At 37.7% G+C, this 562751-nt stretch overlaps 3 protein-coding genes across 24 annotated transcripts; 1 reads left to right on the forward strand and 2 right to left on the reverse strand.

Moving 5' to 3' along the window:
- Window positions 1-562: 562 nt before the first annotated feature.
- LOC5580270 (glutamate-gated chloride channel) lies at window positions 563-305796 on the forward strand. 16 transcript variants are annotated; one of them, XM_021848579.1, is made up of 13 exons: window positions 565-808; window positions 1098-1503; window positions 144626-144709; window positions 144772-144884; window positions 224445-224515; window positions 248267-248336; window positions 260404-260640; window positions 279142-279276; window positions 279340-279657; window positions 280300-280418; window positions 280475-280599; window positions 281053-281085; window positions 304887-305796. In XM_021848579.1, the coding sequence occupies exons 3-13, from the start codon at window positions 144648-144650 to the stop codon at window positions 305005-305007; spliced, it is 1404 nt and encodes a 467-aa protein (XP_021704271.1). In that variant the 5' UTR covers window positions 565-808; window positions 1098-1503; window positions 144626-144647; the 3' UTR covers window positions 305008-305796. The 16 variants fall into 16 exon arrangements, with proteins under 16 accessions (XP_021704265.1, XP_021704271.1, XP_021704266.1 ...); XM_021848576.1 differs by having other exon boundaries at window positions 566-808; window positions 280297-280418; XM_021848582.1 differs by having other exon boundaries at window positions 566-808; window positions 280297-280418; window positions 280520-280599.
- Window positions 305797-323441: 17645 nt separating this feature from the next.
- On the reverse strand, window positions 323442-436413 carry LOC5580271 (serine proteinase stubble). The gene is made up of 5 exons (XM_021852042.1): window positions 435527-436413; window positions 346819-346962; window positions 324713-325444; window positions 323862-324653; window positions 323442-323800 (listed from the first exon to the last, which is right to left on the reverse strand). Exons 1-5 carry the CDS (start codon window positions 435558-435560, stop codon window positions 323460-323462), a joined length of 2043 nt encoding a protein of 680 aa, XP_021707734.1. The 5' UTR covers window positions 435561-436413; the 3' UTR covers window positions 323442-323459.
- Window positions 436414-471315: 34902 nt separating this feature from the next.
- LOC5580272 lies at window positions 471316-548248 on the reverse strand. 7 transcript variants are annotated; one of them, XM_021849193.1, is made up of 4 exons: window positions 548111-548248; window positions 534189-534409; window positions 523080-523871; window positions 471316-472903 (listed from the first exon to the last, which is right to left on the reverse strand). In XM_021849193.1, the coding sequence occupies exons 3-4, from the start codon at window positions 523858-523860 to the stop codon at window positions 471729-471731; spliced, it is 1956 nt and encodes a 651-aa protein (XP_021704885.1). In that variant the 5' UTR covers window positions 523861-523871; window positions 534189-534409; window positions 548111-548248; the 3' UTR covers window positions 471316-471728. The 7 variants fall into 7 exon arrangements, with proteins under 7 accessions (XP_021704885.1, XP_001662899.2, XP_021704886.1 ...); XM_001662849.2 differs by having other exon boundaries at window positions 534189-534414; window positions 548111-548227; XM_021849194.1 differs by having other exon boundaries at window positions 534189-534439; window positions 548111-548227.
- Window positions 548249-562751: the final 14503 nt, after the last annotated feature.

The raw sequence follows: 562751 nt of genomic DNA on the forward strand, positions 1-562751 counted from the left end.
TGAAGATCCTCGACCGGTGGGATTCGAACCCACGACCCTCAGCTTGGTCTGCTGAATAGTTGCACGTTTATCCCAATGGCTATTTGGGCTCCTAAGGCCCCACCGTCTGTAACTACGCTCGTCGAATACAAAAAAAAAATCTACTTATGTTTACTTATTACAATCTAGGTACAAAGAAACACGTTTTCCACCACGCCGCATAACCTAGCGGAGAAAATTAGAGATCGGTTTTTCCTTCTCACAATCTCCACTGCATTTCTACTCGGAGAAAGAACGAATTTTCCAAAACAAAGAGAAAACCCTACCTGCTCTCTCCCGAAATGAAACACTCTCTCGTTCATCTCACGCAACCGAAAGGGGGACCAAGCATTAAACAACAAACCGTTTGGCATAGGTTAGGCATAAGTGCGGGTGGATTTTACCGAAAATTGTAGACCCCCCCATCGCATCAGAGTGCGAGAGAAATGTGGAGAGTGAGAGCGGGAGTATTCGTTCGGTAAAATCAAGCAGCATCCCAGGCCCCCAGAGCAGCAAGCAGCAGAAGAACAAACGGCGGACCCATCCGAAAGGAGATCCAAATCGATTTTGCCAGCCCAGGACTGCTGCTCCAAGTGCTGGTCTCGCCGTTCAGTTAGTCAGGTGTAGGCAGTGGTTCAAAGTGGAAGTCCTTGGGAAAAGTGGCCGTTTCGCGATTTAGGGTGTTCCGCAGTACTGAAAGAAAGAAAATTGCTTTGTGGAAAAAGATGGGAGGAAAATGTTACAAGGCCTAGATATTTGATTGAAGTGTGTGGTTTCCATGAAGAAATAGGTGATTATTTTCCTAGGTTTCAATTATGGTGCAGTGTGTGTGATTTGAATGGAGATCAAAAGAGTTGCTGGGAATGGGCGCGGATCTGGATTTTCACGATGCTGCAAATGTGTGATGAGTGGCAGATCTGTGCCATTTTGCCTCTCATCTGGTGGAGTGGAAGAAAATGATCTGTGAAAACCGTTTTCGATGCCCAGTTTTTGCATGACTGGCTAACACCCATTTCTGAGAAAAACTCATATGAAGTGATCAATGTGAAAAAGTGGAAATTAATGAGTTTCGATTTCAGGAAGCTGGTTGCAGATCAAAATTTTCGGAAAATGCGTTGACCAAATTTTAAAGCTATTGAAAATGTGAGAAAATCAGCAGTGCAAGATATCAAATTAAAAAAAAAATAACAGCAAAAATACGAAATAAGTGTAAAAACCCCGAATGGGAAAGTGCAAAATTTTCCACCGTATAATTTGAACCACTCGAGAAGAAGCTGAGCTGAACGCAGAAGGAAGAAAGGAAGGACCTCATCGTCGTTGTCGTCATTGGACGGCCGTCGGAGGTGCAGGATTTTCCACACCTTTTGTCAGGGTGGAAACTGAGCAAAGTGCGGGAGCAAGAAGCAGCAGCAGCAGCACGCAGAAGAGTGAAAAAAAAAAACAGCCACCAGCCCAGAGAGGAAAATCGGGAAAAATTACCTCCAGGTAAGATTTATCTCCGTCGGGTCGGTCGATCGAATACGGCATAACGGTGTGTCTAGAAACGTTATTATTGGAAAAATGTACGACGATTCTTCACCCACCTTTAAGTTCATATTCTAAGGCTAGTAGTAACTAAGTGGAAAGTGGAATAGGAATAGATCTCTATATCTAAAAAGAGACCAACCAGAAGCAAAAAAAAAAACAGATCAAAAAGAGACTGAAATGAGACTGAAAAGGGATCAACCAGGAATCAGAAAAAAACAGATACCAAACGGAGATAAAAAATTTCCATTAAGATTTATCTGAGAATTGTATCAAGCATTTCAATATCCTAAGAGTTTTATTTTGAATTACTTGTAACATTTCGATAAGAACTACTACTCGCATTACTATGTATATTTTTTTTAATTCTACCGCAAATTTCATCAGGAATTAATTCAAGTGTATGTCCGAAGTGTTCTTCGGATATTATTCCGAAAATTTCTTCGGGATTTCGTCTAGTATTTCATTCAAAGACTGCCTACGGAATTTTTCAAATTTTAACCCCAGAGAAAATTCAAGAGTTTTCTTCAAGAGCTTCTTTAAATATTTATCCGAAAATTTTTCCAGAAAGTACTGAGTCCTTCAGGAATTCATCCAGAGATTCTCTCGAAGAATACCTTCAAGATATTTGTTTTGGTCTTCTCAATGAGGTTCAAGTTGTCGATAGACAAAACATCGAAAGATCAAAACGTCCAAAGGACAAAATGTCGAAGCAGTTAATTTTTAACAATGAATTAGGATTGTTTTTCAGATCTTTTCACATCGTGTTCGATTCAATATGCTTAGAATGACGTTTGACTCATTCTGGATTATTAATTCTTTCGGAAGAAAACCGTTCTTCCAAGAAATATTCTTTTTCTTCCCTATTCTCACCTTTCGACATCAACTCGGAAATCAACATTTTGACTTTTGGCGTTTTGGCATTCGATGTTTTGTCTTTCTTCATTTTATCACCCAACCTTCTAAGATCCAGATATGCTTAAATGATCGAAGCTTGCCTTAACCATCCAATCGTCGTGTGGTTGACCACGGTCAAAACCACCACGCAGCTGTTGTGTACGAAAAGCGAGGTTTTTACACCAGCGTTGTACAAAATACAACAGCACGACAACTGAAGTGTTAAGATCCAAACCAGAATTTTCACCTTTTGTGTTATGCGATGCTTATAAGTACAATGTTTCCGTATATGATGTCGTGAAAAGAATGTCTGGCCATTTGACCGAATGCCGTTTGGCCGAACGGGTCGTTTGACCGATTGCCGCCGTTTGGTTGAATAAGGAACAAAAAATAATCTGGTTGCAACAACGCTGATGAATAAGATTCAGAAGAGCGGCCCAATAACGGTGATAGAATGGAACGTAATGTTGATTAAGAATGATAAAATCGACTTGTTCATTTAGGACAAAATTGTGATTTGGAGTTCACACGTCACGTCAAGACTCCAAGCTGATTAGTTAGTCACTGGGTTACCAGCGATATTTTTCCTTCTTTTGAATATCGGCTACTTTTCCGAGTTCTACTGGTTTCATTACTATTGGCAATAATTTCTCTTATATTCAAATTGGAAATTTTACCTTCTTTGAATCATCGGCAATTCTTTGTTGTTATACTGATATGAAGATTATTTGCATTACACTTGCTTATATCTTCATAAGAGATTTTCCCTTCTTTTGACCAAAGGGTGTTCTTTCAAGAACAAGAAATATATCTCACAGTTATTGGAATTAAGGTTTATATTACGTTCACAAAGAGTCATATTCAAAAGAGCACAAGGATTGATGAGGATGAGATTCTCATCCAAAACTAAGATAGCAACGTGCACACTGAACTCTGCACAATTGCTTGCGCAATGCAGTAAACTGAAAGATTCGGTGTACACTCATGTTGAAGAAGCTCACTACTTCTCCGTTGTGAAAAGAAAAATCCAAAATTTCGTGTTAGCAAAAGCTGCAAGGTAATGAGCTTGCTAGAACTATGAAATAATTTACTAAGTAAGGGTTCTTGATGGATCGAAGCAAACCGATCTTGCAGGAGGACGAATAAGCCGTAAAATGCTTCAGTCACTGTCAAAAGCAGTGATGGAAAGTGGCGAACATTTCTGCTGAACTAGAACAAAAACAAAACCAAAAGCTCCCGAGCGTTAGAGCGCTGGTTTACTCGCATCTGTCGTGCTCCCGAGTAACCGAAGCTTAAAGTGATTCGCGAACGTGTTCGGAGCTGTTCAGAGTCAAATTGTGTTTTTGGGGAAAAAAAACTGCTTCCCCTCCAAGATTTATGGTTTCCAAGGGTTTTTGACCACAATTTAGTAGTTTACTGTCGACTTGATGGTTATGCAATTCATTTGTCTGTCAGAACCATAATAAATCACAACTTGCTTGGTTGCTCGCGATTAAACGTTCCCGAGCTTGTTGCTACTTCTTTTGACATGTTCTCCCGAGTAGACGGGTGCGGACTTACTCACACCTAGCCAGTTCGCGAGTCTGTGATGTTTGTTATGCGTTGGTATATACTCGTGAGCTGCTTCGTGATGCGAACTTTTCCACCACTGGTCAAAGTTGACTACAAACACAATGTGAAAATCTCCTAATGACAGCTATTGCTGTTAGTAGAGAAGTGTCGTTTACCCTTAGGATGTTCCTCTTTTCGCTCTGAAAAAGAAACAGTTTCTTGAACTGGTACTGAAGAGCTAATTATTTGTACATCAATGATGATATATTCTTCTTTGAAAAAAGCTGTTCTTCAAAATTCAACTTTGAAATTCATTACAAATGCATGCTAAACGTAGTTCACTAGTGATTTCATTTTCGGCCAAACGGCATTCGGCCTAATTACCCGAAATCGTGAATAGGCCTCAAACCTACAGAAGTAGAGGCGATATTTGTAATAAGTTATATGATGAAATTTGGCATGCAATGCAAATGTACTCTTATGCGACCTAATTCATATGCGTATTTGGAATGAAACAAAAAGCACTGAACAATTTAGAAAATAGCGTTTTATACGGGGAAACTCGTAATACAAACGATTTCATGCACCGTGTTGTGCAGCTGTTGTGAGATTTGCACTGGTGTATATTTTTATGCGACTTTGGGTTGTCTGGACTGACACATTGATAACTCAAATTCCTAGATAACATCTTGCAGCTTTTTAGATTACGTTCCTTTAAAAACACAGGACATAATTCCTTAAGAAATCAGAAAAGAAGTAATCTCCGGTAACTGGAATAATTATTGCAATATCTGTTGGTTTGAAACCTTGAAAGAACTTTTGAAGAATCCATGGTGATTTTAATTGATAAATTATTCGAGAAATGTTTGGAAGATCTTCCAGAGTAACCCCTGGGTGAAACATTGGTATATCTGTGGACATTTCTGAAGGTACTTCATGCGTAATACTTGGTCGACTTTGTTGATGAATTCTTGGATCTTGTTTTAAAAAATCCGCTTAGGAACACGTGAATTTGTTATAGGGTTTCCTGGGAAAAGCTCCTGTAAGAATCTTTGGAACAGCTAGAGAAATCAGGAGAATGCTTACTTTGGAATCTTTAGAGTAAAACCTGGGATAGTCTTTGGTCAAATATCCAGAGTAGACCTATTCATATTTTCAAAAATGTCTGGAAACTCCCCAGTCAACCAATACTTTGATTTTTCGTTGCGAAATGAACTTCTGGCCAAAATTTCACTCAATTTAGAGTAAATTTAGTTGTGCTTCAAATCAATTATGTGTTTTTGGGCTATTTTCAAGCTTTAAAAAACCATAACTACCGAACGAAACATCAAAATTTATCGGAAATACTTCTACATAGTAGTTTATCCAATTCTACGAACTTTTGCCGAACACAATTTTATGATTGGAGCAAGTTTTAACATAGTTTGGTTGAGGTTTGTATCTCGAGGTTCTTGAAAATCTCATTTTTTCGGGAATTGTTTTCACTGAATACCATGCCTGCATGAAAATTTCGGATTTTTAATTTCCAGGCATGATGACAATGCATATCTAAAAGTCAATCCCGTTCAAAGTAACCATTTATATTACGAAAATATATTGTAAAAAATAGGTAATTATGAAGCACATTTGTAAATCCACTGTGGGTGAGCCAGGAGCATCACCGTGAGCTTCAATGAATACAAAAAAATGAACACGTTAGCACTGCCTTTTCTCAGTCGACGATGATGATTGTTTTCAAATCGTTCTAAATGATCAGTGAAATGCGATCAAAACAATCATCACTCGGAAAGAAAAAGCAATGCTAACTTGTTCAATTCATTCGTTTCCGGTACATGTGTCATGCATGATTTAACCTGAGACGAGACTCGCGAAAACGGTCTTCTTTTTCTGTGATTGCTGAGTTTTTTCTTATTCCACTTTGTGTTTATACCAGGGACGAAAAAAATCATGCTCACTATACTCAATTCACTGAATTTAGGCCACCATCAAAGTAACCGCACCACCACCAATATGATTGTACTAAAGAAACTATATATATAATTTAGACTCTTTAGATTGTACCAATGAAGATGGCACAAAAGTAGATGGGCAAAACAAACAACGATGCCCGTATGTCGTTGGTGTTTTTGATTATCAGAAGCAGAAGAGTGTCAGTTTTAGCAAATTGATTATCAATGAGGTTCAAATTAATTAAAAAATATGCTGCTGTACGGGTAATGAAGCATCCGATGCACGGAATGGATTATATTGACGCGTCTTTAGTGTGTCTCGTGCAAAAATTACAACTTCCCGAAGCGGAATGTAAAAAGTCAAGCTGGATAGAATGAATATCATTTTTTGTTTCCGATTATCAAAAAGCGGTTGAGTAGCAGCAGGGTAAAAGGAAACTGACAATCTTGCGCAAGCGCTTTGCCAATCTTTGTTGTGTTGTCAAAGTGAGGATAAAAACAAACAAAAATCAACGAAGATTCTACCCAGCAAGTATCAATGTAGGCGAGGGTAGATTGAGTATTTTCGTCCCTGGTTTATACCAATTGTGCGCTAGCCGTTCAAATCCTCACATGAACCTCTCAGCAAAAAAAGATTGAGTTTGCATCACATCGAATCATAAATAGCCGTTTGAGTGAAATTTCGGGCCAGCAAACGTAGCATACATTAGAAATAATTAATCTTCTGCTTAGATTTCTCAGGAAAAAACTGCTCCGCTGACTGAGATTTTCAATAACAATTTACTTTGAACACAATACTTTTCACTTTTTCAGCCATAAATACGGTGGGCTGCATTTGACGTTTCGTGAGAGGGGAAACTGGGCTGCATATGGCGTTGATATTTTTCCTCTTCGCGAGTCTCTCTCAGGATTTAACTATCATCAGGTTGCGATGCGGTGCTCGATCTGTGGGCATTTATTGTAATTTATTGCCTTTAGCAACATGTAATCTGTTGATGGTCAATGAATTCATAAATGTATTATGTTTGATTCTCGTTGACTAGGGCCTGAAAAAATAATACCAATGCATGTATATAATACCATGTATATTGCGAAAACTGTAATTTCTGGGTACAGCGGAGTACAAATTTGGATCAAACAATGTTAAAACTCAATTTTATCTTATTAGCGTGTTCGACAAACTTTAACAGAATAGAATTGGCTTTCAAATAGTGGTAATAGCAAGTGGTTTTGATTTTCCACATGCTAGTTTTGATTTTCAAACCTTGAAATAAGCCCAAAAACACATTTTCAACTTGAAGCATACTTAAATCTTTATCAAATGAGCTGAAAATTTGACCAGACATTGTTCTTGGCATGAGAATTCCGAATACTGCTTGAACGGTAGATTTCAAGACATTTTTTTTTTAATATGAGCAGGTCTAATCCAGAGTAATCCCTATAGAAATTATTGGAAGTAGCGTTTGAGTGCTTCAGAATCAAATTATGAAGAAATCCATCTAAAAACCCCTTGAAAAATTGTTGGAGAAAATTCTGGACGAATTCCTGAGAGAGTTTGTAAAGGATTCTATGTAGAATTTTCTCTAATGACCTCTGGAGGAAGCGATAATGGCTACTTTAAGGACTGTATTGAAAAGTAATCGCAAAAAGTGAAAATCGGGTATCTCAGAGCACAGTTGATCTTTATCAATTTTTTTTCTAGCAAATCTTTATCATGTCACCAAGTATTGAAGAAACCAAAAAGTTGTTGAAAAATATGCAGTCTTAATATAAATACAAAAGGATTTATCTAGCATTGACAACAAAATCTTGTACAAAATGGGATTTTCAATGTAATGTTATGCCAAATACAGGCGACTCTCGACATCTCGATGTTCTATATCTCGGTATCTCTCTCTATGTCGATGATTTTTACGGTCTCTTCATTCTGCATACTTTTTCACTCTCCATATCTCGATATCTCCATATCTCGATGTGATTTTCATTCCCGATTTCACCTCCGTATGTCGATATGTCCGTTATCAAAGGTACCTAGACTAGATTTTAGGGGTTCAAAGAATTTGCGTCGATGAAATGACGTCTGTTTATTTTTGTTTTTTTTTGTAACAAAGTGATTTTCAATCTAGTATTCATTAAAAATTTGTTCTTTGTCTCGATCTCTCCAATGATCCCTTCGATATCGAGATGTCGACTGTACTATTGTGAACATTGGTACTACCAATAGAAATTCAGATAACAAAACAACCAATCGCGTTGAAAATTTTATCGATTAGTAACTGGTCTGATGCGACTGAGTTTTGTTCTCTTGAAAATTCAGAGGTGGTTTTGATTCATCTTCACCTTGTGATATTTTCGACGTTATGGTGGATGATATTCCCAATTTTTTTCTGAGTTTTATACAAACGGTGTCAAAATCTCGATCATTATTGAACTTTCATGTACCTACTTTGGATATTTTTATGTAGAAGTTGAGCATTTGAGCTAGATTTTGTTATTGGAAGAGTGAAAATGTTCTGTTGGTTAAAATTTTCCCATCAAATTTTGTATGGGACAGTTTTAGCTGCAAAATAGGATCTTCTTGAGTTTTGTATGGAAAGCAATCCTGTAAGTCAGAAATCTAATTTTTCTGGCAAAATATTTTGAAATTATCAGGTGGTAAAAGCAGGGTTGCGATGGATCTTCTTCGTGAACAATGATCGACGCATCTTCGCGATCCAACATTCGCCAAAATTCATTTTTCATTTTTGCGTCACGAAGAGCATCGCAAAAAGCGAACGGATGCAACGCCGAAGAAGCAAAATGAACACACCGATAAGTGGTTCGCGAAGCCTTTCCACTCGTAGGATTCATTTATCCACGCGCTGTTCATTCTCGTTATTCATTGCAAGGTTGCTTCTTCTCGTAAAGTCAAGCAAACACTCCACGCTAAGCCAGCTCCACGCAGCGCATGTGTTAAAGCTACACAGAATGAGGCAACCAATAGGCCAGGAGAAGTGGATGAACTTGTCATTCATTTTTCTGTCAATTCTCATACAAAATCTACTTTTTCTCTGACAGAAATTCACTCTAGGTGAACCACTTCCCCTGGCCTATGCAGAACTGGCTGACTGAGTGAAAATTCTGAGTAGGTCGCACTCATTCTGTGAGTTGCCGACGTTTTGGCCTTCGGCTGTCCGGGATCGATGGAAACGGAACTGTCAATGATATCCCGCGTGGCAGCAAACAGTTGGCCGTTGGTAAGATGGGGAGTTATCTGAGATGTTTTCTAGCGAAAAGCCGGAAGATGATCGCAAATGCGAAAGTTTTTTCCCCATTTGCTTCCGCTTCGGTCATTCAAATGAAAAAAAATCTGAAAATCTTTAAAATTGGAATGTTTTTTTTATGTTTTCAGAAGCATAACAAAAATGGAAACGAATTCCGCATTCCAAGTGTTCCTCCTCTGTGCGCAATTCACTAATTCAGTTTTGTTTACCACCGTTTGCACAAAACTGTGAACAGCCCCTTTGCACAGAATCTGTGCTGCACGAAAAGAGGCCAATTTTGTGCGCTTGGCACTCATTTTTGAGCGGAGCAAGTTTAGCGTGATTGTTGCAAGCCCACATGAAGATGATCGAAATGAATATTTTCCTGTTCTTCGCGAAGAGTAGGCAGTGTGGATCGTACCGTTCACATTATCGAGCGATGGAAAATCACCCGATGATAGCGTCGGGAGAAACAGCGATCCGAAAATGAAACACGAACGAATGAAGCGCCCGAACGGTTGTTTGTGTTTATTCGCAGATTCTGTTTTGATGCCTACGAAAATTCATCGTGCCTCGCGTTTCCGATCGTTGTTCAGCAACATTGGGTAAAAGTTAAGTCGGAATAAGTATTCTTGTCGAAAAATATCTGATCAACATGCAAATTTGATAATAATCACAATGTAGACACCGTATTACAAAATAAGAATAGTCAAGTGGAGATTAATCATAATTATGAAATATCTTTAAGTGCTGCACTTGTGGATATCCCATTCAAACACATTGATAAAGTCTTAAGGTAAAGATGCATCTAAGCCAAACCTTGAATTTTCAAGAGCTCAAATCTAGAGACCCAGACAACCATTTGTGCTGAAAATTTATCTCACTGGTCATTCGCTGGTGTACACCAATCAACCAAATTTTCAGCGCGAACGGATGTCTGGTTCTCTAGATTTATGGTCTTGAAAATTCGAGGTTTGGTTTCACTGCATCTTCGCGCCAAAAAAAACTTTAAAAAGAAATATTTTGCCTAAGGAACTCGCTAAGTAGGGAGCAGAACCACTTGGGTACTTCCATGATTCACTTTTTCAGTATGACGCATATTGGGGCCAAATATGAGCTATGTAGCTTTCAAAAAACTGCCGAAGTGAATCAAATATGCCAAGAATAGGATCCGGCTTCCTAACTGTTGTTCGAACCAAAAGCAAGTTTGTTAGCATTTTTCACTTCAGACCGGTTGAGAACGATGAAATCTTGCGTCTTAAGGTGAAAAAATGCGGAAGAATTTGCATCTTGTCACCTTTATTCACAGTAAAGAGGATCGATGAACAGAAATCGATCATGTGACTTACGCCCTTATTCCAGCACACGCTTGAGCAAGTGACCATTCGATTATGTTTTCAGCTTAAACGAATGGTTGGTTCTCCTGATTTTTGTTGAAGAAAATGTAATGCTTGGCTTCAATTTATCTTCACCTCAATGAAAGATTGATCAACGTAAATCACACTTCACGATGTTCTTTGGAAAAGGGCCGAATTAAGCGTGTAAAATATTCCAAATTTCAAACGGAATGGTGATGACAAACAGATGCTCCGCGCAACCATCTTGTTTCAAAAAGTGCCCAGCGAGATAAAAAGGCTGAAAACCCCTCTTAGCAGTTTTTAACAAATTGTGTTATTTTTGAGCGACTTTAGTTTACTCAGTTTGTGCTAGATCTGAAAATACATACTATGAAAATTAAAAAAATAATATTGCTCGATTACTTTTTCCGATCGATTTAAGTAACTTTCACAATGTATGGAGAAAAATAATAGAGCAGAATTAAAACTTCATTTCTAATTCTATTTTAATCATTTTGCCATTTTTACTACATGTGTATCCTCAAAACTTAACATGCAAGTAGCACGCATCAAAAAATCCGGTTTTCTATCATTTTTCCACAAAAGCTTAATCACAAAATACAACATCAATTACCGTAATCCGGGGGCAAATTGATCACTGGGGTGAATTTGATCAGTTCGGTACCGAATAGCATTTCCTTTCAAGGATGCTTAATGCTTCGTTGCCATTACAGACGTTCCATGTTTTATAGTTTATAGATGTCTAATGATGATTTTAAGCTATTTCATTTTTATTAAGGTCAGTTTTGCTTAGAAATATTTACAGTTTTTGAAGGTGTTAGCAATACTGTTGGAAATGTCGGCACTAAACAATCCGTTGGTGCTAAGCCAGCATGTAAACTTTGAGTGTTAAAAATGTTGTGTAAGCTCTAGTGTGAACTGCTGAACTCATTTTTGAAATCGTACAACATTACAAACAAAGTTTTTTGCTCATAAAACCGTTTATTGTCGACTAACGTGCTTATTTCAAGGGAAATTGCATACATTTAGGCGTTTTATGCAGATTTACAAAGTTTTATTTTGCAATAAAATGATGATATACACGAGTTGTAAGAATTTTGACATCATTTTCAGATTCAGGAGACCTAAATTTAGTAGACAGGAAAATTTTACATTCCAAAATATGCTTTATTATATAGTGATCAATTTCGCCCCAATGTGTCATTTTAAATTTTTGATATTAAAACTAATTTTATGAAATGTTAAATTTTATTTCATAAAAATTGAAGTACTGATTTTACCGAAATAAATTTGACAACTTTTGGATTCCAAAGGAAAACATGACAAAAAAATGTGAAATAGTGATCAATTTGCCCCCGGATTACGGTACTTACGACGTTTTCGTACCATCGACTAGTGTTTTGTTTTGATTTATGGTTAAGTAACTTTGTCTTTCCATATGACAGAGCGGTGAAGGAAGCGGTTAGGTTGCGAAAGTTCAAAATCTTACCTACGTCGTTTTGTAATACAGAAAATTAAACGTTATAAAAGTGAAAAGCGAGTTGGTTAAGAACGTTGGGTCGCGTAGAATTTCATCTGTGTAACACGTACAGTGCTGTTCTGAATAATAGCAGCGCATGTCGATTTTCATACAAAATGCTCAACTTTGACATGCTGTAGTTTTGTTCCCTTTCAAGCAATCGAGCTGAAATTTTCTCCACAGAACTACAAATATGATCAATTTTGTAACTACAAAATTTCAGTTTTTTCTGAGTCCCTGCCGAAAAGTGAGACACTAGGTGAAATTTTTCGAAAAAATAGCAGTTTTTCATTTAAAAATTTTCTTCTACAAATATTTTAAACATTTTCGGTTTAGGTGTAGGTTTGATAAGTAGGAGGAGATTGTTCCAATGGTAAGTGATATACAATTTAAAACTATAATGTCAAGCCGAAATTCAAATTTTAAAAACTGCTATTTTTTCGAACAATTTCACCTAGTATCTCACTTTCCGGCAGGGGCTTAGAAAATTTTGAAATTTTGTGTTTACAAAATTGGGCATATTTGTAGTTCTGTGGAGAAAATTTCAACTCGATTGCTTGAAAGGGAACAAAACTACAGCATGTCAAAGTTGAGCATTTTGTATGAAAATCGACATGCGCTGCTATTATTCAGAACAGCACTGTAGGATCGATAAACTGAGTTTATTTACTCTTCTGGCCTATTGTTGATTGAAGATGTTTTCGACATTTATTGTTGCTGATAATATTATTGACCAGATTATCATATATTTTAATGGATTTTTTAACTCAAGTATATGAAATTTAAGTGAAACCAGAAATTTGATTCCAGCTGTGGTCGATTCTGAATCGGGTGAAAACATTCCCTCAAATTTAAGTTAAAAATGTTTATTTTTGCTTATCGAAAAGAATAGGAATTTGACTTGAATTAATCTGAAATTTATTACTTTTATTTCTTTTGGAAAAATCTGAAAAATAATAATTTTGTAACAAGATATGTGGATGGAAAAACGAGTGATTATCAAAAAAATTATAATTTTGTCAGATGTTGTCAAAAAAAGTGTTTTTATTTTGTTAGATATATACAGTTACAGTCAACTCTCCATAACTCGATATTGAAGGGACCATTGAGTTAGAAAGGTATCGAGTTACAGAATATAAAACCGGTGCACAGTATTTTGATAGGCCGAAATCGTGAACTCAATTCAGTAGCACTCTTGAACGTGGTTTTTCTGGAATGGTGTCTACGGACGAAAATTTTCTAAAAATGTAGCGCATATATTAGTGGTAACTGTTAGTTTGTAACTTTGCCGTAGGCGGCGCTGTAAAATTAAATTTTCTGAAATGACGATCTTTAAATATGGTGTCTTCGGCAAAGTTGTAGATAATTTAAATACAAACATCTTTGCCAAAAACACCTTGTTTGTATCTAGTCACATTTCCAAAATATGGAGCTATTTTATGAAACCCATTGGGATTGAAAATATATCATAAGTAGTTTTCAATGTCGATAGTGCCATGATTATCCACGAGTATCCCTTTCAGTTAACGGGATTTGTATTAGAGTCTATTTAGGCAAGTTTTGACAGCGCGTTGGAGAAATATACTTGCTCTGACTATCTTCATGAGAGTCATACACTTGTTTTCACTCTCCCCTTCTCTCAACACGCTTTTTTGATTTTTATGCTTCTGCACTCTAAACTAAACAAACAGATTTAATACGTGAAATTTAAACAGCGACGGAAAAATTCCTTTGTCTGTTTACACATCTTGCTTAAAATGTGAACTACTCTTTTAGTCAAGAACTGATAAGTGATTCATAATTTTTCCAGGCGTATCACGAAAACATCATGCTAACATCATGGATTCCAAAAGTAGGAAAAAACATCCTATTGTTATCATCAGATCCTGATGCAATGGAGAAGGAGACTGATAAAATTGAGAACAACGGAATGAATGAGCACAGTTCTTCTGAAGCCAGCACATCTCGATCCAAAAGGACTCCAAAAAGTGATTCGAAACGATCGGTAACTAAAACGCCGATGAAAGCGAAGGTTGTTCGACGATTACTTGAAGGTTGACTGTCTAGTACATCATTTGCATATATTCCAACTTTTAGGATAAGATTCTGAAGGACATGAAGAAACCTCGGGTGGTGTTATTATACAACCAATACAAGGCTGGAGTGGACCTAACTGACCGGCATACTGGAGAGTATACCTGTCAGCGAAAGACGAGGAGGTGGACCTTGGCGCTGATGGAAAATTGTGTCGATTTATGTGTGCATAATGCATGTATACTATTCACATCAGCGAAACCAAGCTGGCAAAAGGGTTGCCCATCCCGAAAACGGAAATTTTTGGAGTGGCTGGCTAAGGATTTAGCCATTGAGCACGTCAGGAAGCGGACGGACACCATTGGCCATGACAAAGAGCTGAGAAAGAACATAAAAACTTTTATTGAAAATTACGAAGGTTTATATGGGGAATGTTCGAAACCAACCGCAAAATGTGGGGTGTGCGGACAACAGGGAGAGATGGCAAGCTGCTCAAAATGCAGAATTACGACTTGCAACGTCCATACAAAACTAAAGCAGGTTTACAAATGTGCAGACTGCAAAAATGGAACTCCATCAAAGATCTCCAAAACCTCTGGAAAAAAGCGATGTCAGCTTTGCCATCGCTCAAAAGATCGAAAAACCAGCGTATACTGCTGTGTATGCACAAAATATGTGTGTGTTCTTCATGAGCACGAAGAACAGACCATGAAATTTTGTTCTAATTGTTTGTAATTGTAAGTGACAAGAAAGAGAAAATATATACAATTTGAAATTATCAAAAATATCTCGTTTTCTGTATCGATGCAAAACAGTTGTTTGTTTGGTCCAACGATTGTAGAGAACAATATAGAAGTTCTTAAATCTTACAATAATTTAAAAATTGCATTCAAAAAATAATAAAAGGGATATCTCACGTTATGTCTACAAGCAGAAACGACTCTTTTTTTACAAAGGAAATCCTGGTAATAAAAGGTAACAGAAATTATACAGATATTGCTGGAAAACTGCATTTTAGAGCAAAACCGGGATTGTCCCCTACTACAGGTTCCGCCGGGGTACCCCAGGGGTTGCAGAACAGGCCAAAGTGGCCAATGACTGTTTTTATACCGATGGATAGCCTATGCAAGAGAAATCATGAAAAATGAGCAGTCGCATGATGCACTTTAGAGCAAAACCGGGATTGTCCCCCAGGTTCCGCCGGGGTACCCCAGGGGTTCCAGAAGAGGCCAAAGTGGCCAATAACTGTTTTTATGCCGATTGATAGCCTATGCAAGAGAAATCATGAAAAATGAGCAGTCGCATGATGCACTTTTGAGCAAAACCGGGATTGTCCCCTACTACAGGTTCCGCCGGGGTACCCCAGGGGTTCCAGAAGCGGCCAAAGTGGCCAATGACCATTTTACAGCAGCAGGGCATTTGGTTTTGAGAAATCATAAAGAATGAGCTGTCACACGATGTGTTTTGGAATAAAATTGACAATGTCTTCTACTACGGGTTCCGCTAGGGCACCCCGGATGTTCCGGAAGTGGCCAAACTGGTCCAAGACCCTTTTAGCAGTAACGGGACATCTAGTTATGAGAAATCATGAAGAATGAGCTGTCGCAAGGCATGTTTCTAGGTAAAAATGCAAGTGTCCATATTTCTGGTTCCCCCGGGGCACTCCAGAGGTCCTCGGAATATCCGGAGGTTCTCTAGAAATTCAGAATATTCTCTGTTAGAATCACCATTGATAACGCTTCGATTTATAATAATGGTTCCATGTGATTCCATAGAGAAAAAAATAGTTTTGATTGAAATACCCCAAATGGATTAAGCTAGGTACCGCAAGGGAATCTAGAATAAATCCGGAACCATCCGCATTTCGGTCCATACCATCCGTTTGATCAAAATTAGAATAAAAAACTGGACCTTGTCTCCAATTTTCATAAAGATCGGTTGAAATTCACCTGAGTTATGAATTTTTCAATTTGAAAATTTGGTACCGAAATTACCTTGGCATTTTGGGTGTTAATATTTGTCTTAATTAGTTTAGAATGTGTTTATGTTTTATGTATGCTGTCAAATGTGCGCTTATTTTTCATCACAGGACTGAAACGGCTCTCATCCACGAACAACTGGAGTGAATCCAAAAATTTGGTGCTGAAGAAGATGCTGGTTTGACAGCTCGTCCAAAAATACCGTTTTAGGCATGATACACAGTAGTTTTGGAATGCGACATTCATATTTTACTTATCATTCTGGTAAAAAGTGCGTAGTACTTTATCGTATTTTCTGTATCTGCTTGATAATTTGACCCCATTTTAATAGGCACAATGATAAACGATTATCAATAGTATATTTTTTTTTTCTCATACGACATTTGTCGCTTCCGTGCGAGGTGTGATGAGGGCAAAGCCTAAAATTTGATTACTCCACACTGGTGGCGGCTTCAAGAACTACCGCATCTTTCAGGGGGTTGATTTTCATAGCCAGCGGTTGTTTTCAAGTGTTATTTCAATTAGTTAAAATGGTTGACGAAGAAGGTAAGTTTAAAATCGTTTTAACAAACCAAGCAAAAAAAGAATAGCCATACATAGCCATGCGTACCTTAGCTGGAATCTGTACAAATACTTCAGAAAAATGCGATTCAGAGTGACCCTTCGGCTGATTTCAATACTTTTAAACAAAAAATATTCTATTCTGCAGTAAAATAGACCACGACTATTTTTAAGCCAATGCGTTAGATAAAAAAAAATCCTCCATGCATCAGTATTAAATATTGACTCTTGTCTTAAAAACCCTTATTACTAAAAACAATAAAAAGAAACTTAAAAAGGGATATACACAATGAACGTAATAAAAACATACATACCTTCTCCGGCGCATGATCGAAACTTGCCTAAATAGACTCTGATACAAATCCTGTTAACTGGAAGGGATACTCGTGGATAATCATGGCACTATCGACATTGAAAACTACTTATGATATATTTTCAATCCCAATGGGTTTCATCTGCCACCACTTGCCACCCGAAAAAATAAACGACCCCGAAAAGTGACTGATATTAGCACTTAAATTACTATAACTCCTTTCCCTTACATTTTAGAACCTTAGTGTCTTCATTCATACATTTTAACTGTTTACACAATTTTTTCAGAACATTGTTGCTACCGAAAACATCACATTTTCAAAATATTCAAGAAAAACTGTTTTTTGGGGGTCTTTCATAAAATAGCTCCATATTTTGGAAATGTGACTAGATACAGACTAGGTGTCTTTGGCAAAGTTGTTTGTATTTAAATTATCTACAACTTTGCCAAAGACACCATATTTAAAGATCGTCATTTCAGAAAATTTAATTTTGCAGCGCCGCCTACGGCAAAGTTGCGAACTTACTGTTACCACCAACATATGCGCTACATTTTTAGAAAATTTTCGTCCGAAGACACCATTCCAGAAAAATCACGTTTAAGAGTGCTACTGAATTAAGTTCACGATTTCGGCCTTTCGAAATACTGTGCGGTGCAAGCGCGATCCGAGGGACCATCGAGTTAGCCATGAAAACCAACTTTTACTATGGTTCTCTAACTCGATATCAAGATACAGAATATCGAGTAAGGGAGAGTTAATTGTATATAAAATGAACCAAAGCCATTTTCCTATAAAAAAGGGACTACTTCAGAGAGCAGTTTCTCCGCCCTATTTTCACTGAATTTTTTATAACAAACTACAAATTACCTGAATTTTTCATAAATCAATATGTGTTAAAACTATTGATTTAAAAGTTATAAATAGATTGAATTTTAGTAAAAATAAAACAAAAATGCAAAAAGTGATGTAATAGACAAATTACACGTCGAATCCTCTTAGTTTCTTCAACGCATATGTTTTTTGAGTGATAAGGACTTTTCACAAAACTTTTTCAATAGTTATCAAAAATTGAGCTAATTTATAGTTCGTTACAATTTGAGGCAATTTGAGTTATGGTAATACAATACTTTCAACCCTCTAATACCCAACCCCGCCTTTAGACGGGGTACACTTTGGAATTTTGTGTTTTTTTTCATAGCTCAGAAATTAAAATGATGTTATTTTTGGCTTAAACCTTAACTCATAACACGCATATTAGAAAAGTTTTTTATGATTTTTGAAACTTATTTGTATTATTAAAAATTGTTTGAAAAATTGTATTCTTATATAACCTACAAATGCCTGGGATTCATTTAACGTGTATTATAAAAAATCGTACCTTTTATATTTTTCTACGATCAACCTATCACAGGAGAAGAGCCTGATGGTATTGAAATGATTTCAAATCTGTTTTTCCGTTAGTTACACGGAAAATAAAAAATGTTCCAGAAAAAAATAAAAAAAATCATATTTTCAAAAGTATAGTAAAAACTCAAATTTTTATTATTGTCAAAAATCAGTATCCAGAAGAGGCTTCAAGAAAAAAATTAAAAGGATAGGGATGTTCAAAAATAAAAATAATAAAAATCAAAAATTAAAATTCATAAATTTGCGAAGAAAAATAAATCATTGCCCAAACCGTGTTTAGAATGATTTTAGATAACGAAAAATAATATTTAGATCGAAAACAAAAATTTGGGTATAAGAGGGTTAACATATGCCTAAAAATGAGTCCTAAAAATCACGTGGAAATGATGATAAATACTCAAACCACAGTAATTTGTGATTTCTTCTACAAACACCTTAAAATGTATATGATAGATGCTTAGATATCACGTCTTTTGAATGGTGAATGTAGATATTTGTTTCGTTCATGGATAGTGCAAAAACATAAATATATACTTTGAAAATTGCTCTAAATCTTCGAATTGTTGTTACTGCCTGATGAAACATGTTCAAACTCACGGAGAGAATGCTTGGAATTTACTAGCGGTTTCAGACACACCGTGGCATACGAGGGGCACTACATGCCTAGTAGGTGTACGACGTGCCGGAGGTGGCCCATCATAATCTCACCTTATAGTGGAAGATTTTTTCCCTTTCTCCTCCGTTCCGATTCATTTCGGGTTGGATATCTGGGGAGTTTCCATTTGGCCGAACGGAGAAAAAGTAATGGATGCCAATACCAGAATTATCGTGATGCGTTACTTATCGTAGGATTTTTATATTTTATTTGGTCAAACGTACGATAATGGCGTCCTCATGGCCTCAGGGTTAAAAGTCCCTCTCACAGCGATAATGGCGGTTTAAATTTTAAATGTGTGCGTGTGTTTGTTTGTGTGAAGAGAGGTAAGACTGAAAGGGGTGGAAAGGCGAGAATTCGATGTGATAAGACGTCATTTGTGGAATTTGATTTCCTGGAAGTGGATGATAGAAGGAAAGTTTATTGGCGAAGGAAATCTGTTTCTTATTGTCGTCAATGGCAGCGGAAGACTCAACTCAACTCCATTATGCTTGGCAACAGACAACAAAGTGAGACTATTCTCGTCGTTTTTGCTTGGGCAAGGTTGGGAAAGTTGGGCAGATTTCGGCACAAAGGCAGCACCGGTGAAGTGAACTTAATGTCGAACGCAGCTTTCCGTTTAGTTGTGGAAGAATGATGAAAGTGATAAAAGAATGGCTAGCAGTTGATGTCGTTGAGCTGCTAATACCATTCTGAATTTGCTTGTTGTTTAGTCATTTCAGTACGAAACCATATCATAGTTTCCCAATCTGTGGGTCGTAAATCACAAAGGGGTCATGAGCCCAGGGCGTTCAATTTGGCATCGAACAAGATTTTTTTTACCCAGGACTGGTGTAGCAGGCTGGAATTTTACTATAATATTCAAAATTTTAGTCAATATAGGCTTGTGTCATCAACATACTCACATTTTTGACATCCCTGAGGTAACTCAGGTCAGTCAGATGAGAAAATATTGTATCACATTGGTCCCAAAATACTGCCTTGAGGAACACCAGTTCTTATAGACTTGGAGGTCTGATAATTGACCTGAAGTATACGATTTGACAGATTACTTTGGATTATTCTAACAATGTATGTTTCTGGAAATGTTTCCATATCACACGGACATCGAAGTCTAGCATTTTCTTAAGCATTAATATCATTTAGCTAACTTTTGTTAAAGTGAACTAAATAATATTCTTGAGAAAGCCTTTCCGACGAATGCCAGATTGCGTTCTCTTTTTCATAATGATTACTTGGACTGGAAACAATCCAAGTTAATCATATATTTAATTTTTTAACTTTTCAGATGACCTCACCTTTCAAGACGACCTTGAACAAACGTTCAGTTTTGTCGTCATAAATAAATAATTAATGCTTCTTCTCTTCAAGATATTTGAGAAGAAGTTCGCGATTTTTAATAGTTTCCGGCAAAACGCGACAGCCTCCTTTTTTGCGATTTGGAAGTAAACCTTGATTCCCCTAATGGAGTTCAAGATCTCCTGCCTCCCCCAAATTCGAAACAACTGACCACGATAGGCGGGTCTCTTTGCTTCCTCATTTGAATAAAAGAGCCTTCGATTTGATGTTCGGAAAATTTGTCTGGGGCATCGAACTGATTACTCAATTGCAATGCAATTATCAACATTATCAATTTCACCTTTGGAAGAAAGTTCGCATTCCGGAGAAACGTCCTTTCTCCCATTCTTGCCACGTTTAGTGACAGTTTTAAATCCCACTTTTTTGGAAGGAAGTTGTGAATTCAGAGATCCACCCCTCCTTTTGTTTGTAGTTGCAACCATGTTTAGTGAATAATCGAAAGAAGAGGAGACCTTCTAAGATGTTATTTCCCTAGACAGTGTCCAAGGAGCATTACCGCCGCTTGCTTTCACTATCGCGTCCAACGAAAAATCGAAGGCATTGGATCATAACTAGGATCGCAAAGCTATCAATAGTAGAAAAATAGTGCTGAAAAGTACTGTTTTTGTAACATTGAGAAGTATTGTTTTATTACCCTAAGTAGTTCCAAACTTGAAAGGACGTTAATATGTTTGATTGATTTGTATCGTTACCAAACAGCCCAACAATCTTCCAATGATTGTCTGCGTAAAAAGTTGAACAAATATATGCCAAAGATTTCTGAAAGAGCCACAGGAGGAATGTGCCATGGACCTTACTAGAAGATTTACTGTTACAAGGAACTCAGAAGACATCTGTTGAAATAACCAAAAGTTCTCAAAAAACGTGAAAATTCTCAAATTCAGTATTATTAAACGAATAAATGACAGACAACAACATGAATGAAAAGTAATCTTTCTCCTAAATCATTTCCAGAAAACATTGCCTTTTATTTCATTTATCTTGTTTTACAATTCATCACTCGCTGCTGTGCTCTTCCCGGCGCAGATCCTGCCATCCAACCAGCAACCGAGCGAAATCGTTTCCAACCATGGCGCAGTAAAATTGATTTTTAATTACTTCAATATCGTTGTCCTCGGCGAGATACTTTCGCAATCATTGGCCCCAACACCACACCACTGTCGTCGTGTTGGGCAATATTAGGCACCATCCGGCTGCTAGTATGATGATAACGCTTTGTGGAAAAAGGGTTGATGGTGCCAGCAGAGCAGCATCCATCCATTTGCGTGGCTTTGTCTCACTACTGGGAGCTAGCCCAAGTCCTCACACTCCTATTCATATATTAAGGGTATGCGATACGCATATTTTCATATCGAAACGAAAAAAGGTGCACGAAATTTTATATGATGATAATGGCGGAACGCAACGAAATATGGAAAAGTTTCGTGTAACTCGATACCAAATCTGACATAGCCTGAAACAGATTATTCCACGAAACATTGTTTTATCTGTTTTTTTTTTTTTTTATTTTCTTGATTGTCTATTTATCAAAAGACGATAGTAATTTCTGTTGCATGGAGAACAAGAGAAGTTTTCGTAATACAGTCGACTTTTCATATCTCGAAATCTCTCCATATGTCGATGATTTTTTCGATCCCTTCATTCTGCATATATTGCTGTTTGCATTTGAGCTGCAAAGCTTGACTAAACATCCTCAAAATGCGGTAACACAAAACAATCAAAGGACACCTAGCAACGATATTCTAAATCACCGCCGACCTAGCAAGAAAAACGTATCTTTGACATCGCATTTCTTTTGGAAAATCTTACCGCGTTTGGTGTTCCCGCATTTGGTATTTGCATTTCAAACGCACACAGCAATATTTTCACTCTCCAACAATAGGCCAGGGGAAGTGGTTCACCTAGAGTGAATTTCTGTCAGAGAAAAAGTAGATTTTGTATGAGAATTGACAGAAAAATGAATGACAAGTTCATCCACTTCTCCTGGCCTATGTTGCTGAACAACAATCGGAAACGCGAGGCACGATGAATTTTCGTAGGCATCAAAACAGAATCTGCGAATAAACACAAACGCCCGTTCGGGCGCTTCATTCGTTCGTGTTTCATTTTCGGATCGCAGTTTCTCCCGACGCTATCATCGGTTGATTTTCCATCGCTCGGTAATGTGAACGGTATGATCCACGCTGCCTGTTCTTCGCGAAGAGCAGGAAAATATTCATTTCGATCATCTTCATGCGGGCTCGCAACAATCACACTAAACTTGCTCCGCTCAAAAATGAATGCCGAGCGCACAAAATTGGCCTCTTTTCGTGCAACACAGATTCTGTGCAAAAGGGGCTGTACACAGTTTTGTGCAAACGGTGGTAAACAAAACTGAATGAGTAAAATGCACACAGAGGAGAAACGCTTGGAATGCGGAATTCACTTCCATTTTTGTTTTGCTTCTGAAAATATAAAATACATTCTAACTTTAAAGTTTTTCAGACATTTTTTCATTTGAATAGCCAAAGCGGAAGCAAATGCGGAAAAAACTTTCGAATTTGCGACCATCTTCCGGCTTTTCGCTAGAAAACATCTCAGAAAACTTCCCATCTTACCAACGGCCAACTGTTTGCTGCCGCGCGGGAGATCATTGACAGTTCCGTTTTCATCGATCCCCGCACTGTCGAAGACAACACGTCGGCAACTCACAGAATGAGTGCGACCTACACAGAATTTTAACTCAGTCAGCCAGTTCTGCATTGGTTGCCTCATTATGTGTAGTTTTAACACATACGCTGCGTGGAGCAGGCTTAGCGTTGAGTGTTTGCTTGACTTTACGAGAAGAAGCAACCTTGCAAAGAATCACGAGAATGAACAGCGCGTGGATAAATGAATCCTACGAGTGGAAAGGCTTCGCGAACCACTTATCGGTGTGTTCATTTTGCTTCTTCGGTGTTGCATCCGTTCGCTTTTTGCGATTCTCTTCGTGACGCAAAAATGAAAAATGAATTTTGGCGAATGTTGGATCGCGAAGATGCGTCGATCATTGTTCACGAAGAAGATCCATCGCAACATCCATCTCCACATCTCGAAATCCTCCTATGATTTTGATTTTCGGTATGTCCGTATGTCGTTTTGTCCATTATCGAAGATTACCAGACTAGATTTTACAGATTCGAAACAATTTGCAAAAATGAAATGACGTCTGTTTGTTTTTAATATTCCTGGTAACGTGTAAGTGTTTTTCAATCTAGTATTCATTAAAGATTTATTCTATGTCTCAAACTTTTCCTATCTCGATGGTCCCTTCGATAGCGAGGTGTAGAGAGTCGACTGCACTTTTTCCGGTCAACTTAACTTTATTTGTAAGTTTGTTTTCAAGATAACTATAAATATTCTTGATTTGACGTTATACCCTAGTTTTAAGCAATATTTATATAATAAATCAAACGTCAAAGCGTGCGCTGTGGAAAGCCCAAGCAAGCGATTTCGTTTTTTGCCTCGCGGAGTGAATAATTTTTAGGGTTTTCACATTTTTTCCGGGCGGCTGCTTGTTGCGCAGTCAAAAGATGGAACATCAACTGGTGAGTTCGTTTCATGCTTCTTTTTCAAATGACTTAAATATGAAGGTTTTATTATCGAGACAGATGAAACACTGAACAATCGATTACTGTTGCAAAATGTTCAAATAGGGTGTAGCATCATGCAAAAACTATGACAGATGTCGGCATATTGTGGGTTCAATCATTTCTCTTTCAGGCTCTAGCCCATGCTCTTTGATTGAGGCTGCGTTATGGGAACTGTGTAACCAATAAGTGCAATCAAGCGTTTTTTTCGGGCTCTTACAATAAATCTTATCATTTAACAAACCGAAACCTTTAATTTTACCCTTTCCCATTTTCCAAAATAATTGTACCCCGTTTGGCATAAAGTCGCATAAAGTTGTTTGACATAATGACTGTTTAGCATGATAAGTGACTTAAAATGGGCAGATTCAAACACAATATATTTCAAATAAAATTTGCGATTTCTTCTACACCTTCAAACAATTACAAACCGATTTATTTTTCTTGAATATCGGCATTTATCAAAGCTTCTTAGCGAGATTGGCGCCATTGAAATCATAGCAAAAATACCTGACCTGAGCAAATTTCGTTCGTCACTTGTAGTCATTGCTTTGTGCTTACCTAATCAAACTGAAAAAAAAAATCTTTCTTTTTGCCAGATCAGCCAATTAACAACAAATTCTGAGTAGAGCTTCATTTAAATTATCAACAGCGGTTTTCAAAAATTATTGCAACATCACATTTTGACAGAAAACAATTTTATTGAAAGCAGGTTTATGTATGAGGAATATATTAACAAACAGGTTTAAGGTGATTATTAAAAAAAACTTTGTCATACTCATAAGGGAAAACTTACATGCAAAATATTGAAAGCTCAAATTTGAGTATTTGTAGAAAATGTTAAAAGCTTTAATGCCAAAAATTATTTACATTGCATAACTTGAACGTACAACGCATTTTTGAAAGGATAATTTTTCAACAATCCAATATGAATTATAATTTTGGAAGTGTTGCCTATTTTTGAGGAAGGGAATATTAATAATTGAAGTAATAAGTATTCGAGCAAATCACGAAGCAAGTATTTGAAAATATTAAATATTTGTTGAAATATTAGCAGGAATCAAAGCAATGATTATTTAATAGTAGAGCTTGAAAGAGTTAATCATACAGCAAAATATGAAAATATATTGGATTAGGGTTTACAAAATAATATCTTATAACAATACAACTCTAAACTACAGTCTAAGTTGAAAAGATGACAAAATTAGAAGGTTGGAGACAAATAATAGAAGGTTGGAGGCCAAAAACAATTGCAACCGAAGGAATATCGTAAAACGGGGTAACTTTGATAGTTTTTACAAAGAAAACTTGAATATTTATGCATGCTGTTTCAAAGAATTATAATTTATATTTTTAAAACAAGTACTGGCATCCTAGCTATCGATAGATTGCCAAAAGATTTATTCTGAATGGATATATAATTTTTCATATAATCGAAACTAGGTTTTCTGTTCTGGGGTTACTTTGATAATGGAGTATGAATCGAACAAAATTGAATGAATAATGTACATTTGTAGGGCATTACATACCTCTAGGCGTTTAACGTAATATGGAAATTTCTGAATTAGATTACAAAAATGGTCCCAGTTTGTGAAAATGCTTTTCGCTAACAGATTTGAGACCGTATTCAAGCTCTATGATAACTAGGCTATCAAAGATAAGTGACGAACTCATTATGACTTCATCAAATAGTGATCGTAGAACAGATTGTTTGTAAGCGTTTCGAAAATGCAAAAATTGTGTAAATTTTTAATATTCGTATAAAAAGCCTCAAACGTTCTTGATTCAAATGAAAACCGCTCTTACATGAAGTGTCATACTTATATTCTTTAGTTTTGCATTCGTTTTGCTTACCTGATTAACAGAAATTATGATATTTCGTTTAGTATGTGGTGGGTTACCCGAGCAAAGCTTGAGATCAAAATGAAAACTAATTTTGATGTTGTGCTGTCGCGGATTTTGATAACTCAGTTTGTTGTCATTTTGGTCGTTTTAACGGTTAAAATATCAAAACTGAGAGCAGAAAAATGTTCCCATGAAATCAAATTGAAAACTCTTTTTGCTGTCAGTGAAAGCAAATTGAAAACAGTTTCTGCTGTCATTGAAAGCAAATTGAGAACTCGCTGAGATATACATATTTTCGATTGATATTGAAACATGGCTGCGACTAGATAAATGCTTTATTATTATATTCTCGTAGTATTTAAACATGTAGCACGAATAAATTTATAATTAAATGAAAAGAAAATATAAGTAAAAATTTAAAATGATAGCAGAAAGAAAACAAAATATGATATCGAATATTTCATTGATAAATTGATATCAAATTATGATATCAACTTGATGCTGAAAACAATATATGTGTTCAACTTGTTTTCATTTTGATGTTGGACTTTGCTCGGGTACGCACTATCAAAGATACCCCGTTTTACGGTAGTAAAAATTGCGTTCAGTACCATCGGAGTAATTACAGTAATCGATTCCTTTCTATTGATTAATCTTTCTGCTGATGACTTGGGCAGATTATCACCTTTATTTCAGTTGGAAGTTCAATAAAGGGCGAACACGAAATTATTGCGACAAATTCAACAGGGCATAACTTTTCTACCATTGGGTAAATATCAACCAAATTTTACACACTTTCTGATTGATGTGTATTGTTTACATGCTGTCAAACTCAAAGTCGTCTTTTTCGATTCAACGAAAATGGAGGTGAACCAACGCTAGTAGAGAGAACAAATTCTTTCCAAACATCTGGAATTTCCTGACCTGTCGCACTGGCAGTTAGGAAAATTGTTGAAAATTCACCATTTAACCGTCTCCAGAGCGTTGAAGCGGTTCCAGGAGCGGTTGACGTTGGACCACGGCAAAGCAGCTGGAAGAAAACCCGGACCGGAGAAGAAAAAGACGGAAGGAAAGGTGAAGCGGATGTTCAAAGCAAATCCCAACGTCTCAAGCCGTGATTTGGCTAAAAAGATCGGCATGTCGCAGAGCTACGTCCAGAATGCAAAGAAGAGAGCTGGACTACATACAAGGTACAGAACTTCCCAAACCCGCGATGAGCGGCAACAATCGACGGCTAAAACTTGGGCACGGAAGCTCTACGAGAACGTGCTGAAAAAATATGGCTGCTGTGTGATGGACGACGACCGATTTTAAGCAAATTCCGGGGTTGAAGTTTTTCACCGGCAAGAGCAAGTTCGATTTGGACGACAAATTTAAGAAGAAGAAAATGTCGAAGTTCTCCTCCAAATATCTCATTTGGTAGGTTATCTGCTCTTGCGGACTGAGGAGTGAGCCTTTCGTGACTAAGGGCACAGTAAATGGCGAGATCTACAAATCTGAGTGCCTCGAGAAGCGCCTTTTGCCGTTCTTACAGTAGCACGACGAAGCTCCGCTATTTTGGCCAGATTTGGCATCATGCCACTATTCTTAAAGTGTCCTGGAGTGGTATGAGGCCAATTCTGTCCATTTTGTTCCAAAGGACATGAATCCGCTAAACTGTCCGGAGCTGCGCCCGGTGGAACAGTACTGGACAATAATTAAGCGGGAACTTCGGAAGACCAAGAAGACAGCCAAAGACGAGATGGACATGTTAAGAAAATGGAAAAAAATGAGAAACTGGTACCGGATGACACTGTAAAGACTTTGATGGTAGGCATCGAGCGAAAATGCCTTCAATTTGACACTCAAGGCTACATTGATTAACTTTTCTTTTGTTTTTTTAAGTAAACATATGTATTTGCTTAAAATCGGTCGTCGTCCATCACACAGCAGCCATATTTTGTCAGCACGTTCTCGTAGAGCTTCCGTGCCCAAGTTTTAGCCGTCGATTGTTTTTTTTTTTTTTTTACCAATTCATTTATTTAAGGCTCTATCGCGTTTAACGCTTTACGGAGCCGAGATTCATTTTTGTACTTTTTTTTACAATTGTTTAACTTCTTAAGTACCAAGTTTAGTCCGGGTTGGAGCCAGGGTACTCGTGGCAACTCGAGGTTAGTGGTCACAAATATTTTTAGGAAGGGCTAGGTTGGGATTGGGTTACAGGGTTCTTTGCAGCTCATCCGGGTGGTATTTCATGGTTGCTCGTTTGTCGTATCATGGCGTATACCAACTTCATGTGGGTTTTCGATTGCCGGATGGCCAGGAACATCAATCCAACACAAATGGACCATAACACAGAGAGAAAAAAAAAACTGGGGAAGAGAACACAAGAGAATTAAACTTTTATACAACACAAGCGAAGGTAATCGTAAATCGACAACATGTAGACGAGATCGCGGGAGCCCAACACATCTCTAACTGAAACATAGGGTTGTCTACCTCGGGCCACAAGGGTATCCATAAGTTGTGCTCTGGAGGCGTCCATATCCGGGCACTGCCAAACTACGTGATCGATGTCATCATAACCGGAACCACACCTATTACATATATTGCTCAGCGCGAGGTTGATCCTGTGCAAATGTGCGTCTAGCGAGTAATGGTTGGACATAAGTCTTGACATCACGCGAATGAAATCTCGACTTACATCCCAACCTTTCCACCACGCTCGCAAGGAAACTCTAGGGATTATGGAATGTAACCACCGTCCCAGTTGGTCATTTAGCCAGTCGCTTTGCCAACCGTGAAGAGAACTTTGACGTACTAAATGAAACAATTCATCGTGTGAAATTCTTCTATCATATATCTCACCTTCCTCAGCGCCCACCTTTGCGAGAGAGTCCGCCTTCTCATTGCCATAAATTAAGCAATGTGAGGGGACCCATACAAAGGTAATCTTATATGATCTTTCGACCAGTGCACACATCTGCTCTCTTATTTTTGTAAGAAAGTAAGATGCATGCTTTACAGGTTTCATCGATCGGAGTGCCTCAATAGAACTGAGACTATCCGAGAAGATGAAGAAGTGGTCTGCGGGCATGTTAGAGATCATCCCCAAAGCGAAGTTGATTGCTGCCAGCTCAGCAACATAAACCGTGCAAGGTTCCTGAAGTTTTCGGAAGGCGGAAGAGTTTTCATTGAAGACACCGAAGCCAGTGGATCCATTTATACGTGACCCGTCAGTGAAATATCTCCTGTAGGAATCGACATTCTGGAACTTTGCGTTGAAAATACGTGGAATAGTTATACATCGAAGTTGATCTGGAATTCCATGAATAGCTTGTTTCATGGACAGATCATATTCAACAGAGGAACTGTCATTGGTGAAGCGTACACGTGGAGGGTTATAACATGGAAGGCTAATGTCAGATGACATGTAGTAGAGATAAACTCTCATGAATTTTGACTGAGTGTTCAGTTTGAGCAATTCTTCGAAGTTTTCGATGACGAGTGTGTTGCTCACTCCACACTTAATAAGTATTCTTAGCGAGAGCTCCCAGAATCGGTTTTGTAGCGGTAAAACCCCTGCCAGAACCTCTAGGCTCGCATTATGTGTCGAGTGCATACACCCTAAGGCGATACGCAAACAACGATATTGAATTCGTTCCAATTTAATCAAGTGGCAGTTTGCTGCTGAGAGAAAACAGAAAGAGCCATACTCTAGAACAGAGAGAATGGTTGTTTTATAGAGTTTTATGAGGTCTTCCGGGTGAGCACCCCACCATGTTCCGGTAATTGTTCGTAGAAAATTGATCCTTTGTTGGCATTTTTCCGTTAAATACCTAATATGAGTTCGCCAAGTGCCTTTTGAATCAAACCAGACCCCAAGGTATTTTGAAGTCAAAGACTGGTCGATGTCTGTTCCCAAAAGCTTAAGCTTTAGTTGGGCAGGATTCCGCTTCCTAGAAAATACAACCAGTTGAGTTTTTTGCGGAGCAAACTCGATCCCTAAATTTCTAGCCCAAGTGGATAGATTATCAAGGGAATTTTGCAATGGTCTTTGCAAGATTTCCGCTCGTGGGCCCTTCATAGAAACCACAGCATCATCTGCAAGTTGTCTTAGCGTGCATGGTTCTTCCAAACAGTTGTCAATATCTTTAACATAAAAATTATAAAGCAAGGGACTCAGACATGAGCCTTGGGGAAGGCCCATATAACTAATTCTGGAAGTTGTCAGTTGACCGAGAGTGAAGCTCATGTGTTTTTCTGACAACAGATTGTACAAGAAATTATTCAATATTCCAGGTAATCCACTATTGTGCAGGCTTTCTGACAATATTTCTATGGAAACTGAATCAAAAGCGCCCTTAATATCCAAGAAAACCGAAGCCAATTGCTCCTTGTCCGCAAAGGCTAGTTGAATATCTGATGAAAGCAACGCTAGACAATCGTTTGTTCCTTTGCCCTTGCGAAAGCCAAATTGAGTACTGGAAAGCATGTTGTTTGATTCGACCCAGTGATCGAGTCGGGATAGGATCATTTTTTCTAACAATTTCCTTAAACATGATAACATAGCAATCGGGCGGTACGAATTATGATCAGACGCTGGTTTCCCAGGCTTTTGAATAGCTATTACTTTGACCTGTCTCCATTCAGGTGGAACAATGTTGTGCTCCATGAATAAGTTGAACAGGTCAAGCAACCGTCTTTTAGCGATATCAGGGAGATTTTTAAGAAGATTGAACTTAATCATATCGCGTCCCGGAGAGGAGTTGTTTGATGAAAGAAGAGCCATAGAAAATTCCAGCATAGTGAATGGTCTGTCCAACGCATCGTCTCTCTGGGTTTCCCAGAATGGCGGTTGAGCTGGAACTGAGTCTGGACAGACCTTTTTTGCGAAGTTGAATATCCAACGATTGGAGTATTCGTCACTCTCATTTGAGGATGAGCGGTTTCGCATGTTGCGAGCCACTCTCCAAAGCGTCGTCATTGAAGTTTCTCGTGAGAGGCCATCGATGAAACGTCGCCAATAGCTACGCTTCTTCGCTTTAATAAGATTCTTCAGTCTTTTTTCGAGCTTCGAGTACTCTAAATAAAGTTCTGAGGTACCATATCTACGAAAAGCTTTAAAGGCATTAGATTTTTCTCGATACAACTGAGTGCATTCATCATCCCAACCAGGTGTGGCTGGTCGTCTTTTGAAGGATGCACTTGGAACTCGTTGCTTTTGGGATTCTAATGCACTTTTATAAATCAATTCTGTTAGGAGTCGATACTCATCCAACGGTGGGAGAGTGTTGAATGATTCGATACCAAAGGTTACCGCTGATGCAAATTTTTGCCAATCGATATTCCTAGTGAGGTCAAAAGGAACCTGAATTGACTGTTCTGACCTTTCAAAATTATTTCTGATAGAAGTTATTATGGGCAAGTGATCACTACCATGGGGGTCATCGATCACCTTCCACATGCAATCGAATGATAGTGAACTTGATCCCAAAGACAGGTCAAGGCGGCTTTCTTTGCCGTCGGATGAAATACGTGTCACTTCACCTGTGTTCAAAATGTTCAAGTTGAAATCGTCGCATAAGTCATAGAAAATAGCCGCTCTATAATCGTCATAAGACTCGCCCCATCCAGTACCATGTGAGTTCATATCACCCAGTATTAAAACTGGAGATGAGAGCATGGAGACTGCATTCCAGAGATGACGGCGGTTTATTGAAACTCTTGGAGGAATATAAACAGAAGCTACGCAAAGGTCTTTACCCTTTACGCTTATTTGGCAAGCAACGATTTCTATGCCTGGATGAGTCGGGATGGGGATTCTGTAGAATGAGTGGCACTTTTTGATCCCTAAAAGCACACCCCCGTAATTATCATCTCGATCCTGGCGTATAATGTTAAAATCGTAGAAGTTAAGATCATCTTCAGAAGAAAGCCATGTTTCACAGAGTGCAAATATATCACAATCGGAATTGTGAAGCAAAAACTTAAATGTGTCTAATTTAGGTTTTAGACTATGACAGTTCCACTGTAGCACAGTGATCATATCTTGTACCTCACTCGATGAATTATCCATCGAAAGATATGATCGAAGCAAGGAGGGGCCACGAAATAGTCAATTCCCTGAGATACTCTTCTATTGCGGGGAGAAAAAGGTCGAGTATGCCTCTGAATGAGTCTGAAACTCCGAGAGCATTACATATGCGATCCACCAGGGCCCTAAAAGTTATCAGTCCTCGCTTAGCCCGGGGCGTTTTCGAGGAAGAGCGAGGGACTTCAGTAGCATTTCTTTTGCTTTCTTGTCTAGAGCTTCTTTTCGAAGTGTATTTTATCTGTGGAGGCGGGGGCGGCAGATCTTTACTGCAACACGGAACGGAAGCATCAAAGACCTGTTTCTTCGGGTTTTTCAAATTTGCCCCACCTCCTTTGGAATTAGGCAAACTTCTGAGGGAAGATTTCAATACCTTACGGCGCAGTCCCGGAGAAGATGGAGACTTTCTTTTACCGGGTGCGTGTACCTCCGAAGAATCTCCCCCATCGGTTTCGTCGTCGTTCGCTTCATCGGAAGACAACTCTTGAAAAGAGTTACCAACTGGGATGGCTGATGAAGACTCTTTTGCGGACGGATTTAAAGATTTTACCATTTCCGCGTATGTCTTCTTGGAGCGCTTCACAATTGAGCGACTCTCATTTCGAATGCGTCTTTTATAAGCCGGGCATTTCTGCAGGTCATGAAGTTCCTCGCGACAGTAGCTACATTTTTCGGCTTCCTGTGTGCAAGCATCTTCCAAGTGAGCTTGGTTGCATTTGCCACAACGGGGCTTGTTGTCGCAATAGCTAGCACTGTGGCCAAGCTGCTTGCAGTTGGTACAATTGAATACCTTCGGCACGTAAAGACGCACTGGGTAAAAAGCACTGTCAATACAAACAAATTTCGGGAGGACGGAACCGGGGAAAGTCACTCGAAACGAGGCTGACGGCGAAAACACTTTCTTATTTCCTTCCATGGAAACTGATTGTAATTGTTTACAATCCAGTATAGCCACATCAGGAATGGACCGGTTATCAAAAACACCTTTGCCAGTCTTAATGTCTTCGCATGTTAGACTCGCGTCGATAATTTTCCCTTCCACCTCGACTTCTCGTGCCGGCACATAGACGCAATATTCCACAGTAAAAGCCTCATGCTGAGCAATTTCATTCGCTGCTTTGTAACTAGGTGCAGTTACACGCAGCTTGGATTCTTTCACTTGGTGAATAACGGTCCCAGGATATTTACGCGTCAGCTCCCGAGAAATCGAGAGCACGTTCAAAATCTTCTTTTTGCGCCGGAAATAGACAACCCAAGGCCCAGCCGAAGACGGTTGATAGAACCGCGTTCGAGCAACGAGATCTCTAGGAGGCGTATCGCCTCCATCCGATTCATCCATGCGGAAAAAAGCTTAACCGCAACCAAATGAAGAAAAAAAAAAATAATAATAAAAAAAAACAAAAACAAAAAAAAAATATGTGTAAAAAAATTATTAATCAGTGGACTATTTTGTACACACCTCCCCTAAATGGGTAAATCAAATTCACAAAAAAAAAAGAAAAAAAAATTAACCAGTTAGTGGGCTATTTTGTACCCAACTCCCCTATACAGGCAAAATTGCACCGGGAGAGAGACAGAGGAGAAGCGAAAAACAACCTTGAACTCAACACTGTTGTTCGGAGATGCGAAAGCAATTCAATAGATAATGTATACTTATCCGTTCTACAGCAGGAGAACGTCCACGCGCCGTAGGTAGTAGACCGACCGGGTCGGCCTTCTGCCTTGTTGTTGTTCTCGGTGCGGGAGAAAATCAATCACCGATAATTGATGATGGGCGATGATTTTATTGCGGTGGAACGATACTAGTTTCACTAGTTCGCTTCCTTCGCAAAGCGCAATCGTCTAAGCACTCACTTTGCACAAAACTGAAACTTGTTTAACTCACTAATTAAACCAAAAACCCACGCGGGCGGTGGGGAAAAAGGCCTAAATGAACTCTGCAAAAAGTGCCGTACGATGAGACCGGGATCCTGTCGACCGACTCGTTCAAGCGCTAAGCAAGGAATGACCGTCGATTGTTGCCGCTACCCTAAACTACCCTGAAATTTTGGTTTGATTCTAAACATTATAAGAAAATTGGCATGACATTTTCGGTGTCTCAATTATTTCATGTTCGCCCTTTACCAGCTTCAAAACCAGGGCCGGATTTACAAATGTTGCCTCAAGTTATCCAACGTTAATTTTTAATTTCAAAAAATTTTAGATTTTTGTAAAAGAGTACCAAACAAAACTCTAAGAAACAAACAAAAATGAAGCTCTCAGATCCAAAACAATAGGTCGAATATACTGTACATTATAGAAAAGCCTAAAAGTCTTTTAGATTTGAAGCCAAACGATTATACACTAATTCAAATTGAAAACCTTAAATTTTCAATTCATTCCAACGGTTTCTAATAATTCTTAAATACTCAATAATAATTATTAAGTCCTCTTTTGTAGGGGCCTCCCGTAGATACGGCCCTCTTCAAAACTAATATTCATCGGAACAATATTGCTCCAAAGAACAGAAGGTCAAGTTTCTTTAAAGTTAAATCAACAGTTGAAATAACTATAACTATGGAGGTTATAAGCAAAGGGGTGTAAGTGACAAATATCTGATATTAAGTAAAACAAGTTTATTCGCCGCCGATTTTTCAGAAATTTTTCACTCCATAAAAATTGTATGGGGAACAGAACAGCGGCCAATCTTCTACGAATTGTATTATTTTTTCTGTTGAACGGAAAATCACCTTAAAACATCGTTGGACAGCTTGGAAAAAGTAATTTTTTCAATGTTTTCAACCCAAACCCGGCCAAAGTGTCACTTATACCCCTATGAGTTTTAGGCCCCTCAATTGTTGTTACACAATAAATTGAAAGTACAGTCTTTCAGCTTAAGTGCCAAAATTTGTTCCGATAACGCAACTCAAAAGAGTTACTTATATTTGAGAGAAGGGCAATTTCTGGATTAATAATAATCCACTATTACCAATATATTCTCCACTACTGGTAATCAGTGAGTAGTTTTATATCTTAGTTTATTCAAGAGCATGGGATTATTTAATTAAGTATAATTCTGTTTGGTACCAACTAATTCCAAAATTTAGACGTAAGAAACGAATGTCACCTTAAGAAATCTTTGGTTTCAGATTCATTATGCCAAAAGACTATTATGTCAAATAACCATTATGCCAAACGAGCGTTATGCCTAACGATTTTTTTCCGAATGACCTTCATGCCTATCGAATGCATGTCAAACGACTTTATGCCAAATGATTACTTTAAATTTTATGCCAAATGGCCTACCACCTATCGAACTCCAAGTGTTTTCTCGTGGAAGTGCAGAGGACTCAACGGCTTCCTTAGAGCATGTAACGCGTCAACATTTCCTCCCCATCTCTTTGAATTAAACTGCAACTGTGAGAACTCCAACTGTTGTACACTGAGGGTACAATTAATCCCAAATTGTATTTGTTGGTACCTTGTACAAGCACAGTTGTTCGTACAATAACGGAGTAGCAACTGCGGGTAGTCAATCATGCTCAGTTTGCAAAACTCAAACATCAAATTTCTACATGCGTGTGTACTTAAAGGTCAAATGGACATCACCTGGCAGATAAACCTCCTAAAATTAAAACAAGTTACTGAAAACTCCAGAAAGAAATTGCAAATGGTTTCAGACCGTAAAACTTCTATGAGCACAAATTTCCATTGATATTTAAAAAACAAATTACAAGCGCGAGGACATCATTTGTGATCAAGACTGTGTAACTAATAATCTTACTTTACTAAAGCATTTGATGCTTTCATTATACTTGCGTTTACTGTTCATTACCATCCTATTCCATTATTTTATGAATCCTATTAAACTATTTAGCAATAAATTTAAAGTAGACTAACTTTACGATTTGTACTACAGATAACAGATGTTTATGATAGAACAAAAATCTTCTGAAAACCTGTGCCCTCTAATACCCAAATTTTTGTATTCATTCTAGATATCATTTTTCGCTATCTTAAATCAATTCAAACACGTTTTGGACAATGGTTTATTTTTGTTCGCAAATTTATGAAATTTGTTTTTTGATTTTTCTAGTTTTTGTTTTTGACCATCTCTATTCTGTTTCATTTTTTTCTTGAAGCCTCTTCTGGGTACTAATTTTTGACAATAACACAAATTTGAGCTTTTGCAGTGCTTTTAAAAATATAAAATTTCTTATTTTTTTTTCTTTAGCTTATTTTATTTAACGTGTAACTATTGTAAACAGCGATTTGAAATTATTTTAATTCAACTAGGCTCTTCTTCTGTTATATGTTGGTTGTATAAAAATATAACATGTATAAATGTTTGTATAACACGTTAAATTGGACCCATTGTTACTTATAATTAGTATTATCAGTTGTTACCAATTTACTTTGTTTTATAGGATTTCATCATCAATTCGTTTATTGATTTCTAGGTCACGTTTGACCCAGTTATGCAAATCTAGATGTCGCAGATTATATCATAGACTTAAAAAGAAGATGGTAGTATTGTGTATTTCTTTCACGAAAATGTGAATAAAAGTGTGGGATTGCTACGAATCATATTGGTGCCTTTAGAGCACTTATTGTTTGGATTGCGAAGAATAAACCCGCTGAAGACACCGACTCGATTTGATGCAATCGCGCACTTTTATTAGCGTTTCCGCACTTGTAAAAACTTCTGCGATAGTCCAGTGGTGAAAGAAATGTGCAATATCTTAACATGAACAGGGGAAGCTGATTAAGCTAATAAATATAATCAAACGTAAGAATTGTAAACGCGGCGTCTACTTTTCTTTTGTAAAATTACATAGAATGAAAAAGCGATGAGTTTCCAAATTTACTGTCCAAATTTGATGACTTTATTGGCATCGATCTCAGTGCAGTAGAGCAGGGTTTCACTATGTTAAAGAGAGACAACTACGATAAGCTTGTAATTCTTTCCAAACATATATGGTTGCATATAGAGAATGCAGCAAAGAAAAACAACATTTCTACACTGTTGCTTGGTAAAGGCTTAGCTGACGTCATAGATCCATTATTTCGTTAATAACTTCGCCAAAACACCTTGCGATCATCGATCATAAAGTACTGAATAGTGTTTTCAATAATAATGCAAATTGCTCTCTTTGATGAATGATGAATGCAAGGATGCTCAAATAAATCACCCAGTATAAAACGCTGATTCTTGTCTATCTAACCACATTTATTCAAGAACAGGAGCAGTCAGTCTTCGCTTAAACGAATAATATAAGGCAAACTTTAGTGAGCTGGTCTTTGTGTGCGAATGCCGTAATACGTTACGTTACAACTCGTTTACGTATACTAATTACATCAAACCCGCAGAACACCGTGGATAAACTCGTCAGATTGATGAGTTTTCTCGCATAAAACACTTCTTTTCTGAGTTCATTTGTACATATTGTTTCGTCTCGTACACTTGTACAAAGTAAGTCGAATCAATTCGTAGCAGCTGTCAAATCAACATTTGTTATCATAAGTTAAGTCGCATAAGATCACAGAATAGTTCGGTATAAAATTTATTCACTCGCATTATATACTATTATTCATCACATAATATATGCACGTATATCGCCTCCACTTTTGTACGTAGAAGGCCTTTTCGCGACATCTCATAAGTGAAATTTTGCACATATAAAGCCTCCTGGTGATTTCGTTATGCGTACATTTTGGTTGTCTGGGATTATTATGCTATACATTTTCGAAGATGCTTTTTTCCGAAATAACAGCATTGATAATTATAAATTCATTTGTTTTACCTTCCAATTGGTTTAACGTAGGAAACAACAATAAATTAAACAAACAACTCAGTGCAAAAAAAATCTACCCAGCGTTAGCCTTCGAAGTCTCCGTGATGGGTTAAAACAACTTAACGTTAGGTAAACTCGAAAGAACCCAAATTTGGCTTATTCCATTGAACTTCGACGTTGGGTCGGTGCGTCTCTCTCTGTTTTTGACAACATTGCTGTTGCGAGAGAAGCAAAACAACCCAACCGTGGGTAAAAACTAAATGCAGTTTACCCAAATTTGAGTAAAAAGAACATATTTTTTGAGTATTCTGATTTCTCCGCCCTATGGAATTATCTTCACCCACGGTTGGAAGAAACCATTGGTGGGAGGATAAGTTTCAACGAACTTCGGCTACCAGAGCTAGAGAATGTAGCCAGAAACAGAAAATATCAGGCATTGAAGCTATTTATTGTTTATGTAAATTTTGTTTCAGATACCAACAACGACCTATCTGTTGATGCCTTAGATTTTGTTTTAAATTGTTAGTAAAAGTAAAATGTGTATACGTCTAGTTCAATAAAGTTTCAATACATGTGTTTAAAAAACTGTCTTACACAGTTTTACAATCGGACTTAAACGTCTGTTTTATATGCTTCTCCTATGCGTTGAGCAATAGCTTTGAAATATGTGAGTTCCACTCGTAAGTACGTTCCATATTACCTTTCTTTGCCTGCAATGTTCACGACCATTTTATTTTGGTTTATTTTGCATTATCTCGAAATGCTAGGTTTCAGTACTTAATAATCAATTGAAAATATTTTTTAATTTGTTGCCAAAATAGCTGTGTTTGGATTTTGATCCGAATAAGCCGATCGAACCATATCCGGAGAGTGTAACAGTTCGTGAACCACGACAGTTCGTGGCACATCGCAATCGGAGATCCCTATGAATGTAAACATTTACTCTCTCGTTTGGTACGTGGCACGAGAGCGTTCAAGAGCAGTAACTCTCACAGACTGCAACAGTATCGAACCATTCGGGTGATTTATGTCTTGCATAAAATTAGTAATAACTTTCATATTTTCTGGTCTGTTTCGTGATCAGAATGAGAGTGGGTCAGCGAATGTTACAAGTGTTGACACACAGTGATCGGCGCCAAACAGTGGGTGGTGTGAGTCTTCTTGTTTTGGCTCGTGTGTCAATAATCTTTAGATTTTCCAAAGCCTGCAAAATAGCAATTTTTCTTAATGGGATTCCATGGTGTTTCGCGAAATTTTGTTTAGTTGTTTTAGTATTTTGTTTAATATTTTACGGAATCATTCAAAATATCGCATACCCTTAATACACTGACGCACAGACACATCCCGTATCGACGAGGGTGGCTCCTACCGGGAGCGACTACAAACTACCAACCACCTCCATCGTCGACATCCGAAACAGGCGGGCGAGAGTGCTTTCGCAGAAAAGGACGCACCGTGAGCCTCCCCCTTTCAAGTCGTTGAGCGAGAAAAATCTCACCAACAACAGTGAGAAAATTCTCTCCCCCAAATCAGCTGGGAGATAGCTCACAAATTGCGAGGGACGAAAATCCAAGAGCAGTTCCATTTTTGAGGCTGTAAAAAATTATGCTTTCCTCCTCCGACCGCCGAAAAGGAAGGCTGCTTCCTGTTTTCTTTTTCGGTGGCTCTAACGGTCGGCGACTGCCATTAAAACTCGACATTTGGCGGAGAAAGTAGGCAGTCGTAAAAAAAGAATCACGAATCGCTGTGGAGGAGCGCCTGTTTGCAAGCAAATAAAAATCCAAGCAGGGATATTATTCATCTTGATTTGTGGCCCGCGTAAATTGTTGCCGTTCGCTTTTGATGTGCGGTGCAGGAGAAAATGCGAATTTTGTTTGGGTGACACTTTGAAAGTCGTAATCTTGCGTAGGATATAATGTCGGGATCTGAGAGGTGTGGGCTATGGGGAAACGGGAGACGATAACGATTTCCGACGGTTTGGTGATCTTGTTGAATAAACCTTTATTTGAGTTGAACAAGACGTTCTTATAGAATGGAAGCAGACACTTTCGACTCTTCTTAAAGTCGCTTACCAACAATAATTTAAAATTTCATAACAATTTTTAAAATTTTTGGCTTCATACTTTTTTGTTCCCACATCTACCACCCAAATCATCGCTCAATTTATGTATGTTATCGAAATCAATCAGTCTTAATAAAACTTGTTTGCATAGTTAAATGGTTTTGGCAAGACAGCGATCGAGCCATCATATTGTTTTTCTTTTATGAAATCCATTAGCAATCTGCTTAGAAAACTTCCACCCGTACGTACGTGGGAAGCTATTGTTTATTAGCTGCCAATCAATCTTTATTATTATTGTACACATCCTGGGGAAATTCCGCGCATTATCGTAACCAATCAGTTCGGTATGCTCACAAGAAAATGGGTATATAATCAATCCTAATGAATTGTAAACAATTTTAAGGTTGGAAAGGTAAAAGCTCCACCTGTGCAGCCTCTGTGAGGTGTGGTGCTTCTCAGAACATATATATTAATACACTGAGCGGTGAAAATTTTCTTCGGTAAATATTTTACGAACTCTTTAAATCAAGGCATGACAGTGCAAATTCCCAGTTAGCAGCAATACATTGCATTGCGAACTATGGACTAGAGCGTATAGATATAATGTGATTTTTTTTTTGATAATTTTCATGCTTGTTATATTGTAGGTTCTAGAGCGGTTCAAAATTTAAAAATGTTTGAAAATCCAATCTCTCATATCATTTTTACCATCCGTACCTTAAAAATAGTGATCTGTGCAATTTAGTTTATATAAAAAATAGTTTTATATGGAAACTACTATATAACCCATATAAACCTACATCGTATTTGGGGCACCTTTAAATCACCAGCGAACAAGTTGAAAATTTCACAGATCACTATTTTTATGATAAGGATAGTGAGAAATTCATGGTAGATTGGGCATTTTCTAATTTTGAATCGCCCTAGTATGATTCCTATTATTGATCATTAGTATAACAAAAAATGAAACTATTCAACAACCTTTAGATTCATGGCATAATTTCAATATAAACTGCTTCATATAAAATAGCTGAGATAATATGAAAGAATTAGGATTGTACAGTCAAGCTTTTTATAACGATATTGAAAAAAACGATGGTTGTTAGGCAATTTATTCAATTTTCTATGGTTGAGTATTGTAAATTGAATCTTTTTAAAACTGAGTACGTATACTACTAGCGGTATAATTGCTTTGCCAATAACGTGTTTTCAAGATTCTGAATTGATAAGCTACGAAAACTAGACGCACGATGAATAAAACGAAGTACGAATGAATACAACATTTGAGAACATAACTCTTGACATAATTTGAAAATATTTCACTATTCTAGTAGTTTTTCTGTTATGATATGTATGCACATAACAGAAAAACTACAAAAAAGTGAAACATTTTCAAAAATAATTCAATAGGGTAGATCAGATAAAACGTGACAGGCCTTAAATTAGTTTTTTGAAATCTCATACACAGAAAGTGACAAGTAGGGAGGGGGTTTCGAAAAGTCTCAATTTAGCATGAAGCAATTTGAGAACCATTCCTATTATAAAAAATATGCGTTATTGTGATTATTTCTTTTGAAATTGTCAGTTTGTGAAAAATAGGTAAATTTTCGAAGCGTATATATCCTCAAATGCCCGGTATGCTAGCTTGACGGTTTGTAATCACATATATCAACCTAAAGTTATAGATTTCCAAACTTGAGTTTCGCGACGCTTACCGTCTCGTCTGCTCACTTCCATATTCTGCATCCGAGTGATCGCTGCATCGTCGTTTCATCTGTCGCGTTGCATGAATGGAGTGCGACTCAAATTTATTTGGGTGCAGAGGCGCTGCTGCTGGACAGCCCCCCAGCAGTGCTAACTCGCAATGTGCAATGAACTGCGTGGTATCAAAAATCCAGTCTGGTTTAATGAGAAAATTATTAATTTGAGGAATCGCAAACAAAAAGCACATATAACCTACAAAACACATAATATTCAAGAAAATCTAGAAAGGTATCTGAGTATTTGTGATCAACTAAATTTAACTACGTCTAATGCACTTACAGATTATAACATAACAACGGACAATGAAGTCATGTCTCGTCTAAAGCATTTCTTCAACTATGTCAAATCTAAGATAATTTGAAACGATTTCTCATCAAAAATGACATTAGACGACAAAAAAGGAAGTAACTCAGAAGATATTTGTAAACTTGATGCAACTTTTTTTCAAAGCAGTTAATTTTCAAACTGGGTAAAATAGGTATCGATAAAAAGCTTCTCAAATGGATTGAATCATATTTAAATGACCTTCGGTAATTAGTAAGATTCAATGACAATAAAATATAAACCAATTCAATTTTTTTTAACGAGATTTTTAGCCCTAGCTCATCTCGGGACCAACAGCTTTACTTACCTTCCGAAAGGAAGTCGTCACTGAATTTTTTAGTAACTATCTCCGGGATGGGATTCGATCCCAGGTCCTCGGCGTCAGAGGCGTGTGTTCTAACCACTACACCGTCCCCTGGACCACTCCTTTTTATTTTATATGCTACCAACGTATCTTTTATTCTTAAAAAAAACTATGGACATCTGTAGCTGCATGCTGTTGTGAGTCGCTCCTAACATGGTGTACATACGTTCCAGATTTTCAAAAACAAACCCCCCATTCCCTGTCAGCATACGACCAGAGTTCCCACCGGGGTTGGTTACTCGATCTTCCCTAAGGTACACTGGCCAGTACCACGAGGATGTAGGGATAGGAGTTGCTGGGCAGGACAAAATAATCCCTTTTATCTAGAAGAAAAAATAAATAAAAAAAAGCATTTAGTATAGAATGAGGTTTACTTTTGAATACTTACTTACTTATTTGGCTTTACATCAATTATCTTGATAAAGCCTCGCCAACAATATTTCACCAATTCACTCGATTCATGGCCGCTTCTCTCTATCCTCGACTGTGACCCACGCTTCCACGTCCTGGTGCACCTGGTCAATCCACCTAGCTCACTGCGCCCCACGCCTTCTTGTTCCGACCAGATTCGTAGCGAACACCATCTTCATAGGGCTGTTGTCCAGCATTCTTGCAGCATGCCCTGCCCAGCGTATCCTTCCAGCTTTAGCTAGCTTCACGGTACTGGGTTCGCCGTAAAGCCTAGCGAACTCGTGGTTCATCCTTCGCCGCCACACGCCGTTCTCCTGCACGCCGCCGAAAATCGTCCTTAGCACTCGGCGTTCGAAAACTTCAAGAGCTTGCAAGTCCTCTTCGAGCATCGTCCACGGCTCATGTCCATAGAGGACTACCGGTCTTATGAGCGTTTTGTACGTCGTGCATTTGGTGCGGAGGTGAATCTTTCTTGACCGCAGTTTCTTCTGGAGCCCATAGTAGGCACGACTTTCACTGATGATGCGCTTTCGTATTTCCCGACTAACATTGTTGTCAACCGTCAACAAGGATCCGAGGTAGACGAACTCGTCCACCACCTCGAAGGTATCCCCGTCTATCGTAACACGTTAACACTGCTTCCTAGGCGGGTCCTGTCGCGCTCAGTTCCGCCAACCAGCATGTACTTTGTTTTCGACGCATTCACCATTAGCCCGACTCTGGTTGCTTCGCGTTTTAGGCGGGTGAACAACTCTGCCAACGTTTCAAATTTTCTCCCAATAATATCCATCTCGTCCGCTAAGCAAACAAATTGTCCGGATCTCGTGAAAATCGTGCCTCGACTGTTAAGTCCGGCTCTCCGCATGACACCTTCAAGAGCAATATTGAACAACAGGCACGAAAGTCCGTCGCCCTGTCGTAGTCCCCGCCGAGAATCGAACAAACTGGAGTGTTCGCCCGTGATCTTCACGCAGTTTTGCACACGGTCCATCGTTGCTCTGACCAATCTTGTGAGCTTCCCGGGAAAGCTGTTCTCGTCCATGATTTTCCATAGCTCTACGCGGTCGATACTATCGTATGTCACCTTGAAATCGATGAACAAATGGTGCGTCCCTGGTACTCACGGCATTTCTGGAGGGTTTGCCGCACGGAAAAGATCTGGTCCGTTGTCGAGCGGCCGTCGATGAAACCTGCTTGATAACTTCCCATGAACTCGTTTGCTATAGGTTATAGACGCTAAGCTGAGAAGCAGGCTCTGTCCTTGTGAGGACGTATGCCAAGAAGAAGAAGAAGCAGAAGATGGTTTCAATGAGAAATAATCTTTCCCTGCGGACACTCTGTATTCATATACTGTTTGCAGATTCGTAGAAAAAGTAGAATCAAAATTTATCATTATTTTCTCGGCTGATGGTGCATCGCCGACCCAGTTTTGAGAAACGCTTCAAATTGTGACCTTCCACAGTTCTGGGCACTTTCATTGGCATGATAACGACGGCACCAAGCGTGCTCGCCGGTTGCCGAAGTTTTGCTTGCCATTTATAATGGTATTTCCCTCCGTATTCACTTTAGCAGTGCCCGATTCTAGCAAGCGGAAGCACCTCGACGATGGCCCCAGCCAGCCAGAGCAGCCAGCGCAATAACGAACTCCTTCGGGCGGGCAGATTCAATTTGCTTTCTCCATTAGGATAACTTCCGGTTGCTGTATTTTTTTTATTCGCTTCCGCGTTTCGTTTCACGCCTTCGCTTCGGTTGTCTTCCTGGTTCTACGAGGAGAGCATGAAAAAGCTGTGAACTCGTGCTTCATCGGTCGCATCTCGTCAGCTATATTGGAGACTTTTGCCATTTTACAGTAATGGAATACGGTTTCGCTTTGCGTTATTGGAAAGAATAATATTGAACGATGTGAGCAGCAGGATGTTTTTGCAACAGTATTTGACCTAGAGTATGGAAGGAAGCGCTTCGAGGCGTTATAATGACTATCGGAGACTCGAACGATGGGAGCAAAATTGCTGATGGCTGATTGTGTTGATGACGTTCAAGGTATGACTTAATGTTACGAAAACAATGTTTCTGCTTAGATTTTCGAGTATTTAGTAGCACATGTTTTGAAAAAGTGAATGTCTTGTTATACACCAGAAGAAGAGCAAAGTTGGGCAAAAGTTCAACCTTAGTGGAATTATCAATATTTCCAGAGAAACAACAGTTGAAACAAAAAAAAAACCACACAGTGAACCTTCAACATTATGACTATAATTTTACTGTACAAACTTGTATCAAAATATTTAACCATTTTTAAGTTAATAAAAAACTAAATTTAGTACTATACCATTTAATTCTACTAGAGTGTGTATCTTTTGGCAGATAGAGTAAGGTGGGGCAAAAGTTCGACCTTAGTGGTATAATCAAATTTTCCAGGAAATCAATAGCATATTAAACAAAACAAATACCATACAGCGCATCTTCAACATATTGGCTATAGATTTGCTGAATAAACTTGTGTCAAAATATTTACCCATTTTAGTTATAAAAGTTTCAAAATTGACCGTCGTAAACGAACTTTTACCCAATCGGTGGGGAAAAAGTTCGAATCTAGTGTGGGGCAAAAGTTCGTTGGCTAAAACGAAAAATATTAATACTTTTATGACAAGCATACTTTATACCAGTCGTAAACTTATGTTTGCCGAAAAATAAACATTAAATTTTCATCAAAAAAATGCTTAAAACAGGGTTAACTATAATACACCCAAAAATAGAAGTTTTTCGCAAAACTGAGTGAAATGTAAGATTTATGTGACATTTTTCGCACGATTAGGCAAATTTTGCTAAATTTGGAGATAATATGTGGATTTCAGGCAATTTGCAATGTTTTCCGTGGGTTTATACATGGGTCGAAGTTCTGCCCCGCAGATTCGAACTTTTGCCCCGCAATGGGCCAAAAATTGTTTCCAAGCATTTATGCAAAATCTAATACACCTCAAAGCATCCTTATGATTGGCGTAGAAACGCCCTTACATAAAATATTGAAAAATATTTTATCTTAATTTGGTTCCATGCATCGAAAGTTTGACCAAATATTACGGTTCTTCTGAAAATTTTCCGTTCTGCGGTAGCCGCCAAGTTCTACCGCAGCTGTCAAAGTTCTACCGCAGGCGTGAAAATCATTGTATCATTGAACGAAACCATCTAATCAAGGCATGCTAGTAGAGCCGAAGGCTTTGGAAAACAGAAACACAACAGTCATTAGCGTGGTTTCCATGGTATCATCGCTGCCGATTGATGATGCTTTGAGAAAATCATCAATGTGACTGCTGCGGTAGCTTTCTGTTCAACCGTAGAACGGAAAGTTATCTCTAAAATTGCCATATTACAATATTTAAGTCGAAATACAACAAATAGCCATAACGTATCCAAATCTCAATGGATATTCATGATATTTGGAGTGAAAGTCTCTTACTTGAATAGCATTCGAACCACCATGACATTTATAAGTTTTGTTTTGAATTGAGCTAGAAATTTCAAAATCATTTCCATTTGAATTGCATGCAAAACAGAGTCACGGTGCTCCCCTGACCGTTATTATCAGAAAAAAAATCTCCATCAAATCTGTGCTCACCAGTCGTTTTCTATAGCTAAGCTGCATATCTGGGAAAAATTTCAAAAAAAAAAATCGTAGGGCCCGTTTTCCAGTTACGCCCTTTTAATTGTATAAGTCTGCTAATTCAAAGGAAATCTGAGATATTTGAACGGATTTTCATTGACCGTAATTATCAGACGAAATATACCATAAAATTTGGTTCAAAGTTGGTTTGTTTAGTTATTTGTTACCTCTTGGTGGAGGTTTAAATGAAAAAAAAAGGCGAAATTTGAAGCTATGCCCTTTTTGAGGCGTAACCATTGAAAACACTAATTTCAAATAGATTAATTAGGTAATCTAATACCGATAAGCATGTTCAAATCATTTCAATAACATATTGCAACTACATGTCACCAAAGTATTTCACAATTGATCAATTTTTCAAAGGCTCAAGCGCTGTAAGGCATTACGGAGCCATTTTTGTGACATTATTATTATTCAAAAAATATTGTTATAGCCCAACTAGCCACCTCTTCGGCTGTTCCAGCTAACATTGTACTGCGCTAGAACCTGAACTTCAATCGCTTAGTAATGGACTATTGGCTAAACTATGGAACTCAAGACCACTGTCAATACTTTTGTGATCATTTGCAGCATACATTAGGGATGGTACACAAATTATGTCACGCTAAAGTCCAACTTTTTCGAACCCCCCCCCCTTTTGTCACACTTTTTGTATGAGTCCTCTTAAAATTTTGTAAGGCCTGTCATGCTTGGCTTGACCCTCCTTCCTTTGGAGCGTGACATAATTTGTGCATGACCCCTCACTACATTCAGATTTTGCACAAATCTACAATATTTCCTTTGTGTTTCCCGGTCTTTTCGATTACACAAACCCATAAGAGCCCTGGATAAATGCAATAGTGAAAGAAATGTATACATCAATTTACTCATTCTTAGGCTAACTCGCGAAGAGAAAGCATCAGTACTTGAAAAACGCATAAGAGAAATAAGAAACATGCGTTATTATTTGTTTTTCATTGATTTTAAAATCGTAACACTTGCAGAGCTTAATGTTACATGTCTTCCTTATGTATCAAAACTCTCTTGAGAAGATTCTAAACCGTAACCTCGAATTTCATTTTCCGGAATTTCTTTATCCCGAGTTTCATTACACCCAACGCACTGTTACGGTGAATGCTATTGTCCCGAATATATTATTACCTTGATTACCTTATTACCTTGAACGATATTTACCCGTAATAATGGAATTCGAAATAATACTATTCTTGGTACTGGAACTCACGGTGATGGTCTTCAGGTATTCGAGCTAAAGGATCTCAAAGTTAAGGGGCATATTTTTAAAAAGATATATTAAATATGATAAACATATAGTTGTTCATGGATTCTACGTAAAAGTCCAGTTTTGGTTACCGAAAAATTGTAAATTGTTCTGTGGCCCTGTTGATTACCTGCTGGTCTACCTACCATAATATGGTTTGAATCCTACACAAACTGAAGATATATATGTAAACTTTATTTTTTTGATCGCGAGCTGTGCTTTTAAAGTAAAGACACACCAGCTGCTATGACCCTTTACAAATGAAAAAAAAATCTTGCTTTTAAAGCTACACAAAGTTTTTCAAACTGACAAAGGCAAACATTTAATATTAAGCTCTGTAAATGCTATGATTTTTTTTTTCAACGACACTACATGTTAATGCTTTCAGTGGGCTATTTGCCCTTTGAAGGAAGCACCACACTAGACAACGGACTAGCATGCAACGCCCAGTGGCACAGTTGGAAAACATTCCTCTCGAAAAGTTTTACGGCCTGAGACGGGAATCGAACCCACACTCCTTAGCACGATGCGGCTAAATGCCTTGGTGACACTAACCGCACGGCTATGGAGCCCACAACTTCTTGACGTATGCTTCGAGTTTGATATACAACTGGTAGCAATCAGTAGCATTTAAAATAATCTGAATCGTGAGTACATTGGTTCACCAACCTATCCAGAATATTGTGCGACAAGAACTAATTTGGTTACATGATGAAATTAGCTCCGTAATGCCTTAAAGCACTTGAGCCTATGGAAAATCAGTTGATAGTGAAAGACTTTTGTGGCATGTGAGCGCAATGTGTCATTGAAAGCATTTGAACATGCTCAACAGTAATAAAATGCCTAATTGTTCTTTTTAAAATTAGTATTTTCAATGGTTACACCTCAAAAAGGGCGTAACATCAAATTTCGCCTATTTTCTCATTCTCATTTCTCAAAACACCACCAAGAGGTTACAAATAACAAAACAAACCAGATTTGAATTAAATTTTGATGGTATATTTCTTCTGATAAACACGGCCATTGAAAATCCGTTCAAATATCTTCGATTTCCTTTAAATTATTAGACTTATACAATCAGAAGGGCGTAACTGCAAAACGGGCCCTACGATTTTTTTAAAAATTTGCCCAGACATGCAACTTAGTCATAGAAAACGACTGGTGAGCACAGATTTGATGGAGATGTTTTTCTGATAATAACGGTCAGGGGAGCACCGTGAGAGTGACTAACCCGACGATGGCGATCGCTAACGGTTCAAAACGAATCTATATCGATCGCTATCGAAAATCACTGACTGGTTGACCGGGAATAATCGTAACAAGGTGACCCATAATAGTGTGACCACTGTATAATCATCTTCACTCACACGGAATTGAGAAGTTACAAATCAACTTGTTGGTTGCGCTGCAAACAGTGGCGACCGATTTTTGGTCAAGTTCCCAGTCTTCTTGTTACCGTGGGCTTCGCTCAAATGCCGCATTTCAAAATAACAATCTCAGGAGAAACGAAAGGTACAGCTATATTCCGAAGCATTTTAACGATTATCGTAAATTTCATTCATAAATTTTCAAACTAGTAGTTCAACGCATTCCCTCATTTCGCATAGTTTCACGAAACGGCCGTAAAATTTCTTGTGCCAACTTGGCCATGGCTCGTTAGAGCGGTTTCCCTATAGTTTCAATATTGCTTGTTTTCCACACAATGTTGGTATCGGGTCGTTTTGTAGTTTTCAGCACTGCACCAGAAAGAACTGACCATTCACAACTGCTTAGGAAAGTCAAGGAAATTTTCAATACGAAAAGAACCTGAACAGACCGGGAATCGAACCCAGACACCTTCAGCATGGCTTTGCTTTGTAGCCGCGGACTCTAACCAATCGGCTAAGGACGGCCCAACAGTTTATGAGTACTACTTATTCTCAATTTAAATTTTGTTCCTCAAATAGCAAAAACTAAACTAAACATCTGTCTCCCACATACAAATCCACGACAGAAAATGACATTTGCACATATTCCAAAGAAACACAAATTTGCCAACTCGCAATCACCACCGGCTGCCTGTCAATCAAATCGCGGTGTGTTTACCCGGTCGTAAAACATTCACCGAATAAGATCACGCACTTCGAAACAACCCAAACAGGTTCTCATCTCCCGACGGCCGACGTGGTTCTCATCCACCAGCCACCGTTATTAGTCTAGTCTTCAATTCATATCGCGTACCCAGTCGGGGTGATTATTTGACAGGTGTCGTGTCTCAGCCGTTGTTTCGTGAAATGGATTTACCCGCCACAACCAACAGCGCTCCCGAAACCGTATAGTTCTAGCACAGACAAACAAAAGTAACTCTGACGAAATTTCCGTCAACCATTCATTCAACGATCATTTCCAATTAATTTTGCTATATATAAATCTCACAACCAGAGACACGTACATTGTTTTTCTTTGTGTTTGACGTTTCACACTAGCGCCTTCTAGTGGTCTCGTTGCACATAACTGTATTTCAACATGCTCACCAGATGATAGCAAATTTAAAATAAAGATTGTTAAATGAGTGGTCGATGGGAATTCAGCCAGTGTTACCTCTGTGGGTCTGTGTTTGTATTGTACAATGCATCTACATGATTATTTCTCGAAATTGTGCATAATTATGGTTACTATCACGTCTACCAAATAATCAACCGATGATCAAATGTGGACATGAACAAAGCAGGCAATCTATCGGGCAATGGATTTCAATGAAATTTGTTCTAAGCGTTACGTCTGTTTGTCTGTGATTCTAGGCTCTGTCTGGCCGGAATGGACGGACGGCGGATGGAAATTGCGGTCACCGTCGTCGGTCTGGACTTGGTTGAACGGAAAACTCGACTTTCTGTCGACATAGTGACGTCATTAGAGCAAAGCCAGACCGAAACGTGACGAAGGGACGCGACCGAAAACTAAATATCTGCGACGCGGCGCATTCCGTTTCGGAATAAGTATGTGCCTATCTGCGGAGTGGTTGGCCCGTCGCCAAAGAGTCTCCCGCGTTTTGCCGCGGTTGCTGATTCAATTTATTTTAATTTTGGTGTTCGCTTCTAGTATGATGATGATGAAGGGCGGAAGTTGGATGATGAGTTTAAATAGAGCATGCCGATTCATATGGTAGGAAAAAAAACGTAGGGAGGAATAACAACTTGGTTTCCAAAGTGCATTTATAATTTCAATAGGAAATTTCATAGTTTGCATACTCCATTCAGACTCAACGAGTAGAACGATATTTGGGAATTAATTTTCTGCACTGATACAAAATATGCCTCGATATTGGGACTAACTTTAAGTTTTCCAGTTGAAGCTAGAATTTATTTTAAGATAATTGTGGGTTTGGAGTAAGTCAGACAAATGCCTGTTGGTCAAAAAATGACACTAATGGGAAACTATAAAAAGCATGCCAGAAATATGATATCAAGCTCATATCTTGTCCATATTGATATGAGCCATAGTAAAGTGGGGCAAAAGTTCGAGTGGGGTAAGAGTTTCTTTTAAAGATTTCTAGCTCAATTCAAAACAAATCTTATAAATGTCATGGTGGTTCGAATGCTATTAAAGTAAGAGACTTTTAATCCCAATATCATAAAAATCGATTGAGATTTGGAAAAGTTATGACGGGGCAAAAGTTCGACCCATGTATAAAATCACGGAAAAATTTGCAAATTGCCTAAAATCCACATATTATTTTCTAATTTTATATAAATTTGTCTGATCGTGTGAAAATTGTCACCAAAATTTTACATTTCCACTTAGTTTCGTGAAAAACTGCTATTTTTGAGTATATTACAATTAACCTGCTTTTGGGCAATTTTTTTGATAGAAATTTAGTGTGTATTTTTCGTCAAACTTAAGTTTACGGCTGGTGTAAAGTATGCCTATCATAAAAGGATCGAAATTTTGTGTTTTAGCCAGCGAACTTTTGCCCCACATTAGATTCGAACTCTTGCCCTGTTATAACTCTTGAAACTGTTATAACTAAAAATGAGTAAATATTTTGACACAAGTTTGTTCAGCAAAATTATTTGTTACTAATAGAGCACTTGTAGCAATCAAAACTGTTACACAGTGAAACACGTTTTATTTTCAAGCACCAAAATATGCTATAGCCAAAAATTGTGACGCTCAAGAAAATTTCTGAGAACGGCATGAGGTTCAGCGACCCCAAATCTACTAGAGACACATAATTTGATCCTTGAGACACGCAAAAATGTCATTTTTGTTACACTGTGTTATAGATGAACGTTGTTTACCTTAACTATTGTCGAATTATGTGATATGATTTTTTTTGTGTCAACGGTTGTTTATTTCTTTGATAATAATGTAAAATTCCTAAATCATGATCGTTTTGCTCTTGACAAATATCCACATACTTCTAGTTCTAAAGAAGGATTTGGACATATTATTAGCCTGAAATTTTGTAGGAATGCCTAATATATATCCCTAAAACAGATTGTTTTACCAATAATCGTACAAATTTGCTCATATCGTTGAATATATTTATTTTCTGTTAGATATGAGTAAATTCCATTGAAGTTGTCCATATTTAGGTGTTATCCGCAGTTGTGAATTAAAAGAATTAAACAAGTATAATCGTACCATCGTAATCGTAACAAGTATAATCGTACCATGAAAGGACCATCGACTTATGGAAATATCGAGTCGTGGAAACAAATGCCTTGGAAAGCTGTTTGAGGGGGCCATCATAGTAACCATGAAAATTTGTTTTATATGGTTCTATTAGTCGATATCGAGTCATGGAACATCGACTCATGGAGGTTTCACTGTATGTAGAGTTGCTTTCAAACCTAATAATCGCATTGACTAGTGGTCCATTTCACCCCAAAGTGAGATCACCAGATTTTTTTTTATTTTGGACATAATTTTGAGCACTGCAATCACATTTATGAAAAAATTTGCTTCCATGTCAACAATTATTGTCACATTTGTAATCGTAACAAAAGCCTATGATTAAAAGACGGAAACATGTCTAATTGACTGCACAGTTAACACTTCAGTCGTCGCGCTGTTGTATTTTGTACAACACTGGTAAAAAACCTCGCTTTTCGATCACAACAGCAGCGTGATGGTTCTGACGATGGTCAACCACGCGACGACTGGAAGGTTTATTAATGATCATGTAGGCCAGAGAATTTGTTTGTACCGTGCTCTCACGCTAATTTGAACGGTACCTCATGCAAACCATCGGGGTTCATTTTTAATTTGAACATCTGCTCATTAACCCTAGAAACGTATTTCTGGTTACAAAATGAACAAAATGAACAAATTGATACGAATATTGATAATAAAATTCGTTTTGGGGATATATTTCAAGTATCCTTACAAATTTTCAGGTTGACACCATGTCCAAATCCTTGTTAAAAACTATAAGTTTATTGATGTATGCTAATACCACACAGAACACGATTATGGAATTTTCTATTATTTTCATAGAAATAAACATTCCTTAACACAAAAAGCTTCACAACATGCAATTCGACAAAAGTTAAGATAAACAACGTTCATTTACATAGGTTGCATTGATTTCTGTGCTCTATTAGAGGGAAATAAAATCGTGTGACACAGTGATCAATTTCACCCGAATTTACGGTACCTCTTTCACTGTTTTGTTTTGATTCTGCGTTCCGTTCCACAGCGTTCCATCTCACTTCACTCCGTTCCATGAGCTAAATGACGTTTGAACCATTTTTAATCTGAACGATGTGCAAATTAGCGGGGTACAGATTAAAAAGTGTTCAGATTAAATGTGGTCATACCAACGGGGGTATCCGGTATAGAGAAGCGCGAATTCTGAACCGTCAAACGTGGTTCCAATCGAGCAAAATCAATGAAACTTAAAGAGATGTTATACAAAAAAGACGATGGATGTGTGTTATTGAAAAGCGATGCGTAAGTGACGTCAGTGATAGGCTTGGTTTCTTATGGCGACTGAGAGGACGACACGCACACTAAAGTATTGTTTGAATGATCTCAATTATTGGTATTCATTGAAAAGAAAAGTAGGGGGGTCCGTAGCATTGAGGTTACGCTTTCGCTTCATAAGCGGAAGGTCATGGATTCAATTCCCAGCCCCTCCAAAAAAAAATAACCCGTCCAGCCACCAGAAGACGCCGTACGGAGGACCGTGCATAGGGGAGCACATCCATCCTCCGTCAGTGTCAGATGGTGACTGAGACAAACTGACCTACTTCGCAGGCAGCTAGTCTCAAACGACTCAGGAACACGGCAAAACGAACCACCGCAAGAGCAATGGACTATGGCTTATGAAAATCGATTGGACCAACAGCAGAGCACTCTCCTACCTGCTCGGTGTGAGAGCAAAAGAACAGAAGAGAGTGAAAGCAGATGTAAATTTAGATTAGCTAAAAATAGAACTGTATCGGTAAGGAAGATACAGATGAACTGATTCCGGCACAGTAGTGGCCACGAGCACGGAGTGCCTTTAAAAAAAAAAAAAAAAAAAAAAAAAAAAAAAAAAAAAAAAAAAAAAAAAAAAAAACGAAAAGAAAAGTATACGTATACTTTTTTTAAAATTGGTCACTAAATTCGACATGCTGAGTGCTATCAAGGTGACAAATTCATTCTTCTACTTAAAATCAAAATGGCGTTAAAATCCAAGATGGCCGCCAGATGTTTTCACTTCAAATAATATTCTTATTCTTTCTTCTTCTTCTTTCTGGCGTAACGGGACAAAGCCTGCTTCTCAGGTTAGTGTTCTTATGAGCACTTCCACAGTTATTAACTGAGAGCTTTCTTTGCCGATTGACCATTTTTGCATGTGTATATCGTGTGGCAGGTACGATGATACTCTATGCCCTGGGAATCGAGAAAATTTCCTTCACGATAAGATCCTCGACCAGTGGGATTCGAACCCACGACCCTCAGCATGGTCATGCTGAATAGCTGCGCGTTTACCGCTACGGCTATCTGGGCCCCTTATTCTTATTCTTTACTCGACTTGAATAAAACAACAAAGGTTGAAAACTTGTTTCTTTGTAGTACAAAAAAGGTTTTTGTATTGATTGCACTCGTCATATGCGTCAAAATCGTAGAACATGATTTAGAAAATCGTTCTTTAGATAGGGTAAATACCATTGCTCACCTAGTTTCTGTAGCCTAACTTACGCAATTTTTCCTCAGCTTTCTGATGGTGATCTCAGAATTCAAAACTAGCGGTGCGCTAATGGTGAAAAATCGATTTTTCTCACAAAATTCAAGATGGCGGCCAAATTCAAAATGGCCGCCAAATTTTTTTTGATTTCAAATGAAAGCTATATCCTTTCTCTATACGATGCCACTAAGTTTGCTTTGTGTTCCAAGCGAAATATGAGACATATCACGTGACAAAATACCCAAGATTTATCAAAAAATGGGCTTTTTCGCAAACTGTTCAGCTAGCTGGCGTACGAGGGGTCCACCAATTTGAGAAAACAGAAAGGACCACCCTTAAGTTTTATCAAAAACTAGCGATCAGTGACATAAAATTGGAATTTTAACGATGGGTGCCGATGGCGGCCTGGTTTCAGCGAGAATTGCTCAAGTTCATGTCATTATTGCCGTGAATATTCCGAACGTATATTTTCCCTTCATTGAATCATATGCTATTCATAGATTTGCAAAATCACCTTCTTGCCATCATATGCTATTCTTTGGATTCTAATTGTTCTTTGGATTCTAACGACTAGCTCCTTAATGATTATGTGGAGCATTCATTCAGATAAGTTGTAGGAGATATATTCAATATATTTCCCTACGCTTCAGTTTTTCCATCAGAATAGTCCGCCTTTCTTTACAACTGATATATGGCAGTCTGCTAACCAAAACCGAATTGCTGCCATAAGGCTCAAGAATCCATCATTGAATCATCAGCAATCATCGAAAAATAAAAACGTTCAAATTTGAAGAAGTTCTTATGGTTTTGAAAATTTATTAAACGATGATGGTTATTTTCCTCATAAAATAACATTACCCTGATACTAGATTTGGGCAACACGTCTCATTTTAGTAAACGGATCCGGTACGAATCATTCATGTTAGTGAACCGGATCTTTTGAACTATTCAGTTGATCAGTGGCTCGCAAAGAAAGAGCGAACCAAACGAACGAAAAAAGAGCGGATTACTCCCTGTTACGCTACATGTTTCGTATCTTCCGTATCTTTCGATCTCTCTCGTACGTTCTTCTCCAGAAACTCACGATACATTAGGTCTATTTCCCCTACCCGAACCAAAAAGAAGAAGCAATATAAGTGCTTTGCCACACTTTTTCTCTCTCTTTCACCTGCCTGAGGGCGGGGCAAATTTGTCTGTCTAAGGTGAGAGCGCTAAGAGCACGGAGCAGCAGATAACTGTGCGTGTTTGCATGTGTGGCGTGGCGCGCAATGCAAGGCTTGTGTCAAGCGCTGAGAAACGAACGAAGGAGAACAGAATAGGTTACGTTATTTTTCCGGGTTACTTTTCGTCTAATTCGTGATGATCAAATGGACTGACTCTCACCAAAAAAGAGCCATGGATCACTCGTTCTTTTGAGTGATCCGGATCGTTTGAACGGCTCTGATTCTTTTTGCCCATCTCTACCTGATACCTTCCCGCATGAAGTAAAAAAAATGAATAACGCAGGAGTATATCCGGTCTACTGACGGCAAGTCTCTCGTATTCTAGAAAATAATTCACGAATCAATTAAGCATACTCACTTTCCTCTTTATGTTTTCCTTCTGATGTTTACTCACCAATTGACAGCCTTTGGCATTACCTGTCATCTCGCCGTAAATAGGCCTTTTCATGTGACAGGTCCGTCTATGCATTTGTTTACATCGGTGGAGGACCGGTGCATACACGAGGCTGTCATTTTCATAGAAGAACTGTCAAAGAGCTTCCCGATCAGCTGTTTTGAAACGTCATTTGAATAGGCCTATAGGTGTGTGGTTCAGGGTTGCTCTATATAAGGTGCGCGCTGGCAACAAGGGATTTGCCAACAAGCACACTGAAAACATTCTACAAGCTCGCTCAACGTGTTTCACACGTGAATTTTCACTAACTGTAAAACACATTATTCGATTATGTAAAACCAGTCGCTATCGACAATCGAAATTCAAAAGTAAAACACGTTAATTCACAATTTTTCGAAAGCTTTGGTATACTGCTCGTTAGCGATTCCTTGATTTTCTGATACCAGGCACCCGTTACGAGCGCCTGGTTTATCCAAAAATAACATGTTGTTAACATGTCACGCGTGAATGACAAATGTGAGTCTTTGTCATGCTAGGCAAACTAGTTCTACTAGTGATGGTTATCGCCATTGTAAAACACGTTCAAATCATGTGAAAAAGTCTTCGCTATCGAGCCCAAGACAATCTTTAGCAGATTCATAGATTTCACACGCTATTTCACTTGCCTAACGACTCGACAGATTCACATTAAAAAGAATTTGTATCGAACGTGTGGATTATTTTCAGTGCACTTATACACTGAAGATGCCTGTTAGTTCCATGCTGTCGTCTGTTTGGTATAAGTGCTGCTGATTTAGCAATACTGAAGAAGCAACCATGGGTAAGTTGGGTCATTCAAGAACTTAGAGATATGCAGTCAGTGACAAAAGCTAGTATTCAAATGGGGCTCTGCATAAAAATGTAGCTTTCTCTTTCACTCTTTTATGAACTTTGTTAACAGTAAAAGCCAGTAAAAGTCAAAATCCAGTACAAAATCAAAACAGTGCAGAGGCCTATGCTAGATTTATTAAAAAAAGGTAAGTTTTGGGTCGTTGGTTTATTTGACAAAGTTACGCAAGTTTGCTGTACACATAAACCACCCACAACTCACCGTTTTTCAATTAATTTAAATAGACTCTTGATTACTTACTTGTGTCTTTGAACAACCCTCTGAAACTCTTTGAAAAATAACTGCAATTTTATGAATTCATCACAGATAAAATTTCAAGTTATTGGTAGTTTGTTCCAAATCGGACTACCAGAAGCTACAAAGCCCAAAACATGAGCATTTTGTATGGAAAACTGCATTTGGTTCCTAACTTTTGTCACTAACTGTAGGCCTTAAAATTTTATCATTTGTTTGTTAACTATTGAATAAATTTCAAGCCGGTACATGCTGAGACTTTTTTTTATTTTGTCTTTATATTTTGATGAATACAACAGAAGTTCTAAGTCGTTTAAGAGCTTCCAGAAACATTGGTCCTTCCTAATGTACTGATGTAATACAGGTATGTTCCGTTTTATCAACACGATTGACAATTTTCAGTTGACAGGAACAAATAATTTTCTGTGACAAAAACGGAATAATTTTCTTAGACAAAATATTTAACAAATTTGAAAATTAAATTGCAGTTTCGTCAGTATAATACACATATTCATCATATAAATGCACAGTATTAATGTTTAGCTTAGAGGAGCATTTAGATTGTTCATTCGTATAGGTTCGAAATGAAAGTTGATTGTAAACTCCAATCAATCAAAATGATTCTGTGGTAAATCATTAATTGTTTTAATTTTCTTGATTAGAATTTATTCTGCATTTTCTTCTCTTTATCTTAATCCTTCTTCTTTCTTATGACATTACACCCCAACTGAGAAAGAGCCTTCTTCTCAGCTTAGTGGTCTTACAAACACTTCCGTTGTTATCAACTGAGTGCATTTTTGCCAGGTATTTTTTTTTTGCATCTTTGCCACACCCGATTGGCGATTAAATGTGGGTTTCTGTTGTGAAAGTTTTGCAAACTCAAATTAATATTTACGGTTTCCCGTGCATTTAAAACCAATCAGTGAATTGATTGTGGGTATTTTCTTTTTAAAGATATCACTACCATCTGCGACTGGGATTGCACCAAACGCCGTTCTAGAACAGTGCCACCTTCGCCTTTTTGCTCTGCGTTAGATCACGAACAGGCTGACAACTAAAATTCTAGATTTTTGTTAAGTAACACTAATATTAAATAAGTTAATCAAAATAATAAAAGTGTATGTGGGAACGTCCAGTATCAAAAGTTTCTCGAATTGTCAACTCTTCTATCTTTCCAAAATTTTGCTCCCCTACCTCTTGGACCAGGACCTAATCAATAGCCGTTTGCTATAATCTGTATAATGCTATTCTTGTTTACGTTCGAATAAGCTTTGGATCGAAAACCGTTATGTATTCCTGTTTACGCAAAATCATATGAGATGATGGATTCGAACAAATAGGATTCGATCGAAAGTTGGATCCACCGTAAACAAAAATGAGGGTGAATGTCCAAAATATTATGGGGTCGACATTCTTACCGTTGCTCAAATATTCTTGAGTTCATTCCGTATAACAAAGAACTTAACATATATGTCTATCACATTCGATGATGTCATGTGATATAAGAAAAAGGAGAGGTCTCTGCAACGCTCTTAAGTACGTCACATATTCCAGTTGTTGCTAGGACGTGGCCAGAGCAACTCTCAACTGTTTAAGCAAACTAGGGTTTGTCCAACAGTCAATGATAAGTTTCTTCTTCTTCTTCTTATTGGCATGACGTCCTCACTGGGACAAAGCATTCTTCTCAGCTTAGTGTTCTTATGAGCACTTCCACAGTTATTCACTGAGAGCTTTCTATGCCAATGACCATTTTTGCATGTGTATATCGTGTGGCAGGTACGATGATACTCTATGCCCAGGGAAGTCAAGGAAATTTCCACTACGAAAAGATCCTGGATCGACCGGAAATCGACCCAGACACCTTCCGCATGGCTTTGCTTTGTAGCCGCGGACTCTAACCGCTCGGCTAAGGAAGGCCCCATGATAAGTTTGAAAACTCTAATTGTGGTAAGCTCCATCAAAGTTACGACGCCAATCGCGTATTATCCTCGATTTTTCTATAGTAAAATCGAGGATAATACGCGATTGGCGTATTAACTTCGATGGAGCTTACCACTATAAATGATTAGCGGCTAGGAAGGTGTCAAACCAGAGACAAATAGAGACGTAGCACTCGGGCTCACAACGGGTACCTCTTCTAGTACTACATTTCGTCCCCGGTACCCAAGTTTGACATTTGGCCCTAACACCTAATTTTATATCAGCCTTGCGATGTTACTGCCCATGATAACAGGAGGGTCGTTTCTATGGTGACATTTCCTTGTGAAAATTTAACCTTCCGGTCGTCGAGCGGTTGACCATCACCAGATGCACTGCGTTAATGTTGTGTGCAAAAAATGAGATTTCAAACACCCTGCCGAACTGAAAAAGGATTCGACCTGCCATCGCATTGTTACTAGATGTTCATTGTTCCCGACCCTCCAATGTGATTTATCCAGTTTTAAAAATCCATTGAAACTACAGTAATTAATGTTTCATTGTTTTGGTGTACTTCTTATGTATCGATGAATATTTATAATAGTTATACAAAAAAAAAACATACAATGATTATCATGGCATAAACTAGGTATTAATATTAATAGAACAATGACAAAATTTTCATTATAATTATGGAAAAAAGGTGTTTTTCGATTTTCAGAATACAATTTTTGATTAAATTCAGTTAGGTGTAAATGAATCTTAACTTAAAGGCAATTCCTTTATTTTTCTGCAGTTCTTCTTACTATTTATGCTTCTGTACCTGAAAATACAAATCATTACCATGAAATGTTCAATCAATCTCGTAAATGATATGAATACCATGACTTTTCGCTTTTTAGAGCCCATGGAATGCTTCTGACCAGTACCTCTTGTATCTTCAGATTTTCTTTTTGAAGTCTTTCTATTTACTTTTCTCATTTTCACGGTTTTGTTATTGTTACGTTTTCCTGTTGCTCTTGGTTTAATGTTTAGCCTACGCTCGAGCCTACGCGCCTTTCCATTCCTTCAACATTTCCTTCCATATTTCTCTTGCATTTTCTTGACATCCGCATCTATAAACGTGTTCAAAAGACAATCGCAAAATTTATTAACGCATTGAAAGCAAACAGTTTCATGATACGTCTGACGATCAACAAATTTTTGTAATCGCTTTTTGACTCCACAACGATGTTGTTTGAAATAGATGTAAAATTTTTGCTTGAATGATATTAGTAAAGTTAATCCAATGTCTAGAGCAACTTCATTTGGAAAATTAAAGTTAATGGCGTCCAGAAAATGTTTCAGCCTTGTAAAAACAAAACTTTCATCATCCATGTGTCTACCAGATGATGATGAACGTAGGTGTCTTCTGCACGCTTCATGGGGTAATTTAGATATTACAAAACCAATGACATATACTAATGCATTCATTTCGGGTTTGTCTTGTACTTCTAGATTTTCATAATCCAAATTATCATCAGGTAAATCAACTAGGCTATTTTTATCAATAACGCTCAAAGGGTCTCCAGATTTCGCTTCTTCATCATTGCTATCAATCAGGGTGACCGTTTCATCCGGCATACAGTTTGTATTGTCTTGCTGGTCTAATGTTCTTTCCATCCCATTATATTTGATTGCCGTGCTAAACTGCAAAACATTAGGCGTATCATTACAGCCACAGCAACGTCTCACTAGCAAATTCATTCTCCAGTGGGTCTTGACAGATACAATTAGTACACAGATAGAGGAAATTGAATTTTGTTTTTAAAATGTCCCACAGCAGTCGAATCGCATTTATGTTCTGAAGGAATCCTTTCATAAATGGAGGGAATCTCTGTTTAGCTGTGAACAGATTTTGAGCTTCATCCAATGCCTAGAAAAGTAATATTCATTAGTGGTTCGAAAAATATATTTTTTGTAAACAACCGTTGAGGTATCGAAGCACGATTTCGGGATAATCTTGGCTTTCTCAAGAATATTTTTTGTTTTAACGAGAAATTCCCAATGTTCGCTATTATCGCATATAGCAGATCGTAGAGGCTGCATGTAGAAAATTAAAATTTAATAAAATCGTTCAATATATTATCTCATATTATAATTTTTTCTTAATAAGTTCAGCATTGGGCGCACATTTTCTCGCGAGTATAATTTGAAACCAAAAGAAAACATTATTTAAAGATACATAAAATATGAAATACATACCTTTAGCTTATCATGTTCAAAACGAGAGTTAAAAGTATCGAACAAGTTGTCCATCAGGTCTATGAACTCTATCGTGGGAATTACTTTGCTGCTCATGCTACCCATTTCAACATATAACAAATTTTCCCCATGGTGAATCAACGATTGTTTATTTTTTATCACATGGCAACGCGGATTTGAATTTCACGGGTAGCGAGATGAATTAGATTTCAGCTTTGCAAAGCAGATACAAATGTAGGTATTGTGTTTGCTATTCTAGTACTTTATGATCCCAAAAAATAAGTCATTTTATAAGGAAGTCATACGTCTTTATTTCGTCTTTGGTCAAACCTTATCCAGCTTTTTACGCTGGCTATAAAACTGCGAGGGGTGATTCGATTTTGACTTGTCTTACCCACACATTTTATAACATAATCTAGGTAGGCAATATTTTAAATTGTTGATCGAGATGTCAATAATTTTCACTGCATTTGTTTTGGAATTCAACTTTTTGTATTTCGAAGAAACAATTAATCAAAAATTAATCATTGATTTTATTCTTGTGGAGTTTGTTAACTGTATTGCTTGACAACTTGGCAGATAATAATCTTCTACATAGCAAGGGTTACTGCGATTATGATAAATCACCACATCTCTTTTTCTTTCAGAATAGCATTAGATTGTATTGATGCCTAAGAAACTTCTGTTGAGCAGAACTGAAACGAACCCAATTCGCAAAGTTCCCTCCATGTTTGGCCAAACCAATAGTTTGAATATCTTTTGTTCGTATTTTTCAAGGAAAATACCATTGTAACATCTTTATTTTGATGTTTTCTAGTTTCGCAGTTATAAACTTTAATACTGCCACTATGTCAGTAGATCAAAGATCACCGAACTGTCCGCAGAATGTTCTGAGACCATTGGAGTGGTCCACATAACAAGTTACAATGAGGACCACTGCAGTAGACCTTACATTTTCACTACTACCACATTCGATAGTCTGCTAACTCGGCTGCTTCCTACAAAGATGACCATCCATCTCCAGCAATCCTGACAGATCGAATCTGTCACTTTCATTGGACCATCTTGACCAAACCTTCGCTTTAGCAGCTCCCTTCTAAGGCGAGCATATTTTCAACTTCCGCCGGACCCAACAGATCGAATCTGCCGCTTCGGCAACTCGTTTTGAAACAAGTTTTTGAACTTCCGCCGGACTTAACGGATCGTATCCGTTGCTACGGCAGCTCCCTTCTAAGGCGAGCATTTATTTTTCCACCGGACCCGACAGTTCGAAACTGTCGCTGCGGTTGCTCCTCTCTAAGGCGAGCATTTGAATTTCCTCATGTTCCTATTATAGGTGAACTTTTCTACTTGAACAGCCTGACCCGACGGATCGAATCCGCCGCTAAGGCAACTTTCCTTCTAAGGCGAAGTTTTTATTAATTGCGTACCTACAGTATGGCCCATAAAAAAATGCGAAAATTGTTTGAACGTGAATTTAGCATCCACAATCGTCATTTTCATTGTTTTTGATAGTGAATGTAGTTTATGATTACTGTAGTATATTCTGACACAACTACGCAATCCAGGACAATTTTTGTCATATTTTTCTAACTGTCGTAAATAATGTAATAAAGCAAATAAGTTCAAAGGTTTTCAAAGCTAGAAACAGCGTCTGATTGTCGTATACTCTGGTGATAAACTTTCCACCTTCAAAAATCACACTTTATTGTTGAAAATTTTAGTTTGTTTGGTATCAGAGGATGGGAGAGTTCTTAGAGAAAGTGTTTTTCATGATCACAACAAAATATTTTGCCAGGGTCATAGTTTTGAGGGCATTTGCGCCTTATAGGTTTGATATGCCGTTATTTTTTGTTAAGGTTCAATAAAAAAATAAATACGGAGGCCTATTACAGATTTTTGAGGATGAAATTTGTTCCTTCGGTTAGAGACTACTTACATCAATACTAGCTCATAGGTTTTGAGCAAAACGGAGCTGCTTATCACACTTATATGAAGGTTTAATCAAAGCTCTTCAAAATGAGCCGTTTTTTCGAAAATATGTTTAAGTCTCTAATTACCCAGGTATTAACCAATTCTTTCATTTTATATGAGCGTATGCTGGAGACAAGGTCTGAGAAGAATCTCACGCCATCGTTGATATTTTCGAAGCTTTCATCATGCAGATATTGAACTCGACGTCCACATGATAAAATTTGAAGGTATGCTTCCAATTCCTCTCTGGTAAGGTGAAAGTAACAGATAAAAATCATGTTCAAAGCGAAAAACTGAGTCTAAATAGATTAAACAATACACGTATTGAGTAATATTTATGTTTTATTCACATTTTCTATGTAAAAACTACTATAAAACATGATATGACGGTTTTCGCATTTTTTATGCGCCATACTGTACATATTGTTCTTCTGTTAAACTTAACGCAAAAGTGGTCTTCAGCACATAATCGACATCCAATAAATAATGTTCCTTTTTTTGTCTTTGAAGTTCCCGGTTCTTGTGCTTTATTCGCCATCTCGATCGTTGCGTTTTATTAGTGTAGTATATAGGTAATAATAAAATAGCAATAATTTTTAATTTTCTCGCAAATCAAACTAACAACAACATGAAAAATTTTGATGTTACCTTGTCAACATAAAATTAATGATTACTCGTAAAGCTAACTATGACTCAGCCATAAAAATTATAGTGTTGTCAAGACATGTCAGAAGGGGGTGAATCATAGCTTATAGCAAGCAAGCGTAAAAAGCTGGATTGAATCGTATATGACTTGACACCTACCATGTATCGTAGGTGCTCAACACTGACATAATGTCAAAAATTCAACCCTGAGGCTATTGAAATATATTTGAATTTCATCGGAATAATTTTTAAGTTTATAATCTAAGCTTTTTAAAATATAAAAAAAAATTTTTTTGTTTGTTGATAAAAACGGAATAATTTGTTGACGAAATCGGAAAGTGATAAAACCGGAGCGTGACAAAATCGGAACGTGATAAAAACGGAATATACCTGTAACTGATATTGTAGAAAGCAGTATTCGTCTAGCAAGTCAATTGTGAATTTCAACAAGCGTTTTTCTTTTCGTACAATAATTTTCTGGAATATAGTTTTTTGTACCTAACTTAATGTGCATTGCGCACACTATGAAACAATGTTGTGTACATTAGACTGATGCAAATTTTGAAGTTTTTGCTCCCCTATGCCTAAACGGTGTCAATTATGATGAAAATGATCCTCCCAAAATTTGAAGTGATTCGGAAGAAATTTGGTTGTGCACACGCCATTTGAAGTTTATATGGAAATTACTATGGAAAAGGCAAACCTTTTGTGTTCACTGCTCGTCATAATAATCTTTGGAAAAGTGAACACACTCATCTCATGTGAAAACTTCCCAGCTACAACTTTGCCGAAGACCACATTTTGATGGGACGTAAGGATAAATTGTTATTATTGCTAACAAAGTCTAAATCATGCTGAGATGATCATTCAAATACTTTCAGAGCAACACTGCTTTTTTGCTGTAGAACGGTTCTCCGACATTACCCGGGAAACCATTACCCGGAATGCAATTTACCGGAAGACCATTACCCGGAAAACCATTTACCGGAAAACCATTACCCGGAAGGACCATTTACCGGAAAATTATATCTCCATTTCTCGACTTTAAATCGTTTTATGGTCATTCATGTCAGTATGTTGACTTAAACCTATTTGAAATGACCACCAAGGATAGGGTTCTTAGTTCAAAATACATAAGCACCAGATAGGAGTCTAAGATATCTTTATACTTGATCATGTCAATACATACCATCTTCATATATATGCATTTCATAAATGATTCACCCTTCTTTTAAAAATAAGCTGCTCTTTCAACTTATCTTGGCTGACCTGGCTTAATTTGGCTACAACTATGTAACTTTACGTTTAATATTCGACCGTCGATTCACCGTGTGTCCAAATGTTAATAAATAAGCAATGATTAGAATTTTTAATACTTTTTGCCGAGTGGCAATTCGTCGAATGTCGTTTTCGCAAACGTCAATCAACCGATTGTAAATCCCCAGTATATTCCTTCTTCTAGAATGACCCATTTCAGGTCATCTAATATTCACCCTTCTTTATTTGGTTGGCGGTTCTTTCGAGTTCCACCGATCTCGGTATTTTTGGCAAAATGTGTTTAGTCGAAAATGACCAAATATCTTATTATTTTGGTTACTTATTGTTCTTTTTGTTTATTACACTGGCATTGAATTCGGGGTACAGACATTCAGAGTAATGACATTTGGAGAAAAATTGCACAATCAATCAAATTCAAAGGAAAAGTAGATCTATTGAGGTTCCAAAGATGGACGTTACAATGGCGAATAGTGTCCCTACTCTCAATCACCAAGGTACTCTTAGTTTTTTTTAGCTCTTCCTAAACCATAAAGCTGACATGAGAATTGAACTGTTGTATGTTGCTTCTCTCGCAAGATAAGTGTTTTTTTATATTTTGATACAATATTGAAATTTGATTCAGATCTGTTTTAACGTAAAGGAACCATCATAACTCCAAACATTTTTAAATGCTGAGATGTTCCATTTACTCAAATGCAACCTACCTTATTTGTTAGGCTTTTTTCGATTTCGATATATAATGATGATACCTTTTAAGTGTTCTTGGACATAAAAGAAAATTAATAATTCTTTTCATTCTTTTTATTCTTGCCTGTAATATTTAGTTTTATAGCCCAAATTTGAAGACATACCCAGGTAACCAATAAGCATTTGAATAAGCCGCCTAGTAGAATGCTTATAGCACTTTATCTGCTTTATGTTTTATTTGAGCAGTTTGATTGCTTAGCTGTCTTAAATCAGCAGAAGCATTGCTATCTAAAATCACTCTGTTGAAAATCAGCTTTTTCACTGCAAGATGTGTTTTCATTCCTGAGCACCTGAAATGCTAGTTTGTTGCTGTACGAGTGTCAGAAAGAAGAGTACAGATTATATGTTACTGATTATATAAGCATTCTGTCTCTCTCATGCCTATGCCTAGTGTGTGGGATGGCTCTGCCATCTGAAGAAATAGGAGAAGGAATATTGAAAATAAGCAATATTGCTATTGGAAAAAGCAGCGCGTAAATACTTTTCGTTTTCTCACGCACGCGGGTTCTGCAACAAAATAATTTCGCCTGATTTAAGAGCCCTACAATGAAATAAAATGATTTCTTACTATGAATTGTACATCAAATTCAATTTCATTAATATGCGTCGGCATCAAGCTCACTGAAGCAAATTCTGCATCAAACTCCTAAATCTGCTCTGGAACAAATCAATGAGTGTAGCTTAAGTAGGGTATTAAATCAACGCTGAGCTATAAATCGTCTGTGGGTTAATCTGTAGAGCGGAGCATCATCATCAGTTCACCAGTTCGTGATTTCGAATCGCAATCTAGGAAAATTCAACAAAAAACTGCACCACAACAACAATACAAATCAAAGAGAGCAACGGTGACAGAAAAATAGAGGAGAAAGAGAAGGAGATCTACAGTATTTTTGTTTTGTTTTGCTCTTCACGGGTGGCGTTACTCTTTTTTGACAGCAATATGCAACGTTTCTGAAGGAGTAGCATCAAAGCAGCCCGTTATTTCGCCAAAACCTGCATTGGCGAAGCATTAAAGGCAGCTATAAGTTCATAGAGCATTTAATGCATTGCCGTGCTGACGCATATAATGCTGGATGAATGCTAGTTGAAATGCTTATTAGTTACTTGGGTAGTTTTCCAATCTATATCAGGCGATTCTTTTCTAATTAGGTCGCCAATAAAATTACATGTTCAATCAAATTTTGGTATTGTGATATTCGTTCATAGTTTAAGGCTTACGTTGCGTCAAAGTGAATTTATTCAGAAAGATCAAGTTGAGGTTGGTAGAATTGAATACCGCCGGTTCAAAATTATTTCTGGATGACAAATTTGGCAACGTTTCAGAGCTAGAGTACTTACATACTTGTCATACTATGAACGAATGCAATAATGTTCGGTTGATATAGGCTCTCAGCTATTAACTGTAAAAATGCTCCTAGAACAGCTGAGAAGCATGTTTTGTCCCAGGTGAGTCGTTACGCCGGCTGAAGAACAACATATTTGGTCCACAGCTGTTTGGAGATGTCTTTTTAACCTTCCGCGGATGTTAAGAAAAACAACTTAATAAGATACTGGGGTCATTATGACCCAGAAATGTATACCCCTATAAATCAACGAAATATCAACCGAATAATGAAATTTATGCCGCATTCGAAATATATACTCCTCAAGATTCTGATCAGTACCTGGAATACCGGTTCCGGTTCCAGTGGCCACCGGGAATCGGCTACGAAGGGGACCATGTTGGCCACGTGGAATTTCAGTACACCCAGTCCAGAAATCTGCAGTCATCACCAAATTGTATGAGATGCAGGCCATATAGGAACGTCTGCCTTCAGCAAACTTGCTTCAGGGACCAAGAACTTCCACATGGGATACAATTTAGTTCAGAACTCGACCACCGCGTGGCGCTAGCGTCGATATGAACTTCCGGTAGGGGCTACTTATGCGATAACTCGAGATTGCGAGCACATAGAAGGTTGCTGTCTTCGGCAAAGTTGCTCAGGAGGATAAGGACTTTCACATAGGATACAATTCAGTTCAGAACTCGACCACCGAGTGGCGCTAGCGTCGACATGAACTTCCGGTAGGGGCTAATTATGCGATAACTCGAGATTGGGAGCACATTGAAGGTTGCTGTCTTCGGCAAAGTTGCTCAGGAGGACAAGAGCTTCCACATAGGAAGCAATTCAGTTCAGAACTCGACCACCGCGTGGCGCTAGCGTCGATATGAACTTCCGGTATGGACTAATTATGCGATAACTCGAGATTGGGAGCATATAGAACAATGCTGTCTTCGGCAAAGTTGCTCAGAAGGACAAGGACTTCCACCTAGGATGCAATTTAGTTCAGAGCTCGACCACCGCGTGGCGCTAGCGTCGATATGAACTGCCGGTATGGACTATTTATGCGATAACTCGAGATTGGGAGCATATAGAAGAATGCTGTCTTCGGCAAAGTTGCTCAGAAGGACAAGGGCTTCCACATAAGGTAAAATTTAGTTCAGAACTCGACCACCGCGTGGCGCTAGCGTCGACATGAACTTCCGGTAGGGGCTAATTATGCGATAACTCGAGATTGCGAGCACATAGGAGGTTGCTGTCTTCGGCAAAGTTGCTCAGGAGGACAAGGGCTTCCACATAAGGAACAATTTAGTTCAGAACTCGACCACCGCGTGGCGCTAGCGTCGACATGAACTTCCGGTAGGGGCTAATTATGCGATAACTCGAGATTGCGAGCACATAGGAGGTTGCTGGCTTCGGCAAAGTTGCTCAGGAGGATAAGGGCTTCCACATAGGATACAATTCAGTTCAGAACTCGACCACCGCGTGGCGCTAGCGTCGATACGAACTTCCGGTATGGACTAATTATGCGATAACTCGAGATTGGGAGCATATAGAAGAATGCTGTCTTCGGCAAAGTTGCTCAGAAGGACAAGGGCTTCCACATAAGGTACAATTTAGTTCAGAACTCGACCACCGCGTGGCGCTAGCGTCGACATGAACTTCCGGTAGGGGCTAATTATGCGATAACTCGAGATTGCGAGCACATAGGAGGTTGCTGTCTTCGGCAAAGTTGCTCAGGAGGACAAGGGCTTCCACATAAGGAACAATTTAGTTCAGAACTCGACCACCGCGTGGCGCTAGCGTCGACATGAACTTCCGGTAGGGGCTACTTATGCGATAACTCGAGATTGCGAGCACATTGAAGGTTGCTGTCTTCGGCAAAGTTGCTCAGGAGGACAAGGGCTTCCACATAGGAAGCAATTCAGTTCAGAACTCGACCACCGCGTGGCGCTAGCGTCGATACGAACTTCCGGTATGGACTAATTATGCGATAACTCGAGATTGGGAGCATATAGAACAATGCTGTCTTCGGCAAAGTTGCTCAGAAGGACAAGGACTTCCACCTAGGATGCAATTTAGTTCAGAGCTCGACCACCGCGTGGCGCTAGCGTCGATATGAACTGCCGGTATGGACTATTTATGCGATAACTCGAGATTGGGAGCATATAGAAGAATGCTGTCTTCGGCAAAGTTGCTCAGAAGGACAAGGGCTTCCACATAGGAAGCAATTCAGTTCAGAACTCGACCACCGCGTGGCGCTAGCGTCGATACGAACTTCCGGTATGGACTAATTATGCGATAACTCGAGATTGGGAGCATATAGAACAATGCTGTCTTCGGCAAAGTTGCTCAGAAGGACAAGGACTTCAACCTAGGATGCAATTTAGTTCAGAGCTCGACCACCGCGTGGCGCTAGCGTCGATATGAACTGCCGGTATGGACTATTTATGCGATAACTCGAGATTGGGAGCATATAGAAGAATGCTGTCTTCGGCAAAGTTGCTCAGAAGGACAAGGGCTTCCACATAAGGTAAAATTTAGTTCAGAACTCGACCACCGCGTGGCGCTAGCGTCGACATGAACTTCCGGTAGGGGCTAATTATGCGATAACTCGAGATTGCGAGCACATAGGAGGTTGCTGGCTTCGGCAAAGTTGCTCAGGAGGATAAGGGCTTCCACATAGGATACAATTCAGTTCAGAACTCGACCACCGCGTGGCGCTAGCGTCGATACGAACTTCCGGTATGGACTAATTATGCGATAACTCGAGATTGGGAGCATATAGAAGAATGCTGTCTTCGGCAAAGTTGCTCAGAAGGACAAGGGCTTCCACATAAGGTACAATTTAGTTCAGAACTCGACCCCCGCGTGGCGCTAGCGTCGACATGAACTTCCGGTAGGGGCTAATTATGCGATAACTCGAGATTGCGAGCGCATAGAAGGTTGCTGTCTTCGGCAAAGTTGCTCAGGAGGACAAGGGCTTCCACATAGGAAGCAATTCAGTTCAGAACTCGACCACCGCGTGGCGCTAGCGTCGATATGAACTTCCGGTATGGACTAATTATGCGATAACTCGAGATTGGGAGCATATAGAAGAATGCTGTCTTCGGCAAAGTTGCTCAGAAGGACAAGGGCTTCCACATAAGGTACAATTTAGTTCAGAACTCGACCCCCGCGTGGCGCTAGCGTCGATATGAACTTCCGGTAGGGGCTAATTATGCGATAACTCGAGATTGCGAGCGCATAGAAGGTTGCTGTCTTCGGCAAAGTTGCTCAGGAGGACAAGGGCTTCCACATAGGAAGCAATTCAGTTCAGAACTCGACCACCGCGTGGCGCTAGCGTCGATATGAACTTCCGGTATGGACTAATTATGCGATAACTCGAGATTGGGAGCATATAGAAGAATGCTGTCTTCGGCAAAGTTGCTCAGAAGGACAAGGGCTTCCACATAAGGTACAATTTAGTTCAGAACTCGACCCCCGCGTGGCGCTAGCGTCGACATGAACTTCCGGTAGGGGCTAATTATTCGATAACTCGAGATTGCGAGCACATAGGAGGTTGCTGTCTTCGGCAAAGTTGCTCAGGAGGACAAGGGCTTCCACACAAGGTTCAATTCAGTTCAGTATGGACTAATTATGCGATAACTCGAGATTGGGAGCATATAGAAGAATGCTGTCTTCGGCAAAGTTGCTCAGAAGGACAAGGGCTTCCACATAAGGTACAATTTAGATCAGAACTCGACCCCCGCGTGGCGCTAGCGTCGACATGAACTTCCGGTAGGGGCTAATTATGCGATAACTCGAGATTGCGAGCGCATAGAAGGTTGCTGTCTTCGGCAAAGTTGCTCAGGAGGACAAGGGCTTCCACATAGGAAGCAATTCAGTTCAGAACTCGACCACCGCGTGGCGCTAGCGTCGATATGAACTTCCGGTATGGACTAATTATGCGATAACTCGAGATTGGGAGCATATAGAAGAATGCTGTCTTCGGCAAAGTTGCTCAGAAGGACAAGGGCTTCCACATAAGGTACAATTTAGTTCAGAACTCGACCCCCGCGTGGCGCTAGCGTCGACATGAACTTCCGGTAGGGGCTAATTATGCGATAACTCGAGATTGCGAGCGCATAGAAGGTTGCTGTCTTCGGCAAAGTTGCTCAGGAGGACAAGGGCTTCCACATAGGAAGCAATTCAGTTCAGAACTCGACCACCGCGTGGCGCTAGCGTCGATATGAACTTCCGGTATGGACTAATTATGCGATAACTCGAGATTGGGAGCATATAGAAGAATGCTGTCTTCGGCAAAGTTGCTCAGAAGGACAAGGGCTTCCACATAAGGTACAATTTAGTTCAGAACTCGACCCCCGCGTGGCGCTAGCGTCGATATGAACTTCCGGTAGGGGCTAATTATGCGATAACTCGAGATTGCGAGCGCATAGAAGGTTGCTGTCTTCGGCAAAGTTGCTCAGGAGGACAAGGGCTTCCACATAGGAAGCAATTCAGTTCAGAACTCGACCACCGCGTGGCGCTAGCGTCGATATGAACTTCCGGTATGGACTAATTATGCGATAACTCGAGATTGGGAGCATATAGAAGAATGCTGTCTTCGGCAAAGTTGCTCAGAAGGACAAGGGCTTCCACATAAGGTACAATTTAGTTCAGAACTCGACCCCCGCGTGGCGCTAGCGTCGATATGAACTTCCGGTAGGGGCTAATTATGCGATAACTCGAGATTGCGAGCGCATAGAAGGTTGCTGTCTTCGGCAAAGTTGCTCAGGAGGACAAGGGCTTCCACATAGGAAGCAATTCAGTTCAGAACTCGACCACCGCGTGGCGCTAGCGTCGATATGAACTTCCGGTATGGACTAATTATGCGATAACTCGAGATTGGGAGCATATAGAAGAATGCTGTCTTCGGCAAAGTTGCTCAGAAGGACAAGGGCTTCCACATAAGGTACAATTTAGTTCAGAACTCGACCCCCGCGTGGCGCTAGCGTCGACATGAACTTCCGGTAGGGGCTAATTATTCGATAACTCGAGATTGCGAGCACATAGGAGGTTGCTGTCTTCGGCAAAGTTGCTCAGGAGGACAAGGGCTTCCACACAAGGTTCAATTCAGTTCAGTATGGACTAATTATGCGATAACTCGAGATTGGGAGCATATAGAAGAATGCTGTCTTCGGCAAAGTTGCTCAGAAGGACAAGGGCTTCCACATAAGGTACAATTTAGATCAGAACTCGACCCCCGCGTGGCGCTAGCGTCGACATGAACTTCCGGTAGGGGCTAATTATGCGATAACTCGAGATTGCGAGCGCATAGAAGGTTGCTGTCTTCGGCAAAGTTGCTCAGGAGGACAAGGGCTTCCACATAAAGTACAATTTAGTTCAGAACTCGACCACCGCGTGGCGCTAGCGTCGACATGAACTTCCGGTAGGGGCTAATTATGCGATAACTCGAGATTGCGAGCACATAGGAGGTTGCTGTCTTCGGCAAAGTTGCTCAGGAGGACAAGGGCTTCCACACAAGGTACAATTCAGTTCAGAACTCGACCACCGCGTGGCGCTAGCGTCGATATGAACTTCCGGTATGGACTAATTATGCGATAACTCGAGATTGGGAGCATATAGAAGAATGCTGTCTTCGGCAAAGTTGCTCAGAAGGACAAGGGCTTCCACATAAGGTACAATTTAGTTCAGAACTCGACCCCCGCGTGGCGCTAGCGTCGACATGAACTTCCGGTAGGGGCTAATTATGCGATAACTCGAGATTGCGAGCGCATAGAAGGTTGCTGTCTTCGGCAAAGTTGCTCAGGAGGACAAGGGCTTCCACATAAAGTACAATTTAGTTCAGAACTCGACCACCGCGTGGCGCTAGCGTCGATATGAACTTCCGGTATGGACTATTTATGCGATAACTAGAGATTGCGAGCACATAGAAGGTTGCTGTCTTCGGCAAAGTTGCTCAGGAGGATAAGGACTTCCTTATAGGATGCAATTTAGTTCAGAACTCGACCACCGCGTGGCGCTAGCGTCGATATGGACTTTCGGTAGGAGATAATTATGCGATTACTTGAGATTGCGACCATATAGAAGGATTTTTTTTTCTGTCTGGAACATAACCACTGCGACCAACAATTGATCTATTGTAGTGTATCTCGTGTGTTTTGTTTAGTTCATATCGTTTTACTTTGTCACTATTGAGAAGAGATAAAGTATTCGGTTTTCTTACAGTTGTAATTCGTAACTCGATCGCTGGAAAGGATTCTAATTGGAAGGTTTCGCTTTTTATTCCCTTCGAAGAGTGTGGTGAGTGCACCTTTGTCAGTCAAAATCGGATCCTTTGATAAAGCTAAGAAATTACACAGATGTTGTCCATGCATCAGAATTCTTGTCCTTACTTTTTCAAACTAGAGAACTAAATGAATAAAGGATTAGAAAACAAATTGTTGAATTAGACTCCATTTTTTTCCGTGTCTCGATCATTGTCAGATCTTTCTCGGCAACTGGGAAAACCGAGACTTGTCACTTTTAACAAGGTTTCGAATGTTACAAGGACTAATAAGTGTTCCTTTCATTACTAGAACATCCTGTTCTCTTTGTTTGAAGCAGTCAGAACTAGGGTTCACTAGTATATCTTTTCCCTATAACGCACCACGAAAAGTTGATGTACCCGCGTTATGGGTCATTTAGAAGGATGCTGTCTTCCGCAAAACTGCTCAGGAGGATAAAGACTTCCACATTGGTTACAATTTAGATCAGAACTTGGCTACCGCGTAGCGCTTGCGTCGGTATCAACTTCCGGTAAGGGCTAGTTATGCGATAACTCAAGATTATGTGCATATAGAAGGATGTATTTGGTAAAGTTGCCCAAGAGGATATTTTTTTGTCTATTATAATGAGATTTTTAACCCATAGCAAGTTTATCTCGAGACCAACGGCTCCAAAGTGACCATCAGGGTATGTGATTTGATCCCAGGTCTTCAGCGTGAGGGGTTTGTGGACCAACCACAATATTAGAGTCAGTCTCACAAAAGAATAAGGTATTCCACATGGGCTACAGTTCAGTTTAGAACTCGACCACCCGGTGGATTTGACGTCGTTTTCTATTTCCGGTAGAGGTTAATTATTAGAGGGGGGTTTCACATTTTTCGAGCCCAAACCCAACCCGTACTCTACTTACTTTATTTCTTCAAACCCGGAACCGACCCGAACCTGAAAAAATCCTCTGTTCAAATCCGTACTCGACTCGAAACCCAAGAAATTTTTGTAAGAAAAAAAAGAGTTTTAAAAATAGATAAATTTATCGTTTCTGATGCATAAACAAGCTTTCTGGTTGTTAATCTTTCCATAACTTTTACTAAACTTTACCTAAACCCGATTTTTACAAGCCCGATTCCGACTTAATCGAAAAAAAATTTCTAGCCTACAAATCCGACCCGAACCGGTCGAGTTCGGGTTTGAAAACCCGAGACCCGACCATCTCTACTGATTATGCGATATATCGAGATTGTGAACTTATAGAAGGATGCTTTCTGCGGCAAAATTGTTCGAGAGAATAAGGAATTCGGCATGAACATACGTTCAAAATTTGACCGACATTTGGTGCTGGCGTCTATATGCATTTCCCGAAGGAGCTCTCTTTTGAAGGTTTTATCTTCGGCAAACTTGTTAAGTTTTTTTTATTCTGCGTAGTAAATTCCGCGTTACGCTCGTCATTATAGTGCTCCTATATGTTATGAACTACACGATCTGAAATGAAGTATATGGTACGATATAAACTATATAATATGAAATGAGCTCTATGATATGATATGAGCTATATTGTAGTCACTTCTAAAATTCCAACAAGAGTTAGATACAGATAATGTCATAAAGTTGCGGAAAAAAATACTTCTAAATTTCTTTAGAAGTTTTTGCACTACCTGTGCACTTTAGTTTTTAATTGGATCCGGAGGAATCTTATGACTTTACACCAGTATTTCCTTCTGGAATTCCTTAAAAAAATCATCTGGATCTCAAGACGTAGTTCACATCAGAGTTATTCAAAGAAGATAGTCCAGTAACCTTAAATGATTTGTATGATGAATTCTACAGTTTTTTACCGAGAGCTCATCCGATGGTATACAAACTCAAGCCCTTCTGCTCATCATCTTCTACAAATATCTTCAAAGATTTCTCCAGGAAATCTTTCGAAGATTCGTTCTGGGATTTTACCAGAAAATAATCCAAGCTGATCTTTACCTTAATCCCTACAGTGATTTCTCCTGGAGATTCACTAGGACTTTTGCCAGAGATTCTACCAGGAAGAACTTGTGTTCGCCATGCATGAAATTGTAGTTATTTGAAGACGTTTTCCTCAAAGCAGTTTTTCGAGCTAAGATTATAACTAACTGACAGTATATTTGATTCTTGGTTTCCATACTCATATTTCTCCAGGCCAGGGAGTTGACAAGAAATTTTCACAAGGATTCTTACAAGAAAATATGTACTTTAGCGATTTCGCAAAGATTTCCAGCAGAAATGTCTTTAGTGATTCCTCCATTGATTCCTCCAGAAAAATCTTTACTGGGATTATTTCAGAATTTCCCCAATGATTCCTCCAGGATTCGTTTCAGGAATGCTTCGAAATTTCTCCGAAAAATCCATGGATTTTTTAAGCAATTTCTTCTGGCATTCCTTTACAAAACTTTCCACAGACTTTTGCAAGGATTGCTCCAAAAAATGTGTCTACAAGGATTCTTGCACAGATATCTTCAAGGCTTTCTCCAGGAGTTACACTAAAACAATCTCTTCAAGGATTACTAAAGATGTTTCTCTAGTGATACATACAAAGATATCCCCAAGCAGTTCTCTCGAGATTCGTCCAGAAATTATACCGGAGATTTTTTCCAGGATTCCTCCACGAATCGCTCCAGGGATGATTCTACGAGGAAATTCTACAAGGATTTCACAAGGAATTTCTGCAGCCGTTCTAAAACTCACAAATTCCTCAAGGAAATTACATGAATTGCCTCAAGGATTTCCAAGATAATCTTTCAGAATTCCCCAAGAATTTCTTCAGGGATTCGTTCCGGGTCCAATAATACTCCATGAATTCCCCCAAGACTTCTTCTTGAAATTTCTTCAGAGATTCTCCCATAAATTCCTGCTGGAATATTATCAGAACTTATGCTAAATATTTCTCTATGGATTACATTAAGAAAATCTCTACATATAATCCTCCAGTTAAATCTCTACATTTTTTTTAAATCTCTTCATAGATTCCTTCGAATATTTCTCCTTAGATTTTTCCAGAATGTTTTTCCATTTAAATATTTCTATAAAGATTCTTCCAGAGATTTTTCCAAAAAAAAATCTACAGGGGATTTTTCAGGGATTTCTCTAACGATTCCACCATCAAAATCTCTATAACGATTCTTCCTGGGATACCTCCAAGGATTCTCCAGTGGTTCCTCCAGATATATCTCCAAGAGTCCTTCAGTAATTGACTTATAGAATCCTTCATGGATTCTTACAGGAGTTTATTCTATGGCTCCTCCAGGGATTTCTCTAAGCAAATCTTTACAGTTTACTGTAGATATCGTTTCAGGAATGAACTGGTAGAGATTTGACTGTTTATATAAATGAAATATGAGTTTCGTCTACGTAGTCTTTATTATAAATAGAATGTTGAAAAAAATAAAGACTGCGTAACTGAAAAGCATATTTGATGTTCCGGGAATTTTTGTAAGGAATTCCTCCAGAGTTTTCCTCGAGAATCCCTTCTTAGGCTCCTGCAAGAATTTCTTCAGCGATCCCTATAAGAACTCATAAAATAATTTCTTGTAAAATCCCCAATTGAATGGTGGAATCTCTGGAATAATTCGTAATAGAATTCCTGGAGGCAATTTTAGGACTAATTCCTAGAAGAATCTTGAGAGGACTACCAGCGCAATGTCTGGAGAAATATCTTAAGTAATCTTCTTGGAGGAATCCTTAGGGGAATCTGTAATTTTTATTGGAGGAATGTCAGGAGAGATAGCTTGAAGAATCTTTGGAATAATCGCTGTAGAAGTCCTTGAAGTAATCTCTGCAATAATGCCTGGAAAAGTTCCATGAGGATGGATTAATTCCCGGAGAAATCTTATAAATCTATAAACTCCCTCAAAAGAGTACCTTTTGAAATTTTCCAAAATTTTTATCTGGAGTGAATACGATCTGATTTTAAATTGTTTTCGGTATTTCTCAAGTTATTATTTTTCGATTTGACGATTTGAATTTCCTCAAGAGGGTTTTCTTGAAAACACTTCCGGGTACAGTTTAATAATGCGTCCCATTGAAGCTATTTCTGGAATTCCTCCTGCTGCTTTTTCTAGTATTAGTCCAAAAGATGTTTGCAACATTCGTTCAAGTTGATGTATGAATTCCTCCACGGTCTGTAAGTCTACTGAAAGTCTCGTTGAAGTTCTACATGAGTTGAATTTGATTCTTCTAATGATTTATTATGGAATTTTACGAGAAAATTGATTTTTTGTACAAATCTTCTTTCAAGATAATGTGATGAAATTTCTCTAAGTTCTTCATGGTAATATTGTTATAATACAAAATGTTTACACTAAATCTTGTACGCAATATATGTTGAAATTTGCAGAAGTTTACGAAGAAGAATTTTTTTATGTTGACATTAGGATAGTAAAAATACGCAAAAATAATTTATTCTGAAACAAATCAACTACTTCAGCACTAAATTTAACGTTAGATCAAATTCACGCACCTTTTCATTTTACTATAAACTTGTATTTATCTCAATACAGGTCGGACTCGATAATCCGGAGTATCGATTTTTATTTCATCCTCCGGATTATCGAATCGCTAAAAGAAAAATTTAAATTTGCGATAAAATTACTTAAATATTATCGTTTTTCGTTGTTTTATTTATATGATGCAGTGGCGTAGCCATAAATTATTTCTAGGTACATTGGGGCTTGAGAAGAAAAGAAATTTGACTAGTATACACAAGAAAAAAAACTTTTCTCAAACTCCCGTTTTCTTACCTACGCCCAAAACTGCTTAACCATTTATATTGTATGTAACAATACTAAACTATCTCAAATTTATGCATAAGAACTGAAAACAAGAATATCAAAAACAAACTCCGGATAATCGAGTCCGACCTGTAATAACATTGATGATTATCACTATCCGAAAACATTCACATCTTTGTACTTCAAGTCATGCTAGCAAATCTACTTACTTCTAACTTGCGAAGAATAGTTTAGGTGATAAGATAATCACCATTCACGCAGAGGAATACGTTCAAATTAAACTTTACGACGTGCACTTTTTTAAGTAAAGGTAAGAAAAGGTAAGAAATTTCTTAAGAAAAAAAAACAAGCTCAAGAGTTTCTTTCGGAATTCTATCTTTAACTTCTTCTAGGGATACGCCCCAGAATATTTTTTGAGGACATCCTTATAAATTATCTCCTAGGAGAGACGCCCCTAATACTCCTCAAGGCGTAAGTTTATCTATTCTATCAATCTATTTATTTTTTCAATGATTTTAAAAATTACTCCTTACTGTTTAGGTCATTTTGGAGTTTCTCACGGATTTCTTTCAGCAATTTGTTTTTCTGTTTTCATAGATAATTGTTTGAAAGTTCCTTGCACAAATTATCTACCTATGCATTTCCTTCCACAATCTGTCCAGAAATTGTTTCTTCACTTTTGCAAGAAATAGTTTGCAACTATTGCTATTTTTTTAATAAGAGGTTTCGTTGGATGTAGTTAATGGGTCCCGCTTTTTGTGATACTTTCATGATTTTCTCTTGATATTTTTCCAGTAATTTTTTCAAGTTCCTCTAGGAGGGTTAAGAAAATCTCGCTTTTGTTAAATATTAGAACACTAAAATGTTCGTACTTGGTAAAATATTTCTTCCTCAAAAATGCATGGTAAGTCTGAAAATTGTCTGAAAAACGAGCATCCTTCTATGTGTATGCTTTTTCTAAATATCGCATGACTAGCTCCTATTGTAAGTTCATAAAACGCCAGCACACTGCGGTGGTCAAATTCCGGGCTAAATTGTATCTCATGTGACTTATCATGTAACTTATCCTCCTGAGCAATTTTGCCGAACACATCATCCTTCTATATGCTCACAATCTTGAATTATCGCATAATTAGCCGAAAGTCCAAACCGACGCCAACGCCACGCGGTGGTCGAGTTCTGAACTGAATTGTATCCTATGTGGAAGTCTTTATCCTCCTGAGCAACTTTGCCGAAGACAGCATCCTTCTATGTGTTCGCAATCTCGAGTTATCGCATAATTAGTCCCTACCGGAAGTTCATATCGACGCTAGCGCCACGCGGTGGTCGAGTTCCGAACTGAATTGTATCCTATGTGGAAGTCCTTATCCTTCTGAGCAACTTTGCCGAAGACAGCAACCTCCTATGTGCTCGCAATCTCGAGTTATCGCATAATTAGCCCCTACCGGAAGTTCATGTCGACGCTAGCGCCACGAGGTGGTCGAGTTCTGAACTGAATTGTACCTTATGTGGAAGCCCTTGTCCTCCTGACCAACTTTGCCGAAGACAGCAACCTTCTATGTGATCGCAATCTCGAGTTATCGCATAATTAGTCCCTACCGGAAGTTCATATCGACGCTAGCGCCACGCGGTGGTCGAGTTCTGAACTGAATTGTATCCTATATGGAAGTCCTTATCCTCCTGAGCAACTTTGCCGAAGACAGCATCCTTCTATGTGTTCGCAATCTCGAGTTATCGCATAATTAGTCCCTACCGGAAGTTCATATCGACGCTAGCGCCACGCGGTGGTCGGGTTCTGAACTGAATTGTATCCTATGTGGAAGTTCTTATCCTCCTGAGCAACTTTGCCGAAGACAGCAACCTTCTATGTGCTCGCAATCTCGAGTTATCGCATAATTAGCCCCTACCGGAAGTTCATATCGACGCTAGCGCCACGCGGTGTTCGAGTTCTGAACTGAATTGTATCCTATGTGGAAGTCCTAATCCTCCTGAGCAACTTTGCCGAAGACAGCAACCTCCTATGTGCTCGCAATCTCGAGTTATCGCATAAGTAGCCCCTACCGGAAGTTCATATCGACGCTAGCGCCACGCGGTGGTCGAGTTCTGAACTGAATTGTACCTTATGTGGAAGCCCTTGTCCTTCTGAGCAACTTTGCCGAAGATAGCATTCTTCTATATGCTCCCAATCTCGAGTTATCGCATAATTAGCCCCTACCGGAAGTTCATATCGACGCTAGCGCCACGCGGTGGTCGAGTTCTGAACTGAATTGTATCCTATGTGGAAGTCCTAATCCTCCTGAGCAACTTTGCCGAAGACAGCAACCTCCTATGTGCTCGCAATCTCGAGTTATCGCATAAGTAGCCCCTACCGGAAGTTCATATCGACGCTAGCGCCACGCGGTGGTCGAGTTCTGAACTGAATTGTATCCTTTGTGGAAGTCCTAATCCTCCTGAGCAACTTTGCCGAAGACAGCAACCTCCTATGTGCTCGCAATCTCGAGTTATCGCATAAGTAGCCCCTACCGGAAGTTCATATCGACGCTAGCGCCACGCGGTGGTCGAGTTCTGAACTAAATTGTACCTTATGTGGAAGCCCTTGTCCTTCTGAGCAACTTTGCCGAAGATAGCATTCTTCTATATGCTCCCAATCTCGAGTTATCGCATAATTAGTCCATACCGGAAGTTCATATCGACGCTAGCGCCACGCGGTGGTCGGGTTCTGAACTGAATTGTATCCTTTGTGGAAGTCCTAATCCTCCTGAGCAACTTTGCCGAAGACAGCAACCTCCTATGTGCTCGCAATCCCGAGTTATCGCATAAGTAGCCCCTACCGGAAGTTCATATCGACGCTAGCGCCACGCGGTGGTCGAGTTCTGAACTAAATTGTACCTTATGTGGAAGCCCTTGTCCTTCTGAGCAACTTTGCCGAAGATAGCATTCTTCTATATGCTCCCAATCTCGAGTTATCGCATAATTAGCCCCTACCGGAAGTTCATATCGACGCTAGCGCCACGCGGTGGTCGAGTTCTGAACTGAATTGTATCCTATGTGGAAGTCCTAATCCTCCTGAGCAACTTTGCCGAAGACAGCAACCTCCTATGTGCTCGCAATCTCGAGTTATCGCATAAGTAGCCCCTACCGGAAGTTCATATCGACGCTAGCGCCACGCGGTGGTCGAGTTCTGAACTAAATTGTACCTTATGTGGAAGCCCTTGTCCTTCTGAGCAACTTTGCCGAAGATAGCATTCTTCTATATGCTCCCAATCTCGAGTTATCGCATAATTAGTCCATACCGGAAGTTCATATCGACGCTAGCGCCACGCGGTGGTCGAGTTCTGAACTAAATTGTACCTTATGTGGAAGCCCTTGTCCTTCTGAGCAACTTTGCCGAAGATAGCATTCTTCTATATGCTCCCAATCTCGAGTTATCGCATAATTAGTCCATACCGGAAGTTCATATCGACGCTAGCGCCACGAGGTGGTCGAGTTCTGAACTAAATTGTACCTTATGTGGAAGCCCTTGTCCTCCTGACCAACTTTGCCGAAGACAGCAACCTTCTATGTGATCGCAATCTCGAGTTATCGCATAATTAGTCCCTACCGGAAGTTCATATCGACGCTAGCGCCACGCGGTGGTCGAGTTCTGAACTGAATAGAATCCTTTGTGGAAGTCCTTATCCTCCTGAGCAACTTTGCCGAAGACAGCAACCTTCTATGTGCTCGCAATCTCGAGTTATCGCATAATTAGCCCCTACCGGAAGTTCATATCGACGCTAGCGCCACGCGGTGGTCGAGTTCTGAACTGAATTGTATCCTATGTGGAAGTCCTAATCCTCCTGAGCAACTTTGCCGAAGACAGCAACCTCCTATGTGCTCGCAATTTCGAGTTATCGCATAAGTAGCCCCTATCGGAAGTTCATATCGACGCTAGCGCCACGCGGTGGTCGAGTACTGAACTAAATTGTACCTTATGTGGAAGCCCTTGTCCTTCTGAGCAACTTTGCCGAAGATAGCAACCTTCTATGTGCTCGCAATCTCGAGTTATCGCATAAATAGTCCATACCGGAAGTTCATATCGACGCTAGCGCCACGCGGTGGTCGAGTTCTGAACTAAATTGTATCCCATGTGGAAGTTCTTGGTCCCTGAAGCAAGTTTGCTGAAGGCAGTACGTTCCTATATGGCCTGCATCTCATACAATTTGGTGATGACTGCAGATTTCTGGACTAGGTGTACTGAAATTCCACGTGGCCAACATGGTCCCCTTCGTAGCCGATTCCCGGTGGCCACTGGAACCGGAACCGTTATTCCAGGTACTGATCAGAATCTTGAGGAGTATATCTTTCGAATGCGGCATAATTTTCATTATTCGGTTGATATTTCGTTGATTTATAGGGGTATACATTTCTGGGTCATAATGACCCCAGTATCTTATTAAGTTGTTTTTTTGTGGCGCCATCTTAGAATCACCTTAAGAAAAAATTTTTTTGGTCTTGCGCTTCGTTTCCACAAAATATTAAAAGTCAGGAAATTTCAGAAAGATCCGTTTGATAACAACAGAGATATTGCAGGTTGAAATCCGATTTTGGGTCATAATGACCCCAGTATCAAACTAAGGTTAAATAGTGTTTATGGAAACCGAGGGAGTCGAGAATGTCCATGGTTAGCGTGAAATAATTTGTGCTGCGCATCAATGGAAGGACGTTGAAAATGGAAGATTTGGCTTTCCGGGTAATGGTGCATTCCGGTAAATGGTTTTTCCGGGTAATGGTACATTCCGGTAAATGGTCTTCCGGTAAATTGTATTCCGGGTAATGGTATTCCGGGCAATGGTATAGAATCCGAATCGGTTCTCCGACATTACCCGGAAAGCCATTACCCGGAATGCCATTTACCGGAAGACCATTAACCGGAAAACCATTACCCGGAAGGACCATTTACCGGAAAATTATAGCTCTATTTCTCGCCTTTTTCATCAACGTCCTTTTAACCATTTTAGGTCCTTCAGGTCAGTATTTTGACGATAATGGATAGGGAATGTTCTTCCTTCAAAATACGTAAGCATCGAAAAGGAGTCTAAGATATCTTCGTACTTGATCATGTCAATATGAACTATCTTCATATATTTGCATTTCATAGATGATTCACCCTTCTTCTAAGAATAAGCTGTTCTTTCAACTTATCTTTGCAGCTTGTTTTGGCTGAACTGGCTAAATTTGGCTACAACTATGTAACTTTACTTTTGATATTCGACCGTCGGTTCTCGGAGTGTCCAAATGTCAATAAGCAATGGTTAGAATTTTTAACACGATTGGTTGTGCTACTTTTCGCTGAGTGTCAATTCACCGAAAGTCGTTGTAAACGTCAATCAACCGAATGCAAATCCTCCGTATATCCCTTTTTCTAGAATGACCCATTTAGGGTCATCTGATATTCATCCTTCTTTACTTGGTTGGCGGTTCTTTCGAGTTCCCCCGATCTCGGATTTTTTGGCAAAATGTGTTTAGTCGAAAATGACCAAATATCTTGTTCTTATGATTGCTTACTATTCTTTCTAGTATATTATCCTGAATTCGGGGTACAGACATTCATATTTATGATATTCGTAGAAAAATAGCACAATCAAGGAATATTCTATTTTGTTATGGCTATATCGGTTATGCGACTCAAAGCTAAAGGGAGTCTGAAGAATATTTTTTCAAATGATAGAAATGAATAGGTGGATAGGCGTCGCAAGGGAGCGACAAGATTTAAATTATATTAGGTGGTGAAAATTGAGCAAGCCAAAGCTCAAAGCTTTGAGCTAACCCTTTCCAGTAGAGAAGCTTAGCAAAATACAGGACGATTCGATGCTCACTGACTTTAAAATGGCTTGCTCAATTTTCACCACCTAATATAATTTAAATCTTGTCGCTCCCTTGCGATGCCTATCCACCAATTCATTTCTATCATTTGAAAAAATCTTCTACCGACTCCCTTTAGCTTTGAGTCACATAACCGATATAGCCATAACAAAATAGAATATAAAACAATCACGGCCGATACCTTTTCCTATGTATACAATCGAGGAAATTCAAAGGAAAAGTAGATCTATGGAGGTTTAATATTTCAGAATCCAGAGGTGGACGTCACAGTGTCCCTACTCTCGATCACCAAGGCACTCTTAGTTTTGTCTTGATTTTTTAGATTTTTTTCAAACCATAAAGGCTCGCAAGATTAGTGTTTTGTTTTTTTGATACAATATTTAAATTGGATTCATAACTGTTTTTAGTTAAGGGAATAAGAAAACCATAATAAATCCAAACATTTTCAAATATTCCATTTACTCCAATGCACACTACCTTAATTGATAGGCGATTTTTTCGATTTATATTGACCTCGTTAATATTTAACATCAAATATATATATATAACAAAAATAATTCTTTTCATTCTTATTATCCTTGCCTGCAATGTTTAGTTTTATAGTCTAAATTTGAAGACATAGTTTTTCGATCAATATGGGGCCGGATCCTATTCTTGACACTTGTGATTCACTTTGGCAGTGGAGTTTTTCGAGAATTACTTAGTTAATATTTGTCGTACTGTAGTGCCTCTTATTGCAAAATTTCAGATAATTCGGTCGAGAATAACCTCCCATGCCAAAGTAAATCATGGAAGTGACCAAGTAGCTCTGCACCCTATCAGACGATTCTTTTCTAATTAAATCGTAAATATGACATGTGCAATTAAATTTTGGTATCGTAATATTCGTTGCGGCAAAGTTGAGCTAAGTTATTAAAGTTTATTCAGAAACATCAAGCTGAGGTTGGTAGAATTGAATACCGCCGGTTCAAAATTATTTCTGGTAGGCAAATTTGACAACGTTTCAGAGCTAGTGTACTTACATACTTGTCAAACTATGAACGAATGCAAAAGTGGTCGATTGACATAGGCTCTCAATTATTAACTGTAGAGATGTTACTAGAATAGCTTTGTCCCAGTTGAGTCGTAACGCCGGCAAGAAGAACAACATATTTGGTCCATAGCTGTTTGAAGATGTCTTTTGAAAAAGTGTTTACGGAAACCGAGGGAGCTAAGAATGTCCATGATTAGGGTGACATAATTTGTACTGAGCATCAATGAAAGAGAATAAATATTGTATACAAATGTACTGAAAAAGGTCGTCGAAAATGGAAGATTTGGCTTTCCGGGTAATGGTGCATTCCGGTAAATGGTACATTCCGGTAAATGGGTTTTCCGGGTAATGGTACATTCCGGTAAGTGGTATTCCGGTAAATTGCATTCCGGGTAATGGTATAGAATCTTCCGAATCACTTCAAACTTTGGGAGGATGCTATTTACCATAATTTAAATCGTTTAAGCATAGGGGAGCCAAAATTTCAAAATTTGCATCACTCTAGTGTACATATCACATTCGTTAACAGTATGTATAGTAGGGGGATTAGGGGCATAATGAACATACGGGGCGAAATGGACACCCCCTCAATATCTGAGAATATGCATATTTCATCAAAAATTCATATACTGCATGAAATCTGTATTGCATTTGAAATGTTTGACGGTATAAAAGTTTATTTTTTGCTTCAATTGTCCTTCCAAATTTGACTTAAAGTTTTTTTCAGTTTCAAATTGCCATATAAGCAAGGTTGTGGAAGAATCAAATTTTTGAGCAAAGTAACGAACCCAGAAAGATTATTTTTAGCTATTATGATTGGGGGAGAGTGTTTTTACATATCGTAACGATTGGCTGTCATTAAATATATTGGAATCGTTAAATTTCATGCAAGTGTTCATTTTGCCCCGATACCTTTTTACCAGCCTTGTTTTCGACCCATTTTTCTATCTCGCTTTTCTGACATATGATATGATTTTTATCATCATGAATGAATGTAGCACGTCGTACTAACATCAAACTTGAAAACTAGCCGGTAGTAAATTGAAAACATTGCTATTTTATGGTCGCAAAACGAACATTTGCTTAACGTGTCCATTATGCCCCTAATTCCCCTACAGAAGCGTGCTTAAGGCTTTGCGCCAAAAATCGATAACTTATTACTGAGATGTCTAATTGGAAAACGATTTTTGATAGATTTACAGGTGATAAACTTATTTAACGGTATCATTAGGAGAACATAGGCAAAAACCAGTGAAATAAAATGCATGCTTGGTTTTTCCACAGTAATTCTCATATGTACAAAATTTGGGAGGCTTGTGCATTGAAACTTTTTCAAGGCTAGTTTATTGGGCAGGACAATTGTTATACAAATGGGTGGCGTTGAGCAAAATTACTTTTCAAATCACTTCAATATTTAGTACACACTAACTGAATTTTCAATCTCAAATTTTAATGTCTATACAATTCATTCTTTGTGGCATAAGAATCAATTCCATCTGATGCAACTGATTACACAAACGAATTGATGATTATGACGGTGGTCATCATAATCGTAGCTCATCAGAGTTGCATGAATAGCGTGGTCTGCTCATCAGTCAAGCACGAAGCACCAGCCTGAATGCTCTAGGTACAGACAAACAGACGTAACAGTTAGAACAAATTTCTTTAGAATTCATCTTCTAGTTCACACCATCCTCATCTATTAAACATGTTGCACGAAATATTGTTTCGTGTAACAAGACCTGCAGAAAACGTGGGCTTCGTAGCCGCGCGGTTAGTGTTACCACCGCATCGTTCCAAGGAGTATGGGTTCGATTCCCACTTCAGTCCGAAAAACTTCGACAGGAACGTATTTCGACTGTACCACTGGGCGTTGCATGCTAGTCCATCGTCTAGTGTAATGCTTCCTTCAAAGCACATAACCGTCCACTGAAAGCATTATCTAGTAATTGTCTTAAAAAAAAGAAACGATGTGCGCGTCTCTGGTTGTGAAGCAGTCGATGGAAATTTCATCTGTGTTACGTCTGTTTGTCTGTGCACCAGGTCTACACACAGGCCAGCTAGCATTGCATGAAAGCACCCATGGCCAGCAAAAGCAGCAGCTGACGAATGAGAGGAGATTTTCTTTCTGTTGCGTCATCGTTATCAGCGGGGAGTGCTCCATTATCATTATTTTCCTTCCAGGATTGTGAAGGTGATTTATCTCGTGAGCAGACCAAGAAATGAGGTGGTTTAAACCGAGGGGGGTGGCCTCTCGGTTCCGTAATGATGATTTCAAATGGTCGTTAGATCAGTGGGACGTCTGGAACGCTGTAGAGATCTGTATGATATATGCAAACAAATGTAACACGGTTATTAACTCTAGCCTCTGACTTGCGATCCTACAGTTGACCAACCTATAATTGATTTGCATCAAATTGATGGAGATCCAGAGCACATAGGCATTCAGTTAGAGAACATTTTTATTGTCTTAGTTTCATAACAAGAACATCAAATTAGTACGTTACGCAAAATCAGGAAATTTGTTTGCCACCCTGCTCCCTTTGTACGAATTTTCTCAAAACTCAATCCGTGCCTCTTTGCGTAACTAAACACACTAATATATTTCAACTATACCGCACTCAATGCACACTATCACACCAAAGTTATGATGCTTTAAACTATTGTATTTTATAGTTGAAAATCGAATTCACGTCCCACGTTCTGACACAGAAGTGCAATTGCAAGTCAACTAACATCCAACGGAACCTGAACATTTCAACCACTAACAAGCTCGCAAAACACGATCGTTTCCGATAGTGTAAAACTGTCGCCAATAAACAACCGTTCAACGACGACGAGCAAAAATCAATGCTCCAATAGACATACCGCCCAACTTGGTATCGGCAGCTGGTATCCATCGTAAAATTCGATCCACGACTTGTGATTTTTGTTCCCTTTCCTGAACCGCTGAAGACATCTGCTCCAGAAAGTCGGGCTCACCACACATCCAGACTTTTCTACGCGACCTGCAGTAGCAACAGCAGTGGCAGCAATAAACTTACTAGTTTTACGACCTCTGAACTCGTAGTGCTTGCCTCGTTATCGTTGCTAGTTCAAATCCAACCGAAAAAAAAATCCCAACTCTCACAACTCAGTTAAACATCTGGCGCATAAGCGAATAATGGTAGAACTGTCTCAATAACAACAGTGAAACACGAGTAAACATACAACTGACTGCGAGACTGCCGAGTGTCGAGTCCCAGTTGGTCATCGATTTGCCTTTTGGGTGGTGGCGGTACAGTATTTTTTCCCTCGCCAAAATCGCTGTCGAACGTGGTGTTAGGGGAACATGGCTCAATGCGTACAGATGGGTTTAATCATTCCTATGAAGATTCAATTTGTATTACTGCATAGGAACCTGCCTTAACTGAGTGGTTAGAGTCCACAGCTTCAAAGCAAAGCCATGTTGAAGGTGTCTGGGTTCGATTCCCGGTCGGTCCGGGATCTTTTCGTAATGGAAATATCCTTGATTTCCCTCATCGTACCTGCTGCCACACGATAAGGCCATTCTCATTGCGCCATGCCGGGCCGGGACCGGGATTCATCCGGGGCCCGACCGGGTTATGTTTTGAATAACTTTCATGTGTTTTATATGTGAGCGTTCACAACAAAACTACCGTGCCGTGCACGGGCTCAAACCGGGGCTGTCAAAAAATATCGTCGGCAACGATATTTGGTGGCTGCTCGGCTGGCAGCATATTCTCTGTCATGTACAGTGAATCAATTGTCTTCCAACACGCAGCAACAAAGACATTGCCATGTCCTATTCTTGTTGCAACAATTTTATTCCGCAACATCAGTTTATCATCACTTGAACAGAATATGACAATGATCGATCACCACATGCGCAGCGATTTTCTGGGCTTCGTATTGCAACTTTCGAAAACTTTCTCCGTGTTGGTAAACATTGTCATATTATCAAACCGCATCCATAAAACAAATGTGGTTTTGTGTTTAAAACAACTGAATAATCGCAAGTTGAAATGGTTACAACAATGTTGCGTCCTGTGATTGTCATGACAATTTTGCTTTTGATTGTATCGCTATCTGCAAAAGTTGGGACACACGGTTGTGAGCGAGCTTGCTTTGTTGTTTGTTCTTCGTCTGTTTTGATGACAATTTGATTCACTGGTCATGTATACATGTAGTTGTGAGTTCTCTGTGCATTACCAATATGAAGGGAGGCAACTGTTTTGTTTTTATTTATAGAGCGGTTCCACAGAAAATGACGACTTTTTGTCCCAAATTTCATTTTTATATATTTTGATTTGGATGAAATTTTGCACATGCTTTCTTTATGCCCAAAAATGCCTTTTTGCATCATCGGCTCGCCATTTTGACTCTAGCCTTACTTTTAAGAAGGGCCTAAGAAAAAAATCCTCAATAATTTTCAAAAAATTATAACTTAGAAACGGTTTGCCCGATCAGTTTGGTGCCTTCAGCAAAGTTTCAGGTTATTGTTGGGACTATCTGGAAAAAAATATACACTGTAAAAAAAATGTTGTATTTTTTATATATCGAAAATAAAGCTTAAAAATCAATTTTCTTAAAAATTTTATTTTTGAGTTTTTTTTTATTTTTTTATATGTTAAAGTAGACAAAAAATGAAGTCTTTTGCTCAGTGGGTCAAGATGGAGAAATCATGGACAAAAAAGTTATGATTTTTTGAAAAAAGGTGAATTTTTGAAAATGGTCATAATAAACTTTTAAATATTTTTCAACTCGATCTTATGAAAGTACGCAAAATTTACAGTAAAAAAGGTATACAGAAAAATCAGGCTAACTTTTACCGTTTTAAAGACACAGCGATTTTAATACAAAATTATGATATAATTTTCAATTTTCGGTCATTATAATATAACTTAGAAACGGTTTGTCCGATCAGTTTGGAGTCTTCCGCAAAGTTTTAGGTTATTGTTGGGACTATCTGGAAAAACATATACACTGTAAAAAAAATGTTTTAGTTTTTTATATATCGAAAATAAAGCTTAAAAATCAATTTTCTCAAAAATCGTATTTTTGATTTTTTTTTAATTTTTTTATATGTTAAAGTAGACAAAAAATGAAGTCTTTTGCACAGTAGGTCAAGATGGAGAAATCATGGACAAAAAAGTTATGATTTTTTAAAAAAAGGTTGATTTTTCAATATGGTCTAAATAAACTTTTTGAATGCTTTTCGACCCGATTTTATGAAAGTACGCAAAATTTTCAACAAAAAAGGTATATGAGAAAATTTTGCTTATTGCTACCGAAACATTTAAAAAGTTTATTATGACCAACAAATTCACCTTTATTTTAAAAAATCATAACTTTTTTATCCATGATTTCTCCATCTTGACCCACTGTGCAAAAGACTTCATTTTTTGTCTATTTCAACATAAAAAAAATTAAAAAAAAATCAAAAATACGATTTTTGAGAAAATTGATTTTTAAGCTTTATTTTCGATACATAAAATATTACAACATTTTTTTTACAGTGTATATTTTTTTCCAGATAGTCCCAACAATAACCTAAAACTTTGCGGAAGACACCAAACTGATCTGACAAACCGTTTCTAAGTTATATTATAATGACCGAAAATTGAAAATTATATCATAATTTTGTATTAAAATCGCTGTATCTTTAAAACGGTACAAGTTAGCCTGATTTTTTCGTATACCTTTTTTGTTGTAAATTTTGCGTACTTTCATAAAATCGAGTTGAAAAATATTTAAAAAGTTTATTATGACCATTTTCAAAAATTCACCTTTTTTCAAAAAATCATAACTTTTTTGTCCATGATTTCTCCATCTTGACCCACTGTGCAAAAGACTCCATTTTTTGTGTACTTTAAAATATAAAAAAATAAAAAAAATCAAGAAAACGATTTTTGTGAAAATGGATTTTTAAGCTTTATTTTCCAAATAAAAAAAATACAATTTTTTTTACAGTGTATATTTTTTCCAGATAGTTCCAACAATAACCTAAAACTTTGCGGAAGACACCAAACCGATCAGACAAATAGTATCTGAGTTTTAATTTTTTGAAAATTGTTAAGGCTTTTTTTCTTAGGCCCTTCTCAAAAGTAACGCTAGGGTAAAAATGGCGAACCGATGATGCAAATAGGCATTTTTGGGTATAAAGAAAGCATATGCCAAATTTCAGCCAAATCAAAAAATACAAAAGTAAACCGACATTCGAATTCAAATGGAATCGCTCTATATTATCAACGTTCGTAAAACAAGTGAATCGCAATTGAGAGAGGTTTTGCTTTTTAGCGATAACTTTTTTTACTTTACTGGGACAGAGCCTGCTGCAAGTTTAGTTTTCATGGTTCCGTAAGCACTAGTGCGTAAATGTGATTAAATTCAACCATATCTAGGTTATTTCAGTTACATTTGGGATCACAAACAAAAGTGCAAAATTTGTGCGCAATCGATCTTATCTACGATGTGAGCATCTTAGTTGAAATCTGTATGCAAACAATTTGGATCAATTTTTTGAATCAAGTTCCCTGCGATATGCGACCACCGTATTAGGATATATCACATTTCTTCAATAATTCCGCAAAGGAATGTTTCTAGAATAACTAAAAAAAAGCCCAAAGATTCTCCCGGTGTTCCCAGAGTGTTTTTTTCCGGAAGATTCATCCAAGAAAACCTTCAGTATTCCATTAGCAAATTTACTTGAGATCTCTGTATTAATAAATATTAATTCATAAATTCTTCTAGTTGTTCCCGTGGAATCTCCTATCGGAATTACTTAAGGTTTTCCTTATTGTCCAAGGAACATTCCCAAAGCTCCCGTCATAAAAAAGTATTCTCCACAAAATTTTCAAAAACACTTCCAAGTACTTATAAAATAAATCACCTCTATGAATATTTCTAGATGTCCTTCCAAAAAGATTCTTGAAGGATGTGGTTTAATTTTGGGAATATACCATGCTAATTCCCGGAACTAAATTCTTGGCAAATTAGTAGTTTTTCTATTTAATTATTGACTACTAGCTGTCCCGGCAAACGTTGTTCTGCCTTTATTTTAAATCAGTATGCATTGAATGTGCTGTAGTATTTGTTACATTTGCTATTGTTATAATAAAAACTAAATGAAGCTCTGGGAAATTACATTTTAAACAGATTTTATTCTAGCTCATTGAGTTAACTTTTTTAACTCATTCCAATGCTTTCTTATACACTACGTTTTTAGTTTTTCCGTCAGGAGCAAAAACATATAATGCCGATCGTTTGCCAACACGTGAGCATGCGACGTATAACTGTCCATGTGAGAAGCATGGAAATTCAATATTGAGGCCACAAACGTCCAAAGATTGTCCTTGCGATTTATTTATTGTCATCGCAAATGCAAGGCGCACAGGAAACTGCAAACGCTTAAACTCAAACGGTAAATCGGTTGGTACCATTGGGATTCTTGGAATCAACACGTCCTCGCCTTCATATTTTACCTTAATAATAGTCGCTTCAATGATATTGTTCACTGCTAATCTAGTGCCATTACAAAGTCGTGGTTGGTTGATGTTCCGTAACATTATGATTACCTGTAAAATTGATACGGATTATTTTTAATATCAGTAAGTTTTTCATTAAAGTATTATAGGATTCTTCCATGAAAAATTTTAGCTATTGAGGATTTCAAAAGTGAAAATAAGAAATTTTTCAAGGAAATACTGGTAATGACTAAAATTTAAAAAAAAATACCGATCCTACTTTCAACTGCAGGTTATGGGGTAGTAATCCCGGCAGTTCCAACAAATTTAAAAACTCTGTTGGATAGTTGACGACATCTTCTTGACTTGTCACGGAATCAACAGATTTGTAAGATCGTATCTGACCATCTATTTCATTTTGAATTATTTTGTTCAGTTCGTCAACATCTTTATTTTTTGCTGCCAATATTGCTCGCTGGCTTAACCAATGATGATTTTTATAGTTCCCTGCAACGTCTGGAAATACCTTACTGATGAGTTCCGTCTTCGAAGTGGTGAATTGACAAAAATCTTGGGGAAAAGATATCAGGCCAGTGGTTATTTCAACAGGAATTCGTCCATTACCAATATCGATCAATTGCTGTGAAAACAGTTTAGCGGATGGTTCGTTCAACAATGCAACACGCATATTTGTTGTCAATTTAAGTGTTTTCACGTGTCTCCATAAGTTTGACGATTTCAAACACGCATTGATTTCGTCTGCTGCGGTTGATCGTGGAATGACAGGCAACGTTTGTCGAAAATCTCCGGCTAAAAGAATCAACACACCTCCGAACAGACTTGGGTTGTTTCGCAAATCCTGCAATGTTCGATTTAATGCTTCTAAAGCCTTTTTGTGTGCCATTGTGCACTCATCCCACACTATCAATTGGCACCTCTGTAAAACCTTCGCCATTGCACAATTTTTTGGTATGTTACATGTAGCATTTTCGCTGATGTGGAGATTCAATGGTAGTTTGAGTGCCGAATGGGCAGTTCGACCGCCTTCCAATAGAGTCGCTGCAATGTCTGATGATGCGAGTGCTAGTGCAATTTGGCTTTCTGATCGAATTGATGCTAGGATCACCGAAATCAAAAACGTTTTTCCAGTTCCTGCCGGTGCGTCTAAGAAATATATTCCTCCTGTTCCATTATTAACGGCTTCCATCAAAGTATTGTATGCATGTTTTTGCTGCTGATTAAGTAGAGGGGCATTCAATCGAACAGTTTGGCACAAAGTTTCTCGATCATATATTTGTTCTCTTTCTAGCTCTTGATTGAAATCATTGTGTAATTTTCGATTCAGTGCGGTCAAACCTAACTGAACCAACATTTTATTCGACATCATCAAGCACATGTCCTCTATTAATATCAGAGCTTCATTGTGAATACCTTCGTTCATTTCCAAGTCTGGATTGGACGTTCTGATACGCATTCGATATAAGATGTCCTCAGACATTTGGTCTTTGTATTTCGTCCATAAATTGATTGGCTTGGATGGGAAGCATGTTGCAAAGATTATCGAAAACAATGTCCGGATTTGATGTGGATAAGCTGATATAATTGCCTCGCTGAGGGTATAATCACAATGGATGTCGTCTTCAAGCAATTGCAAGCGCTGACATGCTTCACGGTATGTTGTGCATAACACTCCATCAACAGTTCGTATATTTTCGAATGAGGTCGGGCCTCGAACATTGATTAATAGCAAACGCAAATAATAGCATTCAGCGTTGCTTGGGTGAACTGTGTAAATGCGTCCCAATGCATCCGTTGAGTATACATCCTCGTATCCAACAATTGGCGTTCCTCGCTTCCGACGTTGAAACTGTTTAGATGATTGATTCCACGTGTAATACTTCGGCATTTCGGCGTACATCAGCGTTTTGGCGAAATTATCCTTCTGGCACATTTCAAAAAAACTGGTCAACGTCGTAGATGGCGGTCGATCGGCACGTTGTAATGCATTATCTGTCGTGAAATACACTCTTTGACCATTTTCCAAATGCACAGCCAAATGTACAACGGTGGGATGCCTTTCATGTATGGCGAATGAGAAAATCCGCCAAATCGCTTCGTTACTACTCACATAACGACCCATTTGATATCGTGAAATTTCATCATTGGAGTTTTCTGCACCAACTCCAAATACTGCCATGTCGCTTCCTTTGTTAACATATTTGCAAATGTATTTGATAGACTTAACTGAATTGCAATATTCAATGTTGACGTGCGCTTTGAATGTCTTCAATAGTAATGGCGAGTATGGAACTACCCAACGATTATCAATCTCTAGCTCTTGTTGATTTACTTTTACGACAGTGGTCCTTCCATTCTGTCCAGTAGACCGCCGACGGTACAGTGGATATCCATCATTTCCAGTAATAGTTTCGGCTAATAACGCTCTCGGATAACGCTTGGAACACTTGCCGTCAACCATACACGGCGAACTCCTGTTCAAATCACCACATGGACCATGGATCATGTTTTTTGTAACTACTTCGTGCAGATCAGGATCAATGTTTGGATCTGGAATCTCCGCGCAGATGACGGCATCGATTTCATCTGGTCTTATCTTTTCGATCAACCAAACCAGGATGTGTGCGTGCGGTAATCCTCTCTTTTGCCATTAAACTACTAACCTTTTTAAATTAACTACTAACCTGTCAATGGATTTATCATTTTGATCATAAAGTGATAACCATCTTCTCCTCGCCAAAATATGAGCGGATATTGTAGAGCATCATATGAGCGATGAGTCTCATATACGCGCAGCAATTGATCATTACGTTTGTGTAGCACAATATCGCGAGAGGTTAAATTTTCTCCCACAACGACTACAGCGACGTCGTCAATTGTCGGCGCATTGAAACGTCTAGCATGTTGTCCTGCTGGGGTTTTATCGGCTCTGATTATAATTTTGTGATTATCGGTTGGCATGTGATCCAATGCGGTTTTGAACAATCTAATCAACTCATTATTATGGTGTAGAACGTTTTGAAGTCTCTCAATGATCTCTCTTCTCACCGAAGGATTATGCGCACAACGCTGATCTACTTGCCCATGAAATAGATTTGCAGAAACTTGTGATCCTGGTCAGATAGCGGTAATAACGATCCTGCTCGATGATAAATTTGACCTTGTATCTATTCAAAAAAGGTATTTATTCACCCAACGGTTAACATTCTGAACAACAAATAAATTACCTTGAACGCAGGCATGAAGTTTTCCGTTACAATATTGGTTGCACCGAACGATGTCATTTGGAAGCCATTATTATATTGCTGTATATTTTTAAGAAAATGCTTCGATTCATTCCCTGCTCCGCTCATCAATGTGTTGAAGGGTTCTGGGGGTAATTTGATTCTTTCCGCCCGCGCAACACAGTCCCTTAGATTCATTGGGAAACTTCAAGGCTCTACAATATCGACAAACTATTGTTATTGACCCAATGGTTATCGATATTTCTTCAGTATAATTTATTGTTGGATTATAATGGAACGCCAAGCGTTCATGAACATTCAACAAATTTGATCTGTGTCGGTCTACATTAATCTGCTCACTGTACTCAACTGATCGATCCATTGCTGCTCGTGCTCGCTGGGTTCTCAATCGGGCCTCTTCATTTTGTAATGCGCGATCCTCCTGGGATTGCAATGATCGCACTGTAGCGTTACGGCTTCGTGTGGCCATATTCATCTTGTCCCGTTGGTCTTCATTTTGGCTTGCACGAATGGTTCTTTGAATCACTCCATTACGTGTACGGCGACCAATACTGACACGTTTCGCTCTCGGCATTGTTTATTTTTTGAAAACTGGATGTAGTTGTGAAAAATAATTGAAGTAGTTATGTCGTAAATTAAAGGATACAAACCAACCTGCTGATGCTTTTTTACGTTCAATGTCAATATTTGATCTTGAGCACCACCATGATAATGGCAACGCACTCTAGATCACTGCCAGTTAGTTTTTTGGTAATTACCACTGAAAAGTGTAAAATTTTGGTTTTAAACTATTTCTAACCATTAGCAGTGGATTTTGATAACTTTCTTTCCCCACGAACACGTCGGAGTCCTAAACGAATACACCTGTGGAAGAATTATGTGAATCCGTTGCCCCGTTCGTGAGCCATTTCGTGACATACAAACACCATTCCATTTTTATTTATATAGATGTATCACCCGTACTGAAAATAAAGATTGTTCGAGGATTCCATGGATAAACAGAGACATGCTTGGCTGCATGTTGTAAATTCCTTGAGAATGAAGACGATACGGGTAGTTTTGGGATTAACTGCGGGGTTATCGATTCTGGTATTCCTATGGCCTTTGTTCGACCGTCTTGATCTCAAGTAATGCTTTCAAAAAATTATGACTGCGACTAAAAGAGTTTTAAATTCCTACACTAGTTTTTCTAGGTGTTCCTTTAGGTATTCCTTTAATATTTTCTTCTGGGATTCCTCCAAAAGTTACCTTAGCGGTGTTTTTTGTGGGATTCCTCCAGGAGTTAGTCAAGGATACTTCATGAAAACTTTCTCAGGAGTTCCTTTAGGGATTTCTCCAGGAGCTCCTGAAAATTCTTCAGGAATTGCTCCAGAAGTTCCTATAGGAATTCCTCCTAAAGTTATTTCAGGAAATCCTCCAGGAGCTCCTTTAGGAATTCCTCCAGCAGTTTTTCTGGGATTCCTCTAGGAATTATGTGTGAATTCCCCCAGAAGTTCGTTCCGGAATTCTACCAGGAGTAACTTCATGAATTACATCAAGAATTCCTCTAGGAGTTTATTCAGGAATTCCTCTGAGAGTTCCTTCGCCGATTTTTCCTGGAGTTCATTCAAGAATTCCCCCCAGGAGTTCCTTTAGGAATTCCTAGAGAGGAGTTCCTTGAGGAATTCCAGCGATTCCTCTGACAGTTTCTTTAGGATTTTTTCTAGGTATACTTTTAGCAATTCCTCGAGGAGTTCCTTTAGGAATTCCTCCAGGAGTTCCCTCAGGAATCCCTCCACTAGTTCCATCAGGAATTTCTCCAGAAGTTCTTTCAAGAATTCCTCCAAAAGTTCCTACAGGAGTGCCATCAGCGATTCTTCCAGGAGTTCCTTTGGAAATTCTTTCAAGAGTACCTTCTAGAATTCCTTCAAGAGTTTCTTCAGGAATTCCTCCATGAGCTCCTTTTGGAATTCCTCCAAGAGTTCCTTCAAGAGTTCATCCTAGCGTTTTTCCACGAGTGCCTCCCGGAGTTCCTCCAGGGGTTCCTTCAGGAATTATTCCAGGTATTTCTTCAGAAATACATTCAGAAGTTCTTACAGATGTTCGTCTTAACATTCTCCCAAAAACTTCTTCAGAGATTCCTCCAGAAGATCCTTCAGAGATTTCACCAAAATTTCCCTCTGGGATTCCATGAGTTCTTTCAGAGATTAATACAAAGCTTCTTACAGGGATTCCATCAAAAGTTCCACTAGGATTTTCTTCGAAATCTTCTTTAAGAATTCCTTCAAAAATTCTTCCGAAAAATCCTGTAGGAATCGTTTAAGAAACTCTCGTTGGAATTCTTGAAGGAATCCTTTCATTAACTCAAACAGAGATTCATCCAGTTATGCCGCAGGCTCATAGAACTTCCCCAGAAATTAGGAATTCCTCCTTTAAGAATTTATGCATGTTATCTTGGATGATTTTCTGATGATATGAGTAGAGGAAATCCTGAAGAAATCCATGGAGATAACTCTAGCATTTTAGAAAAGAAAAATCTGTAGGCATTGCTAGAAAAAAATTTCGGAAGAATCCCTGCAGTAATTATCAGAGGCGTTCCTGAAGGAATAAATGGAAAATTTACAGACAAATTTCTGAAAATCCCTAAGTGGAGAGTATCATGAAAGAATTCATGGAGGAATTCATACGGAAAATGAAAGCTTCAATGAACCCATTGAGCAATCGAAGAATATCCTGGAGAAATCCCTGGAGGAGGAAATCTCTAGAGAATATGCCGTAAGAGCTCCACTAGGTATTCCATCAGGAACCTCGTAATGAATCCCTTCAATTTGTTTCCGGAAAATCCATGAGAAATCCTTAAAGTAAGCCTCGAGGAATACTCAAAGAACTTCCCGTATGAGAATTCTCGAATATTTTTTTGTAGAAATCAATTTTAGATTTAAACCCACAATAAATTTCCGAAAGAATTTTTCAAGAAATTTCGCCATAGTTCGTAGGAAATTATTTAAACTATTAATATTTTCTTTGTTCAAGAAATTTTGTTTAAAATCATTGTCTAAAAATTCCCTTATGTACACTTATACAATTGTACAAGTATTTCACCAAGTGTTCTATTTGAATTGCGACCCGGATTACCACAAGAAATCACTTTGCGATTTTGTTGAGAGTTTATCGATCAGTTTCACCTGATATTTTTCAAGGCATGCATCTTAAATTCTTACGAAGATTCTTCTAAAAACCTTTCTTTTTTTTCTATTCAGGATGTATCCTTATAAAAATTACACCTATAAATTTTATAAAATATTCCAGGTATTCCTACACTTTTTCATCCATTACATGCTTCATACCAAAAATGACTGTATAGTACTCATAATTATTTGTTTTTTTCTAAATATTACTGCAAGGATTTATTTCAAAAACATTTTTGTAACAATTTTTCTATAAATTATTATAGAGTTCTCAAAATGTCTACAGAAATTTTTCTATGGTTCCTTGCAAAACTCAGGCATCAATAATGCATATGGCATCTTCATGAATACTTCATGAAAGTTCATCATAAATCGCTTAGAATATTTTCCTGTCAGGAAGTTGCAACACTTCAAAGTTTAGAAAAAAATAAGCCATAGTGAAAAAATAAAATTCATATAGAAAACCTTACTAGTCTAATGCCATTTTCAAAAATTATCTTAAAATCATATTGTTATGGAAATTTAAAAAATTTAAATTTTCAAGGTGCTGAAATGTAATAATGATAACAATGGTATAAGCGTTGCAATATGCTATTCTATACATACGATGGGCGAAATTCATCCAGTTATTTCTTATTGCATTTTTACAAGAATTGTTTTAAAATTCCTTAAGTAGTTCATTCCAAAAAATATCTAGAAACAATCCAATGATAACTCTACGCATACTATAAGAATATTTGAATATAAGGATTCTAGTTTTGGAACTCATACACTCGAAGTGTACGAGAAAAGCTTTAAACTATGTTTTTTAAGAGTTGTCCCCCAATGTTCATTTATGGTGACTATGCACCTGAAAAGAATAATAATCACAAATCAAGATGCGTGGGAAATATACTTCGAGAAATGTAATTCCAAAGGGAGCTCCCTGTAGAAAATTTTATGACCATTTCTTTCGAAGAAATTTTTACTTTTCTTGAGCGGATCAGTATGATTAGCTTTAACCTGGAATTTTTAAGATAATTACTTCAAAAATTTCCTTATGGAGTCCTCATGTTTTTTTAATATTTCTTCGAAAAAATCTCAAAAAACTAGTGAGAAATTAATTAAAATTGCAGGATGATTTTTTGAAGGATTGAAGGATCTTAACGCATGAGAGATTCCTTGAAGTAGAAATGCTGAGTAATCCCTGGAGTATATCTTGAAACAATTCTGAAGAAACTCTGAGATCTAAGATTCTATCTGGATACATTTTTTTTAAGGAAATCTTCAACATATTCTATCTAGAATCCTTATATCATTTGAAAAAATCTTCTACAGACTCCCTTTAGCTTTGAGTCACATGACCGATATAGCCATAACAAAATAGAATATAAAACAATCACTGTCGATACTTTCTCCTATGTATAATATTTTTCTATACATTTCTTGCGGCATTCTTAGAAGAAAAGTACCTGCACTGGTACGTTAAGAAAAAAAATTGGGAAAACATGGTTTCTTTGAACAATTCCTCTAAATACTTTTTCAGGAATGCCTACTCAGTGAACCACGTATCGTATAAGAATGTGCATCCAAAATCACATATTCATGCGTCCAAAATCAGAATTGCACAAGATGCCATATTAAGCGTTATCAATGTCAATACAAGTTGTATACGAATCCCCAATACGATTCTTAAACGACAATCTGTGTTGACAACAAAACATGTCGTAAATAGTGCAACATAGAATCACGTTATGTTATATAAACTGACAGATCATATATCAATCCAGTAAGCATCGTATGAAATCGCAATAACTTAGCAAAAATTGCCACCCAAACTTTGTCTATCTGCTGACGATGGGCCTCAAAGAACAACAAAGTATCTGTCGCTGTACATGAAACATGTATTTATATTGGCAAATAATCACCCATCGGATAAGTAACCCTTGGTGGTACACTGGTAAGGTGCCTGATTCCTGATCCAGAGGTCCCGTGTTCGAGACTAGCTGGAAACTTTTTTTTATTTTCATCCAAATTTTGTGGCATCGTATATCTGATCGCAGACAGTCCGAAAAAGTCGTGCCAAGTACGCATATAGCCTCCACTTTGGTAGGTATATAGCCTTTTCGTGCATTCTATACGATTGAATTGATTCATATAGAATGATGTATAACAAAAGTTATACCAACCAAAATGTTGACTGGGTAATGATTTCTTCAAAGAAACGCTGGTAGTTTTTGGAAAAAAAATCTCAATGTTTCGCTAGAAGAATCTCGTAGAAGTTGTATGCCATCCTTGTAAATGGCCGTGTCTATTTATAACGCGATACTATACATTTTTGACCCCCTTCGCCACGTTCGTGACGTTTTTTGTATGAAAAATATCTATTTGAGCCGTAACACTTTAGTATACTCCCTCCCTCCTCCTAGAGTGTTACATACTTTGTGGACGGCGCCCAATCCAATAGTTACTTCCATAAGAGAATTCAGATCGACCCAGGAACTCCTAATAACCTAAGCATAAATCGCTACCAAGTTGTGGTTTTCGTAAGAAATTTTTCATCCACTTGCGATGTCATTCGAACTCCACAACCAGCTCCTTGTTTCTCTGACCGAAAAACTAGGTATGCTTTGCCACATTGCAGACCATTTCTATAAATCTAATAAAAAATAGTGTTCCAGATGAAAAATCAGAGGGGGTTATGAACTAGACATATATTGCCGTAAGATGTAGTTAACATCAAAAGAAGAATAAGGGAAGAAGCAGAAATTGGTCTCCTTTTGTAGTGCGCTTCCCAACCAACGTGTTTGAACGTGTTTGGTTGCGTAAGAAAAGGGTCGACATTTTCTCAATTTTCGACAGTCTACCGTCAAAAATCAAAAGTTTTCTTCATTTGAGTAAAATGTGAGAAAATATTGAAAATCCACCGATAAATGGCTGAGTTATCAGTATTCAAAATCTTACATAATTTCGTGACGGTCGCAACATTTTAGATTTTCAATTGACACCCAGTATATTGCCGTAAGACGTAGTTAACGTCAAAAACGCACTGAAAATATGATATCATTATATCAAATTTCTACATTAACATTCATACTATCAGAATCATTCTTATTAATTTCAATCTGCAGTCAATCTCTTACCGCAATAACAGAACCATTTGACAGTTTCGTCATAGTGTGTGTGTGCAAACTCGCATAATGAAAACACGGGCACGCCCGGTAAGCACGGTCGCAGTGTGAACTGTACGAAAAAGCTCCGTCGCGAAATGCAAACTACCCGGACCCGGCCCGTGCCCGGCTCGGCGCAATGAGAATAGCCCTTATGAATGCGAAAATGGCCACTTTGGCAAAGAAAACTCTCAGTGGAAATGCTTATTGAACACTAAGCTGGGAAGCAGGCTCTGTCCCAGTGAGGACGTAATACCAAGAATTATTACGAGAAAACGACACAAATCCTCAAAGTAGCATTTTGTACCACTTTCCCCTACATAGAGGTGGTGGCACGAGGATTCATTTTTCATCACCTTCTCGTTCCTCACGATTTGCCGCCGCCTATTGCTAAGGCCCCGATGGATGGCGGCGGCACCGATTGAGGCCAGGCGCTTGGTTGTTTACTTTCAATGGGGACGCGTGGTAAACTGTCTGAAATATGATCAAACTGGACGGTGGTGGTGCCTCCACTCAATTCCGTGTGATGTGAGCTCATTGGTTTTTTAAAACATTGTTCGGATTTGATGGATGCCAAAGGGAGTGGGGGAGCCAATGGGGGCTGGCCTCCGGATAGAGGAAAACATAAATATTTATACAACTTGTTTGTCGCTTGTCCGGCCGGTTCTGATCCCATAACCTGAGTGCCTCGATGAAAAGTCCTACGCCAGAGAACGGTTGCCGACATCCGTTTTCCGAGAACAGATTGACAGTTGAAGAGGGTTTTGTTTGTTTAACGTTTCCTCCAAAGTTTACGAAGTTGATGAAGGTTACGCAGTGTGTTTGCCCGCGCAAATTCATTTTCGGATTACTCACATAACTATAAGTTATTTTTACTGCTTCCACGTACTGACTCTCGTTTCTTTGTTCTTTCTTTCTAGGTAAATTTGCTGATCTAAGCTGAAATCCTATATTGAGAATTCGTAAGTTAATGCACTGGGAAGAAACTTATGAATTTTAGTCATACCGTCTGTACAGCGAAAAAAATTGTCGCTTAGCGCACATGTGTACAATAACGACACATTAGACTCTCCATAACTCGATATCAAAAACCTTAATGAAAGTTGGTTTTTATGACTCCTTGAATCGTGAATCCTCGATTTACCTCGATGGTCCTTTCAATATTAAGTTTTGAATAGTTGACTGTATTTGGAAAAAAGATGGTAGAAAACCTGGTGATCCTCTTTACTCCTGAAGTTCCCCTCTAGTTCCAATCATGATAATCACAATTAAACACACACAAGTTGAATAAACCCTTGTTGGACCCTTGAGGGTTAAGTTCCCTGGACGCCGAATTCTATATTCACTTCATCATCGTCCTTTGAAGTTCTTGTTCACACAACCCCTCCGGCCACATCGTCTTTAAGAAACGCATCGATTTCCTCGTAAAAATGTTCCTTCCGAAACAAAAGAAACATAGGAGGAGAGTATCAACAAAGCAATAAAACTGTTCCCACCATTCATGCCGACAGAAATTTACGAGTTTTCGATTGTTTTCCCGACGTCTGCCAGTCGGCAAAGCACGCCGACGGTGGAACTTTCAAAAACAAAAAGAACAAAGCAATGCAAATAGGCCAACTGAAATTCCATCAACTTAGAAGCCATTCATCAATTGATTCAGTATGGTAGTAAGTTTTTCCTCAGAATATGAAATCACAGACAATCCGATGTGCCATTATACTTTTGAGCTCATCATTTCAAATGTGCGAGAAAAAGCTAAGGCTGCAGCCCATTTTCAGTAAACGTAAATGTAAATGTAAATGCAAATACGATATCAAAAATTGAATCGATTTTATATATGTTATTGGTCTTCTTTAGATTACAACACTTCTTGCAGTACCGTCGGACGGGGCTACTTTGGACACTCACCTTTTGTATTTATTAGCAGCGTAAATATCAATCTGAGCAATTTGTGTCTTGAGCACTTTTATTAACCAATATATGCTCTACCACTAGGCACGATTTTTTCTTGGAACAACATCAACAATAACAGAATAAACAAGAAAACATTTCAAAAAAGCCCGAACAAATATTCACAAGGTATAAAACATTGGCTATACAAACATTGTTTGAATTTTACCCATGTCGTGGAAACTTATTGGGAGCATCACAAAACTATCGAATCGTCATGTTTCATGAAAATCTTGTGATTTGTTTTGCTTGAAATTGTTGTTTTATTAAAATAATTGATCAAAGGTCTTATTTTTGCGACTTTTATTTTATTATAATGTTTTGATTTGTGTATTTTACAACATAAAAAAATAAAATCAATGTTTGTAAAAGTTAATAAACATAAAACACACATATCTCAATACGTACCAATGTCAAATTCACAACATAATCTCTAAAAAAAATATTTTTCGTCATATTTTACATGAATTTGTAGTACAGAACAGTTGCATCCTTCAAATGCTTAAATTAAACTTCTTTTAAGCCAGCTCTAAATTGCTAAGAAGCTAAAAGCATATTACAAAAGCAAACTTACTTCTTTACGGTCTTGCTAAACTTTACTTCATAGATTGCGTTTTTAATGAAAATTACTTACTGGTATTAAATTAGTTACCGGTATTAATGTGATCCTTCAAAATATCGTTCATATAACTGTAGGAATAGAAAAAAAAAAGAGTTTTTGTACATAACTCATTTATCATCGCAGTACCTAGTAATTACGTCGTTTGTTTATGTCAACTTGAAAATCGAGCATTTGTAACTGATAGTTCCATTTAAGAGGAAGTTGAAAATTTAAGTTTCATACTGCAAACTGAGAATAGTTAATGGCATGTTTCGTTGAAATTTGTTATATATGCGTAATTGATTCTAGCTTTGCAATATTCTACATTAAGTTTATCAATGAAAAACGTTCCATAACATCACAGTGGACGACAATCTATTGAATCAGTTTGAAATCTATAAGGAAAAATCATTTCATTAGCAAATTGTGAAAATGTCCAAAGTAGCCCCTTTTTTGTCTTGAAGGACACACTTTTTTCGCTATTCATGCATTTTTGTTATTTCTTGATGGATTTGCCTCATATTTTGCACATTTGTTACGTACATATACAACTTAAATATAGGCAAGAATTATCAACATCTGTCCATAATTCTAAGAGTTACAAATCCTCAAAGTTAGAGAGTGTGGAAATAATGTCAAAAGAAGCCCCGTTTGACGGTATATGAACATTTTCCTCAAAATGCCTGAAAAGCTAACATTATTAGAATATTAAACAGTCTCATATGAAAAATATGAAGGTACCTTTGAAGGGGACGGACCTGGTGTAGTGGTTAGAACACACGCCTCTCACGCCGAGGACCTGGGATCGAATCCCATCCCCGAGATAGTCACTAAAAGATTCAGTGACGACTTCCTTCGGAAGGGAAGTAAAGCCGTGGTGATGAACTAGCCCAGGGCTAAAAATCTCGTTAATAAAGATAGAAAAAAAAGGTACCTTTGAGCAATTCTCGCTGGAAACCAGATCGCCATCGGCACCCATTGTTAGAATTCCAATTTTATGCCACTGATCGCTAGTTTTTTATTAAACTTAAGGCTGGCCATTTCGGTTTTCTCAAATTGGTGGACCCCTCGTACTAGCTAAACAATTTGCAAAAAACCCTATTTTTTGATAAATATTAGGTGTTTCTTGGCGTGATATATCTCATATTTCCCTTGGAACACATAGCAAACTTAGTGGCATCGTATAGCTTTCATTTGAAGCTAACCAAATTTTGGCGGCCATTATGAATTTCGTAAGAAAAATCGTTTTTTCAGCATTTGCGCACCGCTCGTTTTGAATTCTGATATCACCATCAGAAAGCTAAGAAAAAACTGAGTAAGAGCTGAGAAAAAACTAGGTGAGCAATGGCATTTACCCTATGAAATGAACGATTTTCTAAATCATAGCTAGCTGGCGTACGAGGGGTCCACCAATTTGAGAAAATCGAAAGGACCACTCTTAAGTTTTATCAAAAACTAGCGATCAGTGACATAAAATTGGAATTCTAACGATGGGTGCCGATGGCGACCTGGTTTCAGCGAGAATTGCTCGTTTTGAGTTTGCCGCAATGCTGAAGCCATTGCATTGCATCTTGCCCCATTGTACCTTAGTAAATACTTCTAATGAGATTTTTAGTGGAATACAAGAGCAAACTCTAATGTAGTTTTGTATTATCAGAGATAGAATTTGAAAGAAAAAAGCTAATTAAAAGTGTTTATTTATTATAAGTAAACTAATAAAGTTTAAGCGAAAAGCTATAGAAGAAAAATAAATAAATTTTAAAAATGGAACACTGGGTAGATTTGATCCTTGGGGAGATTTTATCCCGCCCTTCTTCTTCTTCTTTCTGGCGTTACGTCCCCACTGCTTCTCAGCACTTCCACAGTTATTAACTGAGAGCTTACTATGCCAATGACCATTTTTGCATGTGTATATCGTGTATCAGGTACGAAGATACTCTATGCCCTGGGAAGTCGAGAAAATTTCCAACCCGAAAAGATCCTCGACCGGTGGGATTCGAACCCATGACCCTCAGCTTGGTCTTGCTGAATTGCTGCGCGTTTACCGCTACGGCTATCTAGGTCCCCCTATTTTATCGGAATCTAAAATAGTTTTATTCTTAGTGAATTCATGCAATATTTCGTCTACATGAAAGACAATATCTGACAAGGGAAGGTCACGATGGTGTTACACGGGGTTTTCAACCGGACTATTTTTGTTAGATTCTACATGTCGAAATATGAAAAACCCAAAAGCCTTTCGGGTGATGGACCAGTGGTGTAGCCAGGAGGGGCTCTGAAAGGGGCAATTTTGTATGTATATTATACTATTGAGCTAATTGGAAATTTGACAAAATATTTTTTTAGTATCTATTGTGATGGTAGAGAACAGAATTGACATTAAAGTATGTTTAAAATGTATTTTCCATGCCATTGGCGTAACCATCATGGAATATGGACACCAAAACAAATTTGGTGTTATTAGAATAGTATACCAATACTAAACCCATCCCGATTGCGCCTATGGCATGGAAAATACATTTTAAACATAAATTAATGTCAATTCTGTTCTCTACCATCACAATAGATATATTTTTTTTTTGTCGGTAGCGATAGGGGTAGTACTGGCACTCTTAATCTGCCCTAAGCTCCTTCCCAGCATTTGCTTTTATAAGCCTCTATTGCGTTCATCACACAGACGTTCCTAAGCAATGTTGCTCAAATGGTCACTGTGTACCCTAGCAGCAATCAGCCCTTACCGTAGTTTTGCAGTCTAATACTTTAGACTACTATCAAACTATGATAAGGCCTGAAATGCTACTAGAGTGGTTAAAGTGAAGAACGAAATAGTTTTATTAAAAGGTCCTCATTCCCCATTTCATTTCATCACTCACTATCGCCACTTTTATTTTCGACACTATCACGTATTTCACCGATTATCACTCATCAACTTTCGTAATACACTTCAGAAATACTTTCCATTATATCACTTTGCACATCATTAGATGGTTATTAGCATTTACCATCTGTTAGCATTACTAAGTAATTAAAAGATATTAAATTTAAATGTTTCATCATTTTTGTTGCTGTAGAGTCATTACTATTCAAACTACAATTTAGCACTATCAACAAAGTTACAGTAAAACAAAATCACTTCGATCCATTTTTTTGCACTCGCTGTCATTATTAACACTTTTATCATGCATGTTTGAAGAACTAGGCAATAATGTTTATATTCAGAGAAATGATTGCAAAATGTAATATGGCCTTTATTAAATTAGTGGAGTTCACATCATTATACATCATCATTATTATATTTCTAACAAAACTATCAGAATCACTTCCAATTTCATTTTCAAATTTTCATCACCATAGATTTTATTATAAACACACCATTAGCACCAACACAATCACTAAATTTAATAACAACAAGTGTTACGCGCAGTTCCACCAAACACCCATTCTTATGTTGCTTTATAAAACGATTGATCACACGTTAGCTTCGAAACTTAACAACCATTACTGATTAGTACAAGGGATGCTACAGCTCGTGGTAAACGAACTGAACCATCAACAACCAGCACTAGTTTGTAAGTAACTAATGATCCCTGGCGGTCCCTCCGTTCGAAGAGGACCTGATAATATGCCGAAACATATTAACAGATCCTCCGCCTGAATGCAGCCGTTTCATGATAAATCATGAACCGTTAGAGGTGTGCCAAAGTATTGGGAAGGTGATATGTTTCACAGACGGGTATTATTATGGTGCACCTTCTACTTTGGCACCGTCAAACCCTGTGATCGTGGCCAGGGTCTCTACCATCACAATAGATATTGGAAAAATATTTTTGTCAAATTTCCAATTAGCCTAATAATATAATATACGTACAAAATTGCCCCTTTCAGAGCCCCTCCTGGCTACACCACTGTTCCATCACCCGAAAGGCTTTGGGGTTTTTCATATTTCGACATGTAGAATCTAACAAAAATAGTCCGGTTGAAAACCCCGTGTAACACCATCGTGACCTTCCCTTGTGAGTTGAAAATACATCACATGGTATATACAACAGTGCAAAATAGCCCGAAGCGACAATTTAGTAGGGGAAAATTTTATCTCTGTTCTTGTTGATTTTTGACGCACGATATCTTCATAAAAGTTGTTCGCAATAGAAATTTGCTTTTTATTAGAAGAAAGTTGAATAAAGTGGTTCTTGTTTGAGTTTCAATATATAATCATTTTTTTTTGTATTATGAATATATTTTAGAAAATGTTGTTATGAACAACTTCGTCGAAGACGTTTTTATTTAACTCATAATGTGTGTGGTCAATAAGAAGATTTGACTTATTTAACTGAATACTAATAAAATAATAATCAAATCAAAAGTCATACAAAGTTTACGACAAAAAGTATACAGAACCTTATTTGAATAAGTACAAGATAACCTACATCTGAATCGCATTGTATCATCATTTTTACATTCTTTTATTTCACATTTATCGAAAAAAAAGTTGTAGATCTAGTCAAAACCTACAGCTTTGCTAAAATTTGCAGAGCATATCATATAAATAAGTTAAATCAAACAAAATACTTAAATCTCCCTTATTCCAGTTGTGCTTCTCTCTTCTCATGATTTTATTTAAAACATATAGGTTGGGAACTCATGTTCTCTCTAATTTACAAACATAACATTCGTGATGCAACAAAATTCTCTTTGGAAGCTTCCATTTTCTTAGAATGGTGATAAATCTGGCGATAAAATTTAGTACATAAAATTACTTCGCTTTGTAACACTGAATAGAAAAGGGAGGGATCAGGTGTCCCCAAATTCGATAATTAGTATGTACTTTTAAATTTCAGCTACCCTTACATTAGTACATGTGCTCAATAAGGGATCCAGTGTCACTTAACTTTTTTAAACGCCTCGTGAGATAAATCGTTGCAACGCGTTGGATAAACAGAATTTTGAATACGTTTAACGCAATTAAGAACCGTATCGTAATGTGTGACACGCAAAATATTAACTCATTACGCGAGGTAAACTAACTAAGCTACCGAGCCACTTGGTGATCCAAAAACTCAGAAGGTTACAAGTTTCAAATTTAAATGATTAAATCCCCTTAGATCACGCAGACCCTTCCCATCAACTGACTCGGTAGCTTAGTTGGTAAAGCGCTCGTCTAGCATACAAGAGTCCTAGGTTCAAATCCCAGCCGAGCCCGTGGATTTTGTTTTTCATAATTTCATAAACTTTTGTCCATAAGCCCAAATGTGGTTCTTATGACGCATTGATTTAAAATTTTAGTCGATCCAATGCTGAGACATCTTATCATGGTTTTCAGTGTGTGTTTTTCATTGAGAAATATCACAACTTTAATTAAAATGAGCATGAGCATGAGCATAAAATGAGCATCGATTGTTCTGGTCAATCACGGAGTAGCAACTGTGTATTGTACGGTCATCTATGCTCGTTCTCAAGAGTTCCAAATAGATTTTCAATAATAATCCCTGGAATGATGTTGGAGCAACTCCTGCGATTCATTTGCGGCTTGAATTCAAGAAGGAAATCATATGAAAATGGCTGAAGTAAAAACTGAAAAATTCACCGTAAGAATCCGTTGAAAAATTCTTGCTAAAATCTTTAACTAATTTCTTCAAAATCTGTGGAATAAACCCATTGGTGATTTGCTTGAAAGAGCTGCAGTAGTTACACAGTAGTTTCGAGTAGAAGTATATAGTGACTCTAGGGACCATTTTGACTAAAAAAGAGACCTCGAAGACCTTTCATTAAAAATCGAGACTTTTAGGAGACTTGCATTGAAATATAGATCAAGAATAATAAGACACCTGCTCCTAGCCCTGGAATCCCGCCGGTCAAGGATCTTTTCGGAGTAGAAATTTTCTTGATTCCTCAGGACATAGAGTACGGAACCGGATCCTATTTTGGGCCCTGTCGATTCATTTCGGGTTGAAATGGGTGGTAAAAGCTGATCTCATATTGGGCCACAATATACGTCATAATGAAGAGCTTTTTGCAGGCTTTGAAAAATTTAACGATCATTGACACACGGGCCATAATTTCAGCCCATTTATTTGCCTGCATTCATACAACACACATGACATTTAACGTTCATTGAAGATAACGATTAATGAACGAAAACTAGACAGACACACACCACCCTCTGTTTGGCCCCGATTACTGTGTGTCAACGCTTGTAACATTCGCTGATCCATATTGATTCTGATCATTTTTTTTATTTTCTGTGCTATGTTTGCAACCAAATAGATTATAATTAGGTTGTTGAAGGCTGCATTATCGGTAGATATGAAAGTTTTTACCAATTTTATGCAAAACATAAATTACCCGAACGACTTGGTACTGTTGCAGACTGTAAGAGTTGTTGCTCTCGAACGCTCTCGTGCCACGTACCAAACGAGAGAGTGTATGTTTACATTCATAGGGCTCTCCGAATGCAATGTGCCACGAACTGTTATGGTTCGCGAACTGTTACACTCTCCGAATATGGTTCGATCGGCTCATTCTGATCGAAATCCAAACACCGGCTGTTTGTTACTAAGTTTCAGGCAATTCGTAAATTTTAGCGTAAAATCATGCACATTAAGAGAATGCCAGATTTGTCGCAAATTTACGTAACACGACATGTAAAATTACATCAACATCATGTAAATTTATGCGAATTGTCGCGTAATCGGTTAGAGTCAATTCTAGATTCCAGGATATATAGTGGAAACTTACATGATGTTAATGTAATTTAACACTATTTAACGTGTAAATTTACGACAAATATGGCGTTCCCTTCACGTGCATGATTTTACGCTGTTTTTTTTCTGTGTAAAAATTAACTATGATAGTGCCCAGGTGGACTACTATAATCATATTTTTGTGTTTGCCACACGATATAAAAATGCTCAAATGGTCCCTGGCTGGTGTATCGAGAAATCGTATTATCGAAAAAAAAACTTGAGATTTGACAGATTTAAAAAACACACGAGAATGGACCACGAGTTCACTAAAATAAATTTATAGCGGTGTCGCATTCACTTTTTGCCATGGTTACATAAATAACACGGCTCCGCTTAAACACTGGGTAAAACCAATTTTTTTTCCAATCCTTTAACCCAATCTTCGATGCACTTGTCTATCAGAGGAAAGAAATCCATATAGTCATGCCGCATTACTCGCCACACTTCCAAGCAAAATTCTTCAATAAGTTCGCAGACCGTCGGATTTGCGCTACCTGGTGCTACGGATTTGTTTCGAAACCTCATGTAGCTCAAATATTGCTGTCGTTTGCGTCTGTACCTTAACATTTTCGCAGACAGCAAGCGGAACATATCGTATGTAACGGCAAGGTTTTTCTCGATTCGCGTAATAGTTGCGAACAATTGTTCGGAACCACAATAGTTTTCCATTTTCCACCGGCATTTTTTTTTTTTTCATAAATTAACATTTTTTTTCGAAATCTGACGCTTGATAATTTGGCGAATTTCTGGCGGAAACTTCAATCCAAAACGTCAAAAGATATCATCTCAGTGTAGTGTGAACATGATATTATTACGGACGCTTCCTTACTCTTGCCTTTTATTCCGGACACTTCGATTCGACTGGCGTATCTAAGAATGATAATGCACAACTCATGTATTTGCTCTCCTTTCCTTGGGATGGGACACAGGTATTTCAGGCTCATAAACCTTGGCTTATGCGCCTTTTCTCGCTCTCTGGAAAGACATGCAGACCCACGCATAACGCAAGTTTTAAATAAACAACGACATATCAATCGACTCCAGCTCTCGATTAAAGAAAAACGCCTTTAAAAATAGAAACTGTGGAGTTCAGAATCGTTGTTGGCAAGCGGGAGCCCCACGAAGAACCTTTCATTCCATTCTGACGTTACTATAGGAGTTGTGCCATGCCTATTAGATCGTTTGATGTCCGATTCGATGCTACATTCTCGGAGTTCTTTCAACAGTCTTTTGATTATCAGCGATCTTAACAGGGTTGGAAGACAAGATCTATGACAATGTTCATTCAGAACCACACATCCTCCCTCTTCTCAGGAAAAAGAAATGAAGTGATTAGTTTTCACATCGTTTTTGTTATCACGAAAGCTTCTAAGAATTCAGGGAATATCTTCTACATATCGCTAAGAACTTCACTGATGTATACTGCTTCATATCTCTACTGTTCACTTGCACATGCGACTTTGAAACATGTTTCCACTGTAGGATACCCACACAATCAGAACGGCGTTGAAATTATTGATTGGTTGAATGTCATTCGATTCATTAGAAACGGCAAGCTAATCCTATGCAAAGACATTTCTAAGACGAACTGATTTTGGACAAAATATTGCTATTAATGGACTGCCATATACGTGTTCTACAGAGTAGCATCACGTTTGACTTTCATCGTGTTATAAATTCAAATATACGACCACCAGTCGCGCTAACAACATCAATAGCACTTGCTAGGAACAAATATGCGACCACCAGTCGAGCTAACAATATCAATAGCACTTGCTAGGAACAAATATGCGACCACCAGTCGAGCTAACAACATCAATAGCACTTGCTAGGAACAAATATGCGACCACCAGTCGCAGTAGCAAGTGTACACCACCATTGCTTAGAACAAATATGCGACCACCAATCGCGGTAAGGTATTTTTTTTTTCATTGCACCCACTAGTCGCGTTATTAACATGTTTTTTTTTTATTGCAACCATCAGTCGCTTAGCGTTTCTTATTATTTCAACTACCAGTCTCATCGAGAACTTCTTTTTTTTTCATGGCATCCACCAGTCGCATTAAGGGCATATTTTTTTTTCATTACGCCCACCAGTCGCGTGAAGGATATTTTTGTGATTGTGTTCTATTCTTTTTCGTATGTATGGATTAATACATTCTAACTGCCACTGTGCAGTAGTAGTATTATTATTAACAGCCTTTTTTTTATTTTTCTCAAAGCAATAGTCACATGATACACGATACTTGAGAGGCAAAAAAGTACATTAAGCAATAATCAGTACGATCTCACCGATTATTAATGCAACTTTCATAAAAATCCAATCAATCAGTCAGTTTTACATTCAAGCTTTTAGGTAAAAATAGCTGGATACGTAATGTACTGAAGCAAATATGAAAGACAATAGTCATTCACGCTCACCAACATTCAATTATCAATCGATTTGTTTCATTTTATGGAAATATAGCCACAATAAATCGATTTTTTTTTTTTGAAAATTGGTAAATAGAAATACATATATTAAGACAAGCAACGATAAAATCGACACACACAATTTAGGCGAAGTTTCATTATCACTTGTATATACAATTAGCAGAATTTTCAATGCCACCAAAATTTTCGAACGGGTTAAATTACTAACTTATCAAATTGATTTTACTAATTTTGCACGGAAATATCTAATCGACTCATGTGGAAAATATAGTTAGCTCTAAAATGTTCATCCCGTTAAACTCAATATTGTTTTCTATAATCTAATGCAGTAAAATATGTTCCGTTATTAGCAGGATGTTAACTTCATAGCTGAGAAGAATTTGGAATTTTCAAAATAAGCATAATTTTGAATTGATGTAATTATTCCGATTCTGCTGAGCTGATGACCTTTGTCATTCGTGTGTACATCCGACTTTTTACAATCAAAGCAATCTGTTTGAGTATTCTTCAAGCAACACTGCTTAACTTCCTTCGGAAGGGAAGTGAAGCCGTTGGGCCCGAAATGAACTAGCCTAAAATTCTCGAAATAATGAAAAAAAAAAATCAAACGGAACAAAATATGCTTTTCGAATGTACTCTTGCTCAACTCAAACTGTTAAGGAGATGCTGGTTTGTATTGTTTTCAACAAGAGCAAGCAATGTTGCTTCAACGTTTAGTGCAGCGGCTAACTATCTTACCTTGTCTCCTCAGTCAGCCATAGTTTTTAACTGTTCTCAGAAAACATGAAAAAAAATCTTACAGATGTTTTCGTTTTTTTTTTCAATCTACCTATTCCAGAGAGAAAATTCACTCCACAATCACTTTTCAAACACTGACTTTCACCCGCGGTGTCGGAAGACCAAACGATACAAACACATTTTCTTGTGGAAACTCCCGCTTGCTAACAAATCCAGGCTCTCGAGGAACACGAAAATAAGTTTTAAATTCTGGTAGGATCGCCAAATGTGGAGTTCAGAATCGTTGTTGGCAAGCGGGAGCCCCACGAAGAACCTTTCATTCCATTCTGACGTTACTATAGGAGTGAGGCGTCGAAGTTGTGCCATGCCTACTAGATCGTTTGATGTCCGATCCGATGCTACATTCTCGGAGTTCTTTCAACAGGCTTTTGATTATCAGCGATCATAACAGGGTTGGAAGACAAGATCTATGACAATGTTCATTCAGAACCACACAGAAACAAACTCATCAAATTATCCAAGTCGATTTTGCTATCCAAAGGGGTGACTTCCAGTTTCCTTCACCAGTGGCACCATTTGAATAGCAATTAGGAATAGAAATATAACATACCTTTTTGTTTCTTCCACTTTTAAAGCAATTATGATTTGAATTCTTTCCGGGCAGCACTAAACAGTTTTTCCACATATGAAAATAAGTACAAATTAGGATTTTCACTTCCACCAGCCGAAACGATATATCGACGCACAGTTTGTTTTTTTTTTTTTCACGAAACATGAATTGATCAGTTATAAAACTGGTGCAGCGTTAGTTAAAATTGCCCGAACTCATAAATAAATTCAAAATTCCTTACCGATATCTCAAAATTCTTTCGATATATCAGAGTTTCTACGGAAATCTCAAAATACCTTTCAAAATATCAAAGCTGACATCGTTTTCCCATATTTACTCAAATTTTAATTATTACATTCATTTCAACTATCTCAAAGCACGGGTAGCAACCTCTGAAGCTAACTACCAGTAGCTTCGTAGTTAATGCTATAATTATCCATATCAACGCGTTGTTTGTATGTAGTATGTTCGAAAAGTTTAGAAAGGAAAATGACCCAAACATGTTCCACTCGTGTTCCACATGTAGCTTTTACTACCGAGAATGTAGAAAACTCAACTTGACTACATTTTATTCATACCGCCCAGCATACCAGTTTTATTGCTGGTACTTCAATAGAAAACAATACTAATATCCGACCTACAAGAGTTCTTTGCCAAAATTGGTAATAGTTTGAAAATTAGTGATCTTATCCCAATGGCTTCAAAAATTTCACAAAACATCGACTAGGATTTGCTCAATACATACCTCATTCGTATAGGACTGATATGATGTTCCAGGTAGTTGAGTATGAGTAGTTCTCAGTTTGCATCTGTTAATAATATGCGGGTGATGTCAACTCATGGAAGACGCTTTTAAGCTTCAGAAAAAGTTATGGTTTAAAATTAAAATCATCCCAAAACTTTGCTTAGATGGAAATTTAATGAACCACAGCCACCAAAGTTTTTGCCAATAAATTCCCTCTCATCCTCGCTGGGGACGTCGAAATGCAAATCAGCAACACTTCCCATCCACTGATTACAGAGTTCGTAAAACTTGTTCGGTCGCTTGTTCTAATATGAGATCTTATCGATTTAATGAGGAAATTTCCTTTCCACTCCACTGAACGCACTTGGGAAGAATTGACACTTTTTGAGCTTGGAAGGAAAAACTCACCCATGGACCCAGGGATTTTTACGAGCCCGATTGCTCCCTCGCGATAAGCACTCTGGCAGTAGGGGGAGGGCGAAACTTTACGACCCTGTGTACTTCAGCTTCTGAGGACGGCCTAATACTATCCAAACAGTAGTGCGTCTGTTTGTTCGCTGTGGCTCGCCCTGAGATTAACTTACTTCTTCGTGTTTTTTGGACATGGAGAGCTCCTCAATCATCCTCATTTTTATGGGTTAATCCCACTGAATGCATTGAACTTTCAAGTTTTCCCTTCGGACGAAAAGCGGACATGGCGTAATCCACTTGACGTCCAAAAGTACATCCGGCGAATTCGAGGCAGGTCCGGAAGACGAAGAGGACGACGTATGTGAGAAAGGGGTGTTCGCACAGAAAAGGTCTATAAAAGTGGTTCCGGACAATGGAAGCCAAGCTCGGCGTCGTGTCGAGTGTTTTCCTTCCATGGTGGATTGGTGGATGTGTGTTTTATTATGGCCGGAACAAATAGATGATCAGATTCAGATTATGGTGCTATATAAGTTTGTGCTGCCGGTGCTTGGCAGAAGTGCCGTCTTGTTTATCTTTTTCGAGGGAGGTTATCCTCATCAAGAAAACATTCTGTCGGCATCAATCGGTTGGATTTATACACGCTTTGGTTGGTTGAGAGTGTAAAATTGCTGAACCGCGTCTGTAGCAAAACATCTCCCCAATAAACAAACAACTCATTAATGACTCGGCAACTCGGTTTGTAGCTTCCGAGCTCCAGCTGCAAAATCTCATCTCCGAATGCTACTTTCGACCCAGTACCGCGGTGCAGAAATAGAGAGACACATCGTTCTCACGCCCCAATTACCAGACCCGTCAACAGCTCGTAGTATAGAGATAGAGGAACGATGCCGAGTTCTCAAAATACACCGCGTACCGAATCATCTGCTCTAGTAGACTGCTGGGTAGGATCTAACTACCATTCACATGCGCTGCCATTCTCTGCCGGCCGGCGACGGATTTGGAAACGGTGCAGTACAGAGATGTGCAATCTATCTTCCGCTGCGGCTGTTGGGTATACAGCTATCCCCCGATGTAGGACGCACTATATCTACGCGGTTTTCGTTAAGGACGTGCTCGACAATTTCCATGTAGGACAAAAACCGCATGAATATGAACTAATTGATCTCTTTGTCGAAATATGAGCTACCATGCGTCCACATCATATTAATTTCGGTAAATGGTGAACTGTCGTTCTATATAGGAGGATAGCTGTATTCACAGCGACAGTCAGTGGTGAGAATGCCGATGTCATATTTTGGCTCTGGTCCATTTTTGAATATTGAATTCAGAATGAAACGTGCCGCTCATTGTCGTTCGTTCCTTCTTCGCTGTGTAACGAATTCATGGCGTCTGCTAATCTGCATCTAGACATTCTTCGTTCAAGCTTCTGATTATTATTTTCGATTATACGTCTCAGCTGATAAAGAGATATCGTATTTGGGTTAATCTTGAGCATTCCGTTTAGGTTATGGCTTCCAGTCTGTTATGCTCAAACACGGATTTTACGTTTTCATCCCACGTTTTTGACACATATACTGTTCTTTTATCGTGGAATTAACTGTGTTCCATGTTTTCCTTAACATGTCCACAACAGCATAAGTCAACATACGATTTTTTCCCGTTCTGGTACGTCACACGGGCGGTGTGCCAGTATATGTGTATGTGTGCCAGTATACTGACAAAACATCATTTGAATCCATTAAGAATTCGCTGAGCGGTGAGGGTTTTAGAATTTTTGCCTTCACTCAGGCCTATACGGGTTAACGTTAGCGCTCAGCGTTAACGACTTCGTTGTTTTTCACGTTAGTCATCGGTGGATAGGATGAACTGAATTCACTCAATCCAAGAATTTTACACTAGAATGGGACCAGAATACGTCAGGAACATTCGGAAGCGTGCCCCGCTCAAGTTTACGAATTCAGTTCGCCTTCGGATAATTCAATAATTGGGCCTTAATTTTATCTTCCTTCATCCGATTCAATGGACTAATGCACGAGTTTACTAATTTGACGTTTGAGCAGTGCCAAATTCATTCGTTGCTATGGTCACGTAAATAACACGGCACCGCTCAACTGTCAAAGAATGAACGCGTGCATTGGTCTATAGGGGAAGGGATGGTAAAATGAACACCTTAAGGAAATAATCTTGTTTCTGATAGAAAAACGAGAAATTTGTATAGTTCTATCGCACAACATCAACAATAGAGATGTAATCTGTAACAGCGATATGGATTCAGACTACCTGCACTATGTGGGTAAAATGAACAGCGGTTCGTGGTAAAACGAACACCATAGAAAAAACGTGAGCAAATCAAATGCTTCTGAAAATTTTCAGTGCCCCATTGACAATACATCGATTAATGATTGTAACCTGAGAGGGAGAAACCGATACGAAATGTCACGATAACACCTTTTATTATGATTGAATACAAAGTATTGAAATACGCATCATTTCACATTTTCAAATAAAAATGGATATTGAATGCATAGAATACTGTGGCCCGTTTTCCATGTTAGTCCGGAAAGATCGAAGGTACACAATAAAAGAAAACTAGCGATTTTCATCAAGTCTGCTTTGATTGTCGTTGGCAAACTGGAGTTATCTTGCGGATCGAGAAAAAATTTGTTTAATATTTCGTGTGTAGTATCTGTGCCTCCCTCCCAGATTGTAACCCATTCCCCATATTTACCTCACTGGAAAACCTCAAGTCTTCCGAGCTAAAAGTTATGGCTATTCTAATTTTCAAACGTGGTTTTCTAAAATCTTAGTTTTCGTTGATATTTTCACTTCAATTGACCTACGTATCAACTCAAACACTCAGATTTATGCTCTAAATCGTTCGTGCGTGATAAAAATTCATAGAAATTTGTTTTTTCTCGGTAAAAGGCACGGTGTTCATTTTACCACCCCTGTTCATTTTACCACCACTTCCCCTAGTAATTTTGAACGTGCTTATAAATTACAATTGCACAAAACAGAAAATAAAATATTTACACAACATAATTAGCAAATTTATTATCATCTAGTGGTCCTGGCAAACTTCGCCTTGCCATCAAGTAGGCTGTTGAAAAATGCCCTGCAGTACCCCATACAATATGAAAGTTTAGTTTCATCCAGTTTCTCCGACTTTTACGGCGTTTTTCCTAAACTTTTCTTACGCACGAACACGTCGCATCCCCTGTCGAATCCAACAGTAAAAGTATCAGGTGAGTCCGTAGACGCGTTCTTTCGCCATTTTGTGACATACAAACCACATTTCATTTTTATTTATATATATATAGATAGATAGATGAAACACAGTACAAATAGGGGCGAGATTATTAAGATAAATGTCGTTTTAAAGAAGGTGTTTTTTTTTGTTCAAAGCTCCTGGGAGAATCAACGCAATGGTTAGCGGTATACGTTGACGTTTATTCAACGCAACCCGTTGACGTTAACGCTAACAACCACGAAAATTAACGCAACGGCGTTGCCGTTGATCTGTAACAAAGTTAACGTTATCGGCGTTAATCGTTGATTAACGTTACCCAAGTAACACAACTTGTTATATAATAGTTTAAAACTCACAGTTTATACATGTTCGATTGTATTTTTCTAGCATTTCAGACTAAAAATCAAAAACTTCTAGAGCTTAAAAAGCGCAAAACATGGCGGCTTATATAACATCTTATAGATGTCTCGTAATACAAAATGAAGAACTAAGATTTTGTTTAATCAACGATCTATAAACGTACTCTCAACATAATAAAAATATCAATTAAGTATAAAACAGTAACAAGCTATAATGAGGTTTTTTGACAGCAATAAACACTAACAAAATACATGCATATTCCAACTACTTGCATATGTTGTAATCAAGTATAATGCAAGTAATATAACTCTCAAAATACATTTATATAATAGCATGATGTATTAGTTGTAATGTAGCTATTTTCAAGTGATTTAACCTGAAAAAAAAAACATTTGTATACCAAACTATTCACAACCAATTCTTATCACGTTGTTTTGCACGTGATTGGAGAAAAAAATGTTTGGATTTGTTATGGCTAGGTTCAAGACTCCAAAAAATAATTCCATTAATGGAGACTCTTAATTATGCCAAATCATCAAATAATGAAAATCAAGTCATTAAATGATGAAATAAAGCATCATATTTAACAATGGTCGTCATGTTTCCAATGCGGTTTAAGATCTATGGTGCAACTTTTAGTTGTACTCTCCAATAATTCATGCGCCAGTTAAATAATTGGAAACCGAAATAAAAAAATGCCAAAGTATTTTTTTTTTGGTTAGATTTGTTTTGATCCACAATAAAAACAATATGGCACGAAGCTTACAGTGACGTTAGAAAATATTTAGAACGGTTAATATGTATTAGTTATATATCCAAATTAATAATATATTCCTTTAACTTAAAATTGTACTCGGCGCTTCTTGATTAAAATTAATCAACATCCAAACCGCATAACCAATCCCTTTTCTAAAATTTATGGCATTTCTAACTCGCTAGCATTGTTTCAAATTTTTGGCCGGTGCTGTCGTATGTATCAAGTCTAACCAATAAAAACTTGCTTGGATTTAGATGTTCACAGCTTAATAACAGGTATATATAATATAAAAATACTTATAATATACGTCAATAACACATCATTAGAGCATGTTCACAAACTACTCTCGAATGAGTTATTGTTTTGTACCACGATAGTAATTATAACACCTTTATAACTTAATAACAGCATCTTCTCAAATTCCCAAATCAAAATAAATCAAACGTCAAAACTTAATTTGTTTGTAAATATTACAGCAATAATGACGAATTCAACTCATACAACGGCTCGAATTTTATCAAATAAATTTGCATCAAGCGCGTGAAAAGATTATCTACGTCTCCTAAACAAATTTTGAAGATGTGAAGAGTTGAGAAATTTTGAAGTTTGCAGTAAACAGACATTCAATGAATTGGAACATAGTCAATTGTTCCCAAGGATGGAACACAGTAATACACAGGAAAGTTATTCATATTATATCTGTTAGCTCGAGAGAAAGCTGCCGTTTCCAGAAAACAGGCCAGAACGCTTGCCTTTCGATTAAATGCCGCCGATTCTGAAGTGTAGTTTTGTGTTTGTTGTGTAGTTTCTGTTTTCAGCATGATTCACATAGTCAGTATGCCAGCATCCATCATCCGATCTTACAGTTAAACTCTGGCAGGTTGTAGCATGCTTTTAAAAGATACGAAACAACATTGTGGTATGTTGTTTTACTACCATCTGAAGATAATCTTCGATTGCCATCGCGAGGTAGAGCCATCAGAATTTTGGAATAAGCATCGCAAACGGGAGTGGGTAAATGGTGCAGGTTATAGTGTACGTACTAGGTCACGTTGTAAAAATTTGACTCTTGTAAAATGCATCTGGAAAACTGATTATGGATTGGAGGTGAAAAGTGCATCGTATGTCCTATATAAGTTATATTGACGTTCAACGAGCTTTAATTTCACCTAGGCAATTTGACTTCCTCGATTTAAAGTTTGGGCAAAATATGTTATTTGTAAACTATTTTATAACTTTAATATGACCAACGCTGTCATGGATTTCACCTATAAAACTCCTATATAACAATTTCTTGTATCTTCTGCCAAGAAAGATGTTTTCGGTGTTACTTGGGTTAACAACCCTGCTACCAACACTGAAGAAAACTGCAAGCGGTGATTGAAATACTCGTATTTGTTAACAGATTAGCAATTAGGGCAGAATTAAAAGTTACAATACACAAATCTACTTTTATAATTCTCTACATTAAGATTCATCACAGAGAGCTCAAAACGTAAAAGAGTAGTACCTAATAGCTTTGACCACTATTGGCATCTAAATATCATTTAATAGTGAAAGTTTCAACTTTTCAATGTGTCAAATAATAAATGAGATACAGAACAAAAATTAGTGGAAATGTTCAAGTTTCATAACTTAAAACCCAATAACTTTTATCCTTTCTACATAACATTTGTTATAATTTTACGCACTAGCAATTCTGTTTAACCATCAATATTTTGCTATAAAAAAAAATTTCAGTCAGAAATTTCAGCAAAAAATGGCAGATACAAGTAAAAATAAATTTAAGCTTTTTTAATTGAGTTAATTGAATGAATCTTCGATATTTTAAGCTTGACGAAATTAACATACAAAAACACGACATAATGAATTTTGTTTAGGGTAGGTGCACCGGCTTTGGCCATACGCATACACAGCCAATCAGCATAAAACATTTTGTGTTCAGTACAGCTTATTCTTACTTTATAATTTAAACTCCCATACGTCTTGTCTGGTCAGCGTACATCTAATTTCCCAAGTAACACAGCTTGCTATATAAAAGTTAAAAAATCACGTTCTAAACATATTCGATTGTATTTTTCTTGTATTATTGACTTAATATCAAGCACTTGTATAGCTAAAAAAGCGCAAAACATGGCGGCTTATATAACATCTTGCATATAGATACACAAACTCATAGAACTAAAATAAATGTGCAATGCACAATTTATTAACGTACTCCCAACATAATTGAAGCAACGGTTGAAAGGAGAAAATTTATTAGTTATAATATAGTTTTTTGTTAGTAATAAATACTCACAAAAGACAAGCATATTTCAACCACTTGTTTTTGTTGGTATCGAGGTCATTTCAAGTTATATGACTTGGAAAATACAATTCTATAACAGCAAGCTATATTAGTTGAAATATATTATTTGCAAGTTATTGAACTTACAGAAAACATTTGTATTTCAAACTTTGTATGTTCTCAAGTTAGAACGAACCCAACAACATTCCTAGCGTAGTGAACTCTAGAAAATTGACAAACAAAATGTTTGGAATTTATATGGCTACTGAAACCCAAACGAAAATTCCAAGTGATGAAATCGGTGATCCCCATAAATATGTCAAATCACAGAAACATTGGGCAAATGCGTTATAATCAGCATTGAGAGTCATATTTTCAATGCGGCTCAAGATATATGGTGCAATTTTTCGTTTCACCCTCACAAAATTCATGCGCCAGTGAAGTAATTAAAAAAGAAAATACTAAATCGTCAGAATTGTAGTTTTTTTTTCGAAATATTTGTTTTGGTTTACAAAGAAAACAATATGGCACGAGCTTACAGTGCCGTTGAAAAATGTTTACACAGCTTATATTACCAGCACAAATTTATTATTCAATGAATAGATACTGGTTCATCGTACGATATAAATCCGAAGTAATAAAAAAACAAATAACTGAAAATTGCCCTGTTACATTATTATTATTATAATGTCTCTTATCAAGATCACCGAGTTCGCATCCATTACTTCAAGTCTTTGCTGCCATAGGTTAATATATTTAGCCAGTAGTGTAGTATGTATTTTCTAACTCTACTAGTCCAGCTTTAATTTGTATATGTGTTATCATAACGCTCTATTTATGTCCTGACAACAATCAAATTCGACGTTTATAAAAGAGCTTATAATATACATCAATAATACACCTTATGAGCATGTTTGAAATTTTCTCTCAAATAGGCTATTATTATGTATTGTGATTGTTGTTATAACACGAAAATAACTAAATTAGAGCATACTTTACAACGAACCGAAATCAATCATTACAACAAAATAATATTTGTTTGTAAATATTGCAGTTTAAGGACGCAATCATTGCAGTAACTCGTATTTTTTAATGCATTGAGAGCGAGAATAATCAAGCAAGACATAGATGGATTTGCGGCTTCCAGAAAAATAAATGAAACCAAACACTTAACAAGGCTGCTGGCGGACTGTTGGGAATAAATGGACCATAGTGATTCGGTTGCAGAAAAACATGAATGAAGCTAAGTTCTATCTTTGAATGTGAGACAAACTGAGAAAGTGCGGCTAAAACAAAACACCTGTATATCAATTAAAGGTCGGGGTTTCTGGAAAAATGTTCACGCTAGCCGTCAAGCAACAGTCACTAGAATATCCATTCACACTCAGCCTGGTTCAATATGTCAGCATCCAGCAGTTCTGGCCAAACGTTAAAACTCCAGCAGGTCATTATTCATTAGAATGCTTCAAAAAGATGCAGTGTTCTATTAACTGTGGAGTTTTTACCAGCTGATAGTAAGCTTTAATTGTGACCGCAAGATCGTTTATGAAGTGAACATTGGTAGACGGGAGTAAACAACAATTGCGAAGGTCGAAAAGAAAAAATCGGTCATGACAATGTAGCTTCAAGATGATGTTTGAATTTTGTTGACGATCATTTTAAAATACATCTCTAGAGCTTATTGTGATTAATATTTAGAAGAAAGAATACAAAACAAATGAAGTTATATAAACGTTCAAGGAGCTATAATTTTACGTAGATAGCTTGTCAATCTTTGATTCAATGTTTGGACATGTTATGTTTTGAGAATACTAATTTAAGACTTAAACATCACACAAGCTGTCATGGTATTCGCATATAATACACTTATACAACATCATTTACTGTCTGTTGAAAAGAAAGATGTTTTCGGTGTTACTTGGGTTGGCCACTCTCATATGAAATCAATGTGATTGAATCCGAAGCTAAATCTCTGGCCGAAGCTTGTTCTGGTGACCTAAAAGGACTGCTTATTTTAAAAAGTGAACACCCTGGTTAAGCTGTTTTTTTTATTAATTATAAAAATAGTAATCGGTTTTGTGTGCATCGTTTTACTACTATTTAACGATGTAATGAAAAAAATGCTTTTGGTTAAATAACTGAATCAATTTTCCAATAAAGCTATTCTTCAAAGTTAATTTTACAAATTTTAGTTTAACAAATTGTATGTTGGTATCCTTTAGTATTCTACTGAACGTACACTCTTAAAAATAATGAAAATTACTGTCGATGTAATTGTGGTTTTGACCGAATGACACCCGATGTCCGTGTGATATGGGATCATTTCCAAAAACCTGAAGGAAATTTCCAGAACCCATTCAGGCAGAATTTTATTTGATGAATGCTCTTCAGGATATTTCTCAATTTAATATTCGGATTTTTTCCAGGTTCTGTTTCAGAAATTCTTCCAGGAATTCCCCGGAATTTCTACGAAGGTTTCTACAAAGATTTTCAAGCGATTTCTTCTGGTATTCCATCAGAGATTCTTCTGAAAATTATCCAGAGCTATCTCCAAGGATTACTCCAGGAAAAACTCTACAAGCATTCTATCAGATATATTTTCAAGGCTTTATCCAGAAAATCCTCCAGGATTTTCACTAGGACAATCTCTTCAAGGGTTACTCAAAATATTTATCTAGTGAATTCTCCAGAATTTCCTCCGAAGATTCCTTCACGGATACATACAAGCAAGTCCCCAAGTGGTCCGGAGATTTCTTCCGGAATTCCTCCACTCACAAACTCCTCAAGGTATTCATCAAGAATTTCTTCCAGGAATTCTCCCAGAGTTACATCTTACACTAAGGATTCCATCATATAATCCTCCAGCGATTCCCCAGCGATTTCTCCAAGGATTCGTTCTAGGCCTCCAAAAAATCCTCCGGGGATTCCTCTTGAAATTCCTCCAGAGATTATCCCATGAATTCCTGCAGGAGTTTCATCAGAAATTATCCTGGAAATTATATTATGGATTTCTCCAGAGGTTTCATCTGGGATTTCTCCAAGGATTAAGCCAGTGATTTCTCTTGAAAAATCTCTTGAGGGATTTCTCTACGGGATTTACCATCAAAATCTTTATAGTAATTCTTTAACCGGGAATTCCTCTAGGGATTTCTCTAGATTTTTTTCCCCTAAAGGTTCCTCCATGTATTGTTCTACAAATCCCTTCAGAAACTTATCAAGGGATTTCTCATAAACCTTTTTTAGGACAAGAGTTCCAAGAGGAATCGCTAGAACAATCGCGAAGGAAATCCTGGAAGAATTCTTGTTCTCTTTGATGAAATTCTGGAGGGATTCATTGGCGAATCTTTATAGGAATTTCTTGAGGATTTCTTGGAGGAATCTTTTATTGTACCCTGTTTGGCATAAGGCCGTTTGGCATAAGGTTATTAGGCTTAAAGTCGTTTGGCATAATTAGTGATTTAAAATGAGCGGATGAGAAACACAATTCGGCGGCCATATTGGATTTTATCGGGAAAATTGAATTTTCATGGTGTTCGCAACCACCTATTCTAAAATTCTAAAATTTGCACCACTGAAAAGCTGAGCTAGTTTTACACGAAATATGAAAAAATCAGAGGTGTATGTTTTTTAATCAAAAGTTATGTGCGATTTTGTAGACCATTTCTTATCACGTTGGTGTAATTTTCGGTCATATAATGTATTTGAAATGTGAAAAATTATCTCTACAATGCTTAACATGAGATATTATATGTATTGGTCTTTAGGTCTTATCCTTATCCCTTTAGGAGTTCATGCAGTTAGTTCTTGTAGAATCCTTGATGAATTTCTGGTGGAATCCTCGAAAGAATTCCTGGAGTGATCTCAGCAGGAAATTTTGAATAAAATTCTCTAAGGAATCTCGAGAAGATAACCTGAGGAAATTCTGGAGAAATATCTGAAATAAACATTGAAGAAAACGACGTAGTTTAATCTGAAAAAATCTTGAATCTCTGAAATAGTCCTTGAAGTTATCTCTGCAAGAATTCCTGAAAAATTTCTCTGAAGAATCCTTGGAGAAATTCCTGTAGATTTCCCAGTATAGATTTTACTGGAGGAATCACTGAAGGCATCCCGGCGGAAACTCAGGGGTGAAAACGCTAGAGAAATCTCTGTAGAAATATCCCTGCAAACATTCTTGAAATAATCCTTGGATCCTGACAAAATTTCTGAACAAATATCTGAAGGTATTTCTGGGATCCTGTCGGAACCGCTCTAGAAAATCTGGTAGCGGACTAAATTCCTGGAGGAATCTCTGGCAAACCTTCTTTCCTTTTGAATCAGGTTTCAGTTGCCCTTGTGCCCAGAGTTCGTTCACAAAAGAACTTGTCAGTAAGTAAGAAGAACATGTCAAATGGTCAAGTGATTATTGTGGTTCAAAAACTATCCACATGGCATCGCTAGACTTCATACATTCTATATTCATATACGTTCACATAAATACATTCGAAATATAATGAAATTTTACCAAGAACCACTCGTGGAATAGGAGGTGTACACTACATTTCCTGCCATGTATCCAAATTGGCCACCGGTATCCAAATTCTTGTGGATGCATATGAAAGTGCAACTAATCCCCTTTATAAAACCGTTAAAAATTTGAGAATTGGTCTATTGAGTCAAAAGATATGATCAAAAACGTAGAAAAAGTCGTCCACGCCTTTCAAGAGCTAAAAGATAAGTTATGTAAATTGGAGTGTAAATTTGTAACAAAGTGGAAGAAAGCTTATCGTATTAAAAACCGGTTTGAGAAAATAAATCAAAGCTGGTTGCAAAGTGAAAGTGATTTAGAAGAGTTCAGTATTATGTCATATTCATCATCGCATGCGCCCGGTAAAATCCTCTGATTTTTGAAAAATAGTTGTATTGCTTCTATGATAAATAGAGAAAGGAAAAAAAACAATGGTGTTCTCATGTGAATTGGAATAAAACAATTTAATGTGTCCAGGTTTCTAAAGATGGCCTTCATTTCGCTTTTTATTCATTTAATTATCGGTTTTCAAAAATTCGTAAAAAAAAAATCCTCCCTTATAATCACCACACCGCCTTCTCCACCCTGTTCTCAAACATGCCGAAAACTCCACATGAATTGAATAGAAACACACCCATTTTGTATAAGACGTTGAAATTTTGCAAGGGGAGGAGGAGTAGTGGGGGTGTCCCGTGATACACAAATTTTACAAATTTTACCTTGCTAAAAAAAACAAATGAAAACGACACGATGAGAAACTAAAAAAATATTTTTGACAAATAGTAAGGAAATGTGTACAAGCTCAAAGTTCAGAAATGCTCCAGATTTATGGAGGCTTACAAACTTGGGTAGAGTTCATTGAAAATCCAATCTGAGACTACTTAAATACCTACAACAGGGCCACGTTTGGCTCTACCCCATTTGGTATAATGCCATTTGGCATAATGCCGTTTGGCATAAGTCAATTTGGCATAATGGTCATTTGGCATAATGGCCGTTTGGCATAATTTGAAAAATCACGTCCGAGTACCGACTCGCGCTTTCCAAGTAGCTATGGGTATTATTCCCTTTGGGGACACCTCACTCGAGTGCAGTATTGTCTCCTCGCTATACGAGATCAATAATTCTCACCTCACGCCACTCGTAGAGTAAGCCCAACTCATTCGTATCGCTTCAACAAAGAGAGTAATATGAAAAGTATAGAATTTAACGCCAGGGAGAAAGCTCGCTTGGAAAAATCAATGTTAAAGCCAAAATTTTATTCATTAATTTTTTTTCCATCCTTGAGGGAACAAAAATTAGGTATGAAGAACAGCCAATGCTCGAAAGAAGGAAAAATTCAAGAGAGGTCCCAGTAAACACAAACTCGTATACGATAGCGCATAAAAGTACAAATGTGGAGGCAATATACGCACATGCGCCATAAGGCTGCATGCAAGATGTACGTATATCGCCTCCACATTTGTACTCTTATATCCCATCATATACGATGGTGTGTTTACTGGGGTGATTTAATTGCTACAAAAATTAGTTGCTACACGATTAATAATCCAGCATTAGAAATTTTACCTTCTTTCAAACATAAGCTGTTCTTTTGAGCTTGCAGCGGAGTGATTTATAGGCACGCCAAGATCGATGATCATTTACATCGATTTGCCTTTGGTTCTGATTCAAATTCTCCAGACAGCTGCAAGCTCCAGACTTAGTAAAAGAAACATTTCGCACTAAATGATCAATCGATTCCATTTTTGAGGCTCTTTTTATTAAGCATCTCTCAAAGATATCTATGAAAGCTTAGTGGTTGTGTGATTTCAATTGAGGGTTTGACATTTTTTATTATGATTTATATGAGCTGTCCGTAGTAAGAATAATAAGAATTTCATACATTTCTATATATTTTAAATTATTCATGTTGCAGAATCAAAATCTATACTCGATAACGCTTGGAAATCATACAGATATATTTATTTTATGTGCTTCTTGATAAGTTATACTTCACTGAGCGCTTAATTGTTCTTATTATGTATCAAAACGATATAAAAGTTATGATATGCTAAACTGCAAACCAAAAAGAACAACTCATGTGATAAAGAAGGTGAAATAAACTAATCTGAATGAATCACTGTGCACCAATATTACGCATTTTTAAACAAATTTTAATTCCTGAAAATTCAAAAATAATCTCCTTGTTGAAGTGCAAAGACAGGAGACTAAGATCTGCCACTTAAACTTCTTGTTTAAAAATATAACGAAAACAGTAGTCTTAAAAGAGTCTTATTATGTTGAAAATTGAACGACGCACATGGGATTGAGGACAATTCTTTCTTTTAGTCAAATTGTACGCAACTATTTGCTGACCATTCTTGAACAGAAATACATGCTCATGATGCTGTATTGGAATCATTTATCTTACAGACAACGGATCTCCATCTACACGAATAATAAACCTCCCACATAAAAGGACTGCAGTATTAACACCAATCGTTGAAAGACTCTGACGGCAAATCTCCAACGATATTCTCAAAATAAGATGTTACTCGTCATATACTTAAAAAAGCCACATGTACCTCTTAAAGTTGTTCCTTGTGCTTTACATACTTTTTTTTTGAGTGAAAAATCATGATCAATGTTTATCCCTGTTATCAGTAAACTTTACTAGTCTTAGACGAACATTATTTTAATTTCAAGCACTAACATATGGCTGAACATTTTTAAGTGTCAGAAAAAAAAATTTGCTTTCTTTTATGAATTATGCCAAATGGCCGTTATGCCAAATGGCTATTATGACAAATGGCCATTATGCCAAATGGCATTATACCAAACGGCATTATGCCAATTGGCTTTATGCCAAATGGGGTAGAGCCGGTGTACATTAGGGCGATTCAAATTTTAAAAATGTTTGAAAATCCAATCTCCCATATGCTCCTTACCATTCTTACCATAAAAATAGTGTTCTGTGAAATTTTCAGCTTTCTAGGTAGCCCAAAGATAAGGTAGGTTTATATGGAAATTACCATGAAGAAATTTTAAGAAATGTTCCAAACACGCTAGTACTGCAATGTAGTAAAATTTATCACCCCATACTGAAAACTCATTCTTAAAACCTAAATGAAGGGTGTTGCTGAAGAAACAAATACCTTTTGAGCTAATTTTGTTTGGGAGTTTTGTACATGTTTGCAGGGCTATAATCCTATATTAAGCAAACCAACTCATTAATATGTTTTCTGCTGTTTGTACTTACATTTCAGTACTATCGTGTTTGGAACATTTCTTAAAATTTCACCATGGATGGTAATTTCTATATAAACCTACATTGTCTTTGGGCCACCTTTAAATCACCACCTAGAAAGCTGAAAATTTCGTAGAACACTATTTTTATGGTAAGGATGGCAAAAAACATATGGGAGAGTGGATTCTCAAATAATTTTAAATTTTTGACTACTCAAGTTTTTTATCTTCATCAAAACCTGCGTAATTTTAGTTTTCAGCAAAAGTTTTTCTAATTTTACCCAGATTTAACTTTACCGGATGCCAATATATTTGTGTCTGTCGTTAAGCCTATTAAACAGCAATATTTGTTGGTACGTAAAATAATCAGAGGACAGGTTCTACATATTATACAAGACGCACCCCGCCTCTCCCCGCAGAGATATCCTGCTCAAATACTCTTCTAGGCCGAAGGAATCAATTAGAGACGAATGTTCTTGCCTAAGTTTTCCTGAACATTCGTTTTGTGCAAAAGTTGAGAAATGTATAGAAAATCGCTAAACAGGGTCTTCAAGCCCGAAACATGTTCCCCAACATTTATCATCATCAAAACTTGTCAAATGTTGAGAATGCATAATGCTTGCCATGAATTTATTATAAATAAGAGATAATCATGGGGCCATGTACACCGCTGATCCAATTCTCCTCCAAAACTTATGCTTGCCAAGTTATGTCAAACGTTTAATACTTTGAGAATTGGGATTTTGGGGCCCCTGGGAGTTCGGGGCCTGGTGCGGATTGCACCCACCGTGCCCCCTAGCTACGCCACTGAGTACAAATGTCATCACGATGAGAGGGAATCCAACAAAATGATAAGATACAGTAAATATCTATGACGTATGCTAAAACATATTAACTTAAATCACATTGAGGGCATTCAAGCCAAATGTAACAAAGGTGATTCTGAAGTTCCTTTCTTGGTATAGTACAAAATAGGAATTAAAACACATCTTTATCGGAATTTTGTAATTTTTCGAGATTAATTAAACCTTGTTTGCTAAAAGGTACTCATTTAAAAGCGTTATTTTTCATTTAAAGTTGTGTTAATGAAAGCAATTCACGTTCCAGTGGGAATAAGGAATCACGAAAAAAAGAAAATGTGAGATGTGGGCCACCGGGCTCTATAACTTCCCAACGTAGAACCGATAAATCACGTTTAATTTTACCCGCGAGAGACATTCACAATGTGTCACTCCGCTGAAATTGTTCATTTCGGGCACGTGTGAGTTGCGTAATTTATCACGACGTGGGAAAACAGCTTCACTGCGATAAATGAATTAGGGTTCAACAAATGGCGCCTTGCAAATCTGTGCGAGATGCTTTTAAATTTTTTAATAAAACAGAAGTTCTACTTTGATCTTGTTTTAGGTATGAGCACATTTTATGCGTTCCCAGAGACGCATTAAAATTCGTTTGATACCTTCAACGCCCAGCATCATTATCGGAGACTCGTTTCCACATCGATTATGCGGTGCTGGGACGCGTAATTGAAGCCGTAATTAAATTTTTATTATTTTGGTACTGAGTGTTGTCGTCCTCCGCCCGCTGAAAAATTGAATCAAATTCCTATTCGACATAGAGAGGGCGCGCCTTTGGTTGTGGTTTGATGCGCGCGGAGGCAGCAAACTGTGACCCCGAGTCGGTTGGTCGGTCTGGGGGGATGCGAACATTTTATTATTTAATTAAATTGTTCTTTCTGCACTTTTTAAATTGCCAGTCCCCTTCTACAAATGTATGCCGAGCCAGCTGGGCAGAGCTTTGCACAGTTGTTTGAAGTGAAAAAATACGATCATCAGCTTTTCATAGTGTCAAAAAGAGAAATTATTGCTAAACTATATTCAGAAAAGTTGTTGCACACCATGGGCGTAACTACAGGGAAAAAGCCACTATCAAATGAAAAAAATCTTAATCAATTGTTTTCCTACAAAAATTAACTGTCTACCTTGATGGCTACAGCGTAGCGTCAAGCCATTGCCAGTTCCAACTTCGACGATCTTGGACGAGCTAGCGTATTTGTGGTCTTCCACGAAGTCGCCGACTTCTACCTTGTTCCCTGTTGACTATTATTTTCGCAATTCTTTCTTCCGATATTCATACTGAATGATCAGCCCAAAAGTCCTGCCTATTTTAATAGCCTAATAATATTCGCATATTTATACTTATACATCGAACACTTGATTTCAAATCGTCCAGCACATGCTGAGCATAGTTTACTAATGTTTTCAGTATTTCACACCTAAACAGCAGCTGATGATCTATTTTTATACGATTCAAACCACTGTGCTTTGGTCCATTATGATTACTACAGTTGACAACGACGATGATGACGATGAGCTAGCTGATGCTGCACAGTTGGCCACGGCTTCTGCTCTCTAGGCGATGCACAGCACACTGAGATTGATTGTTATATGCTGGTGCACTACGCCCTACTTCATTAAGTTTAATGTTTATTATCATTTTAATTTCATTAGGTAGATTAGTGGCAGTGGGATTATGCAGATTGCGAGAAACGAAACGAGTTCCGTGATTCCACGCTCAATTCAGTGGTTAATTAATGAAGACATTCCAAGATTACTCTCTGATTTAGAATACAAATCGCTCTCTTCGTAGACATCATGTATACATCTAAGAATATCCGTTTCTTAAAAATATCTCAGTTTTGTCTTCTAACTTTCTATTTTGTGCAGTTTGTTTTCGCACGTTTTGCGAGACGTAAATTATCCCGATGGCAAGTTCACACTCGCGGTTGCGGCTGTCATTTTCACTTTCACCTCCCACTAGAAAAATTTTGGCCGCGGTTGTAGCGTTGAGGAAATGAAAATTTCGTAAATATTTTTGAATATTTTGTCGAATGAAAGTGCTGCCGCCACAAAGAAGCGCCAGCATATATATATTTGCTTCAGGGCTACGTGACTTTTACCGTCGAAAATATTTATGGTGCAGTACTGCTGTAATCTGACGAAGTGACGTAAGCGCCATTTCACTATTCAGCACATTTTTTACTTCCAAATACAAACCATTGAGTAGTTGTAGTTGTGGTAAATTACCTTCCATTCCAGAATAATTGTTGAGCATTATTTATTCTAATTCCATGTTGCATATACACCGCATATTTATCATTGATGGCGAAACAAATCAAAAATATGATATGACACTTACGTCACTCCGTCAGAATACAGCAGAGTTGAATGGTGGCGAAGCGAAACTTCAAAACGGCGCTAAAATTGATTTTAAATTGGTCTTTTTCCGCCTCGTTGGTAATAAGTTACATCCACGAGCGCGAGCATGCGGAAAAATCACTACAAATGTAGGCAGCATTATACATGTATACGAGCTGTACAGCAATAACGTTGTCGTTCTTAATTCATAACATATGTGGTGGATGAAACACGAAGAGAGTCTTCAATGCGGATGAGACATCGTCATAGTAGAATGGTAATGTTACCAATGTGGCTTACTTTATCGGTAAGAACATATGCAATTTCTTCTAAATTTATCATATATGAAAAGTAATATCTTACTTAAATATGAAACGATTATGATGAAAACTTTACAGGATTTTAGTCACAACTGCAAATTTGACTAACATTCGTTGCAATTTTTTAATAACTAATTTTTAATAGTTGGTATAGCTTGATTGTACTAAGCTTGCTACATGGAATTCACAAATGTTTATTAAAATAAAAATAAGGGCAAAACATTTTTGTTTGGAAACTTTAATATTTTTGACAATATCTAAATCATTGCAGAAGACATCGACTCAAAACATACTCAATTTCAAGAAATATCTTAAATAAAAAAAAAAACTTTATATTTTTAGAAATTTACCTATGCAAGATTATGAATTGCAGAGTATTAAGTTAATCATGATTAAAAAATTGATGATTAGTACCACGCAAAAGGTAGATAGATTTGGGCTTATTTTCTATTATAATGAGTAAAGCCAATTATTTTAAAGTGTGTGTACATTCGTTGTATGCAAGGACGTTTAGGGCATCTTCAGTAATGTAATCATTGTTTTCTATGATTAATAATTCATTCGCATGCGAATGAACGCCTGAAAGTATGAACTAAACCGGAACTGTGAACAGTGTTGTGAAAAACTCGATTTCTCATAACTCACGCTTGAGATTTTTCATGCGTGAGTCCTCAATCACGCAACTCAGCAGTCACAAAATCATGGATGAGTAGGCTCACTTTTTTGACTCATTGTCTCGTTTTTTCACAGTTTACTCAAACACGGCAATAATTTCTTGTTAATCTGGTAAAATTATAGTAATCCTTTCTAACGTAAACATCAACAATCGGGTTTCACGATTTTTTGGCGAATTTTGCGACTGATTCATGTTTTACGGTTTGAGTTGATTGAGTGATTTTGCACAAAACCTCAAGCGTGAGATTTGCGAAGCAGATCTCTAATGAGTTTGCTCTCACGGGAGAGCGTATTGATTGAGATTTGAGTGTGAGTCTATCAACACTGGCTGTAAAGCCCTCTAAATCGCAGAAGAAATCAACAGATATACTTGGCATTCGCAATAACAATTTATGTTTATAATTCACCACATATGACATTAGAATATTGTTACGACCCTTGGTGGGTAAATAACTACTTGTGCACTTTCATGATTCACTTTGGCTTCGAGGGGGTTTCATCGCTAAATTGGCCAACTGAGCTTTAAAAAAATACCAAAGTGAATAAGAAGTACTAAGAATAGAGTCCAGCTACCTTACTTTAGGATTTCAGCCAGGAATCTACCAAAAAAAGGATCTTAACCAAATCCAACAAAAAAAAACAATATGCATTTAAGATGACGATGCATCGAAGCCAAACCTCAAATTTTCTTGAGAATTAAAAAGCGGTTTGAGCTGAAAACTTAATCGATTCAGTCAGAGTGGACCAAGTACACATAGTCCATCAAAAATCGTTCTATCACAGGTTTGGATTATTCATGATTATCACTTCACATTATATTACTTGAAAGTAACACAAAGATGTGTAAAAATATTGAACCAAAATTTCAACGAGTTCAAAAATTACAGAGCGTTTAACTTTAAACCCATTTTTCTCAAAATATGAAAAATGTCGCTTGGTCTACTCTGACTTAACGCCGACCAATTCATGCTTGTAATTCACCACAGATGACGTAAGAATTCTGTTACGATCCTTGTTAGAATAGGGTAATAGTAGTTTACGGAACAAGTTGCAGAATTATGATTTTTACAGCACGAGTCGTAAATGTATCCTACGAGGCTTGCCGAGTAGGATAACTACGACAAGGGCTGTAAAAATCGAGTTCTGCAACGAGTTACGTACAACATTTTTTGCAATTTCGTAGAAGACCACTTGAGAAATAATATCGGAATGCATTCATCATCATTTTACAATTTCTGAAAAATGGTTGTGTAATGATTCATTACACAATTTAAAACAGTTGCGTAATGAGAAAGCGTTGCGTAATGAATCATTACAGCACTGGTTTCAGTTGTGTTATAACTATTCGCACACTGCATACTTCAGTGCAGGAAAGTAAGCCGTTTCATGACAGATTGACGTGATGAAAATTAGCCAATTACGATGAGAAATTGTAAAAATAACTATTTGTTAACAACTACCGAAAAGTTAAACATTACATATAATTTGCAATTGGATTAGATGGACAAATTGATGTGAAGATTTGCGAAAAAGTTACACGTCTTCTCACTGAGAAGACGTGTAACTTTTTCGCAAATCTTCACATCAATTTGTCCATCTAATCCAATTGCAAATTATATGTAATGTTTAGCTTTTCGGTAGTTGTTAAACTTCCACTCGGCTGGTTGGCCGTAAAACCACGATTCATAATTAAAAACAAGTAACTATTTGTTCACATTCATGATTCGCTTTGGCCTTTGGGGGATCTTTCTCTGCAAAATTGTCTGCAATTTTTTAATAAGAATATAATTCATTGTGACAATGGCGATTGAATGTGTCTGAAACTCGATAGTAAGATGCACTTATTACGAGACATATTGTTGCAAAATATGAACTCATAAGAAATCACCTGCCGATGTAAATCAAATGTACCGTAATCCGGGGGCAAATTGATCACTATTTTACAACTTTTTGTTGTTGAAATTCAAATATTGTCAAATAAATTTCCATAACATCAGTACTCCATTGGTCTTTATCAGTTTATGTAATCGACTTTATGTAAAATAACAGTTAACATATCACAAAAATAGTTTAAATATCAAAAAATTGAAATGACACACTGGGGCGAAATTGATCACCAAATAACAAAGCAGGTTTAAGAATAGAAAATTTCTTCTTCTGAATCTGAAAATGATGTCAAAATTCTTACAGCTCGAGTATTTGATCATTTTATTGCAAAATTTAACTTTGAAAATCTGCCTAATACGCCTAAATGTAGACAATTTCCCTTGAACATAAGCACATTATTTGAGAATAAACGGTTTTAAGAGAAAAAAACTATACTTGTTATACTGTCTGATATCAAAAATGAGTTCAGTAATTCATACTTAAGCTTACACAACATTTTTAACACTGAAAGTTGACATGTAGGCTTAGCACCAGTGGATTGTATATCACCGACATTTCCAACTATATTGCTTACACCTTCAATAGTGTGAATATTTCTATGTAAAACTGACCCCAATAAAAATGAAATAGTTTAAAATCATCATTAGACATCTATAAACTAGAAAACATGGAATGTCTGTGGTACCAACGTTCAGCATCCTTGGAAGGAGTTGTTTTTTGGTATCGACCTGATCAAATTCGCCCAGTGATCAATTTGCCCCCGGATTACGGTACCGGGAAAAAGCTACGTCCCCCAAATTAGGAAAACTTCAACAGAAAATCCGTCCAGAAATTCGTCTAATATGTTCTCACAAGATCATTGAATAATTTCACTAGATTTGAAAGATGTGCTCAACTATCCCTCAAGGAGTTTATCAGAAATCATAAACGACCTAGAAAAATAAACTCCCAGAAGTATTCTTATGTATCCATCAAACAACACTTCTGGGACTTACTAATGAGCTTCTTAGGAATCAGCAATCGGCCGTATGACAAATTTGCTAAAACGAATGTCAGGAGCACTTTGAAAATGATAGGTTCTTGAAGAGTTTTTTGAGGATCTCGTAAAGAAAGCTAGCGAAATCATAGCTGTCATATTTAAGTCGTAATTTTCCTAGGATTTTTTATGGAACGATCTTGTTTTCATTCTTAAGGTGAAAAGGCATCGAAGCCAAAACTCGAATTTTCAAAAGCACAAATCTAGAGAACCTGACAATTGTTCGCGCTGAATATTTTATCGATTGGTCACCACCAGCGACTGGCCAGTGAGTTAATTATCAGCCCAATCGGTTTTCTGGATCTCTAAATTTGTGCTCTTAAGCTCACACTTGAGGCAGCTACAGAGAGGTGATTGCTAATAAATTACCTCTTACCGAAATAATGACATCAAAAATATATTATTAGTGTTTGCGAGTTAGTAGTAGAGGCTCAAAATTTTAGGAGTTTTTAAAACTGAGATAATCATGCAAAACATTCATTTCAGAATTGAGTTTCATGTTGTTGCTGACAAATACTTAGGACTCGTCGATGCCATAATCGGAAGAGATGTGTTCATGCGTACAGAGATTAAAACGATCATTCAAATTGGAATCAAAATGTATGATGTCAATAAAAGGTATTTACAGTTTGAAAATCATTCTTACGTTCAGGATAAAAATCAAAAAATATGTAATATCAGTTCCGAAATTAACGAAACTTTGTTATCAAATATTGGAAAAATATCTGATGACGAGATGGCAAAATTTTTAGAATGTTTCAAGAGTAAATATTATTTCAACAAAACGCCACATAAGCCAGTTAAAGAATATGAAATGACTATATCGTTAAAAAAAGAAGAATATTTTTATTTCAAACCTAGAAGGTTGTCGTATGATCAAAAGAATAAAATTGACGGGAAAATTAAAAAATTATTGAAAGAAGGAATTATTAAAGAAAGTAATGCACCGTATGTCAGCCCTATTGTATTAATCCCTAAAAAAGATAATGATTTTAGGTTATGCGTAGACTATAGAAAACTGAATAAAAATTCTGTAAGAGATAACTACCACTTGCCAGTTATAGATGATTTGATTGATTCTTTGAGAGATAAAGCTGTATTTTCAATTATTGATTTGAAATCTGGGTTTCATCAGATCAGAATTGCACCCGAATTTACCAAATATACTTCTTTTGTAACTCCAAAGGATCAACATGAATATTTACGTGTCCCTTTTGGATTATGTAATGCTCCTGCGGTTTTCCAGAGATTTATAAATAGAATTTTTAAAAAATTGATAGATGATGAAGAAATTATTGTTTATATTGATGATATTTTGATAGCTAGTGAAAGTTATGAAAACACATAGAGACTTTAGGAAAAGTTTTTCAAATTTTGAATTATAATTTATTAGAAATTAATTTGAGCAAATGTCGTTTTATGTTTGAAGAAATAGATTATGTGGGATATTCTATAAATAAATTTGGAAAGAAATTGAACAAATCGCATATTGAAAATATTTCTAATTTTCCAACACCTAAAAACTGTAAGGATGTTCAAAGGTTCTTGGGCCTTACTAGTTATTTTAGAAAATTTGTACTAAATTTTGCAACCATTGCGAGACCTTTATATAGCCTTTTGAAAAAAGATGCGAAATTTATATTTGGAGAGGAAGAATTGAAAGCTTTAAATTTTTTGAAAAACAGATTGATTTCATCGCCAATTTTGGCAACATTTAATCCTCATGCAGAAACACAACTTCACTGTCATGCTAGCTCCTATGGATTCGGAGCCATTCTGCTTCAAAAAAATAAAAATGATAATAAATTTCATCCTGTTAGTTATTTTTGTAGGAAAACAGATGATTTAGAATCAAAACTGCATAGCCTTGAACTTGAAACACTGGCAGTAGTATATGCTATTAAAAGATTCCACATTTATTTGGCAGGAATTCATTTTAAAAATTTTACAGATTGTAATGCTTTAGTTCAAACTTTGTCAAAAAAAGATGGTAAACCAAAAATTTGCAGGTGAGCATTGTTTTTGGAATGTTATAATTTTGAATTAGAATATAGAGATTGTTCAAAAATGAAACATGTTGATGCTTTAAGACGTCAAGACATGGTAGTTAAAAAAAATGTAGACAGTTCTAAATTAGACCATCAAAAATTAATTGATGAAAACATGGCTGAATGTATCAATGTTCTTAATGAAAATAATATAGAGCAAAACATAATAGTTGCACAAGAGCAGGATGAGAAAATTATTAGAATTAAAGAGCTTCTGGAGAGATCTCCTTTGTCTGATTTTGAGCTTTTAAATGGTGTACTTTTCAAAAAAGATGGTAACAAACGTTTATTAGTTGTTCCGAAATTGATGATTGACAATGTTATTAAATTGAGTCATGACAATTGTGATCATATTAGATTAGAAAAAACTATGCATGAAATAAGAAAGCAATTTTGGTTCAGTAGAATGAATAAGTTTGTTAAAAATTATATAAACAATTGCTTGACTTGTATTTTTATAGCCCTAGTGGAAAGAAAGAAGGGTTTTTAAAAATTGTTGATAAAAAAGATAAACCTTTTACCACTATTCACTTGGATTACTATGGACCTATCCAGCTACCTTCTACAAACAGAGCAAAGTATATTAGTCATGGTAGATGCATTTACAAAATTTACTAAATTTTTTCCAACAAAAAGTATTAGCTCAGAAGAAACTATTGTTCATTTGGCGAATTACATAAATTTCTATAGTAAAGCGAATAGAATGGTTACAGATAGAGTATCCTGTTTCACGTCGAGAAAATTTAATGATTTTATTTCAAATAATCAAATTGAACATATAAAAACTGCAACTTACACACCTGAAGCTAACGGTCAAGTTAAACGTACGAATAAATCACTTACCCCAATGCTTGCTAAATTATGTCATGAATCGTGTAAAAAATGGGATAAATTATTACCAAAAGTTGAATTCATTTTTAACACTTCAGTCGTCGCGCTGTTGTATTTTGTACAACACCGCTGAAAAAACCTCGCTTTTCGTTCCAAACTGCAGCGCGGTGGTTCTAACGGTGGCCAACCGCGCGACGACTGAAAGGTTAATAATACATATAACAGGTCAATAGGTAATTATCCTAGTGTGTTATTGTTCGGATTTCAGCAAAATAATTTAGATAGTGAAAATTGAAACATTGCAAATTATGTTGCTAACAGACAACCAGATCTAGAAACATTAAATTTAACAAATATTCGCGAAAATGTCCGACAACAAAATTTGGTTAATCAAAATTATAATAAAAGACAAATTGATAAGAAAAGTAAAAAACGTACAAATTATAAAGAAGGTGATTTCATTGTTTTGAAAACTGGTGAAACTCATAAATTGGCTCCGAAATATAAAGGTCCATATAAAATTCAAAAAAAATTGCCTAATGATAGATACGTGGTGACTGATATAGAAGGATTTCAAATTGCAAATACTCCATTTAATTCGGTTTGTTCGCCCCAAAACATGATAAAATGGATGAGTGATCACATGTCTGAAGGTAGTGATATTGATGAGGTCATCGATAATGTCAGGATGCCCGAGATGAAGTGAGATCATAGTAGGCTGACATAGGGTACAGTAGTAGTTGTTTGACGTTAGGGATGATGATTCTATAATAAACCCCTGAACCATCAAGACGTGTTTTATTACTACAGCCATGCAAGCTTTCTTGACCCTAAATCCATTATAAGGTTACAACATATATTCAATCTAGAATAACTTCCACATATTTTACCTACTCAATCACCTAGTTCAGCCGACCACAGAGCCTTCTAGTAAGCCTTGCGAGCCGTTGCGAACGATTCTTATTAAGTTGAACGTTGTCTATTCCAACTTCTTCTACATTGTTTCCTGTGTCTAATCAGATCGGAATTCCACCATGAAGTAGCTTTTGTAGTCTTCATAGACCGTAGAGGAAAAGCTTCTTCAAAAACCTCCATGATTTAGGACGTAAGAGTATTAACCCGTATAGGCCTGAGTGAAAGCAAAAATACTGAAACCCTCACCGCTCAGAGAATTCTTAACGGATTCAAATGATTTTTTGTCAGTTCACTGGCCCACATATCTTGTTTCTAAAAGTGGCCAGAGGAATTTGGAAATATTCCTGTGGCCGGAGTTATTCCGGTGGGTCACTGGGTCAAATCGGGTAAAAAAAGGGCTATTTCTTGGGACATGCCAAGTTACCTTTATTTATTTGCAATGATAATCATTTTAATTTGCATAAATCATTAAGATCTGATATTCAACATTATAAATGAAGAGTTTTGCACCGTTTAAAGTACCGTTAAGTCACCAGTCACCGTGCGGCCTCCATTCACCAAATTCCTACAGAATATTCATACAATTTTCACAAATTATTCTTAAGATAAAACTGGAAAAATGAAGTAGTTTTTGTCACAAAGCATTCTGAAAAAACTAGTTCATGTAATCAAAATCATGTGAATTCTGAACCAAAATGAGATTTTTCAACACTCTTAGTAGAAACGCCAAAAAATCACAATTTTCATTTTAACATTAGAGTATGAAATTTTTAAAATTTCAACAAGTTTTCACTGTGGATACTATTAGCAAGACGCATTTCATCGTATGAGCAATGAGATTTTATGTAAATTTGAATTTTTTTTATTGTGTATCAGTCGAAACCCAAATGCACGGTGAATGGACCCTTTTCAATATATATGGTTCCTATTACCGTGCATTAGTTTAAACGGCATGACATTATTCGGAAATATTAGATTTATTGTTATGTCGTGATTAAACAAATTCTTATTTAGATTTTGAGTGAAAATGGAATGGTTTGGACAATACAGTCAAACCTTCTATAACGATTTTAATAAAAAAATAATGATTAAACCAATTTTTAAACTTTTTATGTTTCTTATTGTAAATGAAGATTTGAATATACTTAAAAATGAGTTGCTCCATCAACAACGTTTCTTCAAGATATGAAATAAAATCATGCGGAAAACTATACGCACGGTAAATGGTGCACTAGTGTGCACGGTAAATGGTAACATAGAACGGTACGAGGCGACCTTATCATGACATTTTCAAACATATATTTTGAGTAATTTTTTGTTATGAATCATTAGTTTTAGATTTTTTCCTGAATTATGATATAATTGCATGCTACGTAGTGGTATTCTAGGACGCTTCAAATTATTTGGAAAAGTTATATAAGTTTTTGAAGTGCAGATTTTTCTTAAATGCACGGTGAATGGTAGCTTGACGGTATACCGGATGTGGCCATTCTGACGTAATGCCTGGAAGAACCGGCTATATATTTGTTGGATACTAAACCGTTTCCATGCTCGAAAAGTAGAAATCAAACGTAATTGTGCACTAAAATGCGTTCCCATAAGCTTGGCACAGATGTTCAGATACAAATTGGCCACTTTATCAAAAGTTTGAGGCGTTCCGGGACCCGAAAATGGTTATTTGTACGATTAATCAAATGCAAAACACATATTTATCAAATTCAATCGTTTGTCAAAATGTTTACACTGATGCAATTTTCTTAAAATTCCGTCATATAATGGCCACATTATAACCGATTCCGGAAATTATCTGTGTCTTGAAATTTACCTACCTCCAAGGAAACAAACGAACAGTACCCTTCTCACCAGACCTGACCCAGTAATCCACCAGAATAACTCTGACCACAGGAATATTTCCGCGCTCCTCCGTCCACTTCTAGAAACTAGATAGGGTAGGTGTATCAGTTATGGCCATAGTGGTTCCCTTTTTCGCCATACGTGATATCTTGAATTCCTTCACATTTTAAGAAATCTTTTGTGTTTTAGCTGTAAAATAAAGGATAAATCTTGATGTTAAAACATTCAAAAATATTAAAAAGGTAAAAGTTATCCAAATTTTGCATATGGCCAAATAGGGAACCATTATGGCCATAACTGGTACACTTTCCCTATGTATGCCAATATACTGACAAAAAATCATTTGAATCCATTAAGAATTCGCTGAGCGGTGAGGATTTTAGAATTTTTGCTTTCACTCAGGCCTATATGGGTTAACCGTAAAATCATTCACCGAAGTTACGCCGTTGTATGAAAACCCAAGTAACATTGGTAGCTGAATACCAGCTTATTTGGCTAAAATGCTGTTTATACTGCCTCATCTCAGCTAAATGAACTGTTTTTCAGCTATGTTGTTACCTGGGAAGCTTTTTATTATGAATATTAACGACATTTTCAGTGCTAAAGAGGCTCTGGATTTTCACTGTATTTAATCTTAGTATTCAATCAGAAGCAAGGTACAAAAATAGAGATCAAACAATAGCATCAATGTAACAGCTAATGATAAGCTTCTTAACAACATCTTTCTCCTTCTTACTTTCTTTCCAGAATCAAGCGTAATATCTTCAGAATGGCCCCAGGCCATTACTTCTGGGCAATATTCTATTTTGCCTGTCTGTGCAGTGCGTCACTGTAAGTACCATTAGTTAGTCAGCTCAATAAACTCTAGTCAACTCTGTGCCTCTGATCCACAGAGCCAACAACGCCAAGGTAAACTTCCGCGAGAAGGAGAAGAAAATCCTCGATCAGATCCTAGGCGCTGGTAAATATGACGCCCGAATCCGTCCCTCGGGCATCAACGGCACAGGTAAGACCCGGTCCAATTTGCTGTTTTTAACCATTGCCAATCCGTACTTGTACAATTCACACACCATACGTATCTTTGCGTAACATCTTCGTTCACTTGCATCACTTTTCATAATTTCATTACATTCGAATCGATATTTAAGGATGAAAATAATTACCAATTTTCGTTTACACAAAAATGTGTAGATAAGGTTATTACACGTATGATTTAGGTTCTGATTAAGTTCCAAACGATTTTCCGATTTCATTCCGCTTTATTTTGTTCCATTGATTGGATTCTGTATGGTTTCAAACTCTTTGGTTTCAAAATTCACGATTTTCTCGCGCCGGACACGATTTTTACTACACGTCGTCGATGAATGAAATGCCACGAAACTGCGATTAAGTCGTAGGACGACAACACTCTCAATCTACGACATTTTTTTCCCGATTTCCTTTGTACATAAAAGTGTCGAAAGAAGATTCTTTGCATAGAAAACACACCCATTTTTGTCGACTTGTTCCCCTCAAATAGCTACTAAAACGGCAGCCCACCAAGTTGGATGGTAGACCCACAGACAATCAGACGTAACTCTGAGAAAATTCTTATCGACCACGCTTTGAAAATCGTTTAAAATTTCATTAGTTTCATACTTCACCAGAAGCGTGCACAACGTTTTATTTCGAGTTTGACGTTATACACTAGCGCCTTATGCAGGCATTTCTTCAAAATCCATCACCCAATTCACACCATGATCATCTGGTGAGCGTAATGCACGCAATACTGTTTTGTGCAACAAGACCAACAGAAGGCACTAGTGCTCAACGTCAAACACGAAGAAAAACGTTACGCGCGCCTCTGGTTGTGAGATTTGTAGCATAACGAATCAGAACGAACAAATAGCGGTCGACTAGAATTTCTTTAGCGTCACGTCTGTTTGCCTGTTCAAGAGTGTTTTACGAGAGAGAGAACTTTTCGCTGAATGACAACCCCCCTGTCTTAATCCATACAAATTAGAAAATTAGGAAAATTTATGCCAACAATCTCCCTCGACGCTTGGGAAATCACCATCACCAACATTGTGGGCTGCATTTTGGAAGCACTTGGGAGAGTGATTCTAGATCTAGAGCTAACTTTAGTGAAATTTGGCGGGCGACGATGACGAACTGAGCGGACAATAACCATGGAACAATGACGGAGTGGGCTATCACAAGACAAAAAAACGGTACAACTTCAAGGCTAGCTCTAACGACACAGAACCAGCATAAAAAAGGACGACACTGAGGCTGAAGCTGATCCGCATTGTTATGGTTATTGCGCTGATGCGTTTCGTCTCGTTTTTTGTCAGAGATTTGGATTTTCTTCGTTAATGAATGGGAACTTTGTCGTTCTCGGAATTTGGAAACCAGAAACTAGAACACCGAATTATGCAAAATGGAATATGAATTACAGAAAGTTTAGAATGCAGATTAAAATGTTTTACTTCAAGGACTGGCTGACTCAAGGACTTTGGGCGACGACTTCGTAAGGATTATGATGATTGACATTTCTGATATGCTTTTTAAACGCTGTCTTTAGAAAAATTCAGAGGTTTATCTTTTCAGGCCTTAAGGCTCATAAAATGGCCTTGTAAAACACACTGAATAGAGATAAATACTATCATCAGCGCAGATATTCTAAATCAACACCTTAATTTAAGAAAAAATACAAAATACGTTTATTTAAGGCCGCGTTGTCTAACTAGAACATCCTGAACAACCTTCTGGAAGCTCAATATATGGCACTAAACATGCCATAGGTCAGTCATCCATGGTAGCCTGAGATCTAAAGCAGAACCAGAAGTTTTATCCGGAATGCAAACATAGAATGTACGATTAGGTATATACATTGAACTTTACGGAAGCTCTGTAAATATGATGGAATAGTTTCAAGATGTCCTAGTCCATGTAAACCGGCATAAAATTGAAAACATAAGATCCACAGCCGAAACAAGTGATATCTTCGCTACAGTTATGAAAAGTATCCAATGATATCCTATATGTATGTTGGAGTTTTAGCGGCATTCTTGAATACTCTGATGTGTCGTAGGATATCCAAACTGTTTAAGAGTCAATTTGACTCGTATTAGTAGCTTTTTTGCGCTGTACACAGCTAATATATAAAGTCAAACGTGGCCATAGAACGTACCGTCAAACGGGGTAACTTGCAACAATTTTCTACTTTAAAGGTATATGGATGAAAAATTTGGAGATTCAGATGAGACAAAAACCATCTAGTATCCTAATCACCACATGAAGAATACCACGTGGTATTAATTTTATCAGTGTGGAGTTTCTTGTTTATCTGACATGACCAGGGTTAGGAAAAAATCTGAAATTCACTCTACAGTAGTCAAACAAAGCCAATCACAGTCAGCGAAGCCAGTGAAACTCACGCCCATTGCTGCCGTAGGCAAAAAGCCTTCAAAACACCCGTTGCTAAGGGCAACCCAAAATTACTGTAGAAAAATGTTCTATTTCCCGCTGCATTTCCCGCATTTAGAGCCTTCAATGACACTACTGATTTAGAGAAATTCATATACCCAATATAGGCTACTTGATGAGATTCACGATTTCAAACTACTGTAGTGAGAGAGCCACGTGATTTTCGCGAAATTCAAGCCTACTACTATTACCATTCCCAGCACTGGATATGACAACTTGAATGTAATGATCTTAGAGTAGTCATGGCATACTGTGAATGATAAATCACCACATCTCTCATTCTTCCAAGAGTTTTTTTTTGCATCAATGCCATCATATGACAGTTCTAATTGGGTTCTATTTGAACTCTATTGTTTTAGAGGTGGAACCTGTGGCAAAAGATGAATATGAAATTTCAATAAAAGCTGTCGCTCAAAGCTGCCCATGACTTTTCAATAAAAGTTGCGGGTCGCTCAATTTCATACTGTCCTGACTTAATCATAGTCATATTGGTTTCCTATCTTCTCTTTTTCCTGGACGTTTCACAGAAAAATATCTATGCAAATTTGTACACTCAGATATTGTATTGAAATCTTTGAAATCTTCGCACTTCCACTGTCAGCATACCATACATTTTCGTCTTTTACGGCACTCGACAATCTGTCGCATTTTTTCTAAGGTGAGCATTTTACACCAAACACAACATATCAAATCTGTCAATTTTCCTGGTCCCATCTGAGGGGAACATTTCTATACTTCCGCTGAGCCCAACGGATCGAATCCGTGGCTGCTCCCTTCTAAGGCGAGCATTACGAAACTTCCACCGGACCCGATAGATCAAATCTATCGCTTCGGTACTCGTTTTGAAACGAGTTTGTGTGCTTCCGCTGGACCGAACGGATTTGCTGTTGTTTTGACGAAACTTTTGCCTTTGAGACAGACGGAACGATTTCTGATAAAGGATTATTATAACGCAAATTTTTTAACGAAATTTGAATGAGAACATGGAAACGAAGAATAATGAATGCATGAATCTAAGGAAGATTGAAAATGCAAAGTAGGGTGACCAACAATGAGTAGGACAATCAATTTATTTAGCTATTGTAGGAAAAACAAACATATGATTGATTCATAAGTTAACCATTGTTTTCCGTTGTGAGCCATAAGCTATTACTTAAATTCAGTGTAATAATAGTTAACCGATTTACTCTCTGGCATATATCAGAAGAAAAATTGTTATGCAGCTTATGATGTTATTTTAGAAGTTTATCACGGAAAATGTACTTTAACAATTGAAAAATTTCAAATTTAGAAGAACAGTTACTCACTAGCTCATGAATTGACAAAGTACCCACATTGGGCTGAGAGATGCGCGTTACTAAAATATTGATCAATAGTTTGGTCACTCTAATGCAGAGTTCTTAAAACTGAAAAGCATTTCCGTAATATTTCAAGATCTTAATATTGTACTATTTGGGAAAATACACTTAAACAGTTTTAGATAGTCTTGCATTTAACGATGTAACGGATCCAAGTGAGAAAGTTATTAATTGTCACATAAAATGCGTTATTGATAAATTCATGTTTATAACCTTGATAATTAAAGGTTTATCATTCACCACCGCTGCCACTGAATACTGCCATTACCGAATGGTCATGTTCTGGATAGTTTGGTTTCGTACAACAATACTAGAAGCAGACGCTATCTGATGTTGTACGCCAAGGAAAATTTCACGCTCCGCTGGTTGGGAGAATTGGCACATAAACGAAGTTATCGTTTGAAGAACGATAAAATTTCGTGAATCTTACGTTTATTTGTCTATGTATTGGTGATGGAAAATTTTGCTAGATTTCCTAGCTGGTATTTCCATTGGGCCATCGAACTTCAGTACAGAAGAATGAACAATCGACAAATTTTTGATGAAGTTTAATGGTACTCATCCAAAATGTTCATCTTGGCGAAACTTACCAACATATTTTTAATTTCAAATAAAAAATGTGTTAACAACTATATACTGTGCATTTAAATATGAAGCTATACTGTCACTGGAACGGCGACATCGTTTAGATGAAGACCATCAAAAACTATTCAATTTAGCTATCTGTAAAATACTCAAGTTTTGTGTAAATATTGCCATACCAAATCATCAGCTATCATCAAATTGTACCTGTAACAAAACTAGATATTGTACATCTAAGTAACCAACTACTACGCCGTAAAAGACCCACCTCAAAAGGCTTTCGGTTCACAATCTGTAAATAGAAGACACACATTCGCTAGCCTCTCGGACACAGCTTGTACTGGTCAGAAACAAGCTTATTATACCTCAAAAACCGTTCACAAATACAGACTGCTCACTCGTACCACCGAGGAAACATCTCTTTGACAGAACAAGAACCTCAACCAACGCTATTCTCGTTCTTACACGTATATATTTATTCAACAAACTAGTAGTTAAAAAGCCGAAAACAAATACCTTAAGTTCGATCACAATACTGCTTTTTATCGTCGCCACTTGAACCAAAATCCATTCATCACCGATCGATGCCAACTAGATGATTCAGGTGCACCAAGTAGAGCCAAACTAAAAACGTCATAATTCTTCAGTTGCTTTTCATCAAAGTAAAACACGCTGGCAACCCTAGATGCAAACCAAACCGACAAATGCTCTCAATGACTACTAGATTTAAGAACATTCTTTTCCCTCCCATTTAGCAGAACCAAACCAGGCAGTTTAATAAACCGTTCTTTTTCTCGTTTGTAATATTTTCTGCATCCCTTATTCTTATTGCAAATTTGCCGCGAATTTGCCCCATCCAACTGTCCCAAAATCAAATCGAACAATCGATCAAATAAAATCGAAACTTTCGCACAAATTAAACAAACCAAAAACCTCCAAAATGACTCCAAACTCCTCCCAGACGGTCCGGCCATAGTTCGGATCAATCTTTTCGTACGAAGCATTATGACCATTAGTGACATTAAGATGGTAAGTCCTAGTTCGATCCTTCACCGTACCGCCCTTTTCTCTCCTCCTGCTACTACGCGTTTTGTTCGTTCGATGCAGTTTAGTGCAAATACTTAATCGCTAATAACAAACAACAATAACTTCAACGGTTGACGAAACCGATCCCAGCCGGGAGTTTTTCTTTTCTGCTCGTTTCTTGCTCATTCCGTTTTCAGATTAGTTTTCTTCCAATTGTTATAAACGACACACCCAAAATACATTCCACTTCCACACGCACACGCTCAGTCGATTTCGTTGGATAGGTCTTTTCATTTGACAGCTGTCACTGTCAATTCGACCTGTCAATGGATGTACCCCCACAGAGAAGATGATTCGAAGCGTCGCGTGAACAGGCCTATCACAATTTGTATTGCAATTTACTGTCAAACAGCAGATGTAGGAAGTTTAAATTTTTGTGTCGTTTTAATTTTATTTTCACAATTTTAAATGCTTGGTTTAGATCAAAGTTAAAAACGTCGAAACCCCTAGTTGGACTTTTAATTAACAGAGTTCCTTTCTTTTATTACTTCACCGGGTTTTCACCGGGGAGTAATCGCTGTTTTTTTCTCGCCTACTTAGTTGATCAGCTATCGCCTCCTTTCCTTTATAGTTTTTCGATGATTCTCGCTGTCGTTATTTCATTTTCCGAATTGATTAAGTTATCTTTTGGTTTTGATTTTTGTTTTTGTCAGTTTTTTTTGAGACAAAGCTAGCAACTCCGTTTCTTATTTTCGTCTCTTTTATTAATTCAGAACTTTTATTGCCGAGCCATTAGTAATTTTATCGCCTACTAACCTAGACTTAACTCTCGTTGTATCAGTATTTTCAAAAAAGTTTCGTACGTAGCCTTCTTAAACTTGAGTTTATTCCAATTGTATATACAACCCAGCAATAATCAAACATGAAAAAATAGAATCATGGTCTACGGTTTGCAGTGTTAATCAACAATGGTATTCTGCGACGGGGATTAATACAAATCCACTGGCAATTATTCCCTACCACTACACTCAGGTGGGAGGTAACGCAAATTAATGAAATTTCATAGAGTGGGGAAGGTGTCCTTTGTACGAGCAAAACTCGACTGGCTGGTTGGCTGAGTCCCGACAGCGATATCATTTGACCTTTTGGAGTTTATGTCACAAGCACCGGTGCACTTCAAAAGCGGTTTGCGGCTCTTTTGAGCTGGCAGCTGCAGGGAATGGATTAACGTGGAGAGTATAATGGGACTAATGAGGAAAAATGTGGACATTGTGGTACGTAATTGGGTTTTGGAAAACTGTTTATAATTTAGAGGGGACTATTTACATATTTTCAAAAGCACCAAAGAGCGTATTATTTTTTTTGTTCCCAAAAATAATGTAATGGAACAAGGATGTGAATTGTAAATTTAAGTTATAGTGTTATAAGTAAAAATTTTAGTAGTACCTTTTGTAAAAAAGATGCATTCATTCTCAACATAACTTCAGAAATAAAACAGAAAAAAGTTTTCCATTAGGATATAATCATTATGGTGTCCAATGTTTTGATGATGCTTATAACCAGAGACGAATAGAGAAAAAGTAGTCGGGTTTAGTTTGGGTACCACTTCTAGTACTGCATTTGGTCCCTTGGTACAGCACAAGGTACCCAAGTTTGGCAGATCGCAGTACACTTTTCACGGCATTCTAGATTTTGCTTTATTACCTTATGTGCATCTATTACCTTACCTTAGTTTACGGAACAAGTTGCAGAATGATGATTTTTACAGCACGAGTCGTAAATTTATCGTACGAGGCTTGCCGAGTAGGATAATTACGACGAGTGCTGTAAAAATTGACTTCTGCAACGAGTTACGTACCACATTTATTGCAATTTCATAGAAGACTACTTGAAGGTATCAGAAATTATATCGGACAGTGGTTCTCAACCTTTTTGGAGCCACGACCCCCTTTAAAGCTTTACAAACGTCTCACGGACCCCTAAAGATAGATGCTCTTAAAATTTATGTTAATGGAAATATCGAATCTCTCCAATGATTTATCGTTCCGGTCGTCACGCGGTTGGTAATCGCCAGAAGTACCACGCTGTGGCTGTGAACGAAAAGCGAGGTTTTCTCAACAATGTTGTACAACATTCTATCTTATAAGTTAATCTGATGTACTGGACAGGCACTCCTACAAATCATGTCTGTAATCAACAACAAATCTTAATGGAGACATCGTCAATCCAAGAATCCTGCTCTTATCTTTTGGAGGAGTTGACTATGAATTGAGTCAGGCAACTACCTTGTATTTTCTAATACACTATAACCTCAATTTACGAACTAGATCGGGGGTGCGTAAATTGAGTTGGTGCGTAAATTGAATCAGTGCGTAAAACGAGGGAGCCCAGTTCGTAAAACGAGGTTTTGTCGTTTGAAGTCTACTTGTATGAAATTAATATATATTATTTCGAAAAAATATGCTCTTTTAGCACCATTAACATATTATTAATACATTGGGCTCTAAATCAGGCTAGAATGTATGCAGTTAAGGTCTTCCAAGAACTCTTTGAAGTTTGGGCATATGATTCTACATGAGTTAACGGAGATCAATTTATCATTTCTATGTAGGAGAATTTCTCACAATACTGGACCCTAGAAGATTGTTATATTTTCAAGAAGCGTTTGTATTGTCAGATCCAAGTATTGGTAATTAAGTGAGTACAACAGGTTTTCTAGTTCATCCAAAAACTTCCTGGAATATATACCTACAATGTACTGGCATATTCAGCGATCCTTTGATGTTTTTGGCACAGGCCCTTATCTATTCATAGAAGTAAAATGAGTATTTTTATAATTTGTGCCTATGTCCTAGGTCCTCCAAGGACTCCATTGAATATAGGCCTTGGGATCTACGACCGTAATACGAGATAAGTGGTTACTTTTCAAATACTCCACAGGCCCCTAACCATTCATGTGAGTAAACGGTGTATTGTAATAATATGTGTGGATGTCCTAGGTCCTCCAAGGACCCTATTGAATATAGGCCTTAGGATCTACCGCTGTAATAAGAGTCTAGAGGTTAGTTATCAATTACTCCACAGGTCCAAAACCATTCATGTGAGTAAACGGTGTAATGTAATAATTTGTGCCGATGTCCTAAGTCCTCCAAGATCTATATCGAATATAGGCCTTAGGATCTACAAGCGTAACCAATTATCAATAGATGCTTTTTTGATATGGCACAGGCCGTGATCTATATGTAGCAGTAAAATGAGTATTGTTATAATTCGTACCGAAATCCTAGGTCATCCAAGGACTTCATTGAATATAGGCCTTTGAATCTACAATCGTCATCAATGGTCTATAGGTAGTTTTAAAATATGGCACAGTTTCTTAACCATTCATTCAAGTCAACGGAATATTTTTTTGATTTATACGGATGTTTTTGGTGCTCCAAGGACTCCACTGAATGAAAGCCTTTGGATCTACGACCATAATAAGTGATTATAAGATAATTTTCAAATATTCCAAAGGCCCCTTACCATTCATGTGGGTAAACGGTGTATTGTATGAATTTGTGCGGATGTCCTTGGTCCTCTAAGATCTCTATCGAATATGGGCATTAGGATATACAAGCGTAACCAATCATCAATAGATAGTTCTTCAATATTGCAAAGGCCTCTTACTGTCCATATTTGCAAACAAAGTGTTGTATTGAGTTGTGTCGATGTTTTTGTACTTCCGAGGACCACGATATATGGGCCTGAGTATCTACAAACTTAAGTAGTTGTACATTGATGATACTTATTTATAGCATAAAATCTAAACTCTTAAGGCTAAGTAGCCCGTCATTCGTTTTGATTCAATTCCAAATTGGCGTCGAACATCGATTTTCGTCATCCTTTCGTCGTTCCCGTTCCAAAAATACCCATATTGTATGGGTTTCCAACGGTTTTTTTCCAACCAGATGTCGCCATCTTGGATTCCAAAATGGTTTTCTCTTGGATTCCAAAATGGCGTCGGACATCGATTTTTGTCATCCCGGCATCGTGCCCTCTCCGAAAATACCCATATTGTATGGGTTTCCAACGGTTTTCTCCAACTAGAGGTCGCCATCTTGGATTCCAAAATGGTTTTCCCCAACCAGAGGTTGCCATCTTGGATTCCAAAATGGCGTCGGACATCGATTTTTGTCATCCCGTCATCGTGCCCGTTCCGAAAATACCCATATTGTATGGGTTTCCAACGGTTTTCCCCAACCGGAGGTCAATAATTTCCCACAGAATTATCAAAACTCAATTTACGCACTGCGTAAAAAAAGTGACGTAAATTGAGTTTATTGCGTAAAAAAAGTGACTTAAATTGAGGTAGCGTAAAAAAAGACTTCGTAAATTGAGGTTTTAGTGTAATACGACACAGAACTTTCATAAGGCATCTTGACCTGCATTTATGTACGGTTCATAATTAATAAAAGAACTTTGGCTCTTCCAGTATCCACTTTGACAGGAAGAATTATCTAGACTGAATTGTCTGAAACATGGCAATGAGAAGCGCTTAGAAACAACGCATATAGTGATGTGTCGAAGTGAATCAGTGAATTCCGCTAATAAATCGCCAAACATATTCCCAGGAGTTAATTGCAGAATTCATGTGTTCCTTACAAGCCGTAAGGAGAATTATCAAAAAATCGTCAGGAAATCTCCGAAAACCTTGGATATTGTCAGCAATCTCGCAAAATCTACTAAGGATTAATCTGCAAATATTCCAGATGTTTCTTATAGATACCTCCAGAAACTATCTTAGTTTTCAATTTTCAAGATCACACAGGAAAGAATTTGCAGTGTTGAGTAACTATAGCTGACTTGCAATCCTTAACTGACAGAATCATATTGATAATATTTTTCAATTTTTTCACAGTTGTAAGGAACAGAATACCAAACTAGATTAGAGATTCATCACATTTCTTGCGTTACAATTCTAAAGGGCCAATGATCAAATTCGCAACACACAAACTATGCAAACATTGTCAACAAAATCATAAATCTCGTTATAAAACGATATAAACTTGATTTTTGAAACGACCAATACTCGCTTTTTTCCAAATCATTCATTGGTCCACTGCTCAAAACGGCCGATGATCGGATCTTTCTCCATCAAGAGGGCCTACAATCGGAAAATTTCGCAAACTGTCATTGGCCTTAGTAGGGTGAGAGGCCAATGACTCTCTCTTGCTCATTCGCTGGCAACCAAAAGGGCCTAGCCTTGGGCCTCAGCACGCTGACAAAACTCAAAAATAGGCCAATGCCTGCTTAAAAATAAAAAAATGGGCCAAGCACTTAATCTCCTTATTTTTTCCAATTTTTTGCAGTTTTCAGATTAAAATCCATTATTGAGGATTCTGCCCTCCAATAGACTCACACCTGAAAATATTGTCCCTCCAAAATATTCTCACATCGTGTTTGTCAGATACGAGATGGCGTCGTAGCTAACAAAACCATCATGTAACGCACATGTAACACACTCTGCTGCATTGTGCATTGAATGCAAGGTGTGTGCTTCTGCTGAACTGTTATATAAACCGAGGTTTCCCCACGTTGGAAATTTGCAAGACAATCTATTCGTCAACAAAACGAACTACTCACATAGAGTGAATAGAATACAGAGAAAATGAATTAAAAACGTAGTGAACAATATACACATCGAATTTTATCCAAATCAACGATTGGCCCTTTTGAATTGTTACGTGAGACTTATTCATCAATGGATTAACTGCTATGGCCTTGCCCACAGTTGATCAGCAGGAGTTTTCTCATTTTATTTTGTGTGGGGAAAAGCATATAACTTGAAATATCTTATTGATGGAAGATTTAATCGAAAAAATATTTGGTAGGCATGATAGCCATCATTATTATGCACAACTGGTACCAAATATTTTTTCGAAAATAGTTCTCAATTTTGAGAAATATTTCGTTGAATGCATTTCACCATACAAATATTTTTCGCGTCACCTGTTAGCGATTTTTCGTGCATAGACACTAGCGCATGTACGTTACTATGTGGTGAGTAGCGAATCTGGCCATGCATGTAACCCATTAGGAGAAACGACATTTGCTCTCAATGGCTTCGCGGACCCCCTGAGAACGCTTCACGTGGACCTCCGGTTGAGAAACTCTGTTACAGTAGTTCTTGCAAACACGACTTTATATGTTCATCAAAGTATTCCACTTAAGTTTTCTAGGGCCTACATTTTAGAGAAATTCAGGAAATTTCTTCAAAAATTCCTTCAGGATTAAAAAAAAAACTCCATTTGTGGTGTCCGTTACTATTCTTTATTGAAATTTATTTAAAATTATGCCAGGGACTATTCCAGGTTTTATTTTTCATGTACATTACAATAGAATTCGTTGGATAAATATCACCAAATAAACTTGAGCGATTCTACCAAAAAAAACCGACAAAGAAGTTTCCTAAGAAATTTTGCCAGGAATTCCAAGAATTTCTTTAAAATTCTTTATTTTGTCTCTTCAAAGTTAAATAAACCCCTCAACCGGCCGGTTAATTTTTGCCGCAATAAAAATATACAAACCTCGATAACTTTTTTGTTTCTAGATATTTTTCCAATAGTTCCCAAAAAATCGAATGATTTGAGTAATTACCACAAAATTTCCTGATAGGTTAAGGAGGCCCTCAGGAATGACCTACAAGTCAAAGGAACCTTGGAGCATTTGAAAATAAAATTCTCTAGAAGGATTCTAAGTATTTCTTATAAACAACTGAACCGTTGTAGAAGCATTCTGTTTTGCACTTGAAATCAATTCAAAAATAATTCCATGGATTTGTTCAGATATATCTTAGAAAATAAATACACGGAGGAATCTCTGCAAGAACTTCAAGAAGTATCTTTCAAGAATATCTGAAATTCTAAAATTTATGACATTTGGTCGAATGACGAATCTGCCTACATTCCTCGTCGAACCAATCGTTCCATCGACTCCGTCCCACGTACCGTTTTGACTCATATTCCGAGCACTTAAGGCCAACAGTGACTTTAAATGCATCTGCTAGGCACAAATTAGCTGATATTTGTGAAAATTTTAATTTCTTCACAAAGTCTTACTGTTAGCTGTTAGGTTTGCTGATGAAATTGTATATTTAAATTTGTTTAGTATTGTTTTTGCGTAAAAGTAGAGAGCAACATTATGATTCAAATGCCGAACACTGTGTTCATTCTGTCTCATATTCCGAACACATTGATTCAAATTCCGAACAGCACAAATAAATAATATTCAAATGGATAATTCCGCAAATAAATTCATCTAAGCTAGTTCTACTGGTCTCGAACTAGAGAATCATTACTACTCCCGAGGTATAAAATAGATTGAAAGACGTTTAAATTGAATCGCAATTGACTGCCATTTCCTGGTAATTTGATGACATATTTCAGCGAAACATTTCAACCAAATCGTCATACAAAAACCGAGTGTTCGGAATATGAGTCTGTTCGGAATTTGAGACAAAACGGTACCTGACGTTGCTCTCAGCTGCACTATGGCTCTAGTAAAAGTTGATATTCATGGCTACCTCGATGGTCCCTTGAATTGCATTTGGTCTGGTTATATGTTCTATAGCTCGATACCTGAGACGATACTCGCGAATGCGGTCTTCTTTCTCTGTGATTGCTGAGTTTTTTCATTATTCCACTCTGTGTTTACATGACATCAATCTTGCGCAAGCCGTTCAAACCGTCACATGAACAACTCAGCAAATAACTAATTTAATTTACATCATACCATAGCATAAATAGCGTTAAGAGTGAAATTTTGGCTTAATCCCATTACCCCGAACGCCACTACCTCGAATGGGTCACTACCCCGAAAGACATTACCCCGAATAGTTTTATATACAGTGCAGTATCTAGTTTTAAAGGCAAAACTACGTCTCTAATGAAAACTGGTGAATAATGGCGGTGAATAATCCGTCGGTAAAATGTTCATCATATATTTTCCCTTCTTTTATGTGTCAGCTATTTTTTCGAAAAATCTTGTATGGCTTCAATTTTTTATTATTTTTTTTTCGGGATGAACCGGCCAATGGCCGAAAATCTCGTTAATAAAGGAAAAGAAAAACCTTCAATTTTTTTTCTGAGACAGTGCCTGTTTATCAGCTCAGTGGGCACTTTCGCAGTTCAAGGGTTCATTCACAAATTTCATAACGCCAAAAATTGCAATTTTTGACTCCTATACACCCCCGCACCATATTTTGTATGGAAATTCTACATATTGTGTATGGGCTGTAACATTTTGAGGATAACCTGTGGGTGGTTTTGCCCCTTCAGCGTTACAAAATTTGTGATTAGGCTTTGAATAAAATAAGCCTTTCATAGACTGAGAGCATTCCTTGTCAATTTACCATTCTTGTACATGTGCCTTTATGCCCAGGGACGCCAAGGAAATGTTCAATTTGTTGTTTTCATATTTCAATTTTGTTTTTAAAAAAAATATTTTCTTTTCTTATGAGTATAGGTTGTGCTATACCACCACGATTTTGCAATGAATATTCACGTCATAGCTGCAAACATTTCACCAAAAATTTGCCCTTCTTTCTTAAATAGGCTGTTCTTTCAAGTTTTCGTTGGTAAAGATAGTCATTAATATTTCGATACATAACAGCTGTTTAAAGGAATATATCCTGAAGGCATTCACCAAAGTGAATCATGCTGTAACTCTCATCAAACATTTCTTTTTCGTTTATCTTCTTGTATTAAAACAGACAGGTTTCTAATGGATTTGCCTACCACTTTTCTGCCATCATCATTTCTTCATTATCTTGAATAAAAAAAATATTATTTTTATGGTTATCTCATTGGAATTCAAATTAATGATCCCACAAACCAACGAAAGTTTTTACTGTAGCTGCAATCAGAGGCCGCCGTTTTTTTAACATGTAGGGTAGGTGTACCAGTTATGGACATAGTGGTTCCTTATTTCACCATACGGGATTACTTGAATGTTTTCACATTTTGAAAGATTTTTTTTGTATTGTAGTAGTAAGATTTAAGATATATCTTCTTATTTAAACATTGAAAAAGATTTAAAATGTGAAAGTTATCGAAATTTCTCGAATGGCCAAATAGGGAATCACTATGACCATAACTGGTATCCTTTCCCTACTAGTGTATTAACGTTTCCTTGCTATAACGGAACGGTTATCTATCAGGTTTGTCTCTAAGCGAATTCCATAGAGCAACACTTGCAGCGACTATCTCAGAGTGATCTTCCATTACCATCGTTTACGAAACAAAATCTTTTAGAAGATCTCAGTGCTAATAGCCCGACACCTACAAAAATGAGTAAAGAAAGTGGGTACCGACGTCCAATAAGAGACTTTACTACATCCCAATTTTGTGCGCATTATAGCTATCCTTTTCATAATAAATTCACCCTTCTTTTCGAAAAAGGCTGTTCTTCAGAGCATTGCATTGTGGCTCTGTGAATCTCACCAAAATTAGAGGACAAATCCAAACAAAAATTAGTATTTAAAAATTACTTACTGAAAAACTAGCTCCTTTTTATATTTGAAAAAAAAAAATGTTGAGCCAAACTCGTTAAATACTCATAAGGAATCTTTCTATTATCTCCCCACTCTCTAACTAGAATAAGTCTGAAAATGTTATGCATTCGGGGTAATGGCGTTCGGGGTAGTGTCATAGAGTCGAAATTTTATGCCAGCAAACGTAGCAGACACTAGAAATAACTAGTCTTGTGTTTAGATTTACAGCATCTTTGGTAAAACTGCTCCACTGACTGAGGTTTTTTATTAACAGTTCATTTTGAATGCAATACTTGACGGATTTCACGCCAACTCGACACGCGATTGGCAGCACCCCTTCAGAATTCAATGAAACTTTTTGGATGTCAAAAGTATGTGAAACTAAGATGCTTTGCATATTTTGTTTTTTTTTTTCAAAATCGATCTAGACTAACAATTGGAAAGGGTCAAAGTTTTTTTTACATTATTTTTATAAACCCGTATAACTCAAAAACGGTAAGACCTAAAAAAAGTGTTGTATGGGGGACTGTCGTGAAATTTCCTGACGTTTTAGAAAAAAAATTGAAAAAATAAAAAACATTTTCTACACTATAAACAAAAAATGATTCAAAACTTTAAAGTCGATTTAAAAAAACGGGCACTTCAGATTTTGATCATCCTTGAGCAAAGTTTCGTAATTAAATTTACTAAAAGTCGTCCATACATTGCAAATTGGGCATATTGTAGAGAAAAAAGTTTTTCTAACATCGATTTTTTTAAGTCTAAAATGATTTTTTTATTTTATTTTTATTTCGCTTTAAATAGTCTAGTATGATCAAATTTTCAAGTGATAAATGAGTTTCAATCACAAAATAGATCTTATTTGTTTTTTTGGTTGTAGTTAAAAGAAATAAAACGGAATTATGCAGAGTTTTTTTTTTAATTAAATTCAATTGATCTCGCACCAAACCGCATATGAGAAAATCAACTCCGTCTAACGATCCGATGGGTTTTTTATGGTTGGAAAGATATCACAATAATATATAATTTCTTATTTGGTCAAAGCCAATCTTAACAGGTGTCTGAAAAGGGTCAATATTATGCTTATGAAAAAAGTCGTGGTTTGTTTTTATTTTTATTATTGCTATATATCCTAAAACGTTGTCGTATCTGCACATGAATATTTACATTATTTTTGGGCTTTAAGTACTGAATAAATTGAATATTTTTGGTTCATTCTCTGAATTGGTATACCGTTTGGCTGCAATTTGTGTATCACTAATAGGCATAAAACAATGATATTTTTGGATACCAGAAACAGTTTTAACCTTATCAAAAAATTCCACCAATTCATCTGACATTTTAACATATTGTTCATTAGATATATAACAGAAATTTAATTTGGTGATACATGTATCAGTTTGTTTCACTGCCCAGTCGAATAGTTCTCGCGGAGTGGCGATTGTGTTTCCATAGTAAGCTAAAAAGGTGTAATACGCCCCCCTTAAGGAAATACTGCTCTATCACAGTAGCAAATGCATCACTACTAAACTTTTTTTTGTCAAGGTGTTCCTTATTTAGTTGGTCATGCTCTGCACGCAACTTTCTCTTTCCAGGTTGCTTCAAAAAAGCGTTTAAGATGTTTTTTTTTGTAAACGGTCGCAATGTTTACGTTTCAAAACAACCCGGGCAATATGCCCCTCCCTTAGGATAAAGGTCCACAGCGTTGTAGAAATGTTTCCAAAGAAAATTCTACCACATGCTAAGCTTAAAGAGGTCCATTAGCAGTATTCTTCCGGTAAAAGTTTTTGCAATAAGTACAATAGTAAAGAATGGGCTTCATTTTCGGTGAGGCTTGCTTATCGGATGCATAATTTTACGCCAAAAACCTGATTTTTGATATTTTTAGAATTTCTAATGATTGTTTATGCTTCTCAAAGAACATATATGCACAACATCATTTTTTCGCGAATATTCAAGATATGTGATCATATTTACGTGTAAAAGTAGCCTCAATCCCGTTAAAATAAAGAGGGGCGTATTGACCCGATTACACCGAGTTACCCTATTTTGCAAGACTTGCTCTTTTTGCCATTCGCTTGAGAGTGCCACCAATAGCGTCACAGGGGCCTTTGCCGTGGGATGTGGCAAAAAAGTGCCACTCTGCTTTCAATCCATGTATTTTCTTGAAATTACATAAGCTGACAATTTTTTTTTTTAATTTTTATAATGAACTGCTACTGTGTCATGGGTCTGATATTAAAATAAAACTAACATTTTCCAATATATTATCTTTTTGGTTTAGGGACAAAATGTCGAAAGACAAAACGTCGAATCCCAAAACGTCGAAAGGGACGAAAGGTCGAAAGCAGTATTTTTTCAAACGAAATCACATTGCTAACGAAAAATGGTTGCGATGCGGATGGCGTTGGAAACCGCAAAATTTTCAATGTATATCACAGTAAGCATGGATCAAATTTTCAAAAAATGTCACTCTCACATCTATTTCAGACGAGGGAAGAAACACTTTGTGAAGCAAAACGAAATTGAAGTCTTGGATATGCAAAAGTGATCAAACCAGTCAACAAGTCATAGTTGGGGGATGTAGGTTCGTGAGCTTAGTCATTCCTTCAGTAACGCATTCCGCAGATCTTCCCGTTGTGTGAAAAATCTTTCCTTTCCCAACTACAATCCTTTTTCAGTTCTTCCGATATTAATGCTCAACGGTTACATCCTATTGAACCACTTTATTTTAGTGAAACAACTCGCGCGACCTATCGACTGAATTGTTACTGACTAATCTATTACTGTATAACTAACTGATCAGTTTCGTTTTTCTTCGAGTTCCGTTAGTGTGATATTATGCGATTGCTCTATCGTATTTGCAGATCATGTTATTTAGTTTATAAATTAAGGTTTAAAAGTTTGTATAAGGTGGGAGGATATAACTAAACATGACAATTTAAATAACTTAATTTAATTTGCAGGTTTAACTAATTCAATGTGATGTGAACAAATTACTAAAAACTAAAACATGATTTTGGACATCTAGTGAATTAATTATTCTTTGAAAATTTACTCATTCTTTTGTCAAATAAGTACAATAGAATCTTTTCCGAAATCGATTGTTCGTTTTATTTGATTAAGGTGAAACAGTTCGGAATCAATTTTTAATATTGCACTAAAACTTCAAAGGCACAAATCTCGCGAAGGAAGTATCCAATAACAGTGAACTTTTTATTTTAGCTTTGTGCACTAGCAGAAAGCTTAGAATAAGAAGATCATAAATGTTTGACAACTATTTCTCCAGTTTAGTGCCTTTGAAATCGTGAGTAAGGGCACAAGTCTGCCATTGTGACGGCCATCTTTGTACTCCAAGATGTTTCACCTTAACTTGATTATCTTTTCAGAAACTCCAGGATCACGTATATAGAAGTAAGGATCTCCAGCAAGTTTCCTATATTAACTACTGAATTGAGTTTAGACATTTTTTTGTGATATTTTTATTTCAAAACACGTCTTTCGCATCTTCCTTTCAATGTTTGACTAAAATAACCACTTCTATGAAAGACCCCAATTATTGTTTTGTAACCTGAGAATTAAACCAAAATATTAAACAATTTAGACAAGTTTTGACAATTTTCAATTTGACTTTTTGATATCCCTTCCAAGACCAACTAAGAATTATGGTATCACGGTAATAACAGTGGAAAAAAATATTTTTCACTGCCTTAACTGTTCGAAACGTTAATCAATATTACATATTTATCGATTTTCTTCATATTCCTCAGATTCCAATTATTATTCAGATTTACATCGAATAGATCAACGTTTTGTCAGATATTCGCATTGTTTTTCATTTCCATGTTTTGTCCCTCCGATTTTTTTTTCTATTCGACGTTTTGTTCTTTCGACGTTTTGTCCTTTCGACGTTTTGTCCCTTCGACGTTTTGTCCTTTCGACGTTCTGGCATTCGACGTTTTGGCATTCGACATTTTGTCTTTCGACGTTTTGTCACCCAACCTATCTTTTTTATGGTAAATCTAGAATTGGTGTATCGTTGCTTGAGAATTATTCCAGTGATATCCTTGAGCAGCGTTATAATTTTCAGAAAAGTCGCTAATTACCAGTATTTAACCTTGTTTTAAGGAGTTTTTTTTTTGTTTCGTAGAAAAGCAGACTGTTATTTGCAAATAAAATCATGAGTTGTGAGCTTATCAACTTTTTTTAGGTAGATAACAATACAAACATATTCATTATTTCTTATTCATCTGGCGTTTAACGCAGGTACGTTTAGTAATTTTTTTTTTCACAAAACTTTTTCTAGAAGAGAATTTAATGAGGTATGGATAAGGTTGTTAATTTTCAATGTTTGCAATACTGTTGTGATACCATAGGCAGAGGCGAAGTCCATTGATTGCCTACATTTAAAAAACATAATTACTGTATAATTCCATTTTTTAACTATTCTCAATAAAAAATACAATCTATTTTCTGATTCAAACTCATTTATCACTTGAAAACACAATCATATTTGACGGTTTAAAACAAAATCTTTGAAAAAATAAATTTTAGTTCGGGACTTAAAAAATTTGAAGTTAGAAAAACTTTTTTCCCTAAAATATGCCCAATTTGCAATGTATGGCCTACTTTTAGTAAATTTAATTACGAAACTTTTTGCTGATCAAAATTTTAAATGGCCGTTTTTTTTTAAATCGACTTTAAAGTTTTGATTTTTTTTTTTCAGTGTAGAAAATGTGTTTTTATTTTTCATTTTTTTTCTCTAAAACGTCAGGAACTTTCACGACAGTCCCCCATACTACACTTTTTTGTAGGTCTTATAGTTTTCGAGTTATACGGGTTTATAAAAAAAGTAAAAAAAAACTTCGACCCTTTCCAAATGTTAGTCTAGATCGATTTTGAAAAATCAAAGTATGTAAAGTATCTTAGTTTCACATAGTCTTCACACCCAGAAAGTTTCATTGAATTCTGAAGGGGTACTGCCAATCCCTTTATCGAGTTGGCGTGAAATCCGTCACTTTTCACTTTTTCAGCCATAAAACGGCGGGCTGCATTTGACGTTTTGTGACAGCGGAATCAGGGCTGCATATGAAGTTGATGTATACATCAAACATATATATTTCTTCGCAAGTCTCTCTAGCTCGATACCATTCTAACACAATGATTCCTCGAATATCCAGTTATGGAGAGATGACTGCTTTTCCTTTCAGCGAGTAATGAATCCTTGTTCAAAATTCTAATCCAAACGACATTGTATCAGAAATAGAATCATTAAAAATTTAATGTTTGAAATGCCGGTTGATTTAGGTTTCTGTTTCTGGATACCCGATGGCAAGAATAATTCATGCTCCTGGTTGTACGGTTGGTCTCGTGAGAGCAATCCCCTTTGTGTGTCTCATTATTCTTTGGTATAACACAACATTACCAGCTGTCTGTCTACCGCAAAGGTAGCTCAACAACGCCGTTCATGGAGCAGATGAGTAACAAATCATCCCTATCTTGTATACATATATTTGTCTCTACTTTAATTTAGGGTAAGTCGACAACAAAACACTCATAGTCCCCCGGATTAGTGACACGGGTAGCACACGATGTTGTTTTATACATTAGGCAATCCGTGAAATCCGGAGCCTTTGCACACTAATTCATCAGCACCAGGAGGCTTGCACACTCTGAAGCTTCATAACCACAGCAAACTTAGCTCCCGACCGGCATCGGGTTCGCCATGCTAAACTACTATGTGCCACATATATTCCCATGACCAAAAGCTTATTCAGGGCCAGCTTTTAAGCCTCTACAAGGCCGATCCAAGCGAATCGCCCGGTTAAGTGCGACGCAGGTGCTGAAAGTATGAGACTACTCCTCATGAATAAGTAAATGTAATCAAGTGTGGTTTTACGGCTTAAGTCCGGCCCATTTCCGCAAACCGGCCGTGCATTCCGTGCCATGTGCAATGTCCCGCTGGCCCCGGTGCCACGGATGCCAGGAGTGTTTCGCAGTGATTGCAGTTGCAGTCACACGTGCACTGCTAATCATGGCATGCGGTTTAACCAGGGGTCAAACTATGGCGTGTGCATGAAGCACGGAGTTCATTGGAATTGTTTTCGATGCCTCGCATTGGGAGAATTAGATTGTAGAATGAGTTTTAGCTTTAGAAATACAGATTATGTGGACTATTGTTAGGTATGTTGATAAACTAAAGATCATCTTTAAGAAATACTCTATAGTCTCAGGAACAACCATTCTGTATCGTGTTAGATCTTCAAGCAGCAAATTGAATGTTTTCGAGTAAACTATTCTCGATTTCAAATCAAATTCATTTTTCTTACATTGTCATGGAAGATATTTCTTCTTCGTATTGGCAGAATTGATATACTCCAATGAACAAAATTTAATGATAAAATACATTTGAATAAAACTGACTAAAATGGTATGTGTGTCATAATAAATAGCAATAGACCAATTCAGCGAAGGGCAGATTGTTATAAAAGGGCATAAATAATAAATCATTATGATGTTCTATAAATCTACGAAGGGAGATTATATAACCTGTTAAACCATAAACCATGATTCGTCACTGAAAAGGAAAATTTGATGACCAAAGTATTGAAATTGGATTCAAGAGCACATATCCTGTAATTTATCGAGAGGATATCCATTAAGTACGTCACTCTATTTAAAAAAGGAGATTAAGAAAACCATGATAAGCAATAATGAGAATTGAAAAAAGCCTAACAAAGAGAAGAGCAATTTTAAAGTTCTTAACTTTTTTGTGACGTACTAAACGGATGACCCTTCAGTTACCACCAAGTTCTTAAACCGTATTTTTGCTTTCCACTCTTGATATGCTCGGAAAATCGCTTACTAACAATGCTTTAGTTTCACCTGTTTGCGTGTGAAAAACACGTCTACTTCAACCCAAAAACCTCAGAATCAGAGCAAAAGAAATCCTCCAACAAGTGAACGCCATAATTGGTTCTCGATCTCAGAATTTTCTCCCAGAAGTTCAATTCGTGTTTTTCCCTCCCACCGTTTCGGAATCGTGTGTGTGTTTTCCTTTTGATGCGCCCTTAATTGACTAGAAACGCTAGAGCAGCTCTTTTCCATCGTTTTTTTTTTATTTTTCCGTTACTGTTATAGACCAGTTCCGACTAACAAACAACCTTCTCAATCTAAATGTGATTCATTGATTGCCTCTTTCTAACTGTCTTCCACTTTCCTTGTGCCACAGTTTTCCGACCTTGAATTATGCTTTTCTTATCGGCATCGTTTCCTACTTCATCCCTTAGATCAGAGTTAACATTAAAGACATGATTTTATGCATAGAAATGCGCTAGAACAGTTTTTGGCCCCAAATCACCGAAAGCCGTTGCATTTGTTACCCATTCCCTATTTTGATTCCAGTGAAATACCCCGAAAATTTCCCTAACATCTCTCGATGATAAAAACGTTTCTTTTGCTGTGATTCGTTTTCCTTAGAACCGTAGTCAATAATTTATCCACGTTTTCCAGTTCAATTAATTTATCTCTTAGTCACACGAAAGGCAATTAGAATGATTCTTCGAATGAGCTTATATTTAAGTTGCGTTGGCACCCCTTCCCTCTCATGCTCTACTCCGGTCCTGGTTCAAGCCCATCTTCAGAGAGGAAAGTACCCACTGAGTTGATTCGTTTGCGAACTTTATGGTTTTCGATTTAGTGTAGAATTCTCGTCAGGAACTGATTCACCCGTAGCATTGAAGGTAATTTTATTTTTATTTAGTTTTTTTCTATAGTTTAGAGTCTTTAAATAGTTTTATAAGATCCGGTCAGTTATGGTTCGTTTTCCATATTGTTTTTAAATGGGAAATCACTGTATTAAATTCAGGATCATTCCTTTCAGAAGCAAAAGGTATCACAGCTGTCAAGGTAAAGACTATTTTTACTATTTTACAAATCGCATGATTTCAGATTTTTATTATTTTTTAGTTAATGAAGTTCAGATTGTTTAGACATTGAAAATATAAATGATTCAGTCGCTTTAATCATATCTCGAGAATCTGTTTATTTTAAACATATCTATACGGAGCACACAAGAAGATTCAAGTACTATCAGTGCACCAATTTATGCTTATATTTCAGGAAGTAATCGTTTAAGGAGTCCAAACAAATATTTTGTTTAACACGTATAGGCCTGAGTGAAAGAAAAATGACTAAAACTCTCACCACTCAGCGAATACTTGACGGATTTCAACTGTTTTTTTTTTGCAGTATACTCATACACATATCTAGTTTCTAAAAGTGGTAAAAGGATCTCGGGAATGTTCATGCGTCCGGAGTTATTGCGATGGATCACTAAAACTCTCATCACTCGAATACTTAACGGATTTCTATATCTTTGATAAGTATACTTGTACATGTAACTAGTTTTTAAAAATGGGACGAAGCAAACTCGGGAATGTTCCTGAGTTCGGAGTTGATCCGGCGGGTTACTGGGTCAGGTTAGTTGATAAGGGTTCTGTGCTGTTTGTGCTCCTGAAGGTAGGCAATTTTCAAGTTATAGAAAGTTTTTGGAATCGGCTATATTAAAGAATTTTAGGAAAAACTCGTCCATGTGAACATTTTGAGACACGACACGATTAAATAGGATAATCATGGTTCTTGCATTTGATTGTTCCTACAAATGCCCATTTTCGGGGTCCCCGGGACACCTCAAATTTACTATGAATTGCCAATTTATACCTAAACATCTGTGTCAAAGTTTTGGGAACGCATTTTTGCAGAATATTTTGTTTGGTATCTAATTTTTGGGAATTGAAACGGTTTAGTATCCAACAAATCTATAGCCGGTTCTTCCAGGCATTTAAGGTAAAACAGTTAAGAATTCAACTTCAAAGATTGCACTAAAACTTTAAAGACATCAATCACGTGAAGGAAGTATCCAACATTCACTTCACTTTTTATTTCGGCTTTGTGCACTAGCAGAAAGCGTAATATAAGAAGATGAGGAAAGTTTGCCTACTATTTTACTATTTCTACAGTTAAGAGCCTTTGAAAAAGCAAGTATTCAGAGATGTTTCACCTTAATCCAAGTGGCCACATCCGGCACATTCTAAACGGTCCAAAATTCTTTATTTATATTGTTGAGTACAATATCTTAATGATTTATGAAAATTTGCTGTTTTTTACCCGATCAGACCCCGTGACCCACTGGAATGATTCCTGCCACAGGAACATTCCCTTGTTTCTCTGGCCAAAAAATATTGGAATCCGTTTGGCGATTACTGAGCAAAGAGAGTTTTAGTATTTTCTATATGGGTTAAATACAGTGTTGCCAAAAACTTTTTTAAATTTTAAAACTTATAATAGATTGAGACGTTGAATGAGTACTTATATAGTTAAAAAAAATGATATTGTGTTTAACAGACATTTTATTATTGATAACACTCAACTTTCCGATGTTTTAAGAATTTCAAACATAAAACCCCTAACAAATTTGCATCTTGACGAACAATTTAATTTGTCTCGAAATATGTCTATTGAACTGAAAGAATATAAAATACTATTTGCACGGAACATAGTACCTTCAAAACGCATTACAAATATTACAAGGCAAATGCGATCCGAGCAAAAGTTGACATTGAGTAAACGACAAGTTTACGGAATCCAAATTGTTTATGGTGGCTCTTTTTACACTCATCAACTTTCCCTGGCCACGGAACATCAGGAAAAAAATCTTGGCACAAGGTATTCTGGGCTGATTTATAACTAATCAAATATCAGAGAATAAACAAATTCATAACAGTGTTGTCAGATTATAGTTTTAAATGAAATTGTGTAAAAACAATATCAAAATAATTATGCGTGGAATATATTAGGAGCAATAAAAATTTTGAACTATATTGGAATGTATCAAGCGAAGTATTCAGTTGTAGTGTTGCTAAATTTACTGAAATTCTTAATTTTTTTATTTTAATCTTAATTAACCAACGGCTTTTCTTCACTTCCGACTATCCCGGGATGGGATTCGATCCCAGATCATCGGCGTGAGAGGCGTGTTTTCTAACCACTACGCCAGGCTCGTCTCCGACCTAACATGTCTTAAAAATCGATATATTATTGTAATTTAAATATCTATTACAAATCTCGCTCAATTTATGATCTCACCCTAAAAGAAGTTGTTACTAAAAAACAAATGGATTTACACGTTATTTAAGAGTGCTACGATGAAAATCCTTCTCAACCTCCCGGTGGTAAAAGATTTTTTTTCTGTTCATTCAATTGCTTAGCTTTCACAGTACTGAATGCCGTTTTAAAACTTCGCAACCGTTCTATTTATTTTGATGAAATTTGCAGGAAAAATATCAAATGAATTACTTTTTTGATCAATACATTTAAAATAGCAAATTCGATGACGATTTTGGACTTAGATCCAGATTTGTTGGGGTATTTAGGGCATAGTTTCCCAAACTGTGGGTCGCGACACTCAGGGGGGTCGTGAGTTAAACTCTGGTGGGTCACGAAAAAAATCTCAGTTTAGAAAGTTTTATTAAAAAACTAGTTTATCAACATTTTTCACCTGGTGGGTAGGGATGAAGCGATACCATAATGTAATGATACTTTGACTTAAAAGTAGTTTTGGAAGAAAGTATCGATACCAAAAATATATCGAATTGAAAGTATCGATACTTATTTGGATCAAATAAGTACTTTCTTACAGAGAAAACATGAAACAAAAAAGATTTCGATTATCATTTATTTATGAATACACTGTTGATTTAAAATAAAATTTCATATAAACAAGAATTTCCAATAAATGTTCGTGCATGGAACTGAACTTTTCAACGTTTTTCCGTAACGATTGCTCCAGCGTTTATAAAAATGTACATGAGCAAATACTCATTCGATTAAAGTAGTTTCATTCGATACCTACTTGGTATCGCACTCTGAAAAGTATCGGTTCCAATAGGGTAAAAGAACCGGTTTTGGCAATACGCCAGTAGTAGCGATAGTGAGTTATACACCATTTTACATAGCCAATCAGCATGAAACCTTGTCCGAATGGATCATTGTAATAACCAAAACGGCCGCTGTGGAAGGCATAGATAGCGCTACCGTAGCCTTGTGTGTTTGACAGAACAGCAATGCTGTCACAATGTTAAATCCCATATACAGTGGCGCCTTTGTTTTGATGCGGTGAGCACTGACAAAAACTGCTTTCAATGATTCATTGATTTTAAACATCAGAAAAATAATTAATTTTCCTTTTGATTGTAACTCCTACACACCTAATGGCCAGGGTACTCTCAATTTGGCCAAATGGTTTCAGCTCAGTTCCGACATTTTTCATACAAAATAAACATTGAAAGCTTGCGTTCAACATATTTGTAGTATAAATAGGTCTTCCCATATAGTTTTTCAAAACATTTTCTCTTAGGATGGCCAAAACTGGTGCTTCTACCCTATTACTTGGTATCGAATCAAAAGTATTGAATATTTAAGGCCTAAACGCAATGATACTGGAACGGCAACGGAAAGCGGAACCGGTTCGCCAGCATGAATCACACCATCTCGACTGAGCTGTCAACGAATGGAAGTGAACCAACACTGAGTCGACAAGCATGTTATAATTCTTGCTGGCGAACAGGCTTCGATTTATCCCTTCTGGTGGGTCGCGAGGAATATATCAGACGGCTAGGTGTGTCGCGCACTCGAAAAGTTTGGGAACCTATGATCTAGGGTATTTCGAAATGGAAATAATGTGGAAATTCAGGAAACCTAAACAATACCTTAATAAAATTGGGGTAAAATTAGAGTGTCCATCTTGGGACATCCAGTAACAAAAAATCCCGAGATTTAAGGAATAAAATAAAACTGCCACAACTCGAAAAGTAGTAGAACAATCAATTTGATAAAAATATGTATTAAATTGCGGTTAGTTGGTCTTACAATCCTTGGATGATCAGGGGAGATGTATTCCCCCCTTTTCTTGGTAACGGAAAAGCGTAAACTCATGAAGTCCTTTCTCTTCGAGATTCAGAAGATTGAGGGCTATCTGCAGGTAAAAAATCTAATAGAAAATTTATCCGCTAGGTGGCGTGTGTAACAAATTTTATTCATATGTCTGCATCTCTAGATCTTTGTAATATAAAAAAGTTGGTGTCTTCGGTCTTGCAGATATGGAGGCCTATCTGGCGGTAAAAAGTCTGTTTTGAAATTCATCCGCTAGGTGACCCTAGTAAAAAGAAATCTTTTACAAATACAAAATTTCAATTAAATTTTTCACCTCCAAATGGCCCTCAATCTGCTAAATATACCACCAATATTCTAGTTGACAAGGATCTTGAAGTAATAAAAATTGAACATTTCTTTTTACTAGCGCCACCTAGCGGATGAATTTCAAATCAGACTCTTAACCACCACATAGCTCTTGATCTGCTGAATAAATTTGTCGAAGACACCTACCTTCTAACTGATAGGGCAGCGTCTATTTATTACGTTACGCTAAAATTAAAAAACATTTAACTATCTTCTACCCCCTAGCGTTACGGTGGCACTTTTTGTATGAAAAATTTCAAATTTTTGTATGTGCCGTAACGCTTAAGCCTACTCTGCCCTCCCCCTAAAGCGTGAAGTAATTTATGGACGGCGCCTAAGGATCTTAGGGGCCTTCCTTAGCCGAGTGGTTAGAGTCCGCGGCTACAAAGCAAAGCCATGCTGAAGGTGTCCGGGTTCGAATCCCGGTCGGTCCAGGATCTTTTCGTAAAGAAAATTTCCTTGACTTCCCTGGGCATAGAGTATAATCGTACCTGCCACACGATATACGAATGCGCAAATGGCAACTTTGGCAAAGAAAGCTCTCAGTTAATAACTGTGGAAGTGCTCATAAGAACACTAAGCTGAGAAGCAGGCTCTGTCCCAGTGAGGACGTTAATGCCAAGAAGAAGAAGAAGAAGAAGCCTAAGGATCTTGAAATACAAAAGAATTAAATAGAATACGTCAATATCACCACCTAGCGGATGAATTATCAACCAGATATTTTATCACTAGATACAGGGTGTACGTAAATTATCCGTACAAACTTTGAAGACCTGGCTCTATACAATCGAGCATAATAAATTCAATATTCTTGCATGGTTTTAAACATCGGCTTATTATATTCTTAAGAAATAAGTTTGACATATTTCCGATTTCAAATAATTGTAAAACCAACCCAAATGTATTGAGGTGTCTTGAAGGAAGCTGTTTTTCGAGCTTTATGACGGAAGAGCAATGTCCATAGAACTCACTGGATTTGAACCGTACAATTTTCTATTTCCAGTGTATCTTGAAGCCACTAACCTGTAGATTACCTCAAATAATAATAGGACATTTGGATTAATCTCTTTTAGGTTTTAGGGATAACACATCCACAGTATGACTAGCGGCCCTCAGTAAAAACGTCTCCGAAAAATTTAAATTTGCCTATTTCAGTAACAAGCAATCATTTCGAAATTTTTTAAAGTTGTATTTTGTGTTAACATATAGATGTATTATAAAAGGTACATGGACATTGATTTTTCATTGTTTTCAATGTGAGATCATCTTTCCAATATTTTGCTGTTCGGATAATTTGCGGACACCCTGTAGTCCTTAATCTGCTTAATCTGAACAATTTTGCAGAAGACGCCAACCTTCTAGCTCATTTGGATGTTGAGATATCCGTTTTAGGCCTATTTTGGACTCCTCGTGTCCACGCTTGTTCCATTACCTTGAAAAGGGAGAGGGGTCAGGGGAGATGCCTCACCCAAGGATTGTAATACAAACTAACCGCATTTACTTAAAAAAATATTTAAAATTAGTTGATCTACTGCTCTCCGAATTGTGGCCATTTAAAAATTCAAGGTTCGTCTGTGGCTTTTAAGGGTTAAAAAACAACGAGCTACTTATCCGCATACAAATGGATTTTAGGGCGAGATCATGAGTAATGCGAGCATTATTGACCAAAGAGATTGAACGCCTTTTTAATTTTAAAATAAACATTTCTGGCAACACTACCATCTCATGTTCGATGTGAGTAGAACTTTTGCTTTTAAATATAACGAGTAAATTGAAAATATATATAAATACAAACAATTGTAAATATTTATAATCTGGTCCCTTCCTCAGGGACGCTATTGTTACAGTTCTCTTGTAACAATTGAGTCCCTGAAGAAGGTACCAAACGGACCGAAACGTTGGACAAAATAAAAAAAAACAGTTTTTAATTTTGTCAAGACTGAAAAGCCAATCCATTATCAACAAGAAACTGCGGTCAACAATATAACTTTTTTTGAATGCCAATTGTTTTTTTTTTAATTTTAAATTTTCTCAAAATACATTAACTTTGCTTTGAGCAATAAATTCATCGCCAAAACCCAAGATTGGTATTGATTTGATATGGAAAATTTAAACTTTTAACTAAAATACGCAATTTGTCAAGATTGGCTCAAAACACCTCGAAATGTCTGTTTAAAACGATGGAATTATGTAAATAAAAAACAAAAGATCTACTTGTACCAAACACGAGGTAGTAATGTAGCTAGATAAGCTAGTTTTTAAATAATAAACAAGCGTCTTATCTCTTTGACTTAATAATATACTCAAATGATAATGAAAATAGGATTTATCAATAAATATCTAGCATAACTTGCAACACTGTCGATCACTCGAATTGCCAGTTCCCCGAATGATCTGGTTCCCCGAAAAGTGATGTATGTAGTTCTAAAAGATGCAAGAAAGGTCTTTAGTGACAGGGTGCTGAACTAGAAAGAACGATAAGCAATTAAAAAATGCAGATATTTGATTATTCTCGGCTAAATATATATTTCCAAAATGCTGAATACGGAAAAACTCAAAAGAAACTCCAATGAAATAAAGAATGGTGCATACTCTATGACCGGTTTATTCACAACCTTTAAATGCAAAAACTAATGGCAATTATAAGTGCTAAAAACTTTTCAGGGGACTGGGTTATTCGGAAAACGAGATACTCGGGGAACTGGCGTTCGGAAAAAAGTAGCATATGTTCTATAAATAATATTGGTCAATGCTATACTTCTAGGAATCGTGAAAGTATTGTCATACTTTCTGATTGAACTTTTAGGAAAATAATTGCAGAAATCCAAGGAATATAACTTGACTAAACTACTGTAAAAGTTCTTGGATAAATACCAATAATACTCGGGATGATTTCTGAAAGAGCATCCTGTAGAAATACAAGGTTTCCTCGATAAATACTCTGAAAAGCCATGAAAAAGTACTACGAAGCTCCTGTTGAAATGTTTGAAGATTTTTTGCCCAATCCTTCGATCTACTCTTGCATAAAACTCTGGACAATTTCTCAATTCACACTTTTTAAAAACCCTTCAGCAAATACTTTAAATTGTATAAAAGTGTTCTGATCGAAATCAAACCGGTATGTGGTATATGCCAAATTGTGAAAAAAAAAATACTGAAGAAACATCGAAGAAATTTTATGAAACATCTGTAACAGAAATAAAATAGAAATCTTAGGAGGATTAATAAAAAAATCCAGTTGTAATATTGAGAGAACTTTCAAGGAGAATACTAGGTGGAATTCAGTGTAAACGTTTTATGGAAACACTCTATCAAGTACAGGGAAGAATTCTTGAACGCACCTCAAGAGAGATTCTTTGAAAAAAAATTTCGTGAAATCTTAGGAGGTACACACAGTAAAAAAATCTTAAAAATTCTTCTTGGGAAATATCTTTATGTACCTCAAGGAGTTTCAAGAAACATTTTTAAGGAATGTAAGCAGCTATTACCTGAAGGAAGAACCTCTAGAGAGATTTGAAGAGGTTCTGAGAGAAATCTTTGATCGAGATAGAACTCTCGTCAATAAAACTGGTAATAATAATAATCCTTGATATAGTATTTCTGGTAAAGACCAGCTGAACAATTTTTTGTTTACATTCTTGTTCGTATCTTTAAGGAATTTATCAATCCATTAACGCCTGAGTTCTTTCACATTTAACCACTTTATTCTTCCTGGAGTATCGCAATTTGATGAGATAATGGCAAAATAGTTATTTAAATGGAAATTTGCAATCATTGTTACAGTACACAGTGGGACTTTCCATAGCCGAGTGGTTAGAGTCCGCGGCTACAAAGCAAAGCCATGCTGAAGGATTCTGGATTCGATTCCCGGTCGGTCCAGAATCTTTTCGTAATGGAAATTTCCTTGACTTCCCTGGGCACAGAGTAGTATCATTGTGCTTGCCACATGATATACGAATGCAAAAATGGAAATTTTGGCAAAGGACGCTCTCAAAATCTTGATTAATTCTTCTTCTTCTTGGCGTTACTTCCTCACTGGGACAGAGCCTACTTCTCAGCTTAGTGTTCTTATGAGCACTTCCACAGTTATTAACCGGAAGCTTACTATGCCAATGACCATTTTTGCATGCGTATATCGTGTGGCAGGTACGATGATACTCTATGCCCTGGGAAGTCGAGAAAATTTCCAACCCGAAAAGATCCTAGACCGGTGGGATTCGAACCCACGATCCTCAGCTTGGTCTTGCTGAATAGCCACGCGTTTACCGCTACGGCTATCTGGGCCCCTCTTGATTAATTATAGACCCTTGAAAATCTTGATTAATTATAGACCCAACTGACACAGCAGTTAAGGGCAACTCCAGGAATTTAACTAAGATCATTTTGCCAGGACATAAGAGATATTTTCGAAAACTTCTCCGGGTAATCCAGTAATTCCTTCAAGGCTTTATTCGAAGAATTCACCACATTATAATTAAGACAAAACCCACCCGAAATTCCTTGAGATTCCACTCCTGAAATTCTACCAAAGATTCAACTAGAAATTCTTCCGAAAATTCTCACGGAGATTCCTTGAGGGATTCACCAAGGTTTCCTCCAGGAATTCTTCATGCAAACGTCTCCAGGGATACCTCCGCAGTATTCTTCAAGAAAATCCTTTATATATTTCTCAAAGAATTTTTCTAGGGAAATTTCACCACGAAATAATTTTGGGATCGTTTCGAAAACTCCTCCAAGAATTTCAATAATTCTTTCAAAGATTTCACCTAAGCATAATTCGGATATTCTCCAGAAATTTCTCAACGTGTTTTTCCAGAGACTTCTCCAGAAGTTCATTCAAGAATTCCTCCAGAGTTTCTTCAAAGATTGCTCCTAGAATTCCATCTGCAATTTTTCTATTTTGCAATTCCTCTAAAGAATTGCTCAATATGATTTCTCAAGGAATTTGTGCAAGAATTCCCTTAGGAATTTCTATAATAACTACTTCAGAGATTTCTAAACGGATTTCTCTAGTAACATTTCCTTATGAAATAATTGAGGGATTTTTTCGAAAACTTCTTCAGGGATTACAATACTTTCTCAAAGAAATAGATCAGATATTCTCCAGGAATTCCTCTAAAGAAACCTCCAGTTATTCTTTCTAAAATGTTTTCGAATAATCTCAAATGCATTCTTCCACAGATTTCCTTGAGAAACTCCTGCAGACCACCTGGACAGTTATCTGGATTCAATTTTTAGATATTTCTTCAAGGATTACTTCAAGAATTCTCCATGGGATTTCTTCAGAGTTCCACGAGGGATTGCTCCAGAAATTCCATCTGCATTTTTTAAAGATTCGTCAAAGAATTCTTTTAGGAATTTATTCTAAGATTTGCTCCAGAAGCTCCTTCAGGAAGTTCTCAACAAATTTCTTTAAGAACACTTCAACAGATCCCAAAGGGATGCTCTGGCGTTTCAGCATTTTTTATCAGGGATTCCTGCATAAAATTCCTGTATCTCCTTAAGAAATTTTTGCATGGAGTTGTTCTAGGGAAATTTCACCGCTAAATAATAGCCACATTTTTTTCGAAAACGCCTGCAGATATTTTATGTAACTCCTCCATAGATTTCACCTTGACATTTTCCAGAAATTTCTTCAAGGATTCCACCAGGGGTTCCTCCGAGAATTCTCTGGAATTTTCCAAGGATTCCCTCAGAATTATTTCCATAAGCTACTTATAGTATTTCGCATAAAATTTCTCTAAGATCATTTCGATAAGGCATAAGAGATATTTTCGAGAACTTCTACATGGATTCCAGTATTTCTTTGAAGGTTTACTTCCAAGACATCACCAAGAAAGAAATTCAGATATTTTCCAGAAATCCCTTCGGTGACTCCTCCGAAAATTACCCCTGGATTTTCTCACAGAAATTGATCAGTAATTCCATTTGTAAACACTTCAAAATTTCTCCTTCAATGATTCCTCAGAGTTTCTCAATAGATTTGTATCAGGAATTCTAGGGCTTTCTTCAAAAATTTCTCCAATGGTTTTACCAGATATTATTTTCAGAATTCCACTTAAATTTCATCATAGAATTCCGCTGCCAAACCCACCAGTGACAACTTCAGTAATTCTACCAATAACCTCAGGAACTCCAACAGGAATTTTCCAAGCAATTTCATCATGGATGCATCAAGAAATTACACATGGGATTCTTTCAGAAACTTCACAAGCAATTCCTCCGTTATTTTTGCCAGTAATTCCTTCAGGAATTTTGCCAGTAATTTCTCCAGGAATTTTGCCAAAAAACCCTTCAGAAATTCCAATAAGGATTCACATTCCACTTCCAATTGTACCAGGTATCCCTCCAGAAATACCACTAGATATTCCTGCAGAAATTCTGTCAGGAATTCCTCTAAAAATTTCGCCAAGGATTCCATAAGATATTTTCCAGAAAATTCGTCATGATTTCCTTCAGTGATTTTGTCAAGGATTAATTTCCGTTACACCCTATAACATCCAATTCTACCAAATAAAAGACATAAATATAAAATACTAAACTAATTTAAAATAACTTTTTTCATACTTTGGCCTGTTATATACCGTTTGCACATTTAAATTGCCTAGTTCTAGGCTATTCCAGTTCTAGAAAACATAATGTTGCAAGGTTTTGACGTTTACTTGGTTTCTTCGTGTCGTCAAAATCTTACAACACTGTTATATAACGCTTTATTGTTAATCGTTTTGGGATTTAACACAATGTACTCAGGGCATAAGAGGTACTCTTCCTGCTCGCATGGGAAACATAATTTACGGAAGTTTTTTAAGCAGAATATGAATTCAACACCTTAAAAATTTAACCGCCTCAAACAGATTCTCGAGAATTAAACACGGCTGTTTTTCAATATTTTGCTTCTTTTTTTCCGTTTCATTTTGATTCGTAGAAAACTTACTTGAACCAAAATTTACTTTGATCGCTGCCTTCAGAAATGAGTAAAAACCAAAGCAAATGCATGTAACGTTTTTTAAACAATCTTTCCCAGTCAGTTCTCACCGTTTCACTTATCCAGGTTGAGCTTTAGTTCGTTTGAACAAAACCGTCCCATCCCTCGTCGTATAAAATAGAATCATCTATTGCCACAAATCCGAACACACTGAAACACTCACTCACACACACACACACCCATCCCTATCTCATCTCGTCAACCAAAAACCGTCCCACACACTCGCTTTCCACCTGGCTTGTGTTTTATTTCCCCTATAGACTAGGATCGTATAATGGATAAAACCATCTTTAGACGCTCTGCTCCCACACGTAGCGATGTACCACTAGGTAGTAGTCTATGGGAGATTTGAAAGAAATCCGTTCCATGGCTCTGAAACCATCCGAAACAAGGTCTGCAAAGGTGGTAGGTGTGCGTGACGACGACGGTGCCGACTGTCGGGAACAAGGTGAGACACATAATACCAACTCCGAACAAGCGATAATGAATGGTTCTTTCCTGTGGTGAATAAATCCTCCTTACTGTAGGGGAACGATGCAACCAAATGCAATCCACTTTTCAACGACCCAACCATGTTAGGGACGCGTGAATATGAGCATCTCATCATCATCGGTTTATGGGGCTGACACCAGCTGCCGAAAATAGTCATTACGTGCCACGGCAGGCTCCAAAAATAGCTCGTTTGTATAGCCATCCTCCTTGCGGATCCCGCACTACGAGGTACAATGTTACAGTCTTGTGGTTTGGGCTCCGGAATGTTACTGCCATGGGCGTAGCTAGGTTTTAATTCAGAAATTATTATTGGCATTTCAGAAAACTTTCATATAAATCCTTAAATTCCTATCAAAAACTCTCAGGGAATATTAATGCTTCTTCTTCTTTTTGGCATTACGTCCTCGCTGGGGCAGAGCCTGCTTCTCAGCTTAGAGTTCTTATGAGCACTTCCAAGGTATCTAGAAGGGAGGTAGTCCAATGTGTCAGATTTCTCATTCCGCCATTTTGAAATGACAAGTGACAGCTGGCAAGTTTTGGTTGTTTGGATATCAAGTGCATGGCGTGACAACGTAGGTGTAGAATGTTTCTTTCACACACATATATGGGTGGAATACGCGGCAAAGTATCTGAATTTCGTTTACTAGGTAATGCAATAATAGTAGAATTACTATAAACTTACGAGTTACAGTTACAAGAACACAACCATCACCGTCAGACGGGAACACCGTGGCATATCCTCTCTTTCATCGGTGGACCGTCGTTGATGGACGGCTCTCACCCACAGAACTATTCAAACCACCTACTTTTCAAGTAATCTACTTTTCTTCAACTCAAACACCGGAATACTACATTAACGACGAAGATTTGATTCACGACGAAACAGCTCATCAATGCTGGAGAAAATTTTCACTTCACTGTGTTTATGTTTGTTGGAGTAAATATTTCCTAACAACCCCATAGAAAGGGTAGAGTGGAAAACAGTGTACAAAAACCCACCAGCTAGCCAACACGCCAGCTGTCACTTCCACCTTCCCCGCAGCCAACCACACCACGCACCCACTGACTGCTTAGATCGGTACCTGTCACTATAGAAACCTTGAGAACTTCCACAGTTATTAACTGAGAGCTTTCTTTGCCAAAGTTGACATTTTTCGCATTCGCATATCGTGTGGCAAGTACGATGATACTCTATGCCCAGGGAAGTCAAGGAAATTCCCATTACGAAAAGATCCTGGACCGACCGGGAATCGAACCCAGACACCTTCAGCATGGCTTTGCTTTGTAGCCGCGGACTCTAACCGCTCGGCTAAGGAAGGCCCCTGATGCTACAAATATGTATGTCTATCTACAAATCTCCCAGTAATCTTTTGAACGATTATGAACATGGTTAATACCCATACGGAACCATTTAACTAAATTATCCCAAAAGTTTAGATCAATGACTGTTAAAAGGTTATCCAAGACGAGCTACTTGGAATACGAGACCTGATGGATCTACAAAAATAACAAGTGATTTTCAAGATATTTGCTAACAAGGATAATACCCATACAGGCTCATATAGTTAGGTTCTACCAAAAACCATGGAACTCAACACTGGGTTTAATGTTAATAATTCTTCGAACTGTTTAGTGAAAACCGAATTTAGTGCTATACCATTTAATTCCACTAGAGCTTGTATCCTTTGACAGATATACGAGTCTAGTACACGACACGACACTAAAGAAGGGTTTTTAAGGTGAAAGTTCATTGAGCACGTAAACGTAATGTTGAAATTGATTCCTGGGCTAACAAAATGTATAATATACATTGATATTACCAATTGCTTTGGAGAATCAATGCAAAGCCTGCGAATGTGGGGTTTGGAGCATAAGGATGCCACTGACCTTTGGTTATGCGACAAGTAGTTCAACGCGCTCTGCAAGATAAATCCATGTAATGCGATTATCTGGAATTGTCGATACACCGTCGCAGTGATAATATAAATCACCAAATGTTTCCGATTTTGCAAGTTTGAAACATTTGCGTCCATGAAGAACGAAAAAAATCAATCCTACTTGAATTTTGACGTTGCGTTTGAATTGCACGCATATCTTCTGCGCGTTACCGCAGCCGCTGGATGTGGATTTAAAATGAGCGCCGCAATATGTCGATCATCAAATAAAGTTCTAGTCAGCATTTATCGCGATCTCTATCGATTACGATTACACGATTTAGCAATTTCGTATAGGAAACAGGACAATTACATTGTGTTTCAATTCGTTTGAAGTAAGTATTTCCGATATTTTTGTACATGTTACTCAATGTCTTGCTACCTAAAATAGTTACAGGGTAAGTGACAAAACCTTACGAGAAAAAGCATCCATAATTGATTTATGGCTTGGTTTTGTGTAGAAATGCTATCAATTCTATAAAAACCAAAATTGACGTCCATCATTTTTCGGGATTGTCTAAAGCGGGGGTGAAGAAATCGGCCCTAAGACACTCCCCTGTTACTCTTTTCCCTTCCCCCAAATAATGGACAATTTTTTTCAATGTCCTCAATGGCGTGACGTAGTTTATGGTCATTTCTTACCAGATTTAATAGAAGCTTGCGAAACAAAACTCTGTCGCGAGCAACACGGCAGACCAACTCAATGTCGGACGCGTGTAGCTCGCTAAATTTCTTCGCCGTGGTAAGGTCGTGGACATTAATAACTGTGGACGCATAGTTGTCTAGACCGGCTCTGGACAGCATAGCCTCCAACTCCAGGTCCAGAGCCTCAGGGTCCAAAAGATGATTGTACGCTCGCTGTTCCTCGGATATCTGGACTGCAAGCACTGGCAGCACCCCGTCCACAGTTATATATTGTATTGTTTCCTCCATTATTCTGCAATTATATGAGTTCTAACCTTACTTTTTCACAATATTTTTCAATTCCGGAATAAAATCGGAAAATAAATAAAAAATTTTAAAATTTGTCGCGCGAAAAAAACTCTGGCAAATTTTAATTTCTTGAAATTGAACTTAAACAATCACTTACATCCTTGCTTTAGATAGCTAATCAATTTTTTTTTTTCACCGAATACTTTTTTCACACGGAAACCCCGCCGATCGCGAAAGACGCTCTGACTTAAATGAGAAAAATGGCTGACAGATTTGCGTAACGTGAAGTGCGCCCAAATCTGGTTTTTTTGATTCATGATTATGAATATTTAGGTCATGAATTCATAAAAAGAAATCATGGTTTCATGACTCATCGTCATGATTCTATGACGCAGCGTCACTTTTGACCGCGGAAATATCTTTGGCATAACGCTTTGGACGATTATGACTTATGTTAATGAAATCAGTGTTTATTATTCATGATAATCGTCGTTCGCCTCATGATATCATGACTCTTGGTCATGATGTCATGAATCATAAAATTTCTTGATTTCATGACTTTTTGTTCATGATTCGGGGAACGGATTTTTTCCCGTGTATCGCATCAGTGAGTAGAAATACCATTAAAAGTGAGTTTAAGAACGGACACCGAAAAGCCAGCAAACAATATATCGGTGCGTGAAGAAGAAGTGATTCGGTAGTTTAGCCTTACAATGCAACTGCACAGTGATTTTTTTTGCCGATTTTGTGATCGTAATAGAATAGCGTCTAAACCGTTGGTTTTAGCGAAAAAGTTTGTTCAGGGAAGTTTCTTGATTTGTAAAAGCGCTTCTTTTTAGCTATGTCGCGTGTCGCGAGATTTTGAAAGGAACAAGGACATTACATGGTAGCAACAAAAATAAAAATTGCGTGATAAACAAATGGCATCGTTCACAAATTACGTAACGCTCTATGAAGAGTTAAAAGTTGGGTGAAATGTCATGACTCAAACAAAAATAAAAAAGAAAAACATTTCCATACTGAATGAAGTCTGTAGGTGAGGGAGTAAATAAAAAAAATATTGAATATGACCATAACGTATCAAATGCAGCATGTGTCATATAAAATAACGCAATGAAAATGAGAAAAAAAAAGTCGTGAAACCGCAATTAAATGCCTTTTTATGGTATAAATAATTAAAACATAACAATCAATAGACCGCTTCTGGCCAAAAATTCTAAGTGTCAATTGAATGTCATAAAATAGCCCTTTCAAAATCGCAAATCACCAAGTGCGTCAATCTGCGTCCAAACTAATGCTATTAGTCCAAAAAAGCCCCATAAAAATCGATTATTTAAAAATAACTATTTTTCCATAAGAGATAGCAAGTTACAATGTTCAGCAAAAACATGTAGTTTTGATAGTTGAACAACAACTTTGTAGAAGGCACAAAAAATTTCAAAAATGTTAGAAAATAGTAATACAAAAATTTCTCAAAAATCTCACTTTTAGGTGATTTAATCACCTGGCCGCTAGTATCAAAAGAAGCGCCTTTACAAATCAAGAAACTTCCCTGAACAAACTTTTTCGCTAAAACCAACGGTTTAGACGCTATTCTATTACGATCACAAAATCGGCAAAAAGAATCACTGTGAACTGCAGGCAAATCTCTTCGGCAGCTCCAAATCTGTCGCATTTTAAGGCGTGTTCATTTGACATCTCTGGTGAAATTGTACGTTCAGTCTCGGAAATCTCGTCAGCGGGAAGCTGACAGAACATAGAACCATCTGAATGTTCTCATTGGTGTGTTATGCTAGAAAAATACTGTGTATTTGGCGTTTGAAATTTGGTTGCCGATAATAGACGAACGATGCCGAAGCCGTAAATTACCCTATGTAGGTTTTAGGAAGTTTCGTTTATTATTTTCCAGAGTTAATACAGGGCTCAAACTTTTGCCCCACTGTGTGCCTAAATTGGTTTATACGAAAGCTAAAGTAAACAACCTTACTATAAGCTTAACTAGAATTATATCTAATGAATCCAGTGAATCAAATTGTCATCAAAACTGACGAAAACAAACAACAAAGCAAGCTCGCTCACAACCGTTTATCTCAACTGTTGCGGATTAGTATAAAATCAAAAGCAAAATTGTCATGACAATCACAGAGCGCAACATTGTTGCAACCTTTTCAACTTGCATTTAATCAGATATTTTAAACATAAAACCTAATTTATTTTATGGGTGCTGTTCGATAATGTGCCAATGTTTACCAACACGGATAAAGTTCTCGAAAATTGCAGTGCGAAGCCATAAAATCACTGCGCATGTGGTGATCGATCATTGTCATATTCTGTTCAAGTGGTGATAAACTGATGTTGCGGTTTAAAATTGTTGCAACAAGAATGAGAGATGACAATGTCTTTGTTGCTGCGAGTTGGATGACAATTCACTCACTGAATGAATCTATGAAAAAGGTTAATAAGGACAAAAGGCCGACAAACAAAACGTCTCAAAAACAAAAAGTCAAAATGATTATCTTGGTGGGATATTTTTTTTATCTTCTTCTCTTTCGACCTTCTGTCCTTTTGACCTTTTGTAATAGTTTCGCCTTACTAAGTCCTTGTGGTGAAAATGTTTGCCCCACTCTACCCTATACCCATATAGACTCATAACAATTTTATCAAATTTTGAGTTCAAGAACTCCTTTATAAGCCTTTCTTCAAAAGAGCTTGATAACAACATTGAAGTGTAGTCAAAACCAAAACATGGTCCAACATAATTGTAAATTCACACAAGATTGTGAACCTTTGTTAATTTATCTTCAAGAGAATCCTGGTTCCGTTTATTTATTCGAAATCTTATACTCGACAGATAGATTCCTTGATAGCTCCGTTGGGCTCCAAACTTGATGGATTATGTTTGTCAGAGTCTGTATGAATATAAAGTATATTTGTAAACTTCCGAAAGATCTCTGGTTAGGCCTGTAGATTCAAAGTCCTTCACCACAAGTAGATTTTATATGACCATAAATAATTGCTGAACACAAACCTTGATAGGACATACATTATTGAGCATGTTTCGGTGAAAACCATATTTATCAACAACAGGAAGTTGTAGAAAAGTTCCTATTGTGATTCATAAAAAGAATTCAGATGAATTTCTGCAACAAGAGCGTTAGATATACGAAGCAGTACCTTTAGCAGTTTCTACATTCAGTTTTTATGGATCTTTAAAGATGTTCTTGAATTTATGTAGTAAGATTTGGAATAGTTCAAAAAAATTTGCATAGAGTAATTCCTAGTAAGGCTCATTGAAAAATAGTAAAAAATTTAGAAGCCACTATAGAAACCGTTTTTTTTTTGTGAAATCACTAGACGAATTTCCGAAGCCCATTATAGCAAATTCTGGTTAAATCAAAAAAAAATTAAAAAATCGGTGTAGTATTTGATGTAATTCCAGCAGGACATGAAGATAAAATGCGTAATGTTATATAGGCAACATTCAAGATGTTACTTTCTAAGCTTAATTCATCTTTTTGTATCGACATTCTGACATTCCCCTAATGTTATATATATAGTTTAAGATAGGGCAATAAGCTTCTTGAAAAGATTTGTTGTATTAGAAATAGATTAAGATTTGCCCACTCTCTCCATTTTAGATTTGAACAAAATGTGATATTTTAAACTTTTTTTGGGCAGTTGATTAATGACAACCAGAGCTTATACAAAAAAAATTGGAAACATGTATATTATTTTAGAAATTATGTTTACTTAATCAGCTACTGCAAAAAAATATAAAAAAATCCAACAGAACATGAGCATTGATGATCGTACAATTCGTAGTTGCTACTCTGTGATGGACCAGATTCATCGAAATTGTACTGGTAACCAACAGCTGTAGCTTGGAAGTAGCATACAATCTTCAATGTATATTATCGAGGACTCTGAAATAAGTAATGTCAATAACGGCGCCGGCCACGTCTTACGGTCATCGGGGAAGGGAAGGAATGTTAATGTGACATCCATTGTCACTAAAGACCAAGTATACCTCTGCATCTTCATGGTACCCACAGGAAGGAGTTTTGTTAGTGGGAGGGCTTAAATGCTACATGATCAGGATTCACCTTGGTAAGTGATGCGATTCATGTAACCTCTGTTTAAAAAGTTATCCATAAATGCGTCGACATCTTAAACATATAATTTAAAGCATGAAACGAGCTGAAGTGCTAACTGAAAGAAAAAAACGCTACGGGCGCGTGAAAAATGAATCGGACAGCATGAGCCTTTGCAAAGCTCTACCCAAGCGAACGAAGCCATCGAGAAACTTTCCGAACGTGCGAAAAATGAATCGGACAAATTTAATGTTTTGGAGCAGGATCGCGGTTCCTAGCAGGGATTGAGTTCACACACGGTACTGGGCACCAAAAGAATCACTACTCAAACAACTTTTAACTTTTAACTGGCACTTCAACTAACTTTATTTCGCGTTTAGCTAGGATAACTTTATTTCTCGAATGATCGATTTCAACTGACTTATTCTTCCACATCGTCTTTTAACCCTACGTTGTGTGAAGTAGTTCTATTTGAATATACCATAAAACTACCATAAATTCAAATATTTCAGGCTGCTGTTAGTCTCACTGACAGCATGGCATACCTGCTTTTAGCAGCTTTCAGTTTTGAGAACTGTCAGAATGTTTTAATTTGGTTTTCGCGTTTTGCTGGTCAGTGCGCTTCGGAGAGCCCAAGAATAGTTTGTGGTTTTTTGATTCCGTTACATGCTCCTGTGAGGCGAGGATCAAGATCAATCTTATCTAGTTAAGATTGTTCGAGTGCAAACATAAGTTCGTGTTCAGTCGAGGATGAATTGCCAACTAGTGAGCTCGTTTCATGCTAATAATAAAATGAAATTTTCAAACAAAAAATATGACTAATTCGTCACTACAAGCGTCGACATAAATCCTCATCATATAATTTGATTATACACTTACCTTTTTTTAACGTCACTGAATAGTTCGACATATTCGGACGTCGACATATTTTTTGAGTCTACTACCAAAATCCTTTCATAACGAAACAAAAATGCAAAACTAGTTTTGAGCAAGACTCGTACTTTTCCTCTTTAACTAAAGATCGCACCACCGAATAAATGAGACTCTCAGATATTTTTCCCCCCTTAAGCCAGATTTGCCACTGAAAAGGAATCACTAAAGAAATTTCTCGCCGATTCCTTGCAGAAATTTTCTACAGCGATACGTTTGAATTGACATTTCGTTTCAACTGAATACTGCGATAAGAAACAAAGGCTTTCTTGGTCGATTCCTTGCAGGAATTTCCCATGCATCAAGGTAGGCCAAGAAATTCCTTGTCAACAGCGAATCAGGCTTTACCCTGATCTATATGGGTCTTGAAGTGGAAGAAAAGTGTTGAAAGAGGCCATTTTCAAATGATTTGCAGCACCCTCGGATTATTTTTAAACAAAGTTTGAAAATTTTACATTTTAATCACAAAAAAGTGTTTTAAGCAAAATAACGCAAAATAACAAAATCTTTTTATATTCAATTGTTCAACCATTGAATTCGTCTAATCAATATTTTTTTACACTGGATAGCTTCAGGGAAACGTGCACAAGTTCAGAAGAAAATTGGCATCAATTTTGTATATGAATTTGGAATGTTAACGATCATTAAACAAGCATGTGAAGATGTGCACCATATAAATACTACTTTTTTCTATTTCAATTATCTGCCTCATTATATATATTTTTATTTTGCTTATTTTACTTATTGTGATTTAAAATTCAAAATGTTCAAACTTTGTTAAAAAATAATCCGAGGGTGCTGCAAATCATTTGAAAACGACCTCTTTCTACACCTTTCTTGCACTTCAAGACCCATATAAACGCGTCCAGATCCATAAAAAATTTAATTTGTCGAACAGTGTTATCCTAGGATGGAAAAATGGATGATTGTATAGTTCGATTCGGTAGATCTCCTCTCGTAATCCACTTTTTGATATAGAGGATATAGGAGATATACACAGTATTTAGAACCACAAAAAGTGGGTAGATTGAACCATCTCAGTTCGTTCTGTGAAATATGCTACTGATGACTTTTTGATACGTTCCTTAGTTAGAAACACTCCTGAACGAATTTCTTTTGGTGTTTTTGGACTAAATTCCTTGTGTTTCACTCTGGATGTCGTCTTCTACATTCACAATTCATAGATGCTGACAGAATAATATTTTTAGTCGGTTACCGGGTTTTGAAGTGTCCAAGCAATTCGAAACACTTATTTATATAGTATTGCACCGCTGGTGGCTTCAAAGTATTATGACAAGGATTGAAAAAAAAAAACATCTTGGTATTTTATACAGAGGATAAACACAGCACTTAGAATCATAAAAAGTTCGTAAATTTGACTCATCTTTTCTGGAACAGTTGAATATGCTCTTATTACTTATCGATACAGTACTTACTTGGAAACATCTCTGAAATTGTAAAAATCCCTTGAGGGTGTTTTTTTTTAAATTTTCTTCAAAGAAGCACTGGTATAAGATTTCTTGAATAGTTGCTTGTGTAGGTTCTGCAACAATAACAATATATTTCTCGAAGAATCCCCAAAACAGTTATTGAAGATGTTTTCACAAATCATTCATCCTTATCGATTCTTAAAAAAATAATATCTTGTTGAGTTAGTGCACTCAGATCAACAATAAATAAATTTGGCTGACAGTATTCCTGAAATAAACCCTGAACGAATTTCCTATCACAGGAACTTCTTGGCAAATATCTTGGAAAGCTTCTAGAGGAAATTCAAGGAAAAATCAATGACACTCATTTGTGAAACCCGTAAAAAATCTACAAAATAAAAGAATCATAGAAGACAGTTAGAAGGACTACCTGGAGTTATCTCCGAAGGACCCCCCTCCGGCCACGCCCCTGCTTACTGCTGCTGCTGCTGTCGAACAGAGGAAGGAAGCGCCCTCTTTTGTTTATTTGCAACATATTTGTGTGCCCTTTTTTGCGTTGAATGCCTGACTGTGCCTTAGCGACCGTCTCTACGTCGTTGTCGTCATCGAAGAAGAACAGCCGGATATGGATGGGAAGGATATTATGTAGGTATGGGGAGGGAAATCGTAGAAAGGGACCTCCATTCCGGGGGCGTTCGGCGAATGTGTGTCACGGCCCTTTTCCTGGCATCAGTTATGTGACAGTTGGGGGGATGGGATGACAGGGTTTTGTGTATTCGGCACTTTTGCATTCCCGTCCGGGTGACGATGGAGTGCAAATGTTTACCGAGAAGATTATTTCGAATTTGGCAGGAAGAAATTGCAGAGCGAGGTTTTCGAATGGAATGGTGGGTAAATAGTGTCATAAGTACTCATTGTCGGGTTCAGAGAATGTGGTGATTATTGGTTCTAAGCAGGTTTAAGGTTTCTTTTGGTTTTTGCATTCGACTGTTGGATATATTTTCGAGAAGTTTCTGGTGTTTCAGTCGGATTTTTTAAATAAAAACTGTAGTCTTATTTCATCTACAACGTTTCAATCCGTATTGGATCTTCTTCAGAGATTCAAAACTATTGTGATTATATCTTCAAACGTTTGTTTTTCCTAGGAATCCTATAAAGGAATTTCTAAAAGTATTCTGAACAAACTTTATAGCGAATCTATGGCTGAATTGTTTGAAGAAATGCTGACAAAATTGAATTTTTGTAGACATACATAACGAGTTACCAAGATGATTCTTTTTCTTGGTTATCACTTAAAGAATAAACTGACAAACAATCACTAAATCAGTTTTTGAATAACTTGTTCAAACGTCTTGGGAAATCCCTGGGAAAATTCTTGGAGCACATTTGGAGGAATATCTATTATAACACAAGATATTTATCTTGAAAAATAATGAGTAAATACTTAGAAAACTATATTGTTGAGTTTAAAAATGATGCAAAGATTCAGAAAAAAAATACTAAAAATCATTTGATACCAAATTTTTTGTAGAAGAAGAAGTAGAATAGGAGTGAAAGTGAAACGGAAATTTCTTCAATACTTAAGCAGAAAAAAATAAACAACCAAGTTATCAGCGTTCAGTTGCGACTAATGAACCAATTAATCTTGCCCACGAGTTTCGATTATGAGAACCTGGCACAATTTCGGCAAAAAAAAGAATGGTCCCACTCCCCTCCAACTCCAAGCGGCCTCGTCCGTAATTTCCATCCATTTGCGATTTGCTACACGCTCAGTGAGCAGCACTTCGTTGGTTATCCACACGCTTACCTACCGTTTTGACAGTCGTCGTCGTGGCTGAGTGGTGTCGTTTAATGGTTTCACGAATCCCCACAAACAGGACGCGTTCTTGGGTGCAAAAGCGTACGGAAGATGGGGACTGTATCGGAAAAGTAATTAGCAAAGTAAGGTTAGGGCTAGTCTCAATCTAGTTTTAATACAACAAATTGTTCAAGAAACTTATAAGTGCTTTTTGAAGGCCCAAGCAAGCGAGTTCGATTGAAGAGTTGCCGAAGTGAATGGTGATAAAGTAGCTTAAGGCTGTTCAGTCACGGATGGACGATCAATTTGGTGAGCTCGTTTCATGCTTTCATTTTTGCCACTATAAGTGTCGACAAAAACTCTTGTTCATGTTTAGCATAACCTTCGAAAACACATATCTTTCCTTTTCCTTTTTTTTGTCATTGCAGAAATATCTTTGTAGGGTTCGATACTAAAAGTGTCGGTTTGCTATAGGTTCACGCAGTCTTTAGGTTTTATGTGTGATTATTGAACTGAAAAACTTATTGCCCTATCTAAAACTACATAAAACTTTGATGGTTTGCTAGAAATGTTGGTACAAGCATCTTTAATGTTGCTTTTTTTTTTTTTGATACAGTCCTTAATGGAGGAGCAGGACGACGAAAAAATGTAATAATAAATCCACTTGAACATTCGGTGTGTCGTCTGCGGTGGTGGTTGACACAGGACCACCAAAAAGCGGTACAAAGCGAAATGACAGAATCTACATAAATTATATACATACATCCTTTATGTTTGCCCTGTCGTAGGCTTTGAGCCGTTCAGGAGACAGTTTGGTTCGGGTCTCATTTCCGGTGGTGGTTTGACAAGGACGCGCGGAAAAAAACGACGTCGTCGTGTCAGATTTAGCTCCATTCCGTGAATGGTTGAAGGATGTTAAAGTACATTATGGTTTACACAACGTGACTTGTTTGCTCCGATGATGACGAAGAATGGTTACAACATTCAGTTTGGGGGCGATAATCCGAGATGAAGCATAATTGTTATGCAAAAACATCTTTTTATGCCGAATTTTGCTCACCTCGATAAAGAGATTAAAATGTTGTAAATTATTGGCATATAATTTAATACTATAACCACATATTTTGCATCTATAGCAAAACTACAATAAATTATATTTTTTATATACTAGCACAATATGTTAGGCGTTCAAAATATTGAGGCTATACAATAACAATAATTATCTAAAGTCACTCAAGATTTCAGAACTACATATTCTTCAACTAGTATAGTTTGTATAGTTTTGACCCGTTTGACTATGCGAACGAAACAAAGGAGCAACCTTTCGTGACCACCAATCGTTTCAATCTATCACGGAAATAGAGTGTTTCAAAAGCACAACCTCTATTAGCAGTTGTTTGTAGTGAAAGGCACAACACAACCAGTACTATAGTTGGATTTTTTCGTCTATTCGGTACCCATTGCGTTTGTGCCGTCAGTGTCACAGTGAGGATGCTATTTAGAGATAGTGTTTCTGACAAACATAATCAGTTAATTCAAAGTTATTAAGATGCCTTCTACGACGGCTTAAATTACGAGCAATTTCAACTCCTACCTTCTGATTCCATTCTATTTAATCCAAGAGATAAACGCTTAATTTTGTTACGGTTTTCTATAAAATTCAACGATTTTGATCTCAAAATTGGTTGTATATTAGTAGCTAAGCATCTAAAACTATGACAGCCATGACAGTCTGCCGAATATGAGCAATAATACGCTAATATCCATCGTATTAAGCTTTGATCAGTGAGAACCTGCATTTTTTTCAGTATTGCAGTAAATGTTATTGATACAAACCGATATCAAACAATTCCATCACAAGACAGCTTTCAAATTGTGCAATAAGGTTTAGATAAATGTCGCAATCAGTTTTGATTCGTCTCACATCTAACAGCTTACTGTTATATATCGAGTGGTCAAAATACAACACTTCAACGTAATAATGAAATGTTCAAAATCAGGCCTAAACCTATAATCACAATTCTTTTTTACCGAACAATCATGATTGCTGTTCACAGTGCGGCGAAAAGACCACAATCAAAGGAACCGTTTTCTACGCCGTACATCACGCATACATTGATGCGCATAAGTTTTTATTTTCTCAGTTCGGACAAATGGAAAACTTTGTTTACGTTCTCAATTATATGCCGCCATGTAGAGAATTTCTTAACATTTCGTAAATTACAGAAGTTCACAGCGTGCGATTGAAATGGAATCCTTCAGTGAAGATGTACGGAGGTTTTCCATAATGTAAAAAAGTGCCCGATTGAAGTAAGTCACACAGAGCGTCGGAAATAAATTTCAAACTTAATGTAGCGTTGCCCAGTCGATCGCTAATCAGATTTTACTCGGTACGTCTATGTCGATGCGATTTCGATGAAAAAGTTATTTATCGAAATACAGTATTTCATTGCATTTTTTTTTTGGTGTACAAGTGGACGCACTGTAACAGTTTAATCTACACTACCCGTCATAAATACGGACTCACTAAAATAAGTATTGCAACACTCAGCTGAATATTGAATCACCCCCAAAAAGTTTAGCATCACTTTAAAACAGGTAAATTCACATTGCTATATCTCGAGATCCTTACGTCTTGCAATGAAGCGATCTTCAGCAAAAATGTTCAGGATATCAAAGACATCCGGAAGGCAAACAGTTTGGTTCGCGATTTTGCCGCTATGTGGCGCTAGTGAGCAAGTAAAATTGAGAATTTTAAACTAGTTCTAGCTTGTGATTCACAAGAGATAGAAAGTTCGGGTCTTCGACAAAGTTGTTCAGAGGACCAAGGACATCCGGAAGACAAATAGTTAAGTTTACGATTTTTCCGCTAGGTGGCGCTAGTGAGCATGTAAAATTGAGCATTTTAAACTAGTTCTAGCTCGTGATTTACAAAAAGTTCGGGTCTTCGGCAAAGTTGTTCAGAAGGTCAAGGACATCCGGAAGACATACCATTTGGTTCGCAATTTTGCCGCTAGGTGACGCTAGTGAGCATGTAAATATGAGCATTTTAAACTACAGTGATCCCTCCATGAGTCGATGTTCCATGACTCGATATCGACTCATGGAACCATACTGGAAACAAAATTTCATGGTTACTATGATGGTCCCTTCAAACAGCTTTCCAAAGGATTGCTGTTCCATGACTCGATATTTCCATGAGTCGATGGTCCCTTCAATATCGACTCATGGAGGTTTCACTGTAGTTCTAGCTTGTGATTCACAAGAGATAGGAAGTTCGGGTCTTCGGCAAAGTTGTTCAGAGAACCAAGGACACCGGGAAGACAAACAGTTTGGTTCGCAATTTTGCCGCTAGGTGGCGCTAGTGAGCATGTAAAATTAAGTATTTCAAACTACTTCTATCTTTTAATCCACAAGCGAAAGAAAGTTCGAGTCTTTTAGTTCAATCCAGATTAGATCGAAATTTTGAGTATTCAGAAAAGTTGTTCAGAAGGTCAAGGGCATGAAGTGAATCTCACCTGAAAAACTTGAATATGAATTGAATTGGACATGAGTCACTTGGATATGGAGCTAATCAAATATAAAACACTTGAACATGGGGCAGGACACTAGATTAAAATATTATTATTTATTAATGATATTAATATTGATATTGAGAAGATTATCAAGTATGCATGGAAATTTGCTGTTTGCCCTGTTGCCGGAGTGACTAAGGCAAATTGATTATTTATATGAAAAAACAAATTGTGTTTATTGTCAGTTTGTCTCAGATCCATATGGTCATGATATCATGATGAATGAATGGATCAGAATTATCTTTTAGCCAAAATATGTTCAATATGTTATGGGAGTTTCATGATTCCTAAATCTAGGTACCGCCGTGAGAAGCCCGCATAGATTTTCTCCACTCAAATAAATGTCGTATTCATTGAAATCATACATAACCAAATGGTAGCTTTGTGTTCTTAGTAAAAATAGCCTAAACGGATGCACATTGACCCAAGTGCACTAATTATAGCGATAGGAATAGCTTAATTCATAAGAATAAGTGTTCAGCGAAAGTCAACACAGATATTCCCCATACTACCACTAATAAATTCAGTGAAGAACATCCTCACCTCCATTCTCTATATTGATCAAAATATATGAGAAATGCAACACATACCACACTGTTTGTCTGCTTTGAAAAGCTTTGAATTCTACTTTTCAACAACCAGTAATATAAAAGCTCTTAAACATAGTTGTAGGTACATCGTTGTTCAAAATTTGTAGAAGTGTGGTAGTAACTATTATTACCGACTAAGATTAAAATTCTCAATCACAAGTATTGTTCAACTTCCCAAGAAACAATTACTTCCTTGAGAAAAGTTTCTGAGAGCTGTTTTATTGGTTGTTTTATAATTGTCTTGATAAAAAGAAAACTATTATTCAATCTTTATTCGCCCAGAAATGGAGAATCTGTTCAATAATAAACCATTTGATTAACGTAATACAGTACTTGCTTATTCAATTACTTTACCTTGGCTGTTAAACACTTATAACATTATAAATAGACTCTACAATGTGAACTCAACAAGTATACCACCAGTTATCCATCGATCATTCAGAAATGCTTGTTCAGCGTTTGTCTAACAGGGACTTATAACGAGTAATAACTAAATTGTGGAAGAAAAGTTGAAGAAGTCCTTATTGCTTATGATCACCGTCATTCCAAAAATAGCCGTTGTACAGTGTTAATTCAACAGCATGTTTTGACAAGGTGATTATTCATCTGTTATTAAACTATAATAAAACTGATAGCTTGAATAAGTCTTACGTTTGAGACCATTTACAAACAATGTTCAACATTGATGTTTACATACACTGCAGGCAAGCAAAATACTTAGACAATGTTTAAACAACATATGTACGATAAGTTGTTCGATTATCTTATTATATCTTTAAATACTGCTCTTTATCTGCTGTTCTACATAACCTTGGTTAGAGCAGTGGAGAAGCATGCGCCTGTAAATCGGCATGTAATGTAAAAGGTCCTGAGTTCGAACCTCGACATCCCAACAATGTTTGATTATTCGAAATTTAATAATGAAGTGCCAAATTCCTGGGCATCCAGATATGAGTATTGGATAACGTGCGCAAATAACTACCAATGTTTTTGCTGTTTCCGTTATAAAATAAATGTTGAAGAAACATCGAACAAACCTTTTTTGTCCCTTTAAACAATTAATTCTATAAATAAATTTGATGTCTAATTCAGTTGAACAAAACACTTAAAAAGACTGTGTTCAGCATGTGTTGTTGTTGAACTAATGCTGAACAAAGTCTACTATTTTGTACACTTGTTACCATGAGTAATAATGGCATTTACAAATTTTCTTCGACAATTTATAAATAACACGTCATGAAATCCTGTCAAACAAACGCCTAATAAGCATCTCTGGATGTTCGCTGTATACCTGGTGGATTAAATGTTGAATAAACATTATAAAGTCTACTTATAATGTTACTACTGTTTAACAGCCGAGGTAAGGTCATTGAATAAACATGTACTAAAATACGTTAATAAAATGGTTGTTGTTGAATAGATTCTCCATTTCTGAGCGAATAAGGCTTGAATAATAGTTTAATGTTAACTAAGTCAATCATTAAGCAACTAACAGCTTAATAAAACAGTTCCGAGAAACTTTTCTTAAAGCAAAAATTGTTTCTTGGGATGAAGAGATTCTGACTTAAATAATTTGAATATGATGAATATGGCTCCGGACTGAATCCCTCGCACATGGAGTAAGTCATACCAGAATTACTAGAATATGAATCAGATCCGATACACTTGAATATAGTATTGATCAGACCTGAATCACTTTAATTTAATATGATTTTGTCCCTAATCACTTCAACTTCCAAATGCCAAAGGGCTTTCTGAACAGCATTCTGGAGATTCAATCTTATCAAATTCATAAGGTTTAGGTACAGTCATCCCTCCAGAACCAGAGTAAAAGTTGATATTCATGACTAATTCGGACCGTAGTAAAATCAAGAGATAGAGCTGATATAAAGTAATCATTTGAAAATGATCAACAGCGCAAGATGATGGAAAAATTATAATTCGAACTGTTTCCTGGATGCCCTTGACTTTCCGAATAACTTTGCCGAAGACACAAACTTTCTATCTCATCTGGCTCAAAAGATAGAATTTGTTTTATATTTTAATTAAATATGCGTACTAGAGCAATCTAGTGGCAAAATTATGAACCAAACGATTTGCTATTCGGATGTCCTTTACTTTCTGAACAACTTTGCCGAAGACTCGAACTTTCTATCTCTTGTGGATCACAAGCAAGAATTAGTTTAAAATGCTCAATTTTACATGCTCACAAGAGATACCAAACTTCACAAGCTAGAACTAGTTTAAAATGCCCAATTTTACATGCTCACTAGCGCCACCTAACCGCAAAATCGCGATCCAAACTGCTTGTCTTCCGGATGTCCTTGACCTTCTGAGCAACTTTGCCGAAGACTCGAACTTTCTATCTTTTGTGGATCACGAGCTAGAACTAGTTTAAAATGCTCAATTTTACATGTTCAGTAGCGCCACAAAGCGGCAAAATCGCGAAATAAACTATTTGCTTTCCGGATGTCCTTGATCCTCTGAACAATTTTGCTGAAGATCGCTTCTTTGCAAGTCGTAAGGATCTCGAGATATAGCAATTAGAATTTACCTGTTTTGAGGTGATGCTAAACTTTTTGGGGGTGATTCAATATTCAGCTGAGTGTTGCAATACTTATTTTAGTGAGGCCGTATTTATGACGGGTAGTGTATGTTGCAAATATGTATTAATATCTGCCGTAGTGGAGCATTTTTAATTTGATACGACGAATAATAGCGCTTATGACGAAGTAGATTGTGTGGTTAGAGTCCACGGCTACAAAGCAAAGCCATGCTGAAGATGTCGGGGTTTGGTTCCCAGTCGATCCAGGATCTTTTCGTAATGGAAATTTCCTTGACTTCCCTGGTCATAGAGTATCATCGTACCTGCCACATGATATACGAATGCGTAAATGGTAACTTTGACAAAGAAAGCTCCTAGGTAATAACTGTGGAAGCGATCATAAGTTGAGAAATAGGCTCTGTCCCAGTGCGAACGTAATGTCAAGAAGAAGAAGAAGAAGAAGAAGAAGAAGAAGATGTATGTAAACATTATGGGCGCACCGTACCGGCAGTGGCAGACTGACCCAGACGTGCCGAATTGAGGTTAAATTGTCTCAATAACGACCTCAGACAAGCAGGCAGCTCACTGTCGGTAACAAACCGATGACAGCTTGTGACAGTTGTTTTTTATTGTGTCTTCTCTGCTGCTTCCAAAGTGCAAAGGAAATGAGCAGGCGAAGAATCGGCAAAAGCACAACACGCACATCCGTAATAGGCAGCGGAAGCGATTCGATTTTCCTCGCTTTCCACGATTTAATATTTAATATACCTATCACTCGGAACGAAACTGGAGACGGATTTCGATCAAAACCGGACCGGAATTTGTTTGCCTTGGTTTTAATGGATGATGGAAATATTCATTTTTTTTCAGCACCTGACGATGCATAACCAATCCCCTCTAGGCCTACTTGATTTTCCACCGCCGCCGTCGTATTTCCATATAAATTGGCAATATACTCCTGTCTGTGCTTCGCATCAACAGAGTATGCAAAAAGCTTCTTGTCTCGTCCACGAAAGCCCGAGGCTTTGCGTTTCTACTGTTTTTGAGTATGACGTTATTCGAAAATTGACTCCTATCTCATGTATGGGAAAAGGCGAGACAATCGATCAATTCGAAAGAATCGATTCCATCAGACTCCGGGATACATTTTTTTTTCCGAATTTGATTCTCCTTCTGCTAGGATGAAAAGCTTTTCGTTGGTTGGTCGTATCGGCTTCAAATTGTATGAAATATTGTAGGATTGGGATCCTAAAATTTTCAAAGAATTCCCGTTAGCATGCCTACTCAATGCTCAATTATGGTCCAGACCTGTAACATTTAACGGCTCAATTTCTTGTATCGGTGTATAAATACTCCAATCTGAATTTATCAGCATAGCCTAACACAAGAGGCCATGTGGGACTTATGTGTACCTTTGTATCGTTGACATTTTAATTACATGTCTTCATCCTACGATCTGAGGCAACCATAGCAGTTTTGCCAGCAACCGATGATGATGATGATGATGAAGCGGTAGGTTTTTAGAGCAGTATCAAAAGGGTTAAAGGTCAAATGAATCGATTGAAAGTGCAGATCGTCCCTCGGCCCACTATCGCTACTACAGAGACTCAAATTCTTGCACGTATGGGCGCTTTTTACGCATCAAGTTAATTAAAGAATCTTTAAAATGATATATTGAATTCCAGATTTTTTTTCATCAAATTTTGATTCCACATGGGAACGGGCCTGGTTTAGTGGTTAGAAATCACGCCGAGAACCTGGGATCGAATCCCATGCTCGTGATAGTCACTTATAACGTATAAGTCTATAGTGACGACTTCCTTCGGAAGGGAAGCAAAGCAGTTAGTCGCGAGATGAACTAGCCCAGGGTTAAAAAATTTCTTAATAAAGATAAAAAAATATTCTTCAGATTTTTGCATTTCTAAATCTTGAGAAATACATAAAAATCACAAAAGCAAAACTTCGCTCATTAACAGACGGATAACCTAATGACAGCTCGCATTTTATCCACAATTAAAGGGTTTTGGTTTATCGTGCACTGTTTGTTCACAAATCGCAAAAGAGGCCATGCTGCGGGAATAAAGATAGGTTGTCTAAACTAAAGTGTTTATTAACAAGAGTTACATCATGTTTTAATTTTGACAAGTTTCCTACTCAATTGGAACGCAGATTTGTATGGAAATGACTGTTCGCTGCTGTTCGAATTTCAACATTGATTCCACTATCATTGAAGTTCACTCTAATCCTTGAAGGGAGGTTCATCAATCTAAGCAGTCAGAGGGTGCGGGGTGAAGTATTCTGTGAAGGAGATAGAGGTGACAGCTGGCGAGCTGGTGGGTTTGTGTACAGGGAGGATTCAAATACGACGTCCATCGTTTTTAGAGATTTTTAGAACCTTCCTCCCCCATCTGTCACACTTCCATAAAATTAGTGAACAACAAGGCCAATAAACGTCAAAATGCTATACTAAATCAAAACAGTGTAGAGCCCTATTGCCTGTAATGTATACCCCGTGCAAGAAACTACTACTATCTATGATAATAAATCTTCGAGCTGTTTAGTGGAATACCTTTAAGTAAATGTATTTTTACTTTACAACTATCTACTATCATTTATTTACTGCTTCCTACTTGATATCCCTGAAACAATAAGCAATGAGTAAAATTAAATAAAACACAAGTCAAAATATGTGCTCGATAAGCGAACTTTGTCAAAGAAAGCTTTTTTGTGAGACGTTGTTTCTATGTAGTGTTATATAAAATACACAACAAACTTGCCAGCTGTCACTCGGTGATTCAAAATGACGGAAGAATTAATTTGACACATTGGACTACCTCCTTTATCAAAACCTTGTTCTGGTCTAAATGAAGATGGATGAACTTTTCACTCGAATTTGCAGTTGCTCAATGTGGTTGTCCGGATTAAAAACGAAATTAAAAATTAGCTGTGGGAGTCAGTTTTTAACGAAGAATCTGAAATCTGAAAAACGATGAAAATTTCGAAGGAGCTCTTGGGAACGAAATCCTCTGAAACTCTTGGAGGATCGCCTAAAGGAATCTATGGAATCTAGGAATTCCTAAAGGAATTTTTGGATGAACTCCCGGTGGGGGTTCCTGTAGAATTCCCGAGAGCATTCTAGCAGGAACACCCAGTTAGATTCCTGGAGGAACTCCGATAGATTTCCTGGTGGAACTGCCAGCGGGATTCTCGGAGCAACTCGCGGAGAAATTTCTTAAGAAACTATGGTGGAAGTTCTGAAGGAACTTCGGAAGGAATGTCTGAAGAATTTCCGGTGGAGCTCCTATGGATTTCTCGAAGGAGTACCAAGATGAACTTCAAAGGAATTCCGAAGGCATTCGTGGCAGAGCTTCGAAGAAATTCCTGGAGACTTTTCTAGAAGAACTGTTGAAAAATTGCCGATGAAGCTTCTGAAAAATTTCGGATGCTGGAGGAACTGCGAAGGAATGTATAGAGAAACTTCGAAGGCATTCCTGGGGAAGTGCGTAAGAATTTCTAGAGGAACTCCGGAGGGATTTCCTGATCATCTCTGGAGGAATTCCCAAAGTAACTCTGGAGGATTTCCCGGAGGAAGTCTGAAAAAACACTCCTGAGGAATTCCTGGTGTAACTCCGGAAGAATTTATGGAGGAACTCCGAAGGAATACCTGGAAGAACTACGAAGGAATTCCTGAAAGAACTACTGAAGGAATTCCTGGGGGTGCTCCGAAGGAATCACTGTAGGATCTCCGGAGGAATTGCTGGAGGAATCATGGAGAAAATCTGAGGGAATTATCGGTGGAGCTCCAAAGGACTTCCCGAAGAAACTCTGAAGGGATTCCTGGAGGATATCTGAAAAATCAACAATCATAGAGGAATTCCGGAAATTTCGGTGGAGGAATTCCGGAGCGATTCCTAGAAGAACTCCTGAAGCGTTCCTATAAGAACTTTAAGGAAATTGCTTGAGGAACTCCGAAGAAATTCCTGGAGCATTTATTAAAGAAATCTGAAGGGAAAATTCCTAGTGGAGCTCCAAAGGAACTACTGAGGAACTGCTGAATCAAGTCCAGAATTTCTTAATGAAATCCCCGAAGTAATTCTTGGACGAAATCCGCGAAAGATTTTCTGCGATCCCCGAATTAATTTATAGAGCAAATCGCCAGAGGAAAGAGACCTCTAGAGAAGTTCCTGTGAGAAATCCTCGGAATTATTCCTGGAGATAGTCCCCGGAATAATTCCTGAAGGAAATCCCCAGAGAGATTTGTGGATGAAATCTCCGGAGAAGATCCTAGTGCAAATTGCCAAAGAAATTCCTATAGGAAATCTCCCGATAAATTATCTGAACAAAATCCTAGAAGCAATTTCTGGAGAAAATCCTCTGAGGATTTTCATAATGGAATGCCCGGATGAAATTCCCTGGAAAAAATTCTGGACGAAATCCCAAGAGCAAATCCTCGACGAAATCCCCGAAAATATTGCTATTGGAAATCCCCTGCGGAATTCCTGGAGGAATTCCCCGGAGGAGTTCTTGGGAGAAATCTTCGGAGGAGTTCTTGAAAAAAATCTCCAGAAGAATTTCTGGAGAAACCCCCGGAGAAATTCCTTGGAGAAATCCCCGGAATAATTCCCGGAGCAAATTGCCAGAATAAAAAAGACCTCTAAAGGAGTTCATGTAAGAAATCCCTGGAGAAAATCCCCAGAACAATTTCTGAAGAAAATCCCCAGTGAAATTCCTGGGTCAAATCTCCAGAAAAATTCCTGGAGGAAATCTACAGATAAGTTCTCTGGAAAAAAAATCCTCGAAGGAATTTTTTGAGAAAATTCCTAGAGCAATTTCTCCTTGAAATCTCCAGAGGACGAATTCTCCGGAGGAATTGCTGTTGGAATTCCCCTGAGGAAGAAATCTATGGAGTTACTCCTGAAGGATTTTTTGGAGAAACTCTCGGGGGAATTTCTAAATAACTGCTGGGGGATTCCTGGAGAATTTCTGGGAGCATCCCTGGAAACACCTGCTGGGATTCTTGTAATAACTCCGATAGAATTCCTGGTGGAACTGCCAACGGTATTCTTGGAGCAACTTGCGGGAAATATTCTGAAGGTGAACTACGGTGGAATTCCTAAGAACTACGGATGAATTCTGAGAGAAACTTATTTCGGAAGAAAGTGCTGAGGAATTTCCAGTAGAGCTGCTAAAGAATTTCCGAAGGAACTTCAAAGGAGTACTTGGATAAACTGCAAAAGAATGCCCGGAGGCATTCCGATGGCATTCACGGCAGAGTTCCGAAGGAATTCTCGGAAGAGCCCTGGAGACTTTTCCGAAAGAACTGCTGATAAATTTCAAAGGAATTTCGAATGAATAGCTCCAGGAACTCCGAAGAAATGTATAGGGGTGTGCCGGAATTCCTGAAGGAACTCTGAAGGGATTTCCAGATCAACTCTAGAGGAATTCCCGTAAGAACTCTGGAGAAATTATCCGAAGGAACTGTGGAGTATTACCCGGAGGAAGTCTGAACAAATTCTCATAGAAAATCCAGATGAATTACTGGAGGAACTCCGGAAGAATTACTGTAGGATCTCCCAAGGAATTGCTAGAGGAGAAGGAAGTAAATCTGAGGGAATTGTGGGTGAAGCTCCTAAGGGCTTATCGGAGGTAAGTCAAAAAATCATTGGGGAACGGATGTTTCGTTGGAGAAAATCCGGAGCACTTCTTAGAGGAAATCCTAAAGCGTTGCTGTAGGAAAACCAAGGTATTTGCTTGAGGAACTGTGAAGACATTTCTGGAGAAACTATAAATAAAATTCGAAGGAATTCTTAGTGAAGCTCCAAATGAACTACTGAGTAATCGCTTAATCAAATTCAGAATTTCCTTATGGAGTCCCCGGACGAATTCCTGGATGAATTCTCCGATAAAAATTCTTGGAGAAATACGCGGATTAATCCTAGAACAAATCGTCAGAGCGAAAATACCTCTAGAAACCTCCCGTGAGAAATTTTCGGAGAAAATCCCTGGAGAAATTTCTGGCAGATATTACCAAAGAAATTGCTGGAGAATTCCCTCGTTGAAAATATTGGTTAAAACCTCCAGAAAAAAATTTCTGGAGGAAATCTACAGAAAAATTCTCTGGAAAAATCTTCGAAGGCTTTTCTGCAGACGATATCTGATGCAATTTCTTAATGGAAAGCCCGGGTGAAATCCCCAGAGAAATTTCTGGACGAATTTCCCGAAAGTATAGCTTTGGAAATCCCCTGCGGAATTCCTAAAGAAATTCTCCGGAGGAGTTCTTGAGGGAAATCCCCAAAAGAATCCTTGAAAAAGAATTCCGGGAAAATCTCCTGGAGATTTCTGTAAAAGGACTTTGTTGAGGAATCTTCAGATGTATTTCCGTAGAAATTCGTGGTGGAAGGTTTCACCGGAGAAATAACTTGATAATTCCTGGAGTTGTCATTGTATAAATTCCTGGAGATTCGGGGAATCCGAAGGAATTGCCATCCCTTTGGCAAGAAAGAGGAATGAATATTATTTAAATTTAAAATCGAAAAAAAAAACTTCCAATTTTTAACATGGTCCAACAATTTGGACCACCGGTGAATCTGCCCTTGTAATAGAGTTTAATAGTTGTTTAATGTTATTGCCATAATCGCATATACGGTCAGCCCTGTCGTCGTAAAATTTGAGCTTCTTAGTCGTCCCTTTTTTAGGGGGCGTTACTATAACCCTAAGAGTGAGGAGACAGCTGGCTTAGATTGCGAGCTAACTGTCACTGGAAAACCAACACATTCGGAGGGCAAAATGTGAAAAAGCGTCAAAATTCAAGTAAACGTAATTAAAGTTTCTAGGTGGTTTTCGATGATTTCACATTTTAAAGAGTAGAATTACTAAATATAGTTGTGTGTTGACGAACTGCTATTGATATTTTTTTGTATACATATCCCTTTTCATAGTGAACAACATGAAGTAAATATGATTTTGAACAAAATAAGTTCATCTGACCGTTGTGCACTACTCAAGAATTGAAAAAAGAAGCCAAAGAAGGATAGAAAACATGCCGGCTGTCAATGAGCTGTATCCTCTCTCTCAGCTATAACCCAGAAGTTGCTTCCAAGGATTAGGGACGAATGACCTTCGGGTTAAAGTCCCTCTCAAACAACAACAACAACTTCCAAGGGGTGGGACAGCTTACTGATCTCGAGCTAGATCACGAGTTGTTTTTAAGCAACTCTGAGTAACTCGATTTGCACGACTGCATGCAACCATAAGCGTGGGCTTGTTTGTTTTGTAGTGAAAAAATCTCGCGTCTTGTTATATGCAATTGGCAATCTTTATCAAAAGTTTAACTTTGATTAGCTGAATTTCTTCCAGAATAGTTAAAAAAAAAACATCTGAACTAGTACTAGAAAATGTATTTGGGCTAGTGCAAGCAGAGCTTATGAACTTCAACTAAATTCAATTATTCACTGAGACCAACTTTGCCACGATTCTGTTCAAATGACGTAACGATTTCGCCATTGATCCATCTATTGAAGCACATCCTAGAGTTGTCACGTTGATCTCAAAGTATTAATTGAAAAGATAATGCCATGCAGTAGATAAGTTTATATAATGGGAAAAAATTGGGGAAAATATACAAGTCGGTTTGATAATTATAATTGATTATTCGATTTGAGAAAAGTGTTAAGTGCTACTGACAATATATAGCGGATTTTCGTTTACGAACACAACTTTTTGTTCAAAACCTTTGATACATCTAAAATTAAACAAAAATACCTACTTCCAGGCGTTAATGAGGTCGTCCTATAAGAAAATTTTCATTAAAACTTTAACACATATGCATTTGCACGAATTCAGTTAATATTCTAATTAAATTAAAATGGGAACAAAGTGTTCAAGTACCTAGGATTGTTCAGTTCAAATATTTGTTCTAAAAGTATAACACAACTTGTACTATAATTCGGCTTGTAGTCGATCAGTTTGGAGAAGTAACTCGTACCCTTATGTATAAAGTGTCAAGAAAGTCAAAATTCAGTTTGAATGATCAACATTTCTATGATGTCACATTATCTGATACCCGAGGAGGAACAAATAACTCCCCAATAACTTATGCATACCATATTTTGGTATCATACCAAAATTAGGTATTGTTCAGTTGTCAATACCTCAATTTGGTATTATAATGGTATTGAAAAAAATCTTTAAAACAATTAAAAATACTTCATTGAGGTATTGAGCAGCTATTGAGGTCTGCTGGAGGTATTGAACTACTATTGAAAAATTTCACTTTTATAGGAAAACCCATCAAGTATTATTGAGGTATTACAATACCTGATCCAATTATCAGTTTGGTGTTCGTAGAATATGCTTGAGATATTATTTGAGGCATTTTACCTCTTATGCAGGTCTCATTCATACCTCATTCAGGTTGTAAGTATTGGAAATTATCTGGTATGGAATACCTTAGTTTGGTATTCAGAAGTTATTTCTTCTTTCTTCTGCTCGGGTAGCTACACTTGATTTTTTCAAATTTGGTTTGACATTCAAGAGATAACACCATTAAAAATATTTTAAGGGAATATTTGATAAACTGTTACGCTACAAAAAAACTTGTTCTTTTTGTTACTGGTTGCCATTTTCCAAGAAAATTAACAATATTTAGGCTTTAGTGTGGTTCAGTATAAAACATTTCGAAAATTGATTGATTTTTTAACAAGTTGTATGATTTTCGAAAGTTTATTCAGATTCAATGAATCCAAATTTAGCGAGTAGCATATCTCTTTATTTCTGAAAACCTATCTCAGTAATTGATCAACTTCACCCCAGAATCCGAAAAACACCATTTGATTAAAAAAAATGTTTTCTTTCAATATTTAGACAAAATTTCGATTACCTTATTCGATAAACATTCAACCATTACAGGTTCAAAATAAATTTGAATGATACATCCCATTCTTGATATTATTCAACTGAATCGCTTAAAAGTTATCAACTCCACCCAATTTTACAGTACTAACAGGAGTACGAAATCTTCATATGTCAACGTTATATGAGAGGTGCTCAAATTCAGAAGAAATATTTAAGTTTATAATGAACTGAAATTTCGTACAAATAAATTATCAAATTGATCCTCAGGTAAAATGTTCAATAAATAACATGGAACTGATACATAGAACAAAATACAACAATATTTGTATCATCTGTTTCGTACTGATGTAATGTTTCAACAGAGCAACTATGTAGTAACAATATTAAAACGCTAATCAAAAATTTAAACTATTAAACGCGTTGTATATTTTATAAAGCTTCTGGTTCAAAACAAAATAATTCAATAAATTTCAGAAGGCTGCTACATTAATTTGTAAATTTGAAAAACATAATTTGAACTGATTAAAGCATCATTATGTACTTTTTTACTTTCTCTGAAAATCAGAAACTGATTTGTATGAAAAAAATCTCCCAACGTTTTAATAAATGACAATTGAAAAATGAATAAAGAAATACTTGGTTAGCTCACATCTTTGAACATTTTTTTCCTAATTTTAAGTATCATTACGATATCTTACCATTTGAGGTTTCATGACTTCATAATTCACAAGCATGATTAGTGACTCAAGAAAATTTTAAATGGGAGACTGTAAAGGGATTTCTCTTGAACATTTTGCAGGATTTTTTAGAAATTGGTTAAAAACAGATTTAATTAACCCCCCTATTTTCAGCGTAGTTTTTGCAAAAAAAAAAATGTGATTGAACGGCGATAACCTTTTTTTGTTTAACGTTATTTTTGCACCATTTATATTGCGTTGTTGGATACTTAGCTAATTTGGAGAAACTTATATTACTTTTTCAAAGAAAAGAATGAACCCAAAATTAATCTCCTGAAACAATTTTTGAGATTTTAGTAAGCAGGATAACTAGAAGGCTTCATGGTTTTTGGTCCTTAAAATGCAGGTCTGCAGCCAAATATAGCGCCTGATTAAAATGTATGTCGAGCTTAAAGAAATTTCAAAGTAAATAATAGTTGACGATTGCTGTATATTTCGTTACATTTGCGTTAGATGTATCATTGGATCTAACAATTTCCAAACATTCATGACTATCTTTTAAAATTGTCAAACTAATTTTAGCGAACGAATGAAAATATTACTTCCTATAAAAAGTTGATAAAGAATTGTTGTTGCTATCATATGTATGCAATGTGTATGCTATGCTAAAATTGGCCCAATATGAGCAAAAAAATGACTGTGTTAAGAACATATGGGTTGAAGATTTTTTCAGCTTCAAACTTTCACTTATTTCATCAAATCTAATGAGGTTCCTGAGATTATTCGGTTGATATTTTTTCACTTATGCTAAAGTGTATGTCAAAATTTTAAAATAGTTACGAAACAGGTGATGTTTATACCAAGGGGCGATTTCAGAATTGATGTGACACCAAAGGCCAAAGTTCGAAAAAGTTAAGAAAACACTGGTCTATTGCGTTCTCTTGCAAATTTGGGTAACGTTCAATTTTATGAAATTCACCTGCGTGGGTTTTTCGAAATAACATTGATAGCTGAATAACAACCTACCCAGGCTGTTTATGAAAAAACACTTTTCAGCTGAATAAACTATTATTCAGCTAACAGTATAACCTGAATTTTCTAGTATTAGTATTTTTCATTAATTGTCCTTGTATTTTTCATTAATTGTCCTTGAATTGAAAATTTTGCAATTGCTTCCAAGATTACTTTTTTCTTGCAATAACTTGTTCGTTGACTTGCAAGTCAAAGAATTAAGAGCTATCTACCCGAGGAGGAACAAATAACTCCCCAATAACTTATGCATAGCATTTTTTGGTATCATACCAAAATTAGGTATTGTTCAGTTGTCAATACCTCAAATGGTATTATAATGGTATTGAAAAAAATCTTTCAAACAATTAAAAATACTTCATTGAGGTATTAAACAGCTATTGAGGTCTGCTGGAGGTATTGAACTACAATTGAAAAATTTCATTTTTATATGAAAATCCATCAAGTATTATTGAGGTATTACAATACCTGATCTAGTTATCAGTTTGGTGTTTGTAGAATATGCTTGAGGTATTATTTGTGGTATTTTACCTCTTATGCACAGTTGTTGTTGTGCACTCATCTACGTCGGACGTGCTGACTTACCAGTGGATACTGAATAGCGAGAAATTTGGAAGTGCCATCGCAGGTAGTCTTTTCTGCTGTTGGTTCACTTTGTTCGGTGAGACCATCGTACATTTTTTGCCATAGCAGAAAGCGAAATGAGCGGAGTAATGATTTCGAACACGGTCAAATTCGGATTCCCGCCCGGTTCACCCCGGCCGTCTTGGGTCGAAATCGCTGATTTCCTCAAGCATCTAAACTCGGATCCATCTAACATGGAGACCGTTTACAAAATGGGAACGGATAGGAGCCTGTATATCAAGTACAGGTCAGAAGCTGCTATGCAAGACGCATTGCAACGGAACAAAGATAGTGTTAAATTTCACTACTCCAATGGTAAATCGGTGGAGCTACGTATGTTGACCGCAGGAGTCGACGTGCAATATGTTCGTGTGTTCGATGTCGCACCGGAGATTGATGACAAAGACTTGTCTGCAGTATTTGGAAAGTACGGAGACATTCATCGGACAGTGCGGGAGAAATTTCCAGTTGGACTTGGTCTTGACCACCTCTATACCGGTGTGCGAGGGATTTACATGGAAATCAAGAATGAAATTCCTTCTGCTTTGGATGTCGGCCAATGGAAAGCCAAAATATATTATGAAGGATTCAAAGAAAAATGTTTCTTGTGCCGATCGGAGGGGCACTTTAGGAAATCATGCCCAAAATTGAAAACAACGGAGAAGAGAGGACAAAAAATCAAGACCCAATCGGTAACCTACGCCGGGGTAGTTCAAGCGGGAGCAACAGCGCCGCCGAACGACACGGACACGCTTGACGAGGACATAATCGAAATCGTGGGGGAAGAAATTTTGGAATCCCAAATGCAGACGGAAGCAGAGCAACTGATGGAATCAACACCAAAGGTAACAGAAATAAAAATCGATGAAATGGAAGAGGAAATTGATCAAGTTGCTGAACAACTTGGTCTGGAGAACTTCAGAGAAAACATTGCTAAATTGTCGGACATGATCGATGCACTTCCTAACAACAACAACAAGGATCAGGCGAGTCAACGGCGTGCACAATTTGCATCATCTGGTTCTACTGAATTGCGACCAAAAAAATCCGCGCGTAAAAGCAACAAGTAAAGTTTATAACTATGTATAGTTTAAAGATTTCGGCTCTGTTATGCCTAAAGGCGGCTCGAGCCTTCCAAATAAATGAATAAAAAAAAAAAAACCTCTTATGCAGGGCTAATTCATACCTCATTCAGGTATGTAGTATTGGAAATTATCTGGTATGGAATACCTCAATTTGGTATTCAGTAGTTATTTTCTTCTGCTCGGGTACATATAAAGCACGTTATTTAATGTCTATGTTAAATTGCACCATCCCTCCAAATGGTAGTTTCTTGTCCATACTTTTTTTTAACTTATATGATTCGTAACCCCGTTAAAGTCCACGTGGTTCTATCTGTAGATCTCTCTAAGTGTCAAAAAACTAGAACCAGAAATTTCTTAAATACTAACGAGTAATTATTAATCAGTTGACGAGTTGCGGCGAACAAATTTCAGGGAAAGAAAATTTTCTTCCATTACTGCATAACCCCTCAATCCACACAAGCTGAGAAAAGGAGAAGAATGTCTAGGAAGCCTGAATTTTTATCACATGATAAATGTAATAACTTATTGTATAAGATACAAAATTTTAAAAAATTAAATTACCTTGCTTTTACTGAAAGCAAAAACATCAAAACCTTTACTGCTCTGCGAATACTTAACAGATTTCAATTCATTTTTTGTCAGTATACCTACTCGTACATATATCTAATTTCTGGAACTGACCAAGGGAATTCTGGAATGTACCTAGGTTCAGAGTGGGTCACTGGGTCATTTCGGGTTAAAAGGGCTATTACTTGGGACACGTCAAATTGCCTGGTGCACTGATCTAATTAGAAGAACAAAAAATAATACTCCAGGGCGTTCATACAGCTTGGAATTTCAATATGCAGCTGATCTACATAGGACAAGGTAAAATTGCCTCAGGGAGTTGATACAGCGTGAAACTTTCAGGGCGTTAAGATGCAATTGATCTACATGAGACGAGATCGATTAACTCCAGGGCTTTGATACATCTTGACCATTTCTATTGATGTAAAACAAGGCGTTAAGATTCACCTGAACTGAATAGGATAAAAAAAATCTTCAGGGCGTTTATACAGCTTGTAATTTCCAATTGATATCCTTAAGGACGCTTAAATGACCTGATCTACGTGGGACAAGGTCAGATTACACAAGGGCGTTGATATATCTTTACAATTTTATTGGTGTCATTCAGGGCGTGAGGATGTAGCTGATGTAAATAGGACAAGGTCAATTTTTTTAGGGCGCTGGTACAGCTTGGAGAATTGATGTTCTAAAGGGCGTTAAGATGATCTGATGTATGTAAGATAAGGTCAAAGTACTCCAGAAAATTGATATATCATTACATTATCTATTGATTTCAAACAGGGCGTTAAGATGACATGGTCAACGTGAGACAAGGTCAAATTACACCTGGACAATGATATATCTTGACAATTCGTGTCATACAGGGCGTTGATACAGCTGGGAATGTTTTATTGATAAAAAAGAGCCAAACTACTTCAGGGCGTGGAAATTTTTTATTGATGTCATACAGGGCGTTGATATGTACCTGATCCCGCAAAATTCTTTGATAAGGTTTTGGAAATTTTGATTGATGCCTTTTAGGGTGTTGGACTAAAGCTGAATTCAGGAACCTTTTTTTTGAAAAAAAAAAAAAAAAGCTTCTTAGTCGTCGACAAAGTGCGACTAAGCAGGACGACAGGGCTGCATATACGTTACATATGACGGTTAAAAATAGGATATACCGTAATCCGGGGTATCATTGATCAGCGGGGTAACATTGATCGGAATGACTCCACTATGGGCGGTTTCCATACAGACTGGCGGCCAAAAATATTTTTTCTATCTCATGTCGTATTTATGAGTTTTATGATACAAATTTTATGTTTTATTTTCAAAAACAAGTTTTCGAGACTAACTTTTGAATAGGGCCTATAGTGAAATACTAAACTTTGTTACTTATAATGCATATAAGCCATTTATGCGATTAACGTTGTGCAAACCATTATACATATTAAAACTTACATAGGAATGATGATATGAATGATTTAGCAAAATTCAGTTATTTTCTGAATTAGTTTTTAGCTGTTTTCAATAGAAAATGGTTAAAAATATTGGAAAAATTCAAAAAGCCTTAAATTAAAAAAGTGCAAATTTGTGCAGGTAAATTCTTCACGATACTTTAGTTTACATCTCAAAGTACCCTTGGAACTGAATTTAAGCCTGGGACAACTTGGGACAAAAAAGTACTCGATGTGTTAACTATAAGCTTATTCGATTTTTTTAGCCGCCTTATAAAAAATGTCATAAAAGTCTCTATTTTGAAGCTTTTTTTTATTTTTTTATAGTTCCTAGGAAACCTTTTTTGTATGCTTTCAAATGGTGTAAAAACATTTTTCGTAAGTATTACAGAAAAAAAGTTATATTCATTTGAGAATACCATAGTTTTTGTTAATAAAAACAAGTTTTTCTCCATAGGCTCAACTTTGGCACCTCATATCCGAGTGTGCAATGCAAATCATGCCCTAATATTTTGGGGATTTCTTAGCAGACATGTTTACAATGAAATGGTGAACAAGAATTGAAATTTGGGGCACATCACTTTTTTGATTATTGGCCACCCGATAAGCCATTGTGGACTCATCTCGTAAAAAGTTGGTATCATCATTTATTGATGAAACATTTCCAAAGCATGAATGTTGCTTCTCTTTCTTATATTCATGAGCTATTAAAAATTAAGATTTTTGCAAAAATTGCGTTAACTTTATGCGTAAATTTGTCAAGTTTGCGAAACAATGATTTTAATGGTTAAGGATGACACTACCGAAGATTCATGTCTCACATAGGTTCTGCAAGCGATATGAGCAAGGAAAATGCGGTTCTCACTAAAAATGGCATCGCCCAAAACGATTCCGCTGTCAAAACTTTTATAAGTATGTTCAATTAGGCAACATTAACGAATTACTGTTAAGAATGTAAAATTCCCTTAAGAAATTGCCTACCTTCAGGCGAATTTCGCAGTTTGAGGTGTTTTTAATTTTAAATTAACTCAAAAAGTAAATGAGATGTAAGCGTTTGGACATCATATTCGGCTTCAGGGGCCATGATTTAAGTAAGTAACGACATTTTCAATATTACCGAACGTTGTTTACATGGATGATCAATGTTACCCCATATCAGCTAAATGAAAAAATCACATAAAACATTTTTGTAAACATGCTTAAATCTTTCAAAAAACAAAATACAGTATCTAGTCACGAGCTATGGGTGCCAGTACTTGTTTTAAAAATATAAAACTCAGAACATTTGCATTTTTGAATTCAATATTTAAGAAATATCCTAAAAACTGATCAATGTTACCCCGTATTACGGTACTCCAAAGTATATACAGTATATTATTGCGCTCTACTTTTTTAAGCAAAGTTGCATATTCGTTATGAAATAGAGAAACTGTAAAATGGAGTAACATTGTGTATATAATTAGAATATTATTTCAAAGTAATTTGAATATTGCGATAACATCGTGTATTGACAGCATGTTTAAGAGAAACTTGGAAGACTTGAATCTCGTTTAAATGCAACTGTAGCTTTGTAGGGGTACATAAATTTTAATTAGATTTCTGTAGACAAGTTAGATTATCTGTGCAGACATGTATTACACTACTCTTTCGTATTGTATAGAACATTGATTTGGTTTACATTGGTTAACAATGACTGAGAAAAAATTGAAATTATCTTGAAATACTTTTCTGAATTTGAAGATGATAAGTATAGTTGTGATTTCATTTCAATTGAGACCCTTTCAAATATTACTTCAACAACAAATCCATAAAGAAAAATGGAAAATATTTTTAGACTTTTTTTAATTTTATTTTAGAACTGTGATGTTTTTCATGAACTTTTCTAGTATAAAATATATCCGCCTATAAATTGTCAAAGCGTGCTCTTATATTCCTGATCAACAGTATGAAGGACTTGAGCAACCATTAGAGCGAACACAAAACACCTCAAATTTTGGACATTTTACAATACTTTATTCTTAAGATTTAATTCAACGTAACAGTTTATGATTATCGAATACTATGACTTTCATTACTGATAAAGAATTTTTAACTTGATCTATCATTTGAAATTATTTCACCAACTTTTCATAAAAATAGTTCCCTGAACGAATACAAACTTGAGTCACTGTATACCAGAATCCGATGTTGCGTACCAACATGGTGCACAAATTAAACTTCCAACGATGACATCGGGCACGCAGTCCTACACAGCCTTCGGACCCTAAGGGAAAAGGTCAGCCAACAAAATGTAATTCCGGAGAACAAGTTCTGTATATGCTGTGATTAATTTGTGCAAAAACCATTCATTATCGCTTGAGTCGTCGTTCCCCCTCTTTTGGTTGCCATGGAAACCCCTCCCCCCAGGAACAGAACACGAGTCCATTTCCAAAGACCAGAGAAATGTCAAAAGGCCACTTCAGTCAAACCACGGCTTTGCCAGCCCCGGAGCGATATGCCCTTTGTTCTTTCGCCTTTCTTGTACACGGGGAGCGGAAGTGGTTTAGGTGGTTACTAATCCACAATGGAATGCGAGAAAGAAAGAAAAAATGGCACCCCTCTCAAGGACGTCAAAATGCGAACGCAAGAACAATCGCCCCTGAATGTATGCTATGTGTTCCGAAAGAAAAAGAAGAAATAAGTGAATAGAAAGCAGTAAATCCACGGTTTTAATTAGCCAAGTACCTTCAACGCCATCTGGATCGGCACAAAACCGGCTCATAAAGTCAGCCGAAATGCAAATGTTATCACATTTCACTTGCTTACAATCGGACTCCGAACGGACTTTTATGGCGTCTCCAGTCTCCATTTATAGTTAGTTTTTATTTTCATTTCTGGTAGTGCAGAAATTAGTATGCAGAAGGCAATCGAAGCAACCCATGGGGGTTGGCTCGGTTATACATTTGAAGTAGAGTGGCTTTAAATAAGAGTAATGTCAATGTCAATATTGGAATATCGGTAAAATGTCACTTTGATACAAATCCGCGTTCCAAACGAGCAGATGGACTGTCAAAACTGGAACATGACATCACTCTTATTTGAAGGAACTCTAATATAAAATTACTTAGCCATATTTGCTGAACACGTACACCAACACACAAACAACCTAATGTACACTGAATAAAATTGTTTAGAGAATATCCGTTGATGGCAAACGTGACGCATTGTTTGAGCGAAGCCAGGCTTCGCGTATGGAATCCCTCCACACATTCGACAAGCATGCAGCACACCGAAACAAAATCGACACTATTTTTTGTTAGTTCTCAAGCACAACAATATCACACTCATTATTGGAAATATACACACTTTTACCATTCATGAAGCGTTTCTAAATGATATGCCAACTTCTTGTCAATCAAAGTTCGATATAACTGTGATTATAGTTTCGGTGTTAATCATGTCTTCTTTTTCGTTCAGTGTTGAACTTGAAGCGAGCGACGATTTTTACTTGGTGCAATAATAAGATGTAAGAATAGTACTGGACAAACATTTCAAAGGGCACAACGACATTGGTAAACATTGGCTTTGCAAGACGCTGTTTTGAGCCCAATTCAACTCGATCAGTAGAAGCATTAACCTAAGAATGCTAATGTCGCTGCTGTTCGTGTTACTAACATCTAGTTTGCCACGAGCTGACAGCGTGAGTACCGGGCCTCAAAGTGTCAGATTGATTATAAGAACCAAAACAACGTCATGGTATTGAACAAACAATGAAAAACCACAATTTAAGGTAATAAAAATTAAAATCAGTTTTGTGACAACTACGCCATTAGCGTTCTACTACTAATATTTCTATTACTCGATCACGCTTACCAATACCACTATCAAGAAGAGTTAACACCAATCTTTCTGATAGTTGTGTTAGTTTGCGTGGGTGGGCAAAAAAGAGCTCAACAGCAACGTTTCTGAAAAAGGCTCCAGACCTCTTGGGCCCTTTTCAAATGTTTGTCCAGAGTAGAGTGGCCCATAATGATCTAACTAGAAACCCCTCACATTTGATCATTGGGAACCCCAAAAGTTAAAGTGAAAGTTTGAGTAGAATCTATCAAATGTAAAGCACGGTTCGACGAGCTTGCAATTTGTGTACTAGCTTTTAAGGGTCCAAATAAACAATCTTGGAATTTTTGGGGGAGTAACTTCAGATTTTTATGATTAGAATAAGCCTTAACCTTTGCGTCACTAATCTATTTTTACAACCAAATTTTCGTGATCTGCTGGCTCTAACTTTAACAGTTTTCAGCCAATTTAATTAAAATTTTGACAAAACACCTTAACACTATTCAAGTTTTAAGACCTGTACTGGGACCCCAGGTCGGATCGGATCAAACAAAACAACAGTGTTTGTAACTGAATCATTGTAACTGAATGTGGAATTATTCTGGCCGGTTCCTTGGGTATCAATTGGTACAAACCATTTCATGCGACACATCAATCTTCAATTTTTTTAACCAGAAGTACAATACAAGTAATACGAGGTCATTTAAAAGTATTTCCGGGATGTTCTAGAGCCAATTCCGGGACCCCAGAAAAGGACGTCAATCCGATGATTGGAAATCCTATACATCAATCTTCAAGATTTTTCGTTAGGAGTATAATATGATGTATTCTGAAGGTTCTATAATATGATGGGATATAATATGATGTAATTCTGAGTTCTTGCATTGCAGCATAAGGTCATCTGCCAGAACTTCCGGGATGTTTTGGAGTTGATTCCGCTACCCTGGAAAAGGACGTCAACCTAAAGATTGGGAGTTCTATCCTACGACTCATCAATTTTTAAGATTTTTCGTCAGGATTACAATATGATTCATAACATTGGGTCATTTACCAGTACTTCCGGAATATTCTGGAGCCGATTTTAGGTTCCTGACTGCAATGACTGAAAACCCTATCAAGTTACACTCCAATCCTTATGAATTTTCCTCAGTAGTCTAATATGATGCAAACTGAATAATTTCTCGCAATATAGGGTCATTAAAAAATACTTCCGGGATTTTCTGCAGTCGATTCCGAGTTTTTCGGTGAGTTCATGGCTCTAGGATATTCCGGAAGTACATTTCTTGATAGAATTATCGCACTCAGCTAGCTGGGAAGCTCATGGGGTTTAGGCTCTGTGTTTCTCACTCATCAGTCTATTACGGTCTATTATTCAACAATACAAGTCTCGAATGTGGTAACAGAGAAAAAAATAGGGGAAAACAACTCTGAACCACACCACCTTTATTTGGCTTGGGCTACATGTCCGTCACTCACATTTTAAGGCCGGCCTGTATCCGATTGGATACAGAGTTCGGTCTTGCGATTCCGATTGAGGAATGACTTCCGGTTCACAAGCGCCCCAACGGCCCAAATCCGGCGGTTTGTCTTGATTGATACTACTCTGCGTAGTTCCTGACGGTGAAGCTAGCCTACTCCGATGGAGAGTTTCCCGACGGAGGAATATCTCCCGAAACCGGTAACGTTACGCGTTGTTCATACTCCGTTGTTGGCCGGTAGTGTGCCGAAGTCGGGTCAGCGATTCCGGTTGCAAGATGGCTTCCGATTTACTGGTGCTCCGACGACTTAAGCTGGTGATACGCTCGTACTACTCAGAATAGCCCCCGACGGTGGATCTATCCTACTCCGACGAAGATTTCCCTGGATGCTATCCGGGCAGATGCCGAAGTCGGTCCTGCGATGCCGGTGGAAGGAAACGTCCGGTTTACAGGCGCCCCGACGACCATTTACCGGTGCTGTTTCGCGATCTACTCAACTGAACCCCGGCGGAGAATTTAGCCTACTCCAACTCGATGGTGGTCGGCCAAGTGTCAGGGTCGGTTCTGCAATTCCGGCTGGAGGACGGCTTCCAATTTGCAGACTCCTCAACGCCTTATTACCGATACTACGTTACGCTCGTTCTACTCGGTCCAGTTTCCGATGGAGATTCTAGCCTACTCCGATCGCGCCCGATGATTTCCTCTCTTCGACAGACTGACTTGTTGAGTGCTGAGGTCGATTCGACGACTTCGGTGGGAAGATGGCTTCCAATTCACTGGCGCCTCGACGACCCGACATCATACGCTACTGTTTGGGTCTCGTTTCGCAGCTCTGCCCACCAGTTGCGCTGTAACCCAGACATTATTTGCACTACCATGTTGGTCATCATATTCCAAAGAACGGGATTGCTCATCGTTTCGTGTACCACTCCTTCTACGCTGAAGTACTCATTAAAAGTAGCCGCCACCGTGTTTCGTACTCTGTTAAACCTCGGGCAGTCGAAGACAACACGTTCTGGCGTTTCTTCGATCTCCGTATACTCAGGACAAAATGGTGAAAACGCATACAACAGATACTGCTTGAAGCAGCCGTGACCTGACTGCTTTCTGTTCACTCAGGCCGATAGATTGCCGATAGAACCTGTTGGTCCACCTTCCTTTCTCGGAGGCATTCCATACACTGCTGCCACTTAGCCAGCGAACAAATTTTTGCCAACTTCCTCGCTTGCCAGGTTTCTCTTCGCGTTGGGATTATCTCAGCGATTACGCATGCCGCCTCGGATGATATAGTCCTGTACGCGCTCACTACTCGCATGGTCTACTCACCACCAACGCTCTGTTTAACTTCTCCCGATTCCGCTAGGTCTGTAGCGCCACGCCTCAGGTTGGTGCACCATATCTTAGCAGCGATGTTGATACGTCAGCCAGAAGACGCCTCTTACTACTTATAGCACCACCAATGTTGGGCATAATTCTTGTGAGAGCATTGTTCACCTTCGCCGCCTTCGCGCATGCATAATCGACGTGACTGTTGAAGATCAGCCGATCATCTAGCATTGCGCCCAGGTGTTTCAGCTTCCGCTGTGATGCTATGGCATGCCTTCCAACAGTGATCTCGCCTTGACTCCCTCCATCCAAACTTCTACCAGACCAATTGCCACAGTTGGAGATCTAGCTTTGTCGGGGCCTCCAGCAGGCTGTAACCTCTGGCATTGGTTAACCTGCTACCCCAGTCCAAGGCCCATGCATCGAAGCTTCCGACCGAAACTCATCGATCAATTCCTCTAACATCCGCCTGAATTCGTCGAGCGTCCGCCGACCGCTGCCTACGTAGACATAATTAACTTTCGTGATCACAAATCCTTCTTTTACCACTGGTAGCCGAATCATCGCTAACTGTGCCATCGTACGACTTTGAAAATCGCATTGTCATGGCCGCATCTCCAATACCAAACTATGTAGCAGATCATCATTGGATGTGATCTCGTCCAGATATCTTCACTCATCAACTGCACCCAGAGTTAAAGTTTTTACGCTTGCCTTGTTTGCTTGCTTGTTTGCCAACGACTCAGCTATCAATTCCGGATGTACTTGTAGATGACCCTATGTTGCATATCAATCTTGAAGATGTCGCATGACCTGGTTTGTGCTGATCAAATTTTAGTCCCCAATTAATGCCCCAGGCAACGGTTCCAGGGAATCCGGAACCGGCGCCAGAATAGTTCGAAATGAGTTGAAAGAGTTGGAATACTCAACTCTTTACGAGCGCCAACGGCGGCCGCAAACAAGCTCGATTTCTGGTAGGGATTAGTCGATTTGACGTTTGGCTTTGGTCGTTTTATATAGGTCTATTCACAAGACGTTTCAAATCAGCTAATCGAGAAGCTCCCTAACAGTTCTTCTATGGGTATGACAGTCCCGTGTTAGCACCCGTTCTCCACCGATGTAAAAAAATGCATGGACGAACCTGTCAAATGAAAAGTTCTATTGAACGGACCCAAGCCAACCGTCATATCGACTAATCCCTACTAGAAAGTGAATCCGTTTGCGGCAGCAATTAACGCTCGTTAAAAACTGGATACTAATGGATTACTAGTTTTGTTTGATCCGTTCAAAATAATTTTGATAATGTCTAAGGGCCCATTCACAAATTTCATAACGCTGAAGGGGGTGGGTGGGTGTCCTCGTACTGTTACGGCTCATAAAAAATTTGTAAAATGTTCATGCAAAAAGCGTTACAAGGGGGTGGGTGGGTGTCGAAAATGGCTATTTTTGGCGTTATGAAATTTGTGAATAAACCTTAAAATGAACTTAGGACAGACCCCCACGTGACATCCGCAAAAAATCCAGAACCGGCCGTTCAATTTGGGTTACCAGTACAGGTCATGAAACTAGAACAGTGTTGTGGTTTGAACTTATCTCCATGATTCCACACCCGATCTAGAAAATATTGACATAATATTAGGACACAGCGCCCAATAGAGTTCTAAACCCTGTCCCAATTAAAATGACACTCATTTACTTAGTATTTAAATAATTTTCGTTTATTGAATCCCAAAAAAACAATGTTTTCCGATTTTCGAGACTTCGTCACATCCCTTGGTTTGAACTCATGTTTGGGTGTATTTTGTTTTTCGTGTCCCTTCCGAAATGTCAAATAGGAACAACCCCAGTGGCAAAAAGTCAGGTAGGAACAAACCTTGTGGCGTTTTTGTCAACGAAGTGAACGTCAAACATGATGAAAATGACAATGTTCAAATTTGGACCCATTTTTAAAATTAAAGTTCAAATATGGTGTAGCCGATAGTTGGGCAGGAAAGTTTTCTAAAGCAGTAGCAAAAACACGCTCTATCGTTTTATTGAATATAAAATATGATTTTAACAACGATTTAAAGGCCCTGTTATGTCGTTAGCAAGGACTGTATTAAAAAACAGTGGTAATCATTTTAATAAAATAACAAGTCCAGATATATTGCATTAAACCCACCGACAATCTGATGAATAGAAATACCACCGATGATTTTTTACATTGAAATGCCTTGAAACGGGTCTATTCATACATAAATTATTTGATAGATTCGTCAGGGACCTTTCCAGGGATACATCAATAGATTTTATAGCAACTCCAAAGATATACTACAATATTTTGAAGGATTTCTTCAAGTATTTGTCTCCGAACTCCACCTATGTCAACTCGAAAGGTTCCTCTAAAAACATTAGGTGATTTTAGAAATTAACTCACGAATCACAAAACCATTGTTCTCGTGGATTATTCGCGAAATGTATCCAGTTTTTCTGAAATATTCTCAACAATTCCTCGGTATATCGCTTCACATATGTTTGGAAAACTTCTGGAACTCTTACACGATAACAACATGAATCAGAAGAAGTTTTGGATATTTGTTTTAAAATTCCACCCAGAATTCTTTCAAAGATTCTCGATTTAATCTTATAGGCACTATTCCAAAAAAAATTTATTGGATGTTTTTGCAAAAACTTCACCCAAAATTATTTCGTAATTTTTCCATCGACTCCTCAAAAACTCGTGCTAGAAATGATTGAAGAATTCTCATTTATATTCAACCCAAGATTTCCCAATGAACTTTTTTGTTGAATTTGAAGTTAATTTCCAACGAAATTATTTGATGCATCCCTAACGATTTATCAAATAATTCATCTAGAGATTCAAACACAATTCAATACAGGAATTTTTCAAAATAAAATTCAAAGTTTTTCTTTGAATTTCTTTTGAAAAAATTGTGTGGAACTGCTGCAAAGATTCCTAAACGAGGTCTTCTTATAATATCTCTATAAACATTCTCAAAACTTTCTCAAACTCATCCAGGAACAGTTCCTGAAAGTTTGTCCTGGAAATGTATTCCTCATTAGTAGGACTTTCATGTAGACCACAAGGGTTCAAAAGATATAATTATTGCACTAAGTTAAAATTACTCGCCGTAATATTCATGAATCATCATAAATAATCAAATGTTGTATCGTTATTATTTTTATTACATAATTTCATTTAACACATCTCTCCATAGCGCCAAAACAAAAATTATACACAAAGAAATCCAATTCACAATTCAATCAAATTGACTCAACGAATGTCTTCTTCTTTCTTTTTTCATCGATCTCGCCCGAAATCTTAATCTGATAAAACAATAAAACCAAAAAAATACTGCACGCACACAAACCCGCTTACCGCTTCGGGTTGCAACCATGTGAATCTGTGTCTGTTGAAATACGCGACCTTGTACAAAAAAAACCTGTAAATGTTGCACATATGCGCAAATATTTGCCAAACCATCCGAACTGTACAAACGCTCCAAAAACTGATAAATGCAAAACCAAAAACAAAATTTTAGATGGCCCCGCCGTTGTTCGCGTCAACATTTTTGTAAGAAGTATCTCAAAAATCGATGACGTGACTATGGTAAGTTTGAGACAGTTACCACCACAAACTCAAATTCACTTCCCACACCGAATCGAAACAGCCATACAACAGTTTTAGCGAGTTTGAAATTGATCCAAGTCAGCCAAACCTTTCCCCGAACAAAAATAAAACCGAACACCAAGAGTGAGCAAGCAGTAGGCGAGAAGCAAGCATTAGAGATGTGAAACCAACACCGCTATACATACTAAAAACGAAAACCCTTTGTAAACAAATCACGTTTAGTTTCCGTTTGACAGCGCTTCGTTGAACACTCCCTTTTCTTCACAGTCTCTCATCTTTTACCTTCCATCGAAGATTAAAAAAACCCCTAGTCCCACACTTAGTTTTTGTACATTTGTTTCTATTTGATTTTTTCTAGCACTCGGATGAAAATATATGAACTATTGTTTTGGCAGTTCGAGCGGGTTTGTCGCCCCCGCATTCAGTCAACGATTAGTTTCTGAACTGTCAGGCTTGAAGAAGAAAACCAATCGAATGCATCACTGCGGATCGTTCAGTTTACAGTTTTATTGCGTTTTTTGGCGGAATTGTAATGCGACGCTTCATTGGTTTATATGTCAATGGATTTTATTGTCAATTTTTGAGGTTATGTTCTCCGATCACTTCTCTACCACTTCCTTGTTTTAACTGCAACATTCAGTGAACTAATCGTTGGCTGTCCACCATATTACAATTCTTCAAAATTGCACTCATATATTTTTTTTTCGGTGTCACAGAAAAACAAAATCTTTTAATCAACTAAATCTGTAGAGTTTTAGTTTGCATATAATTTCTCTGACAACTATTTCACTGATCCCGTCAGTCATTTCATTTCCCTAGCGCGAAGCTTCATCTTTTCCGAACGATTTTGTCCAAACATTTACTTACCTGTCTTTCTCCCCTCTCATGTGTCCGTGTTTGTCGTAATGGCATTTTGATTCTGACAATTTCTAGCATATTTTTCTTTTGAACTTTTGCCTTAACTCTTTTCGTCATGGGTTTCATTATTCCTAATACTTCTGCAATCGTTGAATGTGTTAGAATTTGATTTTTCTCTTTCTATAAGTACATAAATGCCACAAAAATGCCTCACCGTGGTTGGAAGCAACCTTTCGTGCTGATAGTTTTCATTCTTCAAATGAGATTTCCAGCGGTATGGTAAAATAAACAGAGATGGAATTGACAGCTTACCATCAGAAAGTAATAGCAAAAGAAAGAGAGTATGCTGGTGAACAATTCAGATCCAACCGTTGCAATCGTAGCAATCCAGTTAGGTCACTTGTTGTTATTGTTTTGTATTTTTATTCTTATCGGTCGAAGCCATTTCAAGATAGACAATCTAAGTAAGCGCTGCTTTCGATGTAAATAAACATGTCATTGAAGAGAGAGAGAGAGAGAGAAAGAGTGTGACACTACAACACACCAACACTAAATGAATGTGTCGCCATTTTGAAAAGTAAGTTGGATCAGTTCGATAGCAGCGAATGGAATTGGCCTCAGTCCTAGTAGTAGCTGTTTAGTCATCTGTCAAGCGCGCTGTCATTGTTCATTCTAAACTGTAGAGCTGTCATTGAATTATGTTTGTATTTACTCACACATATTCGTAACCTATGTGAATTTTAAGTTTAACAACTAGTTACCGATCACTTTTGGTTCACTGAATGTTCAAGTAGAGAAGTGATAATCATCTCATTGTTTACATCTGTATTTCTTTCCATTTCTTCGCTTTCATAGTTCAATATTTCTCCATAAGTGTATGTGAACGATCCATTTTTGGTAATTGTTTCAGTTGTCTTGGATTTTTGCCTCATGGCCTTCTATCTCTTTGGTCAGTACTTTAAGTCTCTCTATTTCAGATGAGAAACAAAACTCTCTCTCACACAAATGCTCTTCTTGCGTAGAAGTCGTTCTAGGAGTTGTTCCGAAAACACTGTTGTACTTTTCTCAGTAACCAAGCTATTGTACTCCGATGCCTTTGTACTGCATTTCAACAGACACTGAACTCTGTATATTCTGTATCCTACTAGTAGACGGTGAAGCCTCTGCCACCATTTGAAAGAAACCACTATTATATCACAGCTATCCGAAAGTTTATATAACCTAATCACGCCCTATTGGAAATTCTATGCAGACAACTTGTAGCCATCATTATACCATCGGTTTCATTCATCAACCATCATCGACTAGCGAATCCAAGCAAGCGAAATTTTGCAGCCCTGTCATGATCACGAGTTTTAGTGAATTTTTATCTTAGATTTAGTTTATTTTGTATGAGTTTTCGTTGTTTAGATTGCTTTGGTTCCATTTCTTCACTAGTTCTCTTCGATACAAATTTACAAATAAAGAATGCAAGTCGTACTTTTCCAATTAATCAACACATCTAATCCGTTCTCTATTTGTATACGTTATTTTATGATTATCGAACATTTACTCCTACCTCCATAATTGCTGTTGTGTATGTGATGCCCACACACTTACCAAAACTGTGAAAAATACTAGATGATAAGGCTACACAAGTGTTCGTCAACATGTTCCTTAGATCGATATCGAAAATCGACGATTACAAAATGGTGAGTCTGTGTGATAAGCTACCAAAACAATCAGATAAAATTGATAATAAACCAAATCTTCGAGGAACTCTTCCAACAAAAAACCACTAACGGTCCTACGTGTAAAAACTAGAAGGGATAAACACCCTCTATGCGAATATTAAATCACAGTAAACGAAGGCAACGATAAAGACTGTTCTTCTCAAACGCCTCCCTCATCTCTTCCGTCAAATATGATCGTTTCTGTCGCAGATCACGTTTCTCATAATCCGTTTCAGCGCGATTCTTTCATTTCCTTCTTCTTTTTAACTCTAACCTCACTGCCTACTATGTCCGTACGTGTGAAAGAGTGTGCTTCACTACAACAAAAAAAAAAAAACTCAAACAAACAAAAGCAAAGTCGCGAACGTAAACAATGCATCCCACAGCGACGATTATTGTCGGACTGCTGCCAACCTCGCAGTAGGCCACTGCCGGAAAATGCCCGAAGACTGCACGAGCGTGACCCGCTGCGAGCTCACCAATATCACCTAAAATTAGGCGCTTTGATCACTCAAACCACTGCCGTCGATTATCGAAAAGAGAAACCACAATCGAGTAAAAACCAAAATCACACTCCGTCACTACAGTTCCCAACCAGACTTTTCTCCAAATCTTGACATCTCTCTTTATTTTTACGTTTTAAATCCCTTCTACACTTAAGAAAAACTCACAACAAATGTGACTTACATCTTTCTCTTTTATTGATCTTTTTGTTTACACTTTCTCGATCCGTTAAAACTTTTTTCAAATAATACTTCAAAACAAAACTTTTTTTTACACGTTTTGACTAATTTTCTTAACTAGAAACGCCCTAACTTATTAACCAAGAAAAAAACTAGCCCCATTCATACTCGCCTACTACGGTTCCCCGCACTGACACACCGCTCCTCTCGTCGCGTACACCCCTAAACGTTTGTTTTCTGTTCTGACATTTCCCACACCCACAATCGAAGCTCACCCATCTGTCACCTGTCTAATCATGATTGTTTGCCATTGTTCTTCCCGCCATTGTTCATCATTTACGTACGTATTTTCTTTTCTGTTCTTTGTTTTCAAAAATTGTGGCCTACGTATACGTATTTGAGAGTATTAAAAACACAAATATTGTAAAACTTTTTGTGAAAAAAAACCTACATCGATGTCGAGTTGATTGTCCAAGTATATAACCCAAAAACAAAAGGTTGTTACCTCTAAAATACATTTGTCTGTAACTGTATTTTGTACTATGAGTGCGACAACTTTCCTCATTCTTTGCGAACGCGGAATGCATTTATTGGATTTTACATGAGTTTATTTGGAACGCAACAAAAACTGAAATTCAAAATTCTCGTTTTTTCGTAAAACATGCTCGTGGAGTGAAATTTGATGGAACTATTGCACAGCGACAACTGTCCGTCGGCCTCTCAGTCCATGTGTTGATCTGTCGTGGTTGTCTGTAATAGTGTATAATACCCGGCATTATTGCTAGCGTTTGAGTTGATTTTCTATAACTGTCCTGATCACATTTTTTAATATGCTCAGTAACATCCACGTCTACTCTTAATACATACTCGATGTAAATGCAGTGTGACTGGTGGCGATTTGCGGACTTGTAATCGGTCATTCTACTTCTTATTCTTTCACTGAGTTTTCTACTTTCAACGTTTCCGCTGTGGAACAATCTTTTGTAAGATAAAGTTTCGATTGTTCTGTTTTTTTGTTTTGAGTTGTATGGTTTTATTGATTGTTGTGACATATTGTGTAATATATTTCTTTTTCGCCTTATGTTTTTATGGAATCGTCCACGTCTGTAGTGTAAAGATGCAAAAAAGATTATTTAATTCAGAAATCAATTGAATAATTCAATTATTGTTTAAGGGTATCTTGTCTTTTAACGTATTCTAAACCTACGTAAAAATTGACCGGAACCTTTTTTTCTTATTTTTGGAATGAAAGAATGGATTTTTCTATTTTAGATAAAATGATCTATTTCGCATAATGCCATTTGGCATAATTGATGTTTGACATATTTTTTTAATTTAACATGATGCCATTTGGGAAAACATCACATTTGATCTTTTTTTGTACTTGATATTGTACCAAACGTCATCATGCAAAATGGCCTTTATACTGAACGGCATTATGCCAAATGGAGTCTTCTATTGAAAATGTTTGCTCTGTACAGTGATAGCTTACTCTTTCTATTAAAATCCGAGCTCATGCCATGATTTCAGTGCTCCTATCGGAATAATCGTGAATAGGTAAAAAAATGCAGTGCAATTTTCTGCACATTTCCTGATTTTGTTCTCTTGATTCTGTTGGATTATTTTGTTTTCATTACGAAGTAACTGTCTTCTTAAAACCGATTTTTGTATACAGCTAATGGTTTTCAAGATCCTGCACTAATCCATGAATCTCGAATGTTAGTTAACACTTCAGTCGACGCGCTGTTGTATTTTGTACAACACTAGGAAAAAAGCTCGCTTTTCGTTCACAACAGCAGCGTGATGGTTTGAAGGTGGCAAACCGCGTGACGACTGGAAGGTTAAAGTTCATGTTTAAGGATCTCGAGATATTGAAGATTGACAAAAAATTGTTACTAGCGGCACCTAGCGGATAAACTCCCAATCAGGTTCATCACAGACAGATTGCAATTGATAAGCCGAGTTATTCGTTCATTCTCGGTTAGATAAACCTAATTCTAAAACAAAAAAATCTACATCATGACCGTGTGCTGTTCGACACTTCCTTGAAAAAATATCTGTCAATTAGAATCTGTTCCTTTCACGCCGTATTCACCTTTCTGTACCACTCAAAACACGCACTTTTCAGAAGTTCATTCAGTACAAATGTAACAACGTCCTCCGCTTGTTAAACTCAGCAATTATACCTGAACCACAGAGAAACAGACGTAACACTTAGAACAAATCTCGATCAAAATCATAGTCGCGAAATCATGTACGCCCAATGCTAAAAACACTGTAGTTGGCTGATGGACCAACAGGTGGCGGTACTGTGTAAACGTCAAACACGAACAAAAACGACGCGAGCGCTGCGGGTGGTCGATTGACCACCTTCCCAATATTTGAATCAATCGTTAAAAAGTTGGTCGATGGACAGCGATGAGAGTGTGACGTCTGTTTGTCTGTGCCTGAACCATTTCAGTTTTCGCCAACCGTGGGTGTACTTTCCCCTCCTGTGAGGATACAAACACGCCAAAAACGGCTAAACTTTTCCAATTAACATCCGTTACGCTGTGCTCTATCGTTCCGTGTTTCTTTTCCGGACGTTTCTCAAGGGATGCTGTTTGGAGACTTCCCTGCCCCTCGAGTTGATGTGGATTCTTTTCCAGAACCAACCCATCACGGTTAAGGTTAAAGGTTTCCTCTAATTAGCTAATTTCGCAAATGGTTTCGTTTTGCCTGGCTGAACAAGCAAGTTTGGGGCACACTTTGGCGTTATGATTTTTAATTGCGCCAAAATTTCTCGTCGTGCTATTTCAGTGATATAGAGAAAAATTGATTTGCCTCACACTCCCGGGCAAAATGTAAACTTGTTTCTGTCAAATTTATCCCCTGTATGAGAGTAGCGGGAAATTAAATCGACCGCAGGACGACTGGCAGTAACAGTAACTGGATTACAGCCATCTAGTCCGGCAGTAAATGTCCACGTCAGCCGGTGACAGGCATGATTCAATCAAATCCGGATGCAGACACGTGTTGCGGTTGTCCAGCTCTGTCTATCTCGCTAGCCTAATGAATCAATAGTCCGTTGTAATCCGTTTGTGGATGGCTTTTTCGAAACCAGTCAATCCGATTCGGATGCATTAGCGTCAGAGTTAGAAAGCTAGATTCGAACGCCTATCATAAAAAAACGTCATACCTACACTGCCGTGCAAAAGTTTGCGGTCACCCCCTAAAAACATTTCTATTTTTAATGCGTTTCGTTGTGATCAATATGCAGAAAACTTAAGGTTCACAGTAACAGTGCATATTTGTATCATTTTGCAAAATTATACTATTGAGCTATTGCTATTGAGTGTGTTCATAAAAATAATGTTTTATCATGTTTCTTGTTATTTTGATTCAAAAGACCCTATGAAGCAACATTTTGTTTTAAATTTCCAAACACTGTTTTCATTCTGCCTTATATTCCAAATACAAATTCCGAACAGAATAAATAATGGCCCGAGACGAACCATGAATTTTTAAATGACCACAATTTGGAGACCAGTAGATCAATTAATTTGAAATAAAGTTTGAAGTAAATGCGGTTAGCTGTTCTTACAATCCTTGGGTGAGAAAGCTTGGACACGAGGGGTCCAGCGTGGGCCTTAAACGGATATCTCAATATCCAAATGAGCTAAAATGTTGGTGTCTTAGGCAAAGTTATTCAGCAGACCAAGGGCTATCTAGCGATACAAAATCTGATTGAGAACTCATCCGCTAGGTGGCGCTAGTGACAAATTTGTTTCAATCATCTGTATATCAAGATCCTTATCAGCTAGAAGGCAAAGCTGTTCAGCAGATCAAGGGTTATCTGGCGACAGAGCGTTAATGATTAACGGATCGCAATGATTGATTAAGTGATTAATGATTAAATACAATTTTATCATGATCAATGATTATGATGAATGATTAAAATTTTTGAAGTCATGATTAATGATTGTGATTCATGATTAAGCCAAAGTATGATTAATGATTATGATTAATGATTAAATTTTTATTTGAAATGATTAATGATTATGATTAATGATTAAACTCAGTATGATAAGTGATTATGATTAATGATTATGATTAACCCTTACGTGCCTGATGTCAAATTTTATCAAAATTTGAAATTTCAAAATAATGTTTTTCAGTCGTTTTTTAACGAAATTCCGTAGATTCAGAATTGCTGCTTGATTTAAGTATTGTGGTTATCGATTTAAAAACAACGATATTTCCAAATTTAATTGCGAGGAGTGCTGGAGTAGCCTCCCTAAGATTTATTAGCTACTTTCATATCAAGTCTTAAACGTTATTACCTAATCATTTATTAAGTTTCATTGTTTTGCAGACCGAGGCTAGAGAAGGATGGTTCAAGACCGGAGCGTTAAGTTAATTGATTAAAAAATGATGACTAAACGAAAAATCATGCTTAGAGCTATTTGATTTGGACTTTTTTCAATTATAAGGAAACCGATAAATAAATCATTTGATTATTGTTTTTATGATTAATCTTTGTTCAATGATTAATCATTCATTAACTAATGATCTAATGCCCAATATATGCACTAAATAGCTTGAAGTATGCCACCAATAGATTATACACTAAGACAAGATAATGATGAATAATACTCATTTTCAACAAATAATCCTATGTACCGTAAAATGGGGTGAAGTTGATCACTTTTGAGCGATGCTGTTCTATAATTCCTAGTAGGTTGGATGTTTATCGAATTATACAAACGAAATTTTTACGAATTGTTATCATAATAACAAAAACATTTTTTATAAATCAAAAAAAATAATGTTTGATTCCGGGGTGAAGTTGATCAATTACTGTGACACGTTTCCTAAAATAAAGAGATATGCTATTCACTAAATTTGGGATCACTCATCCCGAATCAAGTCTCAAAAATCTTACAACTTGTTGAAAAATTGGTCAATTTTAGAATTGAATGTTGTGAAATCCAGAATACACCAAATAAAACGCCTAAAGGTATGCAATTTTCTTTAAAATTAGCAACTCGCTCACAAAAAGAACATTTTTATCTCTGTAAATGATTTTTTATCCTCAATACAAATATAAAATATAACTGGGTTCACATATGGAATGTACGGAACAGTTTATTTAAATGGTGTCTTTATATAGCGTTGGCAATAGTAGAATGTTTGGGGTAGAACCCTTCAACAATTCATCGAACATTTCCTTAAAAATCTGTTTTTCCATAGTATAACAATTTTGAACAACGAATCGAATTTAGAAACATCAAGAGGAGCTATCAGGTAATACGATATGGCATAACTTGTGATAATTGAAAACGGATAATAGCTCTCCTGGCAGTTTATACATGTGGGTACGAGAATGATCAACTTCTCCCCACTGATCAACTACACCCCGAATTATGGTGTATAGAATTTTTTTTTTGAACTTCGTAATGGAAAATTGATCACTGTTTTAATCACAAATCTAGATTAATTCTTCTGGTTCAAGAACCAGTTTCCTGGAATTAGTGGCCAATATATTGGCTTTGCGAAACGTACTTGCGACATATCAAAATCATAAACTCGTTTATAATTTTAAACGGATGTATCAAGCGATATTGAATAGTATGCTGTGTTGTTAAGGCTTTTCAATTTCCAGAGAAAAGTAGTCAACATATTAGTAAAAAAAAAACTAGTTGATTTTCTACACTTCACTTTATAAATGAAATAAGAGTATATTAAGAATCATTAGTATGGCAAGCAAATCCCGGTAAATTGTATATTAAAGTTCAATGGTATATGCTTGCCTTACTAGTGATTCTAAGTATTTTTTTATGTAAAGTGAAGTGTTAATTTCAATTAGTTGTTTATTCATACTCTAATAATTCCTCCAAAGGGAAAATGAAGCACTATATTTGTTCTGAAATAAAGCTTTCGACATACCGTGATGCATCAATACCCGGACGCCTAAGACGACCGGAATGCTCAAACTTAGATTTAGCAATATTTTGTTAGAATATTCTGGTAGTATTATTATTTAACATATTTCTACAGATCTTCATGGAAGTGATGAAAATTTTGGTAAAATTTATTATTTTTACAAATAACTCAATGAAATACTGGAGCATGTCTTGTCTTTAAATCCGGACACCTGATACATTGGCGTTTTTAAATCCGAACACTTTTGGATCGAAATCCGGACACCTGTGTAATAATATGAAATATTCGTTCAACTTTCCAAGAAAACCATACAAACTCGTTCAACTAGCATTATTCAATCTATCGATGTACATATTTTTCGTTAAAAACCACAGAGAACAAAACGTAATTACCATATTTATTTTATTTACCTGAACTGAAGCGCATGTAACTCGAATTCATTCACGAGTGGCTTGAATCTTAATTACCAAAGAAATGCACAATTTATCTTATATGAAACCATCTTATGGTAGCTCACAATAAATTTCATATTTATTTTTCAAGCCTTCTTTCATGTTTTCTTTACAAAAAGTAATTGAGACTAAAGAAAACTGGATTTCTGTATGATGTCCGGATTCAAAATCACTGAACCATAATCCCGGACAGTATCTTTACACAGCGCTTTATGCATATTTGCAACATAATACACAATAGTGGTGCTACTGAACATTGCGAATACCTCTCTGTAGTCAATTGCGATCAAAACACTCCACAAAATATATGGTTCACACACTTTTTCTTTAACCAAACGTTTTTCTTATCTTGGTTTGTGTCGTCAAAGATCGTTAAACTTGAATTTTCACGAACCACGATAAAATGACGTCCCTCAGTAACAATCAACTTGTTGTTATTTTGATTAATAATTTGGCAGTGTTAACTAGATTTAAAATGATGGTACAATATTCTTCAATCTTTAAATTAAAAAGTATGAAAAAAACTAAACATAGGGTATGTGTACCAGTTATGGCCATAGTGGTTCCCCATTTCGCCATACGTGTTAACTTGAGTTCATTCACATTTTGAAAAGTTTTGTTTGTTTAAGAAGTAAGATAAAGAATGTATCTTGATGTTGAAACATTAAAAAATACTAAAAATCTGAAACCTATCGAAATTTTAAATATGGCCAAATAGGGAACCACTATGGCCATAACTGGTACACCTACCCTATAACATTTAAATTGAACTGAAATTAATTAATGTTATCAGAGTGTCCGGATATTGGTACCGTCCGGATTTTGATTCACCACGGTATTGAGCTACATGAATTTTGCAAACCAATAATTAAATTCATTCTCGATGTTATTATATATTAAATTTTTCGAAATAATTCTTGGGGAAATTTTGGGCGAAATCAGTTTTAACATTTGGTAGGAACTTCCTAATGAGATCTTTATGAAATAATAAAAATGGTAACATATGGTGTTCGAACAATGTTTTCAAGAAATGTTTGCCCTTCTCGATTTCAGTAAAAATGGTTTGTAGTTGAAAATTGTGAATAATTTGCTGTAACGAAGTTCAAAAGATTTCTATATAAAAGTTATCTCTAATCAAGAATTAAATTCAATTGCTAATAATTCGCTTGTGTTTTCAACTAATTGAAATCTATTTAGCGCTAACAGCAAGAGCACAATCATTCCGTTTCGATACATATAAACAAGTTCAATTTCATGCTGCCTTTATCCAGCAAAAATGCAAAACCCCGAAAACCAGAAAAATCGTGTCACCACTGTGCTCGAGTCATTTCGCATTCGGGTTTGAAAAAACGTTGAGAAGAAGAAGATTACAATTTTTGGAGAGCCGTGACATTTTTTTGTTTTAAACGGTCATGGTTTGCCTTGGATTTTGATGGTCGTGTAGAAACATGTAAATGTAGAGGTGGTAAATGTTTGCTACAGTACTTTTCCCATCCCTGAAGAAAACAATTCAAACTGAATTGTTAATAATCCTCAAACGTTTAATCAAGATTAACTTAACCGCTTTGGTACAATCAATGGATATCTGCAGGCGATGTTAGATAGCAAACATCGAACATGAACAAAAACAGCAAGATAGCTGTTAAGAGAATTACCTGCTAGGGGAAAAGAACTAATTTTAGATCTCGAAAATGTTGTGCTAATTATCGGATATTCATACAAAATATGCTAAAATCTTATGAACGATTAAAAAAATAGTGCTAGCTCAAAATTTGGTGCTACAACTGAAAAAAGGCACCACCCTACACGCAGGAAACACTTAAGGGTCTTTCATAGGCGTATAGTAATGCCCACGGATACAAAGCAAAGCCATGCTGTACTAGATTTTTGACCTTCTTAGGCATAAACTACCACACGATATAAGAAATACAAAATTCATTTAAACATTAGAAGGCAATGTTGTAAAATTTGTTGAATTTTGTTCAGTGATTGATTGATGATTGATTATATGTTTAACTTATGATTAAGATTATGATTACTGAATAAAATTAGCGATCTCTATGATTATGATTAATGATTATTGATTAAAACATAATATTGCAATGATTATGATTAGTGATTTATGATAAATCATAATCATTAATCATTAATCATGATTAAATTTACGATTAATCATTAACGCTCTGTCTGGCGATTAATAGTCTGAATGGGAATCTTTTCGCTACGTGGCGCTAGTAAAACATTTTCTTCAATTGTTTTTATCTCAAGATCCTGATTAGCTAGAAGATTGGTGTCTTCGGCAGAGCTGTTAAGCAGATCAATAGCTATTTGTCGGTGAAAAGATTAATAGGAAATTCATCCACTAGGTGGCACTAGTAAAAAAAATCATCAATCTACTTCACGATCCTTATCAGCTAGAAGGTTGGTGTTTTCGGTAAAGATTGAGAGCACCTCCATGAACAGTCTGATTCATCCGCTAGGTGGCTCTAGTAACAATTTTTCTTCAAAATCTGAAGCGGGAATGGGTTAGATGTATGGCCTGATTCGCTACTCACCACATTGTAATGCACTTGCGCTAGTGTCTATGCACGAAAAATCGTAACGCGAAAAATATTTGTATGGCGAAATGCATCTAACGAATTATTTCTCAAAATTGGAAAATATTTTCAAAAATAAATTTGGTACCGATTTTACATAATGATAATGACTATCACGCCTACCAAATATTTTTTGATTAATGCTGTCATTTACGAGAAAATTGAAGTTAAATGCCTTTCCCCACACAAAATGAAACGAGAAAACTTCTGCTGATCAACTGTGGGCAAGAGCAAAACAGACAATCCATTGAAACGATGTGCTTTAGTGTCAGATGAAACTAATAGCTCGGCCATGAAATCCTCAAATTGTACAACCAGCATTTTGAATCAGATTATATTTCCAGTACATTGAAGACAATTTGTTACTAACGTCACCTAGCGTTGAATTCCTCCATCAGATTTTTCACGGCCAGATAGCACTCAATCAGTAAAGAAGGATCTTGAGATACAAAAGATTGAAGAAAAACTGTTACTAGTGGTTGTATTTCCAATCAGATTTTCCAACACAAGTTATCCCTTAACTCTCAAACCCCCAACGTCTGACTTTTCATTAAAAATGAACTTAAAAATAATCATAACTTGGCCAATTATTAATCAATTTTGGATCTTTTGGTCTCAAACAAACCGCATACTCCTCAAGATTCCTTCAAGATGTGTTCCGGAAGAAATGGGATTGGCCACTTGGTTCCGGAGTTATTCCGGATTCAAATGGGGTATATTCGTTCCGGAAGTGATAATTCCCTTAGATTTTTCAAGATTAGCGGTAAGAAAATTATTCATTGTGTACTTTCTATAAGTAAAAAGCTGCCAGAAGGTCTAATGACATTGGTTCTCATTGATTCTGGCCATTTCGGATACCCGGTCACCTGGCACCGATACCTAAATGTACCCAGAGAGGACATTTTCAGAAACTCAAAGAATACTACCGTGCGACGGCTCAAAATTCCTGATTTTTTATCCGGAACATCAAAGATATACTGCCAAAGACCAATATGAGGTTCTGGCCACATCCGGATACCCCGGAATCGGTTCCGGTGGGGCCTCAGTGGGACACTTTTGTAATCTTACTCACTCATACCGTGCGACGGCTCAAAATTCCTGATTTTTTATCCGGAACATCAAAGATATACTGCCAAAGACCAATATGAGGTTCTGGCCACATCCGGATACCCCGGAATCGGTTCCGGTGGGGCCTCAGTGGGACACTTTTGTAATCTTACTCACTCATACCGTGCGACGGCTCAAAATTCCTGATTTTTTATCCGGAACATCAAAGATATACTGCCAAAGACCAATATGAGGTTCTGGCCACATCCGGATACCCCGGAATCGGTTCCGCGAGGGCCTCAGTAGGACACTCTCGTAATCCTACTCACTCGTATCGTGCGACGGCTTAAAGTTCATGATTTTTTATCCAGAACATCATAGATATACCGTAATCCGGGGTAACATTGATCATTTTTTTGAGTTTTTCTCATTTTTTTCATTTCACAATACAAATGTTACAAGTTTCATATTTTTAAAACAAGTACTGGCACCCACCGCTCCTAGCTATGTACTCTATTTTGTTTTTCGAAAGATTTAAACATGTTTAAATAAATGTTTTAAGTGATTTTTTGATTCAGCTGGTATGGGGTAACATTGATCACCCAAGTAAACAACGTTCGCTAATATTGGAAATGTCGTTACTTACTAAAATCAGGGCCCCTGAAGCCGAAAATGAAGACCAAACTCTTACAAGTCATTTACTTTTTGAGTTATTTCAATATTAAAAACACCTTGAACCGCGTAATACGCCTAAAAGTAGGCAATTTCCTCAGGAAATGCTACATTCGTAATAGTATTTAGTTAATGTTGCCTATATGAATAAACTTATGAAAGATTTGACAACGGAATCGTTTTCGGCGATGCCATTTTTAGTAACACCCGCATTTTCCTTGATCACATCGTCTGCAGAACTCATGTGAGACATGAATTTTCGGTAGTGTCAGTGAAAATGATAGAAATCATTGTTTCAAAAAGTTGACAAATTTGCGCATGAACTAAGCGCAATTTTGGCAAAAACCTTAATTATCATTAGCTTATGAATATACGAAAGAGAGGCACCATTCATGGTTCGAAAATGCTTCATCTTTATTTGAACGTTTAACAAAATGAGTCATCCCGATCAATGTTACCCCGCTGATCAATGTTACCCCGGATTACGGTAATGCCAAAGAGCAATATGAGGTTCTGGCCACATCCGGATACGCCCGAATCGGTTCCGGGAGGGCCTCAGTAGGACACTCTCGTAATCCTACTCACTCGTATCGTGCGACGGCTTAAAATTCATGATTTTTTATCCAGAACATCATAGATATAATGCCAAAGAGCAATATGAGGTTCTGGCCACATCCGGATACGCCCGAATCGGTTCCGCGAGGGCCTCAGTAGGACACTTTTGTAATCCTACTGACTCATACCGTGCGACGGCTCAAAATTCCTGATTTTTTATCCGGAACATCATAGATATAATGCCAAAGACCAATATGAGGTTCTGGCCACATCCGGATACGCCGGAATCGGTTATGGCGGGGCCTCACAAGCGTCACGATGAATTCATAATCAAACTCTTCCCCGTCAAATAGCGCTTCATCTGAACAGCTTTGCGAAAGACAAAATGCTTTTAGCTAATCAGGATCTTGAGTTACGGACAATTGAATAAAATTTGTTACTAGCGCTAGCTTCTCAATCAAACTCTTCACCGCCAGATAGCGCTTGGTCTGCTGAATAACTTTGCTGAATACACCTTATTTGGATGTTGATATGTCCGTTTGAGGTCAATTTTGGACCCCTCGTGTCCATGCTTTTTCCGTTATCTAGAAAATGGGGAGAGGTCAGGGGGATGACTCACTCAAAGATTGTGAGACCAACTAACTCAAATTTCATTTCTAATTAATTGATCCAGTGGTCTCCGAATAGTGGTCATTTGAAAATTCAAGCTTCATTCCAGGATTTTGAGGGGTTAATATCGCAAATGGATTCATTTTTTAGAACTCCTAAAGTTGGAATTAGCTTTAGAAGCACTAAACTCAAGATGCAAATGATTGTCTTTTGTTGGAAATTTGTTGACAAATTTTAATGAAATTTTTCAACGAAGTCTTCATATAAACCTCAAGTGTTCAGAATACGAGTCTGTTCAGAATTTAATTTTTCTTCGTCGGTATTATAATAGAAACATTTTTTTAATTCGTTTATTTTTTTTTTTTCTTGGAACTGACATTTTTAAAAAACTATGCTTTGGAATAAGGGGTGACCACCATACGTTTTAACTTGAATAATTGTTTTATCTAAGTTAAAAACATTGAGATTTTTCCGCAAAAATATTTTAGGTGCCATCAAAAGAGTATAGAATTGGGGTAATAATGTTTCGCTAAATGAAAATTATGGTCGATCCGATGCTATGCTACAATAAGCTATGTTACAACGATGTAAAAAATTCTCGTTGCCTTTCGAATGAGTCATAGAGAGTTCCATTTAGGAGAAACAGTTTGGAATCAAACTTCTAAGATTGCACTAAAACTTCGAAGGCACTAATCTCGCGAGGAAACCATCCAACAACAGTGAACTTTTCATTTTGGGTTTGTGCACAAGTAGAAAACTTAAAATATGAAGATCAGAAACGTTTGAAAACGTGAGTAGGAGCACAAGACGGCCTTCTTTGGATTCCGAGATGCTCCACCTTAAGACGTATAATCACAAAAATCAAAGTTGTTCATTGTCATGAATATCACGTGACGTAAATATTCCCTATTTTTCCAACCTACTATCGATTGGCAATATTTGCTGATGATATGTTTCACATTTACACCAACAAATCTTTAATTTACACGGCACGTAAACCTTTCTAGCTGACATATCAAAGGGCTGAATATTCAACGATAGATAATGTAAAATGCAAGGTATTTATAAGGGAGGTAATTCAATGCGTCATTTAGAGCATTCCGCCATATTGGAGAAATATTTGACAGCTGGCAAGTTTGTGTTGCTCTATCAGATCAGCAAGCCTTGAGCTCCTAGCAACTTTTTCCCTTCAATTTTCATTTTGTTTCGTAAACGTCATTGAACAACCAAGTGGAAAACTTTATGCTTTCAATTCGTTTCAAACATTTGCTTAGAACCAGTGGCGATTTTATCAGAATAAAGAACCTAAATGACTTTGGACCAGTTGCCCCGTAAAACCCAAAGAAATAATTCATTACGGTGACACTATGAGAATGAGGGTAGAAAAAGTAACAAGCAACTTAAGCAGAAATCACATTCGACATTTTTATAGCTGTCCTTTTGTCGTTCATACCATGCAAAACGACATAGAGAGAATAAGGATCTATCCTCAACCCCTCGCTTTTAAAGGGAAATGTAATGAAGGAGTATTCTTTTACACAATGCTGATGAATTCTAGTTTTTTCAAACATAAAAGTTTTTTTCGCACACTTTCAACGGAATTCATTGTACATAATATCCTCCGTAAATGACACTGTCCTTTTCGAGCCACGCTCAAGACTTGGGCTTCGTCTCGATTGCGTACGTCTGTGTCACCCGCACATTAGAATTTTGTTTTATTTTCATTTTTTTCTTTCCTGAAACAGAACAATTTAATTAATACTTAGACCTAGGGCTGTGCAAATATCGATATTATCGATAATATCGATATTATCGGCTTGATTTTATCGATACGATATCCGATATCTATCGACACGATATTTTCCGATATCGATAAAACTATTGTCTGTCCGATAATCAGGACAACATTCATTGATTATGTTTATACTAGTCAAACGAAATTTCAGATATCCGCTGAACATAACATACCATAACTTCAAAACTCAGATAATTGATTCCACAATGCAATAGTTGGTGTCAAATGAACCTGAAATAGTAGATATTGTTTGAAAATCCCATCATTTAAAAATATCAGATATCGGTTCGATACCGATAATGTCAAATCCGATATATCGCCGATACCGATATCGAAACATTGGAATATCGCCGATACCGATAAATCGTCATTGTGCACAGCCCTACTTAGACATAATCTATAGAATAAATTTGTTTTGTACCTGTATTATGACTCTGTTTTTGGTATCTGCAGAAAATGTTCCTTTTGAATTTTCAACGCGTGATGATAAACATTACGGCACTATGGAGACGATAGCAACCGTGGAGGGGAAAATTGCATCAACAAGCTCGTCAGCTCGCCGAATCGCCAGCTGTCATTTTGCTCCCCCTTGCTGTTTACCACTCCCCGCATCCACTGACTGCTTAGATTGCTGTACCTCTCTTCAAGGTACCTTGGTAAAATGCTTCATTGCAATCAAGACAGCTTGCAATCTTCAGTGAAAATTAAACATTCCATATTCTTGCATCCAATATTCGCCAATATTGTATGCTTTCTTGCATCTTGAAAGCACAAATGCAAACAGGATTGCTCTGTTTAAGCGATTATATGTTAAAAAGTTAGTCAAAAATCATGAAGATAAATGTAGATTTTTTTAACATTCTTTGAGAGTGGACAACTTGCGCTTAATATTAGGGTTTTTGCTAACAATATTGGATATAATAAATTCGTTTAAATTGTTTATCATTAAACAATCTATACTAATGGCAACACAACTCTAATATTACATGACGTGCATTTTTTTTCCAAGATTTTAACATTTACCAGCACTGACAGAGATACACAGCAAAAAAATTAATCAATATCGACTATTGTAATTTTTGACTATGCATTGAGAATCAGACGTAAATGAATTCAAGCATATTCCACTCGAAACGTAATCGGATTTGATCGACGAAAATGCCAAAAAACTCATTTGGAGAAGCAACACAAATTTTTCTCACAATTTAGCTCACTTTCTTCAGTGTTGAAAAATGACCATAAGACATTGGATGCGATACTCACTCGCAAGACCAAGGGTCCCTGGTTGATCTTTTACATTTTATTTGTTCATTTTTCAAACCAGTTTTATCGATTACTAGATCTCGATTTTCAGCAGTTTCCGGCTGGATTTATACGTTTGAAAGATGTATTTACAAACTCTTTTTTATTGTTATTTCTAGGGACCAAACTTTTGCAGCTAGGTGTATTGGATGTAGTTATACTATCTTTGGTAAACCAATGACGATTATTAAAACGAGCTCAATGTGTTAACAACTCAAAAAAATATCTCGCCTTCAGTACGATAAGGTTATCGATTTATCGATTACATCGTGTTATCGATTTCTCTTCATCGATTGTCTCTTTAGCTAATCAGTATGCCTGATGACTGTTTTCGACAGCTATTTTCGATTCAGTATAAAGTATTCATCGTCCAATCTTTATCTTCTTCGGTAAACGTTACGAAAATCGATTGATTTTCTTGAATTGATCAAAAGAGACCATCGCGAAGAGGAATCGATCGCTGCAGATAAGTCTGTATGATACTATACAGTATTGGACAAAACATTTGCAACTTTTTGGATTTTCCATACAAAATGACCAACTTGATAAGCTAGATCTCAGTTATTTATGGACCGATTTGAATGAAACTTTCACAGAACATCAGACATAACTTGCATTGTAACATATATTTTTAAATAATTTTTCCAATCACGAGTTTATAAGTAATAACGGTTTGGCTAAAGTGTAATTTTCGACGAAAAATTCAAAACTTTTTATCTCAAAATCTGATAGCCCTACACAAAAGCTGTCTTCAGCAAACTTATTCATCTCATCAAAATCTACAACTTTGCTGAAGATACCATGAACCTATTCCTTCAATATGTTTAGTTATGTCAATTATAAAAAATCTTCAGAAAATTCACTTTAGTCAAACCGTTACTGCTTTTCAACTTGTGATTGGAAAAATCACTCAAAAATATATGTTAAAATTCAAGTTATGTCTGATATTCTGTGAAAATTTCAAAATTTCAAAATTTCAAATCGGTCCATAAGGACTGTTCATTTTATAAAGTGGACACCTTGTGCATGCTGTATCTTTCTTATTAATCAATGAAATTTCAATCGGTTTTTTGCACATCGTTCGACTAGTATTGTACAATGTTGTGATAATAAAAATTCTCCAAAATAATTAAATTTCACACGAATATGGAACAACGATTAGATCGGTCGATTTTTTGAGGTTATCAAAATCAATGATTGTAAGAAATTGGCTGGAAAATTCGATAATTTATATTTTCTATTTTCAAAAAAGGCATGTTCTTCGAAAGCATCATCAATCAGAAGCCAGATGGAAAAAATCAAGTTATTTTTGGAGCAACAATTTTACAGATATAATAAAATCAATTTTTCCGTATATTTTTAAAGAAATTTTTTTTAAATTTGATGGGAATTGATATGAGTAGAATTTTTTGTGTAAAAGTACGTCCTGACGGAAGTCCTAATATAGTATTCATATGAAAAATAACTTACGCCTTCATAGAGTTACTTATCAAGTCCCCACGTCACATTCAAAGCACAACAGAAACACAATTGTTTTATTCTTAGAAGACCTATCACGATTTAGCTTTCGTTTATACTAATATAGTTTCTTTAGTAATCCAAACTAGTTTTGAACACGCTTTTTACTTTTCTCTTTTGCTGGGAGTGAAAAGATGGTGTATCAGCAAATTTGGCCATAAATGGGTAAATCACTAAAGTTACCTAATGTCATAGAATGGTGGAATATAATTGATATTTTTAAAGCATTACCTTTAGTAGAATAGTAAAGGATACAAACATACAATTTGTTCATAAAAATAAGGATTTTTGTTTTGCGAAAAATAATGTTAAACTTTGACGGACAGCTTTTTTTAAGAGTTTTTGGAAAAACTATTTAGCTCTTCAACCAAAAGCATTTTCAAAGATTTTATATTTTCATAGCATTTTAGAATAATAGGTCAACGATACACAGAAAACCGATTACGATTTTATCAATAAATAAAAAAGATATAGCAAAAACAAAGTGTCCACTTTATAAAATGAACAGTCCTTAACGCACTGTGATATAGTTTATCAAAGTTGGTCATTTTGTATGGAAAATCGAAAAAGTTGCAAATGTTTTGTCCAATACTGTACGTGTGATATTTGTAAAATCGTTCATATAGCCTATTCACAGATTTCATAACGTTGTAGGGGGTGAGTGGGTTTTTATGCTTCTATGTTCTTTGTAGAATTCTAAATTAGATTCGTTCAAGATTTATGGTATATTCGTTCAAAAATACCCGGAAACCCTATGTCAAACACTCGGCCGATATTCGTAGAGGTTCTAACGAGATTTCTGGTGGATTACTAATATACTATGAAATCAGCAACTTTTTTTTCGATATATTCCTGAGAAATTCGTTGCCAAATTTATAAGAATATTTTTGACGAAACCTTTGTGCAATTTATGAAAGAAACTTTTATTCTTATCAATCTCTTGGATCAGAGCCATATCGAATCTCTGTATTTTTTCAATTGAAGGGATTTTCTGTCGTAATCAAGCTAATTCCCAGCCTTCTACCTGGAATGCTTAAATCACCTCATATGGCTGAAATCATCCTGAGTTTTCCTTCGAATTGTAATAACTTTCATGAATATGTATAGTTACTTACTCGACTCTCGATAAACTTCAATCCAGCTTCTTGACGAAATGGGGCAAATCGTTTAAAAGTTCCCTCACAGGCTTTTTGAATGCACATTGACGAGATTCTTCCATACTTAAATCAACATCATAGTAATATCTCTTCCAACATTTTTGTAAATCTATTTGCAAGGTTTCTTAGAGAATTCGTGTTATGTTCCTTTTGAAATTTATCACAATCGATCATTAAATCTTTACAAGGATCTCAAGAGCCTCTTCAGATGTTTCTCATGGTTCTAACTTGATATTCGGAAGATTTCAGACATGTTTCTTGTCATCATCTTTAGAAACATTCTTGAAATAAAGGTGAATTTATGTCATGAATTTTTAAAATCATTGACGGATCTCCTTTAAAATGCATGTAGTTTTCAAAGAGAAGAATTGACGAAATGTTTGGGAGATTCATTCCTGCATGAATCCTTCTCCATTCTTCAACACACCGCGAATCGAGTTTGACAATACCCAATAATTTTGACAGATCATCTACAGGCAAGACAAAAACAAGAAGTGAAGCTATCTCTCTCATTCCAATGTCAAATTTGTCAAAATCACCTGAGTATTGTGTACCTTAGTGAGGTTATGTATTTTTGGTGTAATTAAGAATGTCTGCTTGATGAAATCTTTGTGGTAATTCAGGCAGATTCTTTATATGATATGCATCAGATCCATAATACGTCAATATTCATGTTCATTGACGAAAAGATGCTTGACGGCTTTCTTATAAGAACTCATGAAAGTCCGCAACGAACAGTTGATACGTTTCTTGGTGACGCGTCGAGCCTGGTATTCGCATACGAATCTCGTCAAAACTTTGTCGATCATCAATCGATCACTTTGATTCCATCAAAATCCGGAAGAATTTACTCAGGAATCCATCGATATATTGAGCACAAATCCACATAAGGATCTCAGGCAGCGTCCATTTATTACGTAACGTTAAAATTGAACATTTTTGACCACCTCCCCACCCCCCCTTCGTAACACCTTTTGTATGAAAACTTCTAAATTTTTGTATGAGTCGTAACGCTTGAGCCTACTTCCCCTCTCCCTAGAGCGTTACGTAATTTGTGGATGCCACCTCATCTTAAATAAATGTATTTCAATCTGTTCAATAATCAGCTTGCCACTGATCATAGTAATGTCCGAGTTTGTTCATGTTGTCCGACCTTCTGCAAGTCTCGTGTACTGAAATAACTTCAATGGTGTAGAAATTGATTCACATAAGAAAACATTTTTGAAACGCTAAAAGTATTTAGATTGCATGATTCGACACTATGAATTCAATTGAGATCCAAAATGGCGACCGTGTCATGGTCGCTGATATCATGAAATCGGCTAGCGTAATGTCAAGTTAGTTACCAGTGGATGGACATTAGACAGATGCAAATTTTGATGTTTTTGCTACGTTTAAACGTAGGGGAGCCAAAATTTAAAATTTGCCTCACTCTATTGGACATAATTTGATTCGATCACATTCATGATTCAACAATATTTCATAAGGAACGTAAAAGAAATCATTCGATGGAAATCTCTAGGAGCCTCGTTTTACTGCTCCTGGCACACAACTTGTTCCAAATTGAATGCTCTTCTATCAGCTTAACCGTGTTTCTCACTCTCTGGGTGTGATAAATTTTGCTTGCATTTTTTTTATCAGTTTACAAAGTTTGATCGCAAAAAAATTCCGTCAGCTTATTTTTTATGTTGAAGTGAATTTAATTCAATGTAACTATTCTCACATTACGATAAAATATGGTCCAAAATTCAATTTTACGCGGAAAGATGCAATTTGAGCTTTATAATTAAACATTAGACGAAAACGGTCTCCTTCAAAGTTGTTTGTATTAGTAAGGCCCTTTGTTTGGTGTTATTGAATATTGAAGTAGTCTACATTTTGTAGAAATGATGTAAATAACTGCTATTTTGTACAAATTATAGTATACATACATGTTTCGACAACACCATTCAATTTCCAAAAGATTATTTGTAGCTCTTAAATCGTTCAATTTAGAGTTTTTTTTTTTCCTATGGTAACACTATAGGTGGTGAAAACCTGAGACGAGACTCGCGAAGACGGTCTTCTTTTTCTGTGATTGCTGAGTTTTTTTCTTATTCCATTTTGTGTTTATAACAATTATGCGCAAGCCGTTCAAACTCTCACATGAACCTCTCAGCAAAAAATGATTGAGTTTGCATAACATCGAATCATAAATAGCCGTTTGAGTGAAATTTCATGCCAGCAAACGTAGCAGACATTAGAAATAATTAATCATTTGCTTATATTTATCAGCAACTTTGGAAAAAACCTCTCTGCCGACTGAGGTTTTCAATAACAGTTTACTTTGAACACAATACTTTTCACTTTTTCAGCCATAAAAACGGTGGGCTGCATTTGACGTTTCGTGAGAGGGGAATCTGGGCTGCATATGACGTTGATATTTTTCCTCTTCGCGAGTCTCTCTCAGGTGAAAACTAGTTTTTATGGCTCCAGAGTTTTGGATTCTCATAACTCATCAAAGCAGTCTGTGGAACATAATTTTGAAAAATGCGTAACTATGTGAGTAAAGGAACTCGCTATCTCTTTCCGTTTGGGAGTTTTGTTATATTTCTTGCAAAAACACGCCTTCTTTGATTGGGGCATCCGAGAGATAAGGTAAAAAGCAATCAAATTCACATAAAATTGTTCGAAATGATAATTTGTGAGAATGTAACAAGAAGATTTGAATTGATTAAAAGTAGTTTTTTTGCAGCTATTTTTAAAAGTAAAGCGCAATCAGTAGTACTCTCAAACTAAGTCTTTGAACTGAGCCAATGTTTGAAAAAATCACATTTGATTCAAACCAAGTAATATTACACTAATGTTATCGAATGAAAAACTTACGAAAAAAACGACACAGCCTGTATTTAAATTTCTTTGTGGTGCAAAGATAAACCAAAGATGAATCAAAGACCTTTAAGTTTCGTCCATCAGCCGAAAATGTCATGGCTTGTGAAGTAATAGAAACAGAAAACAGGATGCAGAGAAGTGTGTTGTACGATTTGTCAAACATGGTTACCAAGGCAGTGAAATAGATACTAGACAAGCTAGCTACTCTGAGCCAGACCACTACGTGCTTATTGTTATTATTGATTTAATCAAAGACGAAATAAGCAGTAGTAGGCGGGCTTCACAATAGGTTCTAGTACTGCACCGGTACCAATGTTTGACGGATTGCAGTACACGTTTCTTAACATTCTATCTAGATTGTGTTCTAATACCTCACGCGTCAAAGACAAATTTAAGTAACTGTGGACATAAACGACTTTATTTCATCTTTGATTTACCCATGGATGTATGTGTCAACAATCTCTACGAAAAACATGGAAAAATTAAAATCAGCTTAATGAAGCCGTATATTTATTGATTGATATAAATCAAACTTCACTTCGATCATGTTCATTACCATTGATCCACTTTTGTGTTTCAAAATGTCATCGTTGAAATACGACCTTTTCTAAATCAGCATTTAGTGACATCTTTTTCGTTCATTCTTTTGTTCATCCCTACTTTTCATTCATCAAAATCGAGTTAAATCAAAAATCCATCTTCAGCGCATACCTTCAACAGTGCTCTCTTTCTTTTCGTCTGCGAACTATTTACCTGAGCAAAATGTCAAACAACTGCAGATGTAACATTCGAATAGATCGAAAATCTGTACGCTCTCAGGCCTAAACATTGAAGCCAATATAAAAGCAACTCGTTGTTCACCACAGTCAACTCTTACTAGCTTGTATGATTTCGAGCATCTCTTGCTATCTCTTTCTCACACCAATTCACACGCTCTGTCCCATCTGTCAGAAAGTAACAAACGTCAAATGAATGAACAATCTCGAAGCCACCGGGAAACAGAGAGATTGTCAAGACTAATAAAATCGAAAGAAAACAATCAACTTCTCCTGCTAGTACTTCTTGTTCTACTACTACCACCAATATAAAAAAACTGTACCACCTTCACTACCAGTACACTGCCACTGACGACGGTAGCCCTAGGTAGGATCAAAGCATGCCGAAAAGAAACCCCTGTTATCCATCATGGAATGCTGCATGGGGCACGTGACTGAAAAAAAGCATGAACTGCACGCAATCGCATGGCCTGCTGCATGTTTCTGGGCATGGACCTGCACCGGGGAGCTGCATAATGGGTACTTTGCATGGGAATGCTGCTCGTAAATGGAATGCCCCTCAACCACTCGCATGAATCGCTTGATCCCGAAATGTCAATGCATGTCACCACACACAGAGTCGGAATGCCATTAGCATAATGCATGTTGAATGAACTCTTCTCCTGTTTGCTATCTCTCTTCCTCCTCTATAGTCAGAAGTCTTAGTAGCTGCTTGCGCTTTTGCTGTACTCTCTGCATGCCGGCGAATGCTTGCACGAAACATCCCGTAATCATCTTAGCATGCCGCTTTACTCTCCCATCCCCCTCTTACTAATCTAGTACTGCATGGTAGAAATGCGATTTTATGTTCACTAATCGCTTGAATGACAACCGCCTACTGCGACAGCAATGTGCAGGGGTGTGCTGTCATTTGGTGATCGATTTTCTCCTTCATTAATTCCGTTCCGATTAACCACTCTTCCGATCTAACATTTTTTCCCTTATTCGGTTATCCTGCAGATTTCGTTCCGATTTTTACCGATCTTACTCTTACTTCTCGTTAGTCTTTTTTTCCAAACAGATGAAAAAGTTTCGGTTGATTTCTTCACCCCACCCCTTCGTTCCCATTTATTTTGAAATTGTCTTACCCGTTCAAAACGAAACGTCAAATTCGAAATTTCTTCTTTCATTATCCTTTTATTCCAACTGACAAAAAAATCGCGAGGCACAACTTGAGCTCTGAAGTTCAGGAAACTTTACGTCACATACTCGAAACAATATGAAAGCTCTTTCACAAGCGTAGGGACCCGTTAGGAACCTCTTGATCCACCCCTTGTAAATATGGCTTCCACATCCCTAGAAACAGATTTTCTTCAATCTCCAGTCTAAGGCAATCGATCAAAATAGATTGAAAATTGACCTTTCCCAAAATCGAAAACTGATAGCTAGATAGAATCTCCTTCCACCCTTAAAACCAATAAACCCTCCCATAGGACACGAGAAAAAATACCACACGTAGGAAGTTACATAGACATAACCTCACTAACCAGAGTAAAAAACCGAACCCAAAGATAGACCCCCTCCCCTCGGCCCACCTAACCTCCCCTAGCCTTGGTCAGAAGTTTAGCTAGAATGTTAAAACTAAATTCCACACGAAAAACCGCCGATACCCAACGAAAAAAAAATCAATCAAATTTTTGCTAATATTTAATTTTCTCCGTTGCCGAATCTGTCAACTGTCAACTGATGATGATGATGATGACGACGACCACATCCAATACGCAACCAATAGGAATACAGCGTACAGCTAACATTCCGAGAGCAGTGGCTGGACGAGAGGCTCAAGTTCGACGACATCGGAGGTGAGTAGGATTTTATTACTTTTTGTCTCTTTTTGGGAGGTACAGTTTTCCCCTAACTAGTGATGCTGGAAATGGAGGACAAATGATTTGAAATAGATGCATACAAGTTAAGTTCAGCATGAGTACCATTCTACTACTACATTCGGTCGCTCGAAACACTCTGAAAAATATCTACCAAATTTTTGAGTAAAATTTACCCAGAATCAAGTATATCGATTATTCAGTCAACCCAAAATCTCTCGGTATTCTCGTTCTTCCCCACGAATGTTGTCAAAAATAGAGAGAGCTGCATCTACCTAATGCATTTTGCTCAAGCTTGAAATGTAAGAACTCAATTTTGAGTTGAGTCAACTCAAGTTAAGGTAAATTATTCTAATGGCTTTATAGGCAACTTACCTAATGCAAACATTGGAAATTTAGCCAATTTTGGGTTATTGGGCGCAACTACGGTTCTGCTTTGGAACAACTCAGGTTTGAGTAGATCCGTGTGAAAGAACCACAGAATTGTGAAAAATTTAAATAAGTAGGGGTTCGATCTATTTCATCGCAAGCGCTAATATTCGCCATATCAAACTTAAAATGTGTCGCTACGGCGGATATTCGAACTTACCTACAAAAGTCCATTTTACGAGATGTTTTTGAACAGCTGATCGCTTATTTTATAAATGAAATTTTGACAGGAGGCGGTGTCGTAACGTGTGAAAGTAACATTACAAACAGGCGTATCTGCAGTGCTCGATTTCTCTTCGTCGATTTACTCTTTGAAACATTACACGAAATTCAATCAATTAGCGCAACATTTAACGATGCAGCATGACGAAGGACGATCAGTACTTCATACTGAATCGAAAATATCAGCCGAAACCCATTGCCGGGTCAAGTAATTAGCCAAAGAGAAAATCGATGAGAAGAAATCGAACACTGCAGTTACGCCCTTATACAAACTCTATATTCCTTGCAGTTGCCGAAAATAGAGCAAAATCTAGAATGCCGTGAAAAGCGAATAGCGATCTGTCAAACTTGTTACCAAGTATAATACTAAGGGACCAAATTTAGTACCGTAATCCGGGGGCAAATTGATCTCTGGGGTGAATTTGATAAACTCGGTACCAAAAGACATTTCCTCCCAAGGATGCTGAAGGTTTCGTTGGCACCACAGACATTCCTTGTTTTCTAGTTTATAGATGTCCAATGATGATTTTGAACTATTTCATTTTTATTAGAATCAGTTTTGCAAAGAAATACAGTTGGAAATGTCGATGCTAAACAATCCACTGGTGCTATACCTACATGGCATCTCTGAATGTTCAAAATGTTGTGTACGCTTAAGTATGAACTACTGAACTCATTTTAGATATCATATAGCATAGCAAGTATGGTTTTTTGCTCATAAATCCTTTTATTCTCAAATGATGTGCTTATTTTAAGGGAAATTGCCTACATTTAGGCGTATTAGGCCGATTTTCATTGTTTAATTTAGCAATAAAATGATCAAATACTCGAGTAAAAATTTTGACATAATTTTCAGATTCAGGAGACCCAAATTTAGTAGATAGGGATTTTTTTAATTCTTAAACCTGCTTTGTCACATGGTGATCATCACCCCAGTGTGTCTTTTTCAATTTTGAATTCTGAATAGTTGAGATTTTAGGCTTTCATTCCATACAAAAAGATTGGAAATCGGTTAAGCTGTTCAAAAGTTATATTTTTTTTTAAACATTACAAATCTAATGCGCTGAGACCTACAGTGTGTGCCGATAAAAAATGACTGATTTTTTATTTTCAAAAAAATATATCTCAAAAACTAAAAAATATACATCCCTGAAAATTTGTCAGTATACGTAAAAATTTCAAGCTTTCAAGAAAAAATGAGAGCAGCAATAGCCCCTTTGGTCCTGAGGCCTTCAAATCACGAAAAAACGAAAACTATTGAGTTTTTTTCATGCAAAAAACACATTTTTTGTGAAATTTTATATTTTTCCCGAACATTTAAAATCTTTAGCCTTTATTTCGTCCAACAAGATTGAAAATCGGTCAAACGGTTCAAAATTCATAATTTTTCTAAAAATAAAAATTTTGCAAAATCGCGATTTTTCTGGTCACCCTATTTCGGAAATGGTCACCCTAATCAAAAAATCCAAAAATACGTGTATCCTTATTTCGGATAAGGAACAAAATAGCAAATTTTCACGGAATTCGGAGACCCACTAGATCGGTTTTTCATGGAATGGCTGTATATATATATTTTTTGTATTTATTTATGATTTCATTCGCCTCATTTTTTTATTTTTTATGATATTTTAAATATTATTGCATGAAAAGTCGATTACATAAACTGTTAAAGATCAATAGCATACTGATTTTATTTAAATTTATTTGACAATATTTAGATTTTGAAGGATTACAAAACAAAAAGTTGTGAAATAGTGAGATTAAAAATTAAGAGATTCTATCAGAAGTTCCTCTATAGATTATATTAGGAGTTTCATGAGGAATTCCTTCAATACTTCTTCTATGAATATCATAAGGAGTTCCTCTAGGGATTTCATAAGAAATTCCAACAGAAAACTTATCAGGAATTCCTCCAGGGATTTCATCAAAAGTTCCTAAAAGGATTGCTGCAATGACTCCATCCGTAATTCCTTCAAGAATATCTTTAAAAATTCCTCCAAGGATTCCATCAGAACTTCCTATAGGGATTCTACCAGGAGTACCTTTAGGGCTTCCATCAGAGGTCTTCTGGGGATTTCATCAGGAGTTTTTGCAGATATTCCATCAGAAGTTTCTTCAGAGGTTCTACCTGGATTTCCTCCATGGGTTCTATCAGGAGTTCCTCGAGGAATTCCATCAGGATTCCTTCTAGGGATATCATAAGGAATTCCTCTATGTTTTACATCCAGAGTTCCTTGTGAGATTTCACCTGGAACTCATCAAGAGATTTTATCAGGAGTTCCGTTAGAGATTATATCAGCAGTTCCTCGAGGAATTCAATCAATATTTCTTCTAGGAATATCATAAGGAGTTCCTCTAGGAATCCTATCAGGAGTTGCTCCAATATTCCATCAGGCGTTCCTCCAAGAATATCTTTAAAAATTCCTCCAGGGATTTCATCAGGACCTCCTATAGGAATTCCATCAAGAATTCCTACAAAGATTTTACCTGGAATTCCTCCAAGGGTTCTATCAGGCGTCCCTCCAGAGATTATATCAGAAATTCCATCATGATTCGTCCTGCGGATATCATAAGGAGTCCTTCTAGAGATTCTTACAGGAGTTTCATCTGGAGTTGTTTCTGCGGATGCACTGGAACTCCTCAAGAGATTCCATCAGGAGTACCTCAGGCAATTCTATCAGAAGTTTCTTCAGGGATTCCATCAACAGTTCGTCCAAAGATTCCACCAGGAATTCTATTAGCAGTTCCTCTAAGGATTCCATCAGGAGTTCCTTCAACAATATCTTCAGATATTCTTCCAAGGCTTTCATCAGAGTTCCTCCAGGGATTCCATCAGGAGTTTTTATAGAGATTCTATCAGAAATTGTTGAATTTGAATTGAATTGAATTACTTTTTTATTGAAGGGATTTTCTGCCGTAGGCAGGTTCATCCCCAATCAGAAATTGTTGCTGCAATGACTCGCATCAGTAATTCCTTCGAGAATATCTTTAGAAATTCCTCCAAGGATTCCATCAGAACTTCCTATAGGGATTCTATCAGGAGTACCTTTGGGGCTTTCATCAGAGTTCTTCTGGGGATTTCATTAAGAGTTTTTTCTGAGATTTCCCTTGGAATTCCTCATGTGATTCAAACAGGAGTTCCTCGAGGAATTCCACCAATATTTCTTCTTGGAATTTTATAAGAAGTGCTGTCCTCGCAGAATTAGAAATCCCTCCAAAAATTTCATCAGGAGTTCCCATAGGGGTCCCGTAAGGAGTTCCTTCATAGATTCCATTAGTAGTTCTTCTAGGGATTACATCAGAAGATCTCCTAGGGATTACAGCAGGAGTTAATCTAAGGATTTTATCAAGAGTTGCTCCATAGTTTCCATTAGGAGTTCGTTCGGAGATTCTACCTGGAATTTCTACAGGAATTCTAAAATGAGTTTCTCTATTTATTCCACCAGGAATTCGTCCAGGGATAACACCACAAGTTCTTCCAAAGATTCCATCAGTAGTTTGTTTTAGGGATTTCATCATGAGTACTTCAATAGATTTTTTTGGGAGCTTCTGCAGGTATTCAATCAGAAGTTTTTTCATGGATTCAAATTAGAAAAACTTCTAAGGTTTCATTGCAAAATATTTCCAAGGATTCTCGAGAGTTATCAGGAATTTTTCCCGGGATTGCATCAGAAATTTCTGATAAAGATTTCATCACCGGAATTAATCAAGAGATTCTCAAAGATTCCTCCCGAAATTCCTGAAGGCATCAATCCGGGAATCCTCGAGGGATTCCCTCAAATTTTTTCAAGAAATTCCTGGCGGAATAACTCCAGGGATTCTTGGAGTTTTTCAGGAATTCCTCCAGCGATTGAGGCGAATTAGGTCGTCATTATAATTTGTACGCGTCGTTGATGATTGTTACTAGATCATCTCACTATTTCGAATCAAAGCAAGGTATCTAAAAGGGAGGTAATACGATGTGTCAAATTGGTTGATCCGCCATATTGGAAAACAATATGACACCTGGCCACTTTGTTTTCGCGAAATGAACCAGCATGCCATGAAATGAAATTCACTGTTTCACCGACCACTTTGTTTTGTTTCGTACGTGTACTGAAATGTCATTGATAGCAGACCATGGAAAAGGAAAAAAATTTCGTTTGAATGGTTCTATGGTCTTAAATATGTATGAGTAATGAACCTGGGGTGCCTTAAATCTTAAGCATGTTTAGAACAAGACCACAAAATAGAAGACAACGAAATTGGATATATGACTAACGAACGGACCTCAGAATATCGAGGCGTTCGGTTTATATGGAAATTACTATGGAGAAATTTTGAAAAATGTTCCAAACACGCTAGTACTGTAATGTAAGTACAAACTTATAACCCCATAGTAAAAACTCATTCTTCAAACTATAATAAAGAAATTTTCTGAAGAGAGAAATTCAATCCGACGGATAGCAGAAGATATATTCATGAGCTTGTTTGCTACTAATTAGCTTAATATGGGATTATAGTCAAAACATGTTCAAAATCCCAAACAAAATTAGCTCGAAATGGATTTGTTTCTTTAGTAACATCCTTCATTGTGGTTAGAAGAATGAGTTTCTAATATGGGATGATATTTTTCTGCTTAGATTACAGTACTAGTGTGTTTGGAACATTTCTCAAAATTTTTTCATAGTAATTTCCTTATAAATCTACATTGTCTTTGGGCTCTTTTAAATCACCACCTAGGAAGCTGAAAACTTTACAGAACACTATTTTTATGGTAAGGATTGTAAGGAACATTTGGGAGATTTGATTTTCAAACTTTTTTTAATTTGAATCGCCCTAATGTAGTACGTGCTACTTTCGAACCAGAGCTTTTACTACAAACACGTAGAAAAAAAGTAATTCCATCCAATTTTCGGTTGTTTTCAAAATAAATTACAAGTTTGAATTTAACACTTCGGCTGTTTGAAACAAACTACGATTCAATGCTACTTTCAAAAAAAACAATAGATTTGAATACAACAAAAAACTTATTCCAAACAACCAAAAAATTGGTTGTTTGTTTGACAGCTGCAAAATCAACCAATTTTTTAGGTTGTTTCAAACCAGCTGAAGTGTTTTGAAATAAACAAAATTCATTTTGAAATAAACTGATACGTTGTTCAAAACAAGTACAGTGTTTGTAAACACTTACAAACATAAATAGAACTAAAAATAGAAATAATAAATGGCATGGATTGAGTTGGATTTGCAAAATTGTGATGAGGTTGCGTATACTGAATCTTTCAAAACAGCCTCAATTGAAACACTTGTATGAGTTCTACAGTTAATTTGTTTCAACATCGTGTCAAATGGTTTCAATTAAATATCATTCATACAGTTGAAATCGGAATTTTCGACACGAAAAAATGGAGTTTCTCCAAATCTATGCGTAGGAACTAAGTCGAGTAAGGTGCGCTGTATAGTACACCGGCGAACTATGCCTGATATTATTTTTTCTTACCATTTGGAGAGTATTTTGAACTATTGCGAAAAAGAGTAAAAAAAGAAAACAACGGGTTGATTCTTAAAGCTTATAATAATTAATCATCTCGTATTTATGGTGGTAACAAATAATAAGGACTAGAAACTGTATCTTAATCTACAAACAAATCATAATAAAATTTACTTCAACTACGACTTATACTACTTGGAGGATAGCTTTTTGTACTTTCTTATTAAATAACCCTTATTAACGGGCTTTTTCTTCTTCTCGTTTTAATTCGAGCGTCTTTGAGCTACCATCATCTTCGTGTAATCGTTTTAACGTTCCAGTATCAGCAGTTGAGTTTATGGACAGTAATCCTTCTGCTCTTAGATTCTCAAACCGCATCCGGGCAATTGTTCTTATTTTGATGTAGGTTTTCACCACCACTGCATCAAAATTTGGATACTCTGCTAAAACAGCTGCCACAAGATTTTCTGCTGTGGTGACCAACCATCATGTTGGCCACAGAACGCGACCCACGATTAGCGTCGCTCTCCATCTTTTGGAAATCGATGGAACACAATTCCACGGGTTTTTGTGTTCGCAATCGTATTCCCGCAATACTTCACTGCACAAAATGATCTCATCTGAAATTCAAAATAAATTTTACCTTTTGAAAATAACTAAACTTTATTCCACTTACCTTCACTATTGAGTCACATGCAACAATTTTCAAAACATCTCTATGGATACGCTAGGAACCATCGGTGGAGAAAATACATAAACATATTGGCCAGCTCGCCGACTCACCAGCTGTCACTTTTCACCCCCTCGCAGCTGACCACACCGCGCACCCACTGACTGCTTAGATCACTGAACCTCCCTTCAATTAATCTTGAATCAAAGAAAATCAGTTGGTTTTGCACTGACAGAACTGAAAAAGTATCAGCATACTTTATGCATGTTAGCGCGTACAGTGATACTTTTTCAAGTCAATATAAACTATCAAGATTGAGTTTTATCACTTTGAAATGCAAGCTGAAAAGCTATCATGGTTGCCAAAACGAATGGCGGGCTACTTAGCCTTGACCAGAAATTTTTTTCTAAGAATTTAACCTGTAATTTGGGATATCATCCAGTGGCTCTATCAGGTGTTCCTCCTGGGATTCAAATTGCATATGGGATTTGACCGCAATTTCATATAGAGATTCCACCAGTAATACCTGTCTCTGTTCATCAGTATTTTCTCTAATTTTATCACTTGTAATTTTTGCGAGAGAAGCCTTGGGGAATTTCATAGGGAGTTCTTCAAGGGTTAACACTGGGAATATCATCAAAACTAGAATGTCCACCAGAAAAACCCAGAGTTTCGCCAGAAATTCTACTATAAAATACTTTAAAGGTTTCACTAGGATTTTCGTTCATGGTTAACTGAAAGTTTTCTAGGAAATTAATTAATTTTTATGCAGAGGATTAAACAAAACACTTCTCTAATTGCCTTCAGATTGAATCCCTGAAGTAGACTTGGAAGATTTTTTTGAAAAATTTCTGAATCCAAAGAAATCACTGGAATAATTTCTTCATATATTTCTGGAGTAACTTTTAAAACAATCCCTGTAGGAGTTCTAACGTAATATTTGGAGGATTCTTCGAAAAAAAAATCCTTCGACAAATACTGGAAGCAATTGATGGATATATTCCTTTATCCATATTTTTGTGGGAAATTAATTGAAAATACTTTTTAACGCGAGCTGGTTGCATGCAATATTTCAGCAATGTTCACTACGTACTTACTCGATACTTGATGGGCTACAATCCGCTACGTTGAATCTACGCCTAATGGATAATTCACTGGACTCGGTCCTGAGTCATTCGCTTCCAGTCGCCCTGAACTGCAAAAAGTCATCGTGTGCGCGGCCTACCGCAAAGTCGACGGCCTTGTCCGGGTTCTCTACTGAATATTACTTTTGCTTATCGTTCTTCCGGCATACGTACCACGTGACCAGCCCAACGGAGCCTACCATGTTTTATGAGCTTATTAAAATTCATGCAGCGCCGTCAGATTCCATTTTCTTGTTTACCGCCGAGTATTGTTCGGCGTTACTCAAAAAACCCGAAGGCTTTTCGGTCGACCTCTTTTAACGTCGACGATTCATGGCCATACAGAGCAACCGGGAGGATCAGTGTTTTATATAGCGCGAATTTTGTCTTCGTCTGCAGGCTACGGGACCTTAGCTGGTTACGGAGCCCGTAAAAAGCCCTATTCGCAGCAGCAAGACGCCTTTTCACCTCGTGGGTAACATAATTGTCGTACGTCACTAATGTACCAAGGTAAATAAATTCTTACACTACTTTAAATCGTTCACCACCCAACATCACTTTACTACCAACATCACGATTGGAACCACGGCTCGACGATCGATTCCTGTTATGTCGATATCGTCCGCAAAACCTAGGATATGCGATATGCTAGCTCCTTCGAGAGCAATGTTGAACAAAAGGTTCAAAAGCGCATCTCCTTGCTGCAATCCATCTGAGGTTACGAAGGAAGTCGAAATCTCATCCGCAACCCGCACACTTGATTTCGATTCATCTAACGTTGCACGAATCAGTCTAATCAGTTTCGTCAAAAAACCATGTTCTGACTCAACTAGGGTTGTCGTGTCTATTACGGCTTAACCAGCCGACGGTGTTTTGAAAATACCTGAAGGACGTAGACACAAAAGTCAATTCTGACAAATTGAGATTCTCTTATTAATGTTCGAATCTTCTGAGTAGAATCTCAATAGAAAAACTTAAAAGTAGATGGAGTACCGTGTACCTTTTAATTCCGCTCCTAAATGCTTATCTTTGACAGATACGCGTATTTCGACTGCTACTTGCAGTCTTCTTCAGTGTCAGCTGCAGAATCGTTACCCGTTCTGTGGTGTAGTTGGTTAACGCGCCCAGTCTAGCGTATTGGGAGTCGTGCGATCGAAGCCCACCAGAACGATTCTATTATTTTTCACAATCTTACATCTCAATTTGTCCAAATTGACTTTTGTGTCTACGACCTTCAGGTATTTTCATGTTCTAACATGATCTGTTGAACAGAATACGTGACATTATTTGTACGACGAATTAAGAAGCGTTACTCCTCGGTAATCTGCGTACTCCAGTCTGTGTCCCTTCTTATACAGAGGGCAGATGAGGCCTTCCCGCCAGCTAGCAGGCAGTTCTTCTTCCTCCCATATCCTCAACAGAGTACGGTGCATTATTTCGTGCAGCTGCTCACTACCATACTTGAAACATTCGGCCAGGAGCTCGTCTTTTCCAGCAGCTTTACTGTTCTTCAACTCTCTGATTGCCTTTTTAACCTCATCTACCGTCGGGGGCTCCACAGCTTGTTCATCGTCGCTGATGATTAATCATTTATGTGACGCGCTGATGTTTTCTCCGTTCAACAAATGCTCAAAGTACTCTCTCCACCTGGCAACCACCATGGTTTTGTCTGTCAGCAAGTTACGGTCATTGCACATGACGGGAGAGGGCGCAGTTTTTCTTTCTCTGCACGTCATTGACAGTTTCGTAAAATCTCCGCATATCATTTTGTGCCATGCTGGTCTGCGCCTAAGTAATGATATGCTCTTCATACCGCTTTTTCTTTCTGCGGTGGATTCTTTTCTCGGCTGCTCTCGCTTCCTTATACCGCTCTCTATAGAGATAGTGATCAGAGTCGATATTTGGACCTCTGAAGGTCCTAACATATCGATGACATCCGAAAAATGCCGGCCATCTACCACAACGTGCTCTATTTGGTTGCAGAGATCACCATTTGGGTGCATCCAGGTGTGCTTTCGGATGTCTTTGCCTGCAAAGTAGGTGCTGCTGATGGCCATCCCTCTAGCTGCGGCGAAAGTTACTAATCTTAGGCCGTTGTCATTGGTGGCGGAATGAAGGCTCTCCGTACCAATTATTGGACGGAAAAAGTCCTCTCTTCCAACCTGAGCATTGGCATCTCCGATAACAATTTACACACCATGTTCACTACGTAAAATGGTAAATAAGGGATTAATTTTAAAACAGTTTGGAAACAAATGTTTTGATTTCTTAATTATTATTTATTTAATTTTCTTTCAATTTTCAATTAAATTTTAAATTTTCTCAAAACCGTATGAAACGTCGATATAAATATGTAATCGACGACTAAATATTCCTTGTTTCAAAATGTCGTTTATCGCACTCTGTGAACAATCACCGTTTTTTGATGCGTTGAAATCGTCCAACCAACAGCCAATCTCCTTTACTCGCTGGAGGCATCGAACAGTCTGTCATCTGATTGCGCAATCATTGCAAGATGAGTTGGGTACGGTACGGTGACGGTTTCAGTGCGATATCATCCTCGACTGATGGTGGCTGGCGACATGTGAGTCCAATTTATTAGCCGAAATTGGGAAAAGAATTCGATTTGCACGCACTTGAGCGTTCATGTGCAATAAAATGTGCTAGCATCGTATACTTAGCAAACGTCCAATTCCGTGTTTGATCTTTATAAAAGTACACGTGTAGAATGTTTATCATGTGCTTCCTTGATTACATTTTTCGATTTAACCTGTGCTGGCTTAAGTTAAGCGTGTGTAGGGAGAGTGTTACGTACCGCTAAAATTGTAAATTTTTTACCCCTCTCTCCCCTTCGTAACGCTTTGTGTATGAAATAAGTATAATTTTGTATAAGCTGTAACATTAGAGTCTACTCCCCTCTCCCCCTAGAACGTTACGGACGACGCGTGATTTCAAAATTATTTTCTATTTCCAATAAATTTTCTGGTGAAGAAAACTAATATTATTTCTAAGCTTCGGTGAACATTTCAATTTAATCCTGTCCATTTTTTGAGTAAAACGGTGTAATTTATTCTGTTCAATACTCTACCTCAATTCAAGAATGCGAGCCTTATACTTAACAAATTGCAACGTTCATAATGACGCATTATCCTTTGATAGAGCTATCAAAGCTCTTTCATGTGTTACCGAGTAATTTATAGCCATGCAAATTTACGTGGCCAATGGATATTGAACCACATCTGACCCATACAATAAAAGGCTGAATTCCCACTCGCGTTATTACACCACATCATTGTCAGAAGGACGAAGAACACATCACGACCAGCAGCATCCTTGAATAGTTATGGGAATTTGATATTTTATTTATTGCTTTTCAACCAGTTCTACCCCGCTCCGATCTTCCACCCAGGCAGCTTGTGGCTTTGTGCGTAACAACAGGTCCTTATCGGCAGGAAGTGGGTTCCCTGTCAGAGTGCGTGTATCTATTTTGGAACGTTACATGCTGGTACCTCCCATCAACGCACTGCTGCCGCCACCCACTCCATCCAACATCAATCGTTTAGGGATATGGTGAGGGCCGGAATACCGAACCAATTTCCGACAGTTTTGGAATGGTGCACCACCAGATGCTAAGCTACACTCAGCGAAGTCAAAATGGCAGAACCCTGTTTTTTTCTATTGTTCTACAAAAACTATTCAACTTATCTTTCTGATGCCAACTGTAAACTGTATGCCATATGTGAGCGTAGTTGAGTTTTATTTTGAAGACCATGTAAATTTCTGCACAGACTCATGAAAAAATGGGCGCGAAATTGAAATAAGGACGTTTTTCATTATCATTCATGAGCTGACTGCATTTGACATTTCATTTAAAATTATGTCTTGTCTTACATGTTGTTGTTAAAAAATAACATGATTTCCTCAACAAAAAAAGCCTAAATCATAATGCAAATTTCTGTACTGAAATGTAAGTAGTTCTCACAAATCACTCCAATATTGGTACATCAAAATGGTACTCTCAATAGTGTTACTATTTTGATTTCTTTGGGTGTAGTTATCTACACATAAATGCCCCGCTTTAAACATCATAAATAATGCTCCTCATTCCATTCTCGTATTTTCCCGCAGGCCGCCTCAAGTACCTGACCCTGACCGAGGCCAACCGCGTCTGGATGCCGGATTTGTTCTTCTCGAATGAGAAGGAAGGCCACTTCCACAACATCATCATGCCGAACGTGTACATCCGGATTTTCCCGTACGGTTCGGTCCTGTACAGCATACGAATCTCGCTGACGTTGGCCTGCCCGATGAACCTGAAGCTGTACCCTCTGGATAGGCAGGTGTGCTCGCTCCGGATGGCTAGCTGTGAGTATTGTTGTGCGGGGTAGGGACGAACGGGGGTACATTAATTTCCGGTGAGGCTCGGTAGAAGAACTGCGTCATATTCGAAATATTGAAGATCTGCAGCATTTGTCGCGACTGGCATGCATTTATTTGGTATATTTTCAATTTTATAGCTTGCAGAAATTTAAAAGATTTCTTCAATTAATTGTTGAAATATGTGTTCATGATTGTTTTCCAGTGATTTATAAAAGATTTCCACTTAGTTTAAGTCTTGGATCGTTTCCCAAGAAATTATCTTCAAGAGTTAAAAAAAACTCTTTAAGAGATTATTTCACGATTATAAGAATTTCTATAAACGTTTCTTCTTGAATTCCTACAAGAAATTTCTCCAGGATTCTTAACCCGTATCCGACTGGGTAATGATTTTTTTTTCAAATTGTTTTTTTTTTTTATGGAAGAAGATTGTTATCATGGACATTGTTATCGTTCGTAAGTTCAGTTCAATCCATTTTTGTATGTACCCATTTATATTTGCGATGAGCAAAGTTTAGTTTGGTTTATATTTGCGATGAGCGAGTTTAGTTTGGTGAGTATATGACATTTTTTGTTATATTTTTCTTACATAATTGCGTTAATTCTAAAGAAGAGAAATCTTCCATGTAATTTAGTACTTATAATGCAAATGATTAACTGGAAGACATCAATCTAAAGTCAAGTCAAAAATGCATGTTATGATAGGTGCAATTATTTTCAACAATAATATTATGGTAGTGGGACGCCAATAGAAGCGTTGCATTCCCACTTCGAATCTGCTCATCAATTTAATGTGATGAAAACAGTTCTTTTGCCTCTTCTTCCAACAATTTTCGATGATTTTCATACAATTTTGATCAGCCACATATGCCTAAAGCACCTTAAAAATATTTGAAATTCGTCGAATATGAAAAGTAGAACAGTCAATCTACAATTTAACATATCAAAGTATTCAGCATTTAGCATGGCGTGCATTTTTTTATGGAAATATTTACATCTACAATTCCAATAACTATTAGAACAGCAAGAAACCACAAAACAGGATATTATTGAAAGAAGGTCCCTTTCTTACAGTTATTAGATTGACCGTATATAAGTATAAAGAATAGCCTATGATTTAAAGAAGGCAAATGTATGATGAAAGTTTTAAGAGAAATAGTGACATACATTTTTGAATAAGAATGTTTCGAAAGAACAGTTTAATTATAAAAGAAAAATTTTGTGATAAAACAATAGCAGCACTAAATTCAAACAATTTTGTCGACAGTATAACTATAAAGAACAGCCTTCAATTTAAAGAAGAGATAATCTCTGATGAAAAAATTGCCAATGTGTACAACCAAACTCAAAATATGAGCAGCAGTTACAGCGTCGTTCATATTCTTGACATTACGCCCTAACCCAAGCTCTTAGATTAGTGTTCTAGGAGCACTTCCACCATTATTACTCAAATGTTTGCTATGCCAAAGTGGCCATTTTGCATTCCAATTTGTGCACGATACACGAGTATTTTTATACTTCATGGCCTAAGATCCTTGATCGACTTGAAACCGAACCGAAAATACCTTCAGAATGGCTTTGCTCTATGGTCACAAATTTACCACAAAGCTAATGAAGGCAATTGTCCGCATTTTCATGCTAATCAATTAATCAAGTTTTGTCCTAGAAATTGACCTCAAGGGATTCACAACTATGGGACGACTGCAAGGCAATCGTATTTCAAACGGCACACTTTTGATCTTTGAAGCCCTTCACAATTACCAAAAAAAGTCAGCTCACTTTTCACACAAAAATTTCATTTTTTTATTATGGGAATTATGCCTAATGTCCATTATGCCAAACATCCATTTTGCCAAACGTCCATTATGCCTACCGTATTTATGCCTATCGTACTTATGCCTAACGTATTTATGCCTAACGTCGTGCACCCATGTAGTACTTACACTATTAGAGGCCACCGACTCAGCGACGCCCTCATAAGTACTACGGAGTTGTGGGTTGGGATTAGAGTGTCCATCCCGGGACATCCCGGGACAAGAAATCCCGGGATTTGACAAATTCCGGGATTTCCCGTTTCCCGGGATTTTATTTCTGGCATCCCGGGAATCCCGAGATTCCCGAAATGTACGTAGAATTTGATGAAAATCACTAAATTTCAATGAATTCCTCACTATCAACCTTATTTGATAAAGTAGTAGAGCATAATGGGAAAGAGAATAAACGAACAATTATTTTCATGAAAAGATTAATTTACCAACTGGTCAGTGTTCAGACAGACCGGACTAAATGATATTTTGGCCTTGTAAAGATATGCCAGGAACTCCGCCGATTCTGATTTTCCCGATGCTATTTTGATACATATGTTTTATCAAACATATATTATAGCAAAAAATGCGAATATATTGTTATTCTGGACGCTTGGGGTACGTTTTCCTGAAATCATTTAAAAATCGACCAAGTAAGAAACACATATTTTTATTTGTGTAGTTGCAAAGTTTTAATGCTTTTCTTTCCAACATTAGCCGTTTTTATAAGCCTATGCTAAGATAAAAAAATGGAAGTATACACCTAAACCGCCGTAAATCGCATGTCAGTATCATCTGTAAGAAGTAGGCATTGCGAAAATTGACTGAGAAGTTTTTAATCTCGTTTTCCATACAAATATTCAAAAAATTCCGGGAGATTGGAACATGTTTCGTTCTCAATTAAACTTTTCCAAATCTTTCCTAGAAAAATATAAAGATGACCAAATAACGATTCATTTTTGTGTAACACGATGCGAAAATCTGCAGTGGTACTAACATGCGTTTACTTTTCATTATGGGACATTCGACTTGGTGTTTTTCCTAATTTTACTGAACAAAAAGTGATTTCTCGTTAGAGCAGATGAAAGATCATTAGAAGATATAATGAAAACTATAATGAAATATCAACTCAATTTTGACCAAAATGCAGATAGGACTGACTTGCGATTCACAGCAGTGAACTTCAGTCAATAATTTCCAGTAATTAACTTTTAGCATGATCTACTATACCTTCAATGATCTTTAATCGCTTCTTTTGTTTTAAAGTTTTTATGACTTTTCAAATGTTTGAAGCAAATTGCTTTAAAATTGTGACTTTTGTTTTGTTTTTATTTTACTTCCATTCATATCTGTTATAAAGAATTTGAAAAAATCCATAGAAAATCCGTAATTAGTCAAGCTAAGTTTTGATTTTTGTTAGATTATTTCATCAGAATAAGAAAGTCTTATCTGAAATGTGGGTTGCTATAATTAACATATTATTTTGAAAAGTTACATTATTTGTTTATTTCATTGAAAAGATATTTTATTGTTAAATTTGTACTTCCATTTCAACCGAAATGCTAGTTTAATTGAAAATTTTATAAATCCCGGGATCCCGGGATTTCCCGGGACGAGCATAGATTTTTGTCCCGAATCCCGGGACGAGCAAATTGGCCGGGAAATGGACACTCTAGTTGGGATGGATATTAATTCAGGATTCGTCTGAAAGCTGGACCCAGAAATTTGTTGTTCAACTGTTTTAATTTAATCTTTTAAATACTGGCAAGCAAGAGAAAACCGCTTTATTTACAGTATGAATAACATTATTTGAGCAAATCTCGCTGAAACCAGGCCGCCATCGGCACCCATTGTTAGAATTCCAATTTTATATCACTGAACGCTAGTTTTCGATAAAACTAAAAGGTGGTCGTTTCGGTATTCCCAAATTGATGGACCCCTCGTACGCTAGCTAGCTAAACAGTTTGCAAAAAAGCCCATTTTTTATCAATCTTGGGTATTTCTTCACGTGATATGTCTCATATTCCCCTTGAAACACATAGCAAACTTAGTGGCATCGTATAGAGAAAGGCTATAGCTTCCATTCAAAGTTAAAAAAAATGGCGGCTATTTTGAATTTGGCCGCCATTTTGAATTTTGTTAGAAAAATCTTTTTTTTTCACCATAAGCGCTTGTTTTGAATTCTGAGAATTCTGAGATCAGCATCAGAAAGCTGAGAAAAAATTGCGTAATATAGGCTACAAAAACTAGGTGAGCAATGGTATTTACCCTATGAAATGAACGTTCTACGATTTTGACGTATATGGCGAATAAGAATAATAAGAAGAAGAATATACGTAATCTTGTTTTTTCCAGGTAGCCTCTACATTCGACATGTTGAGTGCTATCAAGGTGAAAAATTCATTCTACTGCCTAAAATCAAGATGGCGTCAAAATCCAAGATGGCCGCCATATTTTATCGATCAAAATAATAGTCTTATTCTTCACACGACCCGAACAAAACACCAACGATTGAAAACTTGTTTCTTTGGTGTACAAAAAAAATATATTTGCATTGATTGCAATCCCTGTATTCTTGAGTAGACGTTGAACTAACATTCCTTCCCTTCCCCAGCGATTGTAAGGACGTGGCCAAGTGTACAATGTGATGCTTGTTTTGTTTATTTCTATTATGTAGAAAAAGCCGTTCATCCCAGACGTTTTTTTTTTTTTTGCGACACTACATGTAGATTTCTCAAAACCAATGGAGCTGAGCATTGTACAGCCACCCACGATTTGTACAGTCGTTAATGCTATGCTATGTATTGTTGTTCATTGAATGAAGTTTATAGATTACGCGTTGGGACATTAGTAAGTCCTGTGGTAATATCAATAGTTTTAACGTAAACATTGTCAAAAGTACATTAACTTATGATGGAATTCTTAAGTTTTTGTGCAAAAACAATCCTTAATTTTCTGAGCCATACTACTTTGTCTACCCCTACCATACATGTGGAAAATAGCGAAATTGAAAGATGAGAAGCAGGTTTTGTTCTAATGTGGACGTAATGGAAAAAAAGCAAACGCAGGTTGAAAAATCTGGTGGCTATCTAGGATATCGACGCCATATTGGTTTTTAGCAGTTGAATTATTTTTTACCATCTCAGCCTCATTTGAAAATAGAACAATCAGATTCTTTCTTTCTTATCTTATCTCAGCTTCAGTTGAACGATTGTTGTTTTCTATCAATGGTTTTAGACCAAATAAATGAAAGAATTAATGCTGATCCTGGCAGCACTGGCTGAGGGTAGGTTGTGCATTTTTAACGTGGTACTCAAATAGTGAAAAAATGTGGAATTATCAAAGTAAAATCGACGAAAAATACATATCCAAACGTAGAAAAGAGCAAAGTCGCGAGTGCAAGTTAAATTTCAGTTGGAAAATGGATTAAAAGTTAATAATTTAGAATTTCAAAAAGTGGAATTGATGTGAATAAAAAAATGATTGACGACAGCATGCGTGGGGGAAGCGATTAGTGTGATGATATGAGTAAACGCGGTCTCAGTTGTAGTGGTAGTGAAAGGTAGGACGGATGGATGTGGTGTGGTGTGAGAGGTGAACGTGTGGAGAATTTTTGCTTGCGAGGCTTACCCACACCAACTGACTAAAGTGATCTTTCGGAAGTTGGAAAAAGAAGCGGGTATGAGCAAGATGACGGTACGATTAGAAAACTGGGCATGTACAATGGTGTTCAATTGGAGTGTTGCAAATTTAATACAGTGCCCGTTTGATTTTGGCAACTTTACCGTTCGACCTTCATTTGGAGAAGTCCAGCAAGCGGGTACAGTTTTCGCATAGCAGAAGTGTTTATTTTTTTGGCTTTCGGTTCGTCGGAATGGAAGTTTTTTTTTTTTTGGTTTTCGGGCAGTGCAGTTCAAGAAGCCCAACAAGTGGATTTGATTTTCGTATCGCTTTATCGAAGGAGTGGAAGTTTGTTTTTTTTCTCGGTTTTCGAACAATTTCGCATAAATGATACTTTATAGCTAACGGTGAAATAGTTCGACGACATCGTTGTGACGACCAGCTCCAAAATACAACAAGGATAAAAAACCGGTGAGATCTTTTCATGATGAATTGTGTTATTTGATTATATTTCCAATGTTATATGCATTTTGGGTTGGGTGGTACCATCAGGGCACCCGATTGAAGCGAGATGGATAGGAAGAGTGAAACTGTCAACTTCCTATCGCTAACATTTCGTGGAAAAATGGCGGGCTCTTCTTCCCATCTATTGGGTCTTTCTGACAAGCAAGGGCTTGATTGTACGACTGTTCGTGTAAACTTACTTTTGGAAGGAGATTCTTTTTCCTTGCGGGTTTCGCGTAAGTGTCTCTGCTTACGGGTCCGCCATTCGTTTTTGGTCCTTCAGACAGGAGTATGATTGAATACGAATAGTCATACAATCTTGAACAAATTGTTTTGTTATATTAGGCCATTGATACCGGTGGATATCTTGCTACAATAGATGGCAGCCTATATCATCATCATCAATAAATGAAAGAATTAATGCTATTCCTCAACTCGAAGACATGCAGAAGAATCATTCAGGTAGCAAATAAGAGTTAGAAATCCTATTTGATAATTTGTTTTTAAAAGCTAGTTAAGCTAAGGGGCTGGCTCTGTTCCAGTAGGGACGTAACGTCACGAAAAAGAACAACAAGAAGAAGAGTAAGTGTAACGGTAGCATTTAAATTTTACAAGTTGAGTGCTAACAAGGTGAAAACTCATTCTACTACTTAAAACTAAGATTGCGTCAAAATCCAAGATGGCCGCCAAATTTGTTTTCACTCAAAATAATCTTCTATTCTTCACCTGACTCGAATAATACACCAACGATTGAAAACTAGTATCTTTGTTGTACAAAAAATGATGTTTGCATTGATTCGTGCAAAATCGTAGAACATGATTTAGAAAATCGATCATTTCATAGCTTAAATACCATTGCTCACCTAGTTTTTGTAGCCTATCTTACGCAATTTTTTCTCAGCCTTCTGATGATGATCTCAGAATTCAGAACGAGCGGTTCGCTAATGGTAAAAAAACGATTTTTCTAACAAAATTCGAGGTGGGGGCCTGTATCCTCTCTCTATACGCAGTGCCGTAGCGTGCGGTTGGCCAGGTTGGCGACCGCCAAGGGCGCCAAAATGCGTGACCCATTTGGTATTTTTTTAGGAAATGCATATTTAGTTAAAGCACCTCTTAAGTCAAAATTTCGAGAAAAATATCGTTGATAGAAATATGAACAGTTAAAACAGTTTCTGAATCGACTTAAGCAAAGCAAGATGTTAGACGATTCGTTAATTGAAATTGAAAACTTTTTAGAGAAAATAATAAACAATGTTATGTTTAACATTATTATCTTTATCAATGAGATTTTCGGACCGAGGCTGGTTCATCTCAGTAAATTTGTAGGTATCTTGAAATCAAACTATCAAACGAATGTTCATAGTCTGATCGAAAGTAAAACAGCGGAATACATTAAATTATTGGCGAACGAGATTCTCAGATAATTATAAAATTATAACATGAAATTGGGTATACTTCCTAACAACAGCAATATTTTTTCGGGCAGAACTTTCTAACATTTCTAGAAAGGTATTACTGATTTACAACAGAATTTTCTATTTTATTTCATGCTGCCTTTTTAATGCAGCTATGATTCCCAGCCGGGAGACCGCGGACTTCTGATCGCATAAAAATCTCGTTTAAAAGAGCATTATTCAGTGAACTGTTTCCCCGTGATCACTAAGGTTCTAGAGGATATCTTGGAAAATTCCTTTGATCAGAATACTATTTTGGTCTCTTTGAGTATTTGAAATTTCTTCCATTTTTACTATTTTCTATTTTTCTTTTCTGAGCTACTATCGCAAAGATTCTTGAAGTAAATTTAATATTCAAGGTAAAAACATTCAAAAAAATTTTGTTTATTGAAAAGTTGCTAAATAAATTAAAAAATCCTAAAGTTATCTCGTGATTTTTAGGTCAACAAAATATGGCTAATAGATTTCACTAAGAGAAAATTTCCTGAAAATTTCGTTTGCAATATTGACCAAATGTTTTAGAAAACTATGCAAAACGAGTAAGAAATGATGATTCAGAAATGTTTACAATACCGTTAAGTCACCAGTCACCGTGCGGGTTCAATTCACCGTGCACATATACAAATTCCTACAAAATATGCATACAATTTTCACAAATTATCCTTTTGTCAGCAAAATAAGATAAAACTAATAAAATGAAGTAGTTTTTGTCACAAAGCATTTTGAAAAACCTAGTTTATGTAGTCAAAATCATGTGAATTCTGTTTGATAATGAGATTTTTCAACACTCTTAGTAGAAACGCCAAAAATTACCATTTTTCATTTTAACGTTAGAGTATGAAATTTTTCAAAATTTCAACAAGTTTACATTGTGGATACCACTAGTTAGATGTATTTCACGTATGAGCAATGAAATTTTATGCAATTTATAATTTTTCATTGTGTTTCAGTCAAAACCCAAATGCACGGTAAATGGACCCTTTTCAATATGTATGGTTCCCATTACCGTGCATTACTGTAAAAAGCTTGAAATTATTCGGCAATATAAGATTTATTGTTATGTCGTGATTAAAAAACTTCATTTTGAGTGTTTGAGTGAATATTAAATGGTTTGGACAATACAGTCAAACCTCCTATAACGATTTTAATGAAAAATAATTTATTTAGTAAATTTTTAAACGTTTTATGGTTTTTATTATAAATGAAGATTTTAATATTCTTAAAAATGAGCGCGCACACTACTAGCAACATAGTTGCTCCATTACCAACGTTTCTTCAAGATACAAAATTAAATCATGACGAAATCTATATGCACGGTGAATGGTGCACTAGTGTGCACGGTAAATGGTGACATAGCACGGTACGAGGCGACCTTAACATGACATTTTCAAACATATTTTTAGAGTATTTTTTGTTATCCAACACTAGTTTTATATTTTTTCCTGAATTATTATATAATTGTACGCTACGTAGTGGTATTCTAGTACGCATCAAATTATTTGGCAAAGTTATACAATTTATTGTAGTGCAAATTTTTCTTAAATGCACGGTGAATGGTAGCTTGACGGTAGATCATTCAAGAATATGAATTTTACTGAGATTTCAATGAAGGTTTAAATCAATAAATCCAGTATTTTTTGCAAGTACATCTCTGAACATTCTGATTCTGAAGATTTGTGCTTTTGTAGAGGTGAGGTGTTGCTTCGATTAATCTTCACCTAGATACATCTTCTAGATAACCTCCGGCTGAAATGTCTGTTAAGCTGTAGATAAATTGAAGTCATTCCTCAAATCTACTAGAAGGATATCTAGGGCATCAGACTGCAATTCAAGCTTGAACTTGATAGATTAGTTACCCACTGGTGATGATCGAACGATCAAGTCTGCAGCTGGAACCTTTGTTTGGTTGTCAAGATTTGTGCTGCTAAAGATCTGAGGAATGATCTCGATTCATCTCCATCTTAAAAGAATGTTGAAACATTTAGTATGCATTTTTGCAAAGCCTTACAAATAATTGAATGATTTCTAATGTTTAATTATTTATTAAGCTTTATCATGAAGTTACCATAGACTTTTGAAAATTATCGTTGACGTTTTTTCGAATGTAAACTAGTACAATGTTAAAAAAGTTAAACTCTGAGTAAGGGGCGCTCGACTGGCAGTTCGCCAAGGGCGCCATGAGACCACGCTACGGCTCTGTCTATACGATGTCACTAAGTTTGCTATGTGTTCCAAGGGAAACATGAGACATATCACGTGAAGAAATACCCTAATATTATCAAAAAATGGGCTTTTTCGCAAACTGTTCAGCTATCTGGCGTACGAGGGATCCACCCACTTGAGAAAACCGAAAGGACCACCATTAAGTTTTATCGAAAGCTAGCGATTAGTGACATAAAATTGGAATTCTAACGATGGTTTCAGCGAAAATTGCTTACTGTTGTACACATTTTTTGTTCAGTTTGAACACAATCCACATTCGATCACTTCAACTACTTTCATAAAACTCTTCAGCCGAAACACCAAACTATTTTATTTACGCTAGTGAGAAAATCCGTGACAGGAAATCGACTATCCTTCACATTTGTGGTGCTTTTGTTTAGTGTTTTGCTAACGCTTTGGCTGTTCGTACGACGCGACGCTTTCGACGCGTCAGCGTTGTCAACCATATCAGCTGTCTCCCTGACGGCGGACGTCGTCGCTGTTGTCTCTGCATTACTTGCCATCACAGTAGGCGCTGGTTGCAAGTGAAATACCCGCGGCTCTTTATTGCTACCCCAACGTGCGCGGTTGGTTCTAAAATGTAAACAACGATACAAAATAACGTCCAAACAACACAATGGAATGGTACACAAATTATGTCACGCTAAATTTCAGCTTTTTTTATCCACCCCTCCCCCCTTTTGTCACATTTTTTGTATGAGCCCTTCGAAATTTTTGTAAGGCTTGTCATGCTTGGCTTGACCCCCCTTCGGAGCGTGACGTAAATTGTGCATGACCCCTAATCAATTTTTTTCGAAAACATCCATTTTGGGAATTTGGCTGATTTTGCTGATTAAATTGCCAACAGCGCACTGCAATAGCAGATAGCAAATAACTGGTTGCAAACAATATCTTGCAAGCACATTGATTGGAAAACGACGCACTCAAATTGGGAACGAAATGACTCAGATATGTAACCATCCCAATGAACCGAGGCAATTCAGTTATGTTTGCTGGAACTGGATAGTTTTTGATAGACGAAATCTTGATGTCATCTGGCTTCTCTCTCAACCGAGAGAGAACATGACCAAAGAATTTCACAGATGTCTCACAGAGTTCAGGGCCCTATTTTATAAGGCAGTGTCCATTTATTACGTAACGCTAAAATTTGATGTTTTTGACGCCCTCCCCCCTCCGTAACGCTTTTTGTATGAAAAATTTCAAATTGTTGTATGAGCCGTAACGCTTGAGCATAGTCCCCCCTCCCTCTAGAGCGTTATGTAATTTGTGGATGCCGCCTAAGTCGAGCTGATTAAAACAGACTCGACTGGAGTCACTGTCGACTAACAATTTCGCTCGACTCGGGTCTGCCACTCGAGTTTATCGACGGTTGTCATTCTATGTGACTATATTACTATGTGCACGGCATAAAAATTTAACAAGGCAGGCTCTTTACTGATATAAACATCAAGTTTGGTTGTAAACATGTGACGTCACTCCTATCGTACCATATACCATCCGGATCACTAGATCAATTTTTTTGAAAATTTGTTCGAGGTGGATAGGAATGACGTCGTCAAGTAGCTGTCAGTTTTCGGAATATATCACCTTCTTAATTTAGTACACCGTGACTATGTGAGTCGACAGGTGACATCTGAAATATGCATGCTTACTTTGATCGGCAGTAACTTCAGACGAGTCGCATGAATCCGCTTGATTTACAAAATTGACCCCTCATTTTCGCTATGTTGAGTGTCACGTTGTTTTGATTGAGACGTTCAAGTAGCTTTTCCAAGTTAGCATTACACGCAGCGAACTGGACTATCGAAATTCATACATTTTGCCTTATGAAAGATGGAACGATTATTGCAATACGAACGATGTATGTATCGTTTTAGCATTATCCCATATCAAGACGTCGATAGACGTGTGGTGTACGCACGAGCCTATCGATCGCAAGGTTTTTGGTTCGATTCCAGGTTGCCGCGAAAAATATTTTTGTTTCCTAATGTTGGTTTCATAAGGCAAATTTATGAATTTCAACCCGATTTCTTGTGGCGAATTTTCATAAGGGGTTGTCTGAGTGTATGATCCTGAAGAGCTGTAACGAATTCGAGATTGGGTCTTTTCAGTACCACTTTTAACAATGAGAATATTACTCACCCACTCCGTGTGATTGTATTGTTACGTGAAGATTCCATCTTTTTGAAGTTGATCCAGTTCAGCTTTCAGCTTGGGACGATGAGCGATGGGGACCCGGCGAGGCTGTTGTATTACCGGATTTACGCTTTCATAGATCTCCAAACCGACTTCGCCTTCCATTTTGCAATATCCTTCAGGCCAAACGTTGTACACACCTTCAAGAACAACAGCGGCCTATGGTTAACGTCCACGACCTTGAGCACAAGCAGATATTTCTTGTATTTTCACTGGACCCAAAACGTTAATTACTCCACCTCCGAAAACTTGAAGCTTGTATGGTGACGGGAGCAGTTCTGGATCGGGCTCTCTTCTAATAGCTTGCACAACCTAATCAAGCAAGTATTAGCTCCCGTATATAACTCACATTTTCCACTTGTTGTTTAGCTTCAGAGATATTTCTGCCAGCACATGTCCTCCTTTCTTCGAGTTGTCGCTATATTCATCCTCTGCTGCGCTGTCATCCGATGTGTCGTCATTTATCTTCTTGAGTCTGCTCTGCGTATGCGGCTTTGTTTCGATGATCCGGACGGGTTCTTCCGGCAAATTTTCTCAAAGTGGTTCTTGCCGGCGCATTATTTGCACATTTTACCGTATGCTGGACACGATGCTTTTGTGAATGTATGCCAGTCTCCACAAAACTTACACAAACGTGCCTTCGATGGTGCTGCTTTTAGTCTGTTAACTTCCGCCATTTTGTCTGACGAAAGTGCCTGGACGTGTTTAGCAGTAATTTCCTCCACACGACACAGATCTGTTGCCTTTCCCGAAGTGAGATCTACCATCGTTAGCATCTTCGTTTGGAGATGTGGCCACTTTTTTGAGGTTGCTAGCTTGTAGGTGATCATTACCGCTTACAGACCTCCAAATTTCGCTGGCTTTGTTAGTGTCTTCAACTGGTCCATGTAGTTGTCGATGCTTTCTTCGGTTGTCTGATTGGCTGTGAAAAAAGCCGGTCTACGACGATATTCCTGATACGAGTAACTTGTCTTAATGGCAGCCAGCATGCAAAGTTGCCGTCAGGTCGAAGTTGGATAATTGTTTCAGAGCTTCCATGTCCACAACTGACAGCAGAATACTCACTTTTTTCGCATTGCCATTTTTTTAGAATGCCATTTAATATGGAGACCCAGACAACCAAAATGTACGTATAAAGAAATCACCTGGAGGCTTTGTATGTGCAAAATTTCACTTATAAGTTGTCGCTAAAAGGCCTTCTACGTACAAAAGTGGAGGCGATATGCGTGCATTTATTATGTGATGAATAATAACATAGAATGCAAGTGTTTAAATATTCTACCGAACTAACCAGTGATCTTATGCGACTTAACTTATGATAACAAATATTGATTTGACAGCTGCTACGGATTGATTCGACTTACTTTGTACGAGTGTACAGGACGAAACGAAAGGGCAGTTGTTAATTACACCTATCGTTTGTCTGGTGAGTTGCAAGCTTGGTGGCAATAATGATGTCGCGCTACACGATAAGCGTTCATCTGCAACAACCAGACAGCTCACCAATCCACCCCGAGGTGGATCGTGCTGAGTTTTTGAGTTGAAGGAGAGCGAAAGAAGGAAGGAAAAAAGTATGTTTTGACAGCTCTGCAGAAAGTGCGCGCGCACGGAAAGAGCGCCAGTTTGGCTCGATTTGTAATGATCGGTTATTATTATTATTATTATTATTCCGCTATTGTTTTAAAAGCAGCTTCACTTATTTTGCAACATATTGATGTTATAATTAGTACATAAACAAAAGGGGAAGAACGTTTATGCTGGTTGTGCCTTACGAACAAATCTCTTAACTTAAAGCAATGCTCGTCGTTGGTTCTTGTGGAAGTATCAACATGTTCGGCTCAACGAATCTTATTTTAAATATCGAATAACACCACATGCAATTGAACAAGTATGTGATTACAATAGACTTTTTATATTTTCAATTCTGAACCATAGCAAAAAAAAATATTGGGAATCAAAATTCTCCTGAGAGGGATGATGTGGTGGAGGCTCATTCTAATAAATATTGTCATTCAATTATGGGGATAAATTAAAATTGTTATTGTTCTATACATACTTATTTATAATAATTACTTATGAATATTGTTACAACACAATTTAAGTATTTATATTTATATTATTTATATATCAAATAACAAACATAGATATGGTCGGTGTTCAGACAGACTGAACCAAGTGTTGTTTTAATTGAGTAAGAAAAATATACCCCAAACATGTGAAACATCAAAATATTATATATATTTGCTGTAATAATGGAACTTATCTATTTGATGATATATTTGTATCAAAATAACATGGAAGATTTAACCCTTTCTTTCCCACAGCTTTGTTCGACAATTTAACTGTCAAAATGGGGTTTCTAAAATAAGTGCTTGAACAAAATTTGTTGCAAATGAGCTATATTATTCAAAATCATCATAAATTTTTTTGATTGTTTTTCAATAGTTTGTTGATTGTATTTCAATAGTTTGACACTAAGATCACTTATTTCGATGTTTGATGAGACAAATAAGCGTATAAGTTTATTCCAATCATTATTAAGGTAATCGTAGCAATTCGCTTTAGTTAGCGTTCATCGAAAATCGGTGGATCACATGTGCTACCATGGGAAAGAGAGGGTTAAAATTGATGGAGTTCTTTACGTATCCTTAGAGCTCCAAAATTCATCTAGTCTGGTCTGTCAAAACACCGACCATATGATCCTCGAAAACTCATGAGAATGGTATTTTACTCTTTGAACTGTTATTTAATTTGGATGTGCTTAAAAGATTTATAAATTAAATTTATTATTGATGTTACGAGCTGTGTATGCAGTGAAACTTAATGCTACACAAGAAATATATTTGAATCAAAGTATTTTTATATATAAATCATATGAAAAAAAAAGAATTGTTCCAGAAACTACTCTAGAAATCTTTGGGAGCTTCTCCCGGGATTCTTCCTTAAATCACTCATGAATCCTTCAAATCCTCGCTAGGATTGTTCTGAAAATCTTGAGATTATTTCCGAATTTTCTTCCAGATATCGCTTTGAGATTCATCCAAAACAAACGTTACCATTCCGGTATTACTTCTGAGTTTCTTTCGGATATCCCTTTGCGATTCTTCTGGACATCTTTTTGGATTTTTTTGCAGAACTTTGTATGTGAGTTTCCGTGTATCTCCTTAAGGATTACTTTTGGAAGCTAGGAAATTAATTTTTTTGAAATTTTTGAAAATTGTTTTGGAAATACTATGGAAGATTTTACTAAAATCCTGATGCAATTCTTTTGGATATTTTTAGAGGATTTTATCGAAAAATGTACTACTCTACTAGAAATTCTTCGAGAAATCCTCCGAAAATAACTCTAGGATTTTTTCCGGAAATACTTCTGGTATTGTTATGAGAATGCCTCTGGTATTATTCCGGAAATCACCTGAGATGCTTTCGGAAATCTTTGTAGAATACTTTTGAAACATTTTCTGAAATTCTTCTAGAACTTCCTCTGAGATTTTTACGTCAATATTTTTGAAATACTTCTGGGACTCTTCCAAAAATCCTGTTGGGTTTTTTTTTTGGCTTTCTTTCTATATTTCGGAAAACCTCTTGGCATTCCTTCGAAAATCTTTCGGAGGATCCTTCAAATCCTTCGTGCTAGATTTTATGAGGATTCATGCAGCAATTCTTCCCGAATTACCATTAGGATCCGGGAGCATCCTGAATTTTTCATAAAACTCTTTTCTTTCGAGTATCTCCCTAGCATTCTTTCGGATATTTTTTTCTGAAATACCCCCCGATTTCTCTCTGTTATCCTGCTGGAAGGCTTTAAAATATCTTTCAAAGATGCTTCCAGAAATTTTTCAATAAAATTTGCTGAGATTGTGTCGTAAAACCTGCTGAGATTCATCCAAAAATACGACTATCATTCTTCCGGATATCATTCAAGAATTCTACCAGAAGTTTTCATGAGATTCAACCGTATATCGTCCTGTTATTTTTTCAGAAATTCCATTGAGATTCTTTGGATTCTTAAAAATAACCTTCTGAAAAATTTTCTGGGAATTGCTTAGGTAGGGATTATATATAAGGATTTCCGGAAGAATACCAGGTCGATTTACAGAAGAATTATTTCTGTATGAAAGATTTTCGTAAATATCTTAAACAATCCCATGAGAATTCTTAATCCAAATTACAGTGATATTCAAAAGAATCCCAGAAGTTATTTCGCAAGAATTCCTGAAAGATTGAAAGGAAATTCACAGACATCCAGAAGATTTCATGAATATGTTCTAGAATAATTCCGATGTCCAGAAGAACTCCAGAAAGATTTACGGAATAATTTCAAATGGAATTTCCGGAACCATTTAAAAGTAACTTTCAAAAGATGCTCAGAAAAAGAAATCAGTAATCAAAGAATCTCATAGGTATTTTTTTAAAGTCCCAGTGGCTGTCTGGTAGTTTTCTTGAAGGATTTTCGTTTGAACTCAAGAGGGATTTTCAGAAGATTCCACCAAGGATTTAAGAAAATTTCCAAGGAAAATCACTGATAAATCACGAAAAAAAAATCAAAAACACTTCCTTATGAATTTCCATAAGAATCACCGTTTTTTTTTCTCAAAGAATCTTAGAAAAAAAATTCTAAAGAATCACGAAACAATTTTCGGAAAAATTCTGGATATACAAAATTATCTCAGGCACTCAGGCAGAAACAATAAATCAAAAAAATCAATAACAATAAATATGTAAGAATATAAAAAGGATTTCTTAAGGAATATATGGAGGATTTCTAAACAATTTCAGAGGAATTTTCGGATGATTTCCATAAATAAAGATTTAAAAAAAATCTAATATTTAAAAAAAAATCCGACATCTTAACAGGATTATCGGAAATATTCCACAGGGATTTCTGGGAGAATTCCACTGGGATTTACAAAAGAATCCCAGAGGAATTTCCGAAAGAATCCCAATAATTTGCACGGAAGAAAGTGAATTGAAATAATGGATTTTTTTATAGCCTCAGGCTTCTTTCCGAAAGTATTCCAGAAAAATAGGTATAATCTAAGACATTTTTTTGAAAGAATCTCAGAGGGATTTTCGAAAAAGTTTCAAAGAGTTTCACGGAAGAAATATTGAAGGATTACAAGGAAAATATCAGAATTTAAATAATAATTTCGGTTGGATTTCCAGAAGAAATCCCGAGAAATTTTGTGAGAATCCCTGAACCCAGATTTTTAAAATAGATTCCATTTCACTGGAAAGCAATCATTAAATAGTTTTCGGCAGAATTCCAGGGAAATTTTACAGAAGAATCCTGAAAGGATTTCCATAATAACCCAAGATGGGTTTCCGGGATAATCCAATAGGAAGTCCCAAGGAGGTTATTGGAAGAATCACAGAGCGATCAGAGAAATAACTACATATTATAATTTCAGAAGGGTTTCTGAAATAATCTCAGTAGATTTTCAATAAGTCCTCTAGCACCACAACTAATATATACTAGTATATACAACTCAATACATAGTTATGAATTGCGTTGAGCTGAGTGATTTGTACGCCATCCAGTGTGGGGCGGATTGACGGCATCGAAGTGGATTAAAAACAATTATAGGAGAGCGTGTGGAAAATAAGTATGAACAGCGCAGAATACATCAGACCGATTTACCATTGCTGCGCACTTCTAAAAGCATTTTACTTTTATTAAAAATATTGTTTGCAATATTTTTTCACGCAACGTTTAATAATAGTAGAACGACAATGATCATCAGTTGATTTTCCCCTACAGATTTGTTTTCAATCACAATTGTTATTTCTTTCCGTGCACGCACTCGGGAAATGATTCTGGCCATGGTGCAACAACTGCGCTACATTCGATGAATCCTATGCGACAAAAATTGTCGACGCTATCCGTCAAATTCACTCACCAAAGCCATTTTGGTGGATTTACCAACACAGCTAAAATGTACAAATGAACTCAGAAAAGAAGTGTTTTTTGCGAGGAAACTCATCAATCTGACGAGTTTATGCGGGATTGATGTAATTAGTATGAATAAACGAGTTGTATCGCGAACTTTCATGCGATTTCTGGTTGTCTGGGAAACGATAAGTCAGCAACCAGGATTATCCATGAGTTTGCTCTGCGACATAGAAACGCTTATTCGTTAATAAAATCATCAGGAAAGCTTATGACTTAAGCAGAAAAGTTAAAAAATGGTGGAATTTCACCGGTAAATTAAGGGAAAATCTTTGAGTTCATGTTTCAGGATCATAGCGACAACTTTTGGGTAAATATATTTTCCAATCGTTTGGCAGATAATACAAATTGAAGCGTTCTAGAAATGATCCAATGAGTTGAGTCATTTTACCCCATCAATGGGTATTGGGCCATGGTCACCTACTCATAAGCCAACGTTGGCTCAATGAGATGGTTAGTATGGGTTCGACGTGGTCGGATTTCGTCGAGCTTAAGAGCCACAGGATGCAAAAATGCAAAACTGATCATTTGGTCAACAAACATTTTTTTTAATAATTGGGGAAGTGCTCATAAGAACATTAAGCTGAAACTTTGTTTCATTTGAAATTAATGCCAGAAAGATGATGAATATCGAATTTAAAGCACAAATCTCAAACAATTATTTTAAATGCAGCCAAATATTTTCTAAAAATATAAAGCCAATTATAAATAAATTATCCGACTCTTCTCTCCATAGATGGCTGGACAACCGCTGATCTGGTATTCCTTTGGAAGGAAGGTGACCCGGTACAGGTGGTGAAGAACTTACACCTACCACGCTTCACACTGGAGAAATTCTTAACCGATTACTGTAACAGTAAGACCAACACCGGTAAGTACTACTCTTGGCCTTGGAGGTATTTGCCAAAGTCTAACGTCCTTCTCCCCATTTTAGGTGAATACAGTTGCTTGAAGGTGGACCTCCTCTTCAAGCGAGAGTTCTCGTACTACTTGATCCAGATCTACATTCCCTGCTGCATGTTGGTCATCGTCTCGTGGGTGTCCTTCTGGCTGGATCAGGGCGCCGTACCAGCCCGTGTATCCCTCGGAGTCACCACGCTGCTCACAATGGCAACCCAGACTTCAGGTATCAACGCCTCGCTACCGCCGGTGTCCTACACCAAGGCCATCGATGTGTGGACCGGTGTCTGCCTCACGTTCGTATTCGGAGCCCTGCTAGAGTTCGCTCTGGTCAATTACGCGTCCCGTTCAGGTTGGTAGTCGGTCCCAAGGCTGCATAACTGTTGTAATTATCTTTGGAATAACCATTTTACCGTAGATGCTAGTTCGTAGGCAAACTCTAATAACTTTATGATACTGACTTCACCTGCAATTTTCGGTTTCTGTTTATTTCTTTTCCCTTCATTTCACATCATCATCCACACCGCTCGCTTAACCGAATTACTACCCCTCTTGAACAAAAACTCAAAAATCAACAATCTGGAATTCGAACACCAACCAACCAAACAACCAATCAAAAACCGACTCGCGTTGGAACCGTTAATCTCCCGTTCTTTGTCCCACTTGGAATGACGCCCAAAACAAATGCGCATATAATTAATTATGTTAACATCACGATTACTATAATTAATTTTTGCTGTCTGTAAAACCAAAACTCGTAACGCCACCGTAAAAAAATACAAAATATAAACTATCACTGTTTGACACTTGAATGTTTGTCCTTGACACGAAACACTCTTACTCCGTAACACTGTAATTGCCAACTGTCAAACACTAAAACCAAAAACAAATTCGCGCGATCGCGACTCATTGCGTCTTGGAACACATAAATTCTTGTGCGCTTCTTGTCTGTCTTGTCGCCCCGTTCTTTGTCATTCATGCGCACTCGAAGCGGACAGGGCTGCGGACATTCAACGGGAGAATATGAAGAAGAAACGACGCGAAATGGAACAGGTCAGCCTAGACGCTGCGTCCGATCTACTGGACACCGATAGCAACGCCACCTTCGCAATGGTACATGACGTTTCCCAACTGTCACTTGTCCCGAGTAACTTTGTTTTCATTTGTAGAAACCCCTGGTACGTCACCCGGGCGATCCCATGGCAATGGAAAAGCTAAGGCAATGCGAAGTGCACATGCAAGCCCCCAAGAGGCCCAACTGCTGCCGAACCTGGTGGTCCAGGTTCCCCACAAGGTATGTCAAGCACGAGCCGAAATTCCTATCCCTAACCTCAATTTCAACACACAAATACACTCAACTAGATGTGATGTAAACAAAGTTTCTAAATGTGACATTTTTTTGACATTTTGTTGTTCAGAGCGCTGTCAAAGCTCAAAAGCACAACTCAAAACCATGACATCAACTTCAGGTTCAGCCAACTGTCAAACTCTCTCAAACAGCACTCACTCTCTATTCAGCTCACAAGCAGCAAACAAAACACATATTTACACAAATGTCACAGATCTCTACACGCTTCTACTCTTAAGCGCATTCTTAGTTTCTCAAATCTCTTTCAAACTTTGCGCCATTTTTAGGTTAAGAAAACCAATAAGCTCATTTCGCCTTCCATCCCCTAAGTATAAGTCAAAAATTAAATTGATTTTTGTTGTTATTCTGCCCCGCCCTTCTTCGAACGCCTGATTGTAGCCCACTTAAGAAGGTTCCCTGCTTCGGAAGGGGGTAATTATAACGAACCATACAATAACCCATATCAAATTATTACTTCTCCGATTTCGTTGCATAACGACTCAAACTTAGTCGAACCGAATTAGACTAGTCTCTGTCCACAATCACTTCTGCTCCATCGAAGCAAGCCTCTAACGTTGCCAGTGGGCAAAATCCGACTCATAATCGCAGTTATTTCAAGCCACTTGATTTCAAAACAGTTGTGAAGTAGGTAGTATTTTTTAACTCCGAGAAATCGAGTAGCTCTGATTTCATCCTCTGCACACCACTGCAAGTATCAGGTTTTCTCAAGTTTATATGATCCTTTCGAAATACATCAATGAATTACATTGTTGATAACTTTTTATCCTAGGCAAATACCGCAGACATAATAAATATTCCGCTTCATTCCTTTTTCCTATGAGTTCCTATTTATGGAGGTATTAACATATCCCAGGGCTGGTAGCAAGTCTCTTTTTAGAGATTTTGTCTCTGATTTCGAAAGCCTCTATTTTCGAAAGAAGGTCTCTAGAGTTTTTAATTCAACCAAAATGTTCATTAAAGTCACTTATTTCCTTACTCTGCCTGCTATGAATCCTGCTGCCAAACTCTAGAGGTTCCAGAAAAGCCTTTATAGACTATTACGCGATTTATTCGCAGACACTTCAGGAATTTCTTTAAACATCCCTCAAGAAAAAGCTACAAAAATTCTGCTAGTGGCTTCACTAGAGATCTCTCCAGAAAAATTCTTTCAGTAATACCTTCATCAATTCTCCCAGAAATTCTTCCAGTGCTTAGAGGCATTTCTTCAGAATTTGCTCCAAGAAATCCTTTATCCTGCAACGTTTCTAACTGCAGCAATTTCTTATAAACCTACTACCGTAAGGATGCCATTCATTTAATTCTCAATATTGTATGGTAAAAATAATTTAATGTTGTTTTCAGTGGTAAACATAAATTCAATATTAGTATTATGGCAGTATTTCTAGTAGGGTCGATGTACCAATAGCCGCATAGTTAAGAACAAATATTCGTATAAAATCGAAAAATAACGCTAGCGTCATTATTTTTACATCATCTGAAAGCGTTTTATCTTGGTTTTGTGGGAAAAATATGAAAACTGCAAAAATTCATAGGTTTACATTTATTATCGCTTGTGCCACTATAGGAATACATGTGCCTATAGTAGCACTATTTCTAATTTCTGTTCCTATAGTAGCACTAGCATCACAACGTTGGCATAATACTAATCAAAACCGTATTTTTACAAAGCTTTTATATCTTTCCTTGAAAGTGTGGATCAAAAGCTTTCGTTTGATGTAAAAAAGTACTTAATTCATTAATTATTTCGTATAATAAAAAATAGTTTCTCTCAGTAGTGCTACTATAGGAACAATAGGTTAACTATAGGCGCAAGGGAGCTCAAATTTTAAGCAAAACTAATTATTTCGATCATTTTTTGAACAAAATCAAGCTGTGTATCAATGGTACTTAGATAAATAGCTCCTGACCTTCATGTCAAAATATTTTGAAAAGATTCATAGCAAAACGGCCGTAAAAAGCCACTAGTGCGACTATAGGGGACTGTCCACTAAGGGAACACTGACCCTAGAAATCTCTTCAGCATACCATAAAAGTATTATTCCTGTAGTTCTTCTAAACTATTTTTCGAGTAAAATCTTCATGGATTCTTCAAAAGGTTATTGAATGTTTGACAACAGCTAATAGTAAAGTAGTTTCTCGATTATATCACGGATCCAAAAAAAATTGTGATGTACTGAGGCGTGATATAATGAAACAGTATTTTTTGCCTTGCAATTTTCATTAAAATCTGTCTAAAATATTCCAGAAATTGAGGGGTCTATTTTGTAAATCGGACAGATTCATGTGACTCGTTTGTATTCACTGTCGATCAAAGTGAGCATGTATATTTCACACCCGACGACTCCCATAGTAATCCAGTCACATAGAGTGACAACTGTCGATAAGCTTATCGAGTGACAGAGCCGAGTCGAGCAAATTTTTGGGTCGACAGCGACTACAGTAGAGTCATTTTGATCGACTCGACTTATAAAATAGGGCCTTGAGTGAATCAATCGATAACCATTTACATTAAGGGGTCTATTTTATAAGTCGAGTCGATCAAAATGACTCGACTAGAATCACTATCGACCGAAAAAATCACTCGACTCAGCTCTGTCACTCGAGATTTTCGACAGTTGTCACTTTAGGTGACTGGATTACTATGGGAGTAGACGGGTGACATCTGAAATATGCATGCTTGCTTTGATCGACAATGAATACAGACGAGTCACATGAATCTGCTCGATTTATAAAATAGGCCCGTAAATCTTATAATTATCATGGCGTGATATCATCGAAATGAAAACCGTTCCTTAATCGAGCGTGACGAAATGAAGCGCTATAAAACTGAACAGTGATAAAGATAGTTCAGACAACCTTGTGGTTCTTAACCAAGCATTACTTTAGACTCTATTAGGGGTCTATTTTATAAGTCCAGTCGATCAAAATGACTCGACTGGAGTCACTGTCGACCAAAAATTCGCTCGACTCAGCTCTGTTACTCGAGTTTTTCGACAGTTGTCACTCTATGTGACTGGATCACTATGGGAGTCGACGGATGACATCTGAAATATGCATGCTTACTTTGATCGACAATGAATACAGATGAGTCACATGAATCTGCTCGATTTACAAAATAGACCCCTCAATTTCTGCAATGTTTTAGACAGATTTAAAAAAAATGCATGGCAAAAAATACTGTTTCATTATATTAGGCCTCAGTACATCACAAAAATGTGTGGATCCGTGATATAATCGAGAAACTACTGTACTATTAGCTGTTGTAAAACCTTCAATAACCTTTTGAAGAAACCATGAAGATTTTACTCGAAAAATAGTTTAGAAGAACTTAAATAGCCCCTTAAGGGGTCTATTTTGTAAAACGAGCAGATTCATGTGACTCGTCTGTGGTCACTGTCGATCAAAGTAAACATGCATACCGTGTGGGACCGAAATCCGTACACTTGATTGATTTTTCATTATTTTAATATTAAAATAAATAAATACCGTAATTCAGGGTAACATTGATCATTTTTTTGAATATTTCTTAAATATTTCGTTTGAAAATGCAAATGTAGTAAATTTTATATTTTTAAAACAAGTACAGCCACCCATAGCTCGTGACTATATACTGCATTTTGTTTTTTGAAAGATTTAAGCATGTTTAAAAAAATGTTTTAAGTGATTTTTTGATTTAGCTGATATGGGGTAACATTGATCACCTATGTAAACAACGTTCGGTTATATTGAAAATATCGTTACTTAGTTAAATCATGGCCCCGAAGCCAATTATGAAGGCAAACAGCTTACAAGTCATTTACTTTTTGAGTTATTTTAAAATTTAAAACACTTCGAACCACGGAATACGCCTAAAGGTAGGCAATTTCCTAAGGGAATTCTATATTATTTACAGTAATTCGTTAATGTTGCCGAATTGAGCATACTAATGAAATTTTTGACAACGGAATCGTTTTTGGCGATGCCATTTTTAGTAGGAACCGCATTTTCCTTGCTCATATCGTTTGCAGAACTTATGTGAGACATGAATCTTCGGTAGTGTCATCCTTACCCATTGCACTCATTGTTTCAAAAAGTCGACAAATTTAAGCAAAATGTAAACGCAATTTTCGCAATAATCTTCACTTACATTAGCTTATGAAAATAAGAAAGAGAAGCACCATTCGTGATTTGGAAATGTTCCATCAATAAATGATGATACGATCTTTAAACGAGATGAGTCATTCAGATCAATGTTACCCCCGCTGATCAATGATACCCCGGATTACGGTATACAGTTTTAAAATTACACTTCTAATTACAATAAGTTATAAGATGTTGTTCATGCTAATTTGATACAAGTAGGCCATGATTTGAAAATTGTGAAAATCAAAATGTGACCGCTCATCATTGTGATGATAGGTTTGTGTGCCTTCTTAGTGATTTGCTAAGAAGAGTGATAATAGTTTCCAACATGTTAATAGTCAATTTCGCACTTTTTCTGAATCAACTGTTCATCATGATGACTTCTTATAGTGAGTATTTGCAACTCCGCTGGAGAGCGGTTCCACGCCGTTTCGCAAACTCGATTATTTTTGTATTTTTTGAATCGCCTGAAAATTTGCATACAGATTCTTTATGACCAAAAATGCCATTATGCACTTTCAGACCGCCATTTTGAACCTCGCCTTATTTTTGAAAAGGGCGTATCGGAAAATGCATGGCAAATCTTCAAAAAACTGTAACTCGAAAACGGTTGGTCCGATCGATTTGAGATCTTCTACAAAGTTGTAGGTATTACTGAGAAAAATATGCACGGTAAAAAATGTTACAGATTATTTTTTTATTTCAAAAACAAAATTTTAAATCGATTTTCTCCAGAAACGCAGTTTTGATTTTTGTTATTTTTGGATATGTTTTAGGGGACAACTTATGTGATTTATTGCACAATGTTTCAAAATGGAAGAATTATGGACGAAAAAGTTATATTTTTTTTTTTAAATTACAGTTTTTGAAAAAAAAATCGAAATAGAGGAAAACAATAATTTTTTATATGATTATTTGGAAGTACAGAAAAATTGCAATCGAAAAGTACTTAAGTAAATTTTTTCTAGGTTGCATCAATTTCGAGATATACTCATATTTATATAAAATTTTCAAATAAAAAAAGAAAAATAGGCCCTTTTCAAGCATAGTTCGTGTTTCTCCATTCCAGAAAAAAATATTTTGATTGAGCGAATCGTAGCTAAATCGTTTATCGTTTGACGGCTCTTGGGCACGTCAGGAGTTAATCATCAATATTAACCTCCTTTTCCCGAGCAGCATAGATAGCTGCGTAGTGTCGGTAGCGGTTGTTTCAACTGGCTAAGAATCAACACTACGGACTGCCTGTTCCGGTGGTAAAAGTCCACCTCACAGGTGACCCCTAATTTATGGTGTGATGCGCACCGTGCCTAGGAATGAATGGTTAGGGGGGTCTAAATAAAACCTAACCGCTAACGGAGCCTGTGGGGTACCAGGGCGCCCTCCAGAGTATTGAGTCCTTCCTGTGCTACCCGGAGCAATGGTGCAGGTGACCTTGTGTTTCTCCGAGATAATCGGCTGCCCTTCTTTAGTCACTATCCTGAGGCTCAATAAGGTGGGATTATGAATATGTTGACATTTCATTTAAATTATCACCTAGGGTAAGTGTACCAGTTATGGACATAGTGGTTCCCTATTTCGCCATACGTTATTACTTTAATGTCTTCATATTTTTAAACATTTTGTGTATTGTAGTAGTTAGATTTAAGATATATCTTGATGTTAAAACATTCAAAAAGATTTAAAATATAAAAGTTATCAAAATTTCTTATGTGGCCAAATAGGGAACCACTATGGCCATAACTGGTACACTTCCCCTATATGGATTCGCATTATGCGTTTTACACAGTGTATTCTGTGCTCTTTCGCCTTTGGCGACTTTAAATAGATACCGATCTGGTTTTTTCGTTGCTGGTCTTTTTCGTGCTGAGATTGTAAAAAGCTTAATCCTGTTTAGTTTGGGTAGTTGCTACGGTTAGGTTAGCTCAAATCAATCTTCAGCATAAAAGAACAGCAACGATCAATCTTTGCAGACTCATGCAAAATGGTGCAGCCCAAGTGGCTGTTCAAGAACCCTACTTTCGTAGAGGGAACTTCTATCTAGGTAACCTTTTGGACCCAGTTTTTGCTACTTTCAGCAAACTTGAAATGGCAAACTCGCGCTCCATGCCCCGCGCATGCGTGCTTGTTAATAAAGCAATCGTTGCTACACTCATTTCTGAGTTAACTACCAGAGATGTATGTGCTGTCACAATCGATGTTTCTGTTGGTGACCTCAACAGGAAATACGTCTATTGTTCGGTATATTCAAACGAGTTGTCGTTCACTGCGTAACAAAAGGCCTTCCGCTGATTGTGGGCAGTTATGCCAATGCTCATCACATCATCTGGGACAGCTCGGATATCAATTTGAGAGGCTCCAGTCTGATGGAATACTTAAGTAGTACAGACCTTGGAGTACTTAACATAGGCAATCGCCCAACCTTCATGGGTTATAATAGAATCAGTCACGAGTTGACGAATTGGCATGTATCAGATGAGGAATCATTATCTGATCATCGCTAGATCTTCTTTGAACATTCAAATGTGACCACGCAGACTTTGCGTTTTAGGAATCCCCGGTCAACAAACTGGGAACTCTATATTGAATTGGTTGCGACCAAATTTCATGGATATTCTCCGTCCATTGAAAATCCAAGTGATCTGGATGATGCCGTTGATACTAAAATATCCTACATTATGGAAGCTTTTGAAGAAGCATGTCCTCTGCGGTCTGTAAAGACTACAAGAGGGACCCCATGGTGGAATTCCGATCTGACTACACTGAAACAAGCATTAAAGTAATGAGAACTATGAATATGTTTTTAAATTTACTATTCCAATCACGATTGAGCTATCAAGAACGCTTTTTATTTGCGTTTTGTTCCCTCTTAATCCAACCGCATCGATAGCCGAGCGGTAAGCGTTCGCGCTTGACAATCGCAAGATCCTCGGTTCGATTCTGGCCTGCTACAAGTTTTTTAACCATGATATAGTAATTTTTACTGTCGAAATGGTGCCATGGTAAAATTGAATGCACAAAATATTTGAAATAAATGCAAATTTAGTCTGCGCTGTGAAACCATAGCATAATCACGACGCACTTTCAGTATTTTCATATTGATAAGCATGCATCGTGATTCATATGATGGTAGAGGAAGTACTGACCAGCCTAAATTACGTAGTGCGTATAATAAAAACTGCTTTTGTATCGATTCTATACGTTCTTCATGTTTTTTTTTGTGTAAGGTGACAAAACAATACTACAATATTCTAATATTGATCTTACATACGCAACATAGAGTATTCAAATAAAAGTATTCAAAAGCAAATCGTTTTATGAAATTGAGCATATTTCCTGCTCTATGAATTATTGCATTATAGTGATCTACCAATGATAGTTTTGAGTCTAAGATAACTCCTAAGTCTCTTATTTTATCACATTTTTTTACATGTTCGTTTCCTAAAACAATAGACATATTTGGTGTGGTTCGTTTTCTGCTAAAAATTATGAGGTTACATTTTTTTATATTCAATTCCAATAAACTTTTGCAGCACCACGTGTAGAAAATTTGAATCTCATTCTTAAAAACATTATGATCGTCATCATTCTTTATTTCTAAAAATAGCTTCATGTCGTCAGCATATATAAGGACCCTCAGTTTGTTTAGAATATAAGAAACGTCATTAACATATAAAATAAAAAGAAGAGGGCCTAAGTGTGAGCCTTGAGGTACTCCAGATGTAACATGTTTTGGATTTGATCTTTTCCCATTAAATTTTACTATTTGCTGACGGTCGTTTAAATAGGACTTGATCCACGTAAGGAGACTCATTTCGATTCCCATTTTTTCAAGCTTGAAAGTCAACATTGGAATGTCCAGTTTATCAAATGCTTTACTAAAGTCAGTGTAAAGAGCTTCTACGAAGTAACCTTTATCCATTGCACTCAGTGAGTAACTTACAAATTCCAAAAGGTTCGTAGTGGTCGAACGACCTTTGAAAAAGCCGTGTTGAGCGTTTGTTATACGAGTTTTTATTTGGGCAAACATATTTTTGTTTACAATTGACTCGAAATGTTTTGGAATACATGACATAATAGCAATACCGCGATAATTTCGAATGTCCGATTTCTTACCTGATTTATATATCGGTATGAGGAATGATTTTTTCCATACCTTTGGAAATTGGCCAGTTTGAAGAGATATATTGAATAACCAAAATAATGGAGTTGTGAGTTCAGTTGCTATGTTTTTTATGAATCCGGGTGGAATTTCATCTGGCCCTGATCCTTTAGTGGCGTCCAAATTTTTAAGACCAAACAAAATATCCAGAACATTTATAGAATTAACGCCAACATCACTCGGAAAGTCAGCAATCTCAGAATAATCTCGATCGTTTTCCGAAAATGTTAAATAATTTTCTTGAAAAAAATTTGCGAAAAGATTGCAAATATCTTCAGAATTATTTTCTACTTTTTCATCCAAAGTCATTGTTGATGGAAAATTGCACGATTTGAGTTTAGTTTTAACGTAATTGAAAAAATTCTTTGGACATGACTTTATTTCATTTTCAGTTTTTATGTTGTACTCGGTAAGTGTTGTAGAAATGGCTAAATTGAGTTGGTCGCAAACAACCAAATATTTTTCTAAATCGTCTGGTTTTTTATATCTTCTGTAAACTTTGTGAGCTTTTTGTTTTCGATTTTTCAAATTTATGATTTGCTTGTTGAACCAAATTGGATTTTTTGAGTTGTGATTCCTTCGTCTCTTCTTAACAGGTACTTCCTCCCTAATGGTTTCCCACAATTAATTGTAAAAGATTTCTATTGCACATTCAATATTATTTTGATTTCTCAAAACAGATTGCCAATTTGCGTTATCTAATTTCAGTCTAATATTAGTATAATTGGCTCTACTATAATCGAAAATATTCTCATACACATATTCGTGAGGAGTATGATAAATATGCGTAAACATAGAATATTCTATTGCCGTGTGAAACACTTCATTTTTCCATAATGGTGAAATTGACTCACTTACATATTTGTTATTTTTTACGTGATTTATTTGATTAAGGCCTAAGGATGCAGTTTTGTCAAAAATAAATTGCAAAGTTTCATTATCGCCAACAACAGGGAGTAGAATACTCTCGTTTTCAAAATCAGGAATGAAATCTGTATTACGTTGATTGAAATCGCCATAAATATGCACCTTGTTTTTGGGAGGAAGTTGATTTATGATTTCTTCTGCTATCAGGAAAAAACTCTCGTATGTTGACTTACAAGCCTGATCTGGGGGAAAGTAAACTGATACAAAAATATGAGTTTCATTACCAATATTTGATTTAACCCACACATGCTTAAATTCTTTAAAGTTAGGTGAAGCAATGATTTCAGAACTGAAATTTGATGATATTGCAACGACGACTCCTCCGCCCGATCTTCTTTGTGTCAAAAGTAAGTCACGATCATTGCGAAATACGTTGTAATTGCTACCAAAAATTTCTTCACTTTTCACATCATCATTCCAACTTGTTCTGTTCCCAAAATGATTGAGTACGATGAACTTAATATATTTTTATGAATTTCATTAATTTTAAAAGCACTTTTCATGCGATTAAAGTTCTGACAATAGATTAAAATTTTAGTTGGCTGTGTTTCAGAAGAAATTATTGGTAGTTCGTTATTTAAGTCTGTTAAACCATATGGTGAATTGTCATTATTATTTATCCTGTTCTGCTCCAAAAGGGATTTGAGTTTATCAAACATGTTTTGAAAAAGCTACTTGTAAGCAGTTTTGCTACCGGGTACATTCCTAGATCCTGGCGTGATATTACTGTAAAGTTTATCCCGAAAGGAGGACGTGCGTCGTATGAAGAAGCGAAGAGTTTTAGACCAATCAGTCTGACCTCTTTTCTTCTGAAATGTCTGGAACGCATTATCGATCATCACATCCGTGATGTCTATTTGGCAAACATGCCTCTTCATGTCAATCAACATGCTTACCAATCTGGAAAGTCCACTGTGACTCTTTTACATAAAGTTGTATACGATATCGAGAAAGCATTCGCTCAGAAGCAATCCTGCTTGGGTGTTTTCTTGGATATTGAGGGTGCCTTCGATAACGTGTCTTTCGATGCCATATTGGAAGCCGCACAAAACCATGGACTACCTACAATGATTACCAATTGGATTCATCAAATGCTCAAAAACCGACATCTCTTCGCAATAGATACGCTATTGAGGCTCAATAATTTCGGTTTTCCAACTTATGGATTTGCCGACGACTATCTAGCTCTGATAGTTGGTATGTGCATAAGCACCCTATTCGACCTGATGCAAAGTGCTCTTCAGGTAGTCTAGAGTTGGTGTCGCCAATATGGCCTTTCGGTTAACCCGAACAAAACATCTATTGTTCTTTTTACGGAAAGACGAAACCGCGATGGAATTCGACCTTTACGTCTTTTTGGCACTGAGATTAATGTGACTGATCAAGTAAAGTATGTCGGAGTCATTCTAGATTCCAAACTTTCATGGACACCTCACATTGATTTCAGAGTCAAAAAAGCTTGCATGGCCTTCGGTCAATGCCGGCGAACCTTTGGTAAAACTTGAGGCCTCAAACCCAAATATATCAAATAGTTTCACACAACAGTTGTTCGACCAATATTGGCATATGGATGTCTTGTGTGGTGGCAAAAGGGCGAAGTGAGAACAATCCAATCAAAATTGGGCCATCTCCAAAGGATGTGCTTGATGGCGATGTCTGGTGCGTTCTCTACAACTCCCACAGCAGCGCTCGAGGCCCTTTTCGACGTTGCGCCACTACACATATATCTTAAACAAGAAGCACTTTCTTGCTCTTACCGTTTATGGGTACTGGATCTACTGGAGAAAAATCCAGTGAATCGTAGATCTACACACACTTCGTTGTTTCCACTTTTGGTGAATTGGGACAAAATTGTCCTTGCTCCAAGTGATCTCACAATTGCTTGTCACTTTCCTTACAGGACATTTACCACACAATTCCCTTCACGGGAAGAGTGGACGTCTGTCTATTTAGAAAGAAGTATATCAAACAATATAGTATGTTACACTGATGGCTCCCTTCTTGAAGGTAGAGCTGGTGCAGGAATATATTCTCGTGAGCTAAGGCTGAATCAGTTTTACTCACTTGGTAGAAACTGCACCGTTTTTCAGGCGGAAATATTTGCTCTTATGTGTGGAGTGCAATCAGCACTTCAACAGCGCGTAATGGGTAAAGTTATATATGTACTTCTGTTTAGATAGTCAGGCTGCTATAAAAGCTCTTGCTTCAGTCAACTCAAGGTCGAAGCTTGTTATCGCATGTCGAACTCAAATTGAGGAACTGAATTCAGTCAACTCTGTAAACCTTGTATGGGTACCTGGCCATTCTTCGCGATGGAGCATCGCATGACTTTATTGGCCCTGAGCCGGCTATTCCAATTTCGAAGTGCTGGGTGAAGCTTCAGATAAACTCTTGGGCGGCAACTCAGCACAAGCAATATTGCGCTCATGCGTTTTGCAGTGCCCTTTTTAGGGCGCTGTTCGAACCCATTGTGGTATGGAGCTACATGCTCTCAATTCGCTTATGCAATTTTCTCTCTTCAAGGGACTCCACTACTATTTCCTCCCATCTTTCCCTTCCCTTTCCTCTCCCATCGGGTAGATGATGAAATAGGCTCAAATATGGCGATGGCACAAATCTCCCAATTGGTGGGGAACGTGCCTTTGGAGCCGGCCTTCTGATACCTGATAACCCGCTTTCCAATTATCGGAATAAAGATAACTTTCACTGGTCTCCAAACGGATGGAACATAATTTAATCTTAGGCTAGCCTTATACATCTTAGTAAGAGACGGAATCAGAGCTTTTTCGCCGTTTTGAAGAAGTACTGGATATTTCCGTCCACTCCCGCTCTTAAAACTTTGTGTAGTCTTGCGACTACAGGGATATTGCTTATGTTTTCACATGTTTGAATTCATGATCTTCTTCTTATTTCTTTATTATATTCAGTTAGAGCTTTCTTATAATACGCCCAATCTGAACTTTGTTTCGCCTTGTTAAAAAGCTTACAGCTAAGCTAAGCTCTAAACGAGTAAGCTTGCGTAACTTTTCTAGCTTAGAGTTCCACCACGGTACGTCTCTAGTAGAAGAGGACTGCTTGATAGAACATCTATTTTGGAAAGAATGGATTATGTTCTCATTTACCTTTTGAGAAATCAATTCTTATTTCTGGACTGAGTCATTTTTTTCCATTCAGTTTTACTTAGTTTGCAATATCTTCATCACCTCTTGAATATGTGATGAAAAATAACACGTTTTACAATGTTTTTCTTAAAGATAATTCTTCTTATTTTTATTGCATGTTCGATGTCATGATCGACGGTATCCATGAAAAAAGAATGTATAAGCCATTTTACGAGACAGTCGGTTGACGTTTTCTGGCGGGCCGCTCATTGTTATTGTTTTAAAAACTAGCATGATATGTGAATGGCGCTGGTAAAGTTTTTGTTGGTGATGACATTATCGCCTCATTCTGGCTATTTTTCTACGCGGTTACATGTCTGATGTAACCAGTCAATAAAATAAATCCTTCCCTGCCTGCTAATTTTAATTTTACTGGGGAAGATGGCGTTGCACGCCATTAATGAATGAGCTCCTCCCAAATGTGGCACTAGAAGAAACGTAAATAAATGGGCCCGCCAGCAAGTTTCAAAGCTGGTAAACAAACAAAAAACATATGATTCGAAACGTCTCATAAAATGGCTTATTTTGAGAAACTGGTGCAAAAATGACAAAGGTATCATACAATAAATCAAACTGTCCAAAACTGGGGACAGGAGCTGACAAAAAATGTGTTTAAATATAGTACAAAATACATTCATACTGTCAAATTATGATTATGAAATCCAAACTATTTTGTTATATTTAAAATAATTACTAATTAGGCTCAAATTTTTGGCGATACGACCATTTTCAAACATCTCTACTTTTTAAAAAGGCATGCATATTTCAAGGATGTGTTATTCTACGCAAACATTACTTTTCATAATAGCTTTCTTTTCTTCTAATACACCAATCTGTATTGGACCAGAATTTCTCTATGTTTCGACTTTGATCGGTATTGTGTGCCGTTCGGTACTGGGAAATCTCTCCCTACATCAAATTGGAAAAATGAATAGGATATTTATTAAGTCTGATCAACACAATATTATTTATAATTCATTTCTTCAACCGGTTACCAACAATATGATCAAGTGATTTATATCGGCAGGAGCATATAAATTCTAGTAATCCTCCCATTTCATTCAAAAAGAGAGAAATGTGAAAAATGAGATGCTTGCAGTGGCTTATGAAATTAACGCCATTCGATTCTCTGGAGATTTTTACATAAAAAATGGCAACTTCACAGCTTTTAAATCAAGCGGCACGAAATGAATGCGATTATTGATCGAATTTTGTCCACTGTGTGTAGGTTGACAGCTTACCGTACAAATTATTGTTTTCGTTTGTAAAAATTAAACTCATTTAGTAATTGGTGCGATTCTTAGTTAGAACAAAACCCCTCATTGACCGAAAACGCTCTTATGCCAATCATTTGTACAAAACCTGCGCTCATCGTCATACCCCTACAAGAACCCGAATTTCACACGAGTGTGTTATTACTAGTCAGCGATCCTAACTCGCTTCTATAGCGATTGCCAAACGAATGAAATAGTTGCACAAAAATCAATTTAATGAAAGTAATAGTCCATTGTTTTACCCCCACTTGAACTAATTGAATTGATTTTCGAACCTCGATAACACTTTAACACACACAAACACACATACCGACACGTGATACGCACAGACTTTGACACGGCTACACGCGCACAATCTTAAGCTACTATAGTACCATCAAATAGTGCCGCTGATCGCAGATCGCTTCAATGGCTGAATACACTTTAGAAATTGCACCAAGTTTTGTTTTCCAGTATTTTATTTCTTTTTTCCACGTTTTGAACGGTTTTCAACTTTAGACCTCGATTAGTTGTTGGATTTTGTTCTATTCGATCTCTGCCCCCTCTAGATGGTTTTCGATCCTTTTGTCAAACCTAGGAACCACGCGTCTTTTGCATACTTTCTCTAGTTTCCTCCACTTTTTTGTGTTTCTTTAGAAACGGAACCGACTCTGAGAGATTTTAAGTTTGCATGCAAATTTCTGTTTTGTTTTCAATGACATTTTTTTTGGATATCATGAAATGTCCAATAGAATCCTAAAGCCCTATCGCTATTTTTCTGAGCTCAATTTTCATATGTTTCGTATTGGTTTAATTTGAAAAAAAAATTATCTTTCATTCTGAGAAATCCAGCTCAAGATTCTGAGAGAATCCTGCTCAGTACTTGAGAGAATTCTGCTCAAAGTTCTGGGAGAATCCTACTAGGGAGTCTGAGAGAATCCTACTAAGGATTCTGAGAGAATCCTACTAAGGATTCTGAGAGAATCCTGCTCAGGATTCTGAGAGAATCCTGCTCAGGATTCTGAGAGAATCCTGCTCAGGATTCTGAGAGAATCCTGCTCAGGATTCTGAGAGAATCCTGCTCAGGATTCTGAAAGAATCCTGCTCAGGATTCTGAAAGAATCCTGCTCAGGATTCTGAAAGAATCCTGCTCAGGATTCTGAAAGAATCCTGCTCAGGATTCTGAAAGAATCCTGCTCAGGATTCTGAGAGAATCCTGCTCAGGATTCTGAAAGAATCCTGCTCAGGATTCTGAGAGAATCCTGCTCAGGATTCTGAGAGAATCCTGCTCAGGATTCTGAGAGAATCCTGCTCAGGATTCTGAGAGAATCCTGCTCAGGATTCTGAAGAGAATCCTGCTCAGGATTCTGAAAGAATCCTGCTCAGGATTCTGAAAGAATCCTGCTCAGGATTCTGAAAGAATCCTGCTCAGGATTCTGAAAGAATCCTGCTCAGGATTCTGAAAGAATCCTGCTCAGGATTCTGAAAGAATCCTGCTCAGGATTCTGAAAGAATCCTGCTCAGGATTCTGAAAGAATCCTGCTCAGGATTCTGAAAGAATCCTGCTCAGGATTCTGAAAGAATCCTGCTCAGGATTCTGAAAGAATCCTGCTCAGGATTCTGAAAGAATCCTGCTCAGGATTCTGAAAGAATCCTGCTCAGGATTCTGAAAGAATCCTGCTCAGGATTCTGAAAGAATCCTGCTCAGGATTAATCCTGCCAGATTGAAGAATCCTGCTCAGGATTCCGAAAGAATCCTGCTCAGGATTCCGAAAGAATCCTGCTCAGGATTCGGAAAGAATCCTGCTCAGGATTCGGAAAGAATCCTGCTCAGGATTCGGAAAGAATCCTGCTCAGGATTCGGAAAGAATCCTGCTCAGGATTCTGAAAGAATCCTGCTCAGGATTCTGAAAGAGGATTCTGAGAGAATCCTTCTAAGGATTTTGAGCGAATCTTTCTCTGGATTCTGAAAGAATCCTTCTCATGATTCTGAGAGAATCCTACTCAGGATTTTGAAAGAATCCTGCTCAGGATTTTGAAAGAATCCTACTCTGGATTCTTATAGAATCTTTCTCAGGATCCTGGAAGAATCCTTCTCAGCATTCTGAGGGAATTCTGCTCAGGATTCTGAGAGAATCTTTCTAAGGATTCTGAGAGAATCCTTCTCAGTATTACGAGAGAATCCTTCTCAGGATTCTGAGAGAATCCTTCTCAGGATTTTGAGCGAATCTTTCTCTGGATTCTGAAAGAATCCTTCTCATGATTCTGAGAGAATCCTACTCAGGATTTTGAAAGAATCCTGCTCAGGATTTTGAAAGAATCCTACTCTGGATTCTTATAGAATCTTTCTCAGGATCCTGGAAGAATCCTTCTCAGCATTCTGAGGGAATTCTGCTCAGGATTCTGAGAGAATCTTCCTAAGGATTCTGAGAGAATCCTTCTCAGTATTACGAGAGAATCCTTCTCAGGATTCTGAGAGAATCCTTCTCAGGATTCTGAGGGAATCCTTCTCAGGATTCTGAGGATTTTCCTTCTAAGGATTCTGAGAGAATTCTTCTCAGGATTTTGAGAAAATCCTTCTCAGTATTCTGAGAGAATCCTGATCAGGATTCTGAGAGAATCCTGCTCAGGATTCTGAGAGAATCCTGCTCAGGATTCTGAGAGAATCCTGCTCAGGATTCTGAGAGAATCCTGCTCAGGATTCTGAGAGAATCCTGCTCAGGATTCTGAGAGAATCCTGCTCAGGATTCCGAAAGAATCCTGCTCAGGATTCCGAAAGAATCCTGCTCAGGATTCCGAAAGAATCCTGCTCAGGATTCCGAAAGAATCCTGCTCAGGATTCGGAAAGAATCCTGCTCAGGATTCGGAAAGAATCCTGCTCAGGATTCGGAAAGAATCCTGCTCAGGATTCGGAAAGAATCCTGCTCAGGATTCGGAAAGAATCCTGCTCAGGATTCTGAAAGAATCCTGCTCAGGATTCTGAAAGAGGATTCTGAGAGAATCCTTCTAAGGATTTTGAGCGAATCTTTCTCTGGATTCTGAAAGAATCCTTCTCATGATTCTGAGAGAATCCTACTCAGGATTTTGAAAGAATCCTGCTCAGGATTTTGAAAGAATCCTACTCTGGATTCTTATAGAATCTTTCTCAGGATCCTGGAAGAATCCTTCTCAGCATTCTGAGGGAATTCTGCTCAGGATTCTGAGAGAATCTTTCTAAGGATTCTGAGAGAATCCTTCTCAGTATTACGAGAGAATCCTTCTCAGGATTCTGAGAGAATCCTTCTCAGGATTTTGAGCGAATCTTTCTCTGGATTCTGAAAGAATCCTTCTCATGATTCTGAGAGAATCCTACTCAGGATTATGAAAGAATCCTGCTCAGGATTTTGAAAGAATCCTACTCTGGATTCTTATAGAATCTTTCTCAGGATCCTGGAAGAATCCTTCTCAGCATTCTGAGGGAATTCTGCTCAGGATTCTGAGAGAATCTTTCTAAGGATTCTGAGAGAATCCTTCTCAGTATTACGAGAGAATCCTTCTCAGGATTCTGAGAGAATCCTTCTCAGGATTTTGAGCGAATCTTTCTCTGGATTCTGAAAGAATCCTTCTCATGATTCTGAGAGAATCCTACTCAGGATTTTGAAAGAATCCTGCTCAGGATTTTGAAAGAATCCTACTCTGGATTCTTATAGAATCTTTCTCAGGATCCTGGAAGAATCCTTCTCAGCATTCTGAGGGAATTCTGCTCAGGATTCTGAGAGAATCTTTCTAAGGATTCTGAGAGAATCCTTCTCAGTATTACGAGAGAATCCTTCTCAGGATTCTGAGAGAATCCTTCTCAGGATTTTGAGCGAATCTTTCTCTGGATTCTGAAAGAATCCTTCTCATGATTCTGAGAGAATCCTACTCAGGATTTTGAAAGAATCCTGCTCAGGATTTTGAAAGAATCCTACTCTGGATTCTTATAGAATCTTTCTCAGGATCCTGGAAGAATCCTTCTCAGCATTCTGAGGGAATTCTGCTCAGGATTCTGAGAGAATCTTTCTAAGGATTCTGAGAGAATCCTTCTCAGTATTACGAGAGAATCCTTCTCAGGATTCTGAGAGAATCCTTCTCAGGATTTTGAGCGAATCTTTCTCTGGATTCTGAAAGAATCCTTCTCATGATTCTGAGAGAATCCTACTCAGGATTTTGAAAGAATCCTGCTCAGGATTTTGAAAGAATCCTACTCTGGATTCTTATAGAATCTTTCTCAGGATCCTGGAAGAATCCTTCTCAGCATTCTGAGGGAATTCTGCTCAGGATTCTGAGAGAATCTTTCTAAGGATTCTGAGAGAATCCTTCTCAGTATTACGAGAGAATCCTTCTCAGGATTCTGAGAGAATCCTTCTCAGGATTTTGAGCGAATCTTTCTCTGGATTCTGAAAGAATCCTTCTCATGATTCTGAGAGAATCCTACTCAGGATTTTGAAAGAATCCTGCTCAGGATTTTGAAAGAATCCTACTCTGGATTCTTATAGAATCTTTCTCAGGATCCTGGAAGAATCCTTCTCAGCATTCTGAGGGAATTCTGCTCAGGATTCTGAGAGAATCTTCCTAAGGATTCTGAGAGAATCCTTCTCAGTATTACGAGAGAATCCTTCTCAGGATTCTGAGAGAATCCTTCTCAGGATTCTGAGAGAATCCTTCTCAGGATTCTGAGGGAATCCTTCTCAGGATTCTGAGGATTTTCCTTCTAAGGATTCTGAGAGAATTCTTCTCAGGATTTTGAGAAAATCCTGCTCAGTATTCTGAGAGAATCCTGCTCAGGATTCTGAGAGAATCCTGCTCAGGATTCTGAGAGAATCCTGCTCAGGATTCTGAGAGAATCCTGCTCAGGATTCTGAGAGAATCCTGCTCAGGATTCTGAGAGAATCCTGCTCAGGATTCTGAGAGAATCCTGCTCAGGATTCTGAGAGAATCCTGCTCAGGATTTTGAGAGAAGCCTACTCAGGATTCTGAGAGAATCTGTCTCAGGATTCTTGATGAATCTTTCTCAGGATTATGGAAGAATCCTTCTCAGCTTTCTGAGAGAATTCTTCTCAGGATTCTGAGAGAATCCTTCTCAGGATTCTGAGAGAATCCTTCTCAGGATTCTGAGAGAATCCTTCTTAGGATTCTGAGAGAATCCTTCTTAGGATTCTGACAGAATCTGTCTCAGGATTCTTGACGAATCTCTCTCAGGATTCTGGAAGAATCCTTCTCAGCATTCTGAGAGAATTCTTCTAAGGATTCTGAGAGAATCCTTCTAAGGATTCTGAGAGAATTCTCCTAAGGATTCTGAGAGAATCCTTCTAAGGATTCTGAGAGAATCCTTCTAAGGATTCTGAGAGAATCCTGCTCAGGATTCTGAGAGAATCCTGCTCAGGATTCTGAGAGAATCCTGCTCAGGATTTTGAGAGAAGCCTACTCAGGATTCTGAGAGAATCTGTCTCAGGATTCTTGATGAATCTTTCTCAGGATTATGGAAGAATCCTTCTCAGCTTTCTGAGAGAATTCTTCTCAGGATTCTAAGAGAATCCTTCTCAGGATTCTGAGAGAATCCTTCTTAGGATTCTGACAGAATCTGTCTCAGGATTCTTGACGAATCTCTCTCAGGATTCTGGAAGAATCCTTCTCAGCATTCTGAGAGAATCCTTCTAAGGATTCTGAGAGAATCCTGCTCAGGATTCTGAGAGAATCCTGCTCAGGATTCTGAGAGAATCCTATCTCAGGATTCTGAGAGAATCCTATCTCAGGATTCTGAGAAAATCCTATCTCAGGATTCTGAGAGAATCCTATCTCAGGATTCTGAGAGAATCCTTCTTAGGATTCTGAGAGAATCCTTCTTAGGATTCTGAGAGAATCCTGCTCAGGATTCTGAGAGAATCCTGCTCAGGATTCTGAGAGAAGACTGCTCAGGATTCTGAGAGAAGACTGCTCAGGATTCTGAGAGAAGACTGCTCAGGATTCTGAGAGAAGACTGCTCAGGATTCTGAGAGAATCCTGCTCAGGATTCTGAGAGAATCCTGCTCAGGATTCTGAGAGAAGACTGCTCAGGATTCTGAGAGAAGACTGCTCAGGATTCTGAGAGAAGACTGCTCAGGATTCTGAGAGAAGACTGCTCAGGATTCTGAGAGAAGACTGCTCAGGATTCTGAGAGAAGACTGCTCAGGATTCTGAGAGAAGACTGCTCAGGATTCTGAGAGAAGACTGCTCAGGATTCTGAGAGAATCCTGCTCAGGATTCTGAGAGAATCCTGCTCAGGATTCTGAGAGAAGACTGCTCAGGATTCTGAGAGAAGACTGCTCAGGATTCTGAGAGAAGACTGCTCAGGATTCTGAGAGAAGACTGCTCAGGATTCTGAGAGAATCCTGCTCAGGATTCTGAGAGAATCCTGCTCAGGATTCTGAGAGAATCCTGCTCAGGATTCTGAGAGAATCCTGCTCAGGATTCTGAGAGAATCCTGCTCAGGATTCTGAGATAATTCTGCTCAGGATTCTGAGAGAATTCTGCTCAGGATTCTGAGAGAATCCTGCTCAGGATTCTGAGAGAATTCTGCTCAGGATTCTGAGAGAATCCTGCTCAGGATTCTGAGAGAATCCTGCTCAGGAGTTTGAGAGAATCCTGCTCAGGATTCTGAGAGAATCCTGCTCAGGATTCTGAGAGAATCCTTCTCCGAATTCTGAGAGAATCCTTCTCAGGATTCTGAGAGAATCCTTCTCAGGATTCTGAGAGAATCCTTCTCCGGATTCTGAGAGAATCCTTCTCCGGATTCTGAGAGAATCCTTCTCCGGATTCTGAGAGAATCCTTCTCAGGATTCTGAGAGAATCCTGCTCAGTATTCTGAAAGAATCCTACTCAGGATTCTGAAAGAATCTGTCTCAGAATTCTTGAAAAAACTTTCTCAGGATTCTGAGAGAATCCTTCTCCGAATTCTGAAAAAATCCTACTCAACATTCTTCTCAGGATTCTGAGAAAATCCTTCTAAGGATTCTGAGAGAACTCTTCTCAGGATTCTGAGAGGATCCTTCTCAGGATTCTGAGAGAATCATTCTCAGGATTCTGAGAAAATCCTGCTCAGGAATCTGAAAGAATCCTACTCAGGATTCTGAGAGAATCCTGCTCAGGAGTCTGAAAGAATCATACTCAGGATCCTGAGAGAATTCTGTTCAGGATTCTGAGAGAATCCAGTCAGGATTCTGAGAGAATCCTGTTCAGGATCCTGAACAGATTCTCTCAGAATCCTGAGTATGATTCTTTCAGAATCCTGAGCAGGATTCTCTCAGAATCCTGAGTAGGATTCTTTCAGATTCCTGAGCAGGATTTTCTCAGAATCCTGAGAAGGATTCTCTCAGAATCCTGAGAAGGATCCTCTCAGAATCCGGAGAAGGATTCTCTCAGAATCCGGAGAAGGATTCTCTCAGAATCCGGAGAAGGATTCTCTCAGAATCCGGAGAAGGATTCTCTCAGAATCCGGAGAAGGATTCTCTCAAAATCCGGAGAAGGATTCTCTCAGAATCCTGAGAAGGATTCTCTCAGAATCCTGAGAAGGATTCTCTCAGAATTCGGAGAAGGATTCTCTCAGAATCCTGAGCAGGATTCTCTCAGAATCCTGAGCAAGATTCTCTCAGAATCTTTCAGAATCCTGAGTAGGATTCTTTCAGAATCCTGAGTAGGATTCTTTCAGAATCCTGAGCAGGATTCTCTCAGAATCCTGAGCAGGATTCTCTCAGAATCCTGAGTAGAGTTCTCTCAGAATCCTTAGAAGGATTTTCTCAGAATCCTGAGAAGAATGTTGAGTAGGATTTTCTCAGAATTCGGAGAAGGATTCTCTCAGAATCCTGAGCAGGATTCCCTCAGAATCCTGAGAAAGATTCTTCAAGAATCCTGAGACAGATTCTTTCAGAATCCTGAGTAGGATTCTTTCAGAATACTGAGCAGTATTCTCTCAGAATCCTGAGCAGAATTCTCTCAGAATCCGGAGAAGGATTCTCTCAGAATCCTGAGCAGGATTCTCTCAGAATCCTGAGCAGGATTCTCTCAGAATCCTGAGCAGGATTCTCTCAGAATCCTGAGCAGGATTCTCTCAGAATCCTGAGCAGGATTCTCTCAGAATCCTGAGCAGGATTCTCTCAGAATCCTGAGCAGGATTCTCTCAGAATCCTGAGCAGGATTCTCTCAGAATCCTGAGCAGGATTCTCTCAGAATCCTGAGCAGGATTCTCTCAGAATCCTGAGCAGGATTCTCTCAGAATCCTGAGCAGGATTCTCTCAGAATCCTGAGCAGGATTCTCTCAGAATCCTGAGCAGGATTATCTCAGAATCCTGAGCAGGATTCTCTCAGAATCCTGAGCAGGGTTCTCTCAGAATCCGGAGAAGGATTCTCTCAGAATCCTGAGAAGGATTCTCTCAGAATCCTGAGCAGGATTCTCTCAGAATCCTGAGCAGGATTCTCTCAGAATCCTGAGTAGGATTCTCTCAGAATCCTGAGCAGGATTCTCTCAGAATCCTGAGCAGGATTCTCTCAGAATCCTGAGCAGGATTCTCTCAGAATCCTGACCAGGATTCTCTCAGAATCCTGACCAGGATTCTCTCAGAATCCTGACCAGGATTCTCTCAGAATCCTGAGTATGATTCTTTCAGAAACCTGAGCAGGATTCTCTCAGAATCCTTAGTAGGATTCTTTCAGATTCCTGAGTAGGATTCTTTCAGATTCCTGAGCAGGATTTTCTCTTAATCCTGAACAGGTTTCTCTCAAAATACTGAAGAGAATTCTCTCAGGATCTTGAATGGGATTTTTTCAGAATCCTGAGTAGGATTTTCCCAGAATCCTGAGCAAAATTGCCTTAGAATCCTGAGCAGAATTTTCTCAGAATCCTGAGCAGGGTTTTCTCAGAATCCTGAGTAGGATTCTCTCAGATTCCCTAGTAGGATTCTCCCAGAACCTTGAGCAGGATTCTCTCAGAATCCTGAGAAGGATTCTCTCAGAATCCTGAGCAGGATTCTCTCAGAATCCTGAGCAGGATTCTCTCAGAATCCTGAGCAAGATTCTCTCAGAATCCTGAGCAGGATTCTCTTAGAATCCTGAGAAGGATTCTCTCAGAATCCTGAGAAGAGTTCTCTCCGAATCCTTAGAAGCATTTTCTCAGAATCCTGAGAAGAATGTTGAGTAGGATTTTCTCAGAATCCGGAGAAGGATTCTCTCAGAATCCGGAGAAGGATTCTCTCAGAATCCGGAGAAGGATTCTCTCAGAATCCTTTGAAGGATTCTCTCAGAATCCTGAGAAAGATTATTCAAGAATCCTGAGAAAGATTCTTCAAGAATCCTGAGACAGATTGTTTCAGAATCCTGAGTAGGATTCTTTCAGAATACTGAGCAGAATTCTCTCAGAATCCTGAGAAGGATTCTCTCAGAATCCTGAGCAGGATTCTCTCAGAATCCTGAGCAGGATTCTCTCAGAATACTGAACTTTTGATGATGAAAGGATTCTGAGAGAATCCTGCTCTGGATTCTGAGAGAATCCTTCTCCAGATTCTGAGAGAATCCTTCTCCGAATTCTGAGAAAATCATGCTCAACATTCTTCTCAGGATTCTGAGAAAATCCTTCTAAGGATTCTGAGAGAACTCTTCTCAGGATTCTGAGAGGATCTTTCTCAGGATTCTGAAAGAATCCTTCTCAGGATTCTGAGAGAATCATTCTCAGGATTCTGAGAAAATCCTTCTAAGGATGCTAAGAGAATCCTTCTCAGGATTCTTAGATAACCCTGCTCAGGATTCTGAGAAAATCCTGCTCAGGATTCTGAGAGAATCCTGCTCAGGATTCAGAGAGAATCCTGCTAAGGATTCTGAGAGAATCCTACTCAGAATTATGAGAGAATCCTGCTCAAGATTCTGAGAGAATCCTTCTCAGGATTCAGAGAGAACCCTTCGCTAGATTCTGAGAGAATGCTTCTCAGGATTCTGAGAGGATCTTTCTTAAGATTCTTAGAGAATCCTTCTCAGGATTCTGCGAGAAACCTTCTCAGATTTCTGAGAGAATCCTGTTCAGGATTCTGAGCTGATCCTGTTCATGATTCTGAGAGAATCCTTTTCAGGATTATGAGCGAATCCTTTTCAGAGTTCTGAGATAATCCTCAGGATTCTGAGATAATCCTTCTTTGGACTCTGAGACAATTTGTCTCAGGATTCTGAGACAAACTGTCTCGGGATTCTGAAAGAATCCTTCTGAGAGTATCGTGTTCAGGATTCTGAGAGATTCCTGGTTTAAAATTTAAAAGTTGCAAAAGTTGATCAATATAACGAATTCATAGCCAAATATTCTCAAAGCAAAAGACAGATTCTTTTTAGGGTACTGATTGGATCCTTTTAAAGATATTAAAAAAAGAAATCTTATTTCGATTCCATTATTTTTGTTGGCTTTTGTTACTTTACTCTCAGAATCGGTTTGTTTCCAATTTCTTGTAAGCCTTCACACTCACCTAGCAAACTTAGCTTGAATGCCATGTAGTCTAAAATTATACTAACAATCTGTTTCGATTCCCTTCCTTTGGAAAAAATGTCTTCATCAACCAGACAATGTTCCCGCTCGAAGCGCATCGACGTCATCTCCCGGATAACGTTCCCGCTGGTGTTTGCCCTGTTCAATCTGGTCTACTGGAGCACCTATCTCTTCCGCGAAGAGGAGGAAGATTAGATCGCATTCGAACGCCAACGCCATCATCATCAGCAGCAGCAGAAGCAGCTAGGGGTCCCTGAGAGGGGCTCCGCTAGAAAGCCGTACTGGAATGCCACACACCAGCATCACAGCATTACTTCTATATGGTTATTGAGAATTACATTACTATGAATAATATGAGGAAAAAACAAGAAGAATATAGTGATAGAGCGTGGATAGAAGAGCGCGAACGCCCTCATTTGGTGAGGGTATTACGTAGGGAAGGAAAGTTAGTATATAGATACGGATACAAGCAAAATGAGAGAAGTTTTTAAAATCCATTACGAACAGAACTAGCAAATCAAGTAAAACAAACAGTTATAGAACCCACACGTGAAAATACTGCTCAAACAGATACTAAATCTACAGATATACTCCAATCAATGCAAGAGAAATCGGCACCCTACGAGTTTTAAAGAAGCCCAAATCAACAGCCAGATAAGTCAAGTCCTCAGAGGCACATTTTGTCGATCTTTTACATTTCTGCCAACTAAGGCAGAAGGTCAGAAGAATTTTATCACCCCATACTCTCTCACAGACACACACTAACTTCCAAGCTGGTATTCGTTTAACCAACATTGAACAAAAGAAAATCACAAAAGAGCCTAACAATAGTCTATACACATAAACAGTAGGGTGGTTCAAGATTGAAGTTTGTCAGAAGACTTGGAGGATCAGGCTCCAAATGGTGGTCAAGGTTTTTACAAACCAACTTCTGTGTGAGGGAAACTCTAAGAAATAACGCTTAGAGGTAGCTCGTTAAGAGTTTTGAAGTCAGATGTGAAAATATTGTACAATAAGGGTCTCATAATGCTGCCTTCAGTAACATCTGCTCTTACAGGAAGTCTTTCAGACTTGGAGTTCTGATAATTAACCTGAAGTGTACGATTTGACAGATAAATTTGGATTATTCTAACAATGTATGTTAGGGGCCGTCCATAAATGACGTAGCATTTTTTCACTGATTTTTTACACCCCCCTCCCCCCTTGTAGCATTTCGTCACAAATGCTGATACCCCCCCTTGGAAAATACGTAGCATTTCAAGCAACCCCCCCCCCCCCTACATTTTTTTTATTTGTTTTCCTTAGCAATTGGGTTAGAACAAAAAAATTGGAATTCAAAAGTTCAATACAGATTTTGCTATTAATTACTGACTGAAACGTAAGGATAATCTAACGAATATATGTTTGATTTGCAGTAGCGCTCAAAAGTAATGTAATTTGGAAAACAGTTTTAAATGAACTTTTCTATTTAAGTTGTTGGCTAAATTGTATTACTTTTGCTGTTGTTACCATGAACAATAAGTTTACAGCTGAAAATATAGAAAAAAAGGAAAAATCTTTGATTGAATTGATGAAGCTAACGAGTTGGGGTACAATAGATTTTCTAATATGATTAAAAGAAATTTAGTTATATTAGAGGATTGTTTTTTAATTATTCGTTGTTAGGAAACAGATTTCAATGAAAATGATCAAGATAAGATATATTTGATTTGAAATTGATATTCGTTATTATTATCCAAATTCAAATCCATTTATCAATCAGGTGCAAGATTACACTTGTTATATTTGGAATGTTCAGAAAATCAAAGCGATTATTGTACAAGTTATTCAACTTTATTGATATTTCAGCTTAACTTTATTATCGTTTCCCATACTGAAATAATCTTACACAACCTATAACGATACAATTAAATACTAAAAATAATCTTTCTTCAAATTACCGAGTTATTAAGAAAATTGAATGATAGAACAATTTTGATAACACTCGAATCTGTGGTCCAGGCTTTTCCATCAAGTTTTATTCATATTCCATAAAAAGCATTGATATATCAAAAAAAAAAAAATCGATGAGTTGATTGGGTAAAGATCTTCTGCAACCTTGAAAGCATAATTCATGGAATGAATATCTTGTTTGAATGTAATATTTGCCAAAACGAACATATTTTTTTTTTAAGAAATAAGCTCTAACAGAATATATGAATAAGACTAAAACAATGTTTTCCAAGTCGTTTAAGCGTTAATTTTTAATTAATTTATTTATCTTTTAATTTATTTATTTATAAATTAATTTATTATTACATGAATATATTGCACTACAGAAAATCTAAAATTGTGATACAATTTTTTCAATCATGTCATATGAATGATTTGAAGCTGAATCATCCTTTTATAACCCAACTTTATAAGTCAAACGATGAAAAAAGAAGTTTGATAAAAAAAAAATTGTTTGTCATTTTTTTCAGCACCTCTTATTTTAGCGGCGTCATCTAAAATGCTACGTCCACTAGCTAGGACCCCTCCCTCCCCCTCGTCACACATCGTCACAAATTCGTGAAGCCCCCCCTCCCCCCTAAAAAGCTACGTCATTTATGGACGACCCCTTAGAAAATTAAAGTTTTTTTTTTAATTTTACGATCAAGCCTTCATGCCAAACACTGTCGAATCTTTTTTTAGGTCTAGAAGAGTAAGACCAGAAGACCAGTAGAATAGCCTTCACATTTGTTGGTACGAATCAAATTTGTTACATGTAAAAGTTGATGAGTGTTCGAAAGTCCATGTTAGAATCCATCTTTTTTCAGATATTGTGGATCCCGTGGGATCCGCAAAAAAAAATGATTCAAAATAATTGCTGGACTATTTTTTTATATTAATAACGAAAAAATCTTACTTTTCTCAAAAATCTTAGCGGGGCAATCTTTAAACGTTATTTGTCAATGTTCCCTCATACAAAAGTTGATTTGTGACATTCCTAGCTGCTTTTTTGTTGTAGAGCTCCCAAGTTTTCTGACGAAGTTCAATTTTGGCACACCCTAATAAACAGTCATAATCTTAAAGGGATGAATGTCTATCTCCACGCCAAGTGCATGTCAAGTTACGTAGCTAAAATCGGACATACAGATCCTTCCCGTCAGGAAAAAAAAGGCACCTGCACTTGCAGAGGGTCACGTTATCGATGTTGTTTAGACTTGAACTGTTTCTCTGGACAATCCTAACTATCACTCACACAGACACACAACACTCGAACAAGTAAACGAGAGAGCCGCATTTCTGTGCTCCCGGAAACACACACTATTTTCGCAATCGGATGTCCGCATCCCGGTTCCTAGTCTTAAACGCCGCAGTTGTCAGTTGTTTTAAGTTGTCTACACTCTAAGAAACAAAAAAAAAATGAAACTAAACTCTGTCTGATTAACGTTAATACTACAAGTTGCAGTGAACACCCGAAAAAAGGGTGTTTTTAATCGGTATCAGGAATCGTTTTCCACGCGTGCATTGTTGAATGTAGTCAACTTCTGTAGCCAATCGATCGGTAAAAAATCACCAGGTGAATGGAAGACGATCGTTCTTAATAAAACTGTGAACTCACCACTATCGCTAATACTACTATACAGAACAAAAACGGCATCCGAGCGGGACATTTTCACTCTTGTGCTCTCTAGCGTCATGAATCAGGAGGACTCTGTGAGATTCGTTCTTGGAAATCTTAGAAAGGAACGGACTAGCGAATCGTAAACTGATGGAAATTCATGGAGAAATGCAATGGAACTCCCCATCATTCACAGAGAAGAGGTGATGTAATGAACGTGCAGTGGATTTATTATGGTTTTGATTTTAAACTAGAGTTAACAGCCATAATAAAACTAATCGGTAAGTTGACGTAGGACTACGATAAATTAAACACATTAAATTTCTATGTATCGTTTTAGTACAACATTGCTACAAAGAATTTGGAGTGAACTCTACTCATACTCTTAGAGAATCCTTCTCAAAATTCTGATAGAATCTTTCTCATAATTCTGAGAGAATACTTCTCCGGACTCTGAGAGAATCCAACTCAGGATTCTAAGAGAATCATACTCAGAATTCTGTGAGAATCTTACTCAGAATTCTGAGAGAATCCTACTCAGATTCTGATAGAATCTTTCGCAGGATTCTGAGAAAATCCTGCTCAGGATTTCGGAAGAATCCTACTCAGGATTCTGAGAAAATCCTCCTCAAAATTCTGAGAGAATCTTTCTCGCAAATCTGAGAGAATCCTACTCAGCATTCTGAGAGTATCTTTCTCAAGATTCTGAGAAAGTCCTACTCAGGATTCTGAGAGAATCCTTTCCTGTTTTCTGGAAGAATTCAGAGATAATTCCGCTTAAAATTCCGGAAGAATCCTGTCTAGAATTCTGTAAGAATCTTGTTAAGGATTCCGACAAAATCCTGCTCAGGATACTATGGAATTCTGTTCAGATTCCTGAAGGAGAATAGCACAAGATTCTGACGGAATCCTTTTCAAGATACTGACGAAATACTCTGAAACTAACTCGTTCGTTGTATCACCTCTTCATTCACCCACTTTGATATGAAATACACTAGCTATAAAAAAAAGAATCAAATTTAAAGCAAAACAAAAAAAACATACAGGGTTATCGAAATTGAAATTGAGTTAATGACTAAGCAAAAACAAGAGAAAATAAGTTCACAAACAAAGGAGAAAAACAAATCAACAAAAACACTGAAACTGACAAGGAGTGTAAAAAATCAGAGCAGCAACACAAGACATTAGGTGGTAACTTTAACAAGTAGTGTTTATAAAAAATACAACAGCAACTTATGTCTACTTATGACACACACACACACCCAGTATAACCGAAGCCGAGGCAGCGGCGGCCCGTCAAAAGTAGAGGAACTGAGCTCTGAGCAACACAAGAAAAAATCTATAGGTTTTCAAATTTTGGTTCGCGGAAATTTTTCTAAAGAGAAAACAAAAATATTACTATGATAGAGTTTTGAAAGGTCTTGAGGAGGAGGTGTGGAACAGTTTCTGTTGTAAATGTAGAACGCCAAAGAAGGGAGTGTAAATCAATTTTTTCTATCTGTTTGAATCTAGGATGAAAACTAATCGAAAAAGACATGATGAATATGCGTAAATTTTTGTTTTTTGTGTTTCGCTTTGTAATCATTTCAACTCTTCTTCACGGCGTAGTGTTTAGTGGAATTTGGCGGATAATTATAATAGCAGTTGCGTTATTGGTTATGAGAGAAACAAAAAAAAATGCTATGTGCTAGCGAGTCAATCGTGTTCTTGTACATAAGTATAGAAACTCTGTTGAATTGAGATGAATAATACAACCTTTATACGGATCGGAAGACATACCACTAGATTGTGAAAATGCGTTGCGTTCTGTTCTTTGGTGGTGAGGAATATCACTGCATGAGTGCTTAATAATGTTGTTCATGATCCTGAAATGATTCTTTTCAGGTCTGAAATAATCATACTCAGGATTCTGAGAGAATTCTGTTTAGGATTCTACCTAAAATTCTTAAAAAATCCTGGTAAAGTTCTGAAAAAAATCTGCTGAGGATCTGAGAGAATCCTGCTAAGCATTCTAAGGATTCTGAGAGAGCCTTTCTCAGGATTCTGAGAGAATCCTACTCAGGATTCTGAGGGTATTTTGCTGAGGATTCTAGGAAAACCTACTGAGGATTCTGAAGAAATCTGTGTTGGCTTAGGAACAGTGGGGGCAGCTCCCCCAGAATTTTGGATGGTACCGTTTTGATTCATATTACGGACAGCTTCAAATTCCGGACACTCTCGTTTGTATGGGAAACATTTCACACGAAATGTTTCAATTTTCGCCATCCAAAAGTTCTCATTTTCGAGGCTCGTTTTATTGGGTTTTTTCCTTAAATATCATTGCAAATTTATAATGCCCAACTACCTTAGACGTCTCTTAAGCGGTTGAACGATTTCAATTGATGATTTGACTGTTCCATTAATGATTATCATGAGCTGTCCGTAATTCCAATCAAAGCGTCCGGAATATGAGGCAAAAGTGAGGGAGCGTCCGGAATAAGAATCAAGAAAAGGCCACACGTTTTGATTTATTTAAAATTATTCAAGTTGCGGACGCGTATTCTTAACCCACCAACCGAAAGTTAAGGGCTTCCAACGCTCGATAACGCTAAAAAATCATACAGAATGATTTATTTTGTATGGTCCAAGCTGGGTTATAGTTCACTGAGGCCTTAAGTGTCCGTAATATGAATCAAAACGGTAAGTAGTATCAGAGGAACACAAAAAAAATTCCGGAAAAAAAATCCCTGAATTTTTCTCAATTTTTTTATTCATATAATGATGAGCCCTGCCTGTGGAAAAAGTTTCATGAATATCTGAGATCCTACGGCCCACTTTGTACGGAAATAAAAAAAAATCCCCTTTTGCAAAATACAATATGAATGTTTTAGCAGCTATGGACGTTGGAAAGAAAAGGGGGGTTTGAAAAAGGGATTTTTGTGTATGCCGGTCAAAAATTTATTTTTCTTCTCAAGATCCCTAATGTTCCTAGAAATAAATTTTGGCTACGCCACTGCATCAAATAAATAAACCAACGAAAAAAGATAATACTTAAGTTTATTTGTCGCATATTTTTTGTGGTTCGATTATCCGGAGGATCCGATTATCTGGAGTGAAAAAAATCGATACTCCGGATAATCGAGTCCGACCTGTAATAGGTATGTATAGGGAATTCATGGAGAAATGTTTAAAATAATTTCTAAAGCATTCTCTGACAAAATTCTTCAAGAGATTTTTCCAAGCAATTTGATAGAGAAATAAAAACCAATTAGGTCAGTTAGCCCAAAAAACAATAGTAAATTATTGAATAATAACTACTAATCGTTATTATAGATTTTTCGTGGGAATTCCAGGAGAAACTCAGTGAAAGGAGGTTTTGGAGAAAGCACTGAAATAGTACGGAAATAATTCAAGAATATATCCCCATAGGAATTCTAAGAGAAATCTCTCAAAAGAACTTGATGAAAAATTCGTAAGGACTATTCATTTAAGGAAGTAGACACCTATACATTAGCATTTTGGTGTAAAAAATCCATAAAAACAAATAAAATTTTGTTTCAGTGTGATCTCAAGTGTTTATTTTGACAGCAGACAAAAGTTGACATAAAAAAAATTTTTCAATTCTAAACGATGGGTCGAATTAACATGGCGACTCTCAATTTTTTTCTGCACAAATGGTGTACAGAAAAACTGCCGTTCCGAGATTTGGCTTAAATCGCGAAGTGTCCAAATTGAATTTTTTCATCGCTGTGGCCAAAACAGATATTCCTGACGACGTACGATACATCCCAACAGAAAAATTTGGGAAAAATGATTTGGTATGGCAAGCAATTTGCTCCTGCGGTATGAAAGTACTACATATTTCACGACGGGCTCAATCAACGGCGAAAATTACAGAATTGAATGCATTAAAAAATGGCTTCTGCCCATCTACTGAAAGCATACCATGCCTCCATTGGTTTTGCCAGACCTAGCATCGGCTCACTATGCGTCAGCTACTTTGGAGATGCTCAAGAAGGAATAAGTCGAATTTGTAGAAAAATAATCGAATCCATCAAATTGCTCAGAACTACGCCTCATTGAAACATATTGGGCAATAATCAAACGGCATCTTAACCTTTCGGTCGTCGCGCGAATTTTTGTAACGCGAGTAGTCGCGCGTTGTACTTTGTACAACACCCTTAGTTTTGCGAATATCTCAGGAGTAGAACCACTTAGATGAATGAGGTCTTCGGCAAAATTGATCAGTAGCTTATGGGCTATCATTATTATAGCCAAGAAATTCGGGATTTTGCCACTAGGCGGCTAGTGAGCATGAAGCTTTTGTTTCCCAGATCTCATGATCCTGACCACTTAGAAAGATGGCGTCTTCGGCAAAGTTATTCGGTAACTCAAGGACTATCATTGTTTGAGCTAGTTGATTCAAAATGTTGCCACTAGGCGGCGCTGGTGAGCATAAAACATTTGTTTCGCAAATATCTCTGGAGCCTGATCACTTAGAAAGATGGTGCCTTCGGCAGAGTTGTTCAGTAGCTCAAATTCTTTCTTTGTTTAATCCTTAAAGTTAGAGATTTATTAAAAATAATGATAGTCCCTGAGCTTCTGAACAACTTTGCCGAAGATGACTGTCTAAAAAGTCAAGATCCTGCAGTATCCGCAAAACAAAAATTTCATGCTCTCTAGCGCCGCCTGGTGGCAAAATATCGTATTTCCTGGCTCAGATAATGATAGCCCTTGAGCTACCAAACTACTTTGCCGAAGACACCATCTTTCTAAGTGGTCAGGCTCCTGAGATATCTGCAAACAAAAGTTTCATGCTCACTAGCGCCGCCTAGTGGCAAAATTTTGAATTAACTAGCTCGAAAAATGATAGTCCTTAACTTACTAAACAACTTTGCCGAAGACGACATCCTTCTAAATGGTCAGGATCCTGAAAAATCTGCAAAACAAAAGTAAAACTTCCATGCCCACTAGTGCCACCTAGCGGTTAAATTCCGAATTAAATGAGGTACCATCAGATAGCGCTTCAACTCCAGAACAACTTTACTAAAGATCCCAAGTTTCTATATTATCTGGATTTCAAGATATGACGATTTCAAACTGTGGTTTCCTTGAACCGTACATAGTGCGTTCATTATTATGCGACTTCCATGTACATTTGTTGATTTTACCGTATTATAAAGGGTCATACTGTAAATAAAAACTGTCGAGTATTGTTCTTTAGAAGATTCTTGAGGAATACATTTTGGTTTGGTGTCGATAGATATCTTTGTTGCAAAATGATAGCATATAAATCACAACTGTTGTACAAAGTACAACAGCGCGACAGCCCGAAGGTTAAGAAGGATGGAAGAGAAGCAAGCTCCATCGATTTTTTCAAGAAAATGTGGTCAGCAGTTCAAATAGCAGTTCGAAAAGTTCCAAAAAAAGTTGTGCAGAATTTTATGGGAGGTATCAAAAGAAAAGTAAGAGCATTCTCCAGCAATGCTCAATAAATGTTCAAATTTATGTGAATTTGATCGAAATTACGTTGATTTCCATGTATTTTAGGTAAACTCATGAATTTGTTCGAAAATAAACAGTTTACTGAAAAAAACACGTGTCCACTTTCTTAAATGAACAGTCCTTAGATGAATCACAAGGGATATTCCTCGTAAGTTCTTTGGAAGAATTCTTGAAGGATTTTTCTACTGGATTAAACAAATAATGAATAGTGAAAATTGACATTCACAAATGTCACTGAAGTGCAGCGATATGAGAAAAAACACACAAACGAATGAAATCCATACAAATCTATGCAAACTACGAAATTTGTGAAACATTGTGATTATTGCGACTGTCATCACTTTTGTAAAACAAGAATTTAGGGGTCTATTTTATAAATCGAGTCGATCAAAATGACTCGACTGGAGTCACTGTCGACCAAAATATTTGCTCGACACGACTCTGTCACTCGAGTTTCTAGACAATTGTCACTCCATGTGACTGGATTACTATGGGAGTCAAGGTATCTAGAAGGGAGCTAGAAGTGGCAGCTGGCGAGTTTGTTTTGGTTTGAACTAATACCATCTCCAGTATCTTGAAACAAGGCCCCTAAAAAAATATTGTTTTCAACCAGGTTCGCTTATCAGGCATATAGATTCACTAGTTTTGTTTCAATTTCACTGTTTTCTTCATAATTAGTGTATTTCGGGTGCATTTCGTTGCAAAGCATAGGAAGTGTCTTTTCCACTCATACGGTACACATTTTTGGCATTCCTTCGCCAACTTTTGTGGCTTATGGTAACACCAGGTCCGTCCCACTCGGGCTCAGATTGGGTACCACTTCTAGTACTGCATTTGGTCCCTCGGTAGTGCAAAAGGTACCCAAGTTTGACAGATCGCAGTACACTTTTCACGGCATTCTAGATTACCTTATGAGCCATAAAATTTTGGGCAACTGCAAGGCACATGGAGGTCTTTAATTTGTCTTTTGTAACACTGAACCAAAACAAACCCGCCAGCTAGCCAGCTCGCCAGCTGTCACCTCCACCTTCCCCGCAGCTGACTTCCCCTCGCACCCACTGACTGCTTAGATTGATGAACCTCCCTTCAAGGAATCTTGATGGGAGTCGGCGGGTGACATCTGAAATATGCATGTTTACTTTGATCGACAGTGATTACAGACGAGTCACCTGAATCTGCTCGATTTACAAAATAGACCCTTTACTAGGCCCTCTCCCAGTAGTGTAGCTAGGAGGGTGCGGTAGGTGCGGTCCGCACCGGGCCCCAGATTCATAGTAAGAGTTTTATTAATATTATAAATTTGATTTCTAGAAAACTTACACGTTAATAAGCAGATGAAAAATCAGTTTGAAGGTGACATTGATTGGCAATGTGTAGGGGCCCCATGACAAATTATATTACTGATTGGAGAAGCCTAAACACCTATTCAAAATTCATTCTCGATAACTCGGTGTAATTTTGTTATTCATACGGATCTACCAAAACGTACAGGCCCATTAATCGTATCTGAAACTTATTTGGAGGTACCGTAATCCGGGGGCAAATTGATCAGTGGGGCGAATTTGATCAGGTCGGTATCAAAAAACATTTCCTCCGAAGGATGCTGAAAGCTTCGTTGGCATCACAGACATACCATGTTTTCTAGTTTATGGATGTGTAATGATGATTTTGCACTTTTTAATTTTTATTAGGGTCAGTTTTTTATATAAATATTCACACTTTTTTAAGGTGTAAGCAATACCGTTGGAAATGTCGGTGCTAAACAATATACTGGTGCTATGCGTACATGTCAACTTTGAGTATTTAAAATGTTGTGGAAGCTTAAGTATGAACTACTGAACTCATTTTGGATATCATACAGCATAGCAAGTATAGTTTTTTGCTCATAAAACCGTTTATTCTAAAAATTGTGCTGATATCAAGGGAAATTGCCTACATTTAGGCGTATTATGCAGATTTTCAAGATTTTATTTTGCAATAAAATGATCAAATACTCGAGTTGTGAGAATTTCGACATCATTTTCAGATTCAGGAGACTTAAATTTATAAGATGCGGAAATTTTTCATTATTAAACATGCTTTGTTATATGGTGATCCTTTTCACCCCAGTGTGTTATTTTGATATTTTGATATTAAAACTATTTTTATAATATGTTACATATTATTTCATGAGAATTCGATTACATAAACTGATAAAGATCAATGAAGTACTGATTTTATCGAAATTTTTTTGACAATATTTGAATTCCCAAGGGTAACACAACAAAAAGTTGTAAAATAGTGATCAATTTGCCCCCGGATTACGGTATTTTACAGACCTCGCCGTTTTTTTCATTTCAATTATAATTGAGAATATAAATTAGTTACCATCTTCGGGACATGGTTTGTACACAATCAAGGCTCTTTTGATAGGCTTTTCCTCTATTTTAATGCAAGGCTCTATTTTTAACGGAAGGTCTCGAAAGTCTCTATTTTAAGCAAAATTGTTTCGAAATTCACTTTTTATTTTTTCTGCTTGCAGTGAATCCGGCTCTAAGAGGTTCCAGAGAAACTTTCAGAAACTATTGCGTAAAAAGGTTCTTCAGGATTTTTTTTTTCAGATTCTTTAAGAGAAAACATCAGAAATTCTGGAAAAAAATCTTTCATTCAGAAATTTCTCTATTCATTCTAACATCAAGTCTCCCAAAACCCTTCCAGCGTTGTTTTAAGGGATGGTTAGAAGAATTTCCTCGTAATTTTTATTAGGGAATACATGCGCGAAGGAAAGCATTATAGTGGCTTTTCTCGACTATTTTGATTTCCCCAGTTGTAACTATAGGATATCTTCCAATGCTTCCTACAGGAATTATTTTAAGAATAAAATCATTCTACAGTTCTTAAAGAAATTCATTTGAGGATTTTTCGAAAAAGATCTACGAGAATTCCTACGCCAGTTTCTCCTGTTTGCCATTCAGTAATTTTTTATTTGGATTCCTTTTTGGATTCATCCACATTTACCCTAGGAATTGCTCCAAAAATACTTAAGGGTTGATCCGAGAAAATATGTTTAATACTCTTCCAGGAATTCCTCTTCAAATTGACTTGGAATTTCTTATAAAGCTCCTCTCTAAAGAGTTCTCCAACATTTTTTGCAGAAATACTCTTGTAGTTCTACCAAACATTTTCTCTCAGGAACAATCTCTGGAGTAATTCCCGAAGGAATTCACTAGGTGAAATCTAACGATAATTTTGAAGAAAATTCTAGACATTTTTTTGGAAAAATACTGTTTGAAATCTTAAAGATCGTTTACAAAGGAATCTTGGTGAAGGTTTTGAGGAAACGATGGTAAAACCATTAAAAACATTCCTAGTATACTAATGATTGTGTTTCAACTTTTGAAATTTTTTTTGAAGGAATTCTTGCTGGAATCTCTGAGGTAACTTCTACAGTAACAGTGTGGGATCGAAATCCGTACACCTAAGAAATGAATCTAAATCCGTCCACGTCACACAAAACGCTTACTTTTTGTATGAAGTGTACGGATGTTGAGTCTGTACGGATTTCCGTCCCCCACATCCTAAGAAAAATTCTACGTTGAATTTCCTAATGAACCGTAATCCCTAGGAAGCTCGTGAAAATCACAAAACGATCTCCTGAAGAAATTTTTGGAGTTCATTTTTTAATTAGTTGAAGCAAACCTAGAGCAAATTTATTTCCTCCATCAAGAATTTCAAAATCATGATTGCAATCAAAAAACAAAATTTGAGAAATGTCAACATTTAACTCGAATTCCCTTAAAGCTGTATATGAATTATTGCTTTCCAGAACTACTTCACTTGCTAATATTTCCAATTCCATGGCAATTAATTCGAATATTTTTAGTAAACTAATGTCTTTTTGAGCAAGAATTAAGAAAAGAAGAACTGTAGGCTCATTAACTAACATTTTTGTCATTAAACGAATATATCAACATTATCAACATAAGTTCCATCACTTTAGTCATAGCTCTTAAAAAGCTATTTAGTCATCGTTTATTTCAACAGTCAATTTTACATTAGCACCTAACATTTAGACGACGTTCACCTTAATTTTGAGGGCCCCTAAATAGAACTCCGCACCGGGCCCCAAAAACCCTAGCTACGCCACTGCCCTCTCCTGAAAAAAATCTTAGCTACGCCAATAGAAATCTTGCTGAGCATTCTGAGGGAATCCTGCTGACGATTCTGAGAAATTCCTGCTGAGAATACAAAGAGAATCAAGCTAAAGATCCTGAGAATTTGGGTAAATCTTTTTCATAATTGTGAGATAATCCTATTGATGATTCTAAGATTTCTTCTGAGGATTCTTTAATTTTTTTAATAGTTAGGGAGCTGTTGGTAATCAGTTCAGCAAAACGAATTCATAAGTAAAGAGTATTGATATTACACTTCGAGTCAGATCTTTTTTCTTAAGAATTGAGAACATATAAGGCTTTAGAGTCAAATATAAAAATGATGGGATATTAGCATATTTGAAACGCTTATAAACAATCTGTTCTATGATCATTATTTGACGAAGTTTAAAGGATTTTGACACTTATGCTTAACAGTGTAGTTATGCTAGAACTTGAATTCAAATCTTTTATCAAAACGCATTATTACAAATTAGGGCCATATTTGTAACCAAAGTCATGAATTTTCATATAACGTTGCAATATACCTATTTGTCTTCCATATATTTCGGCCTAATAAGCTGCCTCAACAATATGTAAACCAGAATGAAGAAATAATGCAGGCATTTTGTTCAATTTAGAAGGAGCAATTTGAGACTTTGATAATTTGATTTTTTCTGTGTAAAAATGGGCCACATTACCCCTCTACCGGCAGCTTCATATTTTCAACACAAAAAAATATTCAAACTGCGGTAACTTTTTTATTTTACGATATTTTTGCATCATTTTTTCACAAGCCCTCAAAAAACTCTTTTATTTATGAGTTTGCGTCAGTATTGATCATTGGTCATATGGTTTTGAAGATATTCAGATGTTGCTTGAGGGACCGACATTCCCTATACAAACATTCTTTGAACACCATTTCGTTTTTATTCAATTTATCAAAAAACTAAAATGTGGACTATACAATGCTAGGTTATAAGGAGCATCTCTGAAAAATATCATACAAATTGGTTGAGTTGTCTTCAAGAAATCTGAAAATAACAAAACTATGTTTTTTGAAATTTTAAGGATTTTTATACGGTCAGATTGCACAGTGGTTCCATTTGTTCTTCGAAGCGGTCATAAATCATTTTACTCAATATCCGATGACAAATACCATCAGAAATTGCCAAATTAATTATGTTTGACTGTTAAAACTCCATCGAGGTTGATGCCGTTATTGATATCACTTCAAAAATTGTAATTGGGATGCGGAGATCATATTGCGAATGGCCTGTTATATGAATTATTATATGTGCAAAAAACTGACTTGCAATTGTCTTTCTTTCCGTGTCTAAGATTAACAATAGTATTTAATATTTTATTGATAAGTAGCATTGAATCTGTAGATTGAAAGCAATATATTAGGATTATTAATTGCGAACTTGAGAAGATTCCCCTCACAGAGTTGCTTCACATGCCCAGAAGTTTACTTTTTGGTATGTGGATGTAAAAAGCTAATGAACACTTTTCTAAGTGTCAAAGTTGTACATACTAAACAAATACTTGAAATTCATATTAATTAATAATGCCAATTTCACATCAAATCACTACCAAAACCAAATAACGAACATGTCACTTAATGTAATTAACAACAAAATTAAATATATTTTCAACTTAGAAATAACTAATGAATTATTTGGTAATATGTTGTTGCTTCATAATATATTTTATTCCCACTATTTTATTTTTTTAGCATTGTATATATAGATGCTGGAATGTCGTTGAATATCTTGTTTTGATGCTCAAAATAAATACAAGAACAATTTCCTGTCATTCCTCCCACACTTTGAGAAGTCCTGTCATACATATTAGAATGGATGTTGTACCAATACTTATTTAATATGATTTTATTGTCTCAGCGCCCTCACTAAAACTACTTGTTAAATCAATATACAATGTTGCATGTGCATTCATATCGAATTCAAGTTTGAGTAATGAAAATTTCATTATTTTGTATATTCATTCCAGTTAGCTACAAATATATTGGTATGTAATCAATTCTATGAATATTTTTACAATTGCCTTTATTGCTAAAAACTCACAACTTTGAAGGCACGCTGCTAATTTATTTGCAAATATTTGCAGCTAGAACCTTCACAGGATCATTTTCCTACTCAAACATGATCATTTGGTGGCAGGAGTTTGATTAAATGTGATTAAGAACATATTTAAAAACGTACTTCAAATAAAGTGATGTAGTTACGAAGTGAGTATATTTCTGTCCTCATTACTCACATCAATTCTGACTCCTAGATATCAAATAACACTCTGAAACATATCGGAAGTGATAAATATACATTTGTACTAATGTTCTGTAATCTTAACTGATTGAAAAATCATTTGATACTGATATGCGAGGACAATAAACAAAGTGCTGAAATCGCTTAATTTTTAACGTATTTTTCACATACACTCCCGTGCATGAGTTTGGGTTCACCCCCTAAAAAACATGCAAAAGTGTTCTGTCCATATCTCTGTGATTACACGTCCAATTGAAACTCTTTAAGTCACATTCGAAAGGCAAAGAGTTATTCTTACTTCGTATGCATTTTTCTAAAAACATTCTTTAAACTTTGTATACTAAATTTTTACTTGAAGTTGTGACATTTTTCAAAAAACACACTGAAAAATCATATCTAATTTCCTCAGCATTGGGTCGACCAAAATTTTAAATCAAAGTGTCATTAGAATCGTAATTTTATATTCTTTGAAGAGACCCCACGAAATTTTGGCGGAAAAATCTGGAAAGTATTCAAAATGAATGAAACAGTCAGTCAAGTCATCGTGCAAAAGTTTCGGTTCACCTGAACTTACTTAAATCTGTGAAATCTCAAACCAATCATGTACGCGTCATTATTTGCGCTCAAAAAAGCTTTGAACTATTAAAATCGGTTGAAAAACGGCAGAGATATTGACAAAAATGATGTGCGTGCGGCTCACGTGAACCCACACTTTTGCACGATTTGCATCATACTGAGGGGTGAACCCAAACTTTTGCACGATGACTTGACTGACTGTTTCATTGATTTTGAATACTTTCCAGATTTTTCCGCCAAAATTGGAAATTAGATATGATTTTTCAGTGTGTTTTTTGAAAAATGTCACAACTTTAGGTAAAAATTTAATAGGGTTTTGTTCTATTTCGTCGTAAGCGCTACAATTCGTCGTATCAAACTTTAAATGTTCCACCACGGTGGATATTGAAATTACCTGCAACATAGATCCATTATCCAAGTGTAATTTTGTGAAAGCTGTTATGGTTTGCACACTTGTACAGCAAATATGCAATAAAACTACTGTATTTCGGTAAATAACTTCACTTCAATTATCCACTTTGCACTTTTTCACCGAAATCGCATGGACGAACACGATTTGAGAGAAATGCTTAGCGATCAACTGAGCCACACCATTTTCCAACACAAGTTTCTTCCCTCCCCCCGTGGGTTACTTACTTCGCCGGGAACTTATTTTCACTATGGAAAACCTTCGTACTTCATCACTGAAGGATTTCATTCCAATCACACGCCGTAAAAATTCTATAAATCACCAAATTTTACGAGATTTTCTCAACCGCCGCGTATAATTGAGAATGTAAACAAAGTTCAATCCGTCGTACTGAGAAAAAAAAGCTTGTGCGCATCAATGTGTGCGCGACGCTCGACGTAAAAATACGGTTCCTTTGATTGTGTTGTTTTCGCTGTACTGTGAGCAAATGCCATAATTGTACGGTCAAAAGGAATTGTGTTCATATGTTTGGGCTGAATTTTGATAACGAACAATTAATTTTAAAGGAAATTAGTATTAGTACTATCATGCTGAAGGAATGGAGGGAGATGCCCGTAGATCTATCTTTCTAGTAAAACATTTTATTATAGCGTTGATATGTTGTGTTTTAACCACTCAATACACACAGTGAGCCGTAAGTTGTGAGACGAATCTGGAAACTGATTGCGACGGAGTTGAAAACGATACGACGGATTGAGAATACGGTAAGATGCATTTTCTTTGCATTATTTACAAAAAGAGATCAAGATTTATCAAAATGTTATTGTACAATGCTTAAGCCGTTTCGAGAATGAATTGTTTGGCATCGGTTTGTATCAGCATCATTCACTGCAATACTAGGAAAATTGCAGTTCTCACTGATCAATGCTTAATACGATGGATACTAGCACATCACCCTATACAAAATTCAAAAAATGTTTTTGGAAAAATACATACGAAGTAAGATTAACTCTTTGCCTTTCGAATGCGGCTTAAAGAGTTTCAATTGGACGTGTAATCACAGAGGTATGGACAGAACACTTTTGTATGTTTTTGAGGGGGTGAACCCAAACTTTTGCACGGGAGTGTATAAAAAATACACTCAATCATTCATAGCCTTACAATGCATATCATACAGGAACGTCTATAATGTTTCTGTTTTTACATTCTTGAGATCATAATTGATCCATGAAAAGGTAAAGGAATGGCAACCAAGACATTTTGTTTTTCGATTTATGACCTATGGACGGTACCACTGTGGATTGGTACCACACACATAAATGCTCATTACTCGAAAACGGTTGCACCAATTTGCTTCATTTATTCATAAAAAAATCACATTGAAGTATTGTATCACACAAATGACTGGACATGACAAAAAATCTGTAGTTTGAGATATTAACTTAGATTATAGAAAAACATCGGTCCCCCAAGAAATTTCGCAACATCTCAGGATCTAGAAGACTTTTGATTAATGTCGACACAGATACTTAAAAAAGAAGAAGTTATCGCTGTTTGAGTATTTTTTGGGGTAGAAAAATGAAGCTGCCGGTAGAGGGGTTAACCTTCGAAATAAATGTTATGTTTAAAATTTTACTAATGAAATCCAACGGCTGAATATGCTATCGTGATATATTTTGTAGTGAACTTTAGCCAAAAGTAGCATATCGCTTAATATCGAACACTGTTAAGGATTTCGAAAAAGACTAACAAATCGGATATTTACTGTACAGATTTTTATTATTACATCCTTGTATAAGTATCGGCGCACGTGCAAAGCTTTTGCATTTCAATACACTTCACATGTTTCGATGTGATGTGGTAGAAAATCGAGAAATTCGAAGAGTACATTATGAGTAGATAGAGAAGAAGCTTAACAGAGCTATTGCAGTAATGTACGTGGTTCTACTAGCTAAAAGCTGTCTTTGCTGTCCTAAAATCTACACGTAAAAGAGTGGAAGATATTGTCAATAAATTACATAAGTTAGTATTAGAACTACTGTTATCAGAGGACATGTTAAATTATATACAAAATACTCGTTTAAATAATCGCATCTTCTCTTCTTCTATCACATATTTGTATCGTAACTTCTTCCTTATGGCGATATTTGTTCATTCGATGCGGGACCCTTGCCCCTTCACTTCTTGGTATTTTCCCGTATCCACTCCATGTACTCGCTCACCCTGGTATACACACCGGGATACCCCGGCTCTCCACACTTGTTCCCGAATGAAACCACTCCGACCTGCGTCCACCGTGCCTCGACCAACATCATCAATGGCCCTCCGGAATCTCCCTGACAGGCGTCGACGCCTCCCTCAGAAAACCCGGCGCAAAGGAAATTATCCGTAATGGGCTGGAAGTACGCATGGTTGCAGTCTTCGTTACGCCAAACCGGAAGCGTGGCCTGTTGCTGCTTAGTGGATTCCTTCCCTCCGTAGTAGGTTGTACCCCAACCAACAACCGTGGCCCGACGACCTGGAAGCGAAAGAAAGCGTCAATAACCACCCAAAACCTCCATCTACAGAAGCACACATACCCGCCATCCGGTCCTTCGACGGAAGATTCGACTTCGGCGTGCACACCGGAATCACGTACTTGGACTTGCGCACCGGCCGGTCCAGCACCAGAATGGCTATGTCATTGTAGAATCCTACCCGGGAGAACTTCGGATGAGCTCTCACCTCCGTCACCTTGAAAGTTACCGGAGCCGAGGGTTCAGCGTCCGTGGAAAGATCAATATCTCCCAATCGAACGGTGAACTGCCGGGCTGCGAACGGACGTTGACGAGAGTCCCTTGTGCAATGAGCCGCTGTCAGGATGTACTTCGTCCCAATCAACGATCCCCCACACCAGAATTCCGTCCTCTTCGGACCATGCAAGAAGATGGCCGCCATCCACGGCCATTGACCAACGGGTGCCTCAATACCACCAACGATTCGCCCGGAAGAGTACTCTTGTTGACCACAGTCCTCCGGATCCACGAAGTTATCGGCGATGGGCTTCAAGGTGGCGGCAAGTATCTGTTCCGTTGTGGTAGCCGGAGGACGCTTCGTAGTCGATTTGGTGACAACTGGGCTCAGAACTAAGCTTTGTGAAGTAGTTTGAGGAATCGGTCGCTGAGTTGGTCGTTGAGTGGTGAGTAGGGTGCTGGCCGGAGCGGGGCAACATACTCCCGGTACAAATAGACGCTTGAAACAAAGGGATTCTCGGAGATGCGTCAAGTCCAGCAGCAACCCCGGACAAGTACTCAAATCTTCGCATCGCCCCGGACGTCCGTCTGGAGTTGTACACGAGTTCTCCGAGTCTTTGGTGGATTCGACGATTTTATCTAAAATGAAAACGAAAATAAGGTTGCAATAGTAGTCCTGGACCAATCAAAATACTCACTAATGGTGGGAGGCTTCTTGGTGGTTTCAACGTGGGTTGGATCTTTCCTCTTGACCTTGTTCTTCTTCTTTTTCTTTTTCTTCTGCATAGAACTGGATGGAGTCGCTGCCGCGACTTCTTCTTTCTTCTGTACAACCAAAGGTTGCTCCTCGGTTACCACTTCGACAACTTCCGTAGTAGATGTGGTCATCTCTGTGGTCGTTGTGGACTCAGTTGCCGTTATCGTCACCGCCGGGCTCACCGTAGACTCGACTTCTGGGCCTCCAACTCGCTTGATCAACGGCTCAATTGTTTTTGTGACATTCGCACCCAACATCGTCTTCGTCAACGTCAGTATGGCATTTGGGACATTCTCTTTCTGGTCCTTGTTGACCGAGTTCACCGGAGCCGGTTCCTGTCCCTTGGTGATATTCACTATATACCTACCCACGGTATTCAATGCCCCTAGCGTTTCGGATATCTTGTTGAACGCGTCCGCCGACCACAGCCGACTTCCGCCGTCAGTGCTGGTTTCCTCCTCCGCTTCCTCTTCCTGTTCTTCCTCTTCCTCATCATCATCGTCTTCTTCATCTTCCTCTTCATCATCGTCATCGCTGTCATCGTCGTCATCACCCAGGAAGTCCAGGAAGTCATCATCGTCGTCATCATCATCGTCCGTGCTCGGCTTCTTGCGCTTCTTCTTCGTTGCCGTCGTTGTCGTCGTCGTTGAAGGCGTAGTCTGCAAACGAGAACCTTTCGAAAAATTACTGGATAACCCTGGGTTGTGCAGAACCCTGGTAAACTATAATGATTGTGGGTTTAGTTGATCTGAATTTAATGGATCGACATACAATGCTGTACAGAATAATGTACCGTGAATTCGGGACAAATTGATCAGTAGGGTGAAATTGATCACCGTGTCACACGATTTTATATCTTCCTAAAGCGAAGTATGCACTTCAACAGAAAAGCAATCGTCTATCTCGATGCGTGGGAAATTTCTTGCAAGAAATGCTCAAGAAAAGCATTTTTCTTTGATCGCAGTACGCAGTTGAAAAGAAATTTCAATTCAAATGGAGCTCACTCTTGACCATTTCTTGGGCAGAAATTTTACTTTTCTTGAGCGGAACAGCATACTTAGCTTAAAGCTAAGTATGCTGTTTCGCTTAAGAAAAGTAAAGAAATTCTTGACTGAATGGGTCAAGAAATTTCCTACGGAGAGCCCATTTCAAGTGACATTTCTTCTCAACTGCGTACTGTGATCAGAAAAATGAGATTTTCTTGACCATTTCTTGGAAGAAATTTTCCACGCATCGAGATAGGCGATTCCTTTTCTTGTCAGTGGCAAACCAGCCTTAATGGAGCACAAATATCAATGCAACCTGTAATGAATGAACGTTGTTTGTCGGAACTATTGTCGAATTGTGTACTGTGATGTTTTTTGCGTTAAAGAATGTTTATTTCTATGAAAATACTGTAAAATTTCAAAATCATGTACGGTGCAGTATTGACAAACATCCATAAACTTCTTGTTCTAAACAAGGTTATGAGTACCCAGTAAACACAAACTCGTATACGATGGCGCATAAGAGTACAAATGTGGAGGCGATATACGTACATGCGCCATAAGGCTGCGTGCAAGATGTGCGTATATCGCCTCCACATTTGTACTCTTATATCCCATCATATACGATGGGGTGTTTACTGGGTATGGTATGAACCTGGGAGGGAGGCACCGATATTACACACGAAATATGACACAAAGTTATTTCGAACTGCAAAAAAACTCCAGCTTGCCAACGACAATCAAGGCAGACTTGATGAAAATGGCTAGTTTTCTTTTGTTGTGTTCCTTCGATCGTCCTGGACAAACATGGAAAAACGGCCAAAGTTTTCTATGCATTTCATTTTCGTTTTTAGGCTGATACAAATATTAATTTTCTTTTATGTCACCCCCCCCTTCGAAAATCCGAAAATTTTGAAGGGGAGAAAAAAAAAATATTCATGATTTTTTTGACATTAGTTAGATTTTTTCAATTTACAAAGTAAAAAACAAGTAAAATAATGATCCAGAGGACGACTAAAAACAGTTAAACAACTATCATTAAAAATAAAAATTCGAAAAAATAACTTTTTTTTCATTTTTATTTTTTTGTTCCTTATTTATTTTTATCCCCCCCCTCGTACCTTCCAAGTGGTCTCGGACATAAAAGAAATTTAATATTTGTATCAGCCTTATTGGAAAAAGTAAAATGATGCGTATTTGAATACTTTATATTCAATCGGAATAAAAGGTGCTATTGTGACATTACTTTTGAATAAGCATGAAAAGCTTTTCAATAGATTTTTCGTCACATTTGGTAAAATGCAAAAATATGTTTTAATCAATTACGCGCTTTTATCATGTTTGTCGATTGTTTTAGATCTGGGCTCACAGTGACAGTTCGTGACAGTAAAATCTCGGCTCACTGTGACGTAGAGAAATTTTGTATTGGTTTCTCCCTCCCAGGTATAAACCTGAAAGTATATAAGGATGCTTAAAATATATTCTCAAACCAGATTTCATCATCAAAACTCGTACCAATTTGCTCATTCGTTTGATATAATTAAATTTCTGTTCAATAACTGAAAATTCCTTAGGAAAGTGCCTATATTTAGGCGTTTTCAGCGTAATTCTTCATATTCAATCATTCATTATTTCTATAAATAATGTATTGTTAAGAACTTGGCAAGCATGTTCGGATTCAGAGAACCCAAGTACAGCATGTAGAGTTGTTTTAAGGCGAAGTAGGCCGTCATTGACATTTGTACGTGTCGTTGATGATTGTTGCTAATTCATCTCACGATTTCAAATCAAAGAAAATCATTTGGTTTTGCACTGACACAGCTGAAAAAGTATCACCATACTTTATGAATTTTAGCGCGTACAGTGACACTTTTCCAAGTCAATATAAACTATCAAGACTGAATTTTATCACTTTGAAATGCAAACTGAAAAGTTATCATTGTTGCCAAAACGAATGACGGGCTACTTAGCCCCAAAAACTAACAATAATCGTATTGACAAGTGATCAATTTCAGCCCGAAACGGAATCCGCCAATTTTTTATTGTGGAGATGATTTTTAGCACTAAAATCACATTTTCAGAAAATTTCGGTACTCGAGCTAATAAACCTCACCGTCGTATTTGTTTCCATATACTTAGTTGTTTTGCATTATCAACATTTTTGAAAGCAGACAAGGAAAACCAGAAAAAAATGATCAATTTCACCAATAGAAATATTAGTAGTAGAACGCAAGTTGCGCTGTTATTGAAAAATTGATTTTAATTATTTTTACCTTAAGTTCTGGGTTTTCACTGTTTCTTAAATGCCAATGTTTTGTTTTGGTTTTAAAAATTGATTTGACACTTTGAGGTCAATGGTTCTACTATTTCACCCGAAATTACGGTACGCATTAGCCTTTTTCTTACAAAGTGGTCAAGTTTGGAGATCTGAATCTGGATCGGTTTCAAGAGGTTCTTTTGACCTGAAATTCACAACATTAACTTCATTCGTTCAACTAAAAAAATCACAATATTTGAAGTACAAAACTTAGAGTTATTGAAAATCTCTAATTTTACGAAAATGGCATAAATTTATTTGGAAATATTTTGAAAACAATCAGTTTTACTAAAAAAAAGTCATATTCTACAATCTTTTGTGTTCTACCTAATTTAATAATTTTATAAATGGACGTATTGCTCTAAGTACCATAAAACGGGGTAACTTTGATAGTTTTTTCGAAGAAAACTTCAATATTTATGCATGCGGTTTCAATAAATTACAATTTTTATTTTTAAAACAAGTACTGACATCCTAGCTATCGATTGCACTTGATAGATTGCCAAAAGATTTATTCTGAATGAATATATTATTTTTCATATAATCAAAAGTCGGTTTTCTGTTTTGGGGTAACTTTGATAATGGCCGAATTCATGTTCTACTATAACTAGGCATCAAGGATAAGTGACGAACTCATTATGACTTTATCAAATAGTGATCGTAGAACAGATTGTTTGTAAGCATTGAAAAAACGCTAAAATCTTGTAAATTTTTAATATTTGAGTATAAATCCTCAAATGCACTTGTTCCAACGGAAAAAAAACTTTGACATGAAGTGTCATACTAATACTCTTTATTTTGCATTCGTTTCCTAACTGATTTCTAATTAAAAATTGTATCATTTCTGTAAAAATTACTGATTTATGATAATATAAAAGTTTCATTATAAAAAGCAATGAATTTCTTATAACGTGCTTGTTGCCTACATTTAGGCGTATTATTCAGATTTACAAAGTTTAAAACTAATTTTATGAAATGTTAAATAATATTTAAAATAAATCGATTACATAATCTGATAGAGGTCAATGAAGTACTCATTATGTTAAAACTAACTTGAAAATATTTAATTTCTTAGGATAACATAGCAAAAAGCTGTAGAATTGTAATTAATAACCGTAGTCCGGGGGCAAATTGATCACTATTTTACTACTTTTTGCTGTGTTGTCCTTCGGAATTCAAATATTGTCAAATAAATTTCAGCAAAACCAGGACTTCATTGATCTTTATTAGTTTATGTAATCGATTTTTCATGAAATAATATTTAACATATCATAAAAATAGTTTTAATATCAAAAAAACTAAAATGACGCACTGGGGCGAAATTGATCACCGTATAAAAAAGCAGGTTTAAGAGTAAAAAAATTTCCCTATCTACTAAATTTGAGTCTCCTGAATCTGAATATGATGTCAAAAATCTTACAACTTGATTATTTGATCATTGTATTGCAAAATCAAACATTGAAAATATGCCTAATACGCCTAAATGTAGGCAATTTTCCTTGAAATAAGCACATTATTTGAGAATAAACGGTTTTATGAGCAAAACACTATACTTGCTATGCTGTATGATATCAAAAATGAGTTCAGTTGTTCATACTAAAGTTTACATAACATTTTACACTCTCATAGTTGACATGTAGGCATAGCAAAAGTGCATTGTTTAGCATCGACATTTTCAACTGTATTGTTTACACCTTCAAAATGTGTGAATATTTCTATGCAAAACAAAGAGCAAAACTGACACTAAATAAAAATGAAAGAGTTCCAAATCATCATTAGGCATCTATAAACTTGAAAACATGGAATGTCTGTGATGCCAACGAAACCTTCAGCATCCTTGAGAGGAAATGTTTTTTGGTACCGACTTGATCAAATTCGCCCCAGTGATCAATTTGCCCCCGGTTTACGGTACCTCTGAAAGCTCTTCCAAGAACTCGTTCAGAGATTCTTACAGAAATATCTCTAATGCTCCTTCCGATTTTTTTACAGAACTTACACCAGCAAATCTTTATGATCATTCTTAGCAAATTCAACAGACTCTGCAAAGATAATCGAAGGACTTCTACAGCAACTTTTCAAGAATTCGATTTGTAATTTCACTAGTAACATCTTCAAGGATAGCTTAAGGCATGGATTCATCAAGGAATTGCCCTCATACTCTAAATAATGGGTCGTCCGCCCACGAGTTTTCCATATACTCAACATGTTAAAGCTTAATTTATTATTTTTTTCACCAACGTAATCTTTTAGACTATGGATATCCCGAAATCTATAAACTAAGACCCTGTCAAAGAAAATTTTAGGTTGATTCAAGTTCGATAAAATCGTTTAATGATTTTTCTTATTATTCGTCCAAATATTCCAACAGAAATTCTCGTCAAGAAATTGTCAAATAAATTTCGATAAAATCAGTACTCCAATGATCTTAATCAGTTTATGTAATCGACTTTTCATGAAATAATATTTAACATATCATAAAAATAGTTTTAATATCAAAAATATAAAATGACACATTGGGACGAAATTGATCACCATTAACCCCTCTACCGGCAGCTTCACTTTTTACCGCAAAATAAAAATTCAAATCGTTATAACTTTTTTGTTTTTCAATATTTTTGCACCATTTTTTCACAAGTTCTCAAACAACTCTTCTAGTTTTAGGATCTGTGTCGATATTGATTATTGGTGATCTGATTTTAAAGATATTCCGATGTTCCTTGGGGGACCGACATTTTCCATATAAAATGCCTTTGGCGGCCATTTTGTTTTTGATCAATTTACCAAAAAAACAAAATGTGGGCTATATAATGCCAGGTAATAAGGAGCTTCTCTGAAAAAATCATACAAATCGGTTCAGTATTCTTGGAGATATCTGAAAATGAGGATATGATGTTTTTTGACGTTTTTAAGATCTTTATGTGGCCAGCGTGGTTCCAGAAACCTAAATGGTCATTACTTAAAGACGGCTGCACCAAATTGCTTCATTTTTTCACAACATACTCTCATTAATGTATTGTTTCGAAGAGTGAATATCTGAATTCGATTAAAATTCTGTAGCCTGAGAAATTAACTGGGGGTTGTAGTTACGGATCGGTCCCCCAAGGAATTTTGGAATATCTTTAAAACCAGATGACCATTGTTCAATATCGACACAGATCCTAAAACTAGAAGAGATTTTTGAGAGCTTGTGAAAAAATGGTGCAAAAATATTCAAAAACAAAAAAGTTATAACGATTTGAATTTGAATTTTGCGGTAAAAAATGAAGCTGCCGGTAGAGGGGTTAAACAAGCTGGTTTATGAATGAAAAATTTCCCTATCTACTAGATTTGGGTCCTCTGAATCTTAAAATGATGTAAAAATTCTTACAACTCGAGTACCGTAATTTCGGGTGAAATTGATCATTTTTCACGGTTTTTCTAGTCTGTTTTCTATAATGTTAACAATCCCAAACAATTAAATGCAGGAAAACAAGTACGAAGGTGAGCCTCATCGACTTATGTACCGAAATTTTCTAACAAATGTCATTTTAGTATTAACAAATACCTCTAAAATTAAAAATCAGAGGATCTCGTTTCGGGGTGAAATTGATCACTTGTCAATGCCATTATTGTTAGTTTCCAAAACAACTCTATATGATAAATTTGAGCACCCTGAATCCGAATATGCTTGTAAAATTCTTAACAATGCAATATTTATATAAATAACGAATAGTTAAATTTCAAGAATTACGCTGAAACGCCTAAATGTATGCAATTTCCTAAGGAATTCAATGATATCTAACAGAAGTTCAATTATTTCAACCATATGAGCCAATTGGTACGAGTTTTGGTGATAAAATCTGGTTTGGGGATATATCTCAAGCATCCTCACAAACTTTCAGGTTTATACCATGTTCAAATCCTTGCTTATAAATAGAAGTTCATAGGTGTTTGTCAATACTGCACCGTGCATGATTTTGAAATTTTACGTTATTTTCATACTAATAAACATTCTTTAACGCAAAAAACTTCACAACACACAATTCGACGATAGTTTCGACAAGCAACGTTCATTTACTGAAGCTTACATCAATATTTGTGCTCCATTACGAGTAAATAAAATCGTGTGATACTATGATCAATTTCACCCTTCTGATCAATTACACCCGATTTTACGGTATTTGATTATTTTATCGCAAAATTAAGCATTGAAAGTCTGCCTAATACGCCTAAATGTAGGCAATTTCCATGAAATAAGTACATCATTTGAGAATAAACGGATTCATGAGTAAAATATGTACTTTCTATGTTGTATGATACCAAAAATGAGTTCAGAAGTTCATTTTTAAGCGTACACAACATTTTAAGCACTCGAAGCTGCCATGTAGGCATAGCACCTGTGGATTGTTTAGCACCGACTGTTATGTCCCAATGACTGGGTGAGTGATAGCCAATGAACTGGTCCGGTCTATGGTTACTTTCATTCTCATTTATTTTTCATTCTTACTTAACTCTAGCATTCTACCGAGGTGGTATGCTACAGCCCATTTCGCTGCGTGTGCATTACGGTAGGTTATCGTTCTCGAACGCTGGATGTTTATGCTTACAAAGCATAACACTCATCGTTCGATTCCACGACCTCCTTCATGCCGCACATAGGCGTAAACAGGGGGTGCATCCACCACACGCCCTATCATATTTTATTTAAATTTTTATCTACAGTTAAAAATTTAAATCTATCTGATACAATATGTTTTCCTTCACTCTAAAGGTACAATCCTACAGTAACGTGATGATACACACTAATCCTCGATACCTCGTATCTTGGACTTGACCTTCTCAAGGTTACGCATCCACCACACGTCCTATAAAATTGTCAATCCTCTTCCATAAAAAAAAATGTTTAAAATAATTAATATTTTTATATAAAATGAATAAATGTTCAATCCTATCCAAAAATTTGTTTAAAATGTTTAATCCTATCAAATAAAATGTTTAAAAATGCGTATTCCTATTCAATAAAAAGCTTAATCCTACTCTTATGTACTATGTCTTCTTTATTGTTATTACTGATTTTTACATTTGTACCCATGTCCTCCACTACGTGGTACGGACCATCATATCTCGGGTCTAGTTTTTTCCCTGTCTCATTTTTAATGAGAACAGAATCTCCTTTCCGGTAAGTTGTTTCCTTTGATTTTGTATTTATGCCTACTATCCTTTTTGTCTTTTCCTGAATAAGTCTGTCTCTAACTTCGCTATGACTGATCTGTAATGTTGCTTTTATTCTTTTACAGTAATCTTCAAAATTATACAGAGGCTCAGGGCGGCTGTCCACCAAGTTAGAAGGCATTTTTGAAGGTCTCCCAAAAACTAGGAAGAACGGAGTGTATTTGGTTGCAGAATGTACCGTATTATTATATGCAAATTCATAATACGGCACCCAGTTTGCCCATGAAAAGAGCTTGTTGTCACATTGGACCCTTAGAAAATTCCCAAGGCTTTTATGAGTATTTTCTAATGCTCCAATTGATTGGTGATAATATGCTGTACTGTTCAGCTTTTCAATGTTCAAAAGTTGTGCGACTTTAGTAAACAATTCAGACATGAATTCTGCTCCTCTGTCTGAAGCAATTCTATCTGGCACACCATACTTCAGTATGATACTTTTCATAAAAGCTTCAGCTACAGCTTCCGTTGTCTTGTTCTTAATTGGTGTTGCAGTAATGAACTTTGTCAGTTCGCACTGCGTTGTCAATATATATTCATATCCATCAGAGGGTAAAAGTGGACCCACTAAATCTAAATAAATTTTTTGAAATGCACTTTCAGCTGTAGTGGTTACTATCATCGGTGGTTTCGCAACATTAATTGATTTATATTTTTGGCATTTCTCACAAGATTTTATAAATTTTGCTACATCTTGGTTAATGCCTTTCCAATAATATTTTTGCCTAATGGTGTTAATTGTTCGTTTAATACCTGCATGACCTGCAGTAGGCAATATGTGATAATCGTTCAGGATTAACTTTTTCGTAGTGTCGTCATTGATGATTTTTACTTTATTTGATATTTTTAAAATTGAGGGTACCCTTTTTGCTAAATCATTTTGCATAATATTTTCATAAAATTTGTGCGCACAATCCACACTGGTCCAGGAAGCTAATTTAGGCGGACATGAGGTTTTCGTCAAGATTTATTGATTTTAGAGCCATAGTTTATTCTGAGAATATGTTCAGAATTTTCAGTACTACAAAATGTACGGAACAAATTTTTTTTTTACGGTGATCGCAAGAGTGACCTATACGCCAACTTTTTTTATTTTAACGAATCGTAAGTTGGTATGTTCAGCAAAGTTGTAGCAAATGATCATAGAAACAACTTTGCCGAACAAACTTTTTCTCAGTTTTGCTTCAAAGCCGAGATAATTAAGTATTTTTAATAAAAAATCGTTTTTTGCTCTTAAGTGTTTTATTTTTTAATTTTATTGGCCTACTATGTTCTACAAAGTTTTCATACTTATCATTTGCTACATCTTTGCTGAACATACCAAAGTTGTATTTCTTATGATTTTCATGTTATTCGAGTTTTTCATCTTAAAATAAGCTATTTTGTATGCCTTGTATCTCAACCATGAGCACCTCAAAAAAATATATCTTTCCACCAAATGATTTTGCAGTCTTTCAAGTACCTTTGAGCAAAATTTGGAGAAGATGATATTTTTCTATCTCGTTTAAAATCGATTTTACTAATAGACGATATGAGATAAATCCATATTTATTGAATATTCATACATGTTCAACTCACAAAAGTCATGGCTACCTAAGCATATCAAACCAAAGGTAACACGTGTATTTATATAGAAATATAAAGTACATCGTTTTTCAGTTGTTTTCGATTAACTTGGAAGCTTCTGCAAGAAATTCATCGTCTTTTCCTCTACCAGTATTTAATCAATTCCTAAGCAAGATCACCGGGTTGGAAGTCAACATAAGCCATATAAAATACATATACAAAATTTACAGTCCGATTGAATTCTGTGGCATGATTTTCCCAGAATCTTCTGATGGATTTATTTCGCATTTTTTATGCTTCTTCAGTGGCGTGCCGGACAACATCACTCCATGCGAAATTATTTTTTGCACCGTTGGAGAGAGTACATACCAATCGTAGAACTGGCGATATTAACAGTACGTTTCTGACAACAACTGTTCAAATGCCTACTCGTTAATCTTCCGATTGAAGTTGACTACTTTTAAAACACAGCGCAACAAAAATGACATTTTTGCGTGTCTCAAGGATCAAATTATGTGTCTCTAGTAGATTTGGGGTTGCTGAATCTGATGCCGTTCTCAGAAATTTAATAAAGTTTGAATGCTGTGGCAAATTAAGCTAATAAATTGCCTGACAAGCTGGCAAACTTGCATGCAAGTTGGCTGAAATAGTCATTTTTTGCATTTTCAACAACCAATATCTCAAAAACTAGACGTGCTATGATATTTCTGTAAACGGTAATGGATTCGGCAACCCCTAATTAAGTAAATAGAGGTATTTTGATACTGGAGACAAAAACGTGTTCCGCTGTGAAATGATTGAGATCCGTGAAAAGAAGTTATTACAAGTGCGGAAACGCTAACAAAAGTGCGCAATTGAATCAAATCGGGTAGGTGTCTTCGGGGGACTTATTCTTCGTAAATCGAACAATAAGTGCAACAGGATTCAATGCAATCCCTCACTTTTATTCACACTTTCGGACTTATGAGGCCGCACTTCGCAGTCCAGTAGTGAAAGAAATACACAATATCTACTTCCCGTAAAAAGCGGCATGCCATGTTACGACCATTTGAGTTTTTACCAGCTGGAAGAGGTTCGTGCAGTCTCAGCCCTAACCTTCCTTTGAAGGCTTTTCGTGGCGATCCTTCAGAATGCTGTTACACTTACTATTGCACGGAAGCGGTTTTGTCCGGCATGCCGCATTACCAAAGAAAAACATGAAACGTGGAATCCATCAGAAGATTCTGGGAAAATCATGCCACAGAATTCAATCGGACTGTAAATTTTGTATATGTATTTTATATGGCTTATGTTGACTTCCAACCCGGTGATCTTGCTTAGGAATAGATTAAATACTGGTAGAGGAAAAGACGATGAATTTCTTGCAGAAGCTTCCAAGTTAATCGAAAACAACTGAAAAACGATATACTTTATATTTCTATATAAATACACGTGTTACCTTTGGTTTGATATGCTTAGGTAGCCATGACTTTTGTGAGTTGAACATGTATGAATATTCAATAAATATGGATTTATCTCATATCGTCTATTAGTAAAATCGATTTTAAACGAGATAGAAAAATATCATCTTCTCCAAATTTTGCTCAAAGGTACTTGAAAGACTGCAAAATCATTTGGTGGAAAGATATATTTTTTTGAGGTGCTCATGGTTGAGATACAAGGCATACAAAATAGCTTATTTTAAGATGAAAAACTCGAATAACATGAAAATCATAAGAAATACAACTTTGGTATGTTCAGCAAAGATGTAGCAAATGATAAGTATGAAAACTTTGTAGAACATAGTAGGCCAATAAAATTAAAAAATAAAACACTTAAGAGCAAAAAACGATTTTTTATTAAAAATACTTAATTATCTCGGCTTTGAAGCAAAACTGAGAAAAAGTTTGTTCGGCAAAGTTGTTTCTATGATCATTTGCTACAACTTTGCTGAACATACCAACTTACGATTCGTTAAAATAAAAAAAGTTGGCGTATAGGTCACTCTTGCGATCACCGTAAAAAAAATTTGTTCCGTACATTTTGTAGTACTGAAAATTCTGAACATATTCTCAGAATAAACTATGGCTCTAAAATCAATAAATCTTGACGAAAACCTCATGTCCGCCTAAATTAGCTTCCTGGACCAGTGTGCAATCATCGTCTATTTGAATGTATAGTTCTCCGACACCATATTTTTTACATATTGAACCAAGTTCCTCCATTGTTCGTCGTAACGAGACCAAGGTATCTGTTGGTTTAATTATAATTTCTTCTCTTTCAGGAATCCATGTAACGTTATCAGAAAAATTATTTGTTTTTACTTTCAGTTGAACTATTTTTCCACTTGAAGCGTCATGGCCATTGATCACCTCTTTAGTAGAATTAGTATTTTCCTTCTTCGACTGCATTCGGGTCGTTACGAATGCCTCATTGCTGAGTTTTTCTTGCATGTCTCTCAATTCGGTTGTTGAAATACGTGATAGCGCGTCCGCCACAGCGTTTTCACAACCTTTTTTGTAGAAGACGTCAAAGTTGAATTCCTCGAGGGCAAGACGGAATTTTGTCAGCCTACTCGAAGGATCCGTTAATGTGAAAAGGTAAACTAAAGGTCTATGGTCGGTATACAACTCAAATTTTCGTCCATATAAATATACACGAAAATGCTGAATTGCCCAGACTATGGCCAAAAGTTCTTTTTCGATTGTTGAATAATTTTTCTCAGCGCTATTTAAACCTTTGCTGGCATAAGCTATTGGTTTATCATTTTTGTTGCTTAGTACTGCACCGATTCCGTAACCAGATGCGTCAGTGTGTAGTTTAAATGTGTTTTTCTCGCTAAAATCTGGATAATCTAACACGGGGGGTTTGATGAACCGCTCTTTCAATTGTTGAAATGCAGTTTCACATTCTTCACTCCAATTGAATTCTATTCCTTTTCGAGTTAAATAATTTAATGGTAAACACAAACTCGCAAAATTTCGTATATGCTTCCTGTAGTAATTCGCAAAAGCTACAAATCTCTTAACTTCATCAGAGGATGAAGGACTCTTCCAATTTTTAATAGTTTCAATTTTCTGTGGATCAGGTAGTACACCTTCCTTTGAAATAAAATGTCCTAAATATATCAACTCCTGCTTCAAGAAATTACATTTAGCGGGGTTGAGTTTCAAATTGACTTCTCGTAGTCGCTGAAAAACAGAAATCAAATTCTTATTGTGTTCGTCAAATGTTTTCCCAAACACAATAATATCATCGAGGTAAATCAAACATTTAGTCAAATTTAATCCTGACATTGCTACTGTCATTAATCGAGAAAAAGATTATGGGCTTGTTTTCAATCCCATCGGTAACCTGGTCATTTGATACTGACCGGATGGCGTCGCAAACGCTGTAATGGGTCTGTCCTCCGGTTTTAATTCACACTGGTAATAACCTTGTGACAAATCCAAATGAGTAAAATATTGAGAACCTGCGAGGGAATCGATTACTTCCTCTATATTGGGCAATGGAAATTTATCGTCTTGAAGATTTGTATTGACTTTCCTATAGTCAATAACTAATCTCCATTTCTTTGAATCATTGTCTGATTTTTTGGGAACTAGCAACAAGGGGCTGTTCCACTCAGATTTGGTTTCTTCAATGATACCATCTTTAAGCATATTTTCCACCTGTTTGCAGACTTCTTCTTTCTGAGAGAAAGGAAGCCTGTAAGGTTTACTAAATGCTGGTTGGATGTTTGGCTTGACCGTTAATGACGGGCAATAAACATTGGTGGTACCAAGCTTATCGCCTTTTAAACAAAATATATCGGAATATTTCAAGCAAATTTGTTTAATAGCTTTTTCATCACTACCAGATAAGTGATTTAATTTTAATTCTTCCAATAATTTGCTCGCTCGAATTTTGTCGTATTTTTGATCATCCTTTTTCAATTCTATAACATTGTAGTTTTCAGCTAATGCTATCCTTGGTTTCAAATCTTTAATAACAACTGGTTTATTTGAAATATTCACCAATCGCACCGGTATTTTACCATTCACGGGATTTGCTATAGAATTGGCCACAAACACATTTGGCTGAACTTTCTGGTTCAGTACCACACATGTTTCGGCGAATTCTGTTTCTATGTATGTAATATATTCATATCTTGGTGGTATTGTGAAATGTATTTCACCACTCGGAATTGTGAATTCCATCTTCATTTTTGCAAAGTCAATTTTTGCTCCAAATTTTTTCAAAAAGTTTGTACCAATCAAACCAATAACGTTTGCTGGTAATTGCTCCAGTATATGAAATCTAACAGGATACTCTGCCAACTCATGGCCTAAAGATGTATCCACATATCCCAATGTATGTGTTATTCCATTTACTCCTCTGACTTCAATGGTTGATGACTTATTTATTTTACAATTTTTCGGAATATACTCTTTGTCCAGTAGACAACAGGATGCTCCGCTGTCTACTATCAATTCTATACTCCTTCCAAATAATTCAAATTTGGCTCTTAGTGCTTTTTTAACACTGAAATTAGCGAAAAAAAATCTATTAAGTTCGCTTCCTCTGCTTGGTTTTGCTCCTGGTTCACAGGTTGACGTTGACGTGGTTGTTCGGGTGCTTGCTCAGCTATATTTGCTGTATGCGCCCTGTGATCGTTCCCGTTGTGGTTAGCTCGAGGTGGTCTATTTCCTCTATGGCCTCTGCCATAATTGTGTGACTGGGGTTGTGAATTCATATTGTCATTCCTAGGGTTGTTGTAATTTGAGTAATTGCCTCTACCTCGGCCATAGCTTCTACCACGAGTATTTTGATACCCACGGTTTCCACCATAACCTCTGCGACCTCTCGCATAGTAGTACGGGCGTTGGTTTGATGTACACCATAATGCCATCATGTTTTCATTCATATTGTCTGTGCTGGGCGTTGCCTGGCACTCTAAGGCATCAGAGATTGCCTTGTTCAAAGTAGTTGGGTTTCGGGCCTTTAGAAAAAATTTAGTTGACGGATCTTTCAATCCATCAATAAATGATTGAACCGCAATAGGTTCTACAATATTTACAGCGGCGGCTTCATGCGCAAATGTGCCCATAGAAACATGAGCTGCTGCCAGTTTGGCCGACAATTTCTCCATTTCAGAACCAAAGTCAGATATTGACTTTTGGCTTTGTTTTAGAGCGCTCATTTCGTTCTGAACCGCTCTTGGTGTTACTCTGATCGCGAATTTGTTTTTCAAAGCCTGTAGGGCATCCGCAACGGTTACAGATCCATCGATCGCACCGTGCGCAGAACCTACTAGCGTAGTCTTTAGAAATTTTATTATTTTGTCTTCTGGCACCCCTTCAGAGTAGTCCTGGAAGAGCTCAACTCCTTCGATGTAACTAGTTAGCTTAGCTACTGTTCCATCGAACGGCTGAATTACCTTCAGGCCTAAACTGAGATCAAGTTTCGTGGCCATGTTTTCAAACTCTTCTTCAAACTCTGTTTCTGAGCCTTCTGTAGAATCTTTACAATTATTGTTATCTAATGATTCCTGTTCTAACTCTAGAGTGAATAAATTTCCCAGTATCGATTCTTCCAAAGGTGACTTTAAAAGATTTAGACAATCGTAAATAACTGCTCTTAGCCTTTTATACCTGGCAAACAAATGTTGCCTAGTTACATAGTCAATTGAGCTGCTCTTTACTATTGCTTTTAAATCTTCTTTAAGAGCTATCAATGTATGCACCTTTTTGTCTCGTGTCTCTACTTTAAATGTATTATATTTTTTCAAGCTTTGATGCAGTTTGAAAATAGCATCTTCGATGCTGAAAAATTTATCCATTCCATTTTTTTTTTTTTTTTTTGCTTTACATCTACTTTTCACTCACCACTGTGCCATTTGTTCGTCCATGTTCGTCCATGAATACATGTACCCATTCGTACTTTTTACCTAAAATTGTAATTTTCTATCAGTATCTTATCCTATATGTGGTTCATTCATTAGCTACTTCCCTTATAAATCCATTTGTCGATATGCCTCCATCGCCATGGATAATTCACCGTAGTTCCACTGAAGGTTTTGTACGTCCACTGGTCCACATTCGATGGCTGCTACTGCTGCCACGCGATGAACTGCTTCAATGATGGCCTTCTTGGATTCAAATTCCTCTATGGTGATTAACAATCTTTTCCTAGCGAGGCGTTCCCAATGCATCAATTCTCGCTCGAAAAATTGGTAGCACTGTCTCAGCTTTTCTTCATTTAGTGTTCTTCGATCTCCCATCATGTATGATCGTTCTTAAAATTCGTTGATCACTTGTTAATTTGTATACCGTGGTCACTAGCATTTGCTTCTCTGTGCACTTTTCCAATTTAACGACTTAGTTCATAGTCTTTTCGTTCACTTTTTGGCACTAATTTTCTTCGCGCCGAATGTGAATGTGAATCATTAGGCAGGCAAATTTGCCAACCGTGCGGTGCGCTCCGCAACACGCTCCGTTTGCTGCCGGTGACACTTCATCAGACTTTTTACGAGTAGATATCCCACGGCTACTCCAGCCATAAGACATAGCGCTACGGTCTGTGCTGTGTGATGACTTTCTGTTGTAGTCACTGCGGCTGGGGCGACGATTTCGTCCGCCGAAAACCAACCCATTTTGCTGCACTTTTCCGATCACTATATCAATTAATTAACTTGCACTTATTGATTCGTTGGTGTAGTTGCGGGGTTAATCACATAATTAACTTGCACTGATTGATTCGTTTGGTGTAGTCACTGGCAAAGGATCGCCATGTTATGTCCCAATGACTGGGTGAGTGATAGCCAATGAACTGGTCCGGTCTATGGTTACTTTCATTCTCATTTATTTTTCATTCTTACTTAACTCTAGCATTCTACCGAGGTGGTATGCTACAGCCCATTTCGCTGCGTGTGCATTACGGTAGGTTATCGTTCTCGAACGCTGGATGTTTATGCTTACAAAGCATAACACTGATCAAATTCGCCCCAGTGATCAATTTGCCCCCGGATTACGGTATCGATTTTTTTTCACTCCAGATAATCGAATCCTCCGAATAATCTAATCACTAAAAAAAATCTGCGATAAAAGAACCTAAATATTTTTTTTATTTTGTTTTATTAATATGATGGAGTGGCGTAGCTAGAAATTATTTCTAGGAACATTAGAGGTAGACTGGCCCAGCTCAGTATGGGAGAAAAATAAAGTTGTATGATTCCAAGGGGCACCCCTCAGGATTATTTCTTGGGGTTAGAGAAAGCCTTTCTGAAAAATTCAGCTCATTTGGTCGTTCCATGAGCTGGCGCATTTGAATTGAAGTTAATGCGGGATTCTGTTGCTCATATGTTTGAGCAACATCATCTACTGTTTGGTTCAGGATAATTGATGATCGCGTTCAATTGGGCCTAGAATGTCAAAAACAATACTTGATGTAATAGCGAAGAATATTGTAGAAGATTGTACCATGATCAAAATTAACAAAGTTGGTGTTTTAAACATCTGAAGTATTGCATGCAATACTGCTTGTATTTCTTCAATATAGCTTGGAGGTAGCCACTAAGCGCATCATAGCCACCTATGACGCTGGGCGAGCTGAGGCACATGTCGCATGCATATAATTGACTGTACGGGAGTGCTGATCTAAGCCTAACTTTCAACAACTGAAAGAGTAGTGAAAATGAGATTGAATCCAGATACAACCTTCTGCAGTTATGTTCATTAGGGTATCAACTAGTGTATTTGTCATTCTGGGCTTATTTTAACGCGAACAATTAGTATACGGAACGAAACAGTGACGAAGGATCAATTTTCAATATATTTTAGACGAATACCCCATACAAACTACAAATCGAATGCGCCAGCTGATGGAGCAACCAATTGAGTTGAAATTTTGAGAGAGCGTTTTTCTTACCCTAAGGCTCATGTCAAGGGGGTGCCCCGATGAGATTTACAACTTTTTTGTTTAAGGGCCAGTCTAATTAGGGGTCTTGAGAAGAAAAACATTGTTTAACCAGCATACACAAAAAAAAACCTTTTGTGCAATTTCCCATCGTAATAGGCTGTTTTTCATCACGCCAATCTGTCATGAAACGGCCTACTTTCCTGCACTGAAGTATGCAGTGCGGGAATAGTCATTACGCAACTGAAACCAGTGCAGTAATGGTTCATTACGCAACGCTTCCTCATTACGCAACTGTTTTGAGTTGCGTAATGAATCATTACACAATGATTTTTTAGAAATTGTAAATTGGTGAATGCATTCCGATATAATTTTTGATACCCTCAAGTGGTCTTGTACGAAATTGCAAAAAATGTTGTACGTAACTCGTTGCAGAACTCGATTTTTACAGCACTCGTCGTAATTATCCTACTCGGCAAGCGTCGTATTTTAAAATTACGACTCATGCTAAAAAAAATAATCTTTCTGCAACTTATTTCGTAAACTACTATTCTCAAACCCCCCTTATCTTACCTACGTCTAAAATTGGTATATTGCAATACCAAATTATATCAATTGTATGTATAAAAACTGAAAAACAAGAATATCAAACAAAATCCTGATAATCGAATCGGATAATCGAGTCGCCGGATAATCGAGTCCCCGGATAATCGAGTCCGACCTGTATTCCAATGCTTACTTCAGGTTTTACTATCATATATCTGTGAATACCTCTAAGGACACCGAGAATTTATCAGCATAAACCAATCGAAACTTTTCAACATACTGCTTCTTGGATTCCACAACGGTTCAGTAAACATTCAACATTTTGAGCGACATTCGTTTCGTTTCCATGATCAGCAGTCAAATGATTTTTCTACACTCATCCGCTACCGTCACTTCTCACACACAGCACGAGCGGTAGAATGAATATCGAGAAACAAAAAAAATGTAATGAATGTCGTCTGACACAATGACATTTTCATCAATCATGAATTTTGCATAAATTTTGGAAATGGACGATCATAAACAACAAAAATAGTTTGATCCTGCTTGTTATGTCGAATGTGCACACAATACAATGAAATCAGCTCTTATTACGAAAAATGATAGAAACCAACAGAACCGTTCCGTTTTCTGGTGACGTCATCGTGGTCAGCTGCATTCAATTGACAATAATTTTTCTTTCGTACCTTTGTTTGATCGCTCATGTAGTGAATGCTGAAGGCAAAATTTCGTGGGGTCTCTTCAAAGTATATAAGATTTAGTGATCCTTTATAGAGAGATAAGCGGAAGTAAAATGGAATGATTTGGCAACAGACCAGCAGTGCTGATTTTGCTCGGCGTCGAGAATAATATTGTAACACGGACATGACTTCCTCATTGCTATAAAGTGTATTTTGTTTCGTTTTAGATCTTTGACTACATATCAAAACTAATAAACAGCCGAAATAATCAAAAACTAAATATCGCATGACAAAAATTGAAAAAAGTAAAATATTTCATTTTTTTGCTTCATGCAAAATTACTTTTACCGAAATAATTTCAAGCGGATTACATTACTCCTCAAGAAAAGTGCAAAACAAACATAATGCATGTTCGTTTGGCTCACACTTTGACAGCTCTCGCTGCTCGATTGGCTCACACTTTGACAGAAATGTCAGCTTCCGCGAATCTCTCTTATAAAGGATTTCTAATAAGATTACGATTCTAATGACACTTTGATTTAAAATTTTGGTCGATCCAATGCTGAGGAAATTAGATATGATTTTTCAGTGAGTTTTTTGAAAAATGTAACAACTTTAAGTAAAAATTTAGTATACAAAATTCAAAAAATGTTTTTGTAAAAATACATACGAAGTAAGAATAACTCTTTGCCTTCCGAATGCGGCTTAAAGAGTTTCAATTGGACGTGTAATCACAGATATATGGACAGAACACTTTTGTATGTTTTTGAGGGGGTGAACCCAAACTTTTGCACGGGAGTGTATATCGTGTGGCAGGTACGATGATACTCTATGCCCTGGGAATCGAGAAAATGTCCTTTACGAAAAGATCCTCGACCAGTGGGATTCGAACCCACGACCCTCAGCATGGTCATGCTGAATAGCTGCGCGTTTACCGCTACGGCTATCTGGATCCCTGTTTTATCCTACAAATCTCATTACCTCACCAGGGCAGCTGAAAGAGCATTGGAAGATATATTGAAAACTGAACTCATCTAAATTTTGACAAAAATGCAGTTGGGACTGACTTGCGATTCACGGCAGAATATAGCTCCAAAAACAGCCTATGTTTAAAAGAAGGTAAAATAAAGTTAAATTTAAAATAATAGTTTTAATAATTATAAATGTTGTTACATCATGTTTCGATGATGAGTGAATTAATGATAAATATATCAAAAGTTTCAATGTCAAAATTTATTCCGATAGCGCAACTCAAAAGAATTATTTATATTTGAAAGAAGGGCAATATTTGGGTAAATAATAATATACTTCAGTCAAACCTCATACAACAGAAATGCGTTGGAAAGGTGTTCTAGAGGACCATCATAGTAACCATTAATTATTTTTTTACAGTATGCTTCTTGAGTCGGTATCGCGTCATGGAGGTTTCACTGTATTTACAATATTTTCTCCACTGTAGGTAATCAATGAGTTTATTCAAGAGCATGGGTTTATTGAATAAAGTATCATTTGGATTTATACCAACTAATTCCTAAATAAGCCTGATGCGTCAGTGGGATTCAAAAGAAACGTAAAAACGAATGTTAAGGCCTTGGTTTCAGATTCATTTTACCAAACGACTATTGTGCCAAACGAACATTATGCCGAACGACCTTTTTTATTCTAAAAGACTCTATACCAAATGATCTACCATCATTTCAACATATATTTGAATGTATGGAGTAAAGTTTTAAGTTACAGTGTTACTAAATATATGAAATATGTCTGAAAATCTCAATTTTAACAATAATATGGCAACATTTATTTGACGAAAAACTGATTTAAAGTTTTGAAAATAAATATGTTTAGCAACACCGTATCCAACAAAACAGTCTTCAAAATCTCCTTTGCATTACGTTGCTTTGATCTATAAATCAGGGAGAAGGAAAATGCACACTCCTCTTATCCCAATCCAGCATTGCTTTGATTTGTTCCTATCATTTCGAGAAAATACTGCATCAATGATCTAGAAAAATCTTAGCTCCTTCCGTTAGGCGAATATGGATAGTAGGCATAGCAACCGTACAATTATCGTTTCATTGCGTGGTTGAAAAATTGAAAAACTGTCAGACTGCAGTTGTCTGCAGGTGAAAATGTCCATTGTTGGAAACTGGTGGAGTAATGCGAAATTTTAGTTTATTTGGTTTTATTGAATTTATTTGTTGATCTTTTTTTTTTCTTATAGAGAACACCCAATGGATGGTACGGGCATACAAAAGCCAACGATAAACGACTCTGTCATGAAAGTCCCATTACATTTGGTCGAGGCTTGTCTGATGAGAACCTAAAAAACGTTCTAATCCAGATCAGCTGAAATGATTTGCATCAATGATGCAATATCTAGATCAAATGATCATAGGAGCATTGAAATGCGAGGATTCAAAATGGAAATGAAATTTTTCAAGGCATGCTTTTTAAATCTCTCTTGCGCAATGATGGTTTTGGAAGACTGCAACAAATATAGGTATTTTTCTCTATGGACCAATGCACGAGTTCAATAATTTGACGTTTGAGCGGTGCCGAATTCACTCGTTGCCAAAGCCACCGCTCAAACGTCAGATAGTGAACTCGTGCATCGGTCCATACTGCTTTAACGATTTCCGTCAAAACTATCGAAGGACATTTTTGTTTATTAATTAATTTATTCATTGTCAAATTCTTATGGACCGAGGGGTGGTACGATTGGCATACAAATTTGGCTTTTTGTATGTTTCAAATTAGTGAACATCGAACCAGAAGTTGGTTGAAATCGATGCTGGTCGATTACACGTTTGTGCTTTTTTGTGGACACTTGGTGTGGAATGATCCATATGCTAGTTGTATCTGTTACCTTTTGCACCCGCCTTCACCGCAGCTAATCCAGACTCGGTCAACACCGATGGCTTTCTTCCACCTCCTCCTCCGCCGCCTCCGCCTCCCCCACCACCGTCCTCTGCCTGGCAAACTGCAATAACCAGCATCGTCACGATCAACGCTGGAAAGATAAAAACGAGAAAGAAAGCTATGATTAGTATGTTTGGTATTAAGAATTTTTATTTTATGAATATCCAAAACAAGAACCTTTCATTTTGACACAATGAATTTTATCATAATCAATTAATGTAGGGAGTCGATGCCGGTTATGGACCCTTTGCGTATTATAAACCCTCTACAGAAAAACAAAAAATTGGCACTCAAACCAACTTTATTCCGATGAAAATCCACCGGGGGAACTTTGATCACTTTGTTAGTCAGCAGTTTTAGACAAAGTATTCGCTTTGAAACGCATAAATACAGATATTTGAACAGTATTGTAAATGGAACCACCCAAGAGGGTCCATAATACGCATTTCCAGGTGGGTCCATAATAGGCACATCGGCAGCGAGCCGAATTACATGGGAATCAAATGGAGGGTCCATAATAGGAAACGTCAAATTTGTAAACATTCCTATTATTGTCCCCGGGAGGGTTCATAATAGACATTCGGACAACAGTTTTCAAATGTATATTTCGCTGGAAAAATCGAATGATTTTGTATGTTTTATAGGCATACTATGAAGTAAAGACATTGAACTTATTGTTAGACTCCACAAAACGTTTATCTGTCTGAGATATCATTGCGGAAAATCGTCGAGAATGAATTTCAGCTACTAAAGGATCCATGACTAGCATTGAAACACTAGCATGCATAAACAAAGTTAACACACTTTTATTGAAATTTTTAAGGAACAATTGAAGTTTTCGGCAGACTTATATTGAAAAATAAATGCATAATAGTCTCTATATGAACTTTAAACACAAATAGCAACTGCAAAACGTGAATTGTACTCAAGTTTATACTGTTTTCTGACAGGAAGGAGCAAAATGAGTTATCTCTGCGGTGGTGCTGAATGAATATGGCATGCAGAAATGTACTAGAAAATTATAAACACCTGCATGAGAATACAACTTCCAAATCAAGCGCTATTGTCTCAATAAATACTTGTTCCATATGGGACATGTTGAAGAGCTAGTCCGCTAAGACCACGCAGATCCTAGCGAGGCTAGCCCATCCACATCCGATTGCAAATCATAAAGAAATACAATACAGTAGATGTCTCCTTCAACTGGGCAGCTAACTGACTGATACCTCAATCAGCAGCTGCAACTCTCTTTATTCATTCCAGGTATATATTTACAATTCAATCACACTTATCCAAATATCATACCTCTCGATAAATCTTCCACACTTTTACCTACGACGACGCATGCTTCTCAACCGACGATTCTTCTACCTGAGGTGCGACACTACCTCTATTCCAACAGGACAGATATGTCTTTATCGGCAGTAATCTAGTAATAAAAAAAATATTTTACGAAACATTGAGCAAAATAAAATAGCAGTGTTTTAATTTTGTCTGGACTGAGAAGATAACTAGTTAAGCTACATGTGGTGCACGAGCTACTGTTTGGTGACCACTGCTGAAAAACTATGTAATACGAAAATGTATCGTTTGTAGTGTAATAACAGCCTTTCAGAACAACTAATTGAGCAGAAGGAGAGAAAAAAAATACAGTAAGTGCCCACGGAATTATGCAATCCAATTAACACCAGAAACCAGGTCCACGCGTTCGCAAAATTTAGGCCACAACTTCGGCGGCACTGACTGGTGTCGATGATCAAGCCTTAGCATACATTTTTTGAGCGAAGAGGAAAGTAAGTACGAAAGTGAAATGCTAAAAATAGGGGCGGTCTCGGCCGGCGCCACCACTTTGTACTCCGTGAGCTGGACCACGCTTCCTTTCTAGGCCTAGGCCGCAGGCTCCGACTACAGCAACGCGTCTCGACAGTGATCGTCGATTATCTAATCGATCGGATGCGGAGGACAAGTCAAGAAGGTGGCGTGCTTTGCGCATCATTCGTTTAGGGGAAGTTGATTCAAAATGCCCACTTAAGATCAATCACATTTTGTATAATCTCGCAACAGGGGCCCAGATAGCCGTAGCGGTAAACGCGCAGCTATTCAGCCAAGACCAAGCTGAGGGTCGTGGGTTCGAATCCCACCGGTCTAGGATCTTTTCGGGTTGGAAATTTTCTCGACTTCCCAGGGCATATAGAGTATCTTCGTACCTGCCACACGATATACACATGCAAAAATGGTCATTGGCATAGTAAGCTCTCAGTTTAATAACTGTGGAAGTGCTCATAAGAACACTAAGCTGAGACGCAGGCTCTGTCCCAGTGGGGACATAACGCCAGAAAGAAGAAGAAGAAGAACCTCGAAACGTATCACAATAGTTTTAAGTTTTTTTTTTTTTTTTATTCAAAAACTTTTTCAGAACAATAGTTTACCAAACATAGTACTAGAAGAGTTCTGAGCCCGAGAACAATGTCTATTTCGTCTGAGTAAGAAAATATTTGAACTGTGTAAGAGAATATTTGAACAGTATGAAATTTCTGTAGAAATGCTCCGCTAAAATGTAATGGTAAGAGATGAGAATTCTAGGCATGGTATTACACTGATTGGTATTACACTCGGTACCTAAGTTTGACAGATCGTATTCCAGATTTTGCTCTATTAGCATTTGTGCCATATAATTCTGGACAACTGTAAACGACATGAACAATCACGAAATAAAAACCTCCATATTCCTTGCGATTGCCTTATGGCACATAAGGTAATAGCGTTAGCGTTAGCGTAGTTACGGTATACTTCGTAGATTGGATACTAGCAACATTCATGTTTCTTTTTAATAATCTCATCCTGACTACTTTCAAGAACAAGGCAGGGGAGTATACCTTGTTCAAATCATAAACAAGAATACTAAAAGCATGAATATCGCTATTCCCGGCCACGCCCATCTTTACCGTAACTTGGGATAGGGGAAGGAAATGTTGATGTAGCAAATGGCACATAAGGTAATCGATCAAAATCTAGAATGCCTTGAAAAGTGTAACGGGATTTGTCAAATTTGGGTACCATTGGTAGTTCCAAGGGACAAAATGTAGTACTAGAAGTAGTACCCTGAGAGAGACTCGCGAAGTGGAAAAATATCAACGTCCCAGATTCCGCTGTCACGAAATGTCAAATGCAGCCCGTCGTTTTTATAGCTGCAAAAGTGAAATGTATTGTATTAAAAAAACTGTTATTGAAAACCTCAGTTTTTTCTAAAGTTGTTGGTAAATCTAAACATAATATTAGTTATTTCTTATGTCTGCTACCTTTGCTGGCACGAAAATTCACTCAAAGGCTATTTATGATTGGTGTGATGCAAACGCAATCATTTTTTGCTGAGAGGTCCATGTGAGGTTTTGAACGGCTTGCGCATGATTGATATAAACACAAAGTGGAATGGGGCTCTGCACTATTTTGATAATGCATGGGATTTTGACGTTCATTGGCCTTGTTGTTTACTAATTTCATGGTAGAGTAAAAGAGATAGGATGATTTTTGTGCAGATCCCAATAAGAAAAAACTCAGCAATCACAGAAAAAGAAAACCGTCTTCGCGAGTCTTGTCTCAGGTAGTACTCATAGAGCTTAGTGACATTTGAACACACGAACACTCGCATACGCTCATTATACACAGTTTGTTTATGTTTTCCTCAGCGAAACTTGCACACGCTTTCAATACTCATCAAAATACATATGGAAATATTACCCAATTTGAAATTGTTCTACCTAGATTTTTGGTGTTTTTTGAGACAGAGTGCATATAATTTTCCTCTGAGTTTCACAACTACATTTACACTAGAGCACCCACTCCATTAAGCGTGATAACCTTTATTCTGATCCCGACTAGTATGTATTTATGACACGAACGTCTTTATTTCGTTTTTGATTTAACCCCATTAGTGCATTCTGGACCATCTTACTCTACTAAGGAGTGTATCGAAAAGTAGTCGCAAACATTCAAAACGTTATATCTTAGAGCATAGTTCATCTTTTTAAATGCATTTTTCACGCAAATCTTCATAATGTCATCAAATTTTGAAGCAACTAAAAAAATATTGTATTATATGCAGTTTTAATATAAAGACAACAAGGTTTATAGAGCATGGAAAATGAAATCTTGCACAAAATTCCATTTTTGAAGTGTTTTCTGAAGATTCGGTGATTCGTATTGAACAAAATTTATATCAAACAAAATAGGATGAAAAGCTTATTCTATCGAAAAATATGTCTACTTCATACTGCATGTAAAACGGATTTCAAAAAAATAAATTTTTGTTTTAAGAAAGCTCAAGTATTGGATTAAAGTCGGTTTTTGAAAGTCACTTTTGTATAATCAACTTTTGAAGCTCTGTCATATACAGCGGTAATGGTATAGAGTACCATATTTTGCTTACTTTACCTCATAAAAATGCAAAGAAACTTTTCCAATCAAGAAACATTTTTTTATTCGTTCCAATCATTCGATATTACCATTAACGTGTAGAAAGAAAAAATCGAAAAACGAGGTCCTTAAAAATCGACTTTTTTCGATTTTTGTATTTGCTCTCAAATGCTTGATAATGTATATTTCTCGATTACTTTTTCAAATCGACGTAAGTAACTGCCAAACGGTTTTGAGAAAATTAACTCAGAAGGATCACAACCTGTTTTCTAAAACTGTTTTAAAATAAATCACCTTTTTAACATTTTTTCGACGTGTACATTGCTCAAATTTTGCATACAATGAGCTCGCGTTCAAAAACTATGGAGTTCCTTTTATTTCACACAAGAATTTTATGACAAAATGATAAGTCGTTTCATTCAGTTACTTGCGACGTTTTTCTACCAGTGTAAAATCGGCTCAAGTAGTGTTTTGTTTTGATTCGTGGTTAAGTCACTTTTTCTCTCCATACAGCGGGGCGGCGAATGTAGTGGTTAGGTTGCGAAAGTTGAAAATCTTACTTTCGTCGTTTTGTAAATTCGGAAATTAAACGTTCTAAAAGTGAAAAATCGAGTTGGTTCAAAGCGAAACGTGTTGAATTTTGTCTGCGAAACACGTAGGATCGATAAAGTAAGTTTGTATACTTTTTTGACTTGAGTCTAAATGAATAAGTTTTCGAGATTTCAATATATTGTTTGCACTATGTCATGAGAGTTGTGACACAGAATATATTAGCATATCAAAAATCATTTTTTCTTAAAATTTAACACATTTTTCAACAAATCACTTTTTTCAGAGGTGTGCAAGATTTTCATCGACATCTGTTAGTAATTTCAAAATTATCATACAAATTGCCACTTTATTGCAACAATAACCACATAATAATTTTTAAATACATTGTTAAGTACTTTTGATCAAAAAATTTTTTGTGGGTTCAACCCAATATTTTTGAGACTGTTTTGAATGTTTGCGACTACTTTTCGATACACTCCTTACCTCTTCAGGTGGTGGTCATTCATTCATGCACGCACTTCACCTGGACAGTCAGCGGATCTCAGAGGTGTGCTCCGATGGGAAAACAAAACTGGAAAGCCATCCATCACACAGTGCAGCCCGGGGACAGCAATCTGCGTGACGTGTTCGATCGTTCGATACGCCCATGACCCACGTGGACGCGCGTCAAGTGAAGCACGCGGAAATGCTCGATGCGTTGTTTTGGTTGTTGACTCAAACGGAACTTGTTAAGGCAGGTCTAGTAGTTACAAGAAATAAATCATAGACGGGGGGAACCGGGGAACGAAGATAAGGGGTTCAAAGAAATGTGCATCGCAGGAACCAGCCGCATTGCCATGGCGACCACCGAGTATAGGGCCGATGGCAGCAAAACCATGTAATGTGGATGGCAAAACAAACAACTCGATCATCGCCGCGCCGCCGCCGCCGCCGCCTGCTTTGCTTTGGTTGGTTGTAAACTTGGTTGTAGAGCAAAAAGAGACAATTACGTCAAACCAGAGGTCTGAATGATTGGACAGACTCGGCTTGACTTGACTGACTGCATATTAGGGTGCGGATTATTTTTCGAAAGTTTTCAATACTAAAAGTTTGTATGTTCTACTGAATTCAAATCAAATTAAGCATGAGCATTGAAGACCCACTATTCGTAGTTGCTATTCCGTGGTTAGGATGGATTTAGAAGTTACACAATCTGGATTCATCATGCTATGTGATGGGGTTGGTGTCAGGCTCTGCAAGCCGGCCGTAAAAACCGAACCGGGACAATCGGCGAAGACCACAGCGATGTAAAGGGACTAGCGATTGGAAGCTCGGTACGCAAAACTATAAATCTCTCCGTGCTGAAGGACCGCATATTCGGCATCTTAGCGTCACAGGAAGTGTGTTAGAAAGGTTCAAAGGTGCGCACGTTTAGAGCTACCAGAGCTGCGGCAACACACACGAGCTGGGAACAGCTTTTATAGTGATGGCCGGGTGGTGGGCGATCAATGAGAGAATGTGCAAGTTGAGGCTTGAAGGCCGGTTCTTCAACTTCAGTATAATAAACGTACACAGCCCTCACTCCTGAAGCACTGATGATGAGAAAGACGCTTTTATTCCCAAGAAACATCATTACTGGAAACTACTTAAATGAGTTTAACGTCTAGGTGTTAGTCGCAGATTTTTTTTTCAGGTCCGATCTTGATTTTTTCCACGCTATAGAGCATTTTTTACCCAGTCATAGCATTCCATTGAAACGGTATGACGTCACCAATCGTCCCCTCAATGTTTATTCTGATTTTACGCTGTACTAATACAATCATACAACGACTTTCTCCTCACCTCCTCCATACTACATTAGACCTGAACACCTGCCTGAAACGCGAGGCAGCAAAAGTTGGACTGGTGGTGAATGCGACGAAGACAAGGTTTATGCTAGAAGGTAGGGCTCAGCGTGACAGAGCTCGCCTAGCAGTGTTACAATAGACGGGGATACGTTCGAAGTTGTCGATGAGTTCGTCTACTTTGGATCCTTGCTGACGGCTGACAATAACCTTAGCCGTAAAATACGGAGGCACATCATCAGTGGAAGTCGGGGCTACTATAGCCGAGCCTCCACAAGAAGCTGCTCGAGGAGGACTTACAAAGACACCGACACGTTAAATGCTCCCAGTGGACGATTTGCCCTTTGAAGGAAGCACCACACTAGACAACGGACTAGCATGCAACGCCCAGTGGTACAGTCGAAATACATTTCTGACGAAAAGTTTTCCGGACTGAAGTGGGAATTGAACCCACACCCCTTGACTCGATGCGGCTAAATGCTTGGTAACACTAACCGCACGGCCACGAAGCCCACAAAGACTTGCAAGCAGTCTTCGAACGTTGGGTGCTTAGGACGATCTATGGCGGTGTGCTGGAAAACGGTGTGTGGCGGCGAAGGATGAACCACGAAAGCTGAAAAGATTGCGTCCAAATCTCTGACCGACACAGAGGTAAGATATTGTCAAACTGAAATAGAAGCGCTTGCGCTAGTATGGGCTGTAAAGAAATTTCAAAGATACCTTCTAGGGAGATCTTTTGAATTGGTAACTGACTGTAAAGCATTACAATATCTATCTACTGCCAGATCCCGCCCTTGTGCACGCATCGAGCTGTGGATTTTGCACCTACAAGCGTTTGAGTATAAAGTTATTCATGTTGCTGATGAATGTATCGCTGCAGATGCATTGTCGCGTTTGGCCACTTCAAACCCACATCCTTTCGATCAAAATGAAGAACTTATAATTCGAAAAATAGCAGTATTTGTAGCAAATACAATGGTTTTAGATTGGCAGCAAATAGAAGATGCCTCTAAAGAGAATGAAGAAATTCGTAAAATAATAGCGCTTCTTGATTCCAACCGGCAACGAGAACTACCTGTTCCATATCGGGTCATTGCGAACGAATTGTGCCATATTGGAGACGTTCTTATGCGAGTAGATTGATTAGTTGTTCCCTCGAAACTGGTACTGGATCTAGCCCATGATGGTCATCCAGGCAGCCGCATGATGAAAAGCCATCTACGTAGTTCAGTATGGTGGCCTTAGATCCAAGTTGAAGAGTTGGTAAGAAATTATCGCGGATGTTGTTTAGTATCTGCACCGGACGCACCTGAGCCAATGAGCCAAATCCAATTCAAATCCAATCCAAATCCCATCCAAATTCAATCCAAATTCAGTCCAAAACTAATCCAAGTCCACTCCAAATCCAATTCAATCCAAATCCAATTCAAATCCAAATCCAAATCCAATTAAAATCCAATCCAAATCCAATACCAATAAAATCCAAATCCAACCAAATCCCATCCAAATCCAATTCAAATCCAATCCAAATCTAATACAAATCTAATCCAAATAAAATTTAAATCTAAATCAAAACCAAATCCAATCAAAATCTAATCCAAATCCAATACAAATTCGATTCAAATCTCAATTTAAATCAAATCCAATCCAAATCCAATCCAAATCCAATCCAAATCCAATCCAAATCCAATCCAAATCCAATCCAAATCCAATCCAAATCCAATCCAAATCCAATCCAAATCCAATCCAAATCCAATCCAAATCCAATCCAAATCCAATCCAAATCCAATCCAAATCCAATCCAAATCCAATCCAAATCCAATCCAAATCCAATCCAAATCCAATCCAAATCCAATCCAAATCCAATCCAAATCCAATCCAAATCCAATCCAAATCCAATCCAAATCCAATCCAAATCCAATCCAAATCCAATCCAAATCCAATCCAAATCCAATCCAAATCCAATCCAAATCCAATCCAAATCCAATCCAAATCCAATCCAAATCCAATCCAAATCCAATCCAAATCCAATCCAAATCCAATCCAAATCCAATCCAAATCCAATCCAAATCCAATCCAAATCCAATCCAAATCCAATCCAAATCCAATCCAAATCCAATCCAAATCCAATCCAAATCCAATCCAAATCCAATCCAAATCCAATCCAAATCCAATCCAAATCCAATCCAAATCCAATCCAAATCCAATCCAAATCCAATCCAAATCCAATCCAAATCCAATCCAAATCCAATCCAAATCCAATCCAAATCCAATCCAAATCCAATCCAAATCCAATCCAAATCCAATCCAAATCCAATCCAAATCCAATCCAAATCCAATCCAAATCCAATCCAAATCCAATCCAAATCCAATCCAAATCCAATCCAAATCCAATCCAAATCCAATCCAAATCCAATCCAAATCCAATCCAAATCCAATCCAAATCCAATCCAAATCCAATCCAAATCCAATCCAAATCCAATCCAAATCCAATCCAAATCCAATCCAAATCCAATCCAAATCCAATCCAAATCCAATCCAAATCCAATCCAAATCCAATCCAAATCCAATCCAAATCCAATCCAAATCCAATCCAAATCCAATCCAAATCCAATCCAAATCCAATCCAAATCCAATCCAAATCCAATCCAATCCAAATCCAATCCAAATCCAATCCAAATCCAATCCAAATCCAATCCAAATCCAATCCAAATCCAATCCAAATCCAATCCAAATCCAATCCAAATCCAATCCAAATCCAATCCAAATCCAATCCAAATCCAATCCAAATCCAATCCAAATCCAATCCAAATCCAATCCAAATCCAATCCAAATCCAATCCAAATCCAATCCAAATCCAATCCAAATCCAATCCAAATCCAAACCCAATCCAAATCAAATCCAAATCCAATCTAATCCAATCAAATCCAATCCAATCCAAATGCAATCCAAATCCAATAGGGCGATATTCAAATCTGAAAAGGCAATAGATGACTCTTTTTCAGTGGTAGTAAAAACAAAATCCTGAAGCAAAGAGAGCACAATGGAAGATGAACTAAACACAAAAAGTTATGTATTCATATTACGCTTGATTTCTAATCACTACTTTTTCGATCCAGTTTCCTAATTGCAAGTAATTTACGTTTTTCATTATTTCCCATACGTTTTGACAATTCACCGACTACCATTCTTCCATGAGCTTGTGTTTGAAATTTGAGAAATTTGAGAATCCAGCGTAGCGTGATCAGTGAAAGGAATACACACAACAGTGTCGCCGCGGCCAGCACAGATAAACTGAATGTTCCAAGGGTTGTTGTCTGTACTTTTTGCCACTGGCGCCAACTGTTAGCGATTAAGATCAAAATAAACAGTCGTTACCCTATTCAAAACCAATCTAAATCTACTCCAAATACATTCCAAATCCAATCCAAATCCACTCCAAATCCACTACAAATCCAATCCAATCCAAATCCAATTCAAATTCAATTCAAATTTAATTCAATCCAAATCTACTATAAATCCAAACGAAATATTATCCAAATCTAATCCAATACAAATATAAATCAAATACCGAAATCCCTAGGTAGGGGCCCAGATAGCCGTAGCGGTAAACGCGCAGCTATTCAGCAAGACCAAGCTGAGGGTCGTGGGTTCGAATCCCACCGGTCGAGGATCTTTTCGGGTTGGAAATTTTCTCGACTTCCCAGGGCATAGAGTATCATCGTACCTGCCACACGATATACACATGCAAAAATGGTCAATTGGCATAGAAAGCTCTCAGTTAATAACTGTGGAAGTGCTCATAAGAACACTAAGCTGAGAAGCAGGCTTTGTCCCAGTTGGGACGTACCGCCAGAAAGAAGAAGAACCGAAATCCCTATACAATCCAGATTCAAATCCATTCCAATCCAACTCTTGTCCAAATCCAATAGGGTAACGACTGTTTATTTCGTTCTTAATCGCTAACAGTTGGCGCCAGCGGCAAAAAGTAAAGGCAACAACCTTTCGAACATTCAGTTTCTTTCACCGGCCGCCGAGCGATGACACTGTAGTTTGTATTCCTCCCACTGATCACGCTACGCTGGATTCTCAAATTTCTCAAACTTTCAACACAAGCGCATGGAAGAATGGTAGTCGGAGAACTGTCAAAACGAATAAAAAATAATGAAAAACGTAAATTACTTGCAATTTGGAAACTGGATCAAAAAAGTAGTGATTAGAAATCATGTGTAAAGTGAATACATAACTTTTTGTGTTTAGTTCATCTTCCGTAGAGCTTTCTTTGCTTCAGAATTTCGTTTGTACTACCACGGAAAAAGAGCCATCTATTGCCTTTTCAGATTTGAATATCGCTCTATTGCCTTTTCAGATTTGAATATCGCTCTATTCAAATGCATTCCAAATCGAATTAAAACTAACTACTCAGGTTGTGTGTTTTGTTGATGCATTGGGATATTTATCAACTATTTCATCATGCTTTTGTCATGCCAATATTTTTTCGGGACATAAGAGTAATTATTTATTTGAAAATTAACTAATTGACAATTAACTATTGATGTTTCAGACTCAATACTTTCCTTTCATTTATCAAATAACCTTTACCATCTGCATTTTGGCCAGAATTGAGTTGATATCAGTTTTAGGCATAACTTCCAATAATCTTTCAGCTGCACTAATGAGACAACACTTTTTGTTCGGTGAAATTAGGAAAAAAAAAACACCAAGTGATGAAAAGTAATCGCACGTCAGTCCCACTGCAGGTTTCTGAACCATGTAACACAAAATTGAACCGTGTTTTGGTCATCTTTATATCTTTTACGGAGAGGTAACGGAGTGAAAGGCAAATTGTGAAAGTTCCGTTAAGATTGAAACATGTTCCAATCTCCTGGATTTTTTGAATATTTGTATGCAAAACTAGTTTGAAAACTTCTCAGTCGAATTTCTCAATGCCTACTTTTTACAGATGGGACTGACTTGCGATTCACGGCAGTATAGTGCTAATGAAAAGAATGAAAAGAACTAATAAGTTTGATACAGATTTATGTAAGGATGAATATTTTATAATACACAGAGAAGGTAGCGATTGTACGGTAGAATCTATGGAATCAGGAAAACAATAAAGGAGGAATGTTAGTCACCTCAAACGAGTGGTAAAGATATAAGCGAAGATGAAACTCAGAGGACTAGGAAGAGGATTCGCATAGAGCCGCATCATTTCGAAGATTATATTGGACACTAATCCGATAAAAATCAAAAGTGCTATTATAGAAACTTGATTATTGTGCTCTGCAAGATAAATCCACGTAATGCGATTATCTGAAAATGTCGATATACCGTCGCAGTGATAATGAAAATCACCAAATGTTACAGATTTAGCAAATTTGAAACATTTGTGTCCTTGAAGGACGAAAAAATCCAAGCCTACTTGAATTTTGACGTTGCGAAATATTTCAACCAAATCGCCATACAAAAACCGAGTGTTCGGAATATGAGTCTGTTCGGAATTTGAGACAAAACGGTATTATGATTTGAAAATTCACATTCAAGTCGCTTGCGGCACCTTTAGATCTTAATATTTTTGGCTCAAACTTTGAGTTTCCTCTTTTTATGTGATTTGAACTCAGAAGAGCACACCAACTTTTGAGTTTCAGAGCATTCCAAAAATAAGCCGCACCCTACTGCGGATGGATTGTTGGTTAACACGCACGTGCAAATAGATACCCGAGATAAGTGCTCGCTTGAGAGGCGTTAAATTGTACTGTGTGCATATCTCACGCGTCAAAACCACTTTTTGCGGTACCCAATCAATAGTGGGTTTGGGTTGGCGGAAGCACATGGATGAATAGGTCGAGCAATCATGGAAGATAAAAAAATCCGATAAATTCAATCGCCCTGAATCATAGGTTCCCAAACTGTGGGTAGCGATCCTTTGGGGGTCTGTTGGGTGGGTCGCGCTAGGAAAAGTTTAGGAACCAATTGGCTGGATCAAAGCCCGCAAGCGTAGTCCTATTGAGATTGATACACCCTTTTTCTTGTTTGAGAGAGATAATTTCTGCTGGATTGGTACCGACACTACAATAAGTATCAAAGCGTCGGCCTCGCCAGTGAAAGTGACTTATGGATTGACAGATTTGCGCAACATGTCTCACGAAGAATGGAAGCAATTTTAACGATTTGGTGAGGCAGGCAGGGCGCGTGGCGTCGAATGCGATAATCCGATAATTCCGGATGTTGGGAGTCAATGAAAAGACGGTTATGTTGGAGATTAAGATCTATTGAGAGTTCGTATAGACAGGTAAGCTGACTGTGTAAGGCTGGTTACTTTTGACCTACTTCAATACCATGTTACACAAGACTTATATTTATGCATAAAAGAACATGACACATTAATTGCCCATAAACGAAAGCGGTATAGAAATTAAATTGAGCTATTACAATAACTGTTTATGCAACAAGCCTATGAATGGTGTACGAATAAAGCATTTATCTAACCAAGCTTGTAGAGCTTGTTTGATACGTAAAACAAGAGCACTGGACTTATAAGAAGTCATTATGATTGCTATTGTAAGTTCATCTTATACTGAGGAAATCTGTCCTGAGAATGAAGGTACCAAAAAGTTTGTATGCGCAAATTGCGGGGCAACCATAAATCTAACTTTTGGGATTGCCCTTCGCGCAAACGAATTTCCCAGGCAGAATCTTCAACAATTCGAAAAGAAATACCCAAGGTAATTCATAATGCCGATGTTGTCGCAGGTAATTATTATTCCTTCATTTTTTGAAAGTACAGGAAAGTGGTAGGAGAACCACAAAAATCTTCTTCAATATAAACAATTCAATGCAATGCACGCAGCTTATTTACATCGTCCAAATATAAATGACATCATCGGCTTAAAGACCCAGTTTTGCCGTTCAAAGTCAATTATCGGTTTCATAATCGCTTCCATGACGGCTTGTCGAAAAAACGGACTCAACGAAGATAATTCCAAGAAGAAAAAAGCGGGCCATTCACGATCGCCGTAAAAGTGGCACTACTTCGAGAGGAGGTGTGAATGAATTGTGAGACTCTAGCGGGCCGCATAAGTAAATTCAAACGAAAGCAAAAATTTCTTCGCGGTTTCATGTGCGAAAGAAAGAGACAGAGAAAAACAGCGTAGCGGAAACTCCAAGCGACTCGAAAACCGTTCCGTGAAACGACCTTCAACCAATTACGGCGATAAACACTTATTTTTTTTCGCCGCCATCATAGCGCAATAGATAACACCGTGAAGCTGCCGCGGAAAAGTTGGGGTTGAAAATTCGATTGATTCGGTAATGATACTCGTCGAACGATAAGGCACCGATCAATGCGGGCGTCATTGGTCATGCTTTGACAGGGCAGGATCGAGCGGAACTCGGGCAAAAAGTGACTGTAAACCGGAGGTGGATGGATTTCAGTTTTTAACGAGAACTGCACGTGTTTTTGTCATGTGTATTAAGCCATATGCTATTAGAGGAACTCATCCACTATCTCTGAGGTTTCCTTGAATACCGAAGACTGCTTTTCAAGCGGACCCTTTCACACTCGGAACCACCTTTTACCATAAACTTTTTCCCTGATATATTCATTACCAGTTTTTCTATTATACACTGATAAAATCCACACGTTTGATCTATTTGTTTGAAATTATGGATCAATCCATGAACGTCCATATCAATGTGTTATAATTTTCTTGCAATCTTCGTGTGTGTTACACATTCAATTCTTTAGTTTTGCTTTATGGACTGATTCAACAACCGACAACAGGGATTCCATATGTTTTCCACATGAGTTTTAGAAGCTTTACCGTTCAAATTTGCATGCGTCAACCTATAGGTGCATAGACCATCACCCAAAACGGATTCAGTGTGTTTACTTATGCTTATCTTGTGTCATGATCATCATGTTCAAATTGGCCGATTTGAAATCGATGAGTTTGCTGTCGATTTCCGTGTTTCAAATTCTAAGTTCAGGGTGGAACGACAGTCACCATAATGCTTCCAAAGAGAAGAAGCATATTCTTAGGTTGAAAGTGTTAGAGGAAAATTTGCGGATTTGATTTTTCTTCAATCAGCGAAGATGTCCGAGATATGAGGAGCTTATTCTACATTTCTATTAATACAATGCATTACTTCCAGCATTGAATATATGGTTTAGGAGAAAAACCGAATTCCACTAACAGATTTTCCTGGTTTTCAGCTTTGAGATTAAAATGGAATATGATAATTCCGGGCTTCCCAAATTAAGGATTTGCGGCGCTCCGGTTGTTGCTGGATCACTTGTTTGTGAAAAAAAAAACATTCAATTGAGCTTGCGACAAGCAGAGGTGCCTCGAATCCATATTTCGGGGAGCAAGGGTTCTACTACTTAATTTCTTCTTTCAATCTCACGATATTCATGTTCTGTCACACATGGCTATCTTAAGCCACTACATTCGTATTCAATAAGTAAAGCAGTCAACTGTCTTACGTTACAGGCAATTATGTATACAGGTAGAATCGTTCGGCACGAAGCAAACAAATTGACTAGATCTGTTTAAAACCGTTCTTCGGCTATTACATCACATCGGCATCGCATTATAATTTGTCATCGCCGCTTTAAACAATCTTATAAGCTTCCCGGGAATCCAATTCTCGTCAATGATCTTCTAGATATCTTCCCTAATATTTTTTATGACGTACTTCTACCAGTTAAGCAGAATTGGATTTACAAATGTGCGGGCTATTGTTTTGTAGGGGCCCCACTCCCAGAAAAACATTTTGATATTTAAGATAAAATATGTTTAAGTTTGTTTGTTAAGTATGCTTTCAATCCTTAATGTAAAAAATTGTAAACCTTTTTTAAATTAAAATTATTGTAATATAATTAATGCCAAACATCTTTGTAGGATTTTATATTTACAGGTCAAAATCAATGTTGTTGGGTCTTGTTCGTCAACAACAAAATTCATTCAGTCTTCAACTTCGTTTAGAATGCTTTTGTTACAGTTGGGAAATCATGTTAGAAAATCGGAAAATTAGGCAAACTCTGCTTGTTTATCCAAATCGTTTTTTAATCTTTCTTAATCTTCTTGTTTCCCATGAAGTCAACATAATCCCATTGATGTATTTTTCGATTATTGGTAATTTTCGGTGATGATACACACATACTAGATTACGATTTTACATGACGTTTCGGCCTACTGATATTCGACCATCATCAGATTTTTATGCAAAGCGATCGATCACCACCAGTATGGTTGCAATACAGTATTGAAACTACACTGGTGTAATCGATCGCTTTGCATAAAAATCTGATGATGGTCGAATGTCAGTAGGCCGAAACGTCATGTAAAAACGTAATCTAGTGTGTGTATCATCACCGAAAATTACCAATAATCGAAAAATATAAAACTCGACGGTGACACAATCCAGATAGAGTAAAAATTATCCCATTAAGTATATTGCACAATTTTCGCCCATTTCTCTGGATTTATTGAAAAAAATGAACCTTCTAAATCATATGATGCGATTCAAAAAAATATGTACTATTGAATCGATTCTAATTCGTAGAAGTTTAACTACAAATATGTTTGTCGAGATTTGTGGGGGCCCGGGGGCCAAACCGTGATAAGATCCTCAAGGGATACGCTAATGCTAACACTAAACTAGAAATACCTTGAAGAATTTCTCTAGTGTTTTTTTAATATTCTTCCAGTAAACAATTGATAGATTTGTTAAGGTTTAAATTAGAAATCCCATTAAGTTCCATTAATATTCATGGTTTCTTCAGACAATTTGGCCAGCAAAAATTTCTCAAAAAATTTCTACAAATTTCTTCTACGCATCCCTTTTAGAGATATTCTAAGATTTAGTCTAAAAATTACTCCAGCATTCTTGCCAGGCATTTTTAAGGAATCATGAAAATTTCCCACGCGTTATTCTAAACTCTAAACAAATTCTTACATTCTTCAAATTTTCAATTTCCTTCTCATGTTTTTCTCCGGGATATTTCCGATAATTCCAAGATGTGTCCAAAAAGTACTCTCAAAACGTTTGAGGAATGCTTAAACAAATGCGGGCACTTCTGAGACATTCTTTTGAGATTCTTCGTGGAATTACTTCGAGATTTTTTTTTTTTACTGATCCAGGGGAATCTCCAAAATTCTTTCGAGGATTTCCGTGAAAATTTGTCAACTTTCCATTATTTTCTAAAAAGACAGCAAAAATCATCTTATCAAAAATTCAAGGATACTCAAAAATCACTTTAGAGATTCTTTCAAAAATTATTTCAGAGTGAATAAAAATGATTTCTCAAGGATTTTATCCAGCGATTCCTTCGGGAATTATTCGAGGATATCCTGCAAGAATTCTCAGACAAAGCTCTGGCGGAATACCTTGAAGAATTGCTCCGACGAAATTCAAGATAAATTGGTAGATGAATTCTAGGAATTTCTAATAACACAGCGTAAGAAAAATGACATTTTTGCTTGTCTCAAGGATCAAATTATGTGTCTCTAGGAGCTCTGGGATGGCTGAATCTGATACTGTTCTCAGAAATGTTCCCATAACTCACAATTTTGTGCTACAGTAGTATAATCTGTGTTTTCTTTGAAGTGTACATGAAATTTAAAGTATGATTTATCAATCTTTTATGTGATGTAATCCACCAAGCATGCAAATTTAGCCTTTAATTAAATTTGATTAAATCGATTTTTTCAACATGTCTGCAGTAGGGCGGTTTAAAATTTAATAAAGTTTGAAAATTCAATCTCCCATATCTTACTTACTATCTTCACCATAAAAATAGTGTTCTGTGAAATTTTCAGCTTTCACTACCTAGAAAGGTGTCCCAAAGATGATATAGGTTTACATGAAAATTACTATGGAGAAATTATGATAAATGAACCAAACACGTAAGTACTGAAATGTAAGTACAAACTCATTATCCCAAAGTGAAAACTCATTCTTCAAACCACAATGAAGAATTTTTCAGAAGAGAAGAGAAGAGAAGTATTCACGAGTTTGTTTGTTATTATTTAGCTTGACATGGGATTGTAGCCCTGCACACATCTACATAAAACCTAGAGAAAATTAGTTCAAAGGGATTTGTTACTTCAGCAACGTTCTTTATTAAGGTTCAAAGAATAACAAAGAATACATTCCAGTACTAATGTGTTGGAAACTTTTTTCAAAATTTTCCTATAGTTATTTCCATAAAACCTACATTGTCTTTGGGCCACCTTTAAATCACCATCGAAAAAGCTGAAAATTTCGCTGACAACTATATTTTTATTATATAGATAATCACGAAGAAATGAAAGATTGGATTTTCAAAAGGTTTTAAATTTCCAATTGCTCTAGTCTGCAGCCTTCATATAAAATTGTTTGTTTCTCTTATATGGCAAAACACAATACTTTTCTAAACCTTCAAAATAGTTATTTATGCAACAAGTTGTAAAATGATGATTTTTTCAGTACGAGTTGTACATTTATCCAACGAGGCTCGCCGAGCATGAGCGTTTTAGAAGCTTGTATTTTACAATTAATATGCTTCAGGGCGTTAAGATGCACCTTATCTTCTTGAAATAAGTTCAAATTACTCTAGGGCATCGATACAGCTTGGAATTTTTAATTCATTTAGGGCGTTAAGGCGCACTTTATCTACATAGGATAAGCTCAATTTTTTCGTAGGTACCGCTTAGAATTTGCGATTCTACCCCATTACCGCGAATGCCTTTTCCCCGAATGACATCACCCCGAATTCCATTACCCCGAATGTAACATTACCCCGAATTCCATCACCCCGAATGCTATTTCCCCGAATTTACAAATATCTTGACATGATGATATTGATGACATTTCCCCATGATATTGGAATTCGAGGTAATGTCATTCGGGGTGATGGGTCGTTCGGGGTTTTGGAATTCGAGGTAATGGCGTTCGGGTTAATGGCATTCGGGGTAGTGGGATTCGGGGTAATGGGGTAGAATTGTTGAAGCAGCATGGAAATTTCGATTGATTTCCCAAAAGGGTTTTAAGATCCTCCAGATCTTGCAAAGATATAGATGAAATAAAGTCAAATTACTCCAGGGCATTGATATAGCTTACCAATTTTAATTGATGTAGGGCCAATTTTAATTTGACACAGGACGTTCAAATACACCTGATCTATTTGGAATATGTACTGTCAAATTTCTCCTGGGTGTTGATACAACCTGTAATTTACAATTGACGTTCTACAGGGCGTTAAGATGCACCTAATCGACAAAGGATAAGAACAAATTACTCCAGGGCGATACAGCAATGAATTTATTAAATGATGTCCTACAGGGCGTTAAGATACAGCCATCTATTTGAGGCAAAATCAAATTACTCCAGAGCGTTGTTACAGCTTGACAATCTCGATTGATGTTATACAGGGCTATGAGGTGCGCATGATCTACATAGGATAAAGTCAAATGACCGTAGGGGTTTGATACAGCAAGAAACATTTTATTGATTTGCTATTATAATAATAGGGCGTAAAGATGCTTCAGATCTCGCCAAGATCTTTGTGGACTTTTACTTCAGGGCGTTGATACTTGGAATTATCGAATTAAGGGCGGTCGCATGCACCTGATCTACATGGAAAAAGGTCAAATTATTCCAGGGCGTTGATCCAGCTTAGAGTTTACAATAAATGTCCTACAGGGCGTTAAGTTATGTCTGATATACATGGAATAAGCTCAAATTACTCCAAGGTGTATCAACGCCCTGGAACATGTAGGTTTCGATTGAGTTTCTACAAAGCGTTCAGATGCTCTAGATCTCGTAAAGATCTGTGTGGAATAAAGCCAAATTTTTCTAGGGCGTTGATAATGCTTGGAATTTTTAATTGATGTCCTACAGAGCGTCAAGATGCACCTGATCTACATGGAATAAGGTCATATTACTTCAGGACGTTAATACAGCATGAAAATTTCGATTGATTTTCTTCAGGGCGTTGAGATGTTCTAGATCTCGCAAAGATCTATGTGGAATAAAGTCAAGCTACTCCAGGACGTGGACACAGATGGATCGATTTATGTCATACAGGGAGTATAGATGCATCTGATCTACGTGAAGCAATATTAAATTACTGCACAGCGTTGATAAAACTTGGAATTTTCAATTGATGTCCTACAGAGCGTTAAGATGGACCTGATCTACATTGGGCAAAGTCTAACCACTCCAGGGCGTTTATAAAGCTCAGAAATTTTGATGGATTTTTTACAAGGCGTGAAGATGCTCCAGATCTCGCAAAAATATGTGTAGAATGTAGTCAAATTTGTCTGGGGCGTTGAAACAATTTGAAAATTTCGATTGATGTCCTACAGAGCGTCAATATGCGCCTGATACACATAATAAGGTCGAATAACTACAGGGCGTTGATACAAATAAGAAATTTTGATTGATTTTCTACAGGGCATAAAGATGCACCCGATCTCGCTTAGATCTGTGTGGAATAACGTCAAACTATTCCAGGGCGTTGATACAGCTTGATCGATTGATGTCATACAGGGCGTTGAGTTGCACCTGATCTACATAGAGCAAAGTCAAAATTCTCCAAGGCGTTAATACAACTAGGAATTGATGTCTTCAGACCATTAAGATGCACTCGATCTACATACAGTGATACCTCCATGAGTCGATGTTCCATGACTCGATATCGACTCATGGAACCATACTAAAAACATAATTTCATGGTTACTATGATGGTCCCTAGAAGCAGCTTTATAAAAAGAATTGCTGTTCCATGACTCGATATTTCCATGAGTCGATGATCCCTTCAATATCAACTCATGGAGGTTTCACTGTAGAATAAAGTAAAACTACTCCAGGGCGTTAATATAGCTTGTAATTATTAAATGATATCCTACAGGACGTTAAATGCAACTGATCCAATAAAGACAAAGTCAAATTCCTCCAGGGCGTTGATACAGCTTGAATTTTCAACTGATTTCCCAAAGGGCGTTAAGAAAAAATATCTAAGATAAGCTTCTTAGTCGTTGACTAAGCGCGACTAAGCAGGACGACAGGGCTGCGAATGTCATAAATTTTCAAGTTCACACCATACAGACCCATTTTCCCTATTGGACGACAGAACATGTAAGACGGGGCGTAGAGTAGCGGGTTCCGCTGCCACCGCTTCCGATGCTGGACGATCCGTTCCTAAACCAGTATTGGAAAATTGATTTTGTCAGTATCCATGGATGATACCATGCTTCGGAATTAGGGCACATTAGAACGCATCCGGGTGCGAATCGAATGCACCACTTCCGAAGTTATCTGTCCGGCGTGAAACCGATTTTAACTTTTTATCGCGCCGACAATATCACCAGTCTTGCATCTGGATCGTACATCAGATGCTATGGCAGAATAGACTGGGGTATTTGGGTGATGCCTCCCAGACAGAACTGAAAAGTGCTACTTTTCAGCACCGAAACCAGTGCTGAAAAGTAGCACTTTTCAGCATTGTTGTGTTGGTAGGAAAAGCAGGCCATTATGTTGTGCATCTTATCAATGAAAAGTTGATTGATTTGCAACGGAATCGCAAAAAATAACATTTGGGCATCGAAAGTATTGTAAACTTTGTTGAAAAGTATTCTTATACACATGCAATTTGAATTCTAAGGCAAATCAATTAAATAAATTGCAATATAAGCTGGAAAACTTGCATGCAAGTTGGCTAAAATAGTCAAATTTTGCATTTTTAACCTTTCGGTCGTCGCGCGAATTTTTGTAACGCGAGTAGTCGCGCGTTGTATTTTGTACAACAGCCTTGGTTTTGCGAATATCTCAGGAGTCTGACCACTTAGATAGATGACGTCTTCGGCAAAATTGATCAGTAGCTTATGGGCTATCATTATTATAGCCAAGAAATTCGGGATTTTGCCACTAGGCGGCGCTAGTGAGCATTAAGCTTTTGTTTCCCAGATCTTATGATCCTGACCACTTAGAAAGATGGCGTCTTCGGCAAAGTTGTTCGGTAACTCAAGGACTATCATTGTTTGAGCTAGTTGATTCAAAATGTTGCCACTAGGCGGCGCTAGTGAGCATAAAACATTTGTTTCGCAAATATCTCAGGAGTCTGATCACTTAGAAAGATTGTGTCTTCGGCAGAGTTGTTCAGTAGCTCAAATTCTTTCTTTGTTTAATCCTTAAAGTTGGAGATTTATTAAAATAATGATAGTCCCTGAGCTTCTGAACAACTTTGCCAAAGGTGCCTGTCTAAAAAGTCAAGATTCTACAGTATCCGCAAAACAAAAAAAATCATGCTCACTAGCGCCGCCTGATGGCAAAATATCGTATTTCTTGGCTCAAACAATGATAGCCCTTGAGCTACCAAACTACTTTGCCGAAGACACCATCTTTCTAAGTGGTCAGGCTCCTGAGATATCTGCAAACAAAAGTTTCATGCTCACTAGCGCCACCTAGTTTTAAAATTTTGAATCAACTAGCTCGAAAATAGATAGTCCTTAACTTACTAAACAACTTTGCTGAAGACGACATCCTTCTAAATGGTCAGGATCCTGAAAAATCTGCAAAACAAAAGTAAAACTTCCATGCCCACTAGTGCCACCTAGCGGTTAAATTCCGAATTGAATGAGGTACCATCAGATAGCGCTTCACCTCCAGAACAACTTTACTAAAGACTCCAAGTTTCTGTATTATCTGGATTTCGAGATATGACGATTTCAAACTGTGGTTTCCTCGAACCCTACATAGTGCGTTCATTATTATGCGACTTCCACGTACATTTGTTGATTTTACCGTATTATAAAGGGTCATACTGTAAATAAAAACTGTCAAGTATTGTTCTTAAGAAGATTCTTGAGGAATACATTTTGGTTTGGTGTCGATAGATATCTTTGTTGCAAAATGATAGCATATAAATCACAACTGTTGTACAAAGTACAACAGCGCGACAGCCCGAAGGTTAAAAACTAGAAGTGCTATGATATTTTGAAAAACGGCAATGAATTCAGCAACTCTTAGTTAATGAAATAGCGGTATTTTGGTGCTTGAAACAAAAACGTGTTCATTAGTGTGCTTAGACCATAATTTTCCGCTAAGATTCTTCCAAAAATAAAAAAAGGAACTATTCACGGGATTTACACAGAAATTCTCTATAGATTTTTCATAGAATTTCTCCAAGATCTCGTACAACGTTTCCTCTAATGACTAATGTCTTGGGAAATTTCATATATTTCAGAACATCAGTTCAGATTCTAAATCGAATCTACTACACGACACTGAAGACAGCCTTACAATTGGGATCGAAATACATGAATCCGTCAAAGGGTATAAATTTTAGTTAGAATTTGAAGGTATAGTACTTCATTGACAGGTATACCACTAAACAACTCCAAGATTCATTATGATTCCGCTGGTATGTTTGAGAGTCTAACAGAGTTTATGACTATCATTCAAGATTCCTTGAATTTGAGTTTTGACAAAAAAAAAAATCAAAATAAATTCCAAGAAGTTATACGATAACTCTTAATTGTCGTTCAACTGAAAACATGAAATAACTAGATTAAATGAGCCTTCGAACTCTTCGGTGATTTCGACAGATGAACTTTCAGTAGCAGTTTTTCTCTTCGGACGTGTACGAACAACTTACAAAACGCAATCAGTCGGACATTGTTCCGTAGATGGGCTACATCGCGCCAGAAACCGGTCGACAGAAAGGTAATTTTTAAGTTTTTTTGACGATAGTAAGAACTATAAGTGTTATGTCTTGTCTTGCGTCGCGTTTCGTGAATGTCGTGTTGTTCTTATGTTAGCACAAACCACACAAATTAATAGTGAACTTTTTTAAGGTTTACAGATTAGTCGGTGAAATAAAAACCACCGAACGGTTCACCTAAATTCTGCGGTTGAGATTTCGGTAATATTTCACAGAAATCTATGATTAAATCTAAGTTGACAGTTTTAACATGTACAACAACATGTCTGCGAACACGAGACGTAAACAATGCTCGAGAAGGTCCAGAGTGGAACAGAAGCTACAAAACGCGGGACATTCGAAGAACTGGAGACATTTAGTCTTCTTCTTCTTCTTTCCGGCGTTACGTTTCAACTAGGACAGGGTTTGCTATCCTAGCTTAGTGTTCTTATGAGCCCTTCCACGGTTATTAACTGAGAGCTTTCTTTGTAAATCGACTATTATTTGCATGCCAATATCGTGTGGCAAACGCGAAGATACTGAGGGAGATAGAAAGGTATCCTTTACGAAAAGATCCTCGACTGGCAAGATTCGAACCCAGGATCCTCAACATGATCAAACTGAATATCAAAGTGCGGTCTTTAGGGTAAAGTAATAAATAAAGCAACAATATTTTAAAAAAATATTTAAAAAAACACAATATCTAGTCACAATTTTCAAGGTCCAAAGAAAATCAATCAATTTTGCCCAACATTACGCATTACGGTACACGTTCTTCTTCTTCTTTCTGGCGTAACGTCCCCTACTGGGACAAAGCCTGCTTCTCAGCTTAGTGTTCTTATGAGCACTTCCACAGTTATTAACTGAGAGTCTACTATGCCAATGACCATTTTTGCATGCGTATATCGTGTGGCAGGTGCGAAGATAATCTATGCCCTGGGAAGTCGAGAAAATTTCCAACCCGAAAAGATCCTCGACAGGTGGGATTCGAACCCACGACCCTCAGCTTGGTCTTGCTGAATAGCTGCGCGTTTACCGCTACGGCTATCTGGGCGGTGCCGTGTTATCTACGTAACCATGGGAACAAGTGAATTCGGCACCGCTTAAACGTCAAATTAGTGAACTCGTGCACTGGTCCATGGACCAATGCACGCGTTAATTCGTTGACGTTTGAGCGGTGCCGAATTCACTCGTTCCCATGGTAACATAAATAACACGGCACCGCTCAAACGTCAAAGAATGAACGCATGCATTGATCCATTACGGTACACGTGTAAACCTTAATTTACGGCCATCAATTAAAATTATTTATTCCTTTGTGGAGTGCGTAACGCTGCAGAAACTTACACAAGAGCGTAGTGCTCCACTACTCAGTTTTTAATACGTGAATTGGAACAGGTCGCTCTTATCTGCCTTGCTATGGATCAATGCACGAGTTCACTAGTTGACGTTTTAGCGGTGCCGTGTTATTTATGTGACCATGACAACGAGTGAATACGGCACCGCTCAAACGTCAAATTCGTGAACTCGTGCATTGGTCCATAGGGAAGTCTAGCAAACCTCGCTCTACGGATACATCCGCGGTCACTATTCACTAAGGGGAAGGTCTTCTGATGGCCATTTCTTTGCACTTGAAGGAAAAGAAATGACTGTCTCCAAACAGTAGTTAGGGGACAACTCGACGGCGCGAACTGATTGATGAACTCATCAGTGCGAAATTTATTACCACGCGCAGTTATTACTTGGGTGCGCTTCCGGGGACGGTCAGTGCTGACAGTTTAGTGACTCTGACATGATGCCTCCGTACTGCTGTCGGCGCGGCGTGATGTCATTAGGGTGCATTTAATTGCAATCATGATTATTAGAGTGGTCGGTGCGGCGGCCAATGAGATGGTGATTGCGTGAACAGATAGCTGAAATTGCAGGATTTTTTTATGCAATGAATTTGAAGATTTTAATGCCATGGCTTTCAAAGGGAGCTGCCATTCGATCATCAGTTCGCAGTTGATTTGTTCATCACGGTGATAGCGATCTGATGATGCAAGAAATTATTGAACGCATAGGGTAAACGCGCTATTAGTACAGGTACTGAGATTATAACATACTTGTAGTCAAACTGGTTTTCCTTCCTTGAGGGGCCTTCCTTAGCCGAGTGGTTAGAGTCCACGGCTACCAAGCAAAGCCATCCCGATCAGAAAGGCATATCAAAAACTTAACAAAATTATAACAAGGTTTGATATTTTTATCAAAGTATGTTATATTTAGATATTTTTTTAAAATGTGATGTGAAAATAGTTTTGAGTCGTATCAAAATTATATCAAAATGAGTTATATTTTTGAAATATTTTTGGAATTGCTTTATATTAAAACTTTAACAAGTTTAAATTGCTTTTTGTTTGAATTTAATGAGTATGGGGTCGTGCATAAATTATTTTATACTTAAAAGAGAGAAGGGTAGGGGGGTGGTGGGTCATTTATGGATCACCATTTCAAGCGAAGGAAGATATTGCGATACAACACATAAACCATTTTTGAACCGACCATGCATGTCGAGAATTACCAAGTTTTGCGTGATACAATAATACATTCAGCCATGAAATAATTAGAATCGTTAACACCTTTTTTCCTGAATGCTCAAATTTATTTAATCTACTTGTGTTCTAGATTTACAAATTGAAATAAAACTTTTGTTCTCGGAATTTCCGTCATTCGGCTTTACTGTTACGCTTACACATTGTTTCAATGTATTTGTAATTCTAAATAGTACAGTGCCTTCTGAATATTTATAAGTAAACATATTATCGTACAACTTTTTAGTTACTAACTTTATATATTAGTGTATTGACACGATATTTTTCGAATTTTCAATATGAAAAAATAAGCGGTAAATAAAACATAAACGAACGTTAAATATTTTTTATCTGTATTAATTGAAAGAATATTGAACCTAGAATTTTCTCTCATTTATAACAAAATTAGTTATAAAATGTTTTATCAATCCTTGATATAATGTTGTTATTTTGAAGCAGTTTTTATATCTCATTTGTAACAACAGTTGTTATGACTGCCTTTTTTCTATTTGGCGTATCATATCTCAATATGTTTTAAATTTGATAAAATTATATCAACGCTTGATATAATTTTGTTTCTCGTAGAGGTTTTTTTGTTATAATTTTTGATATTTTATCATCTAACGAGGTATACTTTTTATCAACCTGTGTTATAAAATATTTTTTTATAAAAATATCTCAGGTTGTAATAATTTTGTTATGCCTTTCTGATCGGGATGCTGAAGGTGTCTGGGTTCGATTCCCGGTCGGTCAGGATCTTTTCGTAATGGAAATTTCCTTGACTTCCCTGGGCATAGAGTATCATCGTACCTGCCTCACGATATACGAATGCGAAAATGGCAAATTTGGCAACGAAAGCTCTCAGTTAATAACTGTGGAAGTGCTCATAAGAATACTAAGGTGAGTAGCCAAATTTGTCCCAGTGGGTACGTTAATGCCAAGAAGAAACAGAAGAAGCTTATTGCTTCCTTTTATTCTTTTAGTATTACAAGAACTTTTTTTATCTTCCACTTATCATTTTCTTCTACTTTATCTTTTTTCTCTTCTTCTACTTCTTTATCGTCTTCTTCTTCTTCTTCACAATCTTCATCAGCTATCCAACTGAAATTTTTAAACCTGCCTGTTCAAGCACATATTCTTTTGCACATTTTACGGTAATTGCGCTGAATGAGTTTACCTGATAGATAGTGCCTTTAAGAAAAAGTGACATATTTTTTTGTTTTGACAAGTAACCTCGCTTCCACCCATAGCTATTTTTTTTGTTTTGTATGTACTTGTTCGGAACGGGTATTTCTATGTATCTGGCAGTTCATCACTGTTCTTATCTTGACATTGACACCATTGAAATTTAAAGCCCCTCTACAATAACATGAAAAAAAAAGTTTAATGTCTAAAGCAAATTCGAATGAAACAATAAAATTTTTAAAATTCAAATTTGAAATTATTGTCATCGAAGATGATACAGTCGACTCTCCACATCTCGATGTTCTACATCTCGATATCTCTCCCTATGTCGATAGTTTCTGTGGTCCCTACATTATGCATACATTTTCTCTCTACATATCTCGATACCCTCCTTATCTCGATATCACCATATCTCGATATGTTTCTGTGATGTGTTATGATTTTTTGTTCCCGATTTTCTCTCTTTATGTCGATATGACCGTTATTGAAGGTTACTAGACCAAATTTTTGGGATTCAAAACAAAGTGGGTACTCGAAATGACGTCTAATTGTTTATTATTTTTTTGGAAACGGAGTGGTTTTCAATCTAGTATTCATTAAAAATTTGTTCTTTGTCTCGAAATGTCCCTATTTCGATGGTCCCTTCGATATCGAGATGTGGAGAGATCCCGACCAGAACCACATAACAAGATTATAACAAATTCCTATCAATAGTAGTTAAAAATAACAGAACTTGATAAAATTTTGTTATCAAGATGGCTTTGTTCTCAACTTGTTATATTTTAAGTAACACATTTATAACAACATTCGTTATATTTTTGACATCGCATTTATAAGTTTGTTGCAAATAACATCTGATGTCATAAAGAGTGACATAGTTTGCAATAATTTTGTTATTTTGTAACACATTCTGTAATAATTTTGATATAATTGTAACAGGTTTTGTTATATTTTAGTTTAATTTGGTGCAAATTTTGTTAGATTTTTTGTTATTTTAACTACTAACGGTACATGTTTTGTAACAACTAGTGATAAAAAAAATCATATCAGGGGAACACATTCTGTTATAATCTTGTTTCTTCCGTCTGGTCGGGATGACTGTAATGTGTATAGGCTTCCCCAAATTAAGGCTATTTTTTACGGCGACAGCGACAAACAATCGCCGCGATTTGGCTGATGTTTCGTTGTATTCACAGTTTTAAGGCTCCCCAAATCATCGCTATTTTTTTCAGCGACAGCAACGAAAAATCGCCGCGATTTCGTTGTAGCTTTGCTGTACGCACTTTTGTATGAAACCATCTAGATCGACGCGACGAAAATCGTTGCGAAATCACGTCACTGTGATTTAGACACGCTCATAAAACTCTACGTGCAGCGAAATCACGGCGATTGTTTGTAGCTGTCGCCGTAAATAATCGCGTCTGTTTTTGGGGAAGTCTTTATGAGCGTGCCCAAGCCACGGAGGCGCGATTTCGCTGCGATTTTCGTCGCGTTGGTCTAGATAGTATCATATAAGAGTGCTTACAGGGACACAAAGACGGTATCGCGGCGATTTTTCGTCACTGTCGCTGAAAACGCGTTGATTTGGGGGAGCCTTACTGTTGATGGCGCCACGTCTAACTGCGACCTTACTACACCGCTGAGTACACCAACCACACCCATAGATTTAAAGGATCGTACATCTAGGGGTGATCAAATTGATGGTCAATACATGAAACAATAACGAAGCGTACGTGCAGAAGGAAACAAGTGAAAGTGAATTTCATAACCTAATATGAATTTTAACCTATACTATGCTATATACAAACAGAGATTGGATTAGAATTACTAGAAAACGCTACGTCATTGATGTCTTATGTTATTTAATCTACGAGGTGAGCAAACGATCTGGTACATCACGATTTAAAGGAACTGGAAGGGCTGAGGAATGGCGAGTAAAAAGTCCAGTGGTAGCTCCCACGGCCGACGAAACGTCGCTGTACAAATTGGTGTAGTCGGGGTAGGAAATACGGATATTAACAGGAAGAACCATCCGGAGCAAATAGAGCCAGAGACGACGGAACAGTTGAAGAACGTTGCCCAGACTGATTCAAATACAGCGGGGCACACAGTACCACAGACGGTAAACCAACAAGGAAGAAAGTCTCAGACAGAGGTCACCGCTGATCCCCCTCTTAGCCAACAGCAACAGGTTATGCCGACCAGAGTGGTGAGTACCGAAAAAGGAGCTATTCAAAAGTCTCACGGGTTACAAACCCGAACAACGAAAAATAAAGATCCAGTCAAGTTTCCCCATGCCCCCATTGTAAACGTGCCCCTAAGACGAAATCCTCCGCGTCACGTCCGCGAAAAGATGAGTAGTTGCAGGTTATGCGTGGAGGCCGACGACGAAGAAATGGTCCAGTGCGACGATTACGAAACGTGGTAGGTACCATTTCGAGTGCGTCGATGTGAACGAATCAATCGCTGAAATCAGTTGCGTGTGCCCCGGAAGTGCACACGTGACCATAATAAAGACCCCCAGCAGAAACCGGATTGATCTAGTGATCCAATGAATCCGCCCTACAACGATGCCGCTTCAAACCTCTTCAAACAAGTCCGCTGGTAAGTCCATTAGGCACAGTGATGTGAAACGAAGAATCGAGCTGCAACTGCAAAAACTAGAAGAACAGAGGAAATTTCAGTTGAAGTACCTGGAGCAGAAATACAGTTTGCTAGAAGAGCTAGAGAGTGAAAATTCGTCTGCGGCAAGTGACGTCAGATCATTTGTCGATAATGCGTCGAAAGTGGAACAGTGGATGATCACACGGAGAACTGTGGTGATGATTCTGACCTCATCGTCGGAAACTTGAAAGATGGAGGAGATTTGAATTATTTTTCGGACGAAGAGATAGAACCGGAATCCAGAATGGTAGCCCACTCTTCTGCAAGACACACAAAATCCAGAATGTCCAATAGAACCTTCAATTTCCCGATTCCATTTTCAAAACCGTCACATGAAGAAACGTTTTCGAATTACCAGCGAGTGAATCGTGTTCGAACCGCTGGTTATCCGGGAATTTCGTTTCTACCTCCTCTACGTGAAGCAACGGTTCAAAATGTTCAGCGAATGTCGCATCAACAAGGCAACGGTCGACCAGAACTCCATTTTCAATCTGAAAACCACAGGGAAGCTGGAGCCTTCATGAATGCACTGAATTCTATGCCAAGGCAAGGATCAACTCCGGTCCAGCGATTACAGACTAGGTCACGGTGATGAACGACGAAGTCGTCTATTGCTTGAATCGGAACCAACTGGCTGCGAGGTAAGCCGTTTCGAAGGACCTGCCGGTTTTTAGCGGAAATCCAAAAGACTGGCCGCTATTATTCTCGATCTTCAATTCGTCCACTCAGCTATATGGATTTTCGAATGAAGAAAACATCCTAAGGCTACATAAGTACCTAAAAGGGAAGGCCTTGGATGTAGTCAAGTACCGACTGCTTCATCCCTCCAACGTACAAGGAGTAATGTCCACACTCAAAATGCTCTACGGGAGGCCCGAAACGATTATACAAGCCATCGTTGACCCTCTAATACCCAAATTTTTATTTTCGATTTAAGTATTATTTTTCGTTATCTAAAATCGTTCTAAATACGTTTTGGGCATTTATTTATTTTTATTCGCAAATTTTTAAATTTTGGTTTTTGATTTTTATAATTTTTATTTTTGAACATCCCTAGCTTTTTTCATTTTTTCTTGAAGCCTTTTCTAGTTGTTGATTTTTGGCAATAATAAAAATTTAAATTGTTACGGTATTTTTAAAAATATTAAATTTTTAATTTTTTTTCGGAGCGTGTTTCATTTTCCGTGTAACTAACGGAAAAACAGGTTTGAAATGATTTTAATACCACCAGGCTCTTCTTTTGTGATAGGTTAATCGTAGAAAAATATAAAAGGTACGATTTTTTATATTACACGTTAAATGAAGCTCAGGCATTTGTAGGTTATATAAGAATGCAATTTTTCAAACAATTTCTAAAAATACAAAAAAGTTTCAAAAGTCATAAAAAACTTTTCTTATATACGTGTTATGAGTCAAGGTATCAGCCAAAAATAAAATCATTTTGATTTCCGAGCTACGAAAAAATACACAAAATTCCAAGGTGTACCCCGTCTAAAGGCGGGGTTGGGTATTAGAGGGTTAAGAAAATCCGCTCACTACAGCCTCCAAACCTCGAAAGATTGGACACTGTAATCCAGTTTTCACTAAGTGTTAAGAATTTAGTTGCGACAGTTGAAGCGTGTGAAATAGGTGATTTCATATACAATGCATTAAAGTGGTTCAAAAAATCATTTTTGCTCCACACCACTCATTCGCATCTCATTGCATCCTTACGTTACGAGTTGGTAGAACAGTTGCAACCAACATTGAAACTAGACTGAGCAAAAAATTGCCGAAACAATCCTAGTCCCAATTTGTCGGATTTAAGTTCATGGTTACGTTCCATTGCGAAGGACGCAAGCGCTGTATCCATCTCAGTCGGCAACGAACATCGCTCCATGGAAAAAAGGATGGCTATCTGATTCATCACACAGAAAAGGAGTCAACGATGAATTCGTCAAATGCTCAAACGAGTCAGAGATCTGTTCGAAAGTGTGTCGGTTGCAAAGGAAGCTGCACGAGTCTTGCACAGTGCGAACGAACTGAGCTTTGATTCCAGATGGGCTGTAATTAGAGAGGTCAGAGAGATTCGGATCACTAAAACGTTTTTTTCTGGACAGACTCCAGAGATGTTATGTGCAGGCTTCATTCAGACCATCGACGGTATAGCCCGTATGTTGGAGCGCGAGTCACCGAAATTTACAACGAACCTTGGAGACTGGCGCTGGGTCCCATCGAAGCTAAACGTCGCAGATGAGGGAACCAAATGGAAGAATACTTCAGATCTAACCAACTCCAGCCGATGGTTTCGTGGAACTGAATTCCACATAGAATCAGAAGAACAATGGCCCACGTCATCACAGCCCATTCGTATCACCGACACTGAGCTTCGCCCGTACTTACACCTTCATGTTAAGACCCTTGAACCGATCGTCAGCGTGAGCCGCTTCAGCCAGTGGTCCACTTTATTAAAACCTACAGCATACGTGCTCAGAGCTATCAGGAATCTGCAATGGAATATTCGAAAAACTTCTAGAACAACCGGACCACTCACCAACAATTAACTGGTGAAAGCTGAATGCTACTTATACCAGGCAGCCCAATGAAGTGAACATTTTCAACACAATGAGTGATAAATGCAAATTGAGGAAAGTTCCCTATGTACCTTATACAAACTTCGAGAATTACAACATTTTGAAAAGAGATCCATGTTACACACCTTTTGAAAAAATAAAAATAAATCAGTTTTAGCTAACATCTTTATGGCTCACATTACACAGCGTAACAAAAAAGACATTTTTGCGTGTCTCAAGAACCAAATTTTGTGTCTCCAGTAGATTTGGGGTTGCTGTATTTGATGCCGTTTTCAGAAATGTTCCAACACGTCACAATTTTTAGCTACAGGTCGCCAAAGTTGTATGAAATACTGGTTTGATTGATGTTTGCATGAAATTTAAGGTATGATTTACCAAACTTTCATATGATCTAATCTGCCAAGCATGTAAAATAGGACTTTAACTTTCATTTCGGATACAAATTGGTTGAAATTGCACAATTAAATTTAGATTAAATCGATTTTTTCAACATGCTTGCAGTCTCTATACAAAATTCTTCGTTTCTCTTATGTGGCAAAATATAATACTTTTCTAAACCATCAAAAAATAACTTCTGAGTAACGAAAGTATAATGAACTTTGTGGATTCAGCATCCCTTAATAAATTAAAAAGTGGTATTTTGGTGCTTTAGTACTCAATTTTAACATATCAGAGTATATTTTTTAATCCAAAAATTTTGAAAATATATACCAAACTTGAAGAACTATATTTCGTCGTTGGTGTCGCTGAAATATTCACAGCGAGAAAAAAAATCAGTTGAATGCTTGTAAGCAATAATGTGCTTTACATTTTACTCATCATAGAGATGAGCCATTCTATCTCATAATACGTAATGATGTTACATTTCTCAACAGAAACCCATTAATTACAAAAGCCCCGTTCTTTCTCTCGTTAGGCCCTGAAGAACAAGAATTCGAAACGTCAACGACCTCCAAATAACCAAGATGGCTTTACATCATCGCTCATTCTCGGTCCAAAAAGCGAGAGTTCAACAACAGCAAAAACCACATCAAACTTCACTATAATCATCATCATCATCATCAAGTTTTATCTCGATCCTCGCCGCATCACACTCAATCAAGATTAGCTCCCCGAAGACGATCGCCTAAAGCTTCGCAACGGAAAATGAGATGCACAAAAAAAAACGAAGAATGCAAGATCTCTTGCAAGCGGCAAGCGAAAGATGAGAAACGATTAGGGTAGATGTACCAGTACTCATCAGCCTATAGAAACTGTTTATATAAAATTAATCAGAAGATAACATCCATTCATGAAGTCGTACACAAATTATGTCACGCTCCAAGGGGGGGTCAGGCCTTACAAAATTTTTAGAGGACTCATACAAAAAGCGTGACAAGGGGGGGGGGGTCGAAAGAGTCGAAAATTAGCATGGCATAGTTTGTGTACCATTCCTATTACGTAACACTAAAATTGGAAACGTCTTGGAATTATTAAAACGAGTTTTGTTTCAACCCAACGCACAGTGCTTCCAAGGGCCTAAATTCGTGATCGAAAATGTTTTGCACCAGAAAAGTTGGTTTTAGAGGTATGGTATCTTCAGAGAAGTTGTTCGGGATGTTGAAGCCCTTCTTAAGAAAGAATTATTTTTGTGATGAATCCACCTAGCAGTGAGATAAATTTTCACTTTTTTGAAAAAGTGGAGATACAGCAATGAAGTCTTGGGCAAAGTTGTAGATAATTTCACTACATGAAAATTTGCTGAAGACACTTTTGCTCTATCTATTGAATTTTAAGAGATATGGGTCATTTTTTGTGAACGACCCCTTAAAACTAGTTTTTTTGTTATATCTCTTTCTGGGTATTTTTGAGATTTTTCACATGTTCTACAAAGTTGTTTAAATTGATAAAATATGCATTTCTTCAGAAGACACAAAAAATGTATCTCTTATATTTTCGAAGTTATATGATATTTTATGTTGAAAAATTGACTATTTCACCTTCCTCTAACATTTACAGGGGCAAATTGGGGCAACATTTTTAGCATGCATATAAAAGAGTAACTTAATAGCTATCAAATCCATGGTAACTGACACGTGGCACTGCTTTCCTTGACTACAAAATATGTTCCGTAAAATTGTAACGTTGTTACAAAAAAAAACTACGACATCATTATTTTATAAAAAACTATTCCCTTTACGCCAATTAAAACACACTGAAGTAGACGCATAGGACCAGCAAGGGTTAATCGATCACTTTTTAGAGACATGAGCGCCTCAAGCGGTGGGTGATGAAACCACAAATTCAAATCTCTTGTGGGGCGATTTTGTTTTGATGATTTGATTATTCCAAAGCGATGACCAAGAAGCCTCATCAGTTCGAGATTCAACTGATGAGGTGTTTTTCTGAAATAACAATAGATTAAAAAAAAAAAAGGAGGGCTTGGATTTGAGTACACGTGAAAAGATCAGGTCTTCTCAGTTCGATCGTTCGACTATTCAGACGTGAAAAATAGCTACAAGTAGAAGTGATAGATCAAGGATTGAAAAGTAAAAGTGTGTGCGATTATTGTGTTTTAAAGTAAAATTATTAATAACTAATGTTCAAATTATTATTATAGAGAGAAGTGACTGTGGAAAAAGTTAAAAAAAAGGCCCGTTAGGGAAAAGTTTTTGAATTTAATCTGTAAGCAACCTGAAATCAACCAAAGAAAACTTTTTGTGAAAACTAATTATGCGTTATAAACCTTGTAGCTTCGTGAGTCAAAAACTGAAAAAACTGCATATTGCATGCAGGTGCGCCAATCCCTCGTGTGGGGTGTGTATGTTTAATACCTTTCCCCTTACATGCGTATGTTTAATACCTTTCCCCTTACTGGCTGACAGCTGAGACGGTAATGCATGCGTATGCTATGATCGCAATATTAGTGTGTGCGTGATGTGGCCGTCAGTCTCCCAATCGCCTCAAGTCAGTCAGTGTTAGATTTCCGGTGAAGTAAGTCACATTCCGGGTGATTCTTCCACACTGTTATAAGATGGCTGATAGTCTCCCAATTTGGGATTGTCGAGTATTTACACCTCGAGGACCAGGTAATGTGAAAGACAATTATATTGTCCATATTGTTCCCTATGTGCAACTTATATAGACGAATGCAAGTTTGTAATGCGAATGTGTGTTATTTTTTCTCTTTGAAGGACACCGTTATCCTTCAAGTGAAGGTGTCTGCATAGGGTGTAGGGGATAACAACCAGCCAAGTTGTTCCTAGGGACGATTCCGAAGCCCGGCGGCTTGTAGGCCCGCCTCGTCGTCGAGCCAGTAATCGACCCTCGCGCACCCTGGGTCAAAGGTTATCCACGCCTATCAGGAGGTGATCGGTCCCCCAAACACCGAGTCAACTTCGACGGCCTCGAAGGGATTGAACCAGGAAGGAGTGTCCACGTGGTGCCCCCACGTGGTGGTATACGATTGAGACCACCCCTCATAGTCAGCGAAACCACGCCTCTGAGCACGCATGCTCTACCAGAGTGTTCTGAAGGTGACGTCATCGAGTTTGACTGACAGCATCCGTGGGAGAAGCATTCGCCGCTATCAAGGGTCGGCCGATAGTTAGCCGCCGAACAAGTGTGTCGTCACTGTGGTGCGCCGCCTAGTACTCTACTCCGATTCGTGCGTCGGCTGCATATCGTGCGGCTTTCACCAACCTCGGGCAAACGAGAGAGCACGCTGCTTCGAGGGAAATCACCATCAAGAATAAGGTCAGACCTAATAGATTTAAGTAACACGCATTCGCAAATCAAAAGCCCGTAAATCGCATAAACGGCTAATATAAAAATATGGGAATTAGTTTTTTAAGGAACAAACTGAAATAGATGTAAGGCTATCGCAATAGAAGTTTTTAAACGCACATTGATAATTGAATACAACGGGATGAAATGGGAAAACCTGATTGTTGAGTAAGTTTATTAGCATGAGAATATTTGCCCTGGTTTCTTTGGTTTCGGATTTGGGTGTGAGCCATTAGAACGGGTCGCTGTACGATTGGTTCGCGGATTGTCTAACCAGTTAATGGACTCGCCTTGAGGAGTCTCGCCGGGAAAGTTCTTGCTGATCCACATGTAGGTAGACTTCGACTACGTACTTGGCGCTTAAGTGGAATCAGTTATTTATGACGTTCTGAACTCGTAACACGGTAACCGTTACAAAATGTTGAAAAATTAAAAGTATGCAGCTTTTAATACCGTGTATTTTTTAAATACGCCATCTTTCATGGGTCTGGGTCATTTGGTATAAATCCATTTGGCATAAGTTCATCTGGCATCAAGCCGTTTGTTACAAAAGACATTTGGCATAACGGACATTTGGCATATGGTCATTTAACATAAACACATTTATAAAGAACAGGTATATATTGAAAGAAAGAATTTTATTCTAATTATGCGAAATGACCGTTATGATAAATGGCCATTATTTCAATTGGGGTTATGCCAAATGACCATATGCTAAATGGCTTTAAGCCAGATGAACCGTTCCCATTTTTCATGGCTGAGTGGAAAATTATCACGTCTTCTAGGATATGATATTTTCGGTTATGACTGTAAAAACGTGATCTCTCAAATACTAAATTTTTTTGGATATAGTTAACGTGAAATAGTTAGTCATATTAAGTAAATATTGCACTAAAACTTTTAAGACACAAATCTGGCGAAGTAGGCATCGAATGACAGTGATTTTTATTTTAGCTTTGTGCATTAGTAGAAAGCATAAAATAAGAATATAATGCTTGTTAATTCAATATTCGTTCAGTTAAGTGCTTTTAGAATGCGGACAGAGATATAGCATAAGTCGGCCATTGGGATGACCATCTCTAGATTCCGATATGTTTCACTTTAAGCACAGTGGATAATGTAAATAATCAATTCGCCTAAGACTACATATCATCATATGAACACTTTTTTAATAATAATAGTTAAAAGATAGTCTTTTATGGAGAAAGAAATTGTTGAGAGAGAGGTTCAAAGAAATAATCTACATTGGCAAAAATATTGAGATGTAGATAGCCGACTGTATTATCGCACAGAAATATATAAAAAGGGTCTTATTTTAAATTTTCTTCTTCACATGCTCAAAAACTAGTATCTAAAATCTTAAAAATACACATATCAGCGAAATTATAGCTTGTTTATGGTAACAAATAATAGTCCGTTTGAAAGCCATTCTGTTCGTATGTCACGCCACTTTAGTTATATATATATGAAAAGACGGATAGATTTATAAAGATTATGTTCTCTTGTGAATACAAAAGAGCAAAATACCAAAACTAAAGAAAACATTCTTCCCTTTATTATTGTTATTATTATTATTACTATTTTTATTATTTTAGGCTTAAATAGGATGACTTCCGTTTTAAGGCAAATAAATTACTAACATTATTCTATGTGCTTTATACTACGTTCAGTATAGAGCTGATGTTACGTAATAAAGGCTATATCTAAGAAGTCATACATCTAGTTTTCACTGTAAATGAGAAGTATGACGTTTAATTTCAAGATATCCTATCTTAGGCAATATCACCATTAGCCAAACCGAATATATCATTGCGTAAAAGACCTGAAAATTGTCACTCAGCCCTCAAAAATGGCGTGTTTAAAAAATAAACGGTATTAAAAGTTGCATAATTTTAATTTTTCAATATTTTACTGAACATATTTTGTAGGCAAGGAACGCAGTGCCACGTGTCAGTTACCATGGATTTGATAACTATTAAGTTACTCTTTTATATGCAAGCTATAAATGTTGCCCCAATTTGCCCCTGTAAATGTTAGAGGAAGGTGAAATAGCCGATTTTTCAACATAAAATATCATATAACTCCGAAAATATAAGAGATACATTTTTTGTGTCTTCTAAAGAAATTCGTATTTTATCAATTTAAACAACTTTGTAGAACATGTGAAAAATCTCAAAAATACCCAGAAAGAGATATAACGAAAAAACTAGTTTTAAGGGGTCGTTCACAAAAAATGACCCATATCTCTTAAAATTCAATAGATAGAGCAAAAGTGTCTTCAGCAAATTTTCATGTAGTGAAATTATCTACAACTTTGCCGAAGACACCATTGTTGTATCTCCACTTTTTCAAAAAAGTGAAAATTTATCTCACTGCTAGGTGGATTCATCACAAAAATAATTATTTCTTAAGAAGGGCTTCAACATCCCGAACAACTTCTCTGAAGACACCATACCTCTAAAACCAATTTTTCTGGTGCAAAACATTTTCGATCACGAATATAGGCCCTTGGAAGCACTGTGCAACGTTTCGACACGGGGACACGGGGAATCCCCGTGTCGAAACGTTGGGTTGAAACAAAACTCGTTTTAATCATTCCAAGACTGCTTAGCCGTAAATTCCACAATTAAAATATACAGTCGATACTCCACAAAATTGGAAACGTCTTGATCCTATCTATCATCCCCCACCCCCTTCAAGCGTTACGTAATTTATGGATGGCGCTAAAGACTTTTGCATACTGCATCAGGGTTAACATTGATCAGTGTTTTGGATATTTCTTCAAAATTTCGCTCAATAACGAATATTACCTCAGTTGTCGTAAAATTTTGAACAGCTGCTAGAGACATTAGGTCCTTATTTCGTCTTTGATTGAACACTATTCATCGTTGCCTTGATCAGTATAGTCAATTTCCCGGGAAACCCGTTCACAATAACTGTTACAATGGTGAATACCGGTGCATCTACCCTACACGGCGAAAGAAAGCAAAAGTAAAGTTCCGTGTCAAGGTAACAGCGAAGCCAATCGAACCCACGCCATGCCTAGCCGATGATCCGAGTCCGGTTTCGTCGATCAAACCGAATAAAAAGAGAAGAAACAACAATAACACATACGACCAGTTAGCGCGCGGTGGTTACGACGCGATCTTTCACTATGGGGCCGCTAAGTACAACAACAAAGTAGGCAGCCCGTCGGGGGGATTCCATGTTTACCAACGACCGAACGGCCTTCTGCGATGTTGCGGATATGTTGATCATTTAGCATATCCTCAAGGCAACATTTCGTAAACGAGAGTGAGAGATGATTATTTGGGCAATGTGAGTCGCTGACGAGACTTCGAATCCGGTGATGATAAATGATCTCTGGACGGGGAAGGTCGGCTAACCGGTTAACTGGCGAAGAAAGCTTTTTTTCTACAACTACGGCGCCTGCTTAATGACCAAATGGCTCTAATCGGTCTGATGGCTTTTAATAAACTCATTTGTTTATTGGCGCAATTAGTGAGGAACTGCTCCGAGAGGGTTGATTGGGAACCGCTTAGGACTAGCTTAAGCCGACCATGGTTTCGTATAGTTAGGGTTTCCCCCTTACATAATTCAACTGAAACAGATGGAGGTGAGTAAACCGCGTGTCGAAGGCCGACGACGACTGTCAATACGGAGCTGTGCACCGCACCGGCGCGATGACCCGCATCTAGGTCACACTCACCTTCCAACCCATTCTCAATCGGTGCAGCAATACGACGCGGCGCGTAATCCATAAATTACGTCCACGCGGCTTTTGTAAGCAATAAATGTCCCTTGCTGACGCATTGCGCTGCAAGTTGTATTTGCAGACAAGCCGTTTAGTGAGTGTTATGCAATCTGGCAGTTGAGTAAGTGGAGTCAATAGCAGCCATAGCTGGGGGACAGCCGAGGCTGCGCGATTATTCACCACTGTCACGTCGAATACTGCCGGCCGTATTATTCATCTTTCGATCGCAAAGGCTAACTCAATGGGGTGGTAGACCTTGAGGTTTTCTAAAAAATCGGTTTTGTTGTTTGGTTCAGGATTTCCCCGACGCATCATATCATTCAGGGTCTGTTATTCTGAAAGTTGTGGACAAAGGCGGACGTGTCGCTCGCATTGACCCTGCTTCTGGGAATCTCAAGACTAAGAGCGAAAGTCCGTTTTGGTTACGATTTGAATTAAGTGTAGCGTCGCTTAAATCATTGGATGCAAGCATCGGCGTACGCGGTGATCAACCCCAGCAGAGGACCGCAGAGGTTCGTGGCCTATAAATTACATATTGCTTCGCTTTAAGACTTCTTCTGATCCGAAGCAAACGCCATCTCCACAGGTTGTCATTCGGCATTCTAGTAACACGCCCTGCCTATAGTATCCTCCTCGTTCTGGCCAGAGTTGGGCCAGCTCGTGGTACATCAATTGCTAGGTACCGATCTCCTGTACGCAACCGAGTATCATCCTAAGTAACCTGCGTTCGAAAACCAACAGCTTGCAAAGCTCGAACAAAGTCCACGTTTTATACCCGTAAAGAACTATCGGTCTTACAAACGTTTTGTACATTTGGTGTGGGAATGAGCCTTTTTTATCGTACTTGCAGTGGTCGTGTTCACCACTAGTCCGATTTCCGTTGCCTGACGTTTTAGGCGGGTTCACAAGTCTGCTACCTTTTCAAATGTGAAGCAAACAAATTGATTCGATCTGTCGAAAATCGTTCCTCATTTGGTCAACCAGTCACCTGGTATATCACCTTCTAGCGCGATATTGAATAAAAGACACATAAGTTCACAGTTTTGACACACTCCCCAGAGGGATTCAAACGAATTGGAGTTGTCGCTTGAAGTCTTCACACAATCCATCGCGGCTCTTATAAGCTGTTCTCGTCCATCATTTTCCATAGCACTATATGGTCGATGCTATCGTATGCCACCTTCATATCGATGAAAAGCTATTTTCGAAAGATTTGGCATACAGTAAAGATTCGATCCGTTGCTAATCGGCCGTCCACAAACCCAGTTCGATAACATTCCATGAACTTGTTCACCACAGATGACATATCACCCCATATTTCTTCCCACTCCTCCAGAAGCTGTTCTTTTTCTCAGATTATGTCTACAGCCGCTGTAGTCATATGCCCAGCTATTCCAAGGCCCATCTTAATGAGCTCAGCCCCGATACCATCCTTGTCATTTGCTTTATTGTTCCAGAGCTGAATAATGGCATCATTAACCTCCCTCAAAGTGAGTGCTGGTTGGTTTTTATCTAGGATAGGACGTGCCAGCTCAACTAAGACTGCCCCGTTGTTTCTCAGTCGATAACCTTGACGATGCAAAAGCCAGTGCTACCAGTACCCTTTTTAAGCAAATCTTCTGAACAAACTTAAATATCAAGGCTAATAATTTGTTAGTTTTTTGCACGCTTCATTCATTCAATACAATAGAGGATGCTAGCTTTGAGAAAAATCAGGTTTATTATTGAAACTTGCGATACTTTTAGAGGTAATTGAAACAAATACCATTATTTTGCTTTCAATTATTTTTTTTTTTTATTTTAGCATTGTAGAAGCACTTGTGGTAAACTGGACTTCGATTTTTTAATGATTTGAAACAAAAAGATCTAATGCAAAATGTTCAAACTTTTGATGGAAACCCTAATTTATGAACTAGCACCACGGCCTTGCTAGCAACAAAGTGCCCTGTTGCAATTCAACTCAAATAGGCCTTTGCCAAAACGACCAATGAGGAGTGGTCTTTTTTGACAGGCAATTGGTTTCATTTTTGCACTATTACCTGACACGTCTTGTCTTAGGTTTTTATCATCCGCAGTACTGACAGAGACGAATAGAGACATAGTAGTCGGGTTCACTTGGTAACACTTCAAGTAACTTCATTTGGTTCCTTGGTACTGTAAAAGGTACCCAAGCTTGACAGATCGCAGATGATTTTCACGACATTCTAGAGTATGCTCTATTACTTTATGTCTCATAAAATTTTGAGTAATCGCTAGAAACATCGAGATCTTTATTTTATCTTTGGTACTGATCTAGAAAGCTCCTCCCTAGTTTGTGCTCTCAAAATAATTCAAGTGTTCATCGAAGTGCTGCTTCCAGCACTTCACTTACTCCCGCAACATGCTCCCAGCCTTATGCACGCCTCGAATTTTTTGTGGGATGCGTTCAACTTCTAATGGATATTCCACCGTTCATGAGGCCGGCACAACTGTTCCATCTCTGTTGCGGTACCGATTTCTTTTAGCGTCCCACAGAAAACTCGCAGTTTGTGTTGGGAACAGCTTTAGCTGCAAATGTAGTTTAATTAGGATTTTCCAATTATTTATCTTTACAATAGTACTTACAATTTTATCAGTGTTTTCCTTTCCAATTCCTTTAGGTTTATCAATTTTAATCCTTAACTTTAGGTTAAGTAGATAGATATCTAATAACAAATTTTCATTAGGCTACAAATTATTACTTGTTTTTTTAATTATGAATCGTGGTTTACGGCTAACCAGCCGAGTGGAAGTTTAACAACTACCAAAAGCTAAATATTACATATATTTTGCAATTGGATTAAATGGACAAATTAATGTGAAGTTTTGCGAAAAAGTTACACGTCTTCTCAGTGAGAATTGAACTCACGACTCCCTGATCTCAAGTTAGGGCGCGTTACCACTACGCCATGAGAGGACCCATGAACACAGAAGTTAACCTGAATTCGATTTCAGCTCAATAATCACGTGGTCCTCTTTCGCAAAGTGCACCTCTTTCGGAAGAATAAGATGCCCACCCAAACACAACGCTTTCTATATGTGGCTAGTGTAGTGTGCTATTTCCATACATAAAAAACAATGCGCTCTCGGGCTAGGCATTGGATATAAATTGAAAGCGTTGTGTTTGGATGGGCATCTAATTCTTCCGAAAGAGGTGCACTTTGCGAAAAAGGACCACGTGATTATTGAGCTGAAATCGAATTCAGGTTAACTTCTGCGTTCATGAGTCCTCTCATGGCGTAGGGGTAACGCGCCCTAACTAGAGATCAGGGAGTCGTAAGTTCGAGTCTCACTGAGAAGACGTGTAACTTTTTCGCAAAACTTCACATCAATTTGTCCATTTAATCCAATTGCAGAGTATATGTAATGTATAGCTTCCGGTTGTTGTTGATTTTATGTTTGTGTTTTTTGTCTCATATCAGCTATTATCTCTGAAGAGTTACGTTTGATCTTTCGACCATGCTCCTGCGGAGGCGGGTGATGAAGGCAGGATCAAACATGGGTCACTTGCTCTTGCGTGGGCGAGTGATGTACACTTCTTCGGCGTAAAATGCGATTATCGAATTATATCGTGAATCCAATTAGGCGTGATTATATCATGGATCACATCACCAACTACTGGCGACTCCCAGATCTTTACTTAAGAAATATTCATTAAATTTTTGTGCAACTTTGATTGTTCTGGTCAATCACGGAGTAGCAACTACGAATTGTACGGTCATCTATGCTCATGCTCATACTCATTTAGCTATTATTTCTGAATACCAGTAATGCTTGTAAATTTCAATTTTCATTACGGAAAATATCAATTCTTTACCTAATTCAGTAAAAAAAATTCATGAAGAATATCCCTTTGTAGTTCTTGCACAAACTTTTCAGGTATCGGGGATCTCTTTATTAACTATTTCCGTACTTTTCCATTGCAAGAACGCCTTTACCAGTTTTCACTCAGTTTTTGCTGGGACTCCTACGAAATTAGCAGTTTTTAACCGGAGTTTCTTTAGGCTTTATAATCCGGAAATTTTTCGATGAATCTGTATCAAATTGCTCAGAAGAAGACAACAGAATTTTAAACATTTCTCCACAAAGCTTAACTACGTACTTATTACAAATAAATTTGAATTGTTGAAAATATCATTAAGTTGTTCATTAATAATGTATTAAGAATTTTCGGAAATAACTAAGGTGTTCAGGACGGCACCCAGTCGTCCGAATTATTAGCTGCGGGACGAGCGCCAGCAACGGCTGAGTGACCGGCCGTCCAACGAGAGAAACTGACTCTGCACACCACACATATCACACTCAGTACCATTTGAGACAACACAGCAATCACACACGCTAGTTGGACGAAAATACGAAAAGTGAATTATAAATTGTTAGTTTGTTGGACAGGACAGGACTTAGTACACGAAAAGGACTGAAAATGTAAGACAAACAATCATGCAAATATGTACACTAACCAACTTACGACTTACAACTAATCATGCAACATTAACTTAAAATTAGTGAACTAAACTTACCAAATGTGAACTTAAATCTAATGGATTAAAATGAAATTTCAGCTAAAAGCGAACTCTACCACAAAATCCGAGTTTTGCTAAACGGATGGTCCGAAATCCCATCACCTGTGCCAACAAAATCTTTTAGATTTTCATCTGTGAAAGCAACAATTAGCTGCGATCATCGCAATCTTCGCCACGCGGGTGCAGCAGTTCGCAATGGCGGCGGCCACATTTACTTGTGTATGCGGTCGGTCAGGTGAACCCGATGAAGAGATGCTGCAGTGCAGTGATTGTTTGCGACGAATTCATCTCGCATGTGCTTCATCTAGACGTTCCATTGGTGGAAGCTGCGTTGTGTGCGTTCGGTGTATGGAGAGGAATCCCCCAACGGCGCGGTCGCTTTCGAGGAGATCGTCAAGTTCGACTGCTCGTGCGAGAATTCTCCTGGATCTGAAGCGGCTGGAAGACGAGAGGATCCTGCAAGAAAAGGCAGCCGAGGAGAAGGTTTCGCGTGAGAAGGAGTATCTGGCGAAAAAGTACGACCTGATGCAGGCCCAGCTAGAGGAGGAGGAAGAAGGCAGCTTGAGAAGCCGTCGCTCGATGTCCAGTATCCAATTAGTGGAACAGTGGCTTCAGAACGAACCCGTCGCAAATTCAGGCTCTGGCATCGGATGTAGTGGCATTCCCGCTGGCACAGAATTACGCACCGGTACCGTTCACAAGCAGAAACCATCGGCTACAACGACATTCGCTGCGGCTTCAACGCCGAAATCCGGACAACAAGCAGAGCTCACCTTCGGGCTAAATCCAAGCCTGCCACCGGCCCAAGGCGCGACTTCTGAAGCAAATTGTGGGCAACCAGCTGAGCCGGAGTTCCACGCGCAGGATCCACTGGACTGGAGCCTAACTTGGGACGTACCTGTCGTACCTCAACCGCTACCGAAAGGGCAATTCGCTGTGGACTTGCAGGAAATTCAGCGGAAATTCCTTGGCGTACAACTATGTCCGCCAAAGCCATATACACAGCAAGTGGGACCATCGTCGTCAAGCCAACTTGCGAGTGGTAACCACCCGGTTGCCAATGTCCATGGAACAAGTTCGTCGCAGCAGGAGAATATCGCTACAATACCAGCGACGACAGGTGGTCCACAACCGTGCCAGGTAATCTTGGATCCAACTGTCTCTCAGCACGACCAGTCGTCCGGCCTCGAAGCACTTACCACTAAGCAGTATGCACCAGCAGCAGTTACCACGGTGAGTCAATTATGCTCTGATTATATTATACCACAAAATAGAACAAATGCATTGCATTCGAATGCAACGTTCAAAGTACCAAAGCTTTCTTCATTAATTGAACACACTCCCTTCGGCGTAACCGAACCATACAAGCCCCCCCAGCCTCTTCGGAGCGATACATCAACGTTTCACCCAATGTACAAAAGCACCCCCTATGTCCGCCCCGTTACTGCCCCCTCCGTGCACTTCGCTGATCATCCAGTTGCTTACTCTTCCGGTTTGCCAATATTGCCCAATGTACGAACAGTTCCGAGTAATCCGACCCCAGTAGTGTCTTCAATCGCCGTCAATAGTGGTCATACGATTCCGATTCTGCCTTCCGACTCAACATCTGCCCTCGTATCAGCAACTGAACCGTGGATTAGTGCTCCGACATCTCAACAACTCGCTGCCAGGCACATCGTTCCCAAGGAACTTCCAATCTTTTCGGGCGATCCTGTCGAGTGGCCGTTGTTCGCCAGTTGCTACCAGAACACGACACAGTTGTGCGGTTTCTCCAATGGGGAAAATTTGATGCGTTTGCAGCGGAGTCTTAAAGGTAACGCACTCGAAGCAGTAAGGAGCTTGCTTCTGGAGCCATCGTCGGTCCCATTGATAGTTACAACTCTGCAGACTCTTTATGGACGGCCGGATTTAATTATCAACTCACTTCTGCACAAGGTTCGCGCAACTCCGTCTCCGAAGCCGGACAAGTTGGAAACGTTGGTATCCTTTGGCCTTGCATGCCAAAACCTTTGTGGCCATCTTCGTGCAGCGGGTCAGCAAGCTCATTTCTCCAATCCAGCTTTGCTTCAGGAGCTAGTGAACAAACTGCCAGCAAATATTAAGCTTGATTGGGCGCTCTTCAAGCAAAAGTGTGCTACAGTCGACCTTGGAACCTTCGGTGATTACATGGCACAACTAGTGGTAGCTGCGAGCGATGTTGCTTCCTTTCAACCTTCCGAAGAAACTCGCTTCCAATCGGATAAACGAAAGGGTAAGGAGAGACTCTTTGTCAACGCACATTCGTCTGGCACCCCGCCGGAAAACGTTGGAAGACGACAACAAGCTGGTACCTACGAGACCAAACAGAATCAGCCAAAGCCGTGTCCCAGTTGCGAAAAACCGGGCCACAAGGTACGAGAGTGCGACGCTTTCAAGAAGTGCAGCTTAGAAGATCGTTGGAAGCGCGTTCAAGAGCTTTACCTTTGTCGGAGGTGCTTGATTGCGCATGGAAAGTTCCCTTGTAAGGCGTCGTTATGCGGTATGGACGGTTGTGAAGAACGACACCATAAGCTGTTGCATCCTGGAAAGCCAGAGCCAGCGAAGTCTTCGAAGCCAACCAAGCCAACAGAAACGCTCAATATCCACAATCAACGCAAGATGACAACGCTTTTCCGTATAATACCGGTAACGCTATTCGGAAACGGAAGGTCTGTCCACACCTTTGCGTTTCTGGACGAAGGGTCTTCTTCCACGCTGATTGAAGCTCGGGTAGCCCGCGAGTTGGGAGTTAAAGGAGAGATTTATCCGCTTTGCCTGCAATGGACAAGTGACATAGAACGGACTGAAGACAAGTCACAGTTGATTCGACTTGAAATTTCTGGTCGAGGAACGTCCAAACGACATGTGTTGAAGGCAGCCCACACGGTAGAGAAGTTATGCCTCCCAAATCAAACTCTACCCTTTGATCAGCTGTCGGAACAGTTTCCGTACCTCCGTGGCCTGCCCATTGAAGGATACAGCAACGCCACGCCAACCGTTCTCATTGGTGTGAACAACACGCATCTGAAAATTCCTCTAAAGATCCGGGAAGGAAAAATCGGTCAACCAGCGGCAACGAAAACTAGACTTGGGTGGACTATATACGGCGAAATCCCTGGGGAACCTTCTTCAATAGAACGTTTCCACTACCATCTGTTTGAGGAACGGCGTAGTCCCGACGACGAGCTCCATGCCCTGGTGAAGGAGTTTTTTTCGGTGGAAAATGTTGGAGTTTCAGTCGTTCCTCTCCTGGAAAGTTCCGATGAGGTGCGATCAAGAAAAATCCTCGAAGAAACGACTGTTCGCCTACCTTCTGGACGATTCCAGACCGGACTGCTCTGGAAATATGATCACATCGATTTTCCAGACAGCAAACCCATGGCAGAAAATCGTCTGAGGTCATTAGAACGACGTTTGTTGCGCAAACCTGAGCTTTTCGAGAATCTCAAACAGCAGATACTCGAATACGAGGAAAAGGGCTATGCTCATAAAATCACACAAGATGAGATCCTCAACTCTGATCCCAAGAGAGTATGGTACTTGCCATTGGGGATAGTTGTGCAACTCAAGAAACCCGGGAAGGTGCGGATTGTATGGGACGCTGCAGCGGCAGTACGGGGCCAGTCACTTAACTCTGCTCTGTTACCCGGACCGGATCTTCTGACTTCCCTTCCGTCGGTTCTCTCCCGATATCGACAACGCCAAGTTGCGATCAGTGGTGATATACGGGAAATGTTTCACCAGCTCCAGATCAGGCCCGAAGATAAGCAGGCACAACGTTTCCTTTTTAGAAGCGATCCCACCAAGGAGCCGGATACGTACGTCATGGACGTTGCTACATTTGGTGCAACTTGCTCACCCTCCTCGGCACAGTTCATCAAAAATCAGAACGCCAAAAATTTCGAGGCCGAGTACCCCGAAGCAGCTGCCGCTATCGTCCACAATCACTATGTGGACGACTATTTGGATAGTCTCGACACCATCGAGGAGGCAATAGATCTTGCACTGCAAGTCAAAACGGTGCACGCCAAGGCCGGGTTCCATATACGGAACTGGATGTCCAGTTCCAAGGAAGTCCTCTCACGGGTCGGGGATTCCGCAGAAGAACAACAGAAAAGCTTCAAAACCCATTCTGCTTCGACCTCGGAACGCGTTCTTGGGATGAGCTGGTTTCCCAGTTCAGATGAATTCGTCTTCAACGGATATTTCCGCGACGAACTGATGCCACTATTTCACGGAGATGTTATACCAACGAAAAGGCAGCTACTGCAGGTGGTGATGAGCATCTTCGATCCCCTCGGACTGGTGTCGCTCATCGTAGTTCACGGGAAAATCCTTATCCAAAACGTGTGGAGAGCCAGCATCAATTGGGATGAGAAAATCACTTCAGATCTGTTCAGTGAATGGCGTCGGTGGATCAAGTTGTTGGGACAACTGGATGCAATTCGCATTCCAAGGTGTTATTTTCCGGGATACCATCCGGAAAGCTTCGATTCTCTTGAGCTGCACATATTCGTCGATGCTAGCGAGGAGGCGTACGTGGCGTCTGCGTTCTTTCGAATTGTGGACAGATCCCAAGTGCGCTGTGTGCTGGTTTCATCGAAGACAAAGGTGGCCCCACTCAAACCTCTTTCAGTTCCTCGTCTTGAGTTGCAGGCAGCACTACTGGGAGTCAGATTAGCAAAGTCAGTAGCGGAAAACCACACTCTAGTTATCGTCCGTCGATTTTTCTGGAGTGATTCAACCACTGTCCTCTCCTGGCTGCAGTCCGACCAACGGAAATACCGGCAGTTTGTGGCGTGTCGCGTGTCTGAAATCCTGGACACAACGAAGGTGGACGAATGGCACTACGTACCCTCGCGATTGAACGTTGCAGATGATGCGACGAAGTGGAAAGATGGGCTCCAGATCAACAGCAACCACCGCTGGTTTCGTGGACCGAGCTTCTTATACGACCCTCCACGCACGTGGCCCAAACCGAAGGAGCTTCCTGGTGCAACAGCAGAAGAGCTTCGGCCCGTCCATGTTCATCAGGAAAAAGCGGAACAGCAGTTAGTACAGTTCTGTCGTTTCTCCAAATGGGAACGTTGTCTGCGAGCTGTCGCCTTCGTTCATCGGTTCATCGATCAGCTTAAACGTAAAAGGCGGGACGAAATCACCAAGGATCCACGCATTCTTACTCGAGAGGAGCTCCAGCGAGCGGAAAACACGATATTGCGGCTTGCACAGTACGAAGTTTTTGCGGACGAGATTATCACGATGCAGAAAAATCAGTCATTGCCACCGGATCAACATCAGCGTTTGGAGAAAACAAGTAAACTCTACAAGCTAACTCCTTTTCTGGATGAACGAGGCGTAGTTCGAATGGACAGCAGGATCTCCAGTTTCTCTGAAGCGCTGTATGATTTTAAATACCCAGTAGTGCTACCCAAAAGCCACTACGTTACTCAACTGATCGTCGACAGCTACCATCGGCGGTACAACCATTGCAATGGAGAGACAGCGGTGAACGAAATGCGACAGAGATTCCATTTGTCGGAGATGAGAGCAGCTTTTCGGAAGTCTCGGAAGATTTGTTCTTGGTGCCGGGTTTACAAGGCAACTCCATCCGTTCCAAGAATGGCACCACTACCGGAAGCACGGGTGACTCCTTATGTCAAGCCGTTCAGTTTCGTAGGGTTGGACTACTTCGGTCCCCTTCTGATCATCCAGGGTCGACACGAAGTGAAGCGCTGGGTTGCCCTCTTCACTTGTTTAACCATCAGGGCAATCCATCTGGAGCTAGTGTCCAGCCTTTCTACGGAATGCTGCAAGATGGCTATACGACGCTTCATAGCACGGAGGGGGGCACCTTCTGAGATCTATAGTGATAGAGGGACAAACTTTGTCGGAGTCAGCGGCGAATTGCGAGAGCAGATAAGGGGCATCAACAGTGATCTGGCTTCCACGTTCACAAATACCATCACCCAATGGCGCTTCAACCCACCAGCTTCGCCACATATGGGGGGGGCTTGGGAACGTATGGTTCGTTCGGTAAAGTGTGCTTTGGCTGCGGTGTCTGCCGAACGTAAGCCAAACGAAGAAACTTTGGTGACTCTTCTTGTTGAAGCAGAGTCTGTGGTAAATTCGAGGCCGTTGACCTACATGCCGCTAGAGACGGCAGAGCACGAGGCGCTTACGCCAAACTGTTTTCTGCTGCTGAGCACTAGTGGGGCGAATCAACCACCAAGTCAACTTTCGGATGGTAAGTTGGCCTTGCGATCCAGCTGGGCGTTGTACCAGCGTCTACTGGACCAATTCTGGGTTCGCTGGGTGAAGGAATACCTGCCCACCATCACTAAGCGAACCAAATGGTTTGTTGAGAGCAAACCAGTCTCGGCCGGTGACCTGGTTATGATTGTAGAAGACCGACTGCGGAATGGATGGATCAGGGGACGAGTTCTTCGTGTGTTCCCTGGACGAGATGGGAGATGTCGCAGCGCAAATGTCCAGACTGCAACCGGCGTTCTACGCCGTCCAGTAGCCAAGTTAGCCGTCCTAGAAGTGGCGGATACTGCTCGTGAGGACACGGACCAATACGGGTCGGGGAATGTTCAGGACGGCACCCAGTCGTCCGAATTATTAGCTGCGGGACGAGCGCCAGCAACGGCTGAGTGACCGGCCGTCCAACGAGAGAAACTGACTCTGCACACCACACATATCACACTCAGTACCATTTGAGACAACACAGCAATCACACACGCTAGTTGGACGAAAATACGAAAAGTGAATTATAAATTGTTAGTTTGTTGGACAGGACAGGACTTAGTACACGAAAAGGACTGAAAATGTAAGACAAACAATCATGCAAATATGTACACTAACCAACTTACGACTTACAACTAATCATGCAACATTAACTTAAAATTAGTGAACTAAACTTACCAAATGTGAACTTAAATCTAATGGATTAAAATGAAATTTCAGCTAAAAGCGAACTCTACCACAAAATCCGAGTTTTGCTAAACGGATGGTCCGAAATCCCATCACCTGTGCCAACATAAGGATTTCACCAAGAAATAGTACAATAAATACTACCAAAATTGTGTTCAATAAATCTTTCTGAAATCCTTAAAGTATTGCTTAAAAATTCACAGTAAAATTTTTTATTTTTCTTACATGATTTCTCATAATATCCCGCAAGATTTTCATAAATAATTAAAAAAGATTCAATTGGAAAAATGTTCTTAGTGATTTCTCAGAGAATTTATCAACAAATCTATCTGCATTTTATTTTAAAGAAATCATCGAATTCCTTGAAAATTCTCTCTAGCATATAATGTTTGAAAATTTCTTCAAAAACGTTTAGCCATATCTTTTTCAATTCAATCATTTCCAAGTTTTTAGTGGAATTGGTTCAGCTATTCTTTCATAAATACTTCCGTGCAAATATTCAAACATTTGAAAGAAGAAATTTGTTCAGAGATTCCTTTTTTTATTATTAAAGTTCAAATTGAATTAGGTAAAAAATTGAACTCTTGTCAGGAAATTCAAGAATTGACCGTAGAATTTTTAGAACTTTTTGACGTCCTGACGATGTACCTCACAGAAAAAGCCTTGGTGTTTTTTGTAGGATAAACTTCAAAAAATCTTGTTCATTTTTAACGTCCTCATAATAGACAATGTATCTTACATCTTAGAAAATGTTTTGCATGAACTTCGACGCTTTATGATGGCAGATTAATCTAAAAATTATTTTTTTCCTACTTGAGCAAATCCAAATAAAATCTTTTGGAGGCAATATTTTAACTATTGTGGTAGAACTTTAGAAGTTGAAAGTGAAAATATTGGCGATTTCTATCAAGAACTTTGCCAAAAATGTTTTATAACAAAATTCATAATTTAAAACTTGTAGGAAATTTTTGCATAACTTTGAAAATTCGTTGAGAAATTCCTGATGGATGTTTATAAATCAAGAACCATACGTATAAGAACACTGAAAATTTCTTGAACTCCTGGAATTTATTTTTCTCCTTTAGATTTTTCAAAATGTTGCTTTTTGGAGTACGATTTTTTTGTACGAAGTTGCTTAAGAATACGTCATGTGAAGGAAGGAGAAACAACAAAATGTTAGAGCAGATCGAAACAACATATGGATAGCAAAACAACCAAAGATAAGTGATTATCTATATTTTTTCTAGAGCATGAGCATGAGCATGAGCATGATTGACCGCCCGCAGTTGCTACTCCGTTATTGCCAGAACAGCTGTACTTACACAGGGAACCAACAGACGCTACTCAGGATCAGAAGCATCCTCAATGTGTAAGTACTGGTGCTCTCATTATTATAACCAACAATACCGGCGCCAGCTGCGTCGGAATGCAGGTCAATTTGGGAATGGGAGAGAAATGTTGACGTGTTACTTGCTTTTTGGAAGCCGAGGAGTCCTCTGCACTTCCACAAGAAAACACTGGGCGTTTGGATATGGGAAAGGATTCGTTTTGATAAACGTTAAAGATATTATTTGAAATGAATACGTGAACATATACACGGATGATCGATACCGATAGTGCGGTTACTTTGCGAACCGGACACGATCCGAATTCCGTCACTCGCCCACAAAGGAGCATGCAACAGATTCAACGGATCAAACACTTCTAACACGTCGTTGCTTTTTCATTCGCACACTTTGTTTTCGTTCTTTTTTTTCTGAAAAACGCGAACCGTCGTTGATTTTTTCACTCGCACACTTTGTTTTTGTTTCCCCTTCTTCAGCAAAACGCGAACCTGACACAATTGATCCGGATTCCGTCGCTCGTCCACAAAGGAGCATGCAACAGATTCAACGGATCAAACACTTCTCGATTATCTATATTTTTTCTAGAGCTGAGTAACTGGACTGGATAAATAAACAATAAACAATACATTGCAGAATGATTGAAATCAATTATATTTAAAAAAAAAAACAAATTTCTCAAGGAGCTCCATCAGAATCTTCATAATTAAGTCAAAAAGCCTCTAGCAATTCTGTCTTGAAAATGCACTAGAATTCAATTCCAGAATATGGATTTTCTGCAAAATTTATAAAACTATTTGTGAAATTTCTTCATGAATTTCTTATTAATTCCTGCCTAGTTATTTTGCTAAATGTTTCTCCACTGATTCCTTTACCGCTATGCTAATTTCGGAAGCAAAAATATGCCTGGAATTTTTCAATAAATTGCTTCTGGAGATTCGAAGCTAAATGACATTCTGAAAAAACTTTTCGCATTTAATTCTTGTAGAATCTGGGGATTTGAAGAGAGTTTACAGAAAAAAAAACAAAAGGAGAATTTGTGATGCAATTCACGATGCTTTTTTTAAATATTTTTGAAGGAGTTAAAATGAATTTCGCGAAAAAGTTTTTAATAACTTTTTTGCGAAAACTAGGATAGTTAACGGCTTTGGCACCATTGGACAATTATCGGCTATTTCAAATGCCAGATACACAGTATTTTTCAATCAAAACACATCAATGAAAACATTCAGATGTTTCTTTGTTTTGTCAGCTTCCCGTTGACGAGATTGCCGAGACTGGACGAACAAGTGTTGCCAGAGATGCCATCAATTCAAACGAACACGCCTCAAAGTGTGACTGGTTTGGAGATTTGCCTGCAGTTCTTATGAAAAATCTGCCGAAGAGAAAAAGGCTGCCGACAATAGTCACACGGACATGGGTTGCTCGAAGCGAATAAGTTTCCAAGAAGGTTTTAACAAGTCTATCGGTGTGAATCGATAGAGGATTGATCAGCGCATACATGTAAACAGACAAACACGTAAATTGTCTGCTGATATTCGAGAAAATTGGAAAAGAAGCGCGACTTTGGCTTGGACTGCCAAGTATATGTAAATCCTCCTATATGAAGGAATTTGTCAGAAGAAACTTTTTAAAAGATTTAGTATTTTTTAGTAATCCCGGATACCTATTTCGGGATTAACTTTAACATGAACAATTTGAAGCAAAAGGTATAAACCACTCTTCGATATACATTAACGAATTTGATTAAACTAAAATATAGAGACGAATGCCCCTTCTGGGTAAAGTCTCTCTAATCAAAAAAAAAATAAACTAAAATTCTTGAGACCGCAAAAAAAATCTTGGTAAAACGTAGTTTAGAATAAAATTAAAAAGTTCATTCATGTGAAATTATTAAAAAAAATGAAGAGAAAACAAAGAAAAGCTTTAACCAGGTTGAAATTTTTTAAAAATGTGTTATGAATTAGGCCTTGTATTTCGCCAGTAATTCCAGCTTTTTTACGTCTTAGAAGTTGCTTTAGTAACTTTGCCAATTTATTTTCTTGCCGAGACCTTTTTTATCAATGAATATCTTTAAAGAAATCTTATGGGGGCAATCATCATCACCGGACACCTCGATCAGGGCACCCTCCAAGAACACAGGAAATCATAATGCAGTTCAAAGGCTGCACTATGAAATAGTATGGTTTGCACTACTCAGAAAATACGAATTTAAGGAACCGATTTTCTAGGAAACTGACGCTTTTTAGTGTCACAGTATTTTGCAACGGAGATGTCGAGCGACAAGCTAGATTTTCCCACTTTTATTGAACAAAATAAAAGAACGTAAGTACTGAAGAATGTTTATCAATAGATTCTTTAGTTAAGAATTATGTAAACCATTTTTTTTTAATTTTTATATATATTTTCATCCAAAATTCCGGAGGGGGGCTGAAAGACTCTGGGGGGGGCTGGCCCCCCTGACCCCCCCTGTTCCTACGCCAATGGCTGCATTGTTCTTTTTCAGAATCTTTTCTGCCGACTTCAACGATGATGGATGGCTGCTTTCAATGCCCTCCAGCATCCACAAAAGGGGCTTCATCAAACTCGCCTTCCGGTATTGCAACCTCGAGTTGTTGCACGTATGATGATGTGGTCTCCGGTTATGTCGGAGAAGTGGTCGATTCGCAATCCTGTATATTGTGCTGATCTCCAGTTTTGCCTATACGGGAGGCTGTGCAATCTACTTTGTTTTCATTAATTATATCGCAGAAAGGCTCAGATTACTCACTTAATACTTGATACTTGAGGGGCTACAATTCGCTACGATGAATCCACGTTCTTCCGGCATACGGGCAACGTGACCAGCTCAACGCAACCTGCCGTGTTTTATACGCTTGACAATATCCATTTCTATATACATTTGGAACAACTCGTGATTCATACGACGCCACCCACTGACTACACATATCTATGGTTGCTATTCCGTGATTGACCGAAGTCAGTGAAGATGCACAAAGAATAAACAAACTAGAAGTTCGGCTGGGATTGGGCATAATCTTCTTCAATAGAGGCATAATTCAGAGGGTCAAAATGGCGCCGGCCACATCCTTGCAGTCAGGTAGGATTGGGGGAAGACATGTTAGTGTATGCAAGTCTCTTAATGTATCCTTTAAGCGATGAACTGCATGAACTGCAAATGAGCATGCACACCTTGAATCTCAGCTTCAGTTTCCGCTGCAACGATTATATCGCTGGTCTTGATATATAAACAGGAATCAGTCTCACTCTGTTGGAAGCCAACTTTCATCAGAACATCAGGAAGTCGCAGGTTCCAACATCTTGCAGATTGTTTAAGTTCATATATACTTCTCCTTAATCTGCAAACTAGATGCTCTGGACCCTTCGCGGCGCGTCCAGGTGGTTGCCGCATGTATATTCCCTATTCCAACTCGCCATATAAATATATAGTCTTGGCATCCAGCTGCAAATCCGTGCATCTTGCGCATTGTGAAATTCTCGAAGAGATCGCTGTAAAAATTGTCTTGCCATATCAATCGCTTTTCGTTTGTTCCATCTATTTTCGTCCTTGCAGGCAACCCGACTACATCATCAAGCACGCTGAATCTGTACAAGGGCTTCTTGACATGGGCTACCCTCATGATACAGTGATCGTAATGGGTGATTAGTACTACTACTACTTGTCTCATCTAGCCTAGAATTACGACGAGGACGTGTTAGGATTTCTGCCCCTTCAACGCAAGTTCTGAACAAGAACTAGTTGTAGTGGAATCGTTGCTGTCTACTGGGCTGAAGCAGATCAATTATGCTGTCAATTCAAACGGTAAGTTGCTTGACTTTGTTTTTGTCAGTTAGTCAGATACCGTTGAACTGTTCGAACCGCCCTCTACGCTAACATACATAACTCTCCATGAATACAATTGTGCAAGAATTGATTTAGGCTTTAGACTGGGATCAATTGCATTCGCTTTCCAACGTTGATGCAGCTGTATCCGAGTTTCATGACAACATTTATCAAATAATACACGATACTGTCCCCGTTAAGACCCGTAGACCTGCTATGAGACTCCAACAGCCATAGTGGAACTCGCAATTACGCAATTTGCGAAACCGTCTACGCCGATCTTCAAGTCCGAAAATATTTGGAGAACAATCGTCCTAGCAGCTCGTCCTTTCAACGTAACTTTTTATCATTTCCCTTGCCATCCTTCGCAAAAAAATGTCCGCTTCCAACGCCAAACGCTTCGATTTGATTTCCATCAGCGAGGCTGATTAATGCTATGCTTCCGATTCGTATCCAGTCGAACGATATTCTTGGAATGGTGCGTCATATCTGACATAGCACCGAAGTCAAGAACCAAAGATTCTGATCTTCTGTACCGTGATCTCCATCTTCAACACCGAAACAAGCTCCTCGTGAATTTGATGTAGCCATGTCAACGTGGTAATTGCTTTTCTTCTTGGATTCAACCTTCTTTCCTTGAAGTTACTTACATTCGCGCCTGAAGTGGCCTTGTTAATGATAATAGTGGCACATTTTCTTCTTAGCTTCGTGAAATTTCGGTTTTCCACCCGTCGAGATTCTAGAAGCCTTCTCTCCAGTTTCTTCTCCGACCATTACACAGCGTAACAAAAATGACATTTTTGCGTGTCTCAAGAATCAAATTATGTGTCTCTAGTAGATTCGGGGTTGCTGAATCTGGTGCCATTCACAGAAATGTTCCAGCACGTCACAATTTTTAGCTACAGGTCGCCAAAGTTGTATAAAACACTGGTTTTATTAATGTTTACATGAAATTTAAAGTACAATTTATCATACTTTTATGTAATCTAATCCACCAAACATGCAAAATAGAACTTGAACTTTCATTTCAGACATAATTTGATTGAAATTGCGCGATTAAATTTCAATTAAACCGATTTTTTCAACATTCTTGCAGTCTCCATACAAAATTCTTCGTTTATTCTATATGGCAAAATACAACAATTCTCTAAACCATCAAAAAATAACTTTTCCGTATCGAAAGTAATACAAACTTTGATGATAAGTATTGTTATACATATAAAGTTTGAATTCTGTGGCAAATTAAGCCTATATATTACCTTACAAGCTGGCAAACTTGCATGCAAGTTGGCTGAAATAGTCATTTTTTGCATTTTCAACAGTCAATATCTCAAAAACTAGACGTGCTATGATATTTCTAAAAACGGTAATGGATTCAGCAACCCTTAATTGAGTGAATAGCGGTATTTTGGTGCTGGAGACAAAAACGTGTTCCGCAGTGTTATCCGACGTCAGTCATCCAGTAGCTTACCAGTCACATAGTCAAGTTGTAGCTCGTCCTCAGGACGACCCTCCAGCGAACATTGTAGGACTTCGGTAGACTTGCGAGAATCATTGCAGCAATCCAATGGTCTTTACACTTCTCACCCAGCGCTTTCAACGTGTCGATCAACGTGGTCATGTTCGCCAGATCTCCGGGACATTTGCTCCTTCCGATAACCTAGTCGTTATCAGCTTCCTGAACATGCACCTTTGTGGCAAAAGTAGTCCTTTAATGGTATTTCTTAAGAGAATCCCACATTTCCTTGGCCGTGGTGGACTGCATGACGTGTACCAACTGGCAGTGGTCCAAAGCGAGACCAATCAACACTCGAACTTTCCCGTCCTTGGTTTTCCAAGCTGCAATCCCTACAACTTTTGTATGCAATTGCTGCTAATTAACGCTCTCAGCATTCCTGGGCCCATAACCTCTTCGTATTCGAATAAGGGTTGATTAACGGTTTTAGGATAGCGTCTATATTTTACAGTGGTTTGCGGGAGAATGATATTTTATCTAACAAATTAGTTGCTAAAGTAAACGTAGAATTCTTCGATCGAATCGTTGCTTCACTCAATAGGTGCTACAAGTGTCTCCCTTGGATAAAACTTTAGAGTTTTTATGTTTGAACTCAGTGTAAAACAACTTTTATATTCTAGTATCGTGTACAAAAAAGAACTCAGGTTCCAGCTCAGGTTAAAGCTGATCGTTTTTGCAGAAAATTCGTGAATTGAATGTTCGCACCTCCTCTGATGCAAAACCTGGCTGCGCCCTTGGACGCAAGCGCCATCCATTTATCTCTTCCGGGCTGACGTAGTGTCACGCAAACCGGGAAGAAAGTGATGTTATGGCCTCGGTTAACTAGAGGCTTCAACGGTTGAAAGGGTTGCAAAGCGCATGGGCTAACCAAGATTCAGTGCAGCACGAAGTACGTTGAAAGCGACGCTTTAATTCTGCATACATTTACTTAATCAGAGAAAGATGTGGTTTTGGGAGGAAACAATAAACAATGAAAGAGTTCCATTGCGAACCACAAAGAACCTGGGCCTCTTTGTCTACCATTTAGACGAGAAAATGCCTTCACTCCAACTTGATGGATTATGCAAACCACTTTTGGGCAGGTAATTCATCAGATTGCAACTGAGCTAGACTTTCTAGTGTTTCGCAACTTTCTGCACATAAACAGCACCACTTAGCATGATCCCATCTCAGCTAATTGATCAATATCGTTAAAACATGATTGCTAAGGCCATCTCCGCCGCTGATAGCAAAACTTTTGATGGAACCGCGCGCCAACAACTTCCGTCAAGTAGGTAATGCGCGATAAAAGTGACAGAGAGTTGACAGCCGGCGCCACCTTCGATGTCCGGTCGGTGGACAGCTGCTAGACAGGTAAATCAAAACATTCACCTGTGTGCTGACTGCCCACTAAACCAGGAAATGGAAATTAAACAGAAAACTCATAAAAATATAATCTTCCACGCCGACAACCCGAACGGAACGGAGTGTATGGGAAAAGATACAGCTTTTTCCATGGCCGCCCAACAGCTGATGCAGTCACTGTGGAACATACCGCATGGTCTTACAACTGGCTCAGCAGACTTAAGATCGCGGAAGAAAGTAAAAATCCTATCTAGTTTATTATTCAATCCAATTCGCCGCAAGACATAGTCATAGTAGGCAGCAGCAGGCTTGTCTCGATTGGTTGGCTCGTGCCCACTGTCATCCCTAATGAAAAATATTACAAATATACAGTAGGTTTTATTGTAAAAGTATTATATTCTTCTACAAGTCTAGTACACGACACAGAAGATGGCCTCATAGTTTAGGTCGAAATACTCGTATCTGTCAAAGGATCTAGTGGAATTAAATGGTATAGTCCTAAATTCGGTTTTTTAGTATTTGATTTAAATTAATTGTAAGTTTTTATTCGGGATCCTTTCGCCTCAGCAATCCACCATAAGCTTACACAAACGGAAGATGATTGAGAAGAGTGACTCGGCGACAAACCCGAGAAGTATTGCAATGCATTATTGGTTTCCTGGCTTATTTATGGCGCGAGCTTTTATTCAGATGGGGCAACCAGCGTGAATGTAAACAATTCAAAAACCGTACCTCCGCCTGCCTGCCTGCCTGAATGAAAACAAATCGCCTACCAGCATTTTCCAAGCTGTTGAGTGGTTCGCGAGCACCCGACCGTTGAAAAGTGTGCTTTACTAACATATTTCAATCCATCAAACGAGCTGACGGAAATAAACGCGCAAGCGGTTTATTTGTCTCTGTTTGCTTGGAATCATCGCTCGGAACTTTTCCTGCGAATTTGTTTTACCGCCTACACCACCCATAGAGTATCGCAAGAGCCATTGTAACCCCTACTTTTTGACAGTTCAGCAAGTTTGTTTACAAGGTGTTAGAATTTGAAACGATAAGTAAATTTTCATGTCCACTGTAAAATGAGTAAAAATAAGTATGTGAAAATAACATGTATCATTGCACGGATAAAAATCTGATCCCCACACCATGATTTACAAATAATGAAATTCATAAATTGGTTAGGTCATAATATCAGGATCACAAATCATGGTTCCTGGCCAGCGGGAACCGGGCAGAACGAAGAATCATCTGAATGTTTCCACTGATGTGTTTTGACAGAAAAATACTGTGTATTTGGCGTTTAAAATTTGATGGCCGATAATAGTCGAATGGTGCCGAAGCCGTAAGTCTCCCTACCTGGAATAGCCTCGCCATCGGTACACACTTATATTTTTTTCACGAGCTCGGCTGTGCGAATCTCGGTTTCATGATTTTAACCGGGATTCAGCTAACAAATTGCCCGGTTGCTTAGCAACGAAGCACGATTTACTGATACTCGGCTTTTATTACCTGAGAACCCAGTAAATTTGTTTGCCGACCACTCGGCTGTGCGGATCTTGATCAAAACTTTAACAGAACGAACTTCTCTGGAAATGAGGGACATTATCATGGTTTGAGTAAAATGTGGGACGTTTCGCGGGACACTTTTCGGCGCGGGACAAATATTCGAAGCGGGAAGTCTGGTCATTTTAGCTCAATTATTCCGTAAAGCGAAGTACGGACTTCGAAAGTAAGGCAGTCTAGTAAAATTTCCCCTAATTACCAAAGTAATTTTGACAGCTAATGGGTAGTATCCACTTCGTAAGTACCGTGCAAAAGAATAGGACAAGTACTAGCCAGGGAATCCTTCAGCTGTCCAATTTACTTGAGCTGTATCCAGTTGGCAAGTAGAGCGAATGTCCGTAACGTTTCATAACGTCTGCCGTGCTAATCAAATGGAGCTGAAAATAGTCACAGTTCGCTCATACTGGATCAGCTGTCAAAATGACATTGGAAAATAGCAGCAAACTGTACTTGACCGCTCTACTTGGGATGTCGATACTCAGCCTAATCCTGTAGGAGTGGAATGTCACATTTAAGCGTAGTCCGCAGCTGTCAAGCAAAGCTCGGTTTTGCACAAATAGGGTAACCAATATATTTTGGACCCCTATATATTTTGGACCCCTGGTCCATTTTCCTGCAAATTTCCCAGTTTAAATCGAAAGACCAACTCTATTCGCATGCCATTTGGAAAGATAGGACTATTCCGTACTTGCATCAACCATTTGTACATAGAAAATGTGTTTATTTTATCTGAAATTAATTTAATTTAATCGGCTCATCCATGCAACCGTTACAACACGTTACACACAGAAATTGAAGTCGTCAGAAATTTTTCAAGTGTAAACAAAAACTTTTTTCAAATTTCTGGACTAAAAGGGTAGAATTTCTTCGGTTTTCCATTGTCAATCGATTGATTAGACTATGGGCAAGCATATTATACAACCAGTGTCATGAACTTTGTCGCCAAACGATAAAAAAAACACCGGGGGTCCAAAATGTATTGGTGTGTCCAAAATAATGAAAAGCCGTACATCACAATTCAATTATTTTCGACGTTTTCTGGATCCAACATGACCGTTTGGGCATTTTTATCTTGTAAAGGAAGTTTTTCTCTACATTTTGGCATGTTCTTTGACTAGGTTACGCTGTGCAATTAATTAATTGAGACAAAAAACTAAAATCACTTTCTTAGGGGGTCCAAAATACGACCGTTTCCCTATGAGCGACTTTGTTGTTCGAAATTTGCGTTACCGTCAAACGGGGCTTCTTTTGACATTATTTCCACATTCTTTAACTTTGAGGATTTGTAACTCTTAGAATTATGGATATATGTTGATAATTTTTGCCTATATTTAAGTTGTATATGGTCGGGGTTCTGCTAAACCGCACCAAGTGCCAAAAGCATTATTTCGAGATATTTAACTTTAAAGTTCACTCATCTGCGAGTAAATCGCAAATGACTCTTTTGAAAATTTCACCATTCACAAATGACTAATAGGGTCCAAGAAATAACTCAAGATAGAATATTCAAAAAAATCATCAATTATTTTTCATTTAATTTGATTTGATTTCAAATCAAGAGGTACTCAGTTCACTCTGGCTGAACAAAAATTGAAGAAAATGGTTTTCAGTTCGGTATGGCTGAATGTGTTTCATGATTTCCAGGAACACAGGAAAAAGAAAGAAATAAAAAGGGTTCATCTCATCGCCATGCATGTTGGAATGCTTGTCACAAATGTTTATGCACTGTGAACGGAAAAGATTTGTAATTTTTCATAGAACTGGCCACAATGTTGTGGTATGAATTGGTACAAGCCAATTCGTATTCTACCGACTTTCTTTTGATGGATTATCTATTTCAACAGAAGAGTTATTGAACCAAGTCCCTCACGCATTCAAAGATTCGAAAAAGACAATAATGATGTAGTTATAGAATATGCCGAACGAAGAAAACCATGAATTTGTTCTGTCAGAGCGCACCAAGTTACTCGCATTTAATACACTTTGGCTGAACAAGTTCACGATTATTAAATTTTATGTGAAGTGGATACCAGGAATGGCATGCGTTTCATCATTCCCGTTGTACATGAAACTGCTTGTGCTTTATTGTTCAAAACAGTCATAAGAGCTGAAAGTTGATTGATTTTATATAACTCCCTGTAAGGGACAACGTAAAAAAATATTAATCGGGATTCGAACTCATGTCCTTCGAGTGGTGATAAGGCGTGCTACCTCTCGGTCAATTAGAACTGTTGAATTGAGAGCGAATAACTTGAAACAAGCTGTGCGCGATCTGATCTAGGAGGCTTGATGATGAAAATAGGTGAAAACGTCATTTTCTGAACAGCTAAAGCGCACCAAGTGCTTCCAAATTATTCAGATAACATCCAATTTAAATGTCTTGTTATTTCATCACGGCTCCTGCATGAACCCATCGACATATTATATATAAAGCGAAGGTAAGCGTCATGCGCATGTTGATATATATTTTTCATACAAAAACACGATTTTTATATAAATGGCACTTGGTGCGGTGTGGCTGAACAAAATTACAATGATATTAAATCAGCACCACCGAAACAATACTATATTTTACAAAGCCGTTAACTTACATGACATACTAAAATCCTTTGGCGTTGTTGCTGTATGTTGTCCCGAATGGCCACTTAGCAATATTTAAGGAAGAATTAAAAAAAAATGCCGTCTTTAATCAGAATTCTAAATTACTTCCAATGACAAGCTATGGTTTATGGTTCGCTCTGGTTGGATACAATTTCAGTTTTACATATCCTGCTAGAGAAAAATTTTGAATTTACTCAACGAGGGATGGTTCAAATTATTCGATATCTTAAATGTAGATAGGTTATGATAATCTGAATCCTCTAGTGTAAATAACTCATTTTAGAAAAAAATGGCGTTTGGTGCGGTTTAGCAGAACCCCGACCATATGTACATAACAAATGTGCAAAATATGAGGCAAATCCATCAAGAAATAATAAAAATGCTTGAATAGCGAAAAAAGTGTGTCCTTCAAGACAAAAAAGGGGCTACTTTGGACATTTTCACAATTTGCTATTGAAATGATTTTTCCTTATAACTTTCAAACTGATTCAATAAATTGTCGTCCACTGTGATGTTATGGAACGTTTTTCATTGATAAACTTAATGTAGAAAATTGCAAAGCTAAAATCAATTACATATATAACAAATTTCAACTAAACATGCCATTCACTATTCTCAGTTTGCAGTATGAAACTTAAATTATCATCTTCCTCTTAAATTTAACTATCAGTTACGAATGCTCGATTTTCAAGTTGACATAAACGAACGACGTAACTACTAGGTACTGCGATGATAAATGAGTTATGAACAAAAACTCTTTTTTTTTTCTATTCTTACTGTTATATGAACGATATGTTGAAGAATCACATTAATACCGGTAACTAATTTAATACCAGTAAGCAATTTTCATTAAAAACGCAATCTATGAAGTAAAGTTTAGCAAGGTCGTAAAGAAGTAAGTTTGCTTTTGTAATATGCTTTTAGCTTCTTAGCAGTTTAGAGCTGGCTTAAGAGTTTAATTTAGGCATTTGAAGGATGCAACTGTTCGGTACTACAAATTCATGTAAAATATGACGAAACATAGTTTTTTAGAGATTATGTTGTGAATTTGGCATTAGTACGTATTGAAATATATGTGTTTTATGTCTATTTTTTTTACAAACATTTATTTTATTTTTTTAAGTTGTAATATACACAAATCAAAACATTGTAATAAAATAAAAGTCGCAATAATAAGACCTTTGATCAATTATTTTAATAAAACAAATCACAAGATTTTCATGAAACATGACGATTCGATAGTTTTGTGATGCTCCCAATAAGTTTCCAAGACATGGGTAAAATTCAAACAATGTTTGTATAGCCAATGTTTTATACCTTGTGAATATTTATTCGGGCTTTTTTGAAATGTTTTCTTGTTTATCCTGTTATTATTGTAATTCCAAGAAAAAATCATGCCTAGTGGTATAGCATATATTGGTTAATAAAAGTGCTGAAGACACAAAATTGCTCAGATTAATATTTACGCTGCTAATAAAATAGGTCATAAAGTACGTACAAAAATCTAAAAATATATAATTATCATTTCCGATATGATAAAAGATCAGACTACCACTTTAATGGAAATCATAAACTTAAGTGTGATAAATAAGCCATAATTGATTAAAAATAATTTAACGTACATTCGATCAGTTTATTGGAGTAGTAATTTATAAGAGTGTGACCATTGTTTAAATAGCGTTGACAGCAGTTGACGAATGATGATTTTGAATGGCTATTTGTAGTTGTATGAGTGCATTTTGCGCTGCATAGTGGTTATCACGCTTAATCTGAGACGAGACTCGCGAAGACGGTTTTCTTTTTCTGTGATTGCTGAGTTTTTTTCTTATTCCACTTTGTGTTTATAACAATTATGCGCAAGCCGTTCAAACTTTCACATGAACCTCTCAGCAAAAAATGATTGAGTTTGCATCACATCGAATCATAAATAGCCGTTTGAGTGTAATTTCATGCCAGCAAACGTAGCAGACATTATAAATAATTAATCTTCTGCTTAGATTTATCAGCAACTTTGGAAAAAACTGCTCCGCTGACTGAGGTTTTTAATAACAATTTACTTTGAACACAATACTTTTCACTTTTTCAATCATAAAAACGGTGGGCTGTATTTGACGTTTCGTGAGAGGGGAAACTGGGCTGCATATGACCAGTGTTGCCACAAGTACAGATTTATCTGGAAAGGTACAGATTTTCTGATAGTTTTTGGTACAGATTCTGTACGGTACAGATTACAGATTTTCACGAAAAAGTACAGATTGGTACAGATTTTTGGAATTGGCGATTTTCGTAACACAAAATTGAAGAGATGCGTGAAATTCGGAACTTATTTTCACAAAACTATTATTGAGATATACTGTTTCCATAGAATTTAAAAATAATTATATAATAGGTGAAATTATTTCTATATAAACTATGCTGAATTCCCAAATTATTTAGGATTTTTAGGGTTTCTTTGCAAATTTTATGATGGGTGTGGTACCGATTTTGGGTACAGATTTTTAGAATCTCTGGTACAGATAAAAAAGATTTTTGAGCCTTCGGTACAGATAGAAATGTGGCAACACTGCATATGACGTTGATATTTTTCCTCTTCGCGAGTCTCTCTCAGCGCTTAATTGTACAAGCGTCCTAGTGTGTAAGTGCTAAGTTTCACATAGAGGAAAACAATGTGCACTCTGTTTCTAAAAACACCCATAATCTGGGTATGAATATTTCAAATTGGGTAATTCCATTTGCTTTTTGATAAGTCTGGAAATCGTGTGCAAGTTTCGTTGAAAAAAACAAAAACAAAGTGTGTATGACGAGCGTGAGTTCAAATGTATACGAAGAGGTCGAGTAGGTAGATAAACGAAAGAGAATCAATTAGATATGAGGGAGAAAAAGACAAATGATTGACCGATTCAGGTGTTGGCCTCTGATCGCGGGGAAAAAAAAGTGGTTCAGTCTTGAAAGTAAATTTGTGACGAGCGGTTCGGTTAGCGCGCATTTCTGAATGGCTGAAAACTATTCGGTGTTTTGAGCTCGGTTCGGATACCACATGAATTTGAATTTGAATAGGACCCTAACGAAGTCTTAAGTTGCTTGTCTCTGCTGGAGAATACTAAATCGATTCCGAAATTTTTTAGCTTTGGGTGGAGCTGCTTGCTGGTGTGGCTTCATAGGTTCGGTGATAAGGATGGGTGTCGTCAAAGCATTCCGAATATACTGTCTTTCCTTTTTTATGATGGCTTTTATCACCCTTTCCTAGTATCCGTTGATTCTTGCCGTCTCGACAATATGTTCCAGTTCCTTAGTATTTCCATCTTCGCAGAGGAGTAGAATCTGCATCCTGTGGACCATGTGGTAAAATGCTACCATCTTATGGTGGAACGAATGATCCGATGTTTATGGAATGAATCGCTCATGAAACGCGGACAATGCTGGAAGAGGACCTGCAAGCACTAGGAGTTTTTGAACAACGTGTGCTTAGGCCGATCTATGGCGGAGTATGTGAGAACGGCGTATGGAGGAGAAAAATGAACCACGATCTTGCGCTACAGCTCGAGCTACAGTGAACCCAGTATCCAGAAAACAGTCGAAGTTGGAAGGGTACGATGGGCGGGGCACGTTGTGAGAATGTCGGACAACAATCCCACAAAAATGGTGTTGACCTCGAATCTTATGTCCTTTCCTTTCCATGCTGCATCCGTCCTTTGGGGTAATAACCAGTCCTCGAGCAGGTTTAGGGAATCCTTTTTCTGGAACGCTGGGGAAAAGAGCCGTTACGTCGAAAGAAACCATCATCTCGTCATCCTAGATGTCTCTTGGGAGAACTCCTGGGTATTATTAACCGACCTAGTGGGGAAAGGATTCGGCATACTCTGGAATTTCTTGACTAACCATTTTGCCAGTTTATGTGGGAGATCCGGCTGCCACAATGATTTCTCGCATTTCTTTTCTTGGTTTATGAATTTTCGGAAGTATTTCGATACGTGCAAGAATGGGGTTTGCCTGTTTCAAACGAGCCTCGCCAATGATCGCCTTGCAGTCCTTCAGGGTATTGTCCGTAAGCTTGATGAGTTCGGGTAGTGGATCTACTCTCAAATGTCGGTAGGGGCCTTCGTTTATCTTTTTCGCCATTTGTTTGTCGTAATCCGTTTTGTCCATGATGACGACCACGGTGTTTTTATCCGCCTTTATTGTAGAACACTGGTTTCTCTTCAAGTTCTTTTACGATCCTCGTGTGGTAGATACGGACCTTTAGCAGTGCACAATCAGTCCATAGTTCGCATAACGGACGATCGTTGTTTATGCTGAGTGCAGCAGAAAGTGTCACGTAGGCACCAGCGCTATGCAACAGCAAGGCATCTGTAACTAAACCGAAAATCAAATAAATTCATTCTTGGCTCTACTCACAGCCAGTGACTCACATTCAAATCTTAATCAATACGCTCTCCCGTGAGAGAAAACTTATTAGAGATAAGCTTCGCAAATCTCCAGCTCGAGAATTTGATGAAAATTCAAACCGTAAAAAATGATTCAGTCGCAAAACCCGTCAAAAGCTCGTGGAACCCGAATGTTGTTGTTTACTTTGGAAAGGAGTACTATGGTTGTACCAGACTAATAAGAAAATATTACCGTGTATGAGTAAACAGTGGAAATACGAGACAATGAGTCAAAAAGGTGAGCCAACTCATGCATGATTTTTTGACTGCTGAGTTAACTTGCGTGATTGATAACTCATGCATGAAAAATCTCAAGCGTGAGTTATGAGAAATTGAGTTTTTCACAACACTGCTCACAGCAGTGTTGGGAAACTCGTGAGTACTCACTGAAAACTGCAAACTCACTCGCGAGTATGAGTTGTACAGCTTGAACTCTCGCGTGAGTATACTCAATCGTGAGTTTCAGTTGTACAGCTCATACTCGTGAGTGAGTTTTCGACTAACATTTACTCACTCGTGAGTAATTTTACTCACTTGAAATATTGTAAATATTCTAAAAGCTTGCGAATGGCTCAATTAAATAATAAGTAATAAGTAAGGCTATTCTTGGGGTGACCTTATTCAAATGATAACATGAAAATTTTATTCTGAAAACTATTTGATGCACGCAAAACGTTATTATAATATGAATTTTTAACACAAGCTGTAATTTATGTTTGGTGTTTCGCTGCGCATGTTGCATCGTTAATGTTCTTTTCTTCTGACGTTACACCTCTACTGGGCCCGATTCTGCTTTTTAGCTTAATGTACTTATGATATGAGCATTTCCACATTTATCAACTATGAGCTTTATTTATTTGCCAATTGACTATTTTTTTTATTCTCTACTTTACGATATGCTACAATAATAAAATACTACAATAATAAAAACCTGAGACAGAGACTCGACAAAACGTATTTGAGTTTCGTGCCAAAACTAATAAGCCGCTGATTGGTCTGCCAAACAGCGTTGCCAGCAATATTTTGTGCGACAACTTCAGCACCAGCTTTTCGATTTTCATTTTTTCCGGTTTTCTGACAACACATAGATCATAAAAGAGTAGCATAAATCTAACAATAAGTCAGGTGCCACATGTCTTAGATAGAATCAAACAAAAGAAGTTAAAAAAATCAGAAAATATTTTTAATTTATTTTTTATTCATTATGGGACTAGATTAAACGTTTAAAATGATACATTTTTAAATGTCTGTTCCTTAAACAGCGCTATTAAGAATTCTATATTGAAAAATTATGCAAAATTGCTATTACCACATAACAGTGATGACCATACAATAATCAGAGGCCCGTATAATGGTTTAATGAGGATAAACTTATCATTCAGTATCTATATAGAAACCAAGCAAAATATAATAAATTCCGAACATTTTTCTGATCAGAAATCTTTATTCGGCAACGTTGCATACAAGTTTTCTAGAACAAACTTGCAAATTACATAAGGTTTGCTGAAAATATTCAAAAGCGAAATTACATATGAAATGGGCAAGATGCCAATCGCAAACCAAATTTATGTGAGGTATCCGCGGCAAGTGGGTAAATGGGGTAAGTGAAAATAATTTGTATATTTTACTGAATATATGTATTCACGTTTCAAACTCATGCGTAAACCTTTAAGACGTTGATTGAAAAGTTGCAATATAAGAGAACGCACGGGAATCTCATGGAATGTAAAAATGTAAAGCTAGTCGAAAACATAAAAATGGGGTATGGGTCTATCCACACAAAAAAGAATCCGAATACTATTGAAGGATTCCGTTCCAAAAAATAATTTCTCCCGAAGAGTTATCTTATGTCATATCCGACTTTCTTAGAAACAAATAACGACCGGTGAAAATTCTACAGAGCCGAAACTGAACAGAAGAAAATTGAATTGACAAGAATAAAATTTTCTTTGTTTACATGTTACTTACCTAAGGAACAAGACGCCTTAACTAATGTTGAAGTTAATAGAAATCGTGAATATAACTAAATTTCAATTTATTGTTCAAAAACTTGTGGAGCAAGTGAAAAGTGACATTTTGCAAAAACTTTTTCTGTATTTTTTTTTCATTTTTACATAAAAATCAATTTTAGCATACTGTTTATATTTGGTGGGAGTCAAGTTAAAAAATAAAGACGACCTCATTTATTTCAATTTAAAGTCTTTAGAATTTGAAGAATCTCAACTATACGATTTCCATTACCCACTTGCCCGACGGTACCTTATTCCATTTTTACTAATACAGTGTACCCCCGTTAATTTGAACGATACCTCATGCAAACCATCGGGGTTCATTTTTAATTTGAACATCAAGTCACCCTAGAACTGTGTTTCTGGTTACCCTTTTCACTGTTTTGTTTTGATTCTGCTCTCCGTTCCACAGCGTTCCATTTCACTTCACTACGTTCCATGAGCTAAATGACGTTTGAACCATTTTTAATCTGGACGATGTGCAAATTAGCGGGGTACAAATTAAAAAGTGTTCAGATTAAACCATACTATAAAACTGCACATCACAATACACACTGAAGTCGATAGCAGCTGTAAGCACTTTGAATTATTTACATTTACAGTCTTCCACCTAGTATAGAACATACTAATGTACAATTTTATTTTGCTATGGAAATTGGTTACTCACCATACTCACAAATAGTAACTTGCTCACTCACTGAGAGTAATGACGTCATACTCACTGCGAGTATTACTCTTTACGTGAGTAATACTCGCAGTGAGTTATGACGTCATACTCTCGCGTGAGTTAGAGTAAGGAATGAGTGACTCACAGCGTGAGTATTACTCGCAAACGAGTACGTGAGTGAGTATTTTTTTACTCGCGAGCACGAGTTTCCCAACGCTGGCTCACAGCATGTGAAATTCTATCTGTTTAAGAAGCATTACGCATACGCATAAGCATACGACCAAGTTATCGCACTAGTCTCGTCCTTGTCTGCCCTGCTACGTTGTCCTGCTTTAATGGTCTTTGCTACGATGTTCATTGTCAATGTCTACGATGATTTTCTCCACGTCAGGTTTCGTAGTAGGATATGCGGTGACTTTAGGAATCGCGGTGACTAGTAGGATATGCGGTGACTACGAAACCAACTCTTAAATTCCCGTCAAGTACTTAACAACTCTTAAATTTCAAGTTTCTACAAAAGGGAAGGGAATTATAACTATACCTAGTTTAAATATATAATGGATAAATTTCTTCAAGTGGAGTCTAGTACATGACACTGAAGACGGCCTTAAAGTTGAGGTCGAAATACGCGTATCTGTCAAAGAATACGAATTCTTGTGGAATTGAATGGTACAGTACTAAAAATCTCAATTTTATCATTAAGTTTCTAAAATAAAAAAAAAATAAACAAAATTTTCACAGGCGTCATTTGGAATACCCCAAAGAAAATATAAAAGTATAAAAATATTTACTAGTTTGAAAATATTTTATTATTCTCGTTATCAAAATCGTGACCATACTTTCTGGAACACTCTAAAGTTTTCACACTTTAGTAATTCGGTGACTATTTTTTTTCCTGGGTATAGTTTAGTATTTCATGTGTAGTATCGGTGCATCTCTTCCAGGTGGGGACCAATCGACCACATTTTCATCGTTATCGGTTGTCTGATTCCTTATATTAGAGGTTTTAATTTGATTCATGTTTACTCTAACAGGAATGTATTATGTGATTAAACGGTTAGTTTAAAGTTAAATACACTTCAGGATTACATAACTTCAACGAATATGATCCATAATAAACTAACAACTATCAGAGATCTTCCATCAAACAGTAAATCAAACTAACAAACTTAATTCGTGAGATCCTTTTATTAATGGGCTCATTATTGCTATAATTTGCGCTTGACCTTTCTTCGAGTATGAAAATCCCTCTTTCGAAAACTGTTACAAAGTATTACGGAACCAGATTGCATACAACACTTTCACACGCTCCTCAATTGACACCAAATCGATGATTGCTTGGGATAGGTCATATACGGTTACCGACCAATATCCGTGCTCATGGCGAATGAAAAAACAGTTGAAAGGAAAAGGAAAAAAACACTAGATGTGATAACATCTATTACGGTAATCGCTACCGTGTGAGCAGCAACGATCATGATCATTCGGATCAAACAACTTCAGCTAGAAGGCGTAGGGTAGAAGTACTAGTATTCGCCACCATAAGGAAAAGTATTGTTCATAACTCATTCAACGGACTTCCTAATAGACTGTCAATACGTCAATCGAAAGCTTTCTATCCATGTGTACTAGAAGAAATGTAAGAACTGCTCACAAACATTGTTCTTGTATCGAAAATTGGGGTGGCGAATACTGTATCACCTGCATCAGTATTTGCCTTGTTTTTGAGTTATGTTCCTGAAAGGTAGCAAATTTACATTGATTACCTTTGTGTCGAATAACTATATACAATACTGTGGCGAGTACCGGTACATAAACCCTATAGGTAGACAGCGTAGGTACCTATAATGATAGAGATCTACTCGATCGTGCCCGAAGAGCAACAGGCGCAGAGAAGTAGATCGGAGAATGTGAAGTGTGGGCCTCATGTGCCTACATATGTAATGCAACAATCTTTTGACGACGGATCGACCAGTGAACAAGTATTACCTACGACGGCCTATTACAAAATTTGTTCCAATCCGAAGAAAGCGAAATCCACCCGGCCGCATGGCTGTAACACTAGGGTGGCTCAAATAACAAAAAAAATGCTTAAGCTCCCATATCTTGCTTACAATCTTTATGAAGAAGTCAAGTTAGTTGATAAATGAACAAAATTATGGACTATATTCCTACTAAAAACTATCACGCTTTTGCTAAGTACTTATTCGTTAGATTGATTTACTCTTCTCAGCAGCTTTCTTCGCTATGGTTTGGAGAATAAGTTAAGACTTAGTAACAACATAACTTACTTAAAAGTTTTACCGTGTTCAGAATAACTTTCTTGATTGTGCCCCGTTTGGCATAAAGTCGTTTGGCATAAGGTCGTTTGGCATAAAGCCGTTTGGCATAAAGTCGTTTGGCATAATGGTTGTTTGGCATAATGGTCATTTGGCATAATGATTGACTGAGAATTAATATCGGCATTTTTGAAGCGTTTTCCGAGATCAACACCACCGAGCCCATAGCAAAAATGTTTGGTAGGTTCTAAACAAGCGTGGTGTTCGTTCAGAGATTTTCCAAGCTATGAATGTCAAAAATTGTTGTGACATTAGAGAGCATAACTAAATAAAACTCGTGATGGGTCTGATGGAAGATATTTTCAGAATAACAGTTTACTCTACATTCCAGACCATAGAGTATCTTTGAGCTTTTTGTGATATACATATTTGAAAATCGTAAATTGGCAAAGAAAGTTCGCTGTTATCAATAAAAGGAATACCCATAGAATAATTCCCTGCAGATCAAGCTCTGTTCCAGTTTGGACGTAACACTTGTTGAAAACTGCTTGATAAAAGAGGGGAAAATTGATTTGCAAAATATTAAAAAATCTATTACTGCAGCATAATGCAAAATAGCTTATAAGTTATTTTTCGTTTGAAATGTTTAAGGCTCTAATCAAAAAAAAATCTTCTAACAGGATAACTCAAATGAACAACACATTTTTAAAAGAAAATATTTGCGGCAAAACTTTTCAACAACTTATTATTGTTTTATGGCTATATCGGTCATACGACTCAAAGGTAAAGGGAGTCTATAGAAGCAAATGATGGAAACGAATAGGTGCATAGGCGTCGCAATTTCAATCTTGTCGCTCCCTTGCGACGCCTATGCACCTATTCGTTTCCATCATTTGTATGACCGATATAGCCATAAAACAATAATAATTTAAAAACAATCACGGTCGAAACCTTCTCCTTTTCAACAACTTAATATAAATTTTAATTTTGGAAGTATACATCAAAAATACCGTTTTTTATCGAAAGAAGGGAAATTTGTGATAGAGATAATATATTTTTACATTTTGATTTTAATATTTTTATAGCACGTCTTGCCAGAATTGACAAAACAGCCAACAATAAAAATGGTTTACATTTAGCTTTACTAAATAATAAAATTTAAAATAGTATGAATATAAAGAACAGCCTGTTTTTAAAAGAAGGAAAAATTTATGATTAAAGAAGATTGGACGCCAAAATAATAAAACAAAAAGTTTAGAATCATCAAAGGGATTGTGCCACTTTTCCCCGAATGTCGTTTCTTCGAATGTCGATTCCCCGAATGACCGGTTTCTCCGAAAAGTGGTGCAGTTCAAATAGGTGCTATAACAGGCTGGATAGTGAACGATAAAAAACGATAAGCAATCAAAAGAAGGAGGTATTCTGTCATTCTCGGCTATACACATGTTAGCAAAAATGCTGAGGATGGAAAAACTCGAAAGAACCGCCAATTAAATAAAGAATGGTACATGTTAGATGGCCAGTTTGTTCATCACCCTGAAATATGTAAAGTAAAGACAACTATGAGTGCTAAAAACTTTTCGGGGAAATGGGCTAATCGGGGAAACGGGATATTATGGGAACTGGCGTTTGGAGAAACGACATTCAGGGAAAAGTAGCACAACCTATCGAAGTAACTGCAGGAATCGATGTCTCTTTTCGCTGATAATTGAGCAGATCAATGTTATCGAATGCCGCCCTTTTGTCAGTTGGAAACAATAATATTTAAAAAAAATATAGCTCCAAAGAACAGCCTATGTATAATAGAAGGTGAAATTTATTTAAATTTTAAATCAACGGTTTTTATACCTATAATTATGGCTACATCATATTAAAAAAAAAACATAGTACGTTTGAACGAAGGGTAAATTTGTGCTTAATATATCAAAATCTTCAGTGCAAAAATTTATTCCAATTGCGAAACTCAAAAGAGGAATTAATATTTGAATGAAGGGTAATTTATGGATTATTAATAAAATACTATTGGCAATAACATCCCTAATATGCTTGAGTTTATTCGAGAGCATGACTGTTTAATAAAGTATCATTTTGTGTCAATTTACTCCTGAACAAAACTGATGCCATCAGAGAGATTCAATAGAAACGTAAAAACGAATGTCGTCTTAAGAAATTCTTGGTTTCAGATTCATTATGCCAAACGACCATTATGCCAAACGACTTTATGCCAAATGACCATTATGCCAAACGGCTTTATGCCAAACGACTTTATGCCAAATGACCTACCACCAATTTTCTTAATTTCTACATAGTAATTTCCATATGAACTATGTCTTTGAGTCACCTTTAAATCACCACCAAATTGACTGAAAATTTTACCGAACTTCATATACATCTTAAAAATTATTAGGATGATACGTGGGATGGAACTTTTTGTAATTTGAACCGCCCTACTAAAACTCCATAGGAACCATGAGTAAGCAAAGTGAGTTTGAACAAGTATGCTGATGAAGTTGTAGATCAGGAGGAAACAAAATAAAAGCGAGAGCACAAAACCTACTCCTCTCGGTTGCGATCGCGAAAGGGAAGTTGTTTTGTTGCATGACGTCGAGCAGAGCAGCAACTTCTCAACATTCAGCACTTGAGACAGAAAATTTAGAGGCAGAGCGTGTGACTCGGTGAGGTAATGGGGAGATTTAATTGCAAAAATGTGGGTCACTTTTGTCAGAGCGGAATATTGTGAATAAGAGGATAAGATTTGAGAGAAGCTGCGCGAATTCGGTAAAGAGAAAAGATATGGTGATGAGACGTTGGGTATGGTCATTCACACACAGAGATTTGTACAGTCAGTCAGTTATTTTCTTCTTCTTCTTTTGTTATTCTTCATATTTATTTCTTATTTTTTTTTTCTTCTAGGTATTACATCCCCACTGTATCAGAACCTGCTTCTCAGCTTAGTGTTCAATGACCACTTCCACAGTTATAAACTGAGAGCTTTCATTGCAAAACTTGCCATTTTCGCATTCGTATATCGTGTGTAATGTACAATCGTACTTTATTCCCAAGGAGGTCAAAGAAATTTCCATTATGAAAAGATCCTGGTATGACCGGGAATTGAACCCAGACACCTTCAGCATGGGTTTGCTTTGTAGCCGTGAACTTTACCACTAGGCTAAAGAAGATCTCATAGAACATGTTTCCGCGATTTCAAGCATACGAAAAAACACGCGACATTAGTGAAAATAGTGGATGTAAAAGATAAAACTACAAAGCGAACACATCGCCATGACGGTCATGGAACGTTTTCCCTAAACATATTCTAAACTATGTGAAATCAAAGACATTGCCAACCTGCTGTTTTGTTACATCTCCCATTCAGCCGAAAAAAGTGCAACAATGCCTTATCACACTTAATCCAGATGGCATCGCTTAAGACTTTAAATTATGCGAAATACTGTCGAGCCATTATCTCCATTTCTCATAGTGGTCGGACAGTGACCACATTGTCAAAACTGCCCAACGGTATCTTAGCACTGCATCCGAAAAATTTCAGATGAAACCCCGAACCCAGGCAGGGTTTGGTGATAAAATTGCAACTTATGATAATGGTTGTGGACGAAGGGGCCCAATAATTAGGAGAAACTTTTGTGGCTCACGGCACTGTTCTCTGTGGTGCCAATATTTGCGATCAAAATGAATGGGTTTTTGTAGGTATTCGTCCGTTTGCCCTCCAGTCATATCTGGACGACCGGAAGAACATTATGATTTAATAAGATCGTGTATATTATAGTCATTATTGTTTCTTTTATGCTGACCCGGGAAACTGTAAAAGCTGGACAATACCGTAGTCTCAAATGCAGATTACGAAAACATGACATTAGTGGTAACAAACATCCCATAACGATGGTAGGGTAAATTCATTTACTAGTATTTTTATAGCTTTTTTTCGTATTGAATAACAAAACTGGACCTTCATTATCTTTAGGTCACCTTCAAGTCACCACCGAAAAAGCAGCAAATTTCAGAGAACACTATGCCTCACTGAACATCTTAGGGTATAACTCACAATCTCAACGACATGTTGAACATAAAATACTCTTTTGATAACATTCATAAACCCCAATCTCAACTTTCAATTCAATTATGCAAAATCGTCGTTGGTTTACTTTTGCGAAAGTTCACCCGACCAGGAAAATAAAGCAAACAAATAATCACATCCGACCAAGCCCCAAGTGCCCCAACAAAGAGATCGCAATCTCCACGCCAAATTAAACATCAAAACAGACGGAGCTGCACACCAAGCAGCTGATTGGCAACGTATACACCTACACCTACGACGATGGAAACGAAAAAAAAAGAAGGTTGGTAGGCGGGTTCCAGCCGACGATATCGTAACGGAGAATTCAGGACTTGCGCAAGCTCCCGATTCCTCTGCATTCGACACGCATGCGGCCTAGGGTGATTCCAATTATAAAAGAGGTTTAAATTTTCGTCTGCAATATCTTTCGTACAATTTTCATGATGAATACATAGTAAAAATTTTAGAAGAAACTCATAGAAATAACAATGAAAAGTTCTAACACTGCTTTAAGACTAAGTAGCCCGTCATTCTGTTTGTCAACAATGATGGCTTTTCAGCTTGCATTTCAAAGTGATAATACTCAGCCTTGATAATTTATATTGACTTGAAAAAGTATCACTGTGCGCGATAACATGCATAAAGTATGCTGATACTTTTTCATCTGTGTCAGTGCAAAACCAACTGATTTTCTATGATTCGAAATCGTGAGATGAATTAGCAACAATCATCAAAGACGCGTACCAATTTCAATGACGGCCTACTTCGCCTTAAGGCGTCCAGCATTATATGATACAGTCGCCTCTCCACATCTCGATATCGAAGGGACCATCGAGATAGGGAGAGATCGAGACATAGAACAAATATGTAAGGAATACTAGATTGAAAATCATTCTGTTACCAGGTAAACTAAAACAAACAGATGTCAATTCGTCTTCGCTAATTGTTTTGAATCTCTAAAATCTAGTCTAAAACTTGGGAACGAAAATCACATCGAGATAGAGAGACAACGAGATAAGGAGGATATGGAGAGTAAAAATGTATGCAGAATGAAGGGACCGAAAAAATCATCGACATAGGGAGAGATATCGAGATGTGGAGAGTCGACTGTATAAGCATCTTGGAGGGAGGGGGAGGCCCATTTCGCATAAGGACCATTTCGCATAAGGACCATTTCGCATAAGGACGTTTGGCATAAGAGTGATTCCAAGCAACAGCACCAAAATTTGGTAAATTTTTTAATTCATTTTTTTTCTATTGAGCTGAAACTTTGCACAGTTTTCCAGTTCCATCTAAATCGTCATTTTCCGATATCAAATCTTCAAGTTGAGTCACGACTAACTTTTCAAAAGGGTGTATGTGAAAATGGTTCAAAAATATTCAAAAAGCTGCACAGCAAAAACGGTTCGTTCGATTGTTAGACAACTAAAGAAACAAAGTTAGACAACTAAATAAAGATTCCAAAAAAAATACACACAGTAAAAAAACATTTTTTTTTGCATTAAAAAACATAATTTTTGACACAAAAACTCAAATATCTCAAAACCCTATCGGAATACCAACGTAATTTTTTGAGGGAAAACGGTCCATTATATTAGCTATCTACCATAAAAATTTGGTGATGGTAAACTAATAAACAAAAAAGTTATGACATTTCAAACATGTCACAATTTTCACATTTAGTAGAATTTTTTTTTTTTCGGTGTAAATTATTACGGGAACCGCAGTTTGTTGCTGATTTTATTGTTAAGGGCCTTGCGTGAATTAAACAAGTCGTTTTCATGTATTCATTAATGTTATGTATATTATATGTATAAATATTATGTATATGTATAAATATTATATGTATATGTATATATGTATAAATTAAAATGAATTAACAGATTACACGAAAATAAATTTTATTTTTACCAGGATATTTTTTTAGAGTATGATTGATGAGTTTCTAAATGTTATATATAAACTTTAAAAGTCTTGGATTTGGGTATGCGTTATGAGATCATGAAAACATTTTATTAATACTTATTTATTGTTATTCATTTTTTTTACAATATCGAACACTTTTGCATCATTATCAGTACAGTTCGAGTATAGTTTTGCTTTAATTTTATTTTCTGACAATGGAATGAAACAGTGAAATTTTTGGGTTCCTTGGATTGTTTTCGCGTTATTATATTGCTCGCTGAGCTCTGATGCCGTTAATTCGTACTCTTCAGTAGTAGTAAAACAAAATGATAATTTTGTTAAATCTTCTTCTTTTCTGCGATTCGCCCAATCAAATAGTTCTTTTGCAGTTTTAATTGCAAAAATGGATGCTCACGTTCTTTGGCTAAACTTGCTCTTGTGGCCATGCGCTTTATTGTTCCTCCAATAGCATCACAAGGACTTTTGCCATGTGACGTAGCAAAAAAATGCCATTCTGCATCAATTCCGTACTTTGATTTAAATTGACATAGGCTCGAAAAATTCTTACGGTTTTTGTACTGCGATGCTGCTCCATCAGACATGAAATATATTTTTCTGATTTCTTTATCCTTATCAACGCGTAAAAGGTTAATCATTTTGGCAATGAACAAATTTACAGATATTGAGTCGTGTCTTAAATCTTCGGAAATTACAATAAAACTAAAATGTTCAATTTGCGTACTTCCATTGAAATAAATAACGAATGGATGAATTGTAGCTTGTTGTACGTTCCAGTGATGGGACTGCACTTCATCTTGCAATACAAAGCTATAGTTTTCAGAAAAATCACAAATGACTAAAAATTCACCATCTTGTAATGTTTTTTTCGTACTTTTTAAAAAGCGGGATTGCTCTGTTTTAATAAAGTCGTGAGGAATTAAACCTTCTAGCAAAAAAATGACACAAACTCATCTACAGGTTTTACAATAGTTTCTAGGTCACACCTATCCGTGGTCACCCATTGCTCAAATGATAACTGATCAATATAATTTTCTTCAAACTCAGCGAATAAAGTATTTTCCAATGATGAAGAATCTGGACAATCCGAACAAGATCGTAGATAGCAATTTGATGTTGTATTTTCACACAAAAGACTACCAGTTAACATTTTAATATCCTTTGATAAATTGATTCTTTTCAAACTATGTAAGATTAGGTTAATATTTTCGTGTGTTGTGCACACACAAACATTATGTGTTCCTGAATTGGATAGAAGCTTGCATTGCCTTGGACGAAGGCTTGCAAATGAGGAAAAACCTACCTTAATATTTTCGTTAATTTCCTTGAAGCGTGTATACGCTTCTTTCAAAGTAGTCATCATTAATCGTTTTTGGATTGCTTGACGCTTTCCATCTTTTTTTACAGATACATAATCTTTTTGGCCAGGCATAGCTCTACTTACTTCATCGTCTTCAAAATATTGAATTATTTTTTCTTTTGTCTCATCTGTTAATGTAGTACTCGACCTAGCATTTTTGGTTGCAAGACAGTTATTTTTGAATTGTTTTGCCTCTTTTGCTGTATTTCTATTGGTTTTGAACTCATCAATGGCGTCTTGAATAGACCACGAGCTTGGCAGCATCGACAAAATCAATAATTTTTCTTTCCTTGTCGTGGCTAGATTCGAGAACCTTTCCTTTTTATTCATAATTACCTCATCGTAGTCTGTATTTTCCACATCCTCAGGTCCTAATTTGAAGAGGTTTCTTCGTACAGCTTCGTTGATTTCACGGTATTTTTTCTCGGGATAATTGACGTAACCCATCTTCGTCCATTTAATCGGAGTCACTTTTATTCCAGCTATCCCTTCGTTGAAGCGTTCGATGTTGATCTTCTGGATTCACTCATCTTCTGATTGATTTGTTGAAACAGATGTCGCTGATGGTACCGTGGCAAGACTATCTGCACTTGGTACTTCTGGTAACTCCTCAGTTGTTGTCGGTGCATCTAGTAATTCCTCAGTTGTTGTTGTTTTCGAACTTCCTGCAACCTGATCCACCGATGATGTACAGATTGCCCGTTTGTCAACGTTTAAACGGCAGGACGTACAAATGCGTAAATTTGTATTCAATGTAGACATTGGAGCATAACCAGCCGCTTTCAGTTTATCTATGGTGCTTTTGGTGAGATTTCGTAGCTCTTTCGAATACTTTTTTTCTGCAAACGGCCTGCAACAGTTGAGAAAGCGACTACTCATGTTGCTCGTTAGATTTTAATAAACAAAATCACTGACTAGTTTGGTGTCGTTTGCTTGACTGAAGAAAAATTTTCCAATTAAATCTTTTATAACCATAGTGGTAGTATATTTTTAGCTTTTTCGTGTGTATGTTCATGGTATGTACCTATCATGTTTTTGATGTTGTTGAAGTTACTCGCTTTCTCCCAAATATGATTAACAAAGTCTATTCTCTACCAAGGCGGGTCTATACCCAGGTGTAATCAGATTTTAACTTTGTGGAGAAAACCAGCGCCGAGAAAACCGACCTGCTTTACGTATACTAGATCACCTGGGTATAGACCCGCCTTGTTCTCTACGAGGTAAACTTTTTGCAGGTAAACTAGTCGTATACCTGTATAGAAAACTTTTTTTGTAGCTTTTGTCTTCAATATTAGATTTCTTATAGGTTTCTTTTATCAAAAGGTTTCAACACTATTGAGAGAATTTTTCTTCAGTTACGTACAATAAAAAATATGACACTATCAAGACTTTAGATCACAACACTGGATCGCGTCTAACTTTCTAATAGATGCTATACTGCCCATAAAGGCATAACTGTCCCATATGGAAAAAGTAGGCATTGAGAAAATTGCGCTCGAAGTTTGAGTTTTGTATTCTCATACAAATGTTCATAATTTTCTAGCACATTTCTGCATGCCATATTTATTTAGCACCACAGCACAGATAACTCATTTTGCTTCTAGGCATCAGCAAAAAAATATAATCTTGAACACAACTCATATTTTGCAATTGTTATTCGGGTTGAAAGTTCATATAGAGACTGTTATGCCTTTATTTTTCAATATGGGACTGCACCAGTTTCATATTTTTCCGCAACTTTTCCGAACAAAGTGTGTTAATTTTTATATGCATAGTAAAGTATATAAAAAAGCATGAACGTTGCGACGAAAAAATGTGTTGGTTCGAAAATCCATATGGGACAGTTATGCTTTTATGGGCAGTATAATAGTTATGAATAATTAAATAAAATATCATGAAAACAACTTGTTAACCTCATGTGGTACCCTTAACAAAAAATTCAGCAACAAACTGCGGTCCTAAAAAAAATTAACAATGAAAAAAAAAAAATTTTCACTAAGTGTCAAATTTGTGAAATATTTGAAATGTCATAACTTTTTTGTTTATTGGCTTACCATCACCAAATTTTTATGGTAGATAGCTAATATAATGGACCGTTTTCCCTCAAAAAATTACGTTGGTATTCCAATAGGGTTTTGAGATATTTGAGTTTTTGTGACAAAAATGATGTTTTTTAATGCAAAAAAAAAATTTTTTTTTACTGTGTGTATTTTTTTGGAATCTTTATTTAGTTGTCTAACTTTGTTTCTTTAGTTGTCTAACAATCGAACGAACCGTTTTTGCTGTGCAGCTTTTTGAATATTTTTGAACCATTTTCACATACACCCTTTTGAAAAGTTAGTCGTGACTCAACTTGAAGATTTGAAATCGGAAAATGACGATTTAGATGGAGCTGAAAAACTGTACAAAGTTTCAGATATTTTTGAAATGGTCGATCAGAATCGACTTGCATGCCTCCGTGGAATCCCTCATAAAGCATTTTAAGGAAGGCATATAATTCTCACTATGCCAAATGTAAACGTCCTTATGTGAAACATCCTTATGCTAAATGTCTTTTTGCGAAATGTACCACCCCCAGCATCTTGAAATATAGTATTTATTATTTGTATTGTTTTGACTATATGCATTTAGTTTGTAAATGACAAGAATCGTGGATTATTATTATTCAGATTTGGATGTATTCTGAAGGTTTGAAAAACTTTCTCACCCACTCTTTGATAAGTTTATAGTCAAAACCTAAATTCTATTAAGCTTCAAACAATGTTGCTGAACAACGATCGGAAACGCGAGGCACGATGAATTTTCGTAGGCATCAAAACAGAATCTGCGAATAAACACAAACAACCGTTCGGGTTAGGGGGGTCTGTAGCCTTGAGGTTACGCTTTCGCTTCATAAGCGGAAGGTCATGGGTTCGATTCCCAGCCCCTCCACAAAAAAACCGTCCAGCCACCAGAAGACGCCTCACGGAGGACCGTGCTTTGGGGAGCACATCCATCCTCCGTCAGTATCAGATGGTGACTGAGACAAACTGACCCTCTTCGCAGGCAGCTAGCCTCACCAATAGCAGAGCTCTCTTCTACCTGCTCGGTGTGAGAGTAAAAGAGTAGGAGAGAGTGAAACTAGATATAAATATAGATAAGTTGAAAATAGATCTGTATCGGTAAAGAAGCTACAAGATCAACTGAGTCCGGCAAAGTAGTGGCCACGAGCACGAAGTGCCTTGAAAAAAAAAAACCGTTCGGGCGCTTCATTCGTTTGTGTTTTATTGACGGGTGATTTTCCATCGCTCGATAATGTGAACGGTACGATCCACGCTGTCTGCTCTTCGCGAAGAACAGGAAAATATTCATTTCGATAATCTTCATGCGGGCTTGCAACAAACACGCTAAACTTGCTCCGCTCAAAAATGAATGCCGAGCGCACAAAATTGGCCTCTTTTCGTGCAGCACAGATTCTGTGCAAAGGGGCTGTACACAGTTTTGTGCAAACGGTGGTAAACAAAACTGAATGAGTGAATTGCGCACAGAGGAGGAACGCTTGGAATGCGGAATTCGTGTCCATTTTTGTTTTGCTTATGAAAACATAAAAAAACATTCCAATTTCAAAGATTTTCAGAGATTTTTTCATTTGAATAGCCGAAGCGGAAGCAAATGGGGAAAAAACTTTCGCATTTGCGTCCATCTTCCGGCTTTTCCCTAGAAAACATCTTAGAAAACTCCCCATCTTACCAACGGCCAACTGTTTGCTGCCACGCGGGATATCATTGACAGTTCCGTTTCCATCGATCCCGGACAGCCGAAGTCCAAAACGTCGGCAACTCACAGAATGAGTGCGACCTACTCAGTCAGCCAGTTCTGCATTGGTTGCCTCATTCTGTGTAGTTTTAACACATGCGCTACGTGGAGCTGGCTTAGCGTGGAGTGTTTGCTTGACTTTACGAGAAGAAGCAACCTTGCAATGAATTACGAGAATGAACAGCGCGTGGATAAATGAATCCTACGAGTGGAAAGGCTTCGCGAACCACTTATCGGTGTGTTCATTTTGTTTCTTCGGCGTTGCATCCGTTCGCTTTTTGCAATGCTCTTCGTGACTGAAAAATGAAAAATGAATTTTAGCGAATGTTGGATCGCGAAGATGCGTCGATCATTGTTCACGAAGAAGCTCCATCGCAACCCTGGCTTCAAAAATGTTACTGTATAAAGACTAAATTCGTCAAAAATAAACTCACTGACTGGATCCCGAAAGAAATTTCCATAGAATACTAAACATGAATCTAAATATAAATCTTGGCTGGTCTTTCGCATAATTCTTGGTGCGATTCTGACAGATTACTTTGAGGTTCTCTGACAACTACCGTTAAGTCACCAGTCACCGTGCGGCCTCCAATCACCGTGCGCATATACAGATTCCTACAGAATATTCATACAATTTTCACAATTTTTTTTTTGTCCGCAAAATAAGATAACACTGATGAAATGAAGAAGTGTTTGTCAAATTGTGTAAATTCTATTCAAAAAGGGGATGTTTTAACACTCTTAGTAGAAACGCCAAAAATTCGCATATCTCATTTTAACGGTAGAGTATCATTTTTTCCATAATTTAAACAAGTTTTCGCTGTAGTAGAAGCATCTGATGCAGTAGCGCAACCAGAATTTGACTCTAGGGGGGGTTTTGTGAACTTGAACCTTTGATACATGTAAAAATTTTCGAGAAGAAAAATTAAAAAATGTTGCTAGATTAACATTATAGAAAAAACGAAACACCATATTCCAACTTAACCCTCTAATACCCAACCCTGCATTTAGACGGGGTACACTTTGGAATTTTGTATATTTTTTCGTAGTTTGGAAATCAAAATAATTCTATGTTTGGCTTTAACCACGAATCATAACTCGCACATAAGAAAACAATTTATTACATTTGAAACTTTTTTGTATTTTTGAAAATTGTTTGAAAAATTGTTTTCTTATATAACCTATAAATGCCTGGGGTTCATTTAACGTGTGATATAAAAAAAAACGTACCTTTTATATTTTTCTACGATCAACCTATCACAGAAGAAGAGCTTGGTGATATTTAAATAATTTAAAACCAGTTTTTCCGTTAATTACACGGAAAATATAACAAATTCAATATTATTAAAAGTACAGTACAAACTTAAATTTTTATTATTGCCAAAAATCAGTAACTAGGAGAGGCTTCAAGAAAAAATGAAAAAGGATAGGGACGTTCGAAAATAAAAATTATAAAAATCAAAAACATAAATTCAAAGATTTGCGAATATAAATAAATCATTGCCCAAATCGTGTTCAGAACGATTTTAGATGACTAAAAATGATATACAGTGATACCTCCATGAGTCGATGTTCTATGACTCGATATCGACTCATGGAACCATACTAAAAACAAAATTTTATGGTTACTATGATGGTCCCTAGAAGCAGCTTTCCAAACGATTGCTGTTCCATGACTCGATATTTCCATGAGTCGATGGTCCCTTCAATATCGACTCATGGAGGTTTCACTGTATTGATCGAAAATAAAAATTTGGGTATTAGAGGGTTAAGCTTTTCTCGTTAACCCTGGGTATATTTTTTTTTTATATAAATTTCCAATTTTACTCAAAGAAAATCTGATATACCTGGTGATATTTTCCAAAATTTTCCGAAATACGTTTGTTGAGTATGGAAAAATCTTCGGGTTCCAAAGACCATTCCATTCTTTACAAACATTGTTATAGATTGATCGTTTTAAATATGAATGCTTAAACGGGATTACAATATTCTGATCGTTTGAATCTTCATTCAAACATTTCTTATTTTGTTCGAAAATTTATCCAAGCTACTTTTGGATCCACGTACATACATTAGCGTGATATCGATTAATTACTCTTCGATTAGTTTTTCAAGCTTTCAACGCAACTCACAGTAAAAAGCATTGCGACTATCATTAGCAGTTTGTCAAAGGCAAATCAGCATTGCAGATATTGAAGCATTCCCAGATTGTAGTCGAAAATGTATGCTTAGCAACGGAATTACCATCTTGCTCAATTTTTTTTCTTTCTTTATTATTGAGGCCTTTCAGTCTTGGGCTGGATAATCTAATATCTTCCTCAATCTTTCAAAGGATTTTTATTTGTAATCATTAAAAACCTGAGGATTTGCATCTCCGACAATTCACGTGGTCTCAGAAGGTCTTAAAATTGGCTAAATGCTGAGCCACTTTTCGAAACATCGAATTTTGCATCCAACAGCTTTTTTAACGGTATCAATATGCATACATAGCTGCATGTTTGCTTGGCACACTTATCTTCAAAAACCTGTAGCTTATTTATCTGCAAAAGCGAGAAAACTAGTTTTTTAACTTCTCAAAGGTTATTAAATTAGAAAGCCATAACTTAAAACTACATAATTGATAATACAACTTACTGCTCCGGTGTTTGTGAATTTTAGTGTTAAACTTCAAAAATATATTTGATAATTCTTATAAAAAAAATCTGCTTTGGGGGGGCGGTTGACCCCCAAACCCCCCCCCCCCCCCCCCCCTGGTTGCGCCACTGATCTGATGTATTTTATCGTACGAACCGTGAGATTTTATGTAAATTAGAATTTTTCGTTGTGTTTCAGTCGAATCACAAAAGCACGGTGAATGGACCCTTTTCAATATGTATTGTTCCGATTACCGTGCATTAGTGTAAAAGGCTAAAAATTTATTAGGTAATGTTGGATTTATTGTTAGTTCGTGATTTAACTATACATTATATTTAGTATTAGAGCGAATATAAAATAGTATGGACAGTACAGTCAAAACTCCTATAGCGATTTTAATGAAAAAATAATTATTTAATCATTTTTCAACTTTCTATGGCGTTTATTGTAAATTAAGATTTGAATACCCTTCAAAATAAGTACGCACACTACTAGCAACCTAGTTGATCCACCAACAACGTTTCTTCAAGATTCGAAATAAAATCATGATGGAAACTATACGCACGGTAAATGGTGACATAGAACGGTACGGGGCGACCTTAACATGACATTAATAAACATATTTTTGAGTAATTTTTTTTTATGCATCATTTATTTTGGATTTTTTCCTGAACTATGGTATAATTGCACGCTTCGTAGTGGTATTCTAGATTGCTTTAAATTATTTTGAAAACATTATATAATTTTTAGAAGCGCAGTTTTTTCTTAAATGCACGGTTCTACAATTCACCGGTATGACCATTTTTTAAGCTGCTTGACGACATTTTCACAGAGTTCAGGGTGGAAAAACTTCTCACAGCACTTTGGGACATTGTTTCAAAATCAGTAAAAAAGATTTTCGACCTTTGCCCCTTCCGTTTTGTTCTTCGACCTTTTGTCCTTTCGACCTTTTGTCTTTCGACCTTCTGTCCTTTCGACCTTTTGTCTTTCGACCTTTTGTCATAGATTCTTGTCTCCTTTTTCCATGTGGGACAGTTAAGCATATATGAGCAGTGTATCTTAATTTATTCATAATAATTCATAATAATAATAACCACCAAAATTTTGACACAACTGGGAAAAGCACTAATTTTCGACCTACAAGAAATCAGTGCCAATTCGGATTTTCATACCAAATATGAATCGTATGAATGGGTCGAAAATTAGAGCTAGGTTGAAAATCGGTGCTCTTCCCCTATAATAGTTTTAAAATTGTTTGTCCGAAACGATCTTTTGCCCCACTGATAGGGCGAGTTTTTCCGCGAGCTAATATATGGCTCAAACTTTTACCCACTATGGACCAAAAATAGTTCTCCAAACATTTATGCAAACACTAATACACTTTAAAGCATCCTTATGATAGGCCTAAGAACGCACTTACGTAAAAAATCGAATAAAATTTTCTGATAGCATAACCGAAAATTACAATTTATCAGGTTTTAAACCAACAAATAGACACAACTTTTCCAAATTTCAATCAATTTCTATAATATTTCAAGTGGAAGTCTTAATCAACATTCAAACCATCATGACATTTATAGCATTTGTTTTGAATTGAGCTAAAATTCTTAAGAATAAACTTTTTACTCATTTTACACTGAAAATTGTATCTTATATCTTGGAGACTAAATTCAGAACTCCAAACTTCTCAAACAATTCCAACATTTTCTGGAATTTGAACCGCCCTAAAGCGACCGTGTCATGTCACATATGCAATCACTGGCTCTGTTGCATTTTGTGGTTATTTTTAAACCATTATAGACTTACCAGTTATTGAAACGTTAATCCAGTTCGGTCTCATTTTTTTTGTCTCCTCCGCAGTGGGTCTGTCTGCTGCTGCCTTTGCGAGTATCCTCTTGTGTCTCGTTGCTCAGAGAGTCTGCTTCTTTCTTCCTGGGCCGATCCGAAGCGGCTACTCCTTACGTAACAGTTTTCTGAGTCACAAACGGACCCCGAAACGGACCTCACTCGATACTCGGTCACTGGTTGAGGCACTTAATTCAAATTCGAACAAAACTCGACCAACGCTTTGAAGAGTTGCAATCTTTGTTTTTTTTTCTCAAACTTCTCCTCAGTCTTCGCGCGCGGATGCCCTCAAAAAGCCGCAAGTTACATGTACAACTGCCCCGGATTTTCACCTCTTCAATCGACTTCTCCTCTATCTCGACATCAGCCAATCGAAAGACGTTTCATTTCCTTTCGTCACTTGCTTTTTTTTTTCAAAAACCATATTACACAATCCAACGACGACGACGACGGATTGGAGGCACTTGAATAATTTCGCTCTATGCGCTTACGGTTGACAAATTACCTACTTCACCTCCTAAGAAAGCACGCCCCAGTCGCAAACTGCTTATACCGATGATGACGATCGTCAAGAGCCACTAACCACGCGCACTCACTTTCACACTTAAATCACATGTGCGCCACTTATGAGACGCCCGAAAAAAAAGTGTACGGATTTCGGAATTACCCGAACGACTTTTCTTGGAGCTTGGAGGGATTTCAATCCCCAGAAGACCTAAACGCGACTAAGCGACGAACCCGACCGTCGTCTTTAACCACCAACGTAAAACTGCGATCGACCCAAAACGGACCCCGAGCTCGACTCAAAGCTCGCTCGAACCCTCCACCCCAACGAATTAATAAAAAAAAGCCAATGCAACCAACGACGACGACGACGACGGCGATGACGAGTGACGACGATGCACTAAGGGGAATCTTGCTGGCCAAAAGTGGTTTTTGAAATTTACGTCGAAACGCCGAAAAGACAGAGTCGGAAGCCTTGCAGCTTTGGGGGTCTCGGATAAGATCTGGTGAACCGTAATCCAGGGTCAAATTGATCACTGGGCTTAATTTGATCAGGTTGATCCTTATGTAATATGAATTTATATTTCCTTCCTGGGATGCTGAATGTTTTTTTTAGTATCACAATCCATGTTTTCTAGTTTATAAATGTCTAATAATGATTTTAAACTTTTTCATTTCCAGCAAGATTTGTTTTGAATAGAAATATTTACAGTTTTGGAAGGTTTAAGCAATACTGTAGGAAAAGTCAGTACAAAATAAAGAACTAGTGCTAAGCTTACATGCAAACATTCAATGTTTGAAACATTTTGTAAGCTTAGAAGTGAACACTCGATTATTCAGCTCCTATACATCTAATTTTGGCGATTTTATCCAGCCTCAAGCTTATTTGAAGCTACTCAAAAAGCTGAACTAAGGCTTAACATGCACTTACACCACACCATTTTTCAAAACAAAGATTCTATTTAAAAACAGATCGCAACCTTGCTATGCGTTTGTTCATCTCTAATTCAACAATTAAGTAAATATGACCATAATATTTTCATGTATCCAGTTCCGGGGGTATTTGATGCCGTTAACATTTTGATATACACAGTGCAGATTTATGCTGGAATTAAAATGTACAACATAATTATAATTTATTAGGAATCGAACTGGAGTTCACTGCTTTACGGCCACTCACCTTACCATCTGCTCCGATTGAGGATGTATGTGCATTACGTAAAGCAAGAGCATTACTTACCGTATTGCCTGAACAACGGCTATATAATTTTAGCTTCAAGGCTACATTGAGGCTGAAGAAATGACACCAGCACTACGCGAAAAAGGATAGATGTAAAAAAACTGTTGAGAATGGTGTTTGTGTATCGATGCCAAGTGAACACCAACAATTTTAATGAGCCATTTTACGAAGCAGGTCAAATGACAGGAGACCTGGGACTTTTCAATCATCGTCGTCAGTTTTCGCGATGATGATGGTTGATGACTGTGCGCATTTTTAGCGTAGCTTTTCATACAGGCAAAAACTTAAATGGAGAAAAAATATTAAGATATTTCTGATCACAAAAATGCCTTTTTATGTGAAATATAGGTGAAAAGGAGGTAGCTGACAAAATAACTACACTGAAATGAATTTTATTGTAGAAACTACTGAATTCATGGTTAAATTAAGAACTGCACCAACAATTTTCAATCGACTACATTAAGGTGAAGATGAATGGAAGCCAATCTTCAAATTTTCAAGAGCACAATTCTGGAGAACCGAATACCCGTTTGAGTTGAAAACTTAATCAATTGGTCATCACCAGCTCGTGACCAATCGATTAAGTTTTCAGCTTAAACGGATGTTTGGTTCTCCAGATTTGTGCTTTTGAAAATTTGAGGTTTGGCTTCGATTTATTTTCACCTTAATCTGTTAACTCTACCAAAACATGGTCAACATCACTACACAAGAAAATTAATTCTGTTTATTTAACCACAGTTGTAGTATTTATGACTAGAAACATTCTAGATTTAACATGTTTGGCATTATACTTTTGACCACACTGTATTGTACGGTGGGTGTCACGAATCGAAATACAATGCTGTGCAGTCGAAGTTACTATGGACATCATCACATTTACTGCACTACTCAGTGATTTTCACCAGATTATAGTAAACTTAACAGATTTCTGTAGTCTGTTGAAAATCGTTGGTGCAGTTCTTAAATCTACCATGGATTCGGTAGATTATAATGTGTGTGATGTTGCAGTAACGAACATGTTTGGATCCCTTTTTTGTCATTTTCTCCATGTCCTCGTTTGGTAAGATGAGGCGTTGTTAAAAATCACGCTGGATTTAATCCCAGTCCTCCTGTCAATTGACACCGACGCGGCGATCAGCTGTTCCGAAACGTCTCGTAAAATGCCTAATTCGTTGTGTTGACGTCGCATTCCATTTGCTTTCAAATAGGGTAAATGATGGCTTCGGCACCCTGAGGGAATTTTCGGCAGCACTAACTTATCGTCCTTGTTTAAATTAATCTACGGAACATGAGTTAACTTCACTGTACTCAACATATTCCTTGAACTGTAATCTTCCATGTAAATCACATCTTTCACAAAAACATTATATAACATGGGTTTTATCATTAAATCAAATAAATGCTTACGAAACTATCGTCATTCGTGAGCTGCCGAATAAAACAACACAAGAACAGCTTACAAAAACTCACCACTTTGAAAGGTCCAATTCTCCGCTCCAATGTCGATTTTTTCACAACAGCTACGTACCGATCACTTATGCACTATTGAACTTTTGATTTGTATATAAAGTACTCGAAAATACTTGATTTTTATGCTTTAAATCACAAATTAAATTTAATGCACTTTTATTTCCTCGGCAATCACTTTTTATTACGGGAAGAGGTTGCCAGAAAACCATATTCAATTGCGGTGTATTTATTATTCACAGAAAATAACGAACATGACTAAATAATTTATTGGAATTAGGCAACAATGCATGCATTGGTAACAATTGAGCCTTTTAATACTTTCGTATTTAAAGATTGTAGTGCATAATCTTCAATATACTGAGAAACATATAAAATATACGTCTTTTGATAGTTGAACTATTTTGGCAACACTCCTGTTGTTCTACAGGCAATCAGTGCATGATGTTTTTGTGTCAAGTCACAAGTGAATTGATTTTCAAAGGGCCTATTCTGATTTTCTCATACACTGAGAATAATAGGAACGCAAATAAATTTTACTTGCAAAGTTTGGATTTTGATCTGAATCCGAAAAAAATCGTGGAACATCGCAATCGGATTTTTTTAATTTTACCATTCATTCTCTCGGTAATATTGTACGGAGATTTCCAGATTGAACACGGCGATTCTAAACCGCCGTTCCTCAAATTGCCGTCCAAATCGTCGGTCGATGAAAGAGAGAGATGTATTCGAAATCGACTGATTCTCTGACATTTTTGTATACACCGTTGCCGTTGGTGCAACACGTACGTTAGATTGCCTTTTCACTACCACGATTTTTGTGTGGTTTGTTTTGATTCCTTTTGACAATTTTTTTATGTTGCTTATGCTACGAGCTGGAGGGAAGCATATTTTGAGGGGCGTTTTGATGCATATTTGGAAAATTTTATTTTGGTAAAGTTTTCAATTAATTAAATTTCAATCAAATATTTAGAAATGTGTTCGAAACTGGACTTCAATGTAATGGATATATCTAGAATTGTCTATTAAAAGATGTTTTATGTGAATTGTGAGTAACTGCGAGCCACAATCCTATTGAGTTAGAGGATATTCATACCACCTGAATGTATTGGAGTTCCCCTTGAAAATTACCGCTGATTTCAAACCAGCTGAAGCCATATCCCTTCAAATCCATCTTCCAAGAAAATTCATAATAACTTGATGATAGAGCGTTCAAGAGTAGCAACCTTTACAGACCACAACCATATCGAGCCATTCAGCGTGTTTAAAGAAATTTGAAAACAAATGTGCAAGTACCGTCGTTGGGGTGAGATTTGGCCAAAAATGCGTAAGTCCTCATTTATTTTTGATCAAATTTCGCAATTTTACTTGATGTATTCGGCTTAATATGAGAATACATTGCAAATTCCGAACAAATACTTGAAATTTGATTATTTTCCTTTAAATTGGAGACGTAAAATTGGCCCAAATTCACCCCTTCGAGGAGGTGACATTGGGCCAAACAAATTACACTCAGGAAATTGAACTATCGATAAACATAGGAAACCCTTATGAAAATTCGCCACAAGAAAAAGGATTGAAATTCATAAATTTACGTTATAAGACCAAATTTGAAAACAAAAATATATTTCACGGCAATCTGGACTGGCTTCAAATTGATCCCTCTCATTTACCATTATCACGTCTAGGGTAACGGTCGTATTTTGGACCCCCTAAGGAAGTGATTTTAGTTTTTTGTCCCAATTAATAAATTGCACAGCGTAACCAAGTCAAAGAACATGCCAAACTGTAGAAAAAAAACTTCCCCTAAGAGATAAAAATGCCCCTACGATCATGGAGGATCAAAAAATGTCTAAAATAGTTGAATTGTGAAGCACTATTTTTCATTATTTTGGACACACCAATAAATTTTGGACCCTCAAAGTATATATTTTGGACCCCCGGCATATTTTTACCGTTTGGCGACAAAGTCTACGACACTGGTTGTATTATATGCTTGCCCATAGTCTAACCAATCGATTGACAATGGAAAACCGAAGAAATTCTACGCTTTTAGTGCATAAATTCGAAAAACGTTTTTGTTTACATTTGAAAAATTTCTGACGGCTTCAATTTCTGTATGTAACGTGTTGTAACGGTTGCATGGATGAACCGATTAAATTAAATTAATTTCAGATAAAATAAACACATTTTTATGTACAAACGGTTGATGCAAGTGCGGAATAGTACTATCTTTCCAAATGGCATGCGAATTGAGTTGGTCTTTCGATTTAAACTGGGAAATTTGCAGGAAAATGGCCCAGGGGGTCCAAAATATATAGAGGTCCAAAATATATCGGTTACCCTATCTCTTGATACTATGGGTAGTGATAGTATCCGTATCACTTCTTGAAAAAAGATGGATAGAAGATAGACTATATTACCTCTATCAATTGATAGACGGATGGAGATACTATTAGCAGTTTTTCATCACTGATGGATCAAGCATATCTTTATCATCTATCTTTGGGGAAAAATACACTATCTGCAAAATTCTATAGCTATCCCTATCTATCCTATCATTGATACAAAACCGAAACCGAAATCTTGTGCATAATGGGAAAAAGCTAATAGAAATAACTCAAGGTATGTTCTCATGGATATTTTCGGAACGGGCACGACGAGGGAATAACGGAAATCTATGTCCGACGCCATTTTGAAATCTAAGATGGCGGCCTCCGGTTTGGTAAAATCATTGAAAACCAATGCAATATGGGTATTTTCGGAACGGGCACGATGAGGGGATGACGGAAATCGATGCGCGACGCCATTTTGAAATCTAAGATGGCGGGCTCCGGTTTGCTAAAATAATTGAAATCCCATGCAATATGGATATTTTCAGCACGGGCATGGAAATTGATGTCCGACGCCATTTTGAAATTCAAGATGGAGGCCTCCGGTTTGGTAAAATCATTGAAAACAAATGCAATATGGGTATTTTCGGAACGAGTGCGACGAGAGGATGACGAAAATCGATGTCCGACCTCATTTTGAAATCGAAGATGGCGGCCTGCGGTTAGGTAAAATCATTGAAACCCCATGCAATATGGGTATTTTTAAGTTCTAAATTGAATATATAAGTTCTTTTATCGCGAGTTTTAATTTTTCTTTTAGTGATTCGATCATCCGGAGGATTCGATTACCAGGAGTGAAAAAAATCGATACTCCGGATAATCGAGTCCGACCTGTATATGAATTAATACCTACGTTACAAGTGAAAAATACTACCATAATTTAGTTAATTTTCTATACCTATCGTCCAACAATTTTGATTCTATAATATTATCAATTGATAAAGATAAAACCTCTATCATTGTAATTTGAGAGGTGTTGTACTGATAGTATCATCATGAGATTTTTTTGGGATAGGGATACTATCACTCTATCGGCTATCTCTGATAGAAACCATTCTCTCAGTGATACTATCAGGATAGACAAGAAGTGATAGTATCATCTGGCTGAACTGATAGTATCAGTTGTCTATCAGATTATTATTATCAGACAAACGTTGATACTACCCAAGTAACCATGGAGCATTATATCATTGCATATATAATGCAGCTGCATTGCCGTAAGCCTACCATTAAAGTTGTGTAAAAGAGGAAAAGGGCCCTTTTACAGTTGCACTAATGCAAAAACGACGATAAAGCAATGAAGCAATTCATAGAGTAACATTAGTGCAGCTGTGCAATCTAAAAGTGATGTTAGTGCATTGATACATATGTAATGTTGAGTTGATGCTTTATCGCTTGACAGCTCTTGAAATATGTCGAATAAAAGCAATGTTACATCAATGTTGTTGATATGCAGTAGAATACGTGCAATGTTATAATGCTTGTGGTTACTTGGGTATCATCTAAGTATCAACGTTTATCTGATAATTTTGATGCCTGAACCTGGAATCGAACCAAGAACCTTGCGATCGATAGGCTCGTGCGCACTCCCCTCGTCTATCAACGCCTTGATGTGGGGTGATGCTAAAACGATACATGAAGCTTTTGTATTGCAATAATCGTTCCATCTTTCTTAAGGCAAAATGTATTAATTTCTATAGTGCAGTTGGTGAATTCCGGCGAAAAATTTCTTCGAAGAGAAAAAAATTTCTTCCATTACTCACCAGCAAGAAAAATGTCTTTTCTTCGAAGAAAATACGCGCCGGAATTCGCCTACAGATCGCCACGTGTAGAATTGATACGCAATATTTAGTGGCGTTGTGTATTCAATATGACTCTCAGCTATTCTATTTATAACTGCAATGCTATCCTCAGTGTAGCCTGTATTTTTCTGCATTGGCCCTTTCAACGAGTAGAACATAATGAGTGACGTTTGAATTCAAGCTTTGTCAACAAATACGAAAAGTTACCAATACATAACCTAGTTTTTGTACAGTTTTGGATTGCCGAAGAGAACAATTTGGCTGCCGACAATAGTAATTGCATTGCCGATAAAAGAGCAAGTGCCTCGTGACTTTGGTGAGGAAAAAAAGATGATTTAGAGAACAAAATAGTGTTCTGTGCATAAAAATTACTAAATAAAGAGTGCTCAAGTGTAGTTCAGGTGTCTCCTGCTAATTGTTGTGCTTCATTGTTCTGTATAATTGCCTTCTTCAATGTTCAGCTGCTTAGGCTGCTGACAATACGTAAGTTCCCCTACTAAACAACATTAAACTCAACCTTTTGTGTCAAAGATTTAACGGGAAGTTCTTGCAGATCGCACAAAAGTAATTCATATTTATCAACAAGGAGCTAACCATTATATTATGGTCCCGTTTGTAATTGAAGCAGGTTAGTACATATATATATTTTTATGATAGTGGGACATTCAACTATGTATTAACAACAACTATTAAGAGTTTCAACGATTAGATGTTTGCCTTGTGATAGTGTGTACAGTATATATAGTCCTTATTTTAGGGTACATTTGTAGAACAATCGCAGGTCATATTCATTAGAAAGCATTCCATATGGCATGACTGTACAGTATTTGTATAACGGGTGAATACGATTTTAAAGAGCTTTCAATCAATACTTTTCAAGTTAGCTGAATTAAAGTGAATATTATAGATGGACAATCTTTTATTCAGCTTGATATTCAGCATTGATTGTATAGCCGAACATGAGAACTGAATAAGCGTATATTCAAATTACTGTCCAGCTTTCACCATGTTCTGTTCAGCCACATACCATACACCATCAATCAGCCAATGTTCAGCAATTACTCTTGCTGTTCAGCCTTCATTGTTACTTGGTAAGTCCTTACAGCCAGTTGGGATGGGAAATGAATGCTAGTGTGTAATGATTGTTGCTTCTAGAGGCCGAGAATACCTCTGTATCTCCACAATCACCAAGGGAAGAGTGTTGATTAGTGAGGGAGGAAAGAGATCTATGAGTCACCGTTGATCGGTGATGCAATACATGGAAAAAAGGAGAAAATGTGATTCTCACCTCAAGCTAGTTTTGTATTTTTTTCTCTCCTAATGAAAATATTGGTAGAAGGTTTAAAAAAATACGCCGAAATTCATAAGGTCATTTTCAGTAATGACAAAAATAAGAAAAGTATGTGTTTATTAATATTATATGAAACACTTATAATGACGTACCAATCAAATTTTGGCCAAAAGTTACATAAATGTGAGGTTTTGTCGATAAAAATGGATTAGCATAAGCATGAAACGAGCTCAACAGTTGACAATCCATCCTCGACAGAACACGAAAAGCTTTTCGCACTCGCACAACGCGCACCGAACACGATTGATCTTATTTCGCTCGCTCGCCTGATACCTGATGCAACGGAATCAAAAGACAACACACTACTGTGCCCAGCAAAACGCGCGAAACGAAACGAAAAAAAAAAAACTACTCTATCGGTGTCACGAAAAACGAGATCCAGCTTGCTTAAACTTTCCGAAACACTCCGAACTTATTTCAAGAAAAAAATGCATACATTTCGGCGTATTATGCTGATGTCCGAAGTTCAATTTTGGAATGAAATGATTGTAAGCTGCCCCTGTTGGGCAACACGCGCCCTACCGTAAGTTTCAAACGTCAACCGAATAAAACCAACAACGACCCTGCATTAGAGCGACAATGACAGGTAGCCGATGCCGTGCTTGTTTTGTAATTTTTTCGGCCATCAGCAAAACACTTGTTTGTCTGTTCACATTTACGCGCTGCTCAATCCTCTATCGATTCACATCGACAGACTTGTTAAAATCTTTCTAAAAAGGTTTTCACAACGCTGCGAACATCTCTTGTCAGTGTGACTATTGTCGGTATCCTCATTCTCTTCGGCAGCTTTCCCATAAGAGTTGCAGGTGAATCTGTTCGGCAGCTCCAAATCAGTCGCATTTTGAGGCATGTTCATTTGAATTGGAACGAAGAATCATCTGAATGATTTCATTGGTGTGTTTTGATAGAAGAATACTGTGTATTTGGCGTTTGAAATTTGGTTGCCGATAATAGTCGAATGGTGCCGAAGCCGTAAGTCTCCCTATAACTAACAACTCTAATGGTGGTAAGCTCCATCGAAGTTAATACGCGATTGGCGTATTAACTTCGATGGAGCTTACCACCATAAATGTTGCAGATGCTTTGGGTTGTCAATGGAATACTATTCCTGGTGTAAAACCATTCAATTAAGAACAAATTTACAGAATACCAGACATTTCTAGATTGTGTCCGGTATTGTAGGCAATCTTTTGAGATTGTTCAATTCCGTACTAAAATACATCATCAAAATGCAATGTCGAAATACATACTTATATTTTCATATTTATTTTGGTACGCAGCTCAGGTTTCCAGTGCTGGTGCGGTCCGCCCCGGGCCCCGGGATCTTAGGGGCCCCGAAATCATGATGAAAACTTCTCATAGCAGTAGATAATAAGTTTTAGCAAACAAAAATGTATACTGGCAGGGAGAATCAAGTTTGAAGGGGGCCTGAATTTTCAATATATGAGGTGGATGCGGTCCCACCGGGCACCAAGTTCATAGGGGCCTCCAAATTGTGGTAAGAGTTTTTTTTTTTAATATTATCAAATTGATTTCTAAAAAACTAACACGTTAACCAGCAGACAAAAACCCAGTTTGTAGGGGCCCCATGATCAATGGTATTAGTGATTAGAGAAGCCTAGATAATAGCTATTCAAAATTCATTCTCAATAACTCAGTTTAATTTTGTAATTCATACGGATCTACATAAACGTGCGGGGCCTATAATCATATCTGAAACTGATTTGGAGGTACGTTACAGACCATATTCTCAAACAAACCATTTTTCATTTCAATTATAATTGAGAAAATAAATCAGTACCATCTTCAGGACATGATTTGTATACAATCAAGGATATAAGCAGATCTCTTTTTAGAGGGTTAAGCCCAAAACGGCAGCACGGTACAACGGCAAAACGGCAAGCCCATTTTGATCTACACTCTACTTGTCAAATCCATGTTGAAACTGATTGAGTCGACATTGATCAAAACATTGAAATGTCATTCGAGTCGGTGTTGCCGTTTTGCCGTTCTTGCCGTAATGCCGTTGCATTGTGTTTGACCCTTTAGCCTCTATTTCAATACAAACCTATTTTTATTTATTCTGCATTGAATCCTGCTTCAAATGGTTTCCAAGTAACCACTAGCCCGCTAATTTGCTTTTTCGGTCTTGTAGGGCTATTATACGGCTGAAATGGAATATGTCAGCTGTACAATAGCACTATATTGCTGTGTGCGTTTGAAACGCAAATATCAAACGCGGGAACACCAAATGCGGTAAGATTTTCCACAAGAAATGCGATGTCAAAGATAGGCTTTTCTATCTAGGTCAGCGGTGATTTGAATCATCGTTGCTAGGAGTCCTTTGATTGGTTTGTGTTACCGCATTTGGAGGACATATAGTCAAGATTTGCACCTCAAATGCAAACAGCAATATTAGCACGCAGAGTGAATTATAGTGCTGTTTAGTTATTTGGCTTTTACGCGATTTTTCCACAGATTCTTTAGAAATTTCTTTTCAGATTCCTCGAGGGAAAATTTCATAAATTCTTCTATCGATTTCTACAAGTTCTTTTAAGATATACTTCTGGTATCTATTTCAGAAATTTCTTCATTGATTTCAACACCAAATCTCCCAAAAAATCTCCCAGCGTTGTTTCAAGGGATGGTTAAAGGAATTTCTTCGGAATTTGCTCCACGAAATTCTTGAGCACTACAATGCTTTTCTCAACTATTTGATCTCTCCAACTATAGGAGATATTCCAAAGATTCCTACTAGAGTTCTTTCAAGAAAAAAATCATTCTACGGTCCCTAAAGAAATTGATTTTTGGATTTTACCAGGAAGATCTACGAGATTTCCTACGCCATACTAGGGATTCCTCATGAAGCTCCTTTAGAAATTTCTCTACAACATTTTATGCGAACTCACTCCTTTAGTTTTACCAAACAATTTGTCATGTATTTTTCAAGCAAAATCTTTATGGCATCTTGATAAGTTCATCTGAGGTTGCTCACCAGCTAATATTACAATGAACATTAATTTTATTGCAATCATCTTAGCAATTTGAAAAAAAAAAATCTACGTAGTCCTCTAAGACTTCCTCAAGAGCTCAGGAGCTCATTCAGAGAAATTTGTGGGAGTTAATAATGGATTACTTTTAAACTTTATCATGTTTCATAATATGTTTCTTCAGGATTTTCTTTTGAAATATCTCCAGGATTTTATACAAATTTCACCAATCTCAAAACAAATCCTTTGATCTTTTTGGATCTTTTTCTGAAGATATTCCTGAGAAAATGAGTGAGGAAATTATTTGAGGACATTTTGAAGGAAATTCTAGAAAATCCTTTGAGAAAATACTTTTTGAAATCTTAAAGATGTTGTACATGGGAATATTGGTAAACGTATTGAGAGAACGATGGTAAAATCATTGGATAGGGGGAATTTTTTTCATGAAAATCATATGTACTCCACTCCTGAATTTCTGGAAGGTTTTTTAGAGGAATTCATACTGGAATCTCTGAGGTAACTTCTATGGTTATACTCAACAAATTCTACGTTAAATTCATAAGATATCTACTGTGGAAATTTGTGAAAATCACAAAATGAACTCCTGAAGAGTTCATCCTCTAATTTATTTGAAGTAAATTTTGAGCGAATTTATTTATTTTTCCATCAAAAACTTCAAATCAATCGCGAATTAAAAACACAAAATTAGGAAAATGTAAAAATTTCCCTAGAATTCTCAATTTAAGCTGTTTATGAATCATTGCTTTCTAGAACTACTTCGCCAGCTAATATTTCCACTTTTCATGACAATTGGGTCCTAAAATGTTTAATGAAATCTTGTTTTTATTCAATAACACGAAAGAGCACCTTACTGCAACTACTTTAGCAATTTTTTCCGCTCAAATAACGGCTATATCATGTTTAAACTTTAATTTAAAAATTGGGTCCATAAATGAACCTTGACACTTAAGATCATGTTTGACGTTCGCTTAGTCGACAAAAACACCACAGGGGTTTTAGTTCGACCACTGGGGTTGTTCCTATCTGACATTTTGGAAGAGACACGGAAAACAAAATACACCCAAAATTTGAGTTTAAGCCAAGGGGTGTGACAAAATTTAAAAAAATGTTTTTTGGGCTCAAACCAACGGAAAACATTAGAAAATTGAGTAAACATGTGTTATTGGCCTAAACTTAAGCGTTTGGCACTAAAATAGGGACAGGGCTTTAGGACCCTATTCACTAGAAGTCCTCTCGATAGTTTTCAGTAAACTAATGAATTTTTGATCAAGAATTAAGAAAAGAAGAACTGTAGGGTCAATTATTGACATTTTTGCCATTAAACGACTACAACAACATTATCAATCTATCAACATAAATTCCATCACTTTAGACACAATTCTACAAGCTATTTGGTCATCGTTTATTTCAATAATCGATTTTACATTAGCGCCTTACATTTAGACGGCGCTCACCTTTATTTTGAGGGGCCCCTAAATGGAACTCCGCACCGGGACCCAAAACTCTCAGCTACGCCACTGCTACTAACTGAACATAAAAACGCGAAAAATTTATCGAAATACTTTTGGCCAGCAATGTTGTCCAAACATCCCATAGTGCGACGCAACCGCACGTGGTAGGAGAGCATAGTAGAGATGATGATTCGGGGAAAAGCGCCAAGGACTGCGAGCTCCACAAAGCGATCCTACTAAACTCGGTATGGAAATGTTAGAGAGCAAGGTATGAAGTGTTGGTATGTGTCTGGGCTGTGACGCGATCGGAACCTCTCCATATACCTATCTGTAAAGAGGCGGCGAGCCGATGAAGTAATCGCGCCAAGTAAAATGCAACTCCCCCACCCGCGCCTAGGTCGAGTTGGTTGGTAAGTATAGCATTTCGCTGGAGCAAAAGCAGCACTCGCGGGCACCCGCTCTGTAAAGCATTCACTTACCTTATGGTAAGATGGGGCAAAAGTTCGACCTATGCGGAATGATAAATATATTCAGGGAAACTTTAACAGTTGAAAAGGAATACATACCACACCGTGGACCTGTAACATATTGACTACGATTTTGCTGAACAAAGTTGTATTAAAAATGTACCCGTTTTTATTTATAACAGTTTCAAAGCTAATTGTATTAAACGAACTTGTTGATGCTCCGATTTTGTCGATTAAAACATCCTTACGCTAAGCAACTAACTACGTTCTTATATAAAAATATAATAAGGCAACATTTTCATTATGTTCAATGCAATGTTAAATTGATCGAATATTTCAATTTTTACTTTTAAAAGCAGCAAACATTCATAACTTTTGGAATGCTCAATCAATTGCTACATTTTTTTGGTATCAAAGTTTCTTACTTGAATATGGACCACCATAACATTCAAAACAATAATTGTTTTAAATTTAGCTTAAAATCTTGAAAAGAAACGGTTACCCCACTTTACTCTATCCATAAAGGTGGGCGCGGGTTCGAACGAGTGGCGGTTTTTGTCGTAATAAACCAAACAGTTTGCAATGCTTTTTCCGTATCGAGCTATACAACGCAACGCAACGAACGGATGGCAAATGTGAGGCGATGAGTAATAACAGTCGGTCTCGTTACAGTTTTGCATAGCTAGAGCATGCCGATGAAACCGAAAGTGAATTTCAGTGTGACGTGTATCGTGCAACGCGACGTGGAAAAGTGTTGCGCTGCATTTTGGGTTACATGTGAACGGTGTCCCAGCAGTTTGTAGTATCTCAACAATAATCTCGCCGCTTCGTAGATGAAAAGCACATTTCCTTTAAATACGCAGTTGATTGCCTACCAGCTCATCCCTGGAGCAATTTCTAGAGGAAGTCATTTAGAGATTTTTTCCGAAGCAGTCCTTTGTGAAATTCCTAAAGAAAAAGCTGAAAAAATCTCTGCAGAAATCGCTGTAGAGATTTTATTGTGTTGATTCTCTGGAGAAATTCCTGTAGGAAACTTTGAAGGGCTTCTGGAAGAATTCCTGAAGAATCCTTGGAAAGCCACCTGTAGAGATTCTTCTGATGAAATCCCTGGAATAATTCTTGAAGAAAATCCAGGAGAAATCTCTGGAGGATTCCATGAAGAGATTTTCCAGAAGGAATCAGAGTTGCTCACTATCAGTTAAATCAGCTGATAGCTGATGATCTAAAACTATCAATATCACTTGCGAGCTATTAATATCATTTTGATTTGACAACCAACAGCGGTGATGCGACAACGCACTCTAGATCATAATCACTGCAGAATTAGTGATCACGTGGTAATTATCCCGGCTATGGACCGATGCACGTGTTCACTATTTGACGTTTTAGCGGTGCCGTGTTATTTATGTGACCATGGCAACTAGTGAATACGGCACCGCTCAAACGTCAAACTAGTGAACTCATGCAAAAGTCCATTAATGTTTTTCAGTGACCAACACATAGTTTCAATCCATATGTAGCACTGGTGAAACTATAGTACTGGTAAATTGCCATTTCATTTGCCTAATTGAAGGCTAAACTTAACCTATCAGTGATATCCATAGTCTATCGCCATCAATGCACTAGGGATGGAGTAGACAGCATGATGCTGATGTGATATAGAATGATCCGAATTGTATCGCAGTTGGCATGTACAAATCAGCAAATTGTAGGCGTTGAAAGTGACAGCGAGCAACTCTGGAAGGAATTAGTGTAGAGCATTTAGGGTAAGTGTTCCCTTAGTTGTGGGTGTTCCTATAGTTGCGGTAGTGCCGTTTCCACTGATTTCATCATTTTAGCCACAGAACCGACACTGCCAATCAACGTATTGGCTTGTTGATACATGGAATAGTTGAAAATATCGTACAATTTGGTTTAGAACTGATGAAATATCACTAAAACTGCTAAAACTTTTCTAACTTGTACCAATAGTTGCGGTAAAGTGTTCCTATAGTGGAGGATCCCATAAGAAAACAACGGATACCGCAACTATAGGAACACAAATTTAAAAATATACCACAACTAAAGGAACAGTGTACCAATATTGGAGGTATTATTTTTCACTGACATACCGTGGATTACTGCGATGAAATTATTTTTCTCATTAAGTCAATGGTCGTTACTTTCCGTTACAACATTAACATGTACATTAATTGCGCTTCTTGAATAAAAGCGGTTAAATGAAGTTCAATCGTGCTTAGTACCTCCACTATTGGTACATCTACCCTACTGAAGGAATTATTGAAGAGATTTTCTCAAAATAATCCCTGAAGTAATTCTTAGGATAATTTCTGATGAAATTCCTGCCGGAATTCATAAGAGAATCTCTGGATGAATTTCAAGAAGAACTCTTGGAGGAATCCCCGAAGGATATTTTGGAGGCCCAAAACGAGTCCATGGAGAAATTTCTGGGAAATTCCTGGAGGATTATCTGGAGAAATCATTGGAATAATGGATTACATGCATGCCCTGATTCGCTACTCGCCACACCGTAACACACATGCGCTAGTGTCTATGTACGAAAAATCGCTAAAAGGTAACCCGAAAAATATTTGTAACACGAAATGCATCTCACGAATTATTTCTTAAAATTGGGAACTTTTTTCGAAAAAATATTTGGTACCAGTCGGGCGTGATGATGATGGCTATCACGCCTACCAAATATTTTTTCGATAAAAGCTTTCATTCACAAGATATTTGAAGTTAGATGCCTTTCCCCATACAAAATAAAATGAGAAAACTCCTGCTGATCAACTGTGAACAAGAGCAAAGCAGGTAATCCATTCATGACGGGATTTTCCTCGTGGTAACTCTAGGAGAATTCTTGCAAGAAATACTTAAGGAATTTTTGAATTGTGGAACACCTGCAGAAATTCCTGGTAGAATCCCTGGAGCGATCCGGGCAGGAATCCTGGAAGAAATCTCCGGAATAATTCCTGGAAGAATCGTGAAAGGACTACTTGGGCATATCTTTGTATTTTTCCGTGGAGGAAATGCTGAGGAAATCACTAGAAAAATAGCTTGAGTAATCCTTGACGAAATTGTCCTAGTGTAACTCCTGGAGAAATTTCTGGAGAAAACCTTGAAGATATGAAAACCACTAATTGGACTTAAACATACTGTAATAAGCCCTCCATAAAATTAAAAAACTGTAGCCTTGAAGACATCTCTGTAAGAATCCTGGATTTTCTAGAAGAATCTCTGAAGGAATACCAGAAGAATTCACTTGAAAAATCTCTGAAGAAATTCCGGAGCTTTCCTAAAACAGATCTTGGAGGGTTTCTGGGCGAAATTCTTGGAAGAATCCAAGTAAAAATTTTACTGGAGGGATCTATGAAGGAATCTCTAGAGACATTCCTACAAGAATTCCTTGTGAAATCTCTAAAGGAATCCCTGTAAATATTTTGTTATAGGAATCCTTGGACAAATTCTTGGAGAAATTGCTAAGATATTTTTGGAGCCCTATCAGAAGCGGTCTAAAATGTATCATGGCGAGCAAAACATTTTTGCAGAGGATTCTTTGGCAAAATCCCTTGTGAAAAAAATACTGCAAGGATTACGGTAAAGATTATCCCTGAAGGAAACTTCGAAATAATTCCTGGAGAATTCTCTGAAAGAGTGAGGAATTCTTGAACGAATATCTGGAGGTTTTCCTGAAAGAACGTCGGGTGCCCTATTTGAACAGGTCTCAAAATTGCGATTGGTGCCAAAAGTGACTTATAACTTTTGGCACCAATCGCAATTTTGAGACCTGCTGTCACTTTTTAAAGTATTCGAATCCTCTGAGCAGAATCTCAATAGAGTACTTGTACCTTTTAATTCCGCCCTAATTGCTTATCTTTGACAAATACGCGTATTTCGACTACCACATGTACCTAGCCTTCTTCAGTGTCAGTTACTCGTATCCAGGGCTGTTAAATGTCATGAATATCACGTGACTTTGACTCCGAGGAAAAAGTCATTGGAAAATGTTTTTCCCGGTGACCTTTTTCGAATCACTATCGGTTTGCAATATTTGCTAATGCAATATTTCGCATGGGAGGGTGCTATAAGCGTTTGAAATTTTACAAAATATTGACATTTAACAGCACTGCTCGTATCCACTTGCCGATATACAAAGGCAAAATTTGTCAAATGTCCGTTCGTGGAAGTGCTCTGCAGGCTCTGTTCCAGTAAAGACGTAACGCCAGGTATTTGGCATGGTGCCTATTTCTGGACAAACATTAGAGAAGGGCCCAAGAGATCATTTGCCTTTTTCCAGAATCGTTGCTGTTGAGCCCTTTTTAGCCCGCCCACGCAAACTATCTCTACTATCAGGAAGATTAGTGTTAGCTTCACTCATTTTTAAGACTTTGTGCTAACGTAAGAACTATAGTACACTCACAAGACGCGACGCGAGACTGGACACAACACTTATTGTTCTTACAAACATAAAAAGGATTTAAATATTTACCTTTCTCGTCGACCGGTTTCGGGCTCGATGTTGCCCATCTACAGGACGACATCGTTCTGTAGATGGGCAACATCGAGCCCGAAACCGGTCGATTGAAAAGGTAAATGGTTAAATCCTTTTTATGTTTGTAGAACAATAAGTGTTGTGTCCAGTAGTGTGGGACAAAATTTAGAAGATCAAAACTGGAAGATCAAGCCGTTTGAGCACCTTGGTATGGAAGGGAAAGTTGTTTCTGGTCAAAAGAGCTACAATTTGCATAAATACAATATAATATACGCATAATCGCAAAACTGTCCTAAGCGCCAATTTCATTATTTTCCAAATAAAACCTTGCAATTTGTATTTTCATTGCTCATAATGATGTGAGAAGTTATTTGCAAATACGTCTCTTCTCGCTCGTAGCTGCAAAAGTGACTTATACGCCTTCATGCAAAAAATCGATTTTTTTTTAATTTATCAGTTTTTTTTATGAAAAATTTGAATAAAATTTTGGGAAGCACATTTTGAATATAATTATTTTAAGCATTAACTTGCTTAAGTGTAATGTCTGGTTGAGCCGAGACCACATAGCGTTGCAGGATTTTCGTATCTTTTATCACAAACAACTTATTTTCATAATTGTGCTGGTTAAGGAGTATACTTAGAAATAGTCAAAAATCTCGAAGAGTTGCAGCTGTATCTTTCAGATCTCTTAGAGGACACTCTAAGAAACATGTCTGTGCCTGATTTAGGGTGGAACTCGGTGGAACTTTTTTTTTTGAATCGATAATCAAAGTTACGTGTTAGTATTTCATAAGTTTGATTTCAACTCAACTCAAGCCAACTCAACGTGCTGATTTCTCATATTCAAAGTAAAAATTTGGTGTTCTTATCACATCAAATATACTATAGCAACCTTCAGCCATGTTCTCTTTTCGATTTTGTTTGAATAGATTGGTTTTAACACTTTCCGTGCTTGTTGAAAGAATTGCTGTAAACATGCGATGAAATTTAGTTTTTCTGCTACTCCAACAACTGTCGCCTTCGACGCTTGTTGTAATTGTAATTGTATTTATTAATCTTACGATAACCAGCTTTAACATTTTTATCGGGTCAAGGAAGTCACAAAATGAAAACTACTTATTGGAGAATTAGTTTTAGTGCGTTGTATAGCTTCTAAATACTTGTTTCAATAACAAATGCTATCTATAAACACTTGTGGATACTTATTATCGCCGAATAAAACAACTTGAAATTTGATTTTTGTCTATGGAGCAACGCACTATGCGATGCTGCAAAAAATCGAAAAAAAAAACAGATTAATCTCAGAGAAATTGTCACTCGATAGTATAGAAGTCTATAGAAAATATTAACAAGCGATTTTGAGAAATGAATGTTTGAAGTTTTGTCCGGCCATGCGCCACTGAGCGTCGCATGGTGGATCTATAAATTAATCTGAGCTGTGTGTGGTTTTACTGAGCTCCAACTAGATAATTATTACAACTCCCATTGTATAAAAAAAGATTGAAAAACATGTAAATTGACTGCCATTTCCTGGATATTTGATGACATATTTCAGTAAAACATTTCAACCAAATCGCCAAGCTGAGAATCGTGGGTACGAATCCCACCGGTCGAGGATCTTTTCGCAAAGAAAATTTTCTCGACTTCCCAGGGCATAGAGTATCTTCGTACCTGCCACACGATATACACATGCAAAAATGGTCAATTGGCACAGAAAGCTCTCAGTTGATAACTGTGGAAGTGCTCATAAGAACAGCTGAGAAGCAGGCTCTGTCCCAGTTGGGATGTAACGCCAAAAAAAAAGAAGAAGAACCAAATCGCCATACGAAAATCGAGTATTCAGAATATGATTGTTCGGAATTTGAGACAAAACGGTACGTCCAAGATAGGGTTCCATTAGGTGGCAGTGATCAATCGAACAAATTGAGCGCTGAGCATTGTTTTCTCATCCAGATTTGAGCAAGTTCTTCAAGCCAGATTGCCCTCACTACACTTTCCCCTTAACAGTTTTTCGTTTTACGATGATTACTTGTAATGTGTTTAGTCGCATATACCCCATTTTGAGTTGCAGCGAGCAGGCGTGTGTATAAATAACGAGCTTCTCACCTAGTGGCGGCTAGTGGAAACTCAAGAAAGCAGCACGCTAAAAACAATCCATGCACAACTCATGCACACAGGTACAGTGACACAATTTCATTTTCGTACAGGGTACTGTTCCCACACTAATATAGCAAAAAACTATCAAATCTCGCAAACTTATGGTTTCAGCCTAAAAACCATTGCTAACCAAGTGTATATCGTTGTTTTTGGCAAAGGAATCGACAAAGATAAAAACTATCACCACTCTGAGATATATAGAGGAGGATTTTCTCTACAGCGTAGCATTGTTTATAAGGGATGGTACACAAATGATGTCACGCGAAATTTCAAGTTTTTTGACCCCTCCCCCCCCCCCCCCACTTTGTCACACTTTTTGTATGAGTCCTTCGAAAATTTTGTATGGCTTGTCACGCTTGGCTTGACCCCCTCACCCCCCTTGGAGCGTGACGTAATTTGTGCATGACCCCTAAATGTAGGTATAAATTCATTCATTTCTCGCATAACCTGTGATCTCGCCCTGAAAGCTATTGGTAACCGAGTGTGTAGTTTGTTGTTACCGAACAAACGAATGGATTTACACGTTATTCAATAAAGCTATGATGAAGAGAAGATCTTCCTCTATCTCCCAATGGTGATAGTTTTTATCCTGGGCCATTCATTTGCTTAGAAACGGGGAGCTACACACTCAGTTACCAATGGCTTGTAGGGCGAAATCACAAATTATGCGCGATTTGCTCAACTGCAACAGGCTACACAATTAGTTATCAATGCCTTTAACCCTCTAATACCCAACCCCGCCTTTAGACGGGGTACACTTTGGAATTTTGTGTAATTTTTCGTAGCTCGGAAATCAAAATGATTTTATTTTTGGCTTATACCTTGACTCATAACACGCATATAGGAAAAGTTTTTATGACTTGAAACTATTTTGTATTTTTTAAAATTGTTTGAAAAATTGCATTCTTATATAACCTACAAATGCCTGAGGTTCATTTAACGTGTAATATAAAAAAGTCGTACCTTTTATATTTTTCTACGAACAACCTATCACAAAAGAAAAGCCTGGTGGTACAGTGGGATTCCGTTTTTGGCATGCTCCGTTTTTGGCATGCTCCATTTTTGGCACCCCCCGATTTTGGCAACAAAATGGATCCGTTTTTGGCAACATTTTTGAATACCATTAATTTTTTAATTTTTTTGTAAATAATATCGTGTCTGTTGCTTTAATCATTTGAATAGCTGGTTAACTACACACCGAGTACATCCCAGAGCTCCATTTTCGTCGATATTCCACCAAATCTCACCAACTACTAAGGGTTCCCCCATACGCGCTTATTTGCTTCGGAATGGTCATTGGTCATGCACTCGCAACGTTTTATGAGGCCATTAATATCCACCAGCATATCAACTAGATCTCAATCTTTTTTTAGGCATTCATACTGAGTGACCAGCCCACTTGAGTCTGCCAGTAGGTGATGCACTAAAAAACGCTTTTTTCAGATTTGGAACAGCTTATTTGAACAAACCACAAGCACCGACATAAAAGCAAAAGTAAGTCTATGATTCATAAAGAGTTGCAATCATACATTTCGTTTCACCTTTTTAGCTCGCTTGCGTATGTAAAAACACACGGCATTAAAAGACACAAATAAAGCAAACTGTCGTGTATCATAACTTTTATGGAATTTCATTAAATAAATTGCGTTAATCTAGTGATTCACAGAAGTGTTAACATTCATAAAAAGAGAAGAGTATATTTTACTATATTGCATATCAATTTTATTAAGAATTCCATTGTGCCGTTTAATACCGGCACCATGACAAATGTGAACACATTCCAAACTACACTTTATTCTCAATAATGTCATTGAAGCGTGCCATGAGATTATTTTATCTTTTTTTCTGTAGTATTAGTGTGTTCTACGTCAACTATTTAGAGCTACGTTCCCTCTTTGTTAGAGATTCTGTAAAACGTTAGATTTGTTAAGAGATGAACCAGAATTCTATACAAAATTTTTAATCAAGGATACAAATTTCAACATATTAAAATGTTCCTTGCAAGCCGGGTCTATAAGATTTGTAACTGTACCCTGGAGAATTCTTCTTAGGGGACTTCTCAGAATTTTTAACAGATTCTTTAGAATGTCTGCAGATTCCTAGCGAACACTGGAGGTTTTTTGAGGGATCCTGAGAATGTATAATTGATTATTGGGTGTCCTGTAAGTTCCTAGCGGGATTATGTGAATTTCTAGTGGTATTTTTATTGTTTCTGGCGAAATCTAGTGAATTTTGAAAAGGTGTCCAGAGAAATTTGAGGAGTGCTAGCGGTAGCCTAAAATAATATTCTTTTGAAAATTTTCATCGTTAACTTGAGAATTTTCAGCAATATCGCAGCGGAATCCTAAAATTTCAATTCCTAGTAAAATCCTTAGCGAGGTCCTGAGAATTCTAGGCGATATCCTACGATTTCTCAGCAAGATGCTTCAGAGCCCTAGCGTTTTCCTATAGATTTCTTACGAGCACCTGAAGATTCCTATCAGGCTCTTGACGTTTCATAACAGGATCCTGTAAAATTGTGGGCTTGGTAGCCGTGCGGTTAGCGGCGTCAGTCGTTTAGTCGTATTGTGCTACTGAGTATGGGTTCAATTCCCGCCCCAGTCGGAGAAAACTTTTCATCAAACGAAAAATTCTTCACTGGTCCACTGGTCGTTCCGTGTGTCCGTTGTCTAATGTTAGTTATGTTCAGTCTGTGCAGCCTATGGCTGAAGACGGTGTAAATTGTCTTTTTTTTATTTACGTAAATTTCATAAGGTAGGTTTAAAACATATCAAGCTCAATTTAAACTCATTTCAAGTAAAAATGATAAGAAGCTTATTTGTGTATGCTACAAAGTTACGAGCCGCATTCAAGGATAATGAGATTTGATTGTTTATGTTTGTCCTTTTGTTTGCACTCAATAATTCATTGTGAAATGCTCAAATAAAATAAGTTAATGGTCAAATTTAGCTTTTATGCCTTAAAGTTAAACTGATTATTTATGTTAATTAAATCTCGCGGAACATTACTAAAGGACCTATGTACAAATGAGAGATTCTCTCCTCTCTCGTTCTCTTTCGATTATAACAGTGGAATACTAAAAATTTTAGGAAATTTTTCACTATAGATCGAAAGTCAATTTCCTTGACTAGCGTTTCATACAAAAAAACGCAACAGAAGAGGGTAATGTGACACAGTTATTAATGAAAGAGAAAGTAAACAAAGAGAGCCTCTCAATGTTAGATAGGTCCTTTAGTAATATTCCGCGAGAAATTAAAAAAAAAACTAATGCCTTTTCCAGTTCATGAATAAATGTCACTTATGCGATTATTGATTTTACATAGCTCACTTATACAAATCGTGTGTATAAAGCATCTTAAACATCTTTGAACACGTTGAGGCGTTTATTATAACGTTTGCCAACATTAACATTACGGGGCTATCAATTTAGAGCACAGAAAGAAAAATCCATGTGAATTTCAGCGTAAAATCATGTGCATAAAGGGAATGTCAGAGGTGTCGCAAATTTACAAGTCACATCGTGCAAAATTACTAGATCATCATGGAATTTTCCGCTATACATAGTGTAATCTAGCATAGACTCTCACCGATTACACGACAATTCGCATAAATTTACATGAAGTTGATGTAATTTTACACGATTTGTCATGTAAATTTGCGACAAATCTGGCATTTCCTTTATGCGCATGATCTAACGCTGTAATTTACATGGATTTTTCATTATGTGTACGGAAAACTGCTTCGAAGTGAACTGTTCCGAAGTCTCGATGCCCTATGGTCCCATAAGGATGATGTAATAACATTCTAATGATTTTTAAAAACAATTTGTAAAACAATAAAATTTAAAATATGGGTTCCGATTTTGGCACGGTTCCGTTTTTGAGAACTGAAAATTTCGTCTTTGTTGCCAAAAACGGAATCCCACTGTATTGATATAATTTCAAACCTGTTTTTCTGTTAGTTACACGGAAAATAAAATACGCTCCGAAAAAAAAATAAAAATTTAATGTTTTTAAAAGCGCCGTAAAAATTTAAATTTTTATTATTGCCAAAAATCAACAACTAGAAAAGGCTTCAAGAAAAAATGAAAAAAGCTAGGGATGTTCAAAAATAAAAATTATAAAAATCAAAAACCAAAATTTAAAAATTTGCAAATAAAAATAAATAATTGCCCAAAACGTGTTTAGAACGATTTTAGATAACGAAAAATAATACTTAAATCGAAAATAAAAATTTGGGTATTAGAGGGTTAAGCGCAAAATCATAAATTAAGCGAGAAACGACATCTCGCTTAATATATGATCTCGCTCTTTCAAATAAAAATCATGCTCACAAAACTGAATGGATAGTCTACAAAAATGTTCAAGTAACATCGGATAATATTATATACATCATAATAAGCTTCTAGGAGGATCTACTATATCAGTCAATAACGTCAACTGTTATACAGTAATACCTCGATATAACGTAACCTCGATATAACGTAACCTCTTTATAACGTAGCTCGATATAACGTAATTTTTACCTCGATATAACGTAACTTTTTTTTGACCCCATTTATTTTTACAATTTTTATTAAAAACATGGTTTATGAACTGCTATAAACATTTTTCAAGATTCAAACACCTACCAATACTAAATCAGAGCAATTCAAGCATTTACTATCACTGAATACAGTCATAAATCGATATCGAAATTTCTCGACGGATTCTGAAGATGCCTCCAGATATTCCGTCAATAATTGCTCCATGGGCTTATCTCAAACTGTCCTGGTAGTCATGTATAAAACTTAAAACCTATTCTTAAAATAATTCCGACAGGGATATTCCAGAAATTCCACAAGTTAAACCTCCTGATATTCATGTGTAATTTCTCCAGGACACAAAGTGGATTCAAATATGAATTCTTCAAACAATTCCACATATGATACCTTATATTTTTCCGGAGTCTAGAAATTTATAAATTATTTCAGCATTTTTTCATGAATTCTTCCAGCGGCCACTTTAAAGGACAATCCAGTTATAATTCTTTAAATGCTCTACAAATTATTTAAAAAACCGTACATGATTTTCTGCAGAACTTTTTACAAATATTTATGCAGAAACCATTCTATATACTACTTTAGGTTCTTCAAGGATTCAATGTGAAATGAAATCTTTCATTGATTCCATCACGAATTTGTTAAGAAAGATTCCAATGATTCTTTTTCATTGGGTTCTTCAAGTAATTCTTGAAGACTATAAGTCTAGAAATTTTTTTATGGATGTTTTTTATTACAAAAACATATTCACGGATTTCAAAAACTGAGCATCCTCCTCCTGAGATCCCCCAGAAATTTCTCCTAAAATACTACCGAAAATTCCACAATGTATTCGTTCAGAAACTTTTGCATGAAAAATTACTCGAAGATAGTTCTTGTTTTTGATAGTTTTCTAGTGATTTCTTCATGAATTCTAAAAAAAAACATTTTTCAAAGAATTCTCTGTCCAGAAATTACAAAAAGATTTGCTTTAGGAGTTTTACCACGAGTTCCTCATAACAAAATGCCATAACTGCTTGCTAGAAATGTTCATGGATTGCTCAATATTAACATTTTTAAAGATTTCTGAAAGATCTCATTTATGAATTTCATCTATAGTTTCTCCGAGTGTTCAAGGATTCCTCCAAAGTTTTTTCCTGAATACATTTCATTGGGGATTACTGCAATAAAAAGGTAAAAGTAAAAAATAAAACAAAAAAATGGGGTGGGTAATGTCTTTTACATTACCGCGGGGTTGACGTAGAACTACGATGATAAATAATTTGATTTGTCATGTGTATGAATTTGTAAGTGTACTAGTTTTGTGTTGTTATTGATCGGATGAAGTTTTCAGAAGTTAACTCTTTCGGACTTATTTTGGTAGTCCTGAAAAGAACCATTTGTCGTTCTGTGGTTCCGAAAACCAGTGTTTGGTGTTCCAGGAATAATGCCAGATGATTGAATTTGTTTGTTTGGTCGTTGCTTCCTTGTGTTGATTGGTTGGGTGATCGGTTTCTGGCTCCAGCTGTAGTTCGCCAAACTCCTCCAGTAGATTAGATGTTTGATAGCTCGGGTGCTTCGATCGTTAGAATCGATAGAATCGGTCCAGTGCTTTGGTTTGTAGCAATATCCATTGCATGAGCATTTAGGCTCTGTACATTGATACTCATCAATATGCAGGCTTGGCCGCTATGATCCAGTATTTCACGCAGTTCGTCTCAAAGCGTCACTAATCAATGATTGCCTAAGCGCTGCAGCTCATTCCTCAAGTCAACCCTCTTGGGAGAATTGCTGCCTTTGGCGTGATGGAACTTGAAAAAAGTAGAGTTTGGCAAAAATAGTCCTTGCAGTGAAGTAACCCGCGACAAACAAACATATACCAATTGCTGATCCTGGCTTTTGTCATAGTCGTACACGACCTCGGGGAAAGTTCCACCTTGCGACTTATGAACAGTAAAAGCACAGGCACTAACCATCGGGAACTGAATGCGTTTGTAGTTGATTATGCCGCACAGTTTGAAAGTAAAATAAAAATTCTCTTTTTTTTTTTTTTTTTTTTTTTTTTTTTTGTTGGGATTTGAACCACTGCGACCATTAATTGATCTATTGTGGTATACCCCTGTTTACTATCGCAACGTGCTCAGTACGGAGAGTTACCATTCAGGATAACTGCCGTTATCTGATGATGCGAGTTATCCCAATCCGGAATGACCTTTAAAATAAATTTTACTACTAGATTAGGGTTCTGTAACCAAATTTCAGAAGGATTTAGAATGCCCTTGTTGAAATATTTTTTCCTACTTGCAAATAATGCTGGACAGTCACAAAGCAGATGTTGAGAGGTCTCTTTTTCACAGCCACAAAACCGACAGACATCAATTTGACTTCGACTTATCTTTTTCAAATGATATCTTGCCGGACAGTGTCCCGTAAGCAGCCCAATAAATATTCTTAGTGATTTTTTATTTAAATTCAAGATTTTTTCCGTTATTTGTTTGTTTGGAGTTATGAAGAGTTTGGATTGCCTTAAATTTTTTTTTTTTTTTTTTTTTTTTTCTCTATACAGGAGTGAAATTGGAATTTCAAAACCAAGAGCCTTACGTTGGCATGAAATATTTTGAACTCTTATAACTGTTTGCTGGTTTAACGAAATTCCTTGAATGGCACCGCAATTGAAAGACAAGACATCAAAGGGTCATGTCGTCTACTTACTGAATCCCACATACCTGTCCAAATAGTTTAATAACTGTTTTAAAATAGAACGTTGATTATAAATAGGGGTGCTAGAGAAAATTTGACGTCACTTGCTTTCCATTCTCCGCTTGGATCGCATCTCAGCAGGCGACAGATCGGCTTGCTCTGACCGGGCGTGCTTCTCAGGCACAGACATCGATAGCGAAGGACCTCCCCGTTTGTCTTGCTTCGCTCAAATCAAACTGTCGAGCGAGCGAGAGAAGATGCCGTCCGAAGCTAAAGTCATCACTGCTGCTGCCGCCAAGAAGAAGGAGAAGAAAAAGAGCAAGCAGTCCACAGGAATATTTGCGGTCGAACTGTGAACACGGTCGGGCAAGTCATTCTCGCTTTGTGCTTCACCGCTTGTTTGCGTTCACCCAGCCATCGTCATCGCCGCCATCATCAGATTTCGACTTAAGCCCGGTGATCCACTGTTACTGTTGTGCGCCATCCACGCCACGAAACTTTCGGTTCGTCGTATAAGCAAATAACTTGCTCAAATTTATACATTTGAGTTGAGGATTCCCCGTTTGACCATGGCAATCAACTGATAACATCCCGCAGTGTTATTTATCTGGAAGAGCATCAAAGCTAACAAAGCCATCGGCCCTTTTCAGGGCCATCAAATTAGTGGAAAAGAGTTAAAAGAGAAATATTTCCGACTTTATATATGACTTCTAATATTCCTAAATCAATTTCACAGCTTCATACAAAATTTCATTTCTCATGAATAATTTATGACCATTTTGAGACTGTAATCGCGGACACTGCTGCAGTGCCGTCGCGGTGATCAGAAATATTTAAAATTTGCACGAAACCAAAACATGCGTCATTTTAATTTATTGTAAGCTGTTAAAATAATGTTGATATTTTTACTGTCCATACGAACGCGCATGTGAATTTTCCAAGATATGTAAGTCCCTAACCAAGACATCAACTTCATGTAACTTACCCTAGATTGGTCAATCAGAAGAAGGCGAAAATATGAAAGGGAGGAGCATCGTCTGCAATTCAAATTATGTAAAACATACTATCTTCGACAGATTCGGTTCATTTAAGGGACGAATGACCTTCGGATTAAAATCCCTCTGAAACAACAACAGGATTCGGTTCATTTCATTTACACTTTCGAGCTAGTAAGAACTTCTCGTGATAAACACAGTATAGCTAGTAATATTTCTTAATGTGCTTACCACATACTTGCTATAATCTCTTAATTCATCTCGTAGCATCATACAATATCTAATTTATCACGAATAATCGACAATACGACAATTTTAGGATGGTCCGAGAACGCTGCTGCAGTGCCGTCGGGATGCAATAACAGCATAATGCTCATCTTGTACATCCCTTGCCAAGACATCAATTTCATATAGCCTGTTTCTCAGATTAACGCAATAGACAACATGTAGAAAAAAAAAAATCAATTCAGATCATTAGTTGCTCATTACAATTGGTCAAGAAACAGTTTATTGAACAGTATTTAAAATCTGTCGCAATTTTAATACATTTTCCAATTTCCGTACTCGAGAATTTTGGAAGCGGGGGCCATGACTGATCCTGGCTGGAAATATTCGTGGGGAGAAACTCAACCCTTTGCTGCAGGAATTTCATTAACAACTCTTTGGTAAAGCATAAATTTTCCGAAGAAAATTCTGCTAAAAGTGAACGTTTTCAAGACAACTCTTTTTGATTGGAATATTTATCAACAACTCTTTGTCAAGTAAAATCATCCTAAATAACTCTTTGCTCCATCCCCAAACCAAACCATTTCATTGAATTCATCAAGTACAAGAATATGAATGGTAAGGAGAAGCAGATGGTGTATATTTCGCTGGCGTTACTTTCCAATAGGTCGCCGATTGGCGCTGACTACTAATCCGTCCACTGAATGTTTTTCAGTTGTTGCTTTCGCTTCGTTGCTCTCTGGTTCCGTTCGCTACTCGCACACTGCTGTGGCTTTCACGCGCTCTTCTTTGCTGATCCGTTCGTTATGCCGTTCGATTTGTGAATGAGCTGGGAGCAGAACAACCAGTGGTTTTATTTGCTCGAGCTCCGTTCACCGATGGCGAGTGGTGGGGTTCTCGCTTGGTTGTTTCGTCACTCCGTTCGCTACTCGCACGCGATTGGTTATTGCTTTCGCGCTATTTTCGTTGATGATTCGATCAGTGATGCCACATACACAGATTTATCTCTAATTACACAGTTTTTTTCTTTTTCTTGCCTACAGATATCTGTGATCACAGATCACATAATTTTGAGTTCAAAAAGATTTTTAAGATTTTAGGATATAACACGAGTTTAGGACATGGATGTGGAAAGAAATGTCATTACTCTGTTTAATTTTCTAAAATTCGTAAGTATTTCAAATATTTCGAAACAATTGTGCATCTGTTTCTCACTTTTAGTAGAGTAAGTTTAAATTTAAAATTGTTGACATGCCAAGAACACCCAACATGCGTTAGCAAATGTTCTTTTTGATCTAAAAAGTTGAAATTTTAAATTTTTGTGCAACACAGATTTTTACCAAGATTTTTGTAGGTGGGCTACAGATAAAAAAGATTTTTTCAACTCAAAACACAGATGAGATTCGAAAAAATGTGGCAACACTGGGTGTGATTCTTCGCTGAGAAAAAAAACTGCAACTCTTTTGATTTTTCATGCAAAATTACCAACTTTGATAAACCATATCTCAGTTATTTATGGACCGATTTGAATGAAATTTTCACAGAATATCAGACATAACTTGAATTTTAACATATATTATTGAGTGATTTTTCCAATCACACGTTGAAAAGCAGTAACGGTTTGACTAAAGCGAATTTTTTGACGATTTTTTATAATTGACATAACTAAACATATTGAAGGAATAGCTTCATGGTATCTTCAGCAAAGTTGTAGATTTTGAAGAGATGAATATGTTTGCTGAAGACAGTTTTTGTGTAAGGCTGTCAGATTTTAAGATAAAAAGTTATGAATTTTTCGTCGAAAATTACAGTTTAGTCAAACCGTTATTACTTATAAACTTATGATTGGAAAAATTATTCAAAAATATATGTTAAAACTCAAGTTACATCTGAAGTTCTGTGAAAGTTTCATTCGAAAATATTTCCATAAATAACTGAGATCTAACTTACCAAAGTTGGTCATTTTGTATGGAAAATTGAAAAAGTTTCAAATGCATGTGAATAAGTTGGGGCCTTCCTTAGCCGAGTGGTTAGAGTCCGCGGCTACAAAGCAAAGCCATGCTGAAGGTGTCTGGGTTCGATTCCCGGTCGGTTCAGGATCTTTTCGTAATGGAAATTTTATTGACTTCCCTGGGCATAGAGTATAATCGTACCTGCCACACGATATACGAATGCAAAAATGGAAACTTTGGCAAAGAAAGCTCTCAGTTAATAACTGTGGAAGTGTCATAAGAACACTAAGCTGAGAAGCAGGCTCTGTCCCAGTGAGGACGTTAATGCCAAGAAGAAGAAGAAGAATAAGAAGATGTGAATAAGTTCTCAGTTTATTCGACAAACCAGCTAAATATTTCATGGGTGCACAACAGCAACAGGGTAGCGGATCACAGGGATTTAGTTGAAATCTGGAAACGTAGCTCAATTTTGAAATCTTGAGCGATTTCACAAACCAGATTCTGGATTAACAGCTCAGCAGGCTTCTAGCAGCGAGGTACTTCTCGCTAAGCAAGAGCTCTTACCAGCTCGAAAGCGGAAATGGAATGAAACTGAATCCAACGAAGGCAGCATGTTTTATAACCTGGGAATAGCAGATGATGCTCCTCCCTTTTGTGCTCTTCGCTTTCTGATCGACCAATCTGGGAAATGGGTATGTGCCAATAATGTGTTGGGGTTGGAATTACTTGAAAATTGCGGAGAATACTGATACGTGAGAAATTGGTCGAACATGAATTGTTGGAATGATTGACATTCCCTAAATATTAAATACGAGCTATTGATAATTAATAGTTTTCTTTATTATGACGGTAAATTTCGGATCCATGGGTGCCAAAATTATTACAATTGTTCAATGAGAATGTCTTATCAAAAGCATTCTAAATATGTCGCAATTTTGTTACATGTGATAATTTTCCAAATCAAAGTGTTCCCATGAAATATGGAACATAAAAGGCGCTGTTGGAAATGCCACTCTATTTTACAAAATGTTGAGCGCTCACCCCGACGGCACTGCAGCAGCGTTCGCGAGTACAATCTCAAATGGTTGAGTCATAAATTATTCATGACAAATGAAATTTTGTATGAAGCCGTGAAATTGATTTAGGAATATTAGAAGTTATAAATAAAGTCGGAAATATTTCTCTTTTAACTCTTTTCCACAAACTTGATGGCTCTGAAAAGAACCGATGGCTTTGTTAGCTTCGATGTTGTTACGGATAAATGACACTGCTCGGACCAGCAAAACTCAGGGGGCTTCTGGTATTTGCTCCTAACGGGATTGCTTCTTGACCACCAAAGATGATTTCATCACGAGTCGAAATTTTGAAGCGCGAGTCAACAGCTCCTCGGCCAATGAAATTTGCGGCGGCGATGACTGGGTGAAAGCAAACAAGCGGTGAACCACAAAGCGAGAATGACTCGCCCGACCGTGTTCACAGTTCGACCGCAAATTCACCTGTGGACTGCTTCCTCTTCTTCTTCTAGACGGCGGCAACGGTGATGGATTTAGCTTCGGACGGCATCTTCTCTCGCTCGCTCGACAGTTTCATTTGAGCGAAGCAAGACAAACGGGGGCGTCCTTCGCTATCGATGTCTGTGCCTGAGAAGCACGCCTGGTCAGAGCAAGCCGATCTGTCGCCTGCTGTGATGCGAGCCAATCGGAGAGTGAAAAGCAAATGACGTCAAATTTTCTCTAGCACCCCTATTTATAGATTTGCTTGAAATCAACCGTCTATTTTAAAACAGTTATTAAACTATTTGGACAGGTATGTGGGATTCAGTAAGTGAACGACATGAAGCTTTGATGTCTTATCTTTCGATTGAGGTGCTAATCAAGAAATTTCGTTAAGCCAGCGAGAAGTAATAAACGTTTAAAATATTTCATGCCAGCGTAACGCTCTTGGTTTTGAAATTCCAATTTCACTCCTGTATAGAGAAGAAAGACGTACTTCTACGTCAAAAAATACATACTGAAAAATATTTTAAAAAAATATGTGAGATAAACTGAAAATGCCTGCTAGTTCAATAATATCAATATAAGACCCATTTTCTCACCAAACAATACATGATGAATGAAATTCAGAAAAAAAAATATTTTGCTTCGATATAACGTAACCTCGATATAACGTAACGAAAATAAAAATCGAGTTACGTTATATCGAGGTATTACTGTAATATGTTATAATAAATTGTCGCGAAAAATGAAGTTCGACCAAAACTTGTTTTATCGCCTTAAACGAAGACATTTCTACAATAAATAAACGTTTTTTGTAAGACTTATGATGTTTTTTGATGTGTACTATTCGAAACGGCGGTGATTTAGACGCGACACGAGTAGTTTATTATTTAAGGGGCCGTCCATAAATGACGTAGCATTTTTTCACTGATTTTTTACACCCCCCTCCCCCCTCGTAGCATTTCGTCACAAATGCTGATACCCCCCCTTGGAAAAAACGTAGCATATCAAGCAACCCCCCCCCCCCTACAATTTTTTTATTTGTTTTCCTTAGCAATTGGATTAAAACAAACAAAAATGGAATTCAGAGGTTCAATACAGATTTTGATATTAATTACTGACTGAAACATAAGGATAATCTGGATTCATGAAGCTAACAGTAACGAGTTAGGGTACAATAGGTTTTATAATATGTTGAAAAGACATTTAGTTATATTAGAGGATTGTTTTTTAATTATTCGTTGTTAGGAAACAGATTTCAACGAAAATTATCAAGATAAGATATATTTAATTTGAAATTGATATTCGTCATTATTATCCAAATTCAAATCCATTCAGCAATCAGGTTCCAGATGTAGAAAAGATTACACTTGTAATGTTTGGAATGTTCAGAAAACCTTAGCGATTAATAAACAAGTTATTCAACTTAATAGTTCCTCATACTGAAATAATCTTACACAACCTATAACGAAACAATTGCATACTAAAAATAATCTCTCTTCAAAATACCGAGTTAGTAAGAAAATTGAATGATAGAACAATTTCGATAACACTCGAATCTGTTGTCCAGGATTTTCCATCAAGTTTTATTCAGGCTATTCCATCAAGATCTTCTGCAACATTGAAAGCATAATTCACGGAATGAATATCTTGTTTCAATGTAATATTTGCAAAAGCGAACATATGTTTTTTTTTTTAAGAAATAAGCTCTAACAGAAAATATGAATGAAACTAAAACTTCCTCTCCAAGTCGTTAAAGCCTTGATTTGCAATTAATTTATTTATTTTTCAATTTATATATTTATAAATTAATTAATAATACAGAAATATAAGGTTCACATAATTATTTAAAGCATTAAACAAATCTGTTAGATTGCACTACAGAAAATCTAAAATTTCTTAGTATTTTTTCAATCTTGTCATATGAATGTTTGAAGCTAAATCATTATTTTAGAACCCAACTTTAGTCAAACAGAGAAAAAAGAAGTTTGATTAAAAAATAATTGTATGCCATTTTTTCAGCGCCTCTCATTTTACCGACGTGATTCAAAATGCTACGTCCACTAGTTAGGACCCCTCCCTCCCCCTCGTCACACATCGTCACAAATTCGTGAAGACCCCCCTCCCCCCTAAAAAGCTACGTCATTTATGGACGACCCCTAAGTTAAAAATCAGCAGAATGACTGAGATGAAGAATTTGATTCGGCGGATGGCGCTATGCCACGTGCAAATGTGGATGATGTGGAAACATGTTGTTAAAGTGATAAGTGTTTTTTTTTTTTGAAAGTTTATACCTATCTGAAGATTTGTTCTGCATGTACTAAACCTTTATATAATACCACTAATGGTTGGGCCAGTGCTACGCCACCCGTTTAGTTTTTTTTTTTCTTTTGTGATAAACTAAGAAGAGAAAGCATGAGAATTTCGCTGGTGAAAATGGTGGTTTTTATCGAAGATTATATCTGAAGACGTTTTGTGAAGTTTTGATTTTTAATTTTAATTCGATTTGTTTGCGTTTTGCTCGAGAGTACTCTGTAATTGCTTCATCAATTGAATTCGTTTCGCGTGACGTTTTTTTTTTATCACCCGTGCGTGTTGATTCAAAAATTGAATGTGGTTCGTGGATGCTCGATTCGGGATAGATTAAGAACTGCAGTGCGTGCATTTTGATGGGCAGTGCTAAGTTACGGCTCACGCTATTGTTCATTATTAGAGAAGCGACAGATTGCAGTGGATTTACCGAAAAATAATTTGGTGAGTTAGTTCTGATCAGCAGCGCATAATCACAATGCGTCAATATTAACCATTTTTCGGCCAGAACTTCTACCGAGCGTATCCTATGGCACTACCCTTTCCATCAACATGCCACAACATCCCGTAACACCTATGAGAGGTCGTAGAGTTCTCTGCATCTTTCTTAAGTAGGTGTTCAATCAATCATCCTTTTCCATTCCCCAGTTTTCGCAAGGACGTGGCCAGGACAGCTCTCGACTATTGGAGGATGCGTCAATCTTGTCTAAGAGTTAGAGGTTAGTCCCAAATTTCTGACTTTAATAACGGACGGTAAGGAGGCAACCCTCATACAATGGTCTAGGACTGTACCACCTACGAATTTGTGCGAAATGCTTAATGCTAATGCTAAAAAATCAGCGGAATCACTGACGACAAAAAATTGCTTACTTTTTGACAGATGAGTATATTTCGACTAGCTCTTGTACTCTCCTCCAGTGACGACATAGGAGTTAAAGAAATTTGAAATTTAGTACAATTTCTATCGAAGATCATAAGAATATAGATGCCATCTTGTTTAAGATATTCATCTTCATTCTTGTTTACAGCGGATCACATTTTCGATCGAATCCTATTCGTTCGAATGCATGGCCCATTTGCTGACGTAAACGGAAATTCAAAACGGGATCGAAAGAGCATTCAAACGTAAACAAGAATAGGGGTGATTGTTTAACTCCTGACCGATTTGATATGCTCTTACCTTCAGTTTTCTTTCAATAAAATCCTATAAGTAAATCATATTCAAATAGATAAATTTATTTCATTCGCTCCGTAAGTATTTTTACACATCTCATCAGATTTATGCATGTTACTTATGTACATGTTACAAGACTCTCGTGGTTGATACGACGAAACCGCACACTGTGCTATTCAAAATGGAATTAATTTCATGAACTTCCTTCGAACAGTTTTCTTCAACTCTTCTACTGAAAAAAACAAAATCCCTTATCTCTAGCCGTAACGTAAAGTTTGACATTGCTTTCGCATAATTTTTGGCGCCATTTATTCCTCAACACTGACAACTGACCTCGCGACGACTATTTACACAAAACGAGACCCTATTTGCACAGATCTAAACGCTATAATACAGGTACCTAACTAAAAACAAGGGGGTTAAAAAGTAAACGATCCTACTGGCTCTCTAACACTTAAACCACGTCCGAATACTCCTCCTTCAATCGACTCCGGATGTCTTTGTGTCGGCGAAGTGTCCGCGCTGCCGGTAGGGGAATGCCCTGCCTTCGAAGAAGCTCGTAATCGCGGGTGCCGATTTCGTTCTTGATGCTGAGCGCAGAGTTTATCATGTGCTGCGTCCACCGTTTCGGATTCTCGGGCAGTGTGTTGAGGAATTCGACGTGCTGCTGGGACAATTTGCTCATGTCGAACGCCGCGACGTCCTTATCGAAGATGGAATGATGCTCGAAGACACCCATGTGAGAATCTTCACCGGTTCCGTTCATGTCCCCGGCAAAGCGCTCCATGACCTGCAGTTCGTGATCGTAGTCCTGCTCGGGTTCTTGCTCTGGTTCTTGGTCGTCATCATCGTCCACGTCCGCGGCCACCATCGCCGACAAATCTTCCAGGCCGTTGTCGTGTTCGTACTTTTTCAGCATCACCAGCGTTGGAATGTGAAGGCATTCTTGTTTCCGGAGGATTTCGTAGTTGCTGCCGCCCAGTTCGTTCTTGAGCTCCAAGGTTTTCTGCAGCTCGTAGTCGGAGAAACCCTTTGTGTTGCCCGATAGCGACTGCAAAAAGTCAATCTGTTCCTCGCTCAGGTTGTTGATGTCAAAGTACCCGTCCGGTTCTTCCGCGTTCAGGATATCGTCCACGTCGTCGCCATAACCGGACATCCCGCCGTTCACAGCGCCCGGTTCGTGCCCATTGGTGACTAGACCTTCGACCATCTCCCGGTAGCTTCTCTTGCGGCTCATCACGTCTACTCCGTCCAGATGGACCGTGTGTTTGTACTTTCGAAGCGTCTTGGCGCTGGGCAGTGGCATACCGTCGTTCTTCCGCAGCGAATCGTACTCCTTGCTGCCGATGATTCGCCGGATGTCCATACAGGTGCGCAGCTCGAACGGGGTCCACTTCTTCCGGAAGCCGGTCATCGACTTGAGGAACTCGATGTGGGCCACGGTAAGCGTTTGCTGCTGGTAGGTGTGCTGGTTCGGGTGACGTGGATAGTTGTCCCCGTTTGGGAGGTCACCAAGGCCACCTGCTGCAGCACCGTTGTGGTAAAGTTCGGAGCCTTGGTCTTCATCGAGATCGTCGTCCAGATCGTCGTGCTCCATTTTGCCACGGAAGTAGCTAATGTCGGGTATGGCTGCAAGAGATGGAGAAAATGAAAAGGTCGATTAAAATTTGGATATTATTACACAGTAAAGAACTGCCCATTTATGATTCATTTTGGTATAAAGGGTTTTTCTCTGATGAATTGTCTGAAACTTTGCAAAAAGAAGCACTTCAATGCGACGCAAATTGTGATAAAATATGAGATCAGTTGCTTTCAAAAAACCTCACTGCCATGTGAATCATAAGTGCCAAGAATAAGATCCGGCTCCCTAAGTACAATAATATTTAAAAGGCAATTCCTCAGGAATTCCGACCATACAGTTTGGAGTATGTCTAAGCATTTCGTTGGTGGCATTACGCCTGGTATTCATTCGGAAATTTTTTCAAGCATTTACCCAAGATTTCCGTTCAGGATCCTTCAAGAATTTAATCATAATATCCCACTTTTTTCAGATATTTTACAGAATTTTTTCATACATTCTTCTAGAATCTTCCCAAATAGATCCTCAATATTCCAGGAATTCATCCTGGGATTTTTCTATAAGGTACCGCGAGGCAAGTGGGTAAATGGGGTAAGTGAAAATAATTGATATATTTTACTGAATATGTGAATTAATGTTTTAAACTCATGCGTAAACCTTTGAGGCCATTGAGAACATTACGATAGGTAAGAGATTTCTGAGATTTTCAGCCATTATTTCATAGTAGAGCGAAAGAACGTTAACCTGTCAACTATTACTCCGTAAAAAGTTGGCGGCGTGCAAACTTATTGTAACACTTCAGTCGTCGCGCTGTTGTATTTTGTACAACACTGTTGAAAAAACCTCGCTTTTCGTTCACAACAGCAGCGTGGTGGTTCTGACGGCGGAAAACCGCACGACGACTGAAAGGTTTAAATTTTCAGCGGAAAAAAGATGTAGAAAATAATTTTCTGTACCACTTCTCTCTGATAGTTTTGAACTGCAATAAAAAAAAAGTTTTAGAATTAATTCGACATAGACAAAAAAATAACTAAATTGAAAAACCGTAAATTTTCTAATCACGTGGGGCAAGTGAAAAGTTTCTCATTAGAGATTGAATTTGTGGTTTCTCTTTAGGTATACAAGGTTCGCAATTATCATAGGACAACAGAACGAAACACTACACTCACAGCGTTAAAAGCTATTATCATGGCCAAATCATGGAACTTCTCTAAAAAAAAAGATTGCCAAGTATCACGATATTACAGGGTGATTACTAATTCCTGTCAGTAAAGTAAATGATCGTAGATAAAAGATGTATGTATGAGTTTTGCTTTCCAGTGTACATCCTGTTTTGTACATCTATAAAGTTTGTTTTGACAAAGTAAAAATTCAATCTTTTTTCGTTAACCATAGTTTTTAGTCATATGTGTTGTTTTAAAGGCATTACACCTGGCACGCACGTTTTCCACAGATATGTATTTTTGACTAAACTCCGCTGAAAAATTTACCTTGAAAAATTGACTAAACTACGCTGAAAAATTTACTGAATATACACTGGTAATTAAAATTCATACAACCATCTTTTTTCTATGATTGCTTATTTTACTGACAGGAAATAGTAATCACCCTGTAATATGTTTACTTGGGACAGCCGATCATTGGCGTAAATAGGGAGGGGCCAGGGGGGGCCTTGCCCCCCCGAACCATGGGCTTGGCCCCCCCGAAAAAAAAAATGGAGAAGAAATGACAATACAGTTAAAACTAGTTTTTAGTATCAAACACTTATGATACTAGACGCATTAAATGCATTTATTTACGCCCATGCAGCCGATTGAAAGGAAGACGTTGATTGAAAAGTTTGTCAAGCTAAAAAATATTCACGACCTCATTTGTTTTAATTTAAAGTCTCTAGAATTTTAAGAATCCTAACTATGCGAAATCCATTACCCACTTGCCCCACGGTACCTTATTGTTTTTCTAGGATTTTGTTCAATATTTCTGATTAGGATTCGATCAACAATTTAATCAGTAATGTTTTTAAGTATATTTATAGAAATTACTCCTATGTTTTCTATCAAGACCCTTTCAATAATACCTACAAAAAAAATCATCAATCATTTATAGCTATTTTTTTTTAATTCTATCTAGAATTGCTCCATTAATTTATATAATAAATGATGGTAACACAGCGTAACAAAAATGACATTTATGCGTGTCTCAAGGATTAAATTATGTGCCTCTAGAAGATTTGGGGTTGCTGAATCTGATTCAGTTTTCAGAAATATCCATGCACGTCACAATTGTTAGCTACAGGTCGCCAAAGTTGTATTAAACACTGGTTTTATTGATGTTTACATGAAATTTAAAGTATGATTCATCAAATTTTTGTTTTTTTTTTTTTTGTGGTATTCAGTTGGAGCTGCCTGACAGCTTAACTTGTCAAGGCTGAACCCTTGGTCTGGCTTTTGCCAAGTTTCCCCTCTACCAGGACCAAAACTCAGACGGACTAGGCTATGGTGCCCACATGAACACTGTTTTTTTATTAGTATTGTGACGTGACATTTTTTAAAAAAATACCCATATTCCCTTGCTTCTAAGAAAAGGAAGCATTGTGAAAATCAGCAACAGCAGAATTTTTTGAAATAGTAGTGTAGTAGTGTCATTACTAATACTGTCTAGTCGAAATGGTTTTGAATAATTTGTCATTTAAGTGCTATTCTGATTACTCCTGTCTTTTACGTAAGATTAAAGTCTTAAATGTAAATTGTCGTCAAGTCTTATCAAAATTAGGCTGTTTAGTAGTAGTTCTAGTTAATTTCAGGGCTTTACGTTCATCGCTTTCCTTGTCTGTTCAACAATTATCTTAGGCTTCTATTACAGTCTCCTACAAGATTCACTTTTCGGTGTCAAATGCAATGCTTCACAACGCCTACTTTCTACTTGTAAATTTTGCGAAAATGAAGCTGGAATCAGATTATTTATACCGTTGTTACAAAGTATGTATTTCATAATATGGCAATGTAAAAACCATATTAAAATAAGATTGTCGCCACTTATTTCTACTCAGTGAATCTACTAGTAATTTTCCTCAGAGTAAGTGAACTTCCACCTGACGCAGTTTCTGTCAGGACATGGTTGCTATAGACAGTACCTGCATAGGTTCAGGCACTCAGAATCTCCTGCGTGCCCCAATTGTGCTGGTGTGGAGGAAACAGCGGAGTATGTCGTGTTCGATTGCCCTCGTTTCATTGTCGTGAAAGGTCGCATGCTCACTACATGCGGAGAGGACACGTCCCTCGACAATATAATAGAGAGAATGTGTGCGGATGCCGAGTGCTGGAATGCAGTAACTACGGCTGTCACTCACATTATGTTAGAATTGCAGCGCCTATGGCGGCGCGCCGACCAAGAGTTGCCGGCAGAGGATTAGCGCTGCCGAGGCTGGTCCTTTTTAACATTGTTTAAGTCAGCTAGGAGAAGCAGTTTGCCTAGGCTACTTCTGCTACACGTGTTGTGCTATATGCACAGGCCCCTTCCCGAAGAAATACCGTAAGGTGGTTCCGGGGAGATAAGGGTCTGAGACCATAGGTAATGTCGATGCACTGTTACAATTCTGGTTTTAGCAGGTCGTCGTTGGTGCGTCCTCCTCGCATTCCCTGAGTCACCTTCTCAGGGGATCTGTTTGCAGATTTCGCCCTTGTAAAAAAACAAAAAAAAAACACATTGCACATTCAAGGGTCTGATTGTGCTCCTAACCCACCCTCAGTTTCTCACCAGCTTGAAATCATATGTTCCTGAAGTATAAACGATTTCAATGAATGATAACCGTATTATGCAGTAGTTTAAATAGGATCACTAAATAAGAACACACAAAAAATCTGATTGTAATAAAAACTTTGCCATTGTATTGAAGTTCATGCAACCTCTAATCAACACTACAAAATACAGCAATCAAATATTAAAATCATCGCTCCCTTGAAAATATAATTTCATGCCCAGGGAAGTTAGAATTCTGTGGCATTTTAAGCAAATAAATTGCCATACAAGCTGATAAGTCGATGACGAACTACAAATAACTTGAAATTTTGCCTGTATGAGAATTTTTACATTGCAGTCATTTTACATAGAGTTCCAGAGGGCTGTTCGAAGAGAAAAGTAAGTAACCGAGCGACTTTGTAATTTAATTCTAAAACGGTAAGTTGTGAGTTGTTGGTATGTTCCACAAAGTTGTTCAATTTCAGAAGTCACACATATTTGCAGAATACACCAAATTTCCACGACTTACCGTTTTCGAATTAAATTAAAAAGTCTGTTGATTACTTACTTTTGTCTTTGAACAACCCTCTGAAACTCTATGTAAAATGACTGCAATGTAATAATTCCCTTACAGGTAAAATTTCAAGTTATTTGTAGTTCGTCATCCAAATTAAGCCAATTTGGTTACTAATGTATGTCACTGACTGTATATCTGTAGTTGGAATGTGTTGCGACTTAGATAATTAAACATTTTTTTCACATAAATTCTTCTATAATCTCTGGTTGCCTGGCATCTTACCATGAGTTCGAAGAATCACTGTTGAGAATTGAATTCCACGAGCAAACAGAAAGAAATGATGCTATTATGAAATCACAAAATGCGGGCCACATCACAATAACACTCAAAGTCTGTTAGTGGGCCGAACAAAGCCTCTTTGATCGCTGTTTGCTGATCACTAATGTAAGTTACTGTCCGATCAATTACTTGAACTTGAGATATTTTTTTCTGAAGCATGTTTTAAAATTGAAAATCAAAGTCACTAGCAAAATTTGCAGTATTGAACAATTCATTTGCAATACAGTTATTTATAGACCGATTTGAATGAAAGATTCACAGTACGTTGGACGTAACTTGAATTACAACATATATTTTCAGGTAATTTTAAGGTGAAGATGAATCGAAGCCAAAGTTTGAATTTTCAAGAGCACGGATCTGGAGAACCAAACATCCGTTCAAGCTGAAAACTTAATCATTGGTCACTAGCTTGTGGTGACCAATCGATTAGGTTTTCAGCTCAAACGGGTGTTTGGTTCTCCAGATCCGTGCTCTTGAAAATTTAAACTATGGCTTCGATTCATCTCCACCTTAAAATCACGAAACCACACCAATAATAATTTAGCTAAAATGAATTTTTGACCAATTTTAATTTTAATTAAAAAAAATTAAGGTATAGCTTTGTGGTATCTGCAGCAAAGTTATAGATTTAGACAAGAGGAACAAGTTTGCTGAAGACAGTTTTTGTGTGAGTTTTGTTGTATACTATTTTCAGATAAATCGTTTATTATTTTTCGTCATTTAGATAAACCGTTCGAAATCGTTAAATCGTTTAAAAATATTAACATAGAATTACTGAATGCGATAGGTGTTTAAATCCGGAAATGGAAAATAATCACGTGGAATGCTTCTTCTAGCAGGTTTGCTACGCACGGTTCACAAATCATGTAACGCTTTACCAGTTAGTAAGTTACCAAAAAGGGTCTACTGAATAGTTACAGGGGAACCTTTTAAAAAATTTCTATGGGGATACTGAACAATGCAATTTATATTTAGATTGTCGAGACTATGTTGGTCGGAATGACTGTTGATCTTTTCTGGCTGCAAAATTTCTTGCCCTCCTAGAACAGAGAGTAGGTACAGGGGATATGCAAAATGATTGAGATAGGCAAAATTTTGCCTAAATTCAAATGCTTGTAACTTTATGAAAAATGGATGAAATCGGAAGCATCCGAAAGCAGTCGACGGAAAATTTGGTATAGTTTCAGGAACTTGCTTGGCCATGCACATTGGCCACCGGTCACCGGAGATATTCCGAATTTTCCAAGGTCATGTCCAAATGGCATTTTTTCTGTTGCTTGTATTTTTGTGCGGCATGAAGTTGTGTAGATGTTTACAATTTTCCTAGAAACTAGAACTAATAGGAAGTTGAATGCCGGCGGACGCATTAAGATTCGTTGAAAATCTTCTGAAATATGACCATTTCCGTAAAACTGGTTCCGGAAAACATGGTCAGGCATGTTTTTTATTACCAATCATGTAAATATTATTCGGAGCTATATCCAAGTGGCATCAATCTTCAAAATGATGCTTCCAGCAGCATATTTAGAACCATCAGATGCACTGTCTTCTCTATAGTAGGTTCCTGGTGCCCCGGGGAAAGTGGCCATTTAGGAACATATCTGGAACTATATCAATATGGGCATCAAACTTCAATATTTTCATATCATGGAAGCATTTTCAGCACCATCGGCTGCCATGGTCACTCTATAGTAGGTTCTAGGTGCCCCAGGGGATGCGGCCAATTCAAAACATGTCCGGAAACACATCAATATGGGTATCAAAACTCAAGATTTTTGAAGGTGATGCTTCCGAAAGTACTTCCAGAACCAGTAGCTGAGTACCTGAAGGTGAAGATGAATCGAAGAAAAACCTCAAATTTTCAAGAGTACAAATCTGGAGAGCCGAACATACGTTTGGGCTGAAAACTTAATCGATTGGTCACCACCAGCTAGTGACCAATCGATTAAGTTTTCAACTTAAACGGATGTTTGGTTCTCCAGATCCGTGCTCTTGAATTTATGAAGTTTGGCTTCGATTCATCTTCACCTGAAATTCTGGAAATTAGACCGAAAGTTTTTCCTCATCTTTGGAAATCAAACGCTTATGGAGTAACAACATCTGTTGACCACATTTTTAATAGGATAGCATTGCACCATGACAGTTGGAAAATTTCGGCAACTCCGTGATGCCATCAAACCCCTGGTTGGTCACAACCTTCAACGCACCACCACGATTTCCTATGCGTCGGACGACCTTTCCGCGAGAAGACCGACGAATTCATCGAGTCGTGGCATTTACCGCCATGGTCGGGTCTCCTCTGTTGCGTTGCGGCAGCAGCTCAGTGTTAGCACCCAACAAGCGATATGGTTGAAGGACAAAGCCCGCCGTCTGCCCACACACATCATCATCATCGTCATCATTAGGCTTCGCACCCGAGGAGACGCTAGAGGTTGCCACTGAAGTTTTGTACACTCAGCTGCCACCTTTGAGGAGGTGATGCCATAGGCACTACAGTTGGTGCGGTGCGACACAAACACACACGACGCCACTGACGACGCGCGGCGATGATGACGAGGGCGACGTGGCCCCCGTGTTCCAGCTGTAAACAATATTGCGCTATTTAACGCTCCACACAGTCATCATCATCATCAGCAGCAGCAGCATCATCATGGTCGTAGCAAGAGGGAAGGCAGGGGGTGGAAGGTGTTGCTTCCCTTGGTCAATGTAAAGAAATCGTAATCAACTGTTTTGTTATAAAAATTAATGCATCAATGTTTCCAGTGAGAATCTGCCAGCAATATTATATGAGTTTAAATTTTCTGCTAAGGCGGCGTCCACAAATTACGTAACGCTCTAGGGGGAGGGGGGAGTTGGCTCAAGCGTTACGACTGTTCATACAAAAATTTGAAATTTTTCATACAAAAAGCGTTACGGACGCGGGAGAGGGGATCCAAACATTTCAATTTTAGCATTACGTAAGGAACTTGCTAGCATTTTTGATTCTTCTTCAGCGATACCTTCATGTATTATCCGGTGATACTCAACGGTGTCTTTTGAACCGCACTAAAATTATTCTAGAAGTTCTATGTTAATTCTAGTCAGAAAAATTATGTATGAAATTACTCCAGAAGTTTAACAATACAGTATCATTAAGTAGATGAAAAAACCGAATTTAGTACTATACCATTTAATTCCACTAGAGTTTGTATCCTTTGACAGATACGCGTATTTCGACCTCAACTGCAAGGCCGTCTTCAGTGTCGTGTACTAGACTCGACTTCTGACAGTATCATTGTTTTATTATTCCTGCCAAAACTCATCAAGCACACCAGATTTTTTTAACTACAGTCAGACTATTTATGTCTACTTTTAACATTATTCCGAAATTTTTCACCTTTTAGTCGCATATATCAAAGTTGTATATGCACGAAACAAATGTGACAAATATGAGGCAAATCCATCGACAAATTAATAAAGGCATAAATACACAGTGAAAATTTTCTTTCGTTGTTCGGTAATTTTTCTTACCGAAAACATACTGTAAATTAATATTTAACTGAAGCTTCGGTATTTTAAATAAGGTTTACCGAACAAACTTCAAAAAACAGGACATTCAAATAAATATTTGCCTGATTTTACCGAAATCGTCGATTTATTTACCGAAAAATGTGTACCTTATACAGATTCGCCGTACACTGTATTTTTTTACCGTACCTCAGTGATGCTTTACCGAACAAATGAAAACATGAACAATTTTGAGACCACCATATTTGTTTATGGAACCAAGACAATACTGTGGAAAAAATATACTGTAGAGCATTTTTAATAGATCAAGGTAAATTAATATAATAAGTTTTCACGCAAAATAATGAAAATTGCTATTTTTCTAGATATAAATTGATCCACCCATGACGGAATCTGTGACATCGGTTTTGTTAGCTTGGGCGGAGAATTGCAAGCATGCCAGAATTGGTGCCTCAAGTGGAATCCCAGAAGCGCAGGGTTTGCAGCTTACTTTCAAGTTAACTGTTGAATTACTGGCGGTATTTAGTCTCCAGCATAGCCAACTGATAAGCCATCCTGTCTGTTCATCTACGAGGCATTTTTTTGCATAAAGAAACACTTAACGCCACTGGAGCAAAACCCTTGTATTTGCTCAACAAAATGTTTGTACATTGCTATATGTATTTATTAGTTGAATTAAAATAATGAAAAACAAAATAAACATGGCTAAACCAAACAGAGAACCTGAAACAAATCGGATTATTTTAGTACCAGATTATATTTAATTAATTTTCTGTTTCTGATCGCCCAATTCCGTTCGGACTGCCTGCTGATATGAACAATGCATTCGGTAATTACTATTACAATTCATTCGGTAACTATTCACGAGCGTTTCGTAATATTTTGACAGCTGCGCTCTGATTCAAATTACGGATTGTTCGGTAATTTTTAACATTACCGAAAGCATTACTGATCGCTCAGCGGTTAATATTTCGGTAAAAAATTACCGGAGTCGGTGATATTTTCTAAGTGTGTAGCGTAAAATATGTGAATTTACTTTTTAAGTTGCTGGACCTCTCACTCCCTATCGCGGAAATCCTGGATACGCCCATGATCATCATCATCATTCATCGGTCGGTTTTGACCGTATGTGGACCTTGGCCGGGGCGAGAGGGAAAAGTTTCCAAATCCAACGCGGTTGCTGCTGGGGCTCAGTTCGATCGATTTTCGTTGCCACACACCGACCACGCCGCACTACTCTCATCAGGGAATGACGAAATGGTTCGTCCCGGGTGCAGCCCTGATGCCAATTTGGGAGGATACTATGTACTAGGAGTAGCCCAGATAGCCGTTACATTCCAAGAACCCATCAGGATCGCCACGGGATACGGTCATTTGGGCGAGGGCTGCCCACATTCTACACGACAAAGGCGGAACCCGAACACGACGAGTGGCTTTGTCCATGAACTGATATAGGAGAGCGACGCTGCACTGAAAAAAGCGACCACGTTATCGCTTGCCGCAGCTTGCAGCTTGTTTCACACGCGCTCCTCCTCCACCTGTGCCACCACTTCTGTGCGGTCACTAGGGTAGCCCACAATGATGAAATTATAAAAACCTTAGGTTACCCGTCCGAAATTTATTCATTCTGACCCACAGCACAGAAGCTACTGTGTATGTTTGAGCAGAATCCGTCAACTCTAAAGGGGATCTTAAAACTTGTATGATGAAAATCAACCAAATATATGGCGAAAACGAGTTCAACTACATTTTCGAGGTGGCACTGTAATCGATGATTTTTTATTAAATATTATTGAGTTGAAGACTCTACTATTTTACTATATTCTACTTTTGTTTTCAAGTATTACCTTACTAAATTCTATGATTTTTTTACACCTTCATTCTATTTTGACAAGGGCCATGTTTTTCTAAACACAAGAATAGAATTCGCCTCTTAAAATTGCACTACCACTATTATTAGACACACTATACTACTTGATCAATCACGCTACATATCTATATTTTTTTTCGACGGAAAAGCTTCCGATTTGTTTCAGATTCTTCTCTATTGATTCGAAATTCTCATATGTATAATCACTGCGGAACAAATGTTTGTCTCATGTACCAAAATACCAGTATTTACTTAATTCGGGGTCGTAGTATATCTGGTTTTTGAGATATTGACTGATTAAAATGCATTATTTATCGATTTCAGTCAACTCACATGCAAGTTCTCCAGCTTGTAAGCTTTTTGTGCTTAATTTGCTACAGCTATCAATGGTTAGGTACTAAAGAATACGAATCAACGAAGGTCTTCATACTTTCGTTACTAGAAAGGTACTTTTTGATGGGCAATTATTGTATCAGGCTATATAAAAGAAACGTCGAATTTTGTTAAGATGCCGCAAGCATGTTCAACAATTCTTCAATTTTCTTCACACGTACTTCAATCCCCCTTAGAGTTCAAGGATTCCACTCAATCTTTCACAGTAGCTTCTGGGCGTTCAACTAAATAAATTTGAAAGGATTCATCAAGATTAGCGTAGCATGATCATTATAGGTCACCCTAGTAGCCACCTTGCCGCCGTTCCGCCGCGTGGAGTGAGCTTCGCGAAGTGCTCGCGGCCCCCGCGGCAGGCAGCACATGCTTCTCGTTACGCTCTCTAGCGCATCATCCATCTGCCGTCATTAGCCAGCCGGCCCCCGTGGCCGTTCAAACCAGCAGCTAGTTTGGTGACCCTCGCCGCGCGCACTACCCTCGCTACTAATACCAACAGCCGGCCGGGGCAGACAGGCAAGCGACCGTGTGGAAGCACTGAATCAGTCCGACTGGTTGTGCGGCGTTCCCTCAGGGCCACATGACTGTGCGGAGTACCTAGTGCAGCGCCTGGTGCCATGTTGCCGAAGCGGCTGGACAATCGAAACCAAAATGGCCACAACTCTGTCGAGATAGTTACGGGGATGGTTGATTAGTTAAATTATAGGGATTCAATCGTGTTTGTCAAATGGAGTGATTTATAAAATATGAGGAATCACAAAGTGTATGGGAAATATGGTTTGGCAGTGACAACGATACATTTCGCAGGCTTTTTTTGTTATGAAGCCGAAGAATTGTAGAATAGATTCTCAAATTTTCTGTTTCTCGACATCACATCTCATCTGGGACAGAGCCTGCTTCTCAGCTTTGTGTTCGTATGAGTACTGTCACAATTATTAACCCTTCAGTCGTCGCGCGGTTTGTCACCGTCAGAACCACCACGCTGATGCTGTGTACGAAAAGCGAGGTTTTGTCACCACTGTTGTACAAAATACAACAACGCGACGACTGAAGTGTTAACTGAGGGCTTTCTTTGCCAATATAACATTTTTGCTGCATGTATATATCCTGCGGCAAGTACAAAGATACTCAATGCCCTGGAATGTCAAGAAAATTTCCAAACCGAAAAGCTCTTCAACCAGTGGCATTAAAAGCCACGACCCTCAGTTTGGTCTTGCTGGGGACGATTCGAGGTATAGACCTTCCTTCCCTACTTTTTTGCATGGTATTTAGTTGGAGCTGCCTGACAGCTTAACTTGTCAAGGCTGAACCCTTGGTCTGGCTTTTGCCAAGTTTCCCCTCTACCAGGACCAATACTCAGACGGACTAGGCTATGGTGCGCACATGAACACTGTTTTTTTATTAGTATTGTGACGTGGTAGTTTTTTAAAAATACCCATATTCCCTTGCTTCTGAGAAAACGAAGCATTGTTTAGATCAGCAGCTCCATCAGAATTTGTTTGAAATAGTAGTGTAGTAGTGTCATTACTAATACTGTCTAGTCGAAATGTTTTTGAATAATTTGTCATTTAAGTGCTATTCTGATTACTCAGTCTTTTACGTAAGATTAGAGTCTTAAATGTCAATTGTCGTCAAGTATTTACAAAATTAGGCTGTTTAGTTGTAGTTCTAGTTCATTTCGTGTTTGTTGTTCAAAGTATGTATTGGTCATAACGTTCATATATCCTTAAAAAGGAAAGTGATCCTTGTCTATTCAACAACTCGAACCTAGCAAGTTATCTTAGGCTTCTATTACAGTCTCCTACAAGATTCACTTTTCGGTGGCAAATGCAATGCTTCACATAGCCTACTTTCTACTTATAAATTTTGCGAAAATGAAGCTGGAATTAGATTGTTTATACCATTGTAACAAAAGAGGTATTGCTTGTTATGGCAATGTGAAAACCATATTAAAATAAGATTGTCGCCACTTATTTCTACTCAGTGAATCTACTAGTCATTTTCCTCAGAGTAATATTCCCCACGTCGTATATGATAACACTGTTTCTAGCTAACTAATAGTAAGAGTGGTTACGGATCAATCTGGTTAGCAAAAGGCAAACTAATCGTCGCCAATAGTATTAATGTCCACTTCGAATAGATTAATTATTTGAAATGGGCATCAATTCTATCAACGACGCAGGATGTCCGTTGCATCACATCCGAGATATTATTGCGTCTATGCCATATGAATTATGACGCGGCTTCAAAATGCCAAAATGTGATACCACCACTACAGGTTACGCCTTTGGTTACCATCATAGGGGTCGTCCATAAATGACGTAGCTTTTTAGGGGGGAGGGGGGACTTCACGAATTTGTGACGAAGTGTGGCGAGGGGGAGGGAGGGGTCCGTGGACGTAGCATTTTGAATCAAGTAGGTAAAAACAGAGGCGCTGAAAAAATGGCATGCAATTGTTTTTTATCAAACTTATTTTTTTTACTTATAAACTTGGGTTATAAAATGAGCTTCAAAACATTAATATCACAAGAATAAAAAATATCTATAAAATTTAAGATATTCTGCAATCAAACAAGATGTTTTGAAGCTTTAAATAATTATGTGAATATTTTATTATATTCGTTTCTAAATTCATAAATTTATAAATTAAAAAAAAAGTTGAATAATTTAATTAAAAATCAAGGCTTTAACTACTTGAAATACATTGTTTTGCCATTTGTTAACAAAACATAAAGTCAGTGGTTTTAGTTTTAATCGTATTTTCTGTTGTGGCTTCATTTATTTAAGAGAATAAAATATGCTCTTTTCGGAAAACATTACATTAAAACAAGATATTTATTCCGTGAATTATGCATTCGATGTGGCAGGAGATTTCCTTCCGATCAACTCATCGATTTGTTTTGATATATCAATGCTCTTGATGAAATAGCCTGAATATTATTGAGGACAACAGATTCGAGTGTTATCGAAATTGCCCTATCGTTAAATTTTCTAATAACTCGGTAATTTGAACAATTTTTATTATTGAACTGTTTCATTATAGGTTGTGCAAGATTATTTCAGTATGGAAACGATAATGAACTTCAACTGAAATATTAATGGATATGAATAATTTGTATAATAACACAGCGTAACAAAAATGACATTTTTGCGTGTCTCAAGAATCAAATTATGTGTCTCTAGTAGATTTTGGGTTGCTGAATCTGATGCCGTTCTCAGAAATGTTCTAGCACGTCACAATTTTTAGCTACAGGTCGCCAAAGTAATATAAAACACTGGTTTCAATAATGGTTACATAAAATTTAAACAATGATCTATCAAAAAATATTATGATTTAATCTACCAAGCATGCAAAATATCACTTTAACTTTCAATTCAGATATAATTTGATCGAAATTCCACGATTAAATTGAGGTTAAATCGATGTTTTCAACATTCTTGCAATCTTCATACGAAATTCTTCGTTTCTCTTATAAAGCAAAATACAATACTTTTCTAAATCAACAAAAAATAAATTTTGAGCATCGGAAGTATTATGAGCATTGATGATAAGTATTGTTATACCCATGAAGCTTGAGTTCTGAGGCAAATTGAGCAAATAAATTGCCATACAAGCTGGAAAACTTGCATGCAAGTTGGCTGAAATAGTCAAATTTAGCATTTTCAACAGCCAATATCTTAAAAACTAGACGTGCTATGATATTTCTGTAAATGGCAATGGATTCAGCAACCATAAATTAAGTAAATAGCAGTATTTTGGTGCTTGAGACAAAATCGTGTTCCGCAGTGTAATCGCTAAGATTAATGTATCTGGTTGGTAAATGGCTGGGCATGGCGTACCATTGGTACCTGGCGTACCTGCAGGAATAAAATAGACCCCTTTGTGCGGTCCTTAGCCTCTTTCCCAGCAACTGCTATCCCTACCTCCTCGTGGTACTGGCCGGGGTACGAGTAACCTTGGGGAGATCGGGTAACCAACCCCCGGTGGGAACTTTGGTCGTATGCTGACAGGGAAGGGGGGTTTGCTTTTGCTTTTGCCTTTGCAAACCTGGAGCGTCTGTACTCCATGTTAGGAGCGGCTCACAACAGCGTCGGTTCCCCATGTCAGGGGCGGCTGATCATCGTCCGAGTGCCAGAGAAGGACTCTAAGCTAAACTGCGCACTATGGTCCTCCGAACATTTAGGGGGAATGGTCCTCCGGAAATCTAGGGGGTTGGTGTCAGGCCCTGCAAGCCAGCCGTAAAAAATCAAGCAACGAATCAACGAGAGAATACGAACCGGGACAATCGGCGAAGACCACAGCGACGTAAAGGGACTAGCGATTGGAAGCTCGGTACGTGGAACTGTAAATCTCTCAACTTCATCAGGAGCACACGCATATTCGCCGACGTGCTGAAGGACCGTGGATTCGGCATCGTAGCGTTGCAGGAAGTGTGTTGGAAGGGATCAATGGTGCGAACGTTTAGAGGTAACCATACCATCTACCAGAGCTGCGGCAATACACATGAGCTGGGAACAGCTTTTATAGTGATGGGTGATATGCAGAGGCGCGTGATCGGGTGGTGGCCGATCAATGAGAGAATGTGCAAGTTGAGGATCAAAGGCCGGTTCTTCAACTTCAGCATAATAAACGTGCACAGCCCTCACTCCGGAAGCACTGATGATGATAAAGACGCTTTTTACGCGCAGCTTGAACGCGAGTACGACAGTTGCCCAAGCCACGACGTCAAAATCATCATAGGAGATCTAAACGCTCAGGTTGGCCAGGAGGAGGAATTCAGACCGACGATTGGAAAGTTCAGCGCCCACCGGCTGACGAACGAAAACGGCCTACGACTAATTGATTTTGCCGCCTCCAAAAATATGGCCATTCGTAGCACCTACTTCCAGCACAGCCTTCCATACCGATACACCTGGAGATCACCACAGCAGACAGAATCGCAAATCGACCACGTTCTGATTGATGGTCGGCACTTCTCCGACATTATCGACGTCAGGACCTATCGTGGCGCTAACATCGACTCCGACCACTATCTGGTGATGGTCAAACTGCGCCCAAAACTCTCCGTCGTTAACAACGTACGGTACCGACGGCCGCCCCGGTATGACCTAGAGCGGCTCAAGCAACCGGATGTCGCAGCGGCATACGCGCAGCAACTCGAGGCTGCATTACCGGAAGAGGGTGAGCTGGACGAAGCCCCTCTTGAAGACTGCTGGAGAACAGTGAAAGCAGCCATCAACGATGCAGCTGAGAGCAACGTCGGGTACGTAGGACGGAGTCGACGGAACGATTGGTTCGACGAGGAGTGCCAGGAGGTTTTGAAGGAGAAGAATGCAGCGCGGGCGGTCATGCTGCAGCAAGGGACCCGGCAGAACGTGGAACGCTATAAATGGAAACGGCAACAGCAGACCCGCCTCTTTCGGGAGAAAAAACGCCGCCTGGAGGAGTGCGAGGAGATGGAACAGCTGTGCCGGTCTCAGGAAACGCGTAGGTTCTATCAGAAGCTCAACGCATCCCGCAACGGCTTCGTGCCGCGAGCCGAGATGTGCAGGGATAAGGATGGGAGCATTCTGACGGACGAGCGTGAGGTGATCGAAAGGTGGAAGCAGCACTTCGACGAGCACCTGAATGGTGCTGAGAGCACAGGCAATGAAGGACGGGACAACGGAGGAAATGCCTTCGTCAGTACTGCGGAAGATGGAAACCAACCAGCCCCCACTTTGAGGGAGGTTAAGGATGCCATTCACCAGCTCAAGAGCAATAAAGCTGCTGGTAAGGATGGTATCGGAGCTAAACTCATAAAGATGGGTCCGGAAAGGCTGGCCATTTGTCTGCACCGGCTGATAGGCACAATCTGGGAAACAGAACAGCTACCGGAGGAGTGGAAGGAAGGGGTAATCTGCCCTATCTACAAGATAGGGGACAAGTTAGATTGTGAGAACTTTCGAGCGATCACCATTCTAAATGCGGCCTACAAAGTATTATCCCAGATCATCTTCCGTCGTCTGTCACCTGTAGTAAACGAGTTCGTGGGAAGTTATCAAGCCGGCTTCGCTGACGGCCGATCGACAAGGGACCAGATCTTTACTGTACGGCAAATCCGCCAAAAATGTCGCGAATACCAGGTCCCAACGCATCACCTTTTCATCGATTTCAAGGCGACATACGATAGTATCGACCACGTAGAGCTATGGAAAATCATGGACGAGAACAGCTTTCCCGGGAAGCTCACGAGACTGATAAGAGCGACGATGGAAGATGTGCAAAATTGTGTGAAGGTTTCAGGCGAACACTCCAGTTCATTTGGATCCCACCGGGGACTACGACAAGGTGATGGACTTTCGTGCCTGTTGTTCAATATTGCGCTAGAAGGTGTTATGCGGAGAGCCGGGCTTAACAGACGGGGTACGATTTTTACGAGATCCAGTCAATTTGTTTGCTTCGCGGATGATATGGACATCGTCGGCCGAACATTTGAAAAGGTGGCAGACCTGTTCACCCGCCTGAAACGCGAGGCAGCAAAAGTTGGACTAGTGGTGAATGCGGTCAAGACGAAGTACATGCTAGCTGGTGGGGCCGAGCGCGACAGGGCTCGCCTAGGTAGCAGTGTTACGATAGACGGGGATACGTTCGAGGTGGTCGACGAGTTCGTCTACCTTGGATCCTAACTGACGGCTGACAATAACGTTAGCCGTGAAATACGGAGGCGCATCATCAGTGCAAGTCGGGCCTACTATGGCCTCCAGAAGAAGCTGCGGTCAAAAAAGATTCACGCCCGCACCAAATGTACCATGTACAAAACGCTCATAAGGCCGGTAGTCCTCTACGGGCATGAAACGTGGACGATGCTCGAGGAGGACCTGCAAGCACTTGGAGTCTTCGAACGTCGGGTGCTTAGGACGATCTTCGGCGGTGTGCAGGAGAACGGTGTGTGGCGGCGAAGGATGAAACACGAGCTCGCCCAACTCTACGACGAACCCAGTATCCAGAAGGTGGCCAAAGCTGGAAGGATACGATGGGCACGGCATGTTGCAAGAATGCCGGACAGCAACCCTGCAAAGATGGTATTCGCTTCGGATCCGGTTGGTACAAGAAGGCGTGGAGCGCAGCGAGCTAGGTGGGCGGATCAAGTGCGTATCGATTTGGCGAGCGTGGGGCAGAACCGAGGATGGAGAGATGCGGCCACGAATCGAGTATTGTGGCGTGAAATTGTTGATTCAGTGTTATCTGTGTAGATGTTAACTAAATAAATGAAATGAATGTATCTGGCCACTGATTGCTAAATGGATTTGAATTTGGAAAATAATGACAATGATTCATTTCAAATAATATATTTTGTTGATCATTTTCATTGAAATCTATTTCCTAACAACGAATAACTAAAAAACAATCCTGTAATATAATGAAATTTCTGTTCAAATAATATATTGAACAGAAATTTCGTTATAAATACACTCAAAAAAATCCAAACGTCATTGCCACGTGAAAAATCACGTAGATCATTCCAAATTCATTTTGCCTCCACTTCACCTGACTAACATAAAGATCACTAAGCCGTTCATAACCATCAAATAATGAATCGGTAATTTTTACTGAGGTTACCTATCGCACTTACGGGAAATTCACGTAGGTGCCTAAGTTCATTTTGACATCTGAATATTGTACGTACATTCGGTGTTGAGCGCAAATCCTAAGATGGCGCCCGCTTGATTTTTGCAGAACTTCAGAAGCTGCTCAACTTTAAATCCTGTGTTAGATTGATTTTAAGGTAAATATGCTTTGAATACCGAAGAACCCCTGCATTACTTCATATTTTACACCTGATTTATAACCTCTATCAATTATAGAACGCGAAGGCTGCAACAAAACAGAACAAACTCACTACATTTGGGAAACAAGATTGACAATGCTCAGATTGAATATAAAAATATCACAATCTTTTAGTATTGTTTACATTTTCCAATTGGGAATTAGTTTTCTTCCAAAGCCTATTAGAGATAAGGTTGGTCTTTATTCTAGTTAATTTAATGCAAAACCATCTAGGTCCTATTGAAACGCTTCGTAAAGGCTACCGGAAAATCCACGTAGCTCTTACATGTAGCGCCGGTGGAATGAACGAAGTTCAACAGTTCATGCGTTCATTCTGGGCTACCTATGATTAACGTAAGAGCTACGTGAAAAGTGCGATGGAAAAAAACCACGTATGTTTTCACGTAACAATGACGTTTGGATTATTTTGAGTGTATATTGCACCCTAACTCGACAGTAGCGAGTTTCATCAAACATTTTATTTAACATTTTTTATAGTAAACTTGTTTTTCATGGTAACATCAGCAAAAGCAATATAATTTAGCCTATATGAAACTGGAAACCAAAATTATGTGACTTAAACAGGAAAATGTTTATTTAAAACTGTTTATTTTTGAGCGCTACTGTATATCAAACTGTTAGATTAGATTATCCTTACATTTCAGTCAGTAATTAATATCAAACTTTGTATTGAACTTCTGAATAAAAAATATAGAGAGGGGGGGGGGGGTGCTTGATATGCTACGTATTTTCAAAGGGGGAGTACCCACATTTGTGACGAAATGCTACGAGGGGGGAGGGGGGTGTAAAAAATCAGTGAAAAAATGCTACGTCATTTATGGACGGCCCCATATGGGCTAATGGATTATGCCCTCCCATCGCGGCAAGGTCGCATAACCAAGGGGAGGGTATAGACCTTCCTTCCCTACTTTGTCATACTTTTTTCCAATAGCCTTTACATGTACTGTCACAATTTCGTGAACTGTTTTTGCGCAGCTATTCAGCAAGACCATGCTGAGCGTCGTGGGTTAGAAATTTTCTCAAATTTCCAGTAGAAAGTCTACAGTCGACTTCGTAGGTATGTACTTTTCAGGGTTGTTAACGTTAATCAACGATTGACGCCGTTTCGTTGATTTGTTAACATTAATAGTAACGATTAACGGAACATTTGTTAAATTCGTTCGAGCAGTTGATTAACAATAACGTTAACGTTTTAGCGTTGATTTAACGTCAACAACTTTGTTTTTTTTATGTTAATTTTAGACTGGCCTCATAGAACACGTAGTACGGAAGACAGCACGCCAATTGTTCAAAGGACGAGCTTTTGTTCTGTTGATTGTAGCTGAGAACTACAACTGTTCTTAAATATTGACATACCAAATTTGGGCATATTAAAGCGAAGATGAATCAAAACCAAAACTCAAAATTTCAAGAGCACGAATCCGAAGAAGCGAACATCCGTTTTACAGTTGTGTTCAGAATAATAGTAGTGAAAGCCGATTTTTATACAAAATGCTCAACTTTCGCATGCTGTAACTTTGTTTCCCTATAATTAATCGGCATGAAATTTTGACAGAGAACTACAAATATTCTCAATTTTATCATCACAAAATTTTATATTTTTTACAGTACCGGTGAAAAAGTTAAGCACTAGGCAGGGTTGCGATGGATCTTCTTCGTGAACAATGATCGACGCATCTTCGCGATCCAACATTCGCCAAAATTCATTTTTCATTTTTGCGTCACGAAGAGCATCGCAAAAAGCGAACGGATGCAACGTCGAAGAAGCAAAATGAACACACCGATAAGTGGTTCGCGAAGCCTCTCCCCTCGTAGGATTCATTTATCCACGTGCTGTTCATTCTCGTGATTTATTGCAAGGTTGCTTCTTCTCGTAAAGTCAAGCAAACACTCCACGCTAAGCCAGCTCCACGCAGCGCATGTGTTAAAACTACACAGAATGAGGCAACCAATGCAGAACTGGCTGACTGAGTGAAAATTCTGAGTAGGTCGCACTAATTCTGTGAGTTGCCGACTTTTCGCCTTCGGCTGTCCGAGATCGATGGAAAGGGAACTGTCAATGGTATCCCGCGTGGCAGCAAACAGTTGGCCGTTGGTAAGATGGGGAGTTTTCTGAGATGTTTTCTAGCGAAAAGCAGGAAGGTGGTCGCAAATGCGAAAGTTTTTTCCCCATTTGCTTCCGCTTCGGCTATTCAAATGAAAAAATCTCTGAAAATCTTTAAAATTGGAATGTTTTTTTTTTTATGTTTTCAGAAGCAAAACAAAAATGGAAACGAATTCCGCATTCCAAGCGTTCCTCCTCTGTGCGCAATTCACTCATTGAGTTTTGTTTACCACCGTTTGCACAAAACTGTGTACAGCCCCTTTGCACAGAATCTGTGCTGCACGAAAAGAGGTCAATTTTGTGCGCTCGGCACTCATTTTTGAGCGGAGCAAGTTTAGCGTGATTGTTGCAAGCCCACATGAAGATGATCGAAATGAATATTTTTCTGTTCTTCGCGAAGAGCAGGCGGCGTGGATCGTACCGTTCACATTACCAAGCGATGGAAAATCACCCGATGATAGCGTCGGGAGAAACAGCGATCCGAAAATGAAACACGAACGAATGAAGCGCCCGAACGGTTGTTTGTGTTTATTCGCAGATTCTGTTTTGATGCCTACGAAAATTCATCGTGCCTCGCGTTTCCGATCGTTGTTCAGCAACATTGGCACTAGGTGAAATCGCACAAACAGTGTTAGACAAAAAAATTTTTTGGATAGATCATGGACAGTGTAAGTGGTCTTACATGAGCTAGTCGGTTTATGAGGAACCGATGGCGAAGTTTATGAAAAATGTTACAATATTGTTATTTGCGATTTTGATACTTACTCATTAAAAATAGATTACCTTTCGTGAGGTCCATTTGTTATCAGAATATCTCTAGAAATTACAGACTAACGTTAAATAGCAACCAACAAATTCAGTAATCAACAATTTCACCTTTGTTGTGACACCACTCGACAGCCACTCAGGCAGGCATGAACTCTTTTTGATTCAGTTTGTGCACAATACTAATCATTTGTGAAAACTGGTTAAGTGGTAACATTGCTGCTTCTTACTTGTAAGATGAAAAAAAATATGGTTAAACCCAGGGATAGGGTGCGACTCAAAACACTTTCGGTGCAGCACGCGCTGCCGGGAGACAGCACGTTCAATTTGAAAGAGACGTGCTAGTGCAATATGAATTGCGTTGCACCCATTCTTTTTTGTGTGCTAAAACTCCCGTGTGCCGTTGCTGAGAATCTCTCTGAGCATTAAGCAAGGCTCTCTCAAATAACATCACTTTGCTTTGCGGACGAAGTACGGGTAGACGCCACTCTCAAACAAATTACACAAACGTTTGTTTACTTCATTCGCCTGACATATACTTCGATAATTTCGACGACTTTGGTATACTTTTCGTGTTGGCCAGGAGTTTTGATAATTTCCTGAAAAAACGATTGCTTTGATTAGATTCAATAAATCTGACAAAATTTTTGCGTGATCGTTGTGTTTATTGTCGTTTTTGTTTTCAGGAACTGGGTCGGTGATCAACACATAAACAAACTAACTTCAAACAAATTGTAGTTCGGTCGCAAATATCATATGCCGGAAGTTCAAACGCGGTAAGATATCTTACAAGGAAGACGAAGTCGAGAATTGCTTTTCCACGGAAGTGTCAAGAGTTTTGTCGGGTTTTTGACACCTTCCTCTCCCGAGGGAAGATTTGTTGTATGAAATTAAAAATAATTTGTCTGGCTCGTAACAAACAACTTCCTCCCCCCTCCACATGACTCACCCTACACATAACTCCTTACTTTATTAACAAACGGCCTCTTATTACTAAATAATTTCCGAACATCGTAAGAAATGTCCTATGTCCTAGTTTCAAATTAACGTGCTTTCTACGTAAGGGCCCTTTCACAAATTTCATAACGCTGAAGGGGGTGGGTGGTGTCCTTAAGATGTTACAGCTCATACAAAATTTGAAAAATATTCATACAAAATGCGTTACGAGAAAGTGGGTGGGTGTCAAAAATGCGACGTTATGAAATTTGTGAATAAACCCTGAAATGATTTTGAAGTGAAGAGCAAGCAAAAAATGATTCAACACCGCCGTCAGTCACATTCGTTCTCGATTATGTTTTCAATGAAAAGCACCAAACGAAGCACATTGTGCTTTACTCCATGAGTTTTAAAGAGTAGAGCTGGAGCTATCTTTTGTCTCTCACACAGTTGCGGTAATACTCGCACCTTCTTTTGTGTCACTCAACAAAAGCTGGAGACGCACGCAAAAGTCGGGTGCAGCACATGCATATTTTGCACCGCTCCGAGTTTTCTGCCATTCTCTGGTTAAACCATTTCCAAATCTTTTTTTGATTGGTTCTACATTTTACATTTTTTCGACAATTTTAATCGCAAAAAAATGTGACAATGTTGATTACTAAATTAATTATTGCTATTTTCTGTTATTCTGTAATTTTTCTAGGGATATTCTGATGAAAATTAATCTCACGATAAGTAAACTATTTTTAATGAGAACCTATCGAAATATTTAGAAATCGCAAATAACAATGTTATCACATTTTTTACAGACATCGTCTCCTGATAAACCAGCTAGCGCATGTAAGACCACTTACATGTCAGTGTCCAACCTATATCAATTTTGTATTTCTGCTGAGAGTTTATTAGACCAACCAGCCCATATAAATATAACAGACACATAGATTTCCCGTAGTCGTCGTACCTTGTTGAAATCAAATGTTACTGGATTCCATTGCTCATTGCTTTATCTAATGGAGCAAAGAATCAAATCCTTATCAAGCCTCTCCTTGAACCTATAATAACTATTACATAATGAACCAGATGTGTGAAATAGAAAAAAAAGTAGTATTTATATGGTGCACATCCTCACGTACTTGCTTGATGATCGTTAACATTTCAAATTCATATACAAAATAGATGCCAATATTCTTCTGAAATGGTGCACGTTTCCCTGAAGTCATCTAGTGCTAAAAAATATTGATTTGACAAATTCAATGGTTGTATAATTGAATTTAAAAAGATATTGATATTTTGCTTATTACACTTTTTGTGATTAAAAGTGCCAAATTTTCAAGCTTTATCAAACAATAATCCAGGGGTGCTGCAAATCATTTGAAAACGGCCTCTTTCTATACTTTTCTTGCACTTCAAGACCCATATAAACTCGTTCATGATCCATCCAAAAAAAATTTTTTGTCGAACAGTGTAATAGTAGTTTTAATTGTTCAAATATCTGCTTTATTTTGAGTTTTTCAATTTTTCTTTACTCATCGTTTCAACAATTTCCACCCAAACTATAAATGTATAAACAAGCCAATATTTTAAAAAATTGTTGCTGAACAAAAAACAGCAAAAGAAAAACTACTATTATTTTGAGTGATTTTACCTGGTGGTCAAATTTTTAACCGGTAGTGTAAAAAATATAAAATTTTGTGATAATAAAATTGAGGATATTTGTAGTTCTCTGCCAAAATTTCAAACCGATTGCTTATTATAATAGAGAAACAAAGTAACAGCATGCCAAAGTTGAGCATTTTGTATGAAAATCGGCTTTTACTACTATTATTCTGAACACAACTGTAAGTGAAAACTTGTCCGATTGGACATCACCAGTAAGATCAAATTTTCAGCTTTAACGGATGCTTGGTTATCCAAATATGTACTCTTGAAAATTGGAGGTTTGGCTTCGATTCATCTCCACCTTGAAAAAATGTCAGTTTGGAATTAGTATTTTCACCAAAGTAAAATAAGAAAAACAGGAAGTAAAACAGGTTTATGTTGTATTACGAGATTTAAGGAGCTTTGTTTAAAAACGAATAATATCGAAGTCATCTAATGAAGAAACACTTTTTAGTTTCGCGTCCTGTATGTTTGTGTCTGGAATAATCCGAAGGAGCTTCATCGTGCACTCTTCGTTTGGCTTAGTGAAATATTTCTTGATATGTTAGCCGATAGCTCATCAAGATGGATCGGTCGAAAATGTGGGCAATATCATGCGCGGTCACCTTTAATTGCTTGATAGCTGGGTAGATGGGACGACAGCTACATTCTGGTTCCAAATACTACTATTGGAGTCAGGCTTTATTCTGCTCATCTTGATCTGATAGATGAAGCGACCTCGTACGCTCACAACAATTATGAACCAGCATTCGCTGTTGGTTGAATAATCCGTGGCTGAGAGAGTGGAGAGAAACGTTGGCTCTATCCAAACGCACATCTTCCATTTGACAGCTCTAGCTTACTGCGAGGCTCTGCAAACCAGTGTTGGGAAACTCGTGCTCGCGAGTAAAAAAATACTCACTCTCGTACTCGTTTGCGAGTAATACTCACGCTGTGAGTCACTCATTCCTTACTCTAACTCACGCGAGAGTATGACGTCATAACTCACTGCGAGTATTGCTCACGTAAAGAGTAATACTCGCAGTGAGTATGACGTCATTACTCACGGTGAGTGAGCAAGTTACTCTTTGTGAGTATGGTGAGTAACCAATTTCCATAGCAAAATAAAATTGTACATTAGTGTGTTCTAATCTAGGTAAAAGACTGTAAATGTAAATAATTCAAAGGGTTTACAGCTGCTGTCGACTTTAGTGTGTATTGTGATATGCAGTTTTATAGTATGGTTGTTTAAACTTTACCGAATTCAGAGCCAGTTTATCAGAATGGATAAACAAGTTATAATGGCGAAAATCCGGTTGCGTTCAAATACTTTCCAGACCAATTTATTTCGTTTAGTGGCATAATATGAATACTGTAACTTTTTCTGAACGCGTTTATGTTATTGATATTCAAAGTTGAATTGAAGTATTAGTAAAAAAGGGAATAAGGTACCGTGGGGCAAGTGGGTTATGGAAATCGTATAGTTCTAAAGACTTTAAATTGAAATAAATGAGGTCGTCTTTATTTTTTAACTTGACTCCCACCAAATATAAACAGTATGCTAAAATTGATTTTTACGTAAAAATGAAAAAAAAAATACCGAAAAAGTTTTTGCAAAATGTCACTTTTCACTTGCTTCACAAGTTTTTGAACAATAAATTGAAATTTAGTTATATTCACGATTTCTATTAACTTCAACATTAGTTAACGAATGACGGAATCATCGTCATCATCGAAATTTGAAAAGCAGTTTTTCTGTTCAAAACTAAAAATTATTCGATGAAAATGTGTTCACTGTGTTTCGGTAGGGGAACAAAATACCTGTAAATTTTCTGGATTTTGAATGAAAAAACTGCTTTTGAAAATTTCGAAATCAATGACTGATCCTGCCCCCTTAAGGCGTCCTGTTCCTTAGGTAAGTAACATGTAAACAAAGAAAATTTTACTCTTGTCAATTCAATTTTCTTCTGTTCAGTTGCGGCTCTGTAGAATTTTCACCGGTCGTTATTTGTTTCTCTTCGGGAGAAATTATTTTATGGAACGGAATCCTTCAATAGAATTCGGATTCTTTTTTGTGTGGATAGACCCATAGCCCATTTTTATGTTTTGGGCTAGCTTTACATTTACATTCCATGAGATTCCCGTGCGTTCTCTTATATTGCAACTTTTCAATCAACGTTTTCCTTTCAATCGGCTGTCCGAAGTAGACACATCAATATCGTCTGGCAATCTCTTTTAGAGAAGTTCCATGATTAGTAATAGCTTTTATCGCTTTGAGTATTGTGTTTCTTGAATTTGAAGCACATTCCGATTTTCTATGGTAATTGCGAACCTTGTTTACTAATATCTACCTAAAAAGAAAACACAAACACACCTCAAAGGTTTACGCAGTTTGAAACGTAAATACATATATTTAGTAAAATATACAAATTATTTTCACTTACCCCATTTACCCACTTGCCCCACGGTACCTCACATAAATTTGATTTGCGATTGGCATCTTGCCCATTTCATATGTAATTTCGCTTTTGAATATTTTCAGCAAACCTTATGTAATTTGCAAGTTTGTTCTAGAAAACTTGTATGCAACGTTGCCGAAAAAAGATTTCTGATCAGAAAAATGTTCGGAATTTATTATATTTTACTTGGTTTCTATATAGATACTGAATGATAAGTTTATCCTCATTAAACCATTATACGGGCCTCTGATTATTGTTTGGTCATTACTGTTATGTGGTAATAGCAAGTTTGCATAATTTTTCAATATAGAATTTTTAATAGCGCTGTTTAAGGAACAGACATTTAAAAATGTATCTTTTTCAACGTTTAATCTAGTCCCATAATGAATAAAAAATAAATTAAAAATAATTTTCTGAAATATTTTTTTAACTTCTTTTGTTCGATTCTATCTAAGACATGTGGCACCTGACTTATTGTTAGATTTCTGCTCCTCTTTTATGATCTATGTGTTGTCAGAAAACCGGAAAAAAATGAAAATTGAAAAACTGGTGCTGAAGTTGTCGCACAAAATATTGCTGGCAACGCTGTTTTTCAGACCAATCAGCGGCTTATTAGTTTTGGCACGAAACTCAGATACGTTTTGTCGAGTCTCTGTCTCAGGTTTTTATTATTGCAGTAGTGCTGCATATCGTAAAATAGAGAATTAAAAAAAGTCAATTGGCAAATAAATAAAGCTCATAGTTGATAAATGTGGAAATGCTCATATCATAAGTACATTAAGCTAAAAAGCAGAATCTGGCCCAGTAGAGGTGTAACGTCAGAAGAAAAGAGCATTTACGATGCAACATGCGCAGCGAAACACCAAACATAAATCACAGCTTGTGTTAAGAATAACGTTTTGCGTGCATCAAATAGTTTTCAGAATAAAATGTTCATGTTATTATTTGAATAAGGTCACCCCAAGAATAGCCTTACTCATTACTTATTATTTATTTGAGCCATTCGCAAGCTTTTGAAATATTTACAATATTTTAAGTGAGTAAAATTACTCACGAGTGAGTAAATGTTAGTCGAAAACTCACTCACGAGTATGAGCTGTACAACTGAAACTCACGACTGAGTATACTCACGCGAGAGTTCAAGCTGTACAGCTCATACTCGCGAGTGAGTTTGCAGTTTTCAGTGAGTACTCACGAGTTTCCCAACACTGCTGCAAACACATCATCATTGCTTTTGGGATGAACTGAGGTTGGTTTCTCCGTCAACACAAGAGCATGATTTCACTGTCCTCTTTGCCCTTTTGGGCAAAGAGCTACAAAGAAACAACGAAGAGCTGTCTGGAAATGCTCTTCCCCGAACTGAGAAATGGGAAAACATGCTCTCCCCCTAACTGAGAAAGGGAGAAAATAATCTCCTTCTCTTTTAAGCACTGAGGTTGTCAAAACAAGCTCTTCATCACTGTGGGAATGAAAAAAACAAAACACAAACGTGTGAACTCTTCATCCCGCAGAGCTCGTACGCTCAGTTTGTGTGTGGGTAAAATTGCTTCTCTTTTGTAGTTGATCATTAAAAGGGGGAGAAAGAGGAACAGTCAAGAGCAAGGAAGAAGCCTGATTGGAGTAGTTTTCTCAATTGTACGGGCTTCGAAAAAACGCGCTGACACATTTGAACAGGCTTCCTCTTGGCTATAGGGCTCTGCATTGTTTTGATTTTGTATGGGATTTTGACGTTTACTGGCCTTATTGTTTACAAATTTTATGGGAGAGTGAAAGAGAGAGGAAGATTTTTGTGCAGTGACCCATTGAATAATGATGGGAAGATCTACATGTGAACTTCGATGTTGAACAGATATCTCTTGGATACGAAGGTTTCATAGAAACGATTTGTTTATGGATGTAACAACAAATTTTCAAAACAGCTGCAAGTCAAATACACGATTAGCGATTCTATTAGCGGCTGTCGTTGATGTTAATTCAACGCAACCCGTTGACGTTGACGCTAACAGAAACTAAAATCAACGCAACGGTGTTAACGTTAATCCAGAGAAAAATTAACGTTAGCGGCGTTAACCGTTGATTAACCTTAACAACTCTGTTATTTTTTATTTTTATTTTATTTTTTTGCTTTCTGATACTTTCTGTTTTTAAAGCCTTTTACTGCTTCTCGGTACATTTTACTTTGCAGATTGAGAGATCGTAGTAACCCGCGCGTAGATACAGACGTCAAAAATTTTCGCTCGCGTTTATTTTCTGCTGATGTTGATAATTATTTTAGTGAATTTAGGCCGATTGTGATTCGGAGTGCATTTTGATCCTTTGCATTCCCAGTAAGATTTACGTCCGGAAAAAGGTGCTTTTTAAAGACCAAAATAAGCGAGTTCTGTGTTAGCGTTGTCGGAGTGTATATTTTTGTGTGTGTTTCGCTTATGGTTGCTCTGTAACGGATGGATCATAGATTTGGTGAGACCGTTACATGCTTTTATCTTAAATGTTTAAGGCTAAGTAGCCCGTCATTCGTTTTGGCAACAATGATGACTTTTTAGCTTGCATTTCAAAGTGATAAAACTCATTCTTAATAGTTTGTATTGACTTGAAAAAGTATCACTAGACGCGCTAACATGCATAAATTATGCTGATACTTTTTCAGCTGTATCCGTGTAAAACCAAGTGATTTTCTTTGATTCGAAATAGTGAGATGAATTAACAACAATCATCAAAGACACGTACAAATGTCAATGACGGCCTACTTCGCCTTAATTACTATGAAGCAAATGTGTTTATTCTGCGTGGCGCGTGAGGTGAGACGGGTCGAGTGTGGTGACAATTGTCGACTCGCACCCATTTGATTAACAACGACACTTGAGGTGAGAGCGACTCGTCCCGACTCCCACGCCGCGCGGAATAAGCACAAAATGTGTATCATGACAACGATAAGAATGTCACTCTTTAACAAAATATGAATGGTTCGTCACTGAAAGTGTCGACAAAAACGCTTGTTCATGTTTAACATAACATAGGCTTTTCTTTTAACTTTCTTTCTTGTCATTACAGAAACAACTTTGAATGATTCGACATTAAAAATGTAGACTCAAAATAGTTTCACGTTGTCGTTAATGTCTTATGAGTGACTTTTTGAACTGAGGCTGCATGAACCGCATCACTTACCAAGGTAAATCCTGATTATGTAGCTTTTAAACCCCTCCCCACTAACTCCTTCCTGTGACAACCATGGAGATGCAGAGGTGATCTCGGTCTCTAGTAACAATGGATGTCACGCTCATTATCCTTCCTTTCCCCGATTACCGTAAGGACGTGGCCGGCGTCGTTATTGACTTCATCATTTTTGGGGTTCTAGAAAGTGTACATTGAAGATGGAAAGCTATTCCCAAGCTACATCTGTTGGTTCCTTGTGCAACTTCGATTATTCTGGTCAATCACGGAGTAGCAACTACGAATTGTACGGTCATCAATGCTTATGTTTATGCTATTCGGTACCTTCTACTTTGCAATACCTTTAGCCATCTGTTTATCATTTATTCCTTTCAGACTTTTCTATCTCTTGATCTTCAGTATCTTCTAGTCTATACCTGGTTTTCCAAATGTGCAGCAAGCTCTTTGATAAGCGCACTTTATTTCGCAAAACGTGCTCAATGTTCATCATAGCATCACTACGATAAACTTTTTCATACGTCCATCTCTCACGATACCACTATCGAAACGAAGCCTTTGCGGGATGATGCATTGAGATTATTGTAGAATTTACGCAGTTTCTGAGAGCGACTCAGCTTCTCTATTTCTTTGAACTCCAACTCATCCGATGGTAGTTGCTCCTTATCCCAGATGGACTTGCTGTCTGCTCTTCGAATCTATAACACTAGCCCGAATGCCACGTGCCCCAATAAGAGGAGCTCAATTTTCACTAGTTGATGAACTATTTCAGATGACCCTTCAGTTGCTCATGGTGCCGAAAGCCTTCTAGCTAGGTGTGGGTCTTGAATGAAGAGCCTGCCGCAGCATTGTTGCCGCGTTGTATTCTTCTCGTCTTAAACCGTTGGATATTGATAGGCACTCCTCTCGTCGATGTCTTCCCACGTAACCAATCAATGGCTTGCCCTGTTGCGCTGTTGATAGCGTCAAAGCTTGTTCAAAAGTACTTCCAAAAAGCTTCGATCAGCTTTGGTTCGTCCGGCAATGCTGTATCTAGCCTTTGCGCGTAATCACGCTATACTGTGTTCCCATCCTTTCTATCTTCCTGTAAATCATCAGTTCATTATGTTTTTTTTTTTGTTATTTCAAGCTTGTTGCTATTATTGGCATTTCAATTTATTCTCTATCTTAGGGTCGTTATTATACTTTCTGGTGTTTGTTTCTAGTATCTTATGACTCCCAGTCTTTCCAGTTTTTGCGCCACCTTTCAGTAGTTTCTGCCTCCAAGCTTTCTTGTCTTCTGGTCTTTTTTCTTGTTTTTTGGTCTTACAGTCCTCTTGATATTTTATCCTTTTGGTGTTTTTGCTTTTCGAGGTTTTTTCTTCACTTTCGGTCTTCTATGCCATCTTGCTTTTCGTGCCGTTAAGTAAAACTTCTACAGTACCTCTACGAATAGCTCTTAATAAACAAATAATTTTTCAAATTCAATGTGTTCACGTATAAAAATGTTCCATCATTCTTAAATTTCACTATGATACCTTGTCATTTCATCGCTCTGCTGGGGTATTTATACAGAATTGTGGGCTTCATGACCGTGCGGTTAAGTGTCAACAGGCGATTGAGCGTATTGTGTCATGAGGTGTGGGTTCGATTCCCGCTTCAGCCGGTCGAACTTTTCATCAGGGATGTTTCCCGGCTGCGCCACTGGAGCATGCTTGTCCATTGTCTAGTGTTAAGTTACAGTCTATGCAGCTAAATGGCTGCAGACGGTGTCCGTGTCTTTGAAAAAAAATAAAAGAATAAAAAATATCGAAACCTTGGAGTCATTGGTTGACTGTAGTAAGAATCTATTAGGGTTTCAATGCTAGTAATGGACCCCTTAGTAGCTGAAATTCATTCTAGACGCTTTTCCGCAATGATATCTCAGACGCATATACGTTTTGTGGAGTCTAACAACAAATTCAATGTCTTTACTTCATAGTACGTCTATGAAACAAACAAAATCATTCGATTTTTCCAGCGAAATATGCATTTGAAAAACTGTTGTCCGAATGCCTATTATGGACCCTCCCGGGGTCCATAATAGGATTGTTTACAAATTTGACGTTGCGTATTATGGACCCTCCATTTGATTCCCATGTAATCCGGCTAGCTGCCGACGAGCCTATTATGGACCCACCTGGAAATGCGTATTATGGACCCTCTTGTGTGGTTTAATTTACAAAACTGTTCAAATATCAAATATTTATGCGTCTCAAACCAAATATTTTGCCTGAAACTGCTGATTAACAATGTAATCGAAGTTCCCCCGGTGGATTTTCATAGGAATAAAGTTGCTTTGAGTGTTAATTTAATGTTTTTCTGTAGGGAGTCCATAATACGCAAAGGGTCCATAACCGGCATCGACTCCCTAGTTCGTGAACAAGCTAGATGGACATCCAAAAATATTTCTTCCGAAATTTACCTAGCAGATTAGAAGGTTTGATTATACAAACCAGACGCACAGTGGCGGTCCTTCATCCAAAGGTCGGACAAAACCTCAAATACGTCCCAAATCGCTTGATAATGGTAATCTAATAACTATCTTGGATACCTTATACCACCCCGTTGGAAATAATTGCTAAATTTGAAATTCGATTTTCTAGTAAAAATTGCCCAAATTAAGTTCTTTCATCCAATCGAATAAAAAAGCTAGTATTAAAAAAATATTGGTTGTAATGCGTGCATAAACCAGAACTAGAGACATAAATTTAATTTCCTTTTAGAAATTTTAGTAGAGTTTTAAACGCATTATACAGATTTGAATGATGTAATAGTTAAATTATGATTAAAAACTAAAATGGAATTTGCATCTCTATGGGCAAAGAGGGGCAAGAAAAACTATTGCACGTCTGAAAGTATGGATGCTAAGCTGGTTCATATTGAGTGACTTATTTCACCAAAACACTTCATATAAAACGGACGATGCATTGAAAATTTACCAAAATTTTGAAGGAAGTTTGTTAAAACATGTTTTGCTACAAATAACAACTAAATGTGTTGAAAAATGTGTGATTATAATCAAAACAAAGCCTTAAGACTACGCTTTCAAATGAAGCCTATTTAGCTCCAATCGATTAAGATTTCATTGCGATACAGCTGTTTGAAGTTTGCTCGGTGAACCATAGTTGATGAATTTTAAACAAGCCAATTTTGCAGACTTTCCCACACTTATGATACTGCCAAAAATCGAAAACTAAACAATTGAATCTCAAATTTTGAGAAATTGTCATTTAATAGTATAGATAGCTATTAAAAATATTAACAAGTGATTTTGAGAACATGAATTTTTGAGGTTTTGTCCAGCCATGCGCCACTGTGAGACGCCTACCTACCGCTTATTCAATTCTAGATCAAATTGTGAGTGTCCTCCCAAAATTTGAGCTCATCTGGATGAAAACTGGGACTGCAAAACCGTTCAAAGTTTTTATGGGAATTACAATGGAAATAACAAGCAATTCATTCAATCGGTCATAGTATGTGCTCTTGAGGGTTAGAGCTACGCTTATACTGTTAAATACATTCGTTAGCTCAAACTTTGCCGAAAACCGTATTCAAATCAGACAAAGTTTTAGCTGACGAATACATCTAATAATTTCAGCGTAGCTTTAACCATCAGGAGCACATGGAGGAACACTATGACTGATTGGATGAAATACTTGCTTTTTTCATAGTAATTCCCAGACAAACTTTATCGTGTCTTTCGGACTTTTAGGCCACTTTTAAAGGTTACTTCCTGTTTTCTGCGTCCAGATATCATATTTTTTAGTTTTACCTACTTTTCGTTTTACCCTGTCTTTTTCTTTCTTCTATTATTTGCATTACGTCCACACTGGGACAGAGCATGCTTCTTAGCTTAGTGTTCTAAGAGCACTTCCACAGTCAATAACTGGGTGTTTTGTTTGCAAAAGTTGCCATTTTCGCATTCGTATATCGTGTGGCAGAAGCGATACTCAAGTTAGTTAAGAAAATTTCATTACGAAAAGATTTTAGATTGTCCTGGAACCCTTCAGCGAAGCTTTGCTTTGTAGCTGCTAACGTTTCTACGAGGCTAAGGAAGCCCCAATGTATTGAACTTAATCTTTCACCAAGTTCCCTGCATTCAAATGCCACTGCCCATGGCATGACTTATGCTCATCTGTTCTGCGCTCTGGTTGGCCATCGTCATCATTCGCACAGTCTGCAACTCCTCACAGCAGAGAGGTGCATTGCATCTTGTCGTATGGCAACACTCAAGCAACCGCTGGCTGCTGACTGCAGGCTGCAGGTGCGCACTTCCTCAATTCGCTAGACTTGACTTTTGACGTTCTTCGCCTCGAAAGCCGGTCGAAGGTATTAGGGATGTTCCCAAAGTTGTTCGTTCCGGACTGCAGTAGTGGAGCATGTTGATTGCCACGTCTAAGTGCATCTACAAATGTTGAACAATTCTCTTAGATAATGATGATTGATTTCTAGATTGGTTCAATTGCAGCTTGATCATCTCTACGGCCGACACGGGCAAAAATAGACCCTCACCCGCGACAAGGTGACGGCGGTCGGCCGCTGACCGCACACCGTCGTAAACACACCGCAACAGCTAACAGTGCGAATTGGTTCATTCGGTGGAAGCTCGCGGAATGGGGAAGCAGTTGTTGGACAACGGGCGACGAATCGGTAGTGAATGGCAGTTTTTTTCCAAGCCACTAACCTGCCCAAGACGTACCCCACACGGACAACTTCTGGGGTAGAATGATGCAATATGCATGACATCAAAATCCTTGTCGTCGAGATGATTCTCATAGGACTGTGGGCTCTCGTGGAGTAAAGCAGGACTCTGGCTATCAGTTGGCTTCCCGAGGAGGAAAGAATAACTCGCCAATAACTTATGCATACCATATTTTGGTATCATATCAGAATTAGGTATTGTTCAGTTATCAATACCTCATTTTGGTATTTGAAAAAATTGTTTAAAACAATTAAAAATACTTCATTTTGGTATTCGACAGCTATTGAGGACTGCTGGAGGTATTGAACTAGTATTGAAAAATTTCACTTTTATATGAAAATCCATCAAGTATTATTTAAGTATTACAATACCTGATCTAAGTATCAACTTGGTATTTGTAGAATATGCAGAAGGTATTATTTGAGGTATTTTACCTCTTATGCAGGGCTCATTCATACCTCATTCAGGTTGTAAGTATTGGCAATTATCTGGTATGGAATACCTCAATTTGGTATTCAGTAGTTATTTTCTTCTGCTCGGGTTGCCACGCGTAAAGAGCGAACGTGGCCAATCGCCACTGAAAGGGGTAGGCTCTCCAACGACAGTATCCCCTTGAAGACGAAAGTCACGTCAAGTTGCGGTTCCTACACATAGCCACAGCACCACCAGAGATAACACCCCCGTGATACTCGTTGAGCCGTGGCAAGGTGCGGATTCAGGAGGAAACAGGGCGCGACGACGCAACCAATCGCTCACTATGTCTATAGCAGGGCTGGTAAAACATAAACTAAAAAGAGAGCAAACAGGAATCAAGAGAACTAGCAAGAACCAGGAATTAAGTTGTTGATTTATTAGAGAATCTGACCAGACATTTATCTAACATTTGGAAGACTTCTTTAATTCCTCGTGACATTACTATAAGTATAACTGGTCGTATTACCACGGTGCCCCGACAGACCGTTATTATGCAAAAAAAATGTCCATCAAATCTGAGCACAGGGCTCGATTCCTGAGATCATTTTGCACCTCTGGACCAATTTTTAAAAAAATCCTTAGGAGCAATCTCGAGAAATCTCGATTTGAAGCTTTGGCTTAAAAATTCTATATAATCCATATTAAATTTTTTCAATAGCATAGAAAAAACCTACAAAAACACACAAAAAGTTAGCCAAACTGTTCTCAACTACTATATTATGTATCCGGTAGAAATCAAGACCAACATTTATTTATAATTATTGATTTCTTGGGCCCCGTGCGTCGCAGCTAATATGTGAATAGTGCGCTGTATTCATAAAAATCGTAAGAATGCAGCGCCACACTAAAAAACTGATTTCGAAATCGCGCGAGTTGAGGCGCGTCGCGAGTCTCACTGGCGCGATCCGGTTTGGTGGCGGTGCGACAATATAACTGTTACCGTTGTTATAATTATAAATATTTACAACTGACTTAACTCACCAGAGTGGCTTAAGTATGCTTTTACATGGCGTAAACCAGAAAGCTTCAATATACTATTGATGTTACGTTCAATAAACGTAAAACATTCAATGCTGAATATTATTAATTACCAGCTTATTTTTCGACTTTCACACTATGTGACCAGCCCACCAAAGTCTGCCGTATTTATTTTGCTTAATTAAATTTTCTTCTTTGTTCATCTGGTACTACTCTTGATGTTAACGTCTAGTTTTCCACCGAGTATTGCCCTCAGCACTTTACGTAGAAAATATCTTGTTCAACATTCTCAGCCTCAACAGGATTATAACTACATGGGAAACATGATTGTCATATGTCACAAGTGTTCGAAGATTAACAAAGTCATTAACAATTTTAAACAAATCTCCATTAAGCACTACTTAAGTATCAACTTCACTAGGACTTCCACTCTATATACCTTCAATCATTTACTTCGTTTTATGTTTTTTTCGGGATTCATCGTCAATCTGTTTATTGATTTCTAGTAGTTCGGCTCAGTAACAAAAATCTAGCTGTTGCAGGTAATCTCAAAGACTTAAAAATGAGACTAAAAGCTGATTAAGCAGACAAATTCAATCAAGTGTAAGGATTGTAGACGAGGAGCCTTTTTTTTGTAAAATTACATGGAATGAAAAGTGATGTGTTTCCGAATTTACTGTTCAATATTGCGTTTTGTCGCTTACACTCAGGGTAGACAATCGTCGCCGTCAAATGGAAAAAGTCGGCGACGAAACTAAAAGAAGCGTTGTCATCGTCACTCAACCAGCGTCGGATGACGATTTGCCGTAGAGATAGGCTCGGCGTCATGATGACGATCAAATACGATTCCTTCGTTATGGGCGAATCTTCGTTCGAGAGCACCAAACCGACTAAAAATATGATGAATATACAGTAAACGCTTTCTCTATGTATGTAAGGATAGCAAGCGGAATGAAGAAATATTTGCTCGTTGACGATTTTGGGTTGAAGTTAGTCATGAATTCTTTCGTCGATGACGAGACGACGCCCTGCCAGAGTTATTATACTAGATGACGTTGTTTTTTTTTTATTTCAAGCTACTAGTTTCGGCGCTGCAGTCTTGGGTAATCAAAACGATTGTTTTAGATTTTTCCCGACGTTTCGACTCTAATCCGAGTCTTTTTCAGGGGAGAGATTAGAGTCGAAACGTCGGGAAAAATCTAAAACAGTCGTTCTGATTACGCAAGACTGCAGCGCTGAAACTAGTAGCTCCAATTCTCCCACATCAGTCGAAATCTCCTCGCTTTTTTTATTTCGTCGGTAACGAATCTGACGATTGTCTGCCCTGCTTATACTCCTTGATTTTGCAGACGATGACTTTATTGGAATCCATCACAGTGCAGTAAAGCAGGGTTTTACCATTTTGAAGATAGACAGCTAAGATAAGCTTGTGATGTCATTTACTCTACCCAAACGTATAAGGTCGCATATAGAGAAAAAAAAAACAGGTTCAGATGTGTTGATGCTGAGGCAGTTCTTGATGGAGATGTAATTAAAGTTGTTGAAGAGTCATATACGTGTGACGTATGATAATAATGTTTCCCTTGTAGTAAAAACACGTGTTCTAGCTGCGAATATCTCCTTTTATGGATTTCGTAACCAGCTTAGGGACCCGCAACTTGCAAATGAAGACGACATTTCTACACTGTTGCTTGATAAAGGCTTATCTGACTTCAAAGATCCATTATTTCGTTAACAACTTCGCCAAAACACCTCGCGATCCTTTATCGTGCAACACTGAAAAGTGTTTCGAAAACTTAAGCAGTTTTTTAATAATAATGCAAAGAGAGCAACGATTAATACAAGCTTACCTAAATGAAACATCATTGTCAATTTGCCCTGTATAAAACGCATATTATTGGCTCTCTAAGCACATTTATTTAAGAATAAGAGCGAAAACTAATGAGCGAATAAAATAGGCAAACTTTAGTGAGTTGGTCATTTAGTGCGAATGCTGGAAAAGTCGTAAATATCTCTAATTATAGCAACGGTATCAATTTTATACTAGTTGAGAACAGTTTGGCCATCTTTTTTTTTAGCGTTTTTGTAGGTTTTTTCAGTGCTATTGAAAAATTTTAATATGGATTATATAGAAATTTTTAGTCAAAAACTTCAAATCGATATTTCTTGAGATTCCTCCTAGGGATTTTTTTAAAAATTGGTCCAGAGGTGCAGAATGACCCTAGGAATCGAGCCCTGTGCTCAGATTTGATGGACATTTTTTTTGCATAATAACGGTCTGTCGGGGCACCGTGATTACTTTATGTAATTTTTCAAAGTAGGGAGTCGGATCCAATTCTCGGCACTTTTGATTCACTTCGGCAGTGGGATTTTTGAAAGTCACTGAGCTCATATTTGGTCACAATATGCGTCGTGTTGAAGTGCATCTTGTTGCAAAGTTTCAGACAATTCGGCCGATAAAAACCCCCCAATGCCAAAGATACTCATGGAAGTGCCCAAATAGCTCTGCACGCTATGTGATTTTGCTAGAGAAAAACTTAAATTTCCTTGGCCGAATGTATCAACAAATTCTCTACAAAGAGTTCCATTTCAAAGGGACAATTCTCAGCATCTCTTTGAAAGTTGTTGAACAAATTTCTGGGAAAATTGGTCGAGGAATTTCTGGAACATTGCCTGAAAATATTTCAGAAAAAAAACTGGAGAAATTACTATGCCGAAAAATTCTAGAAGCTTTTCCTCGTGTAATCGCCGAAGAAATTCCTGAAGAATTTGTGGAAAAGTCGCCTGAGAGTCTCTGAAGTTTTTTTTTCTGGGGGCTCTACAGTGTTGCCTCAGGATTTACTGTAAGCAGCATAAGGAAAAAAGTTATTTAAGAAACCAGATTGACATAGAAACTTTAAATACCTTCCAGAGACTTGTATTGAATTAGAGACCTGCTACCAGCCCTGCTATGGGTAGTGCGGTCAAAGTAAGTGGCACTGAAGTCGCTGTCGCCCCATCGTGGACGTGTCAGGCCAGCAATCTCTGCGACAAACTCACACGCGCACTCGGGCGGCATTTGCGATGATTGTTGGCGGGGACTGGCCATAGTGCGTCACGTTCTCATCTGCTGCAGCGCTGGTTTTTTTTCGGTTTAGTGCTCGATGGTTTTTTTCCAACGAACATTGATTTGCTACTAACATCATTATCGTCAGCTTCATCAGCACTGGGACTATCATCGCGATGGTAATGGGGTGACTTTCTGAACCATTCATGGTCAACTGCTGCTCCACTTGTTATAATTTATATTCAATGTTTCGTATAAGCTCAAAACTTTATGAAAAGATTCAGCATCGGTCTCCTCAAACGATAAAAAAACGGATCAAAAACCGTATGGTATTCCTTTACATATTACTCCTGGTAATACCTCTGATATTCTGACACGAATTCCACCACTAAAAGTACGTTCTCTGATTAGTTTCTTAAGCATTTTCTATATAATACTTAAGGAATTATCAAAAACTTCGACTTGAAATACCTATAAGAACACCTCCAGGAGTTCAAAGTCATGAACTATTTCAATGATTTACAGGGGATAGGCAAAATAATTGAGATAGACAAAATTTTGCCTTAATTCAAATGTCTATAACTTATTGAAAATTCGACGACAAATTTGGTCTAGTTTCAGTATTGTCCACTGGACAACGAGAAATTTTCCGAGGTCATATCCAAATCACATTTTTTTCTGTTGTGCGGTATGAAATTGTATAGATGTTAACAAAACTAGGAACAATTGGAAATTGAACGCCGGTGGACGCATTCAGAATCCTTGTAAATCTTCTGAAAAAGCCATTTCCCTAAAACTGGTTTGGGAAAATATGATCATGTGTATATTTTCGGAACATGTCATAACCACTTATCCAGGTGCTTCGGGGAAAGTGGACAGTGTGTTGGCCACATCCCCCTGGGCACCTGGAACCTGGTATAGAATGGTCATGACAGCCGATGGTGGTGGAAATACCTCCAGAAGCATCATGTTCAAACATCTTGAAGTTTTATACTTATTACGATATGATTGCAGACATGTTCATAATTGGCCACTTCCTCTGGGGCGCATGGAACCTACTTTGAAGTGGTTATTGCATCTTACAGTTTTGAATATGCTACCTGAAGCAGCATTTTGAAGTTTGATGTCCACTCAGGTATAGCTTCCGATAGTTTATACATGATTGGGAAAAAAAACATATCTATAATGATAATAAATCTTCGAGCTGTTTAGTGGAATACCTATAAGTAGATGAAAACCCAAATTTAGTACTATACCATTTAATTCCACTAGAGTTTGTATCTTTTAACAGATACATGCACTGAGTGCAATCTACCGGCATTCAATTTTCAATTGGTTTTAGTTTCTTAGTTTCTAGGAAAGCAAGCAAAGCAAATTACTGAAACTATATTAAATTTGCCGTCGAATGCTTTCGTATGAATCCAAATTCCATGTTTTTTTATAAAGCTTCGAGCATTTAAATTTAAGCAAATTTTCACTTATCTCAATCATTTTACCCTGTAGATAGTTTCCCAAATCACTAATATTGTTCCAAAAAATAATTCCATTTTACAGCTTTACAAAATCCATTAAAATGCCGACAGCAATTACTATGGGAATTCATTTCAGCATACCTACAGAAATTCCTTCAGAAATTAATTTAGGATTTTTACATTTTTTTTCCGTTCACGATTCAGTTCAGTAATTTCTAAAGTAACTGTTGTTGAAAATCCGAGAAGAAATATTTTAAGGCATTTCTTTCTCTGGACTTGTCTTTCTAACGGTTGCTGCAAGATTTTAATACAATTCTGCAGAAAAACCTCGCGCATATTGTATAACATGGTTGCACGTACAGAAAATGCATGGTTCTTATACAGTCTTCATTGGGTGTTAAACTCATCAAAGTTGGGAAATTTTGGTAAAAATCCTAGAGAAAACCGTGTAAAAAAATGCCAGAAAAGAAATAAAAAAAAACTTGTACAGAGTAGAACAAAATAACGCTTTGAATTTTTTTCAAGCATTTCTCGATAAACATTTTAAGGATGCCTCTGGAGAACTACAGTGAAAAATAGACAAATCTCTTAAAAAACATACGTTAAGTGATGAATTTCAGTGACTAAAAATTCTTTGATGTATTGCCTGGAGCACCCAAGAAACTGGAAATCCTTTTAGACTACTTATAAACTTCGTGGAGATAAATCCAGAAGGGCAGTACCTCAAAAGTACTTCTTCAAAGTACTGCACATTTTTGGAAGCATGCCTATAGTAATTATTGGAGATGGGATATGGGATTTTTTCAACGTATTTTTAGAATGTCTATACGATTTGCAAAATCCTTCATTACATTCTAGAGTTGTGCTCAAAGAAATTACAGCTATGTTTTGATTTTATCAACACGATCGACCATTTTCAGTTGACAAAAACGAAACCGTGACAAAAACGGAATAATTTTATTAGATAAAATATTGCTTGGATTATATTTCAGAGGTATTTATGAACGAATTGTTTGATTGTCAGAGATATTCAAGGCATAGTCTATCATCCAATGAAAGCATTAGAGTGTCGAGTTGTTTTTTTATCAACAAAAGAAAAAATCATGGGAGTTATAAAATAATTCTTAAGGAATTACACAAAATAGATGTCATTAGTGAAATTTCTCGACAGATACTAAATAAATAAAAGTTCTCTATGAGGTCCAAACGAATGTTTCATACTGACACATTTAATTTTGAAATGCAAATTCTGAAAGTAATTGTAACATTGCACAAATGGAGCATTACATATATAAAGTAGGACAATTATACTAAACAATGCAAATGCATACATAATTAATATTGTTACTTTATTCTGTAATATTATTTTTAATTAGGATTTTCACCTTCTTTTGAGTATAATTTGTTGTTCCCGTACAAAAAAGTGAATTCCCTCCCCGCCCCACCCGCACAACCAATCGATGATTGCGTCAGTGATGATCATGACGGCCTCGGCCACCATGCAGTCAGAGCAGCGACCTGGACCGGGTAAGGTTCAAAGCACTCACTCCGGGTTGGCCTTCTTTCCCAGAAATCCCGCTCAACCGGAAAAAAATTCGAGGAGAGCGAAAATAAAATCCTCCTGGCCCGGGTTGGGTTTGGCATCGCACACATCTAAACAGCCATCTAGCTCGGCTAGCCCGATGGCGACACGGGATGTGAACTTCCACAAAGGGGACACATCTTCACGGGGCTCAGGGATCGGGGTCCTTTACGCGCTTCCTTTCGCCATCCCAGGGCTGGTGGCGACTAAGTTTCTAATGACATTGAGACATTGTTTTCTCTAGGTATTTGCCATAAATTTCCTTTACATATTACTCCAAAGATCATTTGGAAAAAGTCCTGAGATAGTCTCTGGGAAAGTATTGGAGGTAGAAACGTTCATGTGCTTAAGGTGTTCCTGGAGCAAACTCTGAAGAAATTCCTCAAAGCATCCCTTGGAACACCGCTAGAAGAATTTGTAGAGGAATCACCACATAATTTCTGTAGGAGTGCCTGAAAGTATGCTAGAAGAAATCACTAGCAGAACTCTTGAAGATTTTCCTCGAAAAATCTGGGAAGAAATTCCTGAAGAACCTGTGAAATAGTCGCCTAATAGTATCTGAACTGTGAAAGTTTTTCTAGAACCTCTCCTTCTGCCAAAATTGTAGACCAAGTCTGAGACTTCTTACCAGCCCTGACTGCTGCCGCGAGAGTGGCCTTTCTCCTGTAGGTTTGCCATTTGCCTGACTGCCTGCGGTTGGGAAGATGATGACGATGATGGCGAAGATGATGATGATGATGATGGGGGACGAATGCCCTGCTACGCCATGCCGCGCTGGATGACGAGGGGGTGTGTGCGTGAGTGTGCCTTAAGAAGGCAGGACGCAAACCGAAGGAAATGAGAAGAAACTGAAGCGTAGGCTTTTCGGCTGGTGGTGGTGGCAAGAGTGCGGAAGCCAGCGGCGAAGGGAACTACTTGTCCTCGTCTTCGTCCTCGCGGCAGCAGCAGCCGTATATAACAGATGGTACATTTTCTGGTGTGCACCTTTGCTGGGTTTACAGTGCGGCGAGGGCCGTTATTTTGTGCGATGGGAAAAAAGGGTCGTTGTCTGGGGATTTCTTGGGGAGACCGTCCGCAGCAGGGTGGCACAGTTGGAAACGGTTCATCGCGGGTTCGACAGGGTTCTACTTGCTGGACCGATGAATGGTTCATTATCTTGTAGGAAGAATGTTGATTCTGAATGTTTTTGTTGTATTATTAACCTTCCTAGTGCATTAAGAAAAAGTTACACATTATGCATTTGATCCTAAATGACCAATGAATTTGAAATCGAGGTGTCTATTTAAAATTAGTTTTTCAATTCCCGGACGTTTGGAGGACTTGATCTTACTTATTTATGAATTATTTTTGATTTAATTTATAAAATACTATGAGCCCAGAACTGTTTGATTTTAAAAGAGTTTTGGATAAAAAGATATGAATTGTTTGGAATATTTAAAAGTCCGTCTATTCCCAACAATTTGTAAAAAGTTCAAAGAGATTTTGGAACTATATGAACAAATTTTCACTAAATTTAGACTATATTTCCATTGAAGTTCAATAGCCAACCCATTACCTTCTAAGAATGCCTACGGAATTATGCATTAGATATGGTCCATGGCTGGATTCCTGGAGAAATTCTTGATCTGGCTAAACCATATTGGATCCAATGAGAGATCTCTATTAGAAACGATGTTTCTAAAATCATTTTATTATTCTCCTGTGTTGTCCATATTCGCAGAAGCTGGCTAAAGTTTTTGACTTAAATCCAAAATTGCATCTTCCCAGCAATCTACCAAAAATTTGGCCAAGAATCTCGTCTAGAACTTAACAAAAATCTGGCCAAGAATACCTAAAGGACCTTGCAACCTATTTATAAATCAAATCAAACATTTTGTCACGAATTCATAAACAATTTCACAATAAATGCGTTGGGAATGATTGGAAAAATTCACTGTCAATCTGCAGAAATCCATACAAAGTCTAGTCAGAGGCCTCAAGAATGTTTTCATAGTCAAACTATCATTCCAAATAAGGCTTCACTAGTATTATCGATAACCCCAGATATCCTCCAAACGTAATTCTTAATGATTTTGTGAAGAGAAATTTGCAAAAAAATTGTTTAGCCTAGCCTTTTGTTAACATCTACGAATCTGCTAAGCATTTCCTGCAAAATCTGCCAAGCATCTTTTCTTGAATCTACTCAAAACCTTGTTAGCAATCTGCTAATAACCTTTCCTGTGATATCCCAAAAAGAACTTTCAAGAAACTGATCAATTATAGGTTCGATTCCTGTTAGAAAATTCTAAATGGAAATCTAAAAAGCGTTTCACGAAGACCCTTGTCAAGAGTATTCCTGAGTATCCTGCTAGAAATGTTTCAAGGATCTCAATCGTTAGCTTTCTAACCTATCTATTTAGATATAAAACTCAATAATGGAACCCTGATCATGTTTTGCATTCATTTCATCCGGAACTGGTACACATCATATTCAGATATGTTTTAGCATGAATGATAAGACAGCTCAAAATTTATGCTTTTAATACAGATTCAAATAGACGTCATGCAAAGATTCAAAGCCGTCTACTACAAAGAATTCAACTAATTCAATTACTACTGCTTCGATAGGACTCCAGGAATACTACCAGGAATTCTCCCATGGATTCCTTCAGAATTTACACGAAAGATTTCTTCAGAAACTACAAGAAAAATTCAAGAACTCTTCCGAGGAGAATTCTGAGAATTCCGAGACGGATTTCAACAGCAATTGTACAAGGGATTTCTGAGCAATTCTTGCTGAAACCAGGCCGCCATCGGCACCCATCGTTAGAATTCCTATTTTATGTCACTGATCGCTAGTTTTCGATAAAAATTAAGGGTGGTCCTTTCGGTTTTCTCAAATTGGTGGACCCCTCGTACGCTAGTTTGCGAAAAAGTCCATTTTTTGATAAATCTTAAGTATTTCTTCACGTGATTTCTGTGTGAAAAAAAAATTTGGCCGCCATCTTGAATTTTATTTAAAAAAATCGTTTTTTCATCATTAGCGCACCCTTCGTTTTAAATTCACCATCAGAAAGCTGAGGAAAAATTGTGTAAGATAGCCTACAAAAACTAGATGAGCAATGGTAGTATTTACTCTATGAAATGAACGATTTGCTAAATCATGTTCTACGATTTTGGCGTACATGGCGAGAGCAATCAATGCAAACATCAATTTTTGTACAACAAAGAAACAAGTTTTCAATCGTTGGTGTATTATTCGAGTTCAATGAAGAATAAGAGTATTACTTTGAGTGAAAAAATCTGGCGGCCATCTTGGATTTTGACGCCATCTTGGTTTTAAGGAAAAGAATGAGTTTTCACCTTGTTAGCACTCAACATGTTGAATTTTAATGCTACCATTACACTTAATCTTCTTCTTCTTGTTCTTCTTTTTCATGACATTACGCCCCTACTGGAACAGAGTCAGCCCCTCAGCTTAACTAGCTTCAAAAACAAATGATCAAGTAGGATTTTTTAACCCTTATTTACTACCGGAATGATTGTTCTGATATCTTCGAATTGAAAAATAGCAATAATTATTTCATTTATTTGGTTTTAAAACAATTGATAGAAATGAACAATCAGTTGAACAGCTGAGATAAGATAAGAAATAATGAATCTGATTGTATTTTTAATGGAGGCCTTATAATTCAACATGATGAGCACTGAGATGGTAAAAAAATATTCATCTGCTAAAAACTAAGATGGCGTCGAAATCCAAGATGGCCGCCAGATTTTCCAGTCTCAAAATGATACACCTGCGTTTCGGCATTACGTCCACATTAGAACAAAGCCTGCTTCTCATCTATCAATTTCGCTATTTTTCACATGCATGTTGCGTGGTAGTAAAAACGATACTTTATGGTTCAGAAAATCAAGGATTTTTTTTTTGCTTAAAAAATTAAGATTTCCATTCTTAATTAATGCACTTTTGGCAATGTTTTACGTCAAAACTATAGATATTACCAACTTATTAATGTCCCAACGCGAAATTTATAAACTTCAGTCAATGAGAAAATTTCATATGCTAAAAATATGTTTGTTTATTTCAATCAATGTTTTTGGACGGCTTTTATTCATGAAATTTACTTATTCATTATTACTGAACTCAAAGGTATGTCGAAGAATTATTCTATTATCAAAAATCTCATCATAAAAGAAAATTCCAGTTTATCAACCTGTATTTATAACTAATAAAGCTAATTATCAGGCTCGGTTCTAGTAGGACATAACGTCAGGAAAATAAAAAATAATAAGAAGAAGAGCATACGTAACCTTGCTTTTATTTGTAGCCTCTGAATTCGAGTGCTATCAAGGTGAAAAATTCATTCTACTACTTAAAATCAAGATGGCTTCAAAATCCAAGATGGCCGCCAGATTTTTTCACTCAAAAAATACGTTTATTCTTCACTCGACTCGAATAAAACACCAACGATTGAAAACTTGTTTCTTTGTTGAACCAAACATAATGTTTGCATTGATTGCACTCGCCATATACGTTAAAATCGTAGAACATAATTTAGAAAATCGTTCATTTCATAGAGTAAATACCATTGCTCACCTAGTTTTTGTAGCCTATCTTACGCAATTTTTCCTCAGCTTTCTGATGGTGATCTCAGAATTCAAAACGAGCGGTGCGCTAATGGTGAAAAAACGATTTTTCTAACAAAATATAAGATGCCGGCCTAATTCAAAATGGCCACTAAAATTTTTTTTAAACTTCAAATGAAAGCTATATATTTTCTCTATACGATGCCACTAAGTTTGCTATGTGTTCCAAGGGAAATATGGGACATATCACGTGAAGAAATACCCGAGATTTATCAAAAAATAGGCTTTTTCGCAATCTGTTTAGCTAGCTAGCGTACGAGGGGTCTACCAATTTGAGAAAACCGCAAGGACCACCCTTAAGTTTTATCGAAAACTAGCGATCCATGACATACAATTGGAATTCTAACGATGGGTGCCGTTGGCGGCCTGGTATAAGCGAGAATTGCTCTCCTTTGGGAATTCTACCGGGGACTCCACCAAAAATTCTACCAGAGGATCCTTAAAAAAAATAATAGGGATTCTCACAGAAATTCCATCAGGGATTCTTCCAAAAGTTTTACTTGGCATTTCTCCAGATTTTTTCTAAGAATTTCTCCATAAATTCAACTTGGAGTTTTTCAGAAATTTCGTCATTTCGATTCTTCCAGGAATTCCTCCAGAGATTTTTCCATGAGCGTAACCAAGAACTGCTCCAGTAGTTCCAGCAGGTATTCCTCCAGGCATTCCATTAGGGAATCCTACAAAAAATTCATCAGGCATTCCTTCAGAAATTCCAACAGGGATTTCTCATACAATTCAAACAGAGATATTCCACACAGAAGTTTTACCAGAGATTTTGTTTTGTACTATTTTAGTAAACTGGATGAACACGAACGTACCGATCCGTCGCCCTACTCCTTCACCTGCGTGGAGCACACCGTTGCTAAGAACCTTGAAGCGTAAATGGAACGCACTTCAACGCAGATTGCGTCGTGATAATTGCTCTGATAATAAGCGTCTCTTTCACCAAGCATGTAACGAATATCGTAACCTCAATTCATCGTTGTACAAGTCGTATGTCTTGCGTATGCAATCTAACTTACGGCATCTTCTCTCTCTAGTGTTGAAGGCTTACACGAATTTGGCGAATCTTCCCTGCGATTTACGTCACGCATCAGGCGTCAAAACATTTTTTAGTTAAGTCCCAATTTCATGTAGACAATAGTCAGATGAAAATAAATCAATAATAATAATAATAATAATAATAATAATTTCTTCAGGAATTCCACCAGAGATTCCTCCAAGAATTTCACCAGGGAATCCCCACCAATTGCAAACGAGATTCCTCCAGGAATTTTACCAGTCATTCCTCCAGAATTTTATCAAAGATTCCTCTAGAAATTCTATCATGCTAAAAGCATGATATCGCCAAGGATTTTTAGAAGAGATTCTCCAGTAATTACATCGTGTATTCTTTCAGGCACTCTACCAAGTATTCTAACAGGGATTCCTCAAGGAATACCACTAGAGATTTCTGTAGAATTCTACCAGGAAAACCTCCAGAAATTCTACCAGAGCATCCTCCAGGAATTCCACTAGTAATTTCTTCCGGAATCACACAAGGAATTTCCCCATAACTTCATCTTATGATTCCTTCTGAAATTCCTCCAGCAGTTTTGCCAGGCATTTCTCCAGGTTTCCAGAATTCTACAATAAATTTCTTCAAGAACTCCACCAGAAAACCCTTAAAAATTTCAGCATGAATTCCTCCAGGAATTCCACCGGGGATTCTTAAGCAATTCCAGCTGGTATTCCTTCAGGCACTTTACCAGGTATTCAAAAAATGATGTGCAGAAAAGCAACGAAAAATGAGCGAGGAAGATGCAGCACAAAAACAACAGAGTCAAATTCCATAAAAACAGAGTGTCATCACAACTCCCCGAGGACTGTCTTGTTCAGGCGGGACAGTTCTTTTGAAGCGTGAGTAAAGGTGAGCATCGCAACAAGAGAGAGAGAGTACCAGAAAAAAATCCTCGCATTTTTGTTTTGCACTCTTACTCGAATCGGTTGAGGATCTGTGTTGAAAATTTTGAGTTCAGTTTTTACTCCTCAGAAAAACGGCAAAATCGCCTAATCTTTGCATCGCAGAGGAGTTTCTGCCAAGCCTAATGACAAGGTTCATATTTTTCAAACATTGTGAAATAAACTACTTTGTATATCTAACATGTTGAACCCATAGGTATAACTTTATAGTAAATGGAGTGTTTAATGTGGTAGTAGTTAATCAATAATTGAGCCACATTAAAAACTTCTGTAATAACTATAGTGAAAAATTTTTCAAAAGCTTTACTGCCCAAACTCGCATAACAGTCTCATATTATGTGGAATTTCCTATACATATGGGACTGCTATGCGAGTATGGGCAGTTAAGTATTGCACTGTTGTAATCGAAAGAGAGCGAGAGTCATTGTTGTTGTCATTGTCGAGAGAAGACCTATGTAACAATTAGAGATTATCTCCCATTGTTACATAGGCCCTTTAGTAATGTTCAGCGAGAAATCACAAGAATAATTATTATTCCAGAAGTTTTTCGTCGAGAAAAAATTAAAAACATGTGGAATAATTGCGTAAAGAGTCTTTGAAGCGAAAAAAGCGACTTTGGATACAATTTTGATTGGAAAAGAGGCTTCAGACACCTGCGATTGAAAATAGATACTTGTGCTAAAATACTGACTAAATGAGTCAAAGAACCCATGGTCATCATAGAGAAAAAGTTCCTTGTTGAAATTGATTGCGCTGTACGTCCAGGTAGGAGATCGCAAAGGACACCGTCATTCGGGTATTCGTTTCCTTTACTTCATCCGCCCTTTGAGCTAAGACCATCATCAGTACGGCACAGCCGAGGATAGAGCATCCCAAGAAGCGAAGAACGAAATTTGACCGCACGTTCACCCTGACGATCCCTTCACTTCCTCACCGTCACCACCTCCGCCTCCACCTCTGCCTTCCGCTGTATTGGTACGGTGTGCCGTGCCGTCACCGTGTCCGTGTGCGTCACCGTCCATCCATCCCCACCGCACCCCGCCTCCCCTCTCTCGTCAAGCGAAAGGGAAAAAATGCTCTGAACCGGATGGCCGCACACCGCTCCGTTGCCATCGTTGTCGAATGTGCCTTGCCGGGGCCTGCTGCTGCTGCTGCAGCTCAAACAGCGCCAGTCGAGGCCATCCCAAACCGGAATGGTGGCCGGAGGGAATGGCGATGGTGCGGAAAGCGGGGGGTTCGCCAACAACATCAACAGCAGCAGCAGCAGTGCACTGAAAAAGAAGACTTTGACTACTCGGGTCGGGTACAACGACGGCGGCACGGTCGGTCCCCTTGACTCGAGCGTTTCAGCTGCCTGATTGCCTGCTGTTGGCCGTAAACGAACGGCAATGACGGAGGCGGTGGTGGTGGTGGCTGTATGGATGTGGTGCTCGGGGACAGGTTTCGAAGGAGGGTTTCTCAGAACGGCGAGAAATCGCACTCCTTCTTCCCTAGCACCAGGTACTGGCATGGTCCGAGCCCAGCTCGGCAACTGCGCAAAAAATAGCACCGAGGGTCAACGGAAACTGTCCGGGGCTGGGGCCTTTTCAGGCACAGAACAGAACGCCACGTAAACATATAGTGTAACGCTGCTTGCTGCTACCAAAGATGATGATGATGATGATAGGCGATGATGATGACGATGGCGATGATGACGGGATTCGCGCTGCGGGGAAGCTTTTCCTTTGTCCGTTGGGTCGCGCACATTGCCACACTGCGGCAGGCGGACCTGAAACCAGGGCACACACAGCTACCAACCCACAACGGCGGCGGCAATGGTGCTGCCTGGCTTATGGAGGGACTGGAATTTTATCGATTTTCGGTGAGAGGGACCGTGCGGGTTATGTAAGCGAAACCGTGGCCATTTTGAGCCAACCACCGCCCGCCATGTGTGCAACTCGTAAACGAAAATAAATTATTTAATCAATCGCATTCTGGATCAAGTCCACCTGAGAGAAAAAAAACCCGTCTCACCAAACCCGACCCCCAATTGCATTCGAAAGGAGAAAGGACACCAAATCCCTTGGCCCACAAAGCAAGAAAGCGCAATTCAACTCACCAGTGCAATTAACGGGGTCCTCCGCGTCGGAAACGTCCCGCGATAGTTGTGGCCGTTGCAGCTGCTGCTGCAACAGTGTCTTTCCCTGCTGGTTGCTGTTGTGGTCCACGTCCCCGCTGTCCTCGCCGTCCTCCTCGACCACAAACATGTTCCCCACGGTGTCCGAGTCACGCACGTTGAAATCGTAGTTTGGCTTCAGTCCGGCCTTCTTCAACGCATCGACGTAGCGCGAAATGGTTCGCAAACTGGGCAGCTGCAGTTCACCGTCGCGAATCAGCGACTGATAGGACTGTACCCCGATGGCGGCCTTCAACTTTATTGCCGCCTTCAGGTTCGGTTCCTTCCATTTTTTGCGAATTTCATCATCAGCCGTAGCATTTTGCGTTGGATGCTGCTGCATCGGGGTACTTCCACCACTCTCACTGCCATCAATCGGATGTGCAGTTGGACCAGAACTCGTCCCAATACCGTTCTGCAGTTTCTCAGCCATTCGCTTCAAGCGTTTCTTGGCTGCGTAGAATTCACGCTTCACGGTGCCGTAACGGAGCTTGGTTGTGTCCAGCATCTTTTTGTACTCCAGCAGTGTGGTCAACAGACGGCTGTTCTCATCCCGTAGGACGGCCACTTCGTTGCTATCGCTGAGAATGGGAACAATGCCGTTAGGGAGGCGATTGCTGCCGACATGAAGATTATCGCCTGATTCTGACTGCTGCTGGTGATGGGAGTGGCGGCTGAGTTCCTGATCGGAGCCATCCTCCATCGCGACAGACGAGTCGGTCATTTCGACGAGATCTGTGGGAGATATGATGGGGGACATTGTTAATATGTAGAATTAGACACGTAGTTAACTGGGTAGGACCGAACTCGGGTTAATCGACAAAAGAGTGAGGATCAGCAGGAAAAAAATGAAGATGGTCAGGCTCCACGTTTTACAAAACCCGAATTAATTTCAACCCGAATTTAATTTAAACCCGAACCAATAATTCAATACCAAACCCCAATTCGAGAAAAAATATTATTTAAACCCGAATCCAAACTGAAACCTGATTTTGTTATAACAAAAACCCGAGGTTGGAAAAATGATAAACTCATCATTTCTGATAAATAAGGAAGCTTTCAGGTTTTTGTTCAGCTCATCAAAACCCGAGTTTTTTCAAGTTCGAACCCGATCCGTGTACGATAGTTTTGTAGCCTTTCAAACCCGACCTGACATGAATTTTTGAGAACTCGACCATTTTCAGTAAGTTACCTTTGAACAAAAGAGCCTATAGAAGTTTGGACCACTTCCTCTCATGATCAGAAAAACAAATATAGTTTTCCCAACAACGAATTGCGTCACTAATTATTGTTGTTAGTTGGGCGATTGCAGAGCTGGTAGCATTTAAGGTGAAACATCTCGCAATCCAAAGATGGCCGTCACAATGGCCGACTTGTGCCCCTACTCACGTTTTCAAAGGCACAAAACTGGAAAAAATAATTGGCAAGCATGTCTGATCTTCTTATTTTAAGCTTTCTGCTAGTGCACAAAGCCAAAATAAAAAGTTCACTGCTGATGGATGCTTTCTTCGCGAGATTTGTGCCTTTAAAGTTTCAGTGCAATCTTAGAAGTTGATTCCAAACTGTTTCACCTTAAGTCTACAAAAAATATGAACTTTAAAGACTTCATGCTTGAGATTGGGAACAAAAAAAAAACCAATTACGAACCAAGACACCCTTAAAACTCACGAAACCATTATTCAAACTATTCGAACTTAAGAAAAAAAACCTTTCTCTTAAAATGCGGTTCAGATTTATGGACATCAGCGACGTACCAAGGAAATTTCTCTGAAGGGCGTTTGTATTTTTCATAGATCAGGGCTGCCCAACGTACAACGCGACTTCATTCTGTGCGGTCCGCGAAAAGTGTGAAGATTCGTCTTACAATTTTCAAATTTTTGTACAGTAGCTGGATTTTGTGCACTATGTTCTTAATCAAAATTTAGCATGGAATCGAAGTTTTGAAGTTCGTAACAAGGAAGTCCATTTTTCACTTCTTGATAGAAAAATTGAATGAATTGATCAATCGAAATCTCGAAGGATTTTCACAAAATGCTGGGCATTAATTTCATACAATTCTGGGAAGATTTCAAGCAAGTCCCAGGGTAGGATTATTTAAAATATTAAGAAGATTTCTTTAAAAAAAATGGCATGAATTTTATGGAAAACTTGTGCGGGATTTTCATGTATTAGGCAGGATTCTTACAGAATATTTGGCAGGGCAATATCACATATTCCAAGATGGATTTTCAGGAGAATTCTGATAAGGAGTTAAATAAAACAAATCTTAAACAAGATTTCGATGTAGCATAGCATATGTGCAATCTTCACAAAATCCTGCGCATAATTGTCATTTAATCGTAGGCAAAGTTCTCGCAAAATCTTGGGCAGCTCTATCGAAAAAATCTGAGACATGTTTTTTTAAACCTGGACATGACTTTCAGGGACAGGATGGATGTTGAAATAATTCTGAGTAGTTTTCTTATAAAACATGGATTTTATCATAATAAAACTCAAGACAAAATGCTAAAAAAAAAATCTGGAAGGTTCTAAGCTGCAAGTACGTTTTTCGAAAAAAAAAAAGACTGGATTTGTTTGATTTTATTAAAAAGAATTTTTGTGACCAAGAAAAAATTTGACCTGTCACTAAATTTTGTTGCTGAGATTTGGCCCGCGGTTCAAAAAGGTTGGGCAGGCCTGTCATAGATGATAAATTGGGGACATCAGGGCTGGTCGTCTTGGTAATGATAACTTTAAAAACCTAACTTAATCCACCGATGGTGAGACTGAACTCTTCTTACATTTCAATACAGGTTTGAATTAATTATTATTCATCATTCATCTGGAAGCTTGTATCAGAATAACTAAACTTAGTATATTACGACTTTGTTCTTTCTGGCATGTTCTAATAGTTCAATGGTTTACGAAAAGTCCTGGAAAACGTCAAAAGGCGGATATCAAACTTTATTACACTATTTTATATAGTACCGTCGATGGGGGTGACAATGGGTCTGGGGGGTGAGATTGGGTCAAAACGGAAAAATATGATTTATGAAATTTTTAATAACGCTGATATTACTAAAATGTATAACTCATATGTTAGGGAACATATTATTACACATAATGAATCACAATATACATATAAAGAAATAGTAGTTTTTGTTTAATATATCAACAAACTTGTATGTTGAAACTAGACAAAATTTACAACATTAAATTTCTCCTGTGCAAAGTATAACGCATGTACTTTATTCTCTTTTGTTATATTAGTAGAAGGTTGAAAGTCTTTTCAATACACTTCACATGTATTTTCCAAAATCTATTTGATTTTTCCACAAAATATCATATTTTTCGGTACGGTGTCTAACACATCAAAAATGGGGGTGACATTGGGTCAAGCAAGAACGATAGTAAATGAAATTGCAAGTCCACCTTTTTGAGATTTTACGGTGCCGGGTGTTCTCTTTTTTATTGAGATGTGTTTATTCTCTCTAAATACAGCATCGCTGAAACATCAAACAAGTCTGGTTGAGGATTCCGTGCATTGAATAACAATGCAACGCATTTTGACAACTTCTCAAACCAGCAACAGTTTTTCGTGCTCAACGACATCGTAATATTTCATAAAAGGGGTTTTTTATTTAATTATTTATTAGTGTTTTCATATTATAGAAACAGATCACGGAAGTATAAATGAGTTGGATCGCTGAAACACCGGGATTATGACGTCAACATAAAATGTATTGATCGTGGAATGCCGCACCGAAATTCAACTACTTGCGAAGGTTTAAAATAATCACTGTTTCTTTAAACTTTTGGGGAAACTGAATAGGCTTTATGGCAAAGGGAATGAGACTTTGAAGACAATTTGAGGGGAAAAACAAGAAAATTTGTGTAAACTTGACGATAAATGCTGGATTTACATATTTTTTCTCATAGCTTTTCAATTTTTTGCTATAATCGTTCTTTAAAGTGGGTTTATCATACTTGTGAAACATCTTAGATGTCTTTTCGTCTTTTTTACATTGTATTTCATCAATATTTTTCAGCTGTGAATGGTTTTGCATTCATATTCTCAAAAACAGGTAATTTCAATTACAGTGACCCAAAGTCACCCCCTCTATGGGGTGAGATTGGGTCATTTTTCATTCACTTATAGCGCCGCGGTGAATAAATATTTTTCTATAATTTTATGGACATTTGTTAAAGTACCATCAAAGTACATACACACTAAATTTGAAGTTTATTGGAGTTAAATTGCGAAAGTTATTCAATAATTAAATTGTACATATCCGTTTTTGAACCATTCTCACCCCCAACGACGGTAATCTGTAAACCAATACCAAAAAAATGAAAAAAATATGTTTTAAAATGATTTTGCCAGCGATCATTTTTTAAGATTTATGTGCTGTCAAATAAAAAATAAGACGAATTTTAGAATTTTTTAAAATATAAGACGAATATTAGATATTTTTTTGCAAAAAATCGATTTTTATCTCTGTCTCTTATAATTCGATTGCAATATACTTATGAATGATGTCAAAGCCTTCAATCGACGAAAAAAGAGCTTAAATAGGTCTAAAAATAGCTGAGAAATTGATCAAAATGTACAAGTTGAATATTTTAGAATAAATTTATTATTTTTTCCAGTACCTCACAAAATTCTTCCATTGATATCTCTGTAACTAGTAATGCGATTTCAATGAAAATTTGAAGGCTTATGATTGAATGCCAGAGCTTTCATTAGCCATTCGGTTCAAAAGTGGTTGATAAATTGATCAATATGCAGAAACTTTAAAATATTAGAATATGCTTTTTCTAGTACTTCACGATACTGTTTGAGTCATAACTCTTTAACGAAAAGTCCGATCGCAATGAAATTCAATAGCGTTCTATGGGAATATTGTAGCTTTCATTTGAATCTAAAAGTGTTTAAATCGGTTGACAAACGGCTGAGATAATTAGGTGACATTTTTGCAACACACACACATACACACACGGACATATGTTCAGTTCGTCGAGTCAGTTTTTCAAGCGATCTTTATACCCTTCTTATGATTGTAAGAAGGGTAAAAAAACCCTGAATAAAATCAAACTGAAAGAAACAGGAACCAGGACATGAGAGTCCAATTTGTCATTTAAACAGACATTTATTTGAGAATATTTCTAGGATTTTTTTGAAATACCAAGTGACATTACGATAAGTATAACTTGTTGTTTTTCTGTTGATTTCTTTCACATATTAGAAGATCTCTTGAGGAGTTTGATTTGTATTTTTTTACGATCTTTCAGAGCAATTCTTACAAGAATTGCATTTTAGATACCTTCATGAATTTAATCTGGATATTTCCTAAGAATTATTTCCCTCCCAAAATCGTTTCATGTTTCGAGCAAGTTCCAAGTTATCCATTGATTTCCCTGGGACTATCTCCAACATCTCCGTTGAAAGCATCTCAAAGAATGCATAACTCTTACCATTTTTTGAATTCTCAAGGAAATTTTCTAAAATTGGTTTCATCAAGGGATGAATATGAATAACCTCTAATATAATGTAGAGAAAAATTTTCACATTTTTTGGAGTAAATACTACAGTAATCTCTGGTGAAAATTGTGCGAACTCTAAGTATGCTTTGGTGAATTCCTACGATGATCTCTGAAAGTACTTCTGGATTCGTGATGAAATTCTTTCTAGATGTTTTTTAATAAATTTCTAAATTAACTGAAAAAAACGTTCGAGTATCTGAATAAGTCCTACATCACTTTTTGAAGAAATTCGGAAACAATCCCTGAAGAAATTTATGAATGAATGATCGGATTGTAATAATTGTTGTAGATTAAAGTGGTCTGGAACCTTGAAAGAAGTTGTGAAGAATCGATGAATTGGGTAATCTCCATTAGCAACTGAAAAATCGATGAAAAAACCAGTAAAAACATGTGGATGAAATCCTGGGATAATCGCTAAGATTTTTTCAGAGTAATCTCTGTTTAAAATACTGGAGGTAGTAGCTTTGAGTGCTAAAACATTCTAGACCAAATTCTGAAGAAATGCCTCTGAGCAACCCTTGGGAAATCGCTGGTAGCATCCCTGAAGGAGTACCTGAAAGTATTGCAGAACGAATCACTGGATAAATTACTAGGATTCATGAACTGTTCCTCTGGATCAGAAAAAAAAATCTTTAAAAACCTGTCGAACAGTCGCATAGTAGTCTCTGAAGGTTTCTCTAGAGCCTCTAGAATTTTGCACCAGAATTTATGCAAGTAGATTAAGGCAAAAAAGTGACTTTAGAGACACTATGTTTAAAATAGAGGCTTTGGAAGGTCATGGGTTCAATCCCAGGCCCGTCCCTTTCCTCGTACTTTGTAGTTGTATATCTCTCACTTGCTCCTATCTTCCATTCTAAATATATCATACTCAAACTATTCGTTCATAGCAAACGCTAGAACCAGAGACGGACAAGAAACCGTTTCCCTAACGCTTCCTACTTCCACGCGCACGCCTTTCTTACGCCTGATACATAGGCAGTCTGCTAACCACAAAAGCAAACCTCTCTGCCATGCCTTTCCCCCAATCCATACACTCCCGCATGAACTGACGTGGATGCAGTGGAATATACGGTCTACGTGGGAGTCAGTTCAATGCATCATCAATTCCTCCCCCTTCCCCTCATTGGTCTGCATTTTGACGTGGCAGGTGCCATTGTTGCCTAAAAATAGAAGATCACCAGCACTTATACACTAATGTCGAATTCGTTTTTGAACCTAGGTTGGAACTGGCGCAACCCGTTCTGAATCACAGTTTCAACCCCAACCCGATTCAGGTTCGACCGAACTACAATTTGCTTGACGTTTGTTTGTTTATGTGTTGATCACCGACCCAGTTCCTAAAAACGAAAACGACATAAGGATGCCTGTTAGTCCCAAGCAGTCATTCGGTTGGTTCCTTGTGTAAGTGCAGCTGATCTGGCGATACTGGAGTGCATCCACGGGCGGCCAATAAAGCTCAAGCTCAAACTCAAGCTCAACTATGTTTAAAATAGAGGCTTTGGAGACGTTACATCCGAATTATGCTTTTTAGGAACTTGCACTAAAAAGTGAATACTACTTTTAAAAGAGACCTGCTTACCTAAGAAATGTACTGTAGAAAAATACTACTTGTTGTAAATCAGAGCTGTTAAATGTCATGAATATCACGTGACTTTGACAATTGAATATTGGTAATATCCTTCCCCGTGGAAAAAGTCATCGGAAAATGTTTTTCCCGGTGACTTTTTCGCAATTACTATCGGTTGGCAATATTTGGTGATGCGATATTTCGCATGGATGGGTGCCATAAGCAATTTGAATTTTCAAAATTTTTGACATTGCACTATTGTAAATATAGCTCTTTCCATACAAAGTTCATTGTTTTTGTAGAATAGGCGAAAATAAATAGGGAACTCAACTTGCCTTTACCAACTATGTAGGCAATCTTAAGTTCTCTTCATTTTCTAGACATATCAAGATTATAGCTATGATTTTGAGGAAAAATAAACTGGTTTATAAAATGTGTAAACCTATGACGGTTATCTTCCTCTTAATTACATGTTAAGATGAAGATAACCGTCATAGTCATAGATCTCAGAGGTGGCGAACTCGCCATGAGCAAAAAGCGATAAATAATGAGCACCATGAGCAAAACTAGATAAATAATAATAATAACCCCGCAGACATCTTTAAGAAGTTTTTCGAAGAATTTCTTTGGGGATTCCTCGTAAAATTACGCCAAGCATTTCTTCATGTATTTTTCATGATTTTCTACACAAATTTCGACAAACTGCAATTCTGGTATTTGCTTAAGTTTCCTTCAAGTATTATTCTGAAAATGTCTATTTCCTCCGAGATTTTTATTAAGATTTTTTTTTTGAGAATTCAACCATCAACTTTTCCAAGGATTTTTCAGGGATTAAATTCTGAGAAAATTGAGAGAATCTCTCACTTATCGCAGTCTGTAACAATCATGATCCGCTACACATCATAAGAGTCTGTTTATCATGCACTGCTGCAGCTCTGATTACATCGGGGGGATAACAGTGCATAATAAAACCCACCTAAACAAGCTGCAAAGCTGGGGGACACCATTGCTATAGGATATTCAGGGGTTGTTTAGTAAAGTGAAACACCTACCCCAATAGTAAATAAGGGAGAAAAATGGGTTTTATCATCGTTCTCTCTTTGGAAAGCAATGTTTTTTCGCTTGCTTTGATCGTGCTTCGAAATCAATTGAGAAAGAATTCTCGAAAACTATTCCATTGATTTCACCAAGGATATCTTAAGGGAACATCTCAGAGATTTTTCCAAGATACCTTCAGGCATCTTTCAACAGATTCTCCCAGAACTCCTAAAACAATTATTCAGTAATTCTTTGAGGAGATCTTGTAAAGAGATCTGTTGAAGAACTCCTGAAGGAATCATAAGAAAAATCCCTGAAATATTCCCGTAAGGTATTCTTACAGAAATTTGAAATCTTGAGCAAATTTTGAACGGAAATTGAAGAAATCCAGGTAATTTCAACAAACTTTTATTGAAAACCCGGCATTCGATGCCGGAGGTAATTACAGGTGAACCTCGTGGACAAATACATGATAAAATATTGCAGGAGAGTATTCTTGTGAGAATTCATGAAGGATCTTCTAGAACTTTGGAAAGTTTTGGATGATTATCCTGAAAGATTTCTGAAATGCTTATACGAAAATTATCAAATGCAGTATGTTTTGAATAAATCCTTGAAAAACTTCCGGCGGAGTACTTGAAGAAATGTTGAAATGTTGGACCTCTAATCAATCTGCATAATGAGGGACAGTGTCTGATTTTCAGCAGGTTTTAATATATGAAAATATGAGTATGAAAATCATTTTGTTATTTAGTTTTTTTGAATTTATTTTATTTTCGAATGAAATTGAAAAAAAAATTACATTTTGAGCTGAAAGCACACGTATTTTACATAACAAAATACTGAAAATCTGAGTAGCATTGATCAGATCAGCGGGGAAACATCCTTCCTAGTGAGAAGTTCAAATCAAAATCTATCAATGGAATATTTTCAATATATGAATTTTGCTTCTCTTTCTTATATTCATGAGCTAATTAAGTAAAAGTTTTTGTAAAAATCAAGTTGTTCATGCGTAAATTTTACAACTTAACGAAACAAATTTCCATGATTATATATGACACTAGCAAAGATCATGTATCACATGAGTTCTGCAAACAATATAAGTGAAGGAAATACGATGTTTTCCAAAAATGGCATCGCAAAAACGATTTTGTTGTCAAAATTTTCATAAGTATTTACTATTCAGCGAAATTGACGACTAACTATGAATGAAATAGAAATTCCTTAGAAAATTGCATACCTTTAGGCATATTTAGCGGTTCGAGGTGTTTTTTTAATAGTAAAAAAATCTCAGAAATTAACAGACTTCTCATGAGCACTTCCACAGTTATTAACGGAGAGCTTTCTTTGCCGATTGACCATTTTTGCATGTGTATATCGTGTGGCAGGTACGAAGATACTCTATGCCCTGGGGAGTCGAGAAAATTTCCAACCCGATAAGATCCTCGACCGGTGGGATTCGAACCCACGACCCTCAGCTTGGTCATGCTGAATAGCTGCGCGTTTACCGCTACGACTATCTGGGCCCAGTACTTGATGTAAAAATATAAAACTGCAAATGAAAATATCATTAAATATCCAAAAAACTGATCAATGTTAACCCCGGATTGTTAACGATATTGATTAAAAAATATGTGGGAGAATTATCTCAAAACTACGTTAGACATAAATAAAAAAAAGAAAAAAGGCACACTCTTCCTGATAGTGGTGTTAGTTTGTGTGGGTGGTCTGAAAAGGGCTCAACAGCAACATTTCTAAAAAATGTTCAAGACTTCTCGGGCCCTTCTCTTATCTTTGTCCAGAATTTGAAATCGGTATATCTCGACATCCAGATGATTTCGGATCTTCGGGTCTTCAGTAAAGTTATTCTGAAGGTGGAGCGCTATTTATGATGGTACCTTATCGATTCGGAATTCGACCGCTAGGTGGTACTAGTGGACATGGAACTTGTACTTTCGTTTTGCAGATATCTCAGGAGCCTGTTCATTTAGAAAGATGACGTCTTCGGCAAAGTTGTTCAGTAGCTCAATAGCTCTCCATTTTCTTTCTGGCGTTACACGCCTCAACGAAGTTACACTAAATTGAGTACAATTCGCACAAAATTGAAGTAAATGATGCGCGAAGTAAATGATATGTGCTTCGATATATGAAGCATCGCAAGACAATATGAAATTTGATAAAATAAATCATAAATCAGCACAGAATCGATTTTACACAATATGTGAAAATTACACACAGATGTGCTGGTCCAGAAGAACCCGCCTTTGTGTAACTTTTATAAGTGAGTACGTCCCAACTGCGACAAAGACTGCTGCTCTGCAGCTTAAGGCTCTAGTAAGAATCGATCATTTTTCAAAACTGAAACAGCGGTTTTCTTCCGATTTCTCAACAAATCAAGAAAAACAAGAGCGTCCGTATATGATACCTGACAAATTGAAGAATTTATAGAATGTTTGTCCATTCGGAAGTAAACTGCTGTTTCAATTTTGGCTTTGGAAAATGACAAATGTTCTTATGGGCACTTGCAAAATTATTAACTGAGAGCTTTATTTGCCATTTGACCATTTTTGTATTTGTATATTGTGAGGCAAACACTTAGTACCCTATACTCTGGAAAGTCGATAAAATTTCCAACACGAAAAGACCTTGACTGGTGGTATTCGAACCCACGACCATGAGAATGATCTTGCTGATCAGCCGCGCGTTCACCGCTACGGCTATTTGGAAATCTGTCCCATCTATATAGGAAATCCAAGAGAACATGGGACAACAATGTAGTCTAGAACAATCCACAATCAACTCTACAATCTTAGCCAGACAATCGATTCAACAAGTCGATTCCTATTAGAAACATTACGAATATATCTATTCTCGTTACCCCACAAAAAAACAGCAAATGATGCAACAATCAAAGTCTGACTCACCTTATACGCACTGTCTATGCTCAATGCTCGTTGTTCTTCTACCGGCTTCCAACTCCAATCAATGTGCAATAAAGCGCCAATTTTCCTTTTCACTTTCTTTAAACTTTATCGTCTATGCAGAATCCAGTCCCCACACACTTCAAATCTCTATTCCACTCACTAGTGTAGTTAGCTGTTCTTCCACAACCAGCTCAGCAATTTGCTTACTCTGCTTCCTCCTTCTTTCCTAAACAACACGAAACATCATTGCACTTTACAATGTAGTTAGGTACGTGCCTTGAGGAGACTTTTTTTAAATCCACATCAAGACCGTTGTCACTGTCGTCAACCCCCAGAAGACACCGAACTGAAAAAAGAATCCCACCGTTCACTGTCCCGTACGCCACACTTTTGACTCTACAAGGAAAGCCAGCCCCTGAATGAGCCAAGTGACCGTCCAGTTCCCCGAAAGAACCGTCTTCGAATGGCACCCCTCGGCGAAGACGACGACGTCGACCAACACGACAAAAACGGTCGAACGGAACGCACACACAAAGGTTTTTCAGGATGGGCCACCGAGCTGAGCTGCTGAAACTCAGGACCGAAACTAAACTGCCTAGCTCTAGAGAAGCCGCGGCACAACGAGGCACAAGGTAAGGGAAGGCTAAAGCTGCCGCTGCTGGTCTCGTAACGCGACCGACCATCCGAACAGAGCGCCTCTACCGCTTCAATGATGATGATGATGATGACGACGAGGACAACGGCGCGCAATGATGATGGACAGGGCTGGTAGCGGCTGGGTGGCTTGAAAAGAGGAACTTTGAAGCTTGTATATGTATTTGATGCATTATATGCGCTTTTCTTACAGCTAATAACGTGCATATAGCAGTTATTACATAAACATATTTAAAACCTGGATCCAAACTTAAAAAAGATCCTAACTTTTTTGTTTATCGTAATGATTGACTTGATGGGGCAGTTGCAATCATCATTCATAGGCGCATAATGTATCAGATGAGGAATCATTATCTGATCATCGCTACATCTTCTTTGAACATTCAAATGTAACTGCGCAGACTTTGCGTTTTAGGAATCCCCGGTCAACAAACTGGGAACTCTATATTGAATTGGTTGCGACCAAATTTCATGGATATTCACCGTCCATTGAAAATCCAAGAGATCTGGATGATGCCGTTGATATTACAACATCCTACATTATGGAAGCTTTTGAAGAAGCATGTCCTCTGCGGTCTGTAAAGATTACAAGACGGACCCCATGGTGGAATTCCGATCTGACTAGACTCAGGAAACAATGTAGAAGGAGTTGGGACAGACACCGTTCAGCTGGATCAGTGTCGTTCAAGTCAGCTCGCAAGGCTTACATGAAGGCTCTTCGTTCAGCTGAACGATCCGGTTGGAAAAACCTTTGTACAAATGTTTCCAGTTTGAGTGAAGTCAGTCGGCTGAACAAAATCCTTGCAAAATCAAAGGATTACCAAGTGAACGAAATTCGCTTACCTAATGGTGACTTTACTTCTTCCGATGAAGAAGTCTTAGAATGTTTATTCAACACACACTTCCCCGAATGTGTGGACATAGCATCTACGGATGAATCAAATGTCTTTTCATGTAGTTACGAATCTCTGGCCTCGGCTCGCAGTATCGTAACTACTGAATCGATTCAATGGGCACTTAATAGTTTTGCTCCTTTCAAATCTCTAGGAGCGGATGGGATTTATCCTGTTCTGCTCCAAAAGGGATTTGAGTCTATCAAACATGTTTTGAAAAAGCTACTTGTAAGCAGTTTTGCTACCGGGTACATTCCCAGATCCTGGCGTGATATTACTGTAAAGTTTATCCCGAAAGGAGGACGTGCGTCGTATGAAGAAGCGAAGAGTTTTAGACCAATCAGTCTGACCTCTTTTCTTCTGAAATGTCTGGAACGCATTATCGATCATCACATCCGAGATGTTTATTTGGCAAAAATGCCTCTTCATGTGAACCAACATGCTTACCAATCTGGAAAGTCCACAGAGACTCTTTTACACAAAGTTGTATACGATATCGAAAAAGCATTCGCTCAGAAGCAATCCTGCTTGGGTGTTTTCTTGGATATTGAGGGTGCCTTTGATAACGTGTTTTTCGATGCCATATTGGAAGCCGCACGAAACCATGGGCTACCTACCATGATTACCAATTGGATTCATCAAATGCTCAAAAACCGACATCTCTTCTCGACATTGCGTCAAGTAGCGATTCGAAAATTGAGTGTTTGCGGATGCCCCCAAGGAGGAGTCTTGTCACCACTTTTGTGGAATCTCGTAGCAGATACGCTATTGAGGCAACTCAATAATTGCGGTTTTCCAACTTATGGATTTGCCGACGACTATCTAGCTCTGATAGCTGCTATGTGCATAAGCACCTTATTCGACCTGATGCAAAGTGCTCTTCAGGTAGTCGAGAGTTTGTGTCGCCAATATGGCATTTCGGTTAACCCGAATAAAACATCTATTGTTCTTTTTACGGAAAGACGAAGCCGCGATGGAATTCGACCTTTACGTCTTTTTGGCACTGAGATTAATGTGACTGATCAAGTAAAGTATGTCGGAGTCATTCTAGATTCCAAACTTTCATGGACACCTCACATTGATTTCAGAGTCAAAAAAGCTTGCATGGCCTTCGGTCAATGCCGGCGAACCTTTGGTAACACTTGGGGCCTCAAACCCAAATATATCAAATGGATTTACACAACAGTTGTTCGACCAATATTGGCATATGGATGTCTTGTGTGGTGGCAAAAGGGCGAAGTGAGAACAATCCAATCAAAATTGGGCCATCTCCAAAGGATGTGCTTGATGGCAATGTCTGGTGCGTTTTCTACAACTCCCACAGCAGCGCTCGAGGCCCTTTTCGACGTTGTGCCACTACACATATATCTTAAACAAGAAGCACTTTCTTGCTCTTACCGTTTATGGGTACTGGATCTACTGGAGAAAAATCCAGTGAATCGTAGATCTACACACACTTCGTTGTTTCCACTTTTGGTGAATTGGGACAAAATTGTCCTTGCTCCAAGTGATCTCACAATTGCTTGTCACTTTCCTTACAGGACATTTACCACACAATTCCCTTCACGGGAAGAGTGGACGTCTGGCTATTTAGAAAGAAAAATATCAAACAATGTAGTATGTTACACTGATGGCTCCCTTCTTGAAGGTAGAGCTGGTGCAGGAGTATATTCTCGTGACCTAAGGCTGAATCAGTTTTACTCACTTGGTAGAAACTGCACCGTTTTTCAGGCGGAAATATTTGCTCTTATGTGTGGAGTACAATCAGCACTTCAACAGCGCGTAATGGGTAAAGTCTTATACTTCTGTTCAGATAGTCAGGCTGCTATAAAAGCTCTCGCTTCGGCCAACTCAAGGTCGAACCTTGTTATCGCATGTCGACCTCAAATTGAGGAACTGAATTCAGTCAATTCAGTTCAAACCTTGACCATTCTTCCATCGTTGGAAATGAATTGGCTGATGAGCTAGCTCGCGATGGAGCATCGCACGACTTCATTGGCCCTGAGCCGGCTATTCAAATTTCGAAGTGCTGGGTGAAGCTTCAGATAAACTCTTGGGCGGCTACTCAGCACAAGCAATATTGGAATAGTTTGGAGTCGTGTCATCAAGCAAAATTGTACATTACTGAGCCATCTCCAAGGGTGGCGAAGTATTTAACAAATCTGTCAAAGCAGAATTGCAGTCTCTTGGTCAGAGCGTTGACAGGCCACTGCCGACTCAACTATCACATGGCAAATATTCAGCGTGCTGACTCATTTGTGTGTGATAGTTGTGACTCCGATTATGGAACTTCGTATCACCTGATATGTAACTGTCCAGTTTTTTCGCAAATACGATTCCAATTACTTGGTAAACACTTATTGAGTGAAGCTGAATTCAGAAGCCTGAATCTTCAGGACATTCTGTTATTCTTAACCCGCTGTGGTAATGAGCTATAGGCTACTGCGTTTTGCAGTGCCCTTTTTAGGGCGCTGTTCGAACCCATTGTGGTATGGAGCTACATGCTCTCATTTCGCTCATGCGATCTTCCCTCTTCAAGGGACCCCATTCCTAGTTCCTCCCATCTTTCCCTTCCCTTTCCTCTCCCATCGGGTAGATGATGAAATAGGCTCAAATATGGCGATGGCACAAATCTCCCAACTGGTGGGGAACGTGTTTTTGGAGCCGGCCTTCTGATACCTGATGTATATGTATTTGATGCATGTATATGCGCTTTTCTTACAGCTAATAACGTGCATATAGCAGTTATTACTTAAATATATTAAAACCTGGATCCAAACTTAAAAAAGATCCTAACTTTTTTGTTTATCGTAATGATCGACTTGATGGGGCATGTGGGGGAGTTGCAATCATCATTCATAGGCGTATAAAACATCAACTCTCTTCGTCATTTGAAACTAAAGTTTTTGAAACTTTAGGTGTTTCAGTTGAAACACAGCTTGGTAAATATACTTTCATAGCTGCCTATTTGCCTTTTCAATGCTCTGGACAGCAAGTTAATTTGCTCCAAACTGACTTGCAAAAATTGACTCGCAATAAATAAGTCAAAAAAAATTGTCATTGGTGACTTTAATACCAAACATCGGTCATGGAATAATTCTCAAAGTAATTCCAACGGCAGGATTTTATTTGATGAGTGCTTTTCAGGATTTTTCTCAATTCAATACCTTCCTGATAGCTCTACATGTTTTTCCTCTTCTAGAAATCAATCTACGATTGATTTGGTCTTAACCGACTCTAGTCATCTTTGTAGTCAATTAGTTACTCATGCTGATTTTGATTCTGTTCATGTCCCTGTTACATTTCAAATATCCCATGAAGCAATTCTCAATCCTATCAGCCCCACTTTTAATTATTTTCGAGCCGACTGGAATATATATGAAACAAATATTGACTCTGATCTTGATGTTAACATTTCTTTACAAACACAGGGTGTCTACTCGTTTACAGATATGAAATTCCCTGATATTTCTCCAAAATACATAAAATAGGTTTGAATATTTCTCCGAAATACATAAATGATTGATGTATAGTCAATTAAAAAAAAAAAGAAAATATATTTTCAAAGATTGGTATTTTTGAAAAAAAAAATGTAACGATAAATTTTAAAGTGTTTTTTCCTTCTAAAAACTATCTGTTTTATTCTTAACTTTTAGGCAACATAGGAAAAAGCAAGGAAATATTAGTGATTTTTACTTGATTTCCACGAATGATTTATATCAAATGATCTGAAAATGCCGTTAATCACCAAAGTCAGATAAAAAACAGTCCATTCGAACTTAAGGAAAAAAATAGCCTTCTTTTAAACTGAAATTAAGATTTATGAACATCGTCGACGTACCCGGAATATATCTCTGAAGAAAGTTTTTTACCGATTGATATCTTGGAAAACTCAGTGCTGGTAGCGACTTATCGTATCGTATCGTATAAAGAAACCTAACAGGAACCACGACATGAAAGTTAGATTCCTAAGTTTAACAGATGTTTATTATAAGATTATTACTAAGACCTTTTTGGGACATTACAAGTATTACTGCTCGTTTAACTGGTTTCATTCATATTTTATTTCGAAGATCTCTTCAGGAGTTTGTTTTGAGATTTTTCACGAACTTTCTAAGTAACTCTTACAAAAAAATCGTTTTAAATACCTTCGAAAATTTAATATGGAATTTTTCACAGAAAATACTTCGAAGATTCCATACAAAGATCGTTTCAGACATTATTCAACAAAGCATCAAATTCGCCAAAAATATTCCATTGATTTCCCTAGGACATCCTCCAACATTTCCGATTAAAGCACCTTCTATAATTCGAAACTCCTTCAGGAAAACCTTTTTAAATACAGGAATATCTCCAGACAAATGTTAAGAAAAATTTTCAGATGGTTTTGGAGAAAATTGTAAAAAATATTTACGAGGAATTTCGAAAGAAAATCCTAAAGTAACCTCTGTTGAAACTTGTACGAGTTCTAAGTATATCTTGATGAATTTCTACAAGCATCTCTAAAAGAACTCCTATATTTTTGATAAAATGATTCTTAGATTATTTTTTTTTTTTGATAAATTGCTAAGAGCATCTTTAACGGGGGCGACTATTTGGGTGATTAAAATGATCACCCCTAGAGTTGTCATTTTAGTTTAGTCACTCATTCTCACACCGGTGGCTACCATATTTAGTAACTCGTTACCGTACCGGTCGTTGCTTTTTGGGTTAACATATGAGTTGTGAAAATAATGGTGATCAATTCAGGTTGGGAATTTTTGTAACTCTGCTGGAATATCTATTTTATTCTGGTGCAGAATTATTAGAATTCCATCGGAAATTTTTGAGATTGTTTATGAATCCAACTGGATGCTAATTTGATTGGAACCCTTGCCAATTCTACCGGAATCCTTGTAAATCCTACAAGAAATATTGCAAATTTGACCGTAATTATTATGAATCTGACTGGAATCCTTGGGACTGGAATCAGTCGGACTTCCAAGGATTCCAGTCGGATTCCCAAGGATTCCAGTCGGAATTCGGAGGATTCCAGTCGAAATTCGGAGGATTCCAGACGGTATTCTTATCAAAATCTCTTTCCAATTCCAGTCGGAATCCCGAGGATTCCAGCCGAAATCCCAAGGATTCCAGACGATATCCCAAGGATTCCAGCCGGAATCCCGAGGATTCCAGTCGGACTTCCAAAGATTCCAGTCGGAATCCCAAGGATTCTAGTCGGAATTCGGAGGTTTCTAGTCGGAATTATAAGGATTCCAGTCGGAATTCAAAGGATTCCAGTCGGAATTCGGAGGATTCCAGTCGGAATCCCAAGGATTCTAGTCGGAATCCCAAGAATTCCAGTCGGAATCCCAAGGATTCCAGTCGGAATTCGGAGGTTTCTAGTCGGAATTCTAAGGATTCCAGTCGGAATTCCAAGGATTCCAGTCGGAATTCGGAGGATTCCAGTCGGAATCCCAAGGATTCTAGTCGGAATCCCAAAAATTCCAGTCGGAATCCCAAGGATTCCAGTCGGTATTTTTATCAAAATCTCTTTCCATTCCAGTCAGAATCCCGAGGATTCCAGTCGAAATCCCGAGGATTCCAGTCGAAATTCGGAGGATTCCAGACGGTATTCTTATCAAAATCTCTTTCCAATTCCAGTCGGAATCCCGAGGATTCCAGCCGAAATCCCAAGGATTCCAGACGATATCCCAAGGATTCCAGCCGGAATCCCGAGGATTCCAGTCGGACTTCCAAAGATTCCAGTCGGAATCCCAAGGATTCTAGTCGGAATTCGGAGGTTTCTAGTCGGAATTATAAGGATTCCAGTCGGAATTCAAAGGATTCCAGTCGGAATTCGGAGGATTCCAGTCGGAATCCCAAGGATTCTAGTCGGAATCCCAAGAATTCCAGTCGGAATCCCAAGGATTCCAGTCGGAATTCGGAGGTTTCTAGTCGGAATTCTAAGGATTCCAGTCGGAATTCCAAGGATTCCAGTCGAAATTCGGAGGACTCCAGTCGGAATCCCAAGGATTCTAGTAGGAATCCCAAAATTTCCAGTCGGAATCCCAAGGATTCCAGTCGGTATTTTTATCAAAATCTCTTTCCATTCCAGTCAGAATCCCGAGGATTCCAGTCGAAATCCCGAGGATTCCAGGCGGAATCCCGTGGATTCCAGTCGGAATTCTAAGGATTCCAGTCGGAATCCCAAAATCCCATAATACTCCGAAATCGATAAATTCTTACGAGGATTTTCGAATATTTCATAAACTTCTATCGGATTTCCAATAATTGCATCAGATTCCTAGTATTCTTATCAAAATCTTGAAGGTTTACCCGAATTCCCAAAATTTTGATATTTCTACTTCATGCGCATCATGCATCAGATTTCCAAAACTTCAACCAGAATTTCATATCCCACACCGTATGCTTGAATTCAAATCGAATAGCAGCGCAACTATCGCGCTGCTAAATTTGCTCACCCGATGCTTTCCGAAGGCAGCGCTGTCATTTTGCTACCCCGGTTAGCAGCGCCCGGTACGGATCAGCGTAATGATACTGCGCTATGTAATTTAGTTTAGTCGCGCACCGTTACGGCTGCTCTAAGATAACTACAATTACAATTTCTGAGTAATGTCGTACAAGACGTTTTGAAGATATTCTTCGATGCAATTCAGACTGAATCCCTGAAAAAACTATCTACACTGATAGGCAAAATAAAGTGCCCACCTTACCAGTTTTCGAATTTCTCTCACCAAATCGGTTCAAATTAAAGTTAACACACCTTAATCTTTTGTGATATTTTATTTTTGATGTTCTTTTAAAGTTGCACTTACGAACTTTTGATAAAAAAAAAGAATTTTACTCAAAGAAAAAGAAAATCAATTTGTATTGAAAAAAAAGTAGTGACAAAAAAAAGAGCCCACTTCCTTCTTGGCCCCAGAAAAGATGATTTAAGAAAAATAAAAAGCAATGTAATAGTTAATGTGTCCTCCTTTGGCCTTAAGGACTTGCTGGAGGCTCTTCGGCATGCTTTTCACCAGGTTTTGTAGGTGTTGTGGATCTAGTTCTTCCCAGGCGCGCTCCAAGGCTTCAAAATAATTATTTTTGTTGGTAGCACCAGTTTTGTCAACCCTGGCATCGAGAATCGCCCACAAATTCTCGATGGGGTTGAGGTCTGGGCTTTGTTGAGGCCATTCCAGCGGTTTCATCCGACAAGACCAGAAGAAAGACTTGGTCTTCTTTTTAGTATGCTTCGGGTCGTTGTTCTAGAGAAATATGAATTTCTCTTCAAGGCCCGTCTGGATCAGCGAAACCTCCAGATTTTCCCGCAAGATGTTAATGTAGGAATCTGCCGTCATTATTCCGTCGATTTTCACGAAGCTTCCTACTCCACCCCATGATAAACACCCCTAGACCATCACATTTCCTCCTCCATTCTTCACCGTTCCTTGGATGTGGCGCTCTGCACCACACACGAGCCCGCCGCTTTCGGTTAAACAGCTCGAGCTTCAGGAGCGCCACATCCAAGCAACGGTGACGCATGGAGGTGTGATGTGATGAAATGTGATGGTCTGGGGGTGTTTTTCATGGAGTGGAGTAAGAAGCCTCGTGAAAATCGACGGAATAATGACGGCAGATTCCTACATTAACATCTTGCGGGAAAATCTGGAGGTTTCGCTGATCCAGACGGACCGAAATTCCCTGAGAATTAAAGGTTTTTTCCAGGTTGAATAAAATTTCCTGATAATTCCAGGTTTTCCAGGTTTTCCCAGGTAGTAGACACCCTGAAACAAAACTTGATATTGACAATGCTCTTGAAAGTTTAACAAATTCCATTGTTGAAACCAGGAGCATTGCAAGTCCAAAATGTGAAGTAAAATTTGAATCAGTGATTATAGACGATGATCTTAAACTCGTGATCCGTCTTAAAAACGTGAGGCGAAGGCTATTTCAACGCACTTGCGATCCTGCTATGAAAATTATACGGCAGGATTTGCAGAAGGAAATTGAAAAACGATTTTCACAATTAAAGCTAAGTATGCTGTTCCGCCCAAGAAAAGTAAAAATTTCTTCCCAAGAAATGGTCAAGAAATTTCCTACAGTGAGCTCCATTTGAATTGACATTTCTTTTCAACTGCGTACTTCGATCAAAGAAAAATGCTTTTCTTGAGCATTTCTTGCAAGAAAGTTTCCATGCATCGAGATAGGCGATTACTTTTCTGTTGAAGTGCATACTTCGCTTAAGAAACAAAAATTTTAAAAATAGAATTTTTTCAATTCGACCCTGGCTCTAAGCCCTTTTGGAAATTATCTAAAATTTAAAAAAAAAACCTCAGAAGCCAATACCGGCATTGATTTCCCTGATTCAAAATATTACTAACTAATTGCGAAAAAGTTCAAAAACTTGCTATGCAGTTTGAAAGCGCGCACAATTCAATTTTGGACTTCTAGTCCAATTGAAAATCAAGTTACTCAGGACTTCGAAAATATTCTCAATCAAAAGAACGTTTTCGAAAATCCCTGAGAGACTAATTTGGAAGAAGTATTTTTATATAATTAAAAAATATGAAAGCTCCTGGCGATGATGGAATTTTCTACATCCTCATCAAAAACTTCCAGAAAGTAGCTTATCATTCTTAGTTGATATATTTAACAAATGTTTTCAAATAGCATATTTTCCTGACAAATGGAAAAATGCTAAGGTTGTACCAATTTTAAAACCAGACAAAAAACCTCCAGAAGCTTCTAGCTATCGTCCAATCAGTTTGCTTTCCTCCATCAGTAAACTTTTTGAAAAAGTTATTTTGAACAGAATGATGGCCCACATCAACGAAAATTCAATTTTTGCCAATGAACAGTTCGGATTCCGCCATGGACATGCGACCACTCATCATCTTTTACATGTAACAAATTTGATCCGTTCCAACAAATCTGAAGGCTATTCTACTGGTCTTGCTCTTCTAGACAAAGGAAAAGCATTCGACAGTGTTTGGCATGAAGGTTTGATCGTAAAATTAAAAAAAAAACTTTAACTTTCCAACATACATTGTTAAAACAATTCAAAGTTATCTGTCAAATCGTACACTTCAGGTTAATTATCAGAACTCCAGGTCTGAAAGACTTCCTGTAAGAGCTGGTGTTCCCCAAGGCAGCATTTTATGACCAATATTATACAATATTTTCACATCTGACTTACCTGAGTTACCTCAGGGATGTCAAAAATCCTTGTTTGCGGATGACACAGGCCTCTCCGCCAAAAGGCGAAGCCTGCGTGTCATCTGTAGTCGATTGCAAAAAAGCTTGGATATTTTTTCTTTATACTTGCAAAAATGGAAGATTTTTCCTAATGCTTCCAAAACTCAACTAATAATATTCCCACATAAACCAAAAGATCTTTATTTGATGAAGGACATGTTGTCACGATGAGAGGGGTTCCAATAAATTGGTCAGATGAAGTTAAGTATCTAGGGTTCATGCTAGATAAGAATTTAACTTTCAAAAATCACATTGAGGGCATTCAAGCCAAATGTAATAAATATGTAAAATGTCTCTATCCCCTTATTAATAGAAAGTCAAAACTTTGTCTTAAGAACAAGCTTTTGATCAGTGGCGATTCCCTAACCTCAAATCTACCTGTTCCACGAATAGACATTCTTGACTTTACGCAACCAATTTGCATCTATCAAGTGAAGGTACGCTAGAAAGGAAGATTCCGATCATTCATTATTTGCTTTATGATCTCAATTTGCCGAAAAAGGCATTTTTAGATGCGTAGAACAGGTAAAAAGTGAGGTTACGAGTCGCCTCTGCTTTTGATATTCAAACAAATTTTCAGGCCAGCCATGTTGTATGCTGTACCAATATGGACTAGCTGTTGTAATACCAGGAAGAAAGCTCTGCAGAGAACTCAAAATAAAATTTTGAAAATGATTCTGAGGCTTCCTCCCTGGTATAGTACCAATGAGTTACATAGAATATCCAATGTTGAAACATTGGAACAAATGTCAAATAAAATAATAAATAATTTCAGGCAAAAATCGTTACAATCTTCTATTGCCACGATTAATGCGTTATATGTTTAGGTTAAGTTAGGTTAAGTATATTAAAAACGTTTTTTTTTCTCTTATAAGCAGGTGAAATCAACTCACCTGTAAAAAAAAAACTGAACGGCAAATGAAATGTAATATGTTGTTAACAAAATGTTAATAAAATCTTAAATTTGTTTTACCAAGTTAGGATGATAGTGTTGTCTAATAACACAGAACACCTAGATATAAGAAATGAATGTAATGTTTGGAATGATACTAATAAAGAAATTGAAAAAAAAATTAAAACTTTGCAACTAGACAAATAAGAATATATGTTTTTAACCTGGTAAAACAAAATTTTTCATGAAAATAATTACTCGTTTATTGTCTTTTTCATTATGCTTTTCTACTTTATCAAAAAGGTTGATATTGAGGAAAAATGTCATTGTTTTTAATTGAAATTTAGTGGTTTTCATTAAATTCTACGTACATTTCAGGAATCCCGGGATATCTATATAAATAAAAATGGAATGGTGTTTGTATGTCACGAAATGGCTTAAGAACGGGTCAACGGATTTGAATGATTCCTTCTCCGTTTTGTTCGTCAAGGGTTCCAACGTTTTTGTGTGTATAAAAATCCCAGGATATTCACCGGGAAAGTTGAAAAAACGAGAGTGCACGGAACTGTCATTTTGTATGGGACGATTCATAGCGTTTTTCAACAGCCTACTTGGTGGCAAGACGAAGTTTGCCGGGACCACTAGTAAGAAATAAAATCCCGGGAAAGGATAGATCCCGAAATTTGCCAAATCCCGGGATTTTTTGTCCCGGGATGTTCCGGGATGGACACTCTATCTGTAGTCGATTGCAAAAAAAGTTTGGATGTTTTTTCTTCATACTTGCAAAAATGGAAGATTTCTCCTAATGCTTCCAAAACTCAACTAATAATATTCCCACATAAACCAAAAGATCTTTATTTGAAATCTTCAAGTAGACATGTTGTCACGATGAGAGGTGTTCCAATAATTTGGTCAGATGAAGTTAAGTATCTAGGGCTCATGCTAGATAAAAATTTAACTATCAAAAATCACATTGAGGGCATTCAAGCCAAATGTAATAAATATGTAAAATGTCTCTATCCCCTTATTAATAGAAAATCAAAACTTTGTCTTAAGAACAAGCTTTTGATATTCAACCAAATTTTCAGGCCAGCCATGTTGTATGCTGTACCAATATGGACTAGCTGTTGTAATACCAGGAAGAAAGCTCTGCAGAGAATTCAAAATAAAATTTTGAAAATGATTCTGAGACTTCCTCCCTGGTATAGTACCAATTAGTTACAAAGTATATCCAATGTTGAAACATTGGAACAAATATCAAATCAAATCATTAGTAATTTCAGGCAAAAATCGTTACAATCTTTTATTGCCACGATTAATGCGTTATATGTTTAGGTTAAGTTAGGTTAAGTATATTCAAAGCGTTTTTGTTCTTTTCTTATATAAGCAGGTGAAATCAACTCACCTTTAAAAGATTTAGAAACCATTGTAGTGTAAAAAGATAATTTAAAGACCTTCTATTAAAAGAAAAGTTATTACAATAGTGACCAAGTCTCTCCAAAACGACTTGCTACCAGCCCTGTCCGATGATGATGATGATGACGGAAGCCAAGGCCTCTCTGCACCGCTCGACGGCGCGCACAACACACACAGTTCCGTTGCCCATGTGCCCCTCTGGCCAATGCCGCCAGAGCCGTGTTCCTTTCCTTCACAGCGCTCTCTGCGTTCAAAGTGTGTGCTGCTGCTGCTGCTGTTCGCTTTCGTTTCGGGCCCTAGTGCCTCTGATGTTTGGTGGCCACCGTCATCGAACGACAACACATCTTTACCGCCTCACTGACGATGATTATGATGACGACGGTGGCAAGAGACGGAAAAAACGCGATTCCTGCTTCTGCTCTGCTGCCTGCGAGCGATCTTGTTCACATTTTTTCCCCACTCGGGTCAGGCCCAGAACCGCAACGATGGCGACGACCACGTAATAACCTCTTTCGGGTTGAGATCGCCTCCATTAGAGAGAATCTGATGGTCAAATTTTGACGCTTGTACTGATAAGCACTTGTAAACAAATCGGAGATCGTTATCAATCTCTCGCACACAGTCACCCCCGATTCTTTTTCTCTTCAGAAAAAACACGCGACTTTTTAAATCCCAGAACCATGCACCAAGTTTTCTTCGCCAAAAAAACGTCCAGAATCCACCCCATAACTTTACACTTTCAAGATGAAGGCAATCACGAAAGTGTCCCCCACAAACCGTTCACACTCAAAGGTCAAAATTCACACTTTTCAAAGCCAAAAATTCACCTTTTCCAGAGCCTCGCGGCACAGATTAAAAGTTCCTTCGCGCACTTCGATCACGAAATTTTTGCTCGACTATCACGTTTGTCAGCTCGGACACGAATGAGAGGAGGAAAATGATGCGCGACCGAAAACGCGACTTTTCGTCGTCGAGTCGGGTTTGGAAGCTGTTGATTTTGTTTGCGGTTTTCCGTGAGCTAGACGAAGAGAGATGGATTGTTTTCAAGAGAACGTTTAGGTAAATTTGCGTGAGAGGAAGAAAGACAGAGGAACTTAGAAAGAAAGAGATGGCTTTCGGAGGGGAGGAAGAAGAAGGAATGTAGCAAAACAAAAAAGGGTGAAAATGCGCAGGGTAGTTGAACATTTTTATTCGGATAACGACTGTAATGGGTGCACGGAACCAAAATATTGCTTTTCCTTTATCAAGCCCAAGGTTTTTATAATGATACCTTGATCAAGCCTGGTTGCTATTCCGTGCTCACATGTTAGGATTCCGGGCGCTTATCTCGGTAGGTGATTGCACCATAGAGTCCAAGCGATTCCTTAGGCATCTTGGGGTAATGATCGATGACAAGCTCAGCTTTGCTAGCCACGTTGAATATGCCTGTAAAAGGGCATCTACGGCTATTGGTGATCTAACGCAAAGCTAAAATGCGTAGATGGCGCTCTTCTAGAATAGGGATTAGTGCATCCTAATCAATTTTTTTAGTGATAACTTTGGAAGAAAAATTACCACAATCATTTAATTGACAATATTTTTGCCACATATGGCACAGAAAACCGTAAATCCCAAGGAACAATTAGTAGCTTTTAATATACTTACGTGTTTAATACAAATTTTAAGTTGAATCATTAATTGAATAAAATTAATTTCCGCTTATAAAAAAGCTGTTTGTGTTTTGAGTTAGAGCTGAATAAACCTTCGAAAATGCAAATATAGTAGTTTTTGTTCTACAACACAGAAGAAGTTTAACAATTGACTGATTAAAAGCTTCTATAGGTTGTAGCCATCATTTTAGTAGAATATTGAACAATTGATTAACAAAAAATCGTACAAAAGTTTCAGTGTCTTCTACGTAAAATATTAGCCAGCATGATTAGTAAAACTTAAAACCAATGCGAATAACAGTATATGAGTATGCTTTTATTCAAGCAAAACATATTATGTGTTTTCTAATGTTATTTTCAAATGTTTTTCAAACCAAATCTAAAACATGTAGGCGACTATGGATCAACGAGGGTATAATTCGAATCACATTGGATTAAAAAGATCGTAATTCAAATTTTCCAAACGTAGTGATCATCATCTGCGATACTATTGATATCGTAAAAATACTAACCATAACATTTTTTAATAATAATCGAAGTATAGATAACAATTTCACAATAATTACATGAATATGATTACCCAACTAACAGTTCAGAGTGACAAATAAACATACATATTTAATTATTGTTGAATAATGATGACAGCTGAAAAAATGGTCTTCAAAGAGCTGAGAAGATGCTATTATGGATCCGACAGAAATAAGGACAAATTTTTTTTTTAATATATTTCTTCTCAATTTCCAAGTGTCGCGACTAATATTTGAATAGTGCGCTGTGTTCATCAACATCGTAAGAATGCAGCGCCACAATATTTAGATCCGAATTTAAGTAAATGTTCAACATTTTTCATTGGAATGAATTATAGTAGAATCAACACTTATTAAACTTTTCCAAAAAATTTCTGTCGACTTGCCAAGATTGTTTTACTGATGAGTTGAATAAGCCATTTTTCTTTTTGTTGAAGAGCCAATATTCCACCAAACAAATATATTTGCGTAAGCAGATGTACAGGAGACGAACGAACGTTTTGGTTGCTTCGCACTTCAGCTGTTTCCACGCTTAACATGACAGTGATTAAAAGCTGAATAGGTATTTGATAAAATCCTAATTTAACATAGATATATAACCCGAGTAGTTAATCCAAAGAAGGTCAAAATAACGATTAAGAAATACATTGTTCAGCAACAAACAAGCCTAACAAAAATACCACACCATAGTCAAATTTTCTAAAAATGGACAAAAAATCTCAAAATTGCGTTGTATTTCTAATGTATTGCAATGTTCAACTTACTATTGTTCATTTAGTTGAGGAATAGATTATCGTACACATCTTCAACGAGGAAAAATAAATACTCACACGTCAGTTTATATGGCACTTCCATAGAAGCACCACGCACCTTGCATTCAATGTACAATCCAACATAATGCGTTTCATGTGCGTTACTTGTTGGTTTTGTTAGCTACGACGCCATCCAATATATGGCAAACATGGTGGGAGAATATTTTGGTGGGACAAAATTATTTAGGTGTGAGTCTATTGGAGGGCAAAATCCTTAATAATATTATTATTTTTATTTATCTCTATTTGAGTGGCTTTTCGCCCTTGGCGAATTCGTCATTAACTTACTAATATATAAAAATATATTGGATACAATCATGACTGATGCTTTCTCAATACAATTATTCGGTTATGTTTAGAAAATATTTTGAATCAGTCTTCTGATAAAGGATTATTTTGAAAAACGAAAAGAGCACATTTAACATACAAATGATTGAAACATATTTTATATTTCTATAATGCTTAATAGATAGAAAAAATACGACAAATAATTAAAATATTAACCTAAAAAATATATGAAATAAATGAATTTTAGTATAGTTAGACGAATAATTGAATCAAAGTTTTAACAAGTTAAAACATATAATGAAATTCGATTAATCATTTCAGACTGTTTTTGCTTTGTAAATAAAATTTATTTTTGGTCAGCATTGATATAAATTTTCTCACTGTGTGCTATAAATAGCCGACTGAATTCAGCTTGCATCAGTACTGAACAGCAGCAGAGGTAATGCGCTTGTTCAGTTGTTGATCAGCATAGCACGTGTTGATTAGACATTGTTGAATAGTAGCTCAAGCATGGTCAATATTCAGCTATAAGAGGCTTATACTGGGCACTGGAAGGCTGATATATGAATTCAAGGATGGAGCAGATGGCAAGGTATACCGCTGACAATGGGAAGGACTCGAGTTTGAATCCAGTATCCAGGTAATTATTAAAAGTATTTATTAATTCATGGTAAAAGTATACACTGCATTTGAAGTACAGTCCAAAGTAACCACAAGCATTATAACATTGCACGTATTCTACTGCATATCAACACCATTGGGTGATATGAATAAAAAACGTTGAACTTTACTACATGTAGCATCTACTCAAAAACAAAATCCACAAAGTTTACTACACTTTTGGTATGAATAAAAAACTTTTCGAACATGTAGTACTTACTACTTTCGAACATGCGCAGTGACTGAAGCTGCACGTTAAGAAATTTCCATTCAGGGTGCAGAGTGATTCTGCACGTAAAGAACAATCTATTCAAAGTGACGCTTAAAATTAATACAATCATGCATATGGCGGAAATGCATGGAATCTAATCGATTACGCGACAATTTGCACAAAATCATGAAGGTGCTGTAATTTGACAAGATTTGTAGTGTAATTTTGCGATTAGTCTGGTATTCTCTTTATGTCTATGATTTTATGATGATGGTACATCAAAGAATTTTCTGAGTGGTTTTCGGTCTTCGCCAACGCCAGCGATTGATGTTTTTTTTAATATTAGCTTAACATCTATGAAGATCAAGATCTCTACACTACACTCTAGACTACAGCTATCAAATTAGGAATTACATATTTTCTAGCACCAATACAGTAGGGATTCACTCGTTGGGGGTCCGCTACATGGAATGACTCGATGGTTGGATGTTCGCTGGTTGGAAAATATGCCAACTAAAAAGCACTCAAATGTCAACAGAAAATGTCAAACTGACTTTGACGTCTGATTACCGTCGCATTGAAGTCTCCATATATAGAGCAAATGCGTATGTATATGTGCGTTTCGTGACGATTTGCTCTCCAGATGCGTTAGTGTGAAGCATTTTCAGCAGCTGTCAGTCGTTCCAACTAACGAGTCGGATTCGTTAGATGGAAGGCAGCCGTGTTCCAACCAGCGAATCCCCGCTGTACTGAGAATAGAATTTAGAGAGGTAGAATTTTGATGCTCCCCGTGTGTTTTCTTAACAGCATGTTGTATTCCGGAAGTTCTAAGTGTTTCTTTGATATTCTCGTTATTTTGGTGGGGTTTCTGATAGTATCCTTGGAATTTCTAGAACTTAGAATGTAGAGATTTTAATGGGAATTGTAGTCGTTAGAATTTAATGAGGATCTCTCCTAAAAATCCAGGGTTCCCTTTGAAATTATTAAAATTCTTATCGATTTCACAAAAAATCCCATTGAAATCTATAAAATATTTACCGACATTCAAAAGGTTTATATTAAAGCTTTGCTTTGAAATTCCAACGGAACTGGAGATTAACGGAATCTTAAAGGTTTTTACAATAATTACAAAGATTGTATTCAGAATTACAAATATTCACACAATAATTCGCAGAAATCCCACCGCAATCTCATAGATTCTTACAGAAATACCGTCTGAAAGATGTCCACAGAATTCTAAGAGATTAATATCCGGAATCCCATTCCCACCCCAATTCTAGAGTTTTTACCAGATTTCTAATATTTCCGCAATATTCCTAGAATGGTATTTAAACTTCCAGAATTATAAAAAATCCGACATCCCTATCGGAATCCCAATGTTCCTACAGGAATTTCAAAGGAAATCTGAGAATCTGAGATGTCAGAATTTACACGTAAAATTCAGAATTACATTATAAATATCTGAATTCCTACTGACATCCTAAAATTCCTAGAAAATAACATGATTATCGTAATGCCCGAGTTCACACGGATATTACAAATTGCTACTGCCAGTAATCTTACCGGAATCTCAGAATTGGCGGGGCGAATGTTTTCGTCACCTCAGAACTCCTAAGCAAAACTCAAAATACCTTCCGAAATATCAAAACTCATATCGTTTTCCCATGATTTTTACTCAAAAGTAAATTATTCCATTCAATTTCGCAATCTCAAAGCATGAGTAGCAACCTCTTAAGCTAACTACCACTAGCATTGTAGTAAATGCTACCTTTATTCATAACAACGCGTTGTTTGTAGTATGTTCGAAAGGTGTAGAAAGGAAAATGACACAAACATATTCCACTCGTGTTCCACATATAGCGTTTACTACTGAGATTGTAGTAAACTCAACTTTACTACATTTTATTCATACGGCCCATTGATGCAACATTGCTTTTATTCAACAAATTTCAAGAGCTGTCAAGCAATAAAGCATTAACCCTACGTTACAAATGTATCAATGCACTAACATCACTTTATAAATTGTACTGCTGCATTAATATTACTTTATAAGTTGCTACATTGCTTTATCGTCCTTTTTGCTTTAATTTAACTGTAAAAGTGCCCTTTTCCACTTTCAAACTACTTTAATGGTAGGCTTACGGCAATGCAGCTGCATTATATATGCAATTATATAATGCTCCATGGTTACTTGGGGTGTTGAGCGATTTTTGATCATTTATTTGTTTTCAATTAATTTTGTGGCAGTTGAATAAAAGCTGAGATAAAAACTTATAAAAGCGATTTCGAAGCTGTTGGCGATAGAAGACGAAAATCCCAATTTTGTGAAATGGAAGTTTATTAATCCAGTTACAAAATTCCTGCAGCACAAGAAGAAGACATTAGTTTAAGGTTACAAGATCTGTACCTAATACCTACTTCAGTACTTCTCGCTATCACCCAACAATTCAGTAGTTTGTAGTTTTCCAATAAATGTATAGTAACCTTAATAAATTTAGTCATAATTAGTAATTTTACATTGTGTTGTGCCAGTCTCTTTTTACCTCGTAGATTATTTAAGAAAGCACTAATATAAACTGCATAGAATTCTCAAACTCGTAGTTCAATTCCTATTTGTAAATAGTAGAAAATTAAGTTCAATTCACACTAGGCTAATAGTTTATCACTTTTACCCTTTAGGCAAACAGTATAACGAAAATTAGATTGTATGTAGAACTAAATCTAGTTTTAAGTAGGAGCAACAAATTTTTAGCAACCAATTTCACTGAATTTCATTTGTTTTATGCATGTACAGTTCATTATTGTTCGTTATGACCTCTACTGTGACCGTCCTTAGACAGACGATCCTCCATCGATCGACCGGTGTGGCTAGCGTTATCTCTTGGTACAGTCAGGGGTGTATTAAGGTTGCTGGTAGACGTGGCGCGACCAACACTCCCCCCTTTAATGCACCGAAGACCCATCTGAGTAGCATTTCCTCTTACGCCAACGTCTAGTACAGCGAGCTTAACCGCAGGTCGTTCATATATTCCGCTAATCGTCTGTACTGTAGCTCCCCTGACCTGGCCATCCTGTGCTACCTTAGTAGCAATCACTCGTCCTTTTGGCCAGCAATTGCGAGGGAGACGTTCGTCCACAATTACCACGATGTCGTTGATCTCGATAGGCTTCACTTCCGTAAACCATTTAGCTCTACGAGTTAAAGATGGTAGATAGTCATGGAGCCACTGTTTCCAAAACTGGTTTGCCATGATCTGGGACAAGCGCCAGTTTTCCTTCAATGATACGGGGTTATCATCGAAACAGGTCCACGGCGGTAGTCCATTGGATGACCCCATAATGAAATGGTTCGGCGTCAGTACAGGAGATTGATCGTCGTCAAGGGGAATATCGGTCAGCGGCCTTGAATTTACGATTTGCTCAACTTCTATCAGCATGCTTCTCAACGTTTCTTCAGTTAGCCTCCTATTCGAACGCAGCCTGCCAAGATTCTGTTTCACAGTTTGGACTAATCTCTCCCATGCCCCGCCCATATGAGGAGACAAAGGAGGTATGAAACTCCATTTCGTGTGCGTTGTGGTGAATTCCTTTATGAGCTGTTCTTGATCCAACACCTCGAGAGCGGCTTTCAGTTCTGTATTGGACCCCACAAAATTCGTTCCACGGTCACTGTATATGGCGACCGGTACACCCCTCCTAGCGATTACGTTGCGAAGAGCCATAATACAAGAGTCGGCAGATAATGAGTGCGCAACTTCCAAATGGACGGCACGCACAGTAAGACAAGTGACTAAGACGCCCCAGCGTTTCTCTGTTCGGCGACCAATGGAAACCGTCATGGGGCCGAAGTAGTCCACCCCCATATGACTGAATGGACGGCTGTAGACAGCAAGGCGGCAAGATGGTAAGTCACCCATCAGCGGCGCGCAGGGACGAATTCGTTCGTTTTTGCAGAATTGGCAGTTCTTGCGTACCGATTTGTAGACAGCTTTAACTCGAGGAATGTAATAGCGCTGTTTCAATTCATTTATTGCTGTCTCGTGATTTTGGTGCAGAAATTTCTGATGAACGTCAAATACCAGAAGTCTTGTGATACCGTGCTCACGAGGAAGAATGATAGGATTGACGATGCTACTATCTATAAACTGGCAAGCATTTGTTCGTCCACGGATCCGCAGAACCCCTTTTTCATCCATGAAAGGACAAAGTCGGAAAAGAGGGCTACTTTTGGAAATTTGTCCTGATGGATTCGAAGACATCGCCAAGATCTCTTCATCATATGTGCTTCTTTGGGCTATCTGATACAGATAGCTTTCGGCTCTGACTAGTTCTTCGCGAATGAGTGGTCCGGTCGTTCGAGAAGTTTTCCGAATACTTCGCTGCAAATTTTTGATAGCTCTGCACACGTATGCTGTAGTTTTCAATAATCTAGACCACCTGCTGAAGCGAGCCACATTAACGATCGGTTCGAGGGTCTTAATATGAAGGTTCAAGTAAGGGCGAAGCTCTGTGTTGGTGACTTGAACAGACTGTGATGATGCGGGCCATTCTTCTTCCGGTTTCCAGAGAAACTCGGGTCCACGAAACCACCGGCTAGAATTTGTCAGGTCTAGAGTGCCCTTCCATTTAGTCCCTTCGTCCGCAACATTTAGCTTCGTTGGTACCCAACGCCAATCACCGAGATTTGTTGTGTCCAGAATTTCGCTGATTCGTACTCCCACATACTGGCTATACCGTCGATGGTCCGAATGAAGCCAACACATTACGTCTCTGGAATCAGTCCAGAAAAAGCGCTTCTGAACTTTGGTAGTGAGAGATCCAAGTATAGTGTCCGCCAGTCGTACTCCTATGACTGCAGCTTGTAGTTCGGAACGTGGTATCGATATAAATTTTAGTGGTGCAACTCTGGTTTTCGCTCCCGCCAGTGAGCACTCCACAATACTCCCTTCTTCGAACCTCAGGTATACGGCTGCCGCGAAACCATTTTCGCTGGCGTCTACAAATGTATGCATTTGGACTATTCCGCCTGTTTCCAAGGACGTAACGGAACGGTAACATCTAGGTATCCGGATACTTGCCACTTGAGGAAGAATTCGCAGCCATGAAAGCCACTTTTCGAAATGAGTGTCGTGAATTTGTTCGTCCCAGTCGACGGATGATCTCCAGATCTCTTGCAAAAGTGTTCGCAAAAACATCAGGAAGTGGCTGATTAACCCGAGTGGGTCAAACACCATCATTAATGTGCGTAAAACCTCGCGTTTCGTAGGTCTTTTGCAGCCCGACAACAGCGTAGCATCGTGGCGGGCGGACAGTTTGAACATGAAGCAATCCGACGAAGTATCCCACCACATTCCAAGAACCTTTTCATTGGTATTGGCCTCCCCAATGCTCATGCTTTTCTCCTTAGCCCCCTCTCCTTCTAGCGCTGCAACAACCGTCGTTGAGTTCGAGACCCAATTTCGCATCTCGAAGCCTCCGGATTCGTGGATCTTTTTCACTTCATCCGCTAGTTGTATCGCCTTATCCTCCGTTTCAGCGCTGATCAGCATATCATCAACATAGTGCTGGTGAATGATGGCGTGGACTGCTTCGGGGTAGTTGTGCTCATATTTCATTGCATGGGTGTTTTTGACGTACTGAGCGACACTGGGCGAACAACACGCCCCGAAAGACATTACTTGCATAACGTAGGTACTCGGAGATGAATCAGTCTCGTTCTCTTTCCAAAGGAAACGTTGACAGTGCTGATCTGCTGGCCTTATTTGGACTTGGTGGTACATCTCGCGGATGTCTCCTGAGACTGCCACCCGAAACTCACGAAACCGAATCAAAACAGATAGAAGAGAAGTTAACTGGTCGGGTCCTTTCAAGAGGACGGAATTTAGAGAAACTCCATGAGAAGTAGCTGCAGCATCCCAGACAAGCCTTGTCTTGCCCGGCTTGTTAGGATTTACAACGGGAAACATCGGAAGATACCAGATTCGGGCGTGGCGTGTCTCAAGTTCTTCTGTAGAAAGTTTCCTGATGTAACCCTTGGCTAAGTAGTCGTTTACTTTCTCGGTTAGAGCCTGAGCAAGTTGACGATCCTTTTGCATACGACGGTCTAGGCACTCCCAACGTCTTAGGGCCATAGGTCTACTGTCTGGGAGTCGGACGTTATCGTATCGCCATAGAAGGCCCGATTCATATCGTCCGTTAGTACGTCTGGTCAATGTTTCCAGCAAATCATTTGCCCTGCGGTCTTCATTGGAAAGCAATAGTTGGTTCGGCTTGCTGATTCCTAAGCTTTCTAACGAGAAATACTGCTTCATGGTATCGTGCAGATCCTCGTCCGATTTACAGTCACACTGGCGAAGTTCTACGCTGTGATGATTGATCTGAGCAGATGCGTTTGTATCCCTGGAGCAGCTTCCATATATTGTCCATCCAAGTCGCGTCTTGATCGCTATGGGCTCGTTTAGCTTTCCTTCGCGACATTTCATCACATTTCCCAAACTGGCATTGTCCAAACCTATGAGGAGACGAGGGCTTACTTCTTGATACGACTCTAGTGGCAAACCGTCAAGATGGCGATATTTTTTCTGCATTTCGGGAACCAGAAGTGTTTGCGGTCGAAGCTGCAGATTTCCGACAGTATGTACAGCTGAAAGCTCGAATTTGTTGGTGGGATTAGTAATGCTTGAAACCTGGAGGCTTACTACTTGAGAGAGACCTTCCGTTCGATTGGTTCCTCCAGTCCATCGCAAGCATAGAGACTTTTTCGGCCCCTGTACTCCAAGCTCGTTAGCCAATTCTTGCTCCATCAACGTGAGTTCAGACCCGTCGTCTACGAAAGCATATGTTTTCAGCGTCTTCGATGGGCCATGAAGGAGAACCGGGACGATTCTAAACAAGATTTCAGACTGTGCTTGATGTACGTTGCAGGTCGGACTTGTATTGGTTGTCGGATTGCTCTGGGACTGCGCGGGCGTTGCTGCTGACATAGGGTTTGAACCCGTCGACTGCTTCCTGTCGCTATGTAGTAGAGGGTGATGCAGGAATGAACAGCCGTCCGTTCCGCACTCTTTTCGCTGCTTACAGGGTCCGTTATGTTGTCTCAGACACTTTCGACATATCTTGAACTCCCTTATTACCGCCCATCTAGAGTCACATCCAAGTTCCTTGAAGCGTTCACACTGCGCAAGAGTTGTGCAGCTTCCTTTGCATCCCACGCATTCTCGAATAACTTCTTTGGTAGATTTCTGAGTCGTTTGAGCATTTGACTTATTACCCATTGGCTCCTCTTCAGCGTGAAGATTCAAGTAACCGTCCTTTTTTCCGGCCCTGGAACGATATTCACTGCCAACAGAAATAGATACAGCGCTAGCATCCTCCGCAATGGACCGCAACCATAAGCTGAAGTCCAACAAGTTGGGACTTGGGTTGTTGCGGGAATTTTTTGCCCAATCTAGCTTTAGGGTTGGTGGCAGTTGTTCCACCAGCTCGTATCTCAGGGATGCATTATACATGAAATCGCCTATTTCACATGCTTCGACTGTTGCGACTAAATTCTCGACGTTTAGCGCAAACTGGATTACGGTATCCAGCCTTTCGATGTTTGGAGACTGTAGCGAGCGGATTTTCCGAACAATGGCTTGTATAATCGTTTCGGGCCTCCCGTAAAGCATCTTGAGAGTGGTCATTACTCCTTGTACGTTGGAGGGATGAAGTAGGCGGCACTTGACTGCATCCAAGGCTTTGCCTGTGAGGCACTTTCGAAGCCTTAGCATATTTTCTTCATTTGAAAATCCACATAGCTGAGTGGACGAATTGAAGATCGAAAAGAATAGCGGCCAGTCTTCTGGATTTCCACTAAACTCCGGCAGGTCCTTCGAAACGGCTTGTCTCGCGGCCATCTGGCTGCGATTCAGGGAGCAGACGATATCCTCATTATCGTTCATCACCGCGGGATCCATAGACCTTGACTGGTGGACTGGAGTAGAACCTTGTTGTGGAATGAAATTCTGTGGGTTCCTATAGGCTGCAGCTTCTCTATGGTTTGCGGCTTGAAAGTGGACTTCTGACCGACCGGTGGTTTGGTGACGCGGCATTCGCTGGTAGGTTTGAACCATTGCTTCACGTGGAGGGTGTGAAAACGGAATTTCCGTACGACCGGTGGATTGTGCACGCTGCATTTGCTGATAATTTGAGACCGTTTCTTCACGGGAGGGGTGTGAGAACGGAATATGCAAATCAAAAGTTCTGTTCGGTATTCTAGATTTTGTGAGTCTTGTGGAAGAGTGTGCTTGCACTTCGGAAAACTTCACTCTGGACTCCGGTTCTGCCTCTTCGCCCGAAGAGTAGTTCAAACCGGCTTCATCTACTACGTTGACGTCGACAAGGCCAGAATCATCGCCGCAGTTAGCCGTGTCAGCCATCCATTGTTCCACTTTCGTTGCGTTGTCGACAAACGAATTTATTTCGCTTGCCGCAGGTGAACTTTCATTCTCTAGCTCTTCCAACAAACTGTATTTCTGTTCCAGATACTTCAACTGCAATGTCTTCTCTTCTTCAAGTTTTTGTAGTTGCAGCTCGATTCTTCTTTTAGTGTCACTGCGCCTACTGGATTTACCAACCGACCTGTTCGAAGCGGCATCTCTGGGAGCTGGATTCGAACGCTGGTTGTTTCGTGAAGTTCCTGGAGCACACTGTGATATTCGGTTATTACTTGGGGTCTTTATAACCGTCACGTAGGCACATCCGGGGCACAACCAACTGATTTCGGCGATTGATTCATTTACGTCGACGCACTCGAAGTGGTACCAAGTTTCGCAATCGTCACACTGGACCATTCTGTCGTCGTCTGCCTCGGTGCATAGCCCGCAACTGCTCAAGATCTTTTCGCGGACGCGGCGCGGGGGATTTCGTCTGAGAGGCACGTTGACAGGGGGGATATGGGGAACCTCAGCTAAATCTTTATTTTTCATAGCTAAGGGTTGTATTCCACGAGACTTATGAATAGCTCCCTTTTCGGTACTCACCACTTCGGTGGGGATTACCTGCTGCTGTTGGCGAGGAAGAGATTCAGCGACTACCTCCGACTGAGACATACTTCTTTGATGGATTACCGTCTGTGGTACTGTCTGTCCTTGCGCTGCAGGTGTACTTGGCTGGACAGCATTCTCCAACTGTAATTGTCCTGTCGTCTCCGGCTGAATTTGCTCCGGATGGTTCTTGATGCTACTATTCGCATCACCTACATCGGTTACACCGCCTTGTGTACCGGCATCCCGTCGGCCATGGGAGCTACCGCTGGAATGTTTGCTCGCCATTCCTTAGTCTTTTGAAGAATTTTGTAATTTGTTGGCGATAGAAGACGAAAATCCCAATTTTGTGAAATGGAAGTTTATTAATCCAGTTACAAAATTCCTGCAGCACAAGAAGAAGACATTAGTTTAAGGTTACAAGATCTGTACCTAATACCTACTTCAGTACTTCTCGCTATCACCCAACAATTCAGTAGTTTGTAGTTTTCCAATAAATGTATAGTAACCTTAATAAATTTAGTCATAATTAGTAATTTTACATTGTGTTGTGCCAGTCTCTTTTTACCTCGTAGATTATTTAAGAAAGCACTAATATAAACTGCATAGAATTCTCAAACTCGTAGTTCAATTCCTATTTGTAAATAGTAGAAAATTAAGTTCAATTCACACTAGGCTAATAGTTTATCACTTTTACCCTTTAGGCAAACAGTATAACGAAAATTAGATTGTATGTAGAACTAAATCTAGTTTTAAGTAGGAGCAACAAATTTTTAGCAACCAATTTCACTGAATTTCATTTGTTTTATGCATGTACAGTTCATTATTGTTCGTTATGACCTCTACTGTGACCGTCCTTAGACAGACGATCCTCCATCGATCGACCGGTGTGGCTAGCGTTATCTCTTGGTACAGTCAGGGGTGTATTAAGGTTGCTGGTAGACGTGGCGCGACCAACAGAAGCTATAGAATAAAGTCAATATACAACGACACGCTTTATAACTTCTCCAAATTAGTGTGAACAACGCCTGAACAAAGGCTTCACATGGATATAATCAAAATGTTGTTAAACATTAAGCTGTACTAAACTGCAATAATGTTGTTTGTTAAATGAGCGTTGTTAAATCAATAGTCCTTATAAGGCTAAGTGAAACCTGAATAAACATCATTACAACATATGATTTCAATCACTAAATGATAAGTAGCCTAATAATTTCGCCAGATTTGCTTGAACAATGTGTGCGTAGCAGCTGCAAAGTAATATAATAAAGCAACTATTCAGTATGTAGTTGTGAAAAATGGCTTAATAAATGATTATAAAATAGGCAAATGTTTCTAGGGATGTCAATTTCAATTTGAAAAACTTTCGCGACCTAACCTCACTTTTGATCACCAATAGCGGCGCTATCGAGGATGATGTCTAACAGCTCTGGCACGCAAGCTACTGGCAAGCGTGGTGCTATCCATACTAAGGTATGGAGGACCAATCTGGTCAAAAGCGCTTAGAACGAGCAGAAACCTAGAGCGGTTAGAAAGCACGTACAGGATAATGTGCTTAAGAGTAGCAAGTGCATACCGGACGGTATCAAAAGAGGCCGTGTGCATCATAGCCGGGATGACGCCCATCAGGTTCCTCATCAAGGAAGATGTTCAATGCTTCAACCAAAGGGGTACCAAAGGAGTCCGCGACACGTGTAAAGAGGAAACGCTCAGAAGTTGGCACCAGGAATGAGATAACTCCACTAAGGGTAGATGGACCCATCGGATAATACCAAATGTTTCATATTGGTATAGTAGAAACCATGGGGAAGTGAACTTCCACCTGACGCAGTTTCTGTCTGGACAAGGTTGTTATAGACAGTACCTGCACAGGTTCGGGCACTCAGAAACTCCTGCGTGCCCCAATGGTGCTGGTGTGGAGGAAACAGCGGAGCATGTCGTGTTCGATTGCCCCCGTTTCATTGTTGTGAGAGGTTGTATGCTCAATACATGCGGAGGGGACACGTCCCCCGACAATATAATAGAGAGAATGTGTGCGGATGCCGAATGCTGGAATGCAGTAACAACGGCTGTCACTCACATTATGTTAGAATTGCAGCGCCTATGGCGCGCCGACCAAGGGCTTCCCGGATAACTATCAACAATATTGTTACTGTTTCCCGTAGTGTGCACAACCATTTGCGACTGTTTCAAAATCGTTTCAAATAACATCGTACCAAACAATAATCCAACCCTACGGGAAACGATTTTAACCGTTCGGGAAATTGTTATTGGTCAAAGGGCCCATTCACAAGTTTC

The sequence above is a fragment of the Aedes aegypti genome, chromosome 3, assembly GCF_002204515.2.
Source record: "Aedes aegypti strain LVP_AGWG chromosome 3, AaegL5.0 Primary Assembly, whole genome shotgun sequence".
Taxonomy (NCBI): Eukaryota; Metazoa; Arthropoda; class Insecta; order Diptera; family Culicidae; genus Aedes; species Aedes aegypti.

What these genes read in the sequence shown, in the direction of transcription:
- LOC5580271 (XM_021852042.1), bottom strand. Translation starts at nt 435,560, where the DNA reads ATGAGACCGAACTGGATTAACGTTTCAATAACTG. An exon ending in GATTAACGTTTCAATAACTG is followed by an intron (nt 346,963 to 435,526) that starts GTAAGTCTATAA and finishes TTATCTTTCCAG; the next exon opens with CGTTGATCGTGACGATGCTG. An exon ending in GGTGAAGGCGGGTGCAAAAG is followed by an intron (nt 325,445 to 346,818) that starts GTAACAGATACA and finishes ATTTTTCGAAAG; the next exon opens with GTTCTCGTTTGCAGACTACG.
- LOC5580272 (XM_021849193.1), bottom strand. Translation starts at nt 523,860, where the DNA reads ATGACCGACTCGTCTGTCGCGATGGAGGATGGCTCCGATCAGGAACTC. An exon ending in GGACCCCGTTAATTGCACTG is followed by an intron (nt 472,904 to 523,079) that starts GTGAGTTGAATT and finishes CATCTCTTGCAG; the next exon opens with CCATACCCGACATTAGCTAC.
- LOC5580270 (XM_021848573.1), top strand. Translation starts at nt 144,648, where the DNA reads ATGGCCCCAGGCCATTACTTCTGGGCAATATTCTATTTTGCCTGTCTG. An exon ending in CTCGCTCCGGATGGCTAGCT is followed by an intron (nt 260,641 to 279,141) that starts GTGAGTATTGTT and finishes TTCTCTCCATAG; the next exon opens with ATGGCTGGACAACCGCTGAT. An exon ending in TGGTCCAGGTTCCCCACAAG is followed by an intron (nt 280,600 to 304,886) that starts GTATGTCAAGCA and finishes TTCATCAACCAG; the next exon opens with ACAATGTTCCCGCTCGAAGC.